Source organism: Heloderma suspectum, chromosome 7 (assembly GCF_057233095.1).
Source record: "Heloderma suspectum isolate Gila_16-S chromosome 7, 16-S_ref, whole genome shotgun sequence".
Taxonomy (NCBI): Eukaryota; Metazoa; Chordata; class Lepidosauria; order Squamata; family Helodermatidae; genus Heloderma; species Heloderma suspectum.
Window position 1 is genome coordinate 104,216,331 of NC_139464.1, and position 540,437 is coordinate 104,756,767.

At 43.6% G+C, this 540,437-nt stretch overlaps 10 protein-coding genes and 2 long non-coding RNA genes across 39 annotated transcripts in view; 7 read left to right on the plus strand and 5 right to left on the minus strand.

Annotated features, from left to right (window-relative positions):
- The window catches only part of PIK3CG (phosphatidylinositol-4,5-bisphosphate 3-kinase catalytic subunit gamma), a 41,353-nt gene extending 35,099 nt beyond the window's left edge, over positions 1-6,254 (minus strand). The window contains exons 1-2 of one of the 4 annotated variants that reach the window (XM_084811063.1): positions 6,225-6,254; positions 5,932-6,004 (exon numbers count right to left, since the gene is read on the minus strand). In XM_084811063.1, the coding sequence (XP_084667189.1) occupies positions 5,932-5,961 (30 nt within the window). In that variant the 5' untranslated portion in view covers positions 5,962-6,004; positions 6,225-6,254. The other 3 variants (XM_084811065.1, XM_084811064.1, XM_084811062.1) reach the window with 3 other exon arrangements.
- Positions 6,255-20,397: 14,143 nt separating this feature from the next.
- On the plus strand, positions 20,398-37,033 carry LOC146340135 (uncharacterized). The gene is made up of 4 exons (XR_014784577.1): positions 20,398-20,478; positions 22,844-23,038; positions 35,103-35,242; positions 36,159-37,033. It is a non-coding gene; the product is annotated as an uncharacterized LOC146340135 (long non-coding RNA).
- Positions 37,034-49,663: 12,630 nt separating this feature from the next.
- On the plus strand, positions 49,664-51,703 carry CCDC71L (coiled-coil domain containing 71 like). Its single transcript, XM_084811838.1, has one exon. It carries the CDS (start codon positions 49,942-49,944, stop codon positions 50,773-50,775), a length of 834 nt encoding a protein of 277 aa, XP_084667964.1. The 5' UTR covers positions 49,664-49,941; the 3' UTR covers positions 50,776-51,703.
- A 51,540-nt stretch (positions 51,704-103,243) lies between these two features.
- LOC146340137 (uncharacterized) lies at positions 103,244-104,895 on the minus strand. Its single transcript, XM_084811839.1, has 2 exons — positions 104,511-104,895; positions 103,244-104,103 (listed from the first exon to the last, which is right to left on the minus strand). Exons 1-2 carry the CDS (start codon positions 104,856-104,858, stop codon positions 103,675-103,677), a joined length of 777 nt encoding a protein of 258 aa, XP_084667965.1. The 5' UTR covers positions 104,859-104,895; the 3' UTR covers positions 103,244-103,674.
- Positions 104,896-126,544: 21,649 nt separating this feature from the next.
- On the plus strand, positions 126,545-140,112 carry LOC146340138 (uncharacterized). Its single transcript, XR_014784482.1, has 3 exons — positions 126,545-126,690; positions 139,300-139,394; positions 139,845-140,112. It is a non-coding gene; the product is annotated as an uncharacterized LOC146340138 (long non-coding RNA).
- A 7,875-nt stretch (positions 140,113-147,987) lies between these two features.
- NAMPT (nicotinamide phosphoribosyltransferase) lies at positions 147,988-179,694 on the plus strand. 2 transcript variants are annotated; one of them, XM_084811067.1, is made up of 12 exons: positions 147,988-148,216; positions 156,766-156,922; positions 160,035-160,138; positions 161,034-161,162; positions 162,805-162,963; positions 163,333-163,469; positions 165,559-165,784; positions 167,713-167,832; positions 172,547-172,687; positions 172,820-172,954; positions 177,733-177,792; positions 179,558-179,694. In XM_084811067.1, exons 1-12 carry the CDS (start codon positions 148,157-148,159, stop codon positions 179,561-179,563), a joined length of 1,434 nt encoding a protein of 477 aa, XP_084667193.1. In that variant the 5' UTR covers positions 147,988-148,156; the 3' UTR covers positions 179,564-179,694. The 2 variants fall into 2 exon arrangements, with proteins under 2 accessions (XP_084667193.1, XP_084667192.1); XM_084811066.1 differs by lacking the exon at positions 179,558-179,694 and having other exon boundaries at positions 177,733-178,957.
- A 34,251-nt stretch (positions 179,695-213,945) lies between these two features.
- On the plus strand, positions 213,946-224,240 carry SYPL1 (synaptophysin like 1). Of its 4 annotated transcripts, none has more exons than XM_084811071.1 (6): positions 213,946-214,251; positions 214,484-214,555; positions 216,497-216,615; positions 219,669-219,873; positions 221,510-221,698; positions 223,209-224,184. In XM_084811071.1, exons 2-6 carry the CDS (start codon positions 214,487-214,489, stop codon positions 223,335-223,337), a joined length of 711 nt encoding a protein of 236 aa, XP_084667197.1. In that variant the 5' UTR covers positions 213,946-214,251; positions 214,484-214,486; the 3' UTR covers positions 223,338-224,184. The 4 variants fall into 4 exon arrangements, with proteins under 4 accessions (XP_084667197.1, XP_084667198.1, XP_084667195.1 ...); XM_084811072.1 differs by lacking the exon at positions 213,946-214,251 and adding an exon at positions 214,266-214,331; XM_084811069.1 differs by lacking the exon at positions 213,946-214,251 and adding an exon at positions 214,321-214,352 and having other exon boundaries at positions 223,209-224,240.
- Positions 224,241-240,775: 16,535 nt separating this feature from the next.
- CDHR3 (cadherin related family member 3) lies at positions 240,776-347,393 on the minus strand. The gene is made up of 19 exons (XM_084811445.1): positions 347,062-347,393; positions 310,628-310,839; positions 307,532-307,700; positions 303,092-303,183; positions 300,872-300,966; positions 300,635-300,739; positions 288,755-288,909; positions 286,855-287,044; positions 284,444-284,612; positions 269,475-269,568; positions 269,261-269,359; positions 268,410-268,639; positions 265,118-265,289; positions 262,262-262,506; positions 260,981-261,162; positions 255,241-255,254; positions 253,126-253,157; positions 247,733-247,781; positions 240,776-243,985 (listed from the first exon to the last, which is right to left on the minus strand). The coding sequence occupies exons 1-19, from the start codon at positions 347,129-347,131 to the stop codon at positions 243,618-243,620; spliced, it is 2,742 nt and encodes a 913-aa protein (XP_084667571.1). The 5' UTR covers positions 347,132-347,393; the 3' UTR covers positions 240,776-243,617.
- A 114-nt stretch (positions 347,394-347,507) lies between these two features.
- Positions 347,508-441,028, plus strand: ATXN7L1 (ataxin 7 like 1). Of its 8 annotated transcripts, XM_084811444.1 has the most exons (13): positions 347,673-347,839; positions 348,476-348,544; positions 377,356-377,460; positions 400,036-400,258; positions 413,996-414,273; positions 419,337-419,441; positions 420,919-421,001; positions 423,306-423,562; positions 424,708-424,900; positions 426,288-426,409; positions 432,136-433,069; positions 433,795-433,869; positions 438,975-441,028. In XM_084811444.1, the coding sequence occupies exons 1-13, from the start codon at positions 347,725-347,727 to the stop codon at positions 439,014-439,016; spliced, it is 2,601 nt and encodes an 866-aa protein (XP_084667570.1). In that variant the 5' UTR covers positions 347,673-347,724; the 3' UTR covers positions 439,017-441,028. The 8 variants fall into 8 exon arrangements, with proteins under 8 accessions (XP_084667564.1, XP_084667562.1, XP_084667565.1 ...); XM_084811438.1 differs by lacking the exons at positions 347,673-347,839; positions 419,337-419,441 and adding an exon at positions 347,508-347,611; XM_084811436.1 differs by lacking the exon at positions 419,337-419,441 and having other exon boundaries at positions 347,527-347,839.
- A 3,357-nt stretch (positions 441,029-444,385) lies between these two features.
- Positions 444,386-450,786, plus strand: EFCAB10 (EF-hand calcium binding domain 10). Of its 3 annotated transcripts, none has more exons than XR_014784529.1 (5): positions 444,386-444,507; positions 446,576-446,740; positions 446,879-446,978; positions 449,601-449,685; positions 450,542-450,786. XR_014784529.1 is itself a non-coding variant. In XM_084811453.1 (4 exons), the coding sequence occupies exons 1-4, from the start codon at positions 444,411-444,413 to the stop codon at positions 450,576-450,578; spliced, it is 384 nt and encodes a 127-aa protein (XP_084667579.1). In that variant the 5' UTR covers positions 444,386-444,410; the 3' UTR covers positions 450,579-450,786. The 3 variants fall into 3 exon arrangements, 1 of the variants encoding a protein (XP_084667579.1); XR_014784528.1 differs by lacking the exon at positions 446,879-446,978 and adding an exon at positions 446,979-447,070; XM_084811453.1 differs by lacking the exon at positions 446,879-446,978.
- Positions 450,787-450,939: 153 nt separating this feature from the next.
- Positions 450,940-476,689, minus strand: RINT1 (RAD50 interactor 1). Of its 7 annotated transcripts, none has more exons than XM_084811432.1 (16): positions 476,654-476,689; positions 470,854-470,928; positions 468,909-468,973; positions 468,028-468,223; positions 464,864-465,105; positions 463,525-463,698; positions 463,288-463,440; positions 461,795-461,951; positions 460,083-460,193; positions 459,752-459,977; positions 458,109-458,246; positions 456,442-456,641; positions 454,741-454,955; positions 453,295-453,475; positions 453,084-453,202; positions 450,940-451,957 (listed from the first exon to the last, which is right to left on the minus strand). In XM_084811432.1, the coding sequence occupies exons 2-16, from the start codon at positions 470,893-470,895 to the stop codon at positions 451,735-451,737; spliced, it is 2,442 nt and encodes an 813-aa protein (XP_084667558.1). In that variant the 5' UTR covers positions 470,896-470,928; positions 476,654-476,689; the 3' UTR covers positions 450,940-451,734. The 7 variants fall into 7 exon arrangements, with proteins under 7 accessions (XP_084667558.1, XP_084667557.1, XP_084667560.1 ...); XM_084811431.1 differs by having other exon boundaries at positions 468,909-468,976; XM_084811434.1 differs by lacking the exon at positions 468,028-468,223.
- Positions 476,690-481,154: 4,465 nt separating this feature from the next.
- Positions 481,155-519,829, minus strand: PUS7 (pseudouridine synthase 7). 6 transcript variants are annotated; one of them, XM_084811448.1, is made up of 17 exons: positions 514,534-514,862; positions 512,537-512,633; positions 511,499-511,898; positions 510,081-510,165; positions 509,857-509,958; positions 507,663-507,807; positions 497,017-497,128; positions 496,340-496,417; positions 493,435-493,563; positions 491,741-491,866; positions 489,519-489,580; positions 488,180-488,340; positions 486,245-486,371; positions 485,234-485,335; positions 483,778-483,907; positions 483,162-483,253; positions 481,155-481,870 (listed from the first exon to the last, which is right to left on the minus strand). In XM_084811448.1, the coding sequence occupies exons 3-17, from the start codon at positions 511,867-511,869 to the stop codon at positions 481,734-481,736; spliced, it is 1,959 nt and encodes a 652-aa protein (XP_084667574.1). In that variant the 5' UTR covers positions 511,870-511,898; positions 512,537-512,633; positions 514,534-514,862; the 3' UTR covers positions 481,155-481,733. The 6 variants fall into 6 exon arrangements, with proteins under 6 accessions (XP_084667574.1, XP_084667578.1, XP_084667573.1 ...); XM_084811452.1 differs by having other exon boundaries at positions 514,454-514,661; XM_084811447.1 differs by lacking the exons at positions 512,537-512,633; positions 514,534-514,862 and adding an exon at positions 519,764-519,829.
- Positions 519,830-540,437: the final 20,608 nt, after the last annotated feature.

Here is a 540,437-nt window from a genome sequence, read left to right on the forward strand (position 1 = left end):
TTAATGACCTCAATTTATTTAAGAATGTACAAAAATATACTTGCAAAAAGGCATCTGAAATATCCTAAGCTTTAAGCAGGAAGAGAGTTCTGTTTCAAGAACACACTGTCCGTGCCTTTATGCAATCTCTGATAATGCAAATGCTTATACCTCTCAGCAGTCCTTTTGGCTGAGGTTACACTTGTGTAAAGACATTTCCAGGAACTGGTGCTTAAATTAATATAGAAGAATGGGGCAGAGTTCACAAGATTACAAAAGCCTTAGACATACGTGGCATAAGCCTAAAATGCTGGGGGGGGGGGGGGAGAGTCCTCCAGTGCAATTTAAATTGATAATAATTTCTCCAGTGGAGGCTGGCTCCGATGTCGGTGTGGCGGTGAATCCACTCCAGTTTTCAGTAAGAACCAGTCAGAACTCTAAAGGAGCTATCCAAGGTGTGGAGCCCAGAGCAGATTCACCACCCCACTGACATCGGAGACACCAGCTTCTACTAAATTTCTCCAGGTGGAATCCAATTAACTCATCCCACTGACAGTGATTCCCACTGACAGTGATTCCCGCTTCCTCCTGCAGTCCGCTGTGCACCCTCAGAATCAGCTTCAGAGGGTTGGAGAACCTTCTGGAGGAGATTTTGGGAGGGCATGGATAGCTGCAGGGGAAGAAGAGGAGGAAGTCTGCTCACATGACATTGGATTCCACCCTCCAATTCTGAACCCATTTAGTACACTATTACTTTCCTTGAGACTTGGGCTGTAAACCAGTTAATATTTTTAGGTGACTAATCAGTAAAAAGCCAGATGATTATTGAGATTTAAATAAACATGTATATTATCAACACTTCAATGTGTGTGTGCCTTGAGACATGTGAGAAAATTGAATGAACAACTATTTAACCATTCAATCACTTGTTGTTCAGTGTTGCTTGTTGAAAAAATCTAATTAAAATATTTGCTAGTTGTTGTTTTTTTTGAAAAAACACCCCTTTCTAAGACACAACACATTCTTCCAAATGACTGGCCTTGTAACAATGTAACATTAAAAAAAACCTTCATAACTCTGATACTAGAAATAGAAAATGCCAAGAATAGGGTCTGAACAGGTAACAGGAGACTCAGGTGCCAGCCTGCATGGGATTCCTATCCTTTATTTATTCATTTCATGTTTATACCACCCAATAGCTGAAGCTCTCTGGTGGTTCAGAAAATTAAAACCACAAAAATACAATATACAATATAATAGATTAAAACTACAGAATAAAAATGCAACCAGAGTAAAACCTAGCAGCAGTGCAGGTATTTAAAAAGCAATAGCAGATTTAAGACAGCAGAACTAAAAAACTCAATGCTCAAATGCTAAAAATGCCTGGGAAAATATAAAGGTCTTCACCTGGCGTCAGAAAGAGTACAACGTAGGCACCAGGTGAACCTCTCTAGGGAGTTTGTTCCAGAGTGCAGGACACGGAATAATGGGCTCAAGTTACAGGACGCCAGATTCTGGCTGAACATCAGGAAAAACCTCCTGGCTGTTAGAGCAATACAACAATGGAACCAATGACCTAGGGAGGTAGTGGGCTCTCCCACACTGGAGGCATTCAAGACAAGGCTGGACAGCCATCTGTCAGGGATGCTCTGACTTGGATTCCTGCATTGAGCAGGGGCTTGGACTCGATGGCCTTGTAGGCCCCTTCCAACCCTACTATTCTATGATTCTATGAACCAGGGTGCCACATCAGAAAATGCCCTTTTCCTGTTAGCCACCTGCCTTACCTCTTTTGGCAGGGGCTCCTGGAGAAAGACCCCTGAAGATGATCTCAAGGTCCAGGCAGGTACATATGGGAGGAGGCAATCCTTCAGATAACCTGGCCCCAAGCCATTTAGGGCTTTGAATGTTAATACCAGCACTAATACCTTTCTGCCCCTGATTCCAAGATGATCCCTCTTAACACACTATTAAGCACCTCAGCCACTTTCTCCAAGCTGAGATGCAGACAAAAGGCTCTGTAATGCAGACTCCAGCAACAGAAGCTCTGTAAGAGTTCTCAGTCCTTAAGCACCTCCAGGTGTTCACTACAGTGAGCAAGCTAAGACACAAGCTGATAGTACCAAACAGCTAATGTGCCTAAAGTGCAATCCTATGCATATTTAGACAGAAAAAAGTCCTGCAATTCCTAGCATTCCCTAGCCAGCCATGCTGGCTGGGGAATGCTGGGAGTTGCAGGACGTTTTTCTGACTAAGATACATAGGATTGTGCCCTAAAAGAGTCATTTGCCGGTGTTTCAAGTAGTTTGGAAGGTGGGGGCAAAGTAAACACTGTTGTCCCTTTAGTCCTTGTTCTGTTTAAAATACAGCTATTAAAAAAAAAAAAAAACACTGGGTCCCAACCACACTTAGGCCACACAACCCAAAGAAAGTTAAGCACATATCACCACCAGAGAAGCTAGGCTGCTGGGTACATGAGACAGAGTCTTCTTTGTGTAAAAAGCTGTGGAATTCCCTCCCAAAGGAGGTTATGTTGGCCCCATCATTACTGAATTTTAGATGGGCAGTAACATCTATACTGTTTCACTGGGACCTTGATGGATTTCAACATCGTTCTTGTTTGATTTCAGCATGGCTGGTTGGGGGCGTTGTCGGACTTTTTTCTGCCGAAACATGTATAAGATTACAGTCTAAGAAGGTAATTTTCTACTTTCAGCTAATTATTTGTCCCTTTCACAACCTACAACTACCCTTCCTTACAGACAAAAAGACTTTCCAAGTTCATGCCTCAGCCCAGTTTCAGTGGCAGGCCTTAGTTCTATAGTTTGTCGCAGAACAATAAAGAGGTGCATGCCTTTAAACATATCTAGACCACATTTTACTCAACAAAGGATCATCAGAACCAGCCTCGGCCTTTATACTATCTAAAGGGGAAAAACTTAAGCCATGACCACCACTCTGTCAGCATCCCATTCATCCCACGCCACTGCTGGTCACTCTTGTTCCTTCTCCAGCTACATATTTAAAAGATTTTTATCTGTCATACCACTATAATAGACTTCAGGGTGGCTTACAACTCTAGTTAAACACAGTTTAAAACAGGTGCAAATAAACAGCAACAGCTAATACTGATAAAAACAGTTGCAGCAAAGTAAAAGCTCACCAGGCAAAGTTGCTTAGCGATGGAATTCCACAGCCAGGGCTCCACCACATATAGTCACCCCCTAACCCCTGAAGGCAGGGGCACCTCAACTGCAGGTTTCAAATGATGGGCAGTTTTACATGGGAGCACCTCTAATTTTAAAAATTAACCACTGATAGTGATGGACCAAAGTCTCCCTTCCATAGGACAATGGCTGTTTCACACGTGACACATGTTTTATTTATTTATTTGAAACACTTGCTTCCTGCCCTATATCATTAAGATCTCAGGGCAGTGTACAGATAAAATCAATTTAAACAATATAAAACAATACATAATTTAAACAGCTAAAAACATATTAAACCTTTAAACAAGCTAATACGAATTAAAATCTAAAACAATAAAACAGTTAAAACAGCATGCTACTTTAGGGAATGCACTTAGCCCTAAAAGGTTTTGGTAAAAAGTCATGTTTTACTTGGTGCCAAAATGAAACCAGTGTATGAGCCAATCAGGCCTCCAGGGGGAGGGCATTCCACAACCAGGGTGCCACAGCAGAGAAGGCCCTCTCCCATGTCCCACCATAGTGTATGTCTCGCACTGGTGGGACGCAGATGAGGGCCCTTCCAACAGATCTTAGTCCTTGGGCAGGCATACATAGGAAGAGGCACTCCCTCAAATATCAAGGTCCTAGGCCACTTAAGGCTTTAAATGTAATCACCAGAACCTTGAATTCTGACCAGAAGCATATTGGCAGCCAGTACAATTCCTTTAAAACTGGTGGTTTAAAACATACGGTTTTCTCTCCCCTGTAACTGTAATATGACCATAACTACATGGGCTCTCTTCCTCTCCCATCTTAACAAACACAAGGGGTAGGGGGCATTTCTAGCATCATGTGTAAAAACAACAACCGGTCTCTGAGAACAGTACTCAGATATGTATTTGTACACATGCACACAAAATTCAATATAAAAACATAAGATGAGCCCTGCTGGATCAAACCAAAGGCTCATCAGTCCAGCAGTCTGTTCACACAGTGGCCAACCAGACGCCTATAGGAAGGCCACAAGTAGGACATGAGTACATTAGCACCCTCCCGCTCATGTTCCACAGCAACCAGTGTACACCACCTCTGATACTGGAGGTAATTGATAGCCATCGTGAGTAGCCACTAACAGCCCTATCTTCTATGAATCTGCCTAATTCCCTTTTAAAGCCATCCAAGTTGGTAGCCATCAGGGAGAAAAATTATTTCCTCGCTCAGGACATCTACATGAAATCAGTACTAAATAACTTAATACTGAGTATTTTTATAGATGTTTTTAAATGTTCAAAATGTTTCACAGACAATATTATTGCATATCGCAGATGGGGTTGGTATTGCTGCAGCTGAGACTGTCGTGTTTTAAACCACCTAGACAGTTCATGGCTGAAGAGATATTTGGCTCTTCAACTCACTATAGTAACTCACAACTCACACTGCTAGGATGAAATCGTGTGCACCTTTAGACAGAAAAAGTCATACAACTCCCAGCATTCCCCAGCCAGCCATGCTGACTGGGGAATGCTGGGAGTTGTAGGGCTTTTTTTTTTCCTGTCTAAACATGCATAAGATTTCGCCTTTAGCTACTACACTACTTGCTCTACCCCACACTGTTCAGACTGGTTCGTTCCTAGTAACACCCATGTACTCCAATTAGTTTAACATGGAATAAACCGGCATCTTTAAACCACAAAACTATGTACATCCCCAACGTCAACCATACATCTGCACAAAAATTAAAACATAAGAAGAAGCTACAGAAACCAACCCCGTTACGCTATAACCATCCCGACTGCAAACTGGAGGGATGTTAACCCCGTGTGGGGCTCAGCCTAAACCAGCGTTGGTAAAAACAAAAAATAATAATAAATCCACAGTTACGTTTCTCGTGGGACCCCATCTAGGGCAGAATAGCCAGCGTTATGTTTACCACGGGTAAAACCCAACGTAAGCGCTACGCAGAGTAGACCCACTGGAACAAATGGGGCTTGGGCAAGTCGCGGCTAACGCAAGTCCCGTTCACTTTAGTGGGTCTCCGCTACGTACGACTTGCGTGAGATTTTAACTCGTGGCGCCCCGTTTGAGGGAGGCCTCCTCCAAAGCCAGCCGCTGTTTCGACGGAGACTTACTCCGAAGGGCGCTGGCGGCGGCTGCCTTTCTCCTCCAGCGCGCCCAGGTGGAGGGCCGCCAGCAAGAGTCATCCACAGCAGCAGCGCTGCTCCGCCCGGACCGGTTTCTGGAAGCGGAGGCGGCGGGCAGCGGAGGGGGCAGCCGAGCGAGGCGCCCCCGCCCCTCCGTCTTCCGCGACTTGCTGGCGCGGCCGAAGGAAAAGCGACCCCCCCACACACCCACCCGCGCGCGCGCCTCCGCCGAGCTGCTCACAAGGCCGCCCGGTCGCGGCCCGGCGTTGCCCGCGGGGAGGCGCCGCACGCAGCAGCCGCCCCACCACCTTTCCCCAGTCCCCGCTTCCCTCGGTGGGGGAAGCCCGGCACCTGCCCGGGCGGAAAAGGCAGCCCGGCGGGCCGCGGAGACTCGGCAGGACGGCCCCGCGCTCGGAGCCGGAGGCTGGGCTGGGCTGGCCAACGCCGGGGGAAGGGGCCTCTCCGGAGGGAACACAGCCGGGGCAACAAGTGGCAGCGGCCTTATGGGTTGCTGCAATCGGTCCCCTCCTCCCCCTCCTCCAGGAGGGGTCCCCTCCTCAGAAGTAAATTCAGCAGGGCTTTCTTTCCCGACACGTACGGCGTCAGACAGCCCCGTTCCTTGCCTGTTTTAGGTCTGCCTTCCTGCGTTCCATGCGTCCGCTTTCGGTAAATTGCGCACACGATTGCAGCCTTCATCTGAAGGGAGGGAATGTGAACACGTTAGCAGGTTATAAGCTGCCCGATCCCGTGGGGTTTGCTTCTGGGAAAATGTGCACAGGACTGCAGTTTTGAGCTACCACCCGCTTTTTTTCTTGGCAAGGCTCCTTATTCGCTTGTTCCCCTTCCATTTTAATTTAACAGCACGCTACGTGACAAACAAGTTCCACAACTGCCGCTTCCTCCGCTTCTCATTCACCTGTGAGGCACAGGCCCCGGCCGGAAAAATAATGGCAAACAGCCCCTTTCGATGCTTGGAGAGGCTAAGGGCCCAATCCTATGCGTGTTCAGACAGAAAAAAAAAGTCCTACAACTCCCAGCATTCCCTAGCCAGCCATGCTGACTGGAGAATGCTGGGAGTTGTAGGGCTTTTTATTCTGTCTGAACACGCATAGGAATGTGCCCTAAGTTTGTCCCCCCCCCCCAATTCCTCATCTCACTGACGCTGCTGTATAACATGCATACATTCAGGCAGTGAACGCTTCCTGGCATTCAGATACAGCAATGGGAAGTATGTCACCCTTCAACATCTTACAGATGTGAAAAGGAATAGAACACACACACACACACACACACAAGATAGCTGAATAGCTTGGTATGGTTCCCAGTGCATTGTAAAAATAAAAAAAATCAAATCAGTATCAAGGGAAGTTCTTTTCCTTTTATTTCTACAGAATTTCAAAGTAAGTAGGCATCCCAATCCTATGCATGTTTACTCAGAACTAAGTTTCACTGTTCAGTGAGACTTGCTTCCAGGTAAGTCTGCATAGAACTGCAGCTTATAATTGCAACTTTACTGGGAAATAAATCCCATTGATTCCAATAACACTATCTTCCACTTAAAGCTGCATCTGGGAATAAGTCCCATGGAACTCAGTAGAGCTTACTTCTGAGTAGACATGTATAGGTGTGCACTTGTATTCAGGTAGAAGAGTTTTCATATAAGATTTAAAGGTTTTGCACTAAAAGCAAAAGAGGTTGACAACAATATGAAAAGTAAAGTGAGTAGTCCAGGCTCCTCTAGAACCATAAAACCTGATCAAGCATACTAATTTCTCCTTCCACTGCTAAAGATAGTACCCACAAACTGCATTGCAACCCTCTAGAGGTTTTACATTAAAAGCAAAATAATCACTCTTGTTCAGTTTTCACCCATACTTGTAAATATTTACCAGGTGATTAATTGTTAAGTAAAAAAACCGCCCTGCAAAATTACTAAAGTCAGTTGACCTACACTAGATTAATAACCTGAGCCTCTGCAAAATTGATTTCAATAGGTAGGGCAGGCCATAGGCATGGGTGAGTTGGGCACATGCCCTGGCCACCTAGCTGAAGGGGGCAGCAAACTGCTCAGTGACTTGATGTTTGTTGAGTGTGTTGTCTGTAGTGAGTTAAGTTGGAAAAAAAAGCAGTAACCGTGCAATCCTATACATGACTCCTCAGAAACATGGGTGTCTGCTGGAATTTTCCCAGAGGATGTGTGGCAAAGCTGCACAGCAGTTTTTGCTTGTAATTGGCACGCATAGCGTGCACTGTTACAATGCACCTGTGCACTTGTGTGTGTTGCTTAGCGTCACACTCCATGACATTTGGAAGGCCTCATGGGTTAGCAGAAGATCTTGCGAACTGAACAGCACTAATGCAGAACAGTGTTATGTTCAAGAAACATCATGAACTCCAACAAAACTTTATTTAGAGTGAGAGATTAAAAACACACACATAAGAAAAAACCCAAATCCACAAATACAGTACAGCTGTCTTAAGACTATCATGTATATTTTATGGCATCACTGACCTTATCATAATATTAACAACTTCACATGACTCATCCTAGAATGATTTCCTTCATCTTGGAAACATTGGTGAGTATTCTCTAGAACAGTCTTCCCCAACCTGGAGCCCTCCAGTTGTTTTGGACTACGACCGCAGCATTCTGGACCATTGGCCATAGTGGCTGGAAGTGACGAGTTGAAGTCCAAAACTTCTGAATATCTGAAGGGCACCAGGTTGGGAAAGGCAGCTCTAGCGGGTTGCAATGGAGTCTGTGGGGAGTGTCTTTAGCAGTGGAAGGAGAAATTAGTATGCTTGATCAGGTTTTACGGTTCTAGAGGAGCCTGTACTACTGACTTAAGTTTTCATATTGTTGTCAACCACTTTTCACATCAGCTAACAATACAAGTTTTGCATGGCTTGAATTTTGAAGTACAGCAAAGATCTTTTGGAATTGCATATTTGCCCTTGAACTGTACATTGTGTGTACAGTTGCACATTTAAAAAGGCCCTAATAGCATCAGAGAACAGGTCTACCATTTCTGGTAGATCTGGTGACTGAGCAGCAATAAGGCCTGGGCACCAGGTCTACCAAGATATCATTTATTTAATTAATTTCTATACCACCCAATAGCCAAAGCTCTCTGGGCAGTTCACAAACATTAAAACCAGGAAGTGCACAGTAAAACAATACAACAACATAAAAGCATTAAAACCACAATATAGCAATGCAACCAGAATAAAACCTAAAACTAGAATAAAACCTAGATCAGCCCCTGAGAAATTTGTATACCAGGCTTATGCCTCTGTTGTTTCTCAGTGGGTAGACCTGGTGTCCGGACCATGTTTGCAACCACAGCTGAAACCCTCAGTTTTTTCCATGACTCCCTTCACCCCTGTGTCAAGAATGGGTTAATAGAGTAAGAACCACGAGGGCCATTGGGGCAGTCACGGATGCAGCAGCCACCTGGAGGTTGATGGGTTTGGAGCCGTTTCTCAGCCTGGCAGCTCAAGGCCAGGGGTTGCTCCGGCTAATTGGGAAAATGATAACAGCCGTGCCTGGTGGGAAGATGCAGCCTCTTCAGAGGGTGGAGTGGGATGTACTGGGACTGGGCTTGGGTGTTCCAAATCTGCCTGGAGTTGCTAGGGCTGGGCAATAAAAAGAGGGCTAAGGAAGGGGTGGGGTCTGTTCTGGACCTGATGGTACTAGGGCGTGCTGGTGGTTGATGGCTATCCTGGGAGGCCCATGCTTTGGTACGTATGGGATAGACTAGCTAGCTGGGTACTCATTTTACCGACCTCGGAAGGATGGAAGGCTGAGTCAACCTGAGCCGGCTACTGGAGACCCAGCTTCTGCTGGGATCAAACTCAGGTCGTGGGGAGAGTTTCGGTTGCAATACTGCCACCTACCACTTCAGTGCTAAATACAGTGCCTATTGGCCTGGGTGGGAGCTACTGGGTTACTTTTGGGGAAATCTGTGGCCAAGTTGGGCCTGCCCTACCTTGCAGGGTTGTTAGGGTGAAACCAGCAATCCTTCACACCCTGTAATGGCCCCTTGAGCCAAAGGCTATTACAGGGTTTAAGAGCATGATTAATATTGGGGTGGGGGATGACCTGCTCAGCTTGTGGCCTACTGCCAGGTTCTGCTCTACAGACAACAAACAATGTATTCAGGTAACTTTACAAGAGGTTCCTAAATTTCTATAATACATGAGCAAACACTAACTTCTGTGGAGCTGCATGGCATACAGTAAGAGAGACATGGGAAGAAGTTCCACTTGGGCCTCCTGCCAGAGCTAAAAATGGCAGGTTCTCATCTCTCTCTCTCTCTCTCTCTCTCTCTCAATCTCTCACCCTCCCCCCAATTCTAACCCTTAATGAATTGCACTTCTGCTACAATCAATTTCACAGCCCCATCTGCATTTCCCTAAAACAACAACACTGGGCTGTGCTGCAGAATGTAACACACACCCCTCCACAAAATGGGAATAACAACACTGGGCTTGTGTAACCCATACTACATTTCAGGCCCAGCCCACCCACCCCCCCTGCAATATGGGTATGATAATGTTGAACTTTATCTGCACACAATGTCAAGCTTAGTTTTTAAATGTTTATAAACTCAGAAAAAAAAATAAGACCTGAGTTAGAAAGATCATGAATTCTTGTCTTTACTTGTACCTTTTGTTTTTTGGTAGACATACTAATGCCCAAACTCACTACAGGAAACTCCTGGAATTCTAAATTGTTTTTTATGAGGCTGCAATTACTTCCTAACAGGGAAGACCCCAAAAAGGCATAATACACCCAGATAGTGGGTGCGTAAACCATTGCTGTGACTTTATTGATTGGCTAAAAACACTAAAAGGTGGGAGCAGGCTAGTGTCTCACAAAATAAATAGGCAGAATACTGGCTGCACTTTTAGCCTTATATCTTGGGTTCTAAAAGGGCCAGAGACTTGCTTTTTCAAAAAAATGAAACCTGGGAAATGGGAACCTGGAGATTATGGTTCATCCCCAAGGGATCAATTCCCCCTCCTTGCCCCTTCCTGCAGATGAGCATGGATGACATTTGAAATGGCTGTCCTTTATGTGACAGCCATTTCTCTCTTTCCTTTATGTTCTCTTTCAGCACTTTCCCAGCCTTCGTGGGTGGAAGCATCGGGTTTTAAGGTGCTTTCACATACCAACATTCACAGCCCAATCCTATGCATGTTTACTAGGATGGTAGTGGGGGATTAAGCCAAAAAAAGCCAGTGTACATAAGGAGTGCATCTTCCCTTGTGATTCTGAGACTGGCAGGGATTGTCCTTTCAAGCAACCCCCCCCCCACTGCCCCAAGGGTAACGTTCCTGTAGTCTTCCCACATCTCACCTCACATGTGGGCTAGAAAACATTGGTTCACTTTAGATTGAAGTGAATTCAGCCAGGGGCCATGCCAGATGGAACAGGATGGGAACTCAGTGATTTGTGCAGTGTGGGGGGTGGGGTCACCTATTGCCCCTATGAGCAGATGCTTATGCTCAGATGTAAGCCCCACTGAGTTCAATGGTAATTACTCCCAAGAAAGTGTATATAGGATTGCATTCTACCTTTTTTTTTAAGATTCCCACATCACCACCACCCAGGTTCGACAGGATGTTTGGGTACTACAAAAATGAACCCCCATCAGTTAGCTTTTGAGTAAGTTTGTACTTCAAGTTTGAGTTTGATGTCATTCATTCTAGATAAAAATCACTGGAATATGGCTTTACTTTGAGGTGGCATTACCACACACTACAAATACAATGAACAGTGTAAGCAGTATAATACATTAGTTAATCTAATATTAACTATAATAAAAGAGGACGTGTGTGTCTATCTGTCCACCTGTCAGTGTCATAGTGCCAGGACTGCGAACCCTTGACACCTGAAACTTGGCATGCATACTAAGGGAACCCTTGGGGTGTGCTCCTTGGGCTTATTTTATTTTTATAATGTATTCATTTTAATTAATTTAAATGTGTCCATGTGTTTAAAGCCTGCAGTACCATCTTCAGTCACTAGGGGACTTCCCCAACCACTGCAATGCTTTGCAGTGGATACAGTTTGAAGCCAGAGGGGAGTAATCTGAGTTATACGGTTGTCTCTTCCCTTCTGCTGTGGAGAGCCCCTTCAGAGAAGTGGGTGCACCATGGCAGGGGCTGTGCATAGGAGTGCCAATGGCTGTGACTTCACTCAGATAGGGTGGGCTCAAGTGTCCAACTCTGACAGCTGCCTACCTTTGTTGAAGTTTTCACTTTGTTGAAGTGCTATTCAACCCATGTGAAGCTGTGTAGTCATTTTTACTTACTGGTTGCTGTTTTTAAAGAAAGCTATAAGTTGATGGGGCCAGTGAAGGCATTCCTCACGGTAAGGGCAGTATTTATTCTAGGGCTTGACAGTGCTATCCTATACATGTCTACTAAAAAATAAGCCCACTGAACTCAATGGTACTTACTCCCAGGTATGTCTGCATAGGATTGCAACTTAAGTATAACAGACTCTGTATAGCAGGTGTAAGCAACTTGTAGGGCTTCTTTACATGGACTTTTTATCCTGCTATTGAGATTGGTTACTCACAGAAGTTTGCAGGCCCTTTAGATGATGCCATTAACCACCAGGGTATCTCCCACACTAAATTACCTTTGTTCCGTTTTTTAAAATTTTGGAGATAATGAGCTATCAAATTATAGCACTTCAGTTTTGCTTGAGTTCCCTCCATGAAAACAGGAAAAGCCACAATAAGAGGGGCTCGACCACAGCGCCATCTAGCAGCTGTATAATGAAATGTATGGAAGAGTCAGATAAGAGGGAAAAGCAGGGGAAGAAAGCACATGTAAAGGTGTTGGAGGAACTCGGGCCATGGGTCACTTAACCTGGACTTGAAGGGTTAATATGTACCTGAGTTGGGTGGGAGGGGTCTCTGGGAGATCATATTGCCTTCCTTGTCTCTTCCCCCTACACTCCTTCTTCCTACTTCCCCCTGCAAGAGATGCTGACCATGAGGCTGACCTCAGCCAACTTACCTCCAGATGTAAGCTTGTTATATCTCAAGTAAAGTCTGTTCTTAACCCACCACTCGAGTGTGTTTTCTCTACATCTGTGGCTACTGACAGGGGGCGGGGCTGATTGGGACTTCAGGTTATGCTGTTTCCAGCTGCTCAGCTGAGCAGAGCAGAGGAAGCTGCTCCAGCTGGTCTAGGGACTATAGAAGTAAGCAAGCCCCCAGAGAGAGAGCGAACAGGGGGAGCAAACAGGAGTTTGGCAGGGGAGGTCAAGGGGAAGGCCCCTGATATTAAAAAAAAAAAAAAAAATCATTTATTTGTCTTGTAACACAGACTTCCATACCAGTGGGACTCTGTTTTCAACCTCCAGCGAGTAGAGGACCAGGCACAGACTACTCTAGAACAATCAGAAAGCCAGACACAAAAAGGGAAAAGAGGCTATGGAAGGACAATACTTTCCAGTGGTGGTGACCTGCAAGGTGTGTGCCATGTTTGTTTTCTTGCCTGAGAACAACATGGCCTACACCTGCAACAAGTGCAAGGTGATCACACTGCTAGAAGAAAAAGTAAGAGGACTGGAGCGGTGACTGTCGACCCTCCAGGGAATAAGAGAACATGAAGAGTTCTGGGACAGAATGGTGGAACAACAGCAGCAAAGCGAAGTACAGGAACTAGAAGAGCAACAGCAAGCTGAGGCAGAAGAGGAAACTGCTGAGGTGAGGAAAAATGCAGTAGAGGATACTCCTTGGAAAAGGGTGACAGTTAGGAACAGAAGAACTAGAAGCCACTCTGCACCAGTGGAGGCAGTGGAACTAGGGAACTGTTTCCAGGTACTTGAGGATGAGACTGGGGGACAGCCTGCAGAGGAAGAATTACAGGGGAACCTGCATGAGAGCAAGCAAGAGGCTGAAGGTCAGCCAAGCAGAGGCAATGAAACCCAGGCCTACAACAACAAGAAGAGAAGAGTAGTAGTAGTGGGAGACTCCTTGCTGCATGGGATCAAAACCCAAGTATGTCGCCAAGACCCGTGGACTCGCCAGGTATGTTGTCTCCCGGGAGGATGGATTAGAGACGTGACTGAAGGGTTGCCTGTACTCATAAAGCCCACTGACAGGTATCCCTTTCTTCTCATCCATGTGGGAACAAATGATACCACCAAGCGGAGCTATGAAGAAATCACATCAGACTTTGAAGCTTTGGGAAGAAAACTCAAGAACCTTGGGGCCCAGATAGTTTTCTCATTCATCCTTCCAGTAGTTAGAAGAGGGATAGAAAGGGAATGAAAAATACTCTGGGTGAATGACTGGCTACAAAGGTGGTGCCAACGCGAGAGATTTGGATTCTGGGACCACAGGCTATATTTCCTGGAAGATGGACTGTTGGCAAGGGACGGGCTGCACCTTACAAAGGATGGGAAGAATGTGTTTGGCCACAGCATGAAGAACTTCATCAGGAGGGCTTAAAACTGAATCCTACAGGGAAGGGAGACGTAAAGTTGGGGGTAACAATGGACATTTGTGGCTCATGCACTGCAGCGGAGAGAACAGCTCTAATAGTGCCCAATAATAGTCTTTGCAAACATGTAGGAAGAAAGCCAGACCATGAAGCACATGGTCTTCGATGTCTATATACTAATGCCCAGAGTATGGGAAACAAGCAGAACAAACTTGAACTCTTAATACAGAAGGAAATAATGACTTGAGAGCTGTAACTGAGACTTGGTGGGATGACTCTCAGGACTGGAATACAGCAATTGAAGGATATAACTTGTTCAAAAAGAACAGGAGGAACAGAAAGGGAGGTGGGATTGCACTATATGGTAAAAATTCGTATCTCTGCACAGAAATACAGGATGTTGAGCTTGGCAGCCGCACTGAGAGCATCTGGGTTAAAATAAATGGAGCAAAGAATAAAGGAACATGGTGGTTGGAGTCTACTACCAGCCACCCAATGAAGGAGAAGATGAGGATGAAACTTTTGAAAAGCAAATAGCCAATGTTTCAAGGAAGCGTGATGTAGTAGTAATGGGGGACTTCAATTTCCCTGATATTTGTTTGGGAGACAAATTCTGCAAAACATGGCCCCTCCAGGAAATTCCTGACTTGTTTGGCAGATAATGTCCTCCTACTGAAAGTAGAGGAGGAAACTAGAGGATCACCTATTCTTGACTTGATTCTAACCAACAGAGATGACTTGGATAAAGTAGCAGTTACAGGAACTCTGGGGGAAAGCGACCATGTTATACTTGAGTTCTTGGTTCTAAAGGAAGCAAAAGCCAAGTGTAGCCAAACGCATATGCTGGATTTTAGGAAAGCTGATTTTAATAAACTCAGAGCAAGGAAAAGTAAGGTCCCATGGCAAGTGACTCTAAAGAGAAAGGAGTCGAAGATGGGTGGGAGTTTTTAAAAAAGGAAATTCTCAAGGCACAATCACAAACAATTCCAACAGGAAAAAAAGGTGGAAGACAACAGAAGAAGCCAATGTGGCTTTACAAAAAGCTTAGAGATGACCCAAAAACAAAAAAGCACACATATAGGAAGTGGAAAGAAGGCCAAGCAACAAAGGAAGAGTACAGGCAGGTAGCACAGAATTGCAGGGATGGCGTCAGGAAGGCTAAAGCTGAGAATGAGCTGAGGTTAGCGAGGGAGGCTAAAAGCAACAAAAAGGCTTTCTTCAGCTACGTGCACAGTAAAAGACAGAGGAAAGAAATGGTTGTTCAGCTCTTAAACAAGGATGGCAAAATGATAACAGATGACAAAGAAAAGGCAGAAGTGCTCAATTCCTACTTTGGCTCAGTCTTCTCCCAAAAGAGGGTCTATGACCCCCATGGCAAAAGCAAAGTACAGGCTGAAGGGGCAGGATTGCAGTTTGGGATCAACAGGCATATGGTCAAGAAACACCTAATTAGTTTGAATGAGTTCAAATCTCCAGGGCCAGATGAACTGCATCCTAGAGTCATAAAGGAACTGGCAAAAGAACTCTCAGAACCGCTGTCTATTCTCTTTGAGAAATCATGGAGGACGGGGGAAGTGCCAGATGACTGGAGGAGGGCTGATGTTGTCCCTATCTTCAAAAAGGGTAAAAAGGAGGAACCTGGGAACTACAGACCACTCAGTCTGACATCAGTCCCTGGAAAATTCTGGAGCAGATGATCAAGCAATCCATCTGCAAGCACTATGAAAACAATGCAGTGATTCCTCGAAGCCAACATGGATTTGTCAGGAACAAATCCTGCCAGACGAATCTGATCTCATGTTTTGATCAAGTCACCTCCATTGTGGACTGTGTGAATGCTGTGGACACCATATACCTCGACTTCAGCAAAGCTTTCGACAAAATGCCCCATTATCTCCTGATGAGCAGACTAGCTCAAAGTGCGCTAGATGAAACAATGATCCAGTGGATCCATAGTTGGCTTCAGAGTCGGACTCAAAGAGTGCTTATCAGTGGGATCTTCTCAAACTAGGGAGAGGTAACGAGTGGGGCACCACAGGGCTCAGTCCTGGGCCCAGTGCTCTTCCACATTTTTATTAATGACTTGGAGGAGGAGGAGCAGGCAATGCTGATCAAATTCGCAGATGACACAAAATTGGGTGGGATAGCTAATACTTTGGAAGACAGAAACAAAATTTAAAGTGATGTTGACAAACTGGAGCTCTGGGCAGAAAACAACAGAATGACATTTAATAGGGATAAATGCCAAGTTCTGCACCTCGGAAAAAGAAACCAAATGCACAGTTACAAGATGGGGGATACGTGGCTCAACAACACTGCAGGCGAGAAGGATCTTGGAATCGTTGTCGATCACAAGCTGAATATGAGCCAACAATGGGATGTGGCTGCAAAAAAGGCAAATGCCCTTTTGGGCTGCATGAATAGAAGCATAGCTTCCAAATCCCGGGAAGTACTAGTTCCCCTCTCCTCAGCACTGGTTAGGCCTCATCTGGAGTACAGTGTCCAGTTCTGGGCACCGCACTTTAAGACGGATGCAGACAAGCTGGAGAGGGTTGAGGAGGGAAACAAAGATGATCAGGGGACTGGAAACAAAGCCCTATGAAGAGAGACTGAAAGAAGTGGGCATGTTTAGCCTTGAGAAGAGAAGACTGAGGGGAGATATGATAGCACTCTTCAAGTACTTGAAAGGTTGTCACAGAGAGGAAGGCCAGGATCTCTTCTCGATCATCTCAGAATGCAGGACATGGAATAATGGGCTCAAGTTACAGGAAGCCAGATTCCAGCTGAACATCAGGAAAAACCTCCTGACTTTTAGAGCAATATGACAATGGAACCAATGACCTAGGGAGGTAGTGGGCTCTCCCACACTGGAGGCATTCAAGACGAGGCTGGACAGCCACTTGTCAGGGATGCTTTGACTTAGATCCTGCACTGAGCAGGGGGTTGGACTCGATGGTCTTGTAGGCCCCTTCTAACCCTACTGTTCTATGATTCTATATATGATTCTACTTTTCTGCTCTTAAATGCAGTCTTGCAAGTTGTTGAGGAGCTGCAGGAAATTGGCTCAGAGACCCCCAGAGGAGGATGTTGCGGCCATCATTTTGTGCAGCCTAGATGACCCCTATAAACCCTCCATAATAGCCTGGAAGCGTGCCCTGAAGCCGAGCTAAAATTGGACTATGTAAAGGCCAGGCTGATTAGTGAGTGGAATTGCAGGATGGAACACATGGCCGATGCCTCAAGAGGACAAAGGCTAGGCCAGAAACAAAGGCCAGGAGGGAATCGGTGCAAGCCCTTAAGGCAAAGATAGAGGAATGCTATAGGTGTGGAGCCAACACACATTTCAAGAGAGACTGTCCCGAAAATGGCCACCAGAGGAAGCTAAAGAGCAACAGATGGCAAGGCAGAGTAAACCGCAAACCAGAAGGGGCCTATTCCTGCCGGTCTGTTCACCTTGGAGTAATCGGAACTCAGAGGCACAACCTAGTTTGGTACTGGACTTGGGAGCTAGTAGCCAGAGGGAGTTCTTCAAGGAACTGGATCACCAAAAGCAGCGTTACGTTTGCCTGGCTAATGGGAAACAGATAAAAGCAGCTGGAATAGGAGAAGGCACCACAGACTGTACGGCACCACCGCGTGGTGGGAAAACAAAGCTAAAAGACGTCTTGTTTGTGCCAGGCCTGGAAGGAAACTTGTTCTCAGTAAGAAAGCTTACAGCAGATGGATTTGTCCTGCTCTTTGAAGGGGATGAATGCCAAATCTCCAGAGAAGGAAGGTTGTGGGGAGATGCTAGGGTGAGAAAATCCATGTATAAGATTGCTGGCAGCAGAGAAGAGGCCAAGAGGGCAGGCCACACCCCCATGGCAGTTGCATCCCCCTCTGGCACAGACGCATGGGGCACAAAAGCACAGAGCTGGTGACCACGGAACTCACTGCAGACTTACCGATCCCAGCATGCAGGTCAAGGATGAGCTGTGAGTGCTGCATCGAGACCAAGTCCACGCGAGCCCCACTGCCCAAGGCAAGCGTGAGCAGAGCTAAAGAACCACTGGAGCTCATCCACACCAACCTCTGTGGACCAATGGAGGTGATAACCCCTGGAGGGGGTAAGTACTTCCTCACCTTCATTGATGATTATTCCAGGTTCACAACAGTGAACATCATCAAGCATAAGGATCAAGTACTGAACAAGCTGAAAGAGTTTGTTGCAGCAACCAAGAACAAATTCCAGAAGACGTTGGGTGCTGTCTTTACCGACAATGGAGGAGAGTAAATCGGAAGAGATGGAAATGTACCTCCGGGCCCAAGGCATCGCACGCCAAAAGTCAGTCAGCTACTCGCCGGAACGGAATGACATGGCTGAGAGATGCAACAGATCACTCCTAGCCATGGTAAGAAGCATGCTGTCAGATGCAAAACCATCACTTAACTTCTGGGGAGAGGCAGTGTCTATGTCAGCCTGCATAAAGAACAGGCTGCCAACCAGGGCCACTAGCAAAATACCTTTTGAACTGTGGCATGGAGCCAAGCCAAAGGCAGGCCATCTGGGAGTGTTTGGGTGTGAGGCCTGTGCTCACATCCCAAAACAGAAAAGGACCGAGCTGGCTGACAGAGCCATGGAAGGGGTCCTGGCAGGGTACAGTCCCTACCATAAAGGCAGGGAATTCTTATTCCCCAAGACTGTGGCATCATAGCCAGCCGAAGTGTGCAGTTCAATGAGGCTGCACAGCCCGGGACTACGGAGCTGATAGAGGTGAACTTGACCACACCTGAGAGGGGAGGAGGGAAGCCCGCAGCGCCTGAGGAGGACGAGACGCAGCCGACACACCTAATCCCGACAGTGAGGCCGGTGACACCGGGGAGCCCAAGCTGAACGCAGCAGAGCAGCAGCAACCCAGGAGGCTGGTGAGGGCCACCAAAGGCCAGCCAGATATGGAGACTATTATTTTTCAGCCAAAGCACAGCAGACCCAAGAGCCAGCGAGCTGGGAGGACAGTGCCTCCTTGCCCAAGGATGCGGTAGACAGGTGGAAGGAGGCAGCACGGGAAGGGATGGACTCATTACACCAAATGGGACCTGGACCCTGACTGAGCTTCCCCCGTTGCAAGGCAATCGGCTGCACGTGGACCTTCAAAGTGAAGCGCAATGCAGCCAGGTTAGAAGCGAAGGGATACTCTCAAAAGTATGGGGAGGACCGCGATGAAACATTTGCCCCAGTGGTAAAGCACAGCACCATTAGAGCAATGCTGAAGGCAGCAGCCAGCAGGGAGATGCAAGTTAGGCATCTAGACATTAAAATAGCATTCCTGTACGGTGACATAGAGGAAGACCTGTACATGATGCAGTCACCAGGGTTTGTAGATCCAGAAGGGGCAAGGAAAGCGTGCAAACTGCACAAAAGCATTTACAGACTTAAGCAGGCCACCAGGGCCTGGAACGAGAGCCCTAGTAAATCTTGGCTTCACCAAGGGGAAAGCAGACTCCTGTCTCTGTACCAGGCAGAAGGGGGGCAGGGGGGCATACATACTCGTGTATGTGGATGATTTGGTCCTGTGCTATGAGCAGGAAAGCAGTGGCGCCGAAATTATGCTCAGACTGAAGCAGAACTTTGAAATCAAGGACCTGGGTCCAATAGTGCACTATTTGAGTAAACAAGTCGAGAAGGGGGACAATGGGAGCTTCCTCCTTAGTCAGAGACAGACAATCGAGGAGATGCTGCTGCTGGAGTTTGGAATGGCACAGGCAAAGGGGGTCAAGACTCCCATGTTCACAGATCACCTGAAGGCGAGATGACGACATCCCATGGCTGGATAATCAGCAGTATCGAAGGGCCATTGGTAAGTTGCTATTCATCGTGACAGTTACCAGGTCAGACATAGCTGCAGCCGTGGGCATCCTGAGCAGGAAAGTGGCCAAGCCATCTCAACGCAACTGGAACGGAGTGAAGCATGTGATGCGCTACTTGAAAGGTGCCACACATACAAAGCTCAAACTGCCCAGCAGCACACACACAGGGCTGATCGGGTTTGTGGATGCAGATTGGGCGGGTGATGAGTCAGACCTCGAGTCCACATCAGGAAACCTGTTCACATACAACAGCAGGAGTATCTGTTGGGCCCGCAGGAAGCAGGCAGTTGTGGCCATGTCTTCCACAGAGGCAGAGTACGTGGCAGCAGCCAGTGCATGTCAGGAAGTGATCTGGTTCAGACAATTATTCACTGACATGGGACTGGAGAAGATGCAAGCCACAGTGCTATATGAACACAATCAGGGGTGCCTAAAGCTGGCACTGAGCGAGAAACTGAGGCCACGGACAAAGCACATTGATGTGAGGCATCACCTGATAATAGACTTAGTAGAGCAAGAGGTGGTTGAACTGAAGTATTGCCCGACTGAAGAAATAGTGGCAGATGTGCTGACAAAGCCTCTGCCAGGGGAACTGCACCAGCGCCACCTGATGGGCATGTGATTAGTACAGTGACCCATTGCCCTCTAGAAGGGGTGTTGGAGGGACTCGGGCCATGGGTCACTTAACCTGAACTTGAAGGGTTAATATGTACCTGAGTCAGGTGGGAGGGGTCTCTGGGAGATCATATTGCCTTCTTCCTTGTCTCCTCCCCCTGTTCTCCTATTCTTCTTCCGACTTCCTCCTGCAAGGGATGCTGACCATGAAGCTGACCTCAGCCAACTTACCTCCAGACGTAAGCTTGTTATACCTCAAGTAAAGTCTGTTCTTAACCCACCACTCGAGTGTGTTTTGTCCACATCCATGGCTGCTGACGGGGGGCTGATTCGGACTTCAACAGGGAGTCCGTCATGATCCTGCATTTAAAACAGAAGCAGAAAGCCCCTGTTTTAAGTGCAGGATTTTAGGCTGGTGTAGAGATGCTCATCGTGCTCCAGATGTTTTGGCCTGTACTCCTATTAACCCAAGCCTGCATAACCAATGATGAGAGCTGATGGGAACTGTAGACCAAAACATTTGGAGGGGCAGAAGTTGTCCACACCCTGCTATATAGGGCAGGGTTGCTGCATGGCTGCAATCCTAGGTATACTTACTGTGGAGTTGTTGTTGTTGTTCAGTCGTGTCCAACTCTTCGTCACCCCATGGACCATAGCACGCCAGGCCTTCCTGTCCTGCGCTGTCTCCCGGAGCGTGCTCAAGTCCATATTCATTGCATCAGTGATGCTATCTAGCCATCTCATCCTCTGCCGTCCCCTTCTCCTTTTGCCTTCAGTCTTTCCCAGCATCAGGGTCTTTTCCAGGGAGTTTTCTCTTTGCATTAGGTGGCCAAAATATTTGAGCTTCAGTATCTGTCCTTCCAATGAGCACTCAGGGTTGATTTCCTTTAGGATGGACTGATTTGACCTCCTTGCTGTCCAGGGGACTCGTAAGAGTCTTCTCCAGCACCGCAGTTCGAAAGCATCAATTCTTCGGCACTCAGCCTTCCTTATAGTCCAGCTCTCACAGCCATACGTTGCTACTGGGAAAACCATAGCTTTGATTAGATGGACCTTTGTCGGCAAGGTGATGTCTCTGCTTCTTACTATGCTCCATAGCTTTCCTCCCAAGGAGCAAGCGTCTTTTAATTTCATGGCTACAGTCACCGTCTGCAGTGATCTTGGAGCCCAAGAAAATAAAATCTGTCACTGCTTCCATTTCTTCCCCTTCCATATGCCAGGAAGTGATGGGGCCAGATGCCATGATCTTAGTTTTTTTAATGTTGAGTTTCAAACCAGCTTTTGCACTCTCCTCTTTCACCCTCAACAAGAGGCTCTTTAGATCTTCTTCGCTTTCTGCCATTATATGTTCCATGGGGTTTTCTTGGCAAGAATACTGGAGTGGGTTGCCATTTCCTTCTCCAGGGGACCACATTTTGTCAGAACTCTCCGCCATGACCTGTCTGTCTTGGGTGGCCCTGCAAGGCATAGCTTATGGCTTCACTGAGTTACGCAAGCCCCTTCGCCACAACAAGGCAATGATCCATGAAGGGGTACTGTGGAGTAAGTGCTGTTAAATTCAGTGGGTTTTATTTCCAAGTAAGTATGCATGGTATTGGCTTGCATGTGTCTTAAACTGTAGTCAACAATACTGCTCAATACATAATGTTAAATATTTATGTAAACTTCAGCTTTAGTAGGGTCATGCCAGGAACAGGGATCCTAAGGTATTTTTCAAATAACTGCAACTGGATCTACAGTTGTAAGTATCTCAAAAAGTCTTTAATTCAGTCAACCCTTCTGTCCTTTGGAACTGAATTCTACATCAGAGAGGCTGGTTTAACAAAAGATACACTGAATGTTAACAAAAGATACACTGAAGGTGAACAAAACATTTTAAGACTAGATTCTGCTAGCGCACTCACTGGGAAGCAGCTGTTCACCCTCAGCTTTTACAAAAACTCAGTGGCCTTGTTCGGATGTTAATGCTAAACCATAGTTTAGCGTGACCAGTCTTGGGCTCTCAAACTCCCCCCCCACACACACACACACACACTCCTCCAGCACAGCCACAAGAAAGGGTTTGGAAGGTTCAGCTTTTGATTAACTTACATTTAGCATGTCGTCTAAACCCAACAAACTGTGGCTAATCCTAACTATGGTTTGTTTGAAATAAGCCAGCTTTAAACCATAGGCCATGAAGCTGGCTTGTTTAAACAAACCATCATTAACCGCTTAAATAACTGCAGTTTAAACTTCTGATCTCCTCCAACTCAACTGCACCAGCAGAGGAGAGGGAACAGTGCAAGCCTGAGTCTTGCTGTGGCTCATCCTTATCACATTAAACTGTGGTACAGTGTGACATCTGAAAAATGCCTAGTGAGTTACTTGTGAATATGGCAGCAACGTTCTACTTGCTTATCAGCCCTATCTATCTTACACATGAACAATAATTGTAGCATGAATAATTTAATGTTAAAAAGTGATCTTCATATGTTATGTTAATATAAAGCACAATCATTCACAAAATGAGCATACGTTAAAAACAGATACAGAGGGTTTGCATAATGGGATTTGCAATTAAATAAACATTTTGTTACATTTGTATCGTATTCTTCTTTCAAGGAGCTTTAGTGTGGTGTGCATGAGATTTCCAACCAGTAATGACTGGACCCAGGCCTACATAACTTCGGAGATGTAAATGCCCGAGGCACCTGCTGCACTCAAACTATGCTGTCAAGGAATAGATCTTAATAGCGTGGTCTTGTGCACGTTTAATAAAAAATAAGTCCCACTGTTTCCAGTGGGACTTACTCCCAGGTAAGTGTTCATAGGAATGTAATTTTGGGGAAGGTATAGCAATTATGTTTTAAACAAGAGTTACTTTCAGTATACATTCCTGTCTTGTTTTTATGACAGAACAACCACTTAAATATACTACTGAAATAGAAAATAAAGCTGTGCTTGCAGGTTGCGTTATGATCTGAAAAATGGCTATTAGTTAAATACCCCCCATCCCCCATAACATGAACATTCTTATTCAGGCTGCCAAGTTATTGTTGTTTTTAACCAGCCCTTGTTCCCATCCCTATAACAACAACTTGATCCACAGATACAAGTAGGTTATAATGCCTACTGCTGTGTCCTAAAAAGCTTCACATACTGATTTCAGCAGATCAGGATTCTGTTAAAAGCACCAGGGCAGAGTGCTTTTTTCTCATCAGTTGGCAACTCAAATTTTTACTGACTCATAATGTGTTGCTTTATATTTCCATTGGGTTTGGAGTTTTGAATTATTCACTACTAAAATTTTCCACAGGAATATACATGTTTTCTTAGAATTTTAAGTAAACACATAAAAATCAAAGGATGCTATCTAAATGCACAAGAACTTCATGAATTAATGAAAGCGAAGACCCTGATTGGTTATTCAGATGAAGCAATTTTAATCAAAATTAGTCATGCAAACAGGCAATCAGTTTGCTGATATAAACTCGAGGAAATGCAGTCAAGATGCATTTATTGCTCTGTATTTCATTCGTGAAAATAATTACATGAGGCTTGTGGTTATGAACTTAAATGTGAACAATGAATTGCAAAGAATGTGGCATTGCGATTTTCCTACTGGCAAACATTTATTTTTCTAAACTGCGTTTGATCTCAGAACTGTTTCTAACTGTACTTTTAACCTCTCAGCAGCTTCACATTTGATAACATTTGCCATAACGTAGTAGAGTTGCCCATTTTGTTTTTCTAACAAGGCTCTTGACAGGCAAACATTTCAAATTAAGATTTCCCCATTAATAGCTATAGATGGCATAGCACTTCTGCCAGGGGGGAGAAATGGTTTTAGAAGCAGTGACATTTAACAGCAACAACTAATGCTTGATTTCCATTGTAGTATTATATTATTATTTTATATTGTACTCCTTACAGTGCCAAGGATGTATATATAGAACTAACTATAGAACTATAGAACTTGCATAATATACATTACTGGAAACCAGTGCCAAATCCTATTAATAGAGAATGGATATGTGTGCACTGAGGCTGTCACCTGAAAAAAGAAATCATGTGAGTTGTAGTTGGTTGGCTGATTACATTTGCATATGAATAAAAACAATAGTTCTGCAACAAGAAGCTTTTTTTTTTTTTTTACTGATACATGTGTGTGCCAGAGCAGGAATCATCTTAGAAGACGTACTTCCTCATGCAGAAATGTTTTTCTAAGTACTTAGTTGTTGTTTTTAATCTGCTGCTTGATCAGGGGTGCAGCTAGGTCATTTTAGGTCTTGGAGCATCCCCCACCCCACCCCTTGAGATGAACGTGTATTACATCGCTTACTTCAAAATGTGGTCAATCTGCCCTAGCACATTTGGGGACCCTTCTGCTCATTCTGCTGAGCTTTTAGATGATACTGAACTTCTCCAAAATCTTCTCCTGAATACTCCTTTTTAGGGGGCCTTTTTTCGTCCACATTGACTGGGAATGATGGGAGCTGTATTCCAACACATCTGAAGGGCATCTGATTGGGGAGAGAAGCTGCTCTGCCTCTGTGACCAAGAGACAATACCTGGGTTAAACCTGTGCAGATAGGAATAGGATCAATTTGAAAACCAAATTCTATTTTGTTAACGTTTTATTGATTTTTTTTTAATTAAAAACTGAATTCTATTGGATAAAGAGACTTAAGTTTAGAACACGGAACACTTTCCAACTCTGCCCTGCCATCTGGTGCTCTGCTTTCAGAACATATGTGGGAGTGGTATGAATCCAAGGGATGAAACCAAACCCAGCCATGTCCCAACTCCTCCTTCTGGCTGCCCCCTGCTGCAGCATAAGCTCACTTGCATGGTACTAGCAGCTTCACGGTGGTTGTTTTTTGGGCTCTTGGAGCTATGGAGGCTTTCAGTTAGTTGAGTGCAAATGTGTATGCAGTTGATTGCTTTTTCCTGCTGAAAGCTACAGTCCTATGTACAGGTTTAGAGAAATTGGACTCAGAGGGCCTAAATTCTGAGTAATCATAGAATCATAGAATAGTAGGGTTGGAAGGGGCCTACAAGGCCATCGAGTCCAATCCCCTGCTCAATGCAGGAATCCAAGTCAGAGCATCCCTGACAGATGGCTGTCCAGCCTCGTCTTGAAGGCCTCCAGTGTGGGACCATGCCACTAGCCACACCACAACCAAGAGATTTGTTTCAGGGACACTTTAGCCAGTATCTCTCATGGGCTTATGATTGTGAGTACAATAATTGTGAGTACCTTGTGAGTACAACATCTGTTTTTAAAAAAAGTCATCAGATAGTGACACCTGCTGGACAGGTAGAAAACAAATTGGTGGTCTACCTAATCTTTCTCAATAAAATACCATTTTTAAAAAATCTGTTTCTAGATATGCCAGTCTGGAAGAGATCTAGGGGCATATCACACCACTAAAGAGTCTCCGATGAACCTTATAACTATCATTAATTTAAATCCATATCTTTTTGTAGTTGTTGCTGCCTCACTAAATTCTGTCACAATGATAGTTTTAAAAATCTACAATGCTTAAAGATACCTATAAGAATTATACATTTAAACAACTGGAGCCTGCAACAAAATGTTGCGTTGTGGAGTGCCCCCCTTTAGGATTCCTGACACCAGTGGAGGCTGATGGCTCTGATGCAAGTGGGGAAAGGAAGAGTGCAGGCAGGTGGCACAGAATTGCAGGGATGGCGTCAGGAAGGCTAAAGCTGAGAACGAGCTGAGGTTAGCAAGGGATGCTAAAAACAACAAAAAGGCTTTCTTCAGCTACGTGCATAGTAAAAGGCAGAGGAAAGAAATGGTGGTTCACCTATTAAATAAGGATGGCAAAATGATAACAGATGACAAAGAAAAGGCAGAGGTGCTCAATTCCTGCTTTGGCTCAGTCTTCTCCCAAAAGAGGGTCTATGACCCCCCTGGCAAAGGCGAAGTACAGGCTGAAGGGGCAGGCTTGCAGCTTGAGATCGATAGGCATATGGTCAAGCAACACCTAATTACTTTGAATGAGTTCAAATCTCCAGGGCCAGATGAACTGCATCCTAGAGTAATAAAGGAACTGGCAGAAGAGCTCTCAGAACCGCTGTCTATTCTCTTTGAGAAATCATGGAGGACGGGGGAAGTGCCCAATGACTGGAGGAGGGCTAATGTGGTCCCTATCTTCAAAAAGGGCAAAAAGGAGGAACTTGGGAACTACAGACCAGTCAGTCTGACATCAGTCCCTGGAAAATTCTGGAGCAGATGATAAAGCAATCCATCTGTAAACACCTTGAAAACAATGCAGTGATTCCTCAAAGCCAACATGGATTTGTCAAAAACAAGTCCTGCCAGACGAATCTGATCTCATTTTTTGATCAAGTCACCTCCCTTGTGGACTGTGGGAATGCTGTAGTCATAATATACCTCGACTTCAGCAAAGCTTTCGACAAAGTGCCCCATGATCTCCTGATAAGCAAACTAGCTCAAAGTGGGCTAGATGAAACAATGATCTGGTGGATCCACAGTTAGCTACAGAATCGGACTCAAAGAGTGCTCATCAACGGGACCTTCTCAAACTGGGGAGAGGTAACGAGAGGGGTACTGCAGGGCTCAGTGCTGGGCCCTGTGCTCTTCCACATTTTTATTAATGACTTGGAGGAGGAGGTGCAGGGAATGCTGATCAAATTTGCAGATGACAGAAAATTGGGCGGGATAGCTAATACTTTGGAAGAGAGAAAAAAATTCAAAGTGATCTTGATAGACTGGAGCGCTGGGCAGAAAGCAACAGAATGACATTTAATAGGGATAAATGCCAAGTTCTGCACCTCGGAAAAAGAAGCAAAATGCACAGTTACAAGATGGGGGATACGTGGCTCAGCAACACTGCAGGCGAGAAGGATCTTGGAATTGTTGTAGATCACAAGCTGAATATGAGCCAACAATGTGATGTGGCTGCAAAAAAGGCAAATGCTCTTTTGGGCTGCATGAATAGAAGCATAGCTTCCAAATCCTGGGAAGTACTAGTTCCCCTCTACTCAGTACTGGTTAGGCCTCATTGGGAGTACTGTGTCCAGTTCTGGGCACCACACTTTAAGACGGATGCAGACAAGCTGGAGAGGGTTCAGAGGAGGGAAACAAAGATGATCAGGGGACTGGAAACAAAGTCCTGTGAGGAGAGACTGAAAGAACTGGGCATGTTTATTCTTGAGAAGAGAAGGCTGAGGGGAGATATGATAGCACTCTTCAAGTACTTCAAAGGTTGTCACAGACAGGAAGGCCAGGGTCTCTTCTCGATCATCCCAGAGTGCAGGACACAGAATCATGGGCTCAAGGTACATGAAGCCAGATTCCGGCTGAACATCAGGAAAAACCTCCTGGCTGTTAGAGCAATACGACAATGGAACCAATGACCTAGGGAGGTGGCGGGCTCTCCCACACTGGAGGCGTTCAAGACGAGGCTGGACAGCCATCTGTCAGGGATGCTCTGACTTGGATTCCTGCACTGAGCAGGGGGTTGGACTCGATGGCCTTGTAGGCCCCTTCCAACCCTACTATTCTATGATTTTATGGGGCAGTGGATCTCCTCCGGGTTTCAGTCAGAACCAGTCAGAACTCTAAAGGAGCTATCCAAAGAGCACCTTGGATAGCTCCTTCAGGGCGCAATCCTATGGCTGCTAGCCAGCGGCTAGATGGCCATAGGATTGGTCGGTTCCTGGAGAACCAACCTCCACCCCCTCCTGTGCTGCGTTGTAGGCAGCGCAGATCGGCCCGACACTCCACGCCCCGAAGAGCAGTGCAAAGCAGGGGAAATGGGCTATTCCTGGGGGCGGGGCGGGGCGGGGAGGCTGGAAGTGCCGGTACAACGCTTCCTATGTGCCATCCACTGCCTCTCCCTGAGCTTTGAGGTCCCGCGGCTAAACAGCCAAAACCAGCCGTCTAGCCATGAAAGCAGGGTGGCGAGAGCACAGAGGGCATCCACTCACCACTCCTCCCACCCTGAGCTGGATAGGCGGTCGCCCCCAGGCTCGGAGGTGACAGTCAGTCTGGATAGAATTGCTCCCTCCAAGTTCTGACTGGTTCTGACCGAAACCTGGAGTGGATCCACCACCCCACTGACATTGGAGCCACCAGCCTCCACTGCCTGACACAACATTCAGCTCCACCTCCCCAATTATTCATTTCCCCCCACAACCTCAGTCAGCATTCTGTGGCCACTAAACATACTCAGTGGGCTGTTTTGGGGTTCCCACCTTAGCTTTCTTTTTCCTAAAGATTTTTATTATTATTATTTCTACAAACTTTGAGATCACCCCAAGCCTGTTGATACCTCTTCCTTGTGCATGCATAATGCCGTTTTGGCTATTTAACCAACTGCACTCACAACTGAACACTGTAAATAGAGGGACTGATATATCAGTACTAAAAACATATTAAAATAGATTTCATTTGTAGTCTCCATCTTAACACTGAAAATGTTTACCTATCTACCTCTAGACTATATCCATTGTGACACTGTATATGGTTTCAATATTGCTTGTAATAAAAATTCTAAGAGGGCATTAGCACATCTAGCATTAAAAATGGAGGGTGGCACCAATGAGTAGAGAAGAGTACAGTTATCATTTTTTTAATTAATGTTTTTACTTGGGGGTGGGGGGAGAATCCAGTAGAAATGGAATAAAAGGAAAGGGAAACAAGGCAAATATATAGTGAACTACAAGATAAGAGTTATCATTGAGCAAACAGTACAATTAGATTTAAATACAAAACATTTAAATTTAGAACATAGTCATCATAATATATACTTACACAAATCATTATTCGTAATGATATCCTTCCAGAATTGTAAATGAACAGAAGAAGGTCTAGTAATAAGGCTGCTTCCATTTGTAAAAGAAATTAAAGGATACCATTTTGTAATGAGAGAGTCTGGCTTAGTCCCACAACCAGATCTGATGCATAAGTTTTTCCATCAAAGCAAGATCCCAAACTCATTGAAACCACTGCTTAGCATTAAGCAGTTCAGAAAATTTCTACTGTTGAACAATTTCCATGTATGCTGCCAATGCAATGTGCCAGGTGATAAGATTTTTGTGAAATGTTCTTGATGTTCACCCACAGAAGTGCTGAGCAATGAAATACCTGGCTCGGCACTAACCTTTTGATTAGTAGCTTACTGATTTCAGTTCCTATGATCTTGCAGCTCCATCTGCCACATGCAGTAAAATTTACTGATCGTTTTGCAACCTGACCAGTATAGAACAGAAGAAGTTTTGTATATGTCGTGGAGCTTGAGAGGGGGGTAAGATGCAAGAAATGGAACAATATTAAGATGGCCTCCTCAAATTTGCCCCAAACAGACTTTAGTGGCCCTTTGCAACAAATGGTAGACCAAAGTTCAGGTGGTATATGTTAAACTTATGTCTATTCTCCTTGCAGTTCTCAAACCATCTGCATGATCACACAAATGAAACATTAAAATATAAAATATAAGCTGAGAAGAAACAAGTTGATAATGTTTCCTGAAATTTATCAAAGGTCAAAAAGTTTGCTTAATGATAAAGTGCACAAGTTGATAAATCTGAAACCAATCATTTTTATATTGCCAAGCCTGGCAGAGATTTGGTCACTCTGTAGACATTAGTCCTACTTAGAGATCCTGTAGGCTTCAATCCTATACACACTTATCTGGGAGTAATTGCCATTAAACTCAGTAGGGCTTATTTCTTAGTAGTCATGTACATGAATCTGCTGTTAACCTCTTCAAACCCGCAGTTTTCCATTCTTTAAAGGTACAATCCTATGTATGTTTAGACACAAAAAAGTCCTACAACTTCCAGCATTCCCCATCTATCACAGATGGCTGGGGAATGCTGGGAGTTGCAGGACTTTTTTCTGTCTAAACATGCATAGGATAGTACCCTAAAAAAAGCAAAGAGGGCCATGTTGTGCCATGAGAAGAAGAAAAACCCAAAATCCACAGTTGGGCAATACCTTCATTAGCACCAACCAAAATCCCACAAAAATGTGCAAGTTTTTGAGTTCTCCAAAACTCTTCATGAGGCTAAATGATACAAAAAGCAGAAGGTGGAGGAAGAAATATAAAAGTCCAAATATTCATGTTCTGCGGAATTAGAAAGCTTGCACATTTTGTATGGAATTTTGATTGGGCTTAATAGAGGTATTGCCCAGTTGTAGATTTTGGATTTTTTGTTTCTCGTGGACCAGCATGGTTATCTTTGCTTTTTAATGTGCTTTGGAAAGTACTGCATTTAGCTGTTCAGTGTAGAATCTACCACCAGAAGAAAAATGATTTTCTACCATCTGAAGAGAGACTTTGAACTGAGGTTTCCATGCCCTCCAACCATTAGGCAATATTCACAATTTGTCCTCAATTGAGGGTGGGTTTTTTTTAGCCTACAGCACCACTTAAAAATACTCTCTGGCTTTGCTAATATAAGGATTGTCATGTCTCTCTGCACTTCTCCTTTGTCAAGAATCTGTGTGTTTCACCCAAGGCAAGAGGCAGGTCAGAGTTACAGCCGGGCTTTTTGTTTTCATAAATAGAGATCAACCATTGCTCTCTCCTAAAATGCAATGCTTGGTGTAATCTGATGCCTGCAACACCTACTACTGACTGAGTCTGCAATATCCATTTTGAGACTGATGCAATGAATATGGACTTGAGCACACTCCGGGAGAGAGTGGAGGACAGGAAGGCCTGGTGTGCCTTCCTGTCCTTCATGGCCCATGGGGTCATGAAGAGTCGGACACGACTTAACAACTATCTAAACTGTAGACCTCATGGCCACATCTGGTGAAATTTTTGGACTTTTTTGCTTCTTCCCCTACCCCCTGCTTTATAGTGGTAGCAAGGCTAGCCCAAGATGTTTTGTGCCTGAGGCGAAAGACAAGATCCCCCCCCTGCTGTGCCCCATTCCATGTACAGAAGCTGACCAGACTGGCAGCTGAGTCTGACCAGTGCTAGCTGCCTCTACCACACTTGAGGGCGCCAGCATGGCAGCTTGAGGGGTGCAGGGCAGGCAGCGTGATACACATACAGCTTTATGTGTCATTCCCCCACGCCCCTGATCTTGCCACCACTTCCTGCCCACAGGATCTGCTGCCTGAGGCAGCCGGCTCACTCTGCCTAATAGTAGGGCCAGCCTTGAATGGTAGTTATCATAAACAAGCGGTTAGTTGAGAAACCAGTGGTGCCATTTTTTAAACCCAAAGTTTCCACACAAAGAAGGTGGCCTTCGTAAAAAAGATTACGTTTCATGAACATCAGAGAGATAGGAAGATAAAAAGAGTTCAGCATGGAGAATGATTGGAAAGTAGTTCTCCCCGGGAACAGGACAGAGTGTTTTCACTGGGATCTTCTCCCACGTAGGTGAGCATTGTAAGAGTATAATATAAGTGCACAATCCTATTTGATCTGCCCTAGGTACTCATAAGCCCCTGAACTCGGAGGATTATGAGTATCCAATGCAGAGTGGGAGGTGTGTTGCACCTCCCGCTCTGCATTTTAGGTAGACAGGCATTTTCGCCCATCTAGCGGAGGCTTTGGGGAGGGGAGGGGAGGGGAGGAAGCTGGGCATGGCTGGGGATAGCTAGTTTGTGAGCTCATACAGACAGCTGTCATGGTTCTCTCTCTGTTGGCTGCAAGGGGGGGAGGGGAGCTTGGCTCCTGGCTCCTAGGTCAGAGCACTGTTTCTGGCCTTGGATCCAGGGATCCGAAATATCCTATGTCCCCCAGACGCTGTCTAGGGGCCATAGGATTGCTCCCTCCATCATTGGGGTGGGGTGGGGTTGTGTATTGAGAGCAAACTGAATTGTTAACACAGATGATATTCCAGATGAGTGGCTGTGTTAGTCTGTTGTAGCAAAAGCTAAAAGAAGTACTGTGGCACCTTGAAGTCTAACAACAAAGATACTGTGATATAAAGCTTTAATGAACTAAAGCCCACTTTATCAGATGCAAGTAACTTGGCATTGTGACAAAGGGAGAGAGATATTTAAATAAAGCTTAGATAAGAGTGGTGGTGACCTGCAAGGTGTGTGCAATGTTTGTTTTCTTGCCTGAGAACAACATGGCCTACACCTGCAACAAGTGCAAGGTGATCACACTGCTGGAAGAAAAAGGAAGAGGACTGGAGCGGCGTCTGTCGACCTTCCGGGGAATAAGAGAACACGAAGAGTTCTCTTCAGAAGAGGAAACTGCTGAGGTGAGGAAAAATGCAGTAGAGGATACTCCTTGGAAAAGGGTGACAGTTAGGAACAGAAGAACTAGACTCCGGTCTGCACCAGCGGAAGCAGTGGAGCTATGGAACCGATTCCAGGTACTCAAGGATGAGACTGGAGGACAGCCTGCAGAGGAAGAACTACAGGGGAACCTGCATGAGAGCGAGCAAGAGGCTGAAGGTCAGTCAAGCAGAGGCAATGAAACCCAGGCCTACAACAAGAAGAAGAGAAGAATAGTAGTAGTGGGAGACTCCTTGCTGCGTGGGATCAAAACCCAAGTATGTCGCCAAGACCCGTGGACTCGCCAGGTATGTTGTCTCCCGGGAGGATGGATTAGAGACGTGACTGAAGGGTTGCCTGTACTCATAAAGCCCACTGACAGGTACCCCTTTCTTCTCATCCATGTGGGAACAAATGATACCACCAAGCGGAGCTACAAAGAAATCACGTCAGACTTTGAAGCTTTGGGAAGAAAACTCAAGAACTTTGGGGCCCAGATAGTTTTCTCATCCATCCTTCCAGACGTTAGAAGAGGGATAGAACGGGAAAGAAAAATACTCCGGGTGAATGACTGGCTACGAAGGTGGTGCCGGCGTGAGATATTTGGATTCTGGGACCGTGGGCTATACTTTCTGGAAGATGGGCTGTTGGCAAGGGACGGGTTGCACCTCACAAAGGATGGGAAGAATGTGTTTGGCCACAGCATGAAGAACATCAGGAGGGCTTTAAACTGAATCCTACAGGGAAGGGAGATGTAAAGTTGGGGGTAACAATGGATGAAGGCTCATGCACTGCAATGGAGAGAACAGTTCTAATAGCGCCCAATAATAGTCTTTGCAAACATGTAGGAAGAAAGCCAGACCATGAAGCACATGGTCTTCGATATCTATATACTAATGCCCAGAGTATGGGAAACAAACAGAACGAACTTGAAGTCTTAATATAGGAGGGAAATTATGACTTGATAGGTATAACTGAGACTTGGTAGGATGACCAAAATCCTTACACCCTGACTGGAATACAGCAATTGAAGGATATAACTTGTTCAAAAAGAAAAGGAGGAACAGGAAGGGAGGTGGGGTTGCGCTATATGGTAAAAATACATATCTCTGCACAGAAATACAGGATGTTGAGCTTGGCAGCCGCATTGAGAGCATCTGGATCAAAATCAATGGAGCAAAGAATAAAAGGGACATGATGGTCGGAGTCTACTAAAGGTAAAGGTGTCCCCAACCAGTCGTGTCCGACTCTAGGGTGCAGTGCTCATCCTCGTTTCTAAGCCGAAGAGCCAGCGCTGTCCAAAGACGCTTCCGTGGTCATGTGGCCGGCATGACTGCACACCGAGGTGCACGGAACGCTGTTACCTTTCCCGCCGAGGCGGTACCTATTCATCTACTTGCAATTTCTGAGTGCTTATCAATGGGACCTTCTCAAACTGGGGAGAGGTAACGAGCGGGGTACTGCAGGGCTCAGTGCTGGGCCCAGTGCTCTTCCACATTTTTATTAATGACTTGGAGGAGGAGGTGCAGGGAATGCTGATCAGATTTGCAGATGACAGAAAATTGGGCGGGATAGCTAATACTTTGGAAGAGAGAAAAAAATTCAAAGTGATCTTGATAGACTGGAGCGCTGGGCAGAAAGCAACAGAATGACATTTAATAGGGATAAATGCCAAGTTCTGCACCTCGGAAAAAGAAGCAAAATGCACAGTTACAAGATGGGGGATACGTGGCTCAGCAACACTGCAGGTGAGAAGGATCTTGGAATTGTTGTAGATCACAAGCTGAATATGAGCCAACAATGTGATGTGGCTGCAAAAAAGGCAAATGCTCTTTTGGGCTGCATGAATAGAAGCATAGCTTCCAAATCCTGGGAAGTACTAGTTCCCCTCTACTCAGTACTGGTTAGGCCTCATTGGGAGTACTGTGTCCAGTTCTGGGCACCACACTTTAAGACGGATGCAGACAAGCTGGAGAGGGTTCAGAGGAGGGAAACAAAGATGATCAGGGGACTGGAAACAAAGTCCTGTGAGGAGAGACTGAAAGAACTGGGCATGTTTATTCTTCAGAAGAGAAGGCTGAGGGGAGATATGATAGCACTCTTCAAGTACTTCAAAGGTTGTCACAGACAGGAAGGCCAGGGTCTCTTCTCCATCATCCCAGAGTGCAGGACACAGAATCATGGGCTCAAGTTACATGAAGCCAGATTCCGGCTGAACATCAGGAAAAACCTCCTGGCTGTTAGAGCAATACGACAATGGAACCAATGACCTAGGGAGGTGGTGGGCTCTCCCACACTGGAGGCGTTCAAGACGAGGCTGGACAGCCATCTGTCAGGGATGCTCTGACTTGGATTCCTGCATTGAGCAGGGGGTTGGACTCGATGGCCTTGTAGGCCCCTTCCAACCCTACTATTCTATGATTCTATGATAAGGGGGTTGGCAACCATATTGTTGTGGGTGGGGCAGGCATTAGAAGCAAAGCAAGGGAAATTATACCTTTAATTGGAGCAGCTCACTGAAAATTGTTAGAAAGTTTTAAAATATTACAAGATGTCATACAGTTACCTCGTTCAATCATAATCATTGTGACATTTGCTCCATATTTAAACAAAGTGGTGTTTTTTCTTTAATCTTCCCAGTTCTTCAAGAGGAACAACACTATATCTCTGGACATTTCTACATGTGCATGGGAACTCCACAAGCCATATATGGTATCTGTATACCATGTGACAGATGAGGAAAATTGCAAGATGGGTGCGAATGAAGTCCATGTACATAGGTGAAGGACAGTTATTCATATGCAATACTCCCTTGCCATATTGCACTGTATCTAGATAAAGGAAATGTTTCCCTCTGGACATGCTCTCACTGGGTTGACTCACAAATCCCTTTATCACCTTCATGAATCCGGAGCACGGCCTTGTCCAGTTTTCTTGGATGAGTTTCAGTTGGTATAGCTTGAGGATATTGACAAGGTGCTTGGATGGGTTCAAGCAACTGCTTCTGTATTACATTCTTGCCCCTCTTGGCTTATAAAAACTGGCAGGGAGGGAACTGCCGGCTGGGCCAGGGAGGTGATGAATGCCTCCTTGCAAGAGGGAGTGATTCTGAGCCGCCTGAAAGAGGTGGCAGTGGGACCACTCCTCAAGAAATCTTCATTGGACCCAGGAGATCTTAAAAACTTTAGCCTGGTGGCAAATGTTCCTTTTCTGGGCAAAGACCTTCAGCAGGTGGTGGCCAACCAGCTCCAGACACTCTTGGATGAGACCAATTATCTGGATCCCTTTCAGTCAGGGTTCAGGCTGGATTTTGGCATGGAAACAGCCTTCGTCTGTCTGTATGATGACCTCTCAGGAGAGAGATGGGGGCGTGTGGCCCTATTGATCTGTTTGATCTCTGGGTGGCTTTTGATACCATCAATCATGGTATCCTTCTGGGAAGACTGTCTGAGCTGGGAGTGGGGGGTACTGCATTGCTGTAGCTCTGCTCATACTTGGGTGGTTGGCTGCAGAAGGTGGTGCCTGGGGGGGGGGAATACCGTTTGGCTCCGTCATGGAGTTCTTCAGTGGTTGGTTTTGTCCCCTTATTTAACATCTGCATGAAATCGCTGAGTGGGGTCATCCAGATTTTTGGGGTGCACTGCCATCAGTTTGCTGATGACATGCAACTCTGTTTCTCCTTTTAATCTTCATCAGGTGACGCTGGGATGTGCTAGATCGGTGCATGGCTGCAACAATGGACTGAACGAGGGCTAATAAACTGAAGCTCAATCCAGACAAGACTGAGATGCTGTTGGTGGGTGGATATTCTGACCAGATGGAGGTTGTTCATCCTGTTCTGGGTGGGGCTGCACTCCCCCTGAAGGTGCAGGTTCATAGCTTGGAGGGGGTGGTTCGCCTAGAGCCATCTCTGTTACTTGAAGCTCAGGTGGCCTCAGTGGCACAGACTGCCTTCTACCATCTTCAACTCGTGTCCCAGCTATGCCTCTATCTGGACAGGGATAACCTGGCTTCAGTATATATATGGCAATAGTTGTGGATGTAGGGTCAAAATGACAGAGCACCTCTTCTTACATGTAAAAGTTGAAATGCAAATATACATCCATTTTCTTACATGGCCCCCAATTGCCAAACTTTCATAACTTCATCACAGCCATTCACATTGCTGAATGCAAGACGCTACAAGGCTGTTTTTAGAATTACTTGTGAACATGCTTTGTCCCTTAATCTTCAGTATGTTCAGTTCTATGTCCATGACCATAAATGTCTTTCATTGGGTAAAATCCTTTCATGTGGAACATTGTTCATTTTTTCTGTCTCAGTGTTACCAGCTGCATTAAAAAATCCAGATGTTGACATAACAATTGGCATCTCTTGTAAGACCCACATTGTTCTTTTCATTTCCTTTTGAATATTTCCTGCATATGTTCCCCTCTTATCTACTAGCATTATATTAATTTTTATAAGAATTTAATTCTACAAGCACTTCAGATTACACAACAAAATATGAAAAATATGGTGAAAAACCCGTACACATAAATAGTTAAGAGAATTAAAGGAAGTGATACTTCTAATTGGTATCTGGTGATTCTTTTGGAAAGATGAAAGAGGATGTTTCAGGGTGAGTCAACTTACAGTAATTCAGGGAGTATCAAGAAGACAGTAGACAAAGAAGTAAAAGAGAATGAAGGAATAACCACTTGATAGCCATACACAGAGCAGTGGCAAGGAATGAGAGGAAATGGACCTAAGTCTGCAGTCCTAAGTGAAGTTATTTGGAAGGAAATTATACTGAAATCAACATAATTTACTTTTAGGTAAACATTATTAGGATTACTAAAAAAAAAAAAACCCATGTGTTTTGGAATTGGGTCTGGATTTACAAACTTTCTGAAAAGACTCATCTGTTTCCTGAGAGTCATCTTTTGGTGCATAATGTTGGCATATGCACACTGATTTTGTACACAAGTGCATCATTGTATTGGCCCCTGGAATCTGTAGTTCAGTTTCATCTTTCTTGCAACCATTCCATAGCACCAACCATGATGGAGCACACAAGAAGGTTTTAGATCTGGGTGAGGACCAATCACTACATTAAACATTTACAAGAAACCATCTGGAGGACCGATTGATCCAAGGAAAGAAGATACTCACCTAACAAAAGGCTGTTTTGTCAGGTAGTTTGATCATAGATCCTAGTAATGAACAAGAGTTTAATTCAAGACTAAGCAGTTAATATTAAAGATGTTCTGCACATTTACAGACAAAGCAGCTGGCTTTATAGTTTACTGTTTCACAGCAATCAATGAGAGTGTCATCAAGTCATACAAATATTTTTTACAAAATAAGTAAAATAAGAGCAGGAGAGCAATCCTATGGCCTCTAGACAGCATCTGCGGGGCCATAGGATTTTTCGGATTCCTGGATCCGAGGTTAGAAACAGCACTCCAACCTCGAACCCGGGGGTCCGAGCTCCCCCTCCCCATTGCAGCCAGTGTGGAGAGAACCGCACTGGCAGCCTTTCCGAGGTCATACAGACCTTGGAGGCAACCTCGGAGGGAAGAGAAAGGGGGCGATTCTGTGGGTGGGGAGGGGGACTGGGACTGGGGAAGCAGGGATATGAGCCCTCCACAGCCTCCTTCCCCCCTCTCCACATAGGCCTAGCGAGACAGGAAAAGATGCCTGTCTAGGAAAAATGCAAAGGCGGGGAAGTGCAGAGGCGAAGATCATCTCCGTGTTTCTCCCGCTCTGCATGGGATGGCCGTCAGCCTCCAAGTTCAGAGGCTGACGGGCATCTGGATAGGATTGTCCTGAGGTGATTAATATTAAAGGTTTACTGTGCATGTTCTTACAAATCATCTGGCTTTGAACATCTCTTCTGTTGAACGTTGACTACACATGCTCAGAATCCTATTTAAAATTCCAAGCTAAAGAAGCCCTTCTTTGGGAAATGGCACTCAATCTGTAATACCGCTGAACATGACAAGCTAGACAATTTAATACACAAAATCAGGTGATCACAAATTACAGTCACATGGGGGGTGGGTTCAAACACCCCTCCCAGGAATGAAGGAATGCATGATGGGAGTCATGGATCAATGAGCAAGGAGCTGGAGCAAAGGTTCTAAGCTTTTATTAACCCTGCAATGGTCCAGGAGGAGACTGAGGGCTTGCATCAGTACTGTCAACTACCTCCCTTCATGGTTCAGCAGTGTTGGGGGACGGGGTGGAGGGATCTGAGTACTGTGTATCCAGACCCTCCCCCGCTTCAAACGTGCCATGCCCCCACTCTGCCCACAGGTAAGAGCTGTCGATCTTTCCATGTGTTAGGGATCTAAGACTGGATCCCTCACTCTAAGATGAGAGCTCTGTCTCTGGCTTTGGAGTGGGGGTGATCCAATCTCTCCTATGGCCATAGGATTGCAGGCTAAAGACAACCTTACGCACAGAGCATTATGGTGCTCTAGCCTGATGTAATCAGTGTACAGCTAACCAAAGCTAGTTCTGCCTTCTTCAGGTAAGGTTGCAGCTAGTGAATCAGTCCAAATCCAGATGGGGAGGATGGAGTGCCTGGGACCAGCAAAGATGCTCCACATTGTCCTGGTCCTGTATTGTCTTATGAAGCATCTGAGCCCTACTGTACTGCTAGAGGAATCCTCCCATTTGTTGCTTACATCAGTAGCTGACAGGATGGGTTAAACAGCGGGAGAGTGCTGCTGCCGTTAATGACTTGGCATGTGGTGCTTGTAGCCATGTTTCTTAGCACCACTGTGATTGATCATTGTGCCAGAAATGAAAAATATCAAAGCAAGTTTTGAAAACAATCCATTTTGTAGATTTTTTAAAAGGCATCAAGAAACAGAGCATCTTGGCAGGGTGGGGCAAGGGAACGTACTGATTCTGAGCTATCAGAACACTTGGGAACTCTGGCAGGCATATAAGGAAATAATTATGAACAAGCTACTATTAACTGAGACAAGAACAAATGTGTTAAGTATCCAGACATCTACCATGCCACTGCTTGGTGCAGGGCCGGCCCTTCCATGAGGCAGGTGAATCCTCCGCCTCAGGGTGCAGACCCTGAAGGTCAGCAGATTCTGCCAATGGGAAAACTGCACACTCTGCCTGATGCTCCAGAAAGACGTACTGGCTGCTCTCCTGCTGCAGCAACAGCAGCTGACCCAGCTCTATGGAGTGCCACCTGTCCAATGTCTCACTTTGAGGACCCCTCAGAGCATGGCATCAGGCAGGTGGACCCTCTGGCAAGCCCGGCTGGTCACTCAGAAGAGACAGTGGCCAGAAAGCCTGGCCCAATTGCTTTGCAGGCGATCTCCAGGGCTATCTCCCCCACAATGCCTCACTTTCATGAAGGACCTTAGAGTGAGGCAGTGGGGGAGAGGCCTGTGGCACGTCACAGCTGCCACAGCAGGGAGAAGAGAAGGCACTGATGGTGGTCACCACTGCCATCATTGACAGGGGGAGGAGGATAAGGCAGGCCACGGCAGGCCAGCAACCTCCAACACTATTGTCAAGGAAGGGAGGAGGAGAGGAGAGAAAAGGGGACTGTGGCTGTTGTTGTCACAGCTGGGAGGAGAGAGGGCAGTGGCAGGGGGGAGGCATTGGGCAGCCATCAACGTCATCATTGAAGTGGGGGGGGGACAGGAGCAGGCAGAAGAGGAGGGTGGGTGGTAGCAGCAGTGACACGACCCCCTGCCTCAGGCGGCAAGAGGTCTTGCATTTGCCTTGGCTTGGTGTTCAGGATTCTGTAGTAACAGAGATTCAGTAGTCTCTCATTTTCACTCAAAATAGCCACAGTGTCATAGGAATTAACTTAAACTATTTGAGTATAAAACACAGCAGAGGTCTAGAACCTCCTAACTACAATCACCCACCTTAATTGGGTGATTTCCCTCGCTCTCTTCAACAGTGATTTATCTGTCAGGCAGAGTGATGCTCTCAGCCCCAAAATTACCTCACACTTGTCTCAGTTGAGTTTCCTCCTACCCCTACCCCACTGTCAGGAAGCTTGACTTACATGATAAGGACCCATTGACTTCAATGGACTGGGTTAGTTAACAGCTAATTTAAAAAACAACACTGAGCTCATCTCAATAAAATTTAGCCTATTTACTGGCTATTTACAAAATCCAGTCTATGCAGTCATTCCCAGCTCTCTAACTTCTTTTCTCCTAAACTCTAGACCTCAGAAAAAAGGGGGGGGAGTACCCCCCTCTCTTCCCGGGAGGGGGAGAAGGAGCCATTTGTGCACAGTGAGGTCACTGTGCGCAAATGGCTCCAAGAGGAGGACAGCTTCAGGAGGAGGAGAGACCCGCGCACAGCAGCAGTGGGTGGCAGTGGGGACTCCTGCCATCACTGCCTGCCACTGTGCACAGACCCCTTGCACTCTCCTGCTGCCGCCGTGGGGATTCCTCGCTAATGCAAGCTGGGCCCGAGGCTTGGGTGAAATTCATCACGCCCCAAGAGGGCCAGATTTTCCCATGTCGGACATCCCGAACTACATTGTAGTCTTTCTGGTGCCAGGTAAAGACCTTTTTATCTTCCCAGGCTTTTTAGTTCTTCATTTTTTAAAAAAATATGTGTTCCTGTGCTTTCAGATTGTTCCCTGCTGCAGATTTTTACTCTAGCTTTATTCCGTTTAAAACTTGGGGGGAGCAATCCTATGGCTGCTAGTCAGCAAGCTAGACGGCCATAGAAGATGTTGGTTTCCGGGAACCGACCTCAGAGCCTGCGCTCTGAGGTCGGTTCCCGGAGAACCGACCTCCCCCCATTCTGCGCTGCCTTGCAGGCAGCATGGAATGGCCCCATTGCTCCATGCTCTGAAGATGAGCGCAGAGCGGCCAAAACAGGGAGATCTGAGGGGCGTTCCAGGGCGGGAAAGGCAGAAATGCCGGTACGACACATCCTATATGTTATCCGGCAGCCTCCTCCCCGGCTCTGTCATCCCGCAGCTAGACAGCCGAAATCAGCTGTCTAGCCGCAAATGCAGGGCAGGAGAAGCGCTTCTCCTACCCTGCATTAGATAGGTGGTCACCTTCAAGTTCGGAGGTGGCCTCCTATCCCCATAGGATTACGCCCTTAAAGGTTTTATATTATACAATCATAGAGTCATATGGTTGGAAGGGGCCTTTATGTTTTATCACGTTGTATTTTAAAGATTTAATTTTTGTGAATTGCCCAGAAGGCTTTAACTATTGGGCTGTATAAAAATTGAATAGATAAATAAATAATACACTGAATGCTCATTAAAACAGTTGTGGGAATCTAGCCCAATTCAGTTATTCTCCTTGCATGTAAACTCTACACATGAAGAGGAGGAGCAGGGATGAGTTTGCTCCATCCTTCTCCCTTGCCATTCTCATAGTTTTCTACATAAGGAAGGCAACTGTCTGCAGAGAACAGCTTATTCCATCCCCATGGAGGTTGCCTGTGAGATTTTAGAATCCTGATTTTTCAGGATTATCATAAGAATGCAAGAAGAGCCATGCTAGATCAGTCCAGATCTAGTCTAACTTTCTGTTCACATTGTGGCTATCTGCCTGTAGGAAAGCCACAAGTAGGACGTGAGTGCAACAGCACCCTCCTGCCCATGTTCCCCAGCAACTGGTATATACAGGCATACTGCCTCTGATACTGGAGGTAGCATACAGCCATACTGACTAGTAGCCATTGATAGCTTTCTCCTCCAGGTATTTATCTAATCCCCTTTTAAAGCCATTACTATATTTTGTGGTAGCGAATTCTATAGTTTAACTATGCACTGTGTGAAGAAGTACTTCATTTTATTTGTCCTGAATCACCCGCCAATCAATTTCATGGGATGACACTAGGTTGTAGTATTATGAGGGAGAAAAATCTCTCCCTATCTACTTTCTCCACACCATGCATAATTTTGTACACCTCTATCATGTGTCCCTTCACTCACCTTTCCTCTAAGCTCACAGTCCCAGATGTTGTAACCTTTCCTTGTAGGGGAGTTGCTCCAGCCCCTTGATCATTTTAGTTGCCCTTTTTTTGCCCTTTTGCCAACTCTACGATATCCATTTTAGGTACAGTGACCAAAACTATACACAGTATTCCAATACATTTGCATAAGGGCAGTATGATACTGGCAACTTTATTTTCGATTCTTTTTCTAATTATGGTTAACATGGAATTTGCCTTTTTCACAACAGCTGCACACTGTGTCAACATTTTCATCAAGCTGTCCACCACACCGAGATCTCTTTCTTGCTCAGTCACCACTAGCTTAGATTCCATCAGTGTTTACGAGAAGTTGGGATTTTTTTGCCCCAACATGCATCACTTTGCTTACATTGAACCACATTTGGTTCAATTGCTTACACTGAACCTCAATTGCCATGTTGATGTCCATTCTTCCAGTTTGGAGAGATCCTTTTGGAGCTCATTGCAATCCCTTTTTGTTTTTACCACTCTAAGGGTGCAGTCCTATGGGGATAGGCGACCGCCTATCCAATGCAGGGCAGGAGAAGCACAGAGGGGATTGTTCCTTCCACGCTTCTCCTGCCCTGCATTTGTGGCTAGACAACCAATTTTGGCTGTCTAGCCGTGGGAGGGTGAGCAGGGGAGGAGGCTGCCAGACGACACATAGGATGTGTCGTACCGATATTTCCACCCTCCCTGCCCCAGAAGGCCCCCCGGAATGCCCCATTTTGGTCGCTCTGCACTCTGAGGTCGGTTCCCAGAAAACCAGATATCCTAGGGCCGCCTAGCCAATGACTAGTGGCCACAGGATTGCTCCCTAAATAACTTGGAATCATCAACAAACTTGGTCACCTCACTGCTCATTCCTAATTCCAGATCATTAATGAACAAGTTAAAAAGCATTGGCTCCAGTACAGATTCCTATGGGACCTCTCTGTTTACATCCCTCCATTTATTCCTTCTGCTTTCTGTTCTTCAACTAGTTCCTGATCCATATGAAGACATCTCCCCTTATTCCCTGACTCTAGGTTTGCTTAGGAGTCTTTGGTGACTTTGTCAAAAGCCTTACAGAAGTCCAAGTAAACATTGGCTACCGGATCACCCCTGTCCACATGTTTATTGACACTCTCAAGAGCTAGTGAGACATGATTTACCATTATGGAAGGTATGCTTATTCTTTTTCAGCAGGGTTTATGCTTCTATATGCTAACTAATTTTATCTTTAATAATGCTTTCCACTAATTTACCTGGAACAGATATTAAGCTCATCAGCCTGTAATTTCCCTGATCTCCCCTGGATCCCTTTTAAAAAATTAGCATTACATTGGCCATTCTCCAGTCCACTGATACAGTGACTGATCTTAGGGATGTTAGATATTTTTCTTAGAAGATCAGCAATTTCACACCGGAGTTCTTTAAAGACACTAGAATGGATACTATGTGGGTCCAATTATTTGTTAGCTTTCAATTGGTCAATAAGATTGAGAACTTCATCTCTTGTAAACATTATTTGCCTGAATTCCTCAGACTCCCTTCCTGAAAACATCTGTTCAGGCACAGGTATCTGCCCTACATCTTGTGCAGTTAAGACTGATTAACAGAATTCATTCAGCTTCTCCGCAATATCCTCCTTTAGTATTCCTTTAACTCCATTGTGTATCCAGTGGTCCAACTGCCTCTCTAGCTTGTTTCCTGCTTCTGATATATTTATTAGAGAAATGCTCCTCAAAATGCTTTTTTTCATCTCTTATTGTCCGGTTGGATTTCCTTTGTGCAATTGTCTGTTCCTTTTTGTTCTCCTCATTTGAGCAAGTCCTCCATTTTCTGAAGGAAGCCTTATTTTCTCTAATAGCTTCCTTAATACTTGTTAACCATGCCTCCTAGTGACCTCCTGGACTCGGCACTCCCTTTTCTGACCTGCAGTACATACTCTGAGTTTCTATTATTGTGATTTTGAATAACCTCCAAGCTTTTTGGAGAGATGTAGCCCTCTTGACTCCCTCTTTCATCTTCCTTTTTACCAGTCCCTCATTTTAGAGGAGTTTCCTCTTTCAAAGTCAAATGTGACTGTATTGGACTTAATTGACAATTTTTCACTTAAATAACAATGACATTTGATGGTACTGTGGTCACTGTTTCCATTTGGTTCAACAACATTTGCATCTTGTGCTAGGTCCTGGGTGGAACCACTTAGTATTAAGTCCAGGGTCATCTCCTCTCTGGCTGGTTACATGACTGACTATTCTAGGGCACAGTCATGTAAGACATTGAGAAATGTAACCTCTTTGTCATGACTGGAATATGTATTTATCCAGTCAATGCAGGGGTAATTTAAGCCACCAATTACTACAAGAGTTCTTCATTAGGATGCCTCCCTGATTTCAATTTCCATCTCAACGGCACTCTGTTTCTGAGTCTGCCCCTTTCAGAGTTTCTAGTTTGTTTGACACTATGGCCTCTTTGATGTATAGAGTGATGCTACCTCCATTATGCCCTACCCTGTCCTTCCTATACAGTTTATATCCAGAGATCATAGAACAGTCATAGAATAGTAGGGTTGGAAGGGGCCTATAAGACCATCGAATCCAACCCCCAGATGACCATATCACACTCATTCCCTCCATTCCACAGATTCTAAAATCTAACTACAGTCACCCTCCAAGTATAGAGGGTGATAAGAATTATGAAGGGGCATGAGCTTAAGCGCTCATCCCCACTCCTCCTCATGTGTGGAACTTACATGTTGCTTGTTGCATTTCTGCTTTCAGAAAGGTGACTTGAGGCCCTGATCCTTCTGCTTCCCTTGCCTGTGCATTCCACACACACCCATTCCCTGAGGGTCAAACTACATGCTACTGTTAAGATGTAGCTAGCTCTTTTTTTCTTTTCTTTTTTACTCAAAAGTTTTCTTTTTTTAGTCAAAAGTAAGCACGTGGGTTACTTTTGACTAAAAAAACAGCGTTCCGTGCACCTCGGTGTTCAGTCATGCCGGCCACATGACCACGGAAGCATCTTCGGACAGCACTGGCTCTTTGACTTAGAAATGGAGATGAGCACCACACCCTAGAGTCAGACACGACTGGTTGGGGGCACCTTTACCTTTAAGCACATGGGACCTAATATGTACCAGGACCATGGAGTGGAAGGTAGGGGGGCATTAACACTTTGCCCTACACCTACAATTTACATTACAACTGAATGCCTTTTTGGGAATGTAAACTGGAGGCATGAGGGATCTGATCCAGACTGGGACAACAGATCGGGAGAAAGAGCTAAAGTCCCCCTCCCCCATGCTAGGGTCCCAATCTGTACAGCAATGTGTAAACTGACCTTGTGAGGTCACATTCTATAACCAAAGTAATAGGAATTGCACATAGAATGCAGCAGATTTCAACACGGAATCCCTTGGAAAACACTGGAGTTCTGGCATCATTCTAGCTTCAGAATGAAACTGAGCATGCACGGATAAACGTTGTTAGCAGTTGCTGCCATAAGCTTTAATGGGGAAGAAAAACCTCAATAACTTTAAAAACTTCACTAAACCTTTATTCACTAAGCCTGAATAAAGTACGTGAGTAGCTTTCACCAAAATTTGAAAGAAATATATGATATGACATGCCACAAATTGTAGTAAAAGGGGGAAATGTCAATTTTCAGCAATTTTTAACTTGCTGTACCTGTGGCAATTTGTACTGGATTGGTTTGAAATTTGAACAATTGTAAACTTCATCAGGTAAATCATGGGTGCCAACTTTCAAGCTATTAACTCAACAGGTGACATTTTTATAAGGAATACAATTTTGAGGCTTATAATCACAGAAACTCTTTTTTCTTTTTTTTTTGGCTTGCCTTAACAAAAATGTCCAAAATCCGTATTACCATAATACTTTTATTAGGCCAACTCAAAGATAACAAAATACTGTGCAAGCTTTCAAATCCTGCAGAACTTCTCATGAGTCAAGATGTTAAACAAAGCCCCCCCACACACACACACACACAGGGAAGGGGAGAGCAAAAAGTCTCAAGCCATGTTCAAGCCATGAAGTCTGCATTTAGTCGCAGCCATAAAATGAAATGTGGGAGGAGGCTGCAGACATTCAAATTAGGCTCAACCAGGTACAGAAATAGTTTCGGGTTACGCCTGGGACCCTCCCAAGGGTTTCTGGGGAGAAGAAACAAACAAAAATAGTTGATCCCCCATTTTTGAAAATGTAAAATCCAGCTGTTACTTAAAAACTGTTTTTATCCTTAGGCAAAACACACAGGTTTCTTGGTAGGCAGAAAACATAAGTAGGGAGAAAATAGACTGTTTTTATAGTAACAAAGCTGGAGATAATTTTGGATAATATACTATGTAAATAAAGTAAATGAAAACCAAATTGGGTAGCTTTACCTAGTAGTCCCAGAGAGAATAAAGTCCCAGATTCAGATGGTATAAGATCATCTTCCCTGCAATAACAACAAAGCAAAAATGGACCTTAATGTGCAGTCAGCAAAAATCTAAGTTAAGATACATGAATGTCATCAATTAAGACCAGAATATGTAAAACCTTAAAAACTAAAAATGGACCCATTTTAAGGTTTTATGTATTCTGATTATAATTTTTTGATGTAAAAAATCAAAATCATGTTTAGTTTTTAAGGTTTTATGTTTCTGGTTTTAATTTTTGTATATATTGTCATATGTGTCTTTTTTACATTGTCACAAAATTTTGGCATTACAGTATTTAGGTTTTGCATATCCAGGTTTTAATTGTACATTTTGGCAATATGTCTTTGCTACGTTGTTTTTAATATTTGTATTTATTAGCATTAAAACCATTTTAACTGATGATATTCAGGTCCCTTAGGTTTTTGCTGACTTATAAGATAATCTTCCTCCTGCGCAGAATCCCACCCTTGAATGGCAAAATTTGGTATACTCTAGGTCACACAAAAAAGCGAAGGTAGCCCTGCTGGCCAAAAGAATAATTCCAAAGAAATTTTTCAAAATTCGTGTCGCCATAATATCTTTATCTGGCCAGGTCAGAAAAGACCATGCAGGCTTTCAAATTCTCCACAACTCTTCACCTACTATTCTAAGAGGATGGGAGAGCAATCCTATGGCCACTAGACACTGTCTAGATGGCCATAGGATTTTTCGGTTTCAGGGAACTGAGGTCATCTGACCTCGGTTTCCAGAAACAGCGCTCCCTACCCCTGCCCCCTCGTAGCTGGCGCAGTTCTTGCCATGCTGCCACTGTCTCTGCGCTCGTAAATGGAGCAAAGGGGGTGGTCCTGGGGGCGGAATGGGGAGGAGACCACAGAAGCAGCTTTAGACAGCTTCCTATCAGGCCTCCAGACCCCTCCCCAAAGCCGCGGCTAGACGTGCGTCACAAACGCAGGGCAGCTGGAACGTGGAGAGGAACCCCTCCGTGTTCCATCCGCCTTGCACTGAATAGATGTTGGCCTCCGAGTTCGGCAGCTGGCGCCTACCTCGACAGGATTGCACCCTAACTCTCTCTATGCCATTTATAATTGGATAAACTTTTATTGTGTCATTTATTTTCTAAACTAAAAAGCCCCAACTAGTTAAGCCTTATTATGTAGGGAAAATATTGATCCTTTGAGATTCTTCAGCCCTACCATGTGCTGCGCTGGCAATATTAACACAACAACCTTTGTACGTTTGGGTCTGTGCTACTGCACTAGTGATATGAGCTGACAGGATATCATTCAGGGAGTGTGGAGGACCAGCTACGTGCTTGTATTCATCAGGAGCACACATATCTCTAGTTATCATCAGGCAACCATGACAAAAAGTTCTTAAAATACACTGTTTTTGTGTTGCAATCTAACTTTTAATATCTCCAAGAGGATGCTTTTGAATCTTGATGTGAATCTTTCCCTTCCACCCAGTGAAACCTGAAATGTCACCCCGTATCACATTGCACTATGCTGTTAAGCCAGCAACAGGCACCATTGCCAGATATGGAAAAATATCATTAGAAAGTGGGTGGAAATGCGGTGACATCTGTGCAGCATTCATAAAGGTTTTATTCACCTCACGGTCAGCTACAGCAGTGCATCCTTACTTAAAATTTCATAGTAACTGTATTTCATTATAGATTGCAACTGGCTGGCAGTCCAACAGCAATACAGTCTTGCTGGTTGCCCAACCGGAAGATATGTAGCTATACAGACAAAAACTACTCTGTATGTATGCTGTAATAGCTACGCATATTTGTAGGAGTCAGGTATAAAGCAATGTAATGCTATGGATTTAATAATAGAAATATTTATTTATTCCTACTATAACTGTATCCCACCAGCCATCCTATATGTGGCCCTGAGATCCAAAATAAGGCACTGATCAATAGCACTGATCCAGAGAAAGTTAGTGATTCAGACTGATGAGACAAGTCACTCATGACTAATTCAAGACCTGATGAAATCAATAGGACTCAAGCTGCAATCTATAGGACACATGCACCCCAATTCTATATATTTTTTTCTCAAAAGAAAGAAGAAAGAACAGCTGCAATTCTCCACATACTTACTCAGGAATAAGCCCAGTCAAACTCAGTGGGACTCCTAGGTAAACATCCATAGATTGAGTACACCGCACAAGTGCCTTAGTCTGGATTGGGGCCAATATGATGAGGAGCTTGATTTTACATATGTTTACTCTGAAGTAAGTAGTATTGAATTGAGCTAGACTTAACTGTAGCTGTGTGGTTATTATCGAAGCCTTGCAGCCCAATCTTACGCATATTTCCTTGAAAGCAAATCCCACTGATTTCAGTAGAGTTTGCTCCAGGTTAAATGGGCAAAGGATTGTAAGTTTAGAAATACAGAACGTTTTTGCAAGTTGGTCAAGTTTTCCCATTTTATGGACCCACCATACAAGCCTGCATTGACTACGAATACATTTGGGTATGTTCAAGTTCCTTGATCCTAATTATTTTACTTGGAAGTAACTCCCACTGGCAAGAACGTAAACTGAGTGGGGATGTAAACAGCAACAACCCCATGCTACCACTAGCGCCTTCTGCCCGAACCTCTTCAGGAAATACACTTCCAGGGGTCTCCACGATGGATTCAATCTGATGGGGTCCGTGGGGGCGGGGCTCCCCCGAGTGACGCAATTCAAACCGACCAATTAAAAAAAGCCAAGGCGTGGAAAGCGCAACCTCCCCGCCAAGGGCTTTAAACAGAGCTCCATTTTGTGCCGGCTCTCCGGGAGGTGGCGGCAGGATATCGATCAGTGTCCTCCGCCTCGCTGAGACGGAAGAAGTTGAGGCGTGCAAGGCGGAAAAAAGAAAGTGCCCCGTCCTACGTAGCCTTTAAAAAAAAAGAGGAGGAGGAGGAGGAGGAGGAAGAAAGGGGGGGGCTGCGGCGAAAGGAGACGGAGACCGACAGCGGCCCCTGATCCCCCGCTCGCTCGGCCGCAGTAGCTGCTCGACGGCGGGCGGCGGCGCTGGAGAGGGCGCGCGCCAGCGCTCGCCGCCGCCGCGGCGCGAGGAGGAGGAGGAGGATGAAGCAAGGAGCCGCCGCCAGCTATGGGGCTGCCGTCGCCGCCCCAGCGCCAGCCCCAGCGCCAGCCCCTGCCGTCGACCCGGGGCCGGAGCCGCCGCGCGCCGAAGCGGCGGCGGCGGCGGAGAAAGTCGTCCACTCCCGCTCGCAGGTCCTGTCCTGCGACGGCACCAAGGCGCTGGGCGACGCCTTCAAGCTGCTGGTGCCCAAGTCGACGGAGTTCATGAGCTCGGACGCCGAGCTGTGGGGCTTCCTGTGCAGCCTCAAGCACGAGTTCTCGCCGGTCATCCTGCGCAGCAAGGACGTGTACGGCTACGCCTCCTGCCGCGCCGTGGTGCCGGACCTGCCCGGGGGCGCGGCGGCGGCGGCGGGCAGGAGGGACCGGCCGTGGAGGAGAGCCGCCGCCAGGGGGAGGCGCCTGCGAGCCGCCGCCGGAGGCGACGCCCGGGGCCGGGCGGGCGGCGCGCGGAGGGCGGCCAAGAAGCGCTGCGGCGGAGCGGCGGCCCCGGCTCCCGGCGCGCCGCCGCCCGGCTCTGCCCCCTCCGTTTGCGCGGGGCGGCCAGAGCCCCCGCCGCCGCCGCCGCCCCGGACGGAGGAGGGGGCGCGAGCGTCCCCTGCCCCGGTGGCTGCGCCCTTCCCGCCGTGGGCTCCCTTTGAGGGCAGGCCCCGCGAGGAGATCTGGAAGGCGGCCACCCCCGGCCTCGCCATCAAGGTGCGCGGGAACGTGTGGAACCGGCGCAGCTTGGAAGCCATCCGGCGCAGGGCGGAGCGCATCCTGCGGGTGGACCTGGCGCCCTGGGTGAGGCTGCGCCGCTTCCCGGCGGTCGGCTGCTGAGGAAGGAGCCGCGAGCGCGCCCCCCCGCCGCTCGGCAGCCCCATGGATTGAAGGGGGGGGGAGAACCCGGACTTCGAGTCTTCCCCCCCTCGGCGTAGCGAACCAGCGACGGGAGGCGAATGTCAGTCACCTGTTTACAGTTGCTTTGGTCTGGATCGGCCTCTTTTTATTCAATGAACTGCACTTTAGGGCGGAGACTGAGGGATGTCGCCCCTTTCCCATCCCTCCACTCTTTAAATCTGGATTGGGAGCCTGCCCCCTGCTGGCCGCTGGCCTGCGTTGTACAACGAGGCTGCGACCTACGGTAAAGACTCTTCTGCTTATCCTCACAACCTTGGGCTGAGGAAGCTACTCGGCGCAGGGAGAAGATGCGGTCTCGCCTCTCCTTCGTTCAGCCTCACTACTTTCTTCCCATTGGGCTACCTCACTAGTCCGGGAAAGAGATCAGTTGCTTTCCCCTCTTCCAAAGGAACTTTCTGTCCTTCTAGCACAATAAAATGCCAACTGATTTTTCTCTTTAAGATGTAGCCGATGGACTCTTTATGTATGACTTTTGTGCTATTGCACTATATGCTCAGGGTTACTTGAATATGCTAAGTGTGTCCACTTTTGGATGACTGACTGACAAGCTTTGACCAAGGATGCTCAAGGAATGAAGACTTAACAGCTCATGGCTGATTTGATGGTGCAAAATATTTCACTCCTCCTTGTTCTTTTTTTAATTATTTTTTTTGTAAATGAGTTGGACTTGGTGATCTACAGAAACTTTTGATATAATGGTCAAATGTTTTTGTATGTAATAAAGTTTTATAGCTGAAATGAACTGGTATTTCTGTTACAGCTTCTAAAAGTGAGAGTTGTATTGGATACATCCTTTTTATATCATCTTTACTTTAGAGAAGCTCTTATCATAAGTAAAAATTAATAAAAGTTTAAAAGCAAGAATTGTATCTGTACTTTGGTTTATTGATAAGGAATATGTTTGGGTAGAACGTCTTGATACAAGGTGTTATGGGTGCTAAGGACCATTAGCATAATGTAATCCAGCAACTTGAACTGTCTAAAATATTGGTGCCTACTTGTTTTAGTAAGGATGTCAATGTGTTACCAACCAATGTACTAAGGGCTGCTTTCAGGCTTCTCTCTTGCAATAAACAAGCATGAGGTAGGTAGAGAGGTCTTTCACCAGCAGGCCCGCCTTGTTGGAATCCCTTCACCTAGAATTTGTCAGCTGGTAACATGGGTGCTACTCCAGGGATCTGGAAACTGAATTAATTTGCCCAGGAGTCAAGCTTAAAGCTAAGACAGCTGGAAATAATCCCCTTCCCCTCTTCTCATCCAGCCCCAAGGTCTCGAGGGCTAGGTCTAAAGAGCAGGGCCATTAAGTTTTGCATACAGAGCATGTAAGCACCATAGAACAGGTAGAAGCCATGAATCAGCTGGTGGTTTGGATTGTGACTCTCCAGACTTCCATACTGTTCTCAGAAATTTACTGGGAAGTGGCAAGGAAATCTCCGCAAGCCTTCCCCAGTTGCACTCCATTCTGGTAAAACGTAGGGTGATTGTGCCTCCATAAGAGCAAGAAGCCCAGAGATTTATTTATTGCGTTTATATCCCACCGTTTTTCCTCTTGCAAGGAACCCAAGGCGGTGTACATGCTCCACCTCTCCATTTTATCCTCTCAACAACCCTGTGAGGTGGGTTGGGCTGGGAGTCTGTGACTGGCCCCAAATCACCCAGTGAGCTTCCATGGCTGAGTGGGGACTAGAACCCGGAGCTCCCAGTCCAACACTCGAACCACAACACCGGCTCCCTGAGCCAGTGTGGTATAGTGGGGAAGAGTACACCACACCCTTGGGGAAGAGTAGTTTTCCCCAAGGTGGCGCCTACCAGGCTTTTTCGACTATAACTCCCAGTATTCCTGATGATTGACCATGCTGGCTGGGGCTGTTGGCATTTGAAGTCGAAAACATCTGGAGAGCACCAGCTTGGCAGAGGTTGGTCTAGAGCAGGGGGTGCAGAACCTCTTGTAGCCTGAGAGCTGGATTCAATTTCAGAGAACTTCTCGGGGGCACATTGCTGAGGTGAGTGGAGTCAAAGGCAAGAAGGGCTGGGCCACAGTTTAGCTTAAAGTTCTTACTGCCAGTAGCGAAGCCCTTGGAGAAGCAATTCAACCTTTTAGAATTGGGGAGGAACTGCACGAAAGCCAGGAAACCAAATGATTAATGGTTTGAAATGGGGTGGGGCCGGGGGAAAGGGGGCATGGTTTTGCAGGGGGACTCCTAGAGGGCCAGATCTAGCCCCCAGGCCTAGATCTGCACCCTGGTCTAGAGGATTGGATTCCTTCCCCACAGAAACTATGTAGTAAGCTGTCTGAACAAACATTTCCCTCTGAGGGTCTTTAAGGTGAAGACTTTACTGCTCTTCTCTCAAAAGCCATTACAATATAGATCTAAAGAGAGATGCAAGTTGTTTCGGTTCTCTCACAATTCTAGAAGAGATGGGCTGTTTCCAGGAGCAGCAATAAAAGAGCTGTCAGTTTTATACAGGCAAAGCTTCGACAGCTGTAGCTAAAGAAACTACCTCAAGAATTTATCAATGCTGTTAAGCCCCCCAGCTCTGCCCCAGTGGATAGCTCTGGCTGCCTGGTTCCTGGTACTATGGTTCTGAAGGTTGGAGATGTGACCAAAGGACTGTGCTCGACTCATAAAGGGACTCTTTCAAGGAGATAGGGGGGGCGGTTTTGCAGGGGGAAAGGGGAATTGCCAAAAACACCTCCCTTTTTCCTACTGGACTTCTATCAGCAGAGTGACCACACTTGGATACAACTCCAAGTCTTTAGGACACTGTCAGCCACCCTTTCTTTGTACCACAGCTTTGAATTCTTTCTCCTAAGGAACTCCTGGAACATATACTACAGAAGACCTTAGTACTGTATAAACTATGTAAATTAGCCAAGCATGTTATGACAGATACAAGCTTAAGACACTGCACTATTCTGTACATGCCATAGTTGGAGAGATTATGGTCAGAGTAAGTATTTAGATTTAAATAACTGGAGTGTATATGTTAATTCTACACAAGGGGTGCAGAACAGGCTGGGGGCTAAATCCAGCCCTCCTGAGGTCCTAACCTGGCCCTCTGGGGTTCCCCTTTTCCTCAACCAAGCCTTTTCCTCAATCACCATTTGTTGGTGGTTTTCCGGCTTTTGTGCAGTCCCCCCTCCCCCCTTTCTAAAGGGTTGAAATGCATCTCCTAAGGCTTAGTTACTGACAGTAAGAGCTTTAAGCTACATATGCTGAGTTCCGTGGTTATTTTTGGCCCAGTCCCTTTTGCCCCTCCCACCACTGGAATGCAGCCCCCAAGAGCTCCTCTGAAATGCAATTCAGCCCATGGGCCGAAAGGTTCTTCACCTCTGCTCTGCAGCTAATCTAGCTACTCCTTTCATAAAAGGTATATCTGTTTTGAGAGTTCTTGGGAAATGTTCAAACAATCAAGTGACAAAGAGTTCTTCCCGTGGTCTACAAACATGAGGGGAAGGAACACCCAAGCCCTCCAATAGTACCTTGTGTCCCTTAAACAGCGGTTTAAGCTTAGGGATTTTAGAGACTTTATAGGTTCTAATATGATAAGTATATCCTGCTAGTATTGGGTAAGGCACTAGTGGGGGAAACTTCTAGCGGGAGTTGGACAATTCAGTCCATTTAAGAAGCTTTGTCTGGAGCAGGGGTGTAGAACCTGTGGCCTTCTGAATAGTGGACTACAACTCCCATCATCCTTGACCATTGGCTATGCTGGTTGGGGCTGATAGGAGTTGGAGTATTAACATCTGGAGGGCCACAGGTTGACAAGATCTCGTTTGTATTCCTCAGTATGGGTTGGATCCTATGTGGTGTGAGTGGACTTCCCATGGTGCAATGGGACTTCCCTGTCCTCCCAGCTGTTCCAGCGGGTCCCTCAACCCCCTAGAGCAGATCTCAGGGGGCTGCAGGGGGGAGGGAAAAACCATTCCACCTGCAGTTTCTGTTTCACAAGAGGGTGACCAGCATTGGATCCAACCCTGTATGTTTGTTTTTCAAGTTCAAGGCAGAAAAAGGAAATAAAATGTGCTCTGAGCAATCCAGAACCATCATGGTATTCAGGATATTGATCAGATACTTCCCTGTGAAAAATTTACTCCAGTATATTTGTTGTTGTTTTAAATACACAGATACATAGAAATTCTCGTAATAGTAGCAGAGACTGCCCAGCAAGGGAACTTTTTGGCTCGTATGAATCTCATGGAAGCATATCTACATATTCCCACACACCAGAGACTCCACAAATACCTCAGGTGTGCTTATGAGCAATTCCTATTGATATAGAGCTCTTCCATTCTGTCTTTCTTATAGTCAGAAGGGTTTCCGAAACTTATCTGCAGGGATTCACATTTACCTGACATGTTTCACCTGGCCTTCTCTTCCGCATAGACTTCAGGGTATCCAGGTTACCCTGCTTTCACCACAAAGTTCTAATAAGTCAGTAAATGAGTTGTCTGGTTCCAAGATCCAGAGGAGAGAGATGTTTCAGATTTCCATCACAATGATTGTAAAATCCACGAGAATTGATTTTATATAGTTACTGCAACCACAGGCTCACAGGATTGCCTAAATAGACTTTTCTGTGGGCCCATCAGATATTTCAGACCTCTGGTGAATAAATCTATCTCACCAGGAGGAGACTGCAACATGGTGTTATCTTTATGTACTAGTGACACAGGGTGTAACCTCAACTTTCAGGCAGTGGGCTGGGAGCCAACTATGAGAGTCCTAATAGCTTAAGATGGGTGATTTCAGAGACCAGTCACAGCAACAGTTTGTTCAGAACTCAGAGAAATTTACCTGGCTCTACCAGCTTCCACTCTGTGTCATCAGGGAAACATATGCTGGTCCAAATAGACAATATTGTGACATAAGCAGATATGAATGGACAGTGGAAGCTGGTGGTTCTAATGTCGGTGGGGCGGTGAATCCACTCCAGGTTTCAGTAAAAACTCTAAAGGAGCTATCCAAGGTGCTCTGTGGTGTAGTGGCAAGAGTGTTGGACTAGGAGCTGGGAGATCCGGGTTCTAGTCCCCACTCGGCCATGGAAGCTCACTGGGTGACTTTGGGCCAGTCACAGACTCTCAGCCCAACCCACCTCACAAGGTTGTTGTTGTGAGGATAAAATGGAGAGAAGGAGGATAATGTAAGTCGCCTTGGGTTCCTTGCGAGAGGAAAAACGGCAGGGTAGAAATGCAATAAATAAATAAATAAGTTTTATTTGCAACAGAGTGTGAACCATAAATGCACTCATTACACTAAGGATTCCAGTATGACTTTCAAACCCGTTACAAATCTCTCCAGAGTTCTTAAAAAATGTAGTCTAGAGAGAGCAGGTGCAGTTCTGGTCAAGAAGAATGTGGTTTTCAACTCTAATTGTCTCTGTTATCTCTGCATCCAAGCCTACATGGATGTCCACAATTCTTCCTAACCTTCTATTGCAAAGTTAGTCCTTGGCTACATCTGGACCCACCTTTGCTGGCTCCACTGAGCTACTTGGAGACTAGGCAGGTGCATCCTACAGTCTTTTGAATATAATAAGGGAAGAGGTGGACCCTCTTCTAGCTTCCTGAAGGGAACTGACCAATCACATCTATGAGTCTACTTGGAAAGCATCCCAAAGATGGTGCAAGTGAATGAGAAGTAGAATATTCCTGTCAGTACCATCAGGAAGACGTTGGCCTTTCTGTACACAGCTCTAGAACAAGATCTTGGACCAAACACCTTCAAATGCCAAGCAGCAGCCCTGGCCACCATACTATGTAATAAAGAGTCTAGATCAGCCTTCCCCAACGTGGTGCTTCCAGAGGTGTTGAACTACAACTCCCATCATTCCTAGCCAGCATGGATCACTATTTGGCACTATAAACTTCAGGTGCAGGGACCTTGATCAGTGTGTATGTGTGTAGGGAGGAAGGGTTAAAGCCCCCTACCTCCCATACCAGGGTCCTGATCTGGCTCAGGGCTCCTGTGCTTATACTAGAGTAAAAATGAACAAAGGTTTGCCTGCTTGATACTTGTCTAAAGTAATGCCTGCTTTCACCCTAACAGCAGGGCAATCACTTGGACATCCATCTCTTCTTTTGCTCAGCACTGTTGACTGGATGTGTTCAACACTTCTGATTATGCTTTCACAAAGCAGGTGCTCTGACAGGTAGTCTTCTGTAGAACTTTTTCAGTGAGGTGCCCACTGAGGATGGTCATATTGCTGTTTTACATCTTTCTCCTGGATAACATCCACCACTGAAGAAGAAAAGAATGTTGGTCCTACCATGACCCAAAAAGGATTATCCAAACTTCTTGTCAGTCATATCCTTAGGAACATAGGAAGCTGCCTTATACTGAGTCAGACCATAGGGCCATCTTCTCCCATATTGTCAATGCTGATTGGCAATGGTTTTCCAGGGCGTCAGGTGGGAGTTTTTTCCAGCCCTACCTGGAGACCTTCTTCATGCTAAGTATGTGCCCTTCCACTGAGCTATTGTCCTTCCCCAAATATATATCCTTACATTTAAATTCTCAGAATAAATAACCAGACCCTCAAACTTCCAATTAATTTTCTGAATTTCCCCTTTATCTCAAAATAAGTACCTCTCCCACACCGACTCTAGCCCATGACTTTTACTTCCTGTGCCCTAGATCTGCTTTAACATTAACAACATCAACAGCAAAAGGTAGGGAAACTATGGCTGGTTCAAAGCCAGCAGATGTCTGAGAGACAGACTCAATATTTTTTTCTAAACATTGTCAGCTCCACTTGAATTTTACACCAAGCAATCAATTCCACCTCAGCGGGGGACTAACATTTGAAATAACAGAAATCTTTCCTTGTCCTTTAAAATGTTTATCTCAAACACAGCAAATAACACAAATTTTCACAATTATGTATAAAATATGTGTTGTGATGTAAAGTTGCAAAAAAGTCAAAACTGTCAAAAAGCCTTCACAGATGCATTTCCATCACTTGATAACTGGAAGCTGAATGTGTGAACTGCCTCCACTGAAAAGTGTTGTGTTTAGGGAGACATTGCATGAAAAGATCTATCTGTGATTTGTGCATGCAGAACACTTAAAATCCATGCTATCAGCAGTGGGATGGTATTAAAAAGAAATGAAACACTTTTATATTATTACATGCATTTTAATATACTTGTGTTTATTAATTAAAACATTTATATCCCACCTCCCAATCAACGATTCCAGAGGTAATTTTGTGAATCTGATGTAGAGTCCAATTAATACTTGTTACGTTTGGTTATAGAGACTGTGATGTTCCTGCTCCGGGTTATTCTCCCTCCAGTAGTTTCCACCTATTGAAACTGAAAAAACAAACAAACCAGGATGGCTGCCTCAGCTTTTGCCAGCTGTTCTTACTGAATCCCAAAGCTTCAGCACTTTACTTTGTGTCAAGGAGAAACCCAGTAATTTAACTGGCTTCCTTTAAGCCATCCAGGAGTAGTAATAGGAAAATAGACTTTTATCTTTGGTAACGTTAATAAACCAACACATGGGATTATATATATAATAAAACAACTAAAATTTTATTAAATACAAGAAAAGGCCTTTACAGAACGTAGAAATGTGTGTTTGGGTGAAGCATAGCTGGCTGGGGCATGCTGGGAGATGTAGGCCTTTTTTCCATCTAAACTTGCATAGGATTGCACCCTTGGAATCCCACTCGCTCACAAGCCCCTCCCACCTTTCTCTCACACACCAACATTCCATTAACTCTACCTTACTTGGATAACATTTTACAGTTCAAACACAAACATTTACACCATCATACATACGTTACAGAGACCTTCTATCATTTCATGGCATGGCATAAAACTAAGACTACCATGTGAGGCTCTGAGCTCAAGAGATGCTCCATTTTACGGTTCCTTTGAGAGAGCAATAGAAGGATGTTCAGATAGCTCTATCTTTGTGAATTAATTCTGCACTAAATAGCTGTTTGTTTGTTTGTTTGTTTGTTTGTTGAAACCATTTAGATTATACCACTCCTCTCAGTGTTGTGTCCTGCTACATAAAAGAAGCTCTCTGGCTAAGTCCTTATGAACTCCAGTAAAATCTAGGATCTTTGGAACTGCTCCATTCATTGTTTATTTCTGACTGATCCTATGACAATAAGAGGATAATTGTAGCATCTGCCCTTCAGTAGAAGGAACAGTTAAGAGGATGCCTGAAGTCTAAGAATTTCTGACAACAAAATGATTTCAATTTGTATTCATTCATGGTAGATACTGTTTGATCTAAGCCCTTTTTATTGGATACAAACCCAGTAAGCAGTGTCTCCATTTTCTAAGACTTATAGATGTGGCTCACATTAATGCTAACCCATGGTATGGGTTTTTGAATTCTAGGTTGTTGTGATATCCCAGAGCGCAGGATGCGGAATAATGGGCTCAAGTTACAGGAAGCCAGATTCTGGCTGAACATCAGGAAAACCTTCCTGACTGTTAGAGCAATATGACAATGAAACCAATTACCCAGGGAGGTGGCAGGATCTCCCACACTGGAGGCATTCAAGACGAAGATGGACAGCCATCTGTTAGGGATGCTCTGACTTGGATTCCTGCATTGAGCAGGGGGTTGGACTCGATGGCCTTGTAGGCCCCTTCCAACCCTACTATTCTATGATTCTATATGCAAATGCAGCTGTACTAACCATGGTTTGTTAACCACAAACAATCCAGAAAGAGAACCTATGGCTTGTTTTTGGGTTGTGAACTCTGGGTTGTTGTTATGTGCAAACTCAATACTATGGGTTGTTCATGGGTTGTTTTTCCCAGGCTACAGAGGTGGCAGACAACTGTGATAAAAACAAACTAGCCAATCCACAGACAGATGTGCTCTCACTTGCCTTTTGCCAAAACTAACACTAATGGTGAAGTCTGCCTGACAACACCAGCCAGGCAGATCTACTCCCCTTCCCCACCTGAAGCTCAGCACTAGTTAATAGTTCCTGAGTGAGGTGCCTCATTGCCAGACTGCATGTACCAAGCTATCTCCACCTTAGACCTCCAGAGGTTACCCCAAACACATATTTCTGCATTCTGCAAAGTGCTCACACTAATCTTCAGAGGTCAAGAACTCCTCCACCATGAGGAAGGATTAACATTCTCTGAAAGGAAGGTTTCCAGCACTTTCGCTGGGGATGGGGGAAGCGAGCTTTTGGTCAACAAACTACAAGTGGTGCCGGATGAATCTTCAGCTGATGTGTCTTCTATGCCCCATACAGCCAGTGGTAAGCAGGCAGCTGATGTGGTGAAGTCCTGCCAGTACTACAGCACTGCAAAGGTGTTTGGGGGATGGGGAGGCAACAGGCATAGGAGGTAGGGGGGAAACAACGCAGGGACTGAAAGAACCAACCATGGTTTCATTGCATAGGGCAACAAACCATGGTTTAAATAAACCAAGGGTCAGCATCATGTGTAAACCAGGCCACTGTGTTGTTGGATAGGGTCAAAAATTCTCTATTCATTTTTTATTTTCATTTACTTGAACTCACAGAAGCTCAAACAATGGCACTAACAGACAAAGGCAGAGAAAAGACAATGGGAAAAGACAATTCTGATTTGACAAAAAATCTTTTTATCACAAGCTGCAACTATGTGGGGTGAAAAAGGCAATATCCATTTAACACCTTTTGTACTGATAAATAAACAGGACCATATGATACTAAGGAAATAAGGTTGCTAGTATAAAAGTATATAAAGGATTTACTGGCACTCTAGCTTCTGAAATACAACTATCAACCTGTTCTACCTGTATCATTTCTTTACTAATCAAAGTGACATGCAGGACTAACCCTTAAGAGTTGCTTTGGAAATCAGTTTTAATGGTGAATTCTGATCTTTGGCACAGACACACATGCACACACACATAGGTATAGATATAGGTAATTTAGTTCATAAATCCTACAAGCTAGGCTTCAGCAGTATGTGAACCGAGAACTACCAGAAGTACAAGCTGGGTTTTGAAGAGGCAGAGGAACTAGAGATCAAATCGCCAACATTTGCTGGATCATGGAGAAAGCAAGAGAATTCCAGAAAAATGTCTATTTCTGCTTCATTGACTACACTAAAGCCTTTGATTGTGTGGATCACAACAAACTGTGGCAAATTCATAAAGAGATGGGAGTACCAGACCACCTTACCTGTCTCCTGAGAAACCTGTACGAGGGTCAAGAAGCAACAGTAAGAACCGGACATGGAACAACCAATTGGTTTAAAACTGGGGAAGGAGTACGACAAGGCTGTATATTGTCACCCTGCTTATTTAACTTATATACAGAGTACATCATGAGAAACGCCAGGTTGGATGAATCACAGGTCGGAATTAAGATTGCCAGGAGAATTATCAACAACCTCAGATACGCAGATGATACCACTCTAATGGCAGAAAGCGAAGAGGATCTAAAGAGCCTCTTGTTGAGGGTGGAAGTGGAGAGTACAAAAGCTGGTTTGAAACTCAACATTAAAAAAACGAAGATCATGGCATCTGGCCCCATCACTTCCTGGCATATAGAAGGGGAAGAAATGGAAGCAGTGACAAATTTTATTTTCTTGGGTTCCAAGATCACTGAAGACAGTGACTGTAGCCATGAAATTAAAAGACGCTTGCTCCTTGGGAGGAAAGCGATGGCAAACCTAGACAGCATATTAAGAAGCAGAGATATCACCTTGCCGACAAAGGTCCGTCTAATCAAAGCTATGGTTTTCCCTGTAGTAACGTATGGCTGTGAGAGCCAGACTATAAGGAAGGCTGAGCGCCGAAGAATTGATGCTTTCGAACTGTGGTGCTGGAGAAGACTCTTACGAATCCCCTGGACTGCAAGGAGGTCAAATCAGTCAATCCTAAAGGAAATCATTGGAAGGACAGATACTGAAGCTGAAGCTCCAATATTTTGGCCAGCTAATGCGAAGAGAAAACTCCCTGGAAAAGACCCTGATGCTGGGAAAGATTGAAGGCAAAAGGAGAAGGGGACGGCAGAGGATGAGATGGCTAGATAGCATCACCGATGCAATGAATATGGACTTGAGCACACTCCGGGAGAGAGCGGAGGACAGAAAGGCCTGGCGTGCTATGGTCCATGGGGTCACGAAGAGTCGGACACGACTTAACGACTGAACAACAACAATGGCAGGATCTCAGCATTTTCTTCCACAATGCAATGGAGGGTATTGCTATCTAAGCAGCACTTTCTACAAGCAGCAAGATGGAACATACTCTTATCTTAAACCTGGAGTGTTTTTATTTCTCTTTCAGAAGTACCGGAGAAAGGAGGATGTGAGCTCTATTTGAAAGGATCATATAACTCATTAAGTAACATGACCTTTCTGTAGCATTTCAAGATTTATCAGTTAGGCAGACTACTCAAGGACAAGCTTCAAAAAGGCATTTGCTCACTGAATTAAATACCCATACTTAAATTATGAAGAAGTGTTTACAAGGAGATGAAAATATAAGATACCCCTTGAACGCTACCCATTAAACATTTTTCATAAGACGTAGTCAGTTCTACAGTTGATGCAATGCATGGGTTTTGGGAAGTTAAATAAGGAAAACTAATGATATGATCATTAAATCATGGCCATGCTGTTGCAGCATGTGAACAATAAGCCAAGGGAGCCATGCTGGCCAAAAGAAAAATTGCAGAAGACCAATGGTAAAATCCATATTAGCAAAATACCTTTATTAGGCCAACTCAAAGACCACAAAATACTTTGCAAGCTTTTGAGTTCTTTAGAACTCTTAATCAGGTAAACAAAGCAAAAAATGGCAGTGGGGTGGGGGGGGGTGGCTAAAGCCATGACATCTGCATTTGGTTAGTCTTGAAATGGAAAGTGGAAGGTGCTACAGGCATTACAATTAGGCTATATAATATTGAGCTACTTCAGAAGTTGCCTTTCATATTTCAAAACAGGCTCCTTACAAAATACATACATGACTTAATGTCTGAACAAGCATGCAAATATATAAATAGGACTTTTAACATATGGTACCCAGCAACTGCAGCCCAGAAAAAATCACCACCCTTTCATGTATTTTATGGTCATATTATTGTTTATTGTATTATTATTATTAAATGTAATGTATATATTATATACATTTTTATACCCCTTTCTCCAAAGAGCTCAAGGTGCTATACATAGTCACATTCCTTATCCTCACAGCAAACCTGTAAAGTAGATTAAGCAGAGAGGTAGTGAGTGGTTCAGGATCACCCACTGAGCGAAGATTTGACATGAGCTGCCCAGATTTGGGTACTTTTGAATTGGTTTTGGGGTACAAGGGATAATGGAAATAGCTCTGAAATGTTGCCTTTTTCATAAATTACTTCTTTGGTTGCATGTTGCACCAGATTGCCCATAGCAAATATTTATTTATTTAATTCTGGAAATGTCCGATGCAAGCCTTAACTCGCTTATGCAGGGAAAATAGTTCCCCTGACAGTAATGGTCCCTACTTCCACATCATGTCATCATCATAATTTCTTTATTTGCATCAGCTACAAGCCTTTGCATTTAAAATGTGTTATACATGGAATAAAAACAGAACAGCAAGCAAATTAAGTTACCCAGGTTAGATTCTAGAAATGTACATCAAACACAAACACCAAAATTAATACACAGTCCTTTACATATGAATAGATTAAACAGATAAACTGCTAATCAGTCAAAAGGACTGTGTAAAATTGAGACTCAGATAAAATAATGGATCTTATTTTAATAGCTCCCTCTAAAAATTTTGCAGTCTTTGCTGTTACCAGTTTATCTTAATACAAGAAGAAAAGATACAGAGGCATTAGCTGACCACCCTGGAATGGATAACAGTAGTGGAGTAATCAGCTCTCTCCTCAAATCTCTATAAAAGCAACAAAATAATCATACATGAGCTACTGTTTCAATACTGCCATCTCCACCTGGGCATACACAATTTTGCAGTGAAATTCTTTTAAAATGGCCCTCAACTACAGCTGACAGCATTATATTCAAGCTTACGTTGGTAAAAGCTCATCTGTATTTTGGGACCATTAAATCTTGCAAATAGGATGCCAGTGTGTCAAAAGACCGGGTGGAATGTGATCATACCATGGGCAGAATTTTCTTATGGTGGCCAAATTATTCTGTCTTCGACATCATGTATTCAGGGCTGGGCTGATTAATGGGCTGAAGATGAAATATTCTGTTTCTTTGAATGACACAGAACGGCTGTGCTGATGTTTTGGAGGGCCACAGAATTGCAGCCGCCCACAAGCAACCTTTTGTGTCGCTTTCCTTTCAGTCCCTCCATGCATGCTATGTATGCATAACAGGCCTGTTGTCTGTAGGCCTATTGTCTGCAGCCTGTGACAACTGCGTGGGTCCACTATGACGTATCTGTGTGGCCCAAGTGTTGTGACTCATCGTGCTTGCTGGGCCCACACAACATGACTTGCAAACGGTGTTCTGGGAACCTTGGGCTAACTTGGAAGCTTATCAGGGGCTCCTCAATGAGATCAGTAAAAGGACACAAGCTTCTCCAAAATACAGTTGGACCACTCTGCCCCTTCCTTTCCTTATATCTTATACACATCCTCATTTGTGACAACATAGTAGACTGATTTACTGACTTCATTCTCCACGAACCTCACATGTGGAATTATCTGATCAAAAGCTCTGATTGGATTGAGGGATGAGCCATTTACCCCCAGTGGACCTTTGATCCACTTACCCCCTGGTGAAACCAGCCTGACAGCTCCTAATGTAATTGACCCTCTTCCAAACTATGCATGTTTACTTATACATTCAGCCCAGGGCATTGGCTTATGCCCCAGCCCTAAATTTATTTCTTCCAGAGTAAAGGCTAGTTCCCACAGTGCTCATTTCATAGACTTTGGATTTGTGGCAAAACTGGGAGTAGGTCTCAGATTTATGCACCTTCTACCCTGTCCCCAACACTCAGCGTAAAAGACAGTGCCTGAAACAAGAATTATGGTATTTATTTGAATGCAGGGTGTCCTGCTTCAGGCATTATGTTCTACACATAATAGGGGGTGGGAAGGGAGCACATGAGCCCAAAATACAATCCCAATCTTAGATGAGTACAAGTTCAGGAGAGGGGAAAGAAAGAAAGAAAGAAAGAAAGAAAGAAAGAAAGAAAGAACCTGGGCAGGGCCCTGAGAGGTCTAATTGATTTCTCACAGGAGCTTATTGCCATGTAAGTGATGTTTTTGGTTTTGCAGCCAAGTACCTTCTATCTAGTTCCTTATGAGCTTATCCAGATATTCAACAGAAATGTTTTGCAGTCCGAGCAGAATTCCATTTCTACTAAGCAAGATTGTTTGGGATTCACGTTGAAATATAAAACTGGAAATTCGCTGTATTTCAGTTTATCAGCAGTGTTGCATACTCATTTTACATGAGAGATCATGCAGTGTAGATAACATATGTGGTAGCTGTCAGTGGAGGCTGGTGGCTCCTATTTCAGTGGGACACTAAATCCGCTCTGGGTTTCAGTCAGAACCAGTCAGAACTCTAAAGGGGCTATCCAAGGCAATGAACCCATTTTGGGGATAGGTTTAGCACTTTGGATAGCTTCTTTATAGTTCTGGCTGGTTCTGACTGACACCCAGAGTGGATTCAGTGCCCCACTGAAACAGGAACCACCAGCCTCTGCTGGTATTTGTGCCAGTAATTATATCCATAAACTCGGGCTTCTCTATCATAAAAACCCTTAATTACCTCTGCAGTTCAAATTGTCTAAGACAGCCTTCCCCAACCTAGTACCTTCCAGATGTGTTGGACTCCGACTCCCATCACCCCCATCCAGAATGACCAATGGCTGGGCATGATAAGCATTGTAGTGCCACATATCTGGAGGGCACCAAGTTGGGGAAGGTTGGTCCAGGATGTTATTAGCTGTGGTGTAGCGGAGGGGGAACGTGGGGGAGCACAGCTACGGGACTTTTTTCAGAGCAGGAGAAGTTAGTCATCTGCTGGAAGGTAATTCACAGACTCTCCTTGCTCTGGCGAGTGAATGAGGTGATCATGAGGCATTCACAGTTAGTATAGAGGAAGTCAGAGAATGAGGAAAATAATGAAGCAGAAGATGAATACTTTGCTTTTCTTGGCTGGAGTTCACACGACTTCACACTAGCACTTTAAATGGTAACACTTCTCTAAAGATTGTTTGCATTTCTAATTAAAAGCTAAAAGTTGCATTTCAGCTGGCTGAGGATCTTTTGTTAAAGCTTGAAATAAGTTGAAGGGCTGCACTCAGAAGGAAGCACCACTGAATTCAATAATCTCAGGTAACTACTCATAGGGTTGCAATCATGGTGATCCTAATAAACCAGGTATTACATGATGAACTGCTGCTCTTCGGTCTGTGTGTGTTTGTGTGCACAGAGCTGGGGAACTGTTCTGGCTCTGGAGGCTGGATTTTGTTCCTGGTCATGCCCCGAGGGTCAGATGACATCAGGGGGGTGAGCCCCTCCCTTCTGAAGCCCCACCCCTTCCCCTGAAGCCACACCCCTGGTGTCATGTGGCACTTTCTCCATGCAGAGAGAGAGGCTCTGTGCCTCTTTCCACACAGAGAAAGGAGCCCCTTTGTGCACAAAGAGGCACAGAGCAGTTACTCTGTGCCGCTCTGTGCTCAGAGAAAGGGACTCAGTGCTAGAGGAAGGCGGCCTTTTTCTAGTGCTGAATGGTAAAACTCCACTCTTATCTCACAGATCAGTGATTAGAGACAAAAGCGGAAAAAATAACTGGATATAAGAAAGGGATTTTCCTCGGCTAAGGAAAGGTTGCCTTTCTCTAGCACTGGAAAAGGGGGTGGGGCCCATGAGGGAACCTCTGCTGGCTGGATGTGGAACCCTGTGAGCTCCAGCTATCCTGGCCCTGGTATATGCTGTCATGATGAAGCAACAAAGAGTCTTGTGGCACCTTAAAGACTAACCAAGTTATTGCAACATACGCGTTCTTGGGGTTGTTGTTGTTGTTTTTTTACAAGGTCAGTGATGAGCTCCTGCACCTCAGAATTAATCACTATACCTCTGGTTGCCAGTTTCTCCTCATTGGAAGCATAGAGCATAGGTTGAGAAGGTAGCAGTCAGGCTGTATGTCCATCTAGCCCAGTATTGTTTCCTCTGACTTATTGATTGAGAAGGTAGCAGTCAGACTATGTGTCTAATTTGCCCAGTATTGTTTACTCTGACTTATTGGTTGAGAAGGTAGCAGTCAGACTATGTGTCTAATTTGCCCAGTATTGTTTACTCTGACTTATTGGTTGAGAAGGTAGCAGTCAGACTATGTGTCTAACTTGCCCAGTATTGTTTACTCTGACTTATTGGTTGAGAAGGTAGCAGTCAGACTATGTGTCCATCTAGCCCAGTATTGTTTACTCTGAGTGGTAGTGGCTCTCCAAAGTCTCCAGCTGAGGGGTCTACCCATCATCCGCTATCTGATCCTTTTAATTAGGGATACCAGAAGTTAAACCTGGAACCTTCTGAATGCAAAACTTGTGCTCTACCACTGAACTATGGTCTCTCCTCAAAAGTTCAATCTGACGCATGCTACCAATGTGGAATTCAACAAAAACTTAATATATGAGCTCAAAGAGATCCTTGTTAGAAGAAATGTGGGTTGTGATGTGACAAGAAGACAATTCTGCATATGGGATGGTGACTGGATCAGGGGCTTCAGTTTCAGGGATCCTCTGAGTCCAGAATCATGGCATATGTAATGTCTCTTATATCATTTTGATTAGAGCTACGGCTCTGCTCAATTACCTGTACCTTTTTCATCTTTTGAAAAGAAACTGCATGATATTGAGAAAGTGAAAATGGCTAGTTTCAGCCTTAACAAAATGCATTGTTAAGTGTATTCTCATACCTGTGACAACTACCACTGATTAATTCATTCATATTGCAAATCGCTATTTTGAGATTGAGTCTATCTAGACTCCAGACCTCATGGCCACAACACTTGGCCAAATTTTTGGACTTTTCTATTCCCCCACCCCCCACCCTTTGCTTTTTGTATGACTCAGCTTGATGAACAGTTCTGGAGAACTTGAACACTTGCACATTTTTTGTGGAATTTAGTTTGTTCCTAAAGGTATTGCCCAACTGTGAATATTGGATATTTTTCTCATGGACCAGCACCGCTGTCTATTTCCCTCCTCTTCTTTTTGAAGTGCTTTTTACCTTGAATGGATTTTTAAAACACACACACCACACCAGTCAGATATTTGTACCCATCAGATCTCTTCCTCTCTTGATAGTTCTTTTCTATTTCCCCCCTTGTGTAACTTGGTCATTAGTAGGTGCTTTCACTTTCTATGATGTTCGAATTACAAAGTTTACTAAGGTTTTAGAAATGTCTGTTGAACCAAAGTAGGTGAATAAATGACTTTGAGAAAACGTATTTTCAACGGACTGAAGATGAAAGCTAGCAAAATAGTTTTGTCTGTTTGAGAGATAAGCTTTATTGCAAGAAAACAAATGAAGAGATAGCGATGGCTTTTTTGTCAACCATACTTATCAATTAAACCTGAAACAGCTTGAACCAACCAATCTTTTTTTGTGCTTGTTCACAAGGCAGAAATGAAAAAAGAAATGCACATATTAAGTACCTGACCAATCCTCCTCCCCAGGTATTCTAAACCTTTCAAGACATATTCAGATTATCAACGATTTGGGAAGTTCTGAGTCGGCTTAGAGATTTCTCTGTGTTTAGATTTATTTTACACAGAGGCAGTTATCACTATTCTGTTACTACAAACTGAAAAGTTTAAAAAGGTGAGTTCAGTGCACCACACAGGCTTGTGCACACATTGCAGTTTTGCATAATTTCTGCTAAATCAGTATATCTCACTCGATGTGTGCTTATCTCTTGTAAATGACTTCTAAGACAATGCAGTGCTTAATTCATCAATTCTCAAACTATGTGCCTTAAGAGAGGGTGCCATGATAAAATTAATTAATTAAACGCTCCTCTGTGCCCAAAGTCCCTACCCACAAAGGTAGCTGCCCATGCCATCTGAAAGAGTCACTGCTCTAACCTTGCCAACTCTGCAATGGGTGTGGAATTGCATCATTCAGTCATTACCAGTCTCAAAGGAGCCGTCCCCTGCCACCTTAACATGAATAACTGCTTTGGACTTAACATGAATAACTGCTTTCTTCTGATAAGAAGACCTCCCCATAATTGGGGTTCAAGCTGAAACACAGGCCTCTCTGAGTGGGGTAACCCTTATATTGCTCTGTCCTCCAGATGTTTTGGACAGCTCTAACCAGCATGCCAATGGTTAAGAATGCTGGGAGTTGTCGTCCCAAACATCTGGAGGGCACCAGAACTTATTTTGGGGATAGGGTTCAGTACCTTGGCTAGCTCCTTTAGAGTTCTGGCTCATTCTGACGGAAACCCAGAATGGATTCACAGCCCCACCAAAATCGAAGCCACAAGCCTCCACTGACCCTTACTCTTCCATTGTCCAAAAGTAACGCTGTTTCAGTGGAAGAGCAGGACAGGCCTCCCATTTTTATTTTATTTTAGTTACATGGCTTGGAGCAGCCTTCCACGACCTGGTGCCCACCAGACATTTCAGACTACCCCTCCCAGCATTCCTAACCATTGGCCATGCTGGCTAGAGCTGTTGGAAGTTGTAGTCCAAAATATCTGGAGGGCAGAGCAATGTACAACACCCCACAAGCTCAAATGATGTTAAATGGAAAAGTTTCAAAGCACTTGCACCTGTCAAGAGGTGCAAGTATCTCCTGTTCTAACCCATTTTAAGAACATGCTTCATTGCAGGTATACAGGGACATCAATCTCCTCTAAATTTCAGAACAGGAGGTCCCCTTTCTTTCCTCACAAGGACCTGCTTTAAACTTGGGGAAGTTCAAAAAGTTGCTCGTCATTTGCTGTCGAGTAGGTGTGACTGAAAGGATGACGGTGGAGTGGATCTATCGACACACTTCCCTGGATTGCGGCCAAAGTACACATAGGCTCAAAGAGTCATTGAAATAACTGTGGAAATAGAACTGGATTTCTAGATTTCACAGCTAGATTAGCCAATAAAATGATTTGCTTGTAACACAAGAGCCTCGACGCCCTTGCAATTCTGCCAGATATTGGTTAATCTAGCTTTGACAGTATGCAGCAGCTTCTTACATCTGTCTTCTACCATATGACACAATATGAACCCTTTGTTGTATACTTTGTTGACCACTGTGGTCTACATCTACAGATGCTGCCCAGACTGACTGAATAGTGATTTCTTCCAAACCCATCTATGATGATTAGGTTTTGCTTCATGATCAGAGTCAACTATTAATTGAGGCTCTTCCAGCGAAATGTCCTTGTTTCTCTAGCATAACATCCCATCTTCAGTAGGGTGCCAGTGGTAGCACCAAAGTCGGGGGGGGGGGGTGAATCCGCTCTGGGTTTCACTCAGAACCAGTCAGAACTCTAAAGGAGCTATCCAAGGTGCAGAGCATGTTGGATAGCTCCTTTAGAGTTCTGACTGGTTCTGACTGAAACCCAGAGTGGATTCACCACCCCACTGACATAGGACCCACCAGCCTCCACTGCTTGTGCCTTCCCTCCTTTTTTCTGTTTGGCAAAAGTGTCTTTTCTTCCTTCAGTTGGTATTGAACCCTTGTTCCAAGGAGAGTTGTGTGCATCCTCTGCAGATCGCTTGCCAAGGTAGCTATGTGAGTTCTATGCTGCACAGCCTCTTCTTCCTTCACTTATGTCAGGGCTGGATTGTGGCAGCAGTCTGAGGTGAGCTAGAAGCCAGGAACTAAAATCCATGGGGCAAGCCAGTAGTCAGGAAGACTGAAGAATAACTTGTACTAGCAAAACTGAGCAGCGTTGAAAACAAAACCTCACTGAATCTGTTCGATGCCAGGAAGTTGAGTAATCTGAAACTTTGCCCTCAGAATTTGACACCCTGTCCTCCACTATGAAGAGATTCCTGCCATAGTTCCCCCCCCCCCCACTCCACTGCCTGAGAACAGTTTGCTCATAAATGTTTATCTCAATTACTTTGTAGAAACTCTTGGGATGATTAATTTGGGTCTAAGTTTACAAATGTGTTTCCTATAGAAAGTAGGCAGCCTGCAGCTGGCTCTCTCAGAAGACTTGGAGATTAAGGGAATACACATCATCGTGACTATTTTTAATTTTATTAGTCAGCTTGATTTCCTTTGACCCAACTGCAAACATTTAAACAATTAGTACATCTCAGCAGCTTTCCCAGATTAACAATGGTAAAATGGAGCATCTGTCAGCTCTTGCTGAGATGGGGACAGTTTCAATAAATGTGAGATTTATAGCCTGATCTTATGCACGTCTACTCAAAATGTGTCAGCAAATGGGACTGCCTCCCAAGTAAGTGCATGTAGGGTTGCAGCCAAGCGGGGCAATTTCTAAAATGGCCACGACTACACTAGCACTGACGTTGGTGTAACAAGTTGGGAATCCTTTATTCTTCCAACAGCAATGTGAAAAGTATAGTCATAGCAGTAGAAAAGAGAGACCTGTGGTGGCAACTCGTATCGTCATTTCCAGAAAGACCCTAGCAACACCATAATCATTCAACAAGCATTATGTCTAGATGATGCTGTCGGTGAATGAGTGTCTTTTCCGAACACACACCCAAGGGACCTTTTAACATCGGTCATAGAACATCTCGGAAGATTTGTCCCCTTAATGCACACACGCGCGCACACATATTCCAAAGGGGCTGGGGGCTTGTATTTAACATACAAGAAACAAAAATGTACAGACTGATTACTTTGGGAACTAGCATATTGGTAAGAGGCACTATATGAATTCTAATAGGGAACTGAGTAGCTCATATATAACAAGCAATCCTAGGCACGCTAAACATACTAAGTGAATGCCATAGACATCCATGCACAGGACTCAAAGCGGGCCGGGGTGGGGATTAGCTTAAAGGCCTGCTCAGTGTCTTAACTGAGGACTTTTGTGTCTAGAAGACTAGGCCGCAAACATGGGTGGTGGGTCTGTACCTAACAGGCTGGGGTATGATTCCTAGGGAGCCCTGGAAGTTGGGACTAAGCAAATTCAAGTTCTAAGGTTTATGGGAGAAGGAAAGAGAAAGAAAGAGGTATGGAAGAGGACTGCAGGACTGGGGAGAGAGAAGGAGCTTCCATTGGTTTGTCTCTGGCCATGGGTGGAGAGCAGCAGCTAGTCTTTCTTCAAAGGCGCTGTAGCCTGAAGGGAAAGGTCTCAGCTGGGGAAGGTAAATTCAAAACGCTCACAGCAGTGCCTTGTGTGACACCTCCCCCTTCTCCTGATTTCCCCTTCCAGCACTTTGTTGAGAGCCACCGGGATGAGGGAGACTCCAGAGTACCTTGTGTCTTGCCAAAATACTGTAGCAGATTTCAACAACCCAAAGGGGCAAAAGGCTGGAAGAGGAAACAAGGAGAACCGTAAAGCAGGAACTGGGACACGATCCTTTCCACTGGGCTACCAGGAAAAGGTTGCACTAAGGTGGCCGGGCTTCCAACCAAAAGCTGTTTAAAAGGGAGAGCAGATTCATGTGCGCGCACGCACACGCACGCGCACACTGTCTCCTCTCATACATAGTCACTCGATAGAAGATGTGGGTGAAGGGATGGAGCCTACAAATGGTAGGAATAGGACCACCAGAAAATAAAATAGGGCTTGGAAGATACCTGCCCAGGGATCCCGTTGGATCATCCTGAAGACGGAGCTGGGGTGCAGGGAAATTCCTGCAGCTGCAGTGGAAAAAGGAGACTTGAAAAAGACTGTATGCAAGTCACTGCTTCAGCAAATGCTGACGCTTAGGCAGCCATAACCGGATGTTCTGAGGATGAGGCTCTCGGACACAGCCATGGCTTGAAAGTGATTTCAGCAAAAGGAGCGAGAGTTCGAGAGCCAATGGGACTGGTCGAGATCCCTGGAACCCTGAAGATCTGAAGTGCGGTATCTACATATTGATGTGTGTGTGTTTTTAACAAAGCCAAACAAAAGGGAACAATACCCTGGCCAGGATGAATACCAGCCTTGACAGGTTGGACTTCCCTGCTAAAACTAAGCAAAATGGAACCTTCCCGTAGCGTTGCACCCAGAGGTGGGAATCTCTACCCAACCATTATACTTACTAGTAGTTATGCGACACCTTGGGGATAGAATCACAGAATCATAGACTAGTAGGGTTGGAAGGGGCCTATAAGACCATCAAGTCCAACCCCCTGCTCAATGCAGGAATTGAAGTCAGAGCATCCCTGACAAGCGGCTGTCCAGCTTCATCTTGAATGCCTCTGCAACTCTTTGCCTGGAGTGTATTCATGCCCACCTCCTGATTAATGTGCGCTAATCCCATTGCAGGCAGTCAGTTTTAGTGTGGCTGATTAAGTTATATCTTGTCCTGTGTAAATGACCAGCAATTCATGACCTATGATGCAATCACTTACTGAGCTTCTTCACTGAAATTGCTCATTCTCTAGGCTCTTCCTTCCACATGGAGCCAGAGTGAGTTTCTTAAAGTGACATTTATGTATTCATTACATTATATTTCTATACTGCCCAATAGCCAAAGCTCTCTGGGTGGTTTTCAAAGATTAAAAACCTTAAAAATAGAATATTGTAACATAATATATAAATCAATTACATATAAACATCCACACATCGACACATATATAAAAACAATGTTAACAAACAACAATAAGAAATCCCAGGACACATCAAAAACCCTATTATATGCTGTCAAACACCTAATTGTAGAAGAAGGTCTACTCTTCTACTATATGCTGGCACTGAAAAGATGACAATGTTGGCACTAGGTGGGCCTCACTGGGGAGATTGTTCCATAATTGATGGGGCACCACTGAGAAGGCCCTCTCCCCTTTTGTCAGTCTCTGAACTTCTGTTGGAGGAGTAACTTGGAGGAGGTCCTCAGATGATGAGCATAGTATGGGGATAAGTTCATGCCAGGAGAGGCGCTCCATCAGGTATTGAAATGCTGAGCCACGTAAGACTTTATCGGTCAAAATCAGCACCTTGAATTAGGCTCGGAAATGTACAGGTGTGGTGTAGTGGCGAGAGTGCTGGACTGGGAGCCGGGAGATCCGGGTTCTAGTCCCCACTTGGCCATGGAAGTCACTGGGTGACTTTGGGCCAGTCACAGACTCTCAGCCTAACTCACCTCACAGGGTTGTGTTGTGAGGATAAAATGGAGGAGAACGAGGATTATGTACGCTGCCTTGGGTTCCTTAAGGAGGAAAAAAGGCAGGATATAAATGTAATAAATAAATACAGGCAGCCAGTGCAAGTGAACCAGAATCGGTGTTATACATGCAGTCCTTCTGGCCCCCAGTACCAATCTGGCCACTGCATTTTGCACAAGCTGCGGCTTCCAAACTGCCTTCAAAGGCAGCCCCACAGGGAGTGCATTGCAGTAATCTAACTACACAAAATCACAAATAATACTGGGGTGAACTGTCTCTCCGGCCCCTATGCCTGGCAGCCTGACAACACCTCCCCATGTATTGAAGGCATCAATCAACACACACATTATGGAAACACCATAATGATGTCATTTAACTCCTTCCACGCCCCTCCTCCGATATACAAGGCGCAAGCATGCTATCAGAAAGAACTCTCCATGCCTACCCGAGTACCTCTAATGCCGTAATTTACCAGATTATGTATGGCACAAGTCCTATGCAGCATTCAGCTTGCTCACAAGGGCTTAATGCGTGGTGCATGCAAGCTGTGTCCCCAACATCCCTGTGTGCCTGGCACCTCTTTCGATCTTTGTGTAGCTAGTGTCCAACCCACTTCATGCCATCCTGCCACACCTCTGCTTCACAAGATGTCCCGCTGCCATTCCCTCTACTGCCATCACTGTCACCCCCAATGTTGTCATCCAGGCAGTCTGTAGGGCCACCTCATCCACAATACCTTGCTTTGATGAAGGACCCCTCAGAGCCAGTGTGGTGTAGTGGCTAGAGTGTTGGACTGGGAGTTGGGAGATCCGGGTTCTAGTCCCCACTCGGCCATGGAAGCTCACTGGGTGACTTTGGGCCAGTCACAGACTCTCAGCCCAGCCTACCTCACAGGGTTGTTGTGAGGATAAAATGGAGAGGAGGAGGATTATGTATGCCACCTTGGGTTCCTTAAGGAGGAAAAAAGGTGGGAATTAAATGTGATTAAGTAAGTAAATAAATAAATAAATAAAGCGCAGCATTCGGGCCTGGGCAGCTCTCCGGGGAAGCTGCCTGCCTGATCTCTCGCTCTGGTGAGAGATCAGGCAGGCAGGAGGTGGGTGTCCTCTCCAAATAGCCCACTTGCCTGCCCGGTCTTGCACTCTGAAGACTCTCCCAAAGTGCGAGATCAGGCAAGCACTCTCTCCAGAGAGGCCACCCACTCGATATTTTGCGCTGAGAGACTCCTTGGAGGGAGAGATCAGGGGGAGCTGTTCCAAAGATCCCTGCTGGCCGCTCTCCTGCTGTGGCATTTGTGCTGCAGGAAGCAGGGCCAGGACAGCAGTGGCAGCGCCAGTAGGAGACCTCCCTGTGTGTGCGTGTAGGGGGGGACTAGGATCTGTTGCCCCTCCTGATCTGCCACCTGAACAGAGGATTCCACCTGCTTCATGGGAGGGATGGCCCTGTTCCACCATGTTAATTTGGTAGATTATCAGTAGCAGCTGCTTATTACCCCAGCAGACCTTATTAACTATCTCCCCTTCTGCTTCCATCCTCCATGTCATATGACGTTACCTTATACTAAGTGAAATCATCATCTAGTTCAGTCTACTGAATGGCAGCAGCTCTCCAAGATCTTTCCCAGCCCTTCCTGGAGATTTTTTAAAAGAGGAAACTTCTCAGAAATAAGGGAATTGGTAAAAAGGAGGTTGAAAGGGCCCAGTCTCTCCAGAACACTTTGGGGTTATTCAAAACCACAATAATAGATGTTCATCTAGAATGTGTACTACAGGTCAGGAATGTTTGTCACCAGAAGGACACCAACATGGTTAATGAGCGGAGTCAAGGGCGCTATTAAAGGCAAGATGACTTCCTTCAGAAAATGGAAGACTTGCCCAAATGAGGAAAAAAAGGATCACAAACTTTGACAAAAGAAATGCAAGCAGACAATAATGGATGCAAAAAACGGGATTTCAGGAGCATATCTCTAAAAGCATTGAGATTATCTATCTATCTATCTATCCATCCATCCATCCATCTACATCAGAAGCAGGAATCTGCCTAGGGAGGTGGTTAGACCATTGGACAACAAGGGAGTCAAAGGTCTGCTAAAGGAGAATAAGGAGATTGCACCAAAGCTGAATGTGTTATTTGCATCTGTCTTCGCTGTAGAACATATAGAGCAGATACGTATGCCTGAACTGGCATTTTCAAAAAGGAGTCAGAAGAACTGAGGCAAATTGAGTTATGGGATAAAATTCTAGGCCTTATCAACAAATTAAAAAATCACTGGGTCCAGAGGGTATCCACCCAAGAGTTCTTAAAGAACTCAAATGTGAAAATGCTGACCTTCAAACAAAAGTATGTAACTTGATCCTAAGATCAGCTTCTCTACCAGACTGGAAAGTGGCCAATGTAACACCAATTGTTTAAAAGTGGAGTGTGTGTGTGTGTGTGTATGAATGCAGTAAATTACAGGCCTGTCAATTTCTGTTATGTGTAAATTTGTGGAAAGCATGATTAAAGATAAAATTATCAAGCATATAGAAGGACAAGTCTTGCTGAAGAAGAATCAACATGGCTTATGCGAAGGCAAATCCGATCTCACCAGTTTTTTAGAGTTCTTTGAGAGTGTCAACACGCAAGTGGCTAGGGGTGATCTTGCAGTCATCATATACTTGCACTTTCAAAAGATTTTGACAAAAACCCTCACCAAAGTCTCCTGAGCAGACTTAGCAATCATGGTAACTAGTTAAAGAACAGGAAGCAGATAACAGGAATAAATGGACATTCACGATGGAGGAAGGTAAAAAGTGGAATCCCTCAAGGATCTGTACTGGGACCAGTGCTTTTTAACTTGCTCATAAATTATCTGGAGTTAGGGGTGAGCTGTGAGGTAGCCAAGTTTGCAAATGACACCAACTTATTAGGAGTGGTAAAAACACAAAAAGGATTGAGAACAACTCCAAAGGGATCCCTCCAAACTGGAGAGGATCAGTTGAGAAAGGTTGATCTAGCATTTCCATTTGCTTTCTGAGTGTTCAAAGCATTTCACATACATTTAGTTGGTCATCATGACAACAATCCTGGAAGGTATTATTATTATTATTATTATTATTATTATTATTATTATTATTATTATTATCTCCATACTGCAGATATAGGTCTGAATGAAAGAGAGAGACAGAAAGTGGCTCGCCTAATGCCATCTAATGAGTTCATAACAGGCATGAGTTGGAACTTCAGAGGCCTACAGATTCACAGTTCAATTAGCAGCACGATCCTATATGCATCTACTCAGAAGTAAGTCCCACTGTATCTAATGGGACTTACTTCCAGATAAATGGTATAGGATTGCACCCTTAGTCACCATATCACACCGGCTCAGTCCCTGTTTTTGCATTTGTAAGAATACACAGTTTCTAAATATTTTTTCACCATGTTCGCAGTGATGCATAGAGTGCACAGAGCACTGATGCATAATAATAATAATAATAATAATAATAATAATAATAATAATACACACTTCATCGTAGAAACCCATGTACTGAATTATGTAGAAGTTATGTGTATTCTTAAAAATGCAAGTAAAGAGTTGCATTTGCATTTTCCAAAAGAATGGAGTCAGGAAACATTTTGCTGTTTCTTTTCTTTCTGATCAAAGTATATAAAATACAATACAATAAATAAGAGGGCCTAAGCGAGGCTCACAGTAACAACTGCAGTTGGAGAAAGCTGCTACACATTGACATACCAGCAGAGGGCAATATGGGAATGATTATGCTGATGTTCTCATTGTCTGAATGAGATAGAAATTGCCAAGTGAGGAAAAATTGCCACAAAACCATGCTCTCTCCCAGCCTCCCCAAATCTCATTCCCTCCAGATATTTGCATTGCAACTCCCAGCATTCCCATCCAAATATGTTGGATGGGAATTGCCATCCAACATATTTGGAGGGCATCAACTTGAAGGAGACTGGTTATCTGAAGGGGGGTCTAATACTGGTTATCAGGTAACCAATACTAGAGCCCGACAAGCCAGTAAAATCCAGATTCTGCTATGCTCCCACAACTTACCGCATTGTCAGCAACCTGATTTATTTCCCATCTTAAAATCCAGTTGAGATGAAATGACCCAGGGGGAAGGAAGTGCTGGGTTAAAAGTGGCGTGTGAAACAAAGGTTCAGAACCCCTCCACTGCTTCTCTAAATGAAAACGTCTCTTTCCTCCACATCTTTTTACAGCACTTCAGCAGTAAACCTGGGGCCGCATCTATATGGCACCACTTTGACGCCCCCCCCCCGTCGCAACTGCACAGCAATGCGGGTTCGAGTCAGCATGCCCTGCGATACACTCGCGATGTACTTGCAATTCCATTACAGACTTGCCATGCCCCCCCTTTTTTGCCATTTTACTGAAATGCGCAGCTGTGCAGTCCCGTGAGTTTGGGGGTGTGAAACTTCAGTGGCTGTTTTGTATTTGAGGGGCTCTGCTGTGACTTTCCGTCCCTTTTTAGGTAAAAAGTGAGTGTTTTGTGCTCCTTCATTTCCGCACCATCAGTTTGTCAGTTCCCCAGCCTGAGACTCTTGCGATGGTTCGCACTCACAAGCGTGAGCGCTACATGCCTAGCCATCGCTTCAAAATGGTGGCTGGAGCGATGTTGTTCCTTCCCCAAGATCACCCCCACCCCGGCGCTTAGGTACTGAATCCACAACCGTTGCGAAGATACGAAGCTGCAAAACTGTGCAAAAGTGTGATTACATAGATGAAAACACCCCTCTGTGCCTCTGTAACTGTGCAGCTGCAAAGGGATGGGGGGAGTAAAGGGGCGTCACAGAGTGATGCAGGCACTACGCACACCTACAACACGCCCACTGTAAATTGCAAAGTCGGTTCGGGGAAGGAACAGATGGCCCACAACCGTGGGGTAACCTGCAGCAATCCCCCAAAATCACAGTAAAATGACTCCTCGGAACTCCACATTTTCTGGGCGAAAACCATGGATGGCTGACTGTGTCATCTATCCCGAAGGACCTCGACTCGCACCCACCCCAGAGTAAAAGCCCGGTGTAGATGGGGCCTGGGTCTCTCTCATGCCCTCATAGCTAGCTTTGACCACAGATAAGATGACTGGTCTTATTGGGGCTGCAACACTGAGTTACTGCTAAGTTTCACCAACACCCTCAAGATCGTCCACTTCACTTATAAGCTGCTAGGCTCTTCCACTGATGACAGACTTTGCCCTGGCCTGCCAAATCCCATTCTGGATCTGCTGCCCCCAGGGCCAAGGCAGGGTATTTTGGCACCCTAGCGGAGGTGCAATTTTTTGGAGGCTGGTGGCTCCTATTTCAGTGGGGTAGTGCATCCGCCCTGGGTTTCAGCCAGAATCAGTCAGAACTCTAAAACAGCTATTCAAAGTGCTGAACCCTACCCCCCAAATGGATCCAGAACCTTGGAAAGTTCCTTTGGAGTTCTGACTGATTCTGACTGAAAGCCAGAGCAGATTCACTGCCCCACTGAAATAGGAGCCACCGGCCATTATTATTTCCTGAATAGTATGCAATAGGTTCATGAGGCCTCTAGCCATTCCAATGCCCTCATTGGCTGCACACACCCCAAAGTTAGTGAGCTAACCATGCAGGGCCAGTGTGGTGTAGATGTTAGAGCAGAGGTGGACAGAAGGTAGATCTGTATCTACTAGTAGATCTCAGAGTGATTTGAAGGAGGTCGGCAAGATTTCTGACTCCAATGTTGTTTAGCCCTGGCAGGAGCAATCGGGTGGCAGGAGCCAGGATGCTTGCTGACTCCCACTTCTTTCATAATAACCCAGCATTTAAACAAACAAACAAACAAACAAATGGGTGGCTGTCATCTGAACAGGGCCTCTGCCTAATAATGGTAGGGCCTGGAGACATGCATCTCCAACCCAAACCCCTAAGCTCTAGATACTCAGGCACAAACTTTCTCCCCAGATGCAGCTGTAGTAAGCATGCAGCATTTCAGTGGTAGGTGGGTGTGATGCTGAAAAGTGCACAGTTCCTGTGAGTGAGGAAAAGGGGCAAATGAAACTCTCCCTTGAGTGGAGCTGTCAGGATGATGCATGTAAAAAGAAATAGCAGAAGACTGAACAGTGAAGTGGGAAGGACTGGGTAACAGCAAGTCAACCTTGAAAGTAAAAGTAACACAGGAAGACATGAAACATTTCTGTGGAAAGCCCCTGTAGACACACTGGAGAGGGGAAATCTGGCTGTGTTGGAAAATTTGTCAGGGAACTTTTCTTGCCGATTCATGACAGAGCCAGGCAGCCTGTGAGTATCTGTGCGTGTTGCAGTTCTGCTTAAAGGGGAAATATAACCATGCCAGGCAGTACTGGCAAAATGTTAAAAGCTCCAGTTAAAATGAGTCCAATAAACACTCCATTTCCCAAGAATGTCACTGGGTAGCCCATGAATTATCGCAGTAGTAGGGAATGTCAATCCAAAAGTCAGTTCTTGACTTTCACTGCCACAGTAGTTAAAGTGTAACGTAGGTTGCCCACAGACGCAGTTGTCACTGTTACTACATTCATTCATTCCAAGAGTTATTGATTAATAGCATGGCCCCATTGAGAATACAATGTACAGCTCTGGTCACAGGGCCGGGGAAGGTACAGCAAAGGACAACCAAAGTGAGCACCTTAGAGCACCCTGAGCGGATAGGTTGAACACTTTTTGATGTTTTTTAGTTTAGGTTAGAAAAAAAGACGACTGAGGCCCAAATTATGGTGAGAAGCATGGACTCTAGTGACCTGAAACTCCCACACTCTCTGCTCCACTTCACTGGCTCCCATTTGCAGGGGATGAGGAAACCCTAATACAATGATGTCCCAAAATAGCATCTTTAAACTACACATTACTGGAGAGACGCTGCCTGTGGGATGGGGAGATATGGGGCAGCACCACCCATGCATCTGTGCAAAATGTGTAGTAATGAGGCTTTGAGGACATGATAGATTTTTAGAAAACTATGAATGGCATGGAGTTGATAGAGAGAGGCAGTAGGCCTCTGCTTACCAGTTGCTGGGGAACAGAAATGGGAGGGTGCTAATATATTCATGCCCTACCCGCGGGTTTCTTACCGGCAGCTGGTTTGCCACTGTGTGAACAGAATGCTGGGTTAAATAGGTCTTTTGTCTGATTCAGCAGGGCTTTTCTTATGTTCTTAAATATTTTGCCCTTTCTCAGCTCTACCACTTGGGGGTTACCCGATGGATTTGATCAGGAAAGACAAAAAGACCATTCTTGTCCACACAGTGCATCCATTCTATGAAAAGCACTGCCACAAGATGAGATGACAAGGACTAGCTTTGATAGCTTTTTAGAAGGACTAGACAAATGTATGCAGAACAGGTCTATCAACAGAACCTCCAGGTCAGAAGCAGTATACCTCTAAATGCCAGAGCTAGCAGAAGACAGGTGGCTGCTCCAGTGGAGAGGCGTCCCGAGAGATCACCTGCGGCACAGGTGATCTCCTGGGACAGCTGTGCAGCCTCCACAATGCCTGGCTCTGAGGAGCGACCGCATCAGAGCCAGGCATTTGGCAGCAGGTGGCAGCGAGTGGAGGGGGTGGCTGGTGGCAGCAAAAGCATGGGGGGGTGGGGGCTTTCAGCAGCACCATGCCCAAGGGCACTGTAGCGTATCCCTGTTATATCATTGTATGTGTTCACATTGTTAAATGTACCCCGGGAAAGATTACCCGGGTTAATAGAGTGGTAGAGAGTGAGGGAAAGGCAGGAGGGGCTTTTGTGTGCCTGAGGCTTCGGGGGCTATAAAAGGAGATTGCTGACAGGTGGAAGTTAGATAGGACCTGAGGGAGCTATGACAAGAGAGTGGGGGTTGGGGAATAGGATTTAGGAGGTGTAGAGCAGATAGGTAATTTAGGACCAAGCATAGATTGATGATAATCGTCATCATCATCTCTTCTTGTATTAAATAATTTTTATTTGTTTGTTTTAAACTGCAAAATCCCATGTGTTAGTTTGTCTTACTGTGCTACCATTGGAAAACCTATTTCCTTGTTACTTCTCCTGTATTGGGTAGAGGGAGCCAGCCAGTTAGGCACATTAGGTGTCTCTTTAACCCAGAGAGTAAAAGGGGCTGAAGGACGGTTGGTATGTCAATGAGGACAACTGACCCAGCAGAGGCAGAGATGTCCTGAGGCGGTTGTCTTCTCAGATTCATCAGGTGAAAGCTGGAGAAGGTAGAACCCAGGGCTGGAACGTCACTGCACCCTGAAGTCTGGTGCAGGCTCTGTTCCTGGGGTTCCTCCAGGGGGCTGGGCTTAGCCGTTAAGTGCCTCCGCCTCAAGGAATCTCCCTCCAGGGGGAGTCCCCACTGTTATCTCCAATTGGAGATAACAGCAGGCGTGTAGGCAACAGGGGACTTGGCCGACAGTGTCTATGGGGGTGGCTTGTGCTCCGTGAAGCCAGGGACTCAGTCACCATTGGGAAGATCAGTGCTCTTTCTGGTGCTGGCAGAATCGCTTTGCGTGGCAGATGGCATCCACAGGGATGCCAGGTGCGATGTGAAGCAAGGTACTTGGCCAGTGCTGGGAGAAGTGCTACTCTGCCCAGCAGTAGCAGAGGACCTTTCTCCATGCTGAGAGAGGCACAGAACTCTGTGTCTCTCTCAGCATGGAGAAAAGTGAAGATGGGCCAGATGATGTCAGCAGACATGGCCACACCCACTGATGTCATCCAGCCTGTAGAGGACCTGGGGAGCAATAAGGCACCCCTGCCTTAGACGATACATATATAAAATTTTAGGGCTGTCACATATATTGGGAAGTCCCCTAGCAATGTTGATACCCACCTATTTTGTTTTGAGCAATATACATTGATGGCTCTCCCACCTACCTCATCTTTGTTCCGTTAAGAGGGAAAATGGCCAAGAATGCTTTGAGAAATGGAAGAGTTACTGGAAGGAAAGCGGGGTTGCCAACTTTTCAAACAGTCACTGTTGCTGTGCCTTTAACATCAGCTTGAGGTTCTCTCCATGTTGTATAAAGCTTCACCTACTAATCAGCTCTGCATATCAAGCAGGCAAATGAACAAACGAAGCTTTTTTTCTGGTCAATTGGCAACCCTAAATGCATTTTTTCACCTTTTTTTTAATGTATGTTTCCATGATTCTTGAACTGGGCTCACATAGAAATTATGGAAGCTTCAGTTCATGCTAGGGGGAATGTATAGTTACCTAAAGGGGATTGTAAATTGCCATTGCTGATTTTATGACACATTTTAGAACTTGTCTCAGCTGGTTAGAGGAAAGGGTGGGATTCAAGTGTAGCCAAAACAACAGTTCCCCACCAGGAACTGAAATCTATCCCATAAGCCAATGTTCCCCAACCGGGCGCCCTCCAGTTGTGTAGGACTACAACTTCCATCATCCCCAGCCAGCATGACCATCAAGAATCATGGGAATTGTAGCCCAAGATATCTGGAGGGCACCTGGTTGGGAAAGACTGCCATAAACAACTGAAAGAGAAACTGTAGCCAGGACAGACGGAATTCCTAGACTGTATTATCTCCAATCTGTACAACACAGAGAGCAAAGGCTCATTTTTTGGTCTTCTTGTTGTTGTTGTTCAGTCGTTCAGTCGTGTCCGACTCTTCGTGACCCCATGGACCATAGCACGCCAGGCCTTCCTGTCCTGCGCTGTCTCCCGGAGCGTGCTCAAGTTCATATTCATTGCATCCGTGATGCTATCTAGCCATCTCATCCTCTGCCGTCCCCTTCTCCTTTTGCCTTCAGTCTTTCCCAGCATCAGGGTCTTTTCCAGGGAGTTTTCTCTTCGCATTAGGTGGCCAAAATATTGGAGCTTCAGCTTCAGTATCTGTCCTTCCAATGAGCAGTCAGGGTTGATTTCCTTTAGGATGGACTGATTTGACCTCCTTGCAGTCCAGGGGACTCGTAAGAGTCTTCTCCAGCACCACAGTTCGAAAGCATCAATTCTTCGGCGCTCAGCCTTCCTTATAGTCCAGCTCTCACAGCCATACATTACTACTGGGAAAACCATAGCTTTGATTAGACGGACCTTTGTCGGCAAGGTGATGTCTCTGCTTCTTACTATGCTGTCTAGGTTGGCCATAGCTTTCCTCCCAAGGAGCAAGCGTCTTTTAATTTCATGGCTACAGTCACCGTCTGCGGTGATCTTGGAGCCCAAGAAAGTAAAATCTGTCACTGCTTCCATTTCTTCCCCTTCTATATGCCAGGAAGTGATAGGGCCAGATGACATGATCTTAGTTTTTTTAATGTTGAGTTTCAAACCAGCTTTTGCACTCTCCTCTTTCACCCTCAACAAGAGGCTCTTGAGATCCTCTTCGCTTTCTGCCATTAGGGTGGTATCGTCTGCATATCGGAGGTTGTTGATAATTCTCCCGGCAATCTTAATTCCGACCTGTGATTCATCCAACCCGGCATTTCTCATGATGTACTCTGCATATAAGTTAAATAAGCAGGGTGACAATATGCAGCCTTGTCGTACTCCTTTCCCAATTTTTGGTCTTCTACTGGAGTTTAAACTCAAGTGCAGGATAAAAAAGCAGTAAAAAACAATCAAGGGTGTGCAGGTAGCTGTGGATGTTTCCAGTTATGTATATTTAAAAGGATACGAGGAATCATATATATTAATAAATTAATTCAGTTGGGATTACAGGAAATAGTGGCAAGATACTGATCTACTGGTTGAAACAGGGAATACTTTTTTTAATGGTGATTCAACAATGACTGCAAGTCAGTCTTCTGTGTGTATTTTTCTGTTCTTTGCTGTTACGTAGGTGAAATACTTTGATTGTTCTCATTATCCAAATAAGTCAGAAGAAACAGTCTCGCACCTTATACAGATTTGATGCATTCAACAAAAGCACATTAAGTACAACAATTGTTCTGAGTGTATTAACAAAATCAGCAATACCAAGGAATTTTAGAGCATTTCTTTTTTTAAAAAAAAAAAGCAATACGTGTTACCTTTACTAATCCTTTCCCATACATTAAAAGGAATGTGCAGTTACAGCACAAAAGTTACAGCAACTTTACTTTTTTTTTAGCAAAACTTCCTTTATATAATTTCCTTCCCTTTTAATGCAATTATGCAATATCACTGAGCAAAAAAATGTAGAAAAGTGTTGTATGCTACCCTACACCCTGCAATCCTTGAGATATATCCCAATGGTATATACATATTTTACCTTGAATATCCAAACTTCAGTGAATGTTGATGTTCCTGGGGTGAGTGCAGATATTCCCAGATGAATTTTTTAAATGCCTTCTAAATAGGTATATATTTCCTCACTCTTCAGACATATGCGACTGAATTCTGACAGTTCCATGTAGGTGACTGTCAACATTCACCGATGTATGTATCTCTTGAGTGCCTGAACATTCATGTCAAAGGTGCAGTTTCCAGACCAAGGGCTCCTAGAATTACCAGTCAAAAGGCATTGGGACTTTTCAGATATTCAGATATTCAGTCTCTTCCTCTGTTATGGGACTGTGAAGAGGGGAGGACTTTTCCTCCGTATGGGCATCTTCTACAGAGTTCCTCAGGAAAAAAGACTTACTGATAGGCTGCCACCAGCCAGGATGAACCTCATGACACACCTCAGTCTGTCCAGCTGCTTGGGGAGCTTCTGAGCCCTATCATCAAGGAACCCTACGGACTGCAGCCCAGCCCTGGGAGAACATAAAGAAGAAAGGTGCTTTGGACTTTCCTTCCCAAAGCCCAGACACACAGAATATAGCAACAACAACAAAAACTTTTTAAAAAATCCTATAAACATAAGCAAAAGTTTTGTAACCCTGTGGTCTTTCATGTGGGGAAGAGTTTAGTGAGAAAACCCTTTTGAAACAACACAGTCAAATGTCCAAATACAAAATGATTATTTAGGGAAAAAGAAAACCAAACCAAAGGGAAGGCAACAATCACACATACACAGAATTTCAAGTTTAAAAATATCAATCTAACTTATCTAGTTGTGTTACCTACTTGAGTAGAGTCTTGGGTTCCAGAGCATATGCAGGGTTTAATGCAGAGAGGATGGTCTGAGAGGGAGCATCTTGGCTTCCAGTTAGATGGTATATGGAAAGCTTCCAGAAGGAGTGATTTAACCCTCTTTTATAGGGATCTCAGTTCAGTAAAGCCAGTCCCTTAGCAGAAACTGACATCTATTTCTGATGCCAGTGGTCTAGCCAGCAAATCAGAAAACTACCTAGTAGCTGGAACAACCTTCTTAACAACTGTAAACTTACATTTCAATAGCTCAAGGTGGTTGCATTTTTTAGGACAAAAAAGTGAGATAAACCTATTTAGGTTGCAGGGCAGGGTACCAGCAGACCAGAAGCTTTAGGAGGCATCACACCCACCTTAAGTTTATCACACCCACCTTAAGGTCCAATCCAGTGCATGTTTAAATAGAAAAAGTCCTACAACACCCAGCATTCCCCAGCCAGCCAGGACTTTTTTCTGTCTAAACATGCGTAGGATTGCAACCTTAATGTATTTTCTCTGGTAAGAAAAAAGATGAAAGAAATAGTAAGAAAGCAGAAGAAGGCTACAAATGGAAGACATTGTCACCCGGACCCCCTGTGGACCCCCTGTAAAATTCCATGAATGAGACAGGGCAATTGTGCAATAAACACCTCATCTGGAAGCACCCAGGAACATAGGAAGCCTCATAGCAACTAAATCCATTGGTCTGTTTAGCTCAGCATTATCTCAAGTGTTTTCACTGGTTTTCCAGGGTTTTGGACAGACAACTTGCTCCGTTCTATCTGGAGATGCTAGGAACTGAGCCTGGGACTTTTTGCATGCAAAGCACGTGCTCTCCTACTGAGCTATGGCCCTCACCCCAACAAGTGTCTCCAGAGTGCCATCATTCACATGTGAATGGCCACATTTCAGTTGGTAACTGTAATGTAGTAGCTGAATTTTAAAAATGGAATATGTGTTTGCTGCATTAGAGGAAGACCCCAAGACAGGACCAAATTCAGCACCTCATGTGTTGTCCATAGTGTACATCATGGAAAGCTCCTGCATGAGTTGGCCCCCCATTTCACTTTGATTATAAGGGGTATCTTTGTATGCACATTCTTTTACATATGCAGAACTGCCGCATCCATTGAAGTGAAAAGGGACGCTCCTTCACATAAGATCCAGGACATATAAATGGAAGGACTTCTTCACAAAGCGCATAGTTAAACTATAGAATTCGCTACCACAAGATGTAGTGATGGCCACCAATTTGGATGGCTTTAAAAGGGAGCTAGGCAAATTCCTGGAGGAGAAGGCTATCAGTGGCTACTAGTCCTGATGGCTATGTGCTACCAGCAGAATCAGAGGCACTATGCCTATGAACACCAGTTGCTGGGGAACATGGGCAGGAGGGTGCTGTTGCAGTGATTGTGGGTTTCCCATGGAGTTAACACCCCAAGAAACCCAAGAGTCTCTCTTTGATGGATGCTGCACAGGAATGGCCCCCTGCTTGCGCATGGCCATAATATTCAGGCATCCTTCCGAATGACCATAGGTAAGCATTGGGCTGAGACAAGTAGCCTCACAAAAAACAGCAGGAACCCAAAAACAACATACCGGTGACAGAGTTAATACCTGCAAACATCCCAAGAGCCCAGATGTGATGCATGCTCCATAGGAAAGGGCCCTCCTTCTGCAAGACCATAATATTGAGGTGTCCTTCAGAATGGCCATAGGAATGCATTGGGCTGAGATGAGCAGCCCCATGGAAAGGAGCAGGAGCCCCAATACTGCTCACAGGTGACAGTGGGGGTACCCAAAAAGGTCACAAGAGACCCATTGGCATTTCTCTTCCATAGCAATGGCCCCTCATTGTGCATGGCCATAATATTCAGATGTCCTTCCAAATGCTAATAGGAACGCATTGGATTGAGACAAGCAGATATACATAAAAGAGCTTCTCTTCTCAGCCTAATACATTCCTATGGCTACTCAAAAGGACCTGTGAATTTTATGGCCATGTGCAATGAGGGGTGGATGGATTATATCTGGATGGATATAAACAGCTCCACAGGAAACAGCAGGAGCCCTAATACTGCTCATGGATGCCCCAAGGGAATACCGCCCCCCACCCCGTTCCAGGAATCCCATTGCCACACATGCATCATAGCAATGCCTTTTCCTTCTGAATGGCCACAGAATTCAGTTGGAGTGATAGAAGGAACCCCAGAGGAAATATCAGGTGTCCCAGAATTCCTCATGAGGGTTCCAAGGGTGAACACTTAAATTATCTGAAGGGTCCCAATGCCACAACCCCTCCATAGCAATGGCCTCTTCTTCCAAAGGGGAATAGGAATCAGCTGTCCTTCCCAATAGCCATAGGAATCCATTGGACTGAATAAAGACCATAAAGAAGTAGATAAATATTTATTTAATAACATTGAATCAGATATTACATTCAGACAGTAGCATACGTTTCTGACTAATAAATGCAATTACATTTTTGAACTTGTGGGGGTTTTTTACTTAAGATGAATTGTGACAAAACTTCTCACACTTGCAAATCATTGAGAACCGCTTGCATTTGCAAATTCTTGTGTGGCATGTTTTGCACCCGCAATTCTGAGGCTACTTCCACCGCATGTGATAGAGGGAGCCCTTTGAGTTACACCTTCTTCAGCACAGGGGAATCAGTTTTAGTGGTGTAAGATGCCACCTGCGGCTTAGTTTTAGGGAGTGCTCCCTACTAACTGCTGAGATGGTTTTCAGTGGTTGCTTCTGATAGATCAGCTCATATTTTGCTACCAGAATTGGTGTCCCAATATCAGCGTCCCACACAAATCTGAGGCACCTACTCAATCCTGTCATGTTTTCCATTACTATGCTGTGCTGTGCTGTGCTGTTTCGCCTTGAAGTGGGGAAAAGCACTTGCATTGTTAGCATGGGAATATGTTGCTGAGGTGCTGAGAGTCATGAAGGCAAAAGGACGTAGTGATCAAATTAGTGCTAGAAGTAGTGATTGAATTAGTGCTAGAGGGCTGTGGCCGATTAACTTACTGCACATGAGCCACAATGCCTGGCAGGGCCCTTGTCTCTGGAAACTGTAACACTTTCTCTGAAGGAAGTTTGTAGCCCCTTGACTCAGCACTGCACCAAATGTTGACCAGAGCTTATGTCATGTGCCTTGTCTCCTTGTTTGTATAAATACCAAAGTCGCCTATTGTTCTGGGTCCAGTCCCAGGGGCCACGCTGGCAACTCTTGACTGCACCACACCTTGGTGTTCTGGTAATTAACATCCACTCAAACAAAAGTCAGTGTTTGTTCTCTGGCCGAGCCCAGCAGAAGGGTAAAATTCTGCAACAGCATCAGATGAGGATATCATACATTGTGGGTTCTTGCTCTTTCCTGAACCCCTCTATAGCCCAATGCTATGGAGAGGTGGTCACTTCTGGACCATAGGAGTTGGGTATTTTCTCGGGCCATACCGTAATAGGGCTCCTGATCTATATTGTGGGGCTATGGATATCAGTCCAATGCATGAGTATGGACATTGGGAAGGACAGATAATTCCTATGTCCCTTCAGAAGAAGAGGCCATTGCTACAGGGGGGTTGTGGCATTAGGCCCCTTCAGGTAATTTAGATGTACTCACTCAGTACACTCATGACGAAATATGGGGCACCTGATGTTTCATGTGGGGTTCCTTCTACCATTCCAGCTAAATTCTAAGGCCATTTGGAAGGACATCTGTATATTACGGTAATTTGGAAAGAGAAGCCATTGCTATGAAGCATGTCTGGCATCGTGATTCTTGGCATGGGGGGGGAGTTTACCTTCAGTGCATCTGTGGGCACCCTCCTGTTTCCTGTGGAGCTGTTTGTTTCCATGCAATGCATTCCTATGGCCATTCCAAAGGACACATGAATATTATGGCCATGAGCAAGGAGGGGGCCATTCCTATGAAGCATGCATCAGAGATTCCTAGGTTTCTTGGGGTGCTAACTGTATCACCTGTGAGCAGTGTGAGAACTCCTGCTCTTTTCTGTGGGGCAGTTCATCTCAGTCGAATGCATTCCTATGGCCATTCCAAAGGACACCTGCATATTTTGGCTATGCATAAGATGGGGACCATTCCTATGGAGCAAGCATCAAAAAGAGACTCTCAGGATTCTTGGGGTGCTAACTCTATCACCTGTGAGCAATGTGCGGGCTCCTGCTCTTTTCTGTGGGCTCTCATCTCAGTCTAGTGCATTTCTGTGGGCATTCCGAAAGACACCAGCATATTATGGCCATGCGCAAGGTGGGTCTCATTCCTATGGAGCATGCATCACACTGGAACTCCTGGCGTGTTAGGGGGTACTAACTCTGTCACCCATGGGTAGCTTTGGGGCTCCTGCTCTGTCCTGTGGGGCTTTTTCTCTCAGTCCAAGGCATTCCTATACCCGTTCTGAAGGGCACTGTAATATTATGGCCATGCCAAAGGAGGCATTCCTATGGAGCATGCGTCACATCAGGACTATTAGGATGTTTGGGGGTAGTACCTCTGTTATCTGTGAGCAGTTTGGGGGCTCCCTCTGTTTCCTGAAGGGCTTGTGGTATCATTCTAAGGTATTCTGATGGCCATTCAGAAATACAGGCCTGTTCTAAGAGGAGGTTGCTGGGGGAGGGTGGGGAGGCAGATGCAGGCACGGAAATAATCTCTGGCAGTTCCCCCACCCCTGTCTAGGCCATTTGAAACTGATGATTATAGATCATGATGCAAGACTCCAGTCCCCTTCTGTTTATTGCATTCCAATTTCTTTTTGTATTTGGAGATGATCCCTAGAAACTCCTGTGTTGGAGTCATAGGAGTTGTTCCCTAAAACCACTCTGTTAGTAAGTATTTTGATTCTGAGTTGTTTTCTATGAAAAATAAATGTTTATCTCTGTTAGGTATTTTGATTTGAAGATGATTCCTAACATCTTCCAGTGATTTCCTATGGTCATTCAGAATGAACCAATGCATTTCAATGGCCATTCAGTGTCCTTAGTAAGTCCCTGCAAGAGCGGAAGGATACTGCCTAAAAACAGGGTACTTGCATAGGAGCCGAAACTGAGTAGTCTCAGTGTAAAGTCTGTAGACTCCCTTTGAGAGTTTCACCAAACTGCAAATCCATCTAATTTATAGCCCCCAAACAAATCTTGGGCGCTCACTGCTAGACATCAGTTTTAGGTCCCCTGGGAGTCCCCTCTTTACAGGCCAGCGACACCAAATGGTCTTGAATGGGCAATTAAAGCCCATTAGCTTTACAAAAGACCTGCCCCTGGTAGAGCTGAAAGCAGCTAGAACTGGTTTGTAGAGGGAGAGAGAGAGAGATTCTTCCTTGTGCTGGGAAAACAAACTCCTGGAGAATCTTGAGCTGTTTGAAAATTAGTGATTCTGCCTGTACTGGTTGCTTCCTTGCTCAGCTTGTATTTTTCTAAATTAACAGGTACTTCCTTTCGGATGGGAGACCATGGGTTTCCAATAAACACTACTTTCATAGGAAACAAAGACTTCTGTTTGGACTTCTCACTATTCGGAGAACTGGGGAGGTGTAACAATATTGTCATTGCTTGAATGCTGTGGGAAATACAATATCCCCAAAGCCGAAGTGCTTCTTGGAGGGGAGATGTGTGAGTCCTGTCTGGCAACTGTGCCACAACTGTGCATTTTTGATGCTGTAAGCTGGTCATCTGGAAAGTCACTGAAAAATGTAAGGGAAACTGTGAACTCTGAAAGAATGTCACATAAAGAAGAGAGAGAGAAAAAAAATCCTTATACTTAGGAAATAAGTGCCAGGTGAGACCACTGACCTGTATGGTATAGCAAAATGATTCCCACTTGCAATCCACACAACAACCCTCAGATCTTTGTGCCACATTCTGAACAAATAATGTCAGGTCCAGAAACATTTGCAACCCACTTTAAGGGTGCAATCAATCCTGTGGATGTTTAGACAGAAAAAAGTCCTACAACTCCCAGCGAGGCTGGCTGGGGGAATGGTGGGAGTTGTAGGACTTTTTTTTCTGTCTAAACATCCATAGGATTGCATCCTAAGATAATGAGATCCTGCAAATTATCTAGAGCTGTTTATGCTAAAATGCTGGATGGATCATAGCAACCCTTTAGGGGCTTTCTTTTGCTAAGCAACACAAACCATCTTAAGTTTGTAACCACTGCAACCCTATACACCCTTAGCTGCAAGTAAGCTCTATTGAGCACACTGGAGTTTTTGTCCGAGTAAACTTGCGTAGGATTGCTCTGCTAATCAGAGAATGGTCTCAAGACAGAGCACTTAGGCAATTTCTTCTCCACATATATTTTCCATTTTAGTGAGTCAGCAATGGGGTGTCACACACCCGTAGTGGTCATGTGAGCTTCACTCAGGAGCATCAACACACTGAAATACCATTCTTGGATGGCTGAACAAAGACTGTGTGTGTATCTTTGTGAAAGCTGTAAGTAGCCCCAAATCAGAGCTTGCATTTTATTTTATTTTATTTTATTTTATTTTTATTTGCTAGTGAATGGACCCAGCTTTGCCCAGGTTGGACTACCCCTTAATTTGATTCAGTGAACCCTTCAAGCAAACGTACACAGCTGTCAGAAGGACACGTTGTGCCTTCCCCTTCTGAGTGAAGCCATACCCACTGGTACCCCTAGGCATGCACTCTGCCATGGTGCCCCCCAGTAGCCTCCTGAGGGAGGGGACTGTCCACTCCATTCCCTTAAAGGGGGACTGCCCCACAGCAGGGGGAAAGGGGTGGGTGTATAACTTTTTCTCTCAGCCTGTTAATATCCCCTGGCACAAACTCTATGGACTGCAAAGCTATGTCCTGGTTAGGGAAGTCTGTCCCCAGTGGCTGAAGACATTACTGCAGGCTTCAGCCACATTGAAACGTTAACATTAATGAATGAATTAAAACAAAAAACAAAATAGCCCAGGCATGCCACAGCCCTACGGTTCCCTTAGTATGCATGCTAAATTTCAGATGTCTAGGTTTTACATTCTTGGCACTATGGCATTGATGGATGGAAGGACAGACGGACAGATACACATCGTATTTTTATTATTATAGATTACATTTACCTCTCACTTTCATCCCAGGAGCTCAGGGCAGAGTACACGATAATCCATGCCATTTTATCCTCACACTAACAACCCTGTGAGGTAGGCTAGGCTGAGAGTTGATGACTGCCCTAAGGTCCCCATTGTGAACTTCATGGCGAGAGTGGATTGAAACCTAGATCTTCCCAGCTTTCATCCAGATCCCTTCAGATTTCTTTTCTATACAGCAGCTGTCTTATCTGCAGTGCATACATGCATTGTACCTTCTAAGTGCTGGAAGAGGAGACAAAAGCTTGGTGGTGACAAAAGCAGGAGAGGCTGGTGGATCCAATTTTGGTGGGGTAGAGATTCCATTCTGGGTTTTACTTACAGCCAGCCAGGAGTCTCAAGGAGCTATCCAAGGTGCTAGACCCTATCCCCAAAAAGGGTCCAGCACCTTGGATAGTTTCTTTAGACTCCTGGCTGGTTGTAAGCAAAAACCAGAATGTACTCTCTGCCCCACTGAAATTGGATCCACCAGCCTCCCCGGAAAAAGGGAAAGGGCCAGAAAACAGAAGGAAAGAGTAGGGCTGTAGGGATGAGTATGAGAGTTGGGTGCGAAGATTGGGGACAAGTGACAATGCTCTACTCAAAACTCTGGATTTTTGAGACCAAGATTTTTACCGGAATCCTCTGCTCCTGTACATCCCTCATTTCCATTGAACCAAGAGTGATCTACTCTTACTGCATATTTGAGGGGTTCACCTCCTCTTAATGAACCAAGGAAACCAGAGCAAACAGGCTATTTATAGTAGTCAAGTCATTTCTTGACTTTGACCTTGTTTGTGAATTTCCCTGTGTGCCTTCTCATTGTGGCAGTGCCTGCCATTTTGAATATTTGAGCTGCAGCAGGAGCGTGCCGTAGCTTCTCCCTCCATGCGAACCTGGCAAGGTTGGGTTGCTGGGTGGCTTGTCAAGGACAAGCTCTGGTGCACCCCTGCCATGGCATGAATATACAAGGTGGCGGGCACTGCCGCGACAATAAGCCCTGCAGGGAAATTCACCCATGGTGGTTTCTCATTACGTGCAAACCGGGCCTTTAACAAGTCTGAACAGAAACCATGACTTTCAGCTACCACAAGGTGCAGCAAGCAAGTAACTAACACAAATGTAAAACAGTTGCAGTGAATGTCAAATGAGGGCATCTACCTTTCATCCTTCAATATTATTTTTATTATATAAAATAAAAAAATGTGCAAGGATGACATGGATGTGCCGTCTTCTTTTGAAATCCCACCAGCAACATCTTGCTTTCAATTTCCTGGTTTTATGCTATTAAAAGGGAATCTGTCTCTCTATTTCAAGTATAACCTACATTAAAGTAATTTGCATTTAAAAGCACAGACCTTGCCTGTGATGGTTCATGCACATTATCACATGCTATACAATGATCAGAGCATGATTTCCAAGCCTCAGGCGGGAAAGCCATCAGAAAAGACAGAATACACCTTATCCTGTTAGTTACTTTAGGCCACTTGTGTGGGCAACCAAGGTGGCAAATTGGGAGTCAGCAGAGCAGGAAGGGTTGTTGTTTTTCTCTAGCCTTTCAAAAAAACAGAACAACAAAAACAACCAACCCTGAAGCCTGATAATGTTTTGTCTCTTCTACATTGCCCTAGCTTGAGCTGCTGGGACTCTAGCATCCTCTGCAGCTAGCATGCAGGTGCTAGGTCAGGTATGTGCTGATGGAGTGAAATATGAATGGAAGCTTCACTCTCTCTCTCTTCCCCCCTGCACGTGTGCGTGCGCGCGCGCGCGCGCGCGCACACACACACACACACGGAAGCTCCCTTGCTTCATGTACTCATTTTCTCCTCTGAAAAGGCAGGTGCAAGGACCACCTGCTGTTGCCCCTTGGAGCACTCTGCTCAAGACAGGACATTGCTTGCTTCAATTCGGTTCCCTCTGAAGAACTCCTGTTGTGCCCTACCTGCCATCTCCATTAATTCAAGGGCGCCCCTATGTTCCCCGGTGCCATGAAGGCGCTGTATTACGTCAGACTGTGACACTCAGTGCTCTTGCAGCTGTGACGGCAGTGGTTACTGGGAAAATTATTTCTTTAAAAGCAGCAAGACTGCCCCCCTCCGTCCCCCATCTCTTGCACTGTTTCAGCATTTTAGAAACATTTACTTAATAGTTTGCAATTTCCTAATTGGGAAATTGCAAACCTCTTGGTATGCAACGTTGGCACCAGAGTGCTCATCTAATCTTGCGCTGAAAATGGTTTCTAAAGGAAAGCTGCAAACAGGCTATTCCACCCCCTACCCCAAGCCAGCAACATCACACACACATGATCCCAATTATTTTAATGACTTACTTTTTATTATAAAGTTTCAACAAAAGAAAGAAAGAAAAAAGAAAAGAAAAGAAAAAATAGCTATATCGATTTGAATATATCAGTTTCAATGTATATATAGGGGCCGTGGTGGCTTAGTGGTTAAGACGCTGAACTGCAGACCAGAAGGTCGGCAGGACAGCAGTTCGAGACCCGAGTGCCGCATGACGGAGTGAGCTCCCGTCTTCAGTCCCAGCTTCTGCCAACCTAGCAGTTAGAAAGCAAGAAATTGCGAGTAGATAAATAGGTACCGCCTCGGCGGGAAAGGTAACAGCGTTCCGTGCACCTCGGTGTTCAGTCATGCCGGCCACATGACCACGGAAGCGTCTTCGGTCAGCGCTGGCTCTTCGGCTTAGAAATGGAGATGAGCACCGCACCCTAGAGTCGGACACGACTGGTTGGGGACACCTTTACCTTTTTTATATATATTTCTAAGAACTATATACACGATCCCAGTTATGTGGGAAGGACTTTTTAAAAATCATCCAAAAGGACCGAATGTCAAATTTGAATTTTACAAGCAAACAACTACCTTCTTGATCTTTATACAGTGTTGTGTGTCGGGGAAATCGTGGTGCAAAAGACTGGAGGTCACAAATGTTCGGAGGATTGGGTAAAGCAATTTATTCATGCATGAGGTTGCTCTCCTGAGAGAAGAACAACATCTCCAAAATGGTGGCACACATATATATATACATATAAGAGGCGGCCTCTGGGCAGGACAGTTCCACTTTCAAGGCGGCCTCCATGCAAGGGTTACACAGCCAACAGCAACATTTGGCGGCAACTTACAACCAATCATACTAAGATAACACAGCAAAGGTTCTGCACATGCTCAGTTATACCTTACTCACGTGGGCATGATGATCTCATCATGACTCTTGGCACATACGCAATGGTATCTGTTATGAGTGACCTGAGTACTTCAAGGCACTTTCTTGCACCAACACAATAGAATTGTGAATTTGCTTTGTCCATCTCCAGCTATTGGAGATAGTCTCTTACTGTCCGCCCACAGAGGCTTGTTTGCTTGTGTGAAGTATTTTTATCCTGTCCCTCAGCCAAAAAGGTTTCCAGAGTGGCTTACATATAATCAGTAAAATAAGATAGCCCCTACCCACAGGCTGACAATCTAATGTGATCTAACCTTTTTCTAACATGATCTGGAGAAATCAGCAAGGTAAAGCTCTCCAGGGCATGGAGATAAGCATTACTACTTCCTTAAAACTGCAGATCATCAAACTGCTTTTAAGGGCACAGGAGCCAGTTGAGAAATTGGCAACCCCTGATTTTCTAGGCCTTCTAGTCTTTTACTGCTTCCCCCACATGTGGTGGATCCAGGGCTCACAGGGTCGAAGCACCAGGCCTTTTGTATTAGCAGGAACAATAATGTCATCTCCTACCCACTTCAGCCCCCCACCCACCCTGTTCCCCTGAGTTTAGTTGTAATCCTCACAGTAGCTGTTGAGGAAATGGATTTTCACAGTAACAGTATATAGTTATGATCTGTCCCTGTTGTAATGCAAAATATTTTGCCGTGTCTTGGGGCCGATCTACACTCATGGTTTTTTATGCCTCCAAATAGCTTTCAGCGCCCATCTTTCACACTACGCAGCACTTGCCTCGTATTGGAATCAGGATTTCCCGCTTCCGCTGTACCGCTTCCAACACCCCGATATCCCAGTAGCTCCCATCAATGTGCTGTGCTGCTCCCGCGCTCGTTACCTAATGTGGTCTTGGGCCCCTCCCACGCCTGTCCATATTTGGCCTATTTTGGATTTCCCCCCTGCCCAATCACAGCACAGCTCCCAACAGCACCCTCTCGTCTTCTGGGTGCCGAGAGCGTCGCCTCCTTGCCAGTCCACATTCCACCCTCTGCCCTCCCTCACCCCGTCCCCCTTTCCCCCCCCTTCGGAGAGTAACTTCGAATGTTCGAAGAACCGGAGCTACGGAGGTGTCGCGGCAGCTTCCCTCTCCCGCGCTCGAGCAGTAAGTGCATTCCCTGACCTGTCCCCCTTCTGAATGCTGTCCAACCGATAGCGTCACCCCCCACCTCCCCATTCTGCGTTCCAGAACACGCCGCCAGCCTCCCACCCCGCTATCCCAGCCTCCCACCCGCCTGGGGATTTCAGGGCTAGGAGTTGCTTTTGCCGCGGTGGAACGTGGAATGTTTTTTTGGGAGACTTTACCCATGTGTTGCGCGCAGTGCCCAAGGGTCCTAGAGTGATTTCCCTGGGAATGCTCCCCCTCCCAAATTGCTTTCACGATGGGTGTTGTTCTCTCCGCGCCGTGTCTCTCCGGTCACACCGTGTGCTGAGGCATGCCCGTGCTCGAGTAAGGAACGGAGGTGAGCCGTGGGGTGCCCACGCTCACACACTCCCATGCGGAATCCCCGTTTGGGATTCAAATGAGATGGCCCAGATCAGGGCACACTGCGCCCAGGAGTGTCCTCCTCCCCCCCGCCGCTCAGGACCCCTGCGCATGCCAGCCAAGCACGCCGACTCGTGCGGTGGCGCATGGAGAGGGGAGGATTGGCTCTAGCATCGAGCAGCAATGTAGCCCTCCCCCCCTTCAGAGTTCCTCTGTTGTCCTATTTCCAGGATCAGGGTCCTCCGACACCAACTGCAGGGGGGCCCTCCACGGTGGACTCCATCAAGGCAGGCCTTCAGCGCAGACTTTTTGGCCCGTGGAGGAGCAAGTGGGAAGACCCGCCCAGTTGGCTTCTTCCACCAACGCAAAACCACAATGGCATCCTCCAGCAAGGGAAGAGGGGTGTCCTGGAGGCGTGCGGAGATCGAGGACTTGCTGGACATTTGGGGGCAGCAGAAGACCCAAGAACAGCTGCATAGCAGCCACAGGAACTTGGATTTCTTTGAGGAGATTTCCAGAGAGATGACTGCACGTGGCCACCAGTGTAGTGCAATAGAGTGCAGGTCCAAGACCAAGTCCATGCGCCAGGACTACAGGCGGGTGGTGAACCACAACTCACGGTCTGGGAACAGTGCGGCGACCTGCCCGTATTACGCTCAGCTGCACGGGATTCTTCCTGGGGATGCCACAGTTCGCCCAAAGCGCGTTGAGGGGAGTCTGCACATCCACAGGGGCTGTGTGTGTGTGGAATCTCCAGAGCGTGACCCTCTTGGAGCACCTTCCTCGGAGTCATTGGGGGCATCAGTGGAAGAGGGGGAGCACTTAGACGTGGGTCAGCACGAGGTTGCTGGGTGTCCCGGCCAGGGTGAGTATCTGCAATTCTGGGCACAGTGCTTTGATATCCTAGTCATGCATCGCCTCAGACCTTCCTCACTGGGGTCCTGGAATGGACCTACTGTTAGCATGGGCCCTGATAGAGCTGTGTCCTGCGTTCTGTCCCGCACTGTGACATTGGCACCCTGAGGTTTAGCAATATGTCCTGGGTGTGTTTTTGTTTGGGATCGGGGGCTTGAGGTGCCGAGGTCTAATGTACGCATGAGCTCACACGTTTGCCACCTTTTCACAGGAGATGACAGCATGGTTTGGGGAAAGGAATGGCCATCCCAGAGGTGGACCAGCCCGATGAGGGGGGCGGTGAGTTGCGGGATGCGTTACAGGTTCTCGGAGCCTATCTGGCATTCTTCCCCGCTCATGGACTGTTCCAAGCACGCATAATGGGAACTGTGGTACCTGCATGTGCTTGGGGGGGGGGTGACTCATGAGTGTGATTACACAGGAGGGTGCAGAGGTGTGAGGTCAGTTGAGGCTTGGGTGCTCGCAATGCTTACCCAGGGTCACCCGTGCCCGCTACCCCATGAATCTCAGTTTCTTGGGCAGTTCTTGCACTGCCTGGTGCCACAATTTGGCTGATGGGTGCTATTGCCCCTTAGGCAGGGACGCATGCCAGAGTGACCGGGGGGAGACCGCTGCCCACCGCGAGGACACAGCTGGAGGACACAGGTAAGCTATGTGCTGCGTGCGCCCACTCCGGCAGGGGCCCTTGGGGGCAAAATCAACCTGCCACAGGCACCATTTCCCACCAAGCCCCAACCTCCATCATCACTCCCCTTCCGCTTCCCCAAAAACTCCTCTTCACCAACCATGGGTGTTGGGGAGACTCCGGCACCCCCACTCCAGATTGGGTTGGGTAACACCGCTCACTGAGAGGAGGAGAGTTGTGATATATTGTTCAGGGGGAGAGTTAATCTTGTGATCGTCCTGGGGAAGCCTGGCTCGAGTACCCCACCATTACCAACAACTTGCCCGTGTGTCGTGGCTGGGGATTGAGCTCTGTCTGTGGCGGCAAAAAGCCACAAATTTGGTTTTGCTGAGGGGCAACTTTCCCTGTAGAGCCAGTCTGTTTGTCTTTTTTCCTGATCTCACCACAGGCAGACCCATGCGGCATATTTCAACAATTTCTGCTTTCTCTAACAGAGCAGCTAGTCACCAACAGACAGGCCACCTTATCCCCTGCTACATGCCTGTCACTGATCAGGAATAGAAGGACGCATAGAGCAGCAAATGACATAGTGGAACGCATCATGCGTCACGCCACCCAGGAGAATGACCATGTCCTCGCGGTCATGGAGAGAGATGCGGGGGTCTTTAGGGAGTATGTGAGGAGATCAGCCCTAGAGGATGAGGCGCCAAGCAGGGATAGGAGGGCACTCATCAGCTCCATCGATGACCATGCCGTCATTCTCAGAGCCATGCTCGATAAGATGCCCGACCACAGCTCCGGGCAAAGCTCTGCAAAGCATGGCTGGGAGGAAGCGCCATGTGTGCATTCCCCAAACCAACCTGAGCCCATGCCGTGTGGCCGCAGCACTACACCCGCATCGTTCTCACCACGTGGGCGAGGGCACCTCCACCCTGATCCGGGGACTCCGGGGAGATCCGCGCATCAGTCCCGTGAACCGGTTTCCCTCCTAACCTCCACCCCAAAACGCCGGGAGGGGGTCGGGTCAGGCCGGCAAGACTCCATAAATGGCCACTTCACTTCTCCCTATGAGCGAGGGCCCTGTGAGGTGTCCGCCCTGCCCTTAGTGGGGTGGGCGGGGCCGTGTTGGGGCTACCTGGGATTGGCCCCCTTCAGAGGCGCTGCCAGTTGTTCCCCACTGTTGTTCCCCGCTGGTCTCTGTTTCTGTTGTTCCCCATCCCTGTTGTTGGCAATGTTGTTTTTTCCTGTCAAGGACGGTGCCATGACTGCCTAAATCCCGAGCCTCCAGGGGTTGGAACCCGGACCAAGGAAGCACCTGTCTAGCCGGGAGCGACACTTTGGAGAGGTGGCCAGGAGCTCCACCCCCCGCAACTCACCTGTCAAGCACCAATGTAATGTTTCGTGGACATTTTTGAATGCATTTTGTGAAGTAAAAGATTCCCCACTGCTTCCTGTTTTGCTCCACTCCTTTACAATGCGATGTGGAATATAGGACACGAGACTGGTCTTTTTTAGGAAAAATATTTTTAAGTGCCAATGTTAAACAGAAATTTAAGTGCTGATGTTTCTTTGACTGGTGAGTGCTCTATATCTATAATGGGAACTTTATAAGTGAGAAAAAAAACCCACTTCTTCCCTCCCCGCTTCCCCAGCGCCTCCCCCCGACAGGTCTTGTTGGTGCTTCTGGCCTCCCTATCCAGGCGGGTCATGTGCTGCTCCATCCGGCTCACTGCAAACAAGGACAGAGTAGTGCCCATATTAGCCCACCACCCGGACCACGCATCCGGAGATCAACCCCCCCGCAAGCTATCCGCGAAGAATACTCACTTCCCTGCTTGCCTGAGCCCTCCAAGCGAAGCACGGCCCCGAGAACAGAGGTGCTGCTCTCCCCCTGGCCTGCCGCAACTGAGGATGGCCCTGGAGTGGCTCCACCAGGCGCCCCGTCTCTGCGCTGTGCCACCCAGCCCAGCACAGCCACGCCTGTAGTCATGGAAGGTAAGGCGACATTACACAGGGTGTTCCTCTTGGGACATGTGCAGGGAGGGGAAGGCTGCTCGAACATATTCCCTTGGCAGTGGCATCCTTGGAGAAGGTGGGGGTCGGTGGGCGGTTTAGGGGTGGTGTCAGGGGAGCTGTGGGCAGTTCATGGCGGCCCAAAACGCATAGCGCATCTGGGGCATACCCCCATGGGGTGCCACCCTGGTCTGCCTGCAGAGGGGGACCCCTGGCGACAATTGGAATTCCATGCAGCCAAACTGCATGGAATGTCCCGTGGCCACGGGTTGTCCATATGCACACAGCACCAAGCTGAAAACACAGTGGCCGGAAAGAGATTCTGAACTGTTCTTGCCAATTTTACCACCACGCTTCCTCGTGGTGGGCACCCCAGCGGAGTCCACTGCTGTGGCACCTGGGCCACTGCTCCCTGCTCCGTCTCCTCTGCCAGATACGGAAGGACCCGCCATGGCTGCCACACTCGTTCCTGAGGGACCCGCCACAGCCCCGCGCTGGTTCTGGGTGGAGCCACTCCGCCCATGCTGGAGGAGGTGGTGGCATGGGGGAGATCCTTTGCTCTTTGCAGTGCTGTGAGGAGGAGGTCTACAGTAAGCATTCCACTCATACCCTGGGGCGACAGTTGCCTCCGCTTACACCACACACTGCCCAGGTCTACGACCCGCCCACAAAGTCACATGCAATGCTCGACCCGTGCCATGACCTCTGTCGGGAGACAGCATGGGCCTCCTTCACCGCCCTGTCGGCATGCGCCCAAGAGGATGGTCCCCACTTTAGGGAGTGGTTCCCTCCCCTGAGGTCATTTGGATTGTGGGGGGAGCCCGAGTGCTCCACCACGGCCCAAAAGAACCTGACAGATCCACTGTGCAGGCACCTGCCTCACCCGTCACAATGCAAAATAGAGGATTCTGCCCAGAGGAGGCCTGGGTCTACCGGAGGACAGAGACCACTCTACATCCCTCCCTTGGCTCCACTGCCACAGGCGCGGCTGGGGGGTGGTTGTTGGCAAGAGCTTTTAGCCCTGTGTTGGGGCACCCCTTGAAAGGGCAGACCTCGCACCACACTCCAAGGGATCCAACCACCAGTCTTTCTCTAAATACAGGGGGCCATGGCTCAGCACAGTCCACCCCCCCATGGGGGGGCCATCACACCACCTTTCCCTCGAGGCGCCCGGGCATCGGGCGAGTGCGCCACCAGCCCTGTCATCATTAGAGCCTTGCCCACCCCCAGTTTTTTGATCAGTGAGATCACCACATGCTGACCCGCACTGCGGCGCTTGGTCCAGCTGGGCCGCCCGGCACGCACCCACAGCTCGTGCAGCCTGCAGTAGTGGGGCGATTCCACTCCCTGGGGTGGGGGGCCTGAGTGCTGCTCGAGCACCTTGAAGAAGCGGCCCTTCAGAGCTTTAAATTTAGTCTGGGCCTGCAGGGGGGAGCGAGGGAACCCCGCCTGCAAGAGTCCCCTCACCACCGCCCTGTAGACCGCCTCGTTTGAGCGCGTTGAGCTGCGCATCACGCATGCTGCGCGGCCGCCCTGCAGGAGCAGCTGGAGCATGAGCTCCACCTCGCTGTCCTGCCAGTAGGCCAGCCTGCATGACGCCATTTTTCGAGGCAGTCCAAGGACTCCGGGGTTCCTCTCCAGAGATCATAGAGTACCTCGCTGGCCCCATTTCAGCGCACCACCACCTGTCTACGAAGCTTCGAATAAACGCTTCTTCGAATCTTTGGAGAGCCTTAAATAGAGGTGAGACTTCCCACCGTGCCCCCCACGTGAAGAAGGATGGAAGACAGCCTTCATTTGAGTTAAAGAGTTTTATTAAGAGAAATAACAGCAACAGAAGCTCACCTCGAGCGATGTGGAGCAAGTGGGAGAGACAGTAGGGATGAGATGAGCACCCCCGCCCACCCACGAACATGCGCCCCAGGGATTGCGAGAAATCGATACACATCACAATTGTTACCAGTTCTCCCACATGTACTCGCAAAGCGCCTGCCAAACCAGCTCCCCCTGCTCACTGTGCACATTGTTGTCATTCATGAAGGGAAGCCCCAATGTGTCCAACACAACATGGTTGACCTCCCCCGACACCTCTGTCAGAGCCTCCCCATTGGTCTCGCAGATGTTGTGGAGGATGAGACATGCAGAAATCACTGAGGGGACGTTTTCCTCGGCCACCTCCAGTCTCCCAGCGACACATCACCACCTGTTCTTCAGCCTCCTGAAAGCGCGCTCAACCGTGTTTCAGGCTCTGCTGAGGCGGCGGTTGAAGTGAGCCTCCTGTGAGGTGAGGTTTCCCCAGAATGGGCTTCATCAACCAGCGTCGCACAGGGTAAGCACCGTCAAAAAGTATCAGTGGGGGAACCAGCACGGCGCCAACTCTCCATGTCGGGTTGCCAGGAACAAATGCTCCAGCATCCATTGCCTCGCAGAGCGCTGAGTTCCTAAACACATAGGCATCATGATTTCTGCCACTCCATTCTATCTCCACTTTGATGAAACGTCCGGCATGGTCTGTCGTGCCCTGCAGAAGCATGGAGTAGTACTGCTTCCGAAAAATAAACTCCCCATCCTGTCTGATTGGGGAGACGATGGACAAATGCGTCCCGTCGCAAGCCACAAAGGCCCCCGGGAAGCCCAATTGGGAGAAGCCGAGCAGTGCCTGGAAATAGAGGGGGAAGCCAAGTTAGTAGGGAGCAGCAAAAGGATGACAGCCCCTTGCCAAGTGAATGAACCTCCCCACTCGTTGCCTGCTCCATCTCCACGCACACTTGCCCGGCCAAGCCCAGCCAAGCACGAAGCGCTCTGCGGGATCCCCCATGCTCGCCTACTCCTCCCGGGGATGCGGTAGCACCCATGCACATGCACACACACATCTAGGGGAGCACCCATGATCATTCCTGTACTATCCTCCACAAATCTCAACGCAGAGCATATCGTGATAGGGAAGCCTAGCTCGGCACGGGAGCAAACTGCGGAACATCGCTTCTCCGAAGATTCGATTCTTTGAAGATCCCAACTCCCCCCCCCAAAAGCTGCATTTCCCCCACCCCCCAAGCCCCTGCTCACCATGGCCACGTCACCCAGGCACACCGTTCTTCGTAGCAGAATATGTTCCAGAGCAAGGCACACCTCCACAAAAATTTCCCCGACAGTGGATTTCCCAAGGCTGAACTGCTCCAGCACAGACTTGTACAATGAGGGATTTGCGAGCTCCCAAATTGCGATGGCCACCCTCTTCTCCACTGGGATCACTGCGCGCATCTGGGTGGAATGTCGACACTGATGGTACCACCACAGGATCTGGACCCTGGACCTCCTGCACTGGGATGCCAGACGGTCAAGAGCTATCAGTGCCTTGAGAGCGCACATAAGGGCATTTGTGGAGACAAAAAGTAACAAGTAATATGTCGCCATTTCTTGAGGCTTGTCTTCTGGCGGACTTGTGCTCCGAAAAGGGATACAATATGCCTGGAAGGTGTGCGAAGAGAATCGATGGGGGGGAGAGAGCGACGCAGGTGCGGTGGGGTTTTGCCTTGAGTGAGTGCAGAAAGATGCGGAGGGAGGGGGAGGCGGGGGTGTGTGTTTGCTGAGGTGGGAGGAGTTGCTGCTCAGCCAGTGACGGGTGCCTTGACGGAGAGCGGGTAAACAGCACGACGGGGAGTGTGAACCAGCATAGCACATTCGGGGAAGCACTGGAACCGGGGAAGACAGGTGAGTGTGGATAATCACGTTTTAATGCGGGTGTATTTAAGCCGGCAGGAGCCCAACTTCATTGCGGTGGCGGGCGCAATGTAGGTCGGCCCTTGGTCCTGAGTGGGTACGTAAGACCCATTAGGGTCTAATCTCTCACTTCTTCTTGAGTGGGAGATTAGACCCATCTCCTGGTGGAGATGAAAACTTCTAGAACTGCTTTATTGATATGGTCCAACACAGCTGTCTGCATTTTGGGGCTCACCTGTCATGATGAGCAGCTGCACCTCAAAATGTACCATTACACCACTGTTTTTATACCCAGAATTTTTATACCTGCCAACAACTCAAAAAAGAAGCAGAAATCATCCCTTTCCTTGCCCTAGCAGCGCTCTTAAATCTAGAATTCTTTGTCTTCTGCCATTCAGAGGAGTCAATTTGGAAATATTTGCTTTTTACAAAATCCTTTTCATCTGCACTGCAAAGTGGGATGGCATCTGTCTATAGCTAATGTGTGCTACTTAAGGCCATGAGCCTTTAACTGCTTGTTCTGGAGCAGCTCCTTTGTAGTCTAGGGACTTTTATGGAGTAAGTGATAGAGGGCTGCAGCAATCTACAGAAAAATGAACTCCTTATGCATTATAGCATTTTAATACCATCATTAGTTCTGACAAAAGATATACCCAAGATATTTCCCTGACTCCTCTCTTTATATTACAGCAATTGCAGTGTATAATGGCAGCTATTGTAAGCCTTTATTAGCAGAGAAGCTGTTTGGACTCTAATCTATCAGGATATTGATATATATTTCTTTGAAGGAGCCCAATGCGTTTCGGCCCTGTACCACATATTTGTGCCTTCTTCAAGGGTTAATATTTCTAAATAAATGCCTGCAGAGAACTTTGAAAAGTTTGTCTGAGTCACAGGATTCATCTTGGAGACAAACATTTCAGAGATCTCCGCAGGCATTTAAAAAGAAATACTAACCCCCAAAGAAGGCTCAAATATATGATACAAGGCTGAAATGCACTGGGCTACTTCATATATATATATATATATATATATATATATATATATATATGTGTGTGTGTGTGTGTGTGTGTGTATGTATATGTACACACACACACACACACACACACACATTTTCCACGTCCTGAGATTTCATTCTCTCTCTTAGGCTATTCTGGATGTTCTCCAGTTTTGTTTGACCCTGGACTCTGAATTAACTGGCTTGAGTGTAAAATAAATGTAAGGGCAGGCCAAAAGAAAGAAGCCCAACACCTCCAAAACCAAACCTACCCTTCCATGAATGCTTTTAGTGGCTTTCTGCTGTAGTCTAGAATGACAACTATTATTCCCATATAATTTATATCAGACAATAGTTTTTAGTTTTGTTCTTAAGTTAATATAAATATAGACTTTAAGAGGTTCCCATTTGCTGTTTCACATCAGCAAACGTGAGTGCAGAATAAATGTTGCCATATCAGGATAGCAGTATCTTTGCTGCAGAATGCCCACAAAGTACAGGGCAAGAGTGAAATGCACTGAATAACCTTGCTGAATGACTTTTTAAAAACAAGATAAGAATGACAGAACAACATCAGGCTTGCAGCAAAAGCAACCTAGATTACCAAGTACATATGAGAGTGAAGTCCATGTTGTCTTTGTAAAACATTTTCTCTGACTTTGGTGGAAATAAAGCAGTTGACCTTCGACTCAATGGTATTGTGTCATGTTTCTGCTAAGCCTACGTTTGTTCCCGTCATCTTATATAGATTTCACTGGCTAAAATAGAACTGATAGACAGAATCCTGACTAGTCCAATATATGAAACTAGCCAAATGCCACCATTTTATATATGTATTTCACTTATTTACTTTGCTCTTCCTTCAAGAAACTCAGAGCAGGGTACCTATGGTTCCCAGCCAGTGTCCCATTTCTGCAACTGTCAGGCAGGCCCCCCCTAACCAATTCTGTGCCCTTCAGATGTTTTGGACTATAACTCCCATAAGCCTAAGCAAGCATGGCCAATAGTCACAGATGATGGGAATTGTACTCCAAAGCATTTGGAGTGCACCAGAAGTTGGGGTAGACTGAAGTAGAATATCCCTTGGGCCATCATGATAGGTGATGTGTGTTCTGTGGAGGGAGGGCCTGTACGTTGTGGGGCAGTCTGCCCCAACCTGGCACCACCCAGAGGGGTTGTACTACAACTCCCATCAGCCCCAAACACAGCAAATGCTATGCTGGATGGGGATGATGGGAGTTGTGGGCCAGCCCCTCTGAAGGGTGCCAGGCTGGAGAACGCTGTTGTAGGGCGCATGCTGCAGTACAAGGGCACACCTGGGGTAAAATCTAACTTAAGTCTTACTTAGACTAACTTAAGTCCCATTCATTTCAATGAGTCTACTCTAAGTAGGACTTAGGTTGGATTGTGCCCTTACATTGCAGGAATGGTAAGCTGCTGCCACAGGCCAACCTCTGCTTGCCTACACCTTTGTCAGCTCACCTGGGTTGACCTCACATGCCAATCCTGGCCTCGCTGTCTTCTCTGGGCCTCTGTCCTTGGCCCAGCCTGATCACCCTTTCCTCTGGCCTGTCAAACCCTGCTCTACCTTCCTGAAACCGGATGCACAGCCCTGCTCCAACGACATTGCCCCTGCCTCTGGGCCCTTAGATCCTGATCCGCTTGCTCTAGCCTAAACCCTGCTGGCTTGGACCACACCTTGCCTTGGCACCCAGCAACCAGAGCAGGCCCTGTCTGAAGGGACTTCATATGGGTGGAGGGGGCAGGGTCATGCAGTTTCTGTGCATTCTCTGCCCAGAGACACATTGCAGCCGCTTATAGGGTCCCTATCAGTAGAGGCCAGGCCACTCAGTCTCAGTTATAGTAGGCGGGTTTTGCCCTCACCACTGTTCCCCTTTATTTTCTTTTTCCCCACTGGAGTAACAGCTATTCATTTACTTGGGTGAAAGTAAAGAGGTGCATACTGATGCACTATGGGGTGGAAAGTAAATCTGCTCCTCCTGCTGAGTGTCCATGATGTTTGGGGGGAAGGGGAAAGTTATACTGCCTTTCAGTTCTGTCCAAGATTGCAGCCCATTTACTTTGTCCCATAGGATAGAAAAAAAATAGGATTCATGAAGAATTGAGCCAATTCTTCTCTGCACAGACATGCCCCTTCATCTACACACCTCCATCTTGGTTTCCTTTCCTTTGTCACTTATAAGGGTGTGAATCTGTTTAGATAAAACAGGAACCTGTTTTGATAAATATTGAACAAAGGAAAGAGATTAAGGGTGCTTCCACATCAATGGCTCCTAGCACTACCAATAAAAAGACAATGTAGAGCCATTGGGCATGTTCACCAGACATTACAACCCATTGTGGGTGACAAGCTGGGGGTTGTTTTGTGAGCAACCACAGTATGTGGTGTGTGCACCCAACAGACGATTGAGCTTACCATGGCTTGTTTCCTCCCTCCTTCCCCCTCCTTCCATCTTGGTTCTCCACCCACTATCCCAGGGTCCTGCATGGCAGAACCCGTCTTGTCCGCCCATCCCAACCCCCTCTCTGCTCTGATCGCTATCCCTTTTCAGTCACCAGCCTTTTAAAAAATACATTTTTGTCAGTCTTTTGCAATAGTGCAATAGTGGAATAGGGCTATAGCGCCATGAAGAAATTTTAAAAGGGGATGAAACTGACCAAGACATTGACAGAATGGGGAAAGTAGTGAAAACATCACATAGGAGCAGTACAGTGTGGGGGGAATTGAAAAGGAATGTGATGTCCTGTAGTCCACCCCTCTCTGAGTTGACATCCCTTCTTTTTCATAGAAAAGTGCATACCATCCCACTTTCCCCTCCCAGTCAAAGCTGAAGGGGTGGGTGGGGCTCACCACAGAACCACAAAGGTGTTACACCATAAAAGTGTTAATGGCTTATGATGAATTATGACCATAGTATTTGTGTAAAAGCTGACCGTGGGTGGCTCAAATGTGCAGGGAAAGCATACAGTACAGTACCTCTAAGACTATACTACTTCACATTGCACTTGGGGGAATTGCTTATTTGAACGCTCCGACATGTAAACATCTTCCCACACATGGAAAACTATCATGTCAGGAAGAAGAGTTCTAGCCTAGCCTTTTCTCTGACATGCAAGCTTTTCTCACTTTTGCTGTTATCTTTCTGCCTGTGATGCTACTGTTGCAGGATTAGCCCAAGACATTTTGTTGCCTGAAGTGAAGGACAAGATGGCATCCCTCTCTCATTCCATGTTCAGAAACTGACCAGACTGGTAGCTGGATATTACTTCAACACTTTTAAAAGAACATCCTCCACTGCACCTGAAGGCAGCAGGTTAGCTCAAGGGATACAGGGTAGGCCACATGACACACACCCCTTTTTCTTGCAATACCTCTTTGCCCAGCATCTGCTTGACTAAGGTGGCCGCCTCACTCTGCCTAATAGTGAGGCCTGCCTTGAACTGTTCAAATCACAGGGGAGGAAAAAACAACATGGCACCTTTCCATTTTAAACAGTGTTTCCACCTCAAAGCCAACCATTTCATGAGCAGGAAGTAAACTGGTGAGGTCACTCCATCCATTTTATGCATAACGTACAAATTCAGACTATCTCCCAGTATTAAAAGGGCCGACTCCAGATGAGTTGGTGACTTTTTCAGGTAATATAAATCTTTTGGTGGGGTATATTTGGCATGCCAGATACATTCAAGAAGAAACTTGAATGTATTTTTAACTGAATTTTAACTGAATTTAAATTGTCCTTATCAGTTCCTTAGATTTTGCTTCTGTTGTTTTGGTTTTGCAAGTTAATTAGTACTGAGATTTGACTGAAGCATGTCAGTCCCTCCCCCTCTTCCTTTGATGGTGATATTTGAATGGTTGCTGCTTTGAACTCAAAAGGAAATACACACTTTTTACCTCTCAAGCTGTGCTCAGCTCTCTGTTTTCAAGGAACGGAGCCTTTTAAAATAGTTCCTCTAATGGTAAAAAGTGTTTTTTCTAAAATGCGTTATATTGAAATACTGAATAAATATTGAGGTTTCAGATTTAATCTTAAATAAGGTGAACTCAACAGCATTTCCACATTCATGCTTTCTTATAGTTTACATGTAATATATTTGTATTATCTTTTGACTTCATTTGTTCAGCAGGCCTTTAAAATTATATATCTTATCCATTATATTTATTGTTCTAGCCTTTCTTTTTCCTTAACTCTTTCATTCTTATTAAGTTGCATTGTGCTTTTTACTCATGACTATGCTTCATCCATTTTATATGAATATGTTCTAAAATTACAGTGCCTTTGTAGTGCTGTCACTGTGTGACCCACATATAGTGAGATCTCTACTGTTGTTCTGTCTGGCTGAGAGAGAAAACCAACGTTCACCTCAGTTGCTCTGAAGCCTTTCCTTTTCATACTAACAAGAAATACAAAACTCAGTCTTAACCACATTTCTTGCACTGAAAGGATAAGTTTTCCTTTCATAGAAAGGCCTTCAGATTGACCTGTAAGTCAGACTTTCCGGGCTTGTTCAGATGATTGGTGGGGGAAGCAATGCAGCATCGGTGCATGGGACTACCCTAATTACCTCCACTGCATCACAGGTTGCCATGTCGCCCGAACCCAGCACGTGGCACAGCTGTAGTGCATTTTCACCCACTCTACAACCCATACTGCAAGCTGTGGGTTCTAGGGTGGGTGAACATGCGCTACGCCCATGCCACACATTGGGTAATTAGGGCAATCCTGGTCACATGACCAGCGTGCATGGGAGTGGGTGAAACCACCAACACTGATCATCCGAACCCACACTCACTCTAAAAACTCATTGCGGATAACCCTTTCTTAGGGTTCCCCATTTTTAATAGTCACAGAGGAATGGAACTCAGTGCCACATGGCTTTTTATGTTTGCTTGGTTTTTTGCCTGTTGCCTGTTTGCCCTTTGCTTTCCCAATCCTGCCTAAATGTATCCCTTTAGTCACCGATCCAGCTATGCCATCCGTGTCCCATTTTGCCTCCTGGTGTGGTGTGCAAAAAAGGATTTTTCAGTGGGTTTTTGTTTTTACACAGGGCCCAGAGAATGGTCTAAAGTTGAGTTTTGTATTTCCATCTCTGGAGCTAAACAGCTAAGCTGGACCTGGTCGAGTCAGACAGTCTCTTGTTCAGGAACCACAAACAAGATTACTAAGTGTCCTGGTACACTAATTACTCCACTGCCTTGGCATAGGCAGAGCTGGACCAAGACATTTTGCTGCCTGAGGCAGAGCAGTAAATTCCCTCCCGCCTCAGTCCCAAGGCTGGTCAAGGTATTTTAACAATTGAGGCAGAAAACCCCCAAAGCACCTCTCTTCTTTGGCAATAAAAATACAATAATAAGAATTCATTAAATAGCAAACAATTTGCTGGCTTTTTGTGATACCCAAAATCAGATGCCATGTACACACTGGCTGAGCTCTTTGAAGGAAAGGTGGATAAAATTGTAATTAATAACCTACTATCACTCCCGCTAATAGCAAACTCAGGTGGTAAGTACTGAGGAGAATGGAGCCCAAACAGGGTCACTGAGAAACAAAAGGAAGGTATCAGCATCCTTGGAGAAACCTAGAGTTTTGCAGAAGTATAAAATCCTTTAAAAAAGAAAGAAAACCCAACCCCCGACTCCAACAGCCAAATGAGGACTAAGCATTCTCAGTCACCATGGAATGTTGAGTGTCAGTTGGAAATGAAAAACAGAAAATGGGGGAGGAGTAAAATGGAGTATCCTGGAGAGGGTCATGGAATGGAGTATGCTGGAGAAGGGCATGGCAGGCTGGCTGGCACAGGAGACGATGCACAATACATTTTGTTGCAGGATCCACTGGTATCCATCTGATTTTTCATTCAAAATTGTAATGTTACTGTGCATGAGGTTTGGTTCTTCTCCCTAGCGTAGGAAATCTTTCCTCTACCTTTGTAATTCTGAAACTCTTGCCTTCCCAGATCATGGCCTCTCACCATGATCTTAATTTTCCATAGTCCTCTCATCTGCTGGTAACTCTGTGACGGACTGGGTGACTCAGTGCAGTGTGAACTTGAGAGATGCAAAGGAAAAACTGAAGGGTGGGTTGCCAGATCAGAAGCACATGAGCTTAGCTCATCCCTGGGGTGCAGCGCATGCCACATGCCAGAGAGTTGCACACTGCTATTGAGCCAGACCACACCTCAGCCTGCCCACTGCTGGAATGCAGAGGTGTGCCAGGGGCTTTTGCAACAATTCAGAAGCCTCTCGGGCATCTCCCCATTCCAGCAGTGGGAGAGGTCAAGCAAGATGGAAGAGAATGCTCTGTTCTGGTCAAAGGCAGCTCTACCTTCAGGATTCCTTCCCAGTTGGTTAGCATTCCCCTCAGTACTAAATGCCCTAGAGGCTTCTGTGTTGTCACAGATAATCTCCGTGAGTGCTGGGAAGGTTCTACAGGCAAGATGTGTGTGTAGATGTGTGTACAGATCAAGAATGCAGTCCAGTCCAGTCCTGGTTGGAGGATGTCTAGCCTTTGGCTAGGGAGGATCCAATCCCCTTGAGATGAAGTATTGGTCAATTCCTCACCAACAGCCACCTGTAGCTGCATATTAAGGGCCAACCCTCCCATGAAGCAGGATAAAGCCCCTGCTTCAGATGAGGAGCAGTGAATTGTGCTGCTTTCCCCCCTCTGCTGCCACCCAGAGGGCCTGATGCTTCCTCCAGTGGGTGCTCTGGAGAGCCCTGCCAACCGCTCACCTGGTGTGGCATATGCCATAGTGGGAGAGGGGGACAGGCGAGGCTCTCTGGAGTAGCCAGCCACTCAGCAATGCTGGCAGGTGCTCCAGAGACCTCCATGCAGTCCCACTCTCCTGCTGTGGCAAATGCCTCAGCAAAAGAGTGGCCATCAGGGCTCCCTGGAGCAGCCACCTGCCCTGTTTTGCTCTGCAAAACAGAGGACAGGTGGCTAGCTGATGTGGCTCTACAAAAAGTGGCTGGTGTGGCTCTTCAGAAAGCCAGCCAGACCCAAATGCCTAGCTCTGAGGGGATCCTTCCACAGAGCCAGGCAGTGAGAGAAGGGATGTCCCAGGCAGCAGATGTGATTTCCTGGGACACATCCAACCACAATGCCTGGGTTTGAGGAAGAACACCCTTAGAGCCAGGCATTTGGGCCTCATCGGCTCTCTGAAAAGTCATGCTAGCTGCTTTTTATTTCCAACTTGGTTCTTCAGAGAACAGTAGCAGTGGCGGCAATGGGAGGGTAAAGGGGTACAGGATGGGTGGTGAGACACGGGAGGAGCAGCAGAGATGCACATTTGTTCTGCCGCCTCAGGCAGTGGGAGAGCTTGCACTGGCCCTGAGCATATTGGATGTCCTTCAGGTCAGGTTCTATAAACTGCCCTGATAAACTTTATTGAAGGGCAGATTATAAATCCATACATAAGTAAATGTTTCGGGGCTTTCCAAATGGCCATAGTGGCTAGAGATGATGGGAGTTGTTCAACCCATCTGGAGAGCACCAAGTTGTGGAAGGCTGTTTTAGAGGATCCACTGTTTCTCCTACTTAGGGTAGACTCATTGAAAGGAATGGGATTTAAGTTAGACTAACATTGGATACCACCCCTTGGCAGTGCATTTCAAACTTCAGGAAACCATTTCTACATTGACTTGCCTGCTGAGGAACACCTGCAGATCTGCCATGGAACCTGAGTGAATTACAGAAGGCTCTCGGGCATATTTTAGGGCACGCAGTTTATGTGAGGCATTGGCCAAAGTTGCTAGGCTTCACCATTGCTCTGTGTGACCCCAAGCATGGCTTGGAGCATACCCAACACTCCTCTACAGTAGCAGGCAAACTGTTTTTCAGGGAGGCTTGTCTGCTACTACGGATGTTCTCATTGAGGAACTGCTGATATACTTACAAGGAACCCCAGGGTTCCCCAACATACTAGTAAAGGAAAAGGTACAGGAACTCTGGGGGTTGAGGGTGCAATATGACAATCAAACAAGCCCTTCAGTCAGTTAATAGCTCACAAGTGCTTTGATCTGAGGCCTCCCAAGTCTAAGGCTGCTATCCTGTGCAGTTTCTGGCCGGTAAGCCCTGCTGAATACCTTGCAAAGCAGGGTGGCCATGTGTCCTCTTTTACAGAGGGCAGTCCTCTATTTGAAGGACTGCCAGAGGACCATCTTTTGTTTGAAAGGCTGTTCTGTTCAATTCTGATGCCAAGATAGAGAACCATCAGCCAGAGAACCAAGGGCCACTGGGAGGCTGCACCTCCCCACCCACCTCCAGGATAAACATCATGGCAGGGGAGAGACCCATCTAGCCCCATACATCAGCCAGAGGAGGAACAGCTGCAGGGGGCTTGTAATATATTTAACACATTTTCCACTTTTACATTACAATCACAAATGTGAACTAAATCCGTAAATGGCTTGGAGATTATTTATATAATTCTTTATATTACAGTTTGTATTTATTCTCTTTTCCATAATCTGAGGAAGGACCTTGATGGATGTTGAATACCTTGCTGGTCAGGATATGAAATAAAATCATGCCATACTTTATAAAAATCAGATACTTTAGCTTTACCTTTAACTAATCTAAGTTGGTGTGTCAATTTTTCTCCTATGGCTATTTGCCACAGCTCTGTATACCAAGTGTTTAATGTTAAGAATTCTGCATTTTTCCAACCTTTTGCTATGACCCTGTGAGCTGCCATCAGCATAAAGACTATAATTTAATTTTGGCAGCGCTACCATTTTTATAGCGCTAGTTCTGCCCATAATCGTTAAATGTATCTGAGACCACCTTTTGATACCTTTTTTTATTTGTCTGATCACTGGATGGAAATTCAACTGCTGAAGTTTGTTTAATTTTTTTAATAGTTACTCCCAGATATTTAAATGATTTATGGAATGTTGGAATACTTATATAACTTAGAATTTCATATTGTACTTTAGGTTTAATATTTATATATAGTACTCCAGATTTTTTATAATTGATGCGTAGTCAACTACTGCTCCATACTCATAAATTTCTCTCATTAATTCTGGCAAAGCTTCTTTTGGATTTGTAGTTAATATTGCCACATCATCAGCAAACATATTGATCTTATGTATTTGACCATTTATTTCTAGGCCTCTGATCTTCTTCTTCTTCTTCTTCTTCTTCTTCTTCTTCTTCTTCTTCTTCATGGCAGTTGCCAGAGGTTCTAAAGAAAGGATAAAAAGCAAGGGTGACAAAGGGCAACCCTGTTTAGTTCCTTTGCCCAGAAAGAAACTCCTTGAATCAAATCCATTTACTTTCACTATAGCTTTTGATTTTTGATAAACTGACTGTATCACTTTCATAAAGTGTTGTCCAATATATGATTTCCCCAGGAGTCCAAATATAACCCCCCATTCCAGATGGTCAAATGCTTTCTGTGCATTGAAGGATAAAATTGCTAATGGTGTCACTTTCTTTTTACTAATATGTATGGCATTCAGTATTCTGCGCATTGGGTCTGCTATTTGCCTTTGGGGTATGAATCCCGATTGATCAGGGGAGACATATTCTTTTATTATAGTGCTCAGTCAGGATGCAAGAACCACGCTGAATAACTTTGCGTCTTGATTTAATAATGCTATTGGTTGATATGAATCTAATTGATCTGCTTGCTTACCTGGTTTTAAAATTGCTGCAATCCTTGCATCTTTCCATGAAAATGGTGATTGCTCCCCTTTCATTATCAGGTTGAATAATATTGTCAATAGTAGTAAATTTTTAAATTGTTTATAAAATTCTGGACCATATCCGTCTATACCCAGAGATTTCCCATTCTTTAATTTTGTTATTGCATCTTCTATTTCTTTACTTTCACTTGATTTATTTAGAATATTTTTATGCTCATTCTTTGGGGCTGCGGTGGCTTAGTGGTTAAGACGCTGAACTGCAGACTGGAAGGTTGGCAGGACAGCAGTTCGAAACCCGAGTGCTGCGTGATGGAGTGAGCTCCCGTCTTCAGTCCCAGCTTCTGCCAACCTAGCAGTTCGAAAGCAAGAAATTGCAAGTAGATAAATAGGTACTGCTTTGGCAGGAAAGGTAACAGCATTCCATGCACCTCGGTGTTCAGTCATGCCGGCCACATGACCACGGAAGCGTCTTCGGACAACGCTGGCTCTTCGGCTTAGAAATGGAGATGAGCACCACACCCCAGAGTCAGACATGACTGATTGGGGACACCTTTACCTTTACCTTTTAATGCTCATTCTTCAGTTCTGGAATATTTAATTTTTGTAAGTATTCATCATTTTTTTAATCAGATGGTTTATCTGAAGAATATAATTTTTCATAATATTTAGCAAATTGTTCTATTTTTTTTCTGTACTATGTATTTGGGTATTATTGCATTCTATTGTTGCAATTTTATTTCTATTTTTACATCTTCTCAGTGTATTCGCTAGTAATTTTGAACTCTTATTGCCATATTCATGATGATTCTGTTTTACGTATAATAATTTTGTTGTAATAGAATCTAATTCAATGATGTCTAAATGTTTTCTTTTCTTTTCCAGATCATTATCTATCTTTTTGATCCCGTTTTTATGTTTCGTTTCAAGTTCTTTTATTTCTTCCTGTAATTTTAATTTTTCATGGTTAATGTTCTTCTTTAATCTAGCCATCTCCTGAATACACTGGCTCCTCAGTACAGATTTTAATGCATCCTATATTATATGCGTTGGCATTCCTACAGTTACGTTTTCTTTAAAATAATTCTGTATACCTTCTTGTAATTTTTTCCTAGATTCTGATTTAGTTAATAAGATAGTATTAAATCTCTACGTATAAGTGGTTGGTTGCTATCTAAGAATATTTAGATCTACCCAAACAGGTGAATGATTGGATATTTTTAAAATGCCAGTTTCTGCTTTTACAATATTGTATGTTAAATTAGCTGAAGTTAAAATAAAATCTATTCTAGAATAAGTATTATGTCTCTGCGAATAATAAATGAAGTCAATCTTCTGTGGCTTATTTCCAGGCATCAATAAGGTTGAATTCCTGCAGCAATTTCGCCAATTTATTTCCCCCTTTTTTGTCCTTTACATTTTTATTATTTCTTTTATCTAAAGAATCTGTATAAATCCAATTTAGATCACCCCCTATTATAATTTCTCATTTAAATTTATCTAATGTATCTCCTAAAAATTTAATTTGTTTCTTGTTTGGTGCATAAATAGAGGCAAATGTAAATATTTTGTTCCCATATTGCCCTTTCACAATAATGTAACATCCTTGTGGATCTCTAACGATTTTCTCTTTTTGAAATGAAAATGCAGGTGAAAAAATTATTGCTACCCCTCTTGACTTAGAATTACCTGGTGCTGAATAATGCTGCCCATAATATCCATGTTTCAATAATCTGTCTTCTTTTTTACTATGATTCGTCTCTTGGAGCATAATGACTTCAGGGTGTGATTCGCTTATATAATTCGCAACTCGCCTTCGTTTGATAGGATCCTCTATTCCTCTAACATTAAATGTATAAATTTTAACAATATGTTTAACAAATTTAAACTTCTGTAGCCATATTCAATCACTGTTCTAATACTTCTATACGTACCCTGTATTTTCCTCTCCATATATTGTTTTAAGCCCTCCGTCCAAACATTTAAATAAAAACTGAAACTGTGGGTGTCATATGTAAAGTACCACTCATAACCAAAGTGGGATGGCATGGATTAACTACATCCATGCCGTACTGTGGCACCTTGAGGCGGTACATCTCCCTCCAGCTTCTCCTTTCCCACACCCACGCCTATATACAATTTACCTCTCTTTAAGTAAGCATGCACATCATATGCAAGTCCTCTTTCGCTTGAATATTTATCTCTTGATAGCATAATGTACAGTTCCATCTCATTGGGTATCTCTAATTTTTAAAATTGCTTATTTTTAACATTCTTCATTTTGAACTTATATAACCCATTAAAGATATAGGAACATCATAACTTATGTAACATGTTAAATTAAAGTTCATTATTCACTCTTTAAACTTTCATTTAAATTTTGCTTGTCTGGGAAGTTTGGGACAACTTAGGATTTCAGTTATTTGTCTTGTTCCTTGATTTTTCTTCCTTCCTGCTGTCCTCCTGTGGTATGTTCACCACTCACTTTCACCATTTTCTCCTCCTCCTCCTCCTTTTGATTCCTTATCTGTATTGTCGGTGTCATTAATCTCACTTCGGAGTTCCAGCTGTAAATCTTCCAACATTCTCAGTGCTTCTTTTAATTAAGTTGCAACATAAGTTTTGTTTTCTCTTTGCACAATTAGTTTGAAAGGAAACCCCCAGCGATATTTATCTTTAGCTTCCTGCAGTTTTTGTGTAACTTGTTGCAAAGAACGTCTTCTTCTAAGCGTTTCAGAGTTTAGATCTTGCATGAACATTATGTTCCTTATAATTTAGGGATGGAAGTTTCCAAAGTTGTTTAAGGAAATTGTCTTTCACTGCATATCTAGCAAAACACGCTATAACCGTCTCTTGGCTTTATAATGCCACTTGTTCTTGAAATTGTAACTCTGTGTGCTCTTTCAAAATCCGTTCTTTTCATGGGGGTGTCTGGGATTAGGGAGTTAAACCAGTCTATGAGGAATCCTATCATATAACCCCCCTCCACAGATTCTACCAACCCCTCAGACACGAATGTTTGTACGTCAACTTCTGTCTTCTAGGTCTGCTATTTTAAGTTTCATGACTCAATTTTGGTTCTCCAATCTCCTTATTGGCAGACCGTGTGTCTTGCCCATATTCCATGCTTCATTTGCTATCTCTTTTACGCATTTTACATTATCACCCATTTCTTTTAATTGGTCATTTACTGGTTTCATTAATTCTTGCCGTCCTTCCATTAATTCCTGCTTCAAATCTTGTTTTAACTGTGCTAATTGATTTGCCACACCTTGTAGAAGGTCTGCAGTTTCGCTCTCATTGCTTTCTTTCTGTGCAGATTTGGTAGCCATTTTATCAGCTCCATTCTTCTGTAGCAGGTTTGTTTGCTCCATTATCGGTTTGTTTGGAAAAAATATTTTACTTTGTTATCTGAAGTCCTTGAGAGATTTCCCTTCTTCACAGTTAATTTTTTGCTGCCTGTTGCTATCCAGTTTGCATTTTCAGAGGTTTTTCAGGCATTTTGGTGTGGAGCCCTCGGATTAGACGTCCGCCATTATCCAGCTCACTCCCCCCCCCTTTCCTTTATTGTCATGCCTTTTGGATTGTAAGCCTGAGAGCAAGGACCATCTCCTTATTAATCTTTGTAATAGGGATGTACGAAATCGCCCTTACCTGTCTCTGCTGGGTTCTGCTGGGGGGGGGGAGGCGCTCCGTCCCTCCCCCCAGGATCCTGGCCAGCTGGCTGGCTCCAATCCGTGGGGATCCCACGGAGCCGCTGGCCAGCTCCGCCAGCAGCCGGACATCCGGCCACTGGCTAGCAGGGATGCAAATGGCGGCAGCCGTAGCCACCGCCGTTTGCGTCCCTGTAGTCAGCCGTGATAGGTTACATAAATCTTTATGTAGCCTATCACGTCTGACTTAAAAAAAAACAAAAAACGCGCGCACGCAAATGGCGGCGGCTACGGCCGCCGCCATTTGCGTTCCTTATTTTGGCCCGTCTTAGTCTACGTAAATATTTATGTAGACTAAGACGGCGAAAATAAGGGGAACGCAAATAGCATAGCGGACGCTATTTGCGTTCCCCCTTATTTTCGCCGTCTTAGTCTATGTAAATATTTACGTAGACTAAGACGGGCCAAAATAAAGAACGCAAATGGCGGCGGCCATAGCCACCGCCATTTGCGTACATGCATTTTGTTTTTTTTTAAAGTCAGACGTGATAGGCTACGTAAAGATTTACGTAGCCTATCACTTTTTTTTTTTTTAACCTAGCCATGATAGGCTATGTAAATCTTTACGTAGCCTATCACGTCTTTTTGTTGTTGTTGTTAACACTGGAAATGGCAGCGGCGGCAGCTGGTCGGAAGACCAGCTGCCGCCGCCACCACCACCGAACTGCCGCCAGAGCCGCCACCGGAGCTGCTGCTGCCTGGAAGATCCACCCCAGGTAAATCTCATCCCGGGTGGATCCATGAGGGGGGGGCAGGCCGTTCCGCCACAGATTTCAGGGGGCCGAATGCGCTGACATTCGGCCTCCCGAGATCCGTGGCGGAATTCTCTGCCATCCCTACTTTGTAAGCCACTCTGGGAGCCTTTTTTGGCTGAAGAGCAGGGTAAAAATACTGCAGATAAGTAAATAATAAATAAAGAACCCTAAGAACTGTTGACCATCAACCGTTAACGCCTGGGCAGCAGAATGAATGGGCAGGCACACTGGTCACATTGGTCCAATCTACTTGTCTAATTTAGTGTGGAGTGACAGCACATCAGGGTCATTCGTGACAGATGATGCTATTGCCAATTCGCAACAACCCTGCAGCTTCTCTCTGGAAAAGGTGCATTTTCAGAAAATCCTCTTAGCACGTCTTTTTTCCTTAAATGCAGCTCCCATGCAGTTCTGCTGCAGTGTGCCCCATCCTCTCACATTAAATGCTGGGCATGCCTATTTCTGTGACCTGGCTGTGACCTGGCAGTGACCTGGTCAAGGGGTGAGGCCACCCCTTCCCCCCCTTCCCTCTTTTTCCCCATTCACAGTAGGACTGCTTTCCCATTCACAATATCTAGCCTCTTTTTCCTGTTCACAGTAACGCAGTAGCGCTGTTTCAAGCATTCACAATAGCGCAGTAGCTGCTTTCCCCATTCACCGTTCATAGCCTGTTTTTCCCATTCATAGTAGTGCCGTAGCACTGTTCCAGGTATTCACAATAGCACAGTAGTTGCTTTCCCCAGTCACAGTATGCAGCCTGTTTTTCCCATTCGGAATAGTGCAGTAGCGCTGTTTGGATCATTCACGATAGCACAGTAGTTGCTTTCCCCATTCACAATATGAAGCCTGTTTTTCCCATTCAGAATTGCACAGCAGCGTTGTTTCAAGTAGGGCTGTGCACCGCTTTGGTTCCAGATCCGAATTCCAAACCAAAGCAGGGTGATTTGGACTGAATCGGCCCAGATCTGAATTAGATCCAGTTCGGTCCAAAATGGGTCATATCGATCTGAATCGATTCAGATGAATTCGGACCAATCTGAACAATTCTGAAGCCCAGACAGCCTGTCTGGGAAATGTAACTATTCGTTTAACATTAGGGAGCGGGAGAGGAGGAGTTGGGAGGGGGGAACTAAGCCTTGGCAAGTGACATCTCTAGCTGCCAACAGGGCTGAACTTTTAGCCCAGCAGTCTACAGTCACAGTGGTGGAAGAGGAGTTGAATATAACAGGAGATTCTGCTTTCATTTTCCAGTGTGAGAGAGAGTTGGTAGAAATGTAGGAGGAGAGTTCTTCATTGATGAGTGTTTGTCGGATTGTGCTAGTGCAGCTTTGCTTGTTGGTTCTTGCCTGTACCCAGCCCTTCTCAGTTCCAGTTCTTAGTCTTCCTTTTCCCTTAAATCCTTCTTCTAGATTCATACACACACACACGTGTGTGTGTGTCTGTATTACACACACACACACACACACACACACATCCTTTCTCTTCTAGTTGTTAGGCTTCAGTTTGTTTCCTTGTTTTGTTTACTGCTCATTCTTTGGCTTCTCTCCCACCCTTCTCAATTACTATTCCCACCCTTCCTATTTTTCAACTCTTCATCTATATTCTTATAAAAAACAAAAACAAAAAAATACAAACAAACCTCTTCTCTTCTGTTAGGCTTTAGATAGTTAGTGTTGGTGTTACTCCCCTTCCCCCATCCGTTAGCTTGTGCAGGTAGTTTCTTTCTTTCTGCATCTGCTTTTCTTTTGGTCTTGTATGAGCGGGCTGTGTGAGTGCAGCATGCACATTCTTGTGCACAAGCAAACCGTGTGTGGCCAAAGCAGCACACTCATGCACAGTCCAGTATCTACTGTGGGGCAAAGCATTACACAATACATAATATGACACATCTTAGGGGTTCCACCACCCGTGGTGCTGCTCTTGGCAGGGGCAGAGGTGGGTGTGGGTGAGGTGCTGGTGGGACCAGCAGCACCAGAAGCCAGGCGGGCTCCCACCCTGTCAGATAGCACATCCTGTTCTGGGCAGCAGCAGCAGGGGCCCAGTCAGAGCAACGCCCGGAGGTCACTGTTGGAGGAGGCAGGTGCTGGCAGCAGCAGCAGCAGCCTGGTGGGGGGAGCACCCCCTCCTCCTTCTGCAGCAGGAGAGGGGAGCCTGTAGATGGACCTCACGTCGGAGGTGGTGGACGGCCAGGAGGCTGCCAAAATGATCAAGGAGCTGGAACAACTCCTCTTTCTAATTAGGCTCTCCCATACCCTGTGTGGCTTGGCAGGTTTTTTTAATCTTTTCTTTTAGTTTCTGAGAAAAAGAAGTAAATGCATGGCCAGCACAAAAGCCACTGGACCAAACTGTCTGAAATTTGGCAGGCACAGCCACCTCCCTAGGGGCTGCCAGGTCCCCAAATTCCATGCACTTCTGTGGAAGCACAAAAAAATTATAGCTCTTTGCTTTGACAGTTTTTCTTGAAAAAAAGCGAATTTTACCTGTGGCTACAACAAAACTACTGGACCTACTTGTCTGAAATTTAGACATGTTTAGGCTGGCAGGTCTCCAAATTTCATGTATTATAATATAAACAGTAAATGTTGTGGCTGTTCCTATTTTCCAGTGCAAGTCAATAGGAAAATGTAAAATCTGAATAATTTGGATGTCCAAATCTTGATTCCGATCTGGGGTCTGAATCAGGTTGGATCGGGTCCAATTGGTCTGAGAAGGATTGGGGCCCAATCGGAAGCCCTGAATTGGCCTCCAAATTGGGTTGGGGGGTCCGTGCCCAGCCCTAGTTTCAAGCACTCGCAATAGTACAGTAGCTGCTTCACCCATTCAGATTATGTAGTCTGTTTTTCCCATTCATAGCAGCACAGTATTTTTTAATCTTTCATGAGAGGGGAGAAGTGTGGGGTAAATTACATGAGCTTGATTCAGCACTTCCAATAAACTTCCCTGAGCAGGGGAGTGTGGACAGAGGCGGGGAACAAGCCTCTCTCATCTGCTGAGCAGCACCTACAGGGTTGATGATGTTCAGTTCTACTCCACCCACCCAACCTCAAAGTATGGGGGTTTCAAGTGCTGTGTGACCCCTGAAAGTGGGTTTTTAGGTAGTGTATACTGCAGTTTTCTTGCTTTGTGTGCCCCTGACAGACCAAAGCAATTTCATGAAAATCCAGATACAACCAGAAAGTGCTTCTCATTCCGTTTCTATGTAGATGGAGCCTTGATCACAGTGAAATGTACTGTACTTCTATTTAATTTATAATAATGATTTCTAAACTTGCATCTATACATGAGCATATCCAAATTTTATGCCAACCAAGGGTCTTCTTTTGTCCTCTTTTTTGGCACTTCATAAGCGGCCACCCTAATGGAAAGTAGATGGGTCTAGGATTCTGCTGCAAAGATCACAATCTGTAGCTACATTCCTAGACACACTTATTTGGGAATGAACCCAGTAGGACAACATCCCAGCAAGCATGCAGAAGATGAGGCACTGAGTGATGGACCACACTAGTTTGCAACCTTGATTCAGAAAAGCACTTTCACATTTGTGTTACTTAAAATGATTAAGGGCACAATCCTATGCATGTTTAGATAGAGAAAAGGCCTACAACTCCCAGCATGCCCCAGCCAGCCTGGGAGTTGTAGGCCTTTTCTCTGACTAAACATGCATAGGATTGTGCCCTAAGAATATAATTGAGGCCAAAGTAAATTGTGTTATGTAAGCAACTTGTTTACACTCGTTTGGGTACAAGTGGATTTAAAATGCTGCTGAGTTCATCTGGAATAAGGAATGTCTGATGACACTACCATTTGTGCAGTTCAACAGATCGGTTTCAATGTTGCAGCCAGAGCATTCACTTTTTCTTTAAAAAAACCAAAACTGTAATTTGCCCGCATTGTAGGAATGTGATGCCAGTTGAAGGAAGACTTTAGAGCAGGCTTTTTTGTAATAGTTTCCCTACCACAATCTTTTTTTTCTGCATAAGAGAAACAAGCCATACATTCATTGCTGCTTAGACACATTTGCATAACAAGGGACGTGACATGCATAGCAGAGCATTTCAGTTTATGTTTGCTGGTGGAAACATTTCTTACATTTCTCTGAAAACACCTAGTTGTAGTTTTTGTTTTGCAGTGAATAATCCAGCTACAGGTGAGAACAGACAGTATTTCCCACCATCCTGATTTTCTTCTTATGTTTACTTTAAAAGGTTTCATATGCATTTTCTTAAAGTTGAGTGAAGATAACAATTAATTGTAAAAATCTAAACTGCCATTTCACATGACTCCCAGGTGGAGCCACTAGGTCATACGTATATTTTCACAAAATAGGTTGGGGTGGAAGTGGAATTGTGTCATTAATATCATCACCACCACCACCACCATCCAGGGCCAGCCCTACCATTAGGCAGTGAGGCAACTATCTCAAGCAGCAGATGTTGCAGGGGGGGGGGCAGCAGCAGCATCTACCTTGCCATTCCTCATGAGCTCCCCTTGGCCATTCCCTTGTCTTGGAGGACAGAGCTGTGTACCCCATGGCAAGTCCTGCATCCCCTAAAATAGCAAGCAGCCCTCAGGTGTAGAGGAAGATGCTACTCCTCAGCCAATGTTGAAGTAAAATTTAACTGCATTCTTGTCGGTTTCTGTTTATAAAATGGAGGGGGGCTCCATCTTGTCCTTCATCTCTGGTCCAGGCCAGTGTCAAGGGTAGGCATGGTTGGGCACCTGCCAAGGGCCCACACTCTAGCAGGTGCCCACTGACAAAAGCTCCTGGACTTGCTACTCCACTTCACCACTGTAACTTGCTTGTTTACATGCCTCTTGCTCTGGCCCAGACAATGGTGGTGGTGAGAAGGAGGAGGAACAGATGCCTGCTTGCCCACTGGCTCTCTGCCTATCAAATTATAGTAATGATGAGAAAGAGGATGAAGCACAATAGCAGGCATCTGTTCCTCCTTCTTCTCACCACCACCATTGTCTGGGCCAGAGCAAGAGGCAGCAAACAAGCAAGTGACAATGGTGGAGAGAAGGCAGACTCACTGAGGGAGGAGGCCCATTGAGGGTGTCTTGCCCAAGAGCTCTCCGAAACCTGGAGCTGGCATTGCCTCAGGCAGCAAAATATCACGGGCTGGCCCTGTCATCACTAATGGTGTCACAGGCACTATGTCGTAAGTGCCCAGAGGCCTCGGCAGTGATGCTTGACATGGGGAGGGCTGCTAGACAGGCCAGAAATTGTGCATACATTTTTCTTGTGATGCTATTGTTCTGGGGGATGCTGTTCATGCTGAGAGACAAACACGACATCCAAAATGCTACTTCCATCTTAGCAGGTTCTCTGTACAAAGACACATGGCCCATAGGCACCTACATGTGCACAGACTGAGGGACATGGTAGATATCTATCTAATCTGATATTGCAATGGTGTGTTACACTCAGATGAATGGGTCCAATGGAAACATGTTATTTTGAGAACGATATCCCTTTGCAGGGTCCTTGGATTTAAGTCCTCTTGGGAGTGCTTAGTTTTTTGAACACGACTGCCTGTTGCATGGTTACATTTTAATCTTTCCTGCTCTCTTTTGAGCAGCTTTGTTGTATTTTAAAGGTCCTTTCCTTTTTTATATATAAAGTTGCTATCTTTTCAAAATGCCACATTGGATTTCTGTCTTGATTTCAGATTGATGGAAGGAAAAGGATTCAATATGAATAAAAGGCCGCATTTTTTTGTGTACTTTTTTCACCAGGCTTTCTCATGATCACCTGTGAATGCTGAGCTAAGATGGGTAGAGGACAGAGATATGAATTTGGCTTCTTCATCATCATCTGAGCTTTTGCTGCAAACATCAGAGGGATTTAGCAGGCTTAGCTGAGGTTGTTGCGAAACAACACAGCTAACCTATGAATTTGAATTATGGCTTTGGAAAATGTATTAAGAAAGCTGTTAGCCGTCTGTTAGCTGAGCAGCACTCTGCAGACACGAACTGCCTTTTTTGTTCAATTTTACTTAGCGACAGCCTTTCTCTCATGACACTCACTTAGTCACTTTATTCTTGAATACTCTTCAGCTTAGCATGGGGGATTTGATGCATATCATACAAAGCAAGCCCTGTGTCTGGAATTTACACCGGGGCTGTATATTGTACATAACCATACCATGCAGTCACAACTGACTTTTTGTGTCATCACAACTTCATACATGTTAGATGTACCTTCAGCTCTTTCGTAACCAATTAATCCACTTTCACAGCTGAACTTATTGCAGGTAAAACCCTATTCCAGTACTGAGAGTGAGAGGTGACTGGGCAGCAGGAATGAAATACAGAAGTGGAGGAGGGGAACAACCCAGAAATAAAGCAACAAGAAGAAAAACAACAGGTGAACCAGCAGCTGAAGGTATAATATTCCACCTGCTTTGCAGAAGATTCCTGTTCTGCAGGTTAGATTGCAGGATACTGAGTAGCCCCACCACCTCTCTATGTATATGACACACACCTTTGCAGAACAGGTGGATTTTAAAGATGTGGGTCATGAAGGCAGCAGATACAGTGGTTAGGGGGAAAAACACGTAAAAAGCCAGCTCCTAAATCTGTCAAAAGGTACATTCAGTTCATTCAAGTTAAATCCTCAATAGTTTGAGATAGAAATGCTGGTGAATGGGAACACTTATTACTACATTATAAACCACTGGTACAATTGTCTGGGAAGGGTGATGTGTCCCTCTGGCAGCGATCTCTGCTTCCACGCTGGCTGTGGACAATGAGATTGGTGGGCAGAAGGGCCAGAGTTGACCAAGGGACAGCACAGGACACTGCAGCCAAAGGGACTTATGCCAAGTATCTGAGTATCTACTGAACAAGATGTTAGAGCCTAGGAACAAGAAATAACTGCAAAGGATTGTGCAGGAGCAGAGGACTCCGAGAATCACACAACATTAAAAAAAAATCTGTCCTTAGGAAGTGAACTTCACACCCTGCCTCTCTATGATCAAGCGACTTCTTATGTTAGATAGGATCTTCCAAAGGCTTTTATGGTACCTATGGTACCAATCACATTCTTTTTTTCGGAGGGGGGGTAGTGCGAAAGAAATGAGTTCTGTCATATAAGCCCTTATCATCTGAAGTGGTACAGTCCAGATACCTGTTTACTGTCTCAGTGAGAACTAGGCTTATATGTTGTGGCCAATGGTACTTGGGAGCATGAGGTAAAAGACAAATGAAGTGGCAACAGGGGAAAAGCCATTATCAGGTCAAGGTTGAAGCTACATGGACATTAAATACTAGAGCAAAGGTCAAAAGCAGGGACCACCAGACAGACCAGTTGCAGGACTGGTTTGAGTAACAGAACAGTGGGAAATAGAAGGCCTTGAAGCAAACCTTGGTGTTCCCTCAAAGCAATCCTTCACATTTCTGTTTTCTTAACCTTCATGCAGAACTCGTAACAAAAAACACACAAGCCATTTTCCAGTGTAACCTGAGATGGCAAAATGTCCCATGAACAACTATGTGTCTGTAGTGTCAGAAGAAGTATGCATTAATCTCATTTAGACATGTATCATAAACTGTCAAGGTAAAACTTTAGGTAAAGCTGTATATTACTACAAACTAACATTTTTGATCTTGTGGGGTATTTTATAACCCCCCAAATAAATCTGTCTCAGTTGAGGTAAATGTTCCCCAAAGAAATACCATGGCTTGTGCCAACCTACTGGCACCCAGAGTACTTAAACCTACTTTCTTAGTCCAGTTTTCTTTGGAAAAACCCATGCGGATATTTTATAACCCCAAAATATTGCTTTGTTTGGGCGACATATAGACACCCCCATAGCAAAACCAATAGATTCTAGGATATTTTATGCCGGATGTGTTTTTCCCCCCATAAAGAAAACAGTAAGCAGCAAGAAACTTGAGGACATTATGCAGGCAACAATGGACAACAATGTCATGGGATGATTATGTTGTAGGGTAGCCCTACTTCAGCGTAAATTCTGCAGTGTAAAATGCATTTGGGGTACGTTGTTATTGGAATAAGGAATACGCCTTGAATTTATGAATGGAATGATAAAAGGGCTGAGTCTTGCAACACAAAATATTTACCTAAGGAAGAACAGGTGCTTCACCTTGGTTGATCTCAGAAACACTTCAAGGTACGGTAAATGATAAAATAGCAGAATATCTTTCTCTTTCTCTCCTACCTGAATTTTTCCACCCCGACAAATCAAAGAAGTCTGGTGTGTGCAAGATCTGCAGGATGATTCACTAAAGGTTGTTTGAGGAGAACTGGCTGGTAAAGCTGACGCAGTATATACCAACACAAGAGCAACACCCTATTACTTAACTTTAATTTCGGAAATCTTGGAAACAACCACCAGACTTAAAGAAGATTCCTCAGTTCAACATTGTTATAAGCCAAATTTATATGGCCTGGGAGACATATATGGGGAAATGTATTGTAAATTTATACCTGTATTATGCAGGGATCCCACTTCTGCCAGCAGTGTAACTATTCAAGTCAGTGTTACGAAGATAAAGGGGTAAGAAAGGGAAGGTTTTGCCATTGCACTGGACCCTCTGGTGGCTTTGGCCTATTATGTCAGTGTAAGGTACTCAGGTGATAGAAATAGGGAGGTATAGGGTTCAAAGAACTTACTAGGTGGCCATAGCCAAGATACATTTTTTTCTGCCTCTGCTGCACCTCCTCAATATGGGAATAATAACAGTGACCTACTTTATGGGGTTCTTGTAAGGATTAGCACAGGTGTGGACAATCTTTTCTGGATTGGGGACCACGTTGGCCCCTGCAGAATGCTTCACAGCCACATTTTGCCCTATTAGCAGAGGGGAAACAGCAATCTTAAAAAAGGAATGCTGGGGTGGGGTGGGGGCTTTAACTTTGCCTCCCCTCAGCAAATCAGATCATGCTTTTCCTGCTTCTAATAGCATTGGGGAACCAGCATTCTATTCCCCGCCACCCAGCTGATGACTGATCACCTGAGCAGCAGGCTAAAGTGGACAGGGCACTGTAGAGCTCCATGGGCTCCGCAGAGATTGGTCACATGACAAATGCAGCCTGTAGGCTGTGAGTTGCCCACGTGTGGATTAGTGGAATAACTTCTGTGAAGCACTGTTAAGTATTATAATTATGTAATCCTTTCAACAGGCTGATTTCACTGACCAAATGCACCAGAAAACACAGCATAGTTCACCATTTGCCTGCCCAGAGGATTAGGCTGCAAATCAAATATCATATTATATCTCTGTGGTACGATCGCCAGTGACAATGGTCCTGTGCCTTTAACAGCTGCACAACAGGCAGAAATTCATAAGCCAAGGTTTCCTCCCACCACTTAATTTCCAGGCTGGGGAAAGCTACACCAGTTCAATTTCTGTCTGTCGTGCAACTGTTGTAGGCACAGGAGGTCTGCCAGAAAAAGGAAGCCCTACTCATTTGCTCTTTCCTTCTTTCTCTTCATTTGGGTTACTTGCTGTCGAGCCTTTCCATTGATTGAGCTGTTGTTGCGAGATATATATATACACACACACACACACACAGTTTAAAGATTTTTCATTATGATCGTATTTAATAATTCACAACATAATTATGGAATAGGCAGCAACAGCAGTTGAATCAGCTTAGGCATGTTATTATTACGCATTGTTAATCTATAGAAAAAATCAATAGAAACCATGATTAAGAAAAGAATTCTATTTATGGAATATGTTCAAATAACACAATAAATTGCAATACCAGTCTTTTTAGGAATGAATCCAGTCTGTTTTCTAAATCTGGATTCCTAGAAAATTGTACATTGGATCAGACCCGGAGAAGCACACATTCACCTCATTAACTTCAGTAAGATACAATTCGTACTTTTATGTACATCACTTTATATTTCACAGCTGAATGTGTAAACTAAAATATCACTGTGCACAATTCAGTTAAAGCGAAGCACCATTTAAGTCCCATTGATTTCAATGTGAGAAATTTAAGCATATGCCTGATTTTCCCATCCGTGGGATTCAAAATCAGTGGGAAAGTGAATTATGTCTATTGTGCTGGAGGAAAAGCTAAAGCTCTATCTGAGATGTCTGAGCTTTTATAGCCCCCTCATAGCTTGTAGGAGACTACTTGATGCTGCAAGCAAGAGAGGAACATCCAAGTGTGAAACAACTTTTAAGCATGTTTAGCAGTGTGCTGGAGTGTGTACTTCTGGGGCAGAAGCTGAAGTGAACCGAAGTGACAAAAATAGCATATGACCATTTTGATATAGACCAATTAATTCTTCCCCTTCATGGATCACTGCCTTGTTGTGGCGAAGGGGCTTGAGTAACTCAGTGAAGCCATAAGCTATGCCGTGCAGGGCCACCCAAGACGGACAGGTCATGGCAGAGAGTTCTGACAAAATGTGGTCCACTGGAGAAGGAAATGGCAACCCACTCCAGTATTCTTGCCAAGAAAACCCCATGGAACGTATCACAAGGCTAAAAGATATGACGCCGGAAGATAAGCCCCTCAGGTCAGAAGGTGTCCAATATGCTACTGGGGAAGAGCAGAGGGTATTTCCAAGTAGCGCCAGAAAGAGTGAAGCGGCTGGGCCAAAGCCGAAAGGACACTCAGCTGTGGATGTGTCTGGTGGTGAAAAGAAAATCCGATGCTGTAAAGAACAATATTGTTTAGGAACCTGGAATGTCAGATCAATGAATCAAGGTAAGCTGGAGGTGGTCAAACATGAGATGGCAAGATTGAACATCGACATCTTGGGAATCAGCGAACTAAAATGGACAGGCATGGGCGAATTTAATTCAGGTGACCATCATATCTACTATTGTGGGCAAGAATCCCTTAGAAGAAATGGAGTAGCACTCATAGTCAACAAAAGGGTGGGAAAAGCAGTACTGGGGTACAATCTTAAAAATGATAGAATGATCTCAGTACGAATCCAAGGCAAACCATTCAACATCACAGTAATTCAAGTCTATGCCCCAACCACTGAGGCCGAAGAAGCTGAGGTAGATCGGTTCTATGAAGACCTACAACACCTTCTAGAACTAACACCCAAAAAAGAAGTCCTCTTCATCATAGGGGATTGGAATGCTAAAGTAGGAAGTCAAGAAATCACCGGGATAACAGGCAGGCATGGCCTTGGTGTACAAAATGAAGCAGGACAAAAGCTAATAGAGTTTTGCCAAGAGAACATGCTGATAATAGCAAACACTCTTTTCCAACAGCACAAGAGGCGACTCTACACATGGACGTCACCAGATGGTCAATATCGAAATCAGATTGATTATGTCCTTTGCAGCCAAAGATGGAGAAGCTCCATACAGTCAGTAAAAACAAGACCTGGAGCTGACTGTGGCTCAGATCATGAGCTGCTTCTTGCAAAATTTCAGCTTAAATTGAAGAACGTCGGGAAAACCACTAAACCGTTCAGGTATGACCTAAATCATATCCCTGATGAATATACAGTGGAGGTGAGGAATAGATTTCAGGGATTAGACCTGATAGACAGAGTGCCTGAGGAACTATGGATGGAGGTCCGTAACATTGTTCAGGAGGCAGCAACTCAATCCATCCCAAAGAAAAAGAAATGCAAGAAAGCCAAGTGGCTGTCTGATGAGGCTTTACAAGTAGCTGAGGAAAGAAGGGAAGCGAAAAGCAAGGGAGAAAGGGGAAGATATACCCAACTGAATGCAGAGTTCCAGAGAATAGCAAGGAGAGACAAGAAGGCCTTCTTAAATGAACAATGCAAAGAAATCGAGGAAAACAACAGAATGGGAAAGACTAGAGATCTCTTCAAGAAAATTGGAGATCTCAAGGGAACGTTTTGTGCAAAGACGGGCATGATAAAGGACAAAGAAGGCAGGGACCTAACAGAAGCAGATGAGATTAAGAAGAGGTGGCAAGAATACACAGAAGAACTATACAGGAAAGATTGGAATGTCCCTGATAGCCATGATAGTGCGGTCACTGAACTTGAGCCGGCCATCCTAGAGAGTGAAGTCAAGTGGGCCTTAGGAAGCATTAGTAACAACAAAGCTAGCGGAGATGACAGTATTCCAGCCGAGCTATTTAAAATCCTAAAAGATGATGCTGTTAAAGTGCTGCATTCAATATGCCAACAAATCTGGAACACTCAACAGTGGCCACAAGACTGGAAAAGGTCAGTTTACATTCCAATTCCAAAGAAGGGCAACGCCAAAGAGTGTGCAAACTACCGCACAATTGCGCTCATTTCACATGCCAGCAAGGTGATGCTCAAAATCCTACAAGCTAGGCTTCAGCAGTATGCGAACCGAGAACTACCGGAAGTACAAGCTGGGTTTAGAAGAGGCAGAGGAACTAGAGATCAAATCACCAACATTCGCTGCATCATGGAGAAAGCAAGAGAATTCCAGAAAAACGTCTATTTCTGCTTCATTGACTACGCTAAAGCCTTTGATTGTGTGGATCACAACAAACTGTGGCAAATTCATAAAGTGATGGGAGTACCAGACCACCTTACCTGTCTCCTGAGAAACCTGTACGAGGGTCAAGAAGCAACAGTAAGAACCAGACATGGAACAACCGATTGGTTCAAAATTGGGAAAGGAGTACGACAAGGCTGCATATTGTCACCCTGCTTATTTAACTTATATGCAGAGTACATCATGAGAAATGCCGGGTTGGATGAATCAGAGGTCGGAATTAAGATTGCTGGGAGAATTATCAATAACCTCCGATATGCAGACGATACCACCCTAATGGCAGAAAGCGAAGAGGATCTCAAGAGCCTCTTGTTGAGGGTGAAAGAGGAGAGTGCAAAAGCTGGTTTGAAACTCAACATTAAAAAAACGAAGATCATGGCATCTGGCCCCATCACTTCCTGGCATATAGAAGGGGAAGAAATGGAAGCAGTGACAGATTTTACTTTCTTGGGCTCCAAGATCACCGCAGACGGTGACTGTAGCCATGAAATTAAAAGACGCTTGCTCCTTGGGAGGAAAGCTATGGCAAACCTAGACAGCATAGTAAGAAGCAGAGACATCACCTTGCCGACAAAGGTCCGTCTAATCAAAGCTATGGTTTTCCCAGTAGTAATGTATGGCTGTGAGAGCTGGACTATAAGGAAGGCTGAGCGCCGAAGAATTGATGCTTTCGAACTGTGGTGCTGGAGAAGACTCTTACGAGTCCCCTGGACTGCAAGGAGGTCAAATCAGTCCATCCTAAAGGAAATCAACCCTGAGTGCTCATTGGAAGGACAGATAATGAAGCTGAAGCTCCAATATTTTGGCCACCTAATGCGAAGAGAAAACTCCCTGGAAAAGACCCTGATGCTGAGAAAGACTGAAGGCAAAAGGAGAAGGGGACGGCAGAGGATGAGATGGCTAGATAGCATCACGGATGCAATGAATATGAACTTGAGCACGCTCCGGGAGAGAGCGCAGGACAGGAAGGCCTGGCGTGCTATGGTCCATGGGGTCACGAAGAGTCAGACACGACTGAACGACTGAACAACAACAACAACAATTAATTCTTCTCCATCTCCACCCAGCCTGAATGGAGGGTCTTTCCCCCTTCTTAGCTTTGACCCAAATGAGTGCTACTTTGCACTGAACATAAGCGCAACATACATGAAATCCATGCACACAAATGTTTCTCCATTGACTAGAAATGCCTTGGGTAGATTAGAAGATGCACACTCTTGATGCTTCTGCAAGTTGTAGGTATCAGTTTTAATTACTCTAGGTTTGCAGAGGCTGGCTGGGTGACAGCACTGAGAAGCTGTTAGAAAGTGGTAAGAATTAATGATTAATCTCAAATAACTGTTTTTTTAAAGGTTAGCCAGACTAGGCATTGGAATAAACATGTCCAGGGCTGTTATTTTGCATGGAATTATGTAGAATCTGGTAACGGTTGGAGGATCTGAAGTTTCCAAAATTTTCATGTGATAAAGCAGCTTCCCTTCACTTCAGGAATATGTCTGAAAATACACAGGCAGTCACCACAATCTGGCAAGGATGATTAAAGCAGGCTTCTGTGCATGGATCCGGGATCATGAGTGCAAAGTGGTGCTGCATATACAGCTCCCATCTCTGGATTCCTGCATCTGGCTTCCAGTACTCAAGGCTGCTCATTCAGTTACAGTTGCTGGAAGGCTGATGCAGTTACAGCTGATAAACAACCATCTCACTGGCACATGGAGATACATGCCTAGAGCAAATGCACACAGCCCATTGCTATGCACTACAGCTGTCATCCAATTAAAGAAATCTAAGGGTGCAATCCTATGGGGATAGTGGGCCACCTCCCAACTCGGAGGCAGCTATCTACCCAACGCAGAGCAGATGGAACACAGAGGGAATCCTCTCCTCTGTGCTCCATCCACCCTGCATTTGCAGCTAGACAGCTGATTTCAGCTGTGTAGTTGGGGTGTGTCAGAGTGTGTGGGGGAGGCCAGACAACGCATAGGAAGTGTCATACCTATGCTTCTGCGGTCTCCACTCCCAACCCCTGGGAATGCCCCCCTTCTGCCAGTTCCACACTGCTCTTATGAGCATGGAGCCGGGGATGAACCGCACTACCTACGAGGCAGTGGGGGAGGGGTGGGGAGTGAAGTTTCTGGGAACTCTGTTCCCAGAAACTGAAAAATCCTATGGCTGTCTAGACACTGTCTAGGGCCATAGGGTTGTGCCCTAAGTCATTAACTGCATTTGAAATAGGTTTGTAGAGAAAATTATTACATTTTTATACCTCCCCATAGCTCTCTGGGTGGTTTACAAAGACTGAAACATTAAAAATACAATATACAAAATTTAAAAACATAAAAACATACAACAAGTATATACAGAGACAACATATATCTAAAAACAACTTTGAGCAATCAGTCAAACCATAAAACAAATCCAGGATGAATTGAAAACTCATCACATGCTGCCAAATGCCTGGGAAAAAAGTCTTGTCCTAGCGCTGAAAAGATAGTAATGTTAGTGCCAGTCAAGCCTCTTCAGGGAGATCATTCCATAATTGGGGGGCCACCACTGAGAAGGCCCTCTCCCTTGTTGCTGTCTTCCGAGCCTCACTTGGAGGAGGCACCCGGAGGAGGACCTTAAACGTTGAGCATAGTGTATCGGTATCTTTGAGCCGGGAGAGACACTCCATCAGGTATTGCAGTCCTCAGCCATGTAAGGCTTTATAGGTTAAAATCAGCACCTTGAATTGCGCTCGGAAACATACAGGCTGCCAAAGCAAGTGGGCCAGAGTCGGTCTGATATGTTCCAACCTTCTGTCCCCCACTATCTGGGGCCAGTAGCTGTGAAAAGTCCAACACATCTGGAGGCCACCAGGTTGGGGAAGGCTGATCTAAGTGATTAAAGGCGGTGGCCCTACTGTGCACATCTTCTGAGTCTGGGGCCAGTAGCTGTGAAAAACTGACGGGTTGTAGTTTCTGTGTCTGGCATAACAACCTGTTGTTCCCTCATATTCCCCATCATTTTTCAACACTTCCATATATGTCATCACACTGTTTTCCCATTTTTAAAAAATTTGTTTATTGAACAATTCCAGCTATACAAGAGACAATACTTTGTTCATTAGGCAAAAAATACAGACCCATTAAGTCTGATATAATTGCAAATGACCCAGTTAGCATGCAACAAATGGTTAACCAGACCATGGGTTGTTTGGAAGCATGCGGGAGCTGGCATGCTGGCTCCCACCTGCTCACTTACATCTGCTGCGCTAAACAGCCCAGAGACACTCCATCCCTGGGTTGTTCTCAGTGACATACAAACCTGGAACTCTGCGTTGAGGGAGAAACAACCCAGAATTTGAACCCATGGTTTGTGCTTGTTCTTGGGATGTCCTTGGGTTGTTTAGTGCAGCAGAAGCAGCCACATGGTCAGGATCCAACATGCTTGCTCGCTCGCTCACAAACACCCCATAGTTAACAAACAATTGTTGCATGTGAACTGGCTCAATGTGTATTCCAGTAATCTATAAAACATGCCCCTTTTTCAGCAACATTGAATATTTGTTGAGTATCATTCCTCCTACGTATTGCTTCAGTTAATTTAAGTTTACCTTATTCAAGATATTTCATTAGCCACTCTTTAACTGATATTGCTCTTTTAAACGATGCGTATACATATTCCAAATTCTATAAAAATACTGACTGGAATATTCAAAATTAAAACATATATACACAGTTCAGTTAGCTGTTGTGAAGTATTCTTGTAAATTGCTCGATGGAGACTGTTAAATATATTACAATCCTTTCTCCCTTCTCTCCTTCTTCACATATTACACAAGGCTTTTTACAGTGTACATCTAAAGATGTAAAGTGTGACTGACAAATAGGTGTTTGGAAACCCATATATCACACAGGTACCCTCGGGATTGACTGCAGCTTCCTGCCGTTTTCACTCAATGGCAAACCCGGGTTTGTTACCCTGTAGCATGTGGAGTGGCCCTCTGATCCAACAACAGCTCAGTGATCCTAAACTGTAACCCTGAAGGGTACACAGCGCTCTGCATAAGCAGTGGAGTGTCCGCAGTTCAATCCTAAGCATGTTTACTCTACAGTAAGCCCCAATACAGTTACTCCCAGGTAAGGGTGCATAGGATTGCTGCCCAAGTTCTCCATGGTTCTTGACAATGCACAATGGAAACTCGAGACTGTCTCAAAAATGCTTTGCATAGCAGCACAAGAAGCTGTTCTTAGGGGTGGAAAAAAGAAGCGAAATGCCCTGATGCACGTAACGTCTTCCACAGAGCTAAGGGGTTCTTCTGATCATTGCCCAAGAGGTTATATGTGGATCACTAAAAAACAGCTGCTATTTATAAAGCGGGGATGCAAGTGTTAAAAACGAACACCTCTAGGGATTCGTGGAGCATTTTCCATTAAGTGAAGCACGTTTTCAGATTGCCCTTTCAGCATCGCAGTCTTCCGAGTATTTTGATCTTTTGGGCTTTGATTCCTCTGAAGCCACATCAAACAACCAAACAGAAAAGGTTTCTCTCACTGGTGAAAAATGGATGCCTTTGTGCAAGTAACCACATAAATGTGAAGCATCTCCTCTCTTTAATCCCCCTTGGGAGAAGATGATTTTTTAAACAATGGTTGAACTGTAAAAACAAAACAAACCCCCCCAACCCTAAAAAGAATATAGTTTATAGGACACAATTGGAAGAGATAGTCATAATATCTTTTAATTAATGAGTAGAACCTTCCTAAACTTGATGCCCTCCAGATGTTTTGGACATCGACTTCCAATAGCTCCAGCTGCCATGTCCAGTGGTCAGGAATCCTGGGTGCTGTAGTCCAAAACATCTGGAAGGCATCAGGTTGGGGAGGTTCATGTCAAACATGCCTTCACATCACCATAAGCAAGTCACACACTGTAGCTGTTTGTCTGCGTCATATTTGTACTTGAGTCTATTCTGACAGGAAATCCTGATCCTCATATATGTGACAAACAGTAACCCAATAGAAATACGTCACTGATTCCAAAGAATCCATGGTAGATGCTATCCCTAGTTCCAAAACACGTACTTTCTGTTATACTTAACATAACATATGAAGAAATTTCTCAAAACATTTTGGTGTCTGAGGCAGGAAATTCAAATGACACCTCCCATGATAGGAAAAATATTACAAACTAAATAACTGACAACTTGCTATCCACATTCTTTCAAGCAGCCTAAAGACATCCCTCCAATTTAATAAAAAAAAATATGAGTCTGATTCTAAAGTTTTCTGCTGAAAGGGAATCTGTAAGTCTTGCAACTGAATACAGAAAATAAAGCAAAGCAACTCTGTTTATTCGAGCAGAAAACTTTTCGGCTTCACGTGTCACTTCTCAACTGAAGATTAATTTAAGAAATAATGAGTTCTAGTGAACTCTTTATAATGTTTGGAAGTTTTGTCTGCAAACACCCTGAGGGTTTAAATCAGGAGTGGGCAACTGCGGGAGGCCTGGGGGCCATTTCATGCCCTGCAGCCCCCCTGCAGGCTGCACTCCATGGGCCACCCCTCCAAAAGACTGGGGGGTTGCCATCGAAATTTGGTGGCAAACCACTCCACAGCATTAAAAGGGTTAAATGTAGCTTGTCCTCAAGCTAAATTTGACCTTTGGGGCATTCTCTAGCAGCTACGGAGTGCTAAAACGGTCACATTCAGCTTCAGGGGACCACACTGGGACAGATGCCACCGCTTGTTTAAATGTTTGTGGCAAAGACACGCCCTTGCATTGTGAACAGGCGGGTTTGCACCGGTACAACTGCCAAAAACTGTCATGGACGCTTGTAGAAACTGGTTTGGTTTTTTTGCAGAACACAGACTCCTGTGGAACTTTTAAAATTATTATTCTTTAAAAGTAAATCAATAAAGGCACACTCCCATGTGTGTTTAGAAAGAAAAAAGGTCCTACAACTCCCAGCATCCCTCCAGCCAGCCATGCTACCTGGGGCATGCTGGGAATTTTAGGACTTTTTTCTGTCTAATAGGGTTACACCCTTAAAATACCAGCTGGCATTATAATTTGACTGTTTGTAATTCTTTTCAAATCACTTCATAAGGATGGCACCAGCAAACCTCTCCCATAGTGTAGGGAAAACAAATACCACTCATATAGCCTGGGGAGAGCTTTTGGGAAGGGTGATAGCCCACTAATATGTAAATACAGGTTTTGCTTATAATTCAGCAATAGGCACATTCTAAAGTTGTACAAATTCTACAGTCCAAACTAGACCCATTGATGATGCTACAAGTTGAAATACAGATAAAGAATATTTATGCACACATTTCCCTTCTGCTGGGAGCATCAATGTGTTTATTATATCCCAGTTTCAACAACAGAGAATTCATGTACCTGTAGTTTGCCAAACACCAGTCTCCAAATACCATTTCAGTTCATTCAACATACAGGAGATTGACTTTCCCACTACAGATAGTGATTGTTCCTCTTTAGATGTTAATGTTGCCTTTCTTGCTATGCTAATTTCTCACCAGTGGCTTCTTCCTAGGACTGTGTCATATTGCTGACAAAGTGGGCTTAAGACCACAAAAGTTTACTCTGCTGCATGAAATGTAAACTCTGGAGGAAGAAGAATCATGAAGCGTAAGTAAGGCTGCATGTATTTCATGACTGCAACATGCAAGATGCCAATAATACAGAGTTTATCATGGAAACCACACAAATCACATTTGTACTGAGCAGTGGCAGATATAATAATAAGTGTCATAATATGCTTGTTAATCAGTGGCAAAACCTACGGTGGTTCGTGAGTTATGGTTGAACTGAACACACAAAAGCTGGGAAATCATTTTTTCAGCCATAATGCCAGCCCCCTCTCAAACCACGTGCCTCGGCAAATCCTTCCCAGGATTTGGAAGCTATGCTTCTATTAATGCAGCCCAAAAGAGCATTTGCCTTTTTTGCAGCCACATCACATTGTTGGCTCATCTTCAGCTCGTGATCGACAACAATTCCAAGATCCTTCTCGCTTGTAGTATTGTTGAGCCACGTATCCCCCATCTTGTAACTGTGCATTTGGTTTCTTTTTCCTAGGTGCAGAACTTGGCATTTATCCCTATTAAATGTCATTCTGTTGTTTTCTGCCCAGCGCTCCAGTCTATCAAGATCACTTTGAATTTTGTTTCTGTCTTCCAAGTTATTAGCTATCCTGCCCAATTTTGTGTTATCAGCAAATTTGATCAGCATTCCCTGCACCTCCTCCTCCAAGTCATTAATAAAAATGTGGAAGAGCACTGGGCCCAGGACTGAGCCCTGCGGTACCCCGCTCGTTACCTCTCCCCAGTTGGAGAAGATACCATTGATAAGCACTCTTTGAGTCCGATTCTGTAGCCAACTGTGGATCCACCAGATCATTGTTTCATCTAGCCCACTTTGAGCTAGTTTGCTCATCAGGATATCATGGGGCACTTTGTCGAAAGCTTTGCTGAAGTCGAGGTATGTTATGTCCACAGCATTCCCACAGTCCACAAGGGAGGTGACCTGATCAAAACATGAGATCAGATTCGTCTGGCAGGATTTGTTCTTGACAAATCCATGTTGGTTTCAAGTAATCACTGCATTGTTTTCAAGGTGCTTACAGATGGATTGCTTTATCATCTGCTCCAGAATTTTCCAGGGATTGATGTCAGACTGACTGGTCTATAGTCCCCAGGTTCCTCCTTTTTACCCTTTTTGAAGATAGGGACAACATTAGCCCTCCTCCAGTCATCTGGCACTTCCCCCATCCTCCATGATTTCTCAAAGAGAATTGACAGTGGTTCTGAGAGTTCTTGTGCCAGTTCCTTTATTACTCTAGGGTGCAGTTCATCTGGCCCTGGAGATTTGAACTCATTCAAAGTAATTAGGCTTTCCTTGACCATATGCCTATCAATCTCAAGCTGCAATCCTGTCCCTTCAGCCTGTACTTCGCCTTTGCTGGGGGGGGTCATAGACTCTCTTTTGGGAGAAGACTGAGCCAATACTGTAATCACAACAGATTCCTCCTCCAAGGCCTAGTTCATGCTACGGTGGGTGCCTGGGGGGGAGGGGTTGTGCCTGGGGTGGGGGCTCCAGGCTGGGGGCCATGGTTTGGGGAGAAGCTCATGCCTGGGTCCGCTGGGTGGGGGCTCATGCTAGGGATGGGTGTCCAGGGTGGGGGCTCATGCCAGCGGTGGGTATCAGGAGTGGGGGCTCATGCCAAGGGTAGGGGCTGGGGGGGAGCTTGGTTGTGGTCTCCAGGCTGGGGGAGCAGTTGCAGGGGCAGTTTCAGGGGTTCATATCTAGGTCTCTGGATTGGGAGCTCATGCTTTGGTCTGCACAGTGGGGGCTCAGGGGGGTAATGTCTGGAGTGGGGCCTCAAGGAGGTGACATAGGGGGTAGGGGCTCAGAGACATGGGGCGGGTGATCCAGTATAGGAGTGATAGTTCATGAGGTTTTGTGAGGGGAGGGTGTGCCTGGCTTCTGACCCCCTGGCCTTGCCCCATGCATCACCCCTCTGAGCGCTCACCATGCAGACCCAGGCATGAGCTCCCCCAATTGCTCTCCAACCCCTCCCAACCTGGAGCCCCCACCTGTAGACACCCCCAGCATGACCTTCCACCTCCAATCCCCCACCCCAAACACCAACTTCCAGACACCCACACCCCATACAAACCCCCATCGTCACACTCAATTCTCCACTCCCTGCATCCCCTCCACAGGCATCACTTTCTGAGACCCCACTCTCCATACCCAGGCATGAACCCCTCCATACCCCCTCCCAGCGTAGAGCCCACATCCCCCATCCTGCACACACTCACTTCCAGCATGAGCCTTCTGCACGTCCTGCGCTTTCTATTGCAGCCTTTTAAAAACACATTGACTTGGGTAAACAAAAAATGTGAATCAACCACCCTTCTGCAGGAGTGGAGCACAGCCCCTTTAATGTCCTCTCCCTGCCTTGACCTGGACCAAGCTGCTCTGCAGTGGGGCTCCAGAGGGCCCTTTAAACCCTCCCCCTCGGGCCACATGCCACAGCTCAGCAAAAACATTCCAAAGCCTCCAACAACTTCCCTCAGTACAAATGGGTTTTGGGGGAAGCCCCTATCTCCCCCAATCCTTGATCGATCTTGCTGGATTTCAACCTCACTGCTAATTGGCCCATTCTCTCCCAGCCTGGCAAATTTGGCAGCTTTCCATGCATATTTCGCATGACAGTTGGTTGGTCACGCTTTTTCACTCTTTTTCCTAATTTTCACAGTAAAAAAAAAATCTACTATAGCCTATGCACTAGAAGAACTTCCCATGGACCTATATTTCAAAAGGCAACACTAACGTCCGTCCATAAGGCCGTACATGGGGAGCTAATCCTTTTTCTCGGTAACGTCCTATAATAAGCTTTATTATGCACCAAGCCTAGTTATTCCACTAAAAAATTACCATAGACACCTACGTGTAAAATATGAGGCAGATTGGACAAGGGGGCGCTTAGCTATGCCCCCCAACCTGACCTTTGCCCCTATAGGAAAAATGTGCAAAATGGTGTTCCCAACCATAATTGCAGGTGGCCCAACTGGGCCACCCACAATATCCAAGGTGCCACAGGAATTTTTGTTAAGATTATTCTAAATAACCTTGAGGACTAGAATCATTTTAAAAACTACTGTTCTCAAAATTCTATCCTCTTATCTCTCAGTTTCAATGGCAAGGGCTGTAGCTCAGTGGTAGAGCACAAGACAGGGCTGGAAAAAACTCCTGCCTAAAACCCTGGAGAGCCACTGAGAGTTAGTGCTGACAGTACCAAAGGTCTGACTCTGTATAAGGCAGCTACCTATGTTCCTATGTCAGAGATCCCCAGGAATCCTGAGTCTTGTATTAGATTTCTAAGACCATGCAACCTTAATAACCATATTTCTGTAGTGTTTCTCTAGTCCAATATTCCTTTTCATGCTCATTGCCACACCTCTGCTCTGTTAATCATTTACATGTATTCTTGAAAGGATACTACAGCAAAATTCTTTGTATGTAATAGGGCAGTCTGTCATATCTCAGGCTACAGTAGCTATGAACCCAAGAGAATGGTAGTGGGCCTGGAGTAATAAAATCTAATTTCTGCTGGTTACTATCCTAAACAATGGGGCAGTTCACACATAACCACAGCCCATGGGTTAAACAACCCGTGAGCTGTCAGGGCAAGAATCTACTTCTGCTTTTATCAACAACCTAGGATCAGCTCATTCATAGCTTGTTGAGCATAACGTGCAAACTTCGATTGATGGGTTTAGGGGATAAACAACCTAGTGGTTAACCCAATAACAAACCATGGATTAACATTGTTCCAGGTTTGCATGTCATGCTCAACAACCTACGAATGAGCTGATTGTAGGTTGTTGAGGAGACGTGGAAGTGGCAGGCATGCAGGAAACAGCCTGCTTGCTCTCTCCTGCTCGTGCAGGAGAGCTTTAAACTATGGGATGTTGGTACGTGCAAACCAGGTCAACATATCCATAATACGAACAGATAGCTCAAAGTACTGAAAACAAAGCAATGCTAAATAATATATTGGTTAAGAAACTTGGCAGAAAGTCGATCAACAGCTATGAATAATATATAAGTAAATGGACACAATTGAAATATACTAAATTAAACATTTAGGATTTTATTGCAGCTATTCCCTGCCAATATTTGTTACTGCCCCAGTAAGAGAATACTGAACTGCTAAGCCTTGCCTACTGGGGGGGAATTTGGCCTTATTTTACGTTGATTACACATTTACTGGTTTGTTGTACTTTTTAATGTTCGAAATAGTTATCAATTTGATACCAGTTAGAAGTATTACTGTTTCCTGTGTTTTTTTTAATATACTATGGCCTTGCTTCCTGATGGTGCAAAGTGGCCCAGCACTTGACTGTAGACAATGATCTGGTTTGCACCTAACAACAAACCATAGTTTACTAAACTATGGGTTAACTATGGTTAGTTAACCACGAACAACCCACAAAGAGAACACATGGTTTGTTGTTGGGTAGTGAACTGTGGGTTGTTTGAACCACAGGTTATTACGTGAGAACCCAATTGAGGGTTATTCATGGGTTGTTTCACTAGGCAAGAGTGGTAAAAAAACAAACAAACCCAGCGTCCTTACATGCCAGCACTGCAGTTGGGATACAGGGAGGGAGTGGGCAAAGGAGGAGGGAAAAAAAACAACCCAGGGATTGAGAAAAGAAACCACAGTTTTTTGGTCATCTAGTCCTGGGTAGGGCAACAAGCCCTGGTTTAAATAAAAGATGAGTTAGCATTACATGCAGGCCAATAAGGCTTTTAATGGCTGGAGGAGACTCCAAACCACTGAAATCTGTGGCACACTCCACCTATGTTAATGGAGGCTGAAATAAACAGTTGTTGTACTCTGAATGTAAGAGAAGAGAGAAAAGTCTGAGTTTGGTACAAAGCGAGTATTTGTAAATAGTTTAGTATAAAAGCACTGTAAGTGTTCTGTGGTCTCTCCTTATGACAAATCTTTAAAGACTCTGTGCATTTTATGCCAGAGTGTGAAACAATATTTTTTTAGCTTGTTTTGATCTGCTTTTTCACCTTGACCCTGCTGCGGGTTCCTCACAGCAGAGCAAAGTGGTAGTATCATGAAAAATTAGTCTTAGTAACACACCCCTACGCTCATTTCTGAGGAATTTAAATTCAGCAAAAAGAGGCCAGATTTTACTATTGTGACTGCTTCTGAATTTCATTGTTGGCCATTGTTCTTTGTTTTATAATACATTTACTCTTTTTTGGTATTGTTTTATATTTATAAAATAAAGTCACGGCAGGAAAACAACAACAATAATGGGATCAATGATTTATTTGAAGCCCAGGAGAACATGCCTAAATATCCTTAAATCTTCCTATTAGGACATTTTACAATATCAGTAGGACAAAGATGTCACTGCTGTGGTATAGTATTGGTTACCATTACCCACACTCCCTAATTGTTTGTATGCCCAAACAATATAATTGTATTTGGAATCATGGTTTAACTGAAGGTAAACATAATTTGGTTTTCTTACCAGTATAGCCAGACTCTGTACAGTGCAACTTGGTTTTCTAAATACAAGGAATTTGTTTGTATGAAGGACCATTCAGTAATGTGAGCGCCCCACAAACACATACACACTGCAGCCTGCTTGTGAGGTATGTGTCTCCATCTTTAGTGTCTTTATTAGAATGTTATTCTGTTTTTCCTACATTCAAGAGCCCAAAGAGACTAGCAACAAGAATGTTACACAACCATCAATAAAACATAATACAATAAGACAACAGCAGGATGATTAATATAATCATAGCAGCAGAAAGATCTGTCAGTCATTAAGCCCCTCCAACTCCCACCAGGCCTCCTGAAAGAATTATATTTTAACAGTCTTGAAAATAACTCCACAAAAGTTACTAGCCTGCCCCCCAATGTAGGGAGCTGTAGGACGTGCTGGGGACTAGCAGAGGAGGGACAGGGAACTTTGTGCCTCCTCCAACAGGACACTGCATTTCTGTGCTAAGGTGTGGGCTTGCCACCTTTGGCAGCCTGCTTGGTTTCTGTGCTGAGCACAGAGGAGGGACAGAATGCTTTGTCCCTCTTCTGCCAGCCTCCTCATTCACCTGCATGCAATTCCTTCTCGCTTGTGGTCTGTTACATAACAGAGACACAATCACAAGAACCAAACCCTAGGACAGACCCAGATGCCATCTCTGTCCCCATATCTACTTTGGCCACACTATTACAGGACCCAATAAAGTAATCCACAACAGCAGGGGTTCATACACCTGATCATCCTCCAACGTGGTATTTGCCAGCAAGGCCCTATGGCATTCTAAGAGGACAAACAGACTGATATCTGACCAAATGGTCACAAATGTGACACCAGAAATGGCAATACCAGGCAAACCGGGGGGGGGGGGGGGGAGAACACACTTCAACCTCCCAAGACATTCTTTGTCACTAACCATTCTTAGACAAAGGAACTTCAAAGCAAGATTCTACAATTCACCAACTCTGTCTCCCATAACTTGAATAGGGCCAAAGGTTTTGTTTTAATCACACTACATGTTTTAATCAGCTCATCATTTTATAGATGGTTGTGTTGTCGCTCTTTCGTGAATGACCACTGTTAAGGAAAGTATCACTGTCTGTACTTTCTGCATTTCATTTCCCTCTGACCTCACTGTTTACCATTCTACCCCCCAACCCGCCCCCCCAGGAAACACTTCATGCATCTGATGAGGTGGACTGCAGTCACAAAAGCTTATGCCATAATAAATGTATTAAGTCTTTAAGGTAGCCTTCCCTGACCTGGTGCCCTCCAGATGTTTTGGACTGCAGCTCCCATGGTCATTGATCATTGGCCATGCCAGATGGGGCCAAATGGAATTGTAGTCTAAAGCACCTGGAACTGTAGTCTAAAGCACCCGACAGCACAAGGTGAAGGCTGCTTTGAGGAACCACAAACCACAGTTGAACTGTGAAATCCTCTATCACAAGTTGTAGCAATGTCCACCACTCTGGGACGGCTTTAAAAGGGAATTAGACAAATTCATGGAGGGTAAGACTATCAATGGTTAGTAGTCACTATGGCTATACATTACCTCCATATCAGAGGCAGCATGTCTATGAACGTATTGCTGGGGACTGGGCAACATAAGCAGGCGGGTGCTGTTGCACTCATGTCCTGCTGGTGCGCTTCCCACAGGCATCTGGTTGGCCACTGTGGGAACAGAATGCTGGACGAGACGGGCCTGTGATTGATCCAGCAGGGCTCTCCTTATGTGCTAAAGATTCTTTGGATTGTATCCAGTGTCAGCGGTGGTGACTGCAGCTAGGGCTGGATCTCAGGGCCAGGGGACCCCAAATGACCACCCAGAGAGTGTCAGGTGCAGAAACAAACCCCGTTTCATTTCTGTAGTCATGACAGTGCCAGGATCTGGGTAAGTTTAAAATGCAAAACAACACACGCTCAAAGTGTGTCCACCCACCCTACTGTATCAGTAACGTAGAAGCAGTTTTAAAGCATGGAACGCCAGCTGGACCGGGGTGGGGTAAGAGTCATCTTAGTTGTGGACTTCACAACTGAAGTCACGCACATGGCCACAGTGAAGGCCCCCACCCCCACAAGACTATTAACGGCGCAATCCAAGGCATGTTTAGACAGAAGAAAGTCCCTCAACTCCCAGCATTCCCCAGCCAGCTGTGCTTAGACGGACTTCCTTCCGTATAAACATTCACAGGATTGCACCCTAAGTCCAAGACCTAAAATTACGTACGAAATGTACGTCCTACTTAGAGCAGACCTGTTGAAATGAATGGGCCTCACACTAACGTCGGCTAACGTCCGCTGCTGCTGTTGGCTGAGGGAGCGGCGCCTGTCGAGTTGTGGGATGCACTCCAGAGGCCGGACACTTTGGGGCGCCCTTCTGGATTAGGCAGAAATGCGCGGGCCCGGGCTCCAGCCCCCAGCGCGCTGCCTGAGGAGCGAGGGCCACCCAAGTTCCGAGCGACACGCGCTCAGGTCCCCCACGGGCAGCCCTGCGCCGCCCGCCCGGATCCAGGGAACTACGCGCGGCCCCGCGCCCGTCGCCACGTGCGCGAGGCCCTCCTCAGAGGCCGCTGGCGGGACTCGCGGTTCCCTTCCAAGCCGCTCTCGGGAGCGGCCGCCCCGGCCACCTTCGCCTCAGTCGCGGAGAAACGAAAGCAGAGCCCGCTCCCTTCCCGCGCATGCGCCCCCTTCCTTCGGCCAGCGCCATCCCTGTCGAGCCTCCCCTCACGCCCTTCCTCACTCCGCCCGCCCTGTCGAATGAGAGCGAGCGACGGCACGAGACCGCCCTGTCCTATGAGAGCGAGCGAAGAGAGGCGTTCGCTCCTGAGACGTCAGTTCCTCAACTCCACCCCTTCTTCGTTCCGGTGCGGGGGGGGGGGCGGAGGCGGCGGGATGCGAAGCTGACGGAGGAAGAGAGCGGGAGCGTGCGCTCTGCTTGTTGTGTGACGTCACTGGCCCTCTTTCTCCTCGCCGGGGACAGCAACCAATTGACGAATGCGCCGAAGGCCCTCCTCCTGGTGACCTCACAACTCCCCTCTGTCGGTCCCTCTCCCCGCTCTAGGGGCCGGCGTCCAATCAAGGGCGGGGACTGAAACGGCGCCCGGCCCTCCGTGACGTCCTGGCCCCGCCCCCTCTGCCCTGAGGCGCTCGGCAGTGGGCAGCGCGAGCGGCGGCGAAGCCCGTGTTCGCGTTCCTCCCGCCCCCCTGGCTCGCTCCGCAGCTAGTGCTGGCGCGGTATCCCGTCCCCGCGCCCCTCCTCCCGTCCTCCCTTCCCCGCTAGGCTCGCGTTTTTCTCAGCCAGCAGGCGACATGGAAAGTGCGGCGGGGGGAGCCGAGTTCAACATCCTCCTCGCGACCGACTCCTACAAGGTTGGGGGTGAAGGAAGAGGGGCGGCGGGCGGGCGGGCGGGCGGGGAGGAAGAGGGGTCTGAAGCGGGGGAGGGGCTGGTTCACCTCTGCACCCGCCTTCCCCATCCCGGCCTCTCCACCTTTAGGCGGGCTGGGCTGGGCTGGGCTGGGCTGACTGTGGGCATTGCTGGGTTCTTGTGCTGGTTCCGTTTCTTCTCCCCCCCCCCCCCAACTGCGCTATTATCTCCCGCCACCACCGCGCCGGCAGCCGCTAATTCCTCATTCTCTCCCCCCGCCTCTTCTTTCATCCCATCCACCTCACTCACTCCCCATCCACCTCACTCGCCACTCCAGGCACCGGGCCAGGAGGACCTGCTTAAGAGCGCTACATGGCGCTGGGTGCCCGGGGCTACGTGTGCGACGGCTCGCAGGCCGTGCCTGCCCGTCCGCGACTAGCGAAAAGCGGGTGAGGAGGAAAGGCAGAGTGGGTCACCGCGGGTCACAGCAGGCCAGCCTCTTTGCCCTTGGTACCGCATGCACCTGGTGGCAGCAGGCTCTTTGGCTTCTAGGGAAAGCTTATGCTGCCATGAATTTCAGTCGAGGCTTTTGAAGAGCCACGAGTCTCCTGGTGCAGCAGACCGGGGATGCAGCCCTTTGTACCCTTAGCTGGGAGGAAGGCTCATTGAAATTGGCGAGGACTACTTCCAAGTAAATATTCGTGCGGGTGCACAGTAACATGGCTGCGTTTTTGGAGCAAAAGTGGCTGGTCTGAAGGCTTAGGATGGTGACTTGTGGCTCCGTCAGGTATCCCAATTTAGTTGAGTGGTGTATAGATGCTAGTAGTAGTCTGTGAGGGAGAACGGACGAGGAAGTGCTTGGCTTGTTCTGGAATGTAACCGTTCTTATCCCAATGAGCTTGGAATTGGCGGGAAGATGGAAACCAGGGCTTATCATGCTGATATGAGGGGAGAATAAGCAGGAGCTCTTGGGGCAGTAGCCGTCTCCTCGTGTGTGTCCCTCATGCTCAGAAGTTTCCAGTAGAAGGAAAGTACACACACAGAGAAAATGGCCAAGACAGAAAGTGAAACCTGTGGCAGGGAGGAGCTGGCTCAGCAGTGCACTCATATGCTATTTACTCTGTCATCCAGACACTCAAGTTCTCCCAGTCCTGGCAGGGGGAGATCAATGAAATGTTGGTGACACATCAGCCTCATTCAATTACTCCCAGTACAAAGTGCTAAATTTAGTTGATTGTTGGTGAGAAAGGGGGATGTGAATGTTTTCTGCTCAAAGTATGCATGCTTCGTGCACTTTATCAAAATAATAGATTTTATCTATTGATCTGTAAAGAGATGTATAGCTTTTAAAGCCTTTACTTGTGCCACTGGTATTTCCTAATTACAGATGTTGCTTAATTTGGACAACAAAGGCACAGAGCTTGGGCTTTAGAAACAGATAACTGCAACACTGCAGAGCAGGGGTGGGCAACTTTTGGCTCTCTGGAGGTTTTGGCCTACAACTCCCATGATCCCTCACCAGTGCCTGTACTAGCTAGGGCTGATGGGCACTGAAGGTCAAAGAATCTGGAGGGCCACCCCTCCTGTAGAGGAACCAAAACAATGAAACCAGATTTTAATAATGGGAGAAGGGAGTTAAGCTCTCCTGATAAGTTTTTTAATCATAGGGTTTTTGGTTGGACTCTTACAGGCTGTACAACTGTCTTTAAGTATGTAGTTTCTGACCAAAACCTCTGTTCAGTGTTTAAATTGTTGATTATAATTACAGTAATTGCTTCTATAGTGGTCTCCAAAGTTTAATTCCCCCACACAGTTGTTGGTTTTGAAATGCTTGGAACTGGATATGGTAGTAGATGGTAGTGCTATGAAACAAACCATTTCTAATGCCAACAAGATGATCAAGCATTTTAAACCAGTAATGCTACTCCTGCAAATACTGATTATGAAAGCATGTTAGTGTATAGCTCCACTGATTTCAAGGGGAATACAGAGGAAAGTTGTATTTGAGGGACGTTACAATCAGAGTTCTTGACTTAATCTATGCTTTTAAATTGCTGTTCTGTGTTAATCTTGCTGTAGTGATTCACTTGCTGTGTCTATTGTAGCTGTGTTATAACATTAGCACCTACCAGTTTACTAAGCACTTCAGGCACAAACACTTCTAAGGGTGCAGTCCTATGGGGATAGTCAGCCGCCTCCGAACTCGGAGGTGGCTGACTATCCAATGCAGGGTGGGCGGAGCACGGAGGGGATGTTTTTTTCTGCGCTCTGGCTGCCCTGCATTTGCAGCTTAACCGGGGCACCTTGGAGTGGTGGGGAGAGGCCAGACAGTGCATAGGAAGCATCATAATAGCGCTTCCGTGATCCCCGCCCCCAGGAACACCCTCTTTAAGGCTGCTCTGCGCTGCTGTTCCGAGCGCGGAGCTGGGGATGTACCATGCCTCCTACGAGGTGGCGGGGGAAGAGGTGGGGAGTCGGATTTCTGGGAACCGAAAAATCCTATGGCTGTCTAGATGCTGTCTAGCGGCCATAGGATTGCGCCCTAAATCTCATTCATTTCAATATGAGAATGAGCAGGATTTATAGTGCAATCCTATATGTGTCTACTCAGAAGTAAGTCCAATTTAATTTAGTGGGACTTATCTCCAGGTCAGTGAGTAGAGTATTACAGCCTTCAGTATGTAACTGGACTGAATTGTGTCCTGTATTTTAAACTTGTATGCTAGTAACAATGGTTAGCATTTACAGTGAAAGCTTAGCCTAAGCAAAACGTGATGTTTTTAGACTTTAAAGTTAACATAGGAAGCTACCAAGCCAGACCATTGGTACATCTAGTTCAGTATTCTCTACCCTACACTGGCTGGCAGCAGCTCTCCTGGGTTTGAAACAGGAGACTTTTTCTAGCCCTTCTGGAAATTGAACCTGAGACCTCCTTAATGCAAAGCATGTGCTCTACCACTGAGCCAAAATTCTATGCAGGCAAAACTTAAAACATAAAATTTAAAGCCTAGAGTTAGAACATAATCTATCATGTACCTATCATGTAAGTATAATTGGAGATACCTTCATACTGTGATGTAAACATCATATGCCCTATATGTTTTGAAATCCTCCTGTTAAGTAATATAAAAGCATCAGCGATATATTTCTGTCAGTCAACAATGAATAAAAACAATTAACTGAGAGCCTTGTGGTACTATAATAAATCATCATAATTAACATTTGCTGTGCTTTCAAGTACTCAAAGCTCATCACATGCATTATCTGAAGCAAGTGTGCTAGTGAACTAACTGTAAGTTCATAGTAAGAAACTTAGTGTTTAACCTCATATAGGATTTTATTTATAACAGAATAGCACAGTTCAAACACAATAATCAGCATCTACTATCTGGAGAGGTGTTTGTGAGTGGGGGTTGGACATGAAGTGGTGCACTGGCATATTGTGTCCATGTGAATGCATTTACATTAGGGATGTTCGAGGAATCTGACCTTTGAGTTCCGTACTTGATCAGCACCTCCGAGGCTAACATGCAGATTTGAATGTAATCATTGCTGTTTTGATGCAGTTCTCTGCTCAAAAAAAATCAAAATGCACATTTCAGAGAAAATAGTTTTAGAAATGCATATTTTGAGGGGAAATGCTTAAAATATGTGTGTGAAATATTTTTAAATGGGAATTTCCATGCATTTTTAAAGTCTCTGATGTGGGAATGGATGGAGCAGTGAACACATCTGAAAATGACACAAACCAGAAATAGAATCATCCATCCCTAATTTACATGCACGCTCACCAGTCAGGATCCATCCCCAGCAGAGAATCTTAACCTTCTGGAACATGTCCGTGCTAACCATTTAAAAGTTCTAAAATCCATATCAGTGCAATACTTTTATTAGGCCAATTCAAAGCTTCCAAAAAGTGTGCAAGCTTTTGAGATCTCCAGATCACTTCATCAGGCAAGATGTTACAAAAAGTTTGTTGGGGTAGGGGAAAATAATAGGGAGGGGAAGAGACTGACTTGATGTTGAACTCGTGATGTCTGCACCATTGCAGACATTCAAATTGAGCTCTACCAGTTGATGTGGTGAATCAACCACAGGACTGCTGGGAACAAACAAAAAGCAAGCAATGGTTGATTTCCCACATTTTTTAAAATATCAAATTCAGCTGCTACTCAGAACAAACCACAGAGGTTCCTTGATTGGTGGAAAACAGAAGTAGAGAGGAAGTAGGTAGTCTTAGGGCCAGTTTGCATGACATGACAGCCCATCATGAGTAATTTAATCCATGATGAAGCTGTGGTACACAGCTGTGGTACATAGCTTTTTGGTTTTAATTTTTGTGAACTGTCCGGAGAGCTTCGGCTATTGGGCGGTATAGAAATGAAATACATACATACATACATACATACACATGTGTGTGGGGGTGTGGCTGCCATTTTGAATATGCAACCCCCATGTTACATTCTAGGGTTATGCAAGGGTTGCCTAACCCATGCTTGCCAGGTTGCGTGACACAACAACTCCCAAGTGGGGGTTGCATATTTAAAATGGCACCTGTGGATGCCATGGCTCGTAGTAGATCAAAAGACTGATAATGAGCTGCAGCGTGATGTCCAAACCCAGTCTTAAAAGGTGTCCCAAACATCTCCCCAAGGCAAAATAGGGACAGTTGATTTCTTAACCTGGGGACATGTACTAGTACATAGGGCCAATTGGATATACGTTAGAGTATCATAAACAAAAAAGACATATTGATGTTCACTGTCTAATACTGGAGAGGCAATGGAGGATTGTGAGGTGAATGAGGATTTGGAGAAGGATTTGAAGGAAGAAATGGCACTTCGTAGCTGTTCTGGGAGTTGCTTAACCTTTAAAAGGAAAGATCTCTAAGTTTAAGCGCTTCCAACAATTATAGTAATATAATACACTTTTACAATTTACCAACTGCAGGCCAAATTATAGTACGCTCCTACATGAGCAAAAAAATGAAACTATGTTATCACTTCCCTCAGAAAGGCAAGCAAGGATGTTGACTGAGCTTCTCTGTAATGAGAGATCCACATAACTGGAAATGTCACTGTGAAGGCTTTGCTGCTTGCTCCTGTCAGTGTTGCTTCACAAAGTTCTGGAATTTGGAGCAGGACCTCCCTTGATGATTTTAAGTAGTTGGAGACTGTGATGTTCAGGCTGTTTAAAGGTTAAAACCTACATATTGTGTTATATCCAAAGCTAATGGGTTGCTATTTTAGCTCACACAAAATAGGGATGAAATTGATTATTCCCAGTTTAACATATGAGCTACCATGTTTTGCACTAACAAGAGCGCCAAATACTTCTCAAAGGTAGCTGCACATAGAGTTCAGTGCAGAAGTCAAGCCTCTAGGTTACATAATTGTTTCCAAGCATAGGTAGGCAAAGATGCATAGTTTGTAGTGACCTTCTAACCTTAGTTGAAGAATGCTAGTGAAATGCCTTGCTCATCTTACTAGTTTCCTTTCCCTATTAATATGGAGGCTTTGGTGATTGGAAGAATTGATTGTAATCCAGAGGAAATATAAGGAACTGAACAAATAGGCTACTAGTACAATTGGTCCTTAATTTCCTCATATGTGTAAGGTTTGTTAAAGTTTTGATTAACCCAACTCATTGGCATGTAGCATGCATCATACTTACTATTAATATGTATATATTGATAAGTTGAATATTACTAATGATTTGCCATGGTATGTCAAATTGAACAGAAGTTACTTTCAAATAAACTAGGGACACAATCCTTCATCTGTCAAGTCTGTCTTCCTATCTATTTCTGCATGAAATGCATCTAATTCAGAAACTTGAATATCAGTTCAGATAGTCCTGCCTGAAAAAGTGGTTTTTATGTTGCAGAATTTTTGAAAGTTTTTTTTACATTTTCAGCTGTTTCACTCCTTAGGTGTTGCATGTTACTGTACATAGTTCATGTAAATTCAGGATGAAGGCTCTAGAAATGATTATAGTAGCTGTTGGATAAGGAAACCATACCCCCCAAAATTGAAACTTAAAATTTTATTTGGTACCTCAAGATGCCGACTTGGCATAGAAATTCAGTTTTTAAAGCAAACATAGAATGCGACGTTAAACAAAAGGGAAGTGTTTCCTAATCAAGGGTCTTTAGTTTAAGCACAGGGGGAAAACTAGATATGATAGTCTTACAATTTATTGTTGTAAGCCGCCTTGGGAGGGCTTCTGCCCTGAAAGGCGGCCAAGAAATATTTTAAATAAGGACGTAATTCTATTCAGATAGGCGGCTGCCTCTGAACTCAGAGATGACCACCTATCCAATGCAGGGCAGGAGAAGCACAGAGGGGATTGTTCCCTCCGCGTTTTTCCTACCCTGCATTTTCAGCGAGACAGCTGATTGCAGCTGTCTAGCTGCAGGAGGGCTGAGCGGGGGAGGAGGCTGCTGTATGACACGTTGGATGTGTCATACAGGCATTTCCGCCCTCCCCTCCCCAGAACGCCCCCTTTCAGCCGTACCACGCTCCTCTTGCAAGCGTGGAGGATGGGGCTGTTCCGCGCTGCCTCCAAGGCAGCACGGAAGTGGGGGGAGGTCGGTTCTCCGGGAACCAACCTCAGAATGCAGGCTCTGAGGTCAGTTTCCAGAAAACCAGATATCCTGTGGCCACCTAGCCGCTGTCTAGCGGCCATAGGATTGCTCCCTAAATTTATAAATAGTGGACTAATGTTTCAATTTTAATAAGTTATGTGATCATAAGTGTGATTATAACTTGAAATGTGGTGTTAAATAAGCAATAAGAAGACTTGATCACATGGATTTTTTTTAAAAGCGAGTAAAGCATTCCAATGAACATTGCCCTGAAAATAAGAGTAGTTTGTCCTTTCTGGATTAGACACTACTGATCTTGCATTTGTAATAAAGATGTACGTTGCTGACATTTACTGGCATGTGGACTACAATTCAAGAGCCAATGGTTGTTGCAAGTGCTTTCAGTGGAAATGACTGACCAGAGTTAGAATGTAATGTGTCCACCCTATTTATTTAACAAATCACACATTTGTGCCCTGCATTTAGGTTTGAGCCAGACCTGCAGGCAGTTTAAGGATAAAATGCCAAATTCATCAGTACTATCTTTAGACTGATTTGCTTATATGGAGATGGTTACATGTTGCCATACACACTGAGCTCAAAGTTTAGGATTTTTAGACCTAAAAATCTGACTGAAAATATTTTTGTTATTTTAATTTTTTGACCCTTATCAAACATTCCCTTGCAGTGTTGGAAATCCAAACATTACAGTATTGTGCAGGTGTATCAGAAACAGAGAGTGAAACTGACCAGTCTAATACATTGCCCAAGCTGAGAGAAATACAAAAAAATAAAAAGGTTTAAGTGGTGGAAAGGAAATATTGACTTTTAAAAAACTTTTAGTCAACAGCTTTAGTTTTTCAGGTAAGGGAAAAATCAAATGCTTTTGTCTTAAAAATGTCAGAAGTACATATTTTAATAAGCTGGGAAATATTTCCCTGAAGAGATGCCATCAAATTAATGTTCTGTGTGTAAAATTATCCCATTTTCAAATGACTTATATAACTTTAATTTAGGAGAATGCACCAATTGAAAGTTACCAGAGTCATTTATTGAAAACTGTCTTGATCAAACTATCAGCCGAAAATATTGTTTTTTTCTTATGCTCTTTTTGGTAACATTTCCAGTAATTTCAAATTACTTGTAATAAATGTTATAATTGAGGGAAAATACTATATGGACTTGTATAACTCACTATTGTGGGGGGAATACTAGTTTAGTTTTCATCCCCACCCCCGCTTATATATAGCTCTTATGTGTAATATTGCCATTTAATATTGCCAGGAGCAAATGATGGACAGGTGAGGTCTAAAAGAAGGTTGTTCATAGACAAGACAAAGCTTTCTAGACTTGCAGTGCAAATAGGGAATACATGGCTGTACATGGTGATGTTGTGGTCATACACGTGCTGCACAAGAATAATTGTTAGCAAGCAAAATTTGTGTTATTTGGTCTCTGCTTGAAGGAAGCCTTGTAACATCTTGGAGATCCCTGAAATGATAACTTCATCTCTAAAGGCATGCTGCTACTCCTAGATCTGATGGTGAACCACTGAGTGAAAATTGACAAAACCTGTCAATTTTCAGGTTTGTTCAGAATCCTGGTCAGTTTCACTTCTCAGTTGTAGAAAGGTTGTTCTGTAAACTGTGTAGAATAGGAACTAGGTGGGGAAATATATAGTAACAGGGCTATGTTGCTCGGGCAGCTGGAAACTGGTGAGAGGGCCAACTGGTCAAAAATTAACTGTTCATATACTGCCAGGAGGAGAGGTGGAGTGATGAAATGCTCCTTGTTGTTCAACTTTTCCTGGATTTAGAAAACATCAGTCTTGCCAGGCTGAGCTAGAGGATGAAGGATGAAACTGATCTTTGCTAGAAATGTGTGTGGAACTATCATAGTTTATTTTGGTTAACTACTTTTTGGTATGTGGTGAAATGTTTTCTAAACTGAGGTTTTTCTTATTGTAGGTGACACATTATAAACAATATCCACCCAATACAAGCAAAGTGTATTCATACTTTGAATGTCGTGAAAAGAAGACCGAGAACTCCAAATTCAGGAAGGTGAAATATGAGGAAACTGTTTTTTACGGGTTGCAGTACATTCTTAATAAATACTTAAAAGGTATTTCATCCTAGAATTTTAAATGTATTCTTTGTAAATAAATCCTATACTTTCTCATTTTTTCTGAATTCTTTGGAGTAGGAATAGCTTTCAAAGTGTCTTAATTCAGTCTGTAAATTAAGGATAAAACAGAAAAGAATTCTCAAAAGGTAATACTTCCTGAAATCATTCTGACTTCTGAATTAATTGCTGCCATGTGCCTAAGATTTGTGTCCAAATATGTCTTGGATAAAAAGAGCTGCCTCATAGTGAAGTGGTCTGTCTTCCTCTGTAGTGTCTACTCAGTCTGGCAGTGGCTGTCCCTGTGTTTTGGGCAGGAGCCTTTCTGAGCAGGAGCCTATACTTCTTTTGAAGTATATTTAGATATATGAAATCTTGTACAGCACAAACTTTATGCATTTAAGGGCGCAATCCTATGGCTGCTAGTCAGCAGCTAGATGGCCATAGGATAGGTCCGTTCCGAGGAACTTACCTCAACCTCCTCCGCGCTGCCTCATAGGCAGTGCAGAATGGCCATGCACTCTGCACTTGGAAGAGGAGTGTGGAACAGCAAAAATGGGGCGTTCCTGGGGGCATGTCAGAACGGTGAAGTCAGAAATGCCTGTACAACACATCCTATGTGTTGTCCAGCCACTGCTTCCTGCACTCCGAGGTCCCACAGCTAGACAGCTGAAATTGGCTGTCTAGTCATAAATGCAAGGGTGGCTGAAGCGCAGAGGGGACGATCCCAGCCATGCTTCTCCTGCCCTGCATTGAATAGGCAGTCTCCTCCGAGTTTGGAGGCGGCCGCCTACCCCAATAGGATTGCGCCCTAAGTTATCATTGTGCTACAGTCTGTTTTCAGATGAACTGTTCATAGATCTTCAGACATTGAAAAAACGGAGCATAAAAGAATAGGATAAACCTAACAGGGCAATAGGGCTATTTTACACAGGATTCAGTTATGTTTCCACTTTCAAAAAGTGAAAATGAATGATCTCTGTAGATACTGTGTTCTGATGTGGCATTTTAAAATATAATGTTAACTAGTTTTAAATAGTTTTTTTTAAGTGTGGCAAAGAATATCTGTTCCTCTCATTCAAGCTAGTTTTTCTAATAAATATGCTTATTTTGTGCTATTGACTTAATTTACAGCTTAAATGGTAAAATGAATTCCATGGAAGAAAGACAGGATCTAAAATGTAAAGGGATGCTATAAACTGGATTCCTCCACTGGACAGTGGGTTGGTCTCGATGGTCTAAGTGGCCTTTTCCAACTCGATTATTCTATGTAATAAATTATAAATAACATGCAACATTATTGTTATCATTATGTTTCTTGTTTGCTGGAATATATTACTGCAATGCTGCTGTTTGAAGATTTCAGTCTATCTCAAGTGGGGACCCTCAGGCTTGGTCCCCCTGTGGTTCCCCACTGGAATGCAGCTTCCAAGAGCTTCTCCGCAATGAAATTCAGCCCCCTCAGGCTGAAGGAGGTTCCCCACTCCTGTTGTATCTAGTATTTAAGTGGGTGTGGTTCTACTGCGCCTAAAAGAGATAGCGTTGAGACCTCACTTTAAAAAATCCCTGAACTCCACTGAAATGGATAATTTGTGGCCAGGCTCTAATATTCCATTCTTGTACAAAGTACTTGCGTGTGTGTGTGTGTGTGTGTGTGTGTGTTGGAATCTCAGCTCTAGGTGTTCCTGGGTGAGGCAGTTTAATAGTTCCATTTCAGTCCAACTTCAGGCCTGCATATGGGATGGTGACAGTTTAGACAATCTATACCTGGAGCTGGACAGGGGAACTGTTTCCCTGTTAGTTCTGCTGGACTTCTCTGTAGCTTTCAGTACCATTCACCATGGTATCTTTTTGTACTGCCTGGTTGGGATGGAACTTGGAAGCACCATGTTATGGTGGGTCTGGTCATTCTTAGATGGGCATTTCCATGTATTGGTGCTAGGAGATTCCTGTTCAACATCTACATTTTATTTACCTACCTGTTTTCATGTTTTGATGTCTTTTATTTTACTGTTTGTTGCCTTGAGCACCACTTGGGAAGACTGTGCCAAGCCTGACTAAGAAAACTGCCTCCAAATAACTTTGACAAATAAGTGTTGATTCTGTAGAATGGCGTTAGCTTTTAATATGATACTTAAGAAAGGCCCTAGTGTGGATCCTTCTAGGTCATTAAATTGGTCTTTGCAACTGCAGGAATAGCCTCGTTTATGTAACTTAGGCAACAGCAATCATCCTGTCATTGGCAGGCAGCTGTCTTCCTTAGATCATCATTTTCATACCAATCAACATACAATACCCAGTGCCTGAATCTGAGGAACAGTACTAGGGCAATCTATTTATTTTATTTTTATTTATTGCATTTATACCCCGCCTCTCGCAAGGAACTCAAGGCGGCTTACATTATCCTCCTCCTCACCATTGTATCCTCACAACAACAACCCTGTGAGGTAGGTTGGGCTGAGAGTCTGTGACTGGCCCAAAGTCACCCAGTGAGCTTCCATGGCCAAGTGGGGACTAGAACCCAGATCTCCCGGCTCCCAGTCCGTCACTCTCACCACTACACTACACTGGCTCTCAATCTATTTTCTTTTTGCCATAATATGGGAGTAACCAAGACTAAAACATAAGATTTAGTATGTGACAATTGCAGCCTTCTCTTGATTTCTTGAAATTGCTGTCATAGATAAGTTTCTCATCTCAGAAGACTACCTACCAATGGGTAGTTATAAGCATAACTGTTTTTCACTCTGTATCCTGATGGTAAAACATATATTTAGAAGTACATTCAACTTTAACCAATGGAGTCTTCTTTGAAGTAAGCAGTATTTAAGATCAGGATGCATGCAGCCCAATTCTTTGTATGTTTATTTGGAAATGAGTCTTACTGAGTTCAGTACAATGTATTCCTAGCTGCAGTCTGTCAGTTACTAAACCAGAAAGAATTGCATTGGCCACGGTCAAGAATTTTTTCATAATTTAATCAGCTGCTTCTATCACAATACATCTATAAAATAATAAATGATCATGCCCAGCTAACTTTCAGTAGGCATTCTTATGTGTCAGTGTTACTTGTATGTATTTATCACACAACCTACATTGTTTTTCATCCCAGGCAAAGTGGTAACCAAAGAGAAAATTCAGGAAGCCAAAGAGGTATACAAGGAACACTTTCAAGATGATGTCTTCAATGAAACGGGGTGGAACTACATTCTTGAGGTAAAAAGAAATTTAGTGTACTCTTAAATTTAGGAGAAAACTTTTTAAAAATAGCTGTCGTTCATGTGACTATCAAAACTCACCTTGTGTTAGCTATGTGGTTGCAATTGACAAATGCTTAGTTTCTTGAGTTCAGTTTGATAGAGCTAGCAGGTATTACTCTATTTAAAAAAGACCATAGAATAAAGCAGTATTCATCCTTTCAAATGCTAAGTAGAATTTCCAGGTAAGAGGGATTTGTTGCCACATGTGTGGAAGTTGAGCTTGCTGGACAAATTTTCATATAGAAAAGCAAATGAAGAGCTTTATTTGTTTTATGACTATATATCTCTTGGTAATGTATACGTAACTGTGATAGTATACATACATACATACATATATATATTTTGAAGACATCAGTTGTGTCTTAAATATTATGTTCCCAGAGGTGAGTTGAAACTTTTCTTGATGGACCAACATTTGTTCATTCCTTCCTAAAGAAGCATGCCCTGCCCTTTGAGGGCAGTACTCTAAATTCCTTGGTGAAATCATAATTTTACTTTCCAAATGGCATTGTATCTGATACACAAGTTCTGGATTTGAACTGAGCCTTGCTAATGTAAAGTTAAAGTAATTGCCAGTATTGTAACTGAAAGAAGAAGAAAATATGAGGGGCTAATTGTGTGCTGAATTATGGCCTTTAGTGCTCTTTGAATCAAGCCAGAATTTTGTAGCAGTGACTTTGAGTGACTCCCACTTAAAGGAATGAGTAAAGTGGAATGAGTATTGCACTTAAAGGAATAGACTGTCCAATAAAAACATCCATTGATACTAAATTCTGTCTTACATCCAATGAAATGAGTAGTATTTGACTATTTCCAAATAATTGTTGTATGTTTTGCTCTGTATATAACAGAAGTATGAAGGATGTCTTCCAATAGAAATAAAAGCTGTTCCTGAGGGCTGTGTAATTCCCAGAGGAAATGTACTCTTCACTGTTGAAAACACTGATCCAGACTGTTATTGGCTCACAAACTGGATTGAGGTAAGTAATGAAAAATTGTCTCTGTACGATTGAGAGATCTTTCTAGCTTATTGGCTTCCATTTTCAATAGGACTTGCTTGTGTATTTAAAGCCACCTTTAAAAGGTGTCATTCTGTCCTCTGATATGAGCCAGTGGGGAAATGCATAATTAAACACAAGTTGTGGTTACGGTCTTGTGCTTGTGTGCTTTTAGACTTTATTTTTACAATGACATATTACTCCGCATAAGTCTTAACAAGCATTGAGTGTATTAATGTACTTTGGTCTCTCCCCCCCCCCCCCATATATCCAATATTCAGTTGGGTTGCTTATGAACTACTTAATTCAATATTCTGGGGTTACAAGTCTCTTAAGATTACAAGCCATGTGTGCCTGTTCAGTATGAGGTAGTGCCAAGGCAGCTGTGCACACAGCTCAATGGAGAGAACGTGAGCCCAGGATGGGCTGCTGTTGTCAGACTCTGCATATGTTCCCTTCTCTCCCTTCTGCCCAAAGGTCAGCTGGTGGGGTGTTGCTAAGACAGTGACATGTACAGCCTTGCATATAGTCTGGCAGTCTCCAGTTCCAGTTCCTAAGTCCATAGGAAGTGGTAGAAGGGGACTGGTTTCTGTGTCTGTCTTTTTGGTGTATTGTGAAGATGACCGTAAGGAATGATTCTTCACTGCTGCACCCCACCTCTCTCACACATTCAGTAACCTGGTTTGCACATTTAAAAACTGATGGGTTTGTCATACACAAATGTGATAGAGCGGGAGTGCTGCCTACAGCACCCCTGCCACTTCCGCTTTTACTCTGCAACCCACGATCACCTCCTTCGTAGGTTGCGAAGCGTGATGTCTAAACCTGGACTTCTGAGTTGTTAAGGAGTTAAACAATCCAGCAGTTAACCCATGGTTTGTTATTTGGTTAACTGTCCAGGTTCGGATGTCATGGTCCACAGCCTACGAAGGAGCTGGTTGTGGAGTAAAAGTGGAAGAGGCTGGCACGCTGCAGGCAGTACACCCGTTCTTTCGTGCTTGTGCATGACAAACCATTTTTTAATCAATTGGTTGTTATGCACGAACAGCCACCCATGCACACATGTACGTAGCGGTGGTAGGGGAAGAACAGAAATATGAGTGGATGGGAGCAATTCCACTAAGAGGAAATGTTACAACATCCAGCGCCTTTCAGGTAAGATAAGGAGTACATGATAGAGCTGTATATACCTTGGGAAAAGCAGATAGGGAGAAAAGCCTCAATACTAGAACACTGGGTTTAGACAAATACATAAGGCTATCCATGGCTATTAGTCATCATGGCTATATATATTATCTCCAATATTGGAGGCAGCATGCCTATGTATAACAGTTGCTGTGGAACATGAGCAGGAGGGTACTATTACACTCACATCCTGCATGTAGGATTCCCATAGGCACCTGCCTGACCACTATGAGAATAGAATCCTGGACTAAATAGGCCTTCAGTCTGATCCAGCAGGGCTCTTATGTTCTTATGAATAGGGTCACTTGTGTACATAATGAACACTGCCATATCTAATTTCATTGCTATATTGTAGATCCCATTTCCTTTCAACATTTCACTTTTTCCTATTATATTTACCTTGGAGCCAAGAGTCATGGCAAATTTTATATTTTCCTAGACTATTCTTGTTCAGTCATGGTATCCAATAACAGTAGCCACAAACTCCAGAGAACAAAAGAAGATTTTGGCAAAATACTTGCTGGAAACATCAGGCAGTTTAGAAGGACTGGAGTACAAACTACATGACTTTGGTTACAGAGGGGTGTCTTCACAAGAGGTAATACTTGGTTTTCATTATGTTTGAAGTCTATCTTGCTGAGCAGTGCATACAGAAAAGTGAGAATAGTGAATCATAGTGAATTAATTCTGGCAACTTCTCCAGGCCACTGTATTTCATGTACAGATCATTCGAAAACTGGAATTCATAAAACGTGAACACCATGTACTACATTGTACAGCCTCAAAGTACAGTAAAAAAACAATAAGTATTGCACTTAATATATTATTTATATTGTCTTATAGGTACTAACTGGAAAACTGGAAAAAGCACTGCTTAATTTGGAATTATTGTGCATTAAAACAATATTCTAGTAATTGCCATTTTGGTTGATTGTGTCTGTAATTCAAAGTCATGCCTTGTTCTCAGACTGCAGGAATAGGAGCCTCTGCGCATTTGGTGAACTTTAAAGGAACTGATACAGTAGCAGGAATTGCTTTGATTAAGAAGTACTATGGAACAAAAGACCCTGTGCCAGGCTATTCTGTTCCAGCTGCTGAACACAGGTATCTTCGTATTTTCTTGAATCTATCTATCTATCCATCCATCCATCCATCCATCCATCCCCATTCTTATGTTTACAATCAAGTTGGATTAGTTGAAGCTGTGGTCCTACTACAAATGTGAATATCACAATGGCAAATGTCTTATTTTTATACATTTTTTAAAAAGCGAACTCATGTAAAATAGTAAGTTCATTAGCAAGTCTGATACCAAGCAGCAACAGGTCTTTGCTGATTCTGCTGTTGTCATATATACCATAGGATTCAATTTATTTTCTTTATGCCACTGTTTAACATTATTGAAATACGCAGTGAGGTGTTAACCTGCATAGTTGCAAGGTCCCATGTAAGGAGAGTAGAAATCAGATTCAGTAAATTTATTATGTTTCATGATTTTTGACATTGTTTACATCATATGTTGAGAGCAATTAGAAGCATTATTAAATGAAACATTGGCCAGTCTGCTGTTTTTAATTAAGAATTGAGCACCTTTTTTGTCAACATGTTCAATTTTTCCATCACCTATTAAATTCTTCCACTGTAATGTTAAAAGCCTTAGGTTTTGTAAGTGTTCTAGAAGAAGATGTTGTAAACCTGCATTGCTTTAGCATAGTACAATGGGGGTGGTGATTAATCTGTTAGAAGTCAAGCTTGATACTGTTGTGTGAACAGATAATAACTTATATACAAAATTCATAGAAAAACAGTGCTAGAAAGCTCCCGGGTTTCCGACTTGATGTTGGAATCTAGGTTTCTACCTATATTTAGTCTTTCCAATTCCTTTTAATAGTCTATCAAGCTACTTTATTTCGGTGATCCAAAAAATAAAATTGTTTGTTCACCTGTTCTTGGATTGAGGACTTCTGTAGAGCAGTAGTGATGCCATGAGTACTATATTCAAGTGCTGCTTCAGGGTACATGGGGAAAATACAATGGAGGCAATAATGTACCATAAAATTGGTACTTACTCTGGTCAATAATGTAACTGTCATAAAGAGATCATGCTGAGAATGCGCTTATGAATTCTGTAGCTCAGAGATGGGGAACCTCAGGCCTGTGAGTCAAATCCGGCCTTCCTGGAGTCCCATTCTGGCCCTTGGGCTTTCCCCAGATGGCCATGCCCCTTTTTCTGGCCATGCCACTTTCTCTGACTGTGAGCATTTGGTGGTTTTCCAGCTTCTGCATGGTTTTTCCCATTCTAAAATGGCAGTAAGAGCTTCAAGTGAAAACTTTTTGGTGTTTTCACCCTGCCCTTTTTGCCTTGGGTCCTTGCCCACCACTGGAATGCAGTCCCTGAGAATTTCTCTGAAATTGAATTCAACATCAAACTGAAAAGGGTTCCTCACACTTCTTGTAGTTTATCTGCCTTTTAACTACAGATGATTGTGTTGTTGTGTAAAAACTCAGCACCTTCTACCATACACTCCAGAAATCTGGTCTTTGCTATCATTCATCCAGAATATAGGCTGCTCTGTTCTTGTTTACACTATCTCCAGAATGTTACTTGTTCTGCTGCTTTCCCTACTACCAAACTGTCTGTGAGAACTTCCTCCAACTTATAGGTTCCCTTGGAGCTGGTTTTGTGTAAGAGATAAATTCAGCATAAGCTATCTTTTCCTGAGAAATCTGGCTATAGAGATGGATAGATTAAATGCAAATTTAATGTTCTCAGCCTAATTTACTCTGATGTGTAGTTGGCATGCATATATGCATGCAATCAGTCTTCGGGGTGAACATTATTACTGCTATGTTGATATCAGCCCCTCCCAGGTTATTTGGGAGTAACCAAAAATGTCCATAAGGCAGTGGAGATCTTAGCTGAAGTGGACAGCCAGACCTTTCTCATATGAGTGAAAACAGCATGTATACTTGCAACACTTTCGAAACCATCACTGATTGAAAGCTATACAGTTTATGATTTACTACAAATAGTGTAAAAATAAGGAATGGTTGTATTTATATTAGAATAGATTATAGTTGCGTAATACAGTGTTATATATGCTCAAAGGGAAATGCAGTTACACATATGAACATGTGCGTGCATGCATGCATGTACGCACACCAAGTTAATAAATATCTCTTGTTCTTCCAGTACTATAACAGCCTGGGGAAAAGATCATGAAAAAGATGCTTTTGAGCACATTGTGACACAGTTTTCTTCAGTGCCTGTATCTGTGGTCAGTGACAGTTACGACATTTACAATGCTTGTGAAAAAATATGGGGTGAAGATTTAAGGCATTTAATTGAATCAAGAAGTGCAGAAGCTCCACTGATTATTAGGCCAGATTCAGGAAACCCTCTTGACACTGTGCTAAAGGTAACGTTTTAAAATTTATCTTCTGATTTTAACATTATTTCATGAAGTTATTAAAAGAAAAACCTAGCTTTTTTGTCTAATTTGTTAGACTCTGACTTAGGAGTATGCAACTGGGCTGGCAGGGAAGCAGAGATCCCTGCCCTCTCCTCCACATGGCAGCTCCTCCAACTTCTCAGGAGGACCCTGCTGAATGGGGTATGATGTGGGTGGAACGGGGGTCTCCAAAAATTGGGTGGAAGCACCTTCTCTGTGATTCCTAGGACCATTCATTTCAATAACCAGTTGTAGCTACATTTCGATCCCATCATTTTAGTTCTCCTCATCCTTCTATTTAGCTGCTCATAAAGTTGTTATTGTCCTACCCCTCCATTCCCAGCTATCATGGCCCAGGTAGTGAAAAGATTATGTGAGCTAAGTGAGCTGTGAGCTGTTCTCTCCAGGTTCCTTTGCATAGTGCTGATCTCTTGTAAGTTGTAATAGTGAGCATATATAAACTCAGATGTTTCCAAAATAAGAGTTTAGAAGGGCAATGTCCAAAATATTTTCTGGAATGTTGGAATTTCAAGTTTGGCTTGCAGAAATTCAGATCACAGAACAGAAAATACACCACTTTGCTTGTACTTTGTCAATAAAAGTTAATGATTTCAGTTTACCAGCACAATGGAGTGCTTGATAAACAATCACAAATGTTTCAGCTGAAGCTATCTGCAAGAACAAATATGAATTTATTTAGTTTGTTTAAATTGGCACTCGCTCCAGCAGGCATATGCTGTGTAATGTAAATACCTTCCTGAAAATAGATATACAGGTGTATTTATTTGCTATAAAATATTTCGGTACTCTGCCTTTCCAAGTTAAAATCTTCAATTTTTTAAAACTCATACAGTAAAACTAAAAGCGAATTCCAGAACCATGAATATTAAAGCCTAACATAGGAACTCCACTAAAATCAAAGCACATTTCTCTTCCCATTGAACCAATGGAAGAGATTGGTCTTATAGAGACATCTGAAGGCCATGAGGAAGAAATACTGATGAACTTCTTGGGTGAGGACATTCAACAAAGTAGTACTGACAACTGTATCAGTGGCGTAATCCTAAACAAACAATATCACATTGGGGAAATTTTCATCTGTTGAGGATCCAGTATTGAAATTTTGGTTGGCTTTTACTATCTCAGTCTGGTTTCCCCTTCTACACGTAGGAAGCTACCTTATACCAAGTTAGGCTATTGGTCCATGTACCTCAATACGGTCTACATCAGGGGTGAAGAACCTTTGACCTCTGTGCCAAATATGGATCTCCAGGCCTCACAATTTGGAACACCAGACTCCCCAGGCCACACCCCTTCACCAGCCCCACTCCAGGTTATGAATATTATTTACTCTGTCCTGCTCTGTCTACAGCTACAAAGTTGATGGAGGGAACTTCAAGCACAAGTTGTGAAATAGTAATGGCTGGATGCAAGTGTTTGGGTGGTGGGTTGTCAAAGAGTCAGATCCATAACTCTGCCTACTTTTGGTTCTGGCCCCACCCACTTTTGGCTCTGGCCTTGCCCATTGCTGGAATGTGGATTCCAACAGTTTTAGATCAAAGTAATGTAGACTTCAACAGGAAGTTTTACCCACCCCAGTCTACATTGACTGGCAGCAGCTCTGCACAGTTACAGATGGGTCTTTCCCAGCCTTACCTAGAGATTCTGTGGATTGAAGCTGGACCCCTCCTGCATGCAAAACATGGGCTACAGCCTTTCGCCAGGGTTTCTTCAAAGTATAGTTCACCTCAGTGACTGAGTTTGCTTGTTTTTTGTTTTCGATTCTTGAAATATACAGCTTTGTCTCAAAGGGCTTCCAAAATTCATGTGATTGAACTGGCTTATTCCATAGAGTAATGGACTCACTTGACTTAACTTTTTTTTGCTTTCTGAAGGTTTTGGAAATTTTAGGAAAGAAGTTCCCTCTTACGGAAAATGAAAAAGGCTATAAAGTGTTGCCTCCTTACATCAGAATAATTCAAGGAGATGGTGTTGATATCAACACATTACAAGAGGTGTGGCTTTTTTGTTAATATATACATAGCTACTTCAATGACTGCTCTCAAGCAGCAGTTAAATCAGATGTTAGGGGGAAAGTGCTTAACGTCCTGCTCTGCATGATATCGTTCACAAATACACAAACTGTATTTTCTTTAAAAGCTTGAGAAAATACTTTTATATGTACAAGCTAAAATATTGTCTTTCCTTTATCCTCTAAAATTCAGTACAAAAATGCACAATGTCTTAACAGCACAATCCTATACATGTTTACACAGAAGTAAGCCCCACTGTGTTCAGTTTGGCTTGCTCCCGGGGAAGTTTATATAGGATTGCAGCGCAAGACTCTGAAATGGGTTGTGCAAGCTTCACAAGTTTCTTAATTAACTATGGCCATTAATAACCATGACATCCTTCTGAGGTGTCTTTCTGGGATAGGGCTGGAGGCCCTTTTCAACAGTGGTTCTGGTCCTTCAAGGGGCAATTTCAGAAGGTGGTGCTGGGGAATTCCTGTTCGACACCACGGCCTGTTCAATGGCCTCAGGGTTCCATCTTGTCCCACAGTATTTAACGCATACATGAAACCACTGGGACAGGTTATCTGGAGTTTTAGGGTTTGGTACTACCAGTAAGTGTACTGAAACCCACCTCAGTGACTCCTTTCCATCTAAGTCCAAGGAAGCCATTCTAGTTCTAAATCTGTGTCTGATGTCAGTAATGGGTTACATGAGGGCAGACTAATTGAAACTTAATCCAAATAAGACAGAAGTGCTCTAGGTTAGTTGAAAGGAAGATCAGGGAATAGGGATTCAACCTGTACTGGATGGGCTACACTCCCCCTGATGATTGAAGTTCGCAGTTTGGGTATACTCCTAGATTCAGCCCTGAACCTGAATGCCCAGGTTTTGGCAGTGGCCTGGAGTGTGTTTGCACAGTTGAAGTGAGTACACCAACTGTGCCCATTCCTAGAGATGCTGGAACTGGCCACAGTCATGCATGCCTTAATTACATCTTGTTTGGACTACTGTAACACACTTTATGTGTGGCTGCCTTTGGAAAGTATTTGGGAACTTCAGCTGGTCCAGACTGTTGTGGCTAGAATGGTGAGCAAAGACAGTTACAGGGAGCATGTGATTCCCTTGTTACACAGCTTTGGTCTGTTTCCAGGCATAATTTGAAGTTATGATTATGACCTATAAATCCCTACATGGCTTGCGACCAGGCTACATGAAAAGCCATATTCTCCCATACGAGCCTACTTGGGTTTTTAGATCTTGCGGGGAGGCCTTTCTCTCATTTCTGCCACCATTGGAGGCGTGTCTTGATATATGAAGCCTGTCATGACACATTAAAACTAAAGTTCAATATATGGTAATATTTCTAGAAAGGGAAGGAGAGTTTAGTTTATGTTCCACCACTGTAAGAAAGTGGAACAAGATAGAAAGATGTAGTTGATTCAAACTGTAATTTTATCCTACAGTCAAGAGTGTCTGTACAATAGTTAAGAGTATTCTTTGGTATTATAAATCGAGGGAGAAAATCTCCAAACTAATTTAACAAGTGTTCTGTCACTGGGTGACAAAATCCGTAAAATCATTACCAGATTATTTTTAAAAGTCTGGCAGAAGGGACTTATACAGACCACTCTAAATAGTACTGGAAAACTACTTAATCACTTCTTGGAGGAACATTTGGTACTGTGGGATATGCCTTTCTTTACTTCTCTCTACATAGGTCCCCAGGTTAAGCATTTATAAGATATTCAGTGTTGAATTTTCTTTTCCCCTCTGGCATATTACATATTCACAGAAACAACATGCCCATGCTAAATTAGGGAGTCCCAAGAAACTAGACTTTACTCATCTGTTCTTTTCATTCTGATGGATCTGCTGTAAAAAAAAATAAAAGGACTATTGAAAAGGTATAAAGTAGGCAGTACTTCTACTAAACTTTTAGAGAAACTTATATTTTTCTAACTCAAAACATTTTTAAAGAAATACACACATCACAACATAATGTATAAAATAAAATAACAAACGATAGCATAGTATAGAGATAAAAATATTTGTGTTGCCAATTGTGAAAAAAATTAACGCTTCTCATCAGGGATGGCGGAGAATTTCTCCACAAATCTTTGGGAGGCCGAGTGCCGATGCATTCGGCCCCCCGAAATTGGTGGGGAAATTCTCCGCCAGCCCCCCGCCAGCCCCCCCCCCCCCCCCCGGGATGGGACTTACCTTCGGCGAATGTCCCTCTCGGTGGCTGGTTCCAGCGGCGGTTCGGCAGCGTTTCGTCGGGGGCGGCGGCCGGTCTCCCGACTGGCTGCTGCCACCGCCATTACAAAATAAAAAAATAAAGTTAAAAACAAACAAACACACACCCGTGATAGGCTACGAGACGATTTACGTAGCCTATCACGGCTAGATTTCCAAAGTCAGCCGTGACAGGCTACGTAAATCGTCACGTAGCCTATCACGGGTGACTTTGAAAAAAAAAAGCGCGTACGCAAATGGCAGGGCCTGTGGGTGCCGCCATTTGCGTTCCTTATTTGGACAGGGGTAGTCTACGTAAAGATTTACATAGACTATGGCGAAAATAAGGGAATGCTATTTGCGTTGCCCTTATTTTCGCCGTAGTCTACGTAAATCTTTACGTAGACTACCACTGTCCAAATAAGGAACGCAAATGGTGGCGCCCACGGGCCCCGCCATTTGCGTACGCGCTTTTGTTTTTTTTTTCAAAGTCACCTGTGGTAGGCTACGTGACGATTTACGTAGCCTATCACGGCTGACTTTGGAAATCTAGCCGTGATAGGCTATGTAAATCATCACGTAGCCTATCACGGGTGTGTGGGGGGGTTTTTTGTACTTTTTTTTTTCCGCGGCCGGGGAGACGGGGTGCTCCTCCCCGGCCTGAATTTCGCCGGCGAGGGATGGGGCACCTCCCCCCCCGGCCTGAATTTCGGCCGTGCGAGGTGGGACGCCTCCCCCCCTCGCCTGAACTTCGGGGGGAGAAGCGAAGCAAGCTGCGGGACGAGGTACGTCCCTTTCGTCCATCCCTACTTCTCATAAGTTCAGGTTGCCAAGGTGAAGGTTAGGAATAGAGAGGACACTATCTAATAGGCCTATATCCTGCACATACGGAAAATACTTCACATTAGGGCAGGAAATGGGCAGTTCCTATCTACATCCCTCTTCACCTCCTAAAAAACACTACTCCAGAGGAGCCAGTTTTTGGAGCTGCAGATTGGAGAGGTGAATCAGCAACACTCCATGAGAGGAGGATCTTTTGGTCCAAGCCATTAATGAGAATGAGATCTTTAAGATCTCATTCATACCATCCAGCAGAAACTGGTTTACAGACTTCTAAGCCCTTCTCTTTTCTTACAAGTTGGTTTTACTAGGTTAGCCTAGCAGCAGTTAAGCTGTATAACAGGTTCCTGTATTTTTATCGGTAACAATTTTTTACGAACTTAAAGAAGGCACCGTGTAGTTATGTTGTTAACCCATGCACACCCATGACAAGGCCCAACCAGCCCATCCTCCATGCCTGCATGAAAAAAACATAATGTGTAAACCAGAAAATGACAGATGTTGCCCAGATCACAAGAATTGTTGCAAAAACGTTTATGTTTCCAGATTCGTTACATTAATAATTCACACATTAGGATCCTCCATGTGAATGAGAATCTAAGGAGGAAACATTTGTGAACCAAGCCTGTCTGTGGTTGGAAACCTGAGCACATTTGCTGTGGTATTAAAGCTGCAATTCTATACACTTGCTTCGGAGCAAATCCCATTGAACTCAGTGGGTCTTAAATCTAAGTAGTCATGCATAGGATTGCACTGCAAGTCCCACTGAAATTTGTGAGCAATTGTGAGAATACAAAATAAATGTATTGGATAGAGGGTCAGGTATGTGTATAATGCTAACTTCTGGTTTTAAATAACACCAGTCTGCTAAATGCAATAGAAATTGGACCTCAGATCTTACACTTTTGAGGGAGATTATAGATAGATAGATAGATAGATAGATAGATAGATACTTTGTGCAACTCTTTATCTAGTGTAACTTTAGTACTACAATATGAAATGTGGATGTTTATGCTGTATAATAAGGACTTGTACTCTAAAGTAATGTTTAATGTTTTACCTGTTCAGTAAATAATGTTTAAACCTTTTATCTCTTTTAAAATGTTTGTTAGTTACACTGGAGTGGTATTTTATTTATTATATTTGTAGATCACTCAATAGCCAAAGCTCTGTTGCAGACACTGTGGTAGACAATTGTATTAACTGAAACAGGATTAGTTATAAACAATGGCTAAAATGCCATAGGCCTATAATGATTAATAACCCTGTACTGCTTGAACACTACTGGTACTGGCTAGATGTCACTTGGCATATACAAAGCATTATCTAACCTTGAACTGAAATAACATGTGATCAACCCTTAGCTAAAGAGAGATTGCAAAGTCTTACTGTTTGTGACTTTTGGTTGGGAAAAGAAAAGACATATGTACTGATTGTGGTAGTCTTTGGCAGTAGGTTTCTGTAACTACTTCAGATGAGACTTTTAAAAATTCAGACAACATGCTAAGTATTGACCACTCTTAAAACTTAAGTTTCTGTTCCCATAAGAGACACTTTTCTATAAAACAATACTATAAATATATAATGTAGAAAATGTACTTTTTTGCCCAGCTCTTAAAATACTTTCTATCACTTTCAGATGGTGGAAGGAATGAAACAAAAGAAATGGAGTATTGAAAACATTGCCTTTGGGTCAGGCGGAGCTTTACTGCAGAAATTAACCAGGGATTTCTTGAACTGCTCCTTCAAATGCAGTTACGTGGTCACCAACGGACTTGGGGTATGTTCTCTAAATACTGCTTTTACATGGGTGGGGAGTGAACCTATTGATTTCACTCTTCAATGTGTGTATAATCCCATTTTGGAGGCAGAATTATCTTTTACTTACAGCATCTTTTATTTTGAATTCTAGGTAAATGTCTTTAAAGATCCTGTAGCTGATCCTAACAAGAGGTCAAAGAAAGGCAGGTTGTCTTTACATAGGACACCAAACGGACACTTTGTTACACTAGAAGAAGGCAAGGGGGATCTTGAAGAATATGGGCAGGTATGTATGCCTTAAAACCTTGACTTAAAAAATATTTAATTTCGGAGTCTTAAAAGCATGACGGAAATACCTTGCGTAGCTTGTTGCAGTGCTTTAGAGTACTATAAGGCTCCCCATCACTTTATCCAATGATTTGAAGACTGATTAAAATGGCATGCCAAAGGGAACATTAGGTTCAACACTCAATGCATTGAAAACTGAATTTTCAGTGATTTATTTGTCAGTCTTTTCAAATATACTTTGTGTTGTTTCATTTTTGTAGCTTACTATGCTTTAAAACCACTGTTTCACTCATCCCTGCAGACGTTACTGTGCTATTATTTTGAGTTCTTTAGTCATTAATTGCTTTGTCTTTGCTTCCAAATATCCACCAATGGTTACCACAATGTAATCTCACTGCTGCTATGAAATAACCACTCCCACCCCGCAATATACTAACCTCTTATTCAGGTAGCAACAATGTGAAATGGGTAATCTGAGAGGCACTTTAGGACTGACAATCCCATTCACACACATTTTTTGGAAGTGGAGAAATATACCCCTTATATTTGACTACAAATTTAAACTTTATACCTTCACACCTGTCATGTTTCTGGATATGTTTTAAGATCAGCACTGTACCAATAATACAAATGATCTGTAAAGTATATGGGTTGATTAACTTGTATATTCATCGCTCATTGATTGTAGCATCAAGTGTTGATTTGAATGTGTGAACCAGCCAATGCCATTACCCAATGACAGTTCTGATGCAATAGTTGTAGCGGTTCACACAATCAGTTGCAGCAGTTCATACAATCAGCTAAGAGTAATAAGACATGTGATGAGTATTTTGTTTCAATACAGGGTTAAACTGAAGCATAAATGTCATGCTAGGATATACGTAAATTAATAACTTCGAAGTTAAAGCCCTAGCTTTGCAAAGTAACACACTTGAAATTGGATCTGTTAAGCATACATCTAAGAGCCTAGATACACATTATATTCAAAATATCCAGAGTGCCATGTTCTGATTATGGGCTGGATCCAGACTTAGTCATGCTTAGAGTAGACCCATTGAAATTAGTGGGACAGGTTAGTCATGTCTGACTTAAGTCCCATTGATTTCACTTGGTCTGTTCTAAGCATGAGCCAAGTGTGGATCCAACCCAGCATTATCTTGCCTTTAGTGGTTAATTGTCCCTACTCCTCCCCCTCTCAGCCCCTAGGGACAATTAGCTGCAAAAGCAGAGATAACATAAGCAGAGATAAACGGATGGAGGAAGGTGGCCAGCAGCTCCTGCTTTCCTGTATGTTTTGCCTATAATACCCCGGCCAGTTTCAGGGGAGTGTCAGGATTCTCAGCAGTCACAGCCTGGCTTCCAAATGGGAAGGGGCATAGTTCAGTGGTAGAGCATATGCTTTACATTGAGAAGGCTCCAGGTTCAATTTCTGGCATCTCCAGACAGGGCTGGGAAAGACTTCTGTCTGAAACCCTGGTCAGCTGAAACCAGCCTTTCCCAACCTAGTATTCTCCAGATGTGTTGGACTGTAACCCCCATCATCCTCAACCAGCTGTATGGCCACACTGACTGGGGATGATGAGAGTCATAGTCCAAGACATCTGGAGGGCACCAGGTTGGGGAAAGCTGGTGCAGATAACACTCAGCTAGGACCAGGGCTTCATTCAGTATAATGCAGCTCCCCATGTTGGTTTGGACATGATAAATGATCATAGAATCATAGAATAGTAGGGGTGGAAGGGGCCCACAAGGCCATCGAGTCCAACCCCTGCTCAATGCTGGAATCCAAGTCAGAGCAACTCTGACAGATGGCTCTCCAGCCTCGTCTTGAACACCTCCAGTGTGGGAGAGCCCACAACCTCCCTAGGTAATTGGTTCCATTGTCGTATTGCTGTAACAGTCAGGAAGTTTTTCCTGATGTTCAGCCGGAATCTGGCTTCCTGTCACTTGAGCCCATGATTCCGTGTCCTGCACTCTGGGATGATCAAGAAGAGATCCTGGCCTTCCTGTCTGTGACAACCTTTCAAGTACTTGAACAGCGCTATCATATCTCCCCTCAGTCTTCTCTTCTCAAGGCTAAACATGCCCAGTTCTTTCAGCCTCTCCTCATAGGGCTTTGTTTCCAGTCCCCTGATCATCTTTGTTGCCCTCCTCTGAATCCTCTCCAGTTTGTCTGCATCCTTCTTAAAGTGTGGTGCCCAGAACTGGACACAGTACTCCAGATGAGGCCTAACCAGTGCTGAGTAGAGGGGAACTAGTACTTCTCGGGATTTGGAAGCTATGCTTGTATTCATGCAGCCCAAAAGAGATTTGCCTTTTTTGCAGCCACATCACGTTGTTGGCTCATCTTCAGCTTGGGATCGACAACAATTCCAAGATCCTTCTCGCTTGTAGTGTGGTTGAGCCATGTATCCCCCATCTTGTAACTGTGCATTTTGTTTCTTTTTCCGAGGTGCAGAACTTGGCAAATGTCATTCTGTTGTTTTCTGCCCAGCGCTCCAGTCTATCAAGATCACTTTGAATTTTGTTTCTGTCTTCCAAAGTATTAGCTATCCCGCCCAATTTTCTGTCATCTGCAAATTTGATCGGCATTCCCTGCTCCTCCTTCTCCAAGTCATTAATAAAAATGTTGAAGAGCACTGGGCCCAGGACTGAGCCCTGTGGTACCCCACTCATTACCTCTCCGCAGTTTGAGAAGGTCCCATTGATAAGCACTCTTTGAGTCCGATTCTGTAGCCAACTGTGGATCCACCGGATCATTGTTTCATCTAGCCCACTTTGAGCTAGTTTGCTCTTCAGGATATCATGGGGCACATTGTCGAAAGCTTTGCTGAAGTCGAGGTATATTATGACTACAGCATTCCCACGGTCCACAAGGGAGGTTACTCGATCAAAAAATGAGATCAGATTCGTCTGGCAGGATTTGTTCTTGACAAATCCATGTTGGCTTTGAGGAATCACTGCATTGTTTTCAAGGTGCTTACAGATGGATTGCTTTACCATCTGCTCCAGAATTTTCCAGGGATTGATGTCAGACTGACTGGTCTGTAGTTCCCAGGTTCTTCCTTTTTACCCTTTTTGAAAATAGGGACAACATTAGCCCTCCAGTCATCTGGCACTTCCCCCATCCTCCATGATTTCTCAAAGAGAATAGACAGAGGTTCTGAGAGTTCTTCTGCCAGTTCCTTTATGACTCTAGGATGCAGTTCATCTGGCCCTGGAGATTTGAACTCATTCAAAGTCATTAGGTGTTGCTTGACCATATGCCTATCGATCTCAAGCTGCAAGCCTGCCCCTTCAGCCTGTACTTCACCTTTGCCAGGGGGGTCATATCTCCTCTTTTGGGAGCAGACTGAGCCAAAGTAGGAATTGAGCACCTCTGCCTTTTCTTTGTCATCTGTTATCATTTTGCCATCCTTATTTAATAGCTGAACAACCATTTCTTTCCTCTGCCTTTTACTATGCACGTAGCTGAAGAAAGCCTTTTTATTGTTTTTAGCATCCCTCGCTAACCTCAGCTCGTTCTCAGCTTTAGCCTTCCTGACACCATCCCTGCAATTCTGTGCTACCCGCCTGTACTCTTCCTTTGTTACTTGGCCTTCTTTCCACTTCCTATATGTATCCTTTTTTGTTTTCAGGTCATCTCTAAGCTTTTTGTGAAGCCACATTGGCTTCTTCTGTTGTCTTCCACATTTTCTTCCTGTTGGAATTGTTTGTAATTGTGCCTTGAGAATTTCCTTTTTTAAAAGCTCCCACCCATCTTGGACTTCTTTTCTCATTAGCGTCGCTTGCCATGATCATCCTCATCTTCTCCTTGATTGGGTGGCCAGTAGTAGACTCCGACCACCAGGTTCCTTTTATTCTTTGCTCCATTTATTTTGAACCAGATGCTCTCAATGGGGCTACCAAGCTCATCCTCCTGTATTTCTCTGCAGAGATATGTATTTTTCACATACAGTGCAACCCCACCTCCCTTTCTGTTCTTCCTGTTCTTTTTGAACAAGTTATATCTTTCAATTGCTGTATTCCAGTCATGAGAGTCATCCCACCAAGTCTCAGTTATATCTATCAAGTCATAATTTCCCTCTTGTATTAAGAGTTCAAGTTCGTTCTGTTTGTTTCCCATACTCTGGGCATTAGTATATAGACATCGAAGACCATGTGCTTCATAGTCTGGCTTTCTTCCTACATGTAACTGAAGACTATTATTGGGCGCTATCAGAGCTCTTCTCTCCGTTGCAGTGCATGCGCTTACGTCCATGGTTACCACTGTTGTCCATTGTTACCCCCAACATTACATCTCCCTTCCCTGTAGGATTCAGTTTAAAGCCCTCCTGATGAAGTTCTTCATGCTGTGGCCAAACACATTCTTCCCAGCCTTTGTGAGGTGCAACCCATCCCTTGCCAACAGCCCATCTTCCAGGAAGTATAGGCCGTGGTCCCAGAATCCAAATCTCTCTTGTCGGCACCATCTTCATAGCCAGTCATTCACCCGGAGTATTTTTCATTCCCTTTCTATCCCTCTTCTAACTACTGGAAGGATGGATGAGAAAACTATCTGGGCCCCAAAGTTCTTGAGTTTCCTTCCCAAAGCTTCAAAGTCTGATGTGATCTCTTCGTAGCTCCGCTTGGCGGTATCATTTGTTCCCACATGGATGTGTAGCCAGGCTTTTAAATATAGTGAGCTCTTTTGTGAGGGTCTGTATTGGGCACTGTAGACTCCTTGACATATTGGCAGGTGAAATACTGTTTTACTGAAATATTTTTTTTTTACAGGATCTCCTTCATACAGTGTTTAAGAATGGAGTAGTAACGAAGTCTTACTCATTCGATGACGTAAGAAAAAATGCGAAGCTGAAGACTAGTGAACTGACATCTCACTAAAGTTTCATTCCGTGTTTGTATATGTGTAACAATTATGTACCGCTAATGGTTTCATGTAGAGGTCTGTGTGTTTTGTGTTTGCCACATGACAGCCAAATTATTTGTTGGTTTATGGACATCACTGCCCTATCTTTTTTTGTCAATCTTTAGAAAAGATGGAATTGGAGAAATATTTGCAGTTTAAAACATGTTCAGTGTGCTTCTAGGGACCCTTTGCCAGTAGTGATTCAATCTGGTATTGATCTCCTCATTAATGAGACAGACCCAAGACTTTTATATATCTATCTATATATATCTATATATATATATAGTAGCATACCACAAAACAGGTTTGCATAAAAGTATCATTGCTTTATGTTTATATTTAACTTGTATTTTTGTACAAACAAGATTGTGTAAAATATATTTAAAGTTTCAATAATTACGTCTTTCCAATTTTTCATGATTTTTATGAGCACAGACTTTCAAGGAAATATTCGGGGATGGGGGAATTCATTGCCTTTTTGTCCATTGATCAGCAAATAAAACATGGCCTTAAGTTTTATTGTGACAACTGTACTTGTTTCAATCAGGATAGCTCCCTCAGATCTCACAGAAAAACAGACATCACCGTTCATTGTAGTTTTCTGTCATGTCACAGCTAAACTTCTGTTCTTACTGGAATTGTGAGGTACCATAAATAAAAACATATAAATAGGCCTTGCTAGAGAACAAGAGATATAAATGGAATGCCAAATGTGGAAAGGACTCCTTACTGCAACAAACTTTGCCAAGTGCATCTCAATATTCCAAGAGTAAGGCTGCAATCTTGTGCACATCCAAACAAGAGTGAGATCTGGCTGTGAAACCAAGGGATTTCCTTCCACTACAGAACATACATGTGTAAAATATTGACAGGTATGGAAGTGGTATATTAAAGTAACTACACTTCTGGGTTTATTTTTCCATATTGTGACAAACTTCAAAGCAAAATACTGGATTGAATAGTGCACTTTTTAACTTTTTTTTTTGTATTCTGGTCATTGATTTTTGCCTTTTTGTCAGACTGGATGTTAAATTGTATAGACGTCTTAACTATTTTTTGTTAAACAACTTTAATAAAATATTATACTAGCCAAGCTCCTTTTACATTGGTAGCCTCCCCTATAGGGGACACTATGCAGAGGTTAACTATTTTAAAAAAACTAAAGGTAATGAAAGGTACTCTTTTCATGAATGCACTTGATTCACTTTCTACACATGCTTTGAATTGCTTACTAAAGAACAAGTTGATTAGTGAATGACTTGACAAGCTGTTTCACATTCTCAGGTGTACAGCCATACTTCAGGATGGTTGCTAGAAGACAAGGAGTTGGCCTTCTAGAGGAGGCAATATAATTTTGGTTTGTTAGCTCTGTTGAGGGATAAAATCTATGCTCACTGAACTGGTGGCACTTAGGGGGTTTAAATAATTATCAGTAGAATGCTTCAGAAGAGCTCTAATAAAATGGAGTAAACCAAGATAATATGCTTTTTAAAATGCTGAATAGCCATATTTTAATATTTTGCTAAATGAAACTGAATTGCCCAAATGTAGCGTTATGCCACTTATGCCCAGTCTCAATAGTTTATCTTTCTTAATCAGGTTTCTACTGCTATATGTGATTATAAATGGAACTGATGTATTATCAAAAGCAGTGGTTTGGTTAGTTCTCTAAACAGTGATTTCCATTCCCAGAAATAGCCTTCTTTACCCTGATATGGGTTTGTCATGGTGAGAAAACATTTAAAAGCTGATTAAAGGTCAACCAGACTTTAACTGCTCACACAACATACTGAGGAATTAACTGTATTATAAGTGGTACAAGAAACCTGGTAAGTCTCCCTCATCACTTATATGTTTGTACTTGAATGCTGTGGAAAGGCACTCCTAGGCACCATGAATTCCCTGAGTGAATGTTTGGGTTTCAGATATTTCTGGGACACATATATTGTATGTGTTAATTAAAACTCTATCTGCATTTTAAAGAGTGCTGAGCGCCTACCATTGATGTTCTAGTGTTAATACAGTTGACATCTAAAACACCAATCAGTTTGGTGTTAGATATATAACTTACTCTACAATAACCTAAAATATCCTAATTCTTCCATGCAGCATGTTTGGGTTTGCTTTAAACAATTAGGTTGGTAGGAAATGATATCTTTAGCTCCCATCCATCACAGTACAGTACTTGTATTTAGAAATGGCAACTGGGAGGCTTTTTGTGTTTACTCTAAAAATAATTTATTTGTAACCTGTATTTAACAAGAAATTTTTATGACTATTTTTTCTCAGAGGAATGGTTATGACATAGATATAAAATCTTTTTATAGCAAAGAATCAGTCTTGGAAGATTGAAGATGTATTTATTGTTTGCCAAAAAATCAAACCATAAACAGAATTTTCTCTAGTTTTACATTCCTTCTTAACCTACTTAGCCAAGTAAGTATTCTTCACCTAAATCCTGTGTTTCAGTAGTCATAATGTACTTGGCATCAAAGACAAATGTAACAAACATGGAAATAAAATTTTAGTTCTAGTAGTGAAATGTATAGCTATTTGACTTTATTTTAGACTTGCGCTCTTTGACAAGCAAACAATTTCTATATTAGTTGTGAAACCTCTTTTATGACAGAGGGAACTGAATGCTATAAACAAAGGATGGCCAGCCATTATATTCTTGGAGGCCATTCTACTAACCTGACCCTCTCTTGAATGGTCAAACTCTATAATCAAGTTGGCACCAGCTAAGAGTAATGGATGCACAGGTATGGAGCACAGGTGTTCAGATATTATGAGGTTCCTGAAATACCTTCTCGAGAGGCAAATTAGCAGCAGTCCTTTGCCTTTTTAGAATGCACATGTCATAATACTATACAAGGCATGTAATGCTGCCACCACCCCTTTTTCTTGCTACCCCTTGAATAAAGTTTGTTAAAGCTATGAAGAACCACTTAGAATTTCTCTGCGGGCCAGAGTAGCCTGCCAGTTTGTCATCCCTTCCATAATTCAGTTGACCTTATCTCAATGTACAGTTCTTGCAGGCATGTTGAAAAGTGAGACTACATTCTCTTCAACTGATGCTCTTGGGCGTCTCTAGTTGGCAACCTTTTGGTACCAAAAAGCAGAGTATAAGTATCTCAGTAAATTAAAATGTATTCTATATTTGGGTTAGTGCTTTGGGCTTCTTTGGGAAAGTTGCTTCCAGCTTTCTCTAACCAGCAAATTTTGTGAAGGACTTAATAGCTGTACTATAAAATGTGCTTTGCATGACGAAGGTTCCAGGTTCAGTCCCTGCTATGTCCTGGCAACAGGAGTAAGAAGGATCTCTTGTACTAAACCTTGGAGAGCCACTGCCTCCTCCAAAGGCCATGCTGGGTTAGATGAACCAATAGTCTGACTCCAAAGGCAATTTCATATGTTGAAATAGTTAAAGGTACAGGTCTAATGTAAAAATGAATGTTAATTCCTGTGATATCCTATATTGCTTTCCAAAACTAATACCTGAGCAGAAATGTGTCTCAAATGTTTGGTTTTTCAAAAGGTGAATTAGATCTGAAGGCCCCTCATTTTCCTCCAGAGTAAAGCAGTAAATATTATGTACTATATGTTAGTCTGGCTACATCAAGTTTTTTAAGTTGTTCATCTAGGTCAGCGCTGGAATTTACTGCAAAAGTATTGAACTGTTGAAAAACCCATGGGCATAACAGCTGAGCAGTAGAATGGCTAAGATGACATTAGAGTAGGAGTGCACAACTTTTTCAGTCTTGAGGGCTGCATGTCATGCTAGCTTGGGGGCTGCACGCACACCTAAGTGATCCTGATAAAGATCACTCCTTTCCACTGCTTGCAGTGAGGAAACTGCGATCTGTATGAAGATTGCTGTGGGAGGGGTGTAGAAAAGGCTCACGCTTCACTGCTGTTGTTAGCAAGGAAAGAGCAGTCGGTATCAGGGAAACTGGAGAAAGGAATTTGGTAGTGGAGATCAGGGGCACCCTTGGGGATGTACTTAAAGCCTCAAAGGGCTGTGGGTTGTGCACCCTTCATTTAGAGGGTTGTTGTAATTGTAGTTACGGCAATGCTGAGTTGCTGAGGGGGGAAATGCAAATGCCAGCTGTGTGGCCAGCTTTACTCCAAAATCTTGAAGGCTACAGCTTTTATTTAGAAGCAGACAGCCATGACATTCGCCAATAGATTGTAACCATATAAATCTCTACTCTCTAGTAAAGAAAATAGCTAGATGTAGTAAGAAGCTAATGTACATTAATATATTAGTGACCTGATATGTGTTCTGCCAAAAGGCAGGTTCAGACAATGCCGTGCCCAGGTGACTGACACAAGATCTATTGTTCACTTACACATAGGTACTCATAGTGTGCAGTAGTTCATTTACATTATGTTCTCCCCTTTATTGTACACACCACAGCTATTAATCTTTATACTTGAAAAAAATGGTGGTGTAGGGAGAAGTTTGGCAAGGAGAGATGTTTGCTTCTGCTTTAAAGAAGCTGAACTGTTAGCAAGATATGACTTGCCCTAGTATTGCTTAACAACACTCTTTGTCTACGAAACTGGCGTTGAACTTCTGAAGTCAATGTCACAGGAAGTTTTTTTGGGGGGTGGGGGAGGCAAAAGGGCAAAAAATACCAGCATATTTTAGCTTAAAGCTCTTACGGCCAGTAACTAAGCCTTAGAAGAAGCTTTTAAACTTTTTAGAATGAAAAAAATGCAAAAGCCGTGAAACCACCACACAATTGGTGGTCGAGGGCAGGAGAAGGGGGAATGGCTGGGGAACCCCAAGGGTTGAATTTGTCTCCTTGGTTTGCCCCTGGTGTATGATACAGTCATTCTTTTAAAAAAAAATTGCCATTCTTATGGCAAGTGGCAACTGCTTTGAAGATTTAGGAAATATTTCCTGAAATCTTTTCCTTCTACCTTAACTGGATTTTCTGCTTTTCTTAGGAGAAGAGAAGGCAAGGAGAAATATATTCAAATAAAAGAGTGTACTTTTACATATTTTTCTTCGCTTTTAACAAGCTGTCTCTGCAATATAAACTTTCATACTATCGGGTAGAATTTAAAACCAAGTTGAGGCTACCGAGTCCACCTATTTCTGCTCCTATACCTCTTCTGCTTGCTTTATAAGCCCCCTAAGCTAGAGCACTTGTTGGCTACATTCTTCCCTGTATTTTTAGTAGCTGCTGTATGAGCTCACACTGCTATTTTCGGTTGTTTTGCGACTGACAGTGTTCTCGGCAGAAGAGCAAGTGGGAAATGCATTTCTACACAGTTTCTAACTTAGGCATGGTGCCCCATGAGTCATGTTGTCCTGTGCCATTTCACCAACAAACCACAGAACCGGTCATAACTCTTTTAAAAAAAAACCCTCTTACTATTCATCTGAGACAACTGGATAGCATATACTGGCAACAAAGTAATGAAATTATGATACTCCCACTTCAGTCGGGAAATCAATGGTCCTGTCTTCGTTAAACTATAGAGAGCTATACCACCTTCTATGAATTGGTGGGTATGTTCATGGGTTCAATCCATAATGCAAAATCTATATGTGTGATTCCTAGAGTATTCATAGTGTCTCGTGACCACGAAAGGCGTGGAATCACGGGCATTAAATTAATGTGGTTGTCCAACTGTTTCCACATGCTTGGCAAGGTGCAAGGCTCACCTCTTTGGTATTTCACTTTTAAATTGGCAGACTGCCATGCCAAGGCTCTCTGTGAAATTAACACCCAAGATAAGATATTTCTGAATTTTGGCCTTTGATATATTAGGAACAAGTCCAAGGATAGAAGGCTTGTTTTCTAATAGCCAATTTACAGTCTTTAGAGGGACATTATAAAATGCAATATAACAGCACTCATTAAATGCCATGTTAGCATCCGTATGTAGAAAGTCATAATGCTTCACTCTCTGAAGGACCATCTATATTTCTGGTCCAGTATTTAAGTAGTTTTAATCAAAATGCTAATCTAAAATCAACACTGTTCTAAATAGAGTGTGGATAAAAGTGATGATTTATAATCTGACATTTTAGAGAGATATAAGTGAATAAGGGGGCAAACCTATGGCTGCTAGACAGCAGCTAGACAGCCATAGGATATGCTGTTTTCCAGGAACCAACCTCAAAGCCCGTGTTCCAAGGTCGGTTCCCGAAAAACCGACCTCTCCCCACTTCCGCTCTGCCTTGGAGGCAGCATGGAGAAGCCCTGTCCTCCACACTTGGAAGAGAAGTGCGGAGTGACTGAAAGGGGGCATGGCTGGGGGCGTTCCGGGGCAGGGATTGCAGAACTGTGTGTACGACACATCCTGTGTGTCATACAGCAACCTCCTCTCCCGCTCAGCCCCCACGCAGCTAGACAGCCACAATCAGTTATCTAGCAGAAAAAGCAGGGCAGGAGAGGCACAGAGGGAACAATCCCCCTGTGCTTCTGCCTTGCTTTGGATAGGCAGTCGCCTCCAAGTTCGGAGGCGGCTACCTATCTAGATAGGATTGCACCCTAATAGTCGAAGGGCTGGGGGACGCTGGGAGTTGTAGGACTTTTTTTTTTCTGTCCAAACACGCATAGGATTGGCCCTAAAGTTTCCCCTCTTTAATGTCCCGAGGCTTTATAATTATGTATTATAGAATAATTATGTATTTTTGCTATCATTGAAGCCTGCCACTTTGTAACTTCTTAATGTTTTAACCTTTGTTCAGTGAACTACAGATATTCATAAGCTCAATACAGTAGAACTGCATTAACTGAATTGGAATGATTTGCATCCCAGTTCATCATAATTTGCTGTCTGATTGTTGAAATGACATGTGGACTTGGGGAGGGAGGAGAAGGACGGGGACATCAAATTGGTTTCAACAGAAACACAGATTTTATCATTTGATGAAAGCAATAGTGGGCATGTTTTGAATTAATTTACAGAAAATAAAGTGTTGCATTTATTTTTAATCGTGATATTTTAAACTGCTCTTCCAAAGGGGCAATCACAACAACTCTGTGATGTGGGGCTGAGAGAGTTGTTCAAGGTCACCTAGACTGGTCCAAGATCAGCTAGAGACTTGAAACGTGATTTGCGTCTGGATCTGTCTAGTCTAAGCTCATGCTCTAGCCTGGTTCTCAGCCCCCTAACAACTAATACAGTGGAAGGAGAGGTAGAACACAGTGAACAGAAAATAGTATGTGGCAAGGCAGGGTGAAAATGATTATACAAGAACACGATGAGTTAGATGCTATTTTTAAAAATCTTCTGTCCTACAAGCCCACACACTAAATCATGAACCTTCAATGGACATTACACACATATTTTCAGATAGTTACCAATAATTATAAGGGCTAGAAACTGGGTTTCCCTTTAATGAAAGCAGACATTTCCCAATATTCTGAAAAATTAGTCTTTTTTCCACTCCGCCTCAAACTCCCCATCCACAATCCTCTGTCAAAAGAAAAGTAGCTGTCAAGACAAAGGTTTCTGTCCTAGTAGGTCACTTTCCCCTGAAATCTCATTTTGTAGTCCAGAGATGATGATGCATTTATATACTGCCCCATTGCTGAAGCTCTCATTTTATGGGATAAGCTTTCAATTATATGAGTCCTCACCTGCAGTTTGAAGTTAATCAGTTGAGAAACAAGTTTTCTTCATCTACTGCGAATGAGAACAAGTCCTATGTTGGTCCTCCTTGCTAAAGCATGATCATTTCAGAGCCTGCCATCTTGAAAATGCTTAAGTTGTTTTTTAGGAGTCTGGGGAAAGGGAGAAGGGGAGAAATCAGAGTGGCGCTACAACTGGTTCTGAATGCAGTCAGTTCTGAATAATCACTCGTATCAGAGTGAAAGGCAAGCTTCTGAAACTTATGAACATACTCATCATACCCCATGAAGTTCCCAGGATCAAGCCTGAGTCTAACTTCCTACTTCCTGGAAGTCAATATCCATTGGCAGATAAAGACCTGATAAAATATAGCAACCTAGTTATTGACCTTGTACTTTAGCAATGTAATACAAAACCACAAGAGAGCCTTTAGCAATAGAAATTATCTTGTGTATCAGATGGAGCTTCTTTTCCCAACAGCTGGAGACCTTTGAGTTGATTGGCATAATATATTGTGACTGTTTCTACAATAACTGAATACACTAATTTCTCACTATTCCATGCTGAGAGACTGTTATTTTATTAGACTAAAAGGAGGTCTCTCACTATCTGATTAGGAAAAAACATGATGGAATGGATTAAGCAGTACAGTATGTAGAGACTATAATTCACTGAGCTACAGCGAAGCTATCTTACATAAGAATAAGTGTAAGGCTTATTACTCAAGATCTACCAGACCCATTTTGCTCATTTTTGTATTAAACTGAAGCTTGAGCAATGTAGATGTGCAGAAACTTTGAAAAAGTTCGAAGCTTGAACTTTGGGCAGCTCGGGAAGGAAGAGGGATGAGACAAGGGGCAGGTTAGTGCATATGCCCACACTGTGCGTGTAATGTAACATATGACATAGTGTGTGTATGCATGTGTAATAATAGTGAGCCCTTAGAGTGCTGGGCCAATGAAAGGACAGGCACAGAATGTTGGGAAAGGGGCTGAGGAAGAGTGAGTTGGTGATAAAAGTAGGAGGAAGAGACGGTGAGGAGAAAGAGCTGAAAGGACACCAGAGGGAGAAGAGAGAAAAATCTTATATCATGTGTTTTCAACCTCAAACTTCAAGAAATGGTAAATGATCTTTTTAAAAAACTTTTTTTTATTTTTTTTTTGTAGTATATTTATTTTAACAGTGTAAAATTGTTGAAGTCGCAAGGGAAACAGGCAAACATATTCTTATCCAGTCGTGCTCAGACGACTAGCCCCCATAGTGACATGGGATTTGCAGTAGTAATACGTACTTGTAATATGTAATTGTCCTGGACAATTACAGTTAGAGTGTTGCTAAAGGCAGCCTTTCAGAAGCACTTTCTACAATAGATTGACAGCTATACTTTGTATTTCGTGATCTTATATTATCATGATCACAATCTAAATTAGGTCACACTCTACCTAAGTGGTGGGAAGTTAAGAGGAGTTATCACAAGATAGGTTTGGTTTCCTTTGAAAGGATGAGCAGTGGAGATGTATGGTGTCTTTTTAATCCCATATACTAAAAATGAACTCATTCTTCAATCTGGAGCCAAAACTGTACCACCCATGCACAAGATGGAGATATCAACAGGCTTCTGGGGACCCCAAGATTTGCCAAAGTACCAACAAAAAAAAACATTACAAAATTAATGGTGGGGACCACCACCCCTCCACAAAAAATAAAAAAATACTCCAGTGAGAACTGAACATGCTCAGTGGCTACAGAATGTTAGCTGACGGCTGGGAGAAAAAACAAAAAACCAGGGTGGGTGGGAGATGGATTGGAGTATCCTGGAACCCTGGCTGGAACCCTGAACAGGAACACTCCACACTGCAACAGTTTGTTGCAAATCCCAGTTGTAACCTGCTTTTTTAGAAATACAGCAATGTGGAAATGCAGGAGCAAGTACAACACAGGGAGGCACTACTAGTCCCATTAAAACATTAGTCTTCACCCCCATCCAAATCAGCTTTCTGTCAGTCACATCCAAACTACTGCTATTCAGCTCTGCTTGAACAGTCTCTAAAACTTAAAAAGTCTTAGAAGGACCCACAAACTAATAAAATAAGCCATACATTTCAGCCCCCTGCTGGTATTGCACTTGTAAACATCAACTGCCCATTAGTGGGTATCCCTCCTAGGGATGTACGAAAGTCAGCTTTCCGCAGATTATGTTCGGGGGGGGAGGCGTTCCATCCCTCCCCCCGGAATCCTTGACGGGGGGGGGAGGCGATCCGTTCCTCCCCTCCGGAATCCTCGACGGCCAGCTGTGCTCCACGGCTGCTCCGCAGAGCAGCCGGCCAGGCCCAGGCCAGAGCCGTCCGCAGCCAGATTTCCGGCCGCGGAGGGCTCTGGGTAAAAAAAAACCCCGCATACGCAAATGGCGGCGGCTACAGCTGCCGCCATTTGCGTTCCTTATTTTTCGCCATCTTAGTCTATGTAAATATTTACGTAGACTATTACGGCGAAAATAAAGGGGAAGCAAATAGCGTAGCGGGCACTATTTGCGTCCCTTTTTGATTCACCGTTTTAGCCTACGTAAATATTTACGTAGGCTAAAATGGCGAATCAAAAAGGGATGCAAATAGCGCCCGCTATGCTATTTGCGTTCCCCTTTATTTTCGCTGTAATAGTCTACGTAAATATTTACATAGACTAAGACGGCGAAAAATAAGGAACACAAATGGCGGCGGCCATAGCCGCCGCCATTTGCGTATGCGTTTTTGTTTTTTTTTAACCCAGCAGTGATAGGCTACATAAATCTTTACGTAGCCTATCATGTCTCTGTAAAAAAACAAAACAAAAAACCGACAAGACTGCAAATGGCAGCGGCAGCAGCCAGTCGGAAGACCAGCCGCTGCTGGAGCCGCCGCCGCCCAGAACATCCGCCCCAGGTAAGTCTCGTCCTGGGGGGGATCTGCGGGGGGGGGGTGGCAGGCCGTTCCGCCACAGATTTCGGGGGGCCGAATGCACTAGCATTCGGCCTCACTGAGATCCGTGGCGGAATTCTCTGACATCCCTAATCCCTCCCCCTACTCCACAGTTAATTATCAGGCCACACAAATTCTAGGGAGAGAGAAATTTCTCCACTGACTAACCACAGCATAATGTACAACTACATCATATGCATGAAATGTGTGATCAATCAATATTCAACTGTGTGTGTGTGTGTGCGCGCGCACGCGCGTGCGTGCACATATATAAACTACAACTAGGGAAATCAAGTGGCACAAAGATAAAAATGATTTGTTAAGTATTTAAAATTCCCCCAAATATTTATAAATACAAAGGGAACGAAAAATTGTGAAACTGAAATTCTGTGCATTTTTTGTTTGCCAGTTGATAGTCTGTAATACTCCTTCATATATTGGGAATTTGCTCCTCGTTGTTCTTTTTAAGAATCAAGAAAGCCCCACATAAGATACTTCAAGATTTTTTTATTTTCATTTTTTTAACCAATTAATTATTTGAAGCAAAAGCTTCAAGTACCAAAGCACCACCATCAAATACCAAAGCACCATCAAGTACCAAAGCACTACCAAAATGGCAGCCACAGCCAGAATCTTCAAGCCACTTTCTTTTCATTTTTTGCCACTTACCTATTGCCAAAAAAAAGGAAATGTATCACCCAAAAAGCGGGCAGAATATGACACATATTTGTATAAAATTTGCACATGGTAATGGATCTGTATAGATGCAAATTAAAAAAATATTTAAATAGAAATCCAATATATCTTGCACCATAGTTGTGGGGAAGACAGTTACCAGGTGGCCTGTGTGTCTGCTCTGTCTGATGTCCGTGCTCACTGTTGATGGGCAACTTCAAGGCCCTGAGGGCACTCCCTTGTGGTTTTTTCTCTTTAAACCAGACTTGGATAAGACAGGCCTTCGACTGCCCTCTGACAGCCCTTTAAAGAGAGGGCTGTCCTCTGTAAAGTAGGACATGGCCACTGTGTCCATGGCAGGCACAGTTTTCTCACCATCCCTGGCTAAATTCCAGCTGCAGCCAGTCACAGGTGAGGCTAGATTCTGCCTGAGTGAAAGGTACCCAAGGCTGGTCATATTTTGGCACCTGAGGCAGCAAATCCCACAATTGTCTCTTCCCTCTCCCTGATAGTAATGCAACACTAAATTAAATAATTTAACAATTTGCTGCCTGTCATAACAGTTAAAATCAGGGGCCTGAGGTGGCAACCAGGTACCCCTGCTGTCTGAAGAGAGGTGTGGGGCAGGGAGGCGGTGGGCAACCAGGAAGAAGGCCTCCTTTGGTGGGGCTGCTGTTTTCTCATGTTGTGAACTCTCCAGAGAGCTTTGGCTTTGGGGTGATATAGAAATGTAATAAATAAATAAAATACTGTTTTGTTGTTGTTTGGACTAGTATTTTAGGGCAGTTTTAGATTTTACTTTGCCTATTACTTTGTAATCCGCCCTGGAAGTGTTGTTCATGGAAGGGTAAGATATCAATTCATTCATTAATAAAATAAAAATGTGTGAAATTGGTATTGCCACAGTTTATATGCTTGTTTTCACTCTGATAATGGATCAAGTGTGCATCAAACAGATCCCTGTTACCTGTGGTTTGTTTGTGTCCACTTTTTTTGTTTTTGTTTTTTACCTGCAGGGTTGGCAGCTCGATGTGACACTTAGGATGTGGTGGAGACTGGCTTTTTACAGACCACTACAACTGCTTGGAAGTGCTCACTGCTTGAAGTGTTGCGCCAAACATCCAATCCAGGGTTAATCCTGTGCATAGCATTGAGATTCACATTATTGCCTCACCTTGGTCTGGCAGGAAATAACACCTGCCAGAGGATTAAATTTATGTTATTTATTTTAGATATTTTATCTTTTGACACATAAGTGAGCTTGCAAACTAGCATAAAAACAGTAGCAAACAAAACAAGCTCATCAATAAATAAGCAATTTTTAAAAAATACACAACAGCAGATAATTTTTAAAAAACCCAATAACCAACAGGAAAATCCGCAAAATAAATCAACAAATGTTCAGCAGTTAGTGCACCATAAATCAATGCACCTCCAAAGCCCACTGAAACAGAACTGTTTTCACTTGCCCTTTAAAGGGTAACAGCGTTGGAGTAAGAGCAGCCTCCATAGTCAGAGAGTTCCAGAGTTTTGATGCCACCACCAAAAAGGCCCTGTACCACTTAAGCACCCACCTGCCTCCGATGGTTGGAATGCATGAACCAAGGCCTCTGTACATAACCTACAATTACAGGTAGGTTCATATGGTAAAAGGTGGTCCTGGAGATGTCCTGGTTCCAGACTGTTTGAGGTTTTAAAGGTCAAAAACAATACTTTGAATTGACCTTGGAAGTGTATGTGCTCTTAGCAGTTTGTCCATTGGCAGCTGCATTCTAGAGTAGTTGTAGTTACCTGAGCACTCTTTAAAGACAGCCCCATATAAGGCACATTACAGTAGTCGAATGTTGTATGTATAGGTCCTGGGAGATAGCTATTTGCCTAGTAAGGTGCTAACTGATCAGGAAAAAAAAGCTTAAGCTATCAATATTTATTCCCCAAATCATTAGACCTCCTGACCTTGAGAGCACAACTTGTTCTTTAAAAACTCCAAGACAGGGAAACATTCAGTGGAATAACTTCCAGATGGATATTAACTATTACTGCTGTTGCGAATGTCACTGTGCTAATCTTGTATACATTTAAACTTACATAGAATGGTCACAAATTGTACCTCACGGCCATTCGGCCCCGGTATTTACAATTCTTGGTGGGTGGGTATCTGTGTGCGGGGGGGCATTTCTATATGAGGCTTTTATCTTGCACCTTTACTGGGACTTGTGCTTCCGGATTCTTTGCAGGATTAAGATTGGCTCCTTTACACATGCTGTTTTCTGGGCGGTTTCTTTCTCTGCCTTTGTACATGTTTCATTATACAACCACTAGATAGTGCTGTGGTATAGCAGAACTGCAGAATTACACAAGACTCTCATTCTGCCATAGCTACATAATACCAGACTGTCTTCGTTGGTTGTAAAGCACAGGAGAGGCCCTGGAGGAGGATGACATTGCGTAAGGGACCCACAAACTACCGTGAGTGAGCATTCACTGGCACACAATAAAAGCCTTGGGTAGAAAGGCTCTATGTACACAGACATGCCAACTGAAGATAAGTCCTCATGCATCTGATGAAGTGGCATTTATTCTACAGGAGTTATTGCCATAATAAAACAGTCGATCTTTAAGGTTCAACTAGGCTCTCTGTTGTTTATTCAGTGGAATATTCCACTGTCCAGGATTAACTCTGATTCTGTGTCCAGTTCAGGAGGCAGCGATGCCTGCCTAAAGATTGGTCAAAACAAATACTGATTCAAGTGAAATTTGGCTGCAGATTCAACAATCCTGTCATGATATCATCCCTTGTTGGGTTAATTCTATCAGAATCTTTACCCCTACCTTTTCTTCCCCTTTATTATACACGTGTCTTTCCAGCAGCGCAGTCAATGAAAATATGCGAAGAACTAATTTCGAAACAAAACAGTATCAAATCAAAAAGGCACCTTACAATAGGTACCAGACTCTGGAGGGCTTGTATTACACTGTTCCCTGGCTGAAATCCCTCCACTTTGCTTTGGCTAAATTTCTTGGCAAGGCACCCCAAACCTGACTGTAGGGGTCATTAAAATGCTCTGATGGTGGGTTGGAGAGGGGGCTGCACAAAGACAATGCTAATGACTCCTCACCGTATGGCTCTTTTCTTCCCTTATCAGTGATTATGGCAATGCAGGCTTCACAGCACAGCTGAACCCTTCCATTTCCATTCATAAGCTGCAAATTAATGTGCTGTTTCTCAGCTGTTAAACAAAAACTGAATGCTCCATCTTTTCCCCTTAGGGCTGCTGGAGGAGGCCTCGTGTTGTGATTGTTACTGAGAGGTGATGATCTCCACGTTTGCTCCCTGTGGCTGAAAGGACATTGTTAAACCAGCTACTGTATAATTGCTTTAAGCTTATCCTTGATCATGTCCCTGGATAAATCAAGAGGATAAAAGACCAAAAACAACAACAACAACAAATCCCATTGCCAAACAGCTCTTATACAATCTTTATATTACAGACACTATTAGCACATTTGCCTTGACTCCATGGCTTACTTTAAATTCCTCGCATTGCTCTGCAACTGGGCCCAAATCACTGAGCATAAAAGAAATCAGTCTATTTTTAGAAGCAAATAGAACTCTGCCAGTTACACATACCAGGGAGGTGGCAAAGCTAGTGAGACTAAAATCCTGACAGTCTTTTGCGAAGTTGAATGTCAAAATAATCAAAGATGGGCGTTCAGAGAGCTTAAAACAGCAGCTACATAGGAAGGAAAATAAAAATAAACAGCAGATTGTCAAATGCATACATGTACACAGCAGGAGACAAAATCTGATCAATATCTAAGGTTTACCCTTAAAAAGAAACCTACAGGAACACATAACATGTTACAAAACTAATGAGATTTTATAACAGAAAACATCCTATCCTGTAGGCATCAATACATGGGCAGAGGCTGAGGGCGGAGGGAGCCTGATGTAGCATGTGCCCCTCCCATAACGCTTCAATAATGTGAGAAGATTTAGGCCACCGGGGAGGACATCACAGTGAAGTTCCTTCTAACAGGAGTATCACCCCAGCCAGGAACTACTAGTGTGGCAAAGTTCTTCCATAATTACAGGAGCCGTGCAGGAGGCACATGATGCAGCACTTGCCATTCTGCAAATATAAAGTAATCTGCTTACATGGATCAGTGACACCACTGCCCATGAGGCAGGCCTGGAGTCGGGCCTGGCATACCAACACAGGTCAGTGATGTCATAGACTCAGCCATTGCCAGTACTACTACAGTAGCTGTTGATGTAGAAGGGATGGGTTCTTACTTCTTCCTTCTCTGTGAGTGCAGCAGTGGCAATGATGGCATGCCAGGCCTCACTAGACCTTGGCCAGAGCCTGCCATGCCCACAGGTGAATTATATGAACCTAAGTTGGCTACCATGAAGCCAATTGTGTGGATGGGATGTCTGAAATTTTTCCAGACTAACAATGCATTCAGTAGTCCACTCTATTCACGCTAGGGTGGCCACCACTTACACATTGCCAAAAAAGAGGACACGTATCACCAAAATAAGAGGACATTGATTTCCATCACATATGCTAAACTTTATGCAGAGATCCAAATTTAGACATAATTACTAAAAACAGAAATACACTACATCTGTCTAGCCATAGGGGGAAAGCTGTGACCAAGTGACTCTCATGCTTGCTGCTCGGACTACTGTCCAAGCTAACTGCAGATGAACAATTCCAAGGCCCCTACTCTGCTTTCTGAGAGCTCTTCCTCCTTAAAGTAGACTTGGGGCTTCTCCACATTTAGCAAAAATCCTGCAGCATTACTGGGGCTTTGCCTTCTGGAGTCTTCACGAGTTTAACCATCGGCACAATACATGCGCTGTTCCCCACCCCCCATTTTTGCCGGTTTCCTTCCCATATGCTTCCAGGAGATGGTGCTGTTTTATGGCATGATTTTGATTTATTACAACATTTTAAGAATTTTATAAAATGGCAGATTCCCACTTGAAAACGGCGGGAGAGGCATTGGAGGTTGACGATGTCATGAAAAGGACTTCCGTGAGTGAACAATCAGGCGCACATGATAAATGCCTCGTGTCACTCTTGGAGTAGACAGCCCTTGAAACAGAGAACATCTTCAAACAGAGGACTGTTCTCTCTGAAGTAGGACACACAGCCACCCTAATTTACTGCCAGATTCTAGAATTTGACTTATATTTTACTCCTTTTTTCAACCACAGTTTTTCCTAAGTACCAAACCATTGAGGGATGTTTCATTCACTCTTCCCTACCAACAGGGAGGGGCCATGGCTAGGTGGCGGAGCACTAGCTTTGCATGCAGAAGGTCTCAGGTTCAATCCCCAGCATCTCCATATAGGGCTGGAAAAACTCCTGCCTGAAACCCTGGAGAGCCGCTGCCAATCAGTGTTGACAATACTTTGCTAAATGGACGAATGGTCTGACTCAGTATAAGGCAGCTTCCTATATTCCTAGATACGTCCAACAGAAATTCTCCCTTTGTCTGTTAAATGGCATAGTTTGCAACTGAAATTTGGAGTGCCTAGATATCTACTGTTTCTTTTATTATACAAATAAATTCTTTCTCTACTAATGACAGCCACTGAAAATGTACTAAAACATACACCAGAAACAGTGTATTCAAAACACTTGTTTTTTTTAACTTAAAAAACAACTCAAGTTTTTGGAAGAAAATATGTTCAAACAAGACTTTCTTCCAAGTGATTTCTGTATCCCAGTATCTACAACACATTATCCAACACCTTAAAACAAAGGCTAAAACCAACTTTAGAAATATATTTTAATACAAACTATCTTCTATGTTTAAGCTGCTAAAAGAATTTCCATTGTTTAAGAATTATGTTCTACAAACGTTTCTAATTATTTGGTATAACTAACCCCACAAACAAAATTGGAGGTATAGGAGGATTTGCTTACAAAAATAACTCAAATATATCACTGAGAAAAGGAATTTCCTTCTAGCTTGTACATGATACATGAGCTCCATCTCCTGAAAACTGGAGGAAGCAGCAAGATACATTTTAGAGAAAGCAAACTGCGATCAACACGCAGGGCTTCTTCACATGTTGGCCTGGTTTGCACACAATGCTAAACCACAAAGGACCATATAATCCTGCCCATATGCTTAGGTAATTGTCAGGGGCTTTGCTCATGTGCCCACCGGTTAAAACAGCTAGACTGGTGAGTATATGGGGCAGGCTTTCATAGTGGTGAAACTTCCTACTTCCTGCTCTGTGCTTTAAACATGTATTTGTTGAATTTGGCCTTTCCTGAGTAGGTAGTGAACAATCTCAAATGTTTTGATTTCCTCAATTTTGATCCTGTTTTTGTACGTTTATAAGTGCTTTGTGAGGGTATCTCTCTGAAAAGTGGGATATGAATGCATTTAATAAATAAATACACAGTTTAGCATTACATGTACAAGCCTCAGGAGCCTCTCCTCTCCTCTGGTGCAACTGTGATAATATCAGAAGCTTTCACTCTCATTTTCAACTAATCACAGTTAGTTGACAGGTCCAGTGTAGGAACGATGGTTAGTGTTAACAGAAATAAGGATAATTAACCATGGTTTGAAGTTGGTTTATTTCAATAAACCATCATGAACAGAAACCACAGTTTATTCAGGTTTGGACATAATGAGAAATTGTGGTAAGGGAAAGCTTCTGATCTCCTTTAGCAGCTGAGCTAGAGGAGCGGGGTGCGGGAAGCACATCAGCCCAAGCCATGTGAACGTAACATTACACAATGGTTTAGCATTATGTGCGAACACAGCTTATATTTCTTAGCTGCACACTTAATATTATTTTAGTCTATACACATAGAAATCTAAAGTATGTGACTATCAGGTGTTTGGAAATACATCTATCATACAGGTATAGTCATAACCAGAGAGCCAGAGTTGGCTGTGGCTTCTGATAAACCCAACTTGTTACTAGCTACCATGTGAAATGGCTCTGAGCCAATAAGAGACAGTAAGTGAATCTCCTCCAACATTTCAGAATGAGAATGTCCAGTTCAGGGACTTGGAAGCATACTACAAAACCTATAAAGATCCAGAGTGCTCCCAGCAATAAGTACCCTTCAACGAGGAGTTGGTAAGAGCCTACTTCCTAATAAATATGTTCTTGTTCTTCGTATTTTTATTTGGGATTTGATTTCATTTCATTTGGGACTTATTCTATTTCTGTATAACCCAAGGACCTCTGTGTATTAACTTATTCCCCTAGAGTTCCTTTATAACTCCAATATACCTGGCCTAAATAATAATTTTATTTTCCAAGCCAGGGATTCTGAAGCCAGAATTACATATTATGGTCAACATGTAGCAGAGACCAAAAAGCAGCAACCCCATATCTCCTTCCACTCTCCACCTCCATAACTTTCAGGAATGCACGTTTCTCCATCCCCCACTCCACCTAATACACTGAGCGTTGGTTCGAGGGGTAGAGAAAGTCATGACACAACAAACCGAGGGTTATACGAGGGTTGCTTAACCCTCAAATAACCCTCGGTGATCAGGTTCGCACATCACAACGACCCCCCAAGTGGGGGTTGCATATTCAAAATGTCACTTGCACCCACCACAGCTCATCATGGGTTAAACAACCCCCGATGAACCTGCTGCATCGTGCGAACCAGGTCAGTGATGTCACATCACACATTTTGCATTTCTAAACAATGGGGAAGAGGAGGAGAAAACATAAGGCTACTGCTTTGGCCACAGCCATGTCTCAGCCATAAAATCGAATTATAACTGTTGTGTGTGGCCTGTTGGCTGGAAGTATGAGGGTCCTCAGAATTTGTTCAAGTATATTGTCCCCATTATCCAGCTTCAGTCTGGGGGAAGCCTGGTGCCTGTTCCCTCCATCGATCAGACATAAATTCAGCCTACTCTCTTCCTTACACCCACACCTCAAGGTTGCCTTTTCTTTTCTTTTTACAGAAAATCTGGCACTTCACAGTGGGATGTGATTGTAATGTGTGCACGTAGAACATACTGCCCCAACACACCCCTTCTTTTTCCTTGTGTGTGTGTACATGCTTTGTTGTTTAGAGTCACGTTCCATGACATTTATAAGCCTACACAGAGTTGGAGAAAAGCCTCCGAACTGGGAATTTGACAGAACTAATGCAGAAGAGTTTTAGATTCAAACTTCGCATAAGAGGCATCATGAGTCCCAACGAAACTTTATTTGGAGTGTAGGATATTAAAAAAAAATCCTAAGGGAAAAAAAACAGATACACATAGTACAGCAGGCTACAGGCCTCAGCCCACACCCTACTTAGGACTGACTACATCAGATCCTGGAACAACCAAAGTCAATTGGGGGGGGGGGAACCCGCTCAAGGAACAGGCTCTGTTGTTCCTGCCATAGAAACTCAGTTCCTTCAGCATTCTAGGAAGCAGGCAGAAGCCTTTGCGCACAGCTTCCTGGCATGCTCGAGGGATGCTCTAGGAACAAGGCTTCTATGGGAGAAACCATAGATCTCGTTCCTAGATAATTTTTCATTTTTTTCAGGGGGCGTGGGGATGGGATACACATTTTGCACCCCGATCTATATAGAAGGGTTCTCTCTCCTTGAAGCTTAATAATGTTGTCCCCGAGCACTATCTTGTATTTGGATGCATCTTTAAATAGCTTCAAGGAGGCTTTTTTCAGACTGGCTGCTGTGCCGATACTTTCAGACACAAATATTAACTTTGCCCTAATAAGGTTAACCATTAGGCAGAGGGAGGCAGTCAGCTTAGGTGGCAGATGCTGGGGGGTGGCAGCAAAGCATTGGAGGAGAGAGCTGTGGGGCATGTGGCCTGCCCTGCACCCCTTCAGCTGGCCTGCAGCATTCAGGCTGCAGTGGAGGCTGCTGTGCCATTGCCAGTGTTGAAGAAAGGTTCGGCTGCCAGTTCAGTTAGCTTCTGCACGGGGACTAGGAAGGGGATGCCATCTTGTCCTTCCCTTCAGACAGCAAAATGTCTTGGGCCAGCCCTGCTGTTAAGAATATAATACTGGGTGTTTTTTGGCATCACTGCCCTTACCATAACAATTACAACTTCACATGACATGTCAGGAAAGGAGTCCCTATGTTCTGGAATTATTTTCTTCATCTCTGAAACATTGATGAACGTTGTGTGGGAAGTAGCAGTGGAGTCTGCAGGGAGCGACTTTCGCAGGGGGAAGAGAAATTGGTGTGCATGACTAGGATCTGGGGTTCTGGAGAAGCCTGGATGACTCTCCTAACTTTTCACATAGTTATCAGTCACTTTTTTACATCACCTAACATAATACAACTTTTGCATGACTTGAATTTTTGAATGCACAAATGTTCTTTTAGAACTGCACTCCTCCACCCACCCCCCAACTGCACATTTTGTGACTGGTTGCCCATTTAAAAAGCCCTGATGTCAAACACAGAGTCTGTTTTAATGTAAGAGAAAAGTCTGAACAAATTTCTAGCCTTTTTATTTATATAGAACGTGCAGCAGCAATTTAAATTAAAAATGAATTAATCAGGTACTCCCATTCCTTACCAATAGGATATGGATAAAATATTTGAAGTTGTATCCAATGTTAGTCCTACTTAGAGTAGACCCATTGAAATAAATGGGACTTAAGTTGGACTAACACTGGATACAACCCCTGATTTGCTACCACAAATCTTTTAAGAAAGCCAACAGCATTATTTATTGAATAAGAAATCGTAAGGAGAAACCAAGGTTCAATAGCGCCAATTCCAGACTTCCCTCCAATTTCCTGGTAAAAGCAGTGTATATGATCATTTCACAACCTTACTTACAGAGCTGATTCACCCTTTATTACCTGCACAGGAATACAGTCAGTGGAGGCTGGTGGATCCGATTTCGGTGAGGCTGTGATTCCATTCTGGGTTTCGGTCAGAGCCAGCCAGAACTCTAAAGGAGCTATCCAAGGTGCTGAACCCACTTGGAGGGTAGGGTTAAGCACCTTGGATAGCTCCTTTAGAGTTTCTGCTGGTTCTGACTGAAGCCCAGAATGGAATCACAACCCCACCGAAATCAGAGCCACCATCCTCCACTGAATACAATTAAGAAACATTATGTCAGAATTTTTAAAATGTGTGTGAATTTAGCAGAAAAGATCCAAAACCAAGAGTGGGCTGCTATCTAGTCTTTTCATGTCGGTCCTTCTGCAGGTGTCCCTTAATGGAAGAAAAGACAGTTTGTTAAACCAGCCACAAAGTAGCAGAGAGTTTACCATCGAAACAAAGGCTGCCAGCTGCCATAACTGTACATTTTAGTCTCAGTGACATTGGAAATTAAATAAGTCATGCAGGCTTACACAATCAGTGACCCACAAAATTGAATGTAATTCAGCAGCTGAGTATTGTGGCCTGCCAGGTACTTGATAGCTGCCTTGTTTTTGCAGTTTCAGGGAAGCAGCAAAAAAAGAGGTTTATCAAGCACCAGTGAGCTACAGTGCATGCTTGGTGGTTGAATCTGGATCAGTGGGTCACAAGTTGTGCAGGCCTGGCTTAAGACAACGGTAGGCACTTGGAAGCATGGCAAGCTGCCTTATACTGAGTAGGACCATTGTTCCATCTGGTATTATCAACACTGACTGGCAGCAGCTCTCCAGGTTTTCAGGTGGGAATTTTTCCAGCCCTGCCTGGAGTTCCTGGGGATTGAACCTGGGACTTGCTGCATGCAAAGCAGGTCCTCTACCACTGAGCCACTTAAATGTCATGAATGTCCAAATTTAATCAGCCCGGTTGCATTTCAATGCATGACATTGCTCTTCTTTATGCCACAGTCGAGTTATCAATCTGTTAAAAGAGACTTGATATCCAAATATAGGAGCCAGTCTACCAACTGTTCATTACTGGATAAAAGTGTTGCTGTTGGACATCTTTCTTTCATGAAGTAGTAGAAACTTGGATGACTGAGCTAACTATGTAATGCTACCATTGTGGTAGGAAGAGTTGCTTGCCTTTTTATAGGATCATGGGTCCCATTATCCCTGCATTAACATCTTTTTCTGCAAAGAGAAAATGGTTCAGCATTATCACTGTGACACAGGAAAAAGTAGCCCAACAAAAGAATTCCCATTGCACCATATTTTATCTCAAGTAATAAACCGCAATCTCTCCAGCTGATAACTTTGGACTTCAACTTGTTAACTAAAACATGCTGAGGTGAAGAGAAATCTGGAAAGAGTCTCTATGACCATGTCTCCACGACAACAGAAGGAGAAGCAAATGGAGGAGTACCAGATTTTTTTTTTTAAGGAATCAGCTTTGCTGAGTTTTGGTCCATGCAGGGCTCCATGAGGCAGTGCTCCGCACCAGTAAAAATCACTTCACAGAACATACTTCCTGGGGGTTGGAGTGAATGTCATCTGACTGGCAGGGGCTGCTCAACCAATAAGAGAGGCTCCCTTCTCTTTCTCCTTCCCCCTGGAACTCCAGATGCACCTGCATTTCAGGAGCAAGCCTCATTGACGACAATGGGAGTTACTTCCAAGTAGACACACATATGCTTGTGCTGGTAAAGACTGGGGGGGACGGGACACAGGGATGGGAAACCAGCCCCCTTTCTAACTGCAGGATCTCTATAAGGAAGATGTACTGGCCTATCTACACTTATGTTTTTTTCACTTCCAATGAGGTTTCACTGCCTGTCTTTCACGCTACACAGTACCTGCCTCAAATTGGAACCAGAATTTCCTGCTTCTGTGCTACCGCTTTCAGTACCTTGATATCCCCGTATTTCCCCTTAATGTGCTCTGATTTTCCACATTTGTTTCTGTATCCAGTCGTAGTCCCCTCCCACGCCTGTCCATATACGGCAGTGTTTGTTTTTCGCGCCTGTCCAATCACAGCTCTCGACGGCCCCATGTTGTCTTCCGGCTACTGATTACAAAGCTTCCTCAGCACTCAATGTTTCCTCAGCAAAAAGCAAAGGGCTAGATGTACGTGCACTTGTCTGATCTTGGAAGCTCAGCAGGGTCAGCCCTGGTCGGTACTTGGATGGGCGACCACCTGGGAATCAGGCTTCCTGCACTGAGCAGGGGGTTGTTCTATCCCTTTAAATGAGACTGTGTTTTAACCCACTTCTATCCCCTGCTCCAGCTTTTTTTTTTTTAAGTAAGGCATTATCTTCAAATCTTGAAAGAAGCGAATCTTCGAAGAAGCAAATCTTTGAAGAATCGTAGCTTCTCCAGCCCAATTGCTCCGGAAACTTGTCCAGGCAAGCCCAGGCAAGCGTAAATATTTTCACAGTCCCATCCAGGCTCGGTGCACGGACAGAAAAACACACACATATCCAGGCAGACAGTCCTCAGTGTCCACGGACTGACATTGATAAAAATGTCCACGGACAATTTTAACATCATCTCAGGAGCGGGGGACAAACACGGGGCGGTCTTTGAAGTTTTGACGCTTCAAAGCTTCGAAGACGCTAGCAGCCCCCCCCAAACACGAGCACTGGGTGCCACCACCAGTGCCCCTCTTCCTCGCGCTGGCTGTCAAGGGCTGGCATGGGGAAAAGAGCATTGGTGGACACCCACCAGCCTCTTGCCCTGGCCTCCAGCAGGTGGGGGGGGGAGAAGAGGATAGGTGCCTTCTTCTTCCCTCCACCCCCACCTGCTACTAGGGATGTACGAAAGTCACTTACCTTTCTGCAGATTATGTTGATGGTGGAATCCTCGACGGGGGGGAGGCAATCCATTCCTCCCCCCCAGAATCCTCCGCGGCCGGCTGTGCTCCGCGGCAGCTCCGCAGAGCAGCCGGCCAGGCCCAGCCAGGCCAGAGCCATCCACAGCTGGATTTCCGGCCGCGGAGGGCTCTGGGAAAGAAAAACAACAACAACCGCATACACAAATGGCGGCGGCTACAGCCGCCGCCATTTGAGTTCCTTAGTTTTGGCCGTCTTAATCTACATAAATATTTAGGTAGACTATGACGGCGAAAATAAAGGGGAACGCAAATAGCGTAGCGGGCGCTATTTGTGTCCCTTTTTGATTCACCATTTTAGCCTATGTAAATATTTACGTTTTAATACGATGGCATTTACCTCGCCAGCCTACCAAATTCGATGCGATAGCAGATGCAATGTAGATCAGCCTGTAGCTTCTTCCTAAGCCAATAAACCAAGACATGGAGAATCTCAGGTTTGGTGAAGTGCTTTACAGGCTTTAAACTTCAATTCACGGGGATCTCTGTGAATTCTGATGTGGGCATTCAGAAGGCAAGCCTCACTGAGCACAATGGGAGTTACTTCTGAGTAGACACACATATGCTTCTGCTGGGAAAGAGTGTGGGGGGAGAACACAGGCATAGGAAACCAGCCCCTTTCTAACCAAACCAATACTGCGCAGGATCTCTATAACGAAGCTGTGAAGTAGTTACTTCCTAAGGCAATAAACCATACAACAGAATTGGAGCCATGAGATCGTGCTTTAGAGCATTTGGGGAATGTGCTTTAAACTGTGTCATACTGATTTCAATCGAGGGGGATCTCTGTAAATTCTGATGTGGGCATTCAGAGGGCAAGCCTCATTCAGCACAATGGGAGTTACTTCTGAGGAGACAGTAATGGGTTTATGCAGGGACAGGAAACACCCCTTGACCGGGGTCATGGTGAAAGGCACACCCCTGGGCAGGGCTAGCATACCGGAGCTAAATGTGGGGACTGGGGCACACAACAACTATACCGAGGAGAATCCAACTTAAGGAAATTAATCGGACTTTAAGCAGTCTCAGGAAATCTGGTTTTTCCCCGATAAGCTCCAGGGCAGCTGCTGGATGGCCACAACATCATGTATCCCTAACGACCTCAACACACAGCCAACTCGGAATAAATCGCTGGTGGAGACACCCCCTATGTCATTACACTGGTTTCTGTGCCAAGTCATGCCTTAAACACATGGATGAACCATCAAAGTATTACAACAAAGTTGGAAAAATATTGATTTCAAGCCTTACTTTTTGATATATGAGTATTTTATGTATTGTTGTTTTCACAGGCACCTTTCTGCTTGCTTGTTGAATTTTTATCGTTAATGGCTTTATGGCTTCAGCAATCACTAAACCAGCCTTCCCCAACCTGGGGCTTTCCAGATGTGTTGGACTACAACTTCCATCATCCACAGCCAGCATGGCCACTGGAGATTATGGCAATTATAGTCAGATTCATCTGGAGGGCACCAGGTTGGGAAAGGTTGTACTAAACTATTCCCATGTATCAATTAAAGGTACTGTCCAAGTCAGGTAATTAAGGTGTGAAAGGATGTAGAATTCTGGTTAAGATCTGGTCTTAAAAAATAATTAAAAGTTAAACTGTGAAATCCAAAGGTTAGTAAGAAGACTTTCTGAAGCACATAGAAGTTGACAAAGGCATACATGTAATGCTTTGTAAACAATATTAGCTGAGAGAGTACCATGCTTCCAGTCGGTGCAGAAACTGTAAATCAGCTATGCTGTCTGGGGATGATGAGCACTGTAGTTAAACACATCTGGAAAGCACCAGGCTGAGGAAAGCTGTTGTAAATATTCACCAAAGAATGGACAAAACTAAATGTAAGCTGGCCCTTTTTTAAGTAATGAAGAATGTAAGCCTGCAATCCTAAACACACTTACTAAAGAGGACTTCTGAGTAAACATGCTTAGAATTGAACTCTTTTTAATTAAGCATCACCAGAAGTGATTGGTTAATTGCACTGAATTATTAAGTTTGACTGACTGTATCATTGACCATGGTATCCTCCTGGACCGCCTGGAGGGGTTGGGCATTGGAGACACCTTATTGCGGTGGTTACGATTCTTCCTCTCCGGCAGGTACCAGAGGGTAGCACTGGGAGAGGAGGTTTCAGACCCGTGGCCGCTCACTTGTGGCGTGCCACAGGGTTCCATCCTCTCCCCGATGCTATTTAACATCTATGTGAAGCCGCTGGGGGCTATCATCAGGAGGTTTGGGGTGCGGTGTCATCAATATGTGGATGACACGCAGCTCTACCTCTCGTTCAAATCTTCACCAAGGTTGGCCATAGAATCCCTGTCCAAATGTCTAGAGACGGTGAGTGGCAGGATGGGGAGGAATAAGCTGAACCCTGACAAGACCGAGGTACTTTTGGTGGGAGACAAGAGGAGGCTGGGGGATGTTGACCTGGTGTTGAATGGGGTACGGCTACCCTGGAAAGACCAGGTCCGCAGCCTGGGGGTCACTTTAGACTCCCAGCTGTCCATGGAGGCTCAGGTGTCAGCTGTGAGCCAGACAGCACTGTTCCAACTCCATCTGATACGGTGGCTGCGTCCCTACCTTCCCGACCATCTGCTCCCATTGGTAGTACATGCCCTGGTCTCCTCTCGTTTAGGCTACTGTAATGCGCTCTACGTGGGGTTACCCTTGAAGATGGTTCGGAAGCTGCAGCTGGTACAGAACGTGGCAGCTCGCCTGATTAAAGGCAGCCGCCGGCGTGATCACATCAGTCCGATGCTGAAGGAGTTGCACTGGTTATCAGTTGTTTTCCGAGCCAAATTTGTTGGTTTTGACCTTTAAAACCCTATATGGTTCCAGCCCAGCCTATCTCAAGGAACACCTCCAGCAACACCAGACAGGCCGCTTAACAAGATCAGCCTTGGACGGCCTTCTCTCTGTCCCATCAGCCAGGACAGCTAGACTGGTGAGGATGAGGGAGAGGGCCTTCTCGGTGGTGGCCTCCGCTCTGTGGAACTCCCTCCCTAGGGAACTCCACCATGCCCCCTCTTTAATGAGCTTCCGCTATGCATTAAAAACGTGGTTGTTCAAGCAGGCATTTGGGGTGGGTTAGGGTATTTTTAGAAATATGATGTTTTTAATGTAGAATTTTATTGTTTTAAACAGTTTTATTATTGTCATCGCCCAGAGTGCCTGGGTGACCAGACAGATGGGCAAATAAATAAATAAATAAATAAATATCATGAACCTCAATGTACTATGGCATAAAAGTGTTGGAATAAAAAAAAATGCTTATTAGGATTTGGGCCTTTATTACTTCCTGCTGCACACCCTGTCCCTAAGAAGCAGTCCAGCAAGCTATTGTGTTTGTCTCATGTACATAAAAGACTGAGCTCCACTTCAAGGCCGCAGTCCTACCCACATTCAGAGGCCTTTTGAATATCATTACTTTTCCTTGAGCAGCTCCCATCATTTAAATGACCTAGTGACATGGGCTGGGAAGGATTGTGCGATCCCACCAATGAATTGACACCCCACCAGGAAGGTAAATCCCACATGATTAGCTCCTGCCCTACCCACATGGTTTGGTGATTTAAATATTACCCAGCTGTTCAAGAGCTGCTCATGGAAAAGCCGCTTTCCCCTTTCTTGAGGAGGGAAATAGATCCCATGGAACTGCATGGGACTTGCTTCTGGGGAAACATGCACAGGACTGCACACCATGGATTCTCTAGTGTTACAGAATGTTTTTTCAATGTAAGTGCCAAAATAAACAACTGTCTAGCACATGTTCCTGGAAAATCGTAAGTGGGATGTGTGCCAAGAAAGGGAAACAATGAGAAAGGACATTGGATGTATTCCATTTGACAAGACAGAAATTTTGTCAGGACCTTGGTCTCTAAAACAGGAGAAGTTTACAATTGCTCGTATAGAGGAAAAACAGATGGGGGGGGAGGGAATTGCAGAACTGTGCTTGAATATTAAAAAAACAAACAAAAACAAAACATAAGTAGGACCTGTAACAAAATATTTCAGGGTGAAGTGCTCCTGTTCAGGGTTCCAGCCAGCCATGCCAGCCTCCTGGATTGTCCATCCCTCACTCCCCACTCTTCCTCCTTTCCCCCACTAAATGTCAGCCAGAATTCTATAGCCACTGATCATGCCCAGTATTCACTGGGCTGTTGGGGCGGGGTGTCTCCCCTTGTTAGGTTTATTTTTCCCCTTAAAAAAATGTTTTGTACTTCTGCAAACTTTGGGGTTCTCCCAAGCCTGCTGATACCTCCCTCTTGTGTGGAGGTGATGCCATTTTGGCTACAGAAGGGCAAGCACTCAGATAATGAGTTTGCTATTAGAATATAATAAGCCAGGGCTGGTTAGACTTCAGGACTGAGTGATCTACTTCATTTTTTAGTAGAACCCCATTCATCAGTTGGCTCACTAAATGGAACAAGGTGTGAATTTATTATTATTATTATTATCATCATCATCATCATCATCATCATTATTTTCATTTCTATACCACCCAATAGCCAAAGGTCTCTGGGCAATTCACAACAATAAAAAAATACAAACTTACAATATCACTTAAAATATCTTGCTACATTTTGCATTGTTTCTGCAGGTCAGATGAAGAAGTTCCTAAATCATGAAATGGCGGAGGCATGGCTGAATGTAAAAATGCATGAGACTTCTGTTCCAGCCCCATGAACTGGAATCTTTAAACAAGTTTTGTTAATTGTTTATGTTTAGTCTGCATGATTCAGGCTAGGTCAGAGATAACTGATTATACATACATTTGTTTGCTCTCTTTCATTCTTCTCCTTTTTTATTTTTCTTTAAATTCTCGTTATGATATGCTGTATTTCAATATATTGTTTGAGGGTGTATTGTGCACACTCATTTATATATCTAGAATAAAATATATTACTGACTGTTGTAACGTTGCTTTCAAGCTTTATTATTATATAAAATAATTTCATCTCCTTTTGCTGTTATTATTATTATTATTATTATTATTACTATTATTATCATTACTATAAGACAACTAAGTAAGATTTTTGGGTGGTTAAACTGTGAAGTTTTATTATTACTATTATATTCTAACCTAAGGGCAATATACGGTTGCTGGGAATGAATTGTAGGCCTGCTTCCTTGCTATAAGACTGATGATATGATATTGAAATGTAAGGTTGATTATTAAATTGTAATATTGCTAATGTTATAGGTATAGTTTCTAAATTAGAATGGGATCGGACGCCTGTGTGTATTGGAGTTTAAATTTAGCCCTTTAAAAAAGAAGGGGGATTCTTTTTTTCTTTTTCCCTTTTTTCCCCTTTCTTCTTCTTTTCAGTATCGTTGTGTCCTCCTAAGAATATTGTATTGTTAGGAAATTGTAGTTATTGATCAGGTTGTTTGTATTGTTTATTTCATTTATAAAGACAAAAATAAATAAAAAGTATTCTCAATAAATATATATAAACAACATTATACAATATTACATATACAACATGATGTTAAAAGAAAGTCTAAAAATGAATGTACAAAATTTAAAACAATTTAACAGCTAAGAAACTTCAACAAACAATTTCAATAACAGACCTGTTCAAGCTGACATAGGTGCCCCATTGTATGCCATCACATAGTGGCCGGGGCACTGCTGCAGCCAGATGCAAAGTGGTGGGACAAGAGGTGGCGCTAGGACTGGGCTTTGAGGTGGGCAAGCTAGGCACTTGCCCTGGGTGCCAAGCTGAAGGGGGTGCCAAGCTGCATTTAGTGTCTCAGTGTTTGTCAAGTGTACTGTCTGCAGTGAGCTAAGTGCAAACCCACCCACGCAGTAAGGGCTTCTCTACACGAGGCTTTTATCCCGCGATTTACCGCTCCTTCTTCTTCCACGTCCTTTGCAGGATTTCAAATTGGCTCTTTACACAGCTGGTTTTTCTTTACTGCATGACGCTACCTGCCATTTACACTGTTGGGTGGAGCCTGGCAGAGTGTCATCGGATGTCAGCAGCATCGGACGCCCCCTGTCCACCCACTCTGGGGTAGCCCCTCTCCCTCTCAGCGTGAACTTCCGCTGTTACCTTGGCAACTTCTATATACAAGCACAGTACTTTCAGAACTGCAGAAATCTCCCCCATCATGTGCGCAAGTCAGTATTGTCCCTGTAAAAGCAAGCAGTAACTGTTTTCTCTTTTGTGTATAGCCTGGGAGAGGGGATTGAGTGGAAAGGGGTTGCATGTGTTCACATTTGCCTGTACCATGTAAGGGCTGTTGCAACACACGCACCCCCTGCTGCCCATCTGCTTAGGCATCCTCAAGATGTGGAGTTGAGCACGGCTTGGCTCCATTTTGCTCCTGTCCCTCACTCACTTTTTTTTGTCTCCCTGCCAATGTCGAGCAGGTCAAGGGTTTCCTGGTGCCTCCAAGAAACCCCCTGGTCATTGCAGGCAGGCAGAGCGGCACTGGGCGGACAACCAGCGATGTCTGTGTTCTCAGCCATGCCGTATTAGCGCAATGCTGCTCTGCCAGGAAACAGTAACGAATGAGGAGGAGGGGAAAGGCGGAAGCACGGTGGGGTAACACTCCCACCCCACTGTCGTCACTGCTGTTGTTGTCACAATCCCCGACCCCCACACACACCCACACACAGTGCCTAATTTTGCCATCACACAAGTACACGGGCCGGTGCTGGCGGTTTCATGGCATGACAAGAGAAAAAACTGAAATGAATGAAATAGTATGGGAAAAGCAGGGGGAAAGTGCAGAACAACCACTGGAGGAAAGGACTTGGAAATTCCATGGTTGAGGAATGATGAACGCACAACAAAATAACAGTGTAGAGATGCCCTAAATGTCTTTAAACTTTTGTTCAGAGTTGGTTAGGTTGTTTTGGTACCAACTTCAAAAATGAACTCCCATCAGTTATCTATAAATTATGTTTCTTTTCCCATTTTCAGTCTGATGTCATTTCTTCTCGATCAGGGGTGGCAAACCTCTTTCAGCCTGAGGGCCAAATTGATTCTGGGCAAGCACGTCTGGTGGGATAGGGGAGGGGCTATGCCAGCAGTGGGTGGGGGCACACCACTGCTAGCATGTGTCCCCAATGTGATTGCCCAGATCCCTTTCACTCTCACATGCACTCTCTCACATACACACACACTCACACATCACTCCTCCCCCACTGCAATCAGGCTTTTAAAAGGCCTCCATTTCCAGAGGAATGGAGTGTTTTCAAAAGCTTGATTGCAGCGAGGGCGGGGCAGTTTTTCAGGAGGGATCCCAACACAGGGGAAGGGCAAGTTAGCCCTCCCCACCCCAGCAGCAGCACCCCTGCACTGCAATGAGGCTTTTTTAAAGCCTTCATTGGCACCAATGGAGGCTCTTTTAAGATCAAAATGCAACAGGAGGGGAGCCAGAGGTTCCCCATCCTTGTTCTAGATCAAACTGGGTTGAACACAACTTTACTTTGCTAGGTTTTGCAATTTTGCACAAGCCACACTGCCAAACTGACTGGTGGGGGCAGGGGGACCGAAGGGCCAACCCTGGACACCATGAGCCACACACACAGTGGAATGATCTGAATACACAAGTACAAATCTACATCTGAGTTACTACAGATCAAGGATTTTAACACAAAACTGGCCAGCAAGACTGCACAAAGACAAAGATTGGTCACAGGCAACCAACCAGTGCCCTGTTTTACAGGTTTTAGGGCTCTTATATAACCCTCCTCCACTATTGTAATAGGAAGTGAAAATGAAACATTAAATGTGCACGTTTCTTCTATGCCAGCACCTTTTGTTTATTAAATCATAAATTCTCCTACTCCTCCTTTAATGTTAGAAAACTACCTCTGCTAGGGTTTTAGTAAGAGGCAGATCAGGATGCTGGAGGTCTATTTCTCAGGAGCAGCTCTGTTTCTGGCCAGTTAAGTAAACCATTACATGGGCCTACACACCTGGACCCTCTCTTGAACAAACAACAACCAGGTTACGTCTGCGTGTGGGTGGTACTGGCCTGTGTTGATAGCACTGCTATAGTTATTATAATGTGGGAAAATAAGAACACCAAGTGCTCTTACGACATATTGCTTTAGCAATCTCGACATGTCTACTCAGTGCAATTTACAGTGCAATCTATACAAGTCTACTCAGAAGTAAGCGTTATTGAGTTAATGGGGCTTACTCCCAGGTAAATGGGAATAGGACTGCAGACCTAATCTTTAATATATCTAAGAGCAAAATTTTAAAACTTGCTGATAAGCTTGCCCTGCCGCCCCGACTCTGAAATGTTGCTCCAGAGGCAGGTGATTAATCTTTGTGTCACACTGAAGGAAAAGGATATTTGTTACGTTCATCCGACACAGCTCCGGGTATAAAAGACTTTACAAGAAACGGCATACATTGACTCCTGGCTTTATGGCAATCCTGAGCAGAAGTTGTTTCTAAGAATCCATCTGCCATATGCTGTAGGATATCCGCCTTGAGCACTACCAAACGTAATGCCTATTGGGGCCAGATTCAGCAGCGTCTTTTACTAAGATAGCACTGAAAAGTTTATGTTCCTCACAAATAGCTCTGCCATCTCTCCAAAACAAATCATTTGCACAGTCAGAATCTACTGCTCATGTCTGCTTGTATTACATAGTCGTTTCATTAACCATGAACTCAGTTTGATAAAAAGTGTGGGTTGTGTGTTGGTTCAAATGCTGGGAATAGATTTGTTTCTATTAAAAAGAGTAGGATTACCATATTCATAGTTATTTGTATTGTCAGCACTGAGCAATTTTGACTTCTACGGTTATTATAATGTGCATTTAGACAGTGATATCTTTAAAGCAATTGCTGTCTGTACCTAATATATTTCTCCTTTTCCTGGTGTATTTTCTCCATTTCACCCAGAACATTATGGGGGCTGAATAAAGGGACTTCAAGGAGGCTGGTGCTGCATGCCTAGAGCTCTGGGGCCTGATTGAGCCAGTCTGCATGATTGGCAGGCAGTTTACAAGCTATGGTACCTTGTTAACTACACTGTGCATGTTGGTCACGTGGCAGGGGGATTTGCATAATTACCCTCAGCAACATGGCTTCTTGCATTGTGTGACCCGCCCAGGGTGGCTTGCTGCTGTGGGTTCTGCATGGCTTTTTACCCATGGCAACAAACCACCTTGGCTGGGTTCACGGGGGGTGGAGAGAATAAGCCACCATGGCTTTTTATTGCCTGCCGATCATACAACCCGGGTCAGTGCTGGTCTTCCCCAGAGGGTTTTTACCTAAGAACTCATAGGCTGGTGGTAGGAATTTCCCCCCTGTCTCTAGCCAACCTTATACCACCTATGCAAATTCTTTGTGCGATTCCATTTGTATAATTTCATTTCCAGTGTGTTGATCCATTTCATGGAGGATAATGCTATCAGTGGCTACTAGTCATGATGGCTATATATTACCTCCAGTATCAGAGACAGTAGGCTTCTCTATTCCATTTGCTGGGGAGCATGAATGGGAAGGCTGCTAGTACACTCATGTCCTGCTTTTGGATTTCCCACAGGCAGCTGGTCAGCCACTGTGTGCCAGAAGGTGGAACAAGGTAGGCCTTTGATCTGATCCAGCATGGCTCTACTTGTTATTTAGCCACTAGAGGGCACACATACTCTTCTCCAGGAATCATTGCCGCTGCGGGCTAATATACATTTGTAGCTTGAAAACTTGTTATTCTGCCTGGAGCTATAGATAAGGTCTGAGAATACGGTCAAGACCAATTCAAACTACATCAAACTGTGGCCAGTTAACATGTTATGTCTAGTCTAATTAATAATTTCAGAGAAAATAACGGGAAAGGCTTTACATTAATGTAATGGGAATCCTTACAGCCTACAGAGGCTAGTACATGAGTCTGTAATACATTGACAAATACAACTTGTTCCCATCGAAACGGACTAGACCAAAAGGTTTTGCTGGAGGACAGATAACAGCCAGCTGTCATGCCTCCAAAACCTATCTCATAAGTAGAAAGCATTACTGGCTTGCTTTCAGTGAAAGGCTCCAAGACCACTCAACTGATCCGTGCCCACAAGGTCATATTCATAAAAATCCACATATCAGGCTTAATTTACAATAAAGCTGTCTATGAACTTTGGAACTCAGAATTGAAAACAATCTTGGTTTCCCTTAGCATGCAGCACTTAGAGCAGCTAATGAAAGTCAGTGTGGGCTTTCAGGCTCTCTGATGTCAGGTGACCTTGGAAATCTAGGGCCAGGCAGCTGACTTACCTACTAGTCAGTGTAAGACCCACGCACACACTGTGTGTGTGTGTTTTACCATAGATACCCCACCTTTCTTCCATCATGGAACCTAAGGTGGCGTACATGCGATTCACGGGAGGTCTTCCTTCTAGGCCCTGACCAGGTCTAGGCCTGCTTAGCTTCAGCAAGGTGGTGGCTTCATGTGCCAGTGTATTTGCAGTTTTGTTAAAAAATTATATACCTCTTCCCATTTTAAAAATCCCAAAGTGATTCGCAACAAATTATAAAACAATACATCACTATAAAAGCACAACAACATTTAAACAAGTGAATGGGTGGGACAAGGTATGGTACCAGCATATGAGATATTAAAGCAGATAGCCAGTCAACGGAGACAGGGCAGGCACAGGACTGTCAGGAGGGAGGACTGAAGTCACTCTTGGGCATACTCACAGACCCTCAGCAAGTATGGTGTATGTAGCCGTGGAAAGGGAAAGATGAAGAGACTGCCATTCAGGTAACATCTTCTGGGATAGTTTCAGAAGGGATACTATGAACAACTCATCTGGAACGCCCCTCTTATGAATGTTAATGCAATATATAAAGCAGAAGAGAATTATTCAGCTGTACATTCCAATCAATATATCTTTTACAATGGAGTTGCAGGGCTATAAAAACATGCATCCTTTACTTGTGAATATGGCCTAAGATCAGGGTGTTAGGCAACAAGCCCAAAATCATGACCATGCAGTAGCCCTGCAAAAGTGAACAGGAAAACTCTGAAGTCAGTAGCTTGTAAGACTGCAGCCCTATAAAAGATAAAGCCATTCTTTTCATTATGTCCAAGCTTACATAATCAGAAGAAAAGGAGGACTGCCTCACTGGGTCAGACCAATGGGCTGTTTGACTAATAACATTCCTCTACTGACAGTAACTACCAGAAGTCTCAGAGGAACTATCCATAGTGTGTTATTAATTCCCAGCATCTGTTAGCCAGATAAATGGCTGCATTAGGGGGAAAAGGTTGGAAGATCACAAGGTTTTGCTTGCATCTTCTCCTCCAGTTCAAAGTCTGGCTCTGAAAGCCCATGGATGGAAATGACACTGCAAGGGCCTATGGAACTGGCTTACATTTAGTGATAGCCAAACTTTCAGAATAGGTTCTTCCTTACTTTTAATAGTTGTATGGGGAATTTCAGCAGGTGCAGCTTGGTGTTTCAGTGCTACAGGTGTTTGAAAAACTCTGTCTGCTGAAATTCTAGTTTCTGCATACACCTTAAAGTTACAGGAGCCCCAATCTTGAAAGATTGGCAGCCCTGTTTTAGATTTCCCGGCAGCAGCATGTTTGAGTCCCTGTAAGGGCCAAGGCCCTCCAACTCCAGCAAAACTATCACTATTCCTACACAGTAGAACCAATATTCCCCCCCCCCTTTTTCTTCTGGAATAAAAACACCAAGCATTTACTCATATATGATCCCTTCTTCGTTTTGTCTGTTTGGATGACCTGCATCCTTGAAGGGGACCACTCCTGTTTTCCCTCTTTCTTGGGGAGCTTGCAAAATTAAATTTCCCCTGGCAAATTAAATCCTGGGTTGGATCCAGACATAGCCTTACTTAAAGTACCCCCATTGAAATCACTGGGATTTAATGTAGTTGTGACTATCTGCATTTTCCTGCATTGAGCAGGGGGTTGGACTCGATGGCCTTGTAGGCCCCTTCCAACCCTACTATTCTATGATTCTATGATCTTAAGTCCCATTGATTTCAATGGGTCTGCCCTAAGTATATGGATTCAATCTGCCTTTGCAAACTTAAAGGCGTACAAAATTAAGACACCTCTTTCTCTGTGTGTGTGTGTGTGTGTGTGTGTATACATACACACACACCACACACACGCACAGCTAGCTTGCTTTACAACCAGCCATGTAGCATGCCAAGCCTTTCTCAAGGCCAGGTTTTAGCAGAAGAAAGAAGCTGCCACCACAGCACCATTTGAAACAATGGCAGGGAAATCTTCAACAGGACTGAGCCTGCCAATTGAAACAGAAGTCGTGTCGGTTTAGAGAGAATGTGGTTGTCCTGTGAGCTCTTATGCGCCTCTCCATCATGAGGCCCTTGTGTATGCGAGTGGGTCAGGAGCCGCAGCAGCACCTGACACCCACCTAGGCCTACGGCAAGATGGCAGTTGGGGAATGAGGAAAAGGTGATTCCATTTGTGGGCGGAGCTCGACGAGGCCGGCTCTATAGGGGGAGGCCGGCCGAGGGGGTGGCCACAGTTAGAGGGTGAATCTAGAGATAGGGCAGGTTGGTGGTGGGAATCAAGAACGAGGTTGGGGTCGCTCGCTCGCTCCTCTCGCTTGTGGCAGGCCTTCACTCTGGAGCGCCTTCTGACTCCGTGTCCTTCCCCCTTCTAATGCTTGTTTCTCTTCTCGCAGAAAATGAGTGATTTCCACCTTGACCTTAGCCCACTCAGGGAGCCCCTGGGCTTCATCAAGATTCTTGAGTGGGTGAGTCTCCCTGGTGGGGGGCTTTAGATGGTATGGTGGTTTTCTTTGACGTGGCATTTTGGGAGGGGGGAACCCATGCTAAAGCCGGGGGGAGAATGGTCTCTTCCCTGAAAGACCGTGGGGGTCGGCGAGGAAAGGCTTCTGGGCCCGAGAAGCTGCTAGGCCTGTTTTCTGTTCTGCTAAAGAACTGGGGTTTGTCATAGCTGCTTCTCTTCTGTAATGGGGCTTTCCTGGTAGGCCTGGTGTAGCCTAAATTTTCTCTTCGCTGGCTTAAAGCAGTTCTCCCTTGAAACCTTTGTCTTGTGGGAGACATGGTATTGCTTGAAAGCTCTTAATGGAATGTCTGTTAATAGAGAATATTAAATCTTAAAGAGCTATATCGTTTTCTCTTCTGAGGCAATAATGTGCACCTGTAAATTCAGATATCGGCCCTGAGGAACGCTTCCGTCAAACATCTTAAAACTTAGGATTTTGAATTTGTAACTGTCGCATCAAGTGGCTCGTTAAGTCATAAGGGTTTTTGCAGCGTTGGAATCTTCTTGTATCTCTGTAATTGTGCAACAGTCATGGTCTATAGGTCTGTTTAGCAATAATTATTGCTGGTAAATATTCTGGTGAGAACTGTGATTCTCATTTAATTTTCTGAGGGTGCAACCCTATGGGGATAGTCGGCTGCCTTCAAACTTGGAGGCAGCTGCCTGTCCAATGCAGGGTGGGTGCAGCACGGAGGGGATCCTCTCCTCCGGCTGCCCTGGGTTTGCAGCTAGACAGCTGATTTTGGCTGTCTAGCTGGGGTGCGTCAAAATGGGAGGGGGGGAGGCCGGACGGTACAGCACAAAGGAAGCATCATAAGGATGCTTCCTGGTCCCCACCCCACCGCACCCCTGGGAATGCCCCATTTTCACCCACTCCACGCTGCCCATACGAGCATGGAGCCAGGGACAAACTGTACTGCCTACAAGGGGGCAGGGAGTGAGGTTTCTGGGAACCAAAAAATCCCATGGCTGTCTAGACACTGCCAAATGGCCATAGGATTGTGCCCTTACAGAACTATGTTGCTTCATATAGACAGCTACTTAACTGTGCTTTAAAGGTAGGGCTTGCCCTGCCCTCCTTTATGACAAAAAGGGAAAATAAATTTATGGTAGAAACCTAACTTTCTAAACAATAAGCTGATACTACTTTGTTAGAGGCCTTGTGGGATGTAATTCTTTTCCAAAGAAGGTATAAAAATCCAAAAAGGCAATCTTTAAACATCAGGAGTTTCTACATTTTCACAAGCTTGTTATTAAACTGTCAAAAGCTGCTGTGCCTTTATTCATTCTATAGCCAGTAGAAGTTCACTTGGTAAATTCCTTCCTGTCATGGCAACCCTACAAAAAATAAATCCTCCTTTCTGACTTGTAAATACCTAGTGTACAAACACTTATGATATAATCCTATTACATGTCTACTCAGAAGTAAGTCCCATTGCGTTCAATGGAGCTTACTCCCAGGTAAGTGTGTATTGGATTGCAACAGAAATGGACTATTACCATTAAAGCATCAATACAACCTTTTAAAAAGCTGAGTATCTTTTAATTGAAGATTCAGCTTGTTCTTAAGGTGCTAGAGGAGAGTTTCAGAGTTTTATATACCCTTATGTATAAAGATACCTTATACTGTCTGTGGTAAAGGAAAAGGCCCAAACCTCTAGCATTTTAACATCTATCTATCTATCTATCTATCTATCTAATCTATCTGTCTCTATCTCTATATATTTTAAACACCTAAAACTGAAAGTTTAGCTTGAGTTAATGAGGGCACTATCCTATACAAGTTTAGACAGAAAAAAACCCTACAACTGACTAAACTTGTATACGATTGTGCCTTGAGTCAATTAAATGTTCCTTGCAGGGAGGCACAAATGCATATTCTAATTGGTGTCTTCTTTTTATACAGTTCTTTTCTGTCTTTGTATTTGCTACATGTGGAGGCTATAAAGGTGCAACTACAGTTCTAGTCTCATGCAAAGGACTTGTGAACAGAACAGTAACAGCTGCTTTTACCTATCCTTTCAGGTGAGCCTCTAGTATATTTCTAAATGTAAATCTCACCACTCATACTCTGTCCTTGTTAACTAGTATCCCATTAGTACTGGGTTGGTCCAGCAGCTTATAGCAGCTGGACAATTACTCAATATTCCTCTGATAGTTAGCTGGATAAGTTTCCCTGTAGTGGCGACACTGGCAATATTCTCTCTCTCCCTCCCTCTCCCCCCCACTCTATTGGGGCTAATGTGAGTTGAACAACTAATATGCATAACTGGCTATTGTGCACATTCACCTCGCCTCATGGAGAATGTGCATATAATCTGTTCATGAAGAGGGGACTGTGCATATTTCCCAGTCATCTTGACACTGTTTTATACATTCTCTGGGCAATATGCATAGACTACAAGGAACGCTGGAGAATGTGCATACTTCAACATAATCTGATCATCATTTCTTAATTTGTCCATGCAATAAGCATGGTCTCCAAGGAACCTTAGAGAATGTGCAGAAATCAGCAATGTAAGAAAATAATTCTATACATTGTTTGTTCATTATACTTTGTCTGCAAGTGATGTAAGAGGATGTTCATAAATAACTAGCAAGTGTGAGATTAGCCAGAAAGACTGATTTCTAGATAGAAGTAATCCAACTCTGAACACACCCAGACTGAAAAGATAGTTGATTTCTGGGATTATAGAAAACAAGGCTCCAACATTGCTCTCTCAGTGGGTCAGCTGGTTTCTCTCTCCTGCTGTCCTTAGTTTATGGCCTGATCTATGCAGGTAGCACAACGAGGCGGTAGAGTGCAGAAGTGGTAGAATGGGCTGTGCCTTTACAGACTGCAAGTGGTACTCCTGTGATTGCTTGTCTGTGTGAAAACCATGTGCAAGTAGAAAAGGATCATAGCAGGAAGCTATGTTCTAGTTTTTTGCTTGCAGTTTTTTTATGTGAGTTGAGAATTAAAAAGTAGTGTTCCCTTTTTTTAATACAGTCCATGCTTGTAGGTCAGGCTTCTATCACATCCTTTTGCAGGTGTAGACAGGCTTTTGTCTCCAGTTACTGAAGTGTTCTGAAGGAAACATTGAAAACCAAGGAACAGGCTGATGTTTGTCTCTTACTCTCTAAAAATAGAGACTTGACTCACTTTTTTGTAAGTGCAAAACAGCTATTTTATTGAAGAACAAACACACAGTGATTAGGAAATCTATAAAGAACACTCCTAACCTATAAAGAACACTCTGAAGGTGTTCTCTTTTTCTTTCTATCCCATAATAATGACTTCCAATTTAACTGCAGCATTGTCTGCTATGACCCTGCTATGCCCTTTTCTACTTTTGCATGGTGTTCATACAGGTGAACAATCAAAAATATGATTACCACTTGCAGTATGTAAAGACACGGCTCACTCTACCACATCATTCTGCTGCATGTGTACACCAGACCATAAACGGAGGGCAGAAGAAGAAAGAAACCAGCTGACAATCAGATCCATTTGAGCCTTATTTCCTGTGATCCTAGGAATCAACTTTATTTCCAGTCTGTTTGTGTTTAGAGCCAGACTGATTTCTAGATGGCACCAGTATATGTAGAATTAATCCTTCAGGTTAATCTCATGGTCACTAGTTATGAACATCCTCTTACATCACTTGCAGATAAGTATATTAAGGGGGAATCCTATGCATGTTTAGACAGAGAAGTCCTACAACGCCCAGCATACCCCAGCCAGTGTAATTTGGCTGGGGTATGCAGCACGGCTGGCAGGGGAATGCTGGAGTCACAGGACTATCTATCAAAACATGCCGGGAGTGCATCCTGAAAAAACAACAAACAAAATTCCTTTATGTTGCTGATTTCTGCACATTCTCTAAGGTTCCTTGGAGACCATGCATATTGCATGGACAAATTAAGAAATGATGATCAGATTATGTTGAAGTACGCACATTCTCCAGCGTTCCTTGTAGTCTATGCATATTGCCCAGAGAATGTACAAAATTCAGTTGAAATACACACATTCCCCAAGGCCTGTTGGAGATGGTGCATATTAACCAGAGAATGTGCAAAACGTAGTAAGTCTGTGCACATTCCCTGTTGGATACTATGGATGATGGCCAGAGGGTATGCAAAATGTAGTTTAGATTTACACATTCTCCAAGGCCTGGTGGCTATTATGCATAAGAGCTGGAGAATATGCACAATTCTCTGTTCATGAACAGATGATATGCACCTTCTCCTTGAGGCATGGTGAATGTGCAAAGTGGCTAGTTGTTATGCACATTAACTGTTCAACTCACATTAGCCCCAACATATACAAATATACATAAATAAGCAGTAATCTTGTCCTTTTAAAATAAGAAACAATCCTCATTCTCAGAAGTCCTGGCAGAAGAAACTCTTGTTACAGATTCTTCTGAAAAATATTGATGTGGAGGCTATTCCACAATATGGGTTCCAACACTGGGAAAAACCCTCTGGTAGACGTTGATCTACCTTGCATGGCAGTTGTGTTCAAAGCAGCTTCTGTCCAATAGCACAAATATACAAAGAAGGAAAGCCTCACTTTTTCAGATGTATAGCATCTTGATGTGTAGGTTCACTGTGTTGGCCTGACTGCTAGTTGATGCCTGCTTTTGTCTTCTGTTCATTTTGTCCATGGATGGAGAAATAGGCAGTATTGCTTTATCCAGTGAATTATACCCGCTACCTTTCCTTTCTAAGCCATCATCCCTAGGTGTCATCATTTCAATCTGGATTGGGAGCCTGCATGGCTGCTTTTTCTTTGTGGCTGGGGTTGTAAGTGTGAAGCATGCTCTTTTGAAAAATGTGTAGTATAGTTCTAGAAATTGCCTATAGTTAACCTGGTATGTACTTGTCTGCTTAGTACAACGACGATGCTATATAATTCATAGTTTTCCCATATAAAATACCAGGAAAATAGAATTTGATCTGCTTGCTGACTGTTGTACAGAAGCTTAACCTCAACAGCCTAGCTGGGTGTACTGTGTGTTTTTCTTCTTTTTATGTCTGTAGCTGTAGGAGATGCTTCCCCTGGTCATTTATGAACGTTTCTCTCTCTTTTTTAGGTTGAACAAAGTTACATTTAGCCCACCAGATCCTACCCAATGCAATGGCACATGGCCTGAGTTCCACCTTGTGGGCAACTTCTCCTCCTCTGCACAGTTCTTTGTAGCTTTTGCAGTCTTGATATTCTTGTACTGCATGGCTGCCCTTGTGCTGTACCTTGGTTATATGCACATATATCGGAGCGGTGGCATTCTCCCAATAATAGTAAGTTACTGAGATTTAAGGTCAGATCTAAAAAGTGAGGAAGTGTCCTCTTGCCCAGCCTTGAAGTGGAACTGACCAATACTAAATGTTGTCTACTGACTTGATGAGGCCAGAGTTTTCAGGCAGATCCATGACACCATTCAGAGTATGCAAAGATTCTACTAATTTGATATACCCATCTCAAACCGAAAATGATTTTTGGAAACGTGCACCTGTACAGTTGAACAAAATTATGAAACCTAAAGTGGCTTCACAACCAGGTGATTGGTTCTGTTGCTTGGGGCAAAGAACCCTTAAATTGCCAGTTATTGTGGAATGAGAGTATGTTTATACTAACGAAACTTTTGGCATGGACTACTGACAGTATGGCAAGCTCCCAGGAACAGAGGTATATGCTTCAGATTTCGCGAATATGATGCATCTGCACTAGTGGAGGGCCAGTGTGATGTAGTGGGTAAGAGTGGCAGACTAGGACTGGAGAGACCTGGATTCGAGTTCCCACTTGGCTATGAAACTCTCCTGGGTGACCTTGGACTAGTTACTCGCCCAGCCTAACTTAGCCTACCTCAGGGTTGTTGTGAGGATAAAATGGGATCTGGAAAGAACAGTGTATACTGCCTTGGGCCCTTGGAAGAAGGGAGTGATATAAATGTGATAAAAAAAAAATGAGTGACTGTATTAAGGGAGTGCGGCTCCTAATTTGCACAGTATCATATTTATTTATTACATTTCTATACTACCCAATAGCTAAAGCTCTCTGGGAAGTTCACAAAAATTAAACATTATCTGTTGAAAGCTCAAAATGTAACTTAGCATTGCATTTCATCTGGGACAGAGAATTTCCCTCCAGCTTTGTGGCTGGAGCATGCCTGAATGAACCTAAAGATGATAAATGTGCATTTTAAGTTCTTGTAATACAAAGAAGAGCAATACATCTTCTCTAGAGCTATATTTAGCTAGCAGATCTGTGTAGCTCTTGGGCTGTGCTCCATGATGAATAAAGAGACAGCTTCCAAAGTTTTCTGAAAACAAGTATGCTATAAATGCATCCTCAGTACCACATCTTAGCTTATGTGTTGGATAAGAAGCTAGAGCTGTGAATTCCACAAAGCAGTCTTCATTCTGGCAAAAGAGTCACTGCCACATGAGGAAAATGTTCTCCAGAAAATAGTAAAAGGCTGCTAGGAATGTGTGGATGGCTGTAGTATTGATCTTAACTGGGAAAATTATAGGACTCTTACCAGATCATGTATGAAAATAACCCTCTAATTCTAGGTTCCACAATGGTAGGTTCCACTAAGTTGTGTAACTTCTATGCACTTTAGCAACTGGTATCAATTCTGCCAGGATAATTATTTTACAAAGACATGTCATTGCTCACAAAGATTACTGAAGCTGTTTGCTTTATTCCCTGCTTTTCCACAAGTGTATCCAAAGCTACTTACAAGTGAATAAAACTTAATATAATGTAAAACCAGAGTAAAATGGTCAAGAATAAAACAGGCAAATACTTCAGCAACCTCCATTTTAGTAGCATGTATGTCAAATGGTAGTAGATGTCAACTATTCTTTTACTTCTGTAATCCTGAAAGCCTTGTATTGTGCTGAACAATTGGTAATTTGACTCTCTCTGCAGGATTATGTCTTCACTCTCAGTGCTGTTTTTCTGTGGCTGGTCAGCAGTGCTGCCTGGGCAAAGGCCCTTGTTGACATCAAAGTGTCAACTGGGCCACGCATAGTGGAAGAAATATCTGCTTGCAAAATACCAGGATCCTCCTGTGTATTTGCGTCTGTTACCAGCATGGGAAGTCTGAATGTGTCTGTGGTATGTATGTTGACACTTGAGCGCTCAGGTGTTGGTTTAGTGTTTGTTATGGACTGACTTAGCCACAACAAAAGCTTGGATAACATAACCCTCTTAGGAACTAGAACTTGGGGCCAAAGGAGACATGATGCTTGAGACCTGTGAACAGAATCTGCAGTATGCTTTCCAGACTAAAAGTGACAGGGGTTAAACTTTTGCTCCCCTGTCCCATTTTTCTGAACCTTTGCCCGCAGGGTTACAACTCAGTGGTACCATAAGGAATGCATGAGGAAAAAAATAGCACTTTAGGAGCCTTTCTACACAAGGCTTTTTTTGTGCACTTGTGATTGCTCACTCAGGTAGTTTGCAGGTCCTTTTCATGATGTTGTCATCCTCCAGGGCCTCTCCCATACTTTGTGACCATTATTGCAGTTTTTTTCTTAATGGGGAATCTTTGGTATTGTCTTCTGAGTGACCTCTGTAATGCCATTGGAATCTTCCGTAATTGCACGATTCTGCTACACCACAGCACCACCTAATGGTTGCAAAATGGAACATATAGAAAGGCAGAGGGAGACAACCCCAGGGGAAAAAACCTGTAAAGGAGCAAATCTTAATTCCACAAAGAAATGGGAAGTAGAAGCTTTGGTAAAGGTGCAGGTTAAAAGCTTCATGTAGAAAAGCCCTGAGTCAAGGGAAGTGGGAGCTAGGGCTGAGCAAAACAGGGCGGAGAGTTCCAAGAGGGCTGTTTACTAAATATTATTGGGGGTAGTGAGGTGGAATTCTCCAATAAAGAGACTGGAGAAAATTCTCAGAATTTATCGGAACGCTCTTTTTCTGAGACATTTCAGCCCAGCTTGAAGTTTAACCATCCTCACCCAGTGCTTTAGTCCCAAATTAGGCCCTTCTCCTTATAGCTTCTAAAGTTAATGTAACATGGTAGGTCCTATTCCTGATCTCCCATGTCAAGTTTAGTTTGGCCCTTAGGCTTGGGCTCAGCAACTGAAGACTTAAGACCAAATCTGGCCCATGGCCTCCAGTTGTCATTACAAATATTGGATAGGCTAGATGGTAGGAACTGAAACATGATTCAGAAAACTGTGACCCAGACCTTGGTTCTAGAAGTCCTGTATCATTACCAGGATAATCCTTGGAGTTCACCTAGGACACCTACTTGAAGAACACTGGCTGACACAGTTCTGTCTATGGCCTTGCTTCTGGAAGGTTCAGCACATTTGCAACTCAATCCATTCTGTGTTTACTCAGAAGTAAGTCCCACTTCGAGTTCAGTGGCCCTTGCTTCCATATAAGTGTGCATAGGATTGTAGTCTTAATAATAATGTAACTGATTTTTACTGTCCAGAGAAACAAATGGAAATCTATTCATTTAATAGCTGCCCCCTCATCTCTAAAATGCAAAAAGTGCTGCATTAAAAAAAAATATCACCATACTAGGAAGAAGCTTAAAATGAATTGGCTCTCTTCAGTTGTGAGATAACAACTAATATATATTTCTGTCCTTAATGTACAGGTTTTTGGCTTGCTAAATATGATTCTGTGGGCAGGAAATGCTTGGTTCGTATACAAGGAGACTAGTCTGCATAAATCAAATGGTAATTCCCCAACCTCTGGGCTCTATCCACCTGCATCCGGAATCTAAACAGATGTAGCTTCATCCCAAAACAGCCATGTTGCATTCTGTTGACAACAGTTTGAAAACCCTGTGGTTCAAAGTACTTTAACAGTGCTGTTTTTTTTCATTGATATAAAACTTCAAAGCATATGCTCTGGATTAAAAATGTGGTAAATTTTGGAAGGGATGGTTTATACTTCACTGAAGATTCTAATTAAATCAAACCTGCGCATAGCCTTGTTAAAATCTAGATCAAAAACTCGTTGGGAAAGAATATTTTCTACTGACTGTAAATATCTGCATTTGATTTGTACTGAATCTTGTCTCTGTAACTGCTACTCTTCCAAGCTCGTGTTGCACTTCTGTTCAACATTTAATCTGGAGGGTTCAAAATAACTTTGTCGTACATTCTTATGCTACTGTGTGGTAACTCTTGCTTAAGCAGGTTTGAGCTGTCCAGTTTAAAAACAAATCTCAAGGAATTGGTGTATTTACATTTCTGATTTCAGTGTAACTGTTTAACTGTTGCTTTAGAAGAAAGTCTTTATTGGGCACAACTTGAAAGTTAAGTGCTTTAAGGACTGAGGCAGCTCTTCTAAATATTTGGGGTGGTAACTTGTCCCCATTTTTAAGACAAAGTACCAGCCAGTGACAACATGTTTAAAATGGAAACACTGTAGATACTTGTTTAAATGAGAGATCCTGATCCTGAGTATATTGGTTACAGAACAGGTGCAGGAAAGAAACTGTGAGAAGATGCCTAATTAATACTAAGTTTGCTGTAAAAACATGGCTGCTACTTTGAGGAATTGCCTGTGACACGCCTGTACTTTGGATTCAGTTAACTTAATAAACTGAAGTTTCTAGGAATCTTGCTTGCTGTGCTGAATGTACTATAAAACATGCTACTGCCTGATGTAAGGACAATATAAATGATCCTTTTAGTGTCTTATTCTTTGCCCCAGGGTTGGCAGTTTCTGGCAGGCAGTCTCATCCCTTCAATTGTGTAATAAGCAGAAGTTTATCCAGAAAAGCTTTCCGTGTGCTATAGGTGAATGCCAGGAAAACCTTACCTCACAAAGTGCCTCTGCTTGCCCTTTTGGGGACCCCCTCAGCCCCCACACCATAGCCCACCCTATTTAGCAGGGTCCTCCAACCCTCTGTAGCATTTTCAGGGGGCTACTGTGGGGAGAAGTGGGTGGGGAAGTCCATTTATTCCCAGCCCTGTTATGCGCGCTTAACGCTGGAGCCAGCGTGCTGTATAGGCATGGCTGCTTGTGGAAGAGCTGCAGATCTCTCAACAGTTAACTGCATGCACAATCCCCCAGGAGTATACTGTTACAGCTGCACTGAAGTATAGAAACTGCAAGAGCATATCTATTTCACTTATGCTTTCTCATGAGATAGAGGTGATCAGCTTTGAATGACTAGATCAGGGGTGGGGAACCTCAGCCTAGGGGCTAAATTCAGCCCCGTTCCTCTTCCTGAAACCAGTGATTGTTTGGCAGTTTCTTGGTGTAGATCTTCACAACAACGGAATGAGAAGCGTGTAGGAATATTATCCAGATTTTCATGGACTTGGCTTTGGTCTGTCAGGAACATATGAAGCAAGGAAAGCTGACTGTACTGTACCTTTAAAATACATTTTTCACGGCTCACACAGTGCTTCAAAGAAACATACTGCCAGGTTTAGTGTGGGGAGTAGATTGGAATGTGATCAACCTGGCAGGGACTGCTTGTTTTCCACTCCTGTTGAGGCTCCCCACCTTTTGCATGAAGAAGCCAAAATCCCTGATTCTCCAGTACCACATCTGAAGGCTGCCTATGAGAGCATCCCCACCACCACCAATTTTGCCCCATTCCAGCAAACTCTTGCAAAGTTATTGCTCTCACACCCACCCACCCACCCCGCCTTTATCCTTCTCTAGGCACTTTCTCCCTGTTTGTGATGACAGGCTCTTGAGACCTCACCAGTTCAGAGAAGCGACTTTACCTGATATCGGAGATGCGATTTAACACAACAGTGGAGACGTGAAGTAATGCAAATATCAGGGAAGTGTATCATCATGAGGCTAATTACTGGGGAAATGGGACTAAAGGGTGATTCTGAAGGCTGGAAAGGCTCAGTGAGGTCATGGCCAGGTGAAAGACACACCCCTGGGCAGGGCTATCAAGCCAAAATAAATGTGGAGGATAGGGGCACACAGCACTAGAAGTGTGGAGAACCCAAATTAAAGAAATCAAACAAAAGTAGTCTCAGAAAATCCAGCTTTTCCACTGGAAATCTCTGGGTGGCTGCAGATTGGCCATGACATCACCTACCGCCAGCGACCTCAAAATGCTCCCAACTCACAACAAATCCCCTGGAGGGCAGCCCCCTGGCTTTTGTGCAGTCCCCCGCCCACGTTCTAAAGGTTTGAAATGCTTCTAAGGCTTAGTTATTTATAGTGAGAGCTTAGAGCTAATATATACTGGTATTTTTTGTATTTTTGGCCTCCTTTGGCCCGGCCCCCATTTAATTCACCCTCTGCCCACCACTGGAATGCACATGCATGCACACACACACACACACACACACAATGAGAACTTCTCTGAAATGGAATTCAGCCCTCTGGCTTAAAGAGGTTCCCCACCCCTGGACTAGATTCTGCTTCAAGTTGGATGTCTGTCATTGAGCAGCATTTTGCCTCAAAATTACCTGAAGAAGCAAGCAGCAAGGGTTACGTGATATGTAGACTGCATGTGTAAGTCTTACTCCTTGCAAACCCTCAAGCTTGCCATTGCGGCCTGCTAATAATTTCTGAACTATAGATTGAAGCTTAGGGCTCATTTACACTCAAAAATTTATCATATTTATATGGCCACTTGTCAACCCATGGTTTACAAAACCAAGAATAAAATAGACTACTATGGTTTATAGTTGCACAAGGCAATGTACAAATGATTTTGTTTATGGAGACCAGGCAGAGGCTAGCAGTTCTTAAAGTGTCCCAGGCAGCTGCCACCAAGTGTGGAGTTGTTAATGTGCAATAGCTTGCTATGTGGTTAATTTTCTTCAAATGATGAAATAGTTTTGGTATTAGAAAGAGGGTCCAGATAGAAAGATGATCCCAAAACTTACCAAGGTGGAAAATCTAATCGGACTGAAAAAGACCAAAATTTAGTACGAGTCAACAAATAGACCCGATGGTATAATGCAAGGTCCAGAAAGCCAAACCCATCTTCTGTAATTGGAAGTTGCATCTGTTTCAGAGATATGTGTGGTGGGGGAGGACCCGCCCACCCCAATTTAGGAAACAAAGCATTGAGTTTTTTAAAATGTTTGCCAGGTGTGTGAATGGTCACTGTTAATAAAGTGATCGTCATTGTCACTACTTCCTGCATGTGATTTTCTTCTGGCCTCACTGTTTACAATTCCTCCACCACCATAGGTGCTGTATAAAAAGCTGAAATTCTAATAGCACTTCATGCATCTGATGAAGTAGACTATAGTCCATCCAAGCTTATGCCAGAATAAACGTGTTAGATTTTAAGGTGCACAAGACTCTTTGCTGTTTTAATCTCTATTTAAAATCTCTGTTTTAATCTCTATGGCCTTGGCTGTCAATAACCCCAAGCCTACCTGCAAATTAATCTTTTGATGCCTTGTCCTTAATAGTAAGAGATTAATCATTTTTTGTTCACCATGTTTTCTTGGCTATGGATATGGTCCAGAGACAGACAGTCCTATTAAAGTCCTATTTAAATCAGTAAGGACAGAGCACATTACTGTGTAATTATCAATTTTCTGTCCTTTAAGTCCACATTCCCACTACATCTTTTAGCTAGTTACCTGGCCCTTCAGTAGGGCATGTTAAACATAAGATGCTACAAATTCTTGAAAACATTCAGAAAAGCCCTGTCCCCACGTCCAGCTTGCCTGGCCGTGAGGTTGTGTGTGTTGCAGGCAGGGGGGGTGAGAAGACGACTCGGGATGCCATTGGGCATCCCTCGTGGTGCCACTCTAATGGGGAGGGGCCGGTGAAGCCTATTTATGCCCCGCGCCCCTCCCAGAGCAATCTTTCGCTCGCACGGCTGCTGGGCATGTGGTACGCGCTCTGCAGCCGTGCAGAGGAGGCGATCAGCGCACTCTATGGCCTCGGCGAGGAGGGGCAGTGTCGGCCTGATTGGCCGCAGCGGTGCCACAATTGGCGGTGCATCTCCTCTTTGGCCGGGATCGGCCAGGGTTCCTGCTGATGCCGCGGCAGCATGCCGCAACTGGTGGCAGCAGCTTTCGAGAGCTGCTTGCGCGGCTGGAGGAAGCATGGCTAGCACGCGCTCTCCAGGCTGTGGAGGAGTGGCGTCTCCTGTGTGGGACTGAGCGGCGTCGGCGTGATCTGTCCTGGCGTTGGCACGCCCCGTCTTCGGCCAGGATCAGCCAGGGTTCCCGCTGCAGCACCACAGGTGGCTCTTCCTTCACCAGGAGCAACAGCTCCTTCACGCACCCCAGCAGTCGATTGGGCCACTTTCTGCAGTGGCGGCCCCATCCTTCCTGGGACAGAGTTCGGCCCGAGTTTCTGCCACGGCAGTGAACTGGAGCTGACAATGGCAGCATCAGCAGCTGCCCCCTCGCCAATGGTCTTCTGAGGCCATTTGGCCCAAGGTTTGGGCTGCATGGGCCCTAGGGTGACGGGGGAGGGGGTAATATCTGTTAGGGGCCCCTCTGGGTGGAGTCTCACCCTGTGACTCTTCCTCAGAGGGAGTGTGGGGTAGACTGCCTTCTTCCGTGGGCTTATGACCCCCCCCCCACGCTAAAGTTTCAGGCTGGGCCCTTCAAACTCCTCATGGAGCCCCTATTTTGCTAAAGAAGGTCTGAGGCTCAATCCCCAGCTTCCCTGGGTAGGGCGTGGTGAGAATTTTGCCTGGCACCTTGGTAGAGCCGTTGCCAACCCCTGTGTGGAGAGCCCTGTAGCACTGGGTTCTCTTGCTTTCACACCTCCCTGGCAGCTGAGTGGGCCAGTTGGTGCAGTGGTTCAGCTACTGTACTGGACTTGGAGGTGTGGGTTCTTGTGCTCACTCAGCCGTGGGGCTCGCTGGGTGACTTTGGGCCAGTCCCTGGCCCTTTGCCTAGCCTGCCTCACCAGGTTGTTGTAAGGGTCGTTCTTTGTTCATTTTGTGGGGCAGCAGCTTTAACATTTGAGGCTTCAGCTTCGCTGAAGCTAAGCAGGGGGCCGATCTACATTGCGCCCGCCATCACAATGAAGTCGGCGTACTCTCGGGTTAAATGCAATCGCATTAAAACGTGATTCTCCACGCTCACCCATTTCCCCGTTCCAGTACTTCGTCGAATGTGCAAGTACGGTTCACACTCTGGCGCCGAGCTCTATTCCAGCTCTCCAGCAAGGCGGCTCTCATTGGAGGAGCAGCAACTCTTCCTGTTTTAGCCGATCCCCCGCCCGCCGTCCCTCTCTTCCTCTGTCCCTGTTGTGTGTGTAGGGATGGCGCAAGCATCCTGTTGGGGCTCGAAGTCCAGGGAGAAGTTGCCACTCTGCCCCGCCCCCGGACACCAGTTCCCTCAGCAAGAAGAGGGGAAGAGGGCAGCGCCTCTCCTCCTCCCCCCATCCTTGCTACAGCATCAGTGGTGCGGGAGAGGCTGGTTGTTCTCCATAAGTTCACCTGGCCTTAGGAGAAACGACCAGCTTATCCCTCGCCGCCACCGCTGTAGCAGGTGGGGGTGGAGGGAAGAAGAGGCACCTATCCTCTTCTCCCCGCCCACCTGCTGGAGGCCAGGCCGAGAGGCTGTGGGGTGTCTCCCGATGCTCTTTTCCCCACACCAGCCCTTGACAGCCAGCATGAGGAAGAGGGACAGCAGCGGTGGCACCCAGCGCTCGGGTTTGGTGGGGGGCTGCTAGTGGCTTCGAAGCTTTGAAGACTCCCCTGTGTTTGTCCACCACTCATGAGATGACGCTAAAATTGTCCACGGACATTTGTATTGATGTTAGTCCGTGAGTAGTGATGACTGTCTAAGTGGATATGTGTGAGTGTTTCTTTCCGTGCTGCGAGCATGGTGGGGACTTTGAAAAAAATTATGCTTGCCTGGGCTTGCCTGGGCAAGCGTGCAGAGAAATCAGGCTGGAGAAGCTACGATTCTTCGAAGATTTGAAGATACTGCCTTAATTAAACAAAAAGAAGAAGCCAAAGCAGGGGATAGAAGGAGGTAAAACTTAGCGTCATTTGAAGGGAGAGAACAACCCCCTGCTCAGTGCAGGAAGCCTGATTCCAGCCCATCCAAGTACCCACCAGGGCCGACCCTGCTGAGCTTCTGAGATCAGACAAGCACGCACACATCCAGCCCTTTGCTGGTTGATGAAGAAACTTTGAGTGCTGAGGAAGCTATGCAGTCAGTATCCAGAAGTCCACATGGGGGCATTGAGAGCTGTGATTGGATAAGGGGGAAATACAAACACCACCGTATATGGGCAGGCGTGGGAGGGGACTACGACCGTATATGGTGACAAACACAGAAGAGCAGAGCTCATGAATGGGAAATACTGGAATATCAGGGTATTGAAAGCGGTAGCAGGGAAGCGGGAAATTGCGGTTCCAGTACAAGGTGGGGATAGTGTAATGTGAAAGACGGGGGGAGCGAAACCTCACTGGAAGCGTAAAAAACCATAAGTGTAGATCGGCCCTGGGTCAGGCCTGGTCTGTAATTGGATGGGTGACCTGAATCCCATGTACATATTTAAATTTAGCATTATTTTCCTCTTGGATTTGATGGGGGTGTCGGGTCGCAAGGCTGGTACCGAGACCCCCCCTTTTCTTTTGTTGTGTATCTCATTACCTTCATGATAGGTGGGTTGTGCTATGGGAGCCAAGTCCACCATCATTGTATAGGATGCCCCACAAGATAGGGCAAGCAGGGGAGGGGCAGTGCCCCTTTCCCCCTTCCCAATAGGCATCGGAATAGGCATGATTCCTCCTCTGGAGATCCGGCAGTGGGGGGCTCCGGGCTGAAACCAAACTTTGAGACAGACCCAGAGTATCTAATGATTTCTGTTGCAGCATGCTTGGTCATGATCAAAGCTTCCTCCAGCATGGATCCGCTACAGGTTATGGGTCCGTTCATTCTGCAGCTCTCAAAGGTTCAAGGCATCTGTTGTCATTAATGCATCTAGATGACATCAAGCATCCTACAGCTCAGCTCCTATTCTGAGTTGGAGATCTGCAGCTCCACAGGACCAAGCCATCCCATGTCATTTGGATGTAATACTTCACTTAGTGACATCTGAGCCGGCATGCAGCCCTCTATGCCAATAATTAGGGACTCAGGGCACTTGGGTGTTATTGAATCTTTTATAGTTTTATTCCACCTAGTGCTGGGTTAACTTTAGTGTTAGTGTCACAGGATCAACCCCCTCCCTTGCACCTGCCCTCTCTCGGCCTGCAGTGGCAGAACCATTCAGGCTATATATACATTTGCCACGATAAGTCCGGATTTAGGCGCGCTGGGTCTTGTACTTGCGCGACCTGCACTCACCTGCGCAGAGTACATGGGGATGGGGTAAAGATGGGTGTATGTGCCCTTGCCCATTGGTACAATCCCATTCAACCTTATGGAGGGAGGTCCTGATTCTTATGGTCGGTAAACATTGAATTCCAACTGTTGGTACGACCACCTCTGATGCTGTCTACTACCAGAAGGGGGGAGTGGGTAGATGTTATCTTCCCCCATCCAGTGAATGGAAAGTAATGGGACAAGGCCTTAGTATTCCCAGTTGGAACCAAGCCCTCATATGGCTTTGTAGTCCTTACGTGGCAGGAGGGTACGGTGGGTTTTGTAACTTGCATTTTAGAAAGGTTCTGGGTTTCATTCCAGGGCTAGTGTGTGGCCCCTTTTTCTCTGAAATCAAAGATTTATCTACAGTAGGTACATTTGTTAAATGGTTTTTAAGGATACAGCATGCAGGTTGTTAAATCAGTATGTGGCCTTGTTGTTCTTACTCTGTTGGCACCTTCATAGCGATAGTGTCTACAGGATGCCAGGGGGCGAGGCAGGTTGACCTATACAGGTGCTCTCATGATGTCACACTTCATGCCCTTCAGGGAGTGGAGGAGTCCTTATTTCACCGGCATAGCTTCTGTCCTGTGCCGGCCTCTGGTGGAGGCTGTGTCGTACCGAAAATGGGGCTAGGCTCCCACACCATTGAGTTAGCACCCCCACCCCCCAAAGAGGATTTTGGTTGGGTTTTAATATTCCGAAGATTACCAATGTTTCCTTTTCTGGAACACGAGTTCATCTGCAAGGCGAAGCTGCAGATGTCCTATGATACCCTAGCGGGCTGGGTTTTAGGGTCAATTTATAGGATCAATGGGTGTAGCACCACACCCAAGGGTTGGCCCTCTGATCTCTCAAGATCCCATTATCTGAATTTTTCTTATATGTGGCATCGCCCATGCAGGCCAATTCAAGGCTTAATGTCCATTCTTAACTTCCTTGCACGAAGGGCAGGCCTCTGTTCATGTCATTAAAACATAGTCCTCCCGCAATCCGAATGTAGTGGTTAAGACGCTGAACTGCAGACTGGAAGGTCGGCAGGACAGCAGTTTGAGACCCGAGTGCTGCGTGACGGAGTGAGCTCCCGTCTTCGGTCCCAACTTCTGCCAACCTAGCAGTTCGAAAGCAAGAAATTGCAAGTAGATAAATAGGTACCACCTCAGCGGGAAAGGTAACAGCGTTCCGTGCACCTCGGTGTTCAGTCATGCCAGCCACATGACCACGGAAGCGTCTTCGGACAGCGCTGGCTCTTCGGCTTAGAAACGGGGATGAGCACCGCACCCTAGAGTCGGACACGACTGGTTGGGGACACCTTTACCTTTTTAGTATTGATTTGCACTGCCCCTTGTGAAATATCTGTTTTCTCACGAAGCATATAAATGACAGGGACGCCAGGGCCAACGTTTTGTCTAATACCCGGATGCCGGCACTTCCAGAGACCATCCTAAGGGGTTCTCGCTGAGTGTCATGCATTTAGTCTCGGGTAAGCCATCGTGCACTTCATGGCTCACAGGACAAGGGCCTCCCATACCTGGGTTGTTAGGGAGCCCTGGGCTTTCGCTGTCACATTCAGCTGCAGCAGTTGTAGCCTTCCAGGTAATTTACAGTCATGTCTCCATTCCTAGGGTGTGAGACCTCACTGATTAGCATCTCTTTCTTGTCCTCGCTGTTATTTTTCCTTTAGATCAATGGAATGGACATGAACCCACGTGCGTGCATGCTCACGTATGCACACAGCACAATGTTGGGCTGGTCGGAGGGTGTATAGGTCAGGCTGTAGAGCCAAGAGCAGACTGTTCCAGTGGGCAGGTGTTAAGTGGTCTGACAGACGCAGCTTACAGTGAGGGTGCCTCTTTCCCACTCCATCATGGTTTGGTGCATGTTCCCCCCACAGTTTCTGGTGCTGCATCTTGGAGGGAACCACCTCTTTGTGTGAGAAACCAGGACCGCATCCTGTCTGCCTGGGCTGATTCCCAGGTCAGGAAATAACGAGCATTGGTCCTGCTTACTTCCTCGAATTAATTGGAGGAATGTGTGGAAGAGCCCATATGACAGTGAACCGGTAGATGGCATCTGGCTATATCAGAAAAGCAACAGGATCATCCCTCACTGGGAAATTGTTAGGATGCGGGTGGAGCTTTATAGACAGGACCTGCCCGATTTGGTAATGACAAAGTGTTGTTGGATCAGCTAAGGGGCCGGCGAGAAGTCCTTTAGCACAAGAGGGGGGAGTGCATCTAAGCAGTGGGCTTGTCACTCCCAGTGGCTGCTAGGATACAGGCTTCTGTGCATGACATACCATCCAGGACAGGACCAGGACGTCACCTGCATTTGTGGACTCCTGGCATCCCCCTTCCCCAGATATACATTATCACGCTGGAGGTTAGGGCCATTAATCCGTCCGACTGCTACTAAGCTGGCATTGAGTACTCTCAGTCTAGGAAATCTGATTTAGGACACATTCTTTCGCATTGGGGTTGCTCCTACGGCCGTGTCTTTTGGTTTTGGCACCGGATGTCACTCCTGATGGCGGCTAGGACGGGCACAGGAGAATGAGATTAGGGATGCTGAGCATGCAGAGGCACCTTATGGTGACAGGTGATGCCTGAGGCCCCCTGAACGGGTTCTGCAGCTCAGCGGGGGGATAAGGGTTGCCTGGGAGACCGACTCACCTCACTCACCTGGGTGTTTGGCAGCATTGGGAGGGGGTGACAGGGGAAGGTCTACCTCCCCCATAAGGAGCAGTCTGGAGCGGCAGCAAGGCGGACATACCACCCCTCAGGCTGGGTGTGTTTTCGCCCATAAAAGTGCCAGCTAGCCACTGGCGCAGTCAGGGCCCGTCCTAGGTTTCCCTTTGCAGATATTTCAATAAATGTGGCCCAATTTCAATCCAAGCCTTTGTTGTCTGTCTCTTCATTACCCCGTCTCCGCTCGCAAATGCCCTACCCCCACGTCCGGCTTGCCTGGCCGTGGGGGGGGGGGCGTTGCAGGCGGGTGCGGTGAGAAGACGACTCGGGATGCCATTGGGCATCCCTCTTGGTGCCACTCTAATGGGGAGGGGCCAGTGAAGCCTCTTTATGCCCCGTGCCCCTCCCAGAGCAATCTCTCGCTCGCGCAGCTTCCTCCCACCCTCCCTTAAGCAGTGTGGGTGTCAACCGGTTGCCCCTTTTGGGAGCCATGTAGGAATTTTTGGCTCACAGTCTGATTGGCGTTGACTGTGGGTCTTTTTGTCTGCTTCACACTGTTAATGGGGCAGGGCATGTCCTTTAGGTAAATAAGGTCTAATTTTCTCACTATAGGTCACATTTCAGTTGGCGGCTAGGACGGGCAAAGGAGTACGGGTGAGCATGCAGAGGTACCTTATGGCAACAGGTGATGCCTGAGGCCTCCCGAACGGGTTCTGCGGCTCGGTGGGAGGATAAGGGTTGCCTGGGAGACCGACTCACCTCACTCACCCAGGTGTTTGGCGGCACCAGGAGGGGGTGACAGGGGAAGGTCTACCTCCCCCATAAGGAGCAGTCCGGAGCAGCGGCAAGCCGACACGCCACCCCTCAGGCTGGGTGTGTTTTTGTCCATAAAAGTGCCAGCTAGCCGCTGGCGCAGTCAGGACCCGTCCTAGGTTTCCCACTTGCAGATATTTCAATAAATGTGGCCCAATTTCAGTCCAAGCCTTTGTTGTCTGTCTCTTCAATACCCCATCTCCGCTCGCAAATGAAATAATTCTGCCAGCTACCTCAGAGAGCCTTTCCATACTGCTAGGAGTCGCTGTTGCTGCATTAAGAATGTTTTAGCTTTTCAGTCAGCACTTTTCATATCTCTAGTGTGCATTTGTGTTAAGAAATGCTAATTTCTGACAAAGTCTGCCACATGAGCTGCATGCTTGATTGTTCTCTCTCTCTCTCACACACACACACGCACCACCACCACCTTTTTTTAAGTTGCAGATTCTCCTGAGCAAATCGAATTTGACCTGTGCCAGTGTGGATGGAGTTTTGGGTTTAAACCAGGGTTCAGACTCCCACTCAGTCATAAAGGAAGCTCACTGAGTATCTTTGGGCAGTCACTGACCCGTTCGCATGATCAAAACAAGCCAACCTGGCTTATTTACCTGCATGGTAGGTTAGATTGAGAATTGGGCCGGTCCACACACTCCAACAAGCCACCGTGGCTTAAATAAGCTATAGTGGCCTGTTTAAATCTGTGACACGTGCTGGGCCCCATTAGCCAAATTACCCACCCGGGTGTAGCTTGTTGTGTCATCCATACCCGAGCTGCATGGCTTGTTTGAGGGGTCAACAACATAGTATTGATATGTCCGCAGATCTTCTGTGCCTCCATTTCTACCTATGCAAATAATATTTCTTGATACATTCTGTTATTTTAGCAGCCTCTATACCTTCTAATCAGAGAAGGAGCTAGAGGTCACACATCTAGATATATCAACAGATGAGATGATTTTTGAATCAAAGGCCTTAAAATCTTGACAAGATAAAATGCAATTGGGTGTAGAAACAGAAAAGGCTGGATTTGGGAGACAGCAATGTAGCCATGTTTTCCTGCACCCAATTCTTACGAACTTTCCCTTCAGGAATGATTAACAGAATGTCCTTCAATAAGTGCCTGAAGGCCATCCTGTTCTTGATCAAAACAGCTTATGAATTCTGTCTCTATAAGATGCTCGGGTAAAAGATATTCAGAAACAAAGCATGCCCATCCAAACTAGTTATAGATTACTTTTATTTGTTACAGGACTTGAAAGTTATTCATATTCTGTCTGTGATATGCAGATCATTGTTGTTGTTCAATATGAGGGTACATAGCTACATTTTTGTCAGTAGCTTCAGTTCTGTCACAGATAACTTTTACCAGCTCTCATTAGCTTACACAGCCATTTTTGTAAGAATTATTGAGGCGATGTATGTGAAGTACTTTGAATACTTCATAGGCACTACATAAACATTAAGTATTATTACTTTCATACTATACCATGTGAAAATTGAAAAGAACTTTAGGAAATAGTGAGCTACAGCTAATGGTGGAGATGAATGTTGCATAATGTTTGTAAGAGAACGGAAAATACATTGTCCTAGCCATGGCATGGTCTGAGGGCACATGGTGTAGCATAGCCTTCCCCAACCTGGTGCCCTCCAGATGTGCTGGACTGCAACTCCCATCAGCCCCAGCCAACATGGCCAGTGGTAAGGAATACTGTGAGTTGTAATCCAAAGCAACTGGAGGGCACCAGGTGATGTAGCTTACCTGTTGAAGCTAGGGATGTCAGAGAAATCCACAACAGAATCAAATGAGTTTGGATTTCTATGACTCCAACCTGCAGATTCCATAGTGCACTGGCTTTTCCCAAGTGGCACAGATTCCGCAGACTTGCAGACCATTTTTTAAAACTTTCTGGAATATTACACAAATTTAGTTGTAGAAAAATAGGCTGAAGCATTATAATGCACATTTTGGGGGGATTTGAGCATTTGGGGGGATTTGTGCATTTTTGTGAATTTGCACACATGCGTGAATTTGCACAAATTTGGGAAACTGGAAAAAATCTGATTCTGTCAATGACTGGACGGCAGAATGAAAGGCACCTGACAATCCGCGAAATGCAGATGGAACAGATTTTACAAAATCCATACATCCCTAGTTGAAGCTTTGCAAGTCTGGGTCTGGCTAGAAGACCACTTGGAGATCGCCTGTATGCAGTTTTAAGTCCCATGAAGAAAATAAGGTAGGATGTAAAGGGAACAAATAATTGAATAATACACTGTTGGGAAGGAATCTGAGTTGCATACTGGTGGAGCCTCATTATTTGTTTAAGTGTGCGAGTTACTTACCCAGGTTTGGTTTTCTTTGGAAGGGGGACAGTGGAGGCTTGTGGCATTTTGCATGTTAAGCATGGGTGGAAGCACACAGCATGAACACCCTAGCAAACACATACAGTTACTTACAAAAACACACACGTGGCAGGCAGCACCTTAGAAGAGGCATTCCTAGTCTTTCCTCATCCCAGAGGGAATGCCTCTACTAAGATGGTGCCTACTGTGTGCATGTGATACATCAACCATGGTTTCCTTTTGGCCTGATGTGGTTAAAGGCACAGTCGGTTCTACTCCTACCTCAGTGACAGGTTTTAGAAGATGGTGTTGGGGGACGGTTGTTCTTCCCAGTGGGAACTTAACTTATGGGGTACTACAGGCATCTATTCTTACATGAAAACCCTGAGGGAGGTGGTTCAGAAGTTTGGAGTAGGTTGCCTTCAGTATACTAATGCCATTCAGCTGTTTTCCTTGGTCCGTTGAAGCAGGCTTCAAAAACCATTTTTATTCAGATTAGTTTTTGACTGTTGAATATGCCAGTTAGAGTTGTAATTACTGCTTACCACTGCTGTTTGGAATTCTTTTGTTTGTCTTCATTATTTGATAGTTTTATTGATTTTATAATTGTTGTTTTATTTTTTATTTATTAAATGTAGGAAATGCCTCATAAATTTCTCTAGGCATTTTACAACTTAAAATCACAATAAAATCAACGATACAAAACTAATAAACATTGCCAACACAGAATAAGATACAATATCAAGCATAAGATGTAAAACTAGCTTGCAGGGATTAAAATAATAAAACACAAAAATAGAAAAATTACAAATTAGAAAATTAGAGACTTTAGTTTTATTGACTATGTTGTTGTTCTCTGTCTTAGAAATGTTTTATGGAAAGGCAGGTTAACATTAAAAATAAATAAATAAAAATGTAAAGATGAAGAACACATGCTTTTTCCTCAGAATGATTGCTTTTTATTTACATACGATTTACCTAATTCATTAAGGTTTCTTGAATCAAGGTGGCATCCTTGTGCATGCATGCAGGAACTAACAAGAATAATCACAGAGATGCCAGTTTAAATACAGACAGGAAAATGTATGCAACGTTTTAAAGTCATTTTGTGTGGGTGACTAAGATGTACAGCTGTCTTTGTGTGAGCCTGGTCTAGCTACGGGCATTTCAGAGTTGTGCTGATGGAAAGATTAAAGTAACAATGTGTGTTCCAATGGCAGCGGCACCTCTTGCTTCATCAGAAGGCCACTCCTGCACAAATCGGATTATTTTATTTACTCGAAACCAGTAGAAACAATGACACTGTGGAGCTCTGAGTGGCAAACTTGCATCATTAGTGTTGCCTGAACTTTGGCCACTATAACAACCGCAGACTCACAGGAAACTGTTGACATGTCAGTGCTGCCCATGGGCTGTGAATCACCCTTTCCTATCCCTGTTGACATGCGATTTTCTGATAAGCGGAAAATGAAATGTTCCAGTCGAACAACTTTTGCCTCCTTCATTTGTTGGTGTTACTGAACTAAGGAGATAAGATGAACTGTACTGGATCAGGCCAAAGACTAACCTAGCCCAGCAATCTGTTTACTCAGCGGCCAACCAGATGCCTATGAGACGCCCACAGCAGGACATGAGCACAATAGTACCTTCCTGCTCATGTCTCCCAGCAACTGGTGTACATAGGCATACTGCCTCTGTTACTGGAAGGAGCATATAGTCACCAGGACTAGTAGCCATTGATAGCCTTTTCCTCTATGGATTTGTCTACTTCCCTTTTAAAGCCATGCAAGTTGGTGGCTATCACTACATTTTGTGGTAATGGATTATATAGCTTAACTATGCACTGCGTGAAGAAGTACTTCCTTTTATCTGTCTTCATTCAGCTTTGTGGGAAGACCCTGGCTTCTAGTATTTTGAGAGACTAGTATTATCATTTCCAGAGTCCGTATTTGTGTAATACCTTTATTAGGCCAGCTCAAAGATCACAAATAATGTGCAAGCTTTCGAGAACTCCAGGGCTCCATCTACAGGGAAATGGAATGAGAAGCACTTCCTGGTTATATCCAGATTTTCAGGAAATTGCTTTGGTCCATCAGGGGCACACAAAGCAAGAAAAGCAGAGCATACACTAGCTTTCATGGGTCACACAGCACTTGAAACCCCCATACTTTGAGGTTGGGTGGGTGGAGTAGAACTGAACATCATCAACCCTATAGGTGCTGCTCAGCGAATTTGAGAGGCTTGTTCCCTGCCCCTCTCCACACTCCCCTGCTCAGGGAAGTTTACTGGAAGCGCTGAATTAAGCCCCTGTAATTTACCCCACACCTTTCCCCTCTCATCCAGCACTGGGATATTGTGAAAGATTAAAAGATACTGCGCTTTTGTGAATGGGAAAAACAAGCTACAAATTGTGAATGCATGAAGCAGCTACTGTGCTATTGTGAATGCCTGAAATTGCACTACTGCAGTTTTCTGAATGGGGAAAACAGGCTGCAAATGGTAAATGGGTGAAGCAGCTAGTGCACGATTGTGAACTCCTAAAACAGCACCACTGTGCTCTTCTGAATGGGAAATACAGCTACATAAGGTGAATGGGGAAAGCAGCCACTGCGCTATACACTGCAATACTGTTTCAATACTTCGTTACCGTGAATGGGAAAAAGAGGCTAGATATTGTGAATGGGAACGCAGCTGTACTGCAGATGGGGAAAAAGAGGGAGTGGGGGAAAAGGGGGTGGCCCCACCACTTGGCCAGGTCACAGAAATAAGCACACCTGGGATTTAATGTGAGGGGTCGGGGCACACTGCAGTGGAACCACACAGGAGCCACATTCAAGGAAAAAAGACTCACTAAAAGGACTTTCTGAAAATACACCTTTTCCAGAGGGAAGCTGCAGGGTTGCAGCAGATTGGTGATAGCGTCATCCATCGCGAACGACCATGATGTGCTGTCACTCCACACTAAATCGGCCATGTAAATTGGGCTCATATCTCTTTACTGGGCAAAATGTTACCAAAAAAGGAGGGTGGTGGTAATGGTGGGGGAATCCAACTGTTAACTCAAAACTGTTTCCATCCTGGGCAAACCAGCCAGGTTCTTTGGTTGGTGAAAACAGAGGAACCTTTCTGGTTCACCCAGGTAGTGATAGTTTTGGGTTATCAGCTGGATTTTATACATTTATATTATCAGTAATGGAGACTCTGCAATTGTCTATTTTATTCTTCCCAGTGGAGCACTGAAACCTGGCACCATCACATCACCCAGCAGAGCCCAGTTTTAACTGTGATATTCTATGATATTCAAGCCCACCAAAGAAGGAGCAACCACAACAGCCAACTGAAGATACTCGCTGCCCATGTGGTAACAGATGTTAGGAAAATTCCCTGGTACCAGCACAAATGCTGAAAGAGATTCTCTTATAACAAGGACACTGCATCGGTACTTAAGTTATAAAGCTGTTTGCTGCAGTTTGAAAACAGCTGGCAGCAGGGGTAGGAAACTTCTGTTTTACATCCGGCCTGTGGAATCTTGGGCTCTCTCTGGGGGCTCCTCCCCCTTCCAAAGTGCTGCTTCCTGGCCTGGAGGCTACCAGGCAGTAGGGGAGGAGGAGGGGAGAGGAATCCCCTTGTTATCTCCAATCTGTGGTTGGAGATAACAAGGGGCTTCCAATTGGGAGGGGGAGTGGCACACTTGACTGGTGCTTGCAGGAGCTGCTGCAGGCACTGGTCACGCACCTCCTTTGTGTCCCATGCACTGTTGCGATTGGGCCAGTGCTTGCAGGGTGATACAAAGGGGTAGTTTTCAAAAGTTAAGATAGAGCACTTGAGAGCCCCTTCACTTACACCTCCACTCCACCCTGATCTGAAATGAAGAGGAATTTTGGCCTTGATAATACTTAGGGCTGTATTTGAACAAATGTAGATGTGTGTGTTTAATTGATCAAAGAAAAAGAACAACACAAACCTATACATGTCTCCTCAGAAGCAAGTTCCATCAAATTCATTGGGACTTGGTCCCAGGATTGCAGCCTAAAATAATTTCCACCTAATTCTAATCAAAGAGAAGGAATTGAGAATGCATTTTAGAGTGAATACATAATGTTTATATACATTTTGGTTTGCAAATCAAGAAATTTTTAGATAAAATTACAAACTTATATGAAGTTCAATACAGCATCTTACTTGTACAGTGCTGTATCAGGCCATCTTATCATTTAGATATTCTAAACTTGATTTTTCAGGTCACATACAAAAATCAGCAAACTGAGTAAATGATTACAATTAAATGGTGGTAAAGATTCAAACACTATAAAATAAACCTTGATAGGGATGCCTCATTGTTACTGCACAATCGTTTCCCATATAAAATACTTTTGAACCAATAATTTGCATATTTATAGAAGCTGCAGATAAAACAACGCTCTTTAGCTTTCTTTTTGCGTAACATACCAAAATCACTGTTTTAAATAATTTTCCAAACTTAATTTAGTTATCAGCACATACACAATTACAGATTGCTCTGTAATCTTCCATGACATACGGTACCTAAAATGTGCTGCTCTAGACACCCAGAAATGGCAGGCTATTGCCCATTTTGGCCCTGAGATCACCATGTAAAAGTTTTCCACCGCTTTATTAAAGTACAAAGTAAACCTTTAACTCCTACATTTTGTGTACTTACAGTGCAAACCTAGGCATGTTTACTCAGAAGCAAGCCCCATTGTGTTCAATTGGACTTATTCCCAGGTAAATGAGTACAGGATTATAGCCATTTTTTATTATTTTATTACTGAGGTGCAGACAGAATTTTAAAATTGTGGAGGAGAGAGAACAGTACGAATGCAACTGATTGAAAGGGGGAGTAGCATCATCTGAACATCCCTGTCACAGTGCAGTGTTAGTTACTACTACATCTCTCAGGGAGAGCTTAACATTTGCCTTGTCCCTGCCTGCTCCTTTGGGAGAACCACTTGCCAAGCTGCAAGTCACAAACCTTTAACCAGGACCAGTCTTTGAGCAGAAAATGAGTTGTTTAAGAATATAAGGAGCTGCTTTATTCTGAATCAACTCATTGGTCCATTTATCTGACTGCTGTGACTGATAGCAGATCTAAGGAAAAGTTATCTCAACACCTGAGATCCTTTAAACCAGAGGTCGGCAACACACGGCCCACTTTTTTTTTTTTAATTCATTTTTAAAAGCAGTTTTGGGGAGGTGGGGAAATGGCATCTGTAGTGGCTATGGAATGCCCGAAGGATCAAAATTAGCTTGTAAAGTTTAAACTCAATGATTGAACCTACAAAATAAGTGCTCTGCTCACTGACCTATGGCATCGCATAATCAGGGTGGCCCTCCTTTCAAATGTCCTGGTGCTTGTCCATGCGCCATTTGGGGAGTAATCCAGTTGGACAAGTTCAACTCAAACCCAAGAGTGAAGGTTCGAGGCCTACAGAGGCAAAGGGGGAAAAGGTCAGGCTTAAAGACCTGGAATTTTTTGTTGGGAGGGGGTAACCCTGAGAGGAGTAGTTTCATTTCTCCGGTTAAGTTTCTGTTTCAATACTCCACTTAAGTTTCACTTCTTCAGGTTTGAAGCAGTACTTTCGGTTTTAAGGGAGAAGAGCATATAGAGAGAGTGAGAGAGTCAGTAAGAGCAGAGACAGCCAGAGTCTGAAGTGAGAGCAGGCCGAAGAGTGAGCAGGAAGAAGCAGCTTAGAAAAGTCCAATAGCTAGTGTAAAGGAACTTGTGTTTTGCAACTTCTGTTTTCTTTTAACACCTTTTGTATCACTCAGCTCTATTGTGTAAATACCTTTAGTTGTGATTTGCTAGCTTTAAATCTACTAGTAAACTGTTGTGGTTAAAACCTGTGTCTAGAGTGTCAATCATCCCATGTCTACAGCCTAAACCCCACGTTCCTGGGAAGGGGAAGATTAAAAGGAGGCAGGTGGGACTCTTAAGGAGCCAAGAGATCCTTAAGGAGTTGTTCAGGGGGTCCAGGTCATAAGGGGAACCCTGACACCAAGTATTTGCCTTCTTCCCTTCACTCTCCCCAGTCCTGACTGCTGTAGATGCACACTCTTTCTACACTGCGCTCCCCATATCATTGCCCCCTCAATGCCATCAATACAAACATCATAATGTTCTTGTACTAAGTCTCTCCCACTTCTTCTCCGCTCCGTTCCAGTGTGACTGAGGCATGATTCACACAAAGAGCTGTATAGTGAGTTTTTGATGCAAACCACATGGAGTCTACTCCATACAGCAGGCCTTATGTTGTGTAGCCACTTATGAATTTCGCTATACAAATAGAAACCATTGTCTTAGGATTGTACAAACAGAGAGCAGACAGTGAGGTGTGCGTGCATGTTCTACAGAATTCTTGTGGTAAAATAATCTGCCTGTAGGAAACCTATGGAGGAAGATGATTGTAAATCGCCATGGTTACAGGATTTTTAATGCCTGTAACCATACAAATACTAGTAACCCAATTTGGACTCAGTGGCTCTTGATAACAGCAACTGTGATTTGGCTTATCAAATGTATATTCCTTAACTTTTGAAGCAAGTAAGCTTCCTCAGAAATATATGGCTTGTTCTCCCAGAGGAAAGTCATGTCGTTTTCAACCTGACCCAGGAAGTTATGAAAGCCCAAAGATGTTGGGGGCATTATGCCAGTCACCCATGACCCTGTTGTATTTCTTAAGCAACTGGAATGGGGGACTGTGCCTTAGCTATACTGCCATTCTAATTAGAATACTTACACAGGAGAGGCTGTTATTTGGTAGCAATCCTCTTGTGTAGCTTATTCACAATGGTGAAACTAAAAGTAAATACCCTTTGTCTGCACTCTTCCCTGTTTGGAGTAGCAGTAAAGGTTTTTTTTTCTTTTTACCTGGGTTACAGACACATATCATACTTTTTTCTTTTTTTTTAAGGCTGATTTTGGTATTTGGGATATATTTTGGGAGAAGGGATGGGCGACCTGCGTGGGGGAATGGGTGAGGAAGTCCCCTTGCTTAATGGCTCTTCTTTTGGCTTCTGTAACTTTAGGTTGCTCTTTTGGTCAGGAGTCTCAGCCTTCTTTTCTGAGGGCTTTGGTGTCATATGGTTTTCCTCCAGCTTTCTGCCACTGGTATCAGCTTCCATTTTGCTTGGATTTTGTTGACCACTGTGTATAGTAGCCGTCTCTGGTATTTCCAGTGCAACTGGATCCTTTGCTTCCAACGTGGAAGGCAAATTTGTATCTTTCCATCTTCGGGCCCCAGACTTTGAATTATATTCGTACAATTTGCCAGTGACTGTGAAAGAAACCGATAATTTTACTATTCCTTTTCATATATGAAGGGGTAAGATTATCTTTAGCCTGTCTAGCTGTGAAGCATGGCAATTCTCTAGCTAGCTGCAGAAATTAAGGCCTCTCAATTGCACCAATTTCCTGAGTTGTGAACAAGAAAGGTGCCAGAGCCATAAATAATATTTCAGCCTCAAGAGTACAGTATTTGCCACAGAAAATCTCAGCTGCCCCAGCAATTCCTATTTCTCCCACTCAAGTTTAGCCAGAAGAAGGGGGGATAAATGAGGTAATGTGCATACTCACAATGCCCCCAAATCAAGAGATAGTCAATGCACCAAGGCTTTTTGCATGACTGGTACAGCATGCAAGGAAACTACTCACGGGAGCACCTACTGGCGTATGTGAATGCATATTCTCATCCACATCAAGAAAGAGAGGGGAATGCACACCGACATCCAACTTTTGTAGGGGGTGCCAGAGATTTCATTGCACTGGATGCACAGCATTCATTTCATTGGATCTGCTGCACTTGAATGTGGACACATGAGTCTGCAAAGGCATCCATTGTCAACTTACACAAGCAGAAAGTGCCTCTTTAGATTTGCCCTTTTAGCCAGTGAGTAGCAGCATCCAGTATGGGTTTGCTCATGGGACAGCTATTCTACACATGTAGAGCTTTTCTACATGAGGCATTTATTGTGCACATGTCATTCCATACTCACGGTTGTTTGTGGATTCTTTAGACAACATTGTGACCCTCCAGTTTCACTTCTGTTTTTAAAGAGTACTTTGGGCAAGGTTTTTTAGACTAGGGAAAATGCAGTATTATTTGTGAAAGCGAAGGAAAACACTTTTTCCACTTTTGTATTTGTGCTATTCCACTATACCACAGTGCCACCTAGAAGGTATGTAGTGGAAAAGCAGGAAATGAAACAGTCTTTGTGTAGTGTTTGGATCTCAATTCTGCTATGAAAGTGACAGAGCAGATTAACAGCCAATTAACAGCCTTGTGTACAAAAGCTCATTATGGCATCATGGTTTCCATTCATTTCCTGTGTTGAAGCTCTTCAAACTTCTGATCAAATTCCAAACAAGTGCAGTTGCCTGTATTTTTTCTGACTAACACATACACACACACACACACACACACACCTTTTATATGCTGTATAAATTGTATTTTTATATTTCCATTAGATATTGGGCTTCTGTTTAGACCATTTTACTGTAGATGTAACACAAGCATACCAGTTCTAGGCTAAGAATTATAATTAATGAATTCCTTTGTTCCTTTAGTGATCTTGTTATATTATTATGTATGTTACTGTTGTTGTTGTTGCCTTTATTTTGTTAATTTTATTTTGAAATAAAGAGCCTATGGAAGGAGGAGCTGTGTTGAGTAAAAACAAATCTAATTTTTTAATTAAACAATTTAACTTATTCTCAAAAAAACTGAACTGTGAGATATACATCCCTGGTCTTATATTTACTGAACATCTTGTTCCTGATCTTTCCATATTGGTGACATATGGGGACCAGCACTCTTTTTAAAAACTAAAACTGGTAAAGGCCTTCTCAAGCAATCGTATACAGCTGCAGTACAGCGTGAAAGTGGAAGTCTCCAAAGCAACCAACTAAAGAGCTGATAGGGTTGATAAAATTTGGGAGTCTATGACTATGTATAAGCCATACATAGCAAGTGCATCAAGCAAGGAATCCTAACTTTCAGAAAGATATTGGGCTTTTATACATGCAGCATTTATTGTGCGCTCTTCATTCCCTACTCATGGTTGTTTACAGGTTCTTTAGATGATGTGACCCTCCAGTTTCACTTCTGTGTCTAAAGAGCACTTTTGGCAATTTTTTTTAGAGCAGGGAAAATGTGAAATTTGTGAAAGTGACAGAAAACATTTTTACTTGTGTATTATTGCTATTCCACAATACCACAGTACCACCTAGAGCAGTGGTTCTCAACCTTCCTAATGCCGCAACCCTTTAATACAGTTCCTCATGTTGTGGTGACCCCCAACCATAAAATTATTTTCGTTGCTACTTCATAACTGTAATTTTGCTACTGTTATGAATCATAATGTAAATATCTGATATGCAGGATGTATTTTCATTGTTACAAATTGAACATAATTAAAGCATAGTGATTAATCAACCCCCACCCAAGAAGAGACAGGGCTCCTTTAGCCCATTAACACCCCTTCACCCCTCACTGCCCAGCCCACCCCATAGGGACTAGCCTCTGCTTCCCACAACCCCACATAGGACTCCTCTCCCAGGTCGTTTTGCCCATAAACACCCCCTTCACCCCTCACTGCCCAGCCCACCCCATAAGGACAAGCCTCTGTGGCCCATGACCTCCAGGTCCTCGCCCAGCCTTCTGACCCACCCCATATGCTTTTGCGCTGCGCTCTTCTTCCACACACCCTATAGGCCTCCCTTAGCCCATATAAAAATGCCCCCTTCACACACCCCCACAGCCCAGCCCACTCCTCAGGGGCAGGCCTGTGCGTGCTGCACCCCAACCCCACAGCCCGCTTGCCCCCCGCGGAGTGCTTCGCAGCTGCCCTTCATCCCCACCTCAGGGATCCCCAAACCCACTCAGGGGCCCTGTCTCCTCCTCGCCCCACAGCACAACCCAGCCCACTCCACAGCATCAGGCCTCGGCTTCACACACCATCCTCACGACCCGCAGCGACTATCGCGGCCCATCTCCCCTCACCCTCCTGGCTTGCGGGGGCCACCCTCCGCCCACAGCAGCCAGGCCTCGGCTCCCTTCTCTCCCCACATCCCCCAATAATTCGGTGTGCAGCTCTGGACACCGTCCTTCCCTCCCGCCGTCCCTCGTATCATGGAGATCTTCCCTCGCCCGCCCATAAGCGGCGACCCTTTGGCCGCTCTGCCTCCCGCCATCTCCGATTTCTCCACACGCCATCCTTGCCTACCCCACGGCGGGCGGCCGGGCCTAGCCGGGCCTTGCAGGCGGCAGACACAGACACGCCAGCCCTGCCTGGCTCTCTCTCCGCGCTCTTACCACTTAGGCCGCCACTGCTTCAGCAGCCCCCCGGCCAGCCACACACGCTTCCTGGTCCGGCCTCCCTGGGGCGGAGCACGCCATACCCCGCCAGCCAGTCACCCCCGTAAGGGGAGCCGCCACTGTTGGCGCTGGAGCCTCTGGGCCTCCCTTCCCTCTTCGCCTCCCCTTCTCTCGCCTTCCTCACCCGGAGCCTCGCAAAGGTGCTAGATTCTATCTAGCATATCTGCATGTGGGCGGACCCGCCTGGAGACGGATAGAGGAGCGGTGTCTTGGTTCCTAAGACCATCAGAAACATGTGTTTTCCGATGGTCTTAGGCATCCCCTGTGAAAGGGTCGTTCGACCCCCAAAGGAGTCGCGACCCACAGGTTGAGAACCGCTGACCTAGAAGTTATGTACTGGAAAAGCAGAAAAAGAAACGCTCCTGGTGTAGTGCTCGGATCTCCATTCTGCGACAAAATTAAAAGCAGATACAGTGGATTAACAGCCTCGTGTAGAACAGCCCATACAGTCTTTAAGACCACTGCTGGATATGGGCAGACATGATTTATGACTTTAATGCAGTTGCTAATACAATGGTATGACTTCCCTATTGTTTAAAATTATGCAATTGATACTTGCCTGTCTCACTGTAATTCAATTTAACCTCTTTCTTTTCAAACCAAAATTTTATCTTCCCACCCACCGACCCTCATTAGTAATAGCAATACCTGGGTCTCTTGCTTCCCCATCAAAAACAGGGTTTATGTTTGTCATCTCCTAGGGCGAGAAACAAAGCATTAAATCAATACCTTTAGTTAAAGAAGGAGCAGAAAGGTTGACATGTATGGAATGAAGTAGATTTTTATTACCCGCACGTTGCATTCTAGCAATGCAAGTTTAATCAAAATTGCCAACAAAACCATTGCTGCTTAGGGTGTTGCTGCTTAATACTCATGGGAGGATTAAATATGGCTGGTATTCTAAGACCTCCAGCATGTGATCAGGAGGGGATCATAACTAAAAGAAGTGAGATTTGGGAGTTTCTTACTATAAGTGTGCAGAGGTATTTCTTAGAGTTTCTGCAGTGATATAAATAAACCCCTTATGATTTCTCTATCTGGTAACAAATGTCTGTCTTTTATAATGGAAATAATCAGCATATTACATCCATGCCGGGCATTGAGCAAGGAGCTAAATGGGGACTGTCGAGATGCCCAGCTGCCCAGAAGACCACTGCAACACCCCAACATATGCTTGCCACCCCCTTTTAATTCACCCTTACTCCTGAGAGGCACTCCAAGAGTTGCAAATTAATTTTCCACCTGGGACAACTAACTCCTCTGCAACGGCTAAGTGTTTTCAGCCTGTTTTCCCCTTATCTCCCTTTGGTCAAAGTGTGTAGCATGAAATTGTGGTCTGGCACATAAGGGAAAGATCCTTGACTTGGTGAATGCCTAATCAACCCCTCAAATTCCAAATTAAAGAAGCTTTATGGAGATGGGAGAAAACCTAGGGATGGGTTGCAAGAGAAAACAGCTAGGTAACATAAAAAGAAACAAAACTGTTCATTCTCTCAGTAACCTACTCTAGACAATCTTAAAGAGGAATCTCAGGCTTACTTGTGAGGAGCAAGGATTACCCATGAAGTTCAGTAGGTGACAAATATTCATAGGGAATAATCCCTACTTTTAACCCTATAGAATCAGGGGAGGGGATGTGACAGAAGAGGTGGATCCTCCAAATACGTAAAGCCATGTGAGCTTAGGCACACCTGTGGGGGCAGATGTTTGACACTTGGAACATGGCATGTCCAACACAGAGGCAAAGGAGCACCTGGGGAGATGGGCCACTGGCACTTTTCAACCATCCAGGAAGGTGGAAGTAAAAACTAACAACGGGGAGAGATTTCCAATCTACTCTTGGTAAACAAGAACCACTTGACAGGGCAGTGGTGGGGTGGGGGAAATTCCATTCTGTGTACATGGAGAATGCTTGGAATATGACAGGTAGGTTGCTATACAATGTGGAAGCTAGGCCATTGCGCCACATATATTGTTCTGTTTGTGTTTTGTGGATTTATTTTTTTTTAAGAGACGGGATTTTTATTTTTAGGCCTTTTCCCACAGGGGCCAGCTGAAACAAAGCTTACAAACTAGCCACTTTGAGAGCCCAAAGGAGCCTTGATATCTCCAGTAAATGTAACCTAGAATGTACAACATAGTACTCTTGAATGGGGTTTTTACTTCTGATGAAAAAGGGATGTTGCACTGAATGGGCCTTTGGTCAGATCTAGCAGGCCTCTTCTTATGTTCATAGGGTCTATCCATTGCTCTTATGTGTATCTTAAATATTAAGTGCAAATTAGGGCCAGCTACGTTTTGCAACCTCTTCATGGATCACTGCCTTGTTGTGGCGAAGGGGCTTGCATAACTCAGTGAAGCCATAAACTAGGCCGTGCAGGGCCACCCAAGATGGACAGGTCATGGCGAAGAGTCCTGACAAAATGTGGTCCACTGGAGAAGGAAATGGCAACCCACTCCAGTATTCTTGCCAAGAAAACCCCATGGAACATATCACAAGGCTAAAAAATATGACGCCAGAAGATGAGCCCCTCAGGTCAGAAGGTGTCCAATATACTACTGGGGAAGAGCAGAGGGTATTTCCAAGTAGCACCAGAAAGAGTGAAGCGGCTGGGCCAAAGCCGAAAGGACACTCAGCTGTGGATGTGTCTGGTGGTGAAAAGAAAGACCGATGCTGTAAAGAACAACATTGTTTAGGAACCTGGAATGTAAGATCAATGAATCAAGGTAAGCTGGAGGTGGTCAAACATGAGACAGCAAGATTGAACATCGACATCTTGGGCATCAGCGAACTAAAATGGAAAAGCATGGCAAATTTAATTCAGGTGACCATTATATCTACTACTGTGGGCAAGAATCCCTTAGAAGAAATGGAGTAGCACTCATAGTCAATAAAAGGGTGGGAAAAGCAGTACTGGGGTACAATCTCAAAAATGATAGAATGATCTCAGTACGAATCCAAGGCAAACCATTCAACATCACAGTAATTCAAGTCTATGCCCCAACCACTGAGGCCGAAGAAGCTGAGGTTGATCAGTTCTATGAAGACCTACACCTTCTAGAACTAACACCAAAAAAAGATGTCCTTTTCATCATAGGGGATTGGAATGCTAAAGTAGGAAGTCAAGAAATAACTGGGATAACAGGCAAGCATGGCCTTGGGGTACAAAATGAAGCAGGACAAAGGCTAATAGAGTTTTGCCAAGAGAACACGCTGATCATAGCAAACACTCTTTTCCAAAAGCACAAGAGGCGACTCTACACATGGACATCACCAGGTGGTCAATATTGAAATCAGATTGATTATGTCCTTTGCAGCCAAAGATGGAGAAGCTATATACAGTCAGTAAAAACAAAACCCGGAGCTGACTGTGGCTCAGATCATGAGCTTCTTATTGCAAAATTTTGGCTTAAATTAAGAACGTAGGGAAAACCACTAAACCATTTAGTTATGATCTAAATCATATCCCTTATGAATATACAGTGGAGGTGATGAATACATTTAAGGGATTAGACCTGATAGACAGAGTGCCTGAGGAACTATGGACGGAGGTCCGTAACATTGTTCAGAAGGCAGCAACTCAATCCATCCCAAAGAAAAAGAAATGCAAGAAAGCAAAGTGGCTGTCTGATGAGGCTTTACAAGTAGCTGAGGAAAGAAGGGAAGTGAAAAGCAAGGGAGAAAGGGGAAGATATATCCAACTGAACGCAGAGTTCCAGAGAATAGCAAGGAGAGACAAGAAGGCCTTCTTAAATGAACAATGCAAAGAAATTGAGGAAAACAATAGAATGGGAAAGACTAGAGATCTCTTCAAGAAAATTGGAGATCTCAAGGGAACGTTTTGTGCAAAGACGGGCATGATAAAGGACAAAGAAGGCGGGGACCTAACAGAAGCAGATGAGATTAAGAAGAGGTGGAAAGAATACACAGAAGAACTATACAGGAAAGAGCTTAATAGCCATGATAGTATGGTCACTGAACTTGAGCCCAACATCCTAGAGAGTGAAGTCAAGTGGGTCTTAGGAAGCATTAGTAACAACAAAGCTAGCGGAGATGACAGTATTCCAGCTGAGCTATTTACAATCCTAAAAGATGATGCTGTTAAAGTGCTGCACTCAATATGCCAACAAATTTGGAACACTCAACAGTGGCCACAAGACTGGAAAAGGTCAGTTTACATTCCAACTCCAAAGAAAGGCAATGCCAAAGAGTGTTCAAACTACCGTACAATTGCGCTCATTTCACATGCCAGCAAGGTTATGCTCAAAATCCTACAAGCTAGGCTTCAGCAGTATGTGAACCGAGAACTACCGGAAGTACAAGCTGGGTTTCGAAGAGGCAGAGGAACTAGAGATCAAATCACCAACATTCACTGGATCATGGAGAAAGCAAGAGAATTCCAGAAAAATGTCTATTTCTGCTTCATTGACTACACTAAAGCCTTTGATTGTGTGGATCACAACAAACTGTGGCAAATTCTGAAAGAGATGGGAGTACCAGACCACCTTACCTGTCTCCTGAGAAACCTGTATGAGGGTCAAGAAGCAACAGTAAGAACCGGACATGGAACAACCGATTGGTTCAAAATTGGGAAAGGAGTACGACAAGGCTGTATATTGTCACCCTGCTTATTTAATTTTTATGCAGAGTACATCATGAGAAACCCCGGGTTGGATGAATCACAGATCGGAATTAAGATTGCCAGGAGAATTATCAACAACCTCAGATACGCAGACGATACCACCCTAATGACAGAAAGTGAAGAGGATCTAAAGAGCCTCTTGTTGAGGGTGAAAGAGGAGAGTGCAAAAGCTGGTTTGAAACTCAACAATAAAAAAACTAAGATCATGGCATCTGGCCCCATCACTTCCTGGCATATAGAAGGGGAAGAAATGGAAGCAGTGACAGATTTTATTTTCTTGGGCTCCAAGATCACCACAGACGGTGACTGTAGCCATGAAATTAAAAGACGCTTGCTCTTTGGGAGGAAAGCTATGGCAAACCTAGACAGCATAGTAAGAAGCAGAGACATCACCTTGCTGACAAAGGTTTGTATAATCAAAGCTATGGTCTTCCCAATAGTAACGTATGGCTGTGACAGCTGGACTATAAGGAAGGCTGAGTGCCGAAGAACTGATGCTTTCGAACTGTGGTGCTGGAGAAGACTCTTACGAGTCCCCTGGACTGCAAGGAGGTCAAATCAGTCAATCCTAAAGGAAATCAACCCTGACTGCTCATTGGAAGGGCAGATACTGAAGCTGAAGCTCAAATATTTCGGCCACCTAATGCGAAGAGAAAACTCCCTGGAAAAGGCCCTGATGCTGGGAAAGATTGAAGGCAAAAGGAGAAGGGGACGGCAGAGGATGAGATGGCTAGATAGCATCACCGATGCAATGAATATGAACTTGAGCACACTCCGGGAGAGAGCAGAGGACAGGAAGGCCTGGCGTGCTATGGTCCATGGGGTCACGAAGAGTTGGACACGACTTAACAACTGAACATCAACAACGTTTTGCAAAGTATCTTGCTTTGTGCTTCACTTGAATGACGTTAAGGTGGTTTAGGGTGCAATCCTATGGAGGTTTAGACAGGAAAAGGTCCTACAACTCCCAGCATTCCCCAGCCAGCATAGCTGGCTGGGCAATGCTGAGAGTTGTAGGCCTTTTTTTCATAGTGCTACAACTGTGGTTGTATGGTTGTACATAGGGTTGCACCCTTAAACTTTAAAGCATTAGAGGACATGGCACCTGGGAAGTTATTGTTCCCTTGTTTCTGGAATTTCACAAAGAAAGACAGTGATTCAGATGCCTGTGTGTTTTGCTAATTAATCTGAAAAGTGTGTATTTGAACCTGAGTATAAAGTGAAAAGCAGCTCTAAGGTTACGAAGGAAGTAAAGAAAGAAAGAAGGAAAGAAGGAAAGGGGAATAAGCTCACCATATGGCATCTGGATTAAGGAGTGTAACCAGGGTAAATATTTTGCATAAAACTAACCCTATGTTGGCAACACTTCTGTTTAATTTTATTTTATAGTGTACGTACCCATACTACTTCTTTTTTAGCTTTCTTCTTTTCTATAGGAAAAAAGCACAATGTTATTCTGCGTTTCCTAACAAACCATCCCCCTCCCACCCCGATGTAAATTAAACATGTAACTTTGGGTATGAAAATCAAGCACTTTAAGGGACTTGAAGTGCTTAACTCTCCAGCCGAAATCAATGGGACTAGGTCTTATCGTTTAACCTTGGAACGTAGAATGTGTCCAGTATAATTAATAACATGAATATAGCTTGAGCACCGGAATTCCCTTGATACCTAGAAGGACAGCAGGCAAATAACGGAGATGGCTGCTTTAAACATGGACTATCTGCAAAAATATTTTACTGAGGGAAAAGGGAGGGGCACAGTTGTTGGTAGGCATTGTAACCGGTTGTGAACCATCCAAAAGGCATTCCTGTCCATTCCCCTGCAGATTGCTGCATCTGGGGAAAAGAAAAAACACTGGCAGATCCAGTCACTGACTTCGTGTGCCAGGTGTAGCTGGGCCACATGTACGTTCTGATATGCTCTGTGGGGCTGCATCTGAGCAGAATTTGGAAACTTCAGGTGGTGCAGACTGCAGCAGCCACTGCCAACACTGTTGTGGGCTATAGAGAATATGTGACTTCATTCTTAGCTGATGGAGCATCTCCTCCGGTATATACCCACCCAAACCCTAAGGTCATCTTTTGAGGTTCTTCTTTGGGTACCCTTGCAAAGGGTGACTAACAGAAAGAGGGCCTTTTCAGTGGTGGCACCCCAGTTGTGGAATGTCCTCCCCAGAGAGGTTTTTTGGCACCTACTTTGTCGTCTTTTGGGAGCCAGTGAAGACTTTTTCATCCTCCCAGGCTTCAGCCTTTCAGTTTTAAAAAATTGTGCTTGGTGCTTTTTAGAACCTTGCACAGCTGCTATCCTTTGCTGTTGGTTTTACTTTGGTATTTGTCGGTGGCTGTTTTAATTTATTTTGGATTTTTCATTGTTTTATTATATTAATATATTTTATGGTTTTAAGCTTTGTTTTGTGAATCACACAGAGAACTTCAGCTATTGGGAGCTATAGAAATGCAGTAAGTAAGGAAATATTAAATCAGTTCCAATTTCTTTCTGAGCCAAATTCAAGTTGCTACTCATCCTCTTTATGTTTCGATAGAAAAAAGTCCTACAACACCTAGCATTTCCCCAGCTGGCATGGCTGGCTGTGGGAATGATGGGAGTTGTAGGACCTTTTTCTGTTGAAACATAAAGAGGATTGCACCCTAAATGCTTTAGAACCAGGCTGCTTAAAGGACCAACTTCTCCCACAGGGCCTCGCCCTGCCACCACGATCTTCCATGCTATGTGTCTCACCGCCAATGGAAGTGCAGTTGGTCGGTATTTGGGACAGGGCCTTCTCCACAGAGGCACCTAGGCTCTAGAACTCTGCCACAAAAGATTCATTTGGCCCCCCTCCTTGACTGTGTTTCAGCACAAGATTAAAAACAGTATTATTCTGAAGGATTTTCAATCTGTAATTTGAAGTCACATCCCACTTGATACTGCTGTTCCTCTGTTTGGTCTTTTATCCTGGTTTTTTCCTATCTTTTTAATTTGCTTTAATTGTTTTTATTGAACTGCAATAGTTTCAGTTTTATGTTGCTAAGCCACCTTAGGGGTTGAGAGTCCTTCAGCATTGGAAGTGTGGGGTATAAATATTTCAGTAAATAAAAATAAAATAGATAATATGCATCCCATTGAAAGCCATGTAATGTGGATCGACAGCATCCACTCTCAGATATGAATCAAAATGCACATTTGGGTGCACATCCATTTTATCCTGATCCAGCAACATCTATGGAAGCCAGTGTTAGAGCATAAAATGACTGTGGTGGAGAGTATCAGAACCACTGACTATAAACTATAAAATGAAACCCTGCACAGTTCTGCTAAGATTATAATGTTCTATGCCAGTGTGGGTTGCAATCTAACCCAGTTCTATGTATGACCTCAATGGGATTTTAGAGCATGCCGCTCTGGGCTGGACTCTATCTGAAACACACACACACAATTTAAAAAATTATCTCTTACACGTCAACAATGAAACAATTTTCAAGGAATAATGAAAGCAAGGGAAATACATACCTGGCATTTCTATCCTGTCATAAAGAGTTAAAAAATATGAACATGATTAATATATTTGAGCAGACGTTTTCCAATGCAATACATAAATAAGACTAGAATTCTATAACGAAGAGTGTCAACAGCAATAGCAAGGCCACATTTTGCAGGATGAGCATTTTCTCATGCTCAGGGTCGAACTGGCAGAAACAATAACAGTGTATTTTGGCGGATATGGCAAAGTGAATTAAGTGTGCCCCTAAATATTATATGCATGGTATAACTTTTCAGTGGTTTTATTCTGTGGGAAGAAAGCATTATACCAGGGATTGTTATATTCAAGGCCATTCACTGAACTGTGATAGAGATACACACTATTGTTTATTTCTGCATGCAGGAAAACTTTCCATAGAATTCAGTGGGAATGTTACTTGCATAGTGATTGTGCATTTGTTGCACCGGATCCAAATCTGGTCCTTCAAGGTGGTTTTTCTGTCTGGGGATGTTACATATTTCCAGCACTCAAGCCAAAATTTATTGCTGGTAGGAAAATTCAAGCAAGACTACTTTGATTTGGAGCTCTGCCTAGAACAGAGTTATTTAAATGTCATAGGCTTCTATGGACCATTGGATGGGACATCACCCATGATGAGTGAGTGACACAACTCCGTTCCCTTCTTTCTAGGGCAACATTATGGGGTTGTTGTTTTTCTTACAAGCAACCTCTACAGGTCCTGGAAGGCTTTATGTTAATGAACAAGGTTTTGAGTGTTGTGACCAAACTTAGGCTGGTATACCAACTAAACCCTTATCTGGACAGAGATAGCCTAGCTACAGTTATCCATGTTCTGATAACCTCTCATCTTGATTACTGCAATGTGTTATATGTGGGGCCCGATCTACATTGCGCCCGTCATCGCAATGAATTCGGTGTCCCGTTGGGTTAAACGCTTTCGCATTAAAATGTGATTATTCTCATTCACCCATTTTCCCCATTGCAGTGCTTCATCGAATGCATGAGCTCGGTTCACACTCGAGCGCTGTGCTGTTTTCCTGCTGTTTTCCTGCGCGCGCTTGTCTGATCTTGGATGCTAAGCAGGGTTGGCCCCGGTCAGTAGTTGGGAATCAGGCTTCCTGCATTGTTCTATCCCTTCAAATGAGACTAAGTTTTACCCCCTCCTATCCCCCACTCCGGATGTTTTTTTCTAAATTAAGGCGTTATCCTTGCAGAATCGTGGCTTCTCCGCAATGTTTTTTTTTCTAATTCAGGCATGATCTTCGAAGATACTGACCGGGGCCGACCCTGCCTAGCTTCCGAGATCAGACACGCACGTGCACATCCAGCCCTTTGCTTGTTGCTGAGGAAACAGGGGCTGCTGAGGAAGCTATGCGATAGGTAGCTGGAAGAAGACATGGGGCCGTCGAGAGCTGTGATTGGACAGGAGGGAAATACAAACACCACCGTATATGGACAGGCGAGGGAGGGACTACGACCGGATATGGCAGCGAAGGAGGAAAATCAGAGCACGTTAAGGGGAAATACCGGGATATTAGGGTTTTGAAAGCGGGAGCATGGAAGTGGGAAATTCCAGTTCCAATTCGAGGTGGGTACTGCGTAGTGTGAAAGGCGGGCGGTGAAACCTAATTGGAAGCGAAAAAAGGCAGTAAGTGTAGATCCAGCCTGGGGCTGCCTTTGAAAATGGTCCGGAAACTTCAGATAGTCCAAAATAGGGCAGCAAGATTGTTAACAGGGACTGACCAATGAGATCACATTACTCCAGTACTTTTCCAGCTGCACTGGCTGCCAGTCCATTTCCAGGCCTGAGTCAAAGTGCTGGTACTAGCATTCAAAGCTCTTAATGGCTTGGGGTCAGGTTATCTGAAGGATCACCTCCTGTCATGTGTGCCTGCCCGGACCCTAAGATCATCCTTAATGGTCCTTCTCTGTGAGCCCCTGCCAAAGACAGTGCGGTAGGTGGCGACCAGGAAGAGGGCCTTTTCTGCTGTGGCACCCTGGCTGTGGAATGAGCTCCTTAGAGAAGTTCACCTGTCACCTATGTTGTACTCCTTCCAGCACCAGGTGAAGACCTTTTTATTCTCCCTGTATTTTAGCTTCCTAGTCTTTTAGCTTTGGTGTTTTAAATCTGTATTTAATCTCTGCATTGCTGCTAGGTTTTATTCTGGTTGTACTGTTATACTGTGGTTTTAAGCTTTCATATTTTATATTGTTTTATGCTGCACTTTGGTTTTAATTATTGTGAACTGCCCAGAGAGCTTTGGCTATTGGGCAGTATAGAAATTAAATAAATAAATAAATAGGTCTCAGAGTATGAGAGAAATGGGCTGGATACAGACAACAGTTTTTAAGGCAGTTGAAGGTAGTACGAAAGATAGATCATCACCTGTGGCTTACAATCTAATGCATTTTGGCCACAGAAAGTAGATCTAGAGAATCTTAGGGATGTTACTAACTTATCTCAGATTAGATATGAAAGCCAAGTATGTAGCGAGGTCCCATAGACTCACCAGGTATGCTGTCTCCCAGGAGGATGGATTAGAGATGTGACTGAAGGGTTTCATACACTTATAAAGCCCACTGACAGGTATCCCTTTCTTCTCATCCATGTGGGAACAAATGATGCTGAAAAGCGGAGCTACAAAGAAATCACATCAGGCTTTGAAGCTTTGAGAAGGAAATTCAAGAACTTTGGGGCCCAGATAGTTTTCTCATTCATCCTTCCAGTAGTTAGAAAAGTGATAGAAAGGGAAAGAAAAATACTCTGGGGGAATGACTGAATACAAAGGTGGTGCCAGTGAGAGAGATTTGGATTCTTGGACCATGGGCTATACTTCCTGGAAGATGGACTGTTGGCAAGGGATGGGTTGCGCCTCACAAAGGCTGGGAAGAATGTGTTTGGCCACAGCATGAAGAACTTTTATCAGGAGGGCTTTAAACTACGGGGAAGGGAGACGTAAAGTTGGGGGTAACAATGGACGAATGCTCATGCATCGAGTGTAGCCAAATGCATACCCTGGATTTTAGGAAAGCCAATTTTAATAAACTCAGAACAATGATAAGTACGGTCCCATGGCAAGTAACTCTAATGAGAAAAGGAGTCCAAGATGGGTAGGAGTTTTAAAAAAAGGAAATTCTGAAGGCACAATTACAAACAATTCCAACAAGAAAAAAAGGCAGAAGACAACAGAAGAAGCCTATGTGGCTTCACAAAAAGCTTAGAGATGACCTGAAAACAAAAAAGGACACATATAGGAAGTGGAAGGAAGGCCAAGCTACAAAGGAAAAGTATAGGCAGGTAGCTCAGAATTGCAGGGATGGTGTCAGGAGGACTAAAGCTGAGAATGAGCTGAGGTTAGCGAGGGAGGCTAAAAGCAACAAAAAAGGCTTTCTTCAGATATGTGCATAGTAAAACACAGAGGAAAGAAATGGTGGTTCGGCTGTTAAATAAGGATGGCAAAATGATAACAGATGACAAAGAAAAGGCAGAGGTGCTCAATTCCTACTTGGGCTCAGTCTTCTCCCAAAAGAGGGTCTATGACAAGGCAAAGGCAAAGTATAGGCGGAAAAGGCAGGATTACAGCTTGAGATCAATAGGCATATGGTCAAGGAACACCTAATTACTTTGAATGAGTTCAGATCTCCAGAGCTAGATGAACTGCACCCTAGAGTAATAAAGGAACTGGCACAAGAACTCTCAGAACCACTGTCTATTCTCTTTGAGAAATTATAGAGGACGGGTGAAGTGCCAGATGACTGGAGGAGGGCTAATGTTGTCCCTATCTTCAAAAAGGGCAAAAAGGAGGAAACTGGGAACTACAGACCAGTCAGTCTGACATCAATCCCTAGGAAAATTCTGGAGCAGATTATAAAGCAATCCATCTGTAAGCAACTTGAAAACAATGCACTGATTACTCGAAGCCAACATGGATTTGTCAAGAACAAGTCCTGCCAGATAAATCTGATCTCATGTTTTGATCAGGTAACCTCCCTGGTGGACTGTGGGAATGCTGTGGATATCATATACCTCGACTTCAGCAAAGCTTTCGACAAAGTGTCTCATGATCTCCTGATGAGCAAACTAGCTCAAAGTGGGTTAGATGAAACAATGATCCAGTGGACCCACAGTTGGCTACAGAATCGGACTCAAAGAGTGCTTATCAATGGGACCTTCTCAAACTGGGGAGAGGTAACGAGCGGGGTACTGCAGAGCTCAGTGCTGGGCCCAGTGCTCTTCAACATTTTTATTAATGACTTGGAGGAGGAGGTGCAGGGAATGCTGATAAATTCTACAGATAACACAAAATTGAGCGGGATAGCTAATACCCTGGAAGACAGAAACAGAATTCAAAGTGATCTTGATAGACTCGAGTGCTGGGCAGAAAACAACAGAATGACATTTAATAGGGATAAATGCCAAGTTCTGTACCTAGGAAAAAGAAAGCAAATGCACAGTTACAAGACGGGCAATGCTTGGCTCAACAATACTACAAGCGAGAAGGATCTTGGAATTGTTGTAGATCGCAAACTGAATATGAGCCAACAATGTGATGTGGCTGCAAAAAATGCAAATGTTCTTTTGGGCTGGGTTAACAGAAGCATAGCTTCCAAATCCCGGGAAGTACTAGTTCCCCTCTACTCAGCACTAGTTAGGCCTCATCTAGAGTACTGTGTCCAGTTCTGGGCACCAGATTTTAAGAAGGATGTAGACAAGCTGGAGAGCATTCAGAGGAGGGCAATAAAGATGATCAGGGGACTGGAAACAAAGCCTTATGAAGAGAGACTGAAAGAACTGGGCATGTTTAGCCTTGAGAAGAGAAGACTGAGAGGAGATATGAGAGTGCTCTTCATGTACTTGAAAGGTTGTCACAGAGAGGAAGGCCAGGATCTCTTCTCGATCATCCAAGAGTGCAGGACACGGAATAACGGGCTCAAGTTACAGGAAGCCAGATTCCGGCTGAACATCAGGAAAAATATCCTGAGTGTTAGAGCAATACGACGATGGAATCATTTCCCTAGGAAAGTAGTGTGCTATCCCACACTGGAGGCATTCAAGATGAACCTGGACAGCCATCTGTCAGGGATGCTTTGACTTGGATTCCACCATTGAGCAGGGGGTTGGACTTGATGGTCTTATAGACCCCTTCCAGCCCTACTATTCTATGATTCTAGATAGCTAAAGAGTCTGCACATTTTACACAAATAACATTCCCACTGAATTCTATGGAATGTTTTCCTGCATGCAGGAAACTGTTCATAGTGTGAATCCCTAACACAGATCAGTGCATTGGATACTTCTGTAATACTGTAATTAACTTTTGCTACTAAATTCATCCAATGCATTCCACTTAGATGTGAAAATACAGCACATTTTCCATGTAATTTTACCTGGGCTTCCTTGAACAAAGGTTAAACTCTATTATACCTAGCATGGGTTGCTGTTTTTTAGTTTTGGTATTTACAAAAAGTGATGTGCTGCTGTAAAATATGAAAAGCATACATTCCATTAACATTGTGAGATTCTAGATCTAATGCATCTCTTGAAATGAAATGTAAGTGTAAGAAAAACAATCGGGCATCTGAGGCCTATGCTAGATGATTCAGTGCAGACATTTGGTATTCTTATTGACTTCTATGGATTCTTACTGGGAGCATATGAGTGCAGACAGTATTGGGCTAAGACATTTGCACACTCATTACAGCTGAAAGAAATTATACAAGGTGCTTTGTTTCCTTTCAGTTACTTACAGTGGCTTTTTATCAGCTTTGGGTTTTGGTGGACAGTGGGTGCGGATGTATTTTGCCAGCAGATAGGTAAGATACCCAAGAAGTCCAAGGAGCAGAAAGCTGCCAAGGGCAATGATGAATGGCACGTACCAAGCCGATGCAGAATAAACATTTTCTCTATTGGTCACAAAGGTAACACCAGGCTTGTAAAATAAAGTTTGAAAAGAGGTTTCTTAATTACATGACCTCCAGAAACATGCTCCTAATGAAAAGTTAGACTTTGCAGTGGCAACTATATTTTAGATACCATTTATTCTGTTAGTGGATGTGTTTAGAAACTTTGTTTTACTTTAGTCCAGCAAATGTCAAACATTGTGAGCTTCCTAGACATTAGAGGTAACTGTACACTCCTGGGGGTCCTTCACATGGAGCTTTTATCCTGCTATTGAGATTGCTCACTCACAGAAGTTTGTGGGTCCTTTTCATTACATTGTTAACCTCCAGGGCACATCCAGGGGTATTTCCTGGTTTTTCTGTCTCAAATAGATCCAGAACTAACGAACCATTTCTTAAACTCGGAATGTAACATGATTAAAACAACCACTGGATGGCGCTGTTTCATTGAGGTCTATAGAACACTGAAAATTAAACGCTTCCCCTCTCAGCAATCACACGGTCGTTATATGGGAGCCCAGGATAAACACGGGAAAGGCTCCAGAACAGGAGGACTGCATGGGTTTTATTTAGTGTAAAGGCAGCCATGGTCAGAAACTAGCCTTACAGAAGAGGAGATGTGGAATGGTGGCCCAGGACTTCCCCTGCCTCACACAGCAGAGTTTCAGTAAGTCCCATCACTACAGCCACCACACCTCCCATGGTCCTTGTTTGCCTCTAAATTGGCAACTGGAGGGGGCATACTGGTGGTTGGTACTCAGGTGGCCAGATTTGACCTAGCCCTCCAGTTGTTCTCCCTTACTGTATACCAGCCTTCCCCAACCTGGTGCCCTCCAGATGCTTTGGACTGCAAATCCCATCATTCCTGACCATTGACCATGGTGGCTGGGGCTGATGGGAATCTATCACATGTAATGGTCTATTCGTGTTATTTCCTACATGGAAGTGTATAGGAAATACATAACTTGTGGAGCAACGTGTGAAGAATACATAACTTGTGATGGTTCCACTTACCTCATGACAAGTGATTGTGGTAGCGAGAATGCGCATATAATCTACTTCTGTCTTGTAAGTGCCATGCAAACATCATTCTGCATTTAATATTCAGCATGCTAACCACCCACTTACTGTTGTAGGGACCACAGTGGTTGGGTTTGGAAGGACTTTGACGGTTAATGTCACTGTGCCAGTTTGAGTGAGGGCTGTAGCTCTGCCAGCGCTTGATAATAGATTGTCATCTGTTATGAAGACTAACAGTCTGTAGTCCCAAATTCTGTCCAGGCCCCCCTCATAGTCAAATGGGGATGCAAGTATCAGCCGGGAGACATTAGAGCCAGCACTTGGCGAAAAGGCGAAATGGTTATTCACATTACCTGAAAGTGGAGCCAAAGACAAAACCACAGATAAAAACACAAAGGAAAGGAAAGGAAGGCAACGGCTGACTTAATTTGCTGGTAGTACACATGATATGCGACACGATCAATTCATAGTGGTTATTGCATGGAAATCTTAAAAGGTACGTTTTGCTCCCATTGACATGTATGGCTTATATGTGATGAAAGAGCTCTGCCCCTTATCGCTGGTGCATGATGCCAGTTTCAGACAACCTGGCACTGAATCGTTGCCATCACCACACTATAAATATGGCCATAAATAATTTGATTTTCTCTATGTAGTTTCGCTAATGTTGTTGCACATCTACTTTTAACAACACATTAATACATGCAGTGAAGTAACAGACCCCAGGATTACACACAGCACACAGAATCTGTGACTCTAAAATGAATGCAAACAAGGATCATGGGTATGCTCTGCTCCGGTCCAGTCATTCCTGACTGGGTTTTATTTGTGATGGCTCCATTATTCTAGTACATACTTAGGACTGGTTCACACATTACTGAAAGGTTTCACGTGTACGTATAAAAATGCAATGTATGCACATGACAAATACACTTCTGCAAATGGGTGCACCATGCAGGTACACATGCCACTGTTGTTGGCAGCTCCTTGCTGTACGTTCAGCTGGTGACAAACACTTTTGCCATTGTGTACTCTGCGAAGCAGTCCTTGGAGAGTGCAACAATGCAAAACCAAATTTGTCGTTGAAGCCAGCTAACAAGAGTCAGACCTTGAATCTAGCACCACTGCACTGAGAGAATCCCAGTGTGTGGGAGAAGGTTTTAGGGTCAACACGCAGTCCATATGAGCTGCCAGCCAGGCCTGTCTGGCCTTTTCTGCTGCCCTAGATGAACTAAGAGTATGTGCCCAACACTGTTCTGTGGCAACACTTTGTAGTGGGGAGGTTGATAACAATGGACAAGCTCTCATTTAGGAAAACATGCCTGCAATTAGTGATCATCTTATCATGGAATCTCTGATAAGTTTCTAAGAAACTCTAGAACCTAAAAACACAGTTTGCAAACTACTGCCTCATAGTCACGTACTGGAAAAATCCAATTGCTTAATGTGCATAAGAGAAGTCATAAGCCATGGGCTGGATCCAGTTTCTGCCTTCCATGAACAGAAGGTCATCTGCCTAATTTGGGGGGAGCCCTCCTCCCCTCAGCTCACCCCATTCAGCAAGCTTCCGCCCATATAGAATTTTCAGGGCTTGGAGGGGATAATGTGGGGAGCACAGGGTGAGGAAGTCTGCTTTTGCCCTCCCAGTTGCACTTGTCTAAATCTCTGTTTCCACTGAAGACTTGGGGCCCATCTATACCCGGCTTTTACTCTGGGGCAGGTGTGAGTCAAGGTCCCTTGGCACAGACGATACACTCGCCACTTGCAGTCTTCTGTGGTTTCCACCAGAAAAATGCAGATTTCCAAGGTGGCATTTTGCTGCAAACTTTTCAGCTGCTACGGGTTTACCGCACCAGGGTACGCTGTCTAACCATCCCTCGGGGTGACATCATGGTTTGCAGTGGGCATGGGGTGGGCAGTGAGTAACTGTGTGATGCCTTTTTCCTCCTCCCCACTCCTGCGTCTTCCTTCGCGGCTACGCAATTATGAGGACACAGAGAAGCAGGCTCATTTCGTCGTTCACACCTTTGCAGCTTTGCAGCTCTGTTGGTCCAGCCTGGCTGCTTCCGAGTCAGTGGCTAAGGGCAGGGTGTTTCCTGGAAAAATTGCGAGATTCTGGACCTGCTTAATGTATGGGGGGAACAGAAGGTGCAGGAGCAACCAGACACAGAAACACAGATTCGTACAAGCAGATGTCCCGAGAAATGCGGAAACGGGAGCACTACCAGGGTGTAGTCAAATGCAGGATGAAAGCAAAGGCTCTCTGACTGGAATACCACCGGGTAGTGAATCACAACTCCCGGTCTGGTAACAATTCTGCCACCTGCCCTTATTATAATGAGCTCCATAGTACCCTCTGAGGGGATGCTACTATTCAGCCAAAGCGGTTGAGGACTGCATGGGTTGAGGCATCCAAATTCAGAGGGCACCTGTGGATACTCAAGTTTGCCCTATAGCAGAGGGGTCAGAAGAGCTTTTTATCCATGATCCGAGGACCGTAGATGTAGAATTGAGGAACAGGCACTTAGCGCTCATGTGGGCGAGACTTTGCAGGTGTGAAACATCGTGAGAGTACCTGCATTCGAGGAACTTAGTTTCTGTACAAATGGTTGCCATGACAACGTAGAAGCTCACTACCCACATCCTGCCAGAGATGTGAGAGTTTGCATCGCTGCGACTGTGATGTATCAGGGCACAGCGGAGCTTCTTGCAGTGAAACTGTGCAGTAACTCACCCCGTATATCTAGCTGGTTGAGCATCCGCTGCGCAGGAGCTGCGCAGCTCCGACAATGTGAAGGACAGAGACGGCACCATCTAGATGTGGCCTTAGTCAACTACTAGTGACATCTATCCATGCTACTAGGAGCTTCCACTGTATAAGACCCAAAGCTGTAATGCTGTAATATACATTTGACCTTATTAAAGGCTACCAGCAACCAATGACAGAGCCCAAAATTGAAGTACCTGAATTAATAGAATACCGGAATGAGCGAGGGCTTGAATCCCGATCAGAACATGAAATACTAAAACCATCAATGTTGTTGCCGAAACGTAGGTCCACTGGAATCTCCAGAAAATATGAATTGGGTGAGCAAATTGGTGGTTCATCATTTGCTTCAAGAACATTCACTGTTACCTAAAAGGAAGAGACTATTTTAAACAATCTTTCAATTAATCATAAGAACACAAAAAGAACCATGCTGGATCAAACCATGGGTCCATCTAGTCCAGCATTCTGTTTACACAGCGGCCAAGGGGCCACCTGTGGGAAACCTGCAAGTAGGACATGAGTGCAATAGCGCCCTCTTGCTTGTATTCCCCAGCAACTGGTGTACATAAGTATACCACCTCTGATACTGATGATATATAGCCATCATGACAAGAAGCCATTTGTAGCCTTATCTCCATGAATTTGTCTAATCCCCCTTTAAAGCCATCCAAATTGGTCACCATCACTACATGTTGTGGCAACGCAGTCCACTGGTCAAACCCAAAGGTTCCCTTTTCTAATCATTGGCAGGGATTGATCCACTTCCACCCAACCTTCCAGCTTTTAGGAATAGTAGTTGAGCAGGAATAAAGGATCAGCTCTGCCAGTCTTGTCTGTATGTTTAAAAAAGTGTTTAAAATCTTATAAACCAATTATTACTATTTTTTTTAAATAGGAACCACTTTTACAAGACAAAGCAATGGTCCCTCTAGTTCAAAACAGTCCAATATAGTTCTCTGCTCACCCATAAACAGGTCTTCTTCAAGGGTATTTGAAATACTTAATTGAAGATACCAGTAATCAAACATGGAGCTTCACACATGCAAATCATGTGCTCTTCAACTGATGTATGAGTCCTTCATTACTCTTAAAGTAGATTACATATCCCATCATTTCAATTGCTTTTTTTGTTGCAATTGATGATGATCATTAATAATAAATATTCTTTAATAATGCTGGAAGATCAGACGATAGAACATTTGTTCTAAACGATCCCCAAATCAGTTCAGTTCTGGCTCGAAGCATCCCAGAATTATTTTTTTTATTTTAAAAAACTATCCAGCGCTCGGTCACAAAAGGCCAGGCTTTTGTAGCTATTGCTGAATCAACCTGATCTATACTCGGATTGGATAAGTGCCCCATGACTTACTTACTTACTTATTTATTTATTTATTTATTTAATTTATTTCATTTCTATACCGCCCAATAGCCGAAGCTCTCTGGGCGGTTCACAAAAACTAAAACCAAACAACACACAATAAAACAATTTAAAATATATAGAACATTAAAACCACAATATAACAATACAACCACAAATCCTTCCAGAACGCTGAGAATTGCAACCTAGTCTTGCTTCTTTGGGAGTACTTTGCCATGATTTCATCCCTACATGCCATCTTGCCTCCTCTCCAGCATTTTACCCAGTTTGTGCGCTTTCTGTTGTGTTTCACTTGTAGCCTCTATGTGTAATACTCCATGGCCCTAGCTCCAACCTGCGGTCCGTGGTCCATTTTCTGATCCTGACACTACCGCAGCTTGGGCTTCCTGTAGATATCTGCATGCTTCCATCTCTCTTCTTTCCTTTCCGATACCTATTTCCCACCTCCAATTTTGACATCGGCCATATCCAGACTTCCTAACTCCATTCATTTCAGGCTGTCTTCAAAGCTTTATGAGCATATCTAGATTGAGGGATGTGGAGCCCTGTTGCGAACCATTTTCTCAAGCCCCAGAACTCCAAGAAAGCCATTCTTTCTGTCAGTATTTGTATATACAAAGCAGTGCACTCAGCCACATACTCTCCCTTATATTTGTGTCCATTCAGTCCTTTCCAGCATCTGAAACTGTCCATTAGAACATTTTGGTCCTGGTGAGAACATAGGCACATCTTCCCTGATTTATGTTATGAAAACTCTGGTTATAATTTGGAATTGTGAGAATATTTAAAGGAGCCCATTGTAAGGAGTAAGAGCGGCACAGGCTGCTCCTTAGGAAGCATAGCAGCGTCACCAGTGATTTATCCACCCCTGTGGACAAACGGCTAGTTCAGGGATGTCCCATTCCTCCAAACGCAGGAGCTGGTGGGCCTGAAGTCACAGGCCTGCAGGGGAGATGAGGGAGCTGCCCGGCTGTAGGGATGTACGAATCCCTTACCTGGCTCCGCGCAGGGGCATCTGCGATGGGGGGAGGCGCTCCGTCCTTCCCCCTGGAATCCTCGACGGGGGGGAGGCGCGCCGTCCCTCCCCCCCGGAATCCTGCCCGGCCGGCTCCGCTCTGCGGCCAAGCCACAGAGCCGCCGGCTGGCTCCAGCCACCTGCAGCCGGACATCCGGCCGCTGGGCAGCCCTGCAAGGACGCAAATGGCGGCTGTCGTAGCCGCCGCCATTCGCGTCCCTGTATTGAGCCGTGATAGGTTACGTAAATATTTACGTAGCCTATCACGGCAGGGGGAAAAACCCCAGCGTACGCAAATGGCGGTAGCCGCCGCCATTTGCGTACGCTGGGTTCCCCCCCCCCCATGATAGGCTATGTAAATACTACGATGTTTTGGACTTGAGTTCCCATCAGTCCCAGCCAGCATGGCAAATGGTCAAGAATGCTGGAGTTGGAGTCCAAAACATCTGGAGTGAGCCAGGCTGGGGAAGGGTGCAGCATAAGACTTGCAACCACACTGTTCAAGGTTTTTCAGTGGAGGCCCTGATCCTGGAACCACTTAAGGTCAGGTCTTGTCCTTAAGAGCAGAGCTGGGTGAAAGAAGGCCTTGTGCACCTTAAGGTCCTTAAGAACCTTAAGGCAATAACTCTGCCTTCTAATGGTGGCTTCTGTCCAGGTTTCCCATGGCCTGTGTTGTTGGAGGTGATCATGGACATTCTGTGGCATGGGGGGGGGGGGGCAGGCATGTGGCAAAGGCTATATGTCAGAGTCTGTGGATTCATCTGGGTCCAAGGATGCAGTATCCTTTATAGAAGTTGTCTCAAGAGTTCCACTAGGTCTCTGGGGGGGCTTCCCTTTTTCTTCTGAGGAACCCCATCTGATTCAACATTCCAGGAGATAGCAGGTCATGACAAAGGATGACACTGAGTGTTAGAATTGGTGAGTGGGAATTCAGATACGAACTCTCCCAGTTCAGAAAGCCTTGTGTATATACCCTCCAGGTGCTTGCAATGTCAGGCAAGCTCTACTGTTTTTTTTTAAAATCAGAAACAGGAAAGAGAAGTACATATTTTAGATGTGTTCATATCTGTATAAATGTTGACATTTTACTCACAGATGCATTAGCAATTTTGAGCTCGTTGTCAAAAGCCTGCACTGTGAAAACGTGCCTCTGAGTTGTTTCATAGTCTAATCTAGCTAAAATTTTCACTGCGCCGCTTTCAGGATCAATCCAAAATATTTCTGTGAGATCATGAGTGCCTCCTCCAGCCAAAATCGAATATGATATTCCAGTAAATGGAATATCTTTGTCTGTAGCATGCACTTGTCCAATTTCAGACCCGGCTGAAATAAAGCAGGATTTGAAGCACACATTTTAGCAAACAAAATAATATTAAAAGGTAAGGACTTCCAAGATTTCCTGAACGGTTTCCATATCAAATCTTCATATACACACTTTCCAGTCTAAACTAAAGTGCCCCCATTCATGCATTTATAAAGATGTGCTGCAGTCATGCGGTGAGCCTCTGCCACGCAGATAGTCTCAGCCAGGCCTTCTGCCTGAGCACCCTGTCCTGTGATCTTCCCCTGCTCTTTTAAGGGAAAGGAGCTGCATGATCCAGGACTCTGACTGCTTGTTCCTTCCTTTGAAAGACAAGTCTGAAGCATGAAGGCTAATGGCTAAACCAACATATAATTCATACAAACTGCAAAATCAGGAGGACCTGATGCGACATCTCCCATTATATCACATCTGTCTTTAACCTAACCTAAATAAATATACAGCCATCCTCAATCTCCCCACAAAGCCTTGATTGCTATTGTGTCTGCTTGCGAAGCATTCAGCACAATGAGGCTATGTGCTCTTGGCTGAGGGGCTGATGGCCCGATACAGTCAGCAGCACTCTTGGAGCATACTTGCATTCTGCAACCTTGCAAGCCTCTGGAAGAGGGCTCATTACTTACCTTCTGTAATTTCCGACACATTAAAAACATATGAGGTACTACTAAAGACTGGATTAAACTCGTCGACTGGTTGTATTTTGACATAAATGTAGATATTATCTGTAAATATAGCAATTAAGGAAAGCATTAAGATGAATCAAAGTTGCAAATCTTATTTTAAGGAGACTAAGAAGAATACAGACAACTCTGGAAAAAGAATAAAGGAGATACTTGCTAGCGTAGTTAGGCCAAGCAACATCTTGCACCACAATGTTCAGAATGTATTCGTCCTTCGCTCCTTCACTTTCAAGATCCACATTTCCTGTTAGCTGGAATAAAATGAACATAATTTTACTTGGTGGTTGTTTTGTTTGCTCGTTGCTTACTGTGATTTTATTGTTGTGGCTTGATTTTACTTGTAAGCTGCCTTGGAAAGGTTTGTATCCTTAAAGACGGGATATCCGTTATGATGATTGATAGATAGATAGATAGATAGATAGATACCTCATAAACAACACAAATGGGTTATTCAGTATTATTCAGTTTCAAGTACAAAATGAAATTTATTTAGGTAACTTTGGCTCTAACAAACCTGATGGTTTTTAGAAAGCAAACAAAGGCCTTTTCTTTTCTTTTTAGGAGAGCTTTTGGGTTTCCCCCTGTACAGTAACAAGGCAGTCCCATGGGGAAGGAGGGGAGACTTCAAGCCAGAGGAACCACCAAATCCAACTCCCTGCCAGAGTCTTGCCGGCAGAGCAGAAAGCGGGTGGAGGGAAAATAAGTACACCAGCTCAAGGGCTGACCTACTTTCCCTCCCCAGTCCACCCCTGGCATGCCCCCTTTTTGATGCCACCATCCTTGGAGCACTGACAGCGCAGAGCCACAGGGGCAGTGAATGTTTCTGCACTAGCAACGGGGAAGCTTGCAAGGGCGGCCCTCCTCCACCTGCGTCCCTTCATCTCTGCAAGCGGAGAGGGAGCTGCTCTATCCAATCTCCTCCGGAATGCCTTCCCAGGGACCAAAGGATTGCACCCTATGTGTCTTTAAAAAAGTTTTAACTGCTTAAAGTTATTCTATTTATTGAAATTTGTTTCAACAGCATGCAGAAGACGGCTCATGGCAAAATGACTGCTACAAATAAAATACAAACCAGCAATAAAACAGTTAAAAACAAAAAACAGCAGTTCAGACATCAGAAAACCCGAACTGGGAAAACACTCATTGGAATGAAGGGTTTCAGCTGGACCCTATGAATGTGTATTGTTGTGAACCAGTCAGAGAACTTCAGCTTTGGGCAGTATAGAAATGTAACAAATAAATAAATAAATATTTACTCAAATCCCACTTGGTTCATTTGAACTTACTTTCAAATAAGTGTGATTAAGGCTGCAAACTTTGTGTTAGTTTGTATTTTATAAATGCTATGTAACATTTATTATTATGTGCTATAAACAGATTTGGTATTTTACTTTAAAACTAGTGAGCAGACCTGGCTTCACATGGGTTGGAATAGCCCTTCATTTGTGTCAGGATTGATTCTGAGCGCAGGGAGATAGCAGCTCAGATTCAGAAGAGGAACAGCCAGAACCGGCGGATGCATTTTCCCAAGCCAGTTCAGATATGGGTAGGCGTGCTTCTCAGGTTACTAACTCCTAGATGGCCGGGCCTGAAGCCCCCCCCTTGCCCCCCTTTGTGATAAGCTGGGAGGAAGAGGAGAAGGAGGAGAGTGGGGGCTGTGACCTAAGAGATGCTAGACTGCAGCACAGAGCTAAGAGGGCAAAGCTCAGACAGTCAACCCGCTTAGCGATGCGTGAGAGGTGATGTAGGGAAGCATCACTGGAAGGGCGGGACCTCCCTCTCTAAGTAGTCTACCCAGCAAGCCTCACTTCAAACTGCAGGCAACTCGGTGTTCCCATTTGAATCCCCTGGAGGCATCCTTTGTCGCCTGAGAGTCTTCGAGGATTCGCATCTGCAATGAATCTGTTGATAATGAATTAAAGGCCTGAGACTGAGGCCTCTCTATTTGTGTGTGCGAGTGCATCAGGAAAGAGGGGCTCCGGGGAAACATGACAGTTTGATTCAGCGAAACCTTCAAGCAAACATGCACAGCTGTCAGAGTTGGACACATTGTGTCTGCCTCATCTGAGTGTCGCCATGCCCGCTGGCACCCCTAGGTATGGCCCGTATCATGGTGCATCCCTATAGCCCCCTGAGAAAAGGGCCTGTCCACTCCAGTCTCCTGAGGGGGGCTGCCCCACAGCATGGGGGAGGGGAAAGCATATAACTGTTCCTCAGCCTACTAACTGTAGTAGACTGTATCACCATGTTTGTACGATACTGCGAATTGGTGCGATTCAGCCCTCACCTTGACACTGGTCACTGATGAAACCTCCGCATCTCCTAGGTGTTTTCATATCAAAGTTAGTATCTCATTAAAGAAGTACTAGGTTTCCTCAGATGTCCCTCATCTGAAGGCTTTTCCACATGAAGAAAGAAAGCTAGTGTCCCAGCATGCTTCTTCCACTAGAAGAGCTTCTTTGTATGCTTTGGGACTCTTGCACGAATGAATTACAGGGAAGATTAATTCATTCATGCAATGATCTGCACCAAGAAACCTATGGCTTCATTTCCTGTTTTAGAAGAGCAAGATATAATTGGCCTTGCACAATTCTCTCATGATAAGAGGGACATATGGAGCTATTGGGGCCTTTCCGTTGTGGGTCTCCATCTTTGGAATTCTCTCTCTAGACAGGCCCCCCTGGTTGACCTTCTCCCATCTTTGAATGTTAAGACTGTCCTGTTTGAAAGGGCCTGTGAGTATCTGAAAGATGAATAGTGTATGTGTGTGTGTATTTACCCAGTTGCACGTTTGGCCTTGGTCTGCTGGTTTTAGAAATAACTGTGTTAGACTTATCATCTAGCTCAATTTTCATTGATGGTTATTTTATGTAAGTTACTTCAAAAACCTGATAGGGCTGGTGGACTTCCGGTAAGGAGCCATGTCGTTCTGGCAGTGACTTGCGGGGCTCCGCAGGTCGCTTCTTTCAAACAGTTGTGAAAAGGTTGAGAAACTTTTTTCCCCCCTGGAAGCCTGCAGTACCATCCAGATGAAATCTTAGAAGAACAGCTGCCTTCGTGGAGGATGCAAAGGGGCTCAAAACTAAGGTCAGTCGCCGGAGATAAACACCTACTGAAACACTGTTTTGAAACAATTAATTAAGAGAATATAAGGAGGGGGTGCTCCAATCTTAGATAGTATTTGGAGACTTAAACTACCAGCAAGCACCACTTGCACAGCAAAAAGTGAAAGTATGGCAGTTAAATAAATCTAACCTGAATTAAAAGCAAGGAGTTGCAAACTTTTACAAAGTGAATTTAACTCAAGAGTTTCTTTCAAAAGAAGAAAAAAGAAAGAATACTAAGACTGTTTGCATTTTGAATAAGTATTACAATCTAATTAACTTTCTATTTCTTTAAATCATTGTTTTAAGGTTTTAATGTTTGAATTTATATGGCTGAAAGCTATGTTTTTGCAGAGTTCCTTTTATCTTCTGCATGACCTTGAGAAAATGAAGCCAAAATAAATGGCTTGGCAGAAAGCCTCGAATAGGCTGGAACAATAACAACTGAATAAAGAAGGAGTATTGCTGACACCTGTGGGATGCTAAAAGACCAGCAGCTTATGAAAAATCTTTCTTCTTTTCATGTGCGTGTTTTTTTTTGTTATCTCCTTTTCTCCTTTCGATACTGAGAGAGATCACTTTTGGCGTTGGAGGATCAACAACTTACTGGATATCCAGACTGACTAATTTATAAAGGAAATAATGAAGAAGATAATTGAATGAGTGCTATGAATTTGGATAAACCAGTAAAGGATATCAGAATAATGCGTAGTAGAGCAAATACCTGGGAAATGCCTACAGAACAATCAAGTAGAAATATGAAATCCAGGAAAGGCTCTCTAAAAGAGACTCTAACGGCAGCTACGAAATTATCGGTGAAAGCAACATCTATAAGCAAGGAAGAGGTACCTGAGCAGAAGCAAGATATACAAAAGATGGCCTTGGATGAACAAACACAGAATATTATAGATGCTATAAGCAAAAATGATATAAGAAGCCAATGTAGCTTCACAAAAAGCTTAGAGATGACCTGAAAACAAAAAAGGACACACATAGGAAGTGGAAAGAAGGCCAAGCAACAAAGGAATAGTACAGGCAGGTAGCACAGAATTGCAGGGATGGCGTCAGAAAGGCTAAAGCTGAGAACGAGCTGAGGTTAGCGAGGGAGGCTGAAAACAACAATAAGGCTTTCTTCAGCTACGTGCACAGTAAAAGGCAGAGGAAAGAAATGGTTGTTCAGCTATTAAATAAGGATGGCAAAATGTAACAGATGACAAAGAAAAGGCAGAGGTGCTCAATTCCTACTTTGGCTCAGTCTTCTCCCAAAAGAGGGTCTATGACCCCCCTGGCAAAGGCAAAGTACAGGCTGAAGGGGCAGGACTGCAGCTTGAGATCAATAGGCATATGGTCAAGGAACACCTAATTACTTTGAATGAGTTCAAATCTCCAGGGCCAGATGAACTGCATCCTAGAGTAATAAAGGAACTGGCAGAAGAACTCTCAGAACCGCTGTCTATTCTCTTTGAGAAATCATGGAGGACAGGGGAAGTGCCAGATGACTGGAGGAGGGCTAATGTTGTCCCTATCTTCGAAAAGGGTAAAAAGGAGGAACCTGGGAACTACAGACCAGTCAGTCTGACATCAATCCCTGGGAGAATTCTGGAACAGATGAGAAAGCAATCCATCTGTAAGCACGCTGAAAACAATGCAGTGATTACTCGAAGCCAACATGGATTTGTCAAGAACAAATCCTGCCAGACAAATCTGATCTCATTTTTTGATCGAGTAACCTCCTTTGTGAACTGTGGGAATGCTGTACACATAATATACGTCGACTTCAGCAAAGCTTTTGACAAAGTGCCCCATGATATCCTGATGAGCAAACTAACTCAAAGTGGGCTAGATGAAACAACGATCCGGTGAATCCACAGTTGGCTACAGAATCGGACTCAAAGAGTGCTTATCAAAATGACCTTCTCAAACTGGGGAGAGATAACGAGTGGGGTACCACAGGGCTCAGTCCTGGGCCCAGTGCTCTTCAACATTTTTATTAATGACTCGGAGGAGGAGGTGCAGGGAATGCTGATCAAATTTGCAGATGACACAAAATTGGGCGGGATAGCTAATACTTTGGAAGACAGAAACAAAATTCAAAGCGATCTTGATAGACTGGAGCGCTGGGCAGAAAACAACAGAATGACATTTAGTAGGGATAAATGCGAAGTTCTGCACCTTGGAAAAAGAAACCAAATGCACAGTTACAAGATGGGGGATACATGTCTCAACCACACGACAAGCGAGAAGGATCTTGGAATTGTGGTAGATGACAAGCTGAATATGAGCCAACAATGTGATGTGTCTGCAAAAAAGGCAAATGCTCTTTTGGGCTGCATTAATAGAAGCATAGCTTCCAAATCCCGGGACAACCTAGTTCCCCTTACTCAACACTGGTTAGGCCTCATCAAGAGTACTGTGTCTCCTTCATGGATCACTGCCTTGTTGTGGCAAAGGGGCTTGCGTAACTCTGTGAAGCCATAAGCTATGCCATGCAGGGCCACCCAAGACAGACAGGTCAGGGTGGAGAGTTCTGACAAAATGTGGTCCACTGGAGAAGGAAATGGCAACCCATTCCAGTATTCTTGCCAAGAAAATCCCATGGAACGTATCACAAGGCTAAAAGATATGACGCCAGAAGATGAGCCCCTCAGGTTGGAAGGTGTCCAATATATTACTGGGGAAGAGCAGAGGGAATTTCCAAGTAGCGCCAGAAAGAGTGAAGCGGCTGGGCCAAAGCCGAAAGGACACTCAGCTGTGGATGTGTCTGGTGGTGAAAAGAAAGTCCGATACTGTAAAGAACAATATTGTTTAGGAACCTGGAATGTAAGACCAATGAATCAAGGTAAGCTGGAGGTGGTCAAATATGAGATGGCAAGATTGAACATCGACATCTTGGGCATCAGCGAACTAAAATGGACAAGCATGGGCGAATTTAATTCAGGTGACCATTATATCTACTACTGTGGGCAAGAATCCCTTAGAAGAAATGGGGTAGCACTCATATTCAACAAAAGCGTGGGAAAAGCAGTACTGGGGTACAATCTCAAAAACGATAGAGTGATCTCAGTACGAATCCAAGGCAAACCATTCAACATCACAGTAATTCAAGTCTATGCCCCAACCACTGAGGCCGAAGAAGCAGAGGTAGATCGGTTCTATGAAGACCTACAACACCTTCTAGAACTAACACCAAAAAAAGATGTCCTCTTCATCATAGGGGATTGGAATGCTAAAGTAGGAAGTCAAGAAATAACTGGGATAACAGGCAAGCATGGCCTTGGTGTACAAAATGAAGCAGGACAAAGGCTAATAGAGTTTTGCCAAGAGAACACGCTGATCATAGCAAATACTCATTTCCAACAGCACAAGAGGCGACTCTACACATGGACATCACCAGATAGTCAATATCGGAATCAGATTGTTTATGTACTTTGCAGCCAAAGATGGAGAAGCTATATACAGTCAGTAAAAACAAGACCTGGAGCTGACTGTGGCTCAGATCATGAGCTTCTTATTGCAAAATTTCGGCTTAAATTGAAGAACGTAGGGAAAACCACTAAACCATTCAGGTATGACCTAAATCATATCCCTGATGAATATACAGTGGAGGTGAGGAATAGATTTCAGGGATTAGACTTGATAGACAGAGTGCCTGAGGAACTATGGACGGAGGTCCATAACATTGTTCAGGAGGCAGCAACTCAATCCATCCCAAAGAAAAAGAAATGCAAGAAAGCAAAGTGGCTGTCTGATGAGGCTTTACAAGTAGCTGAGGAAAGAAGGGAAGCGAAAAGCAAGGGAGAAAGGGGAAGATATATCCAACTGAATGCAGAGTTCCAGAGAATAGCAAGGAGAGACAAGAAGGCCTTCTTAAATGAACAATGCAAAGAAATCAAGGAAAACAATAGAATGGGAAAGACTAGAGATCTCTTCAAGAAAATCGGAGATCTCAAGGGAACGTTTTGTGCAAAGACGGGCATGATAAAGGACAAAGAAGGTGGGGACCTAACAGAAGCAGATGAGATTAAGAAGAGGTGGAAAGAATACACAGAAGAACTATACAGGAAAGATCTTAATGTCCTTGATAGCCATGATAGTGCGGTCACTGAACTTGAGCTGGATATCCTAGAGAGTGAAGTCAAGTGGGCCTTAGGAAGCATTACTAACAACAAAGCTAGCAGAGATGACAGTACTCCAGCTGAGCTATTTAAAATCCTAAAAGATGATGCTGTTAAAGTGCTGCACTCAATATGCCAACAAATTTGGAACACTCAACAATGGCCACAAGACTGGAAAAGGTCAGTTTACATTCCAATTCCAAAGAAAGGCAACGCCAGAGAGTGTTCAAACTACCGTACAATTGCGCTTATTTCACATGCCAAAATCCTACAAGCTAGGCTTCAGCAGTATGTGAACCGAGAGCTACCGGAAGTACAAGCAGGGTTTTGAAGAGGCAGAGGAACTAGAGAACAAATCACCAACATTCGCTGGATCATGGAGAAAGCAAGAGAATTCCAGAAAAAGTCTATTTCTGCTTCATTGACTACGCTAAAGCCTTTGATTGTGTGAATCACAACGAACTCTGGCAAATTCTGAAAGAGATGGGAGTACCAGACCACCTTATCTGTCTCCTGAGAAACCTGTACGAGGGTCAAGAAGCAACAGTAAGAACCAGACATGGAACAACCGATTGGTTCAAAATTGGGAAAGGAGTACAACAAGGCTGTATATTGTCGCCCTGCTTATTTAATTTATATGCAGAGTACATCATGAGAAACGCCGGGTTGGATGAATCACAGGTTGGAATTAAGATTGCCAGGAGAATTATCAACAACCTCAGATACGCAGATGATACCACCCTAATGGCAGAAAGCAAAGAGGATCTAAAGAGCCTCTTGTTGAGGGTGAAAGAGGAGAGTGCAAAAGCTGGTTTGAAACTCAACATTAAAAAAACTAAGATCATGGCATCTGGCCCCATCACTTCCTGGCATATAGAAGGGGAAGAAATGGAAGCAGTGACAGATTTTATTTTCTTGGGCTCCAAGATCACTGCAGACGGTGACTGTAGCCATGAAATTAAAAGACGCTTGCTCCTTGGGAGGAAAGCTATGGCAAACCTAGACAGCATAGTAAGAAGCAGAGACATCACCTTGCCGACAAAGGTTCGTATAATCAAAGCTATGGTTTTCCCTGTAGTAACATATGGCTGTGAGAGCTGGACTATAAGGAAGGCTGAGTGCCAAAGAATTGATGCTTTCGAACTGTGGTGCTGGAGAAGACTCTTACGAGTCCCCTGGACTGCAAGGAGGTCAAATCAGTCAATCCTAAAGGAAATCAATTGGAAGGACAGATACTGAAGCTGAAGCTCAAATGTTTTGGCCACTTAATGCGAAGAGAAAAGTCACTGGAAAAGACCCTGACGCTGGGAAAGATTGAAGGCAAAAGGAGAAGGGGATGGCAGAGGATGAGATGGCTAGATAGCATCACCGATGCAATGAATATGGACTTGAGCACACTCCGGGAGAGAGCGGAGGACAGGAAGGCCTGGTGTGCTATGGTCCATGGGGTCACGAAGAGTTGGACACGACTGAACAACAAAGAGTACTGTGTCCAGTTCTGGGCACTGCACTTTAAGAAGGATGCAGACAAGCTGGACAGGGTTCAGAGAAGGGCAACAAAGATGATCAGGGGACTGGAAACAAAGCCCTTTGAGGAGAGACTGAAACAACTGGGCATGTTTAGCCTTGAGAAGAGAAGACTGAGGGGAAATATGAGAGCGCTCTTCAAGTACCTGAAAGGTTGTCACAGAGAGGAAGGCCAGGATCTCTTCTCAATCATCCCAGAGTGCAAGGCACGGCATATTGGGCTGAAGTTACAGGAAGCCAGATTCTGGCTGAACATCAGGAAAAACTTCCTGACTGTTAGAGCAATACGACAATGGAACCAATTACCTAGGGAGGTAGTGGGCTGTCCCACACTGGAGGCGTTCAAGACGAGGCTGGACAGCCATCTGTCAGGAATGCTCTGACTTGGATTCCTGCACTGAGCAGGGGTTTGGATTCGATGGCCTTGTAGGCTCCTTCCAACTCTACTATTCTATGATTCTATGAAAAAGATGGAGGCTTTTGAACTACACATAGAACAAAGGATGGGCACTTTTGAACAACATATAGAACAAAGCAAGTATTGGAAGTAAAGGAGGAGATTAGACACGAAGGAAGAATTGAGACAAGAATTTAAGAAATTAGATGATGCATAATCAAAGAACAGAAGAATTTAAAATAATGACAAACAGAATGGAAGTACTGGAAAATAATGCAGAAATTGTAACTACGGAGTTAGAACGTGAGCAGGATGCCTTAGCTTGGCTTGAGCTTAAAGACAAGGAACGCTCATTACGTTTTAGAGGGGTCGTGGAAAGTTATGGCAGTGCAGAACCTGACCTCAGAACGGAATTGGTAAAGACTATAGCAGCCTTTTTGAGTAAAGAAGAGAAAACCATGGAAATGGAAACAGATTGACTGAATTCGACATACGCAAAAACAAAAGGTCTACCCAGAGATATTATTGTCCATTTTGTAAAGAAAACTAGAAGGGATTCAGTTCTCCAGAAACACTATAAAACTAAATTGAAGATGGTGGGCAAAGAGATTATCGTCATGAAAGAAATTCCTGGAAGATTTCTGAAAAGGAGATTATACATTTTTAATAACAATCCTGAAACAGAAAAAGATCATGTTTAGATGGGAATTCCCAGAAGGTGTGGTCTTCTCTTACAGAGAACAGAGATTTAAGTTGAACTCAGTTCAAAAAGCAAGAGAGTTCCTTTGAACTTATGGAAAAGATTGGACTACAACCTGATGTACAAGAAGAGGACAGCACTCAGGTTGCAACAGGTGGAAATTAAGAAAGTACCTTAACCTTATATTTTCTAAAAAAATGGATTATAAATTTTTAACTTGGAACATTAATGGGGCAAATGCTCCTCAAAAGAGAAAGAAAATATTTTACTATTTACAAAAATTGAAACAAGATACAATATGCTTACAAGAAACCCATATTAAGAAAGAAGATAAAAAGGTAAAGGTGTCCCCAACCAGTCGTGTCCGACTCTAGGGTGCGGTGCTCATCCCCGTTTCTAAGCCGAAGAGCCAGCGCTGTCCGAAGACGCTTCCGTGGTCATGTGGCCAGCATGACTGAACACCGAGGTGCACGGAACGCTGTTACCTTTCCCGCCGAGGCGGTACTTATTTATCTACTTGCAACTGCTAGGTTGGCAGGAGCTGGGACTGAAGATGGGAGCTCACTCCGTCACGCAGCACTCGGGTCTCGAACTGCTGACCTGCCAACCTTCCAGTCTGCAGTTCAGCATCTTAACCACTAAGCCACCACGGCCCCACAAGAAAGAAGATACCAAATATTTAATTAATAAAAAACTAGGTGAAGAGTTTATAACTGCAAGCCGAAAAAAGAAAAATGGAGTAGTTTTATATATTAAGCCACATTTGGGACTGGAACTGGTATTGACAGATGAACAAGGTCGTTTTGTGGGAGTTAAAATTACACTGAATGGTGTATCAACGATTTTAGGGGTTTATGCATCTAATGACCACAAAGCGGAATTTTATGAGGATCTCTTATCCAAACTCGTGGATCTAACTTTTGACAGTTTGTGTTTAATGGGAGATTGGAATGGGGTGATTGCACCTCAAATGGATAGAACATCAGAGAAAAAAATAAAGCATAATCAAGGGAAATTACCTAAACGTTTCTTTGAACTGATGGACAATTTGGCTTTAGTAGATGTATGGAGAGATAAAAATGGAAACTCAAAAGAATATACATATTTTTCAGAAAGACATAAATCTTTTTCAAGGATTGATATAATTTTGACAACCAAAGAGCTTGCTACAAAGATTGGCAAAATACAAGTCCTACCAAGATCATTTTTGGACCATAACCCTATATCTATGTCATTTGTGAAAAGAAGCACTACTTTTAGATGGAGATTGAATGAAATGATATTTCAAAATAAAAGTATTGTGGATGACACTAAAAAGAAATTGAGATTTTTTTTGAATTGAATCTGGACAAGGGAACAAATATCAAAACAGTATGGGATGCAAGTAAGGCCTATATATGAGAGGTTATTTTATACAACAAAACACACAACTGAAAAAGAAAAGAGAAGGGAAGGTACAAAATACTCTAAAACAGATAAAGGAGAAAGAAGAATTCCTGAAGAAAAAACCAGGAAAGGCAAGTGTCCTATGACAGATTAAATTACGCCAACAATTGTCAACAGTCCAGGATATGCCAAAAAAAACCCCCAAAATGTTGTAAAACAAAGAAATTTTGAATTTGTTAATAAACCAGGAAGATGGCTGGCCTATAAACTCAGAAAGGAAAAAGAAAAGAAAAGAATTGTGAAAATAAGGGAAAGTGGATTAGAATTAACTGATAATGTGGCAATTCAGAATGCCTTTTATCAATATTATTCAAATTTGTATAAAGGACAGGATATCTCCCCAGAATTAATGGATAAATATATTCATAAACAAAATTTACCAAAAATTACTAAGGAACAAAAACAAATGATGAATGGCCCAATAACAGTAAATGAAATGGTGGAAGCAATAAAAAAAATTAAATTGGGAAAAACTTCGGGACCAGGTGGAATATCAGGATTATATTATAAGAAGTGTGAAGAAGAAATTTTACAACCATTGAAAAATATGATGAACAATATTTTAGAAAAGGGGGAGATATCAGAAACATGGAAAACAGCATATATAACATTAATACCTAGAGAAGGACAGGATTTAACCTCGACAAAAAACTACAGACCAATCTCATTATTAAACAATGATTATAAGATATTTGCAACAATTTTGGCAGAAAGGCTCAAGAAAATATTGCAGGAGTCAGGCGTTTGTATATGAGGACTAAAGTGGTTTCTTACCAAGGAGACAGATGAGAGATAATGTAAGAACGGTCTTGAATGTGGTGGAATATTTGGAAAAACATCCAGAAAAACAAGCAGCTTTGATCTTTTTAGATGCAGAGAAAGCATTTGATAATCTCAATTGGAAATTTTTAATTAAGACTTTAGAAGAACTGGACTTTGGAGAAAACTTTATAAAATTGGTGAAATCGGTATATACCGATCAAAAGGCTCAAATAATTATAAATGGGGATCTGACTAAACCTTGTGAGATTCAAAGAGGAACAAGACAAGGCTGCCCATTGTCACCACTATTGTTTATATTGGTTGTAGAATTATTGAACAGAGATATAAGACAAGATGATCAAATTACAGGAATAAAGGTTAAAAAGGAGAAATATAAGCTGAGGGCTTTTGCAGATGACTTGGTGTTTATGTTGGAAGAACCTTTAAAGAGAATTGAAATTTTAATGAAAAAACTAAAAGAATTTGGAGCAGTGGCAGGGTTCAAAGTTAATAAACAGAAAACTAAAAATTTTAACAAAGAATATGAATGTTCAAGAAAAAAAAAGTTGATGGATAAGACTGGCTTCCAAATTGAAAAGAAAGTAAAATATTTGGGAGTCCTTTTCACAAATATGAATTGTATATTTTTTCAAAATAACTATGTTAAAGTGTGGAATGAAATTAAACAAGACCTATTAAAATGGGAAAAATTACAACTATCACTTTTGGGAAGAATTGCAATGATCAAAATGAATGTATTACCTAGAATGTTATTTTTGTTTCAAATGATACCCATTATTACATCGGATTTACCTTTTAAGCAGTGGCAGAGAGATATAATGAAGTTAATATGGCAAGCAAAAACCCCAAGAGTTAAAATAAAAATTTTACAAGATGCAAAGGAAAGAGGTGGCTTGGGATTACCAGATTTTAAAACCTATTTTTCTACCTGCTGCTTGATGTGGATGAAGGAATGGGTGATGTTGCAAAATAGAAGACTTTTAGAACTGGAAGGACATGAATTGAGATATGGATGGCATGGTTATTTGTGGTACGATAAAACAAAAGTGAATGTAGATTTTAATAATCACTATATAAGAAGGGCTGCATTAAGAATTTGAAATAAATATAAATTAAGGTTCTATCAAAAAATACCACGTTGGATATCTTCACAAGAAGCAATGCACAGAAGAGAATTTGATAGTACGCATAAATTGATAAGATATAATGATTTACTGGAACTGTCACAAGGGGAATATAAATTAAAATCAAGGGAAAGCTTATTGGAAGAAGGTCATGTATGTCAGTGATTTTCATATTTGCAACTTAAAGAAAGGTTTAAAATAGATGAGAAAAATGGTGGGTTTGAACAAACAGAATCTGAGTTTGAAACAGCACTGTGTACAAATCATGAACACAGTAGCAATGTTATTGCTAAACTGTATAAATTACTGTTAAGGTACGAGACAAGAGGATGAACAAGTAAAAGACTGTATGATAAAATGGGCACAAAATGTTGGTCATAATATATCAACGGAAGAGTGGGAAAATATGTGGGGAAAAGATTTAAAATTTACTTTATGTACAAGTCTTAAAGAGAATTTTTATAAGATGATGTATAGATGGTATATGCCACCGTTTAAATTGTCTAAAATGTATAAAGGTGTTTCTGGAAAATGTTGGAAATGTGAAGACCAAGAGGGAACGTTTTAGCATTTATGGTGGACTTGTAAAAAAGCTAAAACATTTTGGAAACGAATACAGTCTTTAGCTCAAAGAATATTAAAGACTACTATAGAACTAAAGCCAGAAACTTTTTTATTGGGACTAACAGATAAACACGTAAAAGAGAAGGGAGGAAACCTTCTTCCTCTATATGACAACGGCTGCAAGGTTATTGTATGCACAAAAGTGGAAGAATGAAACAATACCAACTGTGAGCGAGTGGATCATGAAAATGATGGAGCTGGCAGAGATGGCAAAACTTACTATTATAATTTAAAAAGGGTCAACAACTAAATTTATGTTAGATTGGAAACCTTTTATAGAATTTGTACAAGAAATAGAGGAAAATGATATCTATGTATGTGGATTTTGAACTTTGAGATGCTTGATTCTCTTTTTTTCTGTTGTTGTTAAAATTAGGAGAAAGGAGATAATGTCTGTGAACTCAGTGTATGACATACAACGAAGACAAGAACTAGAGAATAATAATAATAAGCATTTGTTGTGTAAGAGGAGCCAAAGATAGATATCTTACAATCTTAAGAGATATTTTAGTGTATGTGTATTGGTGTTGTGTTTTTCTTTTTTAAAATTAATAATGATGATGATGATGATGATGATGATAATAATAATAATAATAATAATAATGGGAGTAAAAAAACCTGATAGGGCTGGTTATGATCAATACATTTAATGCATGTATTATATTTAAAATGTATACTCATATTAAATACATAAACAAACAAACACAGCTCTCCTTGCCAACAATGAATTGTGTATATGCTCAGTGTCAGTGCCATGTTTTGGGGCATTTGTAAATTGAATTACGAAAAAAGCAGCTGACACTCTTTGAGGAAGCAGAATCTTTTTTAAATGGTTGTGCAATGTGATGGAGCTTGAATGGGGAAGATCCACCTGTGGAACGCATCTATTGAATTATGGAAAAAGCAGCTGACTCTCTGTGAGGAAGGAATATATATGAGGGGAAACTGGAAAAAAATAGTAGACATAACAACCAATAAACATCAAAATATTGAGAAATGTTACAAAAGTGCAGACATCTAAAATGCTAATTGAATTAATTACTTGATTTTTCTTCTTGATAATAACATTTCTCTAAACTTATAGACCTGGTCTAGAGAATTTTAGTTGCACTAAGCTTAACATTAATTATTAAATTTCTTCTAACTGGGGCTGATATCTTGTCTGCCCTTAGCTAACAGTTATGCCAGCTTTAACACTATTGTGGTATGAAATATTTTTCTGACTGGACATAAACGAAAAGAAATGCTTTATTATATCTGAAAAGTTGCTTCCTTCCTCATGTTCTATGGGAATAAATTAGCTGACCTCGATTCTTCCTGAGCCAGGTGAGTCCTGACGGAATTTATTACTTCCAACTCCAGACAGTCCAGTGAAGTTAAATTGGTTGTTTGGAGGCTCAGCATCAATGTCCAAACACATATTTCTCAAATTAATAATGACTGATCCATTAAGCTCTGTTTCAGGAATCTTCATTCTGTTAAAAAGGGGGGAAATACCCATAAAGGCTGTTCCAGGCGTTCTAGTACTTTAAATTACATAGGACCTTTCCTAAATGATTAAAACACTTCACATGTGCTTTGTTAGCAAGGTATTTCTCTCTAAGTCATGATCATGTAGGAACAGGAGTGAGACACTGATTAAGCACATTTGATCCCAACGAGATACATGGCATTGGTGAACAACCAAGTCCTGGAGTAGTCTGCCACAGAAATTGTGGGGACATCATAGGACCATTCCTAGTAGCAACATTTAAACAAGAAAATGTGTGCACAATCTTGTCAAATACCTCAAAATGGTAGTTCTTTCTTTCCCACAGTTCCAGCTCTTCAGTAAAATACCAAACAAGGGAATCTCCTGAATGGGTATTGCTATTGTAGTTATGGCGCATGCAACAATGGGCTGCTCAGAAAGTGTCCCAAAAAGCCTTTCCAGTTGATTCAAATAACATGGATTTTCCCCTAAGCACAATTTATTTAGGTGGATGGAGAGGGGAAGGTAGCCTTGCTGCTGAGTACTGAAATAATGGACAAAAACAAGCAAGGGGTGCAACTGTTTAAACAACACCCCTCCCCCAATTAAATTGCAAACTGCTTTAGCTGCAGCTCCAAGAAAGAAGCATGTGGCATGGCGTAAAGGCACAGATATTAAGGGTGGGAATTATACCTTCACTGGTTATCGTGTGTGTGACTAGTGGAGTTCTTTGGCTTGTAGCTAGGGCTGCTGCCTGAGGTGAAGGACAAAATGGTGCTCCTTCCCCATTCCATGTACAGAAGCCAACTGGACTGGCAGTTGTATCTTACTTCAACACTGGCAATGAGACATCATAACTGAGGCAGCAGGGTAGTTTAGGGGGTGCAGGTCAGCTGTATTTACAAAGTTTGCTCCTTTAACTCTAACAAAGAGGAGAAGCTGGGGCCTAAGGAGGGACAGTGAGAGACGGCTTTCATTGCTGCTCCCCAATATCTGTTTTCTGACATAGTCGCCTCACTCTGCATCGCCCTGCTTGTGGCCAAAATAATTTTACACATATAATAGGATAAATTTTGGCTGTCACTTGTTGTCTGTGACGTCACACTGCCTTTTGTTTAAGCTGCTGTGATGTCATAGAACGTTTACAAATAGTCTGTCATGGTGGAGCCTTGCCATAAAGCTTTGACAGTGTAGCTTCTGTGAGGAAAGCAGAAAGTCAGTCTGATTATAAGAAATCTAAAATGGGCCCCTGAAACCAGAGGTGAGCTGTGGGCATTAGAAAGGAGGGATACTGAGGGCTTGGAAACTGAAGAGGCAGGGGAGCTAAGGGACAGGGCACTCAGGAACCAGGAAGGAAGAGGGCACAATTTACTGGAAAAGTTTGACTTTTTGACATTCCTAACAAGTGATTTAGACAAGCAGCTTCTTTTTCTTAACTGCCCCACTAATGTTCCTACAAGGATTTGATTTTGTCACTTTCCTTTAATATTGACACTAATATTTAAGAGTGGCCTTCTTTGAGTGACTTCAGACATTGGTAATGTTGTCAGTTGGTACTATAGTAATGATCAATGACTGATTCTTGATTTGACAGGTATTTTTTAAAACTATACCAATAAATCATTATGATTTCACAACCTGAGACTCCAAACTCTATTCTAAGAAAGTCAGGGCAGTAAAAATATAGCAGCAATTCTGGCCTGCTTGCACTGGCTGCTTGTATTTTTCCAAGCCCAATTCAAGGTGATGGTTTTGACCTATAAAGCCTTACACAGCTTGGGATCGCAATGCCTGATGGAGCGCCTCTCCTGATAGAAACCCACCCATATACTACAGTCATCATCTGAGGCCCTCCTCCAACTGCCTCCTCTGAGGGAGACTTGGAGGATGGCAACAAGGGAGAGGGCCCTCAGTGGTGCCCCCCCCCCATTTTGGAATGCTCTCCACAGTGAAGCCTGCCTCCTGCCAACACCGTCATCTTTTTGACAGCAGGTTAAGACTTCCTTCTACTCCCAGGAATTTGACAGCATATGATAAGGTATTTAATGGAACCTTACCATTGATTGTTTTAAATTGTAAGATTTTTGTATACAACTGGTTTTGTATTATTTTATTATATTATACTTTTAGGGTTTTAATCTTTGTAAACCACTGAAAGAGCTTTGGCTACTGGGCAGTATAGAAATGTAATAAATGAAATGATAACCATTTCAAAAAGTTTGAGGAATGTGCAAAAACATTAATACCTGTAATTATATAGATCACATACTGGTGGGTTGTCATTAATGTCTTCAATGGTTATAACAATTTCTGCTATATCACTTTGTGTACCACTTGGGCTATCATCAACACGAATTTCCAAAGTAACGTTGGGATGTAGTTTGAATGAAGCATCATCACGATCTATCCTGCTAGTCACTAGAATTGTACCAGTTACTAAGACAGAAATACATGGTAAGGATTTCCAGTTACATGCACAAGTTTCTTCTGTAGCTAACTTCAAAATGTTATCCTGAAAGTTAATTAGGTTGTGTTCCACATCCTACATACCTTTGTCTCCAAATGTCAACACCTCCTATACTCTTAGCAATTTAATATGCTGTCATGTGATTCCCTTTTCCCTGAGCTGTAAGATGTTCCAGGGGCAGCACTACCGGATTTGGCTTCCATTGATCACTGGAGACTTAAGGCATTTGTATAATATATTATAATGTTTGATCTATTTATAAATATAGAAGTAGAACATAGATGGAGACAAACAGCATAATGTTCCCAGCAGGAAACAGATCCATTGTCCCATATCATATCTCCAGAGAGAGGAACCTGAACCACAAGATGCCTTTAGAGCTTACAACTCATTCTCTCTGGGTTGGATCCAGACTTAGTCATGCTTAAAGTAGACATATTGAAATTAATGTACAAGTTAGCCATGACTAACCTAAGCCCCATTGATTTCAATGGGTCTATTTGAAGCATGCCTCTGCTGGATGCAGTCATCTGTTTCTGTCCATGTCTCAAACTGCTTCTATCATTGCCACACATGAACACACACCCATGCACACACACACCCTTTCTCTGTAGCTGGAGGGTGTTGCCTTCCCCAAATGGATGACTTCCTCCATTCAGAACTTTCCAGGGAGATTTCCCAAACCATCTTCAGGGGAATCAGCTTCTAATAATCGCCTCCTATTAAGGAGATGTTCCCTGAACATCCATGAATATGCTATCTGCTTAACAAAAGAGATGGCTGGCCTTGCTGGCCAGTATTCATAATACAGACACTGCACTCTCCACCTAAAACGTACTGTTCGGTATGGGGGCTCTCCAGACGGGCTGTCTGGAGCTGCTGCCCAGTCTGGCAGCACAACAGTAGGGGCTCCAAAGAGCCCCAAGGGCCCCACTTTCCCACTGCTGAAAGTGCCACAGTGGGAGAAGCAACCAGTGGAGCTCTCTGGAGTGGCCCCCTGCCTCACCCTGAGGATCTTCTCAGGGCGATCCAGAGGGCAGGTGGGCAGGTAGTCTCTCTGAAGAGCTGCGTCAGCTGTGAAAAACAGCTGGCATGGCTCGGCCAGGCCCGGATGCCTTGGTCTGAGCGATCCTTCATCAGAGCTGGGCATCTGGGCTTGCCTGTCACCCTGCAGAGCCGTATCAGCAGCAACAACAGTGGTGGCAATTAGAAGGTAGGTGGGAGATGGGGGGGCACAGGATGCAGCTGGGGGGGAGGCGTGCCTGTGCTATGCAGGCTCAGGTGGCAGGAAAGCTTGCCCCATCCCTAAATGTTGGTTAATCTTAACTATGGTTTGTTGAAACAAGCCAGCTTCATAGCCCTTGGGTTGAAGTTGGCTTGAATGAAACCAAACTATAGAGAAGGTGTAGCAAGCAGAACAAAATCATAGAGCAGAAGGGAGTCTTGTGGGGCATCTAGCCCAACCCCCAGCTGGATGCCTAAAATGCAGCGCTAGAGCAACCCAACAGATAGCTCTCCTGCCTCTGCTTGAAGACCTCCAGTGAGGGAGAGTCCATCACCACCTCCCTAGGTAATTGGTTCTGTTGTTGAACTGCTCTCGCTGTTAAGATGTTTATCTTGCAGTGTGTCTTGCCATTCAACACCCTTCAGGAATTAATTCAATAGGATGAATTCCTTACCTGGATTTATGGAGAAATTAGGAATCCCTCCAGGATTATTGATGCTGAAACGAAGGCTATTATCAAAGGCTTCACCATCTGGATCACTAGCTGTTAGATTGGTAACAATATATCCGGGCATACTTTCTTCTGGAATCCTGAAAACTCTTTGTTTCCTATAGAAGGAAATAAAGCCACGAACGTGTATGTTTGAACAGCTTTCTTTTACGTTATTTGAAATGAAACTGGCATTCAGGGCTAGAAGGAGTACTAGGACCTGCTTTGTACCCCTGCTTTTAAGTGGTTTTAAAAATACATTTTTTTACCTTTCTCCTACTCTCTGTCTTTCTGTTCTTCTGCTGCTTCTCTGTTCAATGCAGTCTAGCCACAACGTTTACACACTTACCAGAGGTGAGTAAAAATCACAGATGCATGTGGCAGCTTCCCTTCATCACAGCACAATATACACTCCTGCTATAATTTATGGTGTGCATGCTGTCGCTGTCCCCTTTTAAGGGCTTATTCTCCATATCCTCTTTAGTGTTACAGGCCTTAAGATCAGCATATTCACCACATCAAATCTTACAGGTCCCAGGAGGCTGAAGTTGATTGCTACTTTCCCAGTTCTTTATTCCTAGTTCCCAGAACCTTATTCAACACAGAGCTGCATGAGCAGCCTGACTTAGGAACTGACATGTGCATTCCTCTGCGCCCCAAAAGAAGCCTGGGCTACTCCATATCATACACCTCTATGACAGGGAGACGGTCTACTTTGAGAAGCACCAACATTCTCTCCAGCCCAAAGCATCATTTTTCCCAGGCCGCACTTAGGAACTGGGGCTTTTTACACCTTAACAAAAAAGCTTTGTATCACCCTAAATGGCATACCCACACCATGAGGAGACTGTCCCATAGGACAGTGGGCTGGCCCAAAGCTTTGTTTTGTGTAAGCTAAGCATGCTGCCTCCACACCAATCATTGCCAATACATGCATACGGGAATAAGGAACTGGATGTTTTGCACCTTTGTAGCCTTTGACTACTCCAGCTGGCTACCCCACCCCACATCCCCTGCAATATGTTCTACCATTGTGGCCAGCCCAGTACTTAGTTTTGCATAAATCGCTCTCAGCCATGCTGCCTCTATGCCAATCATTGCCAATATATGTATAGTATATAAGGAATTGGGAGAGAGATGCTCCCCCAAATTAACTTTGAACATCACAAAAAACACGCCTAAATCACTGGGAGATTCTCCCCTACCCCATTCACCTTCACGCATTCAAAGAATGTGTATGTGTGTGTGTGTGGGGGGGCTGTCTGAATACCCCTCATTCTCAGACAAATCACCTACCCCACATGGTAGGGAGGAGGAGCAAATTGGGAAAATCATCCTGAGCTCCTTAGGATAGTGACATACAAATGCAATAAATAATGAATTAGGAATTCAGGGATGTCCCAGGCAAACATGCCTCTGGTCAGCCTTCTCCTACCTGGTGCTTTGAGATGTGTTGTACTACAACTCCCATTACCCTAGTGATGGGGGTTGTAGTCCAACTAGGGATGTATTTTTTGTTATTAATCTTTTTTATTGTGATTTTTAAAAATCATGCAGAAAAAAGGGGGGAAGACAAGAAATTACATGCATCTAAATATCAATATTCCATTAAATACAACATTCTGGAAAACAAAACAAGGGATTATGCATAAGCTTCAAGAAAAGCAGACCAAATATCCATATAATTATCCATTTGCAAGTAGCGCCTATGTACCACTCATTCAAATGTTGATAACATTGTTAGGTCCTCAATCCATTGCATTACAGGAGGTGAACATTTATCCTTCCAATGTTGTAATATCAGTCTTTTGGCTGTCAAGAGGCCTTGGAAAATCCATTTGTGCTGAGTCTGACTGTATGTTAACTTCCAGGAAACCGGTAAATAGTTTAGGAGGATATGTACATAATTCAATATTGAAGAGTGTTCCAGTACAAAGTTTATCCATATTATGACCTCTTCCCAAGAGACGGCAACTATTGCACACGCCAAAACATATGAAGAAGAGAAGCATTAGGTGTATTACATCTCCGATAGTTATGCGAATTAGACAAACCCTTATTAAAAAGATGTTGTGGAGTCCAATAAATCTGAAACAAGATTTTTTGTTGAATAAAATTTATTTATTTATTTATTCATTCATTCATTTCATTTCTATACCGCCCAATAGCCGAAGCTCTCTGGGTGGTTCACAAAAATTAAAACCAAACAACACACAATAAAACAATTTAAAAATATAGAACATTAAAACCACAATATAACAATACAACCACAATAAAACCTAGCAGCAGTGCAGGAGTTTAAAATACAGATTTAAAACAGCAAAGATAAAAATTTAGAAAGCTAAAATGCTAAAATGCCTGGGAAAATAAAAAGGTCTTCACCTGGCGCCGAAAGGAATACAATGTAGGCACCAGGCGAACCTCACTAGGGAGCTCATTCCAGAGCTGGGGTGCCACAACAGAAAAAGCCCTCCTCCTAGTAGCCACCCACCTCACTTCCTTTGGCAGGGGCTCACGGAGAAGGGCCGCTAATGATGATCTTAAGGTCCGGGCAGGCACATATGGGAGGAGGCGATCCTTCAGGTAACCTGGCCCCAAGCTGTTAAGGGCTTTGAATGTTAACACCAGCACTTTGAATCGGGCCCGGAAATGGACTGGCAGCCAGTGCAGCTGGAAAAGTACTGGTATAATATGAGCTCGCAGGCCAGTCCCTGTTAACAATCTTGCTGCCCTATTTTGGACCAGCTGAAGTTTCCGGACCGTTTTCAAAGGCAGCCCCACATATAACTCATTGCAGTAATCCAGACGAGAAATTATCAGAGCATGGATAACTGTAGCTAGGCTATCTCTGTCCAGATAAGGGTGTAGTTGGTATACCAGCCTAAGCTGATAAAAAGTGCTCCATGCCACTGAGTTCACCTGTGCCTCAAGTGACAGTTCTGGATCCAAGAGCACCCCCAAACTACGAACCTGATCCTTTAGGGGGAGTGCAACCCCCTCCAGAACGGGTTGAATATTACCTAGCCGGGCAGACGAACCACCCACTAACAGTACCTCCGTCTTGTCTGGATTGAGTTTCAGTTTATTAGGCCTCATCCAGTCCATTACCATGCCCAGGCACTGATTCAGAACAGCCACTGCCTCACCTGGTTTTGATGAGAAAGAGAGGTAGAGCTGGGTGTCATCTGCATATTGATGGCACCTCAGCCCACACCTCCAGATAACCTCCCCCAGCGGTTTCATGTAGACGTTAAATAGCATGGGGGATAAAATAGAGCCCTGTGGAACCCCATGGCACAATTGCCATGGCACAGAGCAATAATCCCCCAGCACCACCTTCTGGAATCGGCCATCCAAGTAGGAGCGGAACCACTGTAGTGCAGTGCCTCCAACTCCTAACCCAGACAACCTATCCAGAAGGATACCATGGTCGATGGTATTGAAAGCCGCTGAGAGGTCCAGGAGAATCAACAGGGTCGCACTCCCCCTGTCCCTCTCCTGGCAGAGGTCATCCTACAGGGCGACCAAGGCAGTTTCCATTCCAAAACCAGGCCTGAAGCCCGATTGAAATGGATCTAGATAATCTGTTTCATTCAAGAGTGCCTGGAGCTGTCCTACAACCACCCGCTCAAGCACTTTGCCCAGGAAGGGGATGTTGGCCACTGGCCTATAATTGTTAACATCCTCTGGGTCCAGGTTAGGCTTTTTCAGGAGTGGTCTAATTACTGCCTCTTTTAAAGCGGCAAGCACCACTCCCTCTCTCAAGGAGGAATTTACAACCTCCTGGACCCAGCCGGACAACCCTTCCTTGTTTGATTTAATAAGCCATGAAGGGCAAGGGTCAAGCACACAAGTGGTCGATCGGACTTGGCCAAGCACCTTGTCCGCATCCTCAGGCCTCAGTAACTGAAACTCATCCAATAAAACTGGACCAGACGGTGCTCTGAACGCCTCTACCAATGGAACTGCATTAATGGTGGTGTCCAAGTCATGACGAATCTGAGCGACTTTATCCTCAAAGTGCCGTGCAAACTCGTCACAGTGTGCTACCGACGGTTCCACCGTCTCTCTCCCTGGTCCAGAATGTAACAGGCTGCGAACCACTTGGAAAAGCTCCGCTGGACGACACTGAGAAGATGCAATGCTGGTGTAAAAGAACTGTCTCTTTGCCACCCTCACCGCCACAGAGTAGGCTTGATAGTGGGTTCTTACCTGTGTTTGGTCAGACTCAGCACGAGTTTTCCTCCACCTGCATTCTAGCTGTCTCCCCTCTTGCTTCATTGCCCTCAGCTCAGGTGTATACCAAGGAGCTGGCCGGGCTCTGCTCAGAGGGAGAGGGCGCTTGGGCGCGATCGTGTCAACCGCCCGAGTCATCTCTGCATTCCACAGAGCGACCTGGGCTTCGACAGCAGCACCAGCCATACCAGCAGGAAAATCCCCCAGAGCCCTCTGGAATCCATCGGAATCCATTAATCTCCGGGGGCGGACCATTTTAATAGGTCCCCCACCCTTGCAGAGGGGAAAGGCCGCCAGGAGTCTAAACCTCAGCAGGAAGTGATCTGACCATGACAAAGGGACAGATGTTAATTCCTCCACTTTCAGATCACCATCTTCCTGCCCAGTTGAGAAAACCAGTCAAGCGTGTGTCCTTTTATATGCGTTGGGCCGATGACATGTTGGGACAGCCCCATGGTTGTCATGGCGGCCATGAAGTCCTGAGCCGCCCCGGATACAGCGGCCTTGGCATGGAAGTTGAGATCCCCCAGGACCATCATCCTGGGGGTCCTCAACACCAAGTCCGAGACCACCTCCATCAGCTCAGGCAGGGAGTCTGATGGGCAGCGGGGTGGGTGGTACACCAAGAGAATCCCTAATCTGTCCCGGGTACCCAACACAAGGTACAAACACTCAAGATCTGCACTCGAATGAGCAGGAAGCCTGGAGAGGGAGATTGAATTCCTATAGACCACGGCAACCCCCCCTCCCCGACCCTCAAGTCGGTGTTGGTGCTGCACCGAGTACCCAGGAGGGCACAGCTGGGAGAGAGTGACCCCTCCCAGTTCCCCCACCCAGGTCTCAGTAATACATGCCAGGTCAGCCCCCTCATCCACAATCAAATCATGGATGAGGGAGATTTTATTTTGGGCCGACCTGGCATTCAGCAGCAGCACCACCAGACCCGAGGGCAGACTGGTAAGTCTGCCAGGAACCATCAGGTTGGGGGAAGAACCAGAAGAGGGGACAGCTGTAAGGTGTCTAGCCCCTCTTCTCCTCAGCTGGCCTGTTAATCCCCCAACACCATACCTCCCCCTGCCCGTGACCACAGTTATGGTGGCACCTCCCCCACCCCCTGAGTTGCCCAATAGTCCTCCCAGGCACATATTAAAATGTTAGGATATAAAATGCACAACAGTTTAAAAGAATATAAAAGATAAAAGAGATAAAAGAGAACAGCAGCTAAGAAGGAGCAGATAAAGTCCACGTTAGCCCCTTTCCCCTTGTCTTTAAAGCTGCTGCCCTCTGCCGCTGCTATTTGCTGCTGGTATTGTGGCTGCTGGTGTCTCTGGAGAGGCAGGTGGGTAGGTCTTCAGATCCTACACGACTCCAAGTGCGATGCTAAGTGCGCACTTAGCGTCGCACTTGGCACGACGCCGAGGCGCTGCCTCTGGCAGCCCCGCCTTAAGTACCTGTGGGCGGGGGCAGAAGCAGGCTCAGGCTCAGGATCCACCTGGTGCAGCTGCTGGCTGGTCCTCCTTCCCCAGGCTCCTTCCCGAGCAGCCTCAGGCAGCCCCACCTTAAGTACCTGTGGGCGGGGGCAGAAGCAGGCTCAGGCTCAGGATCCACCTGGTGCAGCTGCTGGCTGGTCCTCCTTCCCCAGGCTCCTTCCCCAGATGTAGCCTAAGGTCCATAGATACTTCAGGTACAGCCACTAGAACAATGGTCCACTGATTGGGCAAAATGGGATGCTCCAATTCTCTATTCCTTATCTGTCTTAGACTCTGAGTATCCTATTTATTTACCAATAGCAAGTATTTATATTCATGAATCTTGGGTCGATATGACTGATCAGCCACTATCAGTGTTTCCAATAACAATGGAGACTCTGAAGCTGTAAAAGTTTCTAGCTGTTTGGCTGGACCAAATCTAGATTCCAACAAGTGTCGCAACTGCAAGTAAGTATTGCCATTCAGCCATAGCGGGTAAATCATATTTAGCTCTCAGATCAGAGAATGATAGAACTTCATCATCCGGACCCAGCAACTGATCCAAGGCAAAAGTCATCTTATCTGTCCATGTCAACCACAAAAACATTTTCTTTCCAATTTTTAAAACTGGGTTTCCTCATAAAGTCAATTGAGCATGAGAGAATGGATCAAACTGTAATTGACATGATATTATATGCCACATCTCTCTATCAGTCAGAATTGTGTGTGTGTGTGTGGGGGGGTGTCTGTTCTAATATGCCGAGAACCTAGTGCCATCCATATGGAAAGAGGATCCAAACGGAAGGATTCCAGAACTGACCAGGGTAGAAAATCTAATCAGACTGGAGAAGACCAAAATTTAGTACAAGTCAACAAGCAGGCCCAATGGTATAAAGCATTGGAAAACCAAACCCACCTTCTTTAATTGGAAGTTGCGTCCATTTCAAAGATTTTCATGATGGAGAAGACCCCCCCACCCCAAATGTATGAAACAAAGCATTAAGTTTTTGGAAATATTTATAAGGTATAAGTAGAAGAATTATATGTATAACATAAACAATCCAAGGTATGATATTCATCTGTAGTGTGTTAATTTTACCCCACAAACTCAACTTTAACAATGCCCATCTATCTATATGTCGTGCAATCTCTGTAATCAACTTGTTCAAATTTAATCAATGACGATATATCTCTGGGAATAAGTATTCCCAGATAGGTAATAAAATCAGAGCACCATCAAAATTGCCTATTAGCCAACACACTAGAAGATGTATTATCCCCAATCAGCATCAGTTTAGATTTTGACCAATTAATTGAATAACCAGGCAAATCACCAAAAGTATTGATCAATTTCATCAAAGCTGGAATAGATGACTGGAGTTTTGAAATAAACAATAAGAGGTCATCAGCATAAAGAATAATTTTAAATTCTAAACCAGCATGCACAAAACTGTGGCTACTACTGTTCTGTCTAATCACACATTCCAGGGGTTCCAAACATAAATCAAATATCAATGGGGAAAGTGGACATCCTTGTCTGATGCCTCACCCAAGCAGAAAAAAAGCCAAAAACCAACCATTAGTCGTAACTATAGCTCTTGGGGTTGAATATAAAATGGTAACCCATTTCAAACATTCTACCAGAAAACCAAAATTACTCAATGAAGCAAGCATAAATTTCCAGTGGATTTTGTCAAAGGCCTTTTCAGCATCCAAACAGACAATAGCTGCCTGGTCAGTTCTTTCTGAATTGAAAGCGATCAGATCAGCAACTAATCTCAAATTATCAGCCCCCTCTTTGTTTTTAATGAATCCCACCTGGTCTGGTGAGACCAGTGTTGTAATAACTTATTCCAGTCTATCGGCTAAAATTGCTGTTCGTATTTTAATATCAATCAATACTATTAATATATTAATAGTATTATTAATACTATTAACTATCAATTCAGTATTAATATTTATTAATGAAATAGGTCAATAATTAGCACAATAAGTATGGTCCTTGCCCAGCTTGGGTATAACTTGGGAGTAATCATCATTTAGCAATGAGGAAAGAGAACCCACTTCAAATATATATTCATAAAGGCAATAAAGCTTTGGAGCTAAAATACTAGAAAATGTTTTATACCACTCAATAGGGAACCCATCGAGACCAGGGGATTTCGTAATTGCTTTCATAATCTCTTCCCATCTCAGTGGGGCCATGAGATGTTGCCTTTGTAAAGAACCTAATTTTAGGAGATTAACCTGAGTAAAAAAAGGCATCCATATCCTGCTTTGACATCTCACTTTCCTTACTATATAAACTCATATAAAACTTTTAAAATTGTAAATTTATATCTATGGGAGAAGTATGTATCATATTATTCTCATCTTTAATGGCGGAGATGACATTTTGGTGCTTTTGATGGTTAAGATGATGTGCCAAAATTTTACCAGGATGTTCCCCATTTTCCCAATATGCCTGTCGCAAACAGGTTAAGGCAAATTCTGCCTGCTGCAAGAGAATATTATTCAGTCCATGTCTAACATTCTGCAACTCCTGGTACAACTGTGCTGTTGGGAAAATGGCAAACTGGGTTTTAAGGGATGTCAACATGTTATTTAAAAACACTTGTTGCATTTTTCTAAGTTTTTCTTATAGGAAGCATAGGCAATAATTTGGCCCCTTATAAAAGCTCTACTGGCCTTCCATTCAGTGGCACAAGAGCCCACAGTATCCTCACTGATATTAGAATACTTGGACAATTCAGCAGAAATCTGAGGCTTAACATTTCATCATTCAAAAGAGAAACACTGCAACACCAGAGACTGAGAGGCCAAGGCAAATCTGAGAACTGTAACTCCAAACATACTAGGGCATGGTCTAAAAGTACCAATGTATCTTTATTTGCTGCAGCAAAAAAATAGATACCAAGAAATAATCTAGTGAAGAACAATTCTGATGTACTGGTGAAATAAAAGTATACTTGCTATCATCTGGGTGTAAAGTTCTCCAAACATCAGTCCAACCAAGTTCAACCATATAAGCCTGAAGCACAAGTCTCACCACCATTTGGCTCTTAGGCAGGTGTACTCCGATCCAGCAAAGAATAATAAATAAATCTTTCACCTTTTATCAACTAGGGATGTATGAGAAATTTGTTTCAGTTCATTTTTTTATCAGGATTTACCCAGTTTGCACCTTTCAGACATTTTTGAGCTTGCAATGCCATTTGTGGACACAAAAAAATGTGTTTGACAGCATGCAGACATCCAAAAAACACACATGAAAAAACCCGTACATTTGAAAAATCCACACAATTACACTTTAATCAATGGGAGAAGAATGAGTACATTTCAAAGATAAGCACAACTGATGCATACATTTGGGAAAATATGCACAGATTTTCATGGGAAAAGGAAAAAACAATGCTCACAGTCTGATACGGACTCGAGTTTGAATAAGCTTTGAGATGGAATTTGAAGAACTTCGGTAAGCTTGACTTTTGGTGATCTGCACATCCCTAAGTTCAACACATCTGAAGGGCACCAGGTAGGAGAAGCCTGCTGTAGAAGCTTTAGATCTTCCTTGCCTGAATTGCCCTTAAAGAGTCAGTGCAAAAAAAGTTTTCTTTTTCTATGAAGCTGAACTGCACAGGGTTCAGGCTGATTTTAATAGGAATTATTAGAACATCAAGTATATTTGTTAATCAGTTCTAGAGTTTGGACCAGTATCTAGTTTGGCCTCAAATTGCTACCAGATCATATCTAGTTAGAGGGAACCAGGTTTACTATGTTGCAATGTACTACACTGTAGTAGCATAATATTTCAGTTTAGTCCTTCTTTGCATAGCAGTTAATTTTAGCCAAAAGCAGTAATTTATTTAATAGATTTGTATGCCACCCTTCAGTATAAATATTTTCAGAGTCATTCTTAACATTAAAGATAAAAACCATAAAAATTAAGAACTGTAAAACAATACAAGATTAAAACAGCAGATTGTGGATCTGTTTTATCAAGGACTGCAGTGCTTAGCTGATTAATCAGTTAGTTAGTTAGTTAGTTAGTGCGCAATCCTATGGCCTCTAGACAGCAGCTAGATAGCCATAGGATTTTTTGTTTTCTGGGAACTGAGCTCAGTTCCCAGAAAACTGTCTCCCCACCCCCTCTGCCCTGCCTCATAGGTGGCACAATTTGTCCCTGGCTCTGCACTTGTACAAGCAGCACAGAGCAGCTGAAAAGGGGGTGTTCCTGGGGGCTAGGCAGGGATTGTGGAAACGCTGTTAGGATATTTCCTATGCACTGTCTGGGCTACCCAACCCCCACTCCAAGGCACCCCAGCTACAGAGCCAAAATCGGCCGTCTAGCCACTAATGCAGGCTGGCCGGAACGCGGAAGAAAAGATCCCCTCCACGCTCTGCCTGCCCTGCATTGGATAGTTGGATGACTCCAAGTTCGGAGGTGGCCAACTATCCCCATAGGCACCCTCCATTAATCAATTAATTAAAACCCTTTTTATTGACTAAGAAGGTGTCCCTGACTTATCAGACAGCAGATTAAAAAAGAGTTAATTATTCTGAATATAAGAATTTTCAAAAATTGCATGGCAGGTGCCATCACGGAAGTAGCATTTCTCCCTTCTCTTTTACAGCCATGAATAAAAAGATGGAACCAGCTATGACACATGAATACATAATCTACAAGAAACGTATACTTTTTTCCTTCAGAAAAGGAAATTAGCATACACATGCTAATGTATCAATAAATTCACTGATTAAAACCCATATGATTAATAGTTTAAGATTTCTTGGGTGGGGGAGGGGGTGTAACAGGCCTAATTTTATTCAGGATATTTGGTTAAAAGGACATCCAAGACACCTATACAAGTAGATGTTTGAACACCCACCTGTATTGAGGGCACCTTGTTAGGTCATGCAGGGCTGCCAGGTGCCCCTGACACTCCTGGGAGTTAAGAAGTGATACCTTGTACATTATAACATGGAGCCAGGGCACCTGGTGGGCAGGGCCAGAGCCTAGTTGTACCTGGTGGCTCAGGATGAAGCATGTCATTTTCAAAGTAGCAGGGGTGGAGCCAACAGCAGCACTAGCAAGCTGACCAATAAAGTCTCTGAAGGCTTTCACAACTTGCTGAAGCAATAGCCTCCCTTGCTATAGGTGCAAAGCCTTTAGCAAGTGATCTGCCCAAGTCCTGATAATCTCTGCCTAGTTCTAGCTTGACGCCACCCTCCCAGCTGAGTCTGGACCATGCTAAGTGAGACTTCACTTTGTCCAAGCTTGCCTTTGCTTTATTTACTGAAACCTGACCTTGATGAACATGACTTTAACACACTGGTTAGCCTGGTTAAGAAGTACTGCAAATGTAGCCTGTTTTCCTGGGAGCTCAGAGCTAGACAGGGCAGGGCAGAGCATGATTAACCCTATCCCCAAAATGGGTTCAGCACCTTGGATAGCACCATTAGCGTTTTGGCTGGTGGTAACTAAAAACCCTGCATGGAGTCACAGCCCCTCTGGAAATGGAATCACCAGCCGCCACTGCTTAGAGGTGAGAGAGTCGGGGGGGGGTGTCAAATCACACAACACAAGAGATCTGTGATTGGATCTCCCAGTATGTGTGCATGTTCACATGTTTACTTTAAAGCATCCATGGGAGCTCTCGTTTTTTGTTTTTATATCAGAGCAGCAGTGCTGGGGGAGGGTGTATTTATCCCCCCCCCGCATCTTTTTTTGGCTCTAAATCACACACATCATGGATACCTGTATTTGTTTTGTTCTGTGAAGGTAATAACACCTTTGGGGTGAGGCTTAAGTCAGACCTCCCCTAAAAATGGTGTTGGGGGAAGAAGTAAACATCTCTTTCCCCCAGTGTTGCTTTTCTCATAAAAACTGGAGTTCTTTGCAGTTGATTTAAAGTAAAATAAATAAATAAATAAATAAATAAATAAATAAATCTATTTTTGATCTCTTGCATCACACATGGTTTGACCCTCATTCACTGATCTGAAACCACCTGCCATACCTTGGGCTGAAGGTCTCGAAATCAATTAATCTTGACGCCTTCCAAAATACATGGATCACGAATGCACATTCTAAAGTCTAAGTAGAGTTGTTTTGATGCAACTGGAATTGTTCACTTACATGGTAAAGTGTGGCGGTTCATCATTGATGTTTATGATACTGACTATCACAGTCCTACTGGTATTCAGACCAAGGTGGTCTTTTGCGACAATGTTTAACGTATAGCTGCAAAACCAAAACACAACTCAAGTATTATTTTGCATTTTATATGCAATATAACTCTACTAACAACAAATGATTAAAAATATCAGTTATGTGCTTCCAGATATGTGGAACTTATCGTAAACATGTACTTACCTGCGTAGATCTTTCTCATAATCAAATTCCTTCTTAGAATAAATGGTTCCGGTTCGAGAAATATTGAATGGTAATGACTCAGGTGTCAATAAAAACTGGAAGGAATGACAAGAACAACGCAAATGGTGAATGCAGTTTGTGTTTCATCTCCAGTCATGGCCCTTATTCAGGGCTGCAAAATCTCAGGCCTGGGGCCTCCAATCCAGCTCTCTGGGGTTCCCAAATTGGCCACATCCCTTTCCCCTGACCAGCAATCATTTGGTGGGTTCTTGGCTTTTGTGCAGTTTTTCCCCCCATTCGAAAAGGTGCCTCTCCTAAGTTACTTGTAGTAAGAGCTTTAAGATAAAATATTTTGGATCCACCTCTTTTGCCTGCAGCCCTCCCACCACTAGAATGTGTCCCCCGAGAGTTTCTCTGATATGGAATCCTGCCCTTGGGGTAAAAGATGTTCGACACCCCTGCCCTACTTGGTAGTTGACTTCCTTTACAGGAAAGTTAGTGCCTCAGTAACAAGGTACTAACCAGGGCCAGCTCACTTTGCTACCTGAAGTGAAGGACATGATCATGCCCCTCCCTCCCCCATTCAATGTACAGAAAAGCAAATGGATTTGCAATTGAGTTTTATTCCACACTGCCAAGAGGACAGCATCCTCCACTGTGCCTGTAAGCAGCAGGCTAGCTTAAAGGGGTGCAGGACAGGCCATGTGGCACACACAGCAATGTCCTCCAGGGAGGAATAGCCGCAGGAATTCAGAAGGGATGGCTGCGGGCCTGCCGCCCATACACACACACCAGCATCTGCCACCTGAAGCCAATAAACTATTACCCCCCACCCCAGCAGTTAGCCTGGATGTGCCTCATCTTTTCCCACTGTGCAAAGTTTTCTCCCTCACGCTGACAGACAAGAGAGCTAAATAGGAGCTAAATAGGGAAAAAATAATTCACTAATGATAATTCTCATTCTAGAACCAATAGGCTTGAGTTACATCTACAGTAAAATGGTCTAAGAATGGCCCAATATTTAATGAAAGAATAACAATTCAATTGATACAGCATATAAAAGAAGTGTGTGCAAGTGTGTGTTATTTTGTGTGTATGTGTGTATTCATCAGAAAAATACAGGCACCTGTACTTGGAATTTGATCAGAAGTTTGAAGGGCTCCAGCACAGGAAATAATGGAAACTAGGGTGCCATAATGAGCTTTTCTACATGAGGCTGTTAATCGGCTGCTAATCAGCTGTTAATTGGCTGTTAATCAGCTGTATCTACTTTGCATTTCATCACAGAATTGAGATCCAAGCACCACACGAAGAGCGTTTCCTTTCCTGCTTTTCCACTACATAACCTCTAGGTGGCACTGTGATGTAGCGGAATAGCACAAATACACAAGTAAAACATGTTTTCTTTCACTTTTACAATCAAATACTGTGCTTTTGCTGCTCTGAAAAGAACCCATTGAATGTGCTGTTTAGACACAGAAGCGAAATCAGAGGGTCATGTCATCTAAAGAACCCATAAACAACCACGAGTAGGAGCACACGATAAATGACTCATGTATAAAAGCCCAGTATCTTTCTTAAAGTTAGGATTCCTTGCTTGTTGCACTTGCTGAATATGTTTATACATAGCCATAGTCTCCCAAATTTTTTCAACCCTATCAACTCTTTAGTTGGTTGCTTTGGAGACTTCCAATTACACACTATACATGACTTTGCAGCTGTATACTATTGCTTGAGAAGGTCTTCACCAGTTTTAATTTTTGAAAAGTGTGCTGGTCCCCATTTGTCACCAGTATGGACAGACAGGTCAGGAACAAGCTGTTCAGCAAAAATAAGACCAGAGTCTTATATATCTCAGCATTTCAAGTTTTTTGATAACAAGTCAAATTGTTTAAAATAAAAAATACATTTGTTTTTACTCAACATAGCTCCTCCTGCCCATAGGGTTTGTGTGGGGTTTTAACCCGAGCCAAACTGAAAATCTCCCCACAGCTGGACTGTGAATATTCTGCTGCTGACAGTTTTGTTCTCCAAGCACTTTTCTATCATACTGGATTAGCCAATCGGTGTCAAAGGTCACACCAATTTGTCACACCACAAATGCAATACAGTATAGATAAGCTGTTTGGGTGTTACTGTTATTTAAAGGCATTTCTGATTATTGAATTCAGCAGAGAAAGGTTTTAACAGATTTTAAAGTATTCGTTGAACTAAACTTACATTGACCTCTCTAGGTGGTTTTTCAGGATCGGTTACAATAAGTTTGTAAATAGGTCCGATGGGTGTTCTTTCCAAAACGTAGACTGTGACAGCTGTACAGATAGAAAAATAGTGTACATTAACTTAAGGAAGTTAGGAAACATATTATGCAAGCAGATATGAATAAATCTATATGAACACACTATGACTTCATGCCTGTGTTTTATACTTTATATAATGTTTTTAATAGTTTAAATTTTTTTGTGAACTACCCAGAGAGCTTTGGCTATGGGGCGGTATAGAAATATAAGAAATAAAATGAAATGTGTGGTATCCTACCTATCAATCTGGTGTAACATAATGAAATGACTTGGATGAATGCTTGCAGCTTAATTTAATAATTTAAGAATTAAGAGTTAAGTACTTAAGGAAATGCTCTTGAGGCAGATCTATATACAGTGGAACCATATATTACAGTACATCTGAAATACCTGTGTGTTGGGTGGGATCACTATGGCAATATGGAACCTGAGTCAGGTTTGCAGTTTGGATGTACACCTGGATTCAGCACTGCACCTGAACGCCCAGGTTTTGGTGGTGGCCAGGGGTTTGTTTGCAGTTAAGACTAGTGTGCCAAGTGCACCTGTTCCTGAAGATGTTGGATCTGGCCATGGTGACACACACGTTAGTTGCAACCGATTTGGACTAGAGTAATATACTTTATCCCCTCCATGGATCACTGCCTTGTTGTGGCGAAGGGGCTTGCGTAACTCAGTGAAGCCATAAGCTATGCCGTGCAGGGCCACCAAAGATGGACAGGTCATGGCGGAGAGTTCTGACAAAATGTGGTCCACTGGAGAAGGAAATGGCAACCCACTCCAGTATTCTTGCCAAGAAAACCCCATGGAACGTATCACAAGGCTAAAAGATATGACGCCAGAAGATGAGCCCCTCAGGTCGGAAGGTGTCCAATATACTACTGGGGAAGAGCAGAGGGAATTTCCAAGTAGCGCCAGAAAGAGTGAAGCGGCTGGGCCAAAGCCGAAAGGACACTCAGCAGTGGATGTGTCTGGTGGTGAAAATAAAGTCCGATGCTGTGAAGAACAATATTGTTTAGGAACCTGGAATGTAAGATCAATGAATCAAGGTAAGCTGGAGGTGGTCAAACATGAGATGGCAAGACTGAACATCGACATCTTGGGCATCAGCGAACTAAAATGGACAAGCATGGGCAAATTTAATTCAGGTGACCATCATATCTACTATTGTGGGCAAGAATCCCTTAGAAGAAATGGGGTAGCACTCATATTCAACAAAAGCGTGGGAAAAGCAGTACTGGGGTACAATCTCAAAAACGATAGAATGATCTCAGTTTGAATCCAAGGCAAACCATTCAACATCACAGTAATTCAAGCCTATGCCCCAACCACTGAGGCCAAAGAAGCTGAGGTTGATCTGTTCTTTGAAGACCTACAACACCTTCTAGAACTAACACCAAAAAAAAATGTCCTTTTCATCATAGGGGATTAGAATGCTAAAGCAGGAAGGCAAGAAATAATTGGGATAACAGGCAAGCATGGCTTTGGTGTACAAAATGAAGCAGGACAAAGGCTAATAGAGTTTTACCAAGAGAACACACTGATCATAGCAAACACTCTTTTCCAGCAGCACAAGAGGTGACTCTACACATGGACATCACCGGATGGTCAATATCGAAAGAGTCCCCTGGACTGCGAGGAGGTCAGATCAGTCGATCCTAAAGGAAATCAACCCTGACTGCTCATTGGAAGGACAGATACTGAAGCTGAAGCTCAAATACTTTGGCCACCTAATGAAAAGAGAAAACTCCCTGGAAAAGACCCTGATGCTGGGAAAGATTGAAGGCAAAAGGAGAAGGGGGCGGCAGAGGATGAGATGGCTAGACAGCATCACCGATGCAATGAATATGAACTTGAGCACACTCCAGGAGAGAACGGAGGACAGGAAGGCCTGGTGTGCTATGGTCCATGGGGTCACGAAGAGTCGGACACGACTTAATGATTGAACAACAACAATATACTTTATGTAGAGCTGCCTTTAAAAGGTGTCCAGAGACTTCAGCTGGTCCAAAATGCTACACCCAGACTATTGGCTGAAGCTGGTTACAGAGAGAATGTGACTCCTTGTTACAACAGCTTCACTGGGTGCTGGTCTGTTTCCAGGCACAATTTCAAGCTTTGGTTATGTCTACAGGGCCCTATGCAACTTGGGACCAGGCTATTTGAAAGAACACTTTCTCCCATATGGACCTGCCTGGGTTTTAAGGTCCTTGGGAGAGGCTCTTCTCTAGGTCTCATCACCGTCAGAGGCACACTTGGTAGGAGCCTGAGAGGGCCTTCGTAGTAGTTGCTCTCTGGGACTCCCTGCCAAGAGAGACTAGGTTGACTCGCTCATTGTTGTCCTTCTGCCAACAGGCAAAGGTGTTTTTATTCAGCCAGGCCTTTGTTGCTGAAGGGGGTTTTAACTGGTTGGGTGATGTTTATTTGTTTTGATTACTGAGTTTTTAAGGGCGGAATCCTACTGAGATAGTTGCCAGTGTCCAAAGTCATAGGCTGGTGACTATCCAATGCAGGTTGGGTGGACCACAGAGGGGATCCTCTCCTCCGTGCTCCGCCCACCCTGCATTCTTGGCTAGACACGTGATTTTGCACAACCAGCTGGGGCTTTGGAGAAGGGGCAGGAATGGGCCTGGAGTCCCCATAGGAAGCAGCATGAAGGGGCTTCTATGGTCTCCTCCCCTCTCTGCCCCCTTTTCACCCTCACCGTGCTCTATTTTACAAGCATAGAGAGGCAGCCGCCACAGTTGTCTCCGCACAGGCTATGAGGGGACATGGAGGGGAGTGCGATTTCCTGGCTCCAACCTCAGAGCACTGTCTCCGAGTTCAGAGCCAGGAAACTGAAAAATCCTATGGCCCTCTAGACAGTGCCTAGTGGTCCTAGGATTGTTCTCTAATTGTGTTTTTATATGATTTGTTTTTATGTTGGGGGGAGTAATCCTATGGCCCCTCAACAGCATCTGAGGGACCAAAGGATATTTCAGATTCCCCAATCTGAGGTTGGAGACAGCTCTCTGACCTCCGAGGGGGGAATCAAGAGATCTGATCCCCCACCTCCTCACAGCTGGTATGGAAAGAATTGTGCTCACTGCCCCTCCAAGGTCAGGAACTTGATCTTGGAGAGGGGGAAAAGGGGATGTTTAGGTGGGTGGGGAATAGAGGAGACTGGGGAGGCCAGGATACAAGCTACCCTAAGGCCTCTCCAGCCTCCTTCCCTCCCTCTTTGGAACGCCATCACTAGATGTGCAAAAAAGCTCTTCTAGTGAAAAATACAGGAGAGGAGGTGAAGGCAAAGCTCACCACCTTCACTCCTCCCACCCTACATAGGATGATCATAAGCCTCCGAGTTTGGGGGTTTACGATTATCAAGGGTGCAACCCATAGGATAGCACCGTAAGGGTTTTATTTTTATCTGTATTTTATTAGTGTTAGCTTCCTTGTGCCATTTTTGGTGGAAAGATAGAGTATACGTTTAATAAATAACTAAGGCTGCAATCCTATACCCACTTAACTTCAAGTAAGCCCCATTGAAATCACTGGGGCTTACTTCTAAGTAGACATGCATATGATTGCACTGTAAAGGTGTTCTTGTACTGCCTTTCATCAAATTCATTCTATAGCAATTTACAAGGTTAAAAAATCAGATACAAATAATAATGCATGAGTAATATCAGAGAGTTGAACTATTCAAATTTCTATAGTTGGTTTGTCAGTACCTTTCTCCTTTCCAGTCCTGTTCTTGTTCATCATTTTAATTTACCATTTTTGCCTATATTTTTTTTTAAATATAAAAAAAATATTAAAAAACTGATCTGTCAGCTGTCAACGGCTGTCAAACTAGTATATACAGCCCCATCCTGTCAATTACCTTGTATGTTTCTTGTACACTTTGTTTCCTTTGACAGCTGAAATGTACAAGGCAGTAGACAAGGCAAGGCTATGTAGAGTTTGACAGCCGCAGTTGCACACTTCTGCAATTGTGAAAAACAGACCGAAAAGAAAAGAAATTAGGAAGACATTTGCACACATTCTCAGGGCTGAAAAAATAGTAAGAAAAATTATTTTCACAGTGACCATGTGAAAGGGGCTTCCAACGCAGAGTTGAATTGCCCGCCTTTAGAGGAGGGTGGCTGTTGTGTTTCTGCATGCACTGCTGTGGGCCTGCCTCTTTCCAGCAAGGAGGTGTACACAGATCAGCAGAAATACTGGGGTTTGCTGTGTGGTAGGTTGTTGTTTTTTACTCTTATACACACTAATTGTAAGTCTTGTAACTGAAGACTGCCTCCAAATGTAATTTATAAGAACAGTTGGCTTCAGCTATCAGCAGTCTGGTAAACACTCATTTTATTCCAAGCCAGGGTCTTACTTTGTGTTGCTGCATTGCCTTGAAACACTGGAGGTTCATTTACATCAAGAAGTTGGACAGTCAAGATTTGTAGGTCACTTGCCCCAGCTGTGTCGTAAACAAGGATCTGCAGTTCAAATTGGTGGGGCATGGTTTCATAATCTAGGAAGGGGTCCCCACTAGTAACAACCTGAAATTTAAAAAAGGCATTACTGGCAAACAGACTACATTAGTTGCATCCAATTCCCATTGAAATCAATCGTACATGTTATTATTTAGAACCCTGTTTCCCACCTTTTCTCCAAGAAATTTAACGTGGTATACATGGGTGTACATTATTCTCCCCACACACAAACGCACACATTTTAATCTCACAACAACCCTGTGAGGTAGGTTAGGCTGAGAAATGGTAAATGACCCAAGTTCACGCAGTGAACTTCATGACGGAGTGGAGAGTGAATCACGGTTTGCCCAGTTCTAGTCTTACCACTATGCCACACTCGCTGTCAGGACTAACTGTTCACACTGATTTCAATGGGACCTAAGTGCATCCAACCTGATCTAACCCAATGCATTTAAATATCAATTATAGAGCCAAATGAGTACATATTAAAACTATGTTTCCTTTTACCAAGTTGTGCAATGTTTTAGACATCATTAGGGCTTCACGTTTTTATGAGAAGTAAAAAAAACCCCTTAAGCGTAATCCACTCAAATTTAAGCACATTTTCAGTGCAATCCCATGCATCTCTCCATGGAGGCAAATCCCACTGTGTTCAATGGGGAATACTCCCAGATGAGTGTTCATAGGATTGCAGGCTTATTGGCTTTAAGGGAAAGGTAAGCCACTTGCTTAGTTCTCTCCCATTGAGATAAGTGAGGCTTAAATTGTACCCTTTGTCTCTGAAAATCCAGCCAGATATAACCACAAGCAGAAACATTTCCTCCAGCTATTCCTTCCAGCCCAGCCCTGAACTTGCTTCTCTGCTATTTTGGTCTGGAGACAATACAATAGACAAACAGCTGGGAGATGCCTGTTCAGTGGTGTAGTGGAGCCAGGTCTCTCAGGGACTCAGCACTGGCAGTTTGGGATCAGCAGAGATACTGACATCTTCTGCTACCCACCTCAGAATTCTCTGTTCCCTCTGAGCTTAGCTGCAATCCTCAGAAGAGCTGGGTGGGGGGATGAATTTTCTCAAAAACAATATATAGTTGTGACTTGTCCCTGCTGTAATGCAAAGTAGTTTGGGGTGGCCTGGAGCCAATCTATATGGCCGATTTAATGTGGAGGGAGAGCACATTGGGGTCGTTCACAACAGATGGCCAATCTGCGGCAACCCTGCCGCTTCCCTCTGGAAAATCTGCATTTTCGGAAATTCCTTTTAGTGCATCTTTTTTCTTAAACGCGGCTCCCTAGTGGTTCAGCTGCAGTGTGCTCTGCCCCCAGTATTAAATCCTGGGGGCGCCTATTTCTGTGACCTACTGAGACATGGCAATGACCAGGTCAAGGGATGGGTCTGCCCTATTGAGATCAAGTGGTCATTGTTTCCCATCTCCCAGCCATGCTGTTCCAGTCATTCAAAATAGCAGAGTCCCTGCTTTGCCCACTGAGGGGAAGTTGCCTCTGTTCATCTCGCAGCCATGCTGTTCCAATCATTTGCAGTCGCTGCTTTATCCACTGAGAGGAAGTTGCTTCTCTTCATTCATAATCTCGCAGCCGCACTGCTCCAAGCATTCAAAGAAATGTGCCTGCCAAACAAATCCCTGCCTGATAGAACTTTAAGCAGGGACAGCCAGCATGGGGGAAATCAGCTCCTCACCATGGTCCGGGGTGGGGGAGAGTGAGGTTCTACTGGGTGGGGTGGATCAAGAGAAGGCAGCTGGTGATGCTCTTTTAATCTTTCCCAATATCCCAATTGTGGCTGAGAGGGGGGAGGTGTGGGGTTAAACTACAGGGGCTTAATCCAGCGCTTCCAAACTTCCCTGAGCAAGGGAGCATGGACAGGGGCAGGCAATAAGACTCTTCCATTCACTGAGCAGCACCTGCCAAGTTGATGACGTTCAACTCTACTCCGCCCACCCAACCTGAAAATATGGGAACCTGTGAAAAGTGGGGTTTTAGGTACATTATACTCTGTTTTCTTGTTTTGTGTATCCCTGACAGACCAAAGACGATTTCATGAAAATCCAAATAATACCCGAACATGCATCTCATTCCGTTTTCATGTAGATTCCCTCTCAAACCCCCAGTCTTGAATGGGCAGTGATAGTAAGGGCTTGTTGCATTACTTTTGGCAACATGGGCATTCATGTTTGTTTGTTTGTTTGTTTATTTATTAAATTTATTAATCGCCCATCTGGCTGGTCACTCAGCCACTCTGGGCGATGTACAACAAGAACAATGTTAGGGAAACACTATAATGTTATGCAGGAATAGCAATATGAATATCTGTTTTCCTTGTAACAGATGCTTCTAGGAGCACCAGTTGTGGTACAATAAGTTAGTATTTATTTTACTTATATATTTTAATAATATACAAGTCTAATTTGCACTGGTTAAATTAAGACAAAGGGGCCGCGGTGGCTTAGTGGTTAAGACGCTGAACTGCAGACCGGAAGGTCGGCAGGACAGCAGTTCGAGACCCGAGTGCTGCATGATGGAGTGAGCTCCCGTCTTCAGTCCCAGCTCCTGCCAACCTAGCAGCTCGAAAGCAAGAAATTGCAAGTAGATAAATAGGTACCGCCTCAGCGGGAAAGGTAACAGCGTTCCGTGCACCTCGGTGTTCAGTCATGCCGGCCACATGACCACGGAAGCGTCTTCGGACAGCGCTGGCTCTTTGGCTTAGAAACAGGGATGAGCACCGCACCCTAGAGTCGGACACGACTGGTTGGGGACACCTTTTTAAATTAAGACAATGGGTTCCTACACAATATTCTTCAGTTTAGGGAGACATTCAATGGTGGCCTTTGTCACAGGTGAAACTAAAGCTTGTTTTGCATTAAGTACCAAGCTCAAAGTTGGGAACATTTTTAACTTCCACACTATTAACAATATCCTCCAATCAACAGCAATCTTCACAAGCAAGCTACAGTTCCTGTGGCTAAACAAAGATTTACCTTGTACAAAAGTGGAGATTCAGGGTTGATCTTGAAAGCTTGTGTGAGTGGGTTTGAGTTTATAATTAAAGGATATTCTGTTGCCACTGTAATGTTTGGTAGTAAATTTGGTGTTAAAATTATTCTGAAAGTATACACCACAGTGCTAGCTGGAGAATTTTCTGTAACATTCCCTGTACCAGGTAAACCAGAAAAACTCAGGGTTCTTCCCCCTGCAGAGAATGAAAACATTTACTGTTAACAAACATTATTTCAAGTTGCAAATTGGTGAATAACATACACTTCTGTGTTACCAGTATCTTCTCAATAAATAGAAACTCTACTTCCTCTCTCTTTTGCTGTTATGATGTTCATGCTCTTCAAGAGAATGTGAATATGATGGGATTATTTAGTAATGATGCCTCCTGTTAAAGGCAATTAGCAGAGTAAAAACAAAAGGCAAATCAGAGTGAGCATTTACCAGTCCCACATGCACACAGGCTATCTTGGCGTAATAAAAGAAGACCTACAGTGAAAGGAAGAAAAACAGTTTACTCACAGGTATTCTTGCATGTACAATGCAGGCAGAGAATTTCAAGAGTTTGTTAGGTCCATTTTGTGTTCTATTACACCAGCAGGAGCAAGGGAGCAAACACTTGTGCTCCCAACAAGAGTGGAAGTCGGGGGGGGGGGGGAGCAAAAGGAAGAAATCACAGGAAACCACACTGTAGGCTATATAGAGATCCTAAGGCTTCTTGTTCAGTCGTTAAGACATGTCCGACTCTTCGTGACCCCATGGACCATAGCACGCCAGGCCTTCCTGTCCTCCGCTCTCTCCCAGAGTGTGCTCAAGTCCATATTCATTGCATCGGTGATGCTATCTAGCCATCTCATCCTCTGCCGTCCCCATCTCCTTTTGCCTTCAGTCTTTCCCAGCATCAGGGTCTTTTCCAGGGAGTTTTCTCTTCGCATTAGGTGGCCAAAATATTTGTGCTTCAGCTTCAGTATCTGTCCTTTCAATGAGCACTCAGGGTTGATTTCCTTCAGGATTGACTGATATGACCTCCTTGCACTCCAGGGGACTCGTAAGAGTCTTCTCCAGCACCACAGTTCGAAAGCATCAATTCTTCGGCGCTCAGCCTTCCTTATACTCCAGCTCTCACAGCCATACATTGCTACTGGGAAAACCATAGCTTTGATTATACGAATCTTTGTTGGCAAGGTGATGTCTCTGCTTCTTACTATGCTGTCTAGGTTTGCCATAGCTTTCCTCCCAAGGAGCAAGCGTCTTTTAATTTCATGGCTACAGTCACCGTCTGCGGTGATCTTGGAGCCCAAGAAAATAAAATCTGTCACTGCTTCCATTTCTACCCCTTCTATATGCCAGGAAGTGATGGGGCCAGATGCCATGATCTTAGTTTTTTTAATGTTGAGTTTCAAACCAGCTTTTGCACTCTCTGCTTTCACCCTCAACAAGAGGCTCTTTAGATCCTCTTCGCTTTCTGCCATTAGGGTGGTATCATCTGCATATCTGAGGTTGTTGATAATTCTCCCGGCAATCTTAATTCCAACCTGTGATTCTTCCAACCCAGCATTTCTCATGATGTACTCTGCGTATAAATTAAATAAGCAGGGCGACAATATGCAGCCTTGTCGTACTCCTTTCCCAATTTTGAACCAATTGGTTGTTCCATGTCCGGTTCTTACTGTTGCTTCTTGACCCTCGTACAGGTTTCTCAGGAGACAGGTAAGGTGGTCTGGTACTCCCATCTCTTTCAGAATTTGCCACAGTTTGTTGTGATCTACACAATCAAAGGCTTTAGCACAGTCAATGAAGCAGAAATAGACGTTTTTCTGGAATTCTCTTGCTTTCTCCATGATGCAGCGAATGTTGGCGATTTGATCTCTAGTTCCTCTGCCTCTTCGGAACCCAGATTGTACTTCCGGTAATTCTCAGTTCACATACTGCTGAAGCCTAGCTTGTAGTATTTTGAGCATAACCTTGCTGGCATGTGAAAAGAGCTCAATTGTACAGTAGTTTGAACACTCTTTGGCATTGCCCTTCTTTGGAATTGGAATATAAACTGTCATTTTCCAGACTTGTGGCCACTGTTGAGTGTTCCAAATTTGTTTGCATATTGAATGCAGCCCTTTAACAGCATCATCTTTTAGGATTGTAAATAGCTCAGCTGGAAGACTGTCATCTCCGCTAACTTTGTTGTTAATAATGCTTCCTAAGGCCCACTTGACTTCACTCTCTAGGATGTCTGGATTAAGTTCAGTGACCGCACTATCACGGCTATCAGGGACATTCAGATCTTTCCTGTATAGTTCTTCTGTGTATTCTTGCCACCTCTTCTTAATCTCATCTGCTTCTGTTAGGTCCCTGCCTTCTTTGTCCTTTATCATGTCCGTCTTTGCACAAAACGTTCCCTTGAGATCTCCGATTTTCTTGAAGAGATCTCTAGCCTTTCCCATTCTATTGTTTTCCTCGATTTCTTTGCATTGTTCATTTAAGAAGGCCTTCTTGTCTCTCCTTGCTATTCTCTGGAACTCTGCATTCAGTTGGATATATCTTGCTCCCTTGCTTTTCGCTTCCCTTCTTTCCCCAGCTACTTGTAAAGCCTCATCAGACAGCCAGTTTGCTTTCTTGCATTTCTTTTTCTTTGGGATGGTTTGAGTTGTTGCCTCCTGAACAATGTTACGGACCTCCGTCCATAGTTCCTCAGGCACTCTGTCTATCAGGTCTAATCCCTGAAATCTATTCCTCACCTCCACTGTATATTCATAAGGGATATGATTTAGGTCATACCTAAATGGTTTAGTGGTTTTCCCTACGTTCTTCAATTTAAGCCGAAATTTTGCAACAAGAGGCTCATGATCTGAGCCACAGTCAGCTCCAGGTCTTGTTTTTACTGACTGTATGGAGCTTATCCATCTTTGGCTGCAAAGTACATAATCAATCGATATTGACCATCTGTTGATGTCCATGTGTAGAGTCGCCTCTTGTGCTGTTGGATGTGAGTGGTATGATCGGCGTGTTCTCTTGGCAAAACTCTATTAGCCTTTGTCCTGCTTCATTTTGTATACCAAGGCCATGCTTGCGTGTTATCCTGGTGATTTCTTGACTTCCTACTTTAGCATTCCAATCCCCTATGATGAAGAGGACATCTTTTTTTGGTGCTAGTTCTAGAAGGTGTTGTAGGTCTTCATAGAACCGATCTACCTCAGCTTCTTCAGCAACAGTGGTTGGGGCATAGACTTGAATTACTGTGATGTTGAATGGTTTGCCTTGGATTCGTACTGAGATCATTCTATGGTTTTAAGATTGTACCCCAGTACAGTTTTTCCCACCCTTTTGTTGATTATGAGTGCTACCCCATTTCTTCTAAGGGATTCTTGCCCACAGTAATAGATATGATGGTCACCTGAATTAAATTTGCCATGCTTGTCCATTTTAGTTCGCTGATTCTCAAGATGTCGATGTTCAATCTTGCCATCTCATGTTTGACCACCTCCAGCTTACCTTGATTCATTGATCTTACATTCCAGGTTCCTAAACAATGTTGTTCTTTACAGCATCGGACTTTATTTTCACCACCAGACACATCCACTGCTGAGTGTCCTTTCGGCTTTGGCCCAGCCACTTCACTCTTTCTGGTGCTACTTCGAAATTCCCTCTGCTCTTCCCTAGTAGTATATTGGACACCTTCCAACCTGAGGGGCTCATCTTCCAGCGTCGTATCTTTTAGCCTTGTGATACGTTCCATGGGATTTTCTTGGCAAGAATACTGGAGTGGGTTGCCATTTCCTTCTCCGGTGGACCACATTTTGTCAGAACTCTCCGCCATGACCTGTCTGTCCTGGGTGGCTCTGCACAGCATAGCTTATGGCTTCACTGAGTTATGCAAGCCCCTTCGCCATAACAAGGCATTGATCCATGAAGGGGATCCTAAGGCTAGCTGTAGTCAAAATTATCATGAACTAACTGCAACACCGCCCCTTTCCAGTAATTTGCAGACAAGGGGCTGATCTACATTGCACCCACCATCGCAATGAATTCGGTGTCCCGTCGGGTTAAATGCTCTCACATTAAAACATGATTATTCACACTCACCCATTTTCCCCGTTGCAGTGTTTCATCGAATGTGCAAGCTCAGTTCACAGTCGAGTGCTGTGCTGTTTTCCTGCTGTTTTCCTGTGTGCACTTGTCTGATCTTGGATGCTAAGCGGGGTTGGCCCCGGTCAGTAGTTGAATGGGCGACCGCCTGGGAATCAGGCTTCCTGCAGTGTGCAGGGGGTTGTTGTATCCCCTCAAATGAGACTAAGCTTTACCCCTCCTATCCCCCACTCCGGATATTTTTTTTAAAATTCAGGCGTGATCCTCACAGATTCGGGGCTTCTCCGTGATGTTTTTTTTTCTAATTGAGGCATGATCTTTGAAGCTTCGAAGCTGCGAAGCTTCAAGACTTCGAAGCCTCGAAGATCATGCCTCAATTAGAAAAAAAAAAAACATCGCAGAGAAGCCCCGATTCTGTGAGGATAACGTCTGAATTTTTTAAAAAAAACACATCCAAAGTGGGGGATAGGAGGTTGTAAAACTTAATCTCATTTGAAGAGATACAACAGCCCCCTGCTCAGTGCAGGAAGCCTGATTTCCAGGCGGTCTCCCATCCAAGCACTGACCGGGACCGACCCTGCTTAGCTTCCAAGATCAGACAAGCGTGCGCACATCCAGCCCTTTGCTTGTTGCTGAGGAAACAGGGGCTGCTGAGGAGGCTATGCGATCGGTAGCTGGAAGAAGACATGGGGCCACTGAGAGCTGCGATTGGACAGGAGGGAAATACAAACACCGCCGTATATGGACAGGCGGGGGAGGGGACTATGATTGGATATGGTAGCGAAGGTGGAAAATCAGAGCACATTAAGGGGAAATACCGGGATATTAGGGTATTGAAAGTGGGAGCACGGAAGTGGGAAATTCTGGTTCCAATTCGAGGCAGCTACTGAGTAATGTGAAAGGTGGGTGGTAAAACCTCATTGGAAGCGAAAAAAGGCGGGAAGTGTAGATCCAGCCAAGGTTGCAATATTCCCAACAAAACGAAGGGTCAATTAATACAAGGGTTTTTGTTTCATAAACAGGTAGACTGAAACCAAATGGCTGCTGTTGTACCAATGTCAGGGAAAAGAAGACGAATGGTAAAAGGGCAGTAGCTTTATGCTAGACAAAAACTCTTATTAAGCCCAGGCTTAAGTGTGACAAATGCAGAGTAGTTATATTAACCAGTAGACAATTTCTTTACATTTACCGCTCTCCATAATTTATGGAGAGATCATCATGGAAAGTTTAAAAGACACACCAGTCAGGAAGCTAGGCAAGAACTTTACTTTCTCTATTGCTTCCAGATGAGACTTTTCTTGCTATCACCCTGCCTCATTCAGGAAATTTTATTGGGGTCCTGACAATGTTCTCTTCCACTCATAATCCTCCGTTGTTTTCCCACCACTCCTTCCATCTTTTTTCTTAACATTAAGGAAAAAAAGATGGAATTCCTGCACAATGCCTTCTGGTTGGTTGTGCTAGGGGCCCTCTGTCTGGAAGCACCCACATGCTACCAGACAAGGCTTTTATTGTGTGATTGCCCTGACTCCACCTGGAGTTTTACAGAGGGTCAAGATAATGGCCCAGTTCACCCGTAATGCCAACTCATGCGTTGTTGGGGCTGTGCAGGAGCGAGCACACTGTGTCCTGCCTACTCACAACTTCCACTTTGCATCTGCTTTCAGCAACAACCACTTCCTGGGTTGTTGAGGGTCAAACAATCCAAAGTTTTAATCCATGGTTTCTTTTTGGGTTAAAACTTGGGGTTGTTTGTCCCTCAGCAACCCAGAGGTCCAGGTTTACACATCACATCAAACAACTCAGAAACAGAGTGTTCCTGGACTGTTGCTAAAAGCAGATGCAAAGTGGAAGCAGCGAGTGTACGGGAGGTAGCGCGCTCACTCGCTCCAGTGCAGCCCAGCCAACTCATGGGTTAAACAACACATGAATTAACATTACATGTGAACTAGGGGCTTCTCCTCACTAGGCTTTTTATCCCACAACTTTGCCGGGGCTTCTGCTTCTGGATTCTTTGTGGGATTGAGATTGGCTCCCTCACATGCACTTCCTCCGCCCCGCCCAGGATTGCCTATAGCTACTAGATGGCACTGCTGTTACAGCCCATCTTCCTCTTTACACGGACAAATTCAAATCATTTTTTTTTAATAGCTCATCATCTCCACTTGAAATAAAGCCATGGAAATGGTCAGAAAGCATGGGAGAGGTACTGGAGGTTGACAATGTCATGTAAAAGACCAGCAAAGTTCCATGAGTGGCCAATCCCAATCGCAGGATAAAAGCCAGATGTAGAGAAGCCCTACGTCTATACCATCTTCCAGTTGTAACTTTCCTGCTGCTTCTGTCTTTTTTTCATTCTATAGAAAATCCATTAAGGAGGGAAAGGTGGAATTGCTACACAATGCTTTTTAACTGGTAGCTCTAGGAGCTGCCCAACTGGATGCACTATCTCTTAAACAAGAACAGAACAGCAACAGGAAAGTCTTGACTCCACCCAAATATGATTACATCCAGGGTCATTTAGTGCCTAACCTATATGACAGCATCAACACAGAGATGAATGCTGGAATATAAAGTAAATCATATTTTGAATTATTTCAAATTGGTTGGGTGGATTAACTAACAAATTATTAGTTGGAAGTGAAGGAGAGTCTCTTTCTGTAATAGTTGAGAAACCAATCTAATAACAGTAAAAAAAAATGCTCTGGGGAACAAAGTAATATACTTGCCACAGTTTGGAGGGTAGCCGGGGCAGGGCTGGGTGGAACCCGCTTTCACGTATTTCTATTTACACAAGCAAATTGTCATCATAGCTATGATGACATAACCTCATTCAGCACTATTTCTACAATCAGATACATGTTTTCTACAGAGACTAATGGTACAATCCTATCCTTGAATTTCACCAGTTGGAGAAGGATGGGATTGATACGAAGATCCTTTGTTAATGTTGTTGTTCAGTCGTTCAGTCGTGTCCGACTCTTCGTGACCCCATGGACCATAGCACGCCAGGCCTTCCTGTCCTGCGCTCTCTCCCGGAGCGTGCTCAAGTTCATATTCATTGCATCCGTGATGCTATCTAGCCATCTCATCCTCTGCCGTCCCCTTCTCCTTTTGCCTTCAGTCTTTCCCAGCATCAGGGTCTTTTCCAGGGAGTTTTCTCTTCGCATTAGGTGGCCAAAATATTGGAGCTTCAGCTTCATTATCTGTCCTTCCAATGAGCACTCAGGGTTGATTTCCTTTAGGATGGACTGATTTGACCTCCTTGCAGTCCAGGGGACTCGTAAGAGTCTGCTCCAGCACCACAGTTCGAAAGCATCAATTCTTCGGCGCTCAGCCTTCCTTATAGTCCAGCTCTCACAGCCATACATTACTACTGGGAAAACCATAGCTTTGATTAGACGGACCTTTGTCGGCAAGGTGATGTCTCTGCTTCTTACTATGCTGTCTAGGTTTGCCATAGCTTTCCTCCCAAGGAGCAAGCGTCTTTGAATTTCATGGCTACAGTCACCATCTGCGGTGATCTTGGAGCCCAAGAAAGTAAAATCTGTCACTGCTTCCATTTCTTCCCCTTCTATATGCCAGGAAGTGATGGGGCCAGATGCCATGATCTTCGTTTTTTTAATGTTGAGTTTCAAACCAGCTTTTGCACTGTCCTCTTTCACCCTCAACAAGAGGCTCTTTAGATCCTCTTTGCTTTCTGCCATTAGGGTGGTATCGTCTGCATATCGGAGGTTGTTGATAATTCTCCTGGCAATCTTAATTCCGACCTCTGATTCATCCAACCCGGCATTTCTCATGATGTACTCTGCATATAAGTTAAATAAGCAGGGTGACAATATGCAGCCTTGTCGTACTCCTTTCCCAATTTTGAACCAATCGGTTGTTCCATGTCTGGTTCTTACTGTTGCTTCTTGACCCTCATACAGGTTTCTCAGGAGACAGGTAAGGTAGTCTGGTACTCCCATCACTTTAAGAATTTGCCACAGTTTGTTGTGATCCACACAATCAAAGGCTTTAGCGTAGTCAATGAAGCAGAAATAGACATTTTTCTGGAATTCTCTTGCTTTCTCCATGATGCAGCGAATGTTGGCGATTTGATCTCTAGTTCCTCTGCCTCTTCTAAACCCAGCTTGTACTTCCAGTAGTTCTCGGTTCGCATACTGCTGAAGCCTAGCTTGTAGGATTTTGAGCATCACCTTGCTGGCATGTGAAATGAGCGCAATTGTGCGGTAGTTTGAACACTCTTTGGCGTTGCCCTTCTTTGGAATTGGAATGTAAACTGACCTTTTCCAGTCTTGTGGCCACTGTTGAGTGTTCCAGATTTGTTGGCATATTGAATGCAGCACTTTAACAGCATCATCTTTTAGGATTTTAAATAGCTCGGCTGGAATACTGTCATCTCCGCTAGCTTTGTTGTTACTAATGCTTCCTAAGGCCCACTTGACTTCACTGTCTAGGATGTCTGGCTCAAGTTCAGTGACCGCACTATCATGGCTATCAGGGACATTCAGATCTTTCCTGTATAGTTCTTCTGTGTATTCTTGCCACCTCTTCTTAATCTCATCTGCTTCTGTTAGGTCCCTGCCTTCTTTGTCCTTTATCATGCCCGTCTTTGCACAAAACGTTCCCTTGAGATCTCCAATTTTCTTGAAGAGATCTCTAGTCTTTCCCATTCTGTTGTTTTCCTCGATTTCTTTGCATTGTTCATTTAAGAAGGCCTTCTTGTCTCTCCTTGCTATTCTCTGGAACTCTGCATTCAGTTGGGTATATCTTCCCCTTTCTCCCTTGCTTTTCGCTTCCCTTCTTTTGTGAGCTACTTGTAAAGCCTCATCAGACAGCCACTTGGCTTTCTTGCATTTCTTTTTCTTTGGGATGGATTGAGTTGCTGCCTCCTGAACAATGTTACGGACCTCCGTCCATAGTTCCTCAGGCGCTCTGTCTATCAGGTCTAATCCCTGAAATCTATTCCTCACCTCCACTGTATATTCATCAGGGATATGATTTAGGTCATACCTGAACGGTTTAGTGGTTTTCCCGACGTTCTTCAATTTAAGCCGAAATTTTGAAAGAAGCAGCTCATGATCTGAGCCACAGTCAGCTCCAGGTCTTGTTTTTACTGACTGTATGGAGCTTCTCCATCTTTGGCTGCAAAGGACATAATCAATCTGATTTCGATATTGACCATCTGGTGACGTCCATGTGTAGAGTCGCCTCTTGTGCTGTTGGAAAAGAGTGTTTGCTATGATCAGCATGTTCTCTTGGCAAAACTCTATTAGCTTTTGTCCTGCTTCATTTTGTACACCAAGGCCATGCCTGCCTGTTATCCCGGTGATTTCTTGACTTCCTACTTTAGCATTCCAATCCCCTATGATGAAGAGGACATCTTTTTTTGGTGCTAGTTCTAGAAGGTGTTGTAGGTCTTCATAGAACAGATCAACCTCAGCTTCTTCTGCCTCAGTGGTTGGGGCATAGACTTGAATTACTGTGATGTTGAATGGTTTGCCTTGGATTCGTACTGAGATCATTCTATCATTTTTAAGATTGTACCCCAGTACTGCTTTTCCCATCCTTTTGTTGACTATGAGTGCTACTCCATTTCTTCTAAAGGATTCTTGCCCACAATAGTAGATATGATGGTCACCTGAATTAAATTCGCCCATGCCTGTCCATTTTAGTTCGCTGATTCCCAAGATGTCGATGTTCAATCTTGCCATCTCATGTTTGACCACCTCCAGCTTACCTTGATTCATTGATCTGACATTCCAGGTTCCTAAGCAATATTGTTCTTTACAGCATCGGATTTTCTTTTCACCACCAGACACATCCACAGCTGAGTGTCCTTTCGGCTTTGGCCCAGCCGCTTCACTCTTTCTGGCACTACTTGGAAATACCCTCTGCTCTTCCCCAGTAGCATATTGGACACCTTCCGACCTGAGGGGCTCATCTTCCGGCGTCATATCTTTTAGCCTTGTGATACGTTCCATGGGGTTTTCTTGGCAAGAATACTGGAGTGGGTTGCCATTTCCTTCTCCAGTGGACCACATTTTGTCAGAACTCTCTGCCATGACCTGTCCGAAGATCCTTACGAAGATCCTTACGCTGGCATAACTCCAAGTTACATTGGTGCAATTAGATTATGATGGAGTACTTGTGATAGTCTTACAATGGTGTAACTTTAAGGGCACAATCCTATGCATGTTTAGATATAAAACAGTCCTACAACTCCCAGCATTCCCCAACCAGCCATTTTTCTGTCTAAACATGCATAGAATTGCACCTTTAGTCAATCATGTATAATTGCTACCCTGGCATAAGGAGGAAAGAGGCAGAGTTGGGGGAGTGAGGGATGATAGAAGTTTCCAATTTGGTCTGGATCCCAACCTCCCACAGAACTGGGTCCTTTTTTTTTCTGTGCAGCCCTGGCACTTTTCCTGGCAAGAGTGGTTGTTTGTTGGTTGCTGATATTTGGGCTGCTGGGATCCAAATTCCTGTCTCGGGGAGCTCTGGTACGCTGGCTGTGGGCATCAGTGCTGCCTGTCTAACCATGAAGCTATGGCTTTAGCTGGGCTGCTTTTCCTTGCTGCGAATATTTACACCATGTGTGTGAGAGGGTATGGAATAGGTTAAATTATGTAGTCATGGCATTCTTGCCTTTTGCTGCGTGGCTTCCATGCATGGCTAATGCCGGGTGTTCTTAGGAGTGTCATTGTGATTGGTGGGTGGCAGTGGTATTTAAGGGACTTAGGGGGAGTGGATGTCTTGCTGCTACATTAGCTCTCTCTTTTTTTCTGCTATTATTGTGCTTTTGATATTTTGGCTCAGCATGTATAAGATTTCAACTAGCTATATACCATAAGCTTTGACATAGCAGCAGCTATCTTGGCTAGACTGCCTACTTTCAACTTAATATGCTGCTACTTCTTGCCAAATAGACTCTCAAATAAATTTACAATAAACCATGAACACAATTATAGCAATAATAAAAACAATATTAATAGCAAATAGCAAATATCAGCACAAGTATCAAGGCAATAAACACAAGTATGTCAGCAGCCATCCCCAAAGTTTTTTGAAACAGAAATGCTTTTGCTAGCTTTCTTTTAAAAAGAATAAAGAAAAAAAAACAAGTCAGAGAAGTATGAGGTGTTTCTTATCATCCTGTTATCCTCTAGTTCATATTGCCGACAGGTGACATTGCAGGCTGCACAGTACCCATAGCTCATATCCTATACCCATAGAATCATAGAATAGTAGGGTTGGAAGGGGCCTACAAGGCCATCGAGTCCAACACCCTGCTCAATGCAGGAATCCAAGTCAGAGCATCCCCGAGAGATGGCTGTCCAGCCTCATCTTGAACGCCTCCAGTGTGGGAGAGCCCACCACCTCCCTAAGGAATTGGTTCCACTGTCGCATTGCTCTAACAGTCAGGAAGTTTTTCCTGATGTTCAGCCGGAATCTGGCTTCATAGCTTATGCTCACTGGGCGTTTCTTCCTCATGATTGTAATTGTGCATTACAAGCTCAAAGCAGAACAAAAGAAAGTAGCTGTCTAGATCAAGGGTGGGCAGAAAGTAGCTTGTAGTCCTTTTTCATATATAGATATAGACATATAAAAACATCCAAGCAATAGCAAATCCAACATTTGATCTGATGGATAACATATTCAATCTGTGTTACAACTGGTACATTCCTTATTATGTGGTCCTTGATGCTACTTGTTGCCAGGATTCTTGCAGAGAATGCTGGACTAAGCGGATCTTGATCTGAACGAGCAAGATGTTCTTAAGCAAAAATTCATGCTCGGGATCACTTAGAAATTCGTTATGGTGTAATTGTTAAGAGATCTTGAATATACTCTCTTGCTTGCAAAATTAACAGTATTGGTGGATCACAAGGTTTCTAGTAAAAAAGAAAATATAAGACTGAACCCAGTCTACTGACTACCAGAAAATTAAAGCTATTCTGAGAGCAGTTAACAATGTTAGGTATGGAACACTCTAAGATATGAATAAAACCATGTTCTTACCAGATATTTCTCCTAGCAAAACAATGAGGGAAAGGAACAGCATCCTCTGTGTCTTTCTTAGAATGTGGCCATCCATGATCAAACACCCTGATATCTTTTTTCCAGTCTACTTCAACCCCATTGATCATTTTTTTCCTTATCATGCAATAGACATGACAAATCACACAAAGCTTCAGCTGTAGCTAGGGGAGTTTCTAAAACATCAGTCTGTTTACCCTCCTGTGAATGGCTCACTGATACGATCGTTCACAGAGTTAGTGAACCACATATAATAGAAAGGGGGGGGGGTTTGAAAAGAAGTGTGCAGGTAACCAGAGTTTGATTATCTTAGCTGCTGTTGATCTTAAGCAGTATGCAGCAAAAGGGAGTTCACACAACAGAAACTAGCCACAAGTAGCTAAAGTGGCTCTAAAGGACTTTTACGGGAAATTTAATATATGCTTCTACTAAAATAGCTTTTCAGAATCCCTATGCAGTGGTATTTAATGCCAAAAGGATTAAACAGAGTCTATAGTATTTAGTTGGGGTGTTGGAAGCTTGGTAGTCTCAAAACTGAGGTTATGTACTGTTCGTGGTCATGCTTTAATATCACATTGGGCAAGTACAATGAAATATGAGAAACTATAGTTTCTATTATACCATTTGACCCCCTGAGCAGGGGGGTCAGACTTGATGGCCTTGTAGGCCTCTTCCAACCCTACTGTTCTATGATTTGATCCCACGGTTCTCTTGCTGGGTTACGTGAAAGATCTTGCATAGGTGATGAGTTTGCTAAACCAGTATTGTTGATGCCATTGGTTTTTATAGCACTGGCAAAAAAAAGAGGTTCTGGGAAGATGGAAAACACTAGATGCCCCACCTAAAATAGATTTTCCATGAAAAACATGGACTGTGTGAAACATAATAAAGGTAGCAAACTTGATTTGGGTCAGAAATGAAAGGAAAATGATAATTTTGAAATATAATGGGAACTGTTCCTCCTTTTCTGGAATGAATTCAGGGCCAGCTGGAAATATGCCATGATCTCTTTCCACCACCGTAAGTTAGTATGGATCTGTTTATTAGAGTCCTCTATTGCATGTATTTTAGAATTTGGATGTTGATTGCTGGCAATATAATGGGTATACTTTTCTCATTTAAAAAGTGACACAAATACAGCACAACCATGGGTCACTTTAAAACCCATAAATACCCATTAATGTCAATGGTACTAGGATAGTACTTCAGTGTTGTATAACAGTGTCATGGGGGGTAGCCTAATAGTCTGCAAGATACTGCAAGAGTGTGTGGAATTCTTCCTAAACACTAGGGGGCTTTGATCTGTATGGGCAACACATTCCACAAAGTATGTATGAGCCACTATGGAAAAGGCCCTGCTCTGTATCCATGCAGGTGTAACCTCTTTCACAGAGGAGTTTGGAGCAAAGCCTCTCTCTTTTGAAGATTTAAAATGACATTTTAAAAATCATCTGCAAAATTATCTCCCCTTTCAGATGTTCCTTTTGGTGCCTACTCCAAATTGAGTAAAAAATAATAATAAACATTGAACTTCTGGCTCAGCCCTTTCATCATAATTCTCCACCTGGAGAATGAAAAATCATCTTGGTCTACCTCAAGGACCTCTTACAAGAATGAATGAAGTGCAAAATGTTACTTATGAAGCTGCCTTAAACCAAAGCAGACCATTGGTCCATTTAGCTCAGTATTGTCTACACAAGGGGTGGGCAGAAGGTAAATCTCCAAAAGTTTGGGACTTCAGTTTCCAGAAGCCCCTGCCAGCATGGCCATTGGTCAGGAATGCTGGCAGTTGAAGTCCAAAACAGCTAGATATCTACTTTCTGCCCACCCCTGGTCTATATTGACTGGCAGCGGCAGTCTGAGGTTTCAGACAGCAGTTTTCCCAGTCCTAGCTGTAGTTGCTGGGGATTGAACCTGGGACCTTTTGCATGCAAAGCATGTGCTCTGCCAATGAGCTACAACCTTTCTGTATAGGGCTTAGGACTGCTGTGGACTCTAAATCTGAATGGAAATGTGGGTGCATACCTTATTATTAATTGAATGGAAAAGTTATTATTATTGATATTATTGTTGTTGTTGTTGCTGTTATTATTATTGTTGTTGCTGCTGCTGTTATTATTATTAACTGAATGGAAAGGTGTATGCATAGCTTATTAATTTTATAATATAAAGTGATTAAAATTTATCTAGGTTCCTAGAATATCCACCTCCATATTCTTTGTTGAATGTTAATTCTAAGCATGGTCTAGATAGACTGTACAGGTACTTCCAGATGAGGCTTTTACAGCACCCTGCCTCATTCATGGGATTTTATGGGGTGGCTGAGACATTGTCATTTTCCATTTGAAACCCTGCCATGTTTTCCCACCACTTCCATCTTTTTTCTTACAACTGAAAATCCATTAAGGATGGAAAGACAGAATGGCTGCACAGTGTCTTTTGAATGGTAGTGCTAAGAGTCTTCTATCTGGAAGCATCCTCAGATAAGGATGGGGGAGAAATGTGCTCATATAACATTAAAAATGCATTGCATTCAGAAAATTGCTTGCAATCAATTTGTATATTAGGCAAAAATGCATACAAAAATGCATGTATTAGGAGAAATGTGCACCAAGGTGCTTATGAATTTTCATGCAACCTTTAAAAAAAATGAACATTTGGGATGAACCAAACTTATGACTGGAGAAATTCTCAAAGTTTATGACGAAATGAACTTAAGACTGGAGAAATGAACTGAGAGAATCCAGAATTGACAGAATTGTCCACCTCCACCCTCAGATTTGAATACTAAATAACTCTACAAGAGCATCTAGACCTACCCTTTAGAAAGGTATAACTGACTTGGGTGAGTGCCAGACAAACAGGTCCAGGAATACAGCATTGACTTCCATTCCTAAATGGAACCTCAGGGAATCATGCCGTTTTTAAATTGCCACATGTGTAATGGTGGCTTCATGGATGAATAAATTTAATAGAGGGATGTTTCTGCACTGTTCACAGAGGTGTTAATTATATTACATTCTTTACGGAACTTGACAGTCCAAATGATCCTGACAGATAACTGGTAACAAAGACTTGGGGAGGTCTGATCCTGTTGCTCTTCCGAAAGGATGTGTAAATGTTTCCACAATAGTCAGTGAAAAGGAAAGTAGCAAAATTAGACATCTGAACTCTTTGTGTGGAATTGTCCCTGACAACTAGGCCTGATATATGCCCTGAGAAGAAATTTATACTGTGAGCAATTAGATTGGATTTATCTTGACATACAAAGGCAACTACATTTAGTTGCCTTTGCCAGACTGCAGTACTTACAGTTTATTTATTGACTAGTTTACCTACTGCTGTATAATTGCTCAGCTTCCTGAGCAGACGGGATTGGCAAATATACATAAATGTCTCTTTGTACTAGCAAATGGCCCAAAGGAAACAGTTGCTTAAATCATGTTACAGAAACTGTGGGGTTTCTATGTACACAAACTGATGTACAAACTTCTTAAAGTTAAATTCCCCAAATACTATTTAATAAATGAAATAAATAAATAAGTAAATCCTTTGCCTAACCATAGCAGTGTTAAGCAGCACTGTATCACTACAGGAATAATTTTTAACTGAAAAAAAATCATAACTTTACAGTTTCAGCAGAGAAGATGCCAGAAGGTGTTATCTCTTCTCTCCTGTCAAACAACGGCCTTTGGCAAAGAACAGCTTCCCTGCTTGCTAAAGTGGGAGTCCTTTGCACAGGACTGTTGTGAAGTATAATTTTTCATTCCCTGCAAAGAAGCTTTCATCAGAGCTTGTTATAATGGATACATTTTTCTTAGAACAACAAACTAAAATTCTCCTCAGGCCTCCAGTATAAACGATTGCACTACTCTACGATATATGAAAGCAATTGCACTATGAAAACACAGACCAATTGCACAGTTGAGGGGAGGGGATGATTGTTCTGAGAGAACTAGGAAGACATTACCCACATGTGTTACTGGGGCCTGGAGATCCAGTGGAGGCTACAACCCCATTACTCTGAGGCTAAAGCTGAAGCTAAAATCATGCTTGAGGATATTTATAGAAATCTTCTACTTCTCTATTTCTATTCACCTATTACCCAGATCTCATGAGATTTGCTGGAGCCAAGCAGATACAATGTCAGAGCAGAACAAGCAAGATTTTGAACAGTGAGTTGCTAGACCAGGCCCAGCAGAGGAAGTGTCCTTGTGCAGTTCAATTAGGACTTGTTTGAGATGGGAAGATTTGTGCGTCTCTGCGTGATGTGCTCTTTCAAGAACTAGTTGTCCCAGAATTCCTCGTGCATAGGTAGGAATGAGGAAAGTTGGTGGGATGAACAAAGCACCATACTAATCAGGGTTCAATGGAATAGCCATGTTACTTTGTTGCAGCAAAAACAACAGTGTCTTGTGGCATCTTAAAGACTAAGGATTAAGATTTCATGGCATAAAGTTTCATGGACTAGAGTCCACTTCAGATGCATGAAGCATTATCCTAAGTTGCAGGTATATCATGAAATGGATGGATTTCCACTTTATTCTTTTAAATCTGGTGCCTTCCATTGTAACAGCTTCCAGAAGGGTAGCCATGTTAGTTCGCAGGGACAGTGGGAGCCAGAGCTGCTGGAAAGACTTACAGTCCAAAAATATATGTGAGTAAATATCTAGTTCACACACACAATATGCACATACACCATACTGCCAGGTTTGGGGCATTGCAGAAAATTCCCAGTGTGGGCATGCTGTAATTTCAAAAATGTAGCAAATAAAAATTTGGAATTAAAACAGGAACTTTTCTTTCATGCCACATGAGATTGTATAGAAACAATATAGTACGCATGTATGTGGGAGGGGGGCTGTGTTACAGGTTTTTGCTGGGCCCCAAAAAAGGATGCTTAGGCCCTGTGGAGAGGCCAGGTCTTCCAAGCCAACAGGGCAGTTTCCGGGGTCCAGTGCTCTACTTAGCTTAATCTACCTCACTGGGTCGTTGTGATAATAAATGAGAAGTATAAAGTACAACGAGAGATGCTAAAATGGAGATTACATATTAAAAAGCCAGTCCTGGGGCCTGTATCCATGAGTAATTTACTCTGAACTGGCTATGTGTGGAGGTTGTTAGGGATACATGATGTCATGGCCACCCAGCAGCCACCCCAGAGCTTCTTGTGGAAAAAACAGATATCCTGAGACTGCTTAAAGTCTGATTCTTTTCCTCAAGCTGAGTTCTCCCATGTATAGTTGCTGTGTGCCCCAATGCCTGCATTGACCTTGAGTATGGGAGCCCTGCTCAGGGGTGTGCCTTTCACCGTGACCCTGGTCAAGTGGTGTTTCCCCAGTGTTTTCCTGGCCGCATTTCCCTGATGTTTCCACCATTTCCCCACTGGCTGCCAGAGGTTTTTTTTAAGTAAAGGATTAAACCAAAATAGCGCTTTAGCGCTATGTTGCGAGCCAGAAGGAAGCACTCCCCATTCACCAGCCACCAACTGTATCAATGTTGATCATTTTAAATCATTACTTTATCAGGGCTGAAGGCTTACACTCCTAAAAGAGCCATGTGGTGAGGTGTTCATATTGAAGTTCGCAGTCAGATTGCAGTTCTAGAGCTAGAGGTAGTTACTGCTGAATCCTCAATTGCGCATATAGAAAGCATCATTATTATTCAAAAGCAAGAAAGCCCCAGTTCTCCAGCAGCACATCTACCCCCCTCCCACTATCTCATTACAACAGTATTGTGCATTTTTGCCATCAAAACGCATGCCACCTATCTCAGTATTCATCTATCACCCTATCGCAAAATAGCACTGACACGCATTTGCGCTATCGTGTGATAGCACTATCGCATTATAGTGCATTAGTTCAGGGGTTCACACTAACTCCCGTTGTGCTCAATGAGGCTTGCTCCTGAAATTGCACTCGTGTGATAGCACTATCGCATTATAGTGCATTAGTTCAGGGGTTCACACTAACTCCCGTTGTGCTCAATGAGGCTTGCTCCTGAAATTGCACTATCACGCACTTGCGCTATCACGCAATACCTGTCAGGGTGGACACTGAGCCCATAGAATCCCAGAGTAGTTCTGATTCTGAGGAAGAGGAGTCGCTCCTGGGTGAGGAGTGCGCTCCTCTTTCCCAGGGCCCACAGCTGACGGAGATTCCTCCCACCAGCATTCCTAGCTTAGATAGCAGTCCTGGGAGTGACAGAGTGCGGAAAGCAGACTTGATGGACGCGCGATGCCGACGCAGAGAGCGGCGCCAAATGGAGGGCGCAGAAAGGAGGCGTAGTGCCCCGTTGGCGCGCAAACAACGGCTGCACCCAGAGGATCCAAGGGAAAAGGGGAGGGACTCTCCCTAGTCCTTAAGTTCAGGGGTGTCCCAGTAATTCCCTTTCAAACGGGGACCAACTGTTCCAAGTTAGGGCATAGGTACTCTGCTGCTCATATCTAGTTGCTAACGGTAGAGTTGTTAAGTTGTAAAAGAGGAATAAAGCTTTGAAAAGAATCCATTTGTCTGTGTCTGGACCTGGCTACTGGATTAGACTGAGAGAGGCCTCCAGGGAGCCCTTGACAATACCACGTTTATTCAAGGGTTCCTGCTAATGAGGGAGTGTGGGTTTAGAGGAAAAGGGGAAAAAATGGTGGAATCAGGCATAGGTTGGGGAAGTAGATCACTAAGTAGACCCAGGGTACATCATGTATTCATCAGGTGAAAGACAAACTAACTCCCCTAATGGCTTTGAAGTGCTATTTTGAAATCTGCATGTCTCGGATGTTTGGTTCAAGGTTTTTCAGGTATAATTAATGCCAGTTTCAATCCTTTGCATCATTGCCTAGCTGGAAATTCAGGGGGGAGGAGAAAGGAAGGAGAGCCTGGGGGGGGGGAACCTCTGATTGATTGAGCAGCCCCTGCCAGTCTGATAATGTTCACTTCCAATCCCCCCACCCCACCCAGAAGTATGTTTCAATCAGTGACTTCTATCAGAGTGGAGAACTCGTTAGTGGAGCCCTGTGTGGAGCCATGCCGATTCCATGAAAAATCCAATATTCTGTTGTCGCAGAAACAAAGCTCTGGACTTCCATCTGACTTGAAGTCCAGAACACCCTTTGGGAGATTTGTGCACATTGAAAAGCCCAAGGTCTGGGAGGTTGTGTATATATCTATGCTGCTCACACAGCTGAAGGGGCAGGAAAACTGAGGCTGGAGCACTAGTTGAGAACATTTACTTTTAATTATTTATTAATTAAATTTCTTAATCCCCCATCTGGCCAGCCACCTGGCCAATCTGTGTGATGTACAATAATAAAACAGCTTAAGACAATAAAATTCCACATTAAAACATTGTATTTCTAAAAATACCCTAACCTACTCCAAATGCCTGCCTGAACAACCATGTTTTTAATGTGTGGTGGAAACTCATTAAAGAGGGGGCATGGCGGAGTTCCCTAGGGAGAGAGTTCCACAGAGTGGGGGCCACCACAGAGAAGGCCCTCTCCCTCGTCCTCACCAGCCTAGCTGTCCTGGCTGATGGGACAGAGAGAAGGCCATCCAAGGCTGATCTTGTTGAGCAGCCTGTCTGGTGTTGCTGGAGGTGCTCCTTAAGATAGGCTGGGCCGGAACTGTATAGGGTTTTAAAAGATCAAAACCAACACCTTGAATTTGACCTGGAAAACAACTGGTAACCAGTGCAACTCCATCAGCATCGCAGTGATGTGATCATGCTGGCGGCTGCCTTTAATCAGGCGAGCCGCTGCGTTCTGCACCAGCTGCAGCTTCCGAACCGTCTTCAAGGGTAACCCCATGTAGAGCGCATTACAGTAGTTTAGATGAGAGGAGACCAGGGTATGTACTACCAATGGGAGCAGATGGTTGGGAAGGTGGGGGCGCAGCTGCTGTATCAGATGGAGTTGGTACAAGTGCTGTGGGGGGAGGTTGGGATTACCAAGGCACCACCAGCTGTTTTATTTGAAAGCAAGCGGTTGGACTATAGCCCTACTTTAATTGGCAGCCTTCAGGGAACTGCCACGTCATGTCTGAATGTCTTATTCATTGCTCTAGCTTTAGAGCTTTACCTGATATTCTCATCGTATTTGCTAAGCAATTAATTCTAACAATAATTGCTGCTATGGCATTACAAAGTGTTTGTCTCCCAGCTTTGCAGAACTTACATAAAATGCCGTACAACAGGTACACTCTCCTCTAGTATGTTACAATTGCTTTTCTGCAGCAAGTTAAATATTTATCTAAAGATGGAGCAAGTTCATGACCCATGATTACCAAGCAAAATAGAGAGTCAATCATGATTTTCTCAGGGAAATCATGACTTGATAAGTGTAACTGAGACTTGGTGGGATGACTCTCATGACTGGAATACAGCAACTGAAGGATATAACTTGTTCAAAAAGAACAGGAGGAACAGAAAGGGAGGTGGGGTTCCACTATATGTTAAAAATACATATCTCTGCACAGAAATACAGGAGGATGTGTGTAGTGGCAAGAGTGTTGGACTAGGAGCTGGGAGATCCAGGTTCTAGTCCCCACTCGGCCATGGAAGCTCACTGGGTGACTTTGGACCAGTCACAGACTCTCAGCCCAACCCACCTCACACGGTTGTTGTTGTGAGGATAAAATGGAGAGGTGGCGGATAATGTAAGCCGCCTTGGGTTCCTTGCAAGAGGAAAAAAGGCAGGGTATAAATGCAATCAATCAATAATAAATGAGCTTGGTATCCTCATTGAGAGCATCTGGGTTAAAATAAATGGAGCAAAGAATAAAAGGAACATGGTGGTCAGAGTCTACTACCAGCCACCCAATCAAGGAGAAGACGAGGATGAAACTTTTGAAAAGCAAATAGCCAATGTTTCAAGGAAGCATGATGTAGTAGTAATGGGGGACTTCAATTTCCCCGATATTTGTTGGGAGACAAATTCTACAAAACATGGCCCCTCCAGGAAATTCCTGACTTGTGAGGCAGATAACGTCCTCCTACAGAAAGTAGAGGAAGGAACTAGAAGATCAGCTATCCTTGACCTGATCCTAACCAAAAGAGATGACTTAGTGGATGAAGAAGCAGTTACAGGAACTCTGGGGGAAAGTGACCATGTTCACTGCCTTGTTGTGGCGAAGGGGCTTGCGTAACTCAGTGAAGCCATAAACTAGGCCGTGCAGGGCCACCAAAGATGGACAGGTCATGGCGGAGAGTTCTGACAAAATGTGGTCCACTGGAGAAGGAAATGGCAACCCACTCCAGTATTCTTGCCAAGAAAACCCCATGGAACGTATCACAAGGCTAAAAGATATGACGCCGGAAGATGAGCCCCTCAGGTCAGAAGGTGTCCAATATACTACTGGGGAAGAGCAGAAGGAATTTCCAAGTAGCGCCAGAAAGAGTGAAGCGGCTGGGCCAAAGCCGAAAGGATACTCAGCTGTGGATGTGTCTGGTGGTGAAAAGAAAGTCCGACGCTGTAAAGGACAATATTGTTTAGGAACCTGGAATGTAAGATCAATGAATCAAGGTAAGCTGGAGGTGGTCAAACATGAGATGGCAAGACTGAACATCGACATCTTGGGAATCAGTGAACTAAAATGGACAAGCATGGCAAATTTAATTCAGGTGACCATTATATCTACTACTGTGGGCAAGAATCCCTTAGAAGAAATGGAGTAGCACTCATAATCAATAAAAGGGTGGGAAAAGCAGTACTGGGGTACAATCTCAAAAGCGATAGAAGGATCTCAGTACGAATCCAAGGCAAACCATTAAACATCACAGTAATTCAAGTCTATACTCCAACCACTGAAGCTGAAGAAGCTGAGGTTGATCGGTTCTATGAAGACCTAGAACATCTTCTAGAACTAACACCAAAAAAAGATGTCCTCTTCATCATAGGGGATTGGAATGCTAAAGTAGGAAGTCAAGAAATCACCGGGATAACAGGAAAGCATGGCCTTGGTGTACAAAATGAAGCAGGACAAAGGCTAATAGAGTTTTGCCAAGAGAACACGCTGATCATACCAAACACTCTTTTCCAACAGCACAAGAGGTGACTCTACACATGGAAATCACCAGATGGTCAGTAGTGGAATCAGATTGTTTATGTCCTTTGCAGCCAAAGATGGAGAAGCTCTATACAGTCAGTAAAAACAAGACCTGGAGCCGACTGTGGCTCAGATCATGAGCTTCTTGTTGCAAAATTTCGGCTTAAATTGAAGAACGTAGGGAAAACCACTAAACCAGTCAGGTATGACCTAAATCATATCCCTGATGAATATACAGTGGAGGTGAGGAATAGATTTCAGGGATTAGACCTGATAGACAGAGTGCCTGAGGAACTATGGACGGAGGTCCGTAACATTATTCAGGAGGCAGCAACAAAATCCATCCCAAAGAAAAAGAAATGCAAGAAAGCAAGCTGGCTGTCTGATGAGGCTTTACAAGTAGCTGAGGAAAGAAGGGAAGCGAAAAGCAAGGGAGAAAGGGGAAGATATATCCAACTGAATGCAGAGTTCCAGAGAATAGCAAGGAGAGACAAGAAGGCCTTCTTAAATGATCAATGCAAAGAAATCGAGGAAAACAATAGAAAGGGAAAGACTAGAGATCTTTTCAAGAAAATCGGAGATCTCAAGGGAACGTTTTGTGCAAAGATGGGCATGATAAAGGACAAAAAAGGCAGGGACCTAACAGAAGCAGATGAGATTAAGAAGAGATGGAAAGAAGACACAGAAGAACTATACAGGAAAGATCTTAATGTCCCTGATAGCCATGATAGTGCAGTCACTGAACTTGAGCTGGACATCCTAGAGAGTGAAGTCAAGTGGGCCTTAGGAAGCATTACTAACAACAGAGCTAGCGGAGATGACAGTATTCCAGCTGAGCTATTTAAAATCCTAAAAGATGATGCTGTTAAAGTGTTTGCGCTCAGTATACCAACAAATTTGGAACACTCAACAGCGGCCACAAGACTGGAAAAGGTCAGTTTACATTCCAATTCCAAAGAAGGGCAATGCCAAAGAGTGTTCAAACTATTGTACAATTCTGCTCATTTCACATACTAGCAAGGTTATGCTCAAAATCCTACAAGCTAGGCTTCAGCAGTATGTAAATTGAGAACTACTGGAAGTACAAGCTGGGTTTCGAAGAGGCAGAGGAACTAGAGATCAAATTGCCAACATTCGCTGGATCATGGAGAAAGCAAGAGAATTCCAGAAAAAACATCTATTTCTGCTTCATTGACTACACTAATGCCTTTGATTGTGTGGATCACAACATACTGTGGCAAATTCTGAAAGAGATGGGAGTACCAGACCACCTTACCTGTCTCCTGAGAAACCTGTACGAGGGTCAAGAAGCAACAGTAAGAACCAGACATGGAACAACCGAATGGTTCAAAATTGGGAAAGGAGTACGACAAGGCTGCATATTGTTGCCCTGCTTATTTAACTTATATGCAGAGTACATCATGAGAAACGCTGGGTTGGATGAATCACAGGTCAGAATTAAGATTGCCAGGAGAATTATCAACAACCTCAGATAAGCAGACGATACCACCCTAATGTCAGAAGGTGAAGAGGATCTAAAGAGCCTCTTGTTGAGGGTGGAATTGGAGAGTGCAAAAGCTGGTTTGAAACTCAACATTAAAAAAAACGAAGATCATGGCATCTGGCCCCATCACTTCCTGGCTTATAGAAGGGGAAGAAATGGAAGCAGTGACAGATTTTATTTTCTTGGGCTCCAAGATCACTGCAAATGGTGACTGTAGCCATGAAATTAAAAGACGCTTGCTCCTTGGGAGGAAAGCTATGGCAAACCTAGACAGCATAGCAAGAAGCAGAGACATCACTTTGCTGACAAAGGTCCTTCTAATCAAAGCTATGGTTTTCCCAGTAGCAACGTATGGCTGTGAGAGCTGGACCATAAGGAAGGCTGAGTGCTGAAGAATTGGTGTTTCGAACTGTGGTGCTGGAGCAGACTCTTACGAGTCCCCTGGACTGCAAGGAGGTCAAATCAGTCCATCCTAAAGGAAATCAACCCTGACTGCTCATTGGAAGGACAGATACTGAGGCTGACGCTCAAATGTTTTGGCCAACTAATGCGAAGAGAAAACTCCCTGGAAAAGACCCTGATCCTGGGAAAGACTGAAGGCAAAAGGAGAAGGGGACGGCAGAGGATGAGATGGCTAGATAGCATCACCGATGCAATGAATATGGACTTGAGCACACTCCGGGAGAGAGCAGAGGACAGGAAGGCCTGGCGTGCTATGGTCCATGGGGTCACGAAGAGTCGGACATGACTGAATGACTGAAAAACAACAACAACTCCTACTAAACTCAGTGGGACTTACTTCTGAATAAACATGTTTAGGACACACTATTCGTTCTGTTTTTCACATATGTTCATTTTTAATTTTTGCTAATAAGAACCCAAGAAGGGAAACTGATGGAAACCCATAATTACCCTTAGCACGATTGTGAGGCAAAATGGTGGCATAAACGCAGCGCCCATGACACTGTTACACAGCAGATTCTGCATCACATAGGCCTCGGGTTGTGCATCTTTCCCACTCACAACTCTCTGATTCTTGGAGCTAGTGAATATCGCCATCTAGTGCTTCAAGGAATTCTCACTTCTTATGCAGACAGAATAGTTGTGAAGCGTATCATGCAACTCTTACAGAACACATTAGCAATACATCTCTGACATTATTGCTGTTGCCTGTAAGAGAGGCTTTATAGAGGATCTTCGAATGGAATAGACTTTCCCCACCTCTTTTCTTAAGCAAAATATAGCAAGTACTTTTCACAAAAGAGGCCAGTGTCGTTATTCAACAACAGGCCATGAATGGTACAATGTACATTCCAAGTAAAACTAATGGCAGAACTCTAGTTAATTTTAAAGGGTGAGAGTGCAACACGTAAAAAAAAAGAGGCCTGTCAATTAAAATAATTTTGCACTGTGAAACTAAACATTTTGGGGAGCATTCCCTTGTTTTCTATATGCAAGACTGCTAAGGATTGCAATCTGATTTTAAGCCAATTGTACACTGAACTGCAGACCGGAAGGTTGGCAGGACAGCAGTTCGAGAACCAAGTGCTGCGTGACGGAGTGAGCGCCCGTCTTCAGACCCAGCTTCTGCCAACCTAGCAGTTCGAAAGCAAGAAATTGCAAGTAGATAAATAGGTACCGCTTCGGCAGGGAAGGTAACAGCATTCCATGCACCTCGGTGTTCAGTCATGCCGGCCACATGACCACGGAAGCGTCTTCAGACAGCGCTGGCTTTTCGGCTTAGAAACGGGGATGAGCACCGCACCCTAGAGTCAGACACGACTGGTTGGGGACACCTTTACTTTAATGGAAGTGAGGTTGCAACCTATGCATGCTTACCTGGGAGAAAGACCCATTTTTATACAGTGAGATTTACTTCTGAGTAAAATGCACAATGAAAACACTGATTTCTGTGGAATTCAATTCTATCTAATGTTTTAAGATTATTGCAGTAGTATCATTTTAACCAATTTAGGGCGCAATCCTATGCATGTTTAGACAGAGAAAAGGCTGGGGCATGGTGGCAATTGTAGGCCTTTTCTCTGTCTAAACTTACATAGGATTGCGCCCTAATAAATTCAAATAAATATGACAAGAAAGCAATATATCTGTTATAGGTGGGATATTTTTTTTAAAGTATTTCTTAAAAAAAAAACACACACCATAGACACAGATTATGCTTGGAAAATAACCTGAAATGCATGCACTGACTTTATCAAAAGATGCATATTTGTTTTGTATAAATCCCTGGCAACTGCTTCAGTTAGATACCAATTAACAGCACAATCCTATACATTTCTACAGAAAAGTAAGTTCCATGGAGTTCAGTGGGGCTTACTACCAGGGAAGTGGGTATAGGATTATACCCGAAATCTAATTTAAAATAAAATTTAAAATGTATATTGAATCTATTGGTTGCCGGTTTATTTTGTCAAGTTCCAATTATTGTGCAATGTCTTGGAAGGTAAGTTGTATCATTCTAATTCACCTGAAGGCTATGGGCTGAATTATGGAGCTTTCACAGGTCATGGTCTCAAGTTAGTCTGATGAGTAATCCATACAGGGGGGGAAATTCACCAGGGACAAATGCACCTTGTGCAAATAAATTAAACAGTGCTTCTTCTGCGACAGAATTATTATGTGGAGGGCTTAATCTTTTGAGAATGGGGGATGCTAGGGCTCAGGGCAGCCTGGAAACCATATCCTCTGACCTTGTCCCTTTTCCCCAGATGTGTGAGGGTTGGCTATGCTTGCCTGGCAGGCAGGGAATCACTCTACTTTATATTTACTGAGCTGTGGACTTTAAAAAGAGATTCTGAGGCTGGATCCAGATGAGATCTAGATCAAGGAAAGCCCTGTGCCGTGTATATTTTACACTGTTCTTGGAGGTGCAAAACAGGAAGCAAAGTAATATAACTAAGATCCCACAAATTGGCTCGAAGGCTTCAATCCTTATGGTATATTTAAGCAATGGGTGCATGGCCACCTACTAGGGATGCTACAGTTGCAAGATTCCCGGACTGAGCAGTGGGTTGGACTAGATGACCTCCATGGTCTCCTCCTACTCTATCATCAATTATTGGATTGGATCACAAAGTGCCCTTCTACTCATAGAAGGAAATTTCTACACTAGGAGGGCTGTTGTACACCTTCCACAAGATCACTGTGTGAATAAAGTAAAACTAAAGATGTTGTTGTGCTTGTGAAACAGCTTGTGCAACTTCTGGCACAAGCAGAAACATGAGAACTGCTGTAAAATCTGCCTATTGTAACACTATGAATGTTTAAGCATTTGCAGAACAGCACTGGGGGCTATTTTCCTTCCTCTTGTGGTTGTTTGGCTCCAACCCTATAGTTTGAATCTTAAAAGCATTATGTAAAAGTAATCCACTGAAATCTGTGGGAGTAGGAGTTCATACAGATGTACTTAAAAACAAGAAATATTTTTATTTAATTTAACCCTTTCTTGATGCTGCAGTTGACAAATGTATGGCTATCCCCTCTTCTGGTTCTTCCTCCAATCAGATGGTTCCTGGTGGCCTTACCAGCTTGCCCTCAGTCTGGTGGTGCTTCTGAATGCCAGGTCAGTCCAAAACAAAATCTCCCTCATCCATAATTTGATTGTGGATGAGGGGGCCAACCTGGTATGTATTACTGAGACCTGGGAGAGGTTACTCTCTCCCAGCTATGCTGTCCTGGGTACTCAGTGCAGCACCAACACCAACTTAAGGGCGAGGGAGTGGGGGTCGCTGTGGACTCTAGGAATGCAATCTCCCTCTCTAGGCTTCCTGTTCATTCAAGTGCAGATCTTGAGTGTTAGGTACCCAGGACAGACTAGGGGTTCTGCTGGTGTACCGCCCACCCTGCTACCCATCAGATTCCCTACCTGAGCTGACAGAGGTAGTCTCAGATTTGGTGTCGAGGACCCCTAGGATGATGGTTCTGGGGGATCTCAACTTCCATGCCAAGGCTGCTGTATCTGGGGTGGCTTGGGACTTCATGGCCGCCACAGCAACCACAGGGCTGTCTTAACATGTCATTGGCCTAACGCATGTAAAAGGACACACACTTGATCTGTTTTTTTCAGTTGGGCAGGAGGATGGTGTTCTGAAAGTGGAGGAATTAACAACTATCCCCTTGTCATGGTCGGATCACTTCCTATTGAGGTTTAGACTCTCGGCAGCCTTTCCCCTCTGCCAGGGTGGGGGACCTATTACGGTGGTTAATGGATTCCAATGGATTCTAGAGGGCTCTGGGGAATTCCAGAGAGCTCTGGGGAACAGGCAGGTTCTGTGTGCCAGCCTGTTCAGTCTGCTGTCCAGGTGCCTGTCCCATTTCACCTTCAATTTCAGTGCCCCTGCTCTCCCTTCTTACGGTTCTTTATCTTTAAACTGGACTTGGACAGGGCAGCCCTTCAGACAGAGGATGCCTTCAAACAGAGGACACATGGCCTCCTTAGGTTTGCTAATTGGCGTCATTCCCAGGTTTGAAATCCATGTTAAAGGGAACCTTGGTTAGTATGAATTGCTGTTAATGTTGATGTGTAATGTTGATGTGATGCTTCACCACAATTGAGGCTGCAGCTAATGGTTAACCACAATTAAGAGCAAGGGAAATACACACTGGAAAGGAGAAGGGAAGGGCTGAGGAGAAAGCATGTGATCCCGTGGTCCTCCCCTGATCTTAGGGTTGCCAGATTGAAAGCTGGGGAGAGAAACTTCATATAAATCCCCTTATTTATAGGAGAAACAAGGCAGGTGCTGCTTCTTTTGCCCATTCCCTCCCTAGCCCCATCACCCACCCTCTCCCTAGGACAGCCTTACCTACCCTAGTGACCTCCAGTCAGATATTTTAGAGTACAATACCCATCAGCCCTGAACATTGTCCATGCTGGCTGGAGATGATGGGAACTGAAGTTCAAAATATCTGGAGGGCACCAGGTTGCGGAAGGCTGCCCTGGGGCAGGGGCCCCCAACCTTTTTGGACTCATGGGCATGTTTGGGAATTTGAGCAACTGCTGTGGACACCACCTGTCAAGGGCTCCTTGGAGGGCTCTCAGTCTAATCCAGTAGCCAAGTCCAGACACAGACAAAGGGATTCTTTTCAAAGCTTTATTCTTCTTTTACAACTTAACAGCTCTACAGGTAGCAACTAGATCTGAGCAGCAGCATCCCTATGCCCTAAGTTAGAACAGTTGGTCCCCATTTGAAAAGCAATTACTGGCAGACCCCTGAATATAAGGACTAGGGAGAATCCCTCCCCTTTTCCCTTGGATCCTCTGGGCGCAACCGTTCTTTGAGCGCCAACTGGGCGCTACGCCTCCTTTCCGCACTCTCCATTTGGCGCCACTCTCTGCATCTGCGCCGCGCATCCAACCAGTCTGCTATCGGTGCTGGGTCACTCCCTGGACTGCTTTATAATCTAGGAATGTGAGTGGGAGGAAACTCTGTCAGCTGCGGGCCCTGGGAAAAAGGGGCGCGCTCCTCTCCCAGGAGCGACTGCTCTTCCTCCGAATCAGAACTACTCTGGGATTCTACGGGCTCAGTGTCCACCCTGACACCACCACAAAATGCCTATCAGTGGGCTGCTGCCTTGGTCTGTTGTGTCTATGGATGCTCGGCTGTGTCTCATTCAGCAAAAATATTTGTTTCATGTGTATTGGACAGTGCAATGTCTCTTTAATAAGGAATTGTATAATTCGGCTAATTGCTGGCTAATAAGGGATTGTCTAATTCACCTTCTTTTAAACAAATGTTTTGGCAATGTCCAGTAGTTGCTTTTTTTTGGGGGGGGGGAGGTTATTACACAGATAAATTTTGTACTGGAACAGTTTTTAATATTCACACACTTTTAAATTATTTACTTGCTTCATGGAAATTAACAAATGGTTAGCATAAATTGATTCTCTGCAACCTTTTGACAGCTAAAAGGCTGATATTACAACATGGGAGGATAAACACTGTCCTCCTATAATGTATGGACTGAGGATCTTACAATACTTTCAGTATTTAAATATCTGAATAGTATTTCAATATTGATGCCATCTTCAAACATGTACTTATTTGGATATTTGATCCGCTTTTGTTGAAGTCTATGTATAATTGCTTGAAAGTTGTATGCATTTCATACAAATCCATGTAGGTATATTTAAAAATTGGGTGCCCGTGGGCAGCACACTGGGGACCCCTGCCCTAGGGTGACAAGACCAGGGAGTGAACGGAGTGGAAGAGAAACCACAGCTGCCTTGTCTCCCAACCCATAGCAGATTTTAATTATTTCTTATTGAAATGTGTGCCCCACACCCATCAGTCACATTACCAGGGTAGCTTACAGTAAAATATTAAAAATTCAATAAAATAGCTAGTACATAAAAATAAGCTAATAACAGCATAATGAAAATAATATGTGGCCAAATAAAACAAATCAACAAAAATTTAAAAGCGGGGGGGGGGGGCTTTGCTTAGTCCTGGAAAGTCCTAAAGGGTGGATGCCAAGCAAGGGGAAAGCATGCCAAAGCTGGGGCAGTGCCACTGTAAAGGCCTTTTATCCAGTAATGGGGATGGGGTGGGGCCAAAGTTCAGTGGTAGAGCACCTGCTTTGCATGCAGAAGATCCTAAATTCAATCTCTGGCATCTACAGGTAGGGTTGGAAAAAACCCGCCTGACACCCTAGAGAGCCGCTACAGTCAGCGTTGACAATACAGAGCAAGTTAGACCAGAGGTGTGACTGTGTAACCATCCACTGTACCTTAGATGGTGGAGGAACCTGCCAGAAAAGAGCCTCTGCTTGATGCTTTCAGAGTACGGGCAGGCACTTGCGAGACTGGCAATATACAAATATACAAGTGTTCACCAGCTTTGAAATCTGGCAACCCTCCTTAACTATTGTTTAGGTGTATTATGTTTGTTATGGTCTATAGCTCTGTAATACTTACAAAATGATTGTAAATCCCAGTCAGTATAATAATCCCTGATCTCTATATTAGAGATGGGAGGCCATAACACAAAAATAGTGGTTTGCCTATGGAGTTCATGGCTGAGCTGTGATTTGAACCGGGGATTTCAAACTCATGCTTTTAACTGCTACACTGAACTAGCACGCTCTGAGGTGGGCATGCCCTCTCACTGAATTTAATCAGTCATGGGGCATTCATGCTTCAGAATCACTTACTTTCAGTATTTACAGAATTTCTCTCTCTTCTATAAATTTAATAGCAGTGGGGCTTTTCCTGGTTCTTACTATGCATTATGTGCCAAAATCCATTCCTCTCTGGGGCTATGTTTCCACAACAACAGAAGGGTGAAACAAAGAAAGGAATACTGGATTTTTCATGGAATCGGCATGGCTCCGCGCAGGGCTCCACAAAGGACTACACTGCACATTATAAGTCGCTGACAGAAACATACTTCCGGGTAGGGTGAGGGGATTGGAAGTGAACATCATCAGACTGGCATGGATTACTCAACCAATAAGAGAGGCTCCCCATTCCAGTCTCTACTCCCCTTTCTCCTACCCCCCTGGTTAGGCGATGATGACTTTAAATGTCCAACATTGATACAGTTGGTGGCTGGTGAATGGGGAGTGCTGACTTCTGGTTTGCGACTTAGCGCTAAAGTGCTGTTTCAGTTTAATCCTTTACTTAAAAAAAAAAAAAAGAACTCTGGTGGCCAGCAAGAAAATGGCAGAAACATCGAGGAAACACAGGCAAGAAAAACACTGGGGAAACGCCCCTTGACTGGGGTCACGGTGAAAGGTACACCTCTGGGCAGGGCTAACACACTAGAGTAAATGTGGAGGGTTGGTGTACACCACAACAGAAGCACAGACAAGCCAAATTAAGAGAAAGAATCGGACTATAAGCAGTCTCAGGAAATCCTATTTTTCCCTGATAAGCTCAGGGGTGGCTGCTGGATGGCATCGATGGCATGTATCCCAAACGTCCTCAACATGCAGCTGGTGCAGAGTAAATCACTGGTGGAAACAGGCCCCGGGAGTCAATATAGTTTTATACTGTACTACAGCTCCAATGGTCATCCTCCCCTTAGATTCAGAAAAAGCAGGCAGGCAAATAAAGCATGCCTTGTACTGATTTCAAAGAGATATTAGGGAATCTTCACATAGAGTAAATGTGTGTGTGTGTGTGTGCGCGCGCGTGCACTTTCATATGCATGTATGACTGAATCATCCATTCATTCTATCAGGACATGAGGCTGGAAGAGAAGTCAGACACACTAGTGTTCCCTGAAATCCTTTGTGGAGCAAGACAGGTGTCAAGAATGGTTGAATGTTTGCACTTTGTTCCTTTGCCATAATTCTTACTGAATCCACTAAAAAGCTACAGGCAGAAACAAGCATCCAATTTTGAGAAGGTAAACTCTCTCCAGTCTGCCATGCCTGAAGGCAAAACTAAAATCACTAAACAGCTAATTCTTATTAGAATGCTACAGCTGTAGTGCACAGTCTGAGCAAGGACTTCACACGGTGTTAACTCATTTTAATATGGCAGCAATTAAGTTTCGCACTGCTAGGGGAAGAAAAGGCAGAGCATCGCTGTCAGGCTCCAGCTGACCTCTGCTTCAACAAAATCTGAAATGTTTGTATGTGACTGAAATACTTAACTGATCGTGCTCAGGGAACATAACCTTGACAAAAGATTTGTTTTATGGCTGTTGAAATCACTATCCATATTAACAAGGCAAATACAGATATTGGCAGATTCCATTCATGCAGACTGAGAAGAATATTTTCATACATGAGGTTTAAGCTGGAGACAATGAGCTGAAGGGAGATTGAAAATGGGTTGCCTCATACTCACCCCACTTTTGCTTCTAGTAAACATGTTCTGTAGGTTTTGCAATGTTTCAAAAACTTGTTTGAGCAGAAGCTACATAGGGGCAAAAGAAATATGTCCGTAGATATTGAACATGATGCCCAGTGATGTGGGGAGGAAACTTTTCCACTGCTATATTTTTCTGCAGATGTTTTTCAGTTTTTTTAAATGTATTGGGTTGGATCCAGACTTAGAGAACACCCAATAAAAGCAACTGGATTTTCACTTTCTTTAATACTGCACTTTCCCTGCTCTAAAAAAAACTTGCTGAAAGTTCTGTTTAAAAACAGAAATGAAACTGGAGGGTCACACCACCATCTGAAGAAACCGTAAACAAGTCTGAGTAGGGAATGACGAGCATACAATAAGTGTTTCGCGTAGAAAAGCTCTGAATCTCCCTCTTCACTTTTTGTATCTCTTCTTTTGCCTCTGTTCTCTCCATTTTCCTTAGCTCTCTGGAGGCCACTGGCTAATATACTTTAAAGTTACAGTGAGTCTGTATTATTATTTCAGGTCAGTCAGCTGCCCAGTTCAGGCTTTTTGACTCTGCCATTACCTCAGGTGATTTGATGTCACAGAGGTCCTTGCAAACCTTTGCCTGCATAACTGACAGAGCGATCGAACACTGACTGAATTATGAGATCCAGTAGCAACTTTGAGCTAAATTAAACAAACAGACATGGGCTTAAATTGTGGGCTTTCAGTTGCCACAGCTGTGGATACAGATCACACTAGCCTTTCACTGGAAACAGAGATATAAAACTTGCTACTTATAAGGTGGCCTAAGTTATTAATAGGCATCAGCCTATGCACACTGGATGCATGGAATAGATGTACTTCATGCATCTATTCACTTTAAAGTACCTTATGCCACAATAACTGGGTGAGTTTTGTCAATTCACCACACTATGTCTTCCTGATGCTACAGGCTAATACAGCTACTCTCTTAAGAGAGAGAGAAACCTCATAGTAGGTGTGGAGATGACTGTTATTTATAATTAACTAAACGCTTACTCCCAGTATCTTGATCTGCAGGCCCTGATTCATTTCATACATACATACATACATACATATAGTCATAGGTAAAATAAAGAGCACAGGCAAGAGAATTATCTAAAATGGAATCGTAGCTCACTTCTGGTAAGGAAAAAGTATACAATACCACAAATTCTACACAGGTCACCAAATGGTTAGATACCCTTTTGTTGCTGCCATCTGAAAAGGCCAGATTCTTATGAATCCACAACTGAGTAATGAGGACTAAACAGACTCAGGTCTTTATATATGACTTCATAGACGTATAGGTGGTCTTTTTAGTCTTATATGTGTTCATTGAACATTCTCTCTCTCTCTCTTTCTATGTAGTTGGCTGAAGTTGTAAATAACAAAAGTGAAATGAAGAGAGGGTACCACATTTATTTATTCAGTGCTTACTTACAGCTGCCAACCACAAGACATTTAATCTGGTGATTCAGTAGTTTTGCTTTATACTTCATTAATGGGTTACAGCTTGGCCAATCATTATGGCAATTGACAAAAATGTGCCAATATTTAAACCACAGTCATGTACTTGTGAGTACAAAAATACCTAGTCATGCATAGGTCTACATGTTCTGGGGAAATCAGTAGGACAAAATTAATTACCTATTAGGTTTTTGTTTAATAAACCAGGTTTTGTTTAGTTTTTTTAACTTGGGGGATTTAAACATATCTCCCATTGACCTTATATTTTAATCCACTAACTTACACCACCACTGATACACCAAAATCCACACGACTTACCAAACACTACCAGTCTTTAGCCCCTGAACTAATGAAAATTCACTAACCTCACTAGTGAAAAAATAACCTTGCTCTACCTAATAACCAGGTAGTTTTAAACTCACCAACTGGCAACCTTTTTGAAAATGATTGTGGTCTAATTATCAGCATATTTTGGGACTGCCGTGAGTATTTAATAACTGACCACTACAGAGTATTTTCCAAGCACCATCAGAATTGTAGAATGTCAAGATTTTGTTTTGCCAGGTATAGAAACCTCTAACAAGTACAGGTTTTGCACTACGGCAGATTAAATTTCTTCTTCCTTTGTAAGGATTTGTGACCTCTCTATCCTGAAAACTCAGGATGGGGCTCATAACACTTCAAAACAAAATGTAGATAACTGTAAAGTAAAATTTATAAAATAGCATTAAACCCCTCCCCACCACCACCATAGAGGACCAGGCTGTCTACACTAAAGATAGCTTTATCATGTGCTGAATTGATGACAGCTCATGGAATTTCTGTAAGATGCTTTGGAAAAAAACTGAAAAGCAACTCAGAAGTATATGATCAATCAATCAATCTCTAGGTGAGTTGTTGTAGTAGGACTTAACAGTCTGCAAATGCAAAGAAAGAAAGAGGATATCTATCCTGGGCATCATTCTCTAGACCAGCTTTATCATGAAGCAACATGAAGTTGGGGGCTTGGGGGCTCCATTTTCCTGCCTCCAATCTCTATCTCTGTGTCTCATTTAAAAGTAAGCTTCTGTATAGTGTGTGTGTGTGTGTGTGTGTGTGTTGCTGCAGGTGAAAATGTCTAAAGCTGATGCTGCTGGATAAATAAATGGGGTGCTAATGAAAGGCACTGAAATGTAACACAGTTGTGTACCACCAGAAATCCTTGTAATATTTGAACCAACATTGTGGCAATAATGAAAGGGTGGAGCAAAACTATAGGATTTGGACCAGATGAGATGAAGTGAAAGGCCAACACTTAATTTAGATGAGATTTTTGAGGGCAGTACAAAATGTAACATCCTAGCCATCAAATGTCTACTCCCCTCTCCCTGCCCCACTGCGAGTTACATCTGGTGAAACGATACCATCTTCTCTGTTTTCACAAAACTCCTATCTCCACTGCTGCCTCTTGTCGCTCTTCCTCTGCCCTCTCTGTTGTCATGCTTCCTCTCCAAATGTAGACTGGAAGCTCCTCATGGAAGCAAGGGCCTGTCTCTCTCCTCACGTTACCTGTCAGGTACGCTGATAGATGGCGCTCCATAAATGAAACAATAATAACCACCTTGCCTTTTACCTGGTCAGCATTTTCACACTCAGGATGTATGGGGCTCTGGTGAGCAATGTGGCAGGGCCTGGGCAGAGGCCAACGTTAACTGAGGCAGGGAGCCCCTTGCTTTGCAGGGGGCTGGAGCAAATTGTCCCATTTGCTCCCCCCCCCAAATACCCTGACAGCCCTGCATTCATAGAATCATAGAGTAGTAGGGTTGGAAGGGGCCTACAAGGCCATTGAGTCCAACCCCCTGCTCAATGCAGGAATCCAAGTCAAAGCATCCCTGACAGATGGCTGTCCAGCCTCGTCTTGAAGGCCTCCAGTGTGGGAGAGCCCACCACCTCCCCAGGTAATTGGTTCCATTGTCGTATTGCTCTGACACTCAGGAAGTTTTTCCTGATGTTCAGCCGGAATCTGGCCTCTAGTGGGAAAACTCAAAAGCAGAACTGTCTAAATCAGCCTCCCCTTCCCTGGCACCCTCCTGATGTGCCAGACCACAGCTCCCAGCATCCCCTAGCCGATCTGGGGGGGGGGGAGCCGAGAGTTATAGCCCAGCACATCTGGAAGGCGCCAGGTCAGGGGAGGCTGGCCTAAATAAGAGCAGCAGCGATCTCCCCCGCTTCTGGAGCGGCACTATTCTGAAACGAGGAGCATGCGTCCGTCAAACGTCTCCATTTTGTACTGCCCACACCCGCAGCGCCTTGCAGGGCGGGGTGACGCGCTGCCTGAGGAAAACTTTCCTCCGTCACCCTCTCCCGCCGCCGCCGCGCGTAGTTTTCACAGGCGTCCCCTCGCTTTCCCCGCCTAGCAGGTGTGAAGCGGCGCGGCCCATTATTCACTCGGGTCTCTCTTTCTGCGGCTGTTACCTGTTACGGACGGGCGGACGCCGCCGCGCGAGAGGGTCAGCCGCCGCGCGCGCGCGCGCGCGCGCGCCATCTCCGGGGTCCAGCCGCGGAGGCGAACGGAGGAGCGCCGCCCTCGCGGAATCCCTGCGCGCACAACGGCCGCCGCGGCGAGGCGCCCTTCGCTCCGTCTCCCGCCTTCTCGGCGCCGGGCGGGCGGCGCGTGCCACAGCGCCGGCCCGGCTCGCGCGTTGCGTCCCCTCACCCGCCCCCCCCCGCCGCCGCCGTCTCCCCGGCTCGGCTCGGCTCGGCTCGGCCCCGCTCGCCCCGCCCCGCGCGGCTCCTTCCCTTCGGAAGGGCAGCGAGCGTGTGAGGGCAGCGGCGTCGCCGCTCCCCAGCGCGCCTGCGCGTCGGGAGCCGGGGAGCCCGATCTGATAGGGAGCAGGGGCTGACACTACCCCCGTGTGGGCGGCGGAACGTCCCGAGGATGACGTGCGGCGTTCTCGAATCCCGTGTCTCGCTCGCTGGCTCCTCGCTCGCTGGTGCCGAAGGAAGCGGGGAAAGCGGCAAGAAGGCAAGAGGAGCGGCGGCGGCGGCGGGGGCAGGAGCGGCCAGGCGGCGGCGGCGGCGGCGGAGGAGGAGGAGGAGGAGGAGAGCAGCAGCAGGAGGAGCGGCGGCGGCGGCGCCATGGCGGCCCTGGAGCGGCCCGTGCCCAGTCCCGAGGCGTTCCTGGGCCAGCCCTGGGCCGCCTGGGTCCGGGAGGCCGCCCTTCCGCACACGCACTGCGCCGCCCCCCTGCACAGTAAGGGCACCCGCCAGACACAAGGACCGGCCGAGGGGACGCTGCTCCCCTCTCCCTGAACGCGCACATGCGATGCATCCGAAGGGGGCGGGTGGGAGCCAGCGAGCGAGGCAGCTCGCATGCCCTGCCCCCCCCGCTGCATGGGGGCTTGCTCCCTCTCTCGCCGCCCAGTCGCATGGAGCCCCCCTCCCACCCGGGGTTGAGCCGTGTCCGGCTGGGGCTGCTTGCAGCAGGTCTAGACACCTCCGGCTGGGCCAGCTGCATGAGGGGAGAAAGAGGCTGTCAGGGAGGAGGGGCAGGAGGATGCCGTGCTATTGGGGTGTGTGTGTGTGTGGGGGGGGAGGATGGATGGCGAATGATACATGGTATTTCGTAAATTGGACTAGGGCCACGAGAGGATGCTGTTGCATGAGGACTGGGTGTGGGATGGGGAGGCACGGAGGATGCTGTTGCCTGGGGGAAGTATGTTTCTGACTAGGGATGCTCTTCCGTGGCAGATGCAGTGGTGGCTGCATTTTATTTTTTGCTGCTGCTGGCTGAGGGAACACTCTTTAACTCCCTCCGTGCTTTCATCAGTACAGCTGTGCACATGGAACCTCTACCCCGTTTTTTTCTGACTTTGCTTCTCTTCTGCAGGTGTAGAGCTAGAAGAGACTGGAAAAGAGGGTGGAAAAAACAGGGAGGTGATGAGGCTTAATAAAGAAGGTAAGGGGCAGAGGGCTGACAACATCGACTTGGGCATCTCTCTCTCTCTCTCTCTCTCTCTCTGGTTCTTGCTTTTAAAGCTTTCCTTTGGCAAGCATGGCTGGAGCTTAACAGGCATGTGGATTGTTGGACTGGATAGAGCCATGCATAAGGATTGCTGGGCCTAAATGCCCACAAGTCACTGCTGCTGTGTTGACTTGGCTGCATGTATGAATATACTTGGACAGCTCTCTTTATCTGCGAGGATCAAAAGTAATCTTAAATCAAAAATTGCCATGCCTATCAGTAATGTGCTTTTCTTTCTAGCATCTCACTGTCCTGTTACTCATTTGCTGTAATGCTGTGTTAAAAAGTGGAAGTCAATACACACTTATATCTGTTCACCTGCTTCCAAGGTAGTTATGTTAAAAACAACAATAACCCTCTGCATCTAGAAATGCAACAGTTGAATTAAAAATCACAGTTGCCCAGTTTCAATTTGCTTTTAGTCTTGCTGAACATAGATCTGTTATAATAGCCAGATGTTGGCTCAAACTGCATTTTTTTATCTTTGGTTTTTATAGTGATGAAAGAGCTGTTGTTGCAAGAAGGTACATAGAGTATTTATGGATTAAATCTTGTGAAATGGCTCAAGATAAACGTGAGAATCTCGGATACTTACATAAGACCATATATCAATTATAATTCAAAGAATTATTAGTATGCCAATATGTTTTGTGAGTGTGTGCACAGATTAAAAGTGACTGGTGTTGGCAAACAAGCCTATACATTTGATAAAGGATGTAACTTATAACTGCAGGCAATTCACATTGACAGATTTGTTTTGTAATAGGATTTGTAGACTATCAGCGAGCATTTGTCATATTTTATGTATGTTGAAAAAGCTGTGTGGATTTATGTTGGCATGAGCAAGGGTTTGACATACTCTTAGAACTACTGAAACGAACAAATGTATGTGTAATAGGAAAAAGATACCATGTTATTGAAGCCTGCCAGGACAAGCTAATGGCTTGATCCTGTTAACCAATGTGCTGAGGCAGTACCTCATCCAAATCGGGCATATACATCCCAGGCTAGGGGGGAGTGGGGACTCATTCTGTCATGTGGTACTGGCAGCCAACCTTAGCCCAAACAGTGAAGCCACACCCAGCACTGGTTTATATTTCACAAGGGCTTTGCTCAAGGGTTTCTTCCTGGTGCTGGATGAATGGGAAAGGAAATAAATGCCACTTCAAGAATCGCCACTATCAGCACAATCCTAAGCATATTTATTCAGAAGTAAGTCCCACTGAGTCCAGTGTACTTAGGTTTAGGGCTGTAAATCTATGTGAACTTACATGGGAGTAAGCCCCATTGAGTTCATTTGAGTAAACATGTATGGGATTGCACTGCACATAGGGATGCCAAGGAATTTGTTTGTTCCATCGTTTGGAATGAACTATACCTGCCAGGCTAATGTGTAGATCAGAAAGTCGTTGTACTTCTGTTTTCTCGCTGCTCTGAACTTTTGCCATGTAGTCTTCGAATGCTTAAACAGTGTTCCAAGGTAGTCCAAGGGCTGTTTTTAAAGTGAGCCCGCAAATGCACCTGGGAGTGATGGAATGTGATGATGTGCTGACCCTCCCATTGTATGGGTAAAAAACATTTTCGGCACAATGTCTCTAGGTGGGATGGCATATCACAACGTCCTCTCTCTCTCAGGGGCGTTTGCGGGCTTATTTTGAATGTGGTTGTTGGTGTCCGCCAGGCATTTTGGCTGCTTGAAGCGGCTATTACTTGTGTGTGACTTGAAATCTTAAAAGCAGCCCTTGGACTAGCTCATAATATTGAAATTAAGGAATTTACTTGCAACCTTCAGTCTGGATTTTAAAAAGTCACAAATTGAAACGGCCGTGGGATGAATGGACTTAGGAAAAATAAATGGGAACGTGACACAGGCTGAAAATAGATTGATCTGTCCATTCCTAAATGTATGTGCTGTTTATTTTCCCTGGAGCCAGGAACAACTGTGTATCTCTGGTCACACAACATGACAGCTGGTTTGCATGACATGACAGCCCATCCTGGGTTATTTAACCCCTGATGAGTTGTGCTGTGTGCCGGCCGCTGTTTTGGATATGCAACCTCTGATCAGGGGGTCGCTTATCATCCGAACCCGACCATTAGGGTTATGCGAGGGCTAAACAATCCTTGCATAACCCTACAACAAGCTAAGGGGTTTCTTAACCCTCATATAACCCCGATGGCCAGATTTGGACAAGAGGTCAACCCCCGATTGGGGGTTGCATATGAAAAATGGTTCCTGTGGGCGCCACAGCTCATCATGGGTTAAATAACTCATGGTGAGCTTTGGTACGCCATGTGAACCAGGTCCCTGTCTTGTTTTTTTGTGGTAATAAGAGACTTTTAAAAACTTATGGGATAGGAAAGAGGCTGACTGGGGCATGCTGGGAGTTGTAGGACTTTTTTTTGTCTGAACATGCATAGAATTGTACCCTTAGAATAGTTATTGTGCATGTTGGCTGCAGGGGTGACCCAAGATGTTTTGCTTCCCTAAGTGGTTAGTCAACATGGTCCTACTAAGCTGAGAGGCATGCCCTAGAGATATCCTTTGACATGGCAAGGGGTCTCAGATCACATTCTGCTGTAGTGGCTCCCCTGAAAATATTGCTGCTTGTGCAGTCAGGCTGGCCTTGCATAGTTGTTTCTTTGGGAGGAGGAGACCTTCTGATTTTAAAAGACAGGGTAATTAGTAAGCCTTAATGATAATGTGCTGTGAAATGAACATGTGCAAGATTTACTTTTAATTTTAATACACAAATAGTTTTGTGTTAAGCAGGGTTTTTTGTGGGGTGTTAAATTGGAAAATTTCTTTTCTTGCCTCCCCCCCACCGACAATAATTTGCTATAACTTCTAGTCTGTTATCTTTTCTGATGGATGGTAGCTTTTAAAAAGTATATTAGCTAAATTTGATAGCTGCCAATTAGTACTCTGAAGAGCTTCACCAAGGAATCTGAAAAGCTGCAAGGGAAAGAAGTGTTTGCGGTGAAAAACACCCAAATTCATCAACAAACGTTGTCAACCAATCTTAAATACTTATGGTTGTATCCAATGGCTTATACCCAATCTTAGGCTAACTTAAGTCCCATTCATTTCAAGGGATCTATCCTAAGTAGAACTAGCATTGGATACAACCCATATTCTGTGTGAGTTAGCAGTGTACTGTCATGTTTCCTGACATGACTTTGTCAAAGCTGTTGATGCCCTAATGTTTTTCCTGCTAATGTAACATGCCTTGAGACTGAACTCTTGAATGGCTTGCACAGAGGTACAGATAGATCATGAATATTAGCTACTCTCATTTGGTTGAGGAAGAACCTTGATTGATAATTTCAATTTGAGAACTGCTGTTTGTACTCTTTAAATTTGATCATTGCAGCATTAGTGTGTCAGCAACATAAGGGTAGCATACAAATGTATAGACCAGGAGTGGGCAACTTGTAGGCTAAAACATCTGGAAGGCCACAACTCCCATCAGCCCAGGGGAGCATAGGTAGTGGTGAAGGATTATGGGATTTGTAGGCCTAAAATCTGGAGGACTTCAAGTTGCCTACACCTGGTATAGACACTGTTAGAAGTACCGCAACATGAGAGGACAAGTTTGCTTAGCTGAGCTCATTGTAATGTCAATTTGTGGGGTCAGGTATCAAGATCCCAGAATGGCAGCAGATGCTGTCCTTTTGGCATCTGGATCTAATAACAATACTAGGCATATATAAAGTGCTGTTTGAGAGTTTAGAGCATTTCAGATCCATTCTCAGTGATATGTAAAACAGGCTGTTATTATTAATATCCACATATCGCATGTGGTAGTGCTTAGAAATATTGGCTTGATTTGAACCAGAGACTTACTGGCTTGTGTTCTTAGGCTGTAATCCTACATACACTTACTTGAGAGAGTAAGCCCCATTGAACACAGCACGATTACTTCTAAGTAAACATAGGATTACAGTGTTCGCTATTTTTCATGGTGTGGGAACACTCACCCATTTTGTAGAGGGTCTTTCGAATTTCCTTGCATTTGTGTGCTGATATTGTCACATACCTAAGGAGGCAGTGCCTATCAGTTCTGGAGTTCAGTGTCTGATATGATAGCAAATGTGTAAGGCCTATACAGCTTGGCTTACAGTATATTCTAGAAACCAAGCATAGGCTGGTGTAAATGGACTTTAAAACAGAGACGCTGGGTTCTGTGCTGCAGCTACTCCAATGAAGTAGGTATGTTCTGACTTGAATCATGCCACATCAGGTTATCCATAATTAAAATACAATTCTTTAAAAACATTCCTCATCGTCAAAGTAGTATCTTGGCTTTCAGTTTTTTGAATGGACCACCCATATGCTTGAATACATTAAAGCAGAAGCATGCAGAAGAAATATGCTACAGAATATTGAAGTGGATTATAATATGTTTTAAATATTTAACTCTCCCACCGCCACCTCGCTCACAGTATGTAGGAGAATACAGAGTCTGTCATGTTTTGAAAGACAAGTTGTGTGCTTACGTCACATTGACATCAATGTGACATCAGCATGCACAGAACCTGCTTGTATCAATAGGATTTGATGTGCAACATGTGATGTCCACGCAGTCTCCAAATCAATTAGTTATTGAAAGCCAGTTCATACATTATCTGAGCTGGCTGATAGGTGTAAATAACTACGCATATAAGTGGTCTGCTTGCATGAATGATGTCACGTCTGAGGAGCCACTCATGAAAAAGTGCAGTAGCTACCTTATTCCAAAGTAATTCCCTGTTTCTAGCACATGCTATGATCTTCTGCAAGTACCACTTCGATGCATCGGTATATCACCTGCATGAGCAGTTATTTGCAAGTAGTAGCCAGTGCAGAAAATAATTCTTAGAATTTACATAGTCCTTTAAAATGTTCAAAATGTTTCACGTATGTTATCTTAGTAATCATTAGTGGGCTAGATTAGCGGGCCAGATGAAACAACGATCCGGTGGATCCACAGTTGGCTACAGGATCAGACTCAAAGAGTGCTTATCAGTGGGACTTTCTCAAACTGGGGAGAGGTAACGAGCGGGGTACCGCAGGGCTCAGTCAGTCCTGGGCCCAGTGCTCTTCCACATTTTTATTAATGGCTTGGTGGAGGAGGTGCAGGGAATGCTGATCAGATTTGCAGATGACACCAAATTGGGCGGGATAGCTAATACTTTGGAAGGCAGAAACAGAATTCAAAGTGATCTTGATAGACTGGAGCTCTGGGCAGAAAACAACAGAATTACATTTAAGGGGGATAAATGCCAAGTTCTGCACCTAGGAAAAAGAAACCAAATGCACAGTTACAAGATGGGGGATACGTGGCTCAACAACACTACAATCGAGAAGGATCTTGGAATTGTGGTAGATCACAAGCTGGGTATGAGCCAAGAATGTGATGTGTCTGCAAAAAAGGCCAATGCTCTTTTGTGCTGCATTCATAGAAGCATAGCTTCCAAATCCCGGGAAGTACTAGTTCCCCTCTACTCAGCACTGGTTAGGCCTCATCTGGAGTACTGTGTCCAGTTCTGGGCACCGCACTTTAAGAAGGATGCAGACAAGCTGGAGAGGGTTCAGAGGAGGGCAACAAAGATGATCAGGGGACTGGAAACAAAGCCCTACGAGGAGAGACTGAAAGAACTGGGCATGTTTATTCTTGAGAAGAGAAGGCTGAGGGGAGATGTGATAGCGCTCTTCAAGTACTTGAAAGGTTGTCACAGAGAGGAAGGATCTCTTCTCGCTCATCCCAGAATGCAGGACATGGAATCATGGGCTCAAGTGACAGGAAGCCAGATTCCGGCTGAACATCAGGAAAAACATCCTGAGTGTTAGAGCAATGCCACAATGGAACCAATGACCTAGGGAGGTAGTGGACAGGATGGACAGCCATCTGTCAGAGTTGCTCTGACTTATATTCCTGTATTGAGCAGGGGTTTGGAATCGATGGCCTTGTAGGCCCCTTCCAACCCTACTATTCTATGATTCTATGATTACAACCCTGTAAGGTAGATCGGTATTCTCATATTGCATATGATTGAGCTGAAAGTGCAAGATAATGACTTCCTTAAGACTACTTTGTGAATTATGAGTGGGGGCTTCCTGTTCATTCTCTTAGTTGTTGTGCTACATTAGTTTGTGTGAGCCAGCTTTTATAACATGATGTTTGCAACAGTAGTTGCAGTGCGTACATGGTGTAACAGTAGGGTGTGTGTGTGTGTGTGTGTGTGTAATAGTCAGGGGATTTGATTATGAATGAATAATTCAATACCTTTTCATTTATGCAATCCAGTTTGTCTCTTTGCAGCGAAGCTTATTTAACGGGGAGAAATTTGCATTCTTTTATACTTCTGCTCATAGCATAGAACAGGGTTCTGATGGCATGGCTTCACATTAATGTTGGTGTTAGCTGTGCATTTTCTGTGTTTCTAGCACTTCGCTGGAGAAATTCTTCGACTCGGTATTTATATTGTTACTGAATTTCTTTGTTTGGAGTGACAGAAACTAGCTTCTCAGCTTTGATGCCATGAGTGGGAGAGCCAAATAGGCATCCCCTGCTGATTTCCTCAAAGCTGGAAGGGCTTGATTGATCCTTATAAAAACATCCTGGGAAAGAAGAAAGTGTTTCAAATCTGTGTTAGAAGAAAACTTCTAATATATATTTCTAGGATGTTGCTTATGATTTATTAGGAGACCTAGATCTCCTAAATTCAAGCTGGGCACTTATTACATTCAAGTATGGTGTTTGAAGAAATTGTCATGATTTGAGGCGAGAGCAGCCTTCCCCAGATGTTTTGAACTTCAGCTCCCATCAGCTCAAGCCAGCGTGGCCAGTGGTCAGAAATTCTGGGAGTTGTAGTCCAAAACATCTGGAACGTACCAGGTTGGAAGAAGTCTGGGCTAGAGAGAGCTACCTACCATAGCCTTAAGCAGGATAATTGTTATGGTTGCCCTTTTTTTCAAGCAATCCTCTCTCATCTGTTACTTTAAGAAACAATGTGTATTCTCTGCTACAGGCCATATAAAAGCAAGATTATTATAAAACCTTGTTAAAGACTAGAACTCAGATCTCCAGTGCAACAAATGCAAACTCATTTGGAATACCGTGACAGATGAAGGAGAAGATGTTACTTTTGTGATATACCAGTAAAATGTCAGAAGGAGTGGGAAAGGGAGTATCCCCCCTTTTTTTTTTTGCTCTGCCTATAATTCTTCTTTTATGGGATTGGGTAAACTTTTCATAAGGCAGCAGGTCATGTGACTATGTAGTGATAAAGTAAGTTTTTTTTAAAAAAATTAAGGGTTTCCTGTGAAGTAATCTACTAAGATTTGATAGACGTTGTATGTATGTTTGTAGTTCCACACCTCAGATCAGTGAAATTTAACATGTGTTAATTAGCTGCAGGATTGCAATCCATACATTTACACAAACACTGATGAAAAAACAAGTATGAACATTTATATGCTAGAAGAGCCAGCTTGCTTATCTGATAAGTAAGCAGGTAAGATACTTGATTATTTTACCACAACTAACCACCTTAATAGGTTTTATTTGAGCCGAGTATTGTATTTAACACACATTTGTAGGGTTTGCATTTTTTAAAAAAGGGAAGATAGATCATCTACAATACAAAATGAAGTTACTGAGTTTCTTGAGTGAAATTGTGAAATACGAAATTAGAAAGACACTCTGGAAGTTTCTAGTAAGACAATTTTAGTCATAAGTTGGACCCTCTTTTACAGTGGGAGAATTCCACATCTCTCTTTCTACACTTCTGCCTTTTAATGTGAGGGTTTACATTCCAGGTTTAACTTTGCTGGCACGTCATTGTTTTGTATAGGCTTGTTGATTTTATAGATGGAAATTGGATTCAGTGGTAGTCTATAAAGCATGATGGAGCAGCTTTTTGTCTTAGCTTTTCAGTAGAATGTATTCTGTTGCCACACACTAACATTATATCAGTTACTAAATGATTAGTGCAGCATACTGTACTGTTCTGAAGGTAAAGTCTGGAATTTCTCATCTAGTGTTTCGTGTGGCTACTGTAATTCCCCACACTGGTAAACTAGGGTATCTGTGTGCAGACACGCTTGGAGCCTAAATAGGTAAGAGGGCTGGGAAGGAGAAGGTCCACCCTGGAGGTATGAGTTACTTTTGTAGAAAAATAGTAGGGGATCAGAACAATCCCTGCCTCCCCTCTCCCTCCCACCCCAGCCCCCGTGTTCTGGCCATGGGTACAGTCAGTGGGCTTTACTTCTGAGTAAATAGGTTTAGGATTACACATTTGGTAGCAATGTTTCTAGCCAGCTGAAATATTTGTCAGTATTTAACTATGGTCAAATAGTAGGAAGCAATGTATAGGTTAAGTAATTAGTTGGCTACTTCTCAGCCCTACTTATGGGAAGCCAAGCTGGGTGGTAGGTGGTAAGGATATCATGCCATATACGGAATCTTAGGCCTAGTTCTCCCAAATGGCAGATGAGGTGGTAGGTCTGTTTCTGTACTGTGCCACTTTATTCTGTAAAGTCAATACTCAATACACAAGTCCCTGAATACTAAAAACAACAACAACACCCTAGCATCTAGAATAATGCTAGGCTAGAACTCTCCTCCCTGATATGTTAGTTGTGTGTGTTGTGAAGTGACTCTCTTTGTATGGAAGAGCACTTAGTAATGTAAGCCTCTGCCTGTGCTTTGAAATGGTATGGCCCAGACAACATCATTGTCTTCATTTGTCTTTTGTGAGAACTAGGCCATACAGTGGATTCATTTTAGCATGTTTTGCATTGGGGTGGCAATTATTACATGATACCTGGGTCATTTTGAAACAATAGTCACTTGTTGGTTGTCTGTTTAATATTCTTTTCTGCATGGCTATACCCTAGCCCTCAAAAGTGTAATAAGTGTCTAAAAATAGCTCCTTTTAAGTCTATCACTATGTGAATGAACCCATATGCGATCGTTTCTATCAGTTGTATGAAATCATCCTTAAGCTGTTGGAGGTTGGAACCATATAGTAGTGGTACAATAGCACAATTTATATAAAGCATTTCAATCCCCCTCTTAATTACAGAAGGTTGCTGTTTATGTGTATACACTGTACTCAACTGGGGCTATTAGTAGGATTTATTATTTCTGATTGCCTTTAGTTTATCAGACTTTGCGACGTCTGCACTTCTGGGTTGTCACGAGCAATATTCAGCAGATTTTTTTCTGGATTACTCTCTTCTGTAATTTGCAGAAAGGTGGCAAGGGACCACTCTGATTCACAAATGAATCTAAATATAAATTTACGTGGTGCAAGTGGCACATTAGTGCCACAATTTTAATTTGACTGTCAGCTTTTATTGCACCTCTTACACTCAGTGGGGTGTTTGCTGTTTGACATGTAAGCCGGTCTATGCCTAGTTTCAGAAGTAATACATCAATGTTATATTGATCGAAATGTATTACCACAGTTGTCCTTTGAAAATATTTTCTTGTGTTTGCAAAGATCATCTTGAATGGTTGTGGTCTGAAGGAGAGCCTCTACCTTAGCCCTGATAAATTAAGGAGCTGTTGGATTGTGTCTGCTGGCTTTGTATCATCCAAGGAAAATAGAGGATGTATCGCTGGTATCATATAAATTTACAAAAGCCATAGTAGAGTGGGGCAGACTGTGTGAGTATCTGTGCAATTTTTTAAAAAAAATTCTGAGCAGCACTGTCTGTGTATTTTATGTTTGTTTCATTCCCAGCTGGATTAAGAACTTCTGAGTTTGAAAGATTACCCCTCTAATGTATGCATAGAAGGAGCAGCCCAAGAACTTGAATGGTAGCTCCAGTGTGTAAGCTGAAGGAATCTCCTGGTGTTTTAGCCGCAGTGAGGAGGTCGGGCTAGGAACCCTGTAAAATAGCAGGAGAGGGTAGGGCATGAATGGGAGGGACAACAAAGACTGAGTCAGTCTGGCAAATATTTCTGACCCCCTTGAAGTGAATTTTTTCAAGTGATTTTTGATCATGAAGTGATCAAAAATCACTTCATGACACAGTAATGTTTGCCTGTTGTTGCATGGTGTTATCCTTCCTGCTTTGATAAGGGAAGTGAAAAGAGCAAAACATTGGCGTTCAGTGCAGAGGTGTCTGGTATCCAATAGAGTCTTGGCCAAATCCATCCTTCCTGTGGGGTAGCAGTCTGCATGGGGTGAGGAATGATCTGTTGAAGGCAACTGTCCATTGCGAACGTGCTGAACCTTACAGCAAAATTCAGTACAGTTGCCAGTGTGACTGCTGCTTGGGCGGCAGAGTGCTTCCACTGATGTATTGGAGACTGCTTCCAGTCAGTCAGCGGTTTAAGTCAATACATGGTACACCAGCTATGTAGTCTGCCCTCCCAGGTGCTCGATAAAACCTCTGGTTTTGAAGCTCCAGTGTTATCCTTGAGATGTTTAGTGTGTGGTATCCCTTGAGGTTATTCACTCTTGCTCATGTTGTTCAAAGTATATGATTGGTGATGTCATGGCTAGAAATGCTGATGATACACAACTATGTATTTCTTGCCTTTAAACTTAGTCAGCATTGTGCCTACTTTTGAAGAATGACATAATGATATCCTTATGCGGATACATTGATTTACATTGTATTGTACTAACTTGCAGAAGATGAGGTACTGTTGGGTGGGTAGGGACAGATGATAGGAGCATATCCTTTCCCATCTTGGCACTTTCCATGGTGAAAGGCTCCAGATGGAGTTACGGAACTGATAACAAATTCAACTTTGACCATCCTTTTTACACAGAAACTTGGGTATCGGCTTGACATGAACTTTTCCTTCAGCTGTATGGTTTGCATAAGCTTCACCCATATTTGTGTCTGGCTACTTTTAGCATAGATTACTGTGGTGTGGTGACCATGAAGCCTTATATGGACTTGCAGCTTGTTCTAGATCCAGCAACATGGCTGATTTTGCCAGTCTAGGCAACTACATATACTATTATTTATATGCATAGCTCTTTACAAAGGTTCCTACCCCAAAGGGTGTACAATTAGGAAGTAGACACAAGGGAAACAGAGGAAGGGGAGGGGAGTTGAGGCAGAGGTAAAACAGGGGAGGAATATGCAATGAACTTTAGATATATATATTTTAGGTTAGTTACAGTATGGCTTTGTGGAACTAGGAAGTTGTTCCAAAGGTTTCACAGAAAAAGTTAGTTTTGAGGAGGGATTTGAAGGAAGTAAGGCAGGAGATCTCATGGACGTATTCTGGAAGGCATTTCCAGGCATACAGGCAACAAGGGAGAAAGGATGAGGTTTGCATCGTCTGCCTGTATGCCTGGAAATGCCTCCCAGAATGGCAGACTGAATGAAAAATTGTGTGGATAGACCCAGGATAGGATAGTTTGTCAGATTCTTCGCCTATAATTACACCCTGGAATTTTTTTGTGGTTTGACACCTTCACTGCTTTTTAGGGATCCTGTCTTCATAACTTAAGCTGGTGTGGAACTACCTTTGCTGTAGTGCAGAACTGGCATGGTATGTGTTGGGTTGCTTTTTACAACCCCAGTAAAAGTTGCTTTTTCCCATATAGGAAATACTTAAGGCTCACTTTTCATGTTATGGCTGCCTAACTCCCACATCATGATTTGTTGTCACCAAAAATTCAAAGCAGCAGTTTGCAGAAGCAGTGGACACACAAATATTGTAGGAGGCTGTCACTGCGGCAAGCTCACTGCCTGGAGCCACTGCCACATAAGAGTGTTATTGTTTTTTTCTTGCAGCCCTCACATGGCATCTATATCTTGAAAAGCAGCCATAATCAGCCCTACTTTAAAGCATGATTATCTTAAGTTGCTACAACTATAATTGCATGGAAGACTGTAGCATACACAGTTAAGTTTCTTTTCATTTTCAAATTGCCGTTTAAGACAGAAGGTGCAGAAATGTATCTGTGTTTGTCAAGCAACATGAGCTACATATGCAATGTTGATATGAGAGAGTGGCTTAATAAGTAGAGATTAGGTAGGCATGGATCAGGGGGGACTGTTCAGGCTCAAGTCCCACCTTTGCCGTGGATTCACCAGGAGGCCTTGGAAGCTCACTCAGTTCCCTATCATGGAAGAAACAGGACCAGACCAGACACCTGTGTTTTATTAAACACATGCTCTCCGGTTTGGCTATAAAGTGCAGTGGTGGGGAACTTTTAATACTAAAAGGAGCATGTGAGGCATGGGATCAAAACTTTCCCCTGCCTTTTCTGCCCATGTTGCACTGCTTGAAGACATTTTCTCCTTGCTGGTTCACTTCTGATACTGGAGCTGGGCTGGAAAAAACATCTTCAGTCAGTGGAGCACATGAAGATAAGGTGGCGGCTTCATTCCACTACTTTTAGTATTAAAAGTTTAATCTTCCAGTTCTGTCTTGTATTCGAACCAGCAAATGTGTTTAATAAACAAGTGTGCATCTGTTTTGGCCCATAGTGACCTACCGTTAAGGGCAGTTGTGAAGACAATACACAATTAAGGTTGCAGTGCTATACACACTTACCTGGGAGTAGTGGGACTTCCTTCTGAGTAGATATGCATAGGATTGCAGCATCAGACTGTAAACCTCTTTGCAAACATAAAACAATCAGTACTAAAACAATCACTTAACTTAATATTAGTTCTAAGGATTACGTAGATCTTCAGTGTCTCTCTTAATTTATTCATTAGCATTGGAGAGAACTGAGGGATCCCACTGTGTGTCCCACAAACCTAATTTTATCTGTCAGTCTTGGGCACTTGTTTGGAACTATTATTGCCATACTGTCCAAGTGCTTCACAGCGTGTAACCTCTCAGTTCTATTTATCCTGTGAATTACTGCTGTTGTTTCTCAAGAGCTTGGCATGTCCATCAGCTCATATTTTGCCTCCTTATGAGAATTCTGATAAGTGTTCATTTAAATGGATGGATGATATTCTGGAGGTGACGGACTCGACCTTGGGGGAGCTGGGAGTGGCGACGGCCGACAGGAAGCTCTGGCGTGGGCTGGTCCATGAAGTCACGAAGAGTCGGAAGTGACTGACCGAATAAACAACAACAACAACAAACCTTGAAACAGCTTAAATTATACTTTCTGAACAGAAACTATAAAAAGATGTCAGATATGAGATTCAACTTCATAATAACGAGTAATTTTTTTTTCTTCATAGTGAAGCTAGTGGGGGAATGATACATCAATGCTGTCTTTCTCCCACAATCACCCTCTCTCATGAAGCAAACTTGTAACAACTGCATGGGCTGTTGAGAGAGTGATGTAAGTTGAGTTGCAGTAGGATTGTCAGGGTATGATGGGTTAACAGCTTTTCTTTTGTTTGGGGGAAGAGTATAAAAAGGACCATAGTGATACAAAAGATGAGTGCCCCAGGGGAGGCATTGCTTCTTACTACTGCTGTGAAGGAAGAATTGACCATGGGGCTACAAAGAAGTGTCCTACCCAGGTTTTTGTCATTTTGCATCTCTGTGAGAGGCTGTTCTACTAAACAGACTTTGCGCTGGTTTCTGAACTTGATAGGGAGGGAGATGGCAGAAGAGAAGCAGCTGCCTAATGATAGCTATTTGATATGAGTGAAACATTTAAAGAAATCTGGGGAAAGGTTCTGTGAACATTATATTAAATATTGCTCTTTTGTTTTGTTCTTCTGATGCAATTTGATAGCATTCTACTCAACTTTGGATTTATTTATTTATTTATTTGGCTAAACCATTTGAGGCGCTATTTACTGGTGTTAAAAATATTAAAAAATAACATTAATAGGGTATATAAAAATAGACTGGAAATCATCTGATTATTTATATAAATTATTAATAGCCATCTCTGGGGAAACTGCTTCCAGAATTGTGCTGCCATTACTGTCAGTTCCTGCTTTGGATGCTGCTAGTTTTTTTTAGGCCTGTCTGGTAGGCTGTACAGAGCTTGGAGGTTCATATGGGCTGAGATACTTCTATGGATGTGCTGGACCCAGGCTGTTAAGGGCAGCTTTGCCCAACCAGGTGCCCTCCAGATGTTTTGGACTACAACTCCTAGCACTCCAGAGCTTGGGCATGCTGACGGGGGCTGATGGGAGCTGTTGTCCAAAACATCCACAGGGTACCAGGTTGGGATAGGCAGGTTTAGCGCTTTAAAGTCCAAAATGTCCTAACAATCCCCTTGAATCTGGCCCACTGGTAGCCAGTGTACTGACTGACCACCTTAGGACTACTCAGTTCTCTACAGCCAGCACCCATTAATAAATGAGCTGCCAAATTCTGCACTAGCTACAGCTGCCAGACCATTTTCAAGGATAAGATGACATAGAATACTTTACAGCAGCCAGACAACCTAGTTGTCCCTAGTTTTGTTTTTGTTATTATTATGATAGAGAGAAAGATTATTATTTTTTCTTGTTGGGGGCGGGGGAGGAGTGCAACATTAATTCACTTTATTTCATGATATGTATGTCTTACTTTCCTGATTTTCTATTAAACTATAACCAGAGTGGCTATTTAGGATGCAATAGGACTGGCTCCAGGACTTTTTGGATTCCTGGGCAAGACAACTGCAGTGTTCCCTGAGCCAGGGCAAATGGCCCCTCTCTCCCAGTATAAGCCACTTTTCATGTAATTTCTGGGAGTACAATGTGGACAGTAGATAGGGATTGTGCAGTATGAGCCTTGGGCATCTGTCTAACCTTCCAGGTGTAGGCACGAGCAGTGCACACATTTTGTTTCTTTGGGTTTGTGATGGCTGTATGGTACTGTTGAACTTGCATGGGTAAGGCACATTTTAAGAAATCTCTTTCTTTGGCTATCATGTAGAAGAGGATACAGAGGGTTATATCCAGTGTTAGTCCTATGTAGAGTTCGCCCATTGAAATGAATGGGACTTAAGTTAGACTAATATTGAATACAATCCAGAGGAACCAATTATACGCTGATGTTCTTGGTATGGTGTTTTTCCTCATAGTTGTCTGCTTAATGGTTGCTAGACCCACTCCACTAAAAGATTTATATTAACTATAAATTAATAGTAAAAAGGACATAGTAATAGTAAATCTTTTTAATAAAAGATTTATATTAAATATAAATTATTATTATATTAATTAAATTAATTATTTATATTAATTATATTAACTCCCTAAGATAACATTTATCTTAAGGAGTTAATATAATTCTAAATAAAATAAAGAAGATTAAAACTGAAAAGTTGAAAGCAGTGGTTGGACATGGATGTGTGGATTAGATATATCAAATGAACCTGTTTTCAGAAGTAGATAAGTCCAAACTGAATGGGAAGGGAACTGAATATAAGCAGAGGAAATGTGAAGAAATGTTATATCTAATGGAAACAAGATATCTTTGCTAGAGTGTTTTGCAACATTGTATAACTCCTGGAGAACATGCAGCTGAAATGAAAAAAAGCGAAAGCCTGTATATTAAATGATGGAAAGAACATCTTGTTTACCTAAGTGCTATTTTATCAGTCAGCCTCTAAATGTGATCTATTCCCCATCCCATGCTGATTCACATCCTACTTTTGATCATAACATAGGGGATGTTTGCACCACAAGAAATCCCTGTTTAGTGTGTGAGAGGTTGTGGGGAGGCAGTCTTTCAGATAGCCTGGTCCAAAGCCAAAGCCAAACAGGGCTTTATAGGTAAGCTCCAGCAGCTTGAATTGGGCCCAGAAGCTAATCAAACCAGTGCAGTTGACATAAGACCAGTCTAATGTAGTCTAAATAGCGTATACTTGAGGCTGCTGGATGTTGCACCAGCTACTGTTTCCGGACACTTTTCAAGGGCAGCCTCACCTCGAGCGTGTTGCAGTAATCCGATCAGGTTTAGATTGACCAAGGCATGCATTGCTTTGACCAGACCTGCCTTTCCCAGAAAGAGGTGCAGCTGGGCACACCAGCCAAAACTGGGTAAAGGTTCTCGGCCACAGCAGCCAGGATGTCAGATCCAGGAGCAACGTTGGACCCAGTAGCGCCCCCAGGCTGTGAATCTGACCCTGCAGAGGGAGTGCAACCCCATCCCAAACAGGATTGACTCCCAATCCTGGATTAGCTAGTCTGTTGTCTTGTCTGAGCGTCAGCTTTAGTCCACATCCAGTCCATTGCTGCGCCTAAGCACTATCCCTTATTTGCTGCGTTTCAGCTCAAGGTACTGATCACCTTTGTGTTTAATTGAAAACCTATTACAGCATATAGTTGTGTAGTTCTTTTTGCTGCTGAAATAGTTTTGCTATTGTTTTGTGTACTCATGTGTCTTTGACCTAGTTCTCACTGACAGGGTAAACCTGTGTCCTAAGAGCACCGCTTTAGACTGTGTGTATGGTCACATGATGCTATGCTTTCTCATTAAAAGAGATTTCTACACATAGAGAAATTAAGAAGGCGAGGCTAGAACACTGCCCCTGATTTGCTAGTTTTATTAGTGCAGGAGCATTCAGTCATATGAGCCCCCATTACAGTCTAAAGTGGTACAGCCCAAACATCTTAACCATCTTGGTGAGAACTGGGCCTTAATTACTGATTTAAAATAAGTCTACAGTTAGCTGTCCTGATAGCTTAATTCCTGAAATCGAATTGCGTTTTTCCTTTTCCAGTTTGTTCAATTCTTCTGGGTTGCAAAAACAATGATTGGAGTTAACCACTCACCTGAGGTAGCTAACTATTCTTTCAGGACAAATAGCTTGGCAAGCCGATGGCTGGAGCTGACTCGTGTCAGGAGTTTTATGTGCAGGCTGAGTGAATATGTAGGTAACTTCAGGATGAGGACTTGACTTCAAAGCTCTCTGTTAAAAGGATCTCTCAGAAAGCCCACCTTGTAGGCTTGCTGGAAGGAAGGTTACCACAAGTGCCATCAAGAGGGAGCAGGAGAATAAGGGGATAAAAAGCTGTAGCGGCTTCTTTTTTCCTGTCCTCAATTCCCTCTTCAGTTCTCTAGCAGAGGAATGAAACCTTTTGGCATGTAGTATCTGCACTGGAGCTCCCTAAGAGTTTGAGGGGATAAATTGCAACATGCTGACAGCTTCTGAAGTTATGAATACCGTGAGCTCAAGTATCCTCACTAGATTTTGCAGAAAGATTCTTTTGGTGGCTGTGGAGAAGGCAGGAACACCTCATACCAAATTGACTGTTGCTTGGGAGGCCTAACCCACTAATGACATGCAGCACCACTACTTTACCATCTGTTAACAGCTTTTAGAATTTTCTTGGCCATGTCTGTGGTGGTGGTGAACAAACTGCTTTCGCTCCTGGTGAGGAACCTGTGGTTTTCATCTATTGTCAATTGTGGCTTTTATGTGGTGGACATAAAAGCATGAATAGTGGAATGATGTGGCTCCTGTCACTTTTCACTCTGGTGCTGCTAGGTAGATTACCCTTCACCCCACCAGGTGTTTGTTCGAGGCTGACTTAACTCGCAAAGGAAGCAGACCATGGAACAATGTGCAGATGCAGCATGTTGTGTTTTGTTCTTAGCATACCTGGGATGAATATATCCCAAGTATATGGCAGCCTTCCCCAACTAGTGCCTCCTGGATGGTTTGGACTTCAATTCCTGTCGGCTCCAGCCAGCATGGCCAATACTGGGAGTGGCAGTCCAAAATATCGGGAGGGTGCCAGGTTGGAGAAGGCTGCTATATGCTTCAGAGACCTGGCTATCTATATCCTGTATATCTGTCGATACAGTTTAGCCTCATCATGACCCTAGGTGTGTGTCTTCTCAGGTCCCACGGAGACTTGAAGGCCTTGTCAGGTACAGCCAGGTTAGTGTTTTTGTAGCCCTGTCAGTCTCAGGAATCAGAGCTCTGATGAAGTTGTCAAGGAGCAAAAGCCCTGTGAATACCATGGTCTGCCTCTTATGATTGTGACATTTAATGAGATGTTGGTAAGCTAGTTTGGGCTTCTTATCTGTTCCCTTTTCTCCTTCTCTGATTGACTAGATACATTAATGCTGTATATAAAATGCCCAGCCTATAAAAAGCTAGGAAGCTTTTTGAAGTGCAGGAAGGACTTTTCTGCTTGATCCTAGGACCACTTCCCACATGTAAATTTGTGAATGTGACAAAGCACGTGTTCGTGAACACATGCATTATATAAATCCACTTCTTGGGGAGACATGTCAGCTACAGCTTGCTGTTGAGTGTGTACTAAGTGGCAAAACTGGGTTTGCCTCTGTGTCCCACAGAGGAATTGCTTGGAAGACTTCCCACTTCTTTTTTTGTTTTATTTTTGGTCTACTAGGTGCTTTTCCTAGTTGTTGTTTGCTGCTTTGGCTTGGGTTCCCCCCCCCCCCTCCATTTAGGTGAAAACAATTCACATATCTTGGCACAGTTGCTATGAACAGTATAGCTTTTCCAAGAGGCTCTCTTAATGACTTGCTGTATTTCTTTCATTATCTTTAGTGGTATCAGCAAATAATTTGTTTGGGCTTCCTATGTTGCCTTTAGCCTACAGAGTATGGGTGGTTCGGCCCCAAAGCCAAATGTTAGCTTGTTACCACCTATGCTACAGTATTTTGTGGGTATCAAACGGCATTAATTTTCATAATTAAGCCTGGTTGTATTAGCTGAGAGTTTTGGTTATTGGGTGGTATAGTAATGTAACATGTAAATAAATAATAAGGTTGTATGATTCTGGTTTCCACCTCTGTTCACTGAAAACACATGCCTGATATAATACTTACCTCACTGGATGAATGTAGGATAATTTCCAAGATTAATGAACTTGCAGGACTAGTATGCCACATGCTTACTGGTTTTTGCAGTTTTTTAACTTGGAAATTATAGCTCCATTGTGTAGATGTGAGAGTGTGATTCCTGTGAGAGTCATACAGCTAAATTGGTATATTTTACTTGGAACGTCTTGACCTTATTCAGAGGGTAATGATAGGATTACATTGTTCCAGTCATTGAATTCTTGTTAGTCCTGGATGTATTTTCTGTACATTTGAGTAGTATGATCCAACTCTAGTGTCTGAAATCCATACTGAAGGTTAGGATGTTTTGTTTTGTTTTTCTCTCATAAGTTTTTATAAGAGAGCACTTAAGAGGATGTAGGTATAACTTTAAGCATCAACTTATTCCCAGTTTTATCTGGAACTAATAAAGTTTTCTAAAATGGCCCTTGTAATGTTCAGATATTCCAGTATAAAATGCCAGTAAATGATCTGGACATGAAAACAACTGTTCTGAGTCACCTATGAGAGAACATTGAAAAAACACAATGTATGAATGTGTTTGAGCTGCTATAGTTAAACATTGTTTTTGTTGTTTTCCTTTGACAACAGCACCAGCAGTTTTATGCAGTATCTGTGTTTGTGCTCCCTCAAAGAAAGGGAAAAATAATTACCTATCTTACCTAAAATTACCTTGAAGATCCTGTTTATTTCATTCACTTTGTGAGCCTACCTGGGCCAAAATATGGATTGGGATATTAACTTGGTCTTTTGCCAGTGAGCTGTGTAGTGCTGGCTGAAGGAAGGGATGCTGAAATTGAGAGCTGAAAAATGGGACGGAGCCTAGACTTCCATTTTTCTCTAAGAATTTGGACTGGGATTGTGCAGCTTAAGACATACCTAACCAATGGGGAAAATAAAACTGGCAAGATAGCTTGTTTGGAGTAGTAAAATCATAGAGTAAGGTAAGATAAGTTTGAGTTTAACAAGCAGAGCAATTGTATACTCCAATACACTATTGGGAGAGAGATGTCAGCACAACATCTGCTGTATCCTATGCTCACCCGGCCCAGAACAGGAGGGGAGAAACACACTGCTCTGGGAAGCACAGAATGGTGCAGTGATATCAGCTCCACCCTCAGCATCCATGGCAACACTGTCAGTGCCCATGATTGGTGGGCACTGACAATGTGGCGATATTGCAGAGATGCCCCCATGTCAACTGGACATGGGAGGAGCCAATCCACTCACACTGATGGAGATGCCTCCATTATGCCATCCTTGAACATAGAAATTCAATTCCCCTCATACCACACATCTCTCACAAGTACTGTTTTTGATCAGAACACATGAAGGAAGGGAAGGGAAGAGGGGCCATATAACATAGCGTCCAAACATCTCCCTTGGGTAGAGGCCTTCAGAGAAGCATGCACAGCCCTCTTGGGACAAGGTTTCATGACGTACCGAGGGAGGAAAAGAGCCTTTTGCCAAGCAGGGAAAGGGAAGGACCAGGATAGGCGACAGCTGCACGTAGGTGTCAGCAGCAGCCTTGAGTGGCTCACTGCGTAGGGCACAGGGTTGAGAAACCAGAGATATGAGTTTGATCCCCACCAGGAGGGTAGGGAAGGACCCCTTGCCTTTTGCATGCCTGGTCAACAAGGGTCATGTCAAAGGCAAAAGAGAGGGAGCTCCTGGGACTCAAACCTACACTGAGCAGAGCGGGCAGAGCAGTTCCACTCAGCCACAGCAGCAGACAGAAATCAGATGCATCATCATTTGTCCCCACTAATCCTAACACCCAGTCATAGATGCCAGGAGCGCATGGCTGCAGGAGAAGCCCTAGCCTGGTGGAACAGCTCAAGTTTCACATGCAGGAGGTCCCAGGTTTGAACCCAGGGTACAGCCGCACACTGCAAAAGGTGGGGAAGACGGACTCCTGTGCTCAGGCACAGCAAAGCCCTTTGGGAGGAGAACTGCATGGGACAATAACCTGGCTTCTGCGTAGGCCCGCTAGCCTTTCTGGCCCACCCCTCCTTTTCCTTTCCTCCACCCCCAGCTGACTGCTTCATACAACATGGTGGCAGCACCCTTCTCTTCAGTGTATGCCCTGCCCCTTCACAGTGCAGGGAGTCTGAGTGAGCAGAGAGTGAAGGAGCCCCTGGCCCTGGGCAGTGGTAGTATCAAGGCCCCCCTGCCTGTTCCATCCTGAGACGATCTGAAGCCACATCATGCTAGGATGTGGAGAATGGATCACTATTCACCACTTCCTAGCGTCAAAGGGACAACACACATGGCAAAAAGTCATAACCTTTATTGAATAGCATTCGGGACAGAGGAAATCCTGAATGGACAAGACATGTACGTGGGTTTGCCACCCAGTCGTCCTAGCAGGGCTCCTGTGCCCTGGACAGTTGTGTGACGGACAGCAAGTGCAGTGTCCCTCATGGCTCCAGCTCCATGTTAGAACACCATCACTTGTTGCATAACTGGCATACAATTTTGTATACTGCCCTGGTAGTGTTAAATGGGAGGGTGGCATAAACATATTTAAAATGAATAAATAAGCCACCTGTTAATTATCTGTCACAGAGCTGGCAAGGGTGCAGGAGCTGTTTTGTGCAAAGTGCTCCCTTTTCCCATCACCAGAGTTCTCCCTTGTGTGCGTGACCTAAGCCAGAGACATACAGCCCTATGCTTTGCACCCTCTTATCTGAGTTGTGGCTTCCCTGTGTGGGGTTTATTCACTGATAGTGGCATGCTGTGATTGGGTGCCGATTTGTGCCATGTACTACACTCAGTCTTTGCAATGTGGGCAGGGTGTGAGGCACAGTTGGGGGTGGTTCTTTTGTCTTCCTTTCCGCTGAGTTGAATGGGAAGAATGTTCCTTGCACTAGGTCTGTGGTCAGTGCAATGTTCTGCCATTATCGGGTGTGTTCAGGGTCAGAAGGGGCATAGGATTTGGATATATGATGTCCGCAGCATTCGCATAGTCCACAAGGGAGGTTACCTGATCAAAACATGAGATCAGATTCGTCTGGCAGGACTTGTTCTTGACAAATCCATGTTGGCTTCAAGTAATCACTGCATTGTTTTCAAGGTGCTTACAGATGGATTGCTTTATCATCTGCTCCAGAATTTTCCGAGGGATTGATGTCAGACTGACTGGTCTGTAGTTCCCAGGTTCCTGCTTTTTACCCTTTTTGAAGATAGGGACAACAATAGCCCTCCTCCAGTCATCTGGCACTTCACCTTTCCTCCATGATTTCTCAAAGATAATAGACAGTGGAACTGGTTCTTCTGCCAGTTCCTTTATTACTCTAGGATGCAGTTCATCTGGCCCTGGAGATTTGAACTCATTCAAAGTAAGTAGGTCTTCCTTGACCATATGCCTATCGATCTCAAGCTGCAATCCTGCCCCTTCAGCCTCTACTTTGCCTTTGCCAGGCGGTCGTAGACCCTCTTTTGGGAGCAGACTGAGCCAAAGTAGGAATTGAGCACCTCTGCCTTTTGTCATCTGTTATCATTTTGCCATCCTTATTTAAGAGCTGAACCACCATTTCTTTCCTCTGTCTTTTACTGTGCACATAGCTGAAGAAAGCCTTGTTACTTTTAGCATCCCTTGCTAACCTCAGCTCGTTCTCAGCTTAGCCTTCCTGACACCATCCCTGCAATTCTGTGCCACCTGCCTCTAATCTTCCTTTGTTGCTTGTCCTTCCTTCCACTTCCTATATGTGTCCTTTTTTGTTTTCAGGTCATCTCTAAGCTTTTTGTGAAGCCACATAGGCTTCTTCTGTTGTCTTCCACCTTTTCTTCTTGTTGGAATTGTTTGTAATTGTGCCTTGAGAATTTCCTTTTTTAAAAACTCCCACCCATCTTGGACTCCTTTTCTCGTTAGAGTCGCTTGCCATGGGACCTTATTTATCATTGTTCTGAGTTTATTAAAATTGGCTTTCCTAAAATCCAGGGTACGCGTTTGGCTACACTCGGCTTTTGCTTCCTTTAGAACCAAGAACTCAAGTATAACATGGTCGCTTTCCTCCAGAGTTCCTGTAACTGCTACTTTACCCACTAAGTCATCTCTGTTGGTTAGGATCAAGTCAAGGATAGCTGATCCTCTAGTTCCTTCCTCTACTTTCTGTAGGAGGAAGTTATCCACCACGCAAGTCAGGAATTTCCTGGAGGGGCCATGTTTTGCAGAATTTGTCTCCCAACAAATATCGGGGAAATTGAAGTCCCCCATTACTACTACATCATGCTTCCTTGAAACATTGGCTATTTGCTTTTCAAAAGTTTCATCCTTGTCTTCTCCTTGATTGGGTGGCTGATAGTAGATTCTGACCACCATGTTCCTTTTATTCTTTGCTCCATTTATTTTAACCCAGATGCTCTCGATGGGGCTACCAAGCTCATCCTCCTGTATTTCTGTGCAGAAATATGTATTTTTCACATAGCGCAACCCCACCTCCCTTTCTCTTCCTCCTGTTCTTTTTGAACAAGTTATATCCTTCTATTGCTGTATTCCAGTCATGAGAGTCATCCCACCAAGTCTCAGTTACACCTATCAAGTCATAATTTCCCTCTTGTATTAAGAGTTCAAGATCGTTCTGTTTATTTCCCATACTCTGGGCATTAGTATGTAGACATCGAAGACCATGTGCTTCATAGTCTGGCTTTCTTCCTACATGTTTGAAGACTATTATTGGGTGCTATTAGAGCTGTTCTCTCTGTTGCAGTGCATGAGCCCTCGTCCGTTGTTACCCCCAACTTTACGTCTCCTTTCCCCATAGGATTCAGTTTAAAGCCTTCCTGATGAAGTTCTTCATGCTGTGGCCAAGCACATTCTTCCCATCCTTTGTGAGGTGCAACCCATCCCTTGCCAACAGTCCATCTTCCAGGAAGTATAGCCCGTGGTCCCAGAATCCAAATCTCTCTCGTCGGCACCACCTTCGTAGCCAGTCATTCACCTGGAGTATTTTTCGTTCCCTTTCTATCTCTCTTCTAACTACTAGAAGGATGGATGGGAAAACTATCTGGGCCCCAAAGTTCTTGAGTTTCCTTCCCAAAGCTTCAAAGTCTGACATGATTTCTTCGTAGCTCTGCTTGGTGGTATCATTTGTTCCCACATGGATGAGAAGAAAGGGATACCTGTCAGTGGGCTTTATGAGTGCAGGCAACCCTTCAGTCACGTCTCTAAGCCATCCTCCCAGGAGACAGCATACCTGGCGAGTCCACGGGTCTTCGCATCATACTTGGGTTTCGATCCCATGCAACAAGGAGTCTCCCACTACTACCACTCTTCTCATTGTTGTAGGCCTTGGTTTCATCGCCTCTGCTTGACTGACCTTCAGTCTCTTGCTCACTCTTGTGCAGGTTCCCCTGTAATTCTTCCTCTGCAGGCTGTCCTCCAGCCTCATCCTCGAGTACCTGGAATTGGTTCCATAGCTCCACTGCTTCCACTGGTGCAGAGTGGCTTCCAGTTCTTCTTCTCCTAACTGTCATCCTTTTCCAAGGAGTATCCTCTACTCCATTTTTCCTCACCTCAGCAGTTCCCACTTCTTCAGCTTGCTGTTGCTCTTCAAGCTTCTGGTCTTCACTTTGCTGCTGTTGTTCCACCATTCTGTCCAAGAACTCTTCGTGTTCTCTTATTCCGTGGAAGGTCGACAGTCGCCGCTCCAGTCCTCTTCCTTTTTCTTCCAGCAGTGTGATCAACTTGCACTTGTTGCAGGTGTAGGCTATGTTGTTCTCAGGCAAGAAAACAAACATGGCACACACCTTGCAGGTCACCACCACTGGAGAGTCTTGTCTTTCCATAGCCTCTTTCCCTTTTTGTGTCTAGCTTTCTGATTGTTCTAGCGTAGCCTGGTCCTGGTCCTCTACTCACTGGAGGTTAAAAACAGAGTCCTACTGGTCTGGAAGTGTGTGTTACAAGAAAAATAAAGTTACAAAAATGTTTTTTAAAAATGTTAAGGGCCTCCCCCTTGACTTCCCCTGGCCAACTCCTGTTTGCTCTCCCTGTCCACTCGCTCTGATCGCTCACTCTCTGGGAGCTTGCTTGCTTCTATAGTCCCTAGACCAGCTGAAGCAGCTTCCTCTGCTCTGCTCAGCTGGGAGGCGGGAAACAGACTGAAACTTCCTGCCCACACAGCTGCTGGGAGTACTCAGGCCACACCCCCTCAATTCAATTGGAGCTCTTAGGAGCACTAATGGTTTTGTTTTCCATGTAAGTAGTAATTACTGGGAAATTATGTACATTCCTTAGCATCCCTAGCACTCTAATATTTAATTAGCTCAGGCAGCAGGGAGGCAGCATGCCATTTTGATTTATCAGATTCTTATTTGTTGCCACCCACGTCAATCCCTCAGAGCCTGTTTTGCCGTCAAGATTATTGTTTGAAGTTTGTCAAACTTAGGTACCCTGAGATGATAATCCCTGTCTACTAGAACTAGGGATTCCATTGCGTTCTCGCCAGACAACTTTGTTTCACTCTATATAATTGATAATGTCACTGCATTCCTCTATGAAACTCTGAAATTCATCCATAAGTGATAAAATAACTCTGCTATTGTATTAGTAACAGATTTCAGATGATGAGCAAAATGGTTTCCTATACCTTTTTTTGGAATGGGAAGATCCCTGTATCCACAGGACACATGTGAACATTTCCTTTCCATAGGTAACTGTAAAATGTAATGTGCAAACCAAGCAATTATGGGAATTCGCAGTCCCCTTGATCTTGGCAACAGCTAGCATTGTCATAGGAATTGCTGTAGACTATATCTATGATTTGCCTGTTTCAAATGTTACATTTCCTTTTTTTAATATAAAAATGTGAAGTACTCGAGAAATAATGTATTGAAGGGCACTATATAAAGTCATTATATTTTATTTATTTATTTAAAACATTTCTATCCCACCCTATATCATTAAGATTTCAGGGCGGCATACAGATAAAATCAGTGTAAACAGTATAAAACAGTAAATTTAAACACTTAAAACATATTAAACTATTAAACAAGCTAAAACTAGGTAAAATCTAAAACAATAAAACAGTTAAAACAATGTGCTAGGGAATGCATTTAGCCCTCAAGGGCTTTGGTAAAAAGCCATGTTTTTACCTGGTGCCGAAACGAGACCAGTGTCTGCCCCAATCGGGCCTCCAAGGGGAGGGCATTCCACAATCGGGGTGCCACAGCAGAGAAGGCCCTCTCCCACATTCCACCATAGTGTATGTCTCGTACTGGTGGGTCGCAGAGGAGGGCCCCTCCAACAGATCTCAGTTCTTGGGCAGGCATATATAGGGAGAGGCACTCCCTCAAGTATCAAGGTCCGAAGCTGCTTAAGGCTTTAAATGTCATCACCAAAACCTTGAATTCCAACTGGAAACGTATTGGCAGCCAGTGCAATTCCTTTAAAACCGATATTATATGGTTTTTATGAGCAGTCTAGCTGCTGCATTTTGCACTAGCTGCAACTTCCAAGTCATCTTCAAGGGCAGCCCCACGTAAAGTGCATTGCGATAGTCTAATCGGGAAGTTACCAGTGCATGTACTACTGTGGCGAGGTTATCCCTGTCCAGGAAAGGCCGTAGCTGGCGGATTAGCTGAAGTGGCCCCAAGTACTCCGGGCCATGGAGTCCACCTGGGGCTCCAGTGACAGGGATGGATCTAGGAGTACTCCCAAGCTACACACCTGCTCCTTCAGTGGGAGTGCAACCCTGTCCAGGACAGGCTGCTTACCCAATTCCCGGACCTGGGAACCGCCAATCCACAGAGCTTCCATCTTGTCAGGATTTAGCTTCAGTTTATTGCCCCTCATCCAGCCCATTATAGCCTCCAAGCACTGGTCCAGCACCTTCACCGCCTCAGCTGACTCCAACAACAAGGAGAAATAGAGCTGAGTATCATCAGCGTACTGGTGACACCCCACATATGTAAAGAAACATTATCTGTCTGAGTGGTATGTGGCCAGGACCTGTTAGGACTACTTGCACTCATGAAGTATAATATGAACCTGCAGTTTGGTTACTATTCCTGCTCCTTGTAAATACTAGCATGGAAGGTATTGGTCTAGTGAAGATCAGTGGTATTATCTGAGAAGCCACCAACATTTGAAATATTGGGTGGACATTACTGATCTAGTGGAATTTCTCAAGGTTTTGTTAAATTATGATTATAGCTGCATATTATTTTGTACACATCTGGGGTAGTGGCTTTCTGCCCATAATAAACATTGGAGGACAAGGAAAGATCTGTAGTTCTTTGTAGAGGTCTTAAGTCTCTAGCTGAAAACAGACCATTGTTCCTGCATTGTAGAAATAACCCCAGCCTCTAACTAGACTTGCTTCTCATGTCTCTGCAGCCCTTAATTCCTGTTTCTTGTGTGCCCTGTTGATTGGCTTCAGACTTCGAGGGTGCTGCCTGTTATTCTTTTGGAGAAAGTTGTAAAAATTGTTCTTGCTTCACACATCCTTTTTTGTAAGGCACCTTTATCTCTGTAATTGGGGAATTATGTTGTCAATTTTTAGCGGGCCGCTTACAAGTCTGCATGTGATACTCTTACATGCAGTTATGTATGTACTTCCTCCCCTTTCTGACAAGCTTAGTGCCATGCTAATAATTGTATGAACTTAACTTGTAAGCCACTTTGAGGGTTTCTAGAGAACCAAAAGAAAGGATATACACTGAAAAATAATAAAGTTGTTTTAGCTGTGTTGGCTGTAAGTATTTTGATTGCAGATAGCATGGTAACAAAATAATCTATTACAGCCCTCTTACATATTTATCACAAATTATTTGCCATTTTTTTCTGTAGCAGAGACATCATGAAATTATGTTTTAGAAAAAGATGTTAGATGGTATTACTTAAATTACGCATTATGAAGGTGGTATTTTGTATCCTTCAGCCTGAAAAGTTATCTAAAGTTCCACCTTTATAATGTGTTAATCTAAAGCTAAAGCTGTGTTAATCATGTTTGGCTATGATCCAGTGGTTTAAGCAAAATGTTGGCTTGGGGTGATGGGATTTGTAGTCCAACACATTTGGAGGGTGCCAGCTTCGGGGAAGGCTAATGTAGAAGGCTGGGAATATAATAAGCTAGTCTTCTGTGAATTATTTCCTGTCTAACTCAGGAGTTCTCCTGCTATTCTGATTCTTCCTATTCCTCCTCACTAGGCTAGAAACTTTGGGGAGAAAATGGAGACACTCTCCCAGGAACCTCTTCTTTGTATGGAAACAATGGGGCTCATCTCAATAGACCTTGAGCAGGATATGTTCCTGACTGGGTAGCTGCTATTTCTCTGGTTGAGGACAGGCAGTCACCATTTATAGTCCTGTTATTTATTTATTTATTTATTTATTTATTTATTTTCCACCATGAGGGAAGGTCTGAAGAATTTCTCCTCTCTTTTTCCCTTTTTATCTTGGCTTGCTACTAGTTCCTGACTCTCCTACTAAGGTTTCATCAGGAGCCAAACTTTATATGAGTATAACTTTGGGAATGGACTTCTGCTTCCTTCTTGAAATAATTTCAGAAATTGGATGGTGGATGGGTGAGGTGAAAGCACTGACTCTTCCTACATTTTTATTCGTATGTTTGCAACCTACAATAGATACAGAGATCAAATGTGGTGTTCCTTGTATTGCTTTAATTCAGTTAAGATGCCCCATCTACAGTTGGTATAAAATGATAGACATTACGAGCTACATTCCTAAGGGCACAATCTTATTCATGTTTAGACAGAAAAGCATCCTACAACTCCCAGCATTCTCCAGCCAGCTGTGTAACTTTTTTTCTGTATAAACATGCTTAGGATTGCACCCAAGGTTTCTCCTCTTTGTAGTGAAACTAAGTTCGCAGTCTTATATATCTGTACCTGGGAGTAAGTCCCATGGAATTCAGTGGGACTTACCTCTGAGTAGACCTGCATAGGATCGCATTGCAATAGTTTTTTCTGAGTGTATTTTGAAAAAAATACAGTATGGGAGTGTTTTAACTTTTGGAAAAGAAAGTATTTTCTGAAAAGACAACTTCTAATACTTGCATATATATATTTTTAACTTTCCCACAGATATGCACTTATTTGGCCATTATCCTGCTCATGATGATTTCTATCTAGTAGTGTGCAATATCTGCAATCAGGTAGTCAAGCCACAGGTTTTCCAGTCACACTGCGGTAAGTGAAAACTTTTGTTCCTGGATTATGGCTCGGTGTACATGTCCCATAAGAAATGGTGCGTTGGCAGTTTTCATTTGAACGCCTCATCTTTTAAAATCCATTTAGATTAATTTCCCTAAGGTTAGAATCTTGAACACATGTAAAACACATCCAGTTGCTGGTGGTAGCTTTTACAGGAGGAGTGGCAGACGTTTGTTTGTTTGTTCATTTGTTTGTTTGCACATGACTTCCCTTCCAGAGCTAGCCCAAAGACAGAAAATCATAGTGGCCCCTCCCTTCCTATTAGTCAGGGTTGGATAATCTAGCTCACCCCAGTTGGCTTGGTGGCAGGGGAGGCAGGCTCCGGGAAGGGAGATGAGCCTAAACCTGCATCTTCAAGAAAAGGCAAGGTGACGTGCCTCTGCCTCCTTCTTTCAGCTCCGAGCTGGAGAAGGGAGGGAGAGGTGCACGGGCTGCCCTCTCTTCTGAGCTTGGAGCGCCTATTAGGTGCAAAGGCCAGTTGATGTGCCTCCACCTGCCCCCTGAATCTTGAAGCTGAAAGGGGAGGCAGAGGCTTGCCTCTGTGCCTGCGAGGAGCTTGGAGCACCCTTCAGGCACAGGAGGACAAGCAAGCCCCAGTCCTCCTCTCCAGCTCTAAGCTGTTGGGGAGTGTGGCTTGATTTCTGCCCTCCCTCCCCAGCTCTCAAGCTAGGAGCTGGAAAGAGGAGCAGATTTCCCCCAACCTCATGCTGGGTTGCATGAGGTTGCAACCCAGCAACGCTCCTGCCTCTGGAGCGGGGCTGGGGGCTGGTGACAACAAATTTTTGCGTGGCCAGTAAGGCTAGCCAAGATTTGTCAGACCCTGTCGCCACTAATTTACATGGGTACAATTCGCTGGGATATTATCCCTGCGCAGCCCCTGTTGAAATTAATGTTGTACCCCATGGTTCAGATCTGCCAGTTTCCCACTCTGCTGTCCTTAATGGCCATGCTTGGATTACTTTCTCATTGGGCAGAAGTTACAATCAGTGAGGTGAGTGGGCTTGAATGGGGTGTGCCTGTCATGGTTCTGGGCCAATCAGATGTCCACACATGGAGATAACGTTTGCATAGGGACTATGTGCATAACACTGAATGTGCATAGGCCCAAACCATGTAACTCATATGCTACATACAACCTGGGAATCTACCAGGTGGGATGAGTAGGCATAATTCTGTTCATAGCCTCCACCCAGCATGAGGATTGTGTGAAGTGGGCTAAAATCCACTCCAAATCCACCTTGTCTTGCGTCATGGTAGGGCTTCCTCTGTCCCCTGCTATCTGCATATGTCAGTGACTACTTCCTATGCTGGCCAGCCCCCATCTGTCCACCGCATAAGAGGCAATTAATACAGGACCATGATGGGCCAATCAGTTACACAACAGGAGTTCAATTCAGCAATCCTCCCACAGAAAGGTATCAGCTGTTTGCAGTACTTGCTTAGACAACATTCTTTCTGCTCTTTAACATGGAGGACCAAATCAAGTTTATGGAAAGTTGCTGTCTGGATACAGTCCTACTTGGCAGTCAGTTCCCTTTCAGATCAGTGGGATTTACTTTCAGACAATGTTTTTAGGGTTGGGTATACAATTATTTTGACGCACCCCTGGTGAGAAGTGTACCCAGTTATAATAAAGCTGTGTTAATTGTCAGTCAGTAAGACTTTGCCTTGAAACCTTTTCTTATGATTTTCTTAAAATTTAAGCAGCATAAAAGGGTAGGCTGATGTAAGTTGCACTGACACAGCAAAATACTCTATTTAAATATTGGAGTTTATACTGGCCATGAGTACTCCTTTTTCATTGACCTGTTACACATACATTATTAGCCTTTTATGTGCATTTGTATGTCTATACATAGTTGCAGTACTTCTCATTTTGAAGTATTGGCTGTGAATGCCAAGCCCGTGTGCATTGGATCTATAAGTACAACGTGATATTTTTGCTGCACCAGGTTCCATTGCTAAATTGAGATATTGCATGTATGCTTGAAGGAGGAGGTTTGGACTAGGATCTACTTAAGCATGTGAATGCTATTCACATTGTCTGGGCTTATCTATCCTTCTGTTATGGATTAATGAATTTCTCTCATTTTTATTTTATTTATTTATTATGTTTCTATATCACCCAATAATTGAAGCTCTCATGAACCCTTCATTCCCATTATGGCGGTTTCTGATTTGACTAACAAATATTTTTAGTTTTTCTGCCTACTAGTATATTATCGGTCTCCAGGGTGGACAATCTGGTGCCATCCAGATGTTTTGGACTACTTCTCCTATAATCCCCATCCATTGGCCATGCTGGGTGTGACTCATGGGAGTTGTAGTACAAAACATCTGGATGGCACCATGTTGCCTATCCCTGGTCTATTGGTATTCTATTGGTAAAAACAAAGGGGTGATGTAAGGATTTGGCAAGGACACTTAATATGTAGGTCTTGTGAACTCTGTCTTGTACGTGTTCCTTGGGTCCTTCACTGTAACAAAGCTAGCTGTTGTTTTTGGGGGCTCACTGCAAAAGAGTGAAAGGTAGTTACTTCTGAAGTATAAGTATTTGGTTTTGCTATGTGCTCAAGATGTTTCTCTCTCATCTAGCATTCCTCTCAGTCCTGTGTGCAACAAGCAATTTAAGAACACTTTTAGAGCAAATATATCTTCACAACAGGAAACTGTTGCCTATGCTGGAGGGAAATAGTGAAAAGTGATCTTTTAAAGGTAATTTGCCCAAGAAAACAACCTGTGAGGAGAATTTGAGATTTCTTTATTAGACTGTTGTGTGCCACAAAGAAAAGCATGTCTGGCTTCTGTTTGAAAGGGTTGTGAAAGTGAGCATAGTTTAGGACTCCAGGTCTTGTGCTGCCAAGAGGAAAGAGTCCAATAATGAAAAAATAAAAATAAAAATCCAGGGTTAATGAATAAAGTGGTGGTCCTTGTTTTTAGGGGCCATGATCTGATCAAGAGATGTTCAGATCCAGGCCAGATCTATGCAGACAGTCGCAGTTCAGTTTTAAAAGCAGTTTGTCTCTTTGGGAGCTCCTGCACTGAAGATGGCAAATGAAGCTCTTGTTGCATCCATACGGCTGGGTCCAGATAAATGCACACTTAAGGGGGCTTGGGGAAGCAGACATCTCCTCTGGCGTCCTTCTCCTCGGCAGTCCCTGAAAAGGCTCCTCCAGGTGTTGAAGGACCCCGCTGAACAGCCTGGGCTGTGGGGCAGGGGACTGAGAGCGATGAAACTGGCTTGCAAGAAAATGAACTTGGGGCTGATGTAATGACTAAAAGTGAACAAACTTTTTAAGATGAGTTGCCTGATGATGGTGAGATGAAAAGCAAATGCTAATTTAAATGGAAAACTGTGGGTCTCAGTTTACAAGATTTCATGGTTAACAAAGTATCAAAATAGTGTTCCATAAAGTAAGGCAAGTTATTACAGTTAGAGTATTTAGGAAACCAGGTGATTTAGGCAACATCTTAGTTGGGTACATTCTATCAGGCTAATTTAGGCCAAAAAAACCTATACCATCAAATCTAGCCATGTGGAAGTTATCTCTATTACGGTGGCTATAATTTGAGAGATGAACTGAGCACACTCCGGGAGAGAGCGGAGGACAGGAGGGCCTGGCGTGCTGTGGTCCATGGGGTCACGAAGAGTCGGACATGACTTAACGACTGAACAACAACAATTTGAGAGAGGAGTTTGGAACATGGTTCCTTCAACTGCCAGAGTAACAGTGCATGCGTATGCATGTTTATTGGGAAGTAAGTCTTGCTATGTTTGATGCAGCTTACTCTCTAGTAAGTGTGTTTAAGCTTTCAACCTAAGTAGAAGGAATTGGATCTCTATTTAGGAAGTTCATTTTCAGTTGAGATTTCATTTTTGCACATGAATCCATTGCTCTGTATGAATCAGTTCTCGTATGAGACCTTTTGACAGCTTCTCACTGCTTTGGCCTACTACTTCCCACCTACAGCTTCCACTGTCAAATTCAGCCTACAACCGCTCGCCTTCAAGGCCCTTTTTGATGTCACCCTGTCCCTGACTCTCAGATGACGTTCAGAGAACCTTGTAAGAATAAGCCACCCATCTCTGCAAGTTCTTGTCTAGAAAGCAGCTTTCTCCTAGGGCTAGTTTCTGGGATTCACTTTGTGGCCTCCCTGTAGGTCTAAGTGTCTTACGTTCATATGTACATGCTGAGTGTAACATGTGATTTCACTGCATCCGCTGCATTTAAACATACTGGGAAGCCCTGGCTGTGTATGTGCAATATTTTGTATGCGTGTGCGCGCAAGTGCGCGCGCACACACACACACACATATACATATACACAACTGTATGTTTGGATCTACGCATGTGTAATATAGCTAATTACACATGTGCCTTCTGTTTAGGAATCTTGTAACGTCTAAAGTGGCCCATGCTCCTTCCTGGAATGGCCCTCTGTTGCCCTGACAACCATGAAAGGCTTAAGAGACAGAGCTCTGCTCCTGTCCTGGAAGTAATTTTTCCTTTTTAATAAAGAAGTAGACTTTCTTGCCTTCTGCCCAGGAAAGGGCTAAACCTATACGTATTGTCTGGGAGGGATTCTTTCTCTTCCAGTTTCTTTGGCACCATCTCCCCAATAGCAGATTGCCCAGTGGGTCTGACTATTGGTTATGACATAAAAAATATCGGTTTTTTTCTAAAGGAATATACAGCTATCATCTTAGGTGTTTTGCTGTTGCTGTTTCAAATGGTGGTTAAAAACTACTACATTGTGAACGACGCTTTATTCTTTTGCAAAAGCAATACCATTAAAAATTGGTAATTTCCAAGGAACATGACTGTGTAACATTTCATTGTTTACTTCCTGTTAACAGTCACGTACTCTTGGATAGTAGCATAACATGTGATGTTTGTAGGGTAAGGAGGTGATCCAGTCCCTTGTTGCATCTATCCCTTCTGGTGCATACTGGTCTGTATGTGGAGTTCCCCTACGGCATTTCCGTTTGATTTCCTGCCTCCGATAGATACCAACTCTAGTAGCAGCAGCCTTGTGCCTGAAGGAGTCAGAGGGGTTTAGGTAACTTTTGCAGCATAGCAGTTTGCTTCTTTAGGCTGCCCTTTCTTTGATACTCTGAGTTAGCTAAAGCACAGCTAATCAACTGTCTCATTTTATTTTCAGTATCTGAAAGCTTCCAGTCATTTACCCATTTGTTAGAGTCACTTCCTTGGCTGCTTTAAATAACAGCCACTTCTTGCCTAAAAGCTGAGGCTACCATAGACAAATGTACAGTAATGCTTACTGATTACTACTTCTTGGTAAAGAATGGGGGGGGGGTTTGCCACTGGAAAATGAAACTGGCCTGGTGTATGACTTTATGGCCCTCCTGAGAAGAATATTAATTATAATTTAAAACTGTGTTAATCTCTGCTTCTCTGTCTAGTATAAGGGCAGCAAAATCATCAGTGGCTCATCGAAGCTGGTTGTGTATCACTAGGAAAACTTTCATAACAGTTACTGCAATGCACAATAAGTCAGCTACTTAGAAAGTACTGTGAAGTGTCACAATACTTCATAACTTGCTGTCAAGTAAATAGGTTTAAGAATGGGGTGTAAACAATAGAACTGGAATATTTTAGAATAAGTTAGGATGGGGAGGCAAGAAATTCAAAAATATTTAAGTGCTTCTTCAAACCATGGGCACAGATAAAGCTATGGACCTAGTCTCCTTTACAGGCATCTGCTAGGGGCTGAACGTGTGTATTTATTGTTACATTTGTATATCTGATATTTTATTCTAGTGGTTTTTCAATTTTATTTTTTGTGTTTTAAAATGACTATAAGCTACTTCAGGAACCTGTGAGCTGCGAAGCATTACTTAGAAATAGCATTATTAGATGAGGAAAACATAATAAATACACATTATTCTCCAGGACAGCTTTCCCAGGTGGGTTTGGTCCCCCTTCTGGAACAGGGAAGGCAGGGCTGAAGAGCCATGTCATGTAAGGTAGGAACTAGCCACGTATCCCCAGGCTGTTGTCCTGACCAAGTCAGGGTTCTGTCAGAGCTCTGTGGGGAATGCAGCCTAGAACCCATCACTGGCATATTCGCAAATGAGTGTCCTCCCCCAACTTTTCCTTCTTCCTGAGAAGAATCAGGAACCAGTACTTAAAGCCTGTTATGGTGCGGAGGAGATCTTCTACATGAGGCAAGTTGTCCCAGGTTAGCTGCTCTGGGGATCAAACAGCTCCTCACAGCTAGCTTTACCCCAGCATTCCTGCTGCTTCAGGGAGTTGTGACAAGTTGGTACGTTATCCTAGCCGAAAGTAAGCCCCATCTTGGAAGTGGAAATAGTGCCTTAATTTTCCGGTGACTTAAGGCTACTATATTTTACTATACCTTTCAAAAGCAGGTAATGTCCTCATGGCACTCTACCAACACGTTCAGGGCATATAGGCATTATTCTTTGTAGCAGGAGGTACAGCAGCAGCCATAAGTACTGCCTTTATTCTTCTTGCTCTAGAGAGCATTGATGGGACAGAGAGAGGTTTCTCTCTCTCTCTCTCTCCCCCTCTTTCCCTCTCGTATCGTATGTTCTTCAGTGTTCCAAGAGTTGGGGAATACAAGAGTGATTCTGGACCTGAAAAGAGTAAACATGTTCATCATAAAGAAGCCTTTCAGGGCAGAGATCCTTTGTTGCATTCCTGTAGGGCTAATTCAAATCACTTTTAGACTATTGCAATGCATTCTATGTTGGCATTGCAATAGTCTGAGAGCATCCAAATGCCCTTGAAGAGCATCCGGAAGCTGCAGATGGTACAAATTGCGGCAACAAGGCTGCTATCCGGTGCACAGTATTGAGACCATATTACACCTGCCTTAAAAGACCTCCACTGGTTGCCAGTTGCTTTCTGGGCTCAATTCAAGGTGTTGGTTTTAACTTTTAAAGTCTAAATGGCTTAGGACCTGGCTATCTAGGGGACCCCTTGTCTCATTATGAACCAGCCTGAGTATTCAGAGTTGCAAGAGAGGTCCATCACCTGCATTACCTTTTGTCAGGCACACATGAAAGCACTTTCTCCAGTGTCACTCCCAAAAGGTGGAATGCACTTCTTCAAGAAGTATAATTGGGTCCCACTCTCTTGCCTTTTAGAAAGGGTGGGAAGACTTTTTAAATATAGCCTTTTAAATTATGTAGTTGTGTTAACGGTCTATTGTTTTACTGTTCTTACTGTTTTTGTTTTTATTTTAAGTTTTTAAAAATTTCTGTGCACCGCCTTGATGGCTTTTTAGCAAATAAGGTGGTATAGAAAGTTACTAACCAATAATAAATAATCAGGGAAACTATATAGCATATAGATATAGATCTCATGGGGGGGGGAATACCTGCACATCCCTGTTTATCTTTAACATACTGCTTCATGATATTCCCTGTTAGCTCATATCAGATTGCTTGGTGGTCACTTACACACTTAAATGAACTTCTGATTCACTTCCCTTCTTTCAAGGGATCCATGATGTAGCAGTTAGTTTCCTTTATGGCTCCTTGGCTTTCTGATCAATGAAGCAAAGACATTTCTTCTATCTGCTCAGAAGATTCAGCATTTGGATGTTTTTCTAGGTATGAAACAGAACAGCTTTTTTTCACTTAGAGAAGATGACTTCAACTTCTATTAAGTGCTAGACTCAAAGATCAAAAGAAGCTGCTCTGTCCATCTTCAGTCATTTGTCAGGCTCCTTGGGATGGTGGTGTCCAGCGTGGAATGTATTCCTTGGTCCAATCTTCACTCATGACCTCTTCAGACCTTTCTACTATCCTGCCAGGACCAAATATCCTCACAGTTGAACACCTGCCTTCCCACAGAGGGTGCCAGCCTCTCCAGCTATGGAGCCTACTGAGTATAAAGTTTCTGAAAATATGAGTTGATTCATCTAGTCCTCAAGGCTTCTGCTCTGAGACTCTGTGACAGGGACATCCTAGTTTGCACATACAACCGCAGGGCCAAGGCTTATGTGGACAGACAGGGAAGAACAGATCTCCTCTGTTCCTCAAGGATGTGATCTCCTTACTTCATTGGGTGGAGCCTTTTCTCACCTCCCTTGGTGGCCAAGCATTAAACAGAAAAGTTTAACACCCAGAAGACAGGCTTAGTCGATAGTCTGTGGTCCAGTTGGTGTGGGATGTGATTCCTCTGATCTTGTCCAAGGTAGGCTTCTGTGAGGCCAGATCACCCTGGGATGGTGACCTAGTTTTAGGATAATTTGGCTCTGGTGGCTCGGGCTGATGGGAGTTGTAGGCCAAAACACCTGGAGGGCCCAAGTTTCCTATCCCTGCCCTAGGCAGTCAGATGGGCTGTTTGAGGTAGATGGTGCAGGAGAGGACCTTGGTGAAGAATCCCAGAATTGCCAGAAGCCGCCGTTGGTCTGGGACAGAGAAGGTCATGAGGTCTGAAAACAGGGGCACATGGAACAGCATCTGCTTCCTGCTGCTCCTGATTGTTCCGGAAGTCAGGGGGAGGGGAGGAAAGATGTGCTGATGAGTTTGCAGCCAACGAGCTTGCAGAGCATCCGCTAAGGCTGTGTTTCTCTTTTGCAGTCCACTTGTGTGAAGAGGCATTTGATTGTTTGTAGTAGAAGCAAATTTATCCCAAATATTAATTTGGCTTTTCGCAGGGCCTAAGAATGGATTTTGCCCTATTTCTGTGCTGCTCTCAGAGGGCGATGGCCAAATAATACGTTCTACTGTCTCATTGGTGAAGTTGAGCTATTTTCTTTTGCTCCTGTGTAAACATGTGAAATCTGGATTGGGACCATGGCATTCTGGAAGGGATTAAAAAAGGATTCCAATGGAGGCTCCCCCCCTTTTTTAATGCCTTCAGGGTGGGGGAACCAGGTGAAGGGGCGGGTTTAATCCTTCCCTCCCATAGCACCATGGACCTGATCTGCATGTGCTTACACAAGACTAAAGAAAAATAGGCTCAGCTACACCAAGGTGAGATGGCTAACGGCTCCTAGTCCTGATGGCTACATGCTGCTTTCAGTATTGGAGGCAATATGCCTCTGTATACCACTTGCGGGGGAACATGGGTGGGAGGGTGCTGTCGCACTCATGTCCTGCTTGTGGGTTTCCCATGGCAGCTGGTTGGCCGTAGTGTAAACAGAGCGCTGGACTAGATGGACCCTTGGTCTGATCCCGCATGGCTCTTCTTATGTTGTTAGATTAGTAGAACATGTAGTTTGGCCCCAAGAGTGGCATACTCTGGATATTGGTGGTCTTAACCACCTTATTGTAGTTCCTATCTTGGCTGCAGATTTTCCTCTTTCTCAGTAATTGCTTAGCCATCTTGGAGATAGGCGGGTGGGTAGTTCCCACCTTGCAAGAAACAGATGTTCAGCCCTGCCTACCCAGTGGTGTGACCTAACCCATATAGGGATATCCTCCTATCCACCAGAAGAATTTGTCAGGTAAGAACTTCTTGATTTTCACAAGCATCTATATCTTGAGGGCATACTGAATGGCAAGATTCTAGAACCAGTTTACAGGCCTGGTCTTGGAGAATGACAGCATGCACCTTTCTCATATTGCTTTTGTGTGTATCTTCTGACATGGATATGAGTCTGGAAGACTCGGAACCTTTGAGATGAAGTACTGTTTGCTTAAGCAAGAAGATGTTTTTTTTCCTTTGGGGGCTATCCCACTTAGGGCACAATCCTATGTATGTTTAGACAGAAAACAGTCCTACAACTCCCAGCATGCCCCAGCCAGCCATGCTGGCTGGGGCATGCAGGGAGTTGTAGGACCTTTTTTCTGTCTAAACTAGCATGGGATCACACGCTTAATTTCCTTAAGCTAACCTTTGCAGTATTGCCTGGTAACTACAAAAACTCTACTAGGTTGTGTGAGTAAGAAGTCTCTTACTTCTTGTAAGAGGTTGGGGTTGGACTCGATGGCCTTGCAGGACCCTTCCAAACCTACTATTCTATGATTCTTACTATGGTATAGATTCTTCCAAAGCTTTTATATTGAATGGTCCTCTAAAACAAGGGTGGGCAATTTCTGGAGGCCAGTTCCACCCCCACCCCCCACAGGACCCACCAGGGTCTGCAACTCTCCCTGCCAGGGTGGGGGACATATGCAGGCTATGGACGATGTGTTGCCCATGCCTTCCCAGATGGAAGGAGCCAGTCCTTCATTCAAACAGTTTCTGTTAAAAATTATTCAAGGTGCCATAACAATGAATAATTTCCAGTTTGTACATGCAATATGTTAGTTAATATAAGAGATACTGGATTTGTTCCTCTAGATTTTTTATGGGAATCCAGAAGAGGACAAAATTTGGGTTTAGGCACCCAAATTTTTCTTGACAGCAGTGCATGAATTCTTTCTCACCAGGTGGGAGTTACCAAGAATGCTGGAATTTTTTATATACTAATGTTTGAAGAAGATAGCCAGATCTTCAGCTTGGCAATCTGATTTCTGAGTTTCTGAAGACTCCAATACACGATTTCTTCAGGGTTCTTTCTGCCACCCCCCACTTTGCCGCGTGTGTGCACATACACACACGCGCGTGTGCGCACATACACACACGCGTGTGCGCGCACACACAGTCTTATACTTTTCTTCTTTAAAATGAGAGTTGTAATGTTGTAACTGTGATAAAGGTGGTCTGGATAAATCTTAATTGCTATTAAAATATATGTATATTCTGTCCTGGAATGAGCACTGAAAACTGGTTTTGCAGGTTTCCAGTGTACTGGAGAAAGATCAGAGATTGTGGCTGTTCATTGGCTAGCACGTGCGATGTCACCCGTATACCACTCCTCTCCCAACCCTGAGGACTGTTAGCAACTGTTTTGTGTTTCCATTCAGCTGTACATGAATGGTGTGTGTGTGTGTGGAAAGTGGCAAACGTACGTGTGCTGCTCTAATGTTAGTTTATTCTTTAAAAAGCAACAGCATTGCACTGCATACATTGAATTGACAAGGCTGCAGGGTGTCTCGAAGTTGTGTATGCCTGCAAGACAATTTGCAAAGCCAGGTTGACACCATGGGCCTCTCTTTGAACTTTGTGCAAAAATGCATTCTACGTACGTTCAGTAATTTCAGCCCAATGCTTTCATTGTGGGAAAATAGGTTATTGTATTACTGGCAAGATAAGATCAAGGTTTTTTTGTCATTTGAAAAGCATTTCTTTTTATTTAATCACTTAGTTTTCATAGTTTTATATACTAGCGCTTTAGGTCGACTGCTTACATGTATGTAGCCAGTAGAGGGAGCTCATATCATGTTTGTCCTTCAGTGACTGGCTGGCCGGCCTTTTCTGGACCCCGGAGGACGCTTCTGCAATAGAACACCAAGAGCAGGCGCTTTCCTTGCTGCAGGCAGAATTCTTGCCATCTCACTTGGCTGTTCAGCCCACAGATTGATTGGAAGATGTCTTGGGATACTTTTTAACCTGGATTCAAATTTCGGCCTGCACCGAATTGCCCTGCTTAGTTTACAATCACAGCTTTTAAGGAATATGGGGGCAAATGACAGAAGAACAAATGAGTCCAGACTTCGCAGAGCTGTATGTGTGCTTATTCAGTGTATCTCTTAACTTTTAAAACATAAACCAAAAGTATATGTAATTCTGAGTGCTCTTTAATTTGTTTTACTGAATCAGATTAGTAAAAGTTCCTCGCTTTATAGTTAATGAGCAGTAGCTATTGGCAAGGTGCAGCCAGAGTTGCATTTGGGATAAACAATAAATATGACCCATGAGGGCTTTCCAGACTGATGTTTGTCTGTCTGCAGGATGCTATTCTTATTTGGAGGACGCTAAGAAAGCGCCAGTACCATTGCCTTGGCAAACCCCTGCTCCCACATCCATGTTTGTTGATTTAAAGCTTGGGTGAGTAAAAGTGGGGACATTTGCAGGGGAGAATCTGCGGAAGGAGCAGATGCTTAACCCTGCCCGCCTGCTCGCCACTACTCTCCACTACTCTCCACAACCTCTCCCTTTCAGGATTTCTTTTTCCCCCTGCTGTGCTTATTCCAGACTTTTTGAGCCTGGCTGGGAGGAAATCAATTGGGGGAGGGGGTTGAGGGGAAAAAGGTGTGGGCAGGGAGCAGTTAAAGACCCCTCCTAGTGCCCATCAGTTCACCACCGCCACTTCTCGCTCTCCCTGACAGTATGACCTAGTAAACACGTGCTTTTCAAAGTAGCACATAGTTTCATTGCAGCACTGGCACTCTTTCCTTTCACTGAAGAGTTACAACATTTATGGGTTAAAATCCTCGGGACAGATTTGTTTATTCTAGGAACAGAGTAGGAGTGAATTTGGGAGTAGGAGTAAATTTGGTCAGGAGTTCTTTTGATCTGCGAGAGGATATGCAGCCTACTCTAGATGGGCCTGCACTTCTCCTGAAGAAGCAGGTACACAGGTTGCATACAGGAACACTTCCTTCTGGATGCTGAGATGACAGTAGTTGCCAGGAGTGCCTTTTAACAGTTTTGACTGATGTAATAGTTGTAGCCTGTCCTAGAGAAGACAGCTCTGGCATCAGTTGCCCATGCTTTAATTGGCAGCTGATTAACAGTTGTCAGTTGGCAACAGAGAGCTTGGGCTATTGGGTGGTACAGAAATAAATAAATGATCTTGTTGATTGCACATTTGTTTCGAAGCTCAATTTAAAGTGCTGGTCGTGGCCTTTAAAACAGGGGTGTGAAACATTTTTCAGTCCAAGGGCTGAACTCCTCTGGGAAACATCTTGGGGGCTTATTCTATTTGTGGGTGCGGCCTAAGGCAAAGTGGGCATGGCTAAATGCCGAGAGATGGGGCCAAAGCATGATTCCTACCAATGTTAAGCTTATAAGTTAGCAGGACTGAATTACTCAGCAAGCACCTTCAAATAGCATCCAAAATATCAAGCTTCTCCATGTCTACTCACAAGTAAGCAGGGAGAGCGTCTACATGCCCACTCAGCACTCACTCAGCAGTAGCTTCCTCCCTGAGCCCTGCCTTCTCTCCCCAGCAGGAAAAACCTCTTATTTATCTGCTGAGCACTGAGAAAGGGAGCCTATTTCAGTGCTCATTATGGAATTAGCAAGAAGACATAGAGTTCAGAGCTTCGGAATGGTCAAACTTAGAAGATTATTACAAAAATAGAAGTAAAAGATGAGTGTGTATGTGAGCAATATTCAAATAGGGTCAGTGCACAAGCAGCATTTGAACAGGACTGGCAACAATCTGTTTGAGACTACGAAGACAGGATGATGTAAAGGAAGTGAAGCTGTGTGAGACAGAATAGTATAGGAGCAAAGACGGGGAGGACAGAGAGCTTTGTTCCAAATAAGGACATGGAAGGATGCTAGAGAAGTGGATGGACACCCAGGAGATCTAATCACAACAGGGCAAACTTGACATAACTGAATTGGGGCTTGAGTTGGCACAGTTACGGAAGATTGAGATTTGGAGAGGAGAGAGAAGAAATTGAAAACAGAAAGGACCAAAATGGTGACATTACCTAATCCTGAGCAGGAGGACAAAAGGGGCTTCTCTTCAGAGAGAGGGAGTGAATCTTGCAGGTCAGGAGGATCTTCAGTCCAGAACACAGGGGCTGTCCTTCTGCCTTTAGCTTTGGTATCTTATGAGGCTTTTTGGTGAAAAGCTTGAAGGGGGGAACAGGAGGCTGTGCATCCCTATGGAGCCCCAACTAGACCAAGAGCAAATTCTGGGTGGAGGTCTCTAACCCTAAGGAATGCTAATGAGTGCTCATGTGTTTATTACCAGCAGCAGCACTGCTTTTGGCCTAGTCCTGTCCTTTGCCAGGGCCAATTCCAAGGGGTGCAGAGAGTGACGGACTGGGAGCCGGGAGATCCGGGTTCTAGTCCCCACTTGGCCATGGAAGCTCACTGGGTGACTTTGGGCCAGTCACAGACTCTCAGCCCAACCTACCTCACAGGGTTGTTGTTGTGAGGATACAACGGTGAGGAGGAGGATAATGTAAGCCGCCTTGAGTTCCTTGCGAGAGGGAGAAAGGCGGGGTATAAATGCAATAAATAAATAAATAAGCTATGTGTAGAGCAGCCTTCTCCAAGGTGGTGGCTCTAGTTGTTCTGGACTACAACCCCCACCATCCCTGACCATTGCCCATGCTGGCTGGGGCTGGTGGGAGTTGTAGTTCAAAACATCTGGCAGGCACCAAGTTGGGGAAGGCTGGTATAGAGTAAGGTTTCTGCATATATCCAGAGTTCTCACACCTCTTTATAAAATGCGGGTAGGCTACTCCTAATATAGACTTCAAGATGAGGACAATAAATACATACAAGACTATCTTGACCTAGTTCCTCAAGCCTCTCTCTGATTCACCTTCCCAGGCAAAACGGAGATAACTGGAGACAAGCTGCTAATGGGATACTTAGAGTGGCAGTGATGCTGAGCTTCCCGGTAACACCTTCCATAGAGGTTTAATTCTTTGGTCTTGCTGTTTGCTGTGGAACTGTTAAGCTGCAGGTGCGCACACACAATTCATACTTGCAACACACATACAGTCAGGGCCAGAAATATTGGAACAAGGATAACTGTTTTGGCAGTTGGCCTCTGTACACCACCACATTGGAGTTGAAAGGAAACACACCCAGATGGGAGTGAAGTCAGGACTTTCAGCTGTAATTCAAAGGGTTTGACAAAAGTGGGGCACGAACCATTCAGGAAGGACAGCCAGTGGCCTACACCCCCCCCCCCATCGTTGGTGGCTCATAAGTAATGGAACAAATGGTTGACAAGCAGCTGCATGGCCAGGTGTGGCCTGTTTCCTGGGTACGCCATGACCAATCAAGCAGGTAAAAGGCCTGGAGGTGGTTCTGAGTGTTCCATTTGCATTTGGTAGCTGTTCACTGGAACTCCCAACATGAGGTCCAAAGAGGTGTCCATGCGGTGAAGGAGGCCATCATTAGGCTGAGGAAACAACATAGACCCATCAGAGAGATAGCAAAAACAGTGGGAGTGGCCAACACAACAGTTTGGAACATCCTGAAAAAGAAGGAATTAACTGGCAAGCTCAGCAACAGCAAAATGCCTGGAAGACCACAGAAGACAACTAAAGTGGGTGACCGCAGAATTCTGCTCATGGGGAAGAGGAACACTTTCACAACATCTAGCCAGGTCAAGAATGCTCTTGAGGAGGTAGGCATGTCATTGTCAACATCTACAGTCAAGAGACGGCTTTATGAATGTAAATACAGAGGCTTCACAACAAGGTGCAAACCACTGGTAACGCTCAAGAACAGACAGGCCAGATTAGCCTTTGCCAGTGAACACCTAAAAAAGCCTGCCCAGTTCTGGAATAAGATTCTTTGGACTGATGAAATCAAGATTAACTTGTACCAGAATGATGGGAAGAGAAAAGTGTGGAGAAGGAAAGGAGCAGCTCAGGATCCAAAGCATACCACGTCATCTGTCAAACATGGTGGAGGCAGTGTTATGGCTTGGGCATGTATGGCTGCCAATGGAACCGGGTCACTGGTGTTTATTGATGACCTGACTGCTGATAAAAGCAGCAGGATGAATTCTGAAGTGTATAGGGCTATACTTTCTCCTCAGATTCAGCCGAATGTTGCCAAACTGATAGGACGCCGCTTCATAACTGTAGATGGATAATGACCCAAAACATACAGCAGAAGCTACCCAAGAGTTTCTCCAGGCAAAGAAGTGGGATGTTCTTCAATGGCCAAGTCAAGTCACCTGATCTCAACCCAATAGAGCATGCTTTTCACTTAGTGAAGACAAGACTGAAGGCAGAAAAACCCACAAACAAGCAGCAGCTGAAGGCAGCTGCAGTGAAGGCCTGGCAAAGCATCTCGAGGGAGGAAACTCAGCATTTGGTCATGTCCATGGGTTCCAGACTTCAGGCAGTCATTGCCTGCAAAGGATTTTCATCCAGGTATTAAAGGCGATCCTTAAGTTTGAAATGATGTTGGTTTGTTCCATTACTTATGAGCCACCAACAATGGGGGTGTGGGTATGCCACTGGCTGTCCTTCCTGAATGATTCGTGCCCCACTTTTGTCACACCCCTTGACTTACAGCTGAAAGTCCTGACCTCGCTCCCATCTGGGTGTGTTTCCTTTCGACTTCAGTGTGGTGGTGTACAGAGGCCAACTGCCAAAACAGTTGTCCTTGTTCCAATATTTCTGGCCCTGACTATATATGCACTCAAACTCACTCAAAACAGTGAAAATGGAGAGGGTGTTGTTTTGAATGGTGATATGTGAAATATCAAAGTGTGAATATAAAACCCCACACATCTTGCAAGAGGAACTTCTCAAAGCATCTATGGTCCTTATTTTTAAGCCTTCTGTCCCAAGCCATTTTTGAAAAGTCTCTGTTGTCCAATAATTGCAAAACAATTGAAAATGTGTTTTAGAAAGTAATGGTTATCCACACCACATGTTGAGAACCTTCGTTTCTATCTGAAACAGTTTTGTGCGTACCTCCGCCATTCACTCTGCGAGGGAGGGGACACATTTCTTCTGATGTGCTTACGCTTTTGTTAAAATTAATAGTTAATTTTGCATAAGAACTTTCATTAATCGTTCTCAACTGACAAAATATTGTATGTAGGAGGTAGGAATTCATAAATGGGAATAAAGAGTGAAAACAGTTCAGCTGTTTTCCCATATTCCTTTACTAATCAACACCACTTTTACTAATTAGCTTTTGAAGGTTTTAGTTGGGATCCAAAAGGTGGTTTATGGTCTTCCATGGATGGAACTTGGGAGAACTTCAGGAACAGCTCCAGTACAATGGGAGGAGTGGAGCTTGGAAAGAGAAACCAGGGAGCCACAGTGCACATGCAGAAACAATGGAGTATGCTTAAGGCTGTGTAGTACCTGGCCCTGTTTTCCTTCTTTGAGGTAGCCTTTCCTTCATCCCCCATATATGATAATTATGGTCTAGTGCAGCCTTCTCCAACCTGGGGCCTTCCATATGTTTTGGACAAAAATTGCCAGCGTTCCTGACCATTGGCACCAGGCACCTCATTTCTGGAAGGCACCAGGTTGGGAAAGGCTTGTCTAGTGGCTAATGGATTGGACCTGGATTTGGTAGTCAAGGCTCCAAATTCTGGCTCAGCTACAATTGTTCAGTCTGTCTTACATGTTTACACAATGGCAAAAATCAAACGGATAACACTGTTTTGAAAACACACTAAGGTATAGATAAGTCCTTTCTGCTTGACTTTATGGAAGTGTAAATGTCAGTGAAATTGGAGATGGTGATGAAATATGCTCAGTTCTAACAGAATCAAATTCTATCTGTATGTTCTCCTGGCTATGTAATATATTCATCTTTTAAAGAACTTAATGACATTCTCACTCCCTCTTTGTTTACATTAGTTGGATAGACAAATGCAGTTTGGCTGGATTGTGCCTATAGTATTTGATGCTGTGGAGGAACCATAGCTCAATGAGTAGAGCACATGTTTTACATGCAGATGGTTACAGTTTCAATCTTGAGGCTCCACAGTTTAAATATTGGGTGGAAAGGCTGGGAAAGACCTCTCTGTAGATCTTTAAGACTCACTGCCCGAAGACACATGATACCTGCTGAAGCTAAGCAGGTTTGGGTCTGGTCAGTGCCTGGATGGGAGACTGCCTAGGAACCCATATATCCTTGAGATCCGTGACGGAAGGAAGACAAGATATAAATGTATTAAATAAAAATAATTAGAGAACAGTAGAAAGTAGAGCAGTCTTCCACATCTGGGTGCCTTCCAGATATTTTGGACTACAACTCCCAGTATTCCTGACCATCGGCTATGCTGGCTGGGCTGATGGGTGCTGAAGTCCAAAACATGTGGAGGGCACCAAGTTGAGGAAGGCTGCAGTAGACGAATATCATTGGACCAGTGATCTTACTCAGTATAAGACCGTTCGGTGTGTTTGTATTAACACATGAGGTAGACGTTGTGAGTAGGTCTTCTCACCTGTTAGTTGTAAAACATGTATAGTATGTAGTGGAAAAGGCTAGCCAAAAGATTAAACCATATTGTTCACAGACTGCATTTAATTGTGTGATACTCCAGAGTTGTGTTTTCAAAATATATACTGCTGTGAAACTTTAGTGGTCAGATTAACTGCCATCCCCAGTTAGTCATCTCAAGATTTGTCATCTGCAGACTTTTCTTTATGACTCTTATTGGTGTGATATTAATGTGCAGGGTATTTCCCTGTCATAAACAGCCTTTTTTCTGCATTAAGTACTGCTTTGGTAGGGTGTGAAGCCTGGCACTGGTGTTTGTAGGCAGAACAGTTAGTGGCTCTAAGGGCTGATCTGCTGTCCGCTGGAGCAGTCACTGCCTTGTTTCCAGCCCTTGCAGAATACCTAATCATTTTGCTGTCAGTCCCTGACAGTGTCCATAACGTGAATGATTTTGTGTTGTTGTAGCCATTCAGGTTGTTTACAGTCATCTTTGAATTGGATTAACTTTGAATTGGATTAACTGTAAGTCCTTTTAGCTTATGTTTCTTCTAGCAAGATGCATTGTTTATCTTCTGGCTGATTTCCCCCTCCCCCTCCCCCATAGAAATGAGGTTTTTTTTTTAGCCATTTTATTTCAGAAGACCGTGATGTCGTGTGTGTTGCATACAGGAAAGTGAAACATGGTGGTGATTTCAACACTCTGCTGGAGTTAGTAAGTTTCTTAAACTGCCTTTTATCCGAAAAGCTAAACTTTGTTCCATTTCCTTTTCAGCGGTGCAAATACGATTGGGGTGAATATAATTTGAAGATTGTTTTCAACCAAACTTGAAACTGTTGTTTGTCCAACTCTGTTATAAAATTTTCTTTGGTTATTTTCTACACTGCTGGAGTATTCTGTACTGTAACTTGTTAGCAAATTTTCTTTTTCTTTTAATTTAACTGACAACAGTCCGTGCTGGATTTTGTCACAGAGAAAGCGAAAGTGCTTAAGAAGGTGTTTACAGCAATTGGCTAGGAAATAACTGCCTGTTATCCATATCGCTCCCAGTGACTTGAGTTCTCTGGCACTTTACAAGAGTGTTTTTTCTCTCTCTTAAAATATGCTTGGCATTTGCTTTAATTTCTAAGTATTTTAAACTGGAAGTATGAGTCATATCAGTTACTGAGATAGTAACCTATAAAGTTGCTGATTTGTAAGGGGAATGTCTGTTTGATTAAGCTGCTTCACAGTCTTCAGAAAGAACAGAGAATTCTTTGCATGTTTACTGAAATTCTATAAGCTACAAATGTGTCATTCTGTGAGATTGTCGTTTTAACAGTAAGTGGATTTCAGTAGTATATTAATACTGTAAACTAGCATCTGTGTTGCTCTGAGCCTCTGGTTTTAAGTGTTTAAACTAAAATGGATAATTAGCTTTTTAGCTGGGCCAGTCGTAACCTGATTTTTCTGTTTTGACTGGAGCTTTGAGCTTTGTCTCAATGAGACTGCCCATGACAAGAATAACATATTGGTCTCTGTTAACCTCCCCACCCGTTCTCTCTACCGTCTTTCATAATCTCTGCCCACAGGACTCTGTCCCTATAGTCCTGATACTCTGGGAAATTTTAGATGTTGGGATGGCCTTGCTGACCTTCATGGTCTCATATCATGCTATGCCATAATTTCATGAGGTTCAGTTTTCAGTGCAAAGGTTGCCATTTCAGAAAGAATATCCCAAGAAAACACCCTGCTTTCAGTGGTTTCATGCATTTTGCACCTGTTTACAACCATTATTTTATCAAGTTGCTGCTACTTCAGTTGCAATTGTTTTAATATTAATGGGCTTCTGCCCGTGTGATCCCAGCCGATCAGGGATCATGTAGTGAATATGATGACATCATAGTGCTACATAGCCGAACAGATTTGGCAATATGATGACATCACTGGAGGAAAACTAAGCTTTCCTATTGCCTTCACTCTGAATGGGGAGAGGGAACTCATCTCCATTGCTTAGGCAACCAGGCTGACCAACATGACATGGTAGAACTCTTGGTCTGATGCAGACCTAGTCAATCATAGTTATGCAAGACTAGGTATAACAGAATGTAGCTGGATATGAAAACACATCCTTATTCACTTTTTTCCCATGCATGGTTGGATTAGGCAAGGGTGTGCGTGCCTGTGAGGACATGTTCCCTCCTTCCCTGCCCCAACGCCCACTGTCCTGCACATGGTTTCAAACCCTTTCAGAAAGGGATATGAAAAATAACTGGAAACTGAATTTTACAGGAATGAAAATGTTCCCCAAATGTCCTGGCCCCTGTTTCAGCTTTACATTAGTTATATGGTTGGTCTCAAATCCACTGAAGGAGGGATGCTTTCATCCCATTCCTGATGGGTACAGATTCAGTCAGTGGCGGAATTCTTTGATGGGGGCCAAAAAATCTTCAGTGGTACAGAAAGAGTTTTTAGCAGTGCATTTTTATCCTTCTTACACTGACTCGGTGTTACTTCACTTCCTGCTGTGAAGGAGCAGGAAGTTCCGCATTTGTCTTTAATACGGCTTTTAATATGATTTGTTAACCTGAGGTAGCAACGTCTTGATTTGCTCCAGTCATTAATTTTGTTTACATGACCAAGTGATTCAATCAGTGCCTAAAACTCTTGAAAAAGATCAAATGGTAGTAATAATTTGGAGCTCTTGAATCTCACTGTTTCTTCTTTTCAGAATAAGTGACAATTACAGCATGACATAGATACTTATCTGAAGTTGGCAGAATTACAGATGCAGGACAGTCAACTATGAACAACTTTGTATAGTAAACAGGAATAACAGAACATTCTATGTGCATATAAACAGAAATTATTGGATCCAGATTATACTATTAAATTATTATGTGTGGCTTCATAAAAATACTAAGTAAAAATATTCATGCCTTCAAAGCATAGTTCTTCTCCCTCCCACCCACCCTTTTGAAAGCAATGTATGATTGGCAGGCTCTGATTTTTTAAAAACTATTTCATTTGTTCCTTTCTTCAGTTATTGTTGCAATAATTGAATTATTATTCAATTATTAATTCAATAATTATTACCTTTCTCTTCACTTTTTAATGTAATCTAGTAAGCACCAAGTAGTTTTAAGAAGTTGATATTGTTGCTTTTTTCCTACAGTTCACAATAAAGACCTGATGTTATCGAACCTCATAACCTATTGACATAAAGCTAGCGCACAGAGCTTTATTTGTGAACTGAATAACAACAGGGAATTGCATGTACAAGAGGACACTGCATGCTTTACCCCAGTCAGTGAGATCGGCTTAGACATTTGATATGTGCATGTGCTGGTAAACGAAAGAGAACACATTCTTAAGGGAGAGTTTTGACTTCGCCCTGCAAGTACCTTTTCCCTTCTTCTCCTTGCATTGACTAGACAGAAATTGATTGTTAAGTTAGTCCATTACACAGGCTTCTTTAATTTTGCTGAAGGACTAGAGAAGAATTAATTTGACCCCCCTTTTCTTCTCTTTGTTTTTATTGGTTATGACAGTATATAAATATTTATATATGGACCTGCATAAACAGTGCTTATAAAGATGTTGTTATTTGAACTGAAGTCTATTTCCTTTTCATTGCAAAGGCAGAATGTGGCATTTCCTGTAATGTGGTAATTACTGGTCCCCAATGAGAATTAGTGTATGTAAACAGTATCTGCAGATCAAATCAAGAGCAAGTGAGGAGGCTGATATTTGAGGGTTTGGATCATAGTACATTTTTTTGTGTACCCTGAGAGTCATAGGAAATAGGGACAAAAATTTAGGCGTATTTCAAAGATTGTAATTGAGCTGTGAGCCAGCTGCTTGTTTTCAATATGAGAACCCTCTCATGTATGGGATCATAAGATGAAACTCAGCATAAATGGTGCTGTATATATATGTAGTCCACAGCAGCAATTTCCATGATAGTTACCTCCATGACAGTTCTCTTTGCATTAGAAAAAAAAATGCCATTATGCTCATGTGAATTGCTGCCACATCTTCATGGGCAGTATTTCTCTGTTGTTAATTGCAAGGCTGTAAATAAGACTTGAGGGGCGGCGGGGTGTGTGGAATACTGATAATTATTATGTTTTGGTGACAGAAATGTAGTTTTGTAAGTATTTTTAAAAAGCTCAGCCACGCTGTAAAGAAGCTGACTAGCACAGAGTGAAGAAGCATTGCATGTTACGCATAAGAAGAACTTGTTTTTGTAGTCCATAGAGCAGTCCATATCTTGGCCAAATATACTTAACGTCCTGGTCCTGTAAGCTAGCACACTTTAGGATCAGACTCAGGGGGTCCCAACTGGGCCCCTCCATGGACCTGTCCCAGGACCATATTCCAGTGCCAGTTCAACAGCACCCGTTGGCACAGCTTCACCAGGTGTTGCCCTGACAACAGTGTCACACTGCATCTAACTGTATTAGTAACTGGCCATCCGTATAATATCTGTATTATATTTACAGCAAATTGGTGTCATGTAGAATGCTTTGAGCTTATGATTTCTACATTTCTTGGGTTTCTTTTTTCTTACCTAGCTGCCTTTATTTTGTCTATTTAGTGTCTTTGGTATTTTTTCCTATTGTAGAACGAAGACACGGTTCAATGTGTAAACCTTCCCCATCTCCAGCTTCTCCACCCTGCAATTCCAGGGCATCACTAATACAGATGAAACCGAAATCCTGTATCAGCGGCCATAACCCTGTCAACAACAACTCAAAGCCATTCAAAACGCCCAAAGACAATCTAATTACCTCCACTAGCAAACAGCACATGGTCTTTTCTTCAAAAGTATCAAGGGATAAACCTTGGTAAGTTGCTGTTCTCACCGATTGTTGATTTTTTCCCTTGTTTCTCAATATTTCTTATTAAATTTCCCCATCTTTTGAATAATCTCTTCTGAGGTTGGCATACTCGGTAAATATGCTTTTAAATTAAACTATCTTACATAGGAAATTACAAGATGGTTATATTGTTTTTATGGTGTACCACAAAATGGTACCTCCTCTGGGATAGTGGTTTTTAACATGAAATTTGGAGATTATGGCTAAAGGCTATGTAATCAGTTATCCTTTCTTCAAATGTAATGAAAAGAGGCAAAACTTCTCTTTAATTTCATAGCTAGACTGACTTCTGAGAAAGCTTAGTTAGGATTGCAGCCTAAAGCTGCAATTCTATGCTCACTTACCTAGGAGTAAGCCCAATTGAATTCAGTGGAACTTATTTATGAGTAGATATGTATAGGATTGCACTGATACGTTCTGCTCACCTATGCAGCCTGACTTAGAAGTAAATTCCCTTCAAATTAATGGGACATACTTCTAAGCAGATACATATCTGTGTCTGGGCATGTCTGTGCTTTTGATAGATTGCTGCCTTGAATTTAGTTCAAAGAAAGTTTTAAACTGACCTCCCTTGTTTTTATGCCGTTTTATCTTCTGCTACCCTATTCCTAATTTTGTAATATTTTTGTAATTTTAAGGTTGATAGGTTTGCTAAGAGGTTGTAGGCCACCTTAAGCAGTTTTCAAATGCAAAGGTGTGATAAAAATATTTTAAATAAATAAATAAAGACAGGGTTAAAATTAATTGTTCTTCTGCTTCAAATGATGAAACTGAAGCAGGAGTACAAGAAACCTTTTTTCCTTTTTATGCAAGAAAATGTTGAAGCCTGCATACTGGCATGTCATTTATTTAAATATATTTATATCATGCTTGTCTATGCAGTATTTATATCATGCTTATCTATGCAATATATTCAAAGCAGCTCCTATATCACTCCTGTAGACCCATCCCCAAAGGCTCTATCTGTACCGTGCGGTGCAGACTGTAAGGGTCTGATGTGCATCAGTGTATCTACCTGGCTCTCTTCCAGCAGTTCAGGCATATCCTTGTAGAACCTAAACCCATAGGGCCAATAGACATCAAGCAGTATCAAAGCACTACTTTATCATCTGTGGTTTAGAAAAGTTTCATTTCTGTCAAGAGTGTATTTGTTCCTTCCAGCCACTCTGCTGATTGGCAGCCCAGTCCTATGCATGTTTACGTGGAAGTCTGTGCCACAGTATTAAATGGGGCTTTTACTCCCAGGGCCATAGGAGCCTCAGTGTGCAAGGAAAGGCATGGGGGTGGGTTGGGTAAAGGTGGGGACAGTATTACTTGTATTTGAAAGAGATGCGAAGGAAGGACTACTGTACAAGATTGTAATCCCTTGATTATCTCTGTGTATGTGCTGTTCTACATGCATTTAGGCTGTAAGAGTTTTGAAGCAGTCAAAGCTATGTTGTGTTATTATGCTGTTTAATGGCCATCAAGCTGATCACAGAGGAATTTCGATGACACAGTAGCCTGAGCCTTTTCGAGATGCATATATATCATGCAGAATGCGAACAGAGGCTTCTTTACTTGGTAGGAGGATGGTTTTGCTATCTTAGGGGCTAAGCTTGAGGGAGACGTTTATTCATTACTTTTTGTATGCAAGAGCTTGTTCCCATGTACAAAATTCACACAAACACCATTTTTATGAAAAGCATACATTACAGCAAACTTCTGCTTGGACAGGCAGTAGCTCTTTCATGGCCCTTATTGTGGAAAACCCCAGGATCAGCCAGGGGTTTTTACTGTCCTCCCATGTTTTCCATCTTCAGATGGTTCTCACTTTAAAAAAATAAATAACTAAACCTGAAACATCATAGAAATGGAAATACTGATTGCTTCCACCCCAAATTGGCTTTCTTTTCACTGTAGGCATTTGGAGATGTATCAGCTTCTTAATCAAAAGTAATTACTAATCATAATTAGCTGGCATTCAGACAGAAAATAAAATATCTTTCTAAATCTGTCTATAAACCAACTTTCTTTGTCCTGTGATACTTTAAAGAGATGAGACACATACTTAGGTGATTACAGAAGTTTTAAAAGCCCATTTTCCAAAGCCGGGTTCTGACGCCTGGCAGGAAAGCAATCTCCATAAGGCCTGAGCACATGGTAGCAAAGAAATGAAGAACCAGGAAGTCTGCTATATTGCAGTACAATTCAAAAGAGCATTCCAAATTGTATATGAATCTAAAATCCTGAGCCTGAGAAGCCTACCTTTAAGAGGAAAAAACTACCTGTGTTCTTCAAGATGTTGTGATAGCCACCAATTTGGATGGCTTTAAAAAGGGGTTAGATAAATAAATGGAGGAGGAGGCTATCAATGGCTACTAGTCCTGATGACTATGTGCTACTTCCAGTACCAGAGGCAGTAAGCTTATACCCGTTGCTAGAGAACATGGGCATGGGGGTACTCTTGCACTCGTATCCTGCTTGTGGGTTCCTGGTTGATAGTTGGCTGCTGTATGAACAGATTGCTGGACTAGATGGACCCTTAGTCTGATCCAGAATGGCTCTGATGGCTGATTCCCTGAGAATTATTTACTTATAGGGGAGTTTGCTCATGGTACAAAAGTAGGAGCCTCCATGTATACCCTACATTCACGCTGTATGTGGGCTTGCACATGTGCGTGCATACCTCCCCCTCCCCCTGCACAAAAAACGCAACTTGTTTTAGGCAATGTGGCAGTGATACAAACTTCTACTTAAACCAGCCACATTGGAGTCCCACTGAAATGAATGGAGATCACATGTTTACTGGCAGGTCCAGCCAACTGTTAGGCAGCATGACATGGCACTCCCCATGTCGTAGATTTCAGGGTACCATTTAAAAGCAGTAAATTGTCCATCGTTTTGTTTACTATATTTGTTTTGCCACAGGGGTGGCATTCAGATGGTCTGCCTCAGATAGCAAAATATTTTGGGTCATCTCTGCTTAATAAGCAAAATTAGTTTGTCTGAGATATTTGTCCAGGGCTAAAATTCAAGATGGGTTGTGTAAGTTCACAGACTTCCCTGATTTTATTATGCAACTTGGCAGGATTCAGGGTGTCTTTGGATGCATGAAACCTTATCGTTCCCTGTTACACATAATACTCCCAAACCAAATACCTAAAAATAAACAAATGCAACAAACGTGCCTTTATTTCACAGCCATGGCAATTAAAATTGCCCCACCAATCAATCAGCTAAATATTTAATTGATTAATCTACTGGTTTAGACCTGTTAAAGCTTATAGCCCGACTCAAAAGGTGTCATTTTAGTGAAATAGCACTTCATATTTCACATTGCTCATCAAAGGAATGTATGCAAAGCCAGGAATATATTAGCCAGAGCTTGTAGGTCACATTTGCACATAGCTTATGCACTTATTTAGCATACCTGAATCCAGCAATCCAGATGTAATGGGAGCTTCTGGTTGGGCTGATCCACCATCTGTTGACAGTGCTGGCAGGACCAGTTGACATGAGACCATTGTTTCTCAAGTTCTTTGAATTTCTTTAGAAGGAAGGGCCTTTTTACATCCAGAGGTGACCTCCCCAGGCCTAGTACATGAACGTGGACATTCTTGTTCATAGCTATGTGTAAGAAGCCACCACTGTGGACTGCATATTGGCATAAAGGGATATGAATAATTAAGAACATAAGAAGAGGCCCTGCTTGATCAGACCAAGGGTCTAGTGCAGCAGCATCTGCCTTGAGCACCATTTTTGGTGGAAAGGAAGGATATAAAATTATTAATTGTTCCCTTTGTGTCCTTGCTGTGGGCTTTCCAAAAGCATCTGCTAGCCACTGGGGGAAATAGGATGCTGGATTAGAGCCTGGGTCTGATCAAGCAGGGGCCCCTTCTTATGTTCTTAATGTTTAATATCCCTTTGCAGTGCCTCTGAATATGGAGGTTCCATATATCCTGTTGTAGCCAATAGCTGTTGATAGACCTCTCCTCCATGGACTTGTCTAATCCCTTTTAAATCCACCTTAGTCAGTCACTATTGCAGGGACAGGCAACCTGGTGCCTTCCAGATGTTTTGGACAACAACTCCCATAATCCCTGCCCATTGGCCATGTTGGCTGGGGCTGATGGAAGCTGTAGTCCAAGCCATATAGGAGGGCACCAGGTTGTCTACCCTGGGCTATTGCCATACCTTGTGGCTATGAATGTCATAACTTAATCATGTATTGTGTAAAAAAAAGTAATTTGTCTTCTGTTCTGAATTTAGTGCCAATCAACTGAACTGAGTGATAGAATTCTAATGTTAAGAGGAGTACAGTTTCTCCATTTTCCCACCGTTTGTAATTGTATAAACCTCTCATGTCCCCGCTTATTTGCCTTTTTCTAAACAAAACAAATCGCCAACTGCTTTAGCCTTTCCTCACAAAGAAGGTGCACCAAGCCATGTTTATTTTGCTTGCCCTTTTCTGTACTCTTCCCAGCTCTATAATATGCTCTTTCAGAAGGGCCTTTTATCAAAAGCTTACCTTACTTTCCCCTCCCATCTCCACTAACTTTGTGTCATGGGAGTGGGGAGAACAGGTAAGAAAGGAAAAAACAGCTGTACCCTGAGTTTAACTTATTTTTATTTTGTTGCTGACTTTATTTTTATTTATTATATTTTAAAATCAGATACTGATTGCTTGTACAGCTCGCTATACATCAGTGGGAGTGCTAGTGAAGTGTACATGTACCCACTGTTGTCTTTGCAGAAGGAGATACTCAGAGTAATGAGACTTGGAGCGTCCCTCCCTCTGGCAGCTCCAAATATGAGCTACTCTCTGCACTTCACCTCTCCTGCCTCTCCTTTGCTTCCCTCATCCCCATGCCCCTGTTAACACCATCTTGCTCTGCTGAAACCATTGTTCTCTCAGCGTACCCCATCTGCTGTACTCTGTTCTGTGCCACTCCGCTCCTAACTGACTGGAGGATGCAGGGGTTTCAAATCCTTGGGGCTTAAGATTCCGAAGATTTCTATCACGTCTTGTTTCCCATTCCGCACCCCTCCTTCTAGTTTTATGAGCAGAGAAAAGGAAGCATCCCACCGTCTGTGCATAAGAGGGCCATTATTATGTTCATACAACTTGGCCAGTAGCAGAGCCAGAGACCACCTTCACATGATTACCGCAGTCCACCATGGTTTATTTAAGCTACGGTGGGTTGTGGTGTGTGCCAGCCGCCCTTCGAATATTCGAGCTGTTGCATGCGTGGGCTGCGGCGATCATGCAAACGCGGAAAGTTGGGTGTCTTCTTCTGCCATTGAGAGTTTGAAGAAACTTCTTTGCTCTTTAGTCCTGTATATTTTTGCCAGCTTCTGGATTCCCCTTTCTCCTGCTTATCCTCTCATTCTCAATAGGAACAGTATGGAGTGAACTGCAGCTGTAGCTGCTCCTGTCTTTTGACAGTCAAGAGGAAGTCTCTTTGTGATTGTCAAACTTGTTGTACCCTCCTCCAAGGTCTCTTGTTCTCCCGCTCCCCATGTTGAGTACCACTGAATTAGACAGTTGCTAAAAGGAGTAGCATCATTTTCTTCTGTATATTCATTCCTTTAGAATCTAGAAACTAGGTGTTCCCTTAGAAGGCTTAAATCTCTGCACAAGAATCATGGTAGTTTTACACCAGCCTTTCAATCCAATGTTACAGGTGTCTGTTTGTATAACAGACTGATATTTTCAGGCAAACATGTTACATACATACTTACTGGCTTCTTTTCATTTGAAGAAAAAGTTAAGGCTGTAATCCTATGTGCACATTTGTTGTTGTTGTTCAGTCATTCAGTCATGTCCAGCGCTTCGTGACCGCATGGACCATAGCACGACAGGCCTTCCTGTCCTGCGCTCTCTCCTGGAGTGTGCTCAAGTCCATATTAATAGCATCGGTGATACTATCTAGCCATCTCATCCTCTGCCGTCCCCTTCTCCTTTTTCCTTCAGTCTTTCCCAGCATCAGGGTCTTTTCCAGGGAGTTTTCTCTTCGCATTAGGTGGCCAAAATATTGGAGCTTCAGCTTCAGGATCTGTCCTTCCAATGAGCAGTCAGGGTTGATTTCCTTTAGGATTGACTGATTTGTCCTCCTTGCAGTCCAGGGGACTCGTAAGAGTCTTCTCCAGCACCACAGTTCGAAAGCATCAGTTCTTCGGCGCTCAGCCTTCCTTATAGTCCAGCTCTCACGGCCATACATTACTACTGGGAAAACCATAGCTTTGATTATACGAACCTTTGTCAGTAAGGTGATGTCTGTGCTTCTTACTATGCTGCCTAGGTGTGCCATAGCTTTCCTCCCAAGGAGCAAGCGTCTTTTAATTTCATGGCTACAGTCACCATTTGCAGTGATCTTGGAGCCCAAGAAAGTAAAATCTGTCACCGCTTCCATTTCTTCCCCTTCTATATGCCAGGAAGTGATGGGGCCAGATGCCATGATCTTCGTTTTTTTAATGTTGAGTTTCAAACCAGCTTTTGCACTCTCCACTTTCACCCTCAACAAGAGGCTCTTGAGATCCTCTTCGCTTTCTGCCATTACGGTGGTATCGTCTGCGTATCTGAGGTTGTTGATAATTCTCCTGGCAATCTTAATTCCTACCTGTGATTCATCCAACCCAGCGTTTCTCATGATGTATTCTGCATATAAGTTAAATAAGCCGGGCGACAATATGCAGCCTTGTCGTACTCCTTTCCCAGTTTTGAACCAATCGGTTGTTCCATGTCTGGTTCTTACTGTTGCTTCTTGGCCCTCGTACAGGTTTCTCAGGAGACAGGTAAGGTGGTCTGGTACTCCCATCTCTTTAAGAATTTGCCACAGTTTGTTGTGATCCACACAATCAAAGGCTTTAGCATAGTCAATGAAGCAGAAATAGACGTTTTTCTGGAATTCTCTTGCTTTCTCTATGATCCAGCGAATGTTGGCCATTTGATCTCTAGTTCCTCTGCCTGTTCAAAACCCCGCTTGTACTTCTGGTAGTTCTCAGTTCACATGCTGCTGAAGCCTAGCTTGTAGGATGTTGAGCATAACCTTGCTGGCATGTGAAATGAGCGCAATTGTGCGGTAGTTTGAACACTCTTTGGCATTGCCCTTCTTTGGAATTGGAATGTAAACTGATCTTTTCCAGTCTTGTGGCCACTGTTGAGTGTTCCAAATTTGTTGGCATATTGAGTGCAGCACTTTAACAGCATCATCTTTTAGGATTGTAAATAGCTCAGCTGGAATACTGTCATCTCCGCTAGCTTTGTTGTTAGTAATGCTTCCTAAGGCCCACTTGACTTCACTCTCTAGGATGTCCGGCTCAAGTTCAGTGACCACACTATCATGGCTATCAGGGACATTAAGCTCTTTCCTGTATAGTTCTTCTGTGTATTCTTGCCACCTCTTCTTAATCTCATCTGCCTTCTCATTGGGACATACTTCTGAGTAAACTTGTTTGGGATTACACTGGATGAATGTGAATTCCCATTTTCTGGGTACCAGTTCTGTGCATGGGCAACAGAATTTGATCTTGTTTCTCATTAAATGGGAAAACAATAGAAATCTCTCATTAAATGAGGGCCAATTTTTCATTTTTTTATTTTTTTTTTAAAAAGAGCATTTGGGGCTGGTTCATATAAGAGCACTTGCTCTTCATGGCAGCAGAGAGAATGCATGCCTGTGGACTATTGTTTCTGCCCATGTCCAAAAGAAAGCATCTCTTGTGAATTGTTCCTTAGAGATTGTTAAATGATCATCAGGAAGTCTTAAGGGGGCTTCCACTTCCAGAAACACATCAGTTCAGCTTGAGGTCTGGAAAGGTAAGATTTCAGTGAGGCTGCTGGGTATACTACACCTCCAACTTCCCTTTACAGCCATAATTTAACTCAAGCCAGAGATCTGGGCTACTTGTCTCCTCAGTCCTGGATTCCTATGGCAGCCAGACCGGGTTTATATCTTTCATTAATATAGAACAGGTAGCTAGAACAACTTCTATCTGTAGGGCAGGGGTCCCCAACCCTTTTGGACCCGTGAGCACATTTGGGAATTTGAGAAACTGCTGTGGGCACCACCACAAATTGGCTCCCATGGAGGATGTGTCTAGTCACATAATGGCTGCTGTAAGAGGCTGGCTAGTCAAGAAGTGGTGGTGGGGAGAGAAATAGTGAGGCTAGATGCTGGGAGGGAGCAGGAAGGAAAGAGTTGCTTTCTGGCGCCACCCAATCTTCTTCTGCCCACACAGACAGTTCACCTTTGTTCTCGTTCTCTCTCTCTCTCTTTCTCTCTCTCTCTCCCCCCTCTCCAAGCCTCTAGCCTCACTGTTTCTCTCCTTTCCTCACTATTTTCTCCCTTCCCTGTCCCTAGCCTTCTTCTCTCCCTTTTATCCCCTAGCCTTGCTCTTTTTCTCCCATGCACCCCTATATCTTGCTGTTTCTCTCTACTCCCAGCCTCTAGGCTTGCAGTTTCTCTCCCCACCACACTTCTTTACCTCAGTCTTTCTCCCCCATCTTTGTCTCTAGCCTCACTCTTTCTCTCCCCTCTCCCCCTTTGCCTTGCTTTCTCTTCCTGCCTGCTGAACAGCTGATCAGTGGCAGATTCCACAAAAGGAAGGAAAACCTGGTGCCCTAATGTTTTTCAAGTTTTTATCAAAAATATTTTTTTGAAGGAGGCAGGGAGTGAAGAGCATTGCGGGTGCCATTGGCGGGTGCTGCATTGGGGATCTCTGCTCTAGCACATAAGAAGAGTTTTGCTGGATCAGACCAAAGGCATTCTGGTTCCAAAAGCATTCTGTTCCCACAGTGGCCAACCAGATATCTCTGGAAAGTCCACAAGCGGGATGAGTGCATTAGTACTCTCTCGCTCTTGTCCCCCAGCAACTGGTATACAGAGGTACACTGCCTTTGATATTGGAGGTGATATACAGCTATCAAGATTAGAATCCATTCCCCATCAATTTGTCCAAGTTGGTGGCCATTATCACCATGTAATCCAGGCTGTAATATCTCTTGCTTCTTCCAGCTCCACCATGACATAGCTAATTTGTCAAATGCTGCATTTGATATTTTTGTTTTTAAAATGTATGAAGAAGAGGGAAGAAAGTTAATAGCTCCATTAGTAGGGCAACCCAGTCCGTCGTGTGATAGATTGTGGGTTCTTGTATCCCCACTGTAGTTTTAAATACTTCGTTCAGAAATGGGTTCTGTCAATGCGCAGATTAGGCTACCTTTTCCTACGGGACAGAGTGAATGCATGTCGTAATTATAACATGTAGGATAAATAAAATAATTCCTTTAACTCTGGGAATCAGATTGGATATTCCACTAATTTGTTTAACTTTAAAAATGATATAATCTCGGAAAGGTTCACTGAAGTTATTCTCTGGTGCCTTTGTGTGGCTTCCGATATGGAACTGGAAGCATCAGTTCTGAATATGTTTTGTTGAAGTCAGACCCAAAGACAAAGAGCAAAAGGCACCTCTAATATTCTGTTAACCAAGATTACTGCTTAAGTGCATTTGGAGACAATATGAGGAATGTATAACTGAAACACCAAACAAATTAATGAGACCTGTTCCCTCCCTTTGAAGAAGCCATTTTTGATTGGGGAAAGGAGGCATTTCATCAGAATTGTTGGAGCCCTATTTCTTGATAGCCTCACAACCCAGAAAGAGACAGCTACTTCCGGTATTTATTTCAAATAGCTGGGAGAAAGTCTGTTGCTTGTTGCTTTTGGATTATAAAATCGAGAGTATGCATTCTGAATAGCTGGAAGAGCGCCATCCTGCCCAAAGTTGTTTATAGGAAAATGATAGGGCTTGTAGACTCTAGTCAGTTATAAAACTTGTAGATAAGAGAAAACAATCCTGTTTCTGGGGAGGGGTTACTCCAGATTATATTCTTTAAGTAATATCTGCTCTAGATCATACAATTGTGTAACTTGCTTTAGTAAAGAATAAAATAAGGATATTGTGTCTTGTTTGTCTTTTTTTTAGTTTTTAACATATTTTTGTTTGGAAAAATTGCTGGAAGTATAAATAAAATGAAGCAAGAGGAAGAGAGCCAGTATGCCATAATGGATGGAGTGTTAAGATTTCAATCAGGGAGGCCTGAGTTCATATCCCCACTCCACCATCAAACTCCTTGGGTGACGTTGGGCCAGATTCTCCCTCCTCACCAGTCCTCCTTCACAGGGTGGTTGTGAGGACAGACATGGGATGCCACATGTATGCCACTCTTAGCTCCTGAGGAGGAAGAGTGAACTACAAATAGGGTGATCAGTATGTGATTAAACTCTTTATTGGGGTTTCATTTTTCAGACCTCTGTGCAGCATACTTTCAAATACAGCTCTTGTTTTGGTTTGAGTTGATGATGAGATACCAGCTAAAAATGTTAACCCAACCTAAGCATGTGCTGGATGGATTTGGTACCTTTTCAGTTTGGCAAAGTATCAGCCAATCATTGATCCTATCTATGTCCAAATTAATTTCTCAACTGCAACTTTATTACTAGAGTATCCCTTATCCTACTGTCCGGGTTCTCAGTTCCTTTTTATTAAATTTTCTGGAATGAGTTTTTAGTTTAGTTTTAGGGTTTTTTTGTTTTTAAGGGAGGGGAGATGCTTCATGGATTATGTGGTGGCTTTACAACCACCTTTTGCAAGTTATATAGTTTGCAGTCACATCTGTCCACTCATGCAAAGCATTCTAAATCATGCTTTAACCCATGAAATGCATACCAATATGTACAGAGATTGACTTTCAGAGCTGGTTTAAACTATTCAGAGCTGGTTTAAACTATTTTGAAAAATGTTATAGAATGGGGCTCCTGATGGGGTAATAATCTGAAAACACTTCTGTTCTCGACACTGGACTCCTTTAAAATTCTGCAGATTAGAATTTGGTGAATATTATCTCACCATATGACTCAAGGAGCAACGCCATATTTCCAACTGTAGATAAATTTTAAAATACTGATAAACTTGTAAATGCATGATAGTGCTGTTCTTTCAAATGTGGAAACTTTTAGGTGTGATATTGATGTGACATGGAAAAAGATAATGTGAGTATAGGAAATGGAGAATGTATTGATGTTTGGGGCAAGAAAGATGTGGGGCCCTATAATATACTTCTGCCTGTGACCACATCACCATCTCACCTTAGAAATAAGCCTAAAAATGGTTGCATGCAGTTCAGTACTGAAAACAAGAAATCACAAAGATAAGAATTACTAAAACCATGAGCTGGTAATGTGTAATGGTTTTGAATTTATAAAAATTCAAATGACGTCAGTGAAACCATATAGCAGCCAGTTAGGGTGTACAATGTGTTCCATGCGTATGAGGAAGTTAAGCAAGCTTTAAAAAAATCCTAAACCTTTATGTAGAATTTTATAATTTTATACTGGCCAGAATTTTGGTTTGGACATATTTCTGGACAATTGAGGGTCTTCTCAGTACCCTAATAATGCATGATTCGAGTCTTTTTCACACATGGACACACTTCCCACATCTCTAATGTGAATCTAAAACCTATTGCCTAAAAGGTACCTTGGGTTTTAAAATATATGTATGTTTGCTTTTTATTTCCTTCAAATTATATTGGTCCTTTTCACTGTGCAGTCTACAAGGTGACTAACTCGAGTATATTTAAAATGCAACTCTGAACAATATAAAACAAATTAAATGTCTAATAAGTTAAAAGCTCTTTCATATAAATAACTTTAATGTGGCACAGAAATCATCAGAGTAGACACACTTTTCCGTAGCCTGTAGGAACTAACACTGTGCCTGGTAGCCCTCTCCCGTTATAGCTACCTGTCTAATCCAGGGGTGCAGAACCTCTTTCATCCCAAGGGCTGAATTCCATTTCAGAGAAGCTCTCGGGGGCCACATTCCAGTGGTGGGAGGGGCTTAAAGCCAAAGGGGCAGGGTTCAAAACACCAAAAATGCCAGCATATTTTATCTTAACACTCTTGCAGCCAGTAACTAAACTTCGGGAAAGTCATCTCAGCCTTTTAAAACGGGGGGGAGACTGCACAAAAAGCTGGGAAACACCAGACGTTCAGTGTTTGGACAAAAGGGGATGGGGCCACCTGGGAAGCCCTGGATTTGGCCTCGCATCTGAGGTTCTGCAACCCTGGTCTAACTTCTCAAGGTGGGGGAACCCAGAGCAAGGGCTGCAACCATGATCTCAGAAAACAGAAAGACCCCTTTTCTGTTTTCTGCCGTGCATCAAACACATTAGCATGAACACAAATAGTGTGATAGACTCTTGGAGGTGCTTATAGTGTTGCGAGTGAAAACTCCAAGTTTGTTTGAGATTTGGGAGTTAAAGTATAGTAATAAATATAATAAAACAATAGTATAGTAGAACCAAGATCATTCTGAGAAACAGGCTGTGTATTCATGGAACTCAAAAACAAAACAAAACTATGCAAGTGAAAGCTGAATACAGTGACTTCTTGTGCTTATTTTGCATGCTTCTGCTAAACATGTGTAGGGATAAAGTACTATGCAAAGTGCTATACCTTGTGCCTGGGTCACTGGAAATCCTAAGCTCCCTTGAGTTGCACATTCACGTAATCTTCTGAATTTTCACCTGTCATTACCCGCTCACTTTCAAATCTGTCTGCCACTAGAATGTCTAGAAATCTTTCCTTTAACTAAGCCTTGAATCTGTTTATATATGTCACACTATCTGTGTACATAGTGTGTACAGAGTAGAGGTCTGTGCCCGCTAAGGGCTTACAGATATGAGATGCTGAATTCTGTGCCCAGTACTCACATTTCTGCACTTGCATGGAACTGAAGTATTCACATCCCTGGTTAAAACTCTCGGTGTGTATGGGTGTGCACTCACATAATTGATGTCTGAAAAACATTACAGGCTTGTGAGATTGGCAGTATTATTGTAGAACAACATGTCAGAGAGAAAATAATCCTCTCAAAAATTAGCATGAAAGGCTGAAAAGTTATTGTATAAGAAACTTTCCCATTTCTTAGCATTTGGGCATGTGAACGAGGTAGTGTTGCACATGCCAATTAGGCAATATTAGTTAGGTGTTCACTTGCATAGGCAAATTTTATTCATTTTTCATAAAGGTAATGAATGTCAAACTATGTTTTGGAGGTAAATGTCTATCGTCCTTTTTTTGTTTAAAAGGTATGTTAGACAATTTTGGCTTAAAGTCAAGGGATTTTGTGCCATATACTTCAGAGTCTGCCAAATTTATTAGATGTTGTAATATAACTAAAGATGTCTGTAAGACTGCTCTTCTGTCTGCAAAGCTCTTTCATCTGGGTAACTCTGAAGATGTTATTTTTCTAGTTATACTCCCCATGATAGAGCCTTGCAGCTTCCAGACCAGTAAGCCTACTTTGGCGGGGAAAGCACATGGAACTTACAATCTTTCAAGAATAGGTATAATACATAGGCATCAAGATGAAAACAGATCCGCAAAACAAGTGTGAGATTTTTTTTAGATCCATTTTCTTGATTCATACAGTTCCTTAAATTTTTATTTTCAAAATTGGCCATTTATGGAAATGGTTTATTGAAATGTGAATGCACAGTGTTACTAAGTATGGCAATTTTAGGTTAATTTCAGGGTTAGTGTTGACTGTAATATGACACTATAGAGGAACGTTAAGAGACTGTATGTGGCATGGAATAGAATAGCATGGTGCACAAAACACATCTTGAAGACTTTTTCTTTGGTGTTTCAGTGTTCCTGTTCCTGTAGTCAGTCTAGAGAAAATTCCTAACCTAGTGAAGGCAGATGGTGCCAATGTTAAAATGAACTCTGCAACCACTACCACCATCACCACCTCCTCAGCCTCTTCATCCACCATACCTGCTCCAATTAAATCTGCTTTGACATCTAAATCAGTGCCACCATCACCAGAAAAGATTCTGAACGGCAAAGGAGTTATAGCTCCATCAGTAGACAAGAAGCACCAAAATGGCACTAAAAACAGTAACAAGTCGTACAAGAGAGTTTCAGGTAAGTAGCATTGTAGCATGACTTAATGAGATCCCATCATTCTTCATTAGCAATGTTTGTTGCTGAGCAGTGAGCAGTTTATCATATTCTATAGCTGTTAAAATGCTTATTGTCTCCCTTTCTCCCCCCTGCTCATGTCCAGTCTCTTTATGCATAACATCTTCAGTCAATAAAATGTAGGGTCAGCTTGCCTCAAACTTCACATTGGTGTACTGACATTATTACTTAATTTGGCAAAGAGGTAATTTAAGAACTAAGCAACAAATTCTGTAAAACCGAAAGGGAGTGTCCCCCCCTGAAAAAAAAAACAAAACTTGTTAACCATATAAATGAATATTTTGACTGCTCTCCCATTTATCAGTACATAAACATAATAGACCCAAAGGTCACCACTTTTGAACAGAAAGAAGGGAACCCTAGGATCTAACCCAGTGTTCTCAAATTTGAGTAAGTGATGGGGGCCACGCATGAATATAAAGCAAGTGGTTTGCTGAATAGAGAGGTTCCACTTCTTCCTCTTGGATAAGGTAGGTGCCCATTATGTGTTTCATCAGTCAGCATTCCCTTCATGTGAACCCTCATGCCTTAGTTGTAACAAAGGTTTTTTGTTTTGTTTTTAAATAAGCTGCTCTAATGACATCACTTTGCTCACTGCATTTCAGCTGGCAATCATGCAGTCTAAAAATTACTAAGCCTTGAATTATTACTGCAGTCTTAAAAGTGAGGGAAACACCCTGAAAAGTTAACATTTTATATATACCAATGGCCAGAAGATAGTATGCCTTCTAAGAAAGGAATTAATGTCGCTTGTATAATTGTACTTGGTCCATTATACTGTGAAAAGATACAGGGAAACTTTCTTTTTAAATATAATTCATTCATTTTCAAAGTGCTTAAAATCTGGGCACTGTACAAATGTTTAAAAGTAAAGATAATTCCTGTCTTTGGGCATATAGCCTTGATAGACTGGAAACATAAGGAAAGGGGAGGAAGAGGCAAAACAATGGAGTATGGGGAAGGAGAACTAACCAGGGGAGGCCTAGGAAAAGAGATGGTTTTCAACAGTTTTTTTTAATGGAAATAATAGAAAGTGTCAATCAAATACCTAAGGGGTGGGAGACACAGAGAGTGTTTCAGTGGTAAAGAAATCCAGAGAAAAGAGTTGTGCAAGGGACAGAAATAGAACTATGAGATTTAAGAAGTAGGAGAATGGAGAACATGGGTGCAAGATAGGGAAAGAAAAGGAAGCTATAGAGGGTCAAAGGGATGAAGACACTTGAAAGAAAGGCTAAAAGGTTGTTGTAAATATGGAAAGGAAAAGGAAGCCACTGAAATAGGGGAGGGAGAATGTTTATAGCAACTCAAGTGAGCAGAGGAACGGAGAGTGGAAAAGAGAGAATGAAGACCAGGAAATGGGATATTAAAATAGTTTAGGTCTATTGATCAGGACATCAGCAAAGTCTATATAGAATCAAGAAAAAGAAATTATAAAACATTAAGAAACATATCCAGCCCCAAAAAACAATGCTGAGCAAGCCAGTCTTCTTTTCTTCTCTCACACGTTGCGTAGAAATATGCATTATTTCTTTTTTTCTTTTTTTGATAATACTTTTTATTCTAATTTTATCTTTATAAATGAAATAAGGAACACCAACAACATAATCATCTTCTACAGTTTCCCCCATTACAGTATTCTTAAGAGGACCCATCAATAATAAAATAGAGAAAAAACAAGAGAAGGAAAAGAAAAAATATAAAAAGGCGAGAGAAGGACAAAGGGGAAAGAAACAGAAACAAAAGAAAAGAAAACAGAGCAACATATAAACAAAAGATTACAAAACAAACTTAAATTTAAACTACATTACACATAAACTTCAAATATCACTCTACTTAGAAATTATACCTATAATATTACTAATCTTACAAATCAATACAGCATAAGTAATCAATTTCAATATTGTATCTTCAGGCTTATAACAAGGAAGCAAGCTTACAGTTCATTTCCATTGGTCATATAAAGCCTTTTAGCTACCATATAATAATAAAGCTTAAAATCAACCAGCCAGAAATATGACTAATCCTAGTATTATAATATTGAAAATATTATTATTAATAATAATAATAATAATGAAAAAGGAAAGAGATTATAAAGGATAAAGAAATACAACAATCACTAATGTATTTTGTACTATCTATATTTTAGATAGTATCCTTTCTAAATATATAAATGAGTGGGCACATTTCTATACACCCTCACACAAGAGATTTAAGTACAATATATCATATCCATTTAAATAGAAAAAGAAAAAATGAAAGTAAAGAGACGGATATATATAAACAGTTGTTTCTGGTCTAGCCTGGATCTTACGGACTAAACATAGCCAATTGACAAAACATTTTTATAAATTCACGCCTCTGCCATTTCGTGATTTAGAAACTTCTTCATCTGACCTTCAGAAAAAATGCAAAATGTAGCAGGATACTTTAAATGATATTGTAAGTTCATTTGTCTTGCCAGGTTTCTCGCCTTGATAACTTGCCTTCTCTTATCAGCAACTTCTTTGGTGTAATCCAGAAATAACATAACTCTATCTTGTTTTGATCCCCCAAAAAGATTTCCCCCCTCTCTTGCCAAACACAGGATATGATTTTTTGTGGAGATTCTTGCAAATTGAACTATAATGGTATAGTCAGTCCCTTTAGCATTTGGCACACAGAATGTATGCTTAATGTCAAGTAAATAATCAGATGGCAAAGGAAGTATCTCATGCAGGAACTTATCTACAAAAGTAAACAAATTTACATCAGTAGGTAGATCTTTGATACCAATAATATGCCCATTTGCTCTATGGGTGAAAGCCTCAAGTTGGGAGATTTTAACAGACAAATTGCTGTAAAAAGCTTGCGATGCAATCTTTAACCTTCGCTTCCATCTTTTGCCAAGAAGTGTTAATTAAGTCCATGGCCCCTTGCAGGGTGGTGATGGAGTTTTGAATTGTATCTAGCCTCTTAGCCTATTCAGCAAATTGTGAAGACAAAGTTTTTATCAGAGCAAGCAACTCCCCTGTATTTCCATCGCTTCTTGGAGCCTTTACCAAGGAAGGTGTGCGTGTGTGTGTGTGGGAGGGGTCGGCGATGATCCTGCTCCTTTTCTCCTCCTTGACGTTGCCATCCTTCTCTTTAAACAGATATTGCAGGTCCTCAAATATTGTTGGTATTCCTTAGTCTATAAACACTAAAAACCACAGCTCATCAGCTCTGTGTTCTCCTAATTAGATAGGAGTTTCAAAACAACTTTGAGTGGTGTCTAAGCTCTGGCAGACTAACAATGGAGTCCAGCCCTTCTGCTGCTTCGCAAAAGGAGCTACTCTTCCAAGATTTCATCCAGATGCTGCTGCTTCCCTTTTTAATTCCAGGGGAAGATAAAAAGGTTTTTCAACCTTTTAAAAGCTGTTTGAGATAGCGTCCCGCAGAGCCTCCACAGAACGCTGCCAGGGCAACATGGCTCCAGAGCGGAAGTCCCCAAATGTGCATTATTTTTAAATAGAGCATTATTGCTTCCTGTAATGGGAGAAAACTACAATTTTGGGGAGACTGCGCGTGTGTGTGTGCGCGCACGCGCGCCCACACTGAAATACTAGGTCTTGTACAAAGGAAGGTTAAGAGCTGCTTAAGCTGCCTCTGTATACTCAATAACTTTGCTCCTGTGCACCAGAGCCATGTGCATTGTGACTTCAGAGCTGTATCACAAAGCTGTCACTACACTTTCTCGTTGCAATGTGTGTGTGGAATTGGGCAAGCCAAATTGATGGCAATGAAACACTAGCAAATTAAAATAAGAAGATCCAGATTCATTCCAGACAGCATAAAACATTTTGAACCCAGTTTTTCCTGCAAAGGGAGTGAATCAAGTTTGCTACAATATTAATATTAATTAATATATATAATTAATACATATTCATCTATTGGTAGCGTGGTTGAGACCTAAGCAGGAAATGTATTTCTTAAATGGAATGATTAAGCTTTCCAATGGCATTGATTCGGTATTGACTCTTTCTATACATTTGGAAATGTAATGTCACCTGATGAGAGATCAAACAAATAGGAGATGTAAAACGATGTGTATGTTTTCATTGGCAGACAAACTCAGGCTTTTTAATATATTTATATATGGCATTTTCTCATTTTAGTAGCTTTGTTCAAGGGCAGTGACAAGTGTATCGACTTAAAACTAAGGCATAAATAGCTGTTATTCAGCATTGTGTTTCTTCAATGAAATGACCTAAAGCTTCCTTTTCAGAAAGTTTATTGTCTCAAGAATCGATTTGAGCAATGCTCTGCAATAAAATACTAAAATATTGTATTTAAATATTACTAGTTATTTGGCATTTCTTATTAATACCTAAAACATTCAACAGTAATTGGTCTGAAGGCAAGTGTTTAAATGTGCAAAAGTATTCATATTGGTATAGTGATAGAAGAAATTTTTAACGAGACTATTTTCCCGAACAGCTTTCATACCGTAGTAACTTCCTGTTCTTCTTATAAAAGTTATTCTTTAGTTACAAAGTATTTGTACAAAGTATTTGTATTTGTAACATTATGAGTTACAAACATGAGTTATAAACTCTGCAGTTTTGCAGAGCTGGGACCCATCTTTATGGGATCCACATTATGGTATCCACATCGTGTTTTTTAATCACACATGTGTATGGTGGTAGTGTCACCAGTGCAACCCATTTTCTCTTGCTCCATGACACAGTTGTGGACTTTGCCCCCCTGCTGGCTAGAACAGAAATGTCTTACAGGCCTCTAGAAAGAGTTCCATAATTGTGGGACAGTCCCTGAGGACATCTCTCTGTTTGCCCTTGGTTACTCTTTATCCTCGGTCCCTGGATGGTATAGTCAAGAGGCACTATTGATTTTTAAAGGTCAATAGAACAAGAGAGAAAAAGTGGTAATCCATTGAGAGAGATGGGTTGTATCCTGTATCGAGTAAATGAATAGTATCCTCATTCTCAGCATTGGCTGGCCCTCAATTAGAGTATGGTGTTCCATAATAGGTGCCACAGTGCAAGAAGAAAGAGGAAAAGATTCAGAGGATTCTGTTATGAGGGTGAAAGAAGGTCCGGCAGGCAAGATATATAAGGAAAGGCTGAAGGAACTGGGTATGTGTAACCTAGAGAAGATTAAGGGAAGACCAATATTTTGAAAGAAGGAAGAAAGAGGGAGGGAACAGATGCTCACCCTAGCAAATAAAGGAGTATATTTCAGTGACCTGGTTTACATGTAATGCCAAACTATGTTCTGGCATTACATGAGCAAACCTTGGGCTTGCACATTCTCTCTATCCCTCATGCGCTCCAGTTCCCTCTCTTGAGTTCAGTTTTGGGCAAACCATAGTTTGCACCTGCATTTGAACTGGAAAGCTATGGTTTACACTTTTTCCTGATGCAAAAAATAAAACTGTCAGCAGAGGAGCCATGCTTCAGCTGACAAATAAAAGGAAATCAACAATGGGAAAAACCTTTGTAATTACTGCATAACTATGTCCTGTCCAGGAGAATTTGAACCCATTCACAAACACTGAGTTAATTCTAGATCTTCAATATGTATATGCAATCTGTCAAAAGTTACCAAATAGAAAGAAATGTAATAGAAAATGGTAATCTGAATCCATTTCTGAGAGTCCCTATCAAATTCCTGGCCTCTGCTATGCAGTAGTAAGAATGGAAACACGTTTTATTGTATCAGTAACTTTTCCATATGTCATAAAGTCTTTGTGAATACCGCTTATGTCTAATTCTTACACTCTAAAGCTTTCCCTTCGGGAAACATCTTCACCTGTAAAGTTCACACTGACTGCCCCTGATCTAACCCATACAGTTAAGTATAAGCAAACATAATGATTGGTTATTGCCTTGATTCTATGAACATGAATGTCCCATAACATTTCTGGTAGAGCAATTGGAACAGCAGCTGTTCCTTCACCTCTCCAGATCATAGGAGGTGAAGGGGAGGAAAAGAGAAAATGCACAGGCCTTCTGATATGCAAGTACTTCTGTACACCCAGGCCCATAAAAAGAAGCTTGCACTTAACCCGTTTCATTCAGGACCTCAGAAGCCACAGTTTGGCTGCTTTTGATATATAACTTCCATAGATATATCTTCCTCCACAAGCCTCTCATTACATTTCATGTTGAGCTTAGTAACTGCTGCAAATAGATTCATTCTCGGTCACACAAGAATGGTATTGAAAGCAGATCTGTATCAGCCATTCTAACACTCTGCTCGTATGGAATGAATCTGGTGGGCCCAGTTACAAAGAATAACTTAACTGCAGTAATTCAAAAACTTTTGTTCAAGATGTAGACCAGAACAGAGGAATTATAGTCGTTGTTAATGACCAGGTAGGAATCCTGTTCAGTTTTTCTGGGAGAATGCAGTCCCTGTGTGTCTGCCTGTGTGTCTGTCATCTGCTAATACCATGTCTCAGTGTAGTTGTGCTAAAACATAGAAGGAAACAGACATTTTAAGGGAAAGTACAGTATCTTTAGATATTTATTCTGATCTGCAATCTTACTGTGTCTTCAATTTCATTCATGTGACTTAAAAAACTACTCATATTTTATGTATTTTAAACAGAAAGAGAGTTTGACCCAAATAAACACTGTGGAGTATTGGATCCTGAGACAAAGAAACCCTGCACAAGATCACTCACCTGCAAGGTAGCCTTTCTTCCTAGTTGAAATATAATAATGCTTCAGCTACTTCAAAATTGTACTAGTGGATGTTAAAGGTCATAATGGTAATAAAAGATGGAAATAACCATATGAACTTCACAACATTCTTGCACAAATGTTCATTCTATCTTCAACCAGTAATTTGGGGCTTCAAGAAGATTGATGCACCCTTAAACACAATATTCCTTACAGAAGAATACGTCACTCCCAAAGCATATTTAATAGTAATATTAGTAGTAGTATTTAAATAATATGTAATAAGAAATATACTTCAGTGTCCTTCATTGCTACTGAGAGAACTCTGTAAAAAGAATACTTGATATTATACAGTGCTAAGTATTCAGTAATCCTTAATCCTGTAAATATATCACTTCTTGACCATGTGGCTGGGATCAAATGTTATCTACTATTTTTCAATCTGTTCTTCTCAGTTTAATTTAATATAATGGTATATGCTTGATTCAGGATCTGCACATTAAATTGATGTTTGGAACAAGGAGACATTCTGGAAGCTTGTTCCATACCCTTCATACATTATGCTGATATGAAAGTGTTTCTAAAAATGGTGCACTTCCTGACTTGGAGTTTATGTCCAGAAGTGCATGAATGAGTGAGTGATTGAGTGCGTGCGTGCATGAGTGAATAAAAATAATAATCCTGCAGTAATATAATCCCCATTTACAGACAGAGAGGCTGAAGCTGAGAGAGTGTGACTTACCTAGGGCCACACAGTGACTTTATGGCTGTGCTGAGATTTGAATTGGACCATTTTTGCTCATAACTGATGTTTCAGGCTTAAGCACAGCATGCTTTGTAGCCACAGGTGTTGGGTAGCTGAGATATAGCTGAGGTCAGTGATGCTACAAGGCATTAATGGCAGATGTGAAGGTGCCGGAGTACAGCGGGACAGCAAGAAGGGCCAAACAAAAATTCCTTTAAGTGAAGTAAGCACTCCATGGAATTCCAGTCTCTTTCTCTGAGAAAAGTAGGCTGTTGTATTGTAGGGGCTCCCAAACGCATTATGGGTCCGGGGTTCCCACCAACATTACGTGGTCTAGAATATGACAAAAATCCATTTTAGCACTCACCTGTCACCTTGCCAAATTATTACTGTCATGAAACTGGCTTTGATGTTGTCACTGTGTTTGGCAGATTCAGGCCCAATTTCAGCTGCGTGAAAGAGGCTTTATAGACAATGAATATATTATATTGGGCACTGTCCAGTGTGAAAAATATATCCAATTGAGTGGTTTCCAATCAGAGGGTTGGGGAACACACCGATTGTCAGGTACGAGCCTAAATCAAGAAAGTGAAATATGGCCCTTCTTTAAAGGCCACACCTTACCTTAGCCTTCCCTAATCTAGTGCCCTCCAGCGGCCAAGCTGGCTGGGTATGATGGGAGTTGGTAGTCCTGCACAGCTGGAGGGCACCAGGTTAGGGAAGGCTGCCTTAACTGATTACAAAGAAAGTGGTGGGCAGAATAAGAATCTCTGCCTTCCCTTTTAAGAGGTAAAGAAAATCCAGGCCACATCTGAGTGACTACAGCACTGATGTACCCTGCTTTTAGATCAGGCAGTGTAAAGAAAATACAGATCATATTTTTGGTTATGATTGACCCCTCCCCCAAATACAGCCTACCTCTGTTTTATGCCAAGCTGTGTTTCGTAAGGATAAGAGCAACTGTAATGCTTTGTTCATTTTTTTTTTTGAAGAAAAATCTTCCCTTCCAGTTACAAGTGGAAAGCTATTAAACATTTATGTAGAAGCAACAAAGAATGTTAGTTCCAGTGCTGGTTTGCAATTAATCTACAGAGTAACTTCATGAAATTTATTCTATTTGTAGTTAAGATTAAACATTTCTTTTTAAAAGATCTCTTTTCATTTGACATCTGGATGTCTGTTATAATAAACAAAATTGTCAACATAATGGTATTAAATATTTAAAATATATACTTTTCTGAAACTTGTGAGCAAAGCAAATATCTGCCCTTAAAACAGTTATTGTAGATTTACCAATCCACTCAAATTGTACAGCCACAATGATCATGCTCTGGGTATAATACATCGGCTGTTTCCATGGAAAGCGTTCTTGTCACCAAAATAATATTTCATTAAACTGCATGTATCATAGGTCAGGCAAACTAACCTGTATGGAATAACTGTGTTCTTTTGTCATAACTAAAAATATGTTTCAGTGATTATTCTCTGTATCTCCTAGATTAATATTTTATAAATCTATAACTAATTTTATATGCCCTCCTAAATGTTTTTTAACACCCTATTTTTAGACTCATTCACTTAATCACCGGCGAGCAGTTCCAGGACGTAAAAAACAGTTTGACATCCTTCTAGCTGAACACAAAGCTCGATCTCGGGAAAAAGAAGTGGCAAAAGACAAGGAGCATCCGCAATCTATAAGGGAAACACATCAGAGCCAACCTGTCACAGTACAAGATGCTTTGCCAGGAGCGTCTGTGAACTCTGGGCAAGAACCTAAAGGGACATCTCCTGCAAAATCTAGACCATCCAATTCAGTATTTCCTAGGTGAGTGGCCTGCTTGGGCATAGGGTCTAGTATTCCAGGAGTGCTGTCAAATATGCCTTGAGTGATGGCTGATTTTGGATGCTTCTAGACAAGGCTTTTGTTGTACCAGCACCCTGCCTCATTTACGGAATTTTACAGGGGATGCACATGTTGCCGTGTTCAATTTGTAACCCTCCTACGTTTTCCCACTGCTGCTTCTGCCTTTTTCTTACTGTTAAAAATCCATCAAGGAGGAAAAGGAAGAATAGCTGCTCAGTGTCTTTTGATTGACAGCGCTGGGGATCCTCCACCTGGAAGCTCCCGCTGTCTTTGCATTAGGCTTGGGTATGTTATTCCATATACAGAACATAATTCATAATGGGGGTATAACATTATACAACTCCAGGGAATTGTAATTGTGAGGGCAAAACGTACGTTTGAGTGCAAGGAATGAACTCTTCCACCACTAGAATCCCCACTCAGATTGCCTCAGGGCTCCTCCTCCTTTAACATAAACAGGGTCTTGTTTTCAAACTGCTTTCCACAGTCAGAAAGTTGCACTCCCTTTAATAAAGAATGATGCAGAAATGATCAAGTTTCATTCCGAAGTCCAAACTCTACAGTTCAATGCCTGATAAAGTTCCTGTAGATCTCTAGACATTCTGATAGAAATTCCATAATATATGTACTTCAAAAGCGTGTTTTCAGATTAGGGGGGCACTGAATGTAGCAGCATTTCTATATTATTTCAGCTTCTATAGCTTATTTTCTGATTCAAACCTGTATCTGCTGACAAGCGTCTAATGGTCATGCATTTAATGTTGGTAGACTAATGATATTCTGCACCATTCAAAGATGAATGTTTTTAAAAGGACTTTGTTGCAAGAAAATATGTACATACACACACAGCTCAAACCTGTACATATTTATTCAGAAGTCATTGCTACTAAATTCAGAGAGTCTTACTGCTAAGTAAGCATGCACAGATTTGCAATGTAAGACTTCCATCCTAAATTCACTTAGTAGGGAGTATGTTCTATTGAACTACCTAATATTTACTACTGAGTAAGTGTGTTTAGGTTCACACCATATGGCATTTTTTGCTGGGAAGCTAGTTGTGGAACCTCTATGCTGTATTGATCATATAATTTTTAAAATTTTCATAGACCCTCCTCTACGAACAGCATCAGTAACACGAGTTCTTCAAACCACAGTGGGTATGCACAGGAACTGCCTCTACCATCCATGGGAGGAGATTTGCCTAGTAGATTATCCAGTGATGAGGGGGAAGTGGATGGATCTGAAGAATCTGAAAAATTAGACTGCCACTATTCTGGGCACCATCCCCGGCCTCTTGGGGTATGTCTCCTTATCTCTAGTAATCCTGTTTATTGCCGACATTTGTGAGTGGCCATATACCCTTATCAAAGAAAGATCTTGTCACTAAAAATGTGAGCATTATATAAAGGAACATCTCAATAAAAAGATGAAAAGGGAAGAGATAAGGAAACAGATGAACATAATGAGCTTTGGGACATGTATGACAATTTCAGATTTGTACTCCTTAGCAGAAATAAGATATTTAGGGCACAATCCTATGCATGTTTAGACAGAAAGAAGTCCTACAACCCCCAGCATTCCCTAGCCAGCTGGCTAGGGAATGCTGGTAGTTGTAGGACTTTTTTCTGTCTAAACATGCATAGGATTGCACCCTTAATAGCATAATTTTAGCACATATTAGAAGTGATGTTATAATAACTAGTTTTCAACATTCTGTCTTCCACAGCATCAGATTCGAGACATAAGCCTGGTCTACACATGCAGCAGGATGAGGTGGTAGAATGGGTTGTGCCACTTTTGAATACAACACCACATAAAATATTAGGGAAAGAACTCTAGCCCACTGTACTTTCTGTTGTACTAGTTTTCTACCTCTAGGGTTTTTTTCCACACAGAACATTTAAAAATGTATTTCTTCTCTCCTCTCCTCCCCTCCCCTCCCCTCCCCTCCCTCAGTCAGTAGGTACAGCCCATCCTACCACCTCAGAACTCTACAACTTCACTGCCACCTTATTTTTCTACATGTGAAAACAGAAACCGAGGGGATGGGTTTACATAGATTAAGAGGCAGAACTTTGCAGATAGGAGTGGGTTTGGTTGCCAGTAGCTTCCGTTAAGTTTTATTGGACAAGCTCCAAACTTTTTCTATTGAGAACTCTGAAACTGGTCAGCTGATCTGTAAAGATAATGAAATTCTCTAGAATTGAAGCTGTTATAAGGCTGTAGCATATGGAAATGTAGATATAATTTATAATGTAGTTTGTGACTTTTCCTCCCATGTTGTTGTTTGAATAGTTAGTGATTGCTTGTACACTAGTGGGGTGTGTATACACAGCAAGCAAGAAACCAGAATAATTTTTACACCATCACAAACTTAGGAAAGCGAGGTACAAAACAGAGAAAGCAGAATAGATCAGAGCACCTCAAAAACGAATCCAATTCTGGAATAAAGGGAGAAGTCCAAAGCAATTTACTACTGCAGTTATTTTCACTTGGCTCAAAATAGATAGCTGTCCACCATTACTTTAGCACTTTTAAATTCCTATAATTTGCTTATTTATTTGCAGTATTTTTATCCCACTCTTCAGCCAAAAGGGCTCTCACTGCATTGGTCAGCAGCATTCTTTTTAGATTATATGGACAAATTAACTTGATATTTACAAGACCGCTTTGCCTTATTTTTCAGTTTTGTTCATTTGGAAGTCATTTGATGGGAAGAGGGTACTACGTATTTGATAGAAGATGGGATCGTTTTCGACTAGCACTAAATTCCATGGTAGAAAAACACTTAAATTCACAGATGTGGAAGTAAGTAAACAATTTGTGGTTCCTGGGTCTCTCTTATTTCTTTTTCTTTTCTTTTCCTTTTTAATGCTTATAATGCCAGAAAAATTTAACACAGTTGTGTTCAATGAAAAAAACATGTCTGTAGTAGATATTGTAAGTGATGTGAGGGGTGCCAAAGAAATAGCAGTGGCAATACTGGTGAATAATCAAAGCAACTAAGTTACGAAACAAAGTGTTGGTTACCTGCCTTGTTGGGCTTTTTCTTGGATGCAAGGTAAAAGTGGTAAATCCTAGGATTTTCCAGGGGGGAGCAGCTGTATGAATCTGTTGCAGCAAAAAATGAAAAAGAAAGGAATGCTTCCCAACAAGGCTTGGGAAGCCTTTATGGCACCATCACTCTGCCTTGTTTACAGAGGCTCAGAACATCATCATCTTGTACTCCTGACCCTCCTGTTTTCTCTTACTTCTTCTGCCATCTTTTTCCTTAGCACAGAAAATGTGTTAAGGAGAAAAAGACAGAACTGCTGTACAACGCCTTCTAATGAGTAGTGCTAGGATTCTGCCGTCTGGGAGGAGCCGAAGAGTCTTGTAGCACTATAAATCTAACCAGATTATTATGGCATGACCTTTCATGAGCTATAGCCCACTTCATCAGCTACTTGAAGTGTTACCCTGCGTTTATCACCTTTGTCTGTAGATTAGACATGGACAGAACTTTGCCCTTAAATACATGAACAAACTTGAAGAAATAATTGTACCTGTGCAATGAGGTATGCTTACATGTTGCAAAGGCACCACTGTGGATGGAGGGGGAAAAGTTACTCATTTTGCATTTTAATGCGAACTTACCTAATTTTGCACTTTTGAGCCAATGCACAAACTGAAACTTCGTTATCCTTTGAAATTTGCACTTCGCATTTTGTGATGCTGTTCTTCAATCTCAGAATGTGTATGTTAGGAGAATGTGTGCAAAATATTGCTGAAAATAATTACAAAAATGCTTTATATTAGGGGAAATTGCTGGTAAAATATGCAAATATGTTTTCGTGCAAACTTTAAAAAAAAAATCAAACCAGAAATAGATTAACCAAATTTGAGATTAGAAAAATGAGAAATGGAGAGAAATCAAAATTGACAGATAGTGGTGTCAGACACCATTACTAGGATGAATAAGCCCCAAATCTTGGAATCTGCACCTCTATGGTCACACACCCTGCACCACTGTGCATTTTTTTAAAGTATTGCGTACATCTGAAGACCTAAATTAAACAGAAGTAACCAGGGATTAAGTTCTAGGGCTGAGAAATTAAAAAAAATAATGAGTCAGTGGGTCTGGAAGGCATACACCCAACAGTTCTTAAGGGCGCGGTCCTATCGGGATAGGCGGCTGCCTCCGAACTTAAAGGCAACCACCTATCCAGTGCATGGCAGGAGGAGCGTGGAGAGGATCCTCTCCTCCACACTCCAGCTGCTCTGCATTCACAGCTAGACGGCTGATTTCAGCTGTCTAGCCACGGGACGTCAGAGTGCAGGGTGAGGAGGCCGGACAACGCATAGGAAGCATTGTACCGGCACTTCTGCACTCCCCACCCTTGGGAACGCCCTGTTTTGCCCCACTCTGAGCTGCTCTTACGAGCCCAGAGACGATCCACGCCGCCTACGAGGCGGCAGGGGAGGGGGAGGCGGTTCTCTGGAAACCGACCAGTCCTGTGGCCCTTTCGCTGCTGTCTAGCGGCTGTAGGATTGCATGCTTAAATATGAAATTTTTGGCCTTCTAACAAAAAAATATGCAATACAAGCTAAAATCAGCCTTTTACCAGAGGACTGGAAAGTAGCTAGCATAACCAGTTTGTTTTTAAGGCAGCCAGTGTGGAGCCAGGAAGTTATAGGCCTGTTAAGTCTAAAATCCATCACAGGTAAATTAGTAAATAGGATTAATAAGCTAGAATTACTAAACAAGAATAACAAGATGTATTGATGACCGCCAGCTTGGATGGCTTTCAAAGGGGATTAGATAAATTCATGGAGGATTGCGCTATCAGTGGCTAGTGCATATGATGTCTATATCCTGGCTCCACTATTAAAAGCACTATGCTTTTAATACCAGTTGCTGTGGAACACGAGCAGAAGACTACTGTAATTGTACTTATGTCCTGCTTGTGGGCTTCCCATAGGCATTTGGTTGGCCACTGTGTGAACAGAATTCTGGACTAGATAGGCCTTTGCTCTGATTCAACAGGGCTCTTCTTAGATTCTTGTGTCAATTGCAATGGTTTCTGCAAAGGAAAGTCCCTCCATGTCAATCTTTTAGAATTGTTTGAGAGTATCAGCTAACATGTAGATGGGGTAGGTAATTGGTAAGACATGTTATACATAGATGTCCAAACACCTTTTGACAGAATTCCTCATCAGAGTCCCCTGAGTAAATCTAGCAGTTATGATATAACAGGATGGGTCCTCTTATGGATTGTAACAGGTTAAAGAACAGGAAATAGAGGGTAAGGAGTGAACTATATTAGGATTCGTACTATTTAACTTACTCATCAGTGATTTGGAGTTAAGGGTGAGCAGTAAAATGGCCAAGTTTGTGGATGACACCACAACTGCTCAGTGAAAACCTGAGCAGATTGTGAAGAGCTTCAAAGGGATCTCTTTCCAGACTGGGTGGGTGTACAATAAAATGGCAAATGAAGCTTGGCCTACGTAAGCGTAAAATATTGCACATTGAGGCAAATATCTCAACCTCACGTATACACTGATAGGAACTAATCGGGGGGCCCTGGTGGATCACTCAATGGAAACATGGTCAGTGTGCAGCAGTGAAAAAAGGAAATTACCTGTTGAGGATTATTAGGAAAGGGATTAGTCCAGCTTCTAAATTTTCATAATAAAATGTTAACTTTGCCATACTCATGTTTGCTCTGGAAAGTTTATGGTTCTCCCTTAAATTCTCAAAGGACAGCAACTGCATTACATACACTTGCTAGAAGTCTTGATTGTCAACTGTCTAAGATCCAACCAATGGCCCAATTCTCAGTTAAGGCTTTTCGTGTTTGAAAAAGACTTTTGATTGATAGGTCTAAAGTTCATTCTTCTAGATTTTCTAGATTGTATCCATCAGATCATCAGAAAGCCAGCTTCACATAGGAATGCTTTCACATAATTGAGATTTAATGCTGTGCCCTCTACTTTCTTAGAGGGCACATATAAGAAATTGCCTTTGGAGCAGCATTCTTGTGTGTTCTCTAAAACTGTTACCGAGAATATTATCCATTGTTACCCGGTGTCCTCTTTTTAAGGATCCACGTGAAAATTATTTGTCTTTTTCTTACACTAAAGGTGCAATCCTATGCATTTTTAGACAGGAAAAAAGTCCTACAACTCCTAGCATTCCCTAGCCAGCATGGTTATCTGAGGAATGCTGGGAGTTGTGGGACTGTTTTCTGTCTAAACATGAATAGAATTGCACCCTTAGTGAATTTGTATGTTTTCTGTTGTTTAATAATGGAAATTGTTACCTTGCTTGATTCCTTATTGCACTGGTAGCCAGGAAATTGAGAGCTACATTTGTTGCTCAACTCTGAATGTTCCTTCTGTTTTTTTTGTGGCTCATAGCTAAATAATACAATTATTACTACTACTAGGAAAGGGATTGAAAATAAAAGCAAGTATAAATTGGTGGTGGAGTAACATTTGGAAAGCTGTAGCTTACCCTATCTCAAGAAGAATATTGTAGAGATAACAAAAGGTGCAGGAAAGAGCAACCAAAATGATCAAGGTGTTTGGAGGTCTTTCCCTGCACAAGGAAAGGCTAGAGGGTTTGGGTTTTTTAAATTAGGAAAACAACTAAGAGACAACATAATTTTATACAATTATGAATAGTGTGGAGAAAATGGATAGAGAGTAGTTTTACTCAGTCTTTTTTAACAGTAGAGCCCAGGGTCACTCAAAGAATTTGTTTGGCTTGGCAGGAGATTCAGGACAGACAAAAGTACTTCACAGTAAATTAAATTAAATAGTTTACAATAAATAATAACTTAACTTACAGGATTTATTGTCATAAGGTGTGGTGATGGCCACTGGCCAAGATGGCTTTAAAGAGGATCAGATATATTCAGGAGGAATAAATCCATCTAAGGCTACTTAGTCATGATAGCTAAATTGAACCTCCATGTTCCGGTCTCCAGAGGTGTTGTATACCTCTGACTGCCAGATACTGGGGACCAAAAATGCAGCAAGGCTGTTCCCCTCATGCCCTGCTTGTGAGCTATCTAGAAGCATCAGCCTAATCATTGTTGGAAATGCGATGCTGGGCCCATGACCTGATCAGGCAGATCTCTTACTATGATCAGGTGTTCCTAGGGTGAAGAAAGGAGAAGAAATAGTCAAGCTTCTTTCCTTTCAAATCAGTGCAAGGGAATCTGTAGAGGCAGTTCTACTTTATTTATTTAATTTCTATACCGCCCAATAGCCAAAGCACTCTGGGCGGTTCACAAAAATTAAAACCAAACAGCACACAATAAAACAATTTAAAATATATAGAACATTAAAACCACTAAAGCTGTAGGCTGTAAAAATTCTTGCCTACCCTTGTACTGAAAGCTGCCAGTGAGCCAGGTGGGCTGGGCTGTGAAAAATGTAACAAATTCTGTGTAGTTCTGAAGATTGGGATTCTGATTACCATTTGTAATCTATGTGCTATCCTCACTTCAGATTAGTTTAGGATTATGGCACACGTGTCATTTCCTGAATAAACGTGGCCCACTGGCTCATTGAAGTACCACAACACGTATCGCTGGTAATGCTCTTAGCGCAGGTACAATATCCATGTTAGTTAGAATCTTAGAGACCACACTTCTTATGATCTTCTGTCGTGTGTTTTTACTTCAGATACTGATTGTCCATTAATACGTAATACTGACATAGACGTATGAGATCCTTCAGAATAGTTGAAGACACTTAGGGTGAAATCCTACGCAAGTTTAGACAGAAAAAGACCTAGAATTCTCAGCATTCCCCAGCCAGCATTGCAGGCTGGAGCATGCTGGGAGTTGTAGGTCTTTTTTTCTGTCTAAACATACATAGGATTGTACCTTTAGATTACAATAGATTGTCTGATGAGCTGCAGTAACTTGCATAGTAGATAGAGGGACGGCTGGGAGTGGATATGGGAGGCAGACCCAGACCTTATGCTCCCTGTATGTGCAGTCAGGTTGGCAGGGGGATGGGGAAACTGTGACACTGAGTCCTGTGGCTTTTCTCCACAAAGAGATGCTGCAACCACAGTTGACTGGTTCAGGCCAAATATGTGGATATGACCAACACAACTGAGTCCTTATTTCTCTTTGATTACCTGCATTTGACTGAGATTCTCAGAGTTTAGGGCCACACCTGGTTTAATCTTAATTGGTACGTAGAAAATGATGGGGGGGGGTCCACACAAGAGGGGATAGACTGGGGTGTACATGTGATCCAATGGCCTGTTCCCTAAACTCAGGTATCAGTGTTAAGTGTGAGTAGGCCCAGTATTACAGTTGTAAGAATCTGGAAATAAATAAAAAACTTCATAAATGTCATTAATTGGAACTGGAAAATTAAAATATTGTGGAATTATTTTGGTTTGTTTCATTGCTCAGGCTTTGTAAGAAAGCTCTTCCTTCCTGCATTTCTTTTGTCGAGAGTTACCTCTATGTCAGAAATGAAATGTCTGAACCTCAGCGTGTGTTTCTTTCCTTTTCACATTTTAGGAAAATCCCTCCTGCGGTTGATAGCCCTATGCCCTCCCCAGCAGCACATATCGCCACCCCCTTTCCAGCATCGGTTTTGCAGCCTTTCAGCAGTCCCAGTGCCGCGTATATTCCTTCAGCACCAGTCAGCTCAAGAATCCCTTCTTCCTACATAATGACTTCACCCATGTTATCAAATGCAACTTTTGTCACTACTTCGGATACAAATTCCATTATGTCCCACACCACATCTTTCCCTCATGTGGCTGCCAGCCTGAGCATAATAGATTCAACGTTTAAGACACCATCGGCCATGTCACCAGTGCCAGCAGTCGTCCCTTCCCCATCCCACAAGCCACCCAAAACGAAAGCCAGCAAATCCTCAAAAGTCAGAGATCTATCATGCCGCAGTGATGAGTCGTCTAGTAACAAAAAGAAAAAGCCACCATCTTCTTCCTCATTATCTTTGCAGACTTCCTCTTCCTCTTCATTTTCAGGGTCTCACAAAAAGAACTGCGTCTTGAACCCCAGTTCAACACTGAACTCTTATCAGGCTACATCTTCCTATAACAGTATATCTGTGCACAATGCAAACAATGGAACAACCCCACACAGTGCCAAATCGGAGCCCTCAGGACGGACTTCATTATCAAGTAGCTCAGTGGACTCAGTGAAACATATGAGCATTGTAGTAAGCAGTATTGACTCTTCTAGTTTGTCTGTACCCTCCCTTGTCCACCATTCAGGGGACCACTCCTTAGCAGCACACAATGCAGTGTCTTCTCTACCCCTTTGTTTTGACAAATCAGAAGGGAAAAAACGTAAAAACTCTAGTTCTAGTAGCAAAGCCTGTAAAATCACTAAAATGCCTGGTATGAATAGTGTTCATAAAAAGAGCACTGCCAACCTTATTTCAACGGTGCCAGATACTCCAAACAGCTCCATCTCTCGGCAGGTAAGAGATTCTTCTGTTTCCTTTTATGAGTCGGTCAGGTCTTGCTATCAGTGAGATGGTTGGGGCAATGCAGATGTGTTAGGATGCATGCAGATATACTAGGGTGGAAGCACTGTAGACGTGCACTATCCACATCCACTATCTATTATCAGATATAACGCGTCGCTTCAAGAAACCTTGGCTTGTTGGCACATGAATGAACGACGAGCTTGAGCATGCCCGTCTCCTCTCATACTCCTGGCTGCAGAGGAGACTTCCCAGTTTTTTAAACCACAGTTTCATGCAATGTCTGATCTGATTTATTTATAATATAAAGGTTATATAATCAACTGTGGGTCATGGATATTTCACAGGATTGTTTGATGTGTGCATGGTGTTTTTGTTGTATTTTTATTCTGTAGTTTTAATCTATTATATTTTATATTGTATTTTCTGTTGTATTTTTTGTGGTTTTAATTTTGTGAACTGCCCAGAGTTCCTGCTGATATTTATTGGGCAGTATAAAAATGAAACAAATATATTGTTGAAAGCAGAGTAACCTTTTCCAGAATGCTTCTAAATGAGAATAGACTTCTTGTCCATATATATTCTAATTGATAAGAAGTTAAATGAAACAAATATTCTGGTTAGTAGGAGATATTGCGAGTAAATTATAAGGTGTCTCATGACATATTTCTGAATGGTTTTGACATCCTCCCTCTCTGGATACCATTTGTGTTTTGTAGATTGGAAAAAACAGCAGTGTAGCTTTGTCTCAATCGAGTGCTTCAAGTACATCAAATCCAGTGCACAACAAACAAGTGAGTTGTAGTTTTTTAAAATTATTCTTAAGTGGTTATGTAACAATTTTGACAATTGATGGTTTAATGTTACTCTATTGAATAAGACTAGTTAGGTAAATCTCTTACTGCACATTAAAATATGCCCCTTAACTAATTGGTTAATCAACTAATAACCCTCAAAACCACGATGCACAGATCTACTAGCTCCTGCCTGCTTGCATGTTCATGAAAAAGGCACTTAGGGCTCAATCCTATGCATGTTTAGACAGAAAAAAGTCCTACAAGTCCCAGCGTTCCCTAGCCATCTGAGCAGCCTTGAATACCTAGTATATTTCCAGCTTTTTGGATAAAATATTTCTTGCAACAATTAAAGTATTGCCTAAATAATGGCTTTCACAATACTAATTTACTTAACGCATCATGGGGATCAAATGAAAATACACCATCTAGTATCTTTAATGGTCAGTTTTTTATTTATTTATTTATTTATTATTAAATTTATTAAGCGCCCATCTGGCTGGTCACCCAGCCACTCTGGGCGATGTACAACATACAATAAAAACAGTTTAAAACAATAAAATTCTACAATAAAAACATTTTCTAAAATACCCTAACCCACCCCAAATGCCTGCCTGAACAACAGCGTTTTTAATGCACGACGGAAGCTCATTAAAGAGGGGCCATGACGGAGTTCCCTAGGGAGGGAGTTCCACAGAGTGGGGACCACCACAGAAAAGGCCCTCTCCCTCGTCCCCACCAGTCTAGCTGTCCGGGCTGATGGGACAGAGAGAAGGCCATCCGAGGCTGATCTTGTTAAGCGGCCTGTCTGGTGCTGCTGGAGGCGCTCCTTAAGATAGGCTGGGCCGGAACCATATAGGGTTTTAAAGGTCAAAACCAACACCTTGAATTTGGCCCGGAAAACAACTGGTAACCAGTGCAACTCCTTCAGCACTGGAGTGATGTGATCTCGCCGGCGGCTGCCTTTAATAAGGCGAGCCGCCGCATTCTGTACCAGCTGCAGTTTCCGAACTGTCTTCAAGGGTAACCCCACGTAGAGCGCATTACAGTAGTCTAAACGAGAGACCAGGGCATGTACTACCGATGGGAGCAGATGGTCGGGAAGGAAGGGGCGCAGCCGCCGTATCAGATGGAGTTGATACAGCGCTGTCCAGCTCACAGCTGATACCTGAGCCTCCATGGACAGCTGGGAGTCCAAAATGACCCCCAGGCTGCGGACCTGGTCTTTCAAGGGTAGCCGTACCCCATTCAACACCAGGTCAACATCCCCCAGCCTCCTCTTGTCTCCCACCAAAAGTACCTCGGACTTGTCAGGGTTCAGCTTCAGCCTATTCCTCCCCATCCAGCCACTCACCGTCTCCATTTGGACAGGGATTCTACGGCCAACCTTGGTGAAGATTTAAACGAAAGGTAGAGCTGCATGTCATCCGCATATTGATGACAATGCACCCCAAACCTCCTGATGATAGCCCCCAGCGGCTTCACATAGATGTTAAATAGCATCGGGGAGAGGATGGAACCCTGTGGCATCCCACAAGTGGCCACGGGTCCGAAACCTCCTCTCCCAGTGCTACCCTCTGGTACCTGCTGGAGAGGAAGGACCGGAACCACCGCAATACGGTGTCCCTAGTGCCCAACCCCTCCAGGTGGTCCAGGAGGATACCGTGGTCAATGGTATCGAAAGCTGCTGAGAGGTCGAGGACGACAAGGAAGGAGCATTCACCCCTATCCAGAGCCCTCCTCATATCATCTACCAAGGCCGTTTCTGTCCCATGCCCAGGCCTGAAGCCTGACTGAAATGGGTCTAGATAATCAGTTTCTTCCAAGTGTGCCTTCAACTGCACCGCCACCACCCGCTCAATCACCTTGCCCAAAAATGGCAGATTTGAGACTGGGCGAAAGTTGTTCAAAACTTGAGGATCCAAGGAGGGCTTCTTTAAGAGCGGTCTTATCACTGCCTCCTTGAGGGCTGATGGCATCACTCCCTCCTCAAGGGAGGCGTTCACCACCGCCTTGATCCCCTCACCCAGTCTCTCTCTGCAGCTCATAATGAGCCAAGATGGGCAAGGATCAAGTAAGCAGGTGGTCGGCCGTACCGATGAAAGCACCTTGTCCACTTCATCAGGAGGAAGAAGCTGGAACCGATCCCACAAAACCAGTTTGCCACAGGCCACCTCTTGCTCACTAACTGTATCCACAGCGTGCAGAGTAACACACCTAATCTGATCAATTTTATCTGCAAAGTGCCTTGCCAAGGCCTCACAGGAGGCCTTAGAATGCTCCAGTGGTTCCGGAGCCACAGGACCGACCAGGTTCCGGACCACTTGGAACAGCCTCCTGGGACAGCACTCTGCAGACGCGATGGAGGCAGCATAATATTCCTTTTTTGCTGCCTTCACCGCCACGTGAGAGGCTGAAGATACAGCTCTAGCCCGTGTCTGATCGTCTTTGGAGCGAGACTTCCACCACCGGCGCTCTAGCCGTCTCACCTCCTGTTTCAGAGCTCGTAACCGCGGATTGAACCATGGTGCAGTCCGAGCCCTGTTCAGGGGGAGAGGGCGTTTCGGAGCCACCTGATCTAATGCCCCAGTGATTGCGGCATTCCAGCCACCTACCAGGGTCTCGACCGAGTGGCCGTTGGCATGCCCCAGAGAATCCCCAAGCACGTTCAGGAATCCATTTGGATCCATAAGATGCCTGGGGCGGACCATTTTAATGGGTCCTCCACCCCTGCGGAGGGGTTGTGGAACCGAGAAGTCCAACGTCACCAGATAGTGATCTGAACATAACAAGGGGGTGGTGGATATTCCCCCGACTTCCAGATCACTCCCCACTTCTCCAGAAACAAACACAAGGTCTAGTGCATGACCGGCTACATGGGTGGGCCCAGTTAAAATATGGTGCAGCTCCCAGGAGGCCATGGTCTCCATGAAGTCCCGAGGTGCTCCTGTGAGGATGGCCTCCGAATGTACGTTGAAGTCCCCCAACACCAGTAAGTTAGGGGACTGTACACGCACATCAGAGACCACCTCAAGCACCTCGGCCAGGGAGTCAGTCGTGCAGCAGGGTGGACGGTACACGAGCAGAATCCCCAGACTGCCCTTCGGGCCCAACCTCCAGTACATGCACTCAGCAACCTTGGTCTCCCAGAGAGGGTGTCTGGTGAAGACCAAGGACTCTCGGTAGATAACAGCCACTCCCCCTCCCCGATCCCCAGCCCTCGGCTGCTGTGCATACGAAAATCCAGCTGGACACATGGCTGCAAGGGTTGGAGCAGCAGCCTCGGCCAGCCAGGTCTCCGTAATACATGCCAGGTCTGCACCCTCATCCAGGATCATGTCATGGATGAGGGAGGTTTTCTGGGTAACAGACCTGGCATTGCAGAGCAGCAAACGAAGGCCAGAAGATGGGGTCACGCCTCCCCCAGCTATCCTTTGGCTCTGGACAGGCCCGGAGCAGGGGACAGATACTACACATCTCTCCCTTGTTCCCCTTACCTGGCATGGCCTGCCCCTAGCGTTCCGCCAGCGCCTGCCGCCCAGCCTCGGTATCTTCTGGCCCCCAACACTCCCCCCACTGCCTCCATCAGGTGGACACACGCCCCCTCGCTCCCGCCTATCAGGCAGGCTACCCACCCCTAAAACCACAACAAAATCCCCCAGGAAAAACACACACACACACAATAATTAAAAATCCCCTTAAAAATAATGCCTGGCCGGAGTCCACAGGCCAGGTGGTGGTGGTGGTGGTAACAGCCGCCGCCGCAGGCCCAGCAGCAGCAGGCACGCCTCTTCCCTGGTGATGGTGGTGGCCTCTCCTGCAGGCCCTGGCTCTCCCAGGCCACCTCAGCCAGCCAGCTTATGTAGCCCCTCCAGGGAGGGCAGGTGGAGCAGCACAGCTGGCTTGGTACCTGGGGGCCTGGTCCTGCAGGGACTGGCGGTCTGCCAGGCAGAAGTCTCCAGGGAAGGCCTGGTGGTGGTGGCGGCGGCAGCAGCAGGCCCAGCAGCAGCAGGCCCGCCTCTTCCCCGGTGGTGGTGGTGGCCTCTCCTGCAGGCCCTGGCTCTCAGTTGAAATATACACTCTAGTATCTTTAAAATTCTCAATTTATCTCAGACTTGTGTGGTCTAATTTGTTTAACCATACATGCAGAAATTCTGCCTCAACTTGACAGAAACTCTAGCAGCTGTCATAAGTGTTAGGATAACTTCCATCCCAATTTGTCTGGTGTCAGATGCCAGTGGGAAAGCATTTTGTAAACCTTTCCGTACCATTAACACATACAACACATGATGGGCCATGTTTACAGAGATGCCCATTGTTCAAAAGTTATATTTTGGTTTAACCCCTTTTCCTATTTGTCTTTTAAAATCATAGATTTTTTAAAAGTGTATATATCTTAGATCATTTTTTCTATGTGCAGTACAAATTAAAATGATCTCCTGGAAATTAAGGTGTGTTGCCCATCCATGTAGGTAGCATCTAGCTTTTGTCAAAGACTAATTTCTGCCAGGCCCAATGCAGTACTTTAAATCTCAGTCTGGGGATACAGTTATAAGAAGTCCCACTGAACTTGGTTGCATTTGCTTCCAAACAAACACGTTTAGGACTGGGCCATAGGAGTGTTACATTGCCAGATAAAATGTCTTAACAAAGGCTGGATATTTGAATGTGGGTGCTGGTTATTTATAGTCAGGCTCTTAATGCAACTTTGTATGCTAGTTGAGACTGTTGTGCCTGAGGGCAGCTGTAGCTACATGTCCTGGCTACTACTGAATACAAAAGCAACACGTGTGTGAACTCTTCCTTCTGTGGTTTCCTCTAAGAATAGACCGTATCTCATAGATGATGTGTTTTGTGGGGTTTAATGTAATTGGAACTCACTTAAAAACATTTATATCTCAAAGTGATTAATAAGTTCATTATATATATATAATGTTTATCTAAATTGCAGCACCAAATGCTTAACTGATTTGCAATGCAAACGAACAAGAGCACGTACTGGGATTTTTCTCATTGTTTTGAAATGGACTTTATTTAATTTTGTACATTTATTTTAATGCTAGACTTTATTTAATGTTAATTTAATTTTATACTTTCTCTTTCAGAAGACAGTAAACCGGACTGGCAGGATAAGGACTCTTCCATAACAAGGAAAAGCAACCAGCCTATAATCTCTAGGTCTTAGCAGCCCTACTCCAGAGTTTCTCGTTTTACTTGCTGTGTCCTGCAGATAGATTTAACTTAATTTTTTGGCATTTTTACTTTTAATTTATATAAAACTGTAATAGTGATTTATGTTCCTTTCTAACATACTTTGGCCTCCAATCTGTGCAATCTGGTTTGATTTGGATTAATGCCTTTTAATGCAAATATTTGTATTTCCCCCTTTGTTTCTTGCAGCACCGACAGCAGTGGACATTCCAAAATAATGTGATTGTGGTTAAAATATCAACATACCCCTTCATTACTTCAAAATTACAGTAACTTCTGTGTTGATTATTGTCCTATGGATACAAAAAAATTGCCTAGTGCACTTCTCAGCAGTATATATGCTAACAATTGGGGGAATACTGTGCGCCCAGAAGTTTCGCTGACTTTTATCAGTGGTTTCAGTGTGCAACGCCTGTTCATTATAGTGTTCCTAATCCTCTCAATGCATTGAATGGTTTATGCATCGTGCTCTCACAGAAATGAATAAGAGTGCTATATGAAAATTTCTTCATGTGTAGATGGAGGGCCCCAAAGAATCCATAATACTGTTCTCCTTAATGAAACAAATTGTTCTCAAAAAGACAGGAGTTGGGCATACTGAATTTGCATCAGTAGAATTGCACTGACAATGTTTTACAGGAATTACTGAATAATTCTTTTTATAAAAGTAGATTTTGTAATCAGGAAATCAATATTACTAGGGTACTGCAGAATTAGTACAGAGGAGTTAACTTTTATTTCTACAGTGTTAAAGTGCACTTATATGCTGGTTTATTTACATCCTGGGGAAAAGGAGAAAAAATGCAAATAAGGAGATGGTTACTTTTTTCTTTAAAAAAAAAAAAGGCTTAAGGCAGATTTTAAAACTTATAAAATGTTTAACAACTGTAAACAAGGCTAGGCCCTTTGGGGAAAAATTAGACGATATTCTTAAAGTAATTTTATAGTGTTAATTTTGTAATAATTTATGTTTTGCTATATTTGGGAGACAGGAGGAATAGTTTCATGAACAATATGAAACTTAGGGCACAATCCTATGCATGTTTAGACAGAAAAAAGTCCTACAACCCCCAGCATGCCCCAGTCAGCCATGTGGGCTGGAAAATACTGGGAGTTGTAGGATTTTTTTCTATCTAAACCTGCATAGGATTTGCACCTTTAGGAAAGTTTAAGCAATGTTTATATTTTTTCATGTACTTCATGTTTTATTGTACATTTCTTTAGACTGAAAACATGTGTACATATCTTCGTTATTTTTGCACAATTTTTGTCTTCAATTGTAGGAACGGAACTTGTTTTTTTAAAACTAATTTATTTTGTGTTGTATAACACAACTTTCAAATCTCAGTAACAAAACACCCCTCTTATTAGAAAATTGCCATTTTCTTCTTTTAGAGGGGAAAGCAGTGATGGTGAGATTCAGTGGCTGTTTGTGATAATTAAGGCCACTTAGTGACTGAAGGAGCAATTCAGTAGTGTTAAGAATTCCTTAGCTCTCAACATGCATCTGTTATGTAGGAAGTTGGACTGTGGAAAGTGTTCTTTGAATGCTGCTTTATATATGTATACTTTCAGTGGGTTAGGTCTGATTTGGAGCATTTTGGAAACCGAAGTATCAAACAAACCCTTAGTTTTTTGTTGCCCACATTTTTTTAATTGCTATTTAATTTTATACATACTAAAATGTTTGGCCTGAAAAATGAAATGCAGTTTTAAAAATGGATATGAACTGGACCAGCCTATAATGTATTATTAGTGTAGCATTCATTCAATAGTTCTTTTTCTCCCCCTCCCCTCCTCCATTCGCCTGAAGACTTTGTGATTCGTTTCCAGCAATAGAGGCTCAGAAGCTTTGGTTGTTACACATACGCAATGCATAGGCCTGTCAGCCATATTTAAAAAAAAAAAAAAGCAACTTGGATAACTTGTATGCCTTCTTTTGTATCAATGTTAACAATTGTACATAGTGCTGATCAACCTTTGTAGAGAATAGTTTATACAGCATATTCTATTATTGCTGATTCTCAGTGAACTATTGTTTAAAAGAAAAAAAAGAATTTTTTCTATTTACACCTTATATTTTGTTATGCTGTTGACCCATGGCACTTTAACAAAACTCTGTGGGTTTTGCATAGCTGGTCAGTCATGGGGAATATTAACTGTTGCACAGAAATGAATTTGCACCTCCTCTATTGTGCTTTCCTACTACAGATTTTAAATCTTTTTCCAGAAGACTTTTGAAGAAAGCATGTCCAATCATTCTAAAAGAAAATGCCATATGTGTACAGTCAATTTCTTTTCTACAAACCCATATTTTATAACACTAAGTATTTTCATTCTTGGTTCTGCACCTTTTATGTATTAGCAGTATCAGAGAGAACCCATTCCATGCTTGTGATAATTGTAAGTGTCGAAAGTAGGTGTAAATAGTAAACTTTATTGCTTACAGTTTTGAAAAAAGGAATAAACATGTATCTGACTGATACTGCCATGGTTTTAACACCAGGCCTGGAGATATTCTCTAGTGAGCTATTGTATTTCTTTTGTTTTGTTTTTTGGGTTTCGATTTTGGTTTTTGCTTTATTATTATTTTTTGTAACATGGCTTTGTAAATAAAATAATTTATATGTTTGTAAGAAAAATCTGTGCATTTTTATTAGCTTTTCTAAAAAATGGCAAATTTTGTCTGCGCAACACTTTATGCAAGACCTTCTTCAATAGTTATGTTATCCTACTTAGCATTTGTGTTAACTACAACCTTATGAGATTGGAGAATAAAATAATCACTTTAAAATATTATCACTGATCCAGCAAATGGCAATACACATGAATAGGTTTCTATACACATTTTCATTTCTCTCCCCCCGCCATGCAGGAATCTGCTGCTAGATGGAAGGGATCCTCACTTTATAGCATGGTTTGCTCAGGTGGCTTTGGCCCCAATCCAGAGAATCTAGGCCAGGGGAGAATCTAGGCTTCCGCCCACTGCACCCCAAATGTTAAAAAAAAAAACACAACCAAACAAACAAAATGGTGTTCCACAGTGGCCATGGAGCACTAAAACAGACAAAACAATTTTAGCACTACTGAGCACCACCGAATTTTGGCAGCAAGCTGGCATTTTTTTTATTTCACTCCCATTGCACCCCGTTGGTGGGGGGATAGCCCCCAGACCTCCCACAGTTGCCCAACCGTCATCTACGCTCAGGAGCAGGCTGTATATCCACTGCATTTGTGAAGCCTCCCTAATGCTTCTCTGACATGGGGGAAAGGGATGTCTATGTCCCCATCTACATGGCACTGCTTTCACACACACACACACACACACACACACACCACCCTGTCACAACTGCGCAGCATCGCAGCTTCGAATTAGCTTCTGGTGGTATACACTTGCAATTTACTACTCACTCCCCTAACAGACTCCGCTGTGCCTTTTTTTGCCATTATATTTTAATGTGCAGATGTGCAGTCCTGTGAGCATGGGGGTGCGACACTGCAGTGTCTGTTTTGTATTTTATGGGTTCTGTTGTGTCTTTCCATCACTCCTTCGTAAAAAGTAGGTGTTCTGTGTCCCTTCATTTCCACACCATCTGTTTGTCAGTTCCCCAGCCTGAGACTCTCGCGATGGTTCGTATGAGTGGTACATGCCTACCCATTACTCTGAAATGGTGGCTGGAGCGAAGCTGGTCATCCCTGAAGACACCCCCCTCGGCCCCTGGGCACCGAGTCTGAACGCTACCATTGTGAAGACATGAAGCTGAAAAACCGTGCAAAAGTGTGATTAAATAAATGAAAACACCTCTCTGTGCCTCTGTAACTGCGCAGCTACAAAGACGGGGGGAGTAAAGGGGCATCACACAGTGATACAAGCACTATGCACGCCCACCGCAAAATGTGAAGTCGGTTTGGGGAAGGGACGGACGGCTTGCAATCACAGGAAACCCACAGCAAATGAAAAACCTCTCAGCAAAACACCTCCTTGGAAATCCACATTTTCCAGGAGAAAACCACGGAGGGCTACCAAGTGGGGACTGTGTCATCTATCCCGAGGGGCCTCAACTCACAGCTGCCCTGGAGTAAAAGGCTCGTGTGGATGGGGCCTATATTACTCTTCACTTCTGCCTGTCCTCTGTGCTTGGAGTAGGGATTCCAAGCCCAAAGGGAATGCTCACCTTTGACAGATGCAAAAGAATGTAAAATGTGACTTACAGTTGACTAGAGCTAACAGCCCCACAGATTAGTGCCTTGTGTGGAAAAGGGTTAATGAACGCTTTGTCCTTGTTTAATGTTCACATCCCGGCCACATGCTCTTAAAATACCCTTTGGTCATAAAACATATCCTGGGTTTACTGCTGCTCTTTGCAACCCTCGAGAGAAATAAAACGCTTACTTGAACGTGCAGGGAAGACGAACCCAGCCCCATCAGGTAGCTCAGCCATCAGAATCTGAGGCACTGACCTACTCTGGAAAAGAATCGGAGGCCAACGGCGGACCACAAGGCAGCTTCCTACGACTTCCCACCCCAGAGCCTTCAGCCTAGAGCCAGGCGCGCCGTTCCCCACGACTGCCGCGCCTTCACCTTTTTCGATTCACTTATGGGGCAGCTGCAACTCCCCCGTTGCCCTCACCATGGGCTTCCTCACACGGAGCTCTCCTCCTGCGACGGAGGGAAAAAAGCTGGCGGGCTCTTCACACGACGCTGCGCTAAATGCCCTTTGTTCCGCTTTTAAATAGGTCGCAGATAACGAGCTGTGAAATTACCCCAGCTGCGCTCTGCTTCGGCTTCCTCCGTGAGAAGAGGAAAAGCGGCAAGAGGGGGGACGAGGTCAGCGAAAGAGAACGGGAGGCTCGGGCGCGGGAGTCCGTGGTGATCCTGCGTTTAGAACGGGAGCGGAAAGCCCCACTCTAAACGCGGGGCTGGAGGCTGGTGCAGAAATGCCCATTACGGCAGGAGCCCGGCGCAGCCACGAAGCGCCGTTTTCGCCCGGGGCTGCGACAACGGAGCTGCTCGAGCTCAGGGAGGGGCTCGAAGGCGCAGTGGGGATCGGGCGCCCTGCGCCTGCGACGGAGAGACCGGCGGCTTCAGGGCGGCCTCCCGGCTCTGCTCGCTCGCTCGCTCGGGCCTCCGCGCCCGGGAGAGGCGAGGCCCGCCGCCGCCGCCGCCGCCGCCGCTGAGGGAAGCCCAAGCTCGCGCGAGAGAAGCTCGCGCGAGAGGAGCCCGCGCGCCCTCCCCATTGGCCAGGCGCCGCCGGACCCCTTCGTCACGTGACGCCCCCTCGCGAGGGTTGGGCCGCGTGAGCGCGCTCTTCCGTCTCCTAGCGACGGCGATGGACCGCGAAGCGGCCGGCCGGGAGTACCTGGCGCAGCACAAAATCCCCGACCTCCTGCACCACCTGAGCGCGCTGCTGCTCTATCACCGCCCCGGTGAGGCTGCCTCTGCGGGGCCCTGCGGGCGAGCCTCGCCGCCCGCGGGAAGCCCGCCCGAGATACGGAGGGCGTGTGGTTAAAAGGAAAAAAAAAAAAATGGTCGCCCGCATGGGCTCCCCTAGCAGCGCCCTCGGCTGGGACGGGACGAAGATGCAGAGAGGCGTGTAAGAAATAACAGAGGGGCTGCGACGGGCGCACGGGTCTGTCACCATGCGGAACTGATACGGACTGACAGCATTTTTTGGAGCTTGGCGCATAGCGATTAGGGGACCTGTGGGCTGAGTGCATATTTTCTGGGAACGCCTGTATAGCCGAACACGCTCCAGCTAGTTCCGTCCCAGAGAGGGCCAAAGGCTTTTGGAGACCCCAAGGGGCAACAGTAGCAGCGCATGCCTGCGCTTTTATCTGCTCAGAGTCGGAAGCAAATCCCTCCGAGTTCAGTAAGGCATATTCCCAGCTCGGAGAGTATAGAATTGCGGTTTCCGTGGATTAGACGCCATTAAACACAATTAAACTTACTTCTGAGTAAATATGTTTACCGTCCCTTGCAGGTTATACTGATCATTATGTAGTGAGGACCGATCTTCTGCCTCTCCATTTAATAATTGAAATAAATACCGATTTTAAGTAGCCATGATTATACCTGGTTGCAGTAAGCCCCTTCATGTTGTCCTAGTGTGGTGCTTCTAGATGAGGCTTATTGTGCGATTGCCCTGCCTGATTCACAGAATTTTACAGGATGTCCAGAAATGTCATCTTTCACATAAGCCTCCCACATTTTCCCACTGCTGCTTCCCTTTCTTTTCTTACTACACATATACACACCAATCATTAGGGAGGGAAAGACAAAACAGTGCACAATACCTTTTGCTTAGTAGCACCAGGAGTCATTGGGTTGGAGGCACCCTTTCTCACACAAACACACAATCTCTCTAGTGTTCTGACCTGCTCTTTTGCCGCAATGCCTAAGTTGCAAGCAAATAACTAAGAGTGCACAAATAAACTAAAAATGGCAGACAAATGGTTGCTACTGTATTTTGTCATACAGTAGTGCTAGAATGTTTTACTGTATACCTAGGACTATGAAAATAGAGGTTGTAAGAGATTGTTAAGCATCTGGCAGGGAAGCAGCCAACATCATATTACTGATGGCTTACCTTAGCCTTAGGGTGTAATCCTATGGCCACTAGACAGCAGCTGGATGGCCATAGGATCATTTGGTTTTTGGGAACTGACATCAGTCTGCACTCCTTGGTCAGTTCCAGGAAAATCACCTCCCCTCTGCCTCTGCTTCATAAGCAGTGCGGAACACCCCCGGCCACGTGCTTAGAAGAGCAGCATGGAGCAAAGGGAAAGGGGCCTTTCCTGGGGCAGCGAGAGAACCTTGGAAAGGCTGGTACAATGCTTCCTATGCGTTGTCTGGCCACTACCACCCCCCGACTTCAAGGCATTGTGGCTAGACAGGCGAAATCAGCCATCTATTCCAGGGCAGCTGCAGTGCAGAGAAGATCCCCTCCATCCACCCTGCATTGGATAGGTAGTCGCCTCCGAGTTCGGAGGCGGCCGCCTATCCCATAAGATTGCTCCCTTAGTGGACCACAAGTTGGACAGGTCTGGCACAGGACAAGTTAAAATAACAATTTGGTTTTAAATATAGTAAATGCTTAATTTCCCATGAAAGTGCAATTTAACTACTATGCCCAGCTGGCTCGGAATAACAGATACACTCCTATTCCATCAGCTTGCTGGAACCAGATGCCATTTATGTTCTCCTTTCCAATACAATCAAGTGGCCATTCCATTTAGTTATTATATATGTAACTGGAAAGTTTGGATACCAGCATTTGTTTGTTTTTCTCTTCCTTTCCCATAGTTTTCTCCTTTGTGTCATTTTGTATCTTTTAGATTGTAAGCCTGAGGGCAAGGCCTGTATCACTTTTTAATCTTTATAGAGCACCCAGAAAACATAAGGTACTTTAATAACAGTGCCTGCTAGAAGATTTTAATGGAAAAATAAGTTTAGTTTAAAATGTATAACAATATGGCCAATGTTCTTGTCTTACAGATAGACCAAGAGAGTTTTTGATAAAGACGCTGGAAAAAGTAAAGCTTGCAAAACTGACTAGTACGGAGTATCCCAATCTTATGGACGAATCAAACTTGGATGCTATGTTTGATATGCTAGACATTGCAGGCCAAGGCTACATAAACTTACCACAGTACAAAGGAGGTTGGTATTCCTTCCTATTTTATGTTCATTTTTAGATAGCAGTATGTCTTAGGTGGTGCTGGGCAATTATTGCTTTGTCTTTGGGCAGTTATGCCATGGGGTTCAACAGGGCTCTGTTTTATCCCTCATGCTGTTCAGTATCTACACAAAACTGCTGGCGGAGTTTATCTGGAGATATGGACCGAGGTGTCACCAGTATGTGGATGACACCCAACTCTCTCCTTTTCTTCAAATTCAGGTAAGGCAGTGGGCGTTCTGAACCAGTGCCTAGGCGCAGTAATGGACCGGATGAGGGCTGATAAACTGAGACTCAATCCAGACAAGACAAAGGTACTGTTAGTGGGTGGTTCATCTGCCTGGCTAAGTGGTGTTAAACCTGTTCTAGGGGGATTGCACTCCCTCCCAAAGGATCAGGTGCATAGTTTGGGGGTATTTTTGAATCCAGACTTGTTACTAGAGGCACAGGTGGACCCGGTTGCACGGAGCACCTCTTATCAACTTAGGCTGCTATACCAACTACATCCTTATCTGGACAGAGATAGCCTAGCTACAGTTATCCATGCCCTGATAACCTTCGTTTGGATCACTGCAATGCTTTATACATAGGACTGCCTTTGAAAACAGCCTGGAAACTTCAGCTGGTCCAAAACAGGGCAGCAAGATTGTTAAGGGGGACTGGCCAAAGTGGTCATAATCATGCCAGTACTTTCCCATCTGCACTGGCTGCCAGTCTATTTTCGGGCCTAATTCAAAGTGCAGGTACTTACATTCAAGCCCTAAACGGTTTGGGGCTAGGTTACCTGAAGGATCATCTCCGGTATGCACCTGCCTGCATCCTAAGATCAGCTTCAGCAGCCCTTCTCCGGGAGCCCCTGCCAAAGGAAACGAGGTGGGTGACTACTAAGAAGAGGGCCTTTTCTGTTGTGGCACCCTGCTGGTGGAATGAGCTTCCCAGAGAGGTTCACCTGGTGCCTACATTTTGCTCTTCCCAGTGCCAGGTGAAGACCTTTCTATTTTCCCAGGCACTTTAGTTTTTCAGTTTCTGTTTTATATGTGTGTATTGTATTTTAAATCTTTGCACTGCTACTAGCCTCTGTTTGATTATTTTTGTTTTTATACTGCAGTTTTAAACTTTTATATTGTATTTTATTGTCTTGTATTTTATGGTTGTTCATTGTTATGAACTGCCCAGAGAGCTTCGGCTATTGGGCAGTATAAAAATAAATGGATGGATGGATGGATGGATGGATGGGAACAAGAAGCTAGGGTATGTCAAAAACAAAGCTTCAAGAATATACTGTCTCTCTTCACAGAAATTTAAGGAGGGTTACAATCCTTAAATTTGGATTATATAATTTCTAAATTGCATCATTTTTTGTGCTATCTTATAAATGTAAATTTGAAAGGCCAACAGATGTGTGTTTGTAAATTCCTGAGCAGTCTAGTCTAGAAAGGTGCATTTCACACTGCTACAGTTAAGGCTCCATCGTCCCCAGGGCGTCGAGAATGCGGACAGGGAGACATTTTTTCCTTCTCTCATAATACTAGAACCTACGGCCATCCCATGAAGCTGATTGGTGGGAGATTCAGGACAGATAAAAGTATTTTTACACACAGTGCATAGTTATTTGCTACTACAAGACATAGTGATGGCCACCAATTTGGATGGCTTTAAAAGGGGGTGAGGCAAATTCATGGAGGAGGAGGTTGTCAATGGCTATTAGTCCTGATGGCTATGTGCTACCTCCAGTATCAGAGGCAGTATTCTTATGTGCACCACTTGCTGGGGATCATGGGTGTAAGGGTGCTGATGCCTGTTTGTTGTGTCCTGTTTGTTGGTTCCTGGTCAACAGCTGGTTGTCATTGTGTGAACAGAATGCAGGACAATATGGACCATTGTCTGCTCCAGCATAGCTCTTATGTACTTATGTTCTCAAATAAAGAAGACATGCACTCTGAGGGCATTTAGATCACTACAAGGTGTGTTGTGGGATTTGCCAAGGCTCTGTCTGCTTTGCAGATGGGACAGATGGAATTTAGAAGAAGTGTTCTGAATAGGAGAAATATAGCAGGGCCCATCACTTCCACTAGAATCTCTCCTGTCCCTTATGGCTGAAAGCACTTCCTAATGCTGATTCAAGGAGGCAAGTAATACCTGAGGCCAGCACACTGGTTATAGAGAAGCCAGCAAGGGTAATTACATTGAAGGTGCTATACCCCAATTTCTCTCCCTTCTTCTACCTCATCCTCACACAATGGAAACATAGGTCTTCCTCATGAAAGGCGTCACAAATGTTGAAAAGGAGCCTTGTTTTGTGAAATCTTGGATATGAGGAGCTCTGTTCAGATAGTACTTTCAGTGGAGAAATCTCAAACAGCTATGTAAGAGGCTCTTTGACATTTTAAGCATGCCTCCATGTGGAATGTGCTGTCCTACATGTATTTGAATGCAAGATCTGCCTAATCTGTGATGAATCTCCCATTAGTCTTTTAATCTATAGATGACTCACAAGGGAGGTCCCCTATTAAATAAATATAATACAGTGTGATTTACATTACTTTCTGCATGCAGTGATGGGGGAGGAGATATGCACACAACCAAGACTTTTGCAGGGTTGAGATTTACTCCCAGTAAGTACTAAGTTCACAACCTTGGGTCCCCAGATGATGTTGGACTACAAATCCCATTAAATTCACTCACTGTGGCCAGTGGTTGGGCTGATGGGAGTTGTAGTGCAGTATCTGGGAACCAACAGAACCAAAGACAGGGCAGAATCCAAAACTAGAGCCAAGAATATAAGGAACTAAGCTGTGTGCATTATAACAGTAAGTTTATAAGGTCATTTTCTCTTTATTTTAGCACTTGAATCTCTGGGACTGAATAGCCAGGATGAACCTTATAAAGAAACTGACCTAATTACACCAACTGTCTTCAAGGAAAATGTGTAAGCTGAACTGGAATGTTACTTAATTAATTTTATGAGGAGTTTTAGACATTTTATTGTTCATGCCACATTGGGTTGGATCAGAGAATATATACCTCAGTTGCTCCATATGTGTACCTTCCCGCCCCACCCAACTCATGCATCTGGTCCTATTTCCAGTGCACACAGCTTGGTGTGATGTTTGAAGAAGCACATGCGCCTAACATCCAGTGTTTGCAGGCCCAGAGACTGAGGCCCCTGGTAGTGGAAAGCTTTGCATTATTGCACTCAGTTTTCTGGCAAAGTAATGCCTGCACCATTCAGAACCATTAACCAATCATTGACAATGCTTTTTAAAAAAATTACTGCCTAGTAGGTCAAAATTTGCAGGATACCTCTTCCTATTCCTTCAGACAAGCTGTTTAGAAGATGATTACTGCTGGAATACCTCTATCCTTTCCCTGGTGACCATGAGAAATGGGATTTGAAAGGGCTTAGCTTTAGAGACCTATGCTACTATGAGGAAGTATGAGCTGTGGCTGAAATAAGCAACAGTAATAAAAGCAGATGATTTTTTGAAGAACACCAGCAAAACAGAATATGTTGCTGTTCAGTCGTTAAGTCATGTCCGACTCTTCATGACCCCATGGACCATCGCACACCAGGCCTTCCTGTCCTCCACTCTCTCCTGGAGTGTGCTCAAATGCATATTCATTGCATCGGTGATGCTATCTAGCCAGCTCCAGGACAGATTTAAGCATTACCATGTATTTCTCTGTTCAATGTAACTTAGTACTTGGCTTTCTTCTGTATTTTTCTGACATGTGGTGGGTAGGTGCAGTTTATATGTACTCATTGTGGCTTTGTTTCTCCACAGGATGAAAAAATTTACTGAACTGTGGGCAGCATTTTAACCTTGAGTGTTCTGACCTAAAACTGTTTGACTTCATATTTTACCTTATGAAAAACTAATAGGTCCATTTATATACAGTGGCCTTGTTCAGGGATATTAACTGTACCACCATTATAGCAGGTGTGTAACTTCCATCTTTTTTCATAAAGGTTGAAATATTTTGAAGTAATGTTTCCATTATCTAATAAATGCTGGGCACTTAAAACTAAGCGGATTTTAGTCTGTTTTATTTCATTGGGAGAGATGTTTGTTTCTAGTCCTCTCCCTCATGAAATGGCACACATTCAAATGTTGTTACTTATCACTGCAAGAGAGGTTATTATGACTGCCAACTCTCTAAAGAAAAAAATAAAAAAATCGTATTTCCTTTCCATATATATATTGCAAGTTTAAGAACCTACACATTTGGGAATTCCTGCCAAATCACTATTTTAATTATTATAAATATGTTAGAGATTCTAACTAGCGAGCAAAATAAATACGCTAGTCCATCAGGTGGAATGTAAGATTGCTGTTCAAACATTTTACACATTTGTAATTATTACGGCTATTACTACTGGAATAGGGTTGAGCTAGCACTTCACCAGCGCAGCATCTTTCAGGATTAGTCTTGATAGGGGACCACGGCAAACGTGTGGTACAATGGCTCAGAGCCCTTGTACAGCAAGGTTAGAGTAATACTTGAGAGACCTTAGGAATAGTCCAGCTAAGCCTAGCCCAATCTGAGCTGCGCAACAGTCAACAAGGGGAAGCAACTCATGTCTAGTTTACAGAAATAATACAGTTCTCAAAACTCAGAAGAATCCCAGTTTGTTTTTGTAACAGGCTTGTCCCTGTTATACAGGGTATGTGTTAGAACGTGCCCTCTACTGAAAAGAACTTCACTTGATTACCACAGGGAGTCAGCTGAGAAATGGTATTTGTCATACTGGTGCTAGACAAGAGTATCTGTCAGTTGAACATATTGTCCAACTATAATACTAGCTGCTCTTTACCAACTGAAATCTGTCTTTAAAACTGATATATAAACAGTTATTTCATCTTAGCTAAAAAAAACCTTTTTTCACAAATCTAACATACTAAATTACATAAGAACATGGAGATGTTTTGGTTTGCTTTTTAGAATGCAATAGTGTTGGTCTCTCTCTGCACTTTGCTCATTTCCCAGGAATAGGCCAGTTTGTTCTCAAATTAAGAAGAATCTCAACATCCTGTTGAGCTAATTTGTAAATTCCAAGTTCATTTAATGCTGCCATTGCAGTGGGCTGATTTGAATTCAAGATGGTTCCAGTTCTGTTTTCAGCGGCTGACTGTAGTACATCCTTCAAGAGCAGAGCTGAGCCGACATTTAAGTTCAGTACAATACAAGCCTCCTTTATGCTGTGGAAGAAAACAAGGACATGGTAGTTTCAAACTCTGGATCTTCCCTAAGAGTCATGCAACCAGTTCCTTCACCAGACGGGGACTTCAGGCTTGTTCCTCAAACAGAAGTCCTTTATGCCACATAGAAAAACATTTGAAACCGAGAAAACTTTAAAAAGCTGATATGGCACAGGGATACTCTGCTACACAGAGGGAAAAAAAATCAAATAGCTCACTAAAACACAGTGCTTTGGTTCCCAGACAAGAAATGGGGAGTGTGTCTCACCATTAACTCTGCACAAAAGTGAGGGGAAACACACTATGCTTGCAGGAGTGCTGTCTTCCAGTTAATTGGGTGAGAATTATGATATTATGCATTCAGTTTCTTATACCCTGAAGTTGTTCCCAGAGTATTCCTCAGTAGTAATCTCCTACTATTAATGGATCTGTTTTATACTGTTGTGAAAGAATTCTTTTAGATACAGGAGCACTGCTAAGGTTTAAAGCAAAGGTGGGCGGCCTGTGGGCCACATGTGGCCCTTGGAGGCCTTGAGTGCTGACTGCTGCAAGTGCTCAAACCTCTGAATCCCTCCCCCCGCACTGCAAACCCACCACTCAGTTGTTCCGCAGGCTCAGGGAGCAACAGGATTGTGATGGGCAGGCACATGGGAGTAACCCTTTTCATGCAGTCACCCTCTCCATCCAACCGGGGAGTGATCGTGCTCTTCCCAGCTGCACATACTGAGATAGAGAAGGGATCTGCCTTTCTCCACCATAGCAGGGAGAGTCTTTCAAAGCCAGGAATGCACTGCCTGTCCCTGGCTTGATGTTCACTTTCAAAGGGATCTCAGTGCACCAAAACTATGTGCGTCTGTGTTGGGGGGTGGGAGGGAGAGGAAGAGGGAAGGTTGCGCACGTGTACATATGCACACATGCACACGGGCCACCGCCACTGCCAGGTGTGGCCCTCAGTGGTAAAAAAGTTGTTCGCCCCACATTTAAAGATTTTCCTCTCAGGAAACTGCTCAGAAAATAATGGGGATGGGGGAAGAAACCTCGCAATCCCTTTTCTCATGAAAAAGAAAATATTTTTTCTAGTATTTAAGTTCTGAAATAAATGATACCTTGAGACATGCTTACTTACTGTTTGAAATAATTATCTGGCCGCTTGCAGTAATGTGAAAATAAAGGGAAAAGATTCCTTGTCATGTCAAACTGGAGTTGTGCTGCTCCTCCTTCATTGAAGTGATTAGCCAGAATTATCTATATATAGTAAACCAACAACAGGTAAGTTCTATTAAAAATGACTAGCATATTTATTGTTATAGCACTGGTGACACACTATAGATACTTACTTCCTGATAAATCAGCAAATCCACCTTCTCTGCAAGCATTTGCCAGAATATTTTGAACAATGGATAACAAAGCTGCTGCTCTAGTTGTAGCAGCTCGTCTCTCAAGGTTAGTAGCAGTGGACAGGCAGTGCTTGATAGGGACATTACTGCCTGTTCTGACTGGGATGGCAAAGAGAGCCACCTAAATGAAACAGAAAGTCATTCCAAAACAGCTCAAGGTCCACCATCACGAATTCGAAGTTTGCCTAGGTGTTTTAACATTGATATTATTACCCCTGCATAAGATCTGTTTCAATTTGTAACTTCCAAATGAACCTGTTATCCCAACAATGGGGAAGGGGTCACAGCTAGCTCAATGCTGAAGCCCAAATTCAATTAAAAGCTCTCTCAAGGAGTAGAGTTGGGAAAGAAATAGTTAATACTTTAGTCACTGCCTGTGCATGGACTGCATTTGCCACTGGCATTTGGATCGAGGTCTCTAACTGGGTAGGAACCTATGCATTCTCCCCCGGCCCCCCTATGTTATCTACATGGCTCTCACTCAGGGTGAGGACTCCTAGCACTAACGAACAAAAGGCATTGTGCTGGCATTCTATCTTTTATTCCTTAACTGTTTTTTTGTGGTAGAAAAAAAAACTGAAGAAGCCGTGGGAAAACACAGGATGGCTACAAACTGAAGATGACACTGTCTGGATAACCTCCCCCACCCTAAAATTCTCCCAGCCTTGCCTGGAAGCACTGTTAGTAAATGTGAGATGAAAAGCTTCTGGCTAAAGAGTGTATGTGAAAATCATACTTACACTGGGAGGGTGGTGGGAAGAGGAGGTCTTAATACACACATTGCTAGGTCATAAGACCACAATGACTTGCTTAAAATAAAAGTAGAATCATGCTGGGTTTTTAAATAAAAATATCCACAGCTTTATTTAACTCTCTTCTTGAACACTAAAGCAGTTCTCAAGAGCAGTGTTAACAGAACTTTATGTGTTCTAAAGCAGTAAAATTCAATTCACACAACTATACTCAGGTCTTTTTCCACTGAATATCCTGTGGTAAAATGACATTGGGTTGCTTAAATGGTAAAATTACATCTTCAAAGGCACTAGAACACAAGAGGTTTTCATGACATAATAAACAGCTGTTTTACAACTACAATCAGTTTCACAACATGTGAGTACTGGAGAGGAAACTTATCCCTGATTACACTTCCAATGTCAAAAATAGCCATGCAGATCGCCCCTTTCAGGATAAAACTGCTCTGAACAAAATTTACAATTCCATCAGATGCGTTCTGTGGGTCTAGGCTTTATAAAACTGTTACTTTATAAAATCTAAAAGAGTATGGGCTATCATGTTCATCTTTTAATTCACTTTTTCCTCTGACTCTCCTCTTCCAACCTGTACATATGAATCAAAAGTTTGCTATTAGAAGAAACAAAATGTTACCTTTCTTTTTTGTACATCTTGGCAGCATCTTTGACCTCCCTGAAGACATGATCTACTTGACGAGTCAGCATATCATGTTTTAGTCGCTCTAGAAGGTTAATCATGTCGTCAAAGACAGAGCTTTCCATAGAAGCCAGTTGTCCTAGCTGTAGCTTATTGAGTGCATTACTATCAGCAGAAACTTCCAGTACAGCCTGCTGAAGCTGTAAGAAGAACTACACAGACATTAAGATCCAACTATAAACACTGCCACTAAAGAGGATTGTCAAATATATAGTATGATTATATATAGTAACATATATAGTTCCAACTGTGGTCCCCTAAAATTACAACAGTTTAATTGTTGTGTTTTGAAAACATGTAAAGGCACAATCCTATGCATGTTTAGACAGAAAAAAGTTCTGCAAGTCCCAGCATTCCATAGCCAGCTGTGCTTGAGAACTTCTTTTGTAGGACTTTTTCTGTCTAAACATGCATAGGATTGTACCCTAAATTACTGTTTTTCCAAAGTGAGGGAGTGTAGATTGGTGTTAGAGCACATGCTTTGCATGCAGAAGCTTTCAGGTTCAATCCCTGGTACCTCCAGCTTAAATAAAAAGATCAGGTAGCATGACATGAAAGATCTCTGAGAACTGGGAGAGCCCCCGCCAGTTAGAGTACATGAGGAATGGGAAACATTTCCCTGCTAAGAGCCACATTCCCTCAGAGGAAATCTGTCATGTGTGGAATGCCAATGGTGGGTGCGGGCAGAGCCCCCCCTCCCTCCCACACACACAGTCCTCCCTGCCCCCGCCCCCAAGATCCTGAAATATTTAAAATTTAGTTTTAGTGATCTCACTTGAGACAGAGTGTGGGGTGGTGATCTTAAGGTCACCACCATCTCTCTCACACCATCTCTCCTGTCCATCCACCCCCCACCCCAGTCATTCTTCTACACACGCATGCATGCATGCACACACAAAGGGAACCCAAAAGGGTTGTCTTGAAAGCAAGGGAAACACCGGTGTCCCTGCCTGCAGAGAGAAAACCACCCCTATCCTGCTGAGCCAGGTCACCATTTGAAAGTGCAGATCTGCAATTTCAAAGTGCTCTGCTTTCCGTGCCTGAACAGGGAAGAGACATTCTCTCTCTGCTTGAGTAGGAATGCCTTTTCCCTATTACTCAGAGCAGTTTCCCACCGATCAACTCAGCAGCACGATTGTGGAAAGGAGGCCAATGAAAAACCTGCCCAGAGAACTTTGGTTATTGGCCAGGTTAAAAGGATAGTAAAGATGTTCCCCTCCCCTACACTGTTCAGCTGATTGGCAGGGAACAACTAAGCAGAAAGGAAGCAGAGGCTGCGGAGCAGCAGGGTTCTGGGCACGATGCCTTTTCGCTGCTGCAAATTGGTGGGAAGGGATGCTGCAGGCTGCATAAAATTAGGCAGTGGGTTGCATGTGACCAATGGGTTCCCAACACCTGGAGTAGACACTATTGTCTGCCATGAATGTGATATAAGACAATTAGTTGAACGTGGTATAAGGCAGCTTCCCATGCTCACATATCAGTTGTATCTGAAATTGGAAGTCTCTTAACTTTACCAATGAGTATGAAAAGCAGTTCTATACTGTTATGAAATGGTGGTAGTTTTGCATCTTGAAATGTTTAAATATAGTTTTAGTAATCCACAAATGGAAATTGTAATTATGAAAAATTACTTACAACATTGTCAGCCCAGTCTGCTAGTACAGTTGTTATGTAGTTGACAGCATTTAGGATTGCACAGTACCGGAAGGCCAAAGGTGCTCTGGTCTCCTCCTTCATAACCTGAGTTAGTCGTATTCTGAAGTCATCCACCAACTCTTTTTGCAACTCTAGGAATTGTAGCTTTCTAGCAGCTATAGGAAGATGTTTATACCTATCTGTGCAGAAAATTGCAAGAAACTGGGTATTTTAATTATTTTATATTTTAAAGGCTCATGTAATAGCTACATTTTAACAAAATATCCATCTCTAAAGATGGATCTTCCTACAGGCTTACCTTTACTTCATTCTATTCAAGTAATGGGAAAGGCCTACAGAAAACAGCTTACAATGTGCTCATACGTTTTGCACTCTTGGGTGTATGTATTTCACATGTTTACTACATTTTATAGTCTCTCTGCTGTCCCAGATAAGGAGCATTTTTAACAACTGCATTACAGGCTTGGAACCTGTTCAGTAGAGATACGCAGGCCAGCTTTTCCCCACCACCAGGGGCTGCATATCATTGGTGCATGAGGGGTAGAGTCAGCAGGGGACACTCCCTTTTCTCTCTCTGTCTCTCTCTAACAGACACTTTCTGGAAAGGTTTTGTGGGAGGGTGCGGGGGATACCCGGCTGTTAGTCAGTGTATAAGTCAGATGATTTTATCGATAAATAAATAAAATCACTGAAGAGAAGAGCCAGAAAAAGTTAGAGGACAGTTGAAAAGGAGTCTGGGACATCAGGGAGATGAGCTCCAAATCTTATTTATTAAAAAGAAATACCATGTCTTCATTTTGGGGGTTCTACTTGGCTTCCATGGCAGTATGAGGAGAGGATTCTCTTCCTCTCTGGCCAGCACAGCAGGCTGCCAAGGATCACAGGGCCAAAGCGGGGAGGTTGGGGCCAGACTGGATTGCACCACGACTGGCTGTTCCTGAGCTCTCTTCTAGAACATTACAGATCAACACTGACCACTAACTTAATAAAATAGGTATCAATCTAAAAATACAATGGGTTGGATCCAGAGGAAGTTTGTCACTCTTTAGACCTGTTGAAATCAATACAACTTAAGTTGGTCATGGCTAACTTTCCCATTAATTTCAATGGGATTAAGGCCACAACCCTCTATACACTTACCTGGGAATAAAGCTCACTGAACCCAATGGGACTCACTTCTGAGTAGACATTTATAAGATTGTACTCTAAAGCGTAACTAATGTCATCTGGATCCAGCCCATTGATGCTGCTCCGCATTATTCAAACTATTATATTTCATACACTTGAAACTCAATAGTAAAAATTAATAGTATTGCTTAGTATATTTTAGGTTTCTGAGAATTCCTGGTGTCCTTTTTTATGTAAATTACTTCAGCAATAACTGCCAAATGTATCCATGCTGACAATTAGCTAATCATCTGTGGATATAAAAGTTTGATAATTACCTTTTGAATTACTCACTGGAGCACAAAATAAGAAATATCAACAGGAACTATATTTATTTGTTCAAATGCAAATCCCATTCCATTTCTACCTGTTATTTCTTTGATGACACCATAGCCACTGACATGATGTTGATTTCCTTGCTGAGTATATGTTAGAATTATTCTAGAGCCAAAGCCAAATGCCAGAAAGCTTATAATTACCTGTGATAACCAGTAGCAGAGTCATAAAGGTTTCAGCACAGTCTGGGACTTTCATTTCATCTACATCAGTGATATCTTTATACTGTGATATCCAAGCAGCTTCAGATGAAAGCATAGAGTCCATCTTTTGAAGAGCAACTGTCAGGCACACAAAACCAATAACGAATTTAAATATTTAAATACAACTCTCCTTAGTTCTCTTGGTATACAAAGGTTCTTCTCAAAAGCAAATTGTGCCTTTTAAAAATAAATCTGAGAAGAAAACACACACACTCCATATCAAATACAGCAATTTCAAGTCAAAGTTAAGATGATGTTTCAACTAAAGGTCGATTTAACAGAAGGAACCTTACTAATGCCTACAAATACTAGCACTTCTATCAAAATAGCACTTCTATCAACAACTGCCTGGAATTAAATGACCTTTCTTATAACCATAAAATCCCACAACCAACTATTATCAGAACTACTATTTCCTTTATGCTTATACAAATGTATTAGCCACAGTTAAACTATCAATATTTCTGTGCACCAATTTTTTTTTGCAGAAAGTCCTCTGTATGGTTTTTATTATTCGAATTTCATTCTTTGCCAAAACTGCATATGTTACATTAACTGGATGTCTGTCAAGTTCAAATTCAGTCTGAGAAATTGGTGTGTCTATGACAAACCTGAAGAAGGGGAAGCAATAACTCTTATAGCAGGTTGCTTTTGCTATTATTGTTTCTTCTCTACTGCCTGATGAGGCTCAAGAACAGCAGTGAACAGAACAATACTCGGGCGGAGAAATGAACACAGATCTGTCAAGAAAACAAAGGCCGCCTTCCCATCTCTGGTGGTAAGGTCTGTTCTTGCCTCCGCTACTCCCTTCATCAGGACTTTGCTCTGCAGTAGAGAACAAATTTCGAAGTGCTCATATTCTGCAGCAGTGTGCCTTTTGGCAAGCGCAGCACTATCCTAGAGTTGGTTTCAGTGGCTGAAGATCCATCTAACAGTTTTAATTAATGGATACTGGTAACCACCCTAGCCCCATCATAGTGAGGTGGGTTCTTCTGTGCTATCGTTGAAGACAACTAATATTATTGGGCTATACTCTGCCCTCTAATGGCCACAATTAGGCCCCCTGACTAGAAAACAGGTTGTGCCCTCCAGTAAGCAGTAAGGCAGCCTTCTCCAACTTAGTTCTCCAGATCTATTGGACTACAACTCCTACAATCCCCAACTGGAGGGGGCGGGGCAGAGAATGGGAACACTGCACTAGGATTTTATCGCACATATCTACACCCCTCTCCCCATCAAAAGACTCAGACCCAAGCAGCAGTGATAAGTAGTATGGTGAGTGGCCACTGCAGAAAAATGGCACACATTGGGTAGGATCCAACATTAGTTCTACTTAGAGTAGACCCACTGAAATTAATGGGACTTAAATTAGTCATGACTAACTTGTCCTATTCATTTCAATGGGTCTACTCTAAGTAAGACTAACATTAGATACTACCTTGTATTTCCCATCCCATATGCAAACCTTTTGGAACATAATTTTACAGTCTCTAGTCCCATGACTTGTTCATACTCCATGCAATTATTCCCCAAAGTAAAAGGGTTGTGAATGTTTTAAAGTAAATCACCCCAGAGCATCTTACATTTTCTTTCCACAGTTAACCATCTTTGAAAACAGGTTTCTTCTGATAAAATGTGCATACAGCTGGGAAAACTGCTGAGATATCCATGAACACTGTAGAGCTCTCTCTCAAACAGAAGTAACTCATCCACCAGATGACAGAAGAGGTTGTCATCATACAACAAGCAAGGAATATCAGCAGCCAACTTCTCCAGGATCAGCATCACCAAATCTCGGGAAAACTCCAGCTTAAGAAGAGGCAAAGAGCTCAATTATGATGAAAAGTGCAGATATGGGTATGCTGGATTTACTAAGATAATGGTTATCAGTATATTAAGAATGTAGGTGCTTACCCTTGCATTCACTGCAGAGCCTGCCTTGTCCAATATTGGTTGGATTTTGTCTTCAAGAAACTTAGCATGATTTCCAATCCACATGAGCACCTGGGTTAGGTACCATTCAGGCTTTTGAGGAAGGAAAACGAAAAGAATCATAAGACATGTGAGAAAAACAAGCAGCATATTGCTAGGTCAAAGATAAAATATTTTCTCCTGGATCACAGCATCATACTCTGTGTGAGCATTCATCACATTAGAGTCCACTGGGCCCATTCTCCTTCAACAGCCCTCCACACTGAACCCAAAAATCGCTTTCCCCAGCCCCAAATTAAGAAATGGATTATGCTTTGACTGGGAAACTGCTAAATGGGAAAGGGTTTGATAAAGATCACATATGCATAGGCAAGAACTAGACCACCTGAGCCACAGACCCATAGACACTGAGAAAATGGGGTGTATCACAGGTCAATGCAAAACAGCAAAAATCCAGATCTAGGTAGTCTAATATGTTGAAAGTTATTTATTTAAAAGGGCATAAAATAACATTTGACTTTAGTTACATTTAAAAGATGTGCAGAATTTATTATTAATTTCAAAAATTTGTATACCACTTTCCAATACACTTATCAAAGTGGTTAACGTAATAACATAATAAAATAATCTGTGCTCAACAAGAAACTAACTATACTGGCTGGGTCACACCTCAGGAAACCCTGTATAAAGAGGTAGGTCTTAAGCAGGTGTCTAAAGATCAAAACTGTAGCTGCCGGTCTAAAGTCAACGGGGAGTATGTTCCAAAGTGTGGGTGCTGCAATACTAAATGCTCTACTGCAAATCCTTCTTGGCAAACCTCAGGAGCATGTGGCACTCTAAGAAGTTGTGTCGCCCCTGGCCGTGGGTGTTGAGCTCTTAGGTTAGAGGTGCCAAGATAGTGATAAATCAGACTCAAAGGTTTACTTACAAGGAGTACTTTATTGGGTTACAGCACACAGGCGTACTGTAAGTGATCCAATGGCTGGATCAGACAGCTCCTCTGAAGCCCGAGCCACTGGGTACAATGGGTCTTATACTCTACAGGTTAGCAATAAGCAGCGTTTCAGCAGCATGCACCCCTAGCGTTCATTCTCAGCGTAGGCTAACAGCGCTTGGTTCTCAAGCATAGCCACCTGCAGCTTTAAGGTAAACTCTGCTTCTCAGGCACAGCCTGATAAGGCTTCCTCCTCATTAGCAACAAATGTCCTGAGAAGGCTGTTATCAGCCCTTTGAATCATCTTCACATGCTCAGAGGCTTACTAGCAAGGGAATTGCACCAATAATGAACGTAAGCAAGCATTATGGATCTCTAGGCCCCTCTAATACTATAAATGACTTGGCTACGGTCCTGGGGCCAATACAGAAGTGCTCCATCTGAGGATCACAAGGACTGGGCAGAGACATAAGAGTGGGGCAAGTGTAATCACCCAGAACCTCTGCGCTCATTGGCTGGCACACTGTAATGCAGGAGAAGGTTCACCCCTTTACTGAGTAATGGGTAGGGCACTGTTTGTATATTTTTTTTCCATACAGCCCTGTAAGCTCAAAATTCAAGGACAGGACCAGGAACATCTATGAACGGGCCCCCAGAAGTCCCATTCCACCCACCTGAACAGATCACAGCCTTTGTTAATATACCTTTCTAAAAGACTGCTTTTATTATTTTAAAAATGATTTGAATATCACCACCATACCTTGCTTAAAACATTTGTTTGTCTATTCCCTGTGAAATGATACTTGAATCTTTTCTGAAGAGGAGCAAGCATGATCTGCATAGGTAATATAATAGGTGGAGTTGGAGGAAGAATGTACTTTTCTGGAAGCTGCTTTGGTTTGGTTAATAGTTCATCTCTGTGATTGTTTTCAAGAGTCAAAGTAAAATACCTTATGGATATTGTACTGTAGATGTGGGTCCACAGCGAGCCCTTTCAGTGAGCAAAAGGCATTTCGCCTCACACAACATGGTGTTATCTCTCTGAGTTGCGCGAGTTCCCCCTTCCAGCCCCCTGACCCATATCACACGCAATGCCGGAGGATACCCATAACCCTCAGGGCTGGCTTTTCAGGAGACACAAAAATTGTACATTTGAGAGATGATTAAGCCCACCGCACAAGTGGCACTCTAATCACGCTTCTCTTGATCCAAGCCATAAATACTTAAAAAACAACAACATGGAGAATCCTGAGTTCTGACAATTTAAAGTAGTACTAGAGTTGGAGTCATACCAAGTTTATCACACTTAGGTCCTGTTGAAATCAATGTGACTTAAGTTAGTCACAATTAACTTTTCACATTGATTTCAATGGGACCCAAATGTGACTAATGTTAGCATCTTAAAGTCCTTTATTTGAAATATCAGTATATTTATTCACTGCATATTACAAAGGATACAACTGCAAATTGTGTACCTTAGGCTACTGTGGTTTTACATACTTTAGTGCAGTGCAGTGCAATGCACCACATACTGTAATAACATAACATTTAAAAATTTTGGTCAGGCCCAATGACTAGCCTAGAGACACCTGATACAGCAGCGTTGCTAAGGCGAAGCAGGTGTCAGCCTGATCTGTTTCTTGGACAGGAGATCACCAGGAACCATGTAAGAGCAGGATCTATCTATCATATAAACAAAGCAAACCAAGGTTATTTTGTTTTTTAAAAGTATATTGGTTAAAGCAAGGCATTATTTACATATCTAGCAGAGCAAATACCAACTACACGGGATGCTTATAATGGCCTTTATTAATAATCTAAGGGTTATACATAAGGAGGTTTTACAAGTGCTTTGAAATGTGTGAACATAAGCAAAGGCTTTGGCGGAGTTCACCTATCCTTCTGAGCAACAACTGCTCCTTCCCATTTGCCTGTGCTGAGGTGAATAACGTGAGGAGCTCTGTGAAAACCTCTGTTGCTGTTCACTGAGAAGGGGATTTAAAAACACACACCTCGCCCTGGGCTTCCATGGGAGAAAGCATAAGTGTGAGGTGCGCAATCTCCATGCAGGGAAAAATTTCACAGTCAATTTCTGCAGATGAAGGCACAGGAGAATGTCAGGCTGTTTTTTTCTGGTCATTGGTGACCCTAGCATTCCATAATAATTAACATATCACAGAATTATCCTGTTTCTTTGGAGTTTAGGCACATGCCAGCTTTGGAAAGGAAGACTTTTTTTTTTTTAAAGGATACGAAGTCTGCAATTTCAGAAGTTGAGAAAACAGCGTCTCAAAGTTATTGTATACCTCTAGGGCATGGGCGGGTGCAGCAAGCAAACTAAAAGGCTGAGACTGTGCTGGTCCAACAAATGGCCAATGAAGGTAAGTTAAAGTCTCTTCAAAATCACTGCAATAGAGGAGCATGTAAAATTACTATGACTCAGACATCCAATGCAAAAATAATTTGAGAACTACTAGTTTTATATACTACCTTGACAGTTTATCCTTCAAGATCTTGTGCCAAAATTGAACAGCAGATCTTACAAAAGTAAGAAGATGAGAACAAGATGACTCCTGAAGCTTGATGTCTAATTCAGCCATTGATGCTAGAGTAGTAGCGGCCTCTGGCACGTTGCTGGTCATAAGATATTGCTGAATATTGTCACTAGAAGCGAAAAATAAACATCTGCCTAACGTGCAAAGACCTTGCCTGATTTACCAAGTGCTTAACAATGCAGTTGATGGTGTGAACATAATCAGATGTAACAAAAAGAATCAGCATAAAAACATTTAAATGGTGAACAGTCACATCTGCTGGCAGGAGTCAAACAAAAACTGAGATAAAAATGCATTTAAAATAATTTTTAGAACCATTAAAAACAAAGATCTATCCCCCCATTGTTAAAAAGGCACAAGCCAACACATGATACCAAGCTACTTACACAAGCCATAGAAATTCAAGTGTGCCATAAAGTGATATGCTATTTCTGCCATCCTATTGAACCCAACTCACAAGGTCCCACGCATTCTTACTTTTGTCCAGTAAACTAATATTTAAAAATACATAGTGCTTTTATTTATTTAAAATAAACAAATCTGCACTGGGTAACCATTTATAGGCTGCTTTTCCATAAGCTCAAATTAGCTTACAAACAGATAAAATACAATGTAAAATCCTAGAAAAGCCATACCCAAACTGAAATAAAAACAAGAGAACTTCACAGAGTGCACTTACTTCAAATTTACCCAGCTCTTAGCTAGGGATGCTGGAGAAATCCGCCATGGACCCCAATGAGGTCACAATTTACATATAACTAAACACTTTACAGCTGCAAATGGTATAAAATACACTAATTATGGCCGTAATTTGCCCAAGATATACTAATTGCGGCCATAATTGGCATATCTTGTCTGGTTTAAAGAGAAAAACAAACCATGCAAAATCTGGAGGACGTGACAGGGCTCCAGGGAAATCCACTGAGTCCCAAGGGGGCTGGATCTCCCTGAGATGGACCTCCCCCCGAGGCTGGGCATTGAGGGGTTCGGACATCCCTACTCATAGCCTCCAGTAGACAGGCCAAAATCTAGCTGAAAGAAAAATGTTTTGCAACAACCACTAAAATCAGCTAAACTGCTGCAAATGCACACTGCACAAGTAGATCATTCCTCAGCCATGAGGCCACTACTATAAAGGCCCTCCCGCTACCAACAGTGAGTGTTTTTGAAAGGGCTCCATGCATTTGCCTTTGTACCAGGGTACATAGGTATTTGGCGACTCTAAATCTTTCATCATGACCAAGGCATGTAGGATAATTAGGGATGCTATTTACCTTAATTCCTCTATTTGTGAAATCCATTTTAAATAAGCAAGGTGTCGTTCAACGTCTTTTATTTGACTTATCAATACACCAAGATCCTCCATCCATGGCTTTGATGTCAACAAGTGGTTATTAATGGATTCATACAAAAGGCTTTCGTTCTCTAGAAGTTGACTGAGAGATGTCTTAGAATCCTCTGCATTCTGTAAGGCTTTCTGAATTCTGTTGGGAACTTCAGGTGAAACTGTAAGTACCTATATGAAAGAGTAATAGGCATCTATTCCTCCTATGACATTTCCATTATGCAGCACAAAATGTAACAATTTGGCCCAGTTCCGACTTACAACTGAAACTACGGGTTTAAATGTCAGGAGGGAAGTCTGACATTTGATTGCGCACACAATCAATATGTACACCTCTTGTGTACATATTTTCCCTGACCTGGGAATTTTAACCCTGGTAACAGCCACAAGTAACAAAACCAAGTGGAGGACTGGAGAGACATTCATGAGGGAAAGGAAAACAGTGGGGGAAGCACTGCAGTCTGGCAGCCCAATCCCTAAGTCTTCATTTCAATTGTGTCTGAACTAGCCCTTAGTCTTTGATCCAACTATGAAAAGCTACAACAGGGAAAAATGAACTTAACCCATAATAAGGCTCAGTACTTGAAGGCAAAAGGAGAAGGGGACAGCAGAGGATGAGATGGCTAGACAGCATCACCGATGCAATGAATATGAACTTGAGCACACTCCGGGAGAGAGCGCAGGACAGGAAGGCCTGGCGTGCTATGGTCCATGGGGTCACGAAGAGTCGGACACGACTTAACGACTGAACAACCACAACTATTCTGCTACACCTCTCAGAGTTTACTCTATTCCTGAAATTATCTCTGAAAAAGGGGAATCATTTGTCATAGTATTGCAGAATATACCTTAGATGGCTTATATCTATCAAATGCAGACAGCACCTTAAGCATAAACCCCTTTTTTTCTTGTAACAAGAGAAATACCATGGCTTATGAAAAGGTAGTTCAGTACATTAGGGTGTCATAGCGCAGTAGCTGCCAAACCATATCACGCAAAACACCTACGCAGTTTCTCCAATGTCTCCTTTAGTTTAGGAGAAGGTCTTGCTATGTAGATACTTATTCAGAGAAATACACTGCCTCACACTACTGGGGCAAACAAAAGAGAATGAACACATTCAAATGATGATATCTTGGCTTTAAAAGTTGAGATATGAATGAGGCTTTCAGCTGCGCATGCAGCCCCTTCACTCAAGACAGCAAACCAGGAAGTCTTCAAAATCCCATTTTGTCAGAATCAGGAAACTATAGTTAACAGCTTCAAAACAAGCCAGAATATTAAAACATGGTCTGAAGTTGTTTTAATAACCTGGCTTGTTTTGAAGCCATTAATCATAATTTCCCAGCTGAGACAAAATGGGAACCTATAAACTGAAGACTTCCTGGGTTGCTTGCTCCTGCCATGAAGGGAAGTGTGAAGGGGCTGTGGTGTGCAGTTAAGAAGGCTGATAATTACCAAACAACAACACTCAACCACCAGGCAATATTTCCCAAGTATAATATATATGTAAACTATCCAGTAATCTTTCCAAACACTGGAAACCCAAAGGTTAAGCCCTATGTGACTAGACTGAACAGAAGTGATTTGCTATGCAATCCTATGCAGGTCTACTCATAAATAAGTCCCACTGAAGTCAATGAAGCTTACTCTCAGGTAAGTAAGTACAGGATTGTGGCCTTAGTATATAATTAGAAAAGACAACAATTCCATGTTGAATGGGATTATGGGATAAATCTAATCTTGCTTTTGCAATGCAATCCTCCACAATTTACTTCGAAGCTAAGTCTCACTGTAGAACTTGCTCCCAAGTAAGCATGCACAGCCTTAATATGCTAGAACTAAAATAAAATGCAAGTATGAAATTGCTGAAAGATAAGTAACTGACAATGCAAGGCTATGCATTTTTACTCAGAAGTAAGCCTGACTGAGTTCAATGGAACTAACTCCCAAGTCAGTGTGTTTTGGATTGCCATCTAAGATCCTTTAGCGCCAATATATATGAATTAAATATTAAAAATGAATTAAATATTCTCTCTCTACACACACACACACACACACACACACACACACGAAAGAAAAGCAATTCAATCTGGAAACTTGTAACTGAAGTAGCACCATGATTTAATGTGATTGACAATGGAATAGAAGGGGAAAAAAAGTAGCGACTTAGGGCACAATCCTATGGGGATAGTCAGCCACCTCTGAACTTCTGAGGTGACGAACTATCCAATGGAGGGTGGGCGAAGCGTGGAGGGGATCCTCTCCTCCATGCTCCAGCTACCCTGCATTTGTGGCTAGACGGCCGATTTCGGCCATCTAGCCAGGACACCTTGGGGGGGCGGGGGAGGTCGGATGGTGCATAGGAAGTGTCTTAACAGCACTTGTGCCGTCCCCTCCCCACCCCCAGGAATGCCCCCTTTTCAGCTGCTCCTGCGAGCACAGAGCTGGGGACGAACTGCACTGCCGATGATGGGGAGGGGCGGGGAGTCGGTTTTCTGGGAACCAACCTTGGAGCACTGGCTCCGAGCTCAGTTCCCAGAAACTGAAAACCAATTGCGCCCGTAATTAAAGAAAAGGAAGCCACAGAAGTATACAGGGACCTGAAACATACAGCACAAGAGATGTACCAAATACAAGGAAAAGGTCTGAACAATTAAAAAAAACACATTTGATTAGATGCAGTTTGGAAGGAATGGTGTAATCACATGAACCTCCAACTATACGGAGCCTACGCACAGTTCATAAAAGGGGGATTGTGCCTCGCCTGCCTCCCATCCATACATTGGCCATGATGTTTCCAGTGTACAGTATATAACATGCAGGCCAAATTGATGCAACTTAAAAACAAACAAACACAACCCCTCCCCAAAGCTGAGAGGTAAGAATCACACAGATTGGGCCGATATGCCTTGGACGCTATGCACGGAAGATATATTGACATTTTATTTCTAATATGTGAACACAAGCCAGGCCTTTGGGGCAAGAGTGATTCTGCTCCACACCACATGTAAAGGCAACACAGCTGGACAGCTGTATGAGCAGGATGCATTTTTGTCATGTATTTAAACCCCAGAGACATTTGCAACTCACCTGTTCTTCTAACTTTATTTTGTTTTCTGACAACTGTTCAATAAGTTGACCAAGCTTGCTTAATGAATCACAGTCATTTCCAACCTCCCTTTCTACAAATTCAGATACATAAAAAGGGATGTCACAGCTTTCTGGGTCTCTGGAAAGCCTCTCTTTTCCACTGTTAAGAGCTTCCATCTTAGTATCACCTGCAGTACTGAGTTTAAAAAGTTTATCGTTAAAGCCCTATGCAAAACCACTGTGAAACTTTTGCAAACACAAAGCCCACTCGAATTGAGATATGTGAACCAAACTTCAGTTCAGCAAAAAATATAAAATGCCAACAAAGGTATGCAAATTCCATTAAATAGGGAGCAAAAAGCTGGGAAACCCCTGTATGATTAAGGCAACAAAGGCATTTTCATGAGAAGCAGAAATCAGTATTTTCCTTCAGGTAATTATTTCACAGTGCCTCTTACACTGAAATATCATGATGTACTGGCCATTTCAATATGGGGAAATTCCCAATTAATGCAACATCATGAAATTGGAGTCTGCTCCTAATGATGTGGAGATAGTCCTAGTTTAGATCAGTTTACAGTTAAAGTGATCTCTGACTGAGTGCCCAAGGCAGAGCATTTGTTCTAAAGGAGGAAATGTGTAGCATTCCAAGAAGTCCCCTTCCTCTAGGATTGGGGAAAATATTCTAGCTGTAGCCAATGTCTCTCAGATTTCTTCCTCTGGCAGGAACTAGACCTCTTTCTGTATCCCCCCTAACTTAATTTATACAGGAGTGCATAAGTGGCATTTCTCAGGGCTACTGCTTTCCAATGTGGCTGGGACTACCCTTCCATTTGGAACCCCCTATGATTACTCTGGAATTGTTCTCTGAGGGTACTCACCAGACAGGTTGAGCTTCTTCAGGATCTTCTGTTTCTCCCCCTGGCTCTTCCTCTTTGCTAATCTCCTGCTGAGAGAAACAAAGCAGGAGTCAGCCTCCTTTGGCCTGTGTTCTGCACAAGCTTTCAAGAGCACTGAAAGCACTTCTCTGTTGCGGTCTTCCAGTCTCCATATATATTGTCTGCCTTCATAGGCAGACTGGAAGTGATATGACAGCAGGCGGCCAACCATCTTTCTTGCAATGGCAGCTATCTGAGAGTGTCAAAGATTCCATGCTTGGTGGGGTGGGGTGGGGTGGAAAAGAGTGTTCTGTAGTGCCCTCTGAGGATGCATCACTCTGCAGCTCTTCAGGGTGTGCAAAAAGGAATTCCCTGTGTATCTGGGAGCAGAACTTTCTCCATTACCTTTTTTAAAAACTATTTTTTAAAAAATATATAGATATTACAAAAACATCAACCTTCAAACAGACTGAAGAATAAATATCTTCACCAAATTACCAATTTATCAACAGTGGTTCAGTTTGCTAGAAAATTAAAGTTGATTTCTTCATAAGAAGCTTCATTGGTAGATAAAGCTTCACTCCACTATAGCATTTTGAAACACTGTCTTTAAAATAAGCTGGATGCTTTGACACCCAAATTTTTTTAAACAATTTAATCATGTTTTTAAATTTGGTTTGGAACATCCCCCATGTTTTTTTTAAGGAATGCATATTTGATCATTTGTAAACTGCTTTGAAAGCCATTTTGCAGAAAGATGGCCCAGAAATTCTATACATAAACATTTAATTTTTAAAAGTGAAAATACAGATTGAAAAAAATGTGTCCTGTAAGATCATAAGACCTTTGGATCATGTTTGGATTGAAGGGAGGGGGACACAAAGAAAAATAAAACAGATAGCATAAAAGAGACCAAAAAAATAAACACGGTCATTCTAACGGTGAGTGATAGCTTTTGTTTACCCAACAGCAGGATATTAGACAAAAATTGGACTCTAAAGTGAGGTTTGGAGAATATTCAAGTGTATTCCACTTTAATTAGTAACGGCTCAATCCTATGGTTACCAGAGAGTGCATCAAAGCCCACAGTGTTTTCAGATTCCCCCTCCCAAAGCCATAGAGACTACTATGGCTTCAAGAGGGGCACTTCACGATCCGATCTTTCCCCCATCCCCGCACAGCTCCCACAGAAAGAACCACGGCGCCTGATTTCTGAGGTTGCAAAAGCAGCCTCGGATGACTTCACAGAGGTTGAAAGGGGGGCGATTCTGGTGGGATGGGAGGGGCAAAGGGGACCAGGATATGCAAAATTCTATGGCCTCTCCAGCCCCACCCCCAGCAGTGCACCTCTTCTGAAGTAAGAAGTTAAAGAAGGAGGACAAAGTGGCCGACAAAAAAGTCCTACAACTCCCAGGAAGGCTGGCTAGGGCATGCTGGGAGTTGTAGGACATTTTTCCATCTAAACATGCATAGGAGTGTGCCCTTAATAAACATATGATTAATTAAAGGTGTCCCCAACCAGTCATGTCCGACTCTAGGGTGCGGTGCTCATCCCCGTTTCATCAGCCGAAGAGCCAGCGCTGTCCGAAGACGCTTCCGTGGTCATGTAGCCGGCATGACTGAACACCGAGGCGCATGGAACGCTGTTACCTTTCCCGCCGAGGTGGTACCTATTTATCTACTTGCAATTTCTTGCTTTCGAACTGCTAGGTTGGCAGAAGCTGGGACTGAAGACGGGAGCTCACTCCGTCACACAGCACTTGGGTCTCGAACTGCCAACCTTCCAGTCTGCAGTTCAGCGTCTTAACCACTAAGCCACCGCGGCCCCTTATGATTAATTAGCTAAAATGATAATCACTTTATAGCCCTGAAAATGAAATTAGTATTAGATATACATCTAGAAAATGGTATAGAGAACCACTGCAAGAAAAAAATAAAAATCACGTACCTCTCTAGAGATCAAAGTTGTGTCACTTTTGAGTTGTGCCATCTCAAACACAGCATACAATGAAGGGGGAATGTTCTGCAGCAAAAGGTGATTTGCATTTGGAATAATTAAAAAACAAGCACAATAATTTGACTCAACTGTCAAGTGTGCCAATATAAAAACATTGGCCAGAGAAATAGTTTCATATACATTTGCATACTTTTTGTAGCCAAAAATGCACGGAAGCAAAGTGTCTATCTTCATCTGTTCCACTTTCAATTGATGGGAGTTTCGGTGTTCATTGATAGGCAAGTAACAGAATGTTTAGATCTTTATCATTAGGAGCACTTGGCAATAATACAAGAGTAGGGCTTGAATGGGTTTCATTGGAGTGAATGCATATGCCTCATCACTGCTGGCTTTTAAAAAAACATCCCTGAAGACACATTTATTCCATTTTGCATTTGGTGCTTTAAAATCATTAGAAGCTGCTGTGTTTAACTTGTAATTGTATGCTCATGTTTTTGTAATACTGTAAGCTGCCTTGTGAGGGTAAAGGTAAAAAGGTAAAGGTGTCCCCAACCAGTCGTGTCCGACTCTAGGGTGCGGTGCTCATCCCCGTTTCTAAGCCGAAGAGCCAGCACTGTCCGAAGACACTTCCGTGGTCATGTGGCCGGCATGACTGAACACCGAGGTGCACGGAACGCTGTTACCTTTCCCGCCGAAGCGGTACCTATTTATCTACTTGCAATTTCTTGCTTTCGAACTGCTAGGTTGGCAGGAGCTGGGACTGAAGACGGGAGCTCACTCAGTCACGCGGCACTCGGGTCTCGAACTGCTGTCCTGCCGACCTTCCAGTCTGCAGTTCAGCATCTTAACCACTAAGCCACCGCGGCCCTCTTGTGAGGGTAGTATGCCCTTAAAGGTGGATAAAAAATATTTTAAATAAATAATGAAAATAACCATCATAATAGCATCTTGGAACTGCTGCCATGTTCTTCCCAACAGCTACCTTAATTTGTATTCCATGCCCTGTCAACAGCCACAGAGAACAATTGATAGCTATCCAGTATTTGAAGACCGCATATTTTGACAGATTTTTTCTGTCTAAACACGCACAGGATTGCACCCTAACTCGCATGTATATGGCTCCTTCCTTTGACCATCTCATTCTCTTTTTTCCTGGGCCTATAAGACACCAAGTTCTCTATTAGGACCATTCTACATTGGATAATATCCAGGTGTATGTGTATCGATGTACACCAGCATACACTGTCACATTTAAACATGGCTAGTTTTATTTTACTGCAATTAAGTGTGTTTGGCAGATACTCCAGTCAGTTGTGTAAATCACAAGCTTTCACAGTACATGGACTGAGGGAGATCAAATGCATGGGATAACTGCATTTCATCAAGATGGCACTAGATTGGACTTCCCCACCCCCACCAGTTCAGTGCAGTTGACAAGTACATGACAGTAAGAAATTACTTTACCCATCACCACATTTCTAGAATGGGAAATGCTGCACTTACAGCACAATCCTATGTACATGTACTCAGCAGGAAGCCCCAATGAGTTCAGTGGGACTGACTTCCAGGCAGGGCTGGCATCAAGTGTAGGCACAAATTGGGCACCGGCCAAGGGCCCAAACCCCAGGAGGGGCCCACTGCCAAGAGCCCCCTGGACTTGCTCCTCCTATTCACCATTGCAACCTGCTTGTTTACCTGCCACTTGCTCTGGCCCAGACAGTGGAGAGGAGGAGGAGCAATTGATGCCACTCCCTATTCGCTCACTGGCTCTTTGCCTGTCAAGCAAGCAAGCGGTAGCAATGATGAGAAAGAGATTGAGCAAGAGCAGCTGGTGACCATGGCAGTGGGAAGGCAGACTCACCAGCTGCATAAAGGCACTCAAAAACCCGGAGCCAGCACTGCTCCCAGGTAAATGTGTATGGGATTCCAGCCATAGGGAGTATCTGTTTGTAGTACAGACATTCAAATCCCCACTACACTCCCTCCCCTCCTGCTAGAGATCCTGTCACAGATGCCCTGCCCCCATCTCACATATGCCCTTTAGCCTGAAACATGGATATAGTGCCCCTTCATGGATCACTGCCTTGTTGTGGCGAAGGGGCTTGCGTAACTCAGTGAAGCCATAAGCTATGCCGTGCAGGACCACCCAAGATGGACAGGTCATGGCGGAGAGTTCTGACAAAATGTGGTCCACTGGAGAAGGAAATGGCAGCCCACTCCAGTATTCTTGCCAAGAAAACCCCATGGAACGTATCACAAGGCTAAAAGATACGACACCGGAAGATGAGCCCCTCAGGTCGGAAGGTGTCCAATATACTACTGGGGAAGAGCAGAGGGTATTTCCAAGTAGCGCCACAAAGAGTGAAGCGGCTGGGCCAAAGCCGAAAGGACACTCAGCTGTGGATGTGTCTGGTGGTGAAAAGAAAATCCGATACTGTAAAGAACAATATTGTTTAGGAACCTGGAATGTAAGATCAATGAATCAAGGTAAGCTGGAGGTGGTCAAACATGAGATGGCAAGATTGAACATCGACATCTTGGGAATCAGCGAACTAAAATGGACAAGCATGGGTGAGTTTAATTCAGGTGACCATCACATCTACTCCCGTGGGCAAGAATCCCTTAGAAGAAATGGAGTAGCACTCATAGTCAACAAAAGGGTGGGAAAAGCAGTACTGGGGTACAATCTCAAAAACGACAGAAGGATCTCAGTACGAATCGAAGGCAAACCATTCAACATCACAGTAATTCAAGTCTATGCCCCAACCACTGAGGCCGAAGAAGCTGAGGTCGATCGGTTCTATGAAGACCTACAACACCTTCTAGAACTAACACCAAAAAAAGATGTCCTTTTCATCATAGGGGATTGGAATGCTAAAGTAGGAAGTCAAGAAATCACCGGGATAACAGGCAAGCATGGCCTTGGAGAACAAAATGAAGCAGGACAAAGGCTAATAGAGTTTTGCCAAGAGAACACGCTGATCATAGCAAACACTCTTTTCCAACAGCACAAGAGGTGACTCTACACATGGACATCACCAGGTGGTCAATATCGAAATCAGATTGATTATGTACTTTTCAGCCAAAGATGGAGAAGCTCCATACAGTCAGTAAAAACAAGACTTGGAGCTGACTGTGGCTCAGACCATGAGCTTCTTATTGCAAAATTTCAGCTTAAATTGAAGAACGTAAGGAAAACCACTAAACCATTCAGGTATGACCTAAATCATATCCCTTATGAATATACAGTGGAGGTGATTAATACATTTAAGGGATTAGACCTGATAGACAGAGTGCCTGAAGAACAATGGACGGAGGCCCGTAACATTGTTCAGGAGGCAGCAACTCAATCCATCCCAAAGAAAAAGAAATGCAAGAAAGCAAACTGGCTGTCTGATGAGGCTTTACAAGTAGCTGAGGAAAGAAGGGAAGCGAAAAGCAAGGGAGAAAGGGGAAGATATATCCAACTGAATGCAGAGTTCCAGAGAATAGCAAGGAGAGACAAGAAGGCCTTCTTAAATGAACAATGCAAAGAAATCGAGGAAAACAACAGAATGGGAAAGACTAGAGATCTCTTCAAGAAAATCGGAGATCTCAAGGGAATGTTTTGTGCAAAGACGGGCATGATAAAGGACAAAGAAGGCAGGGACATAACAGAAGCAGATGAGATTAAGAAGAGGTGGAAAGAATACACAGAAGAACTATACAGGAAAGATCTGAATGTCCCTGATAGCCATGATAGTGCGGTCACTGAACTTGAGCCGGACATCCTCGACAGTGAAGTCAAGTGGGCCTTAGGAAGCATTACTAACAACAAAGCTGATGGAGATGACAGTATTCCAGCTGAGCTATTTACAATCCTAAAAGATGATGCTGTTAAAGTGCTGCACTCAATATGCCAACAAATTTGGAACACTCAACAGTGGCCACAGGACTGGAAAAGGTCAGTTTACATTCCAATTCCAAAGAAGGGCAATGCCAAAGAGTGTTCAAACTACTGTACAATTGCACTCATTACACATGCCAGCAAGGTTATGCTCAACATCCTACAAGCTAGGCTTCAGCAGTATGTGAACCGAGAACTACCGGAAGTAAAAGCTGGGTTCCGAAGAGGCAGAGGAACTAGAGATCAAATTGCCAACATTCGCTGGATCATGGAGAAAGCAAGAGAATTCCAGAAAAACGTCTATTCTGCTTCATTGACTATGCTAAAGCCATTGATTGTGTGGATCACAACAAACTGTGGCAAATTCTTAAAGTGATGGGAGTACCAGACCACCTTACCTGTCTCCTGAGAAACCTGTACGAGGGTCAAGAAGCAACAGTAAGAACCAGACATGGAACAACCGAGTGGTTCAAAATTGGGAAAGGAGTACGACAAGGCTGCATATTGTCACCCTGCTTATTTAACTTATATGCAGAGTACATCATGAGAAATGCCGGGTTGGATGAATCAGAGGTCGGAATTAAGATTGCTGGGAGAATTATCAACAACCTCAGATACGCAGACGATACCACCCTAATGGCAGAAAGTGAAGATCTAAAGAGCCTCTTGTTGAGGGTGAAAGAGGAGAGTGCAAAAGCTGGTTTGAAACTCAACATTAAAAAAACGAAGATCATGGCATCTGGCCCCATCACTTCCTGGCATATAGAAGGGGAAGAAGTGGAAGCAGTGACAGATTTTACTTTCTTGGGCTCCAAGATCACCGCAGACGGTGACTGTAGCCATGAAATTAAAAGACGCTTGCTCCTTGGGAGGAAAGCTATGGCCAACCTAGACAGCATAGTAAGAAGCAGAGACATCACCTTGCCGACAAAGGTCCGTCTAATCAAAGCTATGGTTTTCCCAGTAGTAATGTATGGCTGTGAGAGCTGGACTATAAGGAAGGCTGAGCGCCGAAGAATTGATGCTTTCGAACTGTGGTGCTGGAGAAGACTCTTACGAGTCCCCTGGACTGCAAGGAGGTCAAATCAGTCAATCCTAAAGGAAATCAACCCTGACTGCTCATTGGAAGGACAGATGCTGAAAATGAAGCTCAAATATTTTGGCCAGCTAATGCGAAGAGAAAACTCCCTGGAAAAGGCCCTGATGCTGGGAAAGATTGAAGGCAAAAGGAGAAGGGGACGGCAGAGGATGAGATGGCTAGAGAGCATCACCGATGCAATGAAGATGAACTTGAGCACGCTCCAGGAGACAGCGCAGGACAGGAAGGCCTGGCGTGCCATGGTCCATGGGGTCACGAAGAGTCGGACACGACTGAACGACTGCACAACAACATGGATATAGTGATAGCCACTAGTTCAGAGATCTGTTTTTTAAAAAAGAACCCCCCACCCGTGTGTGTGTGCGCGCGCGCGCGCAGAACAGGCCTCTCGATACCCATCGCGGCTAAAAGCTATTACAGCATCCCTGTTCAGAGGTAGCGTGTCTCTAAATGCAAGATGCTGGAAACAACGTTCAGACCACCCCACCCTGTTCAGGAGCGCCCGGAAGAAGCTGGCTGGCCTCTGCCGGGAACAGAAGGCTGGGTTAAATGGACCTCCGAGTCGGCCCAGCAGGGCAGCCCTTCCGCTATGAGGGAGGCGGCATTCCCTCAGCCCGGGCACCCCCACCACTGAGCCGCCATGAAGGAAAAGCCAGCCAGGCCAAGCGGCGGGGACGTGGCGTCCGCGTCCCCGCTCTGCGTCCTGGCCGCTTCCCCGCCCGGAAGCCTTAAGAGGCGTCGCGGGAACGTTAAGGGTATAACGGCGGGGGAGGGGGCGCGCGCGGAAAGACCACCGACCCATTCACCTGTCTGCAGGCCCAAGCCACGCCCCCTCCGCCGGCGCCGCCTCTGGTCGACGCGTCGGCAGCAGAGCACGAGAATCACCCCACACCGCCCCCGCTCGCGCAAGAAAGGGGCGGCAACGCCGCGGCGGCGAAAAGCAGGGCTGGCCCCGCCTACTCCCTGCCAGAGTCACGTGGCAAGCCGGCGCAGCGTTTATACGCAACCGCTCCCCTGGGCTGTCCGTGCGGAAGGGCGTCGCGGCGGAGTGCCCAGCTTCCGGGTTGGCGGTGGAAGCCGTCTTTCTGGCGGAAGTGGAAGCTGCTCACAGAGCGCAATGGAGAAGTCCAGGGCTTTAGCGAAGCTGATGGAGCACCGGCGTGTCTGCTCCCGAAGAGAGAGCGCCCCGCCTCGCAGCAGTGTATCCTCTAAGTCAGGTGTTGGGGGTGGGGGGAGAGAATAGAATCCAAGTTTAAAAAGCGTTTTTACAAATAGCCGTCAGTGCCAATTGCAATGCAGATACAGCCCGCATTGCTGGCTGGAGGGGCTGTGGCTCGGAGTGGCGTGCAACAGCCCTGCTCTGCGGGCCGCTCTGATGTTGCAGATTGGGATGACGCTGAGAGCAATGTAGAACACTGCGGAGTTGTGCGGTGCTGTTATCCCTCCTTTGCAGGCCGGGGAGAAGCGGCTTACAATAACCCTGCAGTGTATTCTGCTGTAAATGTGGTAGGTCAGAAAAGGGGCTGCTCTAAACGTCAAGCCAAAACTTTCCCACCTGAAACACCTCTTGGCTAGCAACAAGCACAATTCACTTCAGACCTCCTTAGCGAAGCCGGCACTCAACAACCTTGTCCCTGCCTTGTGCTCCATGGACTCATAAAAGTGGGTAACATGCTTAAATGTTCTTAAAAAACATTTATCAGGACTTAGAAAGAACAGAACTCTTTTTGCTTGTGTGTGAGAGAGTGATACCTTCTTCCCTGTCAGAGCAATGTTATCTTGGATTACTCCACTGATTTTTAGGGCAGGTCTAATGTGCCCCCCAGGCCAGGAAACCACACCTAAAGGTCCATTAAAACACGAAATTCGAGGATGCATATCTTTGATTTTTAAAATAAACTCTGTAGGATGAAAAGCGAGTGTGGAAAGAATGGTGACAAGTCCTAGCATCAGCTGTCGCCCACCCTGTCTTTCCTGTTCTCGGCTCCTTGTGTTGCTCTAGACCAGGGGTGTGCAATATGCGGCCCGTGAGCTGCATGTGGCCCCCTGTTCTTTGTGGACCCACCACCTCACCTTTGGCAATGCAGCAGCAAAAGGGCCACATGTTCTGTCTGGGGCATTAAAACAAGGCATGTGGTCCCCACACACCTTGTTTTAAATGAAAAAAAAAATCAGTTTTCCTGTTGCCTCACCCAAATTCAGTGGCATTTTGGCGGTGTGGCGACGGGGAAATTGGCCCTTGGAACTTGCCTACTACTACTCTAATGTAAGGAAACAGACAGATGTTGGTTAAAGCGGGGATGGGCCAAGTTCAGGCTTGTAGGGTATACTTGTTTTTTTTACCAGAACCCCAAGGCCCACCACCTGGGGCCACATCAAAAACACCAGGGGAGCATACATTAAGGAGTGGGCAACTTGTAGGCCAAACCATCTCCAGGACCACAACCTCAATCAAGCCTCACCACCACAGCCAATAGTGGGGAATACTGGGAGTTGTTGGCCAAAACATTTGGAGGGTCACAAGTTGTCCACCCCTGATTTAAAAGGAACAGGGTTCCTCTGAGCACATGCTTAGCCCAGCAATTTGTTTTCTGAACCTGAATTGAGCTCATAGTCCTTACACACAAAAATCCACTCCTGGCGTCTCCCCATCCTGCAGGTTTTCTTTATTTCAGCAGCCTAAGGGATCTAGAAGATTCTAATCTGCCTTTTGCCTGCCACTGGGTTACAGAATATGCAAGAGAAGGGAAAATAATCTTGTTCTCCGTTTGCCTTTATCTACATCTTTTAAAACAGAAGCCTTAATTTTTGCCATCTATTCTAAAGGAAATGGGTTTATGGCGTATTCTGTGTAAACAGAGCTTTCCACAAAAAGCATATGCATTTGTCACATCCACATTGTTGTTCAGTTGTTAAGTTGAGTCCGACCCTTCGTGACCCCATGGACCATAGCACGCCAGGCCTTCCTGTCCTCCGCTCTCTCCCGGTACTTCCGTACTTGTACTTCCGGTAGTTCTCGGTTCACATACTACTGAAGCCTAGCTTGTAGGATTTTGAGCATAACCTTGCTGGCATGTGAAATGAACACAACTGTATGGTAGTTTGAACACTCTTTGGCATTGCCCTTCTTTGGAATTGGAATGTAAACTGACCTTTTCCAGGCTTGTGGCCACTGTTGAGTGTTCCAAATTTGTTGGCATATTGAGTGCAGCACTTTAACAGCATCATCTTTTAGGATTGTAAATAGCTCAGCTGGAATACTGTTATCTCCACCAGCTTTGTTGTTAGTAATGCTTCCTAAGGCCCACTTGACTTCACTCTCTAGGATGTCCGGCTCAAGTTCAGTGACCGCACTATCATGGCTATCAGGGACATTAAGCTCTTTCCTGTATAGTTCCTCTGTGTATTCTTTCCACCTCTTCTTAATCTCATCTGCTTCTGTGAGGTCCCTGCCTTCTTTGTCCTTCATCATGCCCGTCTTTGCACAAAACGTTCCCTTGAGATCTCCGATTTTCTTGAAGAGATCTCTAGTCTTTCCCATTCTGTTGTTTTCCTCGATTTCTTTGCATTGTTCACTTAAGAAGGCCTTCTTGTCTCTCCTTGCTATTCTCTGGAACTCTGCATTCAGTTGGATATATCTTCCCCTTTCTCCCTTGCTTTTCGCTTCCCTTCTTTCCTCAGCTACTTGTAAGGCCTCATCAGACAGCCAGTTTGCTTTCTTGCATTTCTTTTTCTTTGGGATGGATTTCGTTGCTGCCTCCTAATACCTTAAATCTATTCCTCACCTCCACTGCATATTCATAAGGGATATGATTTAGGTCATACCTGAATGGTTTAGTGGTTTTCCCTACATTCATCAATTTAAGCCGAAATTTTGCAACAAGAAGCTCATGAGCCACAGTCAGCTCCAGGTCTTGTTTTTACTGACTGTATAGAGCTTCTCCATCTTTGGCTGAAAAGTACATAATCAATCTGATTCCGATACTGACCATCTGGTGATGTCCATGTGTAGAGTCGCCTCTTGTGCTGTTGGAAAAGAGTGTTTGCTATGATCAGCGTGTTCTCTTGGCAAAACTCTATTAGCCTTCGTCCTGCTTCATTTTGTTCTCCAAGGCCATGCTTGCCTGTTATCCCAGTTATTTCTTGACTTCCTGCTTTAGCATTCCAATCCCCTATGATGAAGAGGACATCTTTTTTTGGTGTTAGTTCTAGAAGGTGTTGTAGGTCTTCATAGAACCGATCGACCTCAGCTTCTTCGGCCTCAGTGGTTGGGGCATAGACTTGAATTACTGTGATGCTGAATGGTTTGCCTTGGATTCGTACTGAGATCCTTCTATCATTTTTGAGATTGTACCCCAGTACTGCTTTTCCCACCCTTTTGTTGACTATGAGTGCTACTCCATTTCTTCTAAGGGATTCTTGCCCACAGTAGTAGATATGATGGTCACCTGAATTAAATTCGCCCATGCCTGTCCATTTTAGCTCGCTGATTCCCAAGATGTCGATGTTCAATCTTGCCATCTCATGTTCGACCACCTCCAGCTTACCTTGATTCATTGATCTGACATTCCAGGTTCCTAAACAATATTGTTCTTTACAGCACTGGATTTTCTTTTCACCACCAGACACATCCACAGCTGAGTGTCCTTTCGGCTTTGGCCCAGCCTCTTCACTTTTTCTGGCGCTACTTGGGAATTCCCTCTGCTCTTCCCCAGTAGTATACTGGAAACCTTCCGACCTGAGGGGCTCATCTTCCGGCGTCATCTCTTTTAGCCTTGTAATACGTTCCATGGGATTTTCTTGGCAAGAATACTGGAGTGGGTTGCCATTTCCTTCTCCAGTGGACCACATTTTGTCAGAACTCTCCACCATGACCTGTCCATCTTGGGTGGCCCTGCACGGCATAGCTTATGGCTTCACTGAGTTGCGCAAGCCCCTTCGCCACAACAAGGCAGTGGTCCATGAAGGGGCACATCCACATATGTATGTATTAATATACATTTTACTAAGTGATACTGAAGGAATATGGGTAGAAGTGATGAGCACTGGAACAGAGGAGGACAAGAGGTTACCACGCACAATTCTTTAATAAACCAAGCAGTGCAAAACATTATTTATTTGGTTTTAAAAAAGAAAAATAAAATGAACACAAAATACAATTCAGAATGGCTATTTAATCCTGTCATGCCAGGATACAGATTTTCCTAGTTCATCCACTGCCAGCAATAGATAAACCATAAACGTTGGAGCTAAACAACTTTTGTTAAGGATACAAACCTTTACATGGGTTGTTTGTTTTGCAACCTGTTTCAACTTGTAAAGAAGCAATGGACACAAAAGTTGAATAAAATGACAGCTCAAATAAAAGCAGCTTTTTATGCTTACATCACATAAAGACATGAACGTTTTGCCAACCAAATCAGGTGTGAATGCAGATCCTATCAGCACTCTTAAGGCTAAATGCATCTGTTTTACTTGATATAAATATGTGTTTGTCTGTACTCTACCCTAATTATTTTTCCTGAAATGCAAAATTAGGTAGACATGCAGCCAGTTTCCATCCAAACTCATGAAGACATGTTTACTATCACATTTGAGAAAACATTTTTAGCATACTTCTGAGGATCTGAAATTACTAACAAAGTCATTCCATTTTCTTGCCAGCTGGTAAAGTTGCACTCTAGTATGGTGCAAAAGTACCATGTTTGCTCAGATCATTTAAAAACAAAGTTACATTTTTCCCACCACCACTTTACAACGAATCTGAAATTATATACTGTAAGCTAATACAAAAATACAATTTTTAATTAGAAATTACCTGGATAAAACTAGTAATTTAGAAACTAATTTCACGTTAAAACCTTTCTCCATCACTGCAAAGGATCATCAACGTAACCATATTGTATTTAATTGTGTCTGGTTTTTTATGCTTGTGTCCATTTTTAGCACTTCTCGAATGGCCATTGTAGCATAAGTAGATGGTGGAAGGGAGAACTCCATCTTCAGAGCCTTGTATTTGCCTTCTGTTGTAAAGAATTCAAGAATTAGGGGGAAAAACATTCAACGTAACTACAATTTCTTCCCCAAAAGCAGCATAGTATCAATTAGTGATACATCTTTATCAGTTGTTTATATCACTCACAGGATCTTAATAGCAAACATACACTGGGTTGTATTGTGAGTTCCTATGGCATCTCTCAGCCTGCTTTTAAGGATCTGAAGACACTTATAGGTGATGCCTATAAGCCATTTTTTAAAAAATGAACAAAACTATCCCCAGCTTAATTATTTAAACCAAGACACAAAATGGAGGCTTGAGGAACTTTTGCAGATAAATGCAAATTCCACCTGCAGGAATTCCATAACCAGTTCACTCAGCTAATCCCAGGGTTCAGATTCCTGCCCAGAATCTGACCTCCTGAGGAGGAACGTACACCTGAGACTCGAGTGGGGAATGGGAAGAGGGAGAGAGCTGCTGCTCCACGGATGTTACTGTTAAAGGAGTTCACACACTTCTACAATAGCCCCCCCATTGAGTAACCACTCTTGGAAGTATCTTAGATGCACCCATACTCCCTTCTCTGTTGCTTATGTGACTTCAGGTGACATAGATTTAACACTTACTTCTGGAAGCCAGCTGTGGGAACAGCAAACATGAAGTAGACACACCACACATTTTCATGAAGCCCTGTTCAACAAGCAGGTTTCCTGGAGGGCCACTTGAACAGGCAAGTAGAGGGTGGTGGCCTATCACTTCAGCTCCACAGCATAAAAAGGCCTAACAGTCTGCCAACAACTTCTGTCACCCCTGAAATCATTTGCTCCTCACATCTGTTTTCATTTCTTTGTCTTTATGTTGGCAACCAGGGGATCAGGTCTGACCAAGGTGCCTCCAGTTCTGGCCACTATCCCAGAGCAACTGTTGCAGAAAGGGGCAGGGTGGCAAAGCATTGAGGGTTCCCCTTGATTTGTTTCTCAAATGGAGGTGCATTTCAGCAGCAACCTTGCCTCAACCAGCAATTCTTCAGATTCCCTCAATTGGCCAACTCATGCACTCACCTCTTTTGCATAATTTGTTTCTAGAAAGCTGTCTCCAGTTAACCTGGAGTATTATTTGAGAATGTAATATGTGATTGTTTTTGGTGAAACCTTTAAGCTCAACAAAGGTTTTGCTGAAACCTTTACGCTTAAGTGTGAACAACACTTAACATTAAGCAATTTAATTTGTAGGTATTATCAGAACAGGACATGCATGACTGAGATTTCGTAATATGTCATGCGTATAAAATACACCAAAATGTTTTAAATACTTACCTCTTGCAAGAACTGCAGGTGGTTTTCCTTCAATTTTATCCAAGTCAGTAGTAAATAATGGAATTTTAGGGTCATCATATACAACCAGCTCCCTTTATAAAAAAAGAAAATGAGATTTAAAATGTGTTCAGCAATTATGAGATCCATATACCTAACTTAGAAAAAAGATTCCTGTACAAGACTCCATCATTCTAGGATACTACTGTGTAAAGCAGCAGAATAGTTGTGAAGATGTCTCCCGTAACTGAACCTTGAGGACTGCAACATGTTACAGTACAAAACGTGCGGGCTTCAAGACTGCAATTCTATCCATCCCTACTCAGTTCCTTTTGAAACCAATGCGATTTGCTCAAGCAGCTCTACAGAGTCTTGCACCTAAACCCTATTTTTCTTAACTACGAGGACATGTAATTTTCTTCCATCCAAGACTAAACTCTAAGCTTTGTTTCTACTATGTATTGGACTCTCCTTTAGACTTGGAACTTCTACATTCACATTAAACTGAGGAACAGCAATAGGTCTCCTGGCTTGAAAGCTACAACACAAACTGAAAGCTCCCCTGAGCACACATAACTGCATGGTTCTTTGGCTATTATACTGTGTACAATTTACTTACCAGTTCACATTCTGAGGCCGGATGATAATCTTTCTGTATGCTCCAGATAATGAATAATCTCGAATTTTATGTTTCATATTACTGATGTCCAGATTGTCCACAGCTAATATTTCCTTGTAGGCTTCCCCAACTAACATAAGAAGGACATATAATTAATATGACATGGCATTTAGCACAACCAGTTATAAACAATTTAACTTCACTCTCCTTGGTTTGTTCAAACATCTCACCTGTAACACTGAAATGTAACCCAAAACTGTGAAAGGTCTTGCCTACTGTCCTATTAAATATTTAATTTTAAGATGGAAATAAATGTTCTACCCAAATGCATGCATGTTTACAAAGCATTCTGCTGCATAAGTGAACTAGAGCACTAGAGTAGCGTTCTTCAGATGCCACTCTGCTCCCTCACCCCACAACAATTGTCTGCATAGGACACATATGGGTAACCCCCCCTTGGCCACCCTCTGTGCTGGCCCCCTCAATAACCCAGATTCTCAGATTTGCACCAGAAGCAGGCAGGAGCAGCACACTCACTCACTCCCAAACAACCCATGGTTAACAAACCTTAGGTTGTTTCATTGTGCAAACCGGGTCAATGTGACTTCTCACTTCCTCCCGTTCTGCCCACCTGCCTTTTATAATATCTCGCCTGATGAAGAGATTTGGAGATCTTGGAAGTCTGAACCATTTTTTTTGGTGATCTCTAGGTTGGCCCAATAAAGGTGCCACAGCAACATGGAGTTAGACAACAGCAGTTAATGGCTGAAAGATCATCCCTTAAATATGGTTGGACTATATTACCTTTGATTCTAGTTCTCATTAACATAAAGCCATATTTATTAGTCTTATGGTTGTAGACAGATTCCAAAAAGGCAGAAGTAGATTTCTTTCAGTCCCATGCATATTAAGATAAGATTCAAGTCCCACTGAACTAAATGAATTTTACTTTCAAGGGTGTATAGGCCTACAGCCTTAGTCAAAACTTTAAAAGATAATGTATACATGATAGTGAAGATTCTGTATCTTTTAATTCTGTTGTTTTAAATCTGTTACTGTATTTTAAATCATCTGCATTGATGCTAACTTTTATTTTGCTCTTACTTTGATACTGTAGTTTTAAACTTTTAAATTTTATATTGTATTTTATGCTGTATTTTGTGGTTTCAATTGTTGTAAACTGCCCAGAGAGCTTTGGCTTTTGGGCGGTATAGAAATGTAATAAATAAATAAATAAATATCTCAACTCCATAGTTACATTGTCAATCAATTTGGTCCACTCATCCTTCCCCTTTTATTATTGTGGATATTAAAATATAATTTATGTTTATCATAAAAGAAAGAGCTCTGCCACTTTAGTTAGGCACCATTACATTCATCCCTGGCACTTATCAGCTGGTGCAGAGAATTTGGTTATGCATATATCATCAACTTTTGAGTTTAAACAAGTTCTTACTTTTATGCTTTGGATAGGTAACATCAAACCCAGGCAATGGCATCACAACATCGTGAATGGTATACTTGTCAACCTCTGCTTCTTCAATATAAACAGCTGTACCTAAAAATACAAAGAGACGTTTTCTAGTATTATATACTTTCCCCAGCATCTCGGCCATTTCCTTTTGAGAAATCATCTTCCAGAAACATCCCTTGTATGCTATCTTTAGGAGCTTTTAAAAAAGAAACAAAGGAAAAAGGACGAGTAGTTTCAAACACCATGTAAATTAAGGATCAGGCAGCCGGGCTAGCAGAAAAGTTTGTATGGAACAGACTAGAGTATGACTAGCAGATGCTATTCTATCCTGCACCCAATTATAATCATTGTGCAATTTCAACAGACGGGCTAAGGTTGCAATCTATACATATATTTCTGGAAATCTGTGTCAGAGTGTAGCTGAGCCAAATGACTTGCTTCTTCCTTCCTGAAGCCTGCACCTTTCCTGCAGACCCAAATCTCCCAAAGCCTCCTTTTCCTCACTCATTTACCTTAGTAGCGGAGGCAATATCTCACTGGAGGCCTCTGTGCAAAGTATCTTTTCCATGTCGCCAACAGCAGCGTCCCATGAGCCAGGTAATTCTTTCAGAGCACCAGTCCCTATGAAAAACTACTGGGAGCAATATCTCGCTGCCATCTCCAGGTAAGTAAGTGGGAAGAGAACAGGGCTCACAGGGCAGGGTAGTCCTTTAGATTCTATCACACTCCCAGTGAGATCACCAAGAGCGCAATGGGGTGAAAATTCAGAACTGGGCATTCCAGAACTGGGGGTACAGAAAAATCCAAACTTCCTTATTTAAAAAAAATCAAGTTTGATTTGCCAAGTATAATTCCATTTGCCGGGGGGGGGGGGGGGGGCGGCTCAGCTCACTCATCACTAATTTCAAGTAACAAGAAGCAAGCAGGCTTTATCAAAATGTTTTGTGGACTATATGCTGCCCATCCTGACATGAAGCCATGTTGACATTTTACCTCCTTTTAGTACAAGATCTCCTGGTGCAGCTCTAAGTCCGTATTCCTCTATTCTTTTGCTCACCATGTTATTCCACACATAACTCTGATAGCTATGAATATACATCAAACGATTATTTCTTGGTATCTGTAGACAGAAAAAAAGGCTATTCAAATGATAATTACCATTGTTCATTGTCTCATTACACCCCATCTAAAGAGAGTGAATAGCAGAAAAAGACAACTGCATGTCAGCCAGATGACTATTTATTTAGGGAGCAATCCTATCTAGATAGGCAGCCGCCTCCAAACTTGGAGGCGATTGCCTATCCAAAGCAGGGCAGAAGAAGCATGGAGGGGATCATTACCTCCATGCTCCTCCTGCTCTGCATTTGCGGCTAGACAGCCGACTGTGGCTGTCTAGCCACGGGAGCACGGAGCGGGGAAGGAGGCTGCTGTACGACATACAGGATGTGTCGTACAGGCAGCTACGCAATCCCCACCCCGGAATGCCCCCAGCCATGCCCCTTTCCGTCCGCTCCCTGCTCCTCTTGTGAGCGCGGAGGACGGGGCTGTTCCACGCTGCCTCTGAGGCAGTGCGGAAGTGGGGGGAGGTTGGTTCTCTGGGAACTGACCTCGTAGCGCAAGCTCCAAGGTCGGTGCCCGGAAAACACCATATCCTATGGCTGTCCAGCCGCTCTCTAGCGGCCACAGGATTGCTCCCTTAATGTAGTAATTTGTTACATTTGTATCTCACTTTTCCACCAAATGGTGCTCAAGCTGGCTAACAGCAATAGTGCAAATATAATGAAATGCAATACAGCAGCAATAAAATACAAAGTCAAAAACAAAGCAGGTAAAAACAGCAATAGAAAACAAGTTAAAACTAATTCCAGCATATTTACAAGTCAATGTATGGGCCAAGGGCTTGTCTGAAGAAAAATGCATTTGCCTGTTGGTGAAAGGTCAGAGAAGGAGACTGGCTGGGCTTCCCTTGGCAAGGAGTTCCCTTGGCTTGGGACCAGTCACCAAGCAGGCCCAATCCAATTGCTAGGTATGATTTAATAGAGAAGAGACAACTGTTTCTAGAAAAAGATTATTCTCTCCATACAAATCCTCGTAAGCTCATAGGTGTATTACTGGTAAATCTATGTACTGGTTTAGTAGATTTGTACCCTGCTTCTTAGCTGAAGTCCTCAAAGTGGCTCAAAATGCGAACTGCTCAAAATGCAATGAATACAGTCAAAGCCATACACACAAACCAAAACAAAAGCAGAGCCTGGAAACGGAAGAGAGTACTGTCTCACTAGAGCATATGCTTGGTGTCTTCTTCAACCACTTGCCTCCCTCCCTCTCTCCTGTTCCTTTCCATAAGGCAGTTGATGTTAGATGGCCTTGAGGTGCAGGGGGAGTATATATTCTTGCTGTAGAAGGAGCTGATGGCTGGTTTCTTCCCTGCCTGTTTCCCACCCCTCCATTTCCAGCCATACGAATGGAGGTGGGCAACTTGTGGCTCTCCAGATGTTTTGGCCTTCAACTCCCATCAGCTCTAGCCAGCATAGCCAATGGTGAGGGATCATGGGAGTTGTAGGCCAAAATGTTTGGAGCGCCACAAGTTGTCCACCACTGCAACAGAATCTATGGAATTCAGTTTGGGATACTCAAAATGCATACTTAATAGTGTAGGCACATTTCTTAGAAAGTATCAGAAGCCCCCCTGCTCAATTTACACCCTAAAAATTTCACTCAATTCCTGTACCAAACCAGAAACACTCATTTAAAATACTGAAAGGCAGGGGGAACAGGATATTCCTAGGCAAAATGCCCTAATGCATTATTTACCATTCACCAGAAGTTTAACTTTACTCCCACCCTCCCAAGGTACTTCCAGACCTCTTTGCAGCTCAGAGTGGGCTCCAAACCACCACCACAAAACAAACACAACGTCACACTCACTATGCCAAATGCAGTGACTATATTCTTCAGTCCATACTTTGAAAGTCCCCGAAGCAACTGTCCTTCCACACACCTTTTCACGGGCAGTTTTCTGAGGGCTGCAGCTGGATCTTTAGTTTTTGCCCACTCCTCTCGGCATTTTACTAAGTATCCCTTTTCCGCTGCAACAATAATTTGCATAAAAGGTAAGCGCTTTTAACTACAAACAAGAGTAGTGTGTGTTTTTAAAAATAATAACTTAAACACAAAAGCAAAAAAAGCAGAGTTCTAAGTCAATGGTATCCACAACACAAAATCATTCTCAACCAGTTTCAAAACTTTGCTCTATTTTAGCTAATTTCCTGAAGAAGGGGCAAATGAGCTATATCACAAACCTCATTACACTTACTTACGAAATATTTGTTTCCATCAAAGCCACTGTCAATCTATTTCTATATATTCTATTTCTATGCACAATAAACCTGGGCAATGGGTATATTGCAAGATATGTTGTCTGAGGACACACCTTTGATGTAATCCATAAACCAACATGCTTGTCCTTAAAACCCTGTTTTGTCCCAAGCTGGCTTTTGGAGATTAGTGTCTATGCCAGCCCTCCCTAACTTGGTGCCCTGATGGGAGTTGAAGTTTTGGACTTTAACTCCCATCAGCCCTTGCCAGCATGGCAGTGCTCAGGAATCCTGGATCTTGTCATCCAAAACATCTGGTGGGCATCAGGTTGGGTCTTTGCTACGATGGCTTAAGATTCTGGCTTGTTAGTGGAGGAACAAGCCAGGAATCCTGGTTCAGATGGAATACTAAACAAACCAGAGATGGAGGCTTCCTGGTTTGTTTAGCAGCTAAATTTTAGCCGCTCCTGCTGGCAGGAGGAGCCAGGTGGGTGCAGTCAGGCAGCATGCATCAGCACACCTACCCATTCCTGATAAACCAGAATTCTAAATAATTCTGGCTTATCATTATACCCAAACCAGGCCAGTAACTCATGTATTTCTATTTTGTTCGTTCTATATACATTTGTGGGAAGAGTTAAGTACTCCACCATTATTATCTCTCTCAGGGCATTCTTCTGATTTTTGTGTTTCTGTTCTCCTCACTGATTGCGAAAATCTGGTGACAATATTTTTTTGCAGCTAATATTAAAATAAGGCCCAGTTATAGTATTTTGAGTCTTAATTTGCTTTAATCTTTAATTTGGTAATTTTATCTGTTTAGTTGAATGTTTGTATTTTGTATATGTCAATCACAAAGGCTGGCGGCTGATGCAAATGAATATCTATATCATTCAATGAAAGTGAAGTCTGAAATTACTAGTGCCATATCTAAAAAATCTAATACTTGCCTCCAGGACGTGGTTTTAGTATTAAATCCATGACTTCATTCCAATTATTCTGTAGAATAGCTCTAAAAATTTAAAAGAGCATTTACTTAATATTGCATTGCCAGAAGAATATATCCCTAAGAATCTACAAAAGCAAGTTACAGTATCACTTAAACTGGTAAATACAAGTGGTCTAGGCTGCAATGATAGTTCCACTTATTCTAGAGTACATTTACTGAAATCAACAGGACTTACTTCCATAAAAATGCTGTGATGTTGTTACTGGATGGTCAGTCTCATTTAGAAGTAAGAGGACATAGCCACCAGGAGTGGCTTCTGAAAGACCAACACATTATATGTAATATTTCTGGACCAGGACACTTTACCGTGCAGTCCTATACCAGTCCTATACACGTCCACTGAGAAGTAAGCCTCACTGAATTCAATGAGACTTACTCCCGCAGAAGTGTATATAGGATTGCAGTTCAAGTGCCTAATGACTGATGATCATAGCGATACGGTAAGGCCTTAGGCAACCAGGGCCAACACTGAAGAAGGGGTCACCAACAGGCAGGGGATTAAAACAGGGAGAGGGACCTAGTTTGTGGCAGGCCATACCCAGGCTGAGTTGCCTTTGGATCTAGCCTGACTCCAACCTGCCCCCCTGCTTGACCCCCTCTCCCCTCACAGGGCAAGCAGGCACCAAGGGGGCATTTTCCCTAAACCTAATTTCTCTGTGTGGGTGGGTTTAGGATTTCAAAAACCTTCCATTAGCACCAGCAGACCCTCTCCCCACCCCCAAGATTGATTGTCAAGCTGTGTGTATGTGATTTTTGTTGGGGAGAGGGAGGGAGAGGGAAAATGGGGAGGTTAGAAAGAGAAAAGGGGGTAGCCCTGCCCTCCCCAGGTCAGTTCCCCTTTGGGTTCAGCCCCACCCACCTACATGATGTGGCTCCCAAAAGATGACCCATGAGGGAATGAGACCCTCAACATTAAAAAAAGAAAAAAAAGTTTCTCCACACCTGACTAAAGAGTAATTTGGTCAGTGCAACTAAGAGGGAAGAAGCAGCCACAGCTAAGACAGACAAAAACCTAAGCAATAGGGCTGTTCACCTTCCTTGGCTCCAACCCCACTCCTCTCAGGCAAGGCCTCCTTTTAAAAGGGGCAAGGGCTAAACAGGCCAGCCACATACTTCAATTATTTCATCCTGGTCCCATTGGCACAGTGTTGAAGGTGGTTCTGGGCTCGGGGTAGGGGGGAAAGGGAGGGAGGGACAGACAGACTCCAAGAGACTCTTCGCGCAGACCAAGCATAAGAGCTCTTGGGCAGCACTTTGCTTTGTTGGAAAGGGCTAGATTCCATATCCTTGAGTTCTAGATTGTTGAGCACCAAACTGTGGCTGCTGCAAAAGTGGCTTGACAAGATCCAGAGAACTCTTGGCCTTTCCTGTTGAATGTCTGGGGACCTGCAACAATCCTGGGGAATGCCTCAAGATCTCCACCTGCCGGTACCCAATTGGGCAAGTCCGTAGTTCTGGATGGAGGCTGACCCATGACAACAGGGACTCCTGCTGCTCAGAGGACTCTGCTCCTAACATGCAAAGGAGGCTTCCTGAGAAAGATTGAGTGCTCGAGTCCTATTAACCTTAATTTCTTTTACTACAATTTAAAAGAAGTGCTATTCTGCCATGGTACACAGGGCCGTGTATAATGTTAAAATCGTAACAGAAATACACACACACACACACACACACACACACACACGGTCAGAAGCACAGTTAATTTTCTGTAAATTTAGCACAATGAGAACTAAGTAGGTCCTCTGCTGAGGACAGAATGTAAGATTTCCACAGGCACAGAAAATCCGGCTCCCCAGGTTAACATCAATGAGGTACACAGTAATTTTATTTTATTTATTTCTGTACTGCCAATAACATATTTTTATATAAAGCTGTCGAAGGAAAGATATGCCATTCATATAAAATGATTTTTAAAATGTATATAGCACTTTTAGGGGACAAAGCTTTATACTTAAGTCTTCATTACCTAACTCTTCCCACAACCATATGGACTACACCACCGTTATTAATATTTCGGAGCTGAGCTGAGAAACACTGACTTATCCAAGGTCACCTAGAGAGAAAAGGGCTGATCTGGGATGTGAAGTTGCATTTTCCAGGCCCCAAATTCTTATTCACTGAACTCTGAAGTGCTTTAAGATGTGTAAAATAAAAGCAGCGCACCTTCCAACTTGATACGTAGGGATAGCTGTGGTTCCAAATCTTTGCATTCCATAGTAGTTAATGAATCCAATTTCCCTGAGAGACTGCATGGCTTGTTGAACTTGATCATCAGTTCCTGTTATATTTCTGATCAACATAAAAAAATGTAATGGGGGGGTCAGGAACAGACACATACCCTCTGTTAAGAATTTGAAAGATAAAATCCATAAATAATTACTGTATGTACTGTACAGTGCAACCTTAAGCATATTTATTCAGAACTATATCCCAATATGTTCAAGAAAGCTTACTTCCACGTGTGCAGTCATACTTATACACACTTACTTATATACTTAATTAGGAGTAAGCCACACTTCTGTCGATGAAACTTGCTTCTAAGTAAACATGCACAAGAGGAAAAATGCAAGTTTAATTTGCAGAAGTTAAAAAGAGCTTTTCTGACTAGACCCATTCTTCTCAGCCCCTCTCTAGCATCTCACAAGATATTTTCAAGCCCCCTTCTCTTACCTATAAAATACTTGCCTTAAAAACAAAACTAAGGGAGCAATACCATGGTCCCTAGACACTGTCTGAGGGGCCATAGGATATTGGGGATGCCCCCCTCTGAGTTCAGAGACAGCACTCTGACCTCGGAAGAGGGAGCTGGAGATCCCCTCCCCTGACCCCTCGCAGCTGGCATGGAAAGAACCATTCCTGCTGCAATCCGAGGTCGGAACCTTGACTTCGGAGAGGAGGAAAAGGGGCCGTTCCAGTGGACAGAGAAGGGAGGAGACCACAGAGACCAGGATACGAGTTATCCTGAGCTTCTGCCAGCCTCCTTCCCTCCCCCTTTGAAGTGCCATTGCTAGACGGGCTAAAAGGCCTGTCTAGCGAAATATGCAGGGGGAGAGGATGGGGAGGCGAAGACTGCCTTCACCACCCCTCCCACCCTGCATTGGATGATTGGAAGCCTCAGAGTTCAGGGGCTTCCAATCATCGAGGGGCAATTGACAAGATTGCGCCCTAAAACCCTAAGATTCTCAAGATGACAAATCCTGTGCAAGGTACTAGATTCCATAACTGCACAGCAATAGTGCACGGACTTGCAAACCCTGCCCTCGCAATGGCCTTTAGCAGCAGCCATTAGATAGAGTTGCTGGGAAATACAGAAGGAATAGAAGGCATGGTTTAAAAAAAAAAATACTCTGCAGGAACAATGCAAAGAATGTATTAAAGACAGAGGGGTGCCTCCAGGCTGTTAATCGTACTTAGGTCCCATTTAAATCAATGTGAAAGGTTAATCATTGTTTAAATCCACTGTAATCAATGGGATCCAAGTGCAACAAACCTAATCTGGATCCACCCCAGACAGTTTAGAGTACATTCAGATCTGGGATATTCCTAACGTTGAGGGACAACTGAGAATCTTGCTCATGATACCACCCTCATTACCTCTGTTTGGTTTCATTTTAGTTATACCCTAGGCAAGGAAGAAGAGTGAAAGCTGAAGTGGTTCAATATTATTACTGGTTCAATATAACAAGGGTTAAAAGTCACTTTTAAAGGGCCCTCTTTTGTGGGAATGCACTTCCTATCCCTCTATTAGAAAAATATCAAACACTAGTTATTTGGGAGTTATCTCATCTTTGACAGCCAAGAGTTTTCTAAAAATAAACACAGATCTGTAGCACAGGCTGGGATCACAGCATCTTTACCTGAGAACCACTGTGAAATGGTTTCCTTGCAATTCTCCCAACTTCAGGGGATGGTTCTTGTAACTAAAGTTTCCAAGCTTGAAATTCATCAGGCACTTATTTAAGTGAGCCAGTCTTTGCGCAGTGATCCTACACAAGGGGGCAGGGGAGGAGTTCATAAGAAACAGGGTCATCACCACAGAGGAAAAACAATTGGTTAGAGTTACAGTGGCCCAGTTTGGATGTCACACTAAACCTCAGCCTAGTAGGATGCAAATGAGCCTCAGCAAGCCTTGCATGCTCCTTCTCTCCCTTCACATCCGAGATGGCAGTGAGGAGGAGGCCGGAATATTTCACTTCCATCTTTACTTCATGCTTATGGAATGCTCTCCCCAAAGACGTTCACCTGGCGCCTACATTGCTATCTTTTCGGTGTTGGGCAAAAACCTTTCTTTTCTCCCTGGCATTTTGTAGACCTAGTTCTAGTTCTGTATGGCTGTTTTATCTATTCCTCTGCTGTTTGTTGTTTTGTATTGTATTGTATTATTTTAAATATTTGTACTGCATTTTTTAACAGCTTATATGCCATTTCAGTCTTTAAACTGTTCGTAATCTGCCCAGATAATGTTGGTTACTGGGAGGATTGAATATAAGTAAGTAAGTAAGTAAATACACAGCTTGTTGTATTATCCAAACCTAGCAACCACTGGTTATTCTTAAATATAGATAGTTTCAAACAAGACACCTTCAAGCAACAGTTACTGAAGTTGGCTCACCCTGAAAGAAACTACAGTTAAGAGGGTTAACTAGTTTGTCAGGTTTGGACAACATGGCAAGCTGTGGTTAAGCAAAAACAGAAGCAAAAGATTCTGAACTCCTCCTCATGGTCACACTAGAGGAGGGGAAGAGAGGGAGGGGTGTGTGAGCCCAAGGCTCTCTGCAGCTTGTTCGCATCAAACTAAACTATGGTTTAGTGTGATGTTCATACACAGCCAGTGCCTGGAGATAGCCAGAGCTATAAGCCGTTGGCATGCCCATCCTCTTTATGAGTTTATAATGAATTCTACTTCCAATTACCATGCCACTATTTACATTACTTATGCAGAAATAAAATAATAGCCTCTAACTGATCAGCATCCTCACTTATTCTTAATTCGCTTCAGCCCATTGATGGGGTAAACAAAACAGACCTTGACCTGGTTTGGATGACACAACAGCCCACTGTGGGTTAATTAACCCCCGGGGTGCCACAGTGTGTCCTGTCTGCCTTTATGAATATGCAACCCCTAACTGGGGCTTGCCATGTCATACAGACCTGTCTAGGGAGGGTTATTTGAAGGTTAAACAGCCCTCACATAACCCACGGTCTGTTCTAGGGTTATACGAATAACCCTAACCAGGTTTGCACAACACAACAAGCCACGGCGACCTCCAGCTGGGGGCTGCATATTCATAATGGTGGATGGCACACGCTGCAGTGCCCCAATGGTTAATTAACCCACGAGGGGCTGCCATGTCATCCAAACTGGCCCACTGAGAAGACCAATGCCAAGTGAGGGGCAGTCATTTTGAGACAGCCAGTTTATATAAACAAGACTTCTTACTTCTAATTAAAAAGGGATATTTTCCTCTGTACCTAATTAGAGAACAGGAAAGGGGTATCAGTCTTGTTTTATGTCCAGCTTGGATGGGAGCAAGTCAAACATTACCACCAGTGCTGCCCAAACAGCTCTCATAACTACATGCATAGTATTCCAACCCTACACTGCCCCATAGCCGAAGCTCTCTGGGCAGTTTACAAAAGATTTAGCATGTTTGGTACACAGATTTCCTTACGTTATTTAAATTTTAAGGTAGAGGTGCAATGAAGGCACTGAAAACCTGTTTGTATACATGAATGCACAGGTCTCTGGTTATATTACACATGCTTGCTAGGGATAGTCACCTGAAAAAAGTTAAATCTCTGAAACTGCCCAATATAACTGATATTGTATCCATGTATTACATTTTATGAAACAATGCATTTTTAGTAATGGAAAATGTTTCACCCTTTCACCATAGTTCGCTGCACTCGATGCCTCAACAGAAACAATATGGGAACGCTCATGCAACAGACTGACCCAGTTCAATGATTAAGTAACCCACCATTTGTTGAGCATGGGTTGATGGAAGTGCACAAGATCGCTCCTGACCGCTCGCCTGCTTCTGGTGCGCTAAACAACCCAGGAACACCCCGTCCCTGGGTTGTTCTCTGTGACGTGAGAACCCAGAACCCTGGGTTGTTGAGGGACAAACAACCCAGAGTTATAACTAATGGTTTGTTCTTGGGTTGTAACTCTGGGTTGTTTCTTCCTCAACAACCCAGAGTGCCAGGTTCACACTTCACAGAGAACAACCCAGGGATGGGGTGTCCCTTGGTTTAGTGTACCAAAAGTGGGCAAATGGCTGGGAGGCAGCTCACTCACTTCCCACATGCTCCTGAACAATCCACAGTTAATAATCTGAATCAGTCCTCAACTACATAGAGATTCAAAACAGATTCTGCAGTCTGCACGAAGCTCAGCCTGGCAAGCATACGATGGTGATTTAAGAAATACAAGAAATCTTATTATGATTCTCTGCAGCCACTTCATTACATCTTTTAACACCCATGTCCTCAGTTTAGAGACTAGAATATCAAATCTAAGCTCCCCAGCACATTCTCTGGGGAACAGTGGTAGAACTGAGGGATGCCTGAATCAAATACCTATTTGACTGCTTACGGAATCCTACAATACTTTTTAAATGTGCAGCAGAGCCTTCCCAAATAAAACCCAAGAACTGTAAAATCAAGTATTTCATCTTGTATGCAGACCAGAATATTTAATGAAATTAAATTTTTCAATCACACTGCCAGGTACTTAAACGTTGTCTGGTTTTTACACACCTCAGAACAGCAATCTCTTGAACTGTAATAGCCCTTTTGTCTTTGGTCCCCATGTAGGAAAAGATATTTGGCTTAACTCTTTAAAAAAAGAAAAAAGAAAACAGCTCAGCACTAGCAAAACAGCGCATGTAAAACAAACCAAAAAACACAGTTATTACATTTGTACAAAGACAACATTTTATTTAAATCACACAGTGCACGAGGCACCAGAGTCAGGACTAGAACTAAAGATAGGCACAGTAGCAGTTTGATCCCAATGCATATTGTTCAATCTACTAATCCATTCATGTTGCTATACGAGGCCTAGCAAATGATGATTTGCCACTTTTGTGCAAGAGAATTCATATATGATATCGATTGAACTACATTTCGATTCCAGTTCCCCACCTTCTCTCTCTCTGTCTCTCTCTCTTCACACACACACACACACACTATCCCTCATTCTTTTCTGCAAAACAAGAATGCCCCCAACATACGAAATGGAACCTCTCAGTCTCAGCAATCCACTATGTCAAAAGACTACAAACATTTATGCATAGTTCACAAATGGTTTCCAAAACTGACCACTGAAAAGTGGTCATGCTACCCTCAACATGCTGCAATATTACTCAAGCTATTTCCACCACCTCCTAGAAACAAATGTAATACACTCTTCCCCATGGAAAAAACAAACCCACCTTAAAAATTTTGATAGCACATTGATGGCATCCATGGTATCCTTGTTTTCTTTGTATAATACAAAGTGGCAGTAACTTCCCCTGGATTTTGGCCAAGAATGTTTTCTTGGATCTTTAAAGACAAAATATTAAACACAGAAAGTATTAAAGTCTGAAAAATGAGTACAGAGTATTTTTTGAGTACTGAGTATGTTCTGCAAACTATAGTTTGTACACTGGCCAAAGAATTCTCCATTCTGAAGAGGGGGAAATATTTCAGGCTCACTTCTTTATTCAGGAAAACAAGATATTTGTCAGCAATTTTTTTGCAGTTCATTACGACACTTAAGAATACTACCATAATGCAACATTCCCTTCCCACAAAACGGCAGTGGGCAAAAGAAACCGTCACCTTCTGAAGAGAAAGACCATTGTAGTTTGTCCGAACACAGTGATGTCAAGAGAAAGACTCTCACCAATGAAAAATTATCATTACACTGGATATTCCTAGGGCAAGTCCATGGATTATTGATGCAATGACTGCTCTTCATGTCAGATACTGCATTTATTGCGACTGAATGCAAGAAAGCCAGGTTCAAATCCCCATTTAACAATGAAGTTCACTGGGTGGCTTTCAACAAGGCACTTGGTTGGTTCACACATAATGCCAAACCATGACCTTCACACTTGCATGCTCCCTCCTTCTCCTGCTCCATTTAAATTAGGTACTTCCTGGTTTTGGCAATCCTAAATAATACAGCGGAGTATGCAGGGGAGGAGGGAGTGTGCAAGCACCAGGCTCATTTCTACAGTGCCAAATTATGCTTTGGTATTCCACATGGACTAACCCATTACCTCTCACTCAGTCTTACCCAAGACAAAATATCCCAAAATAGGAGCCAAGCTATAAGGTAAGAGATGGCAACAGTGGTTCATCTTGTGATGATAGAAGACATGACTTTGTGCAGGCATAATGTTTAATTTTTCTTGCTTTTCTCAGCCCTGGTTAATTATGGTATTTATATCGTAGTTAAGCACTGGGCAGAAACCATATGAAACTATGATCTGAATGTGAACCACGGTTCACAATAACTATGGTTAAGCGTTAATTTTAGATGCAAATATATCCTTATGGCTTTGAACACTTCCCAGCTTTTTTTGTTTTCTGCTGTACCAACTGTAAAGATGGACATTTTATACTGAGAACAATCTTAGGAAGGTTGTAATTATGAACAATTAACTACTATGATCTGCAAAGAAGCAGAATGAGGATAACTGAGATTAATTCCAAATTACTTTGGTTTAGTCGCTTTGTGAAAAATAGGAAGCAAGGGGGAAAGGAATTCTCAATATCAAAGAGATTTTCTATATTAAAATTATGACACTTAGGGATCATATTTGTTGAGCACAAATCTTAGTGCTAACTTAATTCTCAAACTGCAGCTGATCGCTTATGTTTGTTTAATTGAGCCTACGATCCAATGCACGCTTACTCAGAATTAAATCCCAGTGAATGAGGGGGCTTACTCCTGGGTAAACATGGATAGGATTGGGCCGCACATATATTTATTTGTTAGTTTCTCCAATTTCTTCACTATTTAGTTGGTCTGAATTATTGTCAATTTGATTGGCATTTCATTTTCTCCTAACATGAAATGCCAACATCTCTTACCTGTTGAAGTTCTGACCTCTGTTCATATGCATAGGATAAAGAGCATAAGAGAGCAATGTTTTATCTTATTTATTTTTAAGGTATCAAAGTGCTTCAGATGGGAACATGCAAGTTTATGGTTTATACGCTGTAGATGTCTGGAGCATTCAACAGTTAATGTGGCGACTGACATCTATTTAGACAGCTATGCAATGGAATCGTGCAGAGGAGTAAGTGAACAAATGGAAGGTTTCAGCTGTACACGCAACAAACTACACTGAGGGCAGCAACATAGAGACCCAATAAACAAAAGTTATTAAGTGTGTTTAGGACAGTAGCACCTTCTAATTTCAGTTCAAAACCAAGACAGCCTAATTAGCTGGGATTCAACTGTTGAAGTAGGAATCCTCCCCTCCCCACACTAGTACAAGATACACCAGTCTTGCAACAGTGGGCCAGTTCATGCATCATGGCAACAAATTGTGGGACATGTGCCACGTGTGAGCCACTCCTGGTTCCTGTAAGCAACCTCCAATTGGAGGTTGTGAGCATGATGAGTGAACAAGGATGAATGGGTTGTTTAGGGGCTAAACAACTCAGAAGTTAACCCAACAACAAACAATGGGTTAGCCACTGGGTTGATTAGCCCCTAAACAACCCATCAGTCTGTGTTTGGACGTCACACTCACAATCTCCAAGTAGGCTGATTGGAGGTGGTTTACAGAAACTGGAAGCAGCTTGCAGATGGCAAGCATCCACAAATAACCCATGGTTTGCTACCGTGACGTGCAAATCAGGTCACTTCTTTCACATGAGGAAATTGGTACATATGCATTAAATCACATACATCCTAATTCACTTGTAATATAAATATGGGAAAATGGAAGAATATGTGAAGTACCACTGCTTGATGTTTTAGAGCACCTAAGCTAACGCATGCATTTTTCTCCAACAGTTGTGTGCAAGGGAAGATGGAGAGCATGGTTTGAAAATTTATTTTGTACCTGTAAACATGCATGCTCCATGCACAATGCATGCAAACAAGGATCGTCTTTATATATATTCAGCACAATATACAATTACATTTTTTCACCAGGTCTTTAGTATGTTTTCAGTCATATTAATTTGAATAAGCAATAAAGATATAATTGAAGCTGCAGGATTTCACATTTTTTAAAGCTTGGCAGGGAAGGAGGACATTGTAAAGAGCAACGATGTTCTAATTCCAAGACCACAGGCCAACGTAAGCTGGGATTGCCAAGGTGTTTTTGCATGTGTGCCTTAGCTACAAATCAAGCTGCTGTTAAATCAGCAGATAAAAGCTTTCTGCAGCATGGAGACAAGCATTACCCACTGACCGCTGTAGATCAAGCTGCTGCTGCTAAAGGCACAAAGAGTAGGCCAGGGCATTGCTTTCTGGTCAATCTTAGCATAAGCTGGGGAAAATGTCAGACACACTGCGAAGGAAGACCTAGCCCAGCAAAGGGAAAAAAGAGAGTGTACCACCTCTACTGTGAATAGTGAAAGCTCCAAACCAGACAGAAAATGTATGAGTAAAATCCTGATACCATTTGTCGATACACCATACCGGGTTTCCCCCCTTTCCTTTTTGCTAAGGCATCAACGATGGTTGCACATAAAACATTTGCTCATTTTAGCAGAGGGGCTAGCACCAAATTAAAATGGCCTTCTGCCTCTGGTGTTTGGTTGAGAAATTCCATCAGGCTGTAGCAAACGGAGAGAAGGGAAGCAGGGCCACTCCATCAGCTCTGCTGAAAGTCCAGGTCCATCAATCTGCTCATCTTATTCAATTGTTTCCATGCCAGCAGGTCATTATAAAAGCTTTGTAACTTTAAAAACTGGTGCCTGGATTTGCTTTTTTCTCCTCTCTTCCCTCTCCATCCCTTTTTCCTTTTGGGTTATAAGCCTGTGGACAGAGACTAAGAATATAAGAAGAGCCATGCTGGATCAGACCAAGGGTCCGTCTAGTCCAGCGTTCGTGGCCAATCAGCGGTAGACCAGGAATCCACAAGCAGGACATGACTGCAAGAGAACCCTCCTGCCCATGTTCCCCAGCAAATGATGTACATAAGTTTACTGTCTCTGGTACTGGAGGTAGCACGTAGCCATCAGGACTAGTAGCTACTGATAACCTTCTCCTACAGGTATTTATCTAACCCCCTTTTAAAGCCATCCAAATTGGGGGCCATCACTACATCTTGAGATAGCAAATTCCACAGTTTAACTATGAAGAACTATTTTCTATCTGTCCTGAATCTCCCACCATTCAGCTTCATGGGATGACCCCTGTTCTAATAGTTTGAAAGAGGGAGAAAAATGTCTCCCTGTCCACATTCTCCACACCATGCATAATCTTGTAACCTTTATCATGTCTCCCCTTACTTGCTTTATCTCCAAGCTAAACAACCCCCCAGCTGGTGTAACTTTCCCTCATGGGGAGTTGCTCCAGCCCCTTGATCATTTTAGTTGCCCTTTTCTGCACCTTTTCCAGCTCTACAATATCTTTTTTTAGGTATGGTGACCATAACTGTACATAGTATTCTAAGTATGGTCGCATCACAGATTTGTATAAAGGCAGTATGATATTGGCAGTTTTATTCTCAGTTCCTTTTCTAATTATGCCTAACATGCAGTTTGCCTTTTTTACAACAGTTGCACACTGGATTGACATTTCATCAAGTGTCCACCACAACCCCAATATCTCTTTCTTGGTCGGTCACTGCTTGCTCAGATCCCATCAGGGATCTTGAAGTTGGGATTTTTTGCCCTAACGTGCATCACTTTACACTTGCTTACACTGAACCGCATTTGCCATTTGGATGCCCATTCTCCCAGTTTGGAGAGATTCTTTTGGAGCTCCTCACAATCCCTTTTTGTTTTAACCACCCTAAATAATTTGGTGTCATTGGCAAACTTGGCCACTTCACTACTCACTCCTAATTCCAAATCATTTATGAACAAGTTGAAAAGCATTGGTTGCAATACAGATCCCTGTGGGACCCCACTATTTACTTCCCTCCACTGGGAGAATTTACCGTTTATTCCTACTCTCTGCTTTCTGTTCTTTAACCAGTTACTGATCCATAAGAGGACTTCTCCTCCTATTCCATGACTGCTAAGTTTGCTCAGGGGTTTGCTAGGGGACTTTTGTCAAAAGCCTTTTGGAAGTCCAAGTAAACAATATCTACAGGATCACCCCTGTCTACATATTTATTGACACTCTCAAAGAACTCTAAAAGAGTAGTGAGACAGAACTTACCTTTGTGGAATCCATGTTGATTCTTCTTCAGCAGGGCTTGTCCTTCTATATGCTTACTAATTTTATCTTTAATGATGCTTTCAGCCATCTTACCCGGAACACACATTAAACTTACTAGCCTGTAACTTCCTGGACCCCCCTGGATCTCTTTTTAAAAACTGGTGTAACATTGGCCATCTTCCAGTCCTCTGGTACAGAGGCTGATCTTAGGGACATGTTGCCTATTTTGGTTAGAAGATCAATAATGTTATATTTGAGTTCTTTGCAAACTCTAGGGCAAATACCATCTGGGCCTGGTGATTTTTTTTCTTTCAATTTATCAATAAGGTTGAGAACTTCATCTTTTGTCACCACTATTTGCCTCAGTTCCTCAGACTCCTTTCCTGAAAACATCTGTTCAGGCACAGGAGTCTGTCCTATACCTCCTGCACTGTACTGTTAGCAATATGCTCTTCAAAATGCTTTTTTGCATCTCTTATTGTCTGCTTAAAGACGGGCATGATAAAGGACAAAGAAGGCAGGGACCTAACAGATGCAGATGAGATTAAGAAGAGGTGGCAAGAATACACAGAAGAACTATACAGGAAAGAGCTTAATGTCCCTGATAGCCATGATAGTGCGGTCACTGAACTTGAGCCGGACATCCTCGAGAGTGAAGTCAAGTGGGCCTTTGGAAGCATTACTAACAACAAAGCTAGCGGAGATGACAGTCTTCCAGCTGAGCTATTTACAATCCTAAAAGATGATGCTGTTAAAGTGCTGCATTCAATATGCCAACAAATTTGGCACACTCAACAATGGCCGCAAGACTGGAAAAGGTCAGTTTCCATTCCAATTCCAAAGAAGGGCAACGCCAAAGAGTGTTCAAACTACCGCACAATTGCGCTCATTTCACATGCCAGCAAGGTGATGCTCAAAATCCTACAAGCTAGGCTTCAGCAGTATGCGAACCGAGAACTACCGGAAGTACAAGCTGGGTTTCAAAGAGGCAGAGGAACTAGAGATCAAATCGCCAACATTCGCTGCATCATGGAAAAAGCAAGAGAATTCCAGAAAAACGTCTATTCTGCTTCATTGACTACGCTAAAGCCTTTGATTGTGTGGATCACAACAAACTGTGGCAAATTCTTAAAGTGATGGGAGTACCAGACCACCTTACCTGTCTCCTGAGAAACCTGTACGAGGGTCAAGAAGCAACAGTAAGAACCAGACATGGAACAACCGAGTGGTTCAAAATTGGGAAAGGAGTACGACAAGGCTGCGTATTGTCACCCTGCTTATTTAACTTATATGCAGAGTACTTCATGAGAAACGCCGGGTTGGATGAATCACAGGTCGGAATTAAGATTGCCGGGAGAATTATCAATAACCTCCGATATGCAGACGATACCACCCTAATGGCAGAAAGCGAAGAGGATCTCAAGAGCCTCTTCTTGAGGGTGAAAGAGGAGAGTGCAAAAGCTGGTTTGAAACTCAACATTAAAAAAACGAAGATCATGGCATCTGGCCCTATCACTTCCTGGCATATCGAAGGGGAAGAAATGGAAGCAGTGACAGATTTTACTTTCTTGGGCTCCAAGATCACCGCAGACGGTGACTGTAGCCATGAAATTAAAAGACGCTTGCTCCTTGGGAGGAAAGCTATGGCAAACCTAGACAGCATAGTAAGAAGCAGAGACATCACCTTGCCGACAAAGGTCCGTCTAATCAAAGCTATGGTTTTCCCAGTAGTAATGTATGGCTGTGAGAGCTGGACTATAAGGAAGGCTGAGCGCCGAAGAATTGATGCTTTCGAACTGTGGTGCTGGAGAAGACTCTTATGAGTCCCCTGGACTGCAAGGAGGTCCAATCAGTCAATCCTAAAGGAAATCAACCCTGAGTGCTCATTGGAAGGACAGATACTGAAGATGAAGCTCAAATATTTTGGCCACCTAATGCGAAGAGAAAACTCCCTGGAAAAGACCCTGATGCTGGGAAAGACTGAAGGCAAAAGGAGAAGGGGACGGCAGAGGATGAGATGGCTAGATAGCATCACCGATGCAATGAAGATGAACTTGAGCACACTCCAGGAGAGAGCGCAGGACAGGAAGGCCTGGCGTGCTATGGTCCATGGGGTCACGAAGAGTCGGACAAGACTGAACGACTGAACAACAACAATTGTCTGCTTGCATCACCTTTGTGCAAGCTTGTGCTCCCTTTTGTTTTCCTCACTTGGGCAAGGCTTCCATCTTCTGAAGGAAGCCCTCTTTTCTCTAATAGCTCCCTTGACACTGTTTATTAATCATGCCAGTGACCTTTTGGACTTTGGTGCTACCTTTCCTAACCTGTGGTATACATTTTAGCTGAGTTTCTGTTATTGTGGTTTTGAATAGCCTCCAAACATTTTGAAGGGGTTTAACCTTCTTGACCCTCCCTTTCAACTTCTTTTTCACCAGCTCTCTCATTTTAGAGAAGTTTCCTCTTTTGAAGTCAAATGTGACTGTGCTGGACTTCCTGGGCAATTTTCCACTTAAATATATATTAAATCCGATAGCACTGCAGTCACTGTTTCCAATTGATTCAACAACATTTACATCTCGTACTAAGTCCTGGGCGACACCACTTAGGACATGGTGTCACCATCCCTCTGGTCAGTTCCATGTTTAGGGTATTGAGAAATTTAACCTCTTTGTGGTGACTGGAATATGCATTTATCCAGTCAATGTGGGGGTAACTGAAGTCACCCATTATTACAACCCTTCCTTGTTTGGGGCCTCCCTGATTTCATTTTCCATCTCAAGGTCACCCTGAGCATTCTGGTCTGGAGGACGATAGCATATTCCTAGCACTAAATTTGTTTTGGAGCCTGGTATTATCACCCACAGTGCTTCTGTGGAAGAGCCCTTTAGGTGTTCTAGTCCGCTTGACACTATGCCCTCTTTGACGTACAGAGCAAAACCTCCCCCAGTACGCCCTTCCTGTCCTTCCAGTAGAGTTTATACCCAGAGATGACCATATCCCACTGGTTCCACCAGGTTTCTGTAATGCCTACTATATCTACATTCTCCTTTAAAACCAAGCACTCCAACACTCCCAGTTTGGGTCAGAGGCTTCTAGCATTTGCATGGAAAGACCTATACACAGTGTCCCACCCCAGATGCCTCTGGTATGTGCATCTTTTGCTATGGCACTTAGGCCTCTTTGATTGGCTATCATGTTCCACCATATACTCATGGCCTATTTCCTCCCCTTCTACATCTGGGCAATCGAAAACAATTTCATTTTCATCCCCTTGGCATAATTTAACCCAAACTAGATGCTTCCCAGCTCCTGTCAGCTTTCCCCCAGGGTTTAGTTTAAAAGCTGCTCTGCCACCTTTTTTATGTTTAGCGCCAGCAGTCTCATTCCATTTTGGTTCAAGTGGAGCCCGTCCCTCTTGCTCAGGTCTGGCTTGTCCCAAAATGTTCCCCAGTGCCTAACAAATCTGAACCCCTCCTCCCTGCACCACTGACTCGTCCACGCAATGAGACTCCACAGCTTCGCCTGTCTAGCTGGCCCTGCGCGTGAAACAGGCAGCATTTCAGAGAAAGCCACTCTGCTGGTCCTGGATTTCAACCTCCTATCTAGCAACCTAAATTTGGCTTCCAGGACCTCACACCTATGTTTCCCCATATCGTTGGTACCAATATGGACCATGACCACTGACTCTACCCCGGCACTATCTACTAGGCTATCTAGACAGTGTGTGATATCTGCGACCTTCGCACCAGGCAGGCAATGCACCATGCGGTCTAAACACCCATCACAAACCCAGTTGTCTATGTGTCTAATAATCAACTCTCCCAATCCCACAAGACCCCTCCCCCCAGAGGCACATCCTCAGTGCGAGGGAATATTTGCTCGTCTTCCAAGGAATGGGTCCCTTCTAAGGGATCATTTCCCCCCTCCTCATAATGATGCCCTCCTTCCCTGCCACCCCCATTCTCCATGACAGTAGAGAAGCCCTCACCCTGGGAGTGGGACACCACTAATAGGTCCCTGAAGGTCTCATCTACCAACCTCTCTGCCTCTCTTAGCTTTTCCAGGTCAACTTGTTCCCTGAGAGCCAGGAGACTGTTTTGTTTTTACTGACTGTACGAAAGCCTCTTGGGACCTTTCTGGCCGAAGAGCAGGATTTAAATGCTTTAAATAATAAATAAATAATCTTGCTTCATGTAATCAGTCTCATAGACCTGCATACTTGAAAGCAAGGAGTCAAATCAGTCAGATGAGAACGTTTTTTCATCTTTTTCTGCAAGGGGCATGGATTTTTTATCAAGGTGATTCGTATGAACATTTGTGCTTTGAACCAATACCAGATGTTCCTACGCTAGCATCCTCGTACACCAATTTGTGATGGAAGATTTCATGAGCTGGAGCCCACTGTGTCAGGTGCACAAAGTGGTCATGTAAGCTGGGTATGTTAACACACTGGGCACAGAACTCAACAACTGTATATATGCCAACTTACTGACCCAGGGCACTTCATACTTCAGCAGTTTAGAACACCTAACCTAATGTGGTAAAGGTGTTCAGTTGCCATGGGTTGACACTCTCATAGGTAGGCTTCCATGGAAGAACACTGGAACAAGCTCACAGAAGTGTCAGGTCAACTGCTTATGAGTATACCCGGACATAGGTAAGAGGTAGATTGTCAAGACAAAGGAACACTCCACACTGTATCTATGGTATCAATTTCCATCCAGTGCCATTCTTTTAACACTCCAAATGGCAAAAAGGGTAATCCTTCAAAGCTTAAAGAGGAGTTTATGCTTTAGATGTTAAGCTACCACAGCAATGAAATTGTGTATACGTCTCCTGAGAAGTAAAGCCCCATTGTGTTTAGTTGGACTTATTCTCAGGTAAGTGTATATAGGATTGTAGCCTATGGCTGGCTGGGGAATGCTGGGAGTTATAGGACTTTTTTTCTGTCAAAACAGGCATAGGATAGTGTCCTAAGAGGGTTGCCCTCCCTCCTAAAATATTGTCATTTTTTAGACAGTACGACTAGCATACATTTTAAAACCAAGACATTTTTTTAAAATCCTCAGCAGATTGATTAATTCACCAGATCTGAACAATTTAGGCTGCAATTCTATATTCATGTACCTGGAGGTACGCCTAATTGAACTTAATGGGACTTTCATCTGAGTAGACCTGTGTAAGATTGCACTGTTACACAACCGCATTGCTCAAATTACTGAACAATGTTTTAGCAGCACAGACTGATCATGTAATCCCTCTAGCTTGTTTTTAACTTGGTGTGTACAAACTGACTACATTTCCAGAGTTTAAAAAAGACTTAATGCTAACGTACAATCTGTAAAAAGAAAATACTGAACTCACCTCAAACTTTTGTTCTACAACTACAAATATCTCTAGTTTAACTCCTTTTTTGTGAAAACATATTAAACCATCATCATTTTCTACCCCATAATGATGTATTAACAGTTCAGCTTATCATTGAGGGCATTTCTCATGGCTTTATAAAAACCAGATTACATTGGCTATGCACACTATGCAAGAAAGTATACAGGTATTTTAACGCCTCTCCAAGACTTCCCAGGGTCCTATATGATTTAAATTAACAAAACCACCCTTCACATTCCATACCTAGCTGACACTGGCTTTGAAGAATTAGATAAATTTTCATCTCAGTACACACTACAGAGCCACTTTGTTTTACAGATTTCAAGTAACAGCAATTGTCAAACTCACTTGCAAGTGCCTTTTTCCCAGCTGCGTGGTAAGCAATGATGTATTTTTTCCCATCCCGATCCTCTGTTTTAGTCTCTAATCCTGGAAACAAAGATTTTACAGCCTGGTGTATAACTGTTCTTTTCTCCTTCGTGTCTTCAATTACCTAAGAAGCAGCATAGCAAAAAAAACAAGAAAAAGAAAACTTTTGATTACCACCATTTGTCTTCATATGCCTAAGATACCTTTTGAGCTTGAAAACTAGATGCCGAAATTCTTAAGCAAACCCAGGACCAAGGGTGAAGTCAGTTGCCATCTTAGTGCTCCCCTCCCCTATCCCATAAAGCAGATGACTAGGCTTCTGCCTGGCACAGCATCATTGACCACCAAACCCCATAGATGTGCATCCTGTGACAAGAATCACAGGGGACGGGGAACCAAACTGTGACATGGTTCCCTCACTTTAAAACAAAACAGAACACCAAAGTGTCTCTTGAGGGTTAGCAGCCATTCATGTGTTCCTAGCTCCACACATAAAGAGGCTGAGCTCCGAATGCACAGCCAGAAAACTGAGAAAGAGACTTGTGATAGCATTCACGAAATATATGCACATATTATGAAGTGAACCTCCAGAACACAGTATTACCTATGGTGCTCTGGTTTCAAAAATCTAGGTAGCACAAGTGGTTTAAGACATTCACAGTTTAGCATTTTACATTTGTGATTTTAAAAGTTAAAAAGTGGTAACAGTGTATGAATAACGTAAGTGGCATTTTAGTAAGTGATATTCTATTTAGTCTTTTACATAAGTGCTGACCATATCTATTGTTCACATATTAAGCACACTCTAAAAGGCACTGGCATAAACAAACACCAGTGCATCATCTCTGACAAACCAGTCCAATATTATGTTTATGGTACTAGTATAGTAGCTGGCACTCTCCAGTCGTATTTGCTGGAGAAACAACTTATGGTTAAGCCAAAGGAAAAATAATTGTCTTAAAATGGGAAAAGCATCTCCCTCCCATCACAACTTTCCTAATGTAATGAAAGGCCTAGTTCTCACAAACAGCAGATGAGGCTGTATACCAGTTTCTGGACTGTACCACTTTAGACTCACCAACTCACAACTGGGACTCACAACTGAATGTTCCTCTATACCAAAAATAAATAAATCCTGGCACATTAGAAAAACACACACATTATGTCAAGGAGAAAGCTATGCTAGAGCCCTTCTCCCTGATGTGCTAGTTTGCTATGTACAGGGAACTTTTAAATATAGAATAGCATTCTGTCCCTCCCTGCAGTCTGCAGAGGTACAGCCCAGATATACACCCAACATCAGAATTATTTCATTCACCATTAGGACTGTTAAAACAGCTACATTTCTCTACATACTTTTTCCTAAAGTGGAAAATCAGTTCTTCTAACAGAGCAGATTATGGTTTAATCCTATTTCCATAATCAAAATAGTCAAGAGGCCAATACAAAGAACAACAAATATAACACTCAAACTTGCATTGAAGCTAGCAGGAGGGTGTATTTCCAAAAGACCTACTCTTATGTGCCATTTTATTCATAACAAGTATTGTTTACTAGATTAGTGCCTAAGGACACAATCCTATGGAGATAGCCGTCAGCCTCCAAACTCAGAGGCTGATGGCTATCCAACGCAGGGCAGCCAGAGCACAAAGGTGATCCTCTGTGCTCCAGCCATCTTGTATTTTTGCCTAGACAGGCAATTTCGTCTGTCTAGGAGTAGCTTCGGGAAAGGAAAGGGCCTAGAGACCTGATAGGAAGCTGCATAAAGTATCTTCCATGGGCTCCTCCCCTCCCTGCCTCCAGGACTGCCACCTTTTTCCTGTTTCCACGCTCCAAGCACGGAGACATAGCCAGCATGGAGAGAACTGCGCCAGCTACGAGGGGGTGGGGGAGGGGGCAAGGAGCACGGTTCTCAGTAACTGAAACATCCTATGGCCCTCTAGACAGTGTCTAGTGGCCACAGGATTGCTCCCTAATGTAGACAATGTTAGATTTTCCAACTTTTGGAGAAATGGGTCAAATGCTGCTCCTATATAATACTTCCATCTACTATACCACTCATAAGTGTACAGTCAATTTTTTATGACAACACTTTCCAAAACAGTTTGGTCCTTTTATATCATCTTTGTCAAACATTTGTTTATCCATTCCATATATTATTTTCTCAATTTACCTCAATGGAAACACTGCCTTCTTTATTCTTAAACAGCTGGAGTTCTTCTAAGCGCTGTTTGTCTTCAGCTGACAACACCGTAAAGTTCTCCTCAGGAGGATCCTAATAGTTATATTAAAATACAACAAGATGTAAATCCAAATCCAAATGTACACTAATCTTTTAATGAAGACTTTAATTATAGCCTTTCACTTAATTATGGAAGCTATGCAAAGAAAACTTACCTCATCATCCACTGGCACAGAGAAATCATCTAAATGGATGGTATGTCCATCTTTTCCTATTTCATGAACAACAAAATCTGAATATCTAGTAGAAGACAATGCAGGTCAGTCAAAAGAGAGCTCTACAAAACATCTAACAAGAGACTTTTTTTTAGCTTATCAGCCCTTTTATACCATAACCTTTTCAAATTGGAAGCCAGTGTGAGGGATGTTCCCTCTTCTCCTCTCAGAGTTATTATTTATTATTATGAACAAATAACAACAACAACAGCAACAACAACATTTATATCCTGCCTTTTTTCCTCTTGCAAGGAACCCAAGGCAGCTTTCATGGTTCCTCTCCTCTCCATTTTATCCGCACAACAACCCTGTGAGGTAAGTTAGGCAGTGACTGGCCCAAAATCTCCCAGTGAGCTTCATGGCTGAGTAGGGGACTAGAACCTGTATCTCCTGGGGACCGGTCCAACATTCTAACCACTACATCACACTGCGTCTCAATTATTTCCCCCTCTCTGCCTTACACCGTACATGTGCTTCAACACAATTCCCTCATAAACGCACCTTGCAAAGCCATCTAAAGCCATGATTTCAAACTCTGCTTTATAAAGGAACCATGGTTTGCACAGGAGGAAGAATAGGGAGAAGCAAAAATTCACAAAGACAGTTCCCAATTTACAAGGAGGCAGCAGGACATCTGGAGTGGGCCTATGAGTTGTGCAATGCAATCCGAAGCATGTTTACTCAGAGGTCCTACCAAGCATAATGGGGCTTAACCCCAGGTGACTATGCACAGGACTACAGCCTTAGAAACATGTGGCCTTCCAACTGTTGGACTACAACTCCCATCATCCCACACCACTGGCTATGCTGATTAGGTCTGATGGGAGTAGCAGCCCATCAACATCTGGAGGCCCACACTCTCCCTAAGGGTTAAGCCAAAAGTTTCATGTAAGAGGTGAGTTTGCGGGGGGATAATGAAAGTTAAGTCTGCAGTCCTAAGCATCCTTCTTTGGAATCAAGTCCCATCAAAACCAGTGGAGCAAGACAGCCATTACTTTAAATCTGTGTGTAGCAGCTACATCTTTCTCGCCCAGCCCCATTTTTGCTCTAGAGTGGGTGCTGGGGGCCCCAATCTGGATCAGGACTCAAGCCGGGGGGGGGGGTACTTTTAAGATCCCCAATTGGGGGCCCTGCACCTACTGTAATGCACAAATGAACAAGAGATGCAGCTGCCAGATACAGATTTAAAGTAGTGTGTGTTTTGGCTCTCATTTCCAGGAGAACATGGTTAGGATTGATGGATGGGGCTAGCTAGTTCTGCACCTCTTTTCAAGCATAGGACCACATTTCAGCTGAACCAGCACATTTACAGCATCAAGCCAATCCACAGGGTTGAGAAGTAAGATGTTAGGAGTTACCTCTCTTTTAATATTCCAGAAAAGCCCTTGTGGGAACTAACAAATTTTGTTATGCCAACATCTAGCTCGGTCAGCCCGTGCTTCATCATGTCTGCAAAGCTCTCTGTGTTGCCTTCTCCATCACTTTCTTCCAGTTCTTCCTCATCATCTCGGTCTGCGCTTTCCTCATTCAGGACTTTTTTCTTATGTGGGTCTTCAGGCAAAGGTTTCACAGGCTGTTCAGCCTCAGCTTCAGCCTTACGATCAGCATTCTCTCTCCCTTTCAATGGCACTTCCAAGACCTTCTGCCTTTTAATTTCATCCACATTAGCCTCATCATCCTTAGAATGAGGACGCTTCAGGAATACATTATCCATTTCCACTGCTTCCATTTTTAAAGCATAAAGATGTTGATGAGGTCCTGCAAAGGGGGGGGGGCACAATTTAACACCATAAAGGGATTTCCTGTTCTTTTACACAGTCATGTGCTGCCCCTGTGAAATATTTAAACCTCCCAACAAAAAGAAATGCATTTTTTAAAAGAGAAAGATTACCACATTTCATGAGGCTGCTCAGGTATTAATATTCATGCTCTTGTTTAGTTCCAGATAAATGCAACTTTTACTCTACATTCCTATACACAAATTATCTGCGAACTCAATGGGATTTCTTTCTGAAGAGACATTAATACGTTTGTACTATTAAGTTACTAGGGCTCAAAGAAATCTGTTCTTACTTCATTGCAACAGTGGAATAACCTTGACAGTTCTTCAGATCTGCTGAGCCCGGAAATGACAACACCCTGAGTTGCATTATTACTGAAACCTCTTCAACACAAGAGTGAAAGCAGTCTTATTACAAAGCATGAACAGATATTGCCACAGGCAAACTTAAGCCTCATGGTGTACACCCCTGCCCTGATCAGAGACCCTATGGGGCAATGGAGGCCATTCAAGGAGTTTCCCTGCATTCTGGGGGAAGTAAAAGTCCCACTTGGCCCCTGATTTGAAGGCCTGGCTTTCAGAAGGCATAGTACCAGAATGAAGTATATAGGAGTACCTTTAAAAACGATACAGGAGAGAAAGGAGGAAGCAGCAATAGGGTTGCTCAACTATCAGGTTTTCCAGTATTCTTCTGGTAAACTCCTCTAGGAAAACTAGATAAAAACCAAGATAACATAATGATCTAGCTATCATTACGCTATCAAAATGGACGTAAGTTTGCAGAACTGGATTTCTTCCAGTTCTATATTATCAGTTAGCTGTATCAATCTAATGAAACAGCTGGCTGGGGAATGCTGGGAGTTGTAGGCCTTTTTTCTTTCAAAACATGCGTAGGATTGCACCCTTATTTATAGAACACTAGTACATCACAGATATGGCCACAGATACGGCCACAGATGTGGCCCTTCTTGACAGCTCATTTCTATATGCAGAATTTTTCATCCACAGTCCAAAGCGGTACAGCCCAGGAATAGTTCTACCATGTCATAAGCAGGCTGTAGACAGCTAGCTTTCCTTTCTGGGGGATATATTATTTTTTGCTCCTGTCCTGATCCTTTCAACAATATTTCCATACTTGCACAGTAAGTGCTTGAAAATTTTTGTTTTGTTTCTCATGTTCATTCCCCCCTTCTTTATTTTTAAATATAGACAGCAGTATATAAATCTATTAAATAAATAAATAAAATAATAGCCAAGAGGGTCTACTGCCTTTTCCCCTTACTTTCAGCATTCATCTAGAGCGTGATGTTCTCCAATATACCAGAGGAGAACGAACAGAGCCCCTGAGAAGAAAAGCGTGCGTGAACTTGGAGTGAGCTGGAGACAAAATATTGCCAATTCATTTTCACGGAACAGAGTGCTTCACTAGCAGCTTCAACCTCCCCTCTTGGGCACAGAAAGGTGGAAAATTAAGGCCTTTGAGGGAGAGCAGAAAATATTAAGTACAATGGCAAACCTCAGTGCTAATATACCAACAGTGATAATAAATGGTTTCCAAACACACTTCCACAACAAAGGAACGTATCCAGAAGTACAAACACTTTGCTGTCCTCCCCCTTCTTTGTAAGTTTTGAAAATGATCCTTTTTATCACGTAAAGTAGCGGGGTAGATTCTTCCATCAGCCAGATTCTACCTCTCTAGTTCTCAGAATTTAAGGACTACTGTGCGTATGATAATACCTATGCACATTGGTGCAAGGTAGGATGGGAGTGGCAGCATTTCCCTCATGCATGAAGCCAGTATACCTGGCAAAATACATGTGTGCACACCTGAACGTCCTGTAAACGTAGCTTTCCCAATGCACATACGGGATAGTGCAAATATTCACGCTCAACAGCATTTTTTTTTCCTTCCACCCAGCACCCGTATAGATAGTTGTCAAACGTGTAATAGTTTAACTTACTTACAGAGCTGTGGACGAGCTACACGAATATACTTTAGGGAGCAATCGTATGCGTGTTTAGACAGAAAGAAAGTCCTACAACTCCCAGCATTCCCCAGCCAGCCATGCTTGCTGGGGGCTGTAGGGGTTTCTTTCTGTCTAAACATGCCTAAGATTGCGCCCTTCACAAGAGTTACACGTTGAAGTTCGTACGGTGCAAAATATACCCATTTCTTTCTGTCAGGCCTGTTGGAGCGAATATGCATGGTGCACCCACCCCACTACAGAACGTAAGGGGCGTCTCTCGGGAGCGCCGCCCCACTCTGAAACTCCAACTTTCCTTAGACCCACTCCGAATCGGAGGCGGGCACTCCTGCCCCATTCTAGGAGGCAGGCGCAGAAGCGCGCCAAGTGAGAGCTGAGAAGCTAGGCGCGGGGGGGGGGGCGGGGAAAAGAGTCTCCCCCACCCTCGAAGAAGGCTCGGGAAGGCGGGCCTGGAGCTCCAGGAAGAGCTAATTAGCCACGGAGGAGGTGGCGATCTGGCGGCGGCGGCGGGACTCCCTAGTGCAGAGGGCGGCGCGGCGCCTAACCTTCCTCGTCCGCATCTGCGCTCGCGCGGGGCTCCCCCTCTGCAGCGGCATCCGCAAGGGCGCGGGCCGAAAGAACTCACCCAACGCCCGACCCGTCCCCTTGCAAAGAGAACCGAGGAGCAGGCGGCGGACGCTGCGGCAAAGGGTCCCCCGCCTGCGAGCCAACCTCGCGGCGCACGTGCCCAGCTTGCTGCACGGCCTGCGGGCCAGGGACGGAGGAGAGGGGAGGCGAGGCGAGGCGAGGGAAGGGGCGGTCTCTCTCGCTCTCTTTCGCCAGCCTGCGAGCCGCCAGGCTGTTCCGGGGCATGCGAAAGAGCGCATGACGTCCTCCCCGCGCGTTGGGCGAAGCTCCTGCAGGCAGCGCTGCCCGTCTGCTTCTCTCCGAGCCGGGCAGCTCCGCCCTGAATTCCTGCGCCGTGCAGAGCAGATGCAATTGCTGCGTGGCGCGGAGGCGCTGTCCGGGCCGGGCGGCGCTGCGGCGAGGGAGCGCGGCTGGCGAGCCAGATTCCCGGGTCTGGGCGCTGCTCGCTCATCCGGTCACAGCCGTGCACCGCCCGCGTGCGCGGCGCCCGGGTTGCTTTGCTGCCACGGCCTGGTTTTTTATTTGCAGCCTTCACCTAGATCAGAATCCCCGCTTCGCCCACCGGAGGGTGCGCGGAAAAGGTGGGGGGGGGTGAGGAACCCCACACTTCAACCACCGCAGTCGTGGTTTTGGAAACCTGCAACGGAGTAGCCTTGAGCTCACGAGAAAGCGCGCCGTCAAAACCGATGCTCGAATGACAGGGAGGCTTGTACCTGCCCCCAGCGCTACTGTTTTCGGACGGCTACAAGGGAGAGGACATAATTTGGCTTGGACTGGGGGAAGTGGGTTTGATTAGACACACATACACATTAGAGCATTGCTCAAATTTCTTTCATCTTGGGGCTGCAGTGGGGGGAATCAATGGGGTTGCCTGAGTAGGCAGGCTTGACTCAGGTTCATTTGGTGGTGATGGTGACTTTAAAACATGCACATTGGTGTGAGAGGGGGATAAGTGTCTCAGGCCACTTTCTCCTCTCACAGTAAGGATCTGGAATATTTGAGAAGCTCTTCCTCCATTTGTAACCCTCACCCATGGACTGAGATCAGGAAGTGAAGCTCTTTAGCAGATGCTACTACCGCCACCAAAAGTGAAGTAACATCCACAAGGAATGGAGCTTTTTCAGTGGTTGGTGGCCCTGTTTGTAGAATCCTTTGCCGAGTGGGATTAGGTAGATCTGTTTCATTAGCGATTTTAGGAGAGCAGTAAAAAGGCTGGGAGGGGCCAGACTTTTGGGCTGTAAACCGCTGAGTTGAGAATTAATGGTATCACTTTGGAGTTTGGTTTGGTGCTCTGTTTTTGTTCTAAATTTAATTTTATTGGTTTTACAATATTGTTAGCTGCTTTGCAGACCTGTTGATCAAAAAGCAGTGTACAAATTAAAGCAAACATAAGTTGGCTGTGAGCTTGATAGTTCGTCATACCCAAAAGTAGGTGAAAGGAACAATAAACGGAACTACTTAGGGTTGCCGTCCTTTAACTGGCCTCTGTAGTTGTGTTTTTAACAGCTGCCTGATACGTAGACTTTAGCTGGTGATCATGTTCATTTTCACACTCTGAAAAGTTTCACTGCCTGATCTGTGTAGTACACGCTTCTGCTAAGGGTACAAAAGGAGCTCAGGTTATTTTCTATTCGGTTGACAACCCTAAAATCAGTTACTCTCTCACTGTTATTTTAACATTCTTTCTAAAGCATTTTCAGCATACATACAACATGTCTTACAGTAATCCCGTTTTCCTCTCATTGGAAATCTCTGAAGGCTTGGGACATCGAGCTTTTGTAAAGTAGGAAATTCAAATATCCTGATAAGGGATATTCATTATGCTCTATGCAAATGTAAAGTGTAGACACCACTGCACACCATTGGACCAAGCTGTCCTGTGGCAAGGGCCTTTATCTTAAGAAGCTATGGCCCTGGTTGGCAACTTATTTCTTATCTTTTTTAGCATGAGCTGAAGGGAGCACTGACTAGTGATCACTGGTAATGAAGGGACTGTCTCACAGGAGTGCTGCTGATGCCATCTGCAGGGCCTGCTGTCAGCAACCATATGCTTGCGTGGGTAGGGATGTCAGAGAATTCCACGACGGATCTCGGTGGGGCCAAATGCCAGTGCATTCGCCCCCCCGAAAACTGTCGCAGAACAAAGCCCCCACCCCCCCAACCCACAAAAGGCGCGCGGGATGAAGTGCCCACCACCCCCACCCCACAAAAGGCACGCGAAACGGAGCACTTACCTGCTCCCGTCCACGCTGCTGTGCGAATGGCGGCCGTCCTGCAGCCGCCATTCGCTTCCTCCTTCAGCCGTGATCGGCTACGTAAATACTTACGTAGCCTATCATGGCTAACACAGGGACGCCATTTGTGTCCCTGCGGAGGCCGTGATAGGCTATGTAAGTATTTACGTAGCCTATCATGGCAGGGGGGGGGGAACCCCAGTGTACGCAAATGGCGGTAGCTGCTATTTGCGTACGCTGGGTTTTTTCCCCCCTGCCGCAATGAAAGCTCCAGGAGGTGACAGTGGAAGAAGGGGGAACCTCAGTCAGCACCACCCACGCATAGCTTACCTGGCTCCGCCGGGTTCCACAGGTGGGGGGAGGCGCTCCATCCCTCCCCCCGGAATCCTCACTGCGGGGGAGGCACTCTGCACCTGGAATCCTGGCTGGCCGGCTCTGCTCCGTGGCCAAGCTGCAGAGCTGCCGGCTGGCTCTGGCCGCCCGCAGCCAGACATCCGGCCGCTGGGCAGCCCTGCAGGGACGCAAATGGCGGCTGCCGTAGCCTCTGTCATTTGCGTCCCTGTAGTGAGCCGTGATAGGCCACGTAAATATTTACGTAGCCTATCATGGCAGGGGGAAAACCCCAGCGTACGCAAATGGCAATAGCCGCTGCCATTTGCGTAGGCTGGGTTTTTTCCCCCTTGCCGTGATAGGCTACGTAAATATTTATGGAGAAAGCAAGAGAATTCCAGAAAAACATCTATTTCTGCTTCATTGACTACGCTAAAGCCTTTGATTGTGTGGATCACAACATACTGTGGCAAATTCTTAAAGAGATGGGAGTACCAGACCACCTTACCTGTCTCCTGAGAAACCTCTACGAGGGTCAAAAAGCAACAGTAAGAACCAGACATGGAACAACCGATTGGTTCAAAATTGGGAAAGGAGTACGACAAGGCTGCATATTGTTGCCCTGCTTATTTAACTTATATGCAGAGTACATCATGAGAAACATTGGGTTGGATGAATCACAGGTCGGAATTAAGATTGCCGGGAGAATTAGCAACAACCTCAGATACGCAGACGATGCCACCCTAATGACAGAAAGTGAAAAGGATCTCAAGAGCCTCTTGTTGAGGGTGAAAGAGGAGAGTGCAAAAGCTGGTTTGAAACTCAACATTAAAAAAACAAAGATCATGGCATCTGGCCCTATCACTTCCTGGCATATCGAAGGGGAAGAAATGGAAGCAGTGACAGATTTTACTTTCTTGGGCTCCAAGATCACTGCAGACGGTGACTGTAGCCGTGAAATAAAAAGACGCTTGCTCCTTGGGAGGAAAGCTATGGCAAACCTAGACAGCATAGTCAGAAGCAGAGACATCACCTTGCCAACAAAGGTCCGTCTAATCAAAGCTATGGTTTTCCCAGTAGTAATGTATGGCTGTGAGAGCTGGACTATAAGGAAGGCTGAGCGCCGAAGAATTGATGCTTTCAAACTGTGGTGCTGGAGAAGACTCTTACGAGTCCCCTGGACTGCAAGGAGGTCCAGTCAGTCAATCCTAAAGGAAATCAACCCTGAGTGCTCATTGGAAGGACAGATACTGAAGGTGAAGCTCAAATATTTTGGCCACCTAATGCGAAGAGAAAACTCTCTGGAAAAGACCCTGATGCTGGGAAAGACTGAAGGCAAAAGGAGAAGGGGACGGCGGAGGATGAGATGGCTAGATAGCATCACCGATGCAATGAAGATGAACTTGAGCACACTCCGGGAGAGAGCGCAGGACAGGAAGGCCTGGCGTGCTATGGTCCATGGGGTCACGAAGAGACACGACTGAACAACAACAACAAAAATAGGTCTTTACTGCACCCATTAGATGAGAGTTTCCTTTTTGTGCTTGGAGCGGTGCAATCCTTCTTTGTTGTTGAATCAACATTTCAGTGATTCTGTTCGCGTGTAACGACAACCCCAGCAGTTAACCCAACGGCGACCATGGGTTAACCACTTGGCTGTTTAACCCCTAAACAAGCCAGTGCTCCAGGTTCAGACATCATGCTCCACTGCCTACAAAGGAGTCAATCATTGGTTGTAGACTAAAAGCAGAAGAAGCTGACACGACTTAACGACTGAATAACAACATTTGTAATGCTGGTTCTACATTCAGTACAAACCACTGATAATTCAAATATATTCAGTTTAAGTTGTCTGCAATCATGATATAAGCACAGATCTCCTGTTACTGGCAAAGGGGTTGACGTATTTAGTTTCACACACTGTTCACACAAACCTTGATGTGTACAGAGTGTACCCACTGTGGAGTGGTGTGGACTGATAGCATCTTCCCTCTCACATCTGGCCTCAACACTTCTGCCCAACCCTGAAGAAAGTATTGTGTCTGCTCATTGACCATACAATTTTAATTACCTGTAGTGTACATATGTAGACTACAGTTAAACATAAATACATACAGTGTGTGGACACAAGATGGGCCTGGGCACAGGGCAGATGTGCCAGCAGGTTAGTGGAAGAGGGGCATGATTCTGCTTCCATATATATATATACACATACATACACACACACACACACAATGTGTACACTCCATTTATATTAAGATTTTGGTCTCTAAAGATTGCTGTGCCACAACTGACTTGTGAAGCAGACTAGTTGTGCACCCTTCTGTCTGATTGGTAGATTGCTGCCACCCCCTTTTTTTCTCTAATCCTGGGTAGGGGGACCCAGGAACTACAAGCAAGTTATCTGCCTGTGGGGAAGTAGTGACCAGCTGTGACCTTCCATCATCATAGGCAGTCAGCCTACTTTTGGTTTACTTCCACTTAGGTGCAAATAGATAAACACAGGTGAGTCTGAGTGGCTGGACACATGGGAAGAGAAGCCTCTCTTGGGATTGCCAGAAACTCATGCTCAAATCTCAAATCTAAATTGAAAGAAGGCATTTATTACAAGACTATAATAAGAGACAAAAATGAGAATAAACTAATGGTAAAAGGCTTACTAACCTTATACTAAACTCTTAGAGGTAAAATATGTCCCATTCCGTGTTCCCTTGAGGCTCACAGGGGAAGCTGGTAGCATCCAAGGCAATCAAAACAAGACAAGAAAAAATAGGACCTTGGATAGCTCCAAGTGGCTCCTCCTGGCTAGCACCCTCTCCTACTACAGCAATAGAAGGAAGTTGTCTCAGCAGAGAGCTAAAGCCAACTGAAATCTTATGTACATTGGCAAGACCTGTAGTGTGAGACAGCTCCACCCCTCCTGGAGGAGCTGATTAGACTGTTAAAGGGCCATCTCCTGATTTTGTAGCCTGAGACTTCTGCAAGGTTGGAGGGATAGACGTTCTGTTGGGGACTCATCTTCTGAGCCACAGGACAATGGCAGGGCTGTGTCCTCTGGCTGGAAGGGCCCTGATTAAGGCACTGGCTGTCCTATCCCTGAGGAAGTAGCCTGTGCCTAATCCTCATTAGAATCCTCTGTGGCACACTGGAAAGTCCCAAGGGCTGACAATACAATGCAGGGGTCACCTGGAGAGTTGCAACATGCACAGCATCTTTGGGTGATCAGAGGAGGAGGTAACCAGAGGAACCACAGTGACAAAGGAATAAAGAACCATATTCCATTTTTATTATGTTTGGTTGGGGATGACTGTCCAATAGGTTTCACCAATCAGAGCAGTGGCAAGTAAGCAGAAGATACTCTTTGCACCTTTTGGGGTTAGGAGATGGACAAGAGAAAATCCTTTTATCACCTTTTAGGCTAGGAGATGGCATAGAAAAGCATTAATTAAGAAGGAGATGGCTTTAGCTGTCTCTGGATATGTCAAATGGCTTCCTGTTTTGTGGATCTAGAAGCCCTGGGAAAGAGGTGTGGTATTCCAACTGGGTGATGGATGATTGTAAAGAAATACACTGAAGGGCAGCTCTATGTCACTGTCTCAGTTAAGTGCAGTGGCCTCCTTTGGTAGATAACAGTTTATTATCAGTTTTTTGAGCATGATTGTCCTCTGTCGCCATAAGATATTGCTAGCAGATATGCAAGTTACTATGTACAGCTGCATTGCATCCAACACAGACCTTTGTGAGAGACCACCATAATATACAGTTTGCAGGCTCCAAATTCTAAGTATGTAAGCAAAGACAACTGGGATTAATAAATTAAAAGGATAAAGACCTTTACAATTCTCATTATTTCTGTTGCCATTTTAAATTAAGCTCATAGCAAACTGCAAAATAAAGATCTTTTTATTGTAGTGGGATGAAGCAAATGCAGGTCTTCCAGAATGCAGTGAGTGGGAACATATCCATGGAAGATTGGTTGTGCATGTGTCAGCTCTTTCTCAGAATGGAATAAGGCAAATTAACTGTTAGAAAAAATAATATTGATTTATTTATTACAATCATTTATATCCTTCCTTTCTATGCCAGGTGTACTCAAGGTAACTAAGCATTTACTAAAAGTTAACAGGGGCATGTGTATATACTACTGGGAGAATATGACAACCATTATTCAAAAGATGCAGTATTTGATTACTAGTTTCCAGGTGGATCATAGTGGATAAGATCCAACCAAAGTTAAGCACTTGTCCCATTTAAGTACAGGCTTAAGGCAGTAATCCAGTACACACATTCTTGGGAGTAGCTCCATTGAATTTATGTTGGATTTACTTCAGAGTAAACATGCATAGACTTAGGCTCTGGATCTCTCCCATATGTTTGGCTCAATTGCACATAATGTTTTGGAGATTTTTATTTATTAAACCATAGTTCCATAACTGCTACAAAACACTGGAAGATTCAAATAAGAGGAGCTACTGGGAGCATGTAGTCAAGAGTCAGCTGTTTACTTTGAAACCCAGCCAATTTTTGTCAAGATCTAAGTTACTTCAGTGTCTATAAATCTTTTCTAGGAGAATCAGTGTCTGTAATCCCTGGTAAGGGTATGTTTTTTATTTCTACATTCTTGATATAGCTAGTTGTGGTGGTCCCTTTGGTAATATGCCTTGGATCCACGTTTGTTGATTCATCTAAGGACATTTCACTCAATCATTGTTCGATATTAGGAGCATTCACACATAACAATAAACTAGGTATCCTGGCTTATTGTGGCTTACCATGAGCAAGAAGTGTAGTTATGCATGGAGCCCATGTGTTCCCGCTTTGTGTGCGCAAGTAAAATTAGGAAGCATTCGCCTATTGCTGGGCCAGCATCAAGGGTAGACATAGTCATGCACCTGCCAAAGGTCCATACCCCAGCAGGGGCCCACGGACAAGAGCCCCCTGGAGTTATTCCTCTTCACCATTACAACCTGTTTGTTCACCTGCCTCTCGCTCTGGCCCAGACAACGGTGGTGCTGAGAAGGAGGAGCAGGAGATGCCATTGCCTACTTGCTCACTGCCTTTCAAGCAGCAAATGGTAGGAATGATGAGAAAGTGGTTGAGAAGCAATAGCAGCTGGTGGCAATGGCTGTGAGAAGGTAGATTCACTGAGGGAGGGGGCCTATTGAGGGAGTGTAACCAAGTCATCTGTAGTTTTAGAGGGGCCTAGAGCTCCATAATGCTTTGCTTAGGTTCATTATTGGTGCAGTTCTCTTGCTAGTGGGCCTCTGAGCATGTGAGGTGAGTCAAAGGTCAATAGCGCGGCCTCAGCACATTCCATGTTAATGAAGGCTAGTATCTTATCAGGGCCTAGGATGTGCCTGAGAAGTGAGGCTATGTTACAGGTGTCTGTGCTGGGAAAGTTCTGATTGTTTTCCTTCTGACCAAGGAACTGTTTAGCCTATGCTGGAAATGAATGCTAATTAACTTTTGCTCTTGTCATGCTGCCTCACTGCTGACATGTATGGTATAAAGCCCATTTTACTCCATGGCTCTGGGTTCAGAGAAGCTGTCTTACAACCATTGGGTCGCCCTGTGTGCTGTAAGTACTCAGTAAAGGCTCCTTGTAAGCAAACCTGGATCTCGTTTATCACTATCTCGGCACCTCCAAACCATAGCAGCCCACAGCCAGGGCATACAGGGTATCATGCCCAGGGCCCCCCAAAAATGTAACACTGACATTGGCTTATTGTGACCTCCAAATGTGGGCTCCTGGTTTGTTTCCCCACCCAAACAAGCTAGGATTTGTAAGCCAACGATGTTAATTGCTGGCTTACGTTCCTGATTTGTTTGGGAACAACAAACTAGGAACCCAGATTTGGACATCATGATAAGCGAATGCTTCCTGGTTAGTTTTGCCTGGTTGCACAAGGCAGGAGCAAATAGGCCACATATGCCAGAAGGCTACTTGTTCACAGTAAACTAGGATAAGCCAGGCAATGTAGCTTATTGTTATGTGGGAACATGGCCATTGTCAGCATGATTTTCCATTATAATTCTGACTTGGACTATGTAGTACAGGAGCTTCCTCAAGTCATCCACCCTTTTGCTAATGGGATTTCCATTTAGGCTCCTGGGAGTCTGGTCTCCTCCAAGCCCAGTCTTTTTGCATCTCAAAACAGTTTCCTATAAAACACATCTGTATTCCCCACATTGTTAATGCAAATGTATGTATATTCAGTTTACATCTGACTTCTATATTGGTTTACATTTAGACACAAATTTGTATCTGACACTTAAGTGAGTTAAGAGCGAGAATTGATTCAAAGGTGTCATGTATTGAAATATCTTAATATGGATTTTATTTCTCATTCTGCCCTCCGGTGTAACTCTATAATTAAGTGCCATTTATATAGTCCACCTGGATGGTGATTAATTCTTATTCTGTGTGAGGATATGTTCAAATCAGTGATCTTGTCCACAGAATTACATCTTTTTATTTTACAGGAAATGGTGTTTTGAGACCACCAGACTAGATGCAGGGCTGGTGCCAGTAGGACCCCTGCCGGGGCCTGCACCGCAGCAGGAGGCCTGCTGCTTCCCTCTCTTCCTCACTGTTGCTGCCTGGTCATGTGCCCTCTTGAAGTGTACAAGCACTGACAAGAGCAAGGAGAAGGAACAGCAGCCTCCACTTGCCTTGCCCTTTCCATCTTGGCAGCCAGTGGCACAGACTGGGCCCAGAGGCAGAGGACAAGTGAGTGAGTCCTGGTGACAGTGGCAAGGAGATGGTCCACTCCAGGAGGGAGCCCCATTGAGAGCATCTTGCCCAAGGACACTCTTAAATCTGGAGCAGATGCTAATGGTTTATTGTGCACATTTTAACAATATAGTTGTAGAGTTTAATAATCAACAGAGTTGTCTCGGTTGTTGTTTTCCTGATGGGACTCCTGTGTGTGAAGCAAAAATCCAACAGGTCAGGCTTTTCCTGGTATGGAAGCGTAGTGATAGGAAAAGCTCCAAATACTGAATTTCTGCATGTCATCATGCAGCTGGTAAAGTCACTGGAGCATGGCTAATTTTTTTTTAAAACGTGGCTCTTCCAATAACAAAGCAGTTTTATGGAAATCAAACAGACTGTTACTCTGTTTTGATTGAAAAGGACAGGTGCCAAAGAAAGATACTGATCATGTTTGGAAGTGGTATTATCGGACCCTAATTCTTTCTTCATTTGATGATTCATAGGATGCAGTCCCCATTCCACTCAAGTAAATGGCAAAAATTCAATTACTTTAACAAAGATGGTTTCATTGATAGCACATTAAAGGATCCCAATGAAGAAAGAGACTTAATAATGATTCTGGGAAATGCAGGACATTGAGGTTTGGAGGCTCTATATTTCTTGTAGCACAAAACGTACTAGGAGTCAAACCTGTTTGGTTGTCCTTGGGGAAAAAGGAAGGTTTGGTCCAGTTTTCATTTCAGCTTTAGACTTTAGAGTCAATCTAAATTTGAATACAAAACCAGACCAAATGTTTATTTTTAATAAACCACAATAGTAACATTACTTGAAAGTTCTTGTTGAACTTGAGTTATTTCTTACAAACATATCTCATGTTACTAGGCTTAGAAAACCACAATATACTGAAAATAATTTATGCATGTCATGGTGCTTTCCATTGTTTTATATTAATATAATATTTTATTAATATAATAATATTACAATAAGGCTAGAACTATCAAATGAAACAGCAATCCTATTGTTCCTATATAAAAGTGCTTAATAACTATGGGCATGATTCAACCGAAATTGTTGTTCCATTGCTCCATTAAATTTAATTGAAGAGTTAATACTGCCGTTGAAATCAATGGGATATAAACGTGCTTAGTTTTGGTTAGAACATACCTTATGTAGCCAAAAGGGACACCATTTACCTATTCATAAAGCAATAATAATACTAATGGAAATAAAAACCACCATTATTGCCTATACATAAGATGTCAGCTATCTAGTTATTCACCATTACACTACACTGCCTCCTTACTATTGAGTAGACACATAGTAGACACATTGCATTGCCAATTAGCAAACATATAATTAAGCTTAAGAAATTGAGAAATCAGATATAAATATTTCAGTTTCTTTCAACTGATTCATAAATGTATGTCTGTTTTGGGGAATATATAAACAGCTGGATTTTTATTAGCACACCCAAAAGGGATGGAAGAACTATGAGGAAAATACAGGAGAAGAACCATTTGATGATCTTTTAACCAAAATATGGAACATGTCCCTAAGATCAGCCTCTATACCACAGGACTGGAAGAATGCCAATGTTACACCAGTTTTCAAAAAGGGATCCGGGGGGATCCAGGTACAGGCCTGTTAGCTTAACGTCTGTTCCGGGTAAATTGGTTGAAGGCATTAAAGATAAAATTAGTGAGCATATCAAAGGACAAGCCCGGCTGAAAAAGAATCAACACAGCTACTGCAAAGGTAAGTCCTGTCTCACTAACCTTTTAGAGTTCGTTGAGAGGGTCAATAAACGTGTAGACGGGGTGATTTGGTAGACATTGTTTACTTGGACTTCTAAAAGGCTTTTGACAAAGTCCCTCACCAAAGACTCCTGAGCAAACCTAGCTGTCATAGAATAAGAGGACAGGTCCTGTTATGGATCAGTAACTGGTTAAAGAGCAGAAAGCAGATAGTAGGAATAAATGGTAAATTATCCCAATTGGAGGGAAGTAGATAATGGGGTCCCACAGGGATCTGTATTAGGTCCAATGCTCTTCAACCTGTTCATAAATTATCTGGAATTAGGAGTGAGCAGTGAAGTGGCCAAGTTTGCAGATGACACCAAATTATTTAAGGTGGTTAAAACAAAAAGGGATTGTGAGGAGCTCCAAAAGGATCTCTCCAAACTGGGAGAATGGGCATACAAAAGACAAATGCAGTTCAGCGTAAGCAAGTGTAAAGTGATGCACACTGGGGCAAAAAATCCCAACTTCAAGTATAACCTGATGGGATCTGAGCTAGCGGTGACCGACCAGGAAAGAAATCTTGAGGTTGTGGTGGACAGCTCATTGAAGATGTCAACCCACTGTGCAGCTGCTCTAAAAAAGGCAAACTGCATGTTAGGCATAATTAGAAAAGGAACTGAGAATAAAACTGCTGATATCATACTGCCTTTATACAAATCTATGGTGCAACCACACTTGGAATACAAGTGTCTACAGTTCTGGTCACCACACCTAAAAAAAGATATTGTAGAGCTGGAAAAGGCGCAGAAAAGGGCAACTAAAATGATCAAGGGGCTGGAGTATCTCCCCTATGAGAGAAGGTTACAACAGCTGGGGGGGTTGTTAAGCTTGGAAAAAAGGAGGGAAAGGGGAGACATGATAGAGGTCTACAAAATTATGCATGGTGTAGAGATTGTGGATAGGGAGACATTTTTCTCCCTCTCTCAAAATATTAGAACCCAGGAGATTCAGGACAGATAAAAGGAAGTACTTCGTCACACAGTGCATAGTCAAACTATGGAATTCGCTACCACAGGATGTAGTGATGGGCAACAATTTGGATGGTTTTAAAAGGGGGTTGGACAAATTCCTGGAGGAAAAGGCTATCAATGGCTACTAGTCTTGATGGCTATGTGCTATCTCCAGTACCAGAGGCAGTGAGTCTATGTACATCAGTTGCTGGGGAACATGGGTAGTAGGGTGCAGTTACGTTCATGCCCTGCTTGTGGGTTCCTGGTTGACAGCTGGTTGGCCAATGTGTGAACAGAATGCTGAAAAGAATGGACCCTTGGTCTGATCCAGCATGACTCTTCTTATGTTCTTATGATGTAGGGTACTTCCAGATGGAGGGCTTATAGCTCTACCAATGAGAAGACATTCTGCAGCTTTCCCATGTTTTCTTAACGGATTATCTGCACTAAGAGAAAAGACAGAAAGAGCAATGAGAAAACACAGGAAAATTACGAGTGAAATATGATGATGTCTGAATCCCCTGTAAAATTCCAAAATGAGGTGATGGTGCCATAAAAGACTTGTCTAGAAGCACCAGTAGATCATCCAAAAAAGTGAATGAAAAAGAGCGGCAATTCTAGAGTAAGCACCTAGGATAATAAAGAACTATAATATGATAATTTATTTGCCCAGATCAAGCAAAACAGAGGGAAGAAGAGCCACGTAAACTACGCCATGCTTTCAGATGCCTGGAGAAAGGACTAGTATTTATAAAAAGTATTTATAGATGGTTGTTCAGTTGACTGCTAGCACCGAAATCATCACCAAGATATGGTGAGCATTCGCATTCACAAGGTTAGTAATGACAGCCTCAGTTATTTTAGAAAGACCCAAACGTCTTGGAGAACAATTATGGTAGGGCCGAACTAGGAAGAGTAATGACTACGTTTTGTCAGATTGTAAATAGGTATTTCCCCTTCATGGATCACTGCCTTGTTGTGGCGAAGGGGCTTGCGTAACTCAGTGAAGCCATAAGCTATGCTGTGCAGGGCCACCCAAGACAGACAGGTCATGGCAGAGAGTTCTGACAAAATGTGGTCCACTGGAGAAGGAAATGGCAACCCACTCCAGTATTCTTGCCAAGAAAACCCCATGGAACGTATCACAAGGCTAAAGATACGACGCCGGAAGATGAGACCCTCAGGTCGGAAGGTGTCCAATATACTACTGGGGAAGAGCAGAGGGTATTTCCAAGGAGCGCCAGAAAGAGTGAAGTGACTGGGCCAAAGCCGAAAGGACACTCAGCTGTGGATGTGTCTGGTGGTGAAAAGAAAATCCGATGCTGTGAAGAACAATATTGTTTAGGAACCTGGAATGTCAGATCAATGAATCAAGGTAAGCCAGAGGTGGTCAAACATGAGATGGCAAGATTGAACATCGACATCTTGGGAATCAGCGAAATAAAATGGACAGGCATGGGCGAATTTAATTCAGGTGACCATCATATCTACTACTGTGGGCAAGAATCCCTTAGAAGAAATGGAGTAGCACTCATAGTCAACAAAAGGGTGGGAAAAGCAGTACTGGGGTACAATCTTAAAAACGACAGAAGGGTCTCAGTACAAATCCAAGGCAAACTATTCAACATCACAGTAATTCAAGTCTATGCCCCAACCACTGATGCCGAAGAAGCTGAGGTTGATTGGTTCTATGAAGACCTACAACACCTTCTAGAACTAACACCAAAAAAAGATGTCCTCTTCATCATAGGGGATTGGAATGCTAAAGTAGGAAGTCAAGAAATCACTGGGATAACAGGCAAGCATGGCCTTGGTGTACAAAATGAACCAGGACAAAAGCTAATAGAGTTTTGCCAAGAGAACACGCTGATCATAGCAAACACTCTTTTCCAACAGCACAAGAGGCGACTCTACAAATGGACATCACCAGATGGTCAATATCGAAATCAGATTGATTATGTCCTTTGCAGTCAAAGATGGAAAAGCTCTAAACAGTCAGTAAAAACAAGACCTGGAGCTGACTGTGGCTCAGATCATGAGCTTCTTGTTGCAAAATTTCAGCTTAAATTGAAGAACGTAGGGAAAACCACTAAACCACTCAGGTATGACCTAAATCATATCCCTTATGAATATACAGTGGAGGTGAGGAATAGATTTCAGGGATTAGACCTGATAGACAGAGTGCCTGAGGAACTATGGAGGGAGGTCCATAACATTGTTCAGGAGGCAGCAACTCAATCCATCCCAAACAAAAAGAAATGCAAGAAAGCCAAGTGGCTGTCTTTATCATTGCATTTATATCCTGCCTTTTTTCCTCTTGCAAGGAACCCAAGGCAGCTTACATTATCCTCCTCCTCTCCGTTGTATCCTCACAACAACAACCTCTGATGAGTCTGATGAGGCTTTACAAGTAGCTGAGGAAAGAAGGGAAGCGAAAAGCAAGGGAGAAAGGGGAAGATATATCCAAAGGAATGCAGAGTTCCAGAGAATAGCAAGGAGAGACAAGAAGGCCTTCTTAAATGAACAATGCAAAGAAATCAAGGGAAACAATAGAATGGGAAAGACTAGAGATCTCTTCAAGAAAATCGGAGATCTCAAGGGAACGTTTTGTGCAAAGATGGGCATGATAAAGGACAAAGAAGGCAGGGACCTAACAGAAGCAGATGAGATTAAGAAGAGGTGGCAAGAATACACAGAAGAACTGTACAGGAAAGATCTTAATGTCCCTGATAGCCATGATAGTGCGGTCACTGAACGTGAGCCGGACATCCTCGAGAGTGAAGTCAAGTGGGCCTTACTAGCATTACTAGTAAGCATTACTAACAACAAAGCTAGCGGAGATGACAGTCTTCCAGCTGAGCTATTTAAAATCCTAAAAGATGATGCTGTTAAAGTGCTGCATTCAATATGCCAACAAATTTGGAACACTCAACAATGGCCCCAAGACTGGAAAAGGTCAGTTTACATTCCAATTCCAAAGAAGGGCAACGCCAAAGAGTGTTCAAACTACCGCACAATTGTGCTCATTTCACATGCCAGCAAGGTTATGCTCAAAATCCTACAAGCTAAGCTTCAGCAGTATGCGAACTGAGAACTACCGGAAGTACAAGCTGGTTTTCGAAGAGGCAGAAGAACTAGAGATCAAATCGCCAGCGTTCACTGGATCATGGAGAAAGCAAGAGAATTCCAGAAAAACGTCTATTTCTGCTTCATTGACTATGCTAAAGCCTTTGATTGTGTGGATCACAACAAACTGTGGCAAATTCTTAAAGTGATGGGAGTACCAGACAACCTTACCTGTCTCCTGAGAAACCTGTACGAGGGTCAAGAAGCAACAGTAAGAACCAGACATGGAACAACCGAGTGGTTCAAAATTGGGAAAGGAGTACGACAAGGCTGCATATTGTCACCCTCCTTATTTAACTTATATGCAGAGTACATCATGAGAAACGCCGGGTTGGATGAATCACAGGTTGGAATTAAGATTGCCGGGAGAATTATCAACAACCTCAGATACGCAGACGATGCCACCCTAATGGCAGAAAGCGAAGAGGATCTAAAGAGCCTCTTGTTGAGGGTGAAAGAGGAGAGTGCAAAAGCTGGTTTGAAACTCAACATTAAAAAAACGAAGATCATGGCATCTGGCCCTATCACTTCCTGGCATATCGAAGGGGAAGAAATGGAAGCAGTGACAGATTTTACTTTCTTGGGCTCCAAGATCACCGCAGACGGTGACTGTAGCCATGAAATTAAAAGACGCTTGCTCCTTGGGAGGAAAGCTATGGCAAACTTAGACAGCATAGTATGAAGCAGAGACATCACCTTGCCGACGAAGGTCCGTCTAATCAAAGCTATGGTTTTCCCAGTAGTAATGTATGGCTGTGAGAGCTGGACTATAAGGAAGGCTGAGTGCCGAAGAATTGATGCTTTCAAACTGTGGTGCTGGAGAAGACCCTTACGAGTCCCCTGGACTGCAAGGAGGTCCAATCAGTCAATCCTAAAGGAAATCAACCCTGAGTGCTCATTGGAAGGACAGATACTGAAGCTGAAGCTCACATATTTTGGCCATCTAATGCGAAGAGAAAACTCTCTGGAAAAGACCCTGATGCTGGGAAAGACTGAAGGCAAAAGGAGAAGGGGACGACAGAGGATGAGATGGCTAGATAGCATCACCGATGCAATGAAGATGAACTTGAGCACACGCCGGGAGAGAGCGCAGGACAGGAAGGCCTGGCGTGCTATGGTCCATGGGGTCACGAAGAGTCGGACACGACTGAACGACTGAACAAGAACAACAACAACAACAAAAATAGGTCTTTACTGCACCCATTAGATGAGAGTTTCCTTTTTGTGCTTGGAGCGGTGCAATCCTTCTTTGTTGTTGAATCAACATTTCAGTGATTCTGTTCGCATGTAACGACAACCCCAGCAGTTAACCCAAAGGCAGACCATGGGTTAACCACTTGGCTGTTTAACCCCTAAACAAGCCAGTGCTCCAGGTTCAGACATCATGCTCCACTGCCTACGAAGGAGTCAATCATTGGTTGTAGACTAAAAGCAGAAGAAGCGTGAGTGCTACTTTCTCCCACTCATGCATGACAACCCATTGGTTTTATCTTTGTTTTTGTTTTTTAATTGAAAATGTGTTTTACAAAACGGTGCCTCAGCTGCCCAGTGCACAATCCAAAGTTATAAAAATCAAACAGTGTAGTACAAAGTGAAAAAGGATATTGTCATGTGAGAAGAGGAGGTCTCACACCCACCACAAACCACACCTCAAAACTCTCTAGGACTACTAGTCCTGTCATGAGGCAGGATGGATGGCCAACTTCATAGCAGATCTTGAAATTCCATTGAAGGGCAGCCAATTTACAATGATTCCATTTATCTTTTGTTTAATCTTTTTTTCTTACCATCATGCAGGATACCATTGTGAATTTTCTGCTTCAAGCACCAACATGTCTTGTGGCGTTTCTGCTTATGGTGTGACTCTTAGCACAACCACCAACCACATAACAATAACATTACCAACAGGAGTGCTATTTGTACAAAATATCACATTTCCCCCAGTATAAACATGGCATAATAACAGTTCAATAACAGAGATAAATTGAGGAACTATGCGGAGACTGGCCACTACAAATTCACAACCAATGTGTATCTCATATTCTGTGAGGCCCTTACTTTTCCTAGTATCAGTCAACAACTTGAGGAGAACCAACACTATACATTAATATTTGCCAGGCTAAAATGAATGCCCTAGAGTTACATCTAGATTTCATTGACTTCTTAGGCCCTGGCCCTTGTGGTTAGAAAATCTATTGAATGCGTGATGAGGTCACAATGGCGGTGAGGAATTTGCATCTAGAGTGTGCTCTGAAGTGTCATGATCGCTGGGGAAGGCTAATGAATCATTTCAAGTCTGTAGATGATGTTTGCTGGCAGCGGGTTAATAACAAAATGCCAAAAAGGAAAATGACAGCAATCTCATCTGCTTTTCTTTGGGTTCATATATATGACCATGTGATACCAGAGGTAGGCAACTAGCGCCAACAAGTCTGGTGTTGTTTTTCTTTTTGGTTATGTAAATGCTAACAGAATAGCATGTGTTGTGTTGCCAATTGAAGTTAGTACTCTAGATATTCATGAGGTAATAATAACATAACGCCTATTCAGGCATTCTTCTTCTCCATGTGACTAGAATCAGTTGATTGGAGAGTGGTGGTATTCTAGCTGGCGGTGCCTCCTTCATTGCACACCTGCCACTGGTCCTGCCACTCTCTACTTGGTGGACGGCAAACGTCTGCAGTGGAGATCCTGCTGCACATGTGGAGGTTCCCCACACAATTTAGAACCCTGATCATGCAATTAAAAACCCTGATCGCCACTGTGTACGTTTGCCCTCCAACATGTGCATCTCCATTGTCCCCTCAGGTCAGAAGGCCTGAATAGGATTCTTGTGATAATTATGTTACAATGGTTGTGGGAAAGATTACAATCTTTGTTCTGCCTTATTATTAACAACTGCTGTAATGCTTGTTCTTCCTTCTCTCTGCTTCTTGTGCACCGCAGTCTGAATTACGTTGGCTAATTTGCCTCAGCCAACATAAGGATTGGCCTGAACGCAGAAGGTTGGACTAGTTGCCTTCAGGTCCACTTCTGATCCAGCAATTTAGTTCTGAATCCAGTTTCCCAGTACCACTGGGATTACCCAAAGTGCTACCATTCATAATGTAATAGTAATTTTTTTTCATATTGAGTACAGAGAAAGAAAGTGCCTTGACAGTGTTCGTACTGATACCACATTAGATCCAGAGGAATTTTTTACATTTTTTTTTTAGTTGTGTCTGTTTTTTTTGCTTTTGGAAAAATAACTATTAGTACTACTAGTTATGTTATTTTTCAAAATGCACCCCACACACACACACACACACAGCTAAAAAAAAACCCTGTTCTTTCTTCAACAGTACTAGGTTTGACATTATGAAAGGCAGCACTTTGAGTAATTGGGCAGGGCCAGGTATTCTATCCATACACCTACCTTTCGTCCCTCCCCACTGCCAGCTCTGCCCACCACTCCACTACCATTTCCTTTTCCCCACTTCTGTCTCCCTCTGTGAGCATATGCACAGGAGTCAATTCACCTGTGTGCACACTTTTTTTTTTAATGAGGAATTGCACAAGACTGTCATGGTGGAAGTTAGCAAATGTGCCTTTTTGAAAGGAGGTAACTCCAGAAGTGTGCAACAACTGTGCCATTAGAATAAAAAAAAAAGGGAAAACCAGCTGTGTTTGTATTACACCAACCAGAAATGAAATGACACAAAACGAATTGAAATGGTGCTACACAGACATATCCATTCAGAAACATCACAGTAAATGTCACAATCACGCCCCCACAGAAATGCTGCAAGGTCCTGAAAACAGGGATCACGCCAGTGGATCTTTGCAGTACTATGTTGTGAAAACTAACACATTTTGCTTGTGACAAAATACAGGCAAAGTAGGGGAAAATCACAGGGTGCTGCAGGACCAGGATGATGTCATGTGGACAGCTCAGAAAATTGTGCAAGCAGGGCAAGGTGATAGCACATTAAAATCCTTCTCTGATCAAGCCGTAGCTCCCAGGGGCCATTCTGTTTTTCTTCCTGGTGCTTTCCCTTTTGAATAAGGATGCAACCTGGGTTCTGTTCTTGCTGCTGATGCCACCACCAGCAGTGGTGAAGAGGGCAAGGGGAGAAGTTGCTCTGTTTCCAAGAAGGGTCCCCTCCAAAGCTGATGAATTTCAGCGTGTGCCCCCTGAACGTGTATGGAATAGTGCCATAATTTTGCTGCCCATGAATGGGTCCATAAAGTTTGGATGCCTTTTCACCTCAGCCCTGAATTTGTATCTGCAATTGCATGACCATGTCTGATACTGTGAGCTACTATGTCAGCAAATATGCATGGAGGATATCATGCAGGAACTGCTGTGCCTACATGAAGTCAGAACTTTGGCATAGCACCAGATCCATCAGCTGATCCAGGATGCTGCTGTGATATAGCAATGTGTGTCAATGATTCCGTGATGGCAACAGACCCTGAGGTCCACAGGTCCTGAACAGGCTTACTTGGAATTGTTATACAGAAATAAATGGGACTTCTAAGGAATTATATTTATGATTCAAACGTATAGCATATACTGCTGTTGGCTTGTAATATTTGCCATTAGTACAGTTCCTATACCATCAGGCCAATTAAAGTAAAAACGATGTTAAAGCTAATTTCCAGTTGATTTCTGATCCATGACTTTTATTGCTAAGGGCAGACAATGATGGAAATAAAGAAATGTAGATGGAAGGCTGTTCCAGATGAAAATGGAATAGTTTAACTGAAACAAATTGTTAGTGTCAACTTTGGTGTTTAGCAATATTAATAAGAGAGTAGTGTTTTGAAATGTGTTGGTATTGGATGCAGCGTGGAAACTGGTGTAGGAGTACAGGGAATTTTAAATGCCTGGAGGCGGATAACTGGTCATTTTCTGAGTAAGTCGATTCATAAGTGATCTTTATAAAGTTTTAAACAGATTTTGTTTTTTACAGCTTATGAATGCACAAATCAAGATGGTTAGATTTTTTTCATTCTAAAGTTTAGTTGTGAGGCCTTCTCATTTATTGCTTGTATAACATTCAGTATAGCTGCAGCCACGGTACTGTCATGAATGGCATATGAATTGTCTGCTCTTGTTTGTATATAGATGTATCACAGTAACTGATTTATATTTGAGTGTAAGAATGCCATTTTCTATTCAGGGTACATTCAAGTTACCCCAGTTAAAGTTAGCAGGGGTTACAAAATAATAATGGCATGTAGCCCTGACTGGTGAAGGTCAGGGCCCTAGCCCACCTAAAAGTTTGGGGGTGGGGACCGAAAAAGAAGCAAGGGCAGTTCATCTGGTTAGCAGGCTTTTAAAAGACAAAACTGTAAACTTTTAAAATTATTTGTTTGTTTAAAAAATGTAGGGGGTGGAGAAAATTTAGGGGGCAGGATCCCCCCACAACCATCACCTTGGATTCCGCCCAAAGTGATCTACAACTAAGCTGGTGAGGGTTGCCCTGCTGTGATAAGCCAAAAGTAGATCCAGAGAGCCAAGCTGTTGCATGAGGAAAAGCATCATTAGCCAGACTGCCCATTATGTTAGCCCAAGATCCTGGGCCTCTTAATTACATGAGATGTGAAATTATCTGACAGGAAGGTTTTAACAACAAGAAGACAACAGTGTCTTGTCTTCTTTTGAGAATTAGAACTTATTTTCTTCCTTCTCCACATTAGATTATAGATCTTATGGTAGGCAGAAATTAACTCTGAAAGGCATGGGTTTACTGTCACTCCCCTTATTGTTAAATTCTGTGTGTGCAATTCTAACCTTATAACAGCAAAAATGCCTGCTTTTAAGATTAACTTCCCTTAAGACAGAATCCAACATGGTGCTTCTGTCCCCACTGATTCTCTCCTGCCCCACCAATTGCATTGCAGAAGCACTCCCCATAGCTTGGGCAACAGCAATTTAGTGCTTCTAGAGGCAACCCAAAATGAGCGGAAACACTCATTTCTGGAAGGAGGCAGGTCGGCAGAGCTTGCATAAGGGAGCTCCACCAACTTGCTTCCTTCCAGAAACAAGTGTTTCTGCTTGTTTCAGGGTTACAACTAGGAAGCACTAAATCTCCCTTGAGTAAGGTGGGTCCCGTGCAACAAAATTGGTAGGACCTACTGCTTGCAGAAGGGAAAGGAATCAGCAGGGGCAAAGTGCCACCTTGGATTCCGCCCAAAGTGATCTACAACTAAGCTAAATATTGAGTTGGAAATAACAAAGTCCAACTGTACAGATAAAGCACAGTACATTAGTATTAGGCTTAGATCTCCCCAAAGTGGCAAAATAGGGCCCCTTGTCTCCTTGTTGCAGTAGCAAGGGTAGCTCTGCCATGAAAGAGGCAGCAAAACTCTAGACAACCATTCTTTAAATATCCACTTGTCTGAGGTGTAGCCAACCTGCTCTGTGCAGGCAGTTGCACATGGGGGGTTGGAGTGGAACTTGGATTCTGCCATCATGAAGGCCAAGGCTGTCTTTGTTGCTGAGAGTTGGTCCTTCTCCCTATTCTGGGGCAGTAGTCATCACTACTACAACACTGGCATTTTGACAAAGTATTGCATCAGGCTTTTTCGCAGTCTGCAGGAGCTGATAAGGCGACAGAAATTACATGGGCCCCTTACGCACAATTCTAAGGATTGTCAGAACAGCCATGAGCACCTGATATTGACACACCATTGCAGAAGCTATAGAAATAGAACTTTGTACTGCAGTATTACTGTGTTATTATTATGAAGTACCCACTTTAATTATACAGTATACCACTGAGCCATTTATTATATTTAGTAATTTTTAGGCTACACTCCTATATGCACTTACCTGGAAGCAAGCCCTATTTAACTCTGTGGAGCTTGCTTCTGAGTAGACATGTATCAGATTGCATTGCCAGTCTATTTAAGCTTTGCTTTCTATTGTTTTTACTGCCACCACTACTGTGCAGTGTATAACTGTGCCATAAATTTACTTTCCTACTTGCTTTTTACACACATTTCATAAACATTCATTAATCCTCTAAGCAGCTCTGAATAATGAGCAAAACATGTCTGTTTTCACACATTTTTACACATTTAAAAAGTCAGGCAAGTTTTTGGAAGAAACACTAATGCCAGCAAGAGACTGAGATATTTTCTTTGCTTTTTTGGTAGTTTTACTTCTGTGACATCTTCAAAGTAATTATTGCCACTTAGGTAAAAAAAATTTTTTTTTTTTTACTCTGCTGAATGACGTAACTTCAGTTCTGACTTCTTTCAAACCTGCACAGATGCAGTACGTTAGCTCAAATCACACACATGCAGTGGAGTAACAAATCCTCTTAGTCTTGACGCCAACATAAATATAATTTGTATTGTTATCTTTAACGCAACCTTTCACCAAATTTGTCACAGGAGTTCTTCAAATCAGGTTAATATAAAATAACTGCAGGCAAGCAGGCAGCTAGTCACTTGAAATGAAAAAAAGAAGAAGCTAACTTTGTGCCTATAGAAGCTCTTCACTACTCATGCATAGAATGGGCATAGGGAATGAAGGAAAGGCAGGCTGTGGAAGAGGAGAGGGTTGGACTGGCATTTTAATGAGTATTCTGCTTCATTTAGGAAATTCTCCTTTGTACTTCGCATCTGATTAGTCACTAAATAAATCCTGTGGTCATGATCCAAAGAACCTCTTTGGGTTTACACAGGAATGTTCACTTGTGCATAGGTTGTCATTATTAGCAGCAGCTCCTTATATTGTGTTAGAAACTGTTTCTGAAATTCTTGCAGGTTTCAAAAACAGCTTTTGGAAGGTAGGACATATGGAGCATATAATCTGGCCCATTGGATTGGGGCCTATGTCAGCAAAGTAATGGGAAGGCCAAAGAAGTATTAAAATGTATTTCAATTGGACTTTTAAGTATCTCCCAAACAGAATCAATAAAAACAAATACAAAGTTAAGCACACTTGAGCCTATTAATTTGGATAGGCTTTAAATGTGCCTAATTCTCTGTTGGACTGTGGCCATTCATTATGATGCATCTTCTCACCAATCCTGTGAGCTAGGTTATTTTACAGACAGGGAACTGAGATTGACAAATTTCATATATTTTTAACCACATGATATAGTCGATAGTGATGGAGAAAGTGTGGAAAATAAGGACACTTTGGCTGGCATTAAAGACAGATTTAAAACCAATTTAATTGTTGAAGTTTTCCCTAATGGATTCTGGATCCTGTAGTTTTGTGAAGGTGAAACATCTCTCTGACTTCCCAGGGCCTATCATAGCTTGGTAATTAAAATGCTTTAGGGCGCAATCCTATTCAGATAGGCAGCCACCTCTGAACTCGGAGACAATCGCCTATCCAATGCAGGGCAGGAGAAGCACGGAGGGGATCGTTCCCTCCGCGCTTCTCCTGCCTTGCATTTTCTGTCTAGCCACAGGAGGGCAGAGCAGGAGAGAAGGCTGCTGTACAACACATTGGATGTGTCGTACAGGCATTTCCGTCCTCCACGCCCCGGAATGCCCTCCAGGAATGCCCCTTTTTGGCTGCTCCGCACTCCTCTTGCGAGCGCGGAGGATGGGGCTGTTCCGCGCTGCCTCTGAGGCATTGTGGAAGTGGGGGGAGGTCAGTTTTCCGGGAACCAACCTTGGAGCGTGGGCTCTGAGGTCGGTTCCCAGAAAACCAGATATCCTATGGCCATCTAGCCACTGTCTAACAGCCATAGGATTGCTCCCTCCCAGTGCAACCCTATATACATTTAGACAGAAAAAAGTCCTACAAATCCCAGCATGTCCCAGCCCTAAATGTGTCATGTCTCCATGTTCTGTCAGACTAAACAGGTTCATTACTGAATATGAAGGAGTGAGTGGGAGGAACAAATTTATCCATCATTATGCTTTAAATTATGCAGTCTTCAAACTACATACATCTCCAGGATGGATCTACTGACTTTTAAATATTATGGGATGAGTCTGGGCTATTTAGTGTGAGGATAATGTCTTTAGTTTGTAGCCTCCAGAGATCCAGAAAAAAATGCTGATCCCAAACCTAAAAAATTAAGTCCATAACATGGGTGGGTGGGGTGGGAGCTTTTTTTGAGTTATCGGTATTTTGAAGAAGCACAATTGGAGAGAATCTAGGCCACAGTAATTAACAGTATTTTTAACATGGCATTCCTCAGCTCAGCTGAGGCTGTATATCAACAGTCTCCTTAAGAACTAAAAAACCTATTTGGACTGCTCCAGTTCTAGATAATGGAGACTTAAAGTCTGGTATTGTTTTACATTGATTGGCTCTTGGTTTGGGCAGCTGCAGACATGCTGTGGACACATGCAAGGTGACCTTTTGATGTGCCCCACTTTAATGAGTATGACAGTCCAATTAAGTTCCTGTTCTTGTGCTAAATTGGCTTGTATTACATTATCAGCAGGTGAACTGAAATGTCTCTGTGTGTGAAATGGAGGTCTCTGATTCAAATCTCACCTCCACCATTAACTCACTGGATAGCCATAGAGCATGGGTGGGCAAATTCTAGCCCTCCTGACGTTGTACTGCAGCTCCCCTCATTCCTCACCATTGGCTATGTTGGCTAGGGCTGATGGGAGTTGCACTCCAACAACATCTGGAGGGCCACATTGCTTACCCGTGCCTTAGACAAATCATGAATATATAGACCTTCGGCTATTAGGTGATATAGAAAAGAAATTGTTGTTGTTGTTTCAGCATCCCCCCATCTCCACTGTGGGGATGGACTACCTTACAAATTTATCATAACAACTGAAATAACGCATGCTAAGCACTTACAGCATTTTAAATGTGTTATACAAATGCTAAGTATGATCACACTGTACATACTTAATAGTAGCTTTTCTAGGATGCCATTTTGATTTCTTCCCTCTGTGTTGAGGAAATTGAATTCAGGGGAACTAATCAGCATTCTGTGCCAAAACCCTCTTTCATCATGGTACAAAAATAGTGTATGCAATTACAGAATTGTTATCTCTAGAGAAGTGACGTCCTTTCACTAAAACAAAGGGCCAATGTAGGTACTGTAAACTGAGGGTCACACTAATCCAAATCATATGTGATCTATGGCTGGATCTCCTGTAGATTTTTCCAAAGCTAAAAGCAGATACAGGGTGGTGGGGAGCACATTTCAGGTCAGGATCACGCTAAGAGAAAGAGGTGAACCTTCCCCCACCCCTACATTGTTTTTTCTAATAGAGATGCCCCCTTCCCAAAGCTGCTGTTTGCCTTACTTTAAGTTTCCCTCATGAGGCATATAGCAGCTTTGGAGAGTGGCTTTTGATCAGGAAAGTGGCACGGGGAAACAAGAGTAACCCTACCCCCTTCCCTAGACCAAATCAGGACATCCGCAGCTGCTATTAGCTTGGAAAAACCAACAGGAGATCCAAGCATGGTCATGGATCTCCTGTCATCTCATCTACTTTGACCCTCACTCTGGCAGTGGTTAAGGGCGTCCTACCTTAGCAGAGAGGTTTAGGTGTACAATTAAAGAGCAGCAATATAGCAAATTATCAATCATTATGGTTTATTGGTATGTACTTACTACTATCTGGGGGGCACCATTTGGATTTTCCGCCTCAGGCCCCAAAATGTTCTGGTGGTGACTCCCAAGGCAAGAGATTTGTGTCTAGGGCATGGGTGGGCCACTTGCGGCCTTCCAGATGTTTTGGCCTACAACTCCTTGCCAGCATAGCCAACGGTGAGAGATGATGCGAGTGGTAGGCCAAAACATCTGGAGGGCCAC

What these genes read in the sequence shown, in the direction of transcription:
- EFCAB10 (XM_084811453.1), top strand. Translation starts at nt 444,411, where the DNA reads ATGGACCGCGAAGCGGCCGGCCGGGAGTACCTGGCGCAGCACAAAATC. An exon ending in GCTGCTCTATCACCGCCCCG is followed by an intron (nt 444,508 to 446,575) that starts GTGAGGCTGCCT and finishes CTTGTCTTACAG; the next exon opens with ATAGACCAAGAGAGTTTTTG. An exon ending in CTTACCACAGTACAAAGGAG is followed by an intron (nt 446,741 to 449,600) that starts GTTGGTATTCCT and finishes TCTTTATTTTAG; the next exon opens with CACTTGAATCTCTGGGACTG.
- PUS7 (XM_084811446.1), bottom strand. Translation starts at nt 514,774, where the DNA reads ATGCGCTCTTTCGCATGCCCCGGAACAGCCTGGCGGCTCGCAGGCTGG. An exon ending in AAGGCAGTGTTTCCATTGAG is followed by an intron (nt 507,808 to 509,856) that starts GTAAATTGAGAA and finishes GCTGCTTCTTAG; the next exon opens with GTAATTGAAGACACGAAGGA. An exon ending in ACCTGCAGTTCTTGCAAGAG is followed by an intron (nt 481,871 to 483,161) that starts GTAAGTATTTAA and finishes TCTTTACAACAG; the next exon opens with AAGGCAAATACAAGGCTCTG.
- NAMPT (XM_084811066.1), top strand. Translation starts at nt 148,157, where the DNA reads ATGGAAAGTGCGGCGGGGGGAGCCGAGTTCAACATCCTCCTCGCGACC. An exon ending in TCGCGACCGACTCCTACAAG is followed by an intron (nt 148,217 to 156,765) that starts GTTGGGGGTGAA and finishes TTCTTATTGTAG; the next exon opens with GTGACACATTATAAACAATA. An exon ending in GAGGGGTGTCTTCACAAGAG is followed by an intron (nt 162,964 to 163,332) that starts GTAATACTTGGT and finishes CCTTGTTCTCAG; the next exon opens with ACTGCAGGAATAGGAGCCTC.
- CCDC71L (XM_084811838.1), top strand. Translation starts at nt 49,942, where the DNA reads ATGAAGCAAGGAGCCGCCGCCAGCTATGGGGCTGCCGTCGCCGCCCCA.
- LOC146340137 (XM_084811839.1), bottom strand. Translation starts at nt 104,858, where the DNA reads ATGGCGACATATTACTTGTTACTTTTTGTCTCCACAAATGCCCTTATG. An exon ending in GCCTGGGTGACGTGGCCATG is followed by an intron (nt 104,104 to 104,510) that starts GTGAGCAGGGGC and finishes CTCTATTTCCAG; the next exon opens with GCACTGCTCGGCTTCTCCCA.
- RINT1 (XM_084811428.1), bottom strand. Translation starts at nt 471,096, where the DNA reads ATGAAGATAGACACTTTGCTTCCGTGCATTTTTGGCTACAAAAAGTAT. An exon ending in AAACAAATGTTTTAAGCAAG is followed by an intron (nt 460,194 to 461,794) that starts GTATGGTGGTGA and finishes CTTCCTCAAAAG; the next exon opens with CCTGAATGGTACCTAACCCA. An exon ending in GCTCTGCAGTGAATGCAAGG is followed by an intron (nt 459,978 to 460,082) that starts GTAAGCACCTAC and finishes CCTCTTCTTAAG; the next exon opens with CTGGAGTTTTCCCGAGATTT.
- CDHR3 (XM_084811445.1), bottom strand. Translation starts at nt 347,131, where the DNA reads ATGGCGCGCGCGCGCGCGCGCGCGCGGCGGCTGACCCTCTCGCGCGGC. An exon ending in AATCTCCACTTTTGTACAAG is followed by an intron (nt 307,701 to 310,627) that starts GTAAATCTTTGT and finishes TTTAAATTTCAG; the next exon opens with GTTGTTACTAGTGGGGACCC. An exon ending in TGTGATCTATATAATTACAG is followed by an intron (nt 284,613 to 286,854) that starts GTATTAATGTTT and finishes CCTTTTTAACAG; the next exon opens with AATGAAGATTCCTGAAACAG.
- ATXN7L1 (XM_084811444.1), top strand. Translation starts at nt 347,725, where the DNA reads ATGGCGGCCCTGGAGCGGCCCGTGCCCAGTCCCGAGGCGTTCCTGGGC. An exon ending in CAAGATCACTCACCTGCAAG is followed by an intron (nt 421,002 to 423,305) that starts GTAGCCTTTCTT and finishes CCCTATTTTTAG; the next exon opens with ACTCATTCACTTAATCACCG. An exon ending in TTAAATTCACAGATGTGGAA is followed by an intron (nt 426,410 to 432,135) that starts GTAAGTAAACAA and finishes TTCACATTTTAG; the next exon opens with GAAAATCCCTCCTGCGGTTG.
- SYPL1 (XM_084811071.1), top strand. Translation starts at nt 214,487, where the DNA reads ATGAGTGATTTCCACCTTGACCTTAGCCCACTCAGGGAGCCCCTGGGC. An exon ending in TCATCAAGATTCTTGAGTGG is followed by an intron (nt 214,556 to 216,496) that starts GTGAGTCTCCCT and finishes CTTTTTATACAG; the next exon opens with TTCTTTTCTGTCTTTGTATT. An exon ending in GCTTTTACCTATCCTTTCAG is followed by an intron (nt 216,616 to 219,668) that starts GTGAGCCTCTAG and finishes TCTCTTTTTTAG; the next exon opens with GTTGAACAAAGTTACATTTA.